The 568259-nt window shown below is 45.7% G+C and overlaps 16 protein-coding genes, 5 non-coding genes and 2 pseudogenes across 87 annotated transcripts in view; 12 read left to right on the top strand and 11 right to left on the bottom strand.

Moving 5' to 3' along the window:
• Positions 1–86689, top strand: part of SFMBT1 (Scm like with four mbt domains 1) — a 143231-nt gene extending 56542 nt beyond the window's left edge. For 2 of the 4 annotated variants that reach the window (XM_021671636.2, XM_021671637.2), the window contains 20 exons: positions 20511–20661; positions 31346–31440; positions 40807–41047; positions 49970–50058; positions 52542–52788; positions 53819–53913; positions 54731–54832; positions 56425–56575; positions 58828–58910; positions 62812–62938; positions 63766–63879; positions 66238–66280; positions 68799–68863; positions 71896–72035; positions 72912–73021; positions 74084–74259; positions 78249–78427; positions 78667–78912; positions 79625–79753; positions 80583–86689. In XM_021671636.2, coding sequence (XP_021527311.2) covers positions 20634–20661; positions 31346–31440; positions 40807–41047; positions 49970–50058; positions 52542–52788; positions 53819–53913; positions 54731–54832; positions 56425–56575; positions 58828–58910; positions 62812–62938; positions 63766–63879; positions 66238–66280; positions 68799–68863; positions 71896–72035; positions 72912–73021; positions 74084–74259; positions 78249–78427; positions 78667–78912; positions 79625–79753; positions 80583–80723 — 2601 coding nt within the window. In that variant the 5' untranslated portion in view covers positions 20511–20633 and the 3' untranslated portion in view covers positions 80724–86689. Of the gene's footprint in view, positions 1–20510; positions 20662–26418; positions 26466–31345; positions 31441–40806; positions 41048–49969; positions 50059–52541; positions 52789–53818; positions 53914–54730; positions 54833–56424; positions 56576–58827; positions 58911–62811; positions 62939–63765; positions 63880–66237; positions 66281–68798; positions 68864–71895; positions 72036–72911; positions 73022–74083; positions 74260–78248; positions 78428–78666; positions 78913–79624; positions 79754–80582 lie in introns of all 4 variants that reach the window. The other 2 variants (XM_064367203.1, XM_021671640.2) reach the window with 2 other exon arrangements.
• A 1492-nt stretch (positions 86690–88181) lies between these two features.
• STIMATE (STIM activating enhancer) lies at positions 88182–149139 on the top strand. The gene is made up of 8 exons (XM_012460711.2): positions 88182–88341; positions 130540–130588; positions 133269–133364; positions 135759–135880; positions 140861–140973; positions 142006–142083; positions 142827–142976; positions 145198–149139. The coding sequence occupies exons 1-8, from the start codon at positions 88182–88184 to the stop codon at positions 145312–145314; spliced, it is 885 nt and encodes a 294-aa protein (XP_012316134.1). The 3' UTR covers positions 145315–149139.
• A 1149-nt stretch (positions 149140–150288) lies between these two features.
• On the top strand, positions 150289–152652 carry MUSTN1 (musculoskeletal, embryonic nuclear protein 1). Its single transcript, XM_012460712.2, has 3 exons — positions 150289–150893; positions 152027–152159; positions 152344–152652. The coding sequence occupies exons 1-3, from the start codon at positions 150885–150887 to the stop codon at positions 152448–152450; spliced, it is 249 nt and encodes an 82-aa protein (XP_012316135.1). The 5' UTR covers positions 150289–150884; the 3' UTR covers positions 152451–152652.
• Positions 152653–154970: 2318 nt separating this feature from the next.
• On the top strand, positions 154971–172775 carry ITIH4 (inter-alpha-trypsin inhibitor heavy chain 4). Its single transcript, XM_064367200.1, has 23 exons — positions 154971–155093; positions 156299–156459; positions 158350–158454; positions 158595–158757; positions 158896–159006; positions 159534–159662; positions 160610–160726; positions 160988–161156; positions 161237–161362; positions 161548–161729; positions 161809–161994; positions 164163–164302; positions 164500–164654; positions 165163–165189; positions 165487–165546; positions 165975–166100; positions 166945–167007; positions 167153–167179; positions 167268–167384; positions 168339–168513; positions 171725–171879; positions 171995–172091; positions 172573–172775. The coding sequence occupies exons 1-23, from the start codon at positions 155004–155006 to the stop codon at positions 172640–172642; spliced, it is 2751 nt and encodes a 916-aa protein (XP_064223270.1). The 5' UTR covers positions 154971–155003; the 3' UTR covers positions 172643–172775.
• Positions 172776–177216: 4441 nt separating this feature from the next.
• ITIH3 (inter-alpha-trypsin inhibitor heavy chain 3) lies at positions 177217–191220 on the bottom strand. Of its 2 annotated transcripts, XM_064367201.1 has the most exons (21): positions 191102–191220; positions 190377–190397; positions 189353–189519; positions 189157–189261; positions 188736–188898; positions 188073–188186; positions 186918–187043; positions 186523–186639; positions 186089–186257; positions 185060–185185; positions 184578–184759; positions 183292–183477; positions 183005–183144; positions 181809–181963; positions 180044–180076; positions 179764–179799; positions 179496–179609; positions 178889–179093; positions 178097–178266; positions 177793–177904; positions 177217–177462 (listed from the first exon to the last, which is right to left on the bottom strand). In XM_064367201.1, the coding sequence occupies exons 1-21, from the start codon at positions 191192–191194 to the stop codon at positions 177333–177335; spliced, it is 2664 nt and encodes an 887-aa protein (XP_064223271.1). In that variant the 5' UTR covers positions 191195–191220; the 3' UTR covers positions 177217–177332. The 2 variants fall into 2 exon arrangements, with proteins under 2 accessions (XP_064223271.1, XP_064223272.1); XM_064367202.1 differs by lacking the exons at positions 177217–177462; positions 177793–177904; positions 178097–178266 and adding an exon at positions 181111–181279 and having other exon boundaries at positions 178981–179093.
• Positions 191221–194324: 3104 nt separating this feature from the next.
• Positions 194325–208703, bottom strand: ITIH1 (inter-alpha-trypsin inhibitor heavy chain 1). Of its 2 annotated transcripts, XM_064367199.1 has the most exons (23): positions 208543–208703; positions 208262–208282; positions 207772–207938; positions 207233–207337; positions 206685–206847; positions 205912–206025; positions 204190–204315; positions 203988–204104; positions 203130–203298; positions 202917–203042; positions 201815–201996; positions 201073–201258; positions 199905–200044; positions 199249–199403; positions 199147–199161; positions 198729–198749; positions 198250–198315; positions 197952–198065; positions 196510–196711; positions 195451–195623; positions 195065–195133; positions 194758–194869; positions 194325–194604 (listed from the first exon to the last, which is right to left on the bottom strand). In XM_064367199.1, exons 1-23 carry the CDS (start codon positions 208657–208659, stop codon positions 194475–194477), a joined length of 2790 nt encoding a protein of 929 aa, XP_064223269.1. In that variant the 5' UTR covers positions 208660–208703; the 3' UTR covers positions 194325–194474. The 2 variants fall into 2 exon arrangements, with proteins under 2 accessions (XP_064223269.1, XP_012316132.1); XM_012460709.2 differs by lacking the exon at positions 195065–195133.
• A 7207-nt stretch (positions 208704–215910) lies between these two features.
• NEK4 (NIMA related kinase 4) lies at positions 215911–284361 on the top strand. 6 transcript variants are annotated; one of them, XM_012460706.2, is made up of 15 exons: positions 215911–216197; positions 226228–226494; positions 228080–228277; positions 228460–228567; positions 231116–231270; positions 233503–233644; positions 239900–240301; positions 244674–244844; positions 245366–245515; positions 247835–247901; positions 248658–248767; positions 250302–250390; positions 253219–253424; positions 261345–261478; positions 283161–284361. In XM_012460706.2, exons 1-15 carry the CDS (start codon positions 216105–216107, stop codon positions 283251–283253), a joined length of 2385 nt encoding a protein of 794 aa, XP_012316129.2. In that variant the 5' UTR covers positions 215911–216104; the 3' UTR covers positions 283254–284361. The 6 variants fall into 6 exon arrangements, with proteins under 6 accessions (XP_012316129.2, XP_064223268.1, XP_021527309.2 ...); XM_064367198.1 differs by lacking the exon at positions 283161–284361 and adding an exon at positions 282146–282628; XM_021671634.2 differs by lacking the exon at positions 283161–284361 and adding an exon at positions 267648–268777.
• An 866-nt stretch (positions 284362–285227) lies between these two features.
• LOC105722909 (nucleophosmin-like) lies at positions 285228–286223 on the top strand (annotated as a pseudogene).
• A 2023-nt stretch (positions 286224–288246) lies between these two features.
• SPCS1 (signal peptidase complex subunit 1) lies at positions 288247–290632 on the bottom strand. Its single transcript, XM_012460704.2, has 4 exons — positions 290396–290632; positions 289979–290038; positions 289802–289888; positions 288247–288727 (listed from the first exon to the last, which is right to left on the bottom strand). Exons 1-4 carry the CDS (start codon positions 290630–290632, stop codon positions 288602–288604), a joined length of 510 nt encoding a protein of 169 aa, XP_012316127.2. The 3' UTR covers positions 288247–288601.
• Positions 290633–290887: 255 nt separating this feature from the next.
• GLT8D1 (glycosyltransferase 8 domain containing 1) lies at positions 290888–304439 on the top strand. Of its 4 annotated transcripts, XM_012460703.3 has the most exons (11): positions 291128–291232; positions 291723–291871; positions 297854–297905; positions 297988–298086; positions 300333–300546; positions 302283–302400; positions 302607–302691; positions 302888–303000; positions 303332–303498; positions 303607–303719; positions 303873–304439. In XM_012460703.3, exons 3-11 carry the CDS (start codon positions 297890–297892, stop codon positions 304061–304063), a joined length of 1116 nt encoding a protein of 371 aa, XP_012316126.1. In that variant the 5' UTR covers positions 291128–291232; positions 291723–291871; positions 297854–297889; the 3' UTR covers positions 304064–304439. The 4 variants fall into 4 exon arrangements, with proteins under 4 accessions (XP_012316125.1, XP_012316126.1, XP_064223264.1 ...); XM_012460702.3 differs by lacking the exon at positions 291723–291871 and having other exon boundaries at positions 290888–291232; XM_064367194.1 differs by lacking the exons at positions 291128–291232; positions 291723–291871 and adding an exon at positions 292556–293762.
• Positions 304415–312906, bottom strand: GNL3 (G protein nucleolar 3). The gene is made up of 15 exons (XM_012460700.3): positions 312802–312906; positions 312074–312132; positions 311519–311656; positions 311286–311399; positions 310697–310780; positions 309697–309829; positions 308496–308608; positions 308114–308240; positions 307576–307663; positions 306153–306327; positions 305884–306026; positions 305669–305805; positions 305426–305583; positions 305126–305192; positions 304415–305029 (listed from the first exon to the last, which is right to left on the bottom strand). The coding sequence occupies exons 1-15, from the start codon at positions 312812–312814 to the stop codon at positions 304947–304949; spliced, it is 1632 nt and encodes a 543-aa protein (XP_012316123.1). The 5' UTR covers positions 312815–312906; the 3' UTR covers positions 304415–304946.
• LOC135270857 (small nucleolar RNA SNORD69) lies at positions 306387–306463 on the bottom strand. Its single transcript, XR_010339017.1, has one exon. It is a non-coding gene; the product is annotated as a small nucleolar RNA SNORD69 (small nucleolar RNA).
• Positions 307752–307822, bottom strand: LOC135270855 (small nucleolar RNA SNORD19). The gene has a single exon (XR_010339015.1). It is a non-coding gene; the product is annotated as a small nucleolar RNA SNORD19 (small nucleolar RNA).
• Positions 308366–308454, bottom strand: LOC135270861 (small nucleolar RNA SNORD19B). Its single transcript, XR_010339021.1, has one exon. It is a non-coding gene; the product is annotated as a small nucleolar RNA SNORD19B (small nucleolar RNA).
• Positions 309579–309655, bottom strand: LOC135270854 (small nucleolar RNA SNORD19). The gene has a single exon (XR_010339014.1). It is a non-coding gene; the product is annotated as a small nucleolar RNA SNORD19 (small nucleolar RNA).
• Positions 312907–312990: 84 nt separating the features above from the next.
• PBRM1 (polybromo 1) lies at positions 312991–466850 on the top strand. Of its 50 annotated transcripts, none has more exons than XM_012460689.3 (33): positions 316573–316757; positions 317010–317126; positions 319014–319166; positions 320677–320774; positions 333255–333402; positions 342003–342146; positions 345892–346008; positions 351979–352047; positions 355326–355424; positions 359467–359552; positions 360592–360687; positions 362144–362235; positions 367744–367957; positions 374412–374553; positions 376218–376315; positions 378687–378731; positions 384816–385092; positions 386624–386729; positions 393433–394075; positions 397854–398065; positions 419715–419900; positions 421136–421293; positions 421961–422224; positions 430415–430560; positions 433193–433350; positions 447126–447309; positions 448177–448387; positions 449382–449583; positions 452911–453075; positions 456436–456591; positions 461115–461185; positions 461295–461511; positions 464006–466850. In XM_012460689.3, exons 2-33 carry the CDS (start codon positions 317088–317090, stop codon positions 464176–464178), a joined length of 5169 nt encoding a protein of 1722 aa, XP_012316112.1. In that variant the 5' UTR covers positions 316573–316757; positions 317010–317087; the 3' UTR covers positions 464179–466850. The 50 variants fall into 50 exon arrangements, with proteins under 50 accessions (XP_021527298.1, XP_064223235.1, XP_064223237.1 ...); XM_012460688.3 differs by having other exon boundaries at positions 317010–317135; positions 319017–319166; XM_021671621.2 differs by having other exon boundaries at positions 317010–317135; positions 419718–419900.
• On the top strand, positions 348042–348555 carry LOC105722906 (large ribosomal subunit protein eL21-like; annotated as a pseudogene).
• Positions 459678–459781, top strand: LOC135270906 (U6 spliceosomal RNA). The gene has a single exon (XR_010339059.1). It is a non-coding gene; the product is annotated as a U6 spliceosomal RNA (small nuclear RNA).
• Positions 466851–471426: 4576 nt separating the features above from the next.
• Positions 471427–474476, bottom strand: LOC105722902 (ubiquinol-cytochrome c reductase complex assembly factor 5). Its single transcript, XM_012460685.2, has 2 exons — positions 474230–474476; positions 471427–471529 (listed from the first exon to the last, which is right to left on the bottom strand). Exons 1-2 carry the CDS (start codon positions 474378–474380, stop codon positions 471468–471470), a joined length of 213 nt encoding a protein of 70 aa, XP_012316108.1. The 5' UTR covers positions 474381–474476; the 3' UTR covers positions 471427–471467.
• Positions 474477–477620: 3144 nt separating this feature from the next.
• Positions 477621–486844, top strand: NT5DC2 (5'-nucleotidase domain containing 2). Its single transcript, XM_012460684.3, has 14 exons — positions 477621–477947; positions 481938–482122; positions 482334–482408; positions 482556–482611; positions 482710–482803; positions 482936–483064; positions 483174–483234; positions 483316–483418; positions 483530–483631; positions 483845–483926; positions 485925–486011; positions 486105–486245; positions 486327–486391; positions 486477–486844. The coding sequence occupies exons 1-14, from the start codon at positions 477734–477736 to the stop codon at positions 486736–486738; spliced, it is 1656 nt and encodes a 551-aa protein (XP_012316107.2). The 5' UTR covers positions 477621–477733; the 3' UTR covers positions 486739–486844.
• On the bottom strand, positions 486731–516478 carry STAB1 (stabilin 1). Of its 4 annotated transcripts, none has more exons than XM_012460681.2 (69): positions 516322–516478; positions 510433–510569; positions 509988–510103; positions 509681–509766; positions 509544–509613; positions 508729–508824; positions 508347–508457; positions 507918–508114; positions 507554–507684; positions 507287–507414; positions 506907–506995; positions 506588–506725; positions 506321–506461; positions 506108–506170; positions 505716–505829; positions 505559–505612; positions 505265–505345; positions 504672–504830; positions 503785–503847; positions 503466–503561; positions 503135–503221; positions 502141–502252; positions 501500–501686; positions 501295–501388; positions 501023–501181; positions 499520–499615; positions 498790–498885; positions 498579–498626; positions 498269–498399; positions 497988–498099; positions 497447–497524; positions 497259–497357; positions 497028–497126; positions 496746–496877; positions 496416–496544; positions 496206–496262; positions 495749–495832; positions 495026–495221; positions 494815–494910; positions 494680–494725; positions 494500–494576; positions 494159–494284; positions 493881–493954; positions 493653–493727; positions 493282–493404; positions 492931–492978; positions 492678–492755; positions 492416–492568; positions 491890–492030; positions 491730–491789; positions 491097–491273; positions 490929–491015; positions 490670–490819; positions 490521–490577; positions 490207–490408; positions 489704–489853; positions 489509–489613; positions 489258–489365; positions 488979–489172; positions 488743–488887; positions 488528–488661; positions 488275–488440; positions 488081–488190; positions 487866–487985; positions 487631–487780; positions 487454–487558; positions 487191–487337; positions 486997–487104; positions 486731–486918 (listed from the first exon to the last, which is right to left on the bottom strand). In XM_012460681.2, the coding sequence occupies exons 1-69, from the start codon at positions 516397–516399 to the stop codon at positions 486862–486864; spliced, it is 7713 nt and encodes a 2570-aa protein (XP_012316104.1). In that variant the 5' UTR covers positions 516400–516478; the 3' UTR covers positions 486731–486861. The 4 variants fall into 4 exon arrangements, with proteins under 4 accessions (XP_012316104.1, XP_021527295.2, XP_012316106.1 ...); XM_021671620.2 differs by having other exon boundaries at positions 487191–487334; XM_012460683.3 differs by having other exon boundaries at positions 487454–487780.
• Positions 516479–518740: 2262 nt separating this feature from the next.
• Positions 518741–556576, bottom strand: NISCH (nischarin). 2 transcript variants are annotated; one of them, XM_012460675.2, is made up of 21 exons: positions 556447–556576; positions 553999–554082; positions 553113–553295; positions 539967–540015; positions 538853–539016; positions 538433–538528; positions 536962–537057; positions 534933–535085; positions 533881–533949; positions 533235–533420; positions 532941–533069; positions 531729–531842; positions 531295–531406; positions 527066–527190; positions 525891–525940; positions 523106–524512; positions 522089–522431; positions 521572–521728; positions 520946–521074; positions 520263–520424; positions 518741–519906 (listed from the first exon to the last, which is right to left on the bottom strand). In XM_012460675.2, exons 1-21 carry the CDS (start codon positions 556537–556539, stop codon positions 519296–519298), a joined length of 4512 nt encoding a protein of 1503 aa, XP_012316098.2. In that variant the 5' UTR covers positions 556540–556576; the 3' UTR covers positions 518741–519295. The 2 variants fall into 2 exon arrangements, with proteins under 2 accessions (XP_012316098.2, XP_012316099.2); XM_012460676.2 differs by lacking the exons at positions 518741–519906; positions 520263–520424; positions 520946–521074; ... (3 more) ...; positions 525891–525940; positions 527066–527190 and adding an exon at positions 529743–530751.
• Positions 556577–558105: 1529 nt separating this feature from the next.
• On the top strand, positions 558106–561137 carry TNNC1 (troponin C1, slow skeletal and cardiac type). The gene is made up of 6 exons (XM_012460678.3): positions 558106–558182; positions 559700–559730; positions 559978–560124; positions 560378–560492; positions 560709–560845; positions 560931–561137. The coding sequence occupies exons 1-6, from the start codon at positions 558159–558161 to the stop codon at positions 560960–560962; spliced, it is 486 nt and encodes a 161-aa protein (XP_012316101.1). The 5' UTR covers positions 558106–558158; the 3' UTR covers positions 560963–561137.
• The last annotated feature ends 7122 nt before the right edge of the window (positions 561138–568259 follow it).

The raw sequence follows: 568259 nt of genomic DNA, 5'->3' as shown, positions 1-568259 counted from the left end.
CTTTAGGCTACCCTACCAAATGTCAAAATCAGTCATATGCCCTGTTCTTGATCATGGTAATTGGAAAGAGATTAGGGGAAGGACATCAAAATCCATGAATAATTCAAAATGTTCATTATTTTGTCTCCCAGCTTCACTTTCCCTTTTTTTTCACAAGTTTTTTTGTTTGTTTTGTCAGAAATCACATTCTGAAATTTGATTTAAATCGTCATTGAGTACTTCTCTGTATTTAGTGTACTCTTTAGACATATTCCTTAGAGGTATAGCAAAATTAATACTAAAGGGGCACTTTCCCTGTCAATTTGAATACATATATTTTTTGTTGGAAAATCAGAAATTATTCAGGTTGCTTGTAGTAAGTATGATTGCCTGCCAATAACTTTTACATTCAATATTTTCTGGTGTCAAAAAGATATATTTTTAGCTGTATAGCAAAAATCATTTGGTCTTGGAGGTTCAGCATACAAAATTATCTGAATATGAGTTTAAGTTAAACTTAACTATTTTACAACTAACAAATGGTTTATTCTATCAGAGTTTTAGTTTATTAATCATTTGAATTTACAATAAATTATTTAAACAAGTATTTATTGAGTACCAACTGTGTTTCAAGAGCAGAGATTTTAGTCTGATTTGTTCGTTATTCCACCCTGGTGCCTAGAACAGGACCTGGCACATAATAGCCATGGGTTCTGAGAGAAGTAGAATATATAGGCTGCATTTTAATGTGATGTGTTTGCTGACCTGAGTGGTGAGAATTACCACTGTCAGATGAACATTGGTGATATTAAACAGACTCAAGACATTTTTGAAACCATCTTACCTCTCTTAGGAATGAACATGTATTTGTTATAAGCTCCTCAGCAAACTTTCTCTTTTCTTTAGCCAGGACTGGGTCACAAGGCCACAAGGAAGACTTAAAACTCAGTTATCTGACAAAGAGGCATGAGATTGACTGAGCACAATCCAGTATGTGGAACTTTGCCACCCAAACAAATGAGGAATTTGGTGGCAAAGAGAAAGAGGTAGCGGGAATGGCTCATTAGGCTACTAGTAGTAACCATTGCAGAACAGAATTGGAGAGAATTGAATCTGGACTGGGCTTAACTTTGTACATTGCTGTGAAGAAAGTAGTTTCTAAGTGTATGTAAGAGTAAGGTATTCATTAATTTAGAGGTTTGGTTTTGGTTTTATCCTTTCATATGAATTAATCTATTTTAGGATCCTATTAGAATAAGATTTTAGAAGTTTATAGAATGCAACATCTGTCTAGGTGCCATCCAGACTCTAGGTTACTCACCATTATAAGTAGAACAGTATGGAACTTAGAAGTTAAATAAATGAACGAATGAACAAAACAGCTTGAGTGTAGATCATCTAGGGCCGTTACTTTATGGTATAAGACATACCTCATAATTATCCTTTTATTCTCTGAGCTCCAAGAAAAGCCCCAGAGCCCAGAAAGACTAGAGAAGCACAGACTCTGGAATCAGATGAGCATTCAAATGCTGCCCTTGCTGCATCCTATCTACATGCATGCACAGCATAATGGTGTTTCAGTCAATGATGGACTGTATATATGACAGTGGTCTTGTACAATTATAATGGAGCTGGAAAATTCCTATGGCCTAGTGATGTTACAGTAAAGTCACAGTGAGATACATTACTCATGTGTTTGTTGTGGTGCTGGTGTAAATAAACCTACTGCACTGGCAGTAATATAAAAGCATATATACTTTTATATTTTATGTTATGTACAGTACATAATACTTGATCATGATAATGACTATGTTTATGGTTTATGTATTCACTGTCCTTTTATCATTATTTTAGAGTGTATGTCTTTTACTTATTTTTAAAAAAATTAACTGTAAGCCAGCCTCAGACAGGTCCTTCAGGAGATATTCCAGAAGGAGGCATTGTTATCAAGGAGATGGCAGCTCCATGCATGTTATTGCTCCCGAAGATCTTCAGTGGGAGGGGATGTGGAGGTGAAAGACAATGATATTGATTATCGTGGCCCTGTGTAGGCCTAGACTGTTGTGTTAGTTTTTAACAAAAAAGTTTTAAAAATAAACAGTTGCCGGGCACGGTGGCTCACGTCTGTAATCCCAGCACTTTGGGAGGCCAAGGCGGGTGGATCACGAGGTCAAGAGATCGAGACCATGCTGGTCAACAAGGTGAAACCCCGTTCTACTAAAAAATGCAAAAATTAGCTGGGCATGGTGGTGCACGCCTGTAGTCCCAGCTACTCGGGAGGCTGAGGCAGGAGAATTGCTTGAACCCAGGAGACGGAGGCTGCGGTGAGCTGAGATAGCGCCATTGCACTCCAGCCTGGGTAACAAGAGCGAAACTCCGTCTCAAAAAAATAAAAATAAAAATAAACAGTTAATAAGAAAAACCTTATAGAATAAGGATATAAAGAAAAAATATATATACACACATATATATTGATATTTTGAGACAGAGTCTCACTCTGTCGCCCAGGCTGGAGTGCAGTGGCACAATCTCAGCTCACTGCAGCCTCCACCTCCCCAGGTTCAAGCAGTTCTCCTGCCTCCACCTCCCAAGTAGCTGGGATTACAGGCACACACCCACCATGTCTGGCTAAATTTTTTTGTATTTTTAATAGAGATGGAGTTTTGCCATGTTGGCCAGGCTGGTCTCGAACTCCTGATCTCAGGTCATCTGTCCACCTTGCCTCCCAGTGTTGGATTACAGACGTGAGCCACCGCGCCCAACCGAAAAAATATTTTTGTACAGCTATACAGTGTTTTTATTTTAAGCAGTGTGTTATTACAAAAAAGTCAAAAAATTTTAAAAACTAAAAAAGTTTATAATGTTACAGTAAGCTAGGGTTAATTTATTATTGAAGGAAGAAAAGTATTCTTAAAACCAATTTAGTGTAGCCTACATGTACAGTGTTTAGAAAGTCTATGGTAGTATACAGTAATATCCTATGCCTTCACATTCACTTACTACTCACTAACTCACCCAGAACAACTTCCTAGTCCTGCAAGCTCCATTCATGATAAGTGCCCTATATAAGTGTTCCATATATTATCTTTTTTTTGTTTTTGTTTTTTTGGTTTTTTTTGAGACTTCATCTCACTTTGTCACCCAGACTGGAGTGCAGTGGCACGATCTCGGCTCACTGCAACCTCCACCTCCCAGGTTCAAGCAATTCTCCTGCCTCATCCTCCCAAGTAGCTAAAATTACAGGTGCATGCCACCACACCCAGCTAATTTTTTGTATTTTTAGTAGACAAGGTTCACCATGTTGACTAGGCTGGTTTCAAACTCCTTGGCCTCCCAAAGTGCTGGTATTGCAGGCGTGAGCCATGGCACTTAGCCTCATTTTTTATCTTTTATGACTTATTTTTACTGTACCTTTTCTATGTTTAAATATGTTTAGATACACAAATACTTACCATCATGTTACAGTTGCCTACAGGTCTGTAGCCTGAGGGCAATAGGCTATATACCATATAGCCTAGGTGTATAGTAGGCCACACCATCCAGGTTTGTGTAAGTACACCCTGTGATGTTCAAATAATGACAACATTGCCAAACAATGAATTTCTCAGAACACAGTCTCATTGTTAAGCAATGCATGACTGTATATGAACTGACTTGTTAACTTTTCCTTATCTGTAAAATGGAATTATCATTATATGAGTTAAGCAGAACAGCTAGGATTAAATAAGAGATCATTTAAAAAATAATAAACCCTTTAATATGAAGCTTACCTGGCTTAGAAATGGGCTGAACAACAACAACAAAAATATGGAGCTTACCATGTGTTGGACAATGTTCTGTGTGCCTAATTATTTAGCATGTAAAAGTGCCAGGCACATACAAAGTAGGTACTCAAATAGTCTTTTTTCTTGATAAATAGTTAACAAGCATTTGTTTTATTGAAATGAAGTTTCTGATCTGTGACTTGACACGAGAAAGCTGAGAAATAGCAACCATGAAATTACAGAATAGTTTCAAGTCTTTTCATAACTGAATATAGTCTTTTCCAATAATCTTTTTATACTACTAGTGAAATTGGTACATTTTGACAGCTTATGTTGGTGAATCAAATAGCTCCTGATTTAATCAGAACAAAGACATACTGTTTCAACATGTGCTTATGTTACTGGCTCCCATAAACAAATCATTTAATTGGTGAAAAATGTGATCATATTTGAACTCTGGATGAGCTACCATTCTGGCCTGTAAGATAATATGAGAATAAAGAAATGATTTTTATTTTATTTTATTTAAAAAAATTTTTTTTGAGACGGAGTTTTGCTCTTGTTACCCAGGCTGGAGTGCAATGGCGCTATCTCAGCTCACCACAACCTCCGCCTTCTGGGTTCAGGCAATTCTCCTGCCTCAGCCTCCTGAGTAGCTGGGATTACAGGCATGCGCCACCATGCTCAGCTAATTTTTTGTATTTTTAGTAGAGACGGGGTTTCACCATGCTGACCAGGATGGTCTCGATCTCTTGACCTCGTGATCCACCCGCCTCAGCCTCCCAAAGTGCTGGGATTACAGGCGTGAGCCACTGCACCCGGCCAAGAAATGATTTTTAAATGCTTTTGTCATATTTTGGCACAGTGAAGGATAATTTCAGAGCTGTGATTTATTTGGTATCTGGCATAGAGGAGATGCTCAGTATCCTGGTACTAATCAGTAATTGCTGAGGAGTCATGCTTAGCAACTGTGGACCAGGGATTTATAGGGTGGTCAGCCTGAGATTTCCGACTCATTATAGTACGAATCACTATAGTATGAGTATATATATTCATAGTATTTAATATAGTATTTGTTACATGTTGTATATTATATATATTCAGTATAATATTCACTATAGTATGAATTTTTAAAGATTATTTGTAACTGGGATTATTGAAAAAATACATTAAAGAAAGCTTAGAAAAATAGTCATTGAAGTGCCTGTATTGGAAAGTATGTGGGTGTTGAAATTGGAATTTAAAAAAATAAGGCAGCATAAATTACTGAATTGCTATGGGGAAATGCCTTCAAGGCTGATTGGTAAACCTAGAGAGGGTGAAATATAAGATAGGATTGAAGCTGACAAGGAGGTTCCTAAGGGGTAAAAAAAGAGTTGGCCCCATTCTTGCTTTCTAAAAGAGTTTTTTATTGTGTTCAGATGAAGCATGGTGGATGAAAAAAAGCTTATAAATTGGAGACACTACATAAATAAGGGGTATAATAATTATACTTTTGTTGATTGAAAACATTTTCCTGAAAACTTCAAGAGCAAACCTTTAGTGGTGAGGAAAGTAATCATATTGCACTATTTTGCACTGAAGCTCATTATAATTTTTCTTCCTCAAACCACTCCTCCTTCAGACTTCCCTTTTTCCATAAGTGGCAGTTCTATCCTTCCGGTTGCTTAGGCCAGAAACTTCAGTCAACCCAGATACTGCTCTTTCTCTCACACTCCAAATCCCTCTTACATCTTCCTCAGCATTTTCACTTCTCCTGTCCTGGGCCTAGCCACCAACACCTTTCGCTTGGATTATTCTATGATCTTTTTAATTGGTCTTCCTGCTTCTGCTCTTGCTTTGTTTTCAACATAGCTGCAGAGCGATTCTTTTAAAAGACAAATGAAATTATGTTCCTCCTCTGCTCACAATCTTTCAATGGCTTCCCCAAAGCCAAAATCTTCACAGCAGCCTGCAAGTTCGTATAAAATATGGCTCCCTGATAGCTTCCTGAGTTCGTCTCCCAGCATCTATCCTGTGATCATTTTGTTCCAACCTCTGTGGCCTCAAATATGTCACACAAGCTCCCACTTCAGAGACTTTGCACTTTTTGTTTTTCTCCCTTGAATCTTTTTCTGCAGGTACCCACATGGCTCACTTCCTCATTTCCCTCCGGTTACCTCAGCACTAATCACTTCATCACTCTGTTGAAAGTAGGACTCCTTGTCCTCCTACCTTGTTCAGTTTTTTTCTCCTAACATTCAACATACCTACTATAGTTGACCCTTGAACAACACAGGGGTGTTGACTCCAGACACAGTTGAAGATCTGCATATAACTTTTGACTTCTCAAAAACTTAACTACTAATAGCCTACTGTTGACCAGAAGCCTTACCAATAACATAAGCAGTCGATCAACACATATTTTATATGTTACATACATTACATACTGTTTTCTTTACAATAGAGTAAGCTGGAGAAAAAAATGTTACAATTAGAAAATCATAAAGAAGAGAAGATATATTAATATTTACTCTTCATTGATTGAAAGTGGATCATCATAAAGGTCTCCATCCTTGTCATTCTTCACGTTGAGTAGGCTGAGGAGGAGTAAGAGGAGAGATTGGTGTTGCTGTCTCAGGGTGACAGAGGTGGAAGAGGGGAGGAGGCGGAAAGGAAGCCAAGAGAGGCAGGTACACTTGGTGTAACTTTGCAAAAATACATTGTAATTTCTGTCTGAATGTTTGCTTTTTCCTTTCACTAAAACTGTTTCTATATGGTATCAACTCCTCTTCTACTGTTTGCTTTAGTTTTAGTGCTATATCATAGAGGGATCCCTGTCATAAAAGCAGTCCAGAAAAATCAGAACCCTTCTGCCAGATTGTCTAATATTGATTTATTTTCTGGCACTGCTTCTTCTACATCTTCTTCCTCATTGGCACTGATTTGGAATTATTCATCTCCATCAAGCTGTCTTCTGTTAATTCCTCTGGTGTGGTGTCTATTAGCTCTTGACTTTCTCCACAATCTGTATCTTTTTTTTTTTTTTTGGAGACGGAGTCTTGCTCTGTTGCCCAGGCTGGAGTACAGTGGCACGATCTCGGCTCACTTTAACTTCCACCTCCTGGGTTTAAGCAATTCTCCTGCTTCAGCCTCCCAAGTAGCTGGGATTACAGGAGCATGCCACTATGCCAGCTAGTTTTTGCATTTTTGGTAGAGACAAGGTTTCATTCACCATGTTGGCCAGGCTGGTCTTGAACTCCTGACCTCTAGTGATCCGCCCGCCTTGGCCTCCCAAAGTGCTGGCATTACAGGCGTGAGCCACCTTGCCTGGCCCATGATCTGTATCTTAACCCTTCACCTCCCATCTTTTTGGCGTATCTACAACCTCTTTCATGATTTTCTTGATTGGCTCTGTTGTCATTCCTATGAAGTTGTGTAGGACATCTGAACAGTTTTCTCTAACAGGAGTCTATTGTTTCAGGCTTGATAGCTTTCAGGACTTTTTCTGTAACAACAATGAAATCTTCAATAGTGTAATCCTTCCAGACTTTCATGATGTTCTATCAGAGTTCTCTTGCATAGTATTGACCATGCTTTCTATAAAGGAATGTATGCAATGAGCCTTAAAGGTCCTTATAAGCTCCTGAGCTAGAGACTGAATTAGAGACATTGTGTTTGGGGACAAGTAGACTTCCTTCACCACTTTGGAACTCATGGAGTTCTGGGTAGCTGGGGGCATTGTCAAATATCAAAAGAACTTTAAAAAGCAGACTCTTACTGGCAAAGTACTTCCTGACTCCAGGGACAAATCATTGATGGAACCAATTCAGAAAAAGGGTTCTTGTTGTTCAGGCCTTATTGTGCAACCAAAAGACTGGCAGCTGCCTTTTATCTTTTCCTTTTAAGGTCTGGGGGTTAGCAGGCTGTCCTGATTATAAACCCAACTGTACTTGCTCAAAATAGTCAAGTTAGCCTATCCCATTCTCCCTTAAATCCTGGTGCTTTCTTCTCTTCCTTACTAATAAATGTTCTTTTTGCACATTTTCCCCCAAAATAGAGCACTTTCATCAGCATTAAAAATCTGTTCAGGTTGGGTGCAGTGGCTCATGCCAGAAATCCCAGCACTTTGGGAGGCCACAGTGGGAAGATTGCTTGAACCCAGGAGTTCCAGACTAGTCTGCTCAATATAGTGAGACTTCATCTCTATAGAAAAGTTAAAAAAAAAAAAAAAGAAAAGAAAATTAACTGAGCATGGCGCCTGTAGTCTTAGATACTAGGGAGGTTGAGGTGGAAGGATTGCTTGAGCCTGGGAAGTAGAGGTTGCAGTGATCTGAGCTTATGCCACTGTACTCCAGCTTGGCTGACAGAATAAGACCCTGTCTCAAAAAGAAAAAAAAAAAAAAAAACTCCACAGAAACTTATTCAGGCAGAAATCCTTTCTCCTCTATGATTTTCTTAATGGCATCAGGGAACTCATTTGTTGCCTCTTGGTCAGCAGAAGCTGCTTCTCCTATTAAAGTTTTAAAGCCAAACCACTTTCTAAAATTATGAAACCATCCTTTGCTGACATTAAGTTCTCCAGCTTTAGATCCTTCACCTTTCTTTTGCTTTAAGTTGTCATATAATGACTTTGCTTTTTCTCAAATTGTATGTAAGTTTATAGGCATGCCTTTCTTACAGCAATCGTGCATCCATATAACAACTGCATTTTCAACATGAGGCAAAAACATAATTCACACAAAATGCAAGGCTTTTGCATCTGCTGACGTAGCTGCAGTGATGGCTTCACAAATTTCCTTTGCTTTTTTTTTTTTTAAACAATGGTCCTTATGCTGGATTTACTTATCTTGAAATGGAGGCAGCTGTAGCTGTAGACCTCAATCTATTGTACATATAAAGTAATTCAGCTTTTTCATACAATGTCATGACTTATCTCTGCTTTTTGAGAGCATGTCTAGCATCTCTAGCAGTACTTGTATGGGTCTTAGGGTGTTATTAAATACAGTATTGCACTAAGCATCATGAAAAATGTTCAAGAACCATGGGAGATCACTTTTTATTCTGATAACACATTTTACTGGAGTGATGAACTGCCCACGTGGAGATGATTAGTATCACACAGCATTCTAAGCAGATAGTCGCAACACTTGAGCTCAAGGCAGTAGCAACAGGAAATAGCTACAAAATGATTGCAGTAGTACAGTATGTACTACACTTAATTTTGTGCAGTTACGTCAAAGTACATCTTCAGGTTTGTTTATATTTCTCAGGACTGAGAATGACACCATGTACAGTCTGTGTTTATAGTAAATTTGATTTTTTTAACTTTTATTAATAGATTTGTATATATTTTAAAGTGGTAAATGATACAGTAGGCTAATATCTACATGTATTTTATGCATTCACAACACACCTAACTTTTTCTTAATTTTTTGATATTTTTTAAGCTACATGGTTTGTCTGCAAGTTTTTCAAATTGTCACACATCTCCAAAATTGTTTCCAATATAGTTATTTTTAAAAATCTGTAAGTGGACCTATGTAGTTCACACCTGTATTGTTCAAGGCTTAACTGTATTTATTTTATTGTTGGCTATCTACACACTTTAGATTATGAGATTCGTGAGGGCAGGTTTTAAAATATTTGTTCACCTAGAACAAATGTGGTGTGATGATAATATGTCTCAGTAAATATTTATTGACAGAAAGAATTCCGTTACAGTTCATAGTGTCACTACTATTGATTCATGGAGACTCCTTTAAATAAAACAACTGCTATTAGCTGTTAATCTAAGTTGTGGTGAATGGCAGTACTAATTTAAGCACTCTTACTGATGGTGGGAAGTGTCACACTATAGTTTGCAGCTTTCTTTGTAGTTGGATGGGGTCCTGTGACTGGATTATAATTAGTGGAATGTGGGTGGAAGGAATATATCACTTTTTGGTCTGGCCCTTGAAAACCTCCCATGTGTGATCCCCTGCGGTGAATGATTTGTGAAGACTGTTGGAAATGGTAGAGCTATGTGGTGGAAGGCTTTTGGCTTCACAAATAATCACACAATGGAGAGTTGCCTACTGATTAGGAACACCCGTTTGGACTTCATCTGAGTGGGAAATACATATCTATTGGATTAAGCAATTGAAAATTGAAATTTATTTGTTAAAGCATAGCATTACCTTGACTGATACAAACCAATAATAGGCAAATTATTTTCTTTCTTCTTCTGTTGTATATCGTAAGTATAACCCAGATATCTTGTCTCTTTCTTTGTCATTGGCTTCTATATTTGAAATATTATTTAAAAGCACAGTTGTGTCCTTGAATACAAGTACCATTTTTGTAGTTTTACTGATACATATTTAACATGCCATAAAATTTACTTACTTAAAGTTTACAGTTTAGGTAGATTTTTATTGTATTCACAGTTGGTACAACTCTCACCACAGTCTAATTTTACAGTGTTTTAATACCCCCCAAAGCAACCCTGTATGTATTACTAGTTGTTATTCATTACCTTTTCTCTGCCAGCCCTTTGCAACCACAGTCTACCCTTTGTCTTTGTGAATTTGCCTATTCTGGTCATTTTGTATAAATGGAAGTATATATGTGGCCTTTAGTGTCTGTCTTCTCACGTACAATATTTTCAAAGTTACCCATGTTGTAGTATGTATCAGTACTTCATTTCTTTTTATGGCTGAGTAATATTCCATTACATTTACCCATTAATTGGTTGATATATTTGGGTTGTTTCTAGTTTTTGACTATTATAGATAATATTACTACGAACATTCACGAACAGGTTTGTGTTTGGACATGTTTTCATGTGTCTTGGGTATATATTGAGGAGTGAAATACTGGGCCATATGGTAACTCTATGTTTAACATTGAGGAACTGCCAGACTGGTTTCCCAGGTGACTGCATCGTTTTACATTCCCACCAACATTGCCCTTACGTTTTGTTACCACCAGAAGAGTAGGGTTACCTGGTAAGCGTAGTTCCTTAAGTGCTATAGGTAGGGGGTGCTCACAGAGGGACCTGGGGGTGGCAGGCAGTGTGAGATTGGCCTGTCTCCTGCCTCTTCTCCTTCTACTTACTCTTGCTTGCTTACTTGGCACCAACTACCCTGGCCTCCCTGCTATTCCTAGAACACAGCTCACACTCACATGCTGTCACTTTTAGGCCCTTTGTGCTGGCTTTTCCCTCTGCCTGGCATGCTCTTTCTTTCCTTCTATAGCTCCCTCAAGTCTTTGTGCATATGTTACCTTCTCAGTGAAGCCTCCCCTCTCTCTACCCGATTTAACCACCCCACACTGTCATTCCCCCCAACTCTATCACTTACGACATTTAGAAAGAGTATTATACTTTCTTCCTTACACTAAAATAGAAGCTTCATGAGGGCAGAGATTTTGGTTTTCTTCACTGATATAGCTCTAATTTTTTTTTTTTTTTTTGTGCCTGACACATAGTAAGTTTCCAGTAAATATTTATTGAAAGAATGAATAGGTTTCCAAGTCAATAAAGGTATTTTTGTCTTAAAATAGAATTTTAAATCATTGAATTAGACATTTTAATTAGACATTTAGTAGACATTGAAGACTTCAAGACATTTTAAGTAGACATTTAAGACTTTAAAATGACTAATTTTTATCTTAAAAGGTTTACCTACTACAGATAAAACTAACATTCCTTTTTGCCCTACCCCTGAATCTTACTTTCCTGTTAATGTTTGGATTTATTCTTCCTGACCATGTTAAAAGTATCTGCACGTATACATGTGTACCTATAGAAATGCATAGTTTCGTTCTTGTTTGGTTTTATATAGATATAGGTTATATGTATATGTCTATATAAAACCACTATCCAAATGCAAAACTTATTTCATCACCCCAGCATAAACTTTATGCTTACTAAGCTGTCTTACTCTTTTTTACTTTCACCTTGTGGGTGTGTCATAATGTACTGATTGATCCTGACGTTTCTGGTTTTTTCTTCTTTTCTTTTTTTTTAGGGGTGGTGGGAATGGAGTCTCACACTGTCGCCTGGGCTGGAGAGCAGTGGCATGATCTCGGCTCACTGCAACCTCCACCTCCCAGGTTCAGGTGATTCTCCTGCCTCAGCTTCCTGAGAAGCTGGGATTACAGGTGTGTGCCACCACGCCTGGCTAATTTTTTGTATTTTTAGTAGAGATGGAGTTTCACCATTTTGGCCAGGCTGGTCTTGAACCCCTGACCTCATGATCTGCCTGCCACGGCCTCCCAAAGTATTGGGATTACAGGCATGAGCCACCATGCCTGACCTCCAGTTTTTTCTTAACATAGGCATTGCTCAAGAAAACATTTAGGTTCTTGCTACTTTGTACACCTGGGGACATTTCTCTGTGTATACTCTGGAATGAGGACAATTTAAACTCTTTCTTTGACATTGTTGTGCTACGTATTTCCTTATTGTGGATATTTTTCTGAAATACATTGGAAGTGGAATTGGTGGGTTGTAGAGAGAATGCAAGTTAAAGTTTCAATGGAATACAATTTCTCTCTAAAAGGGCCGTATCCATTTGTGCTCCTGAACTAATGATGGCTTCTATTTCTCCATGTCTTCAACCAAATTCCATGTTACTAATAAAAGTTTAGCTGTTGAGGTTGAATATATTTTCATATGATAATTGGTCATTCTCTAGGATTATTATTCATACCTGATCTTTTTAAGAAATGTCCATGTTACTAGGTTTGGTCTTTCTTATTTATTTATAGGTGCTGTTATTATGGCTATTAACAGTTTGTCTGCAATATATGCTGGAGATAGTTTCTTCTGTAGCTTGTCTTTTAATTTGTTTATGGTTCTTTTTGCCAGTTGAAAGTTTTAAATGTTTATTTAGTCAAATATATCTATTTTATGGCATCTTTGCTTAAGGAAATCTATGCTATTCCAAGATTATAACCATACTCACTTATGTTTTCTTTTAATTTCTTGGGAGTCTTCTTTTTCATGTTTTTCTCTGAATTCACCTGGAATTTATTTGTGTGACAGCATAAAGTAAGGTTCTAATTTTTTTTCCTCCCAAAATGGATAGCCAATTCCTTAACACTATTTATTTGCATCCTTTCATGATTGATATGGAATGCCCTCTTTATCACAAACTACACTCATAAAAATTGATCTGTTGTTCAACTTTATTTTACTTTATTGATGTTTGTCTTTTCTTGTGCTAATATGACACTATTTTGATTTAAGAAATTTTTTTTCTGTAGAGATGGGGTCTCACCAGGTTGGTCTCAAACTCCCAGCCTCAAGTGATCCTCCTGTCTTGGCCTCCCGAAGTGCTGGGATTGCAGGCATTAGCCACTGTGTCTGGCCTAATATTTTGATAGAAGGAACTTGCCTTTTGTCATCTTTTACAAAAATGTAACTGGACTATACATTTTTTCTTTTAGATGCATTTCATTTTTGTTTTTTGAGACAGAGTCTTGCTCTGTTACCCAGGCTGGATTGCAGTGGCATGATCTTGGCTCATTACAGCCTCAACCTCTCAGGCCCAAGCAATTCTCAACTTCTTGGCTAGGCTCGCGGTGGCTCATGCCTGTAATGCCAGCACTTTGGGAGTCTGAGGCAAGCAGATCACCTGAGGTTGGGAATTCAAGACCAGCCTGGCCAACATGGTGAAACCCTGTCTCTACCAAAAATACAAAAATTAGCTGGATGTGGTAGCACACACCTGCAATCCCAGCTACTTGGGATGCTGAGGCATGAGAATCTCTTAAGCCTAGAGATGGAGGTTGCAGTGAGATCAAATCACACCACTGCACTCCAGTGACAGAAGGACACTGTCTAAAAATAAACAAACAAAAAAATTTTAGCTTCCTGAGTAGCCAGGATTACTGGCATGTGCCACCATATTTAGCTAGTTTTGTTTCTTTAGATTTTTTGTAGAGATGAGGTCTTACTGTATTGCCCAGGCTGGTCTGCAACTCCTGGGCTCAAGCTATTCTCCCGCCTTGACTTCCCACAGTGCTGGGAGTACAGGCATGAGCCACTATGCCCGGCTTAGATGTATTTTAAAATTAGCTTATCAAGGCAAATAAAATGGCCTATTGGTTCAACCAAAGAATCAGAAGGAAAACAATGCCCTATTAGGATTTTGGGGAGAAAACCATTTCTCTAACACAATTTTCAATGGCCATTTATGGTAGGTACATTGTATGCTTGTGCTATATTTTACTTAAGAATTTCTCATTGTTGTCCAGAATTATTTAAAAATATCAGCTCTACAATTGGCTTTATTTTTTTTTTCCAGTTTAGGTTATTCTTGAACTTGGGTTTTGTTTAGAATTTTCAGTGGTTTTATAAATTTATTAGTACCAATTTATTCAACTGAGATGGATTTGTCCTGTGTTGGGTTTTATAGAATCATGAAAAGGTTTGGGTCAGAATTTTTTTTTGAGATAGAGTCTCACTCTGTCACCAGGTGCCAGGCTGGAGTGTAGTGGCGCGATCTCGGCTCACTGCAACCTCCACTTACCGGGTTCAAACAGTTCTCCTGCCTCAGCCTCCCAAGTAGTTAGGACTACAGGCACTCGGCACCACGCCCAGCTAATTTTTATATTTTAGTAGAGATGGGGTTTCACTATGTTGGCCAGATGGTCTGGATCTCTTGACCTTGTGATCTGCCTGCCTTGGCCTCCCAAAGTGCTGGGATTACAGGCGTGAGCCGCCCGGCCCTCAGAATTTTTTTTTTTTTTTTTTTTTGGATACACAGTCTTGCTCTGTCACCCAGGCTGGAGTGCGGTGGCACTGTCTTGGCTCACTGCAGCCTCTGCCATGGGTTCGAGCAATTTCCCCACTTCAGCCTCTTGAATAGCTGGGATTACAAGCATGCGCCACCACGCTCAGCTATTTTTCTTTTTTTTTTTACTTTTTGTATTGACAGGGTCTTGCCATATTGCTCAGGCTTGTCTTAAACTCCTGAGCTCCAGTGATTCGCCACCTTGGTTTCCCAAAGTGTTGGAATTACAGGCATGAGCCATTGTGCCTGGCCTCAGATTTAATTTATAATAAATGAGTGGCTATGATTTTTCTCTCAGAATTGAACTAAAACCTTGACTTTATCATACTTTATTTTTTAATCTCTCTCTAGTCAGACATGTAGCAGTGGGTTAAAACAATAAAAATGACACAACAAACAACTTAATGAAACAATGGAAGATTTCTGCCCCTAAGTTGTACTGGCATTTGACAGATGGAAAGACGACGTTTAATTTAGATAGTCAAATAAAATGTGTAGTGACATTTGACTATAATGAAGAATGAGAAGCTGACAGAAAGCTACACCTGTTGGGGAACGGGAACAGAAAATATAAGTTGACTCCACCACTAACTGCACTGTCAAGGTCAGAGTTAACCTTGCAGCTCTGCTGAAAATGGAGCGTCTGATTTGCTGAATTGTTGCAATTACTGTATTTAACAGCATACTTGAAATTATTGCTGGACTTATACTTGTTGAGTTGAGGGATAAGTGTACAAATTCAAATATTTCAGTAGGAATTTTCTTGCTAACTGCCTGGTATTTATTGAACTAAAGTATTTTTTACAACCACCGTATCAGTGATCTTTAGAACCACACTGAGGTCCTGTCCTTCCTAAGCCCTTTAAAGGTTACTTATGTCAGACATGTTAAATCATTTGGCTGAGGATACTTCCCACAGAAATCTCTCTTGCATTATTGCAACTTCCCCATGGAATCACTTGTCTTACTCAGTGTTTATCTTTGCCTTGAAAACAAAGGGCATTAACATGAAGTGAGGTTACTACTACTAGGCTTAGAGTGTGGACTGTATGTGTAATCTAAAACAAGATGGGAAGGCTGAGGCAGGTGGATCACTTGAGGTCAGGGGTTCAAGACCAACCTGGCCACATGGTTAAACCCCGGGGTCTTTACTAAAAATACAAAAATTAGCCGGGCATGGTCGCTCACGCCTGTAATCCCAGCTACTCGGGAGGCTGAGGCAGGAGAATTGCTTGAACCTGGGAGGCAGAGGTTGCAGTGAGCCGAGATTGTACCACTGTACTCCAGCCTGGGCAACAGAGCGAGACTCTGTCTAAAAAAAAATCCACCAAGATGGGAGGGGAAATTTTTGTATAACATATTTGTTGTTCAGATGACTTTTATGTCTTTTTAAAAAATCTGTTAAAATTCCATGGTAGTTTTATATTATATTGATGAACCACTTAAAAATGAAATAGTTGAGGCAGCAAACCACATTGCCATATATGTACCTATGAAACAATTCCTGCATGATCTGTACATGTACCCCAGAACCTAAAGTACAATAATAAAAAAAATGAAGTAGCTATTCATTTTGATTTTTACGCCCAGGTTTAGCTGTTAGTTTTTTTAAGTATTTGTCTTGAGAGCTTATTTTTTCTAGTTAGCTTTGCCTTTTCAATTTTTATTTCTGTTTCTTGGAAGTGTTTAAAATTTCTCCAAGCTTCAGTATATTTTCTTAGAACCTCCTCCAAATATCTAGGCACCTATTTAGTTCACTAAAGTATTAAATTAGATGAGTAAGATCCAGATCAGTTCATTCATGAGAATGTCTTAATTTTTGTTTATTTATTTTTGAGACAGGGTCTCCCTCTCTTACATAGGCTAGAATGCAGTGGTGTGATCATTGCTCATGGTAACCTCAGACTCCTGGGCTCAAGAGATCCTTCCGTCTCAGGCTTCCAAAGCACTGGAATTACAGGGGTGAGCCATTGGGCCCAACCTTATAAGCATTTAATTTAAATGAGTCACTCTGTTTTTTTTTTTTTGAGACGGAGTCTCCCTCTGTTGCCCAGGCTGGAGTGCAGTGGCACAATCTTGGCTCACTGTAGCCTTAGCCTCCCGGGCTCAAGCAATTCTCTTCTCAGCCTCCCAAGTAGTTGGGATTACAGGCGCCCGCCACCACACCTGGCTAATTTGTGTGCATGTGTGTTTTTAGTAGAGATGGGGTTTTACCATGTTGGCCAGGTTGGTCTCAAACTCCTGACCTCAATCCGTCCGCCTGCATCAGCCTCTCAAAGTGTTGGGATTACAGGCATGAACCACTGCACCAGGCCTTAAATGAGTAATTCTTAGTGTGTTCTGTTCACCACAGGAGGGGTGATAATACCAAAATAAGTGATAAAATAAATGATGACAGTAAAATAATTTAATATGAACAGTAAATAAAGGAAAATAAAATTAAAATTTTGTATACAAGCTCCTGGATATTTTACCATTTTTTTTCTTTACTGTGTAAAAAGACAACATAGGCTAACAATAAAGAGAGAGTATTAACAGATACTCCACAGCAGAAGACTTCACAGTCTATTTCTTATGATCCTATTAAGATGATGAACTGACTGCTCATTGGCTAAAATCTAAATGATGATGTAAGGTTGAAAAAATGTCACAGCCTTAGCTTTCTGCTACATGAGACTTGCATCTCTCATACTTCATGGTTTTTGGCTTTTGAAGCTTCATTAATTATCATTTTTGTACTTTGTGGCTCTCTGCACAAAATAAACATGTTCCAAGAGTTTATGAACATAAACAGTAGATGAACATCTTCAAAGCCTAGTGACCCAACCATTATTTATTTAGGACTGACTTGTTCTGTCAAAACCATGTTGAAGACTTTATATGTGGAGATTATCCACAAAATTAGAGCCATAGGAACTTGAACTTGTCAACAACCTGCTTAAAACAGTGCCCCAGCACATAGGCAGTCCTCAGTAAATATTAACTGCTGTTATCCCTTCTCTTCCTGTTCGATCGTTTGTCTGCCACTTACTTTGTTGGTTCGCATGCTCCAGCCACAACAGCCTTCAGGTCCTTCCCACCGTAGAGCCTTGGTATATGCTGTTCTTGGTGCTTGGAATAGTCCTCTCTTTCTCCCCGTTTTGCCTAGCTGCTGTATCATTTTCTCAGGGACCTTGTCAATGACCTATCATGTTAGGTTAGACCTGCTTTTATATTCTGTCTTATCACCCAGTACTTTTACTTCATAGCAATTTAAACGATTTTTTAATTATTGGCTGAATTTATCTCCCTCCAGTTGGAAATAAGCTCCATGAAAGCAGGAACCATGTCTCTCTTGATTGCTTTACCCCATCCCCGAGAATAGTGGTTGGTAAGGAGCTGGTGTTTGATAAGTATGTGGGGAATGAATACATTAATAGGTGGAGTGATACAGTTTGAATGTTTTGGGCTTGGGGTAGAAACGTAAATTGAGGGAATAGAGCACATTTAGAAACCTTTAATAGCACTCTCAAATTTCAATTTGATTGTTCCCATCCTTGAAAGTGTGGGTTTCAGTGCTTATATTCTGTGATATGATTTGGGATAACTGGCATTTATCTCAAGTGGGATATCCACAATTTTAATAGTTACTAAAAACTTTTTCTATCCTCATTATGCAATGAAAATTTAAAATCTGAAAAAGATCTTTATTCATTTTACAGATAAAAAATTGACATAATATGGTAATGTATCATGATTGCTTAGCTAGTTATCAGTAGAGGGGGCACTATAACCTAGGTTTCCTTACCCCCCCCCACCTTTTTTTTTTGAGACAGGGTTTCACTCCCATTGCCCAGGTTGGAGTGCAGTGGCATAATCTTGGCTCACTGCAGCCTCAGCCTCCTGGGCTCAAGCATTCTCCTGCCTCAACCACCCAAGTAGCTGGGACTACAGGCATGCACTACCACAGCCGGCTAATTTATATATATATATTTTTGAGACAAGGTTTTGCTGTGTTGCCCAGGCTGGTCTTGAACTCCAGGGCTCAAGTGATCTGCCTGCCTTGGTTTTCCAAAGTGCTAGGGTTACAGGTATGAGCCACATGCCTTGCCATCCCTACCCATTTTAAGGTATTGTCCTTTAGGTAGCTGATACCTTTTCAGGTATATAAAAGTGATATAAGGATGTGTTAAAATCTAAGTTTTTGACTGGGTGTGGTGGCTCACATGTGTAATCCCAGCACTGTGGGAGGCCGAGGCAGGCAGATCACCTGAAGTTGGGAGTTTAAGACCAGCCTGGCCAACATGATGAAATCCTGTCTCTACTAAAAATACAAAAATTAGCTGGGTGTGGTGGCAGGTGCCTGTAATCCTAGCTACTCAGGAGGCTGAGGCAGGAGAATCATTTGAACTCAGGAGGCGGAAGTTGCAGTGAGCCAAGATCGTGCCTGCACTCCAGCCTGGGGGACAAGAGCAAGACTTCATCTCAAAAAAAAATTAATTAATTAATTAACTAATTAAAATAAAATCCAAGCTTTTTCTTTGTGATTAAAGTTGCTTATGAGAATCATTTACTGGGGGCTCTAATATATACTCAAAACTTTTGAGAGGTATAGAATTGCTTGATCCTGCAGGATATCAGCCTTGAAGCTGTGCTGTTAAGTACGCATTCCAATTCTGTAGTTTTCTGTATTGTCGCTCTTGCAGTTAGTTCATGCCATGCTTTCCTGTACCAGCTCTTTTCTCCCTTTCGTTTATTCTTTCTAATGTATTAGGCACATATTAAGATAATATCTTAGATTATTTTACATGTATGTAAAGCAAGAATAAATAGATTCATCCATACTGCAACAGGGATGAACCTCAAAAACATGATAAGTGAAAGAAAGCCAAATCTGAAAGACCACATATCAATTGGTTTCATTTATGTGAAATGTTCAGGAAACGCAAAATCTGTAGAGATAGAAATCAGATGAGTGGTTGCTTGAGCTTAGGGTTGGAATGGGAAGGAACTGCAAGTGGGCATGTGGCTTCTTTTCAGGATAGTAGAAATATTCTCAAATTCAGTTGTGATGATGGTTACACTTTGTACATTCACTAGAAATTATTTGTACACTTAAAATGGGAAATTTTCATATGTGAATTACATCTCAATCAAGCTTGGTATTTTTTTTTTAAATCTTTTTTTGAGACAGTGTCTGGCTCTGTCACCCAGGCTGGAGTACAGTGGTGTGATCTTGGCTCAATGCAACCTCCGTCCCCTGGACTCAAGCCATCCTCCCACCTCAGCCTCCCAAGTAGCTGAAACTACAGGCGTGTGCCACCATGCCCAGCTAGTTTTTGTATTTTTAGTACAGATGAGGCTTTGCCATGTTGCCCAGGCTGGTCTTAAACTCCTGGACTCAAAGCAGTCTTCCCACCTCAGCCTTCCAGAGTGCTGGGATTGCAGGTGTGAGCCACTGCATCCAGCCCTAGAGCTGTTTTTTTCCAAAAAAGAATAAACAGGTTCAAAGCTTATTTTGGAGGAATTATCTTTATAATTGTAGGTTAATACGGTTCATATTTATGCTTCTGCATAATCTAGATAAATGAAATGAAAAATTAGATGAAGTAACATATTGTATCCTGAATCATATTTGTTGGGTAAGACAGCATTGAAAGCCAACTCCCCACTCCCCTTAGGAAACAGTTAGGAATTGGAGTTTTGTGGTAGGAATCATGGTGCTAAGTATGGTAATGTAAATTTAAAGGGTAATGATTCATGTATGTCTTAGGTTATTGTGAGTTTTAGATTTGTTATCAAGATCTCGATAGCGTGTACTTTCTACACATACACAGATGTACATGCGCCCACAAATACACATACAGACTCTTCAAAATTAGGAAAGGTGTCAATTTTTTCCTCCAATCCCATCTATTCTGCCAGTGTTTTTGTCTTATCTCTCAACTAGTGGAGTGCCATGTTTTATGAGCAAGTAAACACACTTGGGCTTCAGGCTGTTTATGTGTTATTTTTCATTTTTCAGCACTTTCATTTGGACCCTTGGATACGCATTGAACAGATTGAAACCTGCAAGTAATCTTCAGATCTTAGCAGAACCATAGGCCTTTCCTTTGTGTTGGGAGGATATAGCCTATATGTTGTGGAAATGAACGGGGAGCAGCAGCTTGATGCAGGTATTGGTTTTATTCTCAGAATTTATTCTCTAGGATGCACAATTATATTACTTGCCTGTGTTACATTGTCTTGACTTACCTCTCTACCACTGAACTGGAAGTTCTTTGAAGTTGTGGGTTGTTTTTCATTGCCATCTTCTGTACCTGTCAGAGAACCTGGCACTAGGGAGTTACTAATAATGTTTGCTGAAAAAATAAGAAACTGTTATGAACAGACTCCTTTTTTAAAATAGCATTAAAATTTTGATGATTACTTTCTAGTTATTTTGAAACAATTAAGCATTCACAGGAGTTTGCAAAGATAGAACTTATAGATTTCATGTTCCTTTCACCTAGTTTCTCTCATTAGTTACTATAATATGATATAAAACTGAGGAAATTGATAATCATATAAAGAATGTGTAATTCTGTGTCATTTTATCACATATGTAGATTCCTGGAACCATCCACTCAGTCAAGATACAGAACTATTCCATCACCACAAAGAGCTCCCACACCTATCTCTGTACTATCCCTAATCCCAGGCAACTGTAAATCTGTTCTCCATCTCTCTAATTTTGTCATTTAAAGAATGTTACATAAATAGAGTAACACAGTACATGGCTTTTTGAGATGGGCTTTTTTCTTTCAAAATAATGCCATTGAGATCCATCCAAGCTCTGCACACGTTGACAGTTTGTTCCTTTTTATTGTGGAGTGGTATTCATGAATGTACTACGGTTTGGTTAACCATTCATCTGTTGTAGTACATTTTGGTTGTTTCCAGTTTGGCTGTTACAAACAAGTGATTGCTATCAACAATTATGTATATAATACTTTATTTTTCTGGGGTACATACCCAGCAGCACAATCACTAGATCATATTTAGTAAACTGCAGAATTATGCTCCAGAGTGGCTGTGCCATTTTACATTCTCTCCAGCAGTATATGAGAGATCTAGTTTCTCCACATCCTCACTATTATCTGGTGTCGTCATTACTTTTGTTTAAGCCATTCTGATAGGTGGATAGTGACAGCTCATCATGGTGTTAATTTGTACCTCCCTAATGGCCACCAGTGATATTGAACATCTTTACATGTTCCTATTTGGCATCTCTATATCCTCTTCAGTGAAATATCTCTTCATGTCTTTGGCTCATTCTTAATTGGTTTATTTTTAATTAATAAGGATTGTGAGTTTTTTGGTTTTTTTGGTTTGTTTTTCAAAAAGCTTTATTGAAGCATGATTTTTTTTTGAGATGCAATACACATACCATAAAATCAACCCTTTTAGAGTACATAATTCAGAGAGTTAGTCTGTTCACAAAGTTGTCTAACCATCACTGCTATCTAATTCCAGAACATTCCATCACCCCCAACAACATACCATTAGCCGTTGTTTCCTGTTCCCCCCACACTCTGGCATTCATAATCTACTTTCTGTCTCTATGGATTTACCTGTTCATGCTTTCTTTTATTAACGTTTACTTGGTTTATCTTTTTCATCCTTTTCTTTTCAACATGCCTGTATCATTATATTTGAAATAAGGTTCTTGAAACAGCATATAGTCATTTTTAAAAATTCTGGCCTTACAAGATATGTGTATACTATTTATACTTAATGTAATTATTGATATGTTTTGGTTCAAGTCTGCCTTTTTTGCTTTATTTTTTCTGTTTTTGTTTGTTTGTTTCTCTAGAGCAGTGAGAGTTCTTTCAGACTGGTTCCTGTGTTCTTTTCTTCCCCTGTGCTTTGCTGTGGGTTACTTGAACTTTTTTTTTAGAATTTTGATTTGTAGTGTTTTTGAGTATATCCTTTTGTAACACTTATTAGTGATGACTTTAGGTATTACATTACATATATATATATATAACTTATCACAATCGTCATTTTATTACTTTGAGTGAAGTATAGAAACCTTATGTACTTTTGCATCTCTTTACCCTTTTTTTATTTATAATTGCTTTAAATATTTTCTCTACATATTTGAGAACCACATCAGACATGCTTAACATTTTTGCTTAAACTGTCAAACATATAATTCAGAACATTTAAGAGAAGGAAAATTGTATTTTTCAATATTTTTACTCTTTCTGTTGTCATTTATTCTTTCCTGATTTTCCAAGTTTCTTTTGTCATTTCATTTCTATTTAGAGAATTTTCTTTAGTCATTTTTTTTAGAGGAGGTCTACTAATAACAGATTGTCTTTGTTTCCTTTCATCTGAGAATGTGTTGATTTCCCCATTTGTTATTGAGGGATATTTTTGCTGGATATAGAATCCTGGGTTGAAAGTTCATTTCTCTCAGCTCTCAAAAAATATTTTACTACTTCTTTCTGGACTCCATAGTTTCTGATGAGAAGTCTGCTGTCATTGGACACTCCCCACCACCAACTCGCTGCTTTAAGAGAGATTTCTCTTTTGTTAATTTTAAGATTTTTTTTTCTTTTTAGTTTTCAGAAGTTTGAGCCTAATGTATCTTTTTATGGATTTCCTGGGGTTTATCTTGTTGGGGTTTACTTAGCTTCTTGAGTTTATAGACTTAATATCTTTTGACAGGTTTAGAAAATTTTTAGCCATTGTTTCTTCAAATACTTTTTCAGTTGTCATTTCTTCTTTTTCTGGAACTTTGATAAAACTAACATTAGAGCTTCTCTTATTGTCGCACAGGTCCCTCAGACCCTCTTCATTTTTTAAAAATGTTTTCTCTCTGTTGTTTAGATTGCGTATTTTCTGTTGTTTTGTCTTCCATTTTACTCATTCTTTCTTGTCTGCTTCATTTTGCTGTTGAACTTACCCATAGAGTTTTTTTTTTAATTGGATTATTTTCGGTTCTAAAATTTTCTTTTTGAGCTGGAGAAGGAAGAGGGAAGATAATGGCCCCAACTTAAAGTGTTAAATTTCACTCTTCTAACTGAGGTTTAGTGGCTTATCTTGAATAGATGCTTTCTGTTTCTTCTGTGCCTTTGGTTGATTTTAGAACTTTGAAATGATTGATTTTCATTGGTTAGCCTGTCTTTTGGTTCTTTTATGGGAGAGTGGGTTCACTGAGGTAATCATTCTCCCGTTTCAGAAGTTGATTTTTCTTTTGTTTTAAATATTATTAACTCATGTATTCAAGTACATATATGTATATATATACATTTGATGAGTTTGAATTCATTGCTGTAATCATTCATTTGATGATCAAATTCTAGAGCAGCAAGAGTTCTGTCAGACTGGTTTCTGTGCTCTTCTGAAGTGATGTATCTTTGATACAGTTAGTCCTTGCCTTCTGGACCAGTAAGATTCCTAGGTACCTCCTGAACATAACCTGCCCCAAACTTGCAATCTGCTGTTTCTCTGAGGAGCTTTTTTTTCTTTAAAGTAGGTATGGTATTTAGAGATCACAATCTGGGTGCTGGAGTGCTAATTTGATACTAGGTTGTCATTTATTCTAGGACTTACTTATAGACATAGTCAGAAAATACATATTTAAACTTATTTTTTATGTTTTAGAGACAAAATTTTGCTGTCACCCAGGCTGGAGTGCAGTGGCACGATGAGAGCTCATTGCAGCCTCAGACTCCTGTGTTTAAGTGATCCTCCCACCTCAGCCTCCCAAGTGGCTGGGACCACAGGCACATGCCACAATGCCCAGCAGTTTTTTATTTTTGTAGCGATGGGGTCTTGCTATGTTGCCCAGGCTGGTCTTAAACTCCTGGCCTCAAGTGATTTTCCTGCCTCAGCCTCCCAAAATGCTAGAATTTACAGGTGTGAGCCACCATGCCCTGCCATGGAAATACATATCTTTTGAAGAGTAAAGAAAATAATGGTTTTACATTGATATTTACAATAGAAATTTAAAATTACAGGGTTTTAGCTGGGCACAGTGGCATGCACCTGTAGTCCTAGCAACTCGGGAAGCTGAGATGCTTGAGCCTAGGAGTTCAAGGCCAGGTGGGACAGCATAGTGAAACTCCATCTCAAAAACAACAACAATAACAAACCAAAAAAAAAAAAGAAAAAAACAGGGTTACAAGGTTTTTTCTTCTTTGATTTTATGCTTATGTATCTTTCCTTTTAGAAATGTCTTATTTGCTAATGATGGTAATATTTTTACTTCTTTGTTTTTATTCTATAAAAGTTCTCTAATTATTTTAAAATAATAATACCAACATTTCATATATCAACCGCAGTGTGCAGTTTAAGATTTCTTTATAGTTTTTGCTTTTAAGTATATTCCACTGGTGTTTACAGTCACAGTATTGTATTTTATTATGACTTAGGCCGGGCCCGGTGGCTCACACCTGTAATCCAGTACTTTGGGAGGCAGAGGCAGGAGGATCACTTGAGCCCAGGAGTTGAAGACCAGTCTGGGCAACATAGGGAGACTCTGTCTCTACCAAAAAAAAAAAATTAACCAGTCACAGTGGCATGTGCCTGTAGTCGCAGGCACTTGGGAGTCTGAGGTGAAAAGATTGCTTGAGCCAGGGTGATTGAGGCTTCAGAAAGCTTTGATTGCACCACTCCACTCCGGGGTAACAGAGAGCAGGAGCCTATCTCAAAAACAAAAATAAATAATATTACTTAAAGGAATCCTATTTTCTTGTGGTTTTCCCACCAACAGTTAGCTCATGTGTTTCAGTTCATTTGCAATTTATAGAATTTTTTATTTTGATTTAATTGTTTCTAATTTGTATAACGAGTCTGCATCCTTCTAAAGTCAAAATTGGCTGGGCGGTGGCTCACCAGGTGGTGGCTCATGCCTGTAATCCCAGCAGTTTGGGAGGGTGAGGTGGGCACACCACCTGAGGCCAGGAGTTTGAGACCAACCTGGCCAACATGGTAAAACCCATCTCTACTAAAAATACAAAAATTAGCCATGTGTGGTTGTATGCACCTGTAATCCCAGCTACTGGGGAGACTGAGCATGGAGAATCACTTGTACCCAGGAGGTGCAGGTTGCAGTGAGCTGAGATTGCGCCATTGCACTTCAGCCTGGGTGACAGAGTGAAACTCCCTCTCAAAAATAAATAAATAAGTAAATAAATAGAGTCAAAATTATATAACAAGCCTCATACTTCAACCTGATATTACTCATTTTTTCTCTTTTTTCACATACATAACCAGTTTTATTACTTTTTATTCTCCTATTGTTCATTTAAAAAATATAAACAAATATGTGTGAGTATATACACATATATACTCATATTTCTCTCTCCTTTTTTTTTTTTCCTTTAAAAAAGGAGTCTCGCTGTGTCATCCAGGCTGGAGTGCAGTGGCACAATCTTGGCTCACTGCAACCTCTGCCTTCGGGTTCAAGTGATTCTCATGCCTCAGCCTCCTGATTAGCTGGAATTACAGACACACACCACCAGGCACCAGGCTAATTTTTGTATTTTTAGTAGAGATGAGGTTTCACCATGTTGGGCAGGCTGATCTCGAACTCCTGGCCTCATTTGATCCACCCACCTTGGCCTCCCAAAGTGCTAGGATTATAGGTGTGAGTCAGTGTGCCTGGCCTCTTTCCCATCTTATACAAAAAGTGGGGATTAAAAAAAAATAATAATGTTTTGTAGTGTGGTTTCTCTTAACAGTATATTTTGGAGATTATTCCACATCAGTATATAGAGATTGTTCTCATTGCTTTTTATAGCAACCAGTACTGAATATATATACCATATTTATTCAACCATTTCCTTATTGATGGACATTAGGGTTATTTCCAGTCTTGGTATTACAAATAGTGCTGCAATGAATGGCTTTGTACATATGTCTTTTTGTATTTTTGCCAGCATATCTTTGGGATAGATTCCTAGAAGTGGGATTGCTGGATCAAAAGGTAAATACATACGTAATTTTGTTAGATATTGCCAAGTTTTCTTCCAAGAGGTTGTGTCACTATGCTTTACCTGTTTAACTATAGCCTCACCATAGAGTATATTGTCACACTTTGGAATTCTTTTCAATCTGATATCTCTGTCATTTTAATTTGTATTTCTCTTAAAATTTGCACATTTTTCATATATTTAAGGATTATTCATTTCTTTTTTATAAACTCTTATATATCTTGCTTATTATCTCATTGCATCATTAGTCTTGTTTCTTCTCAGCTTTGTGTGAGAGATTTTAGTTGAGTGATTCATCATTTTAATTGTTATTTATTTTTTATTTTTAAATTAACATGCTATTTAAGGGCCTAGAGTCCTTGCTAAGGACCACGAATGCCCAGCCTTGTTATGTTTTAGTAATGCAAATTGACTTTCTACTGGCCTATGCTTTCAAGATGTTCTCAAAGCAGTCTTTATTGGCTTGTATTTCTAATGAAAACATTTCAAATACACTAAAACTATGGAAAAGACTATAACAAAACAGCCATGTATCTAGCATAAATACTTAATAAATGTTAATATTCAATATTTGTTTTTACTTTTTTATTGTGGTAAAATGTCCACAATGTAAAATTTACCATTTTCACCTCTTTTCATTGCCCAGGCTGGAGTGCCATGGCTATTCACAGGCACAATCATAGTGCACTACAGTCTTGAACTCCTGGGGTCAAGCAGTTCTCCTGGTTCAGCCTCCTGAGTAGCAGGGACTGCAGGCCATTTTAACAATCTTTAATTGTGTAGTTTATTGGCATTAAGTACATTCACATTGTTGTGCAATCATCACTGCCATCCCTCTCCTTAAATTTACAAATGGGAACTGTATACCCATTCAGCAATAACTCCCCATTACCCAGTTTCCTTAGCCCCTGGCACCCACCATTTACTTTTCTGTTTCTATGAATTCGACTACTCTAGGTATTTCATTTAAGTGAAATCTTATAGTATTTGTCCTTTTGTGACTACCTTATTTCTCTTAGCGTAATGTATTCAGTGTTTATCAATGTTGTACTATGTGTCAGAACTTTATTTTGGGGGGGATGTGGTCTCACTCTGTTGACCAGGCTGGAGTGCAGTGATGTGATTACTGCTCACTGTGGCCCCAATCTCCCAAGTGATCTTCCCACCTCAGCCTCTCAAGCAGCTGGGACTATGGGCACTCATCACCATACTCAGCTAATTTTTAAAAATATTTTTGTAGACATGAGATTTCCCTCTCTTTCTCAGGCTGGTCTCAAACTCCTGGGCTTAAGCTGTCCTCCCATCTTGGCTTTTCAAAGTATTGGGATTATAGGCATGAACCACTGCACCCGGCCAGAATTTCCTTTTTTAAGAAGGCTAAATAATATTCCATTGTATGTATATACCACATTCATTTTGTTATCCATTCATCTGATGACGGACACTTGGGTTGCTTCCGCCTTTTGATTATTGTGAATATTGCTCCTGTGAACATTTATGTACAAATACATAAATGTTTTTAATTCTTCTTGGGTATATACACGGACAGACAGAGATAGATAGATAGATAATATGATAATTAAAGATATTTTGCTCTACAATTTTCTGCAGTAGACCATGCCCAACCTGTTTCTTGAGTTTTTAATAATCACCATTCTGACTGGCATGAGGTGGTATCTCATTGTGGTTTTGATTTGCATTTCTTTAACGATCAGTGATGTTGAGCTTTTTTATGTTTGTTGGCTGCATAAATGTCTTCTTTTGTAAAGTGTTCATGTCCTTTGCCCACTTTTTAATGAGGTTGTTTGGGTTTTTCTTGTAAATTTGTTTAAGTTCCTTGTAGATTCTGGATATTAAACCTTTGTCAGATGTATAGATTACAAAAATGTTTTCCCATTGGTTGTTTGTTTGCTCTGATGATAGTTACTTTTGCTATGCAGAAGCTCTTTAGTTTAATTAGATCCCATTTGTCGATTTTTTTTTTGCTTTTGTTGTTTTCGTCATGAAATCTTTGTCTGTGCCTATGCCCTGAATGGCATTGCCTAGATTTTCTTCTAGGATTTTGATAGTTTTGGGTTTTGCATTTAAGTCTGTAATGCATCGTGAGTTAATTTTTGTATAAGGTGTAAGGAAGGAGTCCAGTTGCAGTTTTCTGCATAGGGCTAGTCAGTTCTTCTAGCACCATTTATTAAGTAGGGAATCCTTTACTTAGTGCTTGTTTTTGTCAGGTTTGTCAAAGATTGGATGGTTGTAGGTATGCAGTTCTGAGTTCTCTGTTCTGTTCCATTGGTCTAGGTGTCTGTTTTCATACCAGTACCAGGCTGTTTGGATTACTGTAGACTGGTAGTATAAATCAGGTAGGGTTATGCTTCCACCTTTGTTCTTTGATTGTCTTGGCTATACAGGCCCTTTTTTGGTTTCGTATGAAATTTAAAAGTTTTTTTTCTAATTCTGTGAAGAATGTCAGTGGTAGTTTAATGGGAATAGCATTGAATCTATAAATTACTTTGGGCAGCATGACCATTTTCATGATATTGATTCTTCCTGTTCGTGAGCATGGAATGTTTTTCCGTTTGTGTCCTCTCTGATTTCCTTGAGCAGTGGTTTGTAGTTCTCCTTAAAGAGGTCCTTCACTTTCCTTATTAACTGTATTCTTAGGTATTTTATTCTCTGTAGCAGTTGTGAATGGGAGTTGATTCATGATTTGGCTTTCTGCTTGTCTGTTGTTGGTGTATAGGAATGCTTGTGATTTTCACATATTGATTTTGTATCGTGAGATTTTGTGGAAGTTGCTTCTCAGCTTAAGAAGGTTTTGGGCTGAAATGATGGGATTTTCTAGATATAGGATCATATCATCTGCAAACAGAGACAGTTTGACTTCCTCTCTTCTTATTTGAATACGCTTTGTCACTTTCTCTTGCCTGATTGTCCTGGCCAGAACTTCCAGTACTACACTGAATAGGAATGGTGAGAGAGGGCATCCTTGTCTTGTGCCAGTTTTCAAGGGAAATGCCTCCAGCTTTTGTCTATTCAGTACGATATTGGCTGTGGGTTTGTCATAAATGGCTCTTATTATTTTGGGGTATGTTCCATCAATACCTAGTTTATTGAGAGTTTTAAACATGAAGGGATGTTGAATTTTATAAGGCTTTTCTGTGTTATTGAGATAATCATGTGGTTTTTGTCTTTAGTTCTGTTTATGTGATGAATTATGTATATTGATTTGGGTATGTTGAACCAGCCTTGCATTTCAGAGATGAAGCCTACTTAATTGTGGTGGATGAGCTTTCTGATGTGCTGCTGGATTATGTTTTCCAGTATTTTATTGAGGATTTTTGCATCGATGTTGATTAGGGATATTGGCCTGAAGTTTTCTTTTTTTGTTGTTTCTCTGACAGGTTTTGGTATCAGGATGATGCTGGCTTCACAAAATGAGTTAGGAAGGAGTCCCTTGTTTTCAGCTTTTTGCAGTAGTTTCAGAAGAAATGGTACCAGCTCTTCTTTGTACCTCTGGTAGAAATCAGCTGTGAATCCATCTGGTCCTGGGCTTTTTTTGGTTGGTAGGCTATTTATTACTGCCTCAATTTCAGGACTCATTATTGGTCTGTTCAGTGATTCAACTTCTTCCTGGTTCAGTCTTGGGAGGGTGTATGTATCCAGGAATCTATCCATTTCTTCTAAATTTTCTAGTTTATTTGCATGAAGGTTATTTATAGTATTCTCTGATGGTTGTTTGTATTTCTGTGGGGTCAGTGGTGATATGCCTTTATCATTTTTTTATTGTGTCTATTTGATTCTTCTCTTCTTTCTTCTTTATTAGTCTAGTTAGTGGTCTCTCTATTTTATTATTTATTTATTTATTTTAAGACAGAGTCTCACTTCGTCACTCAGGCTGGAGTGCAGTGGCATGATATTGGCTCACTGCAACCTCCACCTCCTGGGTTCAAGAGAGTCTCCTGCCTCAGCCTTCTGGGAAGCTGGGATTACAGGCATGTGCCACCGTGTCTGGCTAATTTCTATATTTTCAGTAGAGACAAGGTTTCACCATGTTGGCCAGGCTGGTGTCGAACTCCTGACCTCAAGTGATCTGACCACATCGGCCTCCCAAAGTGCTGGGATTACAGGTATTTCATTAATTCTTTTAAAAAAACAGCTCTTGTATTTGTTGGATTTTTTTGAAGGGTTTTTTGTGTCTCTGTCTCCTTCAGTTCCTCTCTGATCTTGGTTATTTCTTATCTTCTGCTAGCTTTGAGGTTTGTTTGCTCTTGGTTCTCTAGTTCGTTTAGCTGCGATGTTAGGCAATCTTTCTAGTTTTTTGATGTTGGAAATATAGTGCTATAAATTTTTCTCTTAACACTAGGATATGTTTTAAAGATGGTATCTGCAGAATTATTTTACAGATTGGATGTAAGGTATAGAGAAAAAGGGAGGGAAGCAAGGATAACGACACTTTGTTTTTGATTGAGGGAAAATACACTAGGAGCGTCTTTCACTCAGAGAGTACTAAGAAAGAATCAAGCTGAAAATTTAAGTTTGAAATGCCTATTAAGTATCTTCAATGTTTGACATTAGAATACTAAATTTCAGTCCAACATAATAGTAGTGATTTATATTCCCACCAGCTTTATATGATCCATTTGGGTGAACTCTGGATTTGGGTGCCTTTTCAGCAAGAGACAGCATGCCAAACTACTGTTGTGTGAAGGTTCATTGACAATCAGTGCACTAAGGGCACAAAAACCCTACTTAATTGTTTTGTGCAAAATCAGTTGTGAAGGAAATTCTGCAAAGTTAGGTTTATTAAGTTTATGTTTTTATACCTTGACTTTTCTTATTTGGAACTCATCTGTTTTTGTTTCATTTTTCATTCTAGATGCTGGCTCTGGTATGGAAGAGGTAGAATTAAGCTGGGAAGATTATCTAGAAGAAACAGGGTCCACAGCAGTTCCCTATGGGTCTTTTAAACATGTAAGCAATAACTATATTTGCCTTACTGGTGTTATATTCCTTTATTTCAAATCTCTGTATCATCATTAGAGAATTTAAAGCTACTTTAATTTGTGGTACTTGAAAGAATTTAAGAGCTTTTTCTTTCCTCTTGCCACCCTTAGTAAGAAAGAACCCTTGCCATATTCTAAAATCATTTTAGTTTTGTATATTTTCTGCCACTCAACGCATGATTTATCTTTTTGACTGTTCATGAATATTCCTTTATTTTTGTCAAAAAACCTTGTCATAAATTGAAGAAAATTATTTATTGCACTTTATTGCATTTATTTTGTTGCATTCATTGAAAGTAATTTCAATAGCATTATTTGCTGTCACTCTTACTCAGCAGATCGTAAGTATGACATACATACTTACATGTCATATTAGTGGCCTATTCAGGCCAGTTTTATTCCCTAACAACCCAGTTTAATGCTTTGTCAATGACAACATATTTGCCCTGTGTAATGACTTTAGAATGTAAGAAAGTACCCCAAATTTTGTTCATAATTTATATCTAGACCTAGGTTTTTTTTGGCAGGGCAGGTCAGGTTCTCACTCTGTTGCCCATCACAGCTCACTGCAGCCTCAACCCCCTGGGCTCAGGTGATCCTCCCACCTCAGCCTCTTAAGTAGCTGGGGCTACAGGTGTACACTACCACACCTAGCTAATTTTTAGTAGATACGGTGTTTCACCATGTTGCCCAAGCTGGTCTCAAACTTCTGGGCTCAAGCAATCCGTCCACCTTGGCCTCCCAAAGTGCTGGGATTACAGGTGTGAGCCACTGTGCCCGTCATAGACCTAGTTTTTACCCTAACTCCCTCTTAAAACACACAGAATAATTGATTCCAAAACTACTTATTTCATATTTGTCATAGCCTGCTTGGGCTGCCATAACAAAATATTATAGATTAGGTGGCTTAAACAACTGCCATTTATCTTCTCATAGTTCTGGAGACTGAAAGCCCAGGATTAGAGTGTGTAGCTGCTTTCTGGTGAGGGCTGTCTTTCTGGCTTGCAGATAATTGCCACCTTGCTGTGTCCTCACATGGTAGAAACAGAGAGAGCTCTCTGGTGTCTCTTCTTAAAGGACACTAATTCTGTTAGATCAGGGCTCCATCCTTACGCCCTCTAAATGTTTGCGTCCTCCCAAAATTTATATGTTGAAACCTAATCCCCATTGTGGTGGTATGAAGAGGTGGGGTTTTGGGGAGGTGATTAGGCCATAAAGGTTCTTTCTCCTGAATGGGATTAACGCCTTTATAAAAGAGGCCTGAGAGAGTTTGTTTGCTCCTTCCACCGTGTAAAGACAGCAAGAAGGCACCATCTTTGAAGCAGAAAGTGAGCCCTCACCAGATCCTGAATCTACTGGGGCCTTGATCTTGGACTTTCCAGCCTCCAGAATTGTGAACAGTAAAGTTCTATTGTTTATGCATTGTCCAGTCTAAGATATTTTGGTGTAGCAACCCAAAGGGACTAAGACAACCTTCATAAAGGGCCTGTCTCCAAACAGAGTCAGACTGGAGGTTAGGGTTTGAACATACAAATTTTGGGGTGAACAGTTCAGCCCTTAGCAGTGTTCAATAGGGCATAGTTTTTTTGTCTAGGATTTGTAAAGACACTGATGTTACATCTTTACATAAATGTCAGTTGTTTAAGCCACTCACTGTTGTTTGTGACTTGTGAGATTTGACCATATTCTTTTAGCTGTTGTCTTTATATGCCAAAGAGTCCCACTATTTTTATTTTTATTTTTTGAGAGGGAATTTCGCTCTTATTACCCAGGCTGGAGTGCAATGGCGCAATCTTGGCTCACTGCAACCTCCGTCTCCCAAGTTCAAGTGATTCTCTTGCCTCAGCCTCCCAAATAGCTGGAATTACAAGAGTATATCACCACACCCACATAATTTTTTGTGTTTAGCAGAGATGGGGTTTTACCACGTTGGTCAGGCTAGTCTCAAACTCCTGACCTCAGGTGATCTACCTGCCTTGGCCTCCCAAAGTGCTGCATTACAGGCATGAGCCACCAGGCCCAGCAAGTTCCACTATTTTTAGTTTGTCCTCATGTGAAAACTCAGTCATGTTAGCTGCCCTTTTTGATCATTCTTAGTTCATTTATATCTCTCTTAAAGTGGTGAGAATTATATATTTCAGATAAGGATTTTATTTCATATTGCACTGTTTAATCTTTTGTAATTGTTTTCAGTATTCTTTAATAACATGGAAAATCTGTTTAGTGATTATATAATACCTTTGAATTCTTGTTTTTGATGTTACTCTGTTATGTACTTACCCAAGCTTATTTATTTGTACTAATCAAATGGAGAACAAATTTTCTTAGAAAGATTCTGGTTCTAAAAATGTCATGTTAAAGAAACAGATTTCATCTCTTCCTCTTTGAATGGCAAAACAACCAGGAGAGTGAAAAACAAATGCATACTTCTTTATTGGCAAATGTAGGAAATATTTGTAAATCCGAATCATAATTAATGTATGGTGAAGGGCTGCCAAATATAGTGAAAATCAAGTATGGGTGTGGGAAGATTCTGAGATGGGATGCTTGGAGCTAGCAGATCATAGGCAAAACTGGTAGAACTCAGATCTCCAAATCAAAGGAGATGGATGTGCAGCCCAATGGCCAGAATTTTACAGGATCCAATTTGGAACATAGGAAGGAGGAATTAGAGGTTAATCAGATATCCAGGGAGAAAGGATCTCAAAGAGTGAAAAAGCCTTGCTCATGTACATTCTGGTGGAAGGAATGGCACCCACTGTGGGAAAGGCACTAAGCGTTACCTAGATGCTCTAGGACAAAAGCTTTAAACTGTTAGGGAAGGATTACAAACTCTTATTAATCCTGTGACAAAGGTACAGACCCATTTTACCCTGGGAAATAGAATAGAAGGGAAAATAAACCCTCTGTCCCTGGAAGAAGGATAGGAATAACATATTGGAGCATTACGGGTTCTCTACAGTTGAGGGACAGGTTCAATCACAGAAGTTCCCACCCTCTAGACCCAGGGACACAGAGCCTCCAAGACTGTGTCTGAATCTCAGAGAGCGCTGCCCGCTACTTGTCCCCTACCACCAAGTTAGAGTGTTGGAAAATGGCAGTCTGTTTTATGGGAGAGGCAAGAGCATGGAGAAAGATGGTCTCTGAGGTGCAGTCACCAAAAAAAAAAAGACCTGAATCTGAGGGTGGAACAGCAGACATTTAGATAAAAGAAAAACCCTCTGGCAAATGAGCCTATACCCTAAATACTAGATGATACTAGAGGAATTTGAAGCCTGTGGTGCACTTGTGAATGTACTGTAGCAACAATAAAATCCAAATCCAGCTTCATGCCTGACTAGATTGACCTAACTTTCTCTCTCAAACTAAAGGTCTAAGAAAAGAAGAAACATGCCCATTTCTAGGCATAAATACTATTTGCCTCAGTCTTGACTATTCTAAACATCATGTCTGGCTTCCAACCAAATATTATGGGGCACATAAAGAAGCAAGAGACAAACAGCAAACTGTCAAAAGACAATGCAATCAACAGAACCAGACTCATATAACCCAGATGTCAGAATTTTAAACAACGGTGATTAATATGTTAAAAGCTCTAGCGGAATAGGTGGAGAACATGCATGAACAGAAAAGGAATTACAGCAGAGATGAAAGCTATTAGAAAAAATGAAATACAAGTAATAAAAATGAAAAATGCGATAACAAAGTTGAATACCTTTGGCAGGCTCACCAGTAGATTTGACACAGCTGAGGAAAGGATCCGTGAACTTGAAGACAGATCAATAGAAATTGCCCATATTGAAACACAAAGAGAAAAAAGAGTGGGAATTTAAAAAAGACCAGAGCAACCAACAGTGTGAGATAATATCAAAAAGTATAATATGTTTATAATTGGAATCTCAGAAGGAAAAAGGAGAGTGAGGAAAAGACATTTGATAAGACAGACAATTTTCAAAAGAAAGAAAGATGCTATACCATAGATCCAAGAAACTCGGAGAATGCAAACAGAATAATTGCTAAACAAATAAAACCCACCCAGATACATCATATTCAGACTACTGAGAACCAATGAGAAAGAGGAAAATTCTTTTCAGATACTATGCAACCTAGATCGTGGAGTAAGATTTTTAAGATGTTGAAAGACAACTTAACCCGGAATTCTATATCTAGCAAAAATTTCATCCAAAAGTGAAGGAGAAATAAAGACTTTTTAAAGGAAAACAGAAAGTAAGGGAATTCATTACCAGGAGACCTGCACTACAAAAAACAGTAAAGAAACTTCTTAAGACAGAAGGAATTTGATATAAGACAGAAACTTGAATCTACACAAAGAATTATGGGAGTGGTATAAATGTAGGTAGATACAAAGTTCATTATTTTAAATTTCACTATCTCTAAAAGATAACTTTGAAGCAAAACTAGTAGAAATTTGCTGTGTGTTTATAGCATGTGTAACTATAATAACAAATGATGGGATAGAGGATTGGGAGTATCTAGTTCTAAGATCTTTACACAACATGTGATGTGGTAAAATGTCTTTGTAAGTAGACTGCAATTAAAGATGCATATTGAAAACCTTTTGGCAGCCATTAAATTGAAAAAAATTATTGTAAAATATACATAAAATTTGCCATTTTAACAATTTTTAAAAAACAATCATTTATTTTTATAGACAGGGTCTTATAAAAATAAGACCCTACCCAGGCTGGAATGTAGTGGTGCAATCATAGCTCACTGTAACCTTGAACTCCTAGACTCAAGCAATTCTCCCACCCCAGTATCCTGAGCAGATAGGGCTACAGGTATGGTGGTCTTTGCCTGGCTAATTTTTGTATTTTTTAGAGAGATAGGATCTCACTGTGCTGCCCAGGCTGGTCTCGAACTCTTGGGCTCAAGCAGTCCTCCTGCATGGACCTCCCAATGTGCTGCAATTACAAGTGTGATCCCTCATTTAATAATTTTTAAGTGCACAGTTCAGTGGCATTAAGTACATTTACAATGTTGTACATCCATCAGCAGAACATTTTCCATCATCTCAAATAGAAACTGTGTATACTAACTTTCTATTCTGTCCTCCCCTGATGCCCTGGTAACCTCTATTCTTCTTTCTGTGTACCTCACATAAGAATCGTGTAATATTTGTCCTTTTTTGTCTATCTTATTTAACTTAACACGGTGCTCTTAACATAACTTGCTTTCAGTTTTCTTTTTAGTGGTTACCTTTGAGTTTGCAGTATGAATTTACAGCTACTCCAAGTCCTCTTTCAGGTAACACTATACCACTTCACAGGTAGTGCAAATAGCTTATACGAATTCCTCGCTCGTGTCCCTTATAAATTCCTGTCATTCATAAGTTTAGAAGCTTTAATGTTCATAAGCTATAATCACCAAATACTTTGTTCCCATTATTATTTTGAGCAAGCTGTTATCTGATAGTTCAATTAGGATAAGAAAAATTAAACTGAGTACAGTGGCTTGTGCCTGTAATCCCAGAACTTTGGGAGGCCAAGGTGAGAAGATCACTTGAGCCCAGGAGTTCAAGACAAGCCTGATTAACATAGTGAGACCCTGTATCTACAAAAAAATTTAAAAATTAGCTGGGCGTGGTGGCATGTACTTGTAGTCCCAGCTACTCAAGAGTCTGAGGTAGGAGGATCGCTTGACTCCCAGAGGCTGAGGTTGCAGTGAGCTATGATTGTGCCACTGCACTCCATCCTGGGCGACAGTAGATTCTTTCTCAAAAAAAAAAAAGAATAAGAAAAATTAAAGATTTCATTTACCTTCTTTGATTTCTTTTCTAATGCGCTTCCTTTCTTTATGTAGGTCTGAGTTTCTGACTAATACTGTTTTCCTTCTTTGTAAAGAATTTCTTGGGCTGGGCACAGTGGCTCCTGCCTGTAATCCCAGCACTTTGGGAGGCCATGGTGAGTGGATCACTTGAGGTCAGAAGTTCGAGACCAGCCTGGCCAGCATGGTGAAACCCTTTCTTTACTAAAAATACAAAAATTGACCAGGTGCAGTGGTCCACATCTGTAATCCCAGCACTTTTGAAGGCCGAGGCGGGCGGATTGCCTGAGGTCAGGAGTTTGAGACCAGTCTGACCAACATGGAGAAAACCCATCTCTACTAAAAAATACAAAATTAGCCAGGTGTGGTGACATGCATCTGTAATCCCAGCTACTCGGGAAGACTGAAGCAGGTCAATTGCTTGAACTCGGAAGGCGGAGGTTGCAGTGAGCCGAGATCGTGCCATTGTACTCCAGCCTGGGCAACAAGAGTGAAATTCCATCTCAAAAAAAAAAATTTAATACTTCTTGCAAGGCGAGAATCCCTTAATTTTTGTTTGAGTCTTTGCTTTAAATGCCTTTAATATTTCACTCCTCTCTGTTCTTACTTGCGTGGTTTCTGAGGAAGGGAAAAAAAGAGTGTTAGAGAAGGATTTTTTTTTTAATGCAAAAGAAAACCTTTAACTGTCTTCTTCTTTTTCTTTCATTTAGTTCCAACAGTTTGGTTGTTATCTATTAGAGAAATTCATGTATGTATGTACCAAGAGACAAGCAAAAATGTTTATGGCATCATTATTTGTAGCTTTCCAAAACTGTGAACTGGCCAAATACCTAGTAACTAGTAGAAGTGGAATGAATAAATTGTGACATATTTATATAGTGGAATACTACACAGTAGTGAAAAATAAATTACTGTTACATGCAACAGCATGAATAAATCTCATAAGTAATGTTTGACAAGAGAAACTCCACTCAAGAAGTATTCACATTTTGTAATTTCATTAAGATAGTGTGGAAACATAGTCGATATTGAGCCATAGTGTTCAGGACAGTGGTTACCTCTTAGGATAGAACAGGTGGTGACTAGCAGGGGAAGACTTTTTACACAGAATGTGGGACTTTCCCTTCGCTCTCTCCAGGATTCCCCTCACATTTTCCAGTGGTTGTGGTTGCCATATTGCATTTATTTGTCATGTCTTCATAGTCTCCTCTGGTGTATGACAGTTCCTCGTTCTTTCTTTGTCCTTCTTGGACTTGACACTTTTGAAGAGCCTGTATTACATGTCAGTTTTGTGAAATATTCCTCAATTTGGATTTGTTTTTTCTTATGATTGGATTTAATTTGTGCAGATTTTTGGCAATAACATTAGAGAATGATGTAGTTATCTTGTATGAAATCAGGGATACATGATATTGATGCTAACTTTGATTGGTTAGTTATGTGCCATTTACCAGATTTTTTCACTGTAATGTTGCTGTTTTCCCCTTTGAAGTTAATAAGAATCTTACTGGGAGAACCTTTGAGATTTTGCAAATATCCTGTTTTTCATCATAGTATATTCTATATCAGTAATTCTTGCCTGCAATGTTTATCTCTGTGGTGTTTGTCTAATAGTGATTTTCTATTTCCATCTTTTTTTCCAATATCTATTAACTGGTTTCCTACTCTAAGGAAGAACTGTCCCCTCTCCCCTATTTATTTATATCACTGTAGACTCAGGGATACTTATTTAAATCTATTAGTTTTAATGCTTTACTCTTACTATTTATTTTATTGCTCAAATTGTCCCAGATGTAGCCAGTGAGATCCTCCTAGTTGTCTTGTATGTTCCTTCAACATACTCCCATAATTTTTTGATCATTTCCTTATTTTCTGGCATCACAAGATATTCCAGCCTCTAATTGTGTTTTTCCTTTTCCAGAATTGGAATAAGTTATTTTTCCCTGAAGCCCTTGGTTTTTTTTTTTTTTATTGGAAGATGGTATTTAGAAATCAAAATTTGGGCCAGATGCAGTGGTTCATGACTGTAATCTCAGCACTTTGAGAGGCCAAGGTGGACAGATTGCTTGAGGTCAGGAGTTTGAGACCAGCCTGGGCAACATGGCAAAACCCCGTCTCTACAAAAAACACAAAAATTAGCCAGGCATGGTGGCACACACCTGTGGTCTCAGCTACTCAGGAGGCTGAGGTGGAAGGATGGCTTGAGGTTGCAGTGAGCTGAGATCACGCCATTGCACTCCAGCCTGGGCAACCAGAGCAAAACACTGTCTCAAAAAAAAAAAAAAAAAAAAAAAAAGGGCTGGGCATGGTGGTTCATGCCTGTAAGCTCAGCACTTTGAGAGGCCAAGGCTGGTGGATCACGAGGGAGGTCAGGAGTTCGACACCAGCCTGACCAACGTGGTGAAACCCTGTCTCTACCAAAAATACAAAAATTAGCTGGGCATGGTAGTGCATTCCTGTAATCCCAGCTACTCAGGAGGCTGAGGCAGAAGAATTGCTTGAACCTGGGAGGCAGAGGTTGCAGTGAGCCAAGATCTCACACCACTGCACTCCAGCCTGGGCAACAGAACGAGACTCCATCTCAGAAAAAGAAAAAAGAGATCAAAATTCGGACACTAAATTTGTTTATTCTACTGGATATCATTATTTGTAGTTCCTCTCAGTTCGCAGAGTTGGGAATACATGTGTATGGTTGTCTCCATCTCTGTTATTCATTCATTTCTCCATCCATCCATCCATCCATCCGTCCATCCATCCATCCATCCATCCATCCATCCATCCGCCTGTCTGTATGTCTATCTCTCTCTACCTATCTACCAATAAATCATGTCCTTATTCAGATACATCTGATTCCAGTCCAACACCACAGGTTCCCTTTGCTTATTTGTTACTTCTTTCTCCTATTGTGAGAAGCTTGACTCTTATTATTCACAGTATATTTATTTAATGTTAGTATACACATAAAATATTAATAGTTCTACATTTGCTAACCCAGACCTTTGTGACCATATAATGTTTCATCTAAATTAGAACAGTTTTGAGAGGGAAAGGGAGCATGTTATTATTATTCAAGAATAATTGGTAGAAACACAGACTTTTAGGGAAACTGGGAAATACGGCTCCCTGTATATGGTACATATTGTACTAATTTATTATCATTACAGTTTATTTTTGTCTTTTCACTTATCTAGCTTTATGAATTTCTTGTTGAGTGATGCAGAAATTATTCTTGAAAACAATGTGTTGAAAGCTATTAATATGGTGACTAGTAATTTATATCCTTAATAGGAAGCATTTTCTATAATCATAATAGACTGCTTTGGTGAAAATACTGAATTCCTTTATTGTCAGACGGAACAGAGCAGCATTGCTATTCATTTGTTTTGTCTGGGTTACTTCTGTGAGTTAGAATTGAAATTTCTCAGGTTTCCCTTGAGATTTTATTGCATTTAGTGCTTCAGAATTCTAAGTCTTAAAAAAGAACATTAGTTAAAGAAATACTCATTTAAGCTACTTGTCTGGTGCTTAATAACATTTCCCTGTTAAGGTGGACACACGTTTGCAAAATGGATTTGCTCCTGGGATGAAGCTGGAGGTGGCTGTGAGAACAGATCCTGAAACCTACTGGGTTGCTACCATCATTACTACCTGTGAGCAGTTGCTCCTTCTCCGCTATGATGGCTATGGGGAAGATCGGAGAGCAGATTTCTGGTGTGACATCAGGAAAGCTGATCTCTACCCCATTGGGTGGTGTGAGCAGAATAAGAAGACCCTCGAAGCCCCAGAAGGTAATAAAATACTTCCTATCAAGATGTGACTTGAAAAAATAGGAAGCAAGAAAACAACAACAACAAAAAAAGATGTGACATGATTTACTGTAAGAAAATTTGGATTGTCCACAGTCTTGATGCTATCAGTCTCTCGAGCATATAGGTTTACACAGCTTTTCTAGGTTAGCATTTTGAGTAAAAATATTTATAAGGAATAATACACATTTCCCTGTCTTTTGAAATTATTTTATTTGCTCCATAAAGCCTCAGGTTTTTATGATGCTCATCGGGAACACCAGCTGCTTATCATCCTTTCAGACTATGAGGTTCTCTGAGTTTGAGATTTGTAGGTCTGGTTGTTTTTAAGCCCATTGGGCCAGACTGATATGCTGTTGATTTTTTTCTGTTTTTATTGTCCTCTCTCCTCATACCCTCAAGCAATATGGTAACTAGGAACTCTTAAAATGAACCAACTCAAGCACCATTTCAGAAGGAATAGAAACCAAATTAAGCAGAAGAGAGACAAAGGCAAAAGAAAGAGAAGGGTAAGATAAATGTGGGGAAAGATAAGAAGACTGCACATTTAAGAAAATACCTGAGTTGGCTGGGCGAGATGGCTCACGTCTGTAATCCCAGAACTTTAGGAGACTGAGGCCAATGGACCACATGAGGTCAGGAGTTTGAGACCAACCTGGCTAACATGGCAAAACCCCCTCTCTACTAAAAATACAAAAAAATTTAACCGGGCATGGTGGCCCACACCTGTAATCCTAGCACTTTTGGAGGCTGAGGCAGGCAGATCACGAGCTCAAGGGATCGAGACCAGCACCAGCCTGACCAACATGGTGAAACCCTATCTCTACCAGGAATATAAAAATTACCTGGGTATGGTGGTGTGCGCCTGTAGTCCCAGCTACTTGGGAGGCAGAGGTTACAGCGAACCGAGATCACACCACTGTACTCCAGTCTGGGGCACAGAGCAAGACTGTCTCAAAAAAAAAAATTCCCTGACTTTTGGTATTTTTCTTTTAATTTCTTACTTTGATATAATTTCAGATTTATCAAAAAGTTATGAGAATAATATGGAAAATTATTGGAGACTCTCTGCCAAGTTTCTCCAAATGTTGATGTTGACATATATTACGTTTACTTTATCTTGTCTCCACTGCTTACGTATGTTCTTTTAATTAACCATGTGAGAGTCAGTTTTAGACATGATGCCTTTTTATTCAAAAATACTGTATGTATTTCTAAAAACAAGGTATTCATGTTACAGTAAAATATGAAAATCAGGAAATTAACTTTGCTACAGATAGTATTGAGTTTAATCTACAGATAGTATTCAATTAATCTACAGATTATATTTGGTTTTTAAAAAGGGAACATTTTTTAATAAACATGGTCTTATCTTTATATCACTTTCTAGTATTTTTATTTTTTTCAGGCAGGGTCTTGCTATATCACCCAGGCTGGTCTCCAGTTCTTGGGCTCAAGTGATTATCCTGCCTCAGCCTCTCAAATACCTCGCACCACAGCATGAGCCATCGTGCCTGGCCCTTACTCAGTTTTTACCAGCTGTTCCAATAACATTTAAAATAATTCTATTCTACTTTATTTTTTTGAGACAGGGTCTCTCTCTGTCACCCAGGCTGGAGTGCAGTGGCGTGATCCTAGCTCACTGTGGCCTTGAACTCCTGGGCTCAAGTGATTCTCCCACCTCAGTCCCACCCAGTAGCTGGGTCTACAGGTGTATGTCAGCACAATCAGCTAATTTTTAAACTTTGTTTTTTGTAGAGACAGAGTTTCACTGTGTTGCCCAGGCCAGTCTTGAACTCCTGGCCTTAAGTATTCCTTCTTCCCAAGTGTTGGGGTTACAGGCATGAACCACCGCACTTGGCCCAATAACTTTTTTTTGTTTGTTTGTTTTGAGACAGAGTCTTGCTCTGTCGCCCAGGCTGGAGTGCAGTGGCGCAATCTCAGCTCACTGCAACCTCTATCTCCCGGGTTCAAGCAATTCTCTTGCCTCAGCCTCTCAAGTAGCTGGGATTATAGGCACTCACCACCCCGCCCAGCCAATTTTTTGCATTTTTACTAGAGACAGGGTTTTGCCATGTTGGCCAGGCTGGTCTCAAACTCCTGATCTCAGGTGATCTGCCTGCCTCCACCTTCCAAAGTACTGGGATTACAGGCGTGAGCCACTGCACCTGGCTAATAACATTTTTTTAACTAAAGAAAAATCCCAGATCATGCGTTACATTCAGTTGTCATGTCTCATAAGTTTCCTATAATATGGAACAGTTCCTCAGGCTTTCCTCTTTTATGACTTTGATATTTCGAAAGGTACAGGCCAGTTTTCCCAGTGTTCATTCTATCCTGGTCCCAATAATGTTCACTATGGTCTGTTTCTTTTCCTGGTCCAAGATTCCTATCCAGAATCACATTGCATTTAGTTGTAATGTCTCTCTAGTTTTCTTAACCTTTCTCTATCTTTTTTGAACTTGACATTTTTGAAGAGTACAGCCCAGTCGTTCTGTCAGATTTCCCACAATTTGGGCTGATGCTTCCTTACATTCAGGTTGTTCACTTTTGGTAGGAAAAATGCAAAAGCTGTGCCATTCCATTGCATGATATCAGAAGATACATGCTAATGATTTTTCTTATTACTGGTAAAATTAACTTCAATTAGGTTCATATACACCAGGTTTTTTCATTGTAAAGGTATTATTTTATGCTTTTTAGTAAGTGTCTCTTTGGAAGATACTTGGAGATTATAAACTATCCCATTACTCTTCATACTTTCACCCACTATTTTTAGTATCCATTCATAAATTTTGTCTGAAACAATTATTACAATAATTACCAAGTGATGTTTTTAAAAATTTCTTCTACATTTCTTAATTGGCTTTCTACTATAGAGAGAGCTTCCCCCTTTCCACCATTTATATGTGTATGTGTATATTTAGTTATGTATACCAATGTACACTCATGATTCTGATTTTATTTAATGGGTTATAATCCTTTACTGTCATTATTTCTTTTGACGCTAAAACTGTCCTAGATTTGGTGAGTGGGTACCCCTTCAGGCTGGCTACTCTGTTCTTTTAATATGTCCTTATTATTCTTTGAGCAGTTTCTTATTTTTTGGCTCAAGCATTTTCCTGTCTCATCCCTGAAATCAGCCATTTCCCCAAGAAGTCTTTTCTTTTAGTGAAGAATAGTATTCAGAAATGAAGATCTGAGTGTTAGGGTTCTGGGATGTCTGTGGGCTTCTCCTTTGTGAAAGTTTTTTACTTTGTGAGAAACAATAAAAGAGGGAGCTCTAGAGACCTGAAGCCACCTGGCCTACCATCTCATCCTAAGTATGTAGCAAAATGCATCTCATTTAAATGTAAACAACAGAAAAGGGTTTCAGTTGAATCTCATACAAGATTATTATAGTGAAAAAAGAATAGAAACGACCACAGAAGAGGTGAACATTGTGTCAGCTAGAAACATTTCAAAATAAGCTAACAGAAAAGTAGTAATAATAGAAACAGTGAAAAAACTGTAAATTTATAAACATTCAGAAATGAAAGGATTGGAAAAGGGAAGATGTGAAAAGAGAAAGAGTAGAACTTAGGCAAGAACTGAAAATAAAAGAATATTGGAAACGAAGACTAGGTTAAAATGAACGCAGGAATGAATCAGAACCATGGATACTGTCAGAAGAGAAAATATTTTTAAAAAAGGGAAGAAATTTTAAGATAAAAAGCAAACAGAAAGAAAAAGGACTTGAGAAACACCTTATACAGCTAGGTAAAAATGATTTAACATATCTGAAGCAGAAGTCCTTGAAGAAGAAAACTGAAGCAATGAAACAGTAAAATAATATAAACTATAATTTTGGTAAACTTTATTTGTTTGTTTGTTGAGACAGAGTGCAGTGGTTTGATCTTGGCTTATTGCAACCTCTTTTCCCAGGTTTAAGCAGTTCTCCCTTAGCCTCCCGAGTGACTGGGACTACAGGCACATGCCACCACGCCCAGCTAATTTTTGTATTTTTTTAGTAGAGAGGGGGTTTCACCATGTTGGCCAGGCTGGTCTTAAACTCCTGACCTCAAGTAATATGCCTGCCTGAGCCTCCCAAAGTGCTGGGATTACAGGTGTAATCCAGCTACCATGCCGGACCATAATTCAGGTAAACCTTGCAGAACTAAAGGAGGACTTGTAATACATACTGAGAGGGATTACTATGTGTGTAGGAAAGTCAGATGAGGGCAGCTACATCAAAATGTGTTCTAATGAAAGTAATGAACTTTAAAGCAAAAATTAATAGCTTGGCTATTTAGGAAAAAAAGACCAAGTCTCTTATAAAGGAAGGAAAATAAGATTTTAATCAGAGTTATTAATAATGGTTTATGCCAAAAGACAATGGAATGTAATATATTTAAGAAATTTAATGAAAGAAAATACGAGACAAGGATTTCATATCTAGCCAAGCTGAACTTCAGATATAACGGCTGTATGCAAACTGTTTTGAACAGGTAAGGAGTCAAGTAATACTGTTTCCATGAGCCCTTCCTAAGGAGTCCACTAGGGAATGAGCTTCAGACAACCAAATTAATGAGATAATATTAGCATGTGAAATGGTAGTGAAATGTCAAATACATGTATCAAATATATGTATAACTATAGAACTTAAACTAAATGATGGTTGAAAGGGAGATGCTATGGTATATAATATTTATATGCCATATACATGCTCTGAAAATGTAGTTACAGTATTACTATAAAAAATATGGGACAAGAATAAGGAAAATGTGAATAATAGTAAAAGCCCACTCATTGTCTTTAAAAAAAAAAAACAGCTTTATTGCCATGTAATTTTACTATTTAACTTTTAAGTATTAACTGGGAGTAAAAGGATATTACCTGAAATGAGATGCTCCAGGAGAGGAAACAAAGGGCTTATAGCTAACTTCAGTATTGTTTATAGAAGCAACAACAACAAAATAGAAAGTAGTCCAAAAATAGAGAGGACTAAAAGTGTTATTAAAGTAATCAGTAGCACAAAAATATGAACCTTTCTATGTGCCAAAAGAGACTTAGAAAGAGAAACTATAGGCCGGGCGGGGTGGCTCATGCCTGTAATCCCAGCACTTTGGGAGGCTGAGGCGGACTGATCACAAGGTTGGGAGATTGAGACCATCCTGGCCGACATGGAGAAACCCCGTCTCTACTAAAAATACAAAAAATTAGCCAAGTGTGGTGGCATGCGCCTGTAGTCCTAGCTACTCTAGAGGCTGAGGCAGGAGAATCACTTGAATCTGGGAGGTGGAGGTTGCAGTGAGCCGAGATGACACCACTGGACTCAAGCCTGGGCAACAGAGTGAGACTCCATCTCAAAAAAAAAAAAAGAGAGAGAGAGAGAAACTATATGTTTCTACTACAGGATCGATCACATAGTAAAAAAAAAAAGCTACATACACACATATTATGTAACATTTAACAATATAATGAAATTGAGGCCATGCATATGAATAATATCAATAAGTGTTAATGGACTTACTCTTCTATTAGAAGTAAACAAATAAATTCAGATTGCCTTATAAAGCAAAATCCATTCTTTTTTTTTTTTTTTTTTCAAGATGGAGTTTCGCTCTTGTTACCCAGGATGGAGTGCAATGGCGCAATCTCGGCTCACCACAACCTCCACCTCCTGGGTTCAAGCAATTCTCCTGCCTCAGCCTCCCGAGTAGCTGGGACTACAGGCATGTACAACCACCATGCCCAGCTAATTTTTGTATTTTTTAGTAGAGACGGGGTTTCACCTTGTTGACCAGGATGGTCTCGATCTCTTGACCTCGTGATCCACCTGCCTCGGCCTCCCAAAGTGCTGGGATTATAGGCGTGAGCCACTGCGCCTGGCCCCATAAAATCCATTCTTGTCCTCTGTACAGGAGACGTACTTAAGCAGAGAGACTCTGAAAAGGTAAAAATAAAAGGTAGACAAGGTTGTACACACACATAACTGCCAATAGAAAAGATAGCTGACAAAGGTACTTTGTAAGAAAAGCAGCTATAGGCAGCAATAAACAGAAAGGAGGAGTGCTTACACACAACCAAGGAGTGGGCTATAGGATATGTTATCGTATGAAAAATGTGTACAGACTTGAGGAGGAAGAGAGTGGAAGGGTATGATGATATGAATGTGTGTGTATGTGAACTTATTTTTTTCAAAATAAATCATTTAGAAAAGTTATGGGAAAAGAAGGGAGTAAAATGAAGGAGATAGGGATAGAAGCTAAATTTTATGAAAATAACATTTTATTTTGTAGATTTGACTTTTTTTTTTCATGTTAAATGTGTAACTAGAAAGCAAAATTAAATGTTTAGAAAGCAGTTTCTTAAAAACAAAAACAAAATCAATGAAACCTAACTGTGTATGTAGTTTTTGGAATAACCACACAACGAGGAATTATTTCAGTGACTTTAAAATATAGTAAAATGTCAAAGTACATCCCCAGTTAGAGATACATACTCTAAGGATAACAATAACAAAAAAATGCAAAGAAAAACTCGTAACCTATTTTTAGTGATCATATGGTTGGTGGTAGATTGATGTTGTTACTTTGAAATAGTTGTTTGTATATTGTAGGCAAAGCAAATAAATGGTGAAATGTGTAATTGAGAACTAGGATTTTCAGCGTGATAGAAAGGAAATAGAGCTTAGATGGATGAGTTAAATAAAAGGACTATCTTTCTGAAATTGTTTTGGAAGTATCATGATGGAATTTATCCTGAAAAGAAGAAATGCATTAATTCTAGACACTGAAAAGGCCAAGAAACAACCCAGTGAAAATGAGCACTCCGGGTCTCTAAACACCATTTCCATGGAAATAAACTGGGGCTTCTTGCAGAAGTAGCTGAGTCTGAGTCCTGCACTGGGCCAGGCAATTTCCTAGGTGAGCCTGAAACATCTTGTCCTATCAAAAAGCAAAAAAGTTATCCGTGGCTCTTTACTAGTGTCATGCCAAAAGGACTTACAGCCAACCTGAAGGGACTGCCTCTGGTTGAAGAGTGCCAGTAAGGACAACAGCTGTAATGGCTTGAAGTGTATTTGTTTTAATGTATGTCTTCATAGTGAAATTTTGAAACAAAACCCTCATTAGTCACTCTTGGAAGATGCCTGTGAACCAACTGTTTTATTTTAAAGGGTGTTAAATATAGGGAAAGAGTAAAGACGATCAAGTATATGTTTGGCCTTCTTTCTGTGAACTCTACCTCAGTGTAATCAAATAGTTGATGAAGAAAAGTTTTTTCTTTATAGAAGTTCTTTGGTTAGTAAATTAAGAAGGAAAAATAGAATTAGAATATCACCATTTTGAGCCCCTAATGAATCAGTGCATCTATGTAGTGACCATTAAAAGCTGCTAGTGTCACAAAGGGAGAGACAGCCAGACTGTATGTGCCTCTTCATGTTCTTAATGGAAGGGTATCACTTATTCCACTTGTGAAGTATTCTTTTGTCCTCACCGCCCCCGCCCCAAAATCTAACCTGAATTTGATCAAGCCTCTAACTCTAAACACTGATTTATGGCAAATACAGGGAACAGTAGAACAACTGGTCACCACAGGGACACAACCAAGGAAATCAGACTCTAAAAAATATTCCACAGAGGACAAAGGCCAAGTCTCAACAAATGTGCAATAAAAAAAGAGAGAGTAGGGGCAAGGGAGGGGAGGAAGGAGAAGAAGGAGACATTTGCAATGTGTGCATCTCATTTGGATCCTGATTTAATCAAACAAATTGACAAAACCATTTATGAGACAATTGGGGAAATTTGAACACAGACTGGATATTTGATCTTAAGGAATTATTGTTAAATTTTTTTAAAGGTGTGATGATACTGTTATTGTAGTATTTTAAGAAAATATTTTCTGGCCGGGTGCAGTGGCTCATGCCTGTAATCCCAGCACTCTGGGAGGCTGAGGCAGGCAGATCATGAGGTCAGGTGTTCAAGACCAGCCTGGCCAAAATAGTGAAACCCCATCTCTACTAAAAGTACAAAAAATTAGCTGGGCATGGCGGTGGGTGCCTGTAATCGCAGCTACTTGGGAGGCTGAGGCAGGAGAATAGCTTGAACCCAGGAGGCAGAGTTTGCAGTGAGCTGAGATCACACTATCGCACTCCAGCCAGAGCGACAGTGGGAGACTCCATCTCAAAAAAAACAAAAAGAAAATATTTTCTTATAGAAATATGTACTGAAATATATATATGGATGAAATTATATGCTATCTGTTATTGGCTTCTAACTGATCTTTGGTTGGGCATGGGTGGAGTGTGCGGGTTTAAGCCTGGAATTGGCAAATTATCTGTAAAGGGCCAGATAGTAAATACTTTAGGCTTTACTAGTCATACAATCTCTGTCAAAGCTACTAAAACCCTACCTTTGTAGTGTGAAAGCAGCCATAGACAATATGTAAACAAATAGGTATGGCAATGCTCCAGTAAAACTTTATTTACAAAAATAGACAGCAGGCTGGATTAAGCCCACGGGTCGTAGTTTGTGACTCCTGGTTTCGATGAAACAGAATGGCTATGAGGTGACAGTTGTTGATGCCGGGCACATAGGATTCATTAGACCTTTTTTCTTTTTGTATGTTTGAAAATTTCCATCATAAAAAATAAAGTAAGTACCTTCTGGATGAAGTTATAGGAACAGGTAGTTGGGCCTGTTCTCTTTGTTTTGTATACAACTCAATAAACTAACCAGAAAGTAGCTCTATCTAGAGAAGCATTTTTGGTTTCATTTTATTTTTTCAAGCTCTCAAAGAAGCATGTGTTGGACTCTTAGATCTTAAAATGAGAAATACTTCTAAACCGTCTCCACTAGTTCAGTTTCCTTGCGTTCTGTTGGCTGGCATCTTGAGTAATCAATCATTTATTCCCTCCTCTAGGCATCAGAGATAAAGTATCTGACTGGGATGCATTTCTGCGGCAGACCTTGACAGGAGCATGTAGTCCTCCTGTTCCGCTGCTAGAGGGCGTGAGTATTACCACATGCCACATCGGCATGGAAAACCCATCTGATCTTTCAAAGAATCTTAAAATTGGTTGCTTATTTGCCACTCTGAAGCAAATAAACATTATTATTAGAGACATTTTACCCTGAGAGGTTGTTAAACTTTACCCTGAGAGGTTGCAAACTGGTGGCTTCCTTAGTGCCTAAATATTTTCTGAATTAATTGCTAACATATAGAAAATCTAATTTCCCAGGTTCTTTTACACAGGTGGAAAATGGGACCTTCCTAGGGCTTTTACTCTGAAACTGAGTAGGATTCGAATCTACTTCAGGGTAGACATTTGTAACTCCCACACCAGGTGACTGGAGACCTCCCCTACCCGCCATTTTTTTTTTTTTTTTTTTTTTTTTTGCTCAGAAGACATTGGACCTATTGTACTCCTGCCTTCCACCTGCTTTCAGCAGTCCTTTTAAATCAGTGTAGCTTTTGAGCTTGTTAGTGAATATAGATCTCTTGATTTATGAAATGGATTTATTTGGTTATGACATTTCTGAGTTGTATCTTGCTACTTTCTGTCATACTGTAAAATTCTTTGTGGCATATGTGAAATGCAATGTATGAAGGTTCCCATCCCTCTACATCCTTGCCAACACTTGTTATCTTTTTTGTTATACCTGACTTGGTATGAAATGACGTCTCATTTTGATTTACATTTCCCTAATGGCTGTTGATGTTGAGTGTGGTTTTTTGTGCTTATGGGCCATTTCTGTATCCTTTTTTGGAGACACTTCTTTGCCCATTTTTAAATTGGGTTGTCTTTTTATTGAGTTGAATGTATTATTATACATTCTGGATACAAGTACAGATTAGATACATAGTTTGAAAATATTTTTCCCATTCTGTGGCTTGTCTTTTTATTGTTTGCAGCATAAACATTTTTTATTTTGATGTAATCCAATTTATCTATTTTTTTCTTTTGTTGCTTGTGCTTTTTTATCATATCTAAGAAGGCTCTGCTTAACCCAAGGTCAAGAAGATTTACTCCTCTATTTTCTAAGAGTTTTATGGTTTTAGGCCTTACATTTACTTCTATGATCCATTCACATTCCCTTTTAAATTTGATTGGTGAATCCTCTATTTCAAACTAGTTTTTGTTTTTTATACTCTTGACTCATTTATTTATGCTTAGCCAGAGCCTGACATGTACTAAACACTCAGTAACATTTGAATGAATGAATGGATAAACTATTTTGCTCTGCATTGACCATGACTCTGCCATGCTGACTTTTACTCTGAATCTCTTCCTCCATTTGTTCATATGTTCTTTTGCATATCTGGATATATAAGTGTCATAGAGCAGTTTTTACTAGGAAAATATATAAGGTTGTGTATTAAAAATGATTAAGTGTTAACTTCATAGTGAATTTCTTTTCTTTATTGTAGTTTTTAATATACTTCTAGATAATGAGAGTTAAACTTTTCCTTTCCATCACTGTAATCAAAAGCTTTTACTGTGTTCATTTGAACATTGTTACGAAATGAATAAAAAACCAGAAACAACTGAAATACCATCTGTAGGTAACTGGATAAATAATTGCCCATTTGCAATGCAAAATATAATAAATATAAAACGTGGAAGATTTATATATGCTATTGTAGAAAGATACCTATCATGTACTAAGTGAAAAACAAATCAGAAACAGTATGCAGTGCTTTCATTTCTGAAAAATAGGAACAGACAGACTGGCAGAGGTGGATATTGACTTATATGTAGAAAAAGAGTGTATGCCAAAGTATTATTATGGTTCTTTTTTTGAGGTGAGATTATAGGGGACTTTGACTTTTGTCATGTTTGATTTTTTTTTTCTTTAATGATGATGATATTTTGATATTTGTGTGTTTTTCGTTGTTGTTTTTTCTTATGATGGAGTCTCACTCTGTTGCCTAGGCTGGAGTGCAATGACATGATCTTGGCCACGGGGTTCAAGTGATTCTCCTGCCTCAGCCTCCCAAGTAGCTGAGACTACAGGTGCCCACCACCATGCCCAGCTAATTTTTCTATTTTTAGTAGAGACGAGGTTTCACCATGTTGGCCAGGCTGGTTTGAACTCCTGACCTCAAGTGATCTGCCCACCTCAGCCTCCCAAAGTGCTGGGAGTGCAAGTGTGAGCCACCATGTCTGGCCCATATTTGTTTTATAATAGACAAAGTAATGATGATATTTTTTAAATTCTTACTGAATGAAACTACATAACATAGTCCTAGAGATAGAAATGTGTTAGAGTAATTTTACTGCATTATAGATAGATTTTCTTTAAGATAAACATTTTCATATCACCTAGAAATAATACTGTAAGAGGCTTGCATGATGGTAGACAATTTAATGTCAGTGGCTTTTGAATGGGTAAAAAATACCAAGGCTGGTTTGAGATCATTTAGAAGTTGGCTTTTCAAAAATATTATGTTAATTTCCCCTACTGAATTGTTTCACTTTTTAATCCTACAGCTCCGTAACGGGAGGAATCCTTTAGATCTCATTGCTCCAGGATCCAGATTAGAATGTCAGGCTTTCCAGGACTCTTTAAGCACTTGGATTGTTACTGTAGTAGAAAACATCGGGGGAAGGCTGAAGCTACGTTATGAAGGACTTGAGAGTTCTGACAATTATGAACATTGGTTGTATTACTTGGATCCATTTCTTCATCACGTTGGTTGGGCTGCTCAACAGGGATATGAGCTTCAACCCCCTTCAGGTGAAGAGTACTGGAACATTTATGTTAATGTCATTTTTCTTCTGTGACATTAACATGCTATGTTATTAATATCTATGAGGCTAAAAAAATATTCTTCATATTATGAAAACCTTTGTTCTCATAATAGAGCTATTAGAGAGTAGTTTATATGGAGTGGTTAAATAAATGCCTATTTTTCTTTTTTTTTGTTTTGTTTTGTTTTTCTGGGGTTTGTTTGTTTGAGACATAGAGTCTTGCTCTGTTGCCCAGACTGGAGTGCAATGTTGTGATCTTGGCTCACTGCAACCTCCACCCCCTGGGTTCAAGCAATTCTTGTGTCTCAGCTTCCCCAGTAGCTAGGATTACAGGTGCCCACCACCATGCCCGGCTAATTTTTGTATTTTTAGGAGAGACAAAATTTCACCATGTTGGCCAGGCTATTCTAGAATGCTTGACCTCAAGTGATCCATCCACCTTGGCCTCCAAAAGTACTGGGATTGCAGGCGGGAGCCACTGCACCTAGACAAGTGCCTATTTTTCTTTTGTTTTTATTGCTTTTATAATTTGCCACACATACTGATATACCTCAGAGACTTCTGTCCCAACCTATACTGACCCTTTACCAAGATAAAATAAAGAAAAAATTATTTAGGGATCATTTAGCTAGGTATATAGAAAATTGGGTCACAGCAAATTGTTGATTAAAAGAAATACCAATAATATTGGTGTTTCAGAAGTTACTGTTTACATCAATTTGCATTTATTATTATATGCCCCAATTTGGATGTTTTATTACAATTTTATGGATTCCAGCAATCGTTATGATCTTACTGTAGGTATTTTCATAAAACCAAGCTATCCAGGCTCTGTACAAAGCAAAGTACTGAAGTTAAGGTGCAAGTTGCTTGAGTGTAGAGGGATATAAGTGGGCTTGAACCATTTTCTAGTTCCAGTGGAAAGTGACTTTTTTAATTTATATGAATGCTTTCAGGACAAGTAAAAAGTTTAAGTTTTCTCATCATCTAAATCATGTTAACTTGTTTTATTAAAGCCATCAGACATCTAAAAAATGAAGCTGAGTGGCAAGAGATTTTGGCTAAAGTGAAAGAGGAAGAGGAAGAGCCATTACCATCTTACTTATTTAAGGTAAAAACCAAACATGTGGTAGATCGGTATTGTTCCCCTTACAGAAGAATAAAGCAGCTCAGGGAGGTGAAAGCATAAAGTTGCCCCTGCAATCGGTAAGAATGCTGTGGCGCCTCAAGGAGGAGGAGGGGTTAAGACTAGACTGATAATCATCCTTGATTTCTTCCAACAGTTGTCTGGATTTTCTCCCCAAGTTCTCCTAAAATAGTTTGAATCTTTTCTATCCTTAACTACATAGCCCTAACTTATAAAATAAATTTGTTTTTTCCTCCAGATATTTCTTGTCTTTGAATGTAGAGAGTAGAAGCACTTTCTGTGTTTTTGTTTTTGCCTGGATAGTTTTTTCCAGAGAAGAAAATTATATTGGCTGGTTTTACACATTAAAAAAAGAAGAAGGCCGGGCGCGGTGGCTCACGCCTGTAATCCCAGCACTTTGGGAGGCCGAGGCGGGTGGATCACGAGGTCAAGAGATCGAGACCATCCTGGTCAACATGGTGAAACCCCGTCTCTACTAAAGATACAAAAAATTAGCTGGGCACGGTGGCGCGTGCCTGTAATCCCAGCTACTCAGGAGGCTGAGGCAGGAGAATTGCCTGAACCCAGGAGGCAGAGGTTGCGGTGAACTGAGATCGCGCCATTGCACTCCAGCCTGGGTAACAAGAGCGGAAGTCCGTCTCAAAAAAAAAAAAAAGAAGAAAACTATAGGATTTACCAGAAGCTGGACAGTTCTATTAATCACAGTAGGATTCAGCTACATGTGAGTGTAAAATTTATACAGATCCTATATTTTCATCCCCTTTTGGTGTCTGCATTTCAGGACAAACAAGTTATTGGCATTCATACATTCTCTGTAAACATGAAATTGGAAGCTGTGGACCCCTGGTCTCCTTTTGCGATCTCTCCCGCTACAGTTGTTAAGGTAAAATGGGGATAACTCTGTTGGTAAAAATCCCTGTCAAGGTGACTGGTTTAGGAAATTGGTAGTGTTTTGATCTTTAAGCTGTATTAATCCAACCCATTTTTTCTTCTAAACTGTGCAGCTAGAATTACGTCTGTGCACATTTTGTATTTGTTCAGTTTGCTGTGGCCCATTCCTTCTTCAGAGTTTGGTAGCCCTAGCCAAAGCAGACTTGGGCCTGGGCACTAGACTAGTGGAGGGTGCATTCTTTGGGACAGGCCTAGCTGTATATAAGTAAAGGAGATTTAACTCCTTTAGGAGGCCAGGGTATCTATAAAGTTGGAGGCAGGCAGTGTCATCAGCATCTAACCAGATCAGAGCTTGTTGGAATGAGATGAGTGGGGATCACGCAATCAGTGTTAAAAGTTCTGGCACTGGACTGGCTGTAGCCATGTATTCCAGATTCAGATTTAATCTTTTAGAATAGTGACAGGAAGTAACCACAAGAACTGAGCAGGTTATCAAGGCCTTGCTCAGTCACTACAACAGAGGCATTGGTGAGAGAATTTCAGTTTCCAACTAGAGCAAAAGCACCTTTACTGAAAAGAGAAGCCAAGTTGAATGTGACTAGAGGAATAGTTGCTTGGATGCTAAATCATCTGACCTATTGAAATTTAAGTTTTCCCTGTCTTAGAAGAAGATTATTCTGAAAGCAAGGAGGGATTCTGAGCCTGCAAGTGGGGTCAGAAGGCCCTATCTAGAGTCTGAAGGGAGGGCTGGGAAGAAACCAGAGGAGGTTCATAAAGTTCTCTCTTTGGCATTTGAAACTGGGCTAGGATTTGAAAAACTAATACATAGTAGCATAAGCTTAAACTAAGCTCCTCACTAAGCTTAAACTATATTTTGTTTGGAGCCCACCTACATGGGTTTGGATTCAGGTTTTGCTTCTTCCTCGTTTTGTAATGCAGAGCAAGTTATTTAACCTCTGTTTGAAACTATTCTCCTTATCTGTGAAATGGAGTTGATAATGGTACTTGGGCCAGGTGTGGTGGCTCATGCCTGTAATTCAGCACTTTGGGAGGCTGAGGCAGGAGAATCACTTGAGGACAGGAGTTTGAGACTGGCCTGGGCAATATAGCAAGACCCTGTCTCAAAAAAAAATTTAAAAATTAGCTGGGTGTGGTGGTGCATGCCTGTTGTCCCAGCTATTCAGCGGGGGTGGCGGGGGGAGCGGGCTGAAGTGGGAGGATCAGCTGAGCCCAGGAAGTCAGGACTGCAGTGCTTCAGTGAGACCTGTTCATGCCACTGCACTCCAGCCTGGGTAACAGAGCAAGACTCTGTTTAAAAAAAAAAAAAAATTTATATATATATATGTATATAATGATACCCCATTAGATTGTTAAGATTAAAACTGAATTAATACATGAAAAGCATTTAATTAAAACAGTAATTATATGTTTATGTATTCTGTAACACAGAGCTAACATTTATGAAATGTTTAGTATTAATACCCAGCATGACTATGAGCTTTTGTAATGTGTTTGGCTGTGCCAAGGAAAAAGCACATATGTGTGTGTGCTTTTGTCTATTTCATCTGTTAATTACATGTATAGGTTTTTGATGAGAAGTACTTTCTGGTGGAAATGGATGACTTGCGACCTGAGAACCACGCCCGGCGATCCTTTGTGTGCCATGCCGACAGTCCTGGCATCTTCCCTGTGCAGTGGAGTCTGAAGAATGGCCTAAACATCAGCCCCCCTCCAGGTACACATTCGCTCTCTTCTGAGTTGTTACTTGAGAGCTTTTCCTTGAAATAAGACATGTCAGATGGCATTCCCTAAATCTTTTGTTCCTCTCCTCATGTCCCAACCTGTTCCAATGTTTTTAGGATCTGAGACAAGTATAAAGAAAGGTCTAGATTCCATATATTTACATATTTGAAAGTTATACATTGAGCTAAAGAACTGTTAAAGAGAGTGTGTTCTATCTATCCTCTGACATTGATATCTATGGCCTCATAACCCTCTAGAAGGCCGGGTTCCAACCTGGGTTCTGTGCTGGCTCCTTAGTCCCTTTTATGTCTGTTAGGGGTGGCAAAGGAGTGGGCTTGGATTCACAGTGAGCATTAGGGGGCTGGTTTTTGAGAAGAGGCCATAGACCCAGAGTTAGAGGTAGATTACTGATTATCTTTAGGTGTCTGGGCCTTATCATGGACGGGACTTTTTAGAGAGCTGTTTACGGTAAAGAGTAGGATTCAAGCAGTAGGTAGGAAAATAAAAGCTCATTTTCCTGATATTTGCAACTTTGCAAAATACAGTCTTTGATCCTTTAATCCAGGCTCTTAATTAATGGGTTAGTTGAGCGTCACTGAAATATGTAATATTTTTAAACTTAGAGAATCTAGAAGTGTTAGATGTTTATCTGATTTTTTTTTTTTTTTTTGAGACGGAGTTTCGCTCTTGTTACCCAGGCTGGAGTGCAATGGTGCGATTCAGGCAATTCTCCTGCCTCAGCCTCCTGAGTAGCTGGGATTACAGCCACGTGCCACCGTGCCCAGCTAATTTTTTTGTATTTTTAGTAGAGATGGGGTTTCACCATGTTGACCGGGATGGTCTCAATCTCTTGAGCTCGTGATCCACCTGCCTCGGCCTCCCAAAGTGCTGGGATTACAGGCGTGAGCCACTGTGCCCGGCCCCTGATTTTTTAATATTAGCAAATCAGATTATTTGATGGGCAGTCTATGTATATGTTATTAGTAGGTTTTCAGTAACGCATAGCATCACTTTCTAAATGGTGACTGCTGCAACAATGGGCTAGAGGTACTCTTTCTTGTTAACAAGGGTCATAAACTCAGAACCTTTTGTCTTTCATTCAGCCTTTATTCATCCAACAAACATTTATGTAATGTTTTCTATAACCCAGGCATTGACCTTGTCCCTGGGGAGAGTGACAAGCTTAGTGAATACAGCCCAGTCCCTTTAAGGAACAAATAGGGGAAGTATTAATAGAACTTCCTAGATTCTCCTCCATCAGTGATCACAGCAGATGAGTGCCTGGTTGAAGGGTGTGGTGTGAAACAGCCACAGAAGGAAGTTTTTGCTTTGCAGGAAGGCTCTGAATATCCCAAGTTCTTTACTCTGCTTGCCTCCTCTATGTGAAAAAGAAGAAAGAATTGTTAAAAATACTGAAGCTTTCAGTGTTATTATAGACAAGTCAACTGTGTCTTTGTAAACATAGAGGAGGTAATAGATTACGTAACTGAACATGGCAGAAAATGTACCGTCAGGAATTGAGGTGACGGCAAAGGGAGAACTTGGTGCCAGTCTCAGGTGGGCAGGAACTGTTAGGCTGTCAGAGGGCGTAGACTTGAGTAGCCTATTTTTTTTTTTTGCCCGTGAGACATTAAGCTCTCTGGAGGCTGAGAGCAACTCAGGCACAGTAGGCAGTTGGACCTCACTCAGCTCTTTGCATGCAGATGGTGCTGAGTCAGCAGCAGCTTGGAGATGCTTCCATCAAGAACCTTGGTAGACTTAAGTGGGGTGCTAAGCTTGTTTTTTCTGAAATAAACACATGATTCAGATTATATAAGCATTGATATTCTGTAATATATGCATCTGAAAATGACAAGAGCATTTGTATCAGTGATATCTGAGACACATTTCAGGAAATAGCTTTTTCAAGAAAAAGGTCTTTGTGTTTGCAGATTAACCAGTACTGTTTGCTGTCTCTTTTCCTTAAGAGCCTAAGTCACTTTAGAATTGACAGTAAGAGTGGATTTATATATACAAATCAAATCCAGTCATAACTGTCTTATTATTATTTTGGTAAATTACCAGCAATTATTCATATAAAATAGTGTTCAAAATAAATGCCTAGTTTGAAATTTGAAAATTTAAAATGATCGAAGTTGTCAAACTAGCAGCATTGGAAGTTGAGTGGACCTTTGGAGAGTGGTGAAGCCAGGCAAGCGTGTGCAGTGTGGTAATGTAAATCATTGTTCCTTTGTCCCCACCTAGGCTACCCAAGCCAGGACTTTGACTGGGCTGACTACCTCAAACAGTGTGGTGCTGAAGCTGCTCCCCAGAGGTGCTTCCCTCCGGTGAGGACCCCCACGGCTTCATGGCCACTGTGCGGGGCTGCAGGGACTACTGTGCTTCCCTTGCTTTCTTCCATGGTTACTCCTCTGAAGATAATCATCTCGCTCAATGCAGATGAGCACAGTGGTGATTGTAATCACATGGTCCAAAGGAAAATACGTTTACTGCAGACGTGAATCAGTTAGTTTGCTAATTAAGTTAGTTTTACATGTTTATTGATTTTATTTTTTTGTAGCTAAAATCGTGAATTTGAAAATGTATGATTATTTTTCATGATTCAGTAATAGGAGAAACTGTTGAAATATTAAGTGGAGAAAAATTGTTAAGCTTATTTAAAAATATTTCTTCTCAAAAAAAAATATATATTTCTTCTCTCCAAATAATACCTGCATGTGGTTTAAAAAGCCATGTAGCAGTAATAGGCTTAGAAGGTTAAAGAACAGTCCCCGCCCTACCCCTTTTCACACTCTTTCTTCCCAGAAGTAACTACTTCCTGTTCTCACTGTAATTCTGGTATTTGTATTTCTTCATTTTCAAAATAAAATGCCTCTATCTCTTCAGTCATTTATTTTAGATATGTCTATTGGTTTTAATTTAAAAACTTTGACTTTATTAAAACAAATTAAATTTACCCTGTCTTACGGTGCCAAGTCTATTGGTTGTATATTATGATAAATGAGAATTTAGCTATTTTTTATTACCTTTCCTGTCTGTCTTACCCAGTTCTTCCTCCTTTACAGTTATATTACAATTTTTGGTTAAGTATGAAATGAATTTTTACATTATATGCATTCAAATATTACTCACGGCTGAGTACTGCAGTGTTTTGTTTTGTTTTCAGACGGAGTCTTGCTCTCTCACCCAGGCTGGAGTGCAGTGGTGTGATCTTAGCTCACTATAACCTCTACCTCCTGGGTTCAAGCGATTCTCCTGGCCTCTGCCTTCCAAGTAGCTGGAATTACAGGTGCCAACCACCACACCCGCCTAATTTTCATTTTTATAGTAGAGATGAGGTTTCACCATGTTGGCCAGGCTGGTCTGGAACTCCTGACCTCAAGTGATCCACCCACCTTAGCCTCCCAAAATGCTGGGATTACAGGTGTGAACCACCACACCTGGCACTGCAGTATTTTATGCTTGTTTCTTTTTTTAAAAAAATTATCCTCAGTAATGATTGCCTTGTTTTTAATTTATTTAATTTTCTTTTATCTGTTGCTGTTTCTTTTCACACTTCCCAGTAGTCTCACATCAGGAAATTTGTCATTCCTGACACTTTTGTTAAAGAGACATCCCTCTTAGCACCCTCCACTCTTTGTCTCTCTGGATGGGTTGCTCTTTAGGCTTGCCATGTAGGGTTTTTTTTTTTTTTTTTTGAGACAGAGTTTTGCTCTTGACACCCAGGTTGGAGTACAGTGGTGCAATCTCAGCTCACTGCAACCTCCACCTTCCAGGTTCAATCAATTCTCCTGCCTCACCCTCCTGAGTAACTGGGATTATAGGCGTCCCCGACCATGCCTGGCTAATTTTTGTATTTTTAGTAGAGACGGGGTTTCACCATGTTGCCCAGGCTGATCTCAAACTCCTGACCTCAAGTAATCCACCCACCTCAGTCTCCCAAAGTGCTGGGATTACAAGTATGAGCTGCTGTGCCCGGCCTCACCATGTAGTTTTAATCTTGGAAATGCCCTTGTCACCCAGGGAATTGCCCACTCCCCTTTTGTATGATTTAGAGTCCCCTGTTTTGTAGAGCTCTCATGGCTTCTGCTTTCTTGGTTTGCTTCCTTGTTTTGATGGATCCCCATCTCTCAGTAGCTTCTTGTAACAGGGTACAAGGGAGGTAAATTTTTGTTGACACTGTGTATTTGAAAATGTCTTCACTCTACTAACTTGATTCACAGTTTGGCTCAATGTGGAAGTTATTTTACTTGAGAATTCTGAAAACATTGCTCAGTTGTTTTCTGATTTCTAGTGTTACTGTCAAGAAGTTAAAAGCTATAAAGCTATTCTTATTTTTGATCTTTTGTAGATGACCTGCTTTCCCCACCCCCCCTCTCTGGAAGGTTGTAGAACCACTTTTCACAGTGATGAACCTTGATGTGAGCCTGTTTTCATCGCCGTGCTGGGTTCTCAGTGGGCACTTTCTCTCTGGACATTCATGCCTTTCTGTGTTGGGAAATTTTCTTGAATCACTTCTTTGATTTCCTTCCTTCCGTTTTGTCTCTTTTCTCTTTCTTGGAGTTCTTTTATTTGGTTGTTGGCCCTCTGGATCAAAACCTCTGCTTTTCTTACCTTTTTATCTCCTGTTTTATGTTTCTTAGTCCTTTTCCTTTGTTTTCTGAAAGATTTCCTAAACTTTGTCTTTCAGCCTGCCTTTTGAGTTTTTAATTTTTGACACCATTTTTTAAATTTTCTGGAACTCTGAGTAGTTCTTTATTTTTAATATCATACTATTCTTGCTCTAAGGATGCGATAGTTTTTCTTATCTCTTAAAGGATGTTAATTAACACCCCTAATCCATCCCACCCTCCTACCTTTTGGGAAGTTTTCTTCTTGTGTAATCACTGCTTTTTCCAAGTTGCTTGTCTGTTTTGGTCTCTAACTTTCATCTTCTTAGGTATCTGGTAATTGTCAGTTGTTGCTATATTTAAGAATGGGTGACTAAAAGGAAAAACTGATTGGAAGCTCTGAGCAGGTAGATGGAACTTGTCAACCTTAAATTTTCCTATAGGGTGGAATCTAGTTGGCCATTTGTTGGAGAAACCTGAATCCATATCATTATATGTTCCTTCTTGGGGTTATCCTATCACCATAAGAAGTGTCTTCTAGTCCCCTGTCTGGTGGGTAGAGGCTGAGGGCTGGGCCTCTCAGCAGTCCATAGGCTAACCACTATTTTTGTCATGACATTCATGCCCTCAGCAGCTCCTTGTGTCCCCTTGCCTAGGCATCTTCTGTTTTACCCTGTCCAGAAGATAAACCTCACCTTCTGTAGGGGAGAGGAAGGGACGCTTTCACTGATGCATGGAGTCGAGGAGCCAATGGCATGTCCTAAATGTTTCTTAAATGTTTTCAACAGATTCTCCTTGTTTTGACTATTTCTTCTCTACCTCCAGTTGCCTAGACCCTGGTTCTTCCAGTTCTTATCTTTCTTTACTGCCAGCTTAGATTCACCTTTCTTTAACTTAGTTTCTAGACCCTGTTCTAAATTTTAGCTTATAAAATGTTGTTTTCTCTCCTGTTATATCCATCTTAAGATAGATGTTAAGTTTTTGTCTTCAAAACAGAAGCAAACAAAAAACAACTTTAATTTTTAAGTTAGATGTCAGAAGAGAAAACACTCAAATGTAAATGTTCAGTTGTCCATTTTGACTTGGATGCTGGATATTCTTCTGTTTTAAATGACCCTTTGCCACAGTTGATAAGCATTCTTTATCCTGAATGCCTTTTATGATACACATACAAGTATGAACCAGACAGTTTGTGGTATGATAGGGTGCTTTATATGAGGGGAAGTGAGTCAACAGTGTTGATAGCCACTTGGTTCAGGACATAGAGCCTTAGAGACTTTATTTCATTGATACCTTGTAATAGTACAGCCAGATAGGAATTCTCAACCTCATCTGACAGGTGAAGAAACTGAGGCAAAAAGATTTACACAGCTTGAGCAAGGTCCTACAGGTAGCAGTAATGCAGGAATATCTGACCTCAAAGAGCATGCTTCCTATAACACCAAGAAAGGCAGACATTTTCCTTTTGCTTCATTAAAAAGCAAAACAGTGCAAAATAAATTTATATCTTTGAATTAAACTTAGGGATTACATACTACTTGGAAAAGGTTTTCTAGCTAAGCACATGAGTTAATATTGTGTTAATCCAGTAAATGGATTTGATTCATTCATTTTCTAGTTAATTTCTGAGCACGAATTTAAGGAGAACATGAAGCTTGAGGCGGTGAACCCCCTTCTCCCTGAGGAAGTGTGTGTTGCTACTATTACTGCAGTGAGAGGCTCCTACCTGTGGCTCCAGCTGGAGGGTGAGTACCAGCACCAGAAGCCACTCTCCTTTGAGCTTTCTGTTTACTCTCGTAATGTGGCCTGTTAAACTTAATGGATTAGTTAAATAGGGATCTCCAGAAACTTGTATAATGCAAGACTCTAAGTGAAACATTTATTTTTCTGTCCTTGACTTTCAAATTTCAAATTTTAGGAAATAAATATGAATAAAAATCTTTTACTAAGAGTCCCCTATTTTCTGGAAGGGGAAAATATAAGTCAAATATCATATATTTTGATCTGATCAAGGACCTGCTTTTTTATCTTGCTGCCAAATAGACTTTGAGAAGGTACCTACTGTTTCTGATTTGTAGAATTGGCATTTAATGCAGATGTCAAGGATAATATTGAATGTAGACTTTTATTCAATCCTTGTTCATCAACTTACCAAATCACTTCCTGATTTGAATTCACTGTTTTTCTTTTCTGGCTTATTCCTGAAGTACCAGAACTAATGTTCTCATTGAGTACAATTGTCACCTTTGCCACTTGGTTTCCATATTTGTCTGAAATGATTGTGATATTTATTAACCATCTGAATGATACCAGTGGTAGTTCTAGTTTCTTATTTCCTATTCCCTAGCTTAAGTGTTACCCTGTATGTTCACTACCCATTTTGGTCCCATTACAGTTTTACATGGGGGACAGTTTACTTTTTTTAATAATGTTTATCATACATGAAAATGTATGACTTCTGTGTCAAGAGACTTGTGTCTGTGTAGAATATTATCTAGGAAATAGTTTATGAAGAAGGTTATTTACTGATCTGAAAAAGAGTGTGTGTGTATTTTTTTTTTAATCTAAACAGGTTCTAAGAAGCCTATACCTGAATGTATTGTGAGTGTGGAATCCATGGATATATTTCCTTTGGGCTGGTGTGAAACCAACGGCCACCCCCTCAGCACTCCTCGCCGAGCACGAGGTATCTATTTCTGGATTAGAGGATTGATTGTTAAATAATATTTTGTATGGCTGTTACCAATTAAAACTAATCTGGACATTTCAGAGAAAAACAAAATGACATTCTGGTTATCTGTTCCTGTATAGGAAATTATTTATTGCAACAAATATTTAATACCTTACAGTTTCTGTGAGTCAGAAATTTGGGTGCAACTTAGGTGGTTCCTCTGGATATCTCATGAGCTGGGCTCAAGGCATCAGGGCTCAAGTCATCTCAAGGCTCAATGTGGGAGGATCTGCTCCCAGGTTTATATGCAGGTGATTATTGGCAAGTGTCTTAGTGCATTCTAGCTGCTGTAACAAAATATCATACACTGGGAAGTTTATAATAACAGAAATTACTCACAATTCTAGAGACCGGGAAGCCCAAGATCCAGGCATCAGCAGATTCAGTGTCTGGTGAGGGCACATTTCCTGGTCCATAGTTAGCACCTTCTTGTTGTGTCCTCATGGTAGAAGGGATTACGAGCTTTGTGGGTCTCTTTTATGAGAGCACTAATCCAAATCATGAGGGCTCTGCCCTTCTGACCTTCCCTTCTTTTTTTTTTTTTGGAGACAGAGTCTTGCTCTGTCGCTAGGTGCCAGGCTGGAGTGTGCAGTGGCGCGATCTCAGCTCACTGCAACCTCTGCCTCCTGGGTTCAAGCAATTCTCCTGCCTCAGCCTCCGGGGTAGCTGGGATTATAGGCGCACTCCACCACGCCCAGCTAATTTTTTTTTGTATTTTTAGTAGAGACAGGGTTTCATTATGTTGGATAGGATGGTCTCGATCTCGTGACCTTGTAATCCGCCCACCTTGGCCTCCCAAAGTGCCGGGATTACAGGCTTGAGCCACTGCGCCCGGCCTGACCTTCCCTTCTTCACCTTCCAGAGGCCCCACCTTCTCATACCAGCACATTGGTGGATAAGTTTCAATATGAATTTTAGAGAGTACAGACATTCAGACCATAGCAGCAAAAATGCATCTTCTTGTGGGCTGTTGGACTGAGGGCCTGAGCTCCTTGCTGGGTGTTGGCTGGAGCCTTCCTTCAGTTCCTTGCCGCATGGGCCTCTTCATAAGGGAGCTCACAGCATGGCACCTGGCTTCCATCACAGTGAGGAAGCGAGAGAGCAAGAGAGGTTGAGGAAGATGGAAGCCAGAGTCTTTCCTGCACATAATCTCAAAAGTGGCAACCCGTTTTCCCCCTTTGTAAACAGCTTTATTGAGATATAATTGATATACCAACTATCACCACAGTCAGATTGAGAACATTTTCATCATTTCAGAAAGAAACCCTATACCCATTAGCAATCAATCCCCACCCCCAGCATCCACAAATCCACTTTCTGTCTCCATAGATTTGCCTGTTCTAGACATTTCATATAAATGGGATCATATAATACATGGTCTTGTGTGACTGGCTTCTTTCCTTTAGCGTACTACTCTCAGAGTTTATCCATGTTGTAGTGTGTATCCATTCTTTATTCCTTTATATAGCTGAAGAATATTCCATGCTATAAATATAACATATTTTGTTTATCTATTTGGATATTTGAATTGTTTCCACTTTTTGACTATTAAGAATAAGTTTTATAGTTTTCGCCTGTGCTTTTCTTTGTGAGTTTTATAGTTTTAACCCTTACATTTCCATTTAGATCTTTGATCCCCTTTGGGTTAAGTTTAATACATGATATGAGGCAGAGGTCCCCAACCCCTGGGCCATGGACCACTACTGGTCCTGTGGCCTGTTAGAAACTGGGCCACACAGCAGGAGGTGAGTGGCAGGCAAACGAGCATTAGTGCCTGAGTTCCACCTCCTGTCAGATCGGGGGGTGGGCATTAGATTCTCATAGGAGCGCGTACCTTATTGTGAACTGTGCATGCAAGGGATCTAGGTTGCATGCTCCTTATGAGAATCTAATGCCTGATGTTTTGAGGTGGAACAGTTTAATCCTGAAACCACCCCCAACCCCCTGGTCCATGGAAAAATTATCTTCCATGAAGCCAGTCCCTGTTGCCAAAGAGGTTGGGGATCGCTGATACAAGGTAAGGGTCCAACTTCATTCATGTGGATATTCAGCTTTCCCAACACTTACTGACCCAGGGAGCCTTGAAAATATTATTTTTGCTCTTTGTATAAAGACTCCTACCAAGAAAATGTGCCTCAGTCTAGATATTCAGACATAGCATTAATTTATAGTACTATATATATATACACACACACATAGACACACACACACAGAATCAGGTTTTAAATATGGTAATGTAACCTTGATACACATCTAAATTTTCCTTTCTCTTTTTCTTTTTCTCAGCACTTATATATTTTTTTCTTTCTACAGTACATAAACAGAGGAAAATTGCAGTGGTTCAGCCAGAAAAACAGTAAGTAATGTAATAACATGTCTGAACAGTTGACATTTATAAGTTAGAATATCTAGAAAAAGAAATAACTGTTTCAGAGGTATATTTCCTCATTTTCTCAGACAGAAGCATAATTTTTTAATTTAACATTTGATCATTTGTATACTTCTCCTTGCAGTATATGCATTTTCTAAAATGGCATTATATACAAAAGGGTAAAATGCATTCTCAAGATGGTCTCTAAATTGAGTTTTCTTTGGCTTTTAGAGCCTTAAGGTAGTTGAATAAAAGAAAGAAAATAAGAGTCCTCATGCTGGTATTCATTAAGGGAGAGCAAAAATTGTAAATTAGGATACGAATTGTCACAGTGGAAAGAAAATAAGCTTGGGATAAAAGACAACTCTAAAAGAAAAGACACTCAAAAGGAGTGGCTTTGTGCCCATCAAGAAATTCTTTGTGGCCAGGCGCAGTGGCTCACGCCTGTAATCCCAGCACTTTGGGAGGCCAAGGCGGGTGGATCAAGAGATCGAGACCATCCTGGTCAACATGGTGAAACCCCGTCTCTACTAAAAATACAAAAAATTAGCTGGGCATGGTGGCTCATGCCTGTAATCTCAGCTACTCGGGAGGCTGAGGCAGGAGAATTGCCTGAACCCAGGAGGCGGAGGTTGCGGTGAGCCGAGATCGCACCATTGCACTCCAGCCTGGGTAACGAGAGCCAAACTCCGTCTCAAAAAAAAAAAAAAAAAAAATTCTTTGTTTGTAACATACCTGCACATACAGCTTTTAAGGAATAGTTAATTAGTAGTATCTTCAAACCTTAAAATTACAAAGGTTTCTGTGTGCATATGCGTGTTTTAGAACATTGGGTATTGAATTCTCTATTACTCTGCTGGGGCTGCCATACAAAATACCACAGACTGGGCAGCTTTAAACCAGTGGTCCCCAACATTTTTGGTACCAGGGACCAGTTCTGTGGAAGACAGTTTTTCCACAGACCAGGGTGGGGAATGGTTTTAGGATGAAACTGTTCCACCTCAGATCATCAGGCATTAGATTCTCATAAGGAGCATGCAACCTAGATCCCTCGCATGCCCAGTTCACAGTGGGGTTCACAGTCCTACGAGAATCTAATGCTGCTTCTGATTTGACAGGAGGCGGAGCTCAGGTCGTAATGCTCCCTCGCCTGCTATGTGGCCTCATTCCTAACAGGCCATGGACGGGTACTGGTTCATGGCCTGGGGATTGGGGACCCCTGCTTTAAACCACAGAAATCTATTTTCTCACATTCTGGAGGCTGGGACATCCAAGATCAAAGTGCTAATGGATTTGGTTCCTGGTGAGGGCATTCTCCCTAGATGTCAGATGGCTGTCTTCTGGCTGTGTCCTTCCATGGTGGAAAGATCTCTTTCTCTCCTGACACCCCACACCCCTCTCTTCTTATAAGGCTATCAATGCTATTGGCTTACAGCCTACCCTTATGACCTCATTTAATCTTAATTACCTCCCCCAAGGCCTTATCTTCAAATACAGTTACACTGAGCACTAGGGCTTCAATATACGAATCTGAGTAGGGGGAAACAATTCTGTATATAGCAAATTCTATAACCTTTGTAACTATGTGGGTAATAAAACTAACAACAGAAGTAGAGAGAAAGGCCGTAGACATTTATCCCACATAGAGAAGTGAGATAACAATGAAAAAAGGACTGGCCTTGGATTTTCCTTGACTTAGTTGCCAAAACTAATCCAAAGCTTTAGTTAGGATGCATTCTAAAAGATAAATTAGAGCTGGCGCGGTGGCTCACACCTGTAATCCCAACACTTTGGGAGGCCGAGGCAGGTGGATCACGAGTTCAAGAGTTCAAGATCAGCCTGGTTATCATAGTGAAACCCCATCTCTACAAAAAATACAAAAATTAACTGGGTATGGTGGCACATGCCTGTAATCCCAGCTTCTCAGGAGGCTGAGGCAGGAGAATCACTTAAACCCAGGAGGCAGAGGTTGCAGTGAGTGGAGACCGCCATTGCACTCTAGCCTGGGTGACAGAGTGAGACTCTGTCTCAAAAAAAAAAAAAAGACAAATTAGCCTTTTTCAGTGATTGCTACATACAGAATAAGTCTTTGGGTTTTTTAAAATAACATAATTTGTCTTTAATTTGAAAACCAATGGATAAAGAAAACAGACCCTATATAAAGTATCTGTTCTTTGACTTGAAAAATGAGTAGTTTGTTTGTGGTTTAAGCATCTCACAAGAAATTTTCTAATTTCTTGCCCAATGAATGAAGAGAAAATTTGAACATGTAGTATCACAATGCTATTAAATACAGACTGTCCATTGGCTCATTATGTCTTACATACAGTTTTAAAAGCAATTGCTCTTTTTTTTAAAAAAAGTATTATCATAGGATTACCTTCTATTATAGATTTTGTAGCATGCCACATTTGCTTTCTTCTTAGATTTAAAGGAAACTAACCCTCATACTTCACTGATCTTAAAGATTATCTCACTATTTTACTGTGTTTTCTTGACCCAGAGTATCATCCTCCAGGACTGTCCACGAGGGCCTGAGGAATCAGGAGCTGAACGCCACAGAGTCAGGTATAAGCATGTCATCTTACAGAAAAGAAGACTTAGTTTCTTTTAATAGACTCTATCTGAAAATAACTTAAAACAGTACATTTGATTTATAGGATGTGACTTCATAGAGGGGTCTCTTAATTGTGACTTTAGAGTTATAACTGTCTAGGATGTGTTTAATTTAATAATCATCTCTAAGCTGATGTTTCCATCCATTTCTAATAATTGTAGCTGTTCTTCACTGATCACTCATTGTATGCCAAGGGCTCAGAAGGTCGATGTAATCATCCTTGACTTTAGCTAAAGAATCTGAAGTTTTGCAGGCAGTGTTCTTTCTTAAGCTAGGTGGTTGAGAGGTAGAGGTTTATTCTTTTTAAAACCCTTTTTATGATATGCATACTTTGAATATAAATTTCACAATTATGTTAAAAATAAATAAATAATGCACCAGTAAAAGAGATTGTCCCAGAGGCAATGCCTGATAAATGAGAGAAAGATCCTTGCTGGGGGTTCAAGCCTTTGCTGAAAGATCCTTGCTGGAGGTTCAGGGTTCTCTCTTGAACTGTTCTTTTTTTTTTTTTTTTTGAAACAGAGTCTCGCTCTGTTGCCCAGGCTGGAGTGCAGTGGCGTGATCTAGGCTCACTGCAACCACTGCCTAGATTTGCAACCTCTGCCTAGATTCAAGCAATTCTCCTGCCTCAGCTTCCTGAGTAGCTGGGATTACAGGCATGCGTCACCACGCCTGGCTTATTTTTGTATTTTTAGTAGAGATGGGGTTTCACCATGTTGGTCAGGCTGGTCTCAGACTCCTGACCTTGTGATCTGCCCACCTCGGCCTCCCAAGTGCTGGGATTACAGGCGTGAACTGCCACGCCTGGCCTCTTAAACTATTCTTAACTTCCCTGTGCTGGTTATATAATGTTTAGCATCTTGGCTGTGTGTATTCTAACACAGATTGGGTATTCACATGATATTTAGTAAATGCCTAGAAGAGAAATCAAAGCTCAGGGAGATCACACAGCTTATGAGTAGAAAGGCCAGAAACGAAACTGAAGTCTTTCACGAATTTGAAACCCGTACTTCCATCTCCTGTACCCACTGCCTTTTCATTACATCATTTGTACATAGAGGGTTAGGGCTGTGTAAGTCCTTGCTTTTGATGCATTGCTGGCCATTCGAATGCTTACTGAAATCACAGAATTTAAGACATTAATATCTTATACACAACCTCAGCCAAGGCCTTTTGGTTTGGGTTTCGTCATAGGTCAGGTTCCCTGGGAAACAGAGTCTGAGACTCTGACATATGCATGCAGGAGTTTCACTAGGAAGTATTTTTGGGAACAGCTCCTTGCAAGGAGTAAAGGAAGTAGGATTGGGCGGAGAGATGAGTTGAACCATGATGCAGTTGCTTCATGGTTTCTTCTAGTTCCACTGGGAGCCCTGAAGCTCATCTAACCACTCAGAGCTGATCCTAATTCAGGTGTGGTGGCCACACTTTACTGACCAGTTATTGGAAGTAAGCCACTGTTCTCTCCCCACCTCACAAGGGACAAGATGGCCCTCTCCTGCTGAGAGAAGTACCCAGCTCCGGGCGATACCAGAATAGACTTAAAACTGAGAGCTGTACGCTGCCAGCATGCCCAGCAGCAGGGGCATGAGTGCCTTAATCCCAAAGAGAGGGATCTGGGTTGCAGGATTCAACTGGAAATGTGGGTACCAGCATACTGGCCACTGTGATAGACTATCCTCCTTTTTTTTTTTTTTTTTTGAGACAGGGTCTTGCTGTATCACTGTCACCCAGGCTGGAGTGCAGTGGTGTGATATCAGCTCACTGCAACCTCCATCTCCTGGGCTCAAGCCATCCTCCTACCTCAGCCTCCCGAGTAGCTGGGACTATAGGCACATGCCACCATGTGCAGCTGATTTTTTCTTTTTGGATATTTTTTTTGTAGAGATGGGGATTCACTATGTTACCCAGGCTGGACAAACTCCTGGACTCAGGTGATCCGCTCCCACTTCAGCCTCCCAAATTGCTGGGATTATGGGCATGAGCCACCACACCTGGCCATGAACGTTCTTAATTAAGAGAGAACATTGGGCCAGACATGGTGGCTCACACCTGTAATCCCAGCACTTTGGGAGGTCGAGGTGGGTGGATCATGAGGTCAGGAGATTGAGACCATCCTAGCCAACATGGTGAAACCCCGTCTCTACTAAAAATAAAAAAATTAGCTGGGTGTGTGGCACATGCCTGTAATTCCAGCTACTCAGGAGGCTGAAACAGGAGAATTGCTTGAACCTGGGAGTCAAGAGTTTGCAATGAGCCAAGATGGCGCCATTGCACTCTAGCCTGGTGACAAAGTGAGACTCTGTCTCAAAAAAAAAAAAAAAAGAACATTATGAACTGCAGGATCCTATCAACAATGGGCAGTGTGCACATATCTTTCCTTGACATTGGATTAACAGGCATATCTATTAGAAGAGCTTCTCTATGTTTTATAGCAGTGTTTTAGTGTCTTTGAATTTTAGAGATGTGGTCACAGCATACTTTTAGCCCTCTGAGAAATCTGAGAGATGGGAGAGCTCTCACAGCATCAAAGGCTGCCAACATATTAGTTCGGTGGTTTTTTAGGAGACAAACTGTAATTCTAAATAATAATCAACAATTTCTATAAATATTCCAGAATAGATTATTGAATAGTTGGTTTTTGAAGACCTGGAAATCATTGATCATCCAGAATCTTCATGTGTTCTTGAAATATACCCTCCACTTTCTTTATTGATAGAAGACATGGTTCTATCAATTTTGCAGTAACCTAGGAACTAATGGGCATGTAATTCAGGACCCTGTTTGAGTTCAGCAGAGTGATAAGCTCCTGAAGTTATTTTAAGAGCATTCTCAGACACCATGTTAAGCGTCAAAATAAGTAATTCCAAACTTCGTGTTAATATAATGATACATGTGCTTGTTTTTTCCTCCTTGGCAGTTCAGCTTTGGAAACGTGGGGTGGAGAATGACTGTTTTGAATATTTTGTTTCTCTTCATTTCCCAGTTATGATTAATGGAAAATATTGCTGTCCAAAGATATACTTCAACCACCGTTGCTTCTCAGGGCCATATCTTAACAAAGGAAGAATTGCTGAGCTGCCTCAATGTGTAGGACCTGGGAACTGTGTTCTAGTCCTTAGAGAGGTAAGGTTCTGGCCTAGAACAGAATAACTTGGAAATTTCACAGCATTCTGTTAGGGTCATTTCTGCAGGGAGCCACATGCCATAGATGTGGCAGTTCTAGGTTTTATCAAAAGTGACTAACTTTCCTCATGTTTTGGACTGTGAAGAGGGCATGTAATTATTTTTACTCCCTAGGAAACATTCACATAAACAATTCTTCATAAAGCAGGTTCACCTCGGTCAGGGTAGAAAGGTCTTCTCTCAGAGAGCCAAGAGAACTGTACAAAAGTGAACTGTGAGGTTACTCTATGACTGAGAGGCTGTGTGGCATTAACCTAGCAGCCATGATAAAGCTACACATCTGCCAGGCTTTCTGTGCTTCCCAGCCAGTGTGATATACTGCAAGTAACAGATAAGAGACAGAGACCTTTCAGCCATCAGGGTGGCAAGTCAGGGTCTGGGGAAGCCAGAGCCTCTGGACCAGACTCTTTTAGCCACAAGAAGGCTCAGCTGTCTGCACAGTGGTCCAAACAAGTATAATTTTCTGTGTGTACCATGGCTGGGAAAGCATTTGAAAGCATATTCTGGAGCAATTTGAAAATCATAGTGCTTGTTTTTTTTTTGACCGTAACATTTTGAAAATGTTGAAGAGGATATGGTTACCCTCTTATTTGCATCTTTGGGTGGCCGTCATATCTCTGATATTATGATTTTGTTAACATTTGTTAATTCATGATAGCTAATGAGCTATAAATAAATAAATAAAACATTTGTTAATTCATATGACTAGAATTAACCTCCTAAGTGACCTTAACATTTTAAGAGAGAGATGACAAGATTCTAATGGTCTGCTTTTCTCCTTCCCAATCTGTGCTTCTGCTTTAAAACTGAGCTCAGGTCCTCACTTTACTTATCAATGCAGCCTACAAACCCAGCCGTGTCCTTCGGGAGCTCCAGCTAGACAAAGACTCTGTGTGGCATGGATGTGGGGAAGTCCTAAAAGCCAAGTAAGTAGACTATTTGTCTTTTACTTGTCTTTAAAAAGCTACAGAACCGGCCAGGCATGGTGGCTCACACCTGTAATCCCACCACTTTGGGAGGCTGAGGTGGGCAAATCACAAGGTCAGGAATTCGAGACCAGCCTGGCCAACATGGTGAAACCCTGTCTCTACTAAAATTACAAAAATTAGCCAGGCATGGTGGCACATGCCTGTAATCCCAGTTACTTGGGAGGCTGAGGCAGGAGAATCACTTGAACCCGAAAGGCGAAGGTTGCAAAGAGCAGAGATGACGCCACGGCACTCCAGCCTGGGTGACAATGCGAGACTCTGTCTCAAAATAAATAAATATAAATTCACAGAATCAGTTCTGTGGATAATTATCAGAAGCCTTATGTTTCTTTAGGCAGGGCTTTTTCAGCTATTTGTGGTGAAAGGCCAGGCTTGTTTTTCTTTTTTATATTTCCATTATTTCATGAATCAATACATTTATAAAATATGATACAGTGAATTATAAGAAATACAAAATTTAAGGCTGAGTGTGGTGGCTCATACCTGTAATTCTAGTACTTTGGGAGGCTGAGGTGGGTGGATCACCTGAGGTCAGGAGTTCAAGACCAACCTAGGCAACATGGTGAAACCTCGTCTCTACTGAAAATACAAAAATTAGCCAGGCATGATGGCAGGCACCTATAATCCCAGCTACTTGGGAGGCTGAGGTAGGAGAATTGCTTAAACCTAGAAGGTGGAGGTTGCAGTGAGCCAAGATCATGCTGTTGCACTCCAGCCTGGGTGGCAGGAGTTTGAAATTTGAAAATCTTAGCTTAGGAACTTGGAACTTAATTTTGCTAATTTAAATAACTCAACTTTTAGTTGTCATAGCTTACCAGATTTAATTTGATTTAAGTTCAATATGCAGAACTTCCTTGTTGTTTTCAGGGTCTTCAAACTATAAAGGACATAGAATATTCCAAGAAGCAAAAATATTTTTTAGGTATATTAATATGTTTGATTTTTCTCTGGGTAATCATTAGCCCAATACATTTGGCATCTGATGTCTTCTAATGGCAGATATAAAGGAAAGAGTTATCGGGCTACTGTTGAGATAGTGAAAACAGCAGATCGGGTGACTGAATTCTGCCGACAAACCTGTATCAAACTGGAATGCTGTCCTAACCTCTTCGGTCCACGGATGGTTCTGGATAAGTGTTCTGAGAACTGTTCTGTACTTACAAAGACCAAATACAGTGAGTCATGTTTTTCCAATGTGTTAACTATAGCAGCTGACCATACCTTACATCTTGGAAAGTTTTTTACTTTACAGATACTCAGATATAGCAGAGGCAAACAAAATTCTTCTGTAAAGGGTCAAATGAGAAGTATTTCATGCTGTGAGTCGTATGCTTTCTGTAACATATTCTTTTTTGTTGTGTTATTTTTTTCATTTTTTTAAGAACCCTTTTGGCTGGGCTCGGTGACTCATGCCTGTAATCACAGCACTGTGGGAGGCCAAGGTGGGTGGATCACTTGAGGTCAGGAGTTTGAGACCAGTCTGGCTAACATGATGAAACCTCATCTCTACTGAAAATACAAAAATTAGCTGGGTATGGTGGCCCATGCCTGTAATTCCAGCTACTCAGGAGGCAAAAGCAGTTCAATCACTTGAACCTGGGAGATGAAGGTTGCAGTGAGCCAAGATCACACCACTGCACTCCAGCCTGGGTGACAGAGCGAGACTCTGTCTCAACAACAACAAAAAAGAACCCTTTTAAAAATGTAGGGGTCAGCCAGGCGCAGTGACTCACGCCTGTAATCCCAGCACTTTGGGAGTCCAAGGCGGGCGGATCACGAGGTCAGTAGTTCAAAACCAGCCTGGCCAATATGGTGAAATCCCATCTCTACTAAAAAATATAAAAATTAGCCAGGTGTGGGGGCACATGCCTGTAGTCCCAGCTACCTGGGAGGCTGAGGCAGGAGAATCACTTGAACCCGGGAGACAGACGTTGCAGTGAGCTGAGATAGTGTCACTGTACTCCAGCCTGGGTGACGGAACGAGACTCCGTGTCAGGAAAAAAAAATGTAAAGGTCATTTTTGGCTTGGGGGCTATACCAAAACAGGTCCCGGGCCAGACTTGGCCCATGGGCCTTAGTGTGCCAACTTTTATATATAGCATGTATCTAAATTGGTTGTTGTATCTGACGGGAACTTTCATATATAGCATATATCTAAATTAGTTATTGCATCTAACAGGATACATAATTCATTCATACAGTCTCTAAGTGTATATTTTGTGCTTATTGTGTCTTTCTGCTGTTCTAGCACTGGGATACAACAATAAAGAAAACAAATTCCTATCCTCAGTGAGTTTACCTTTAATGTGGAAGACAGATAATGAACAAGGGAAGAAATTTAGAGAGAGAAGTACTGTGGGGAACAGTGAAGCAAGGTGGGGAAGCAAAGTAGGAGAGTGAGGAAGGCTGGGAGGTGGGGTGCTGTTTATGCAAGGGGTCAGGGAAGTCTTTCGACAGGTAACACCTTGAAGGAAACAGGAGCCAGCAGTACAGACAGCTGGGTGGGAGTGTTCTAGGGAGCGGGCATCAAGGGCACAGGCTTGAGGGAGGAGCTTGCTTAGTGTCTGTGGAGAGCAGCAAAGAAGCCACAGTAGTTGGGGAGGTGGAAATAGGAGAGGAGGTAGTTGCAGCCTCACCTTGAACTGTCATAGCACCTGTTCCCTGTCCTTGCTTATCTTCTCCTTTGTGAAACTGGGGCAGGAGTCATATAGGATGAAATTTACAATTTGAAGACTTGTCAGGGCATTGCCACCCAAACACAGAATTCTGATCCTACCTTTCCTTAAATCCTACAAGCCCTGATGTCACTTGGGAGAATCAGTATGGAGGAGGATGTTTACCTTGTTAAAATTGAAAGATCTTTTAGGGATCTGTGCCTCTGAAACTATAGTGCATGCAGATCACTAAAGGATCTTGTTAAAATGGAGATTCTGATGTATCAGGTCTGTGGGTATCTGGGTCCTGAGTATCTGTCTGCATTTCCAACAAGCTCCCAGATGCCACTGATGCTGCTAATCCAAGGTCCATACTTAGACAAGGAGCTTTCTAATCAGTATTTGAATTACTAAATCATATAAGTCTAACCTTCTAGTTTCTATTTATATTTATTGGATTGTAAACTCCTTAAGGGTAGGAATTATCTTGGCCTCTTTGTATCAGATTCAGCACTTAGTTTAGGAAACTGCGATTAGGAGCTGAGTGAAAAATACTGTTCATATAAGTACATGTATAAGTACACTACTGTGAAAGAAATATGTGGAAGGAAGGTATGTAGCTTTTATTATGCTTTTTGTCAAATTACTAATTTCAAATTAGTAATTTGAATGATGTCGAATGGATTCATATCCTTTAGAAAATTTCAATTTTTTTCATAAAATTATATTTTGATACTACTTTAATATATTAATGTTACTTTTATATATAACTCAGAGCTAGAATATGTATATTTCATTTCTGGAATGTATATTCTAAAATTTCTGTGAAAATGTAGAGGATCTAGAATAGCTGAAACAATTTGGAAAAAAGAAGAATAAAGTTGGAAGACTTCGTCTCTCTCTCTTTTTAACCATAAACTTATAATAATCAAAACTGTGGCATTCAAAAATTGCCAAATAGAACAATGGGACAGACCATAGAGTCCAGAAAGAGAGCCAAACTTAACATGGTTAAATTATTTCCAGCAAGAGAGACAAAGAAATTTAATGGAGAAAGGAAATTCTTTTTAACAGATACCACTGGTACAACCAGATATCCAAATAGGGGGAAAAAAAAAACATATAATAAAACATAACTCTTTGGATCCTACCTCATAGCATACACAAAAATTAATTCAAGATGTATTATAGACTTAATATATTAATAGCTAAAACTATAAGACTTCTAGAAGAAAAGGCAAATATCCTCAAGATCTTGGGATAGTGAAAGATTTCTTAGAGAGGACCCAGAAATACACTAACATAAAGGAAAAAGTTAAAAAATAAGACATCACCAAAATTAAAAACTTTTGTTCTTTGAATAATACTGTTCTTTAAAAAAAGGAAGACAAGCCACAATCTTGGGGAAATATTTTTAATACATATATCCAACAAAAAAGTTCTCTCCAGAATATAGTAAGAATTCCCCCACAACTCAATAATAGAAAGAGAAGTTTTGAAACTAGTAGTTGCATGACATTGTGAGTATTCTAAATACCTCTGAATTGTATACTTTAAAATGGTTAATTCATGTTTTGTGAATTATATTTCAAAAAAAGTTTTAAACAGAATTTTAAAAAATGAATGAAAGGCTTGAACATACACTTTATGAAAGCACATATACAAATGCCGATAAGCTCATGAAAAAGTACACAATATTATTAGTCATCGGAAAATAAACGCAAGTCCAAACTACAGTGAGAAATTACTACATGCCCACTAGTTTGGCTAAAATAACAGACTGACAGTACCACATGTTGGTAAAGGTGTAGAGCAACTAGATCTCTCATGCATTGTTGGTGAGAGTGTAAAATTATACATCCATTTTGGAAACCTGTTTGGTAGTTTGTTTAAAAGTTAATCATACTCTATGATCCAGCAATTTCATTCCTAGCTATTTATTTAAGGAAATGAAAATATGCCCATTAAAAGCCTTGTATAGGAATGTTCATTGCAACTTAATTAATGATCATCAAAACCTGGAAGCAGCCCGAGTGCCTATCAGCAGGAGAATGGATAAACTGGTGCATTCATACAGTGGATTGCTATTCAAGATAAAGGAATGAACTACTTATACACATGACTCAAAAACGTTATGCCTAGTAGAATAAGGAACACACAAAAAGGTGCTTACTGTGCAGTTCCATAGAGGCAAAGCTAATCTATAGTGATAATGTTTAGAATAGTGGTTGGTTGCTTCTAGTAAGGGGCACTGACTGGGAAGGGACCATGGGGAACTTTCTGGGTTGAAGATGTTCTGTATACTTTGATATGGGGGGATCATTCAGGTTTATGCATCTGCCAGTACTAGTCAAACTGTGCACTTCAGATCTGTTTATTCCACTGTATGGAATTAAACCTCAATCAAATACAATATGCCTGGTTTTTGCTATGCTAGTAAAATCTCTTGTGGATTTGAAGTACACAGAAATAATGAAGCTACTTCATTTTTCTTTGTCATCCACATTTAGCACACTATTACGGAAAGAAGAAAAATAAAAGAATTGGGAGGCCACCTGGTGGGCATAGTAACTTAGCTTGTGCCCTGAAAAAAGCGAGTAAGAGGAGAAAGAGGCGGAAAAATGTTTTTGTTCATAAGAAGAAACGCTCCTCTGCATCTGTTGATAATACCCCAGTGGGCTCTCCCCAGGTATGAGATCTGTGATATGCCTGTAATGTCTTGAAGCCAAGTGACCACTGCTTTATAGTATGGACACAGAATACCTGCAGGTCTTTCTAACTCAGATCTCTGGCCAACAGAAGATGGTTTTGTGGCCCAGGAACTGGTTTGTCCTGAATTTCTTTTCTTTCTTTCTTTCCTTTTTTAATTATATGAAACCTGAGATTGATGTCCTGAAGTTCAATGAGATTTCTCTCCTTTTCCTGCAGGGAAGTGGGGGTGAAGATGAAGATGACCCAGATGAAGGGGATGATGATTCCCTAAGTGAAGGCAGTACATCTGAGCAGCAGGATGAGTTACAGGAAGAATCAGAAATGTCAGAAAAAAAGTCATGCTCCTCCTCTCCCACCCAAAGTGAGATGTCCACATCACTGCCTCCAGATAGACAAAGGAGAAAAAGGGAGCTTCGCACCTTTTCATTTTCTGACGATGAAAATAAACCTCCTTCACCAAAGGTACCATTTAAAAAATAGTTTCTTTTTTATTTCTTTCTCTCTAGATTTTCCCTCTGGAATATGGTTATTAATGATATTGGCATTCTACTTCTTTCAATACAGACTTATGTAGAATTTCCAGGATCTCCTGTAAAGTGATCCCAAATGCATTGATTCACATGTGTTTCAAGGATTAGTTGAGATCACCTACTTATGGGGAGAAGTCTACGCTAGAGTAGCTGCTTGTTTTAACTAAAACAAACAAAAAAATGCTCCATGGCTAGCTTATTTTTAGCTTGTCATTTAGTTTTGGAAAAACTGTCTTTTTAATATTTTTAATAATATATATGATTTGTAGAAAAAGAATTATCCTTTTGATTCTGGTTAAGCCATTTGGTTTAGTATATTTACTATATACATATGAACATTATATAACATATATACAACACTAAGGAACAGGAATTAAGTTAGTGTTCTATTTTTCTTTGTTAAATTGTCCAAATTATCTATGCTGAAACTTGGAAATAAATTCCCATTGATATTTCGTATTATAAAAGACAAACATTTCCTGAGTACCTAATGCATGTGGGTCTTTGCCGTCTTTGCTGGGAGAAATCATGTCCTAAGACCACTTTAAATCATGTCTTGAAAGATTATGAAATTATGTAGAGAGACTTTTTTAGAATAAAATAGACTTACACCTTTTGGTTTGATTGTGTTGTGGGGAATGAAGGAAATAAGGATTGAAGTTGCTGAAAGGCTTCACCTGGACAGTAACCCCTTGAAGTGGAGTGTGGCAGACGTTGTGCGGTTCATCAGATCCACTGACTGTGCTCCATTAGCAAGAATATTCCTAGACCAGGTAATCACAGATCCCTATAGTTTTTAGTAATGTCTCTTTAGCAAAGAATTATGGATGTAATAGTCAACAATTTATTTACAAGTTTTAGGAAAAATGTTTTGATCCAAAAGAATGTCTTAATTCCATTTTTAGAGGTCAAAAGATAATAAAAAGTTATCAGATTTGCTCCATAGTTGAAACAGATTATCACTGCATTCCAGTTTTTCCTAGGAATTTTATTCCATCCCTCCAATATCAAGTATACCATGCTTAATTGACCTCATCTTTTCAAAAATAATGATTTGCTTGTTTAAAAAAAATTAGCATCTGTAATGTTAGGCTCTAGAGTGGTGGTCAGTTTTAAGGCAAGCTTGCTGAAACACAAATATTCAGTGGCCTTAAACATTGAAATAAGTTTTGTTTAGATAATTAGGAAGGTTCAAGAGCTTATCAGGTTTTTATGAATGTTACAGAGTAAGAAAACATTGAAGTTTATAGTTAATACTTTGTTTCAGATTTAGAAGGAGCCCTCTAAAAAGATGGCACAATTAGTTGTCAGTTACAGGGCTAGTTAGTTTACTAAATTTCTGTGGGGCATAGACTCTGTGGAATGGATTCTTATCCTTAGTAAAACTTGATTGTGCTCAGTAAAACTATATTAATTCTGAAGCTTCATTAGTATGGCAGACTATGGAGTCACTTAAAAAGCAGTGTGTGATACCTAAGATGAAAAAGTAAGGAAAGAAAAGCACAGGGACTCTAATGTTGACAAAGCTAAACTGAGGAGAGGCTGTCATGATTAAGCTGCCTTTCATGTGCACATCATAATTTGTCTTTTGTGCTTTAACAGGAAATTGATGGGCAGGCCCTATTGCTCCTTACTCTACCCACTGTTCAAGAGTGCATGGACTTAAAATTGGGCCCTGCCATCAAACTTTGCCATCACATAGAAAGGATCAAGTTTGCTTTTTATGAGCAGTTTGCCAACTGAGAAGGACAACCAAAGTGAGCTGGATCTTTGAAGCACAAATGCAGCAAATCCTTCACCCTGCTTTATAAGTGGAGCTGTAATAGTCCTGGGGCTCTGGGCCCTGCAGGTGTCAGCTTGCTCTCTTTGCACTTTCGGGGAAGGAAGACTCACAGTGAGGAAGCAAAAACTGTGCACAGAAGTGGATCACCTGCCAGTGGAAATGTGGACATCTCTTGTTCAGCAGATGGTAGTTTTAAAAAAATAAAGGTTGTGAAAAAAAGACTTATATAAGAAGAAAAGCATTTCCAGTGGTGTGGCCTGAAAACAAAAGAATAACCTAGGCTGCTGGAAAGCACCCTTTTGGTTGTTTTCATACTGTTCCTTCCCATTGTAGATTGAACTTTGTTCTCTGCTTTCTTTTTCTTGGAAAGAGAGGACATAGCTTTAAGTCAGCACTGATTTGGGACTGTGCCTAAGGCATATCAGTGCTTCTTTGTCATTGTGTTTTTAAGCTTTTTAAAATTAAAACAGTTCATTTTGGGGATGATTATGTGGCTCTAGGGTTTTGAATGTATAGTCACACTTTGATCCATTTTAAAATCTATTCTTAGGAGTTCCTTTGTTTACTACCTCTGTTGATAATTGAGCTTACAGCCATGTATGAGGTTTTTTGTATGATGCCATTTTTAAGCTACATGAACACTAAAATTATTACAGAATTTGGAGGGGGCGAATCTGTTTGCTTTCTTAAAAACATTCTGTGGGCACTTACACCAGTTCCTTAACTGACCCAATCTAAGAACTCTACTGTTACTGTTGTCTATCTTGACCCAGCCTGGGCTGCCTGTGTTAAGTAACATCACAAAGACTGTTTGTATTTCCATTTAATTGCTCTTTCCCTTTTCATTCTCAGAGGGACTTCAGTGACTTTTATTTTGTGTTTACTTTTCTCTACAGTTGTTTGTCTACCTCTACTTCATTTCTAGGGTCTTTACGTTGGGTAAAAATCAGTAAGTGTTCCATGGACCCACAGCGAAGCCTCTTTGTCCTTTCCAGGTGCCTCCAGTGTAGAAGCACAGTACAGAAAACATGTTTTGGAGGGTAATGCAGAGCATGGAATTTCTGTAGCAGTGTCCTCAGTGGCTGGATAAATGTTGAGACATGGTTAAGGATTCTGGAAAGCTCGTTGCCTAGCCACACTTAGACTCTTTTCAGCTAATCCTTTAAATTGAATATAATCTTTAGTCTGAGGATTCCCATTTAAATAACTCAGTATTCTTTTATCTTTTAACCCAGCTCAAGTTAACGTGAAACTCTAGGTGAATTTTCATTTATGATTCCATTGCTAGCTATTATAGAATAATAGCATTTGCTGTACTATTCTAGTCATGAGGAGTGAGTAAAAACACATATAGGTTGCCTCCCTTAAATGGTTTGCTTTGCTGAATTTTTTTTTTTATCTTCATCACCTAGAAATTTATAACCCAATCATTCTTCCTCAGGATTTGAAAATGTTTTAAGCCTGCAAACTGGGTAAAGTCTAAACAGCTCTACAAATATAAGGAAATATAGCAAATTTTAATTGATTGAGATTTTTTTTCCATTCCCCACCATGCCAAGCTATTTTTGTGGACACTGGCAAATAGTCTGGAGCCTCTCTTCATTGGATAATTCATGGACCAGCTTAACTCAAGCCCTGCAACTAAATCATACATTAAAGCATTAACTCTTTGCTTAGGTGCCTACCAGATAAATCTGGGAAGAAGCTTCATTTAAGTAAAAATTAATATGTTTGAAACATAGAGATCCAGTTTTTAAAAATTAGATTGATTCTGTGTCTGTGGAAGAGAAGGATATATAGAGAATGCTAAGGAATAATTAGCATTAAACATTAAGATTTTGGTGGGTAGTGGTGGTGGTGGTGATTTTGCTTATTGAAATTTCCTGAGAGTTCAAACAAGGCACTAAGGCAAAGAGGGCCCCTTGAGGAATAACAGTGGAACAAAATTTCTGGAATTAATGTTTAGGGCCTCTTCTTATTATCTTATTTAGGAAAATGCAATATATTTTCCTAAATAAGATAATATAAGAGGGAATACACCAAACACAAGAACAATGATTGCATTATTTTGTCTCTCTTCTGACTTCTCCAGGAACTATGGAATGTTAGAATCACCTCCCTTCACAGGTGAAGGGATGAAGCCCCCGAAAGGTGAAACATACAGCCCTAAGTATTCTCCGATCTGGGCAGAGTCAGAGCCTGACAGGCTTGTTTATATTATGATTATTCAAGCCCAGCTTTTCTCCTATAGAAAGGCTGACTCTAAATGGTCAAGTAAGTTGGGATTCCCTTAATATTTCTTGCATTCTCCTACTAAGATAGAGATTATTAGGCAATTGCATAAAAAATTATATCCCCCAGCCCCGACTCCCATATATTATGTAAGGGAAGATAATTGTTTGGGAATTTAGCACAGGGCATTTTTTTAACTTAAAATTTGGATTTCATTTACCTCATAAAACTGTTGGGACTGGGCTGGATAACAATGATGATCTGGTTACTGTGATGCTGAAACAGTTCAAGCCAGATAGTATTGATCACCATGTTGGGGTAAAATGTTGGTATGCTGCACATAGGTGCATTAACTTTGTTTTTTAGAGAGACTAGCTTCTTAAATTTATAACAGTTACATTGTGAGGGAACTGTATTTGTCTGGATTTCACCTGCAGCTGGGCCCACAGCCTGTCAGAGGTCAAAAAACTTCTCATGACTCATTTTTTTTACCCTGAATTGACAAGTTTAGAAGACAAGTTAATGGACTGTTTCATCCTCCTGGACCTTGAAAAGCTGGCTGACCAATATTAGACTAGTACTGCTACGTTAGTGTGCTAGGGAAACCCTTTTGCTGCCCAGGAAGATTTTCTATGACTTTTTGACTATATTTTGTGGGCTTCTGGGGACTGTGCTGCTTTCCTTTGTAAACCATCTTTATCCTTCTCATTTGAAGCAGAGTTGAAGTGGCTAACGCAGGGAATGCATTAATGGAAGCTTGCACCCCATCTGCCTTTCTTCAGCAATGCAGGTGGCTCCAAGCATTTATGTTATAGATACGTGAGGTCAGGGAAGGGTACTTACGCCAACCTTTGGAAAAGATGAACTTCTTGGTGAATATTTATTGACTTATAATAGAAGCAAACATAGAAAACTAGTTCAGAACTTAGCCTTAATATGCCTTTTCTCCTGGAAGTAAAATTATTTTCACTGTGAGAGAGAAGACATTGGACCTTAGCTTCCAGAGAACCTAGATACATTTTATTCACTCTTTAGTACCAATTCAGTCACTAATGTGGTACCTGAATACATTTTAAAAGCTTTAGCAAGCCTTAGGAAGGGTAGGACTCAGAATCATTTCCCTCTCTCAAGCCAAAAAGTGTTTCTGAGGGATATAGAACATCAGGTCATATAGTTGGAAATATTGGGAAAACTGTCACAGGCAATTATATTTTCTTGGCACCTGTGTCACCAAAGATTGTTCCATTTGAGACACCATTTACTGGTTTAGTTGATTCCCACAGAAGCTCTGAGAGAGTTGTTAAGTTTAGCCTCAACAGTGAAACACGCCTCGGATTTGAACTCTGATCCTATGTATTGAAGATGTGCCGTGTGTGTGCACACAATGGTTCAAAAGTGTTCTGCATTATCAGTAGGAAATCTGTTGGCCTTATGAAGCTGAATGAGAAGAAGGCATAACTAGAAAAAAAAAGAAGTATAAATCTTGGTGGGGACCAGATGCCCCCTTTTCAAGCTTGGGTTTCCTTGTCCCTGGGTCCACTGTAAACAACCATATGTTTGTCATGGTGCTGACTCAGAAATCATAGGACAGAGAGCCTCCTGCAAAACCAAAAAGAAATGTTACTTTCTTGCGACTATAATTCTTTGACTTTGTTCACTTTAGATGTTTTACTAGTGAGTTTTGATGACTGCCACCCCTTATGTGAGAATGTGCATACTTTGGAAACTTGAATTTATCCAAACAAGCTACCTATGACTTGGAGTTTGGGCATAAGTTTTAAATTCAATGCTTAGTCCAAACGAATCTGGTTCCAGGCCCACTCCAAGGGTGGTTCCGGGGATGTTTTTTCAGTGCTTGTCCCAAACCACACAGGTAGCATTGTTTCTGAGGGCAGCTTTATGGGGAGGTGTAGATGGTGGTTGGTGGCAAATGCACTGCAGAGTCATTTTCTTGGTCATGGTGTCTAAGAAGCCTGAGATTTTCACAAGAACCAGCAGAACCAGGAGTGGAGAGTTGGGGAGATAGAGAAGTAGGCCTAAAACTTCCCTCTTACGTCTTTTTTGACTTAATACACCATTGGGTCTGTCCTGGTGCTATGGCCTATCACAAAGGACTGATTTAAGAGAGAAGCCACAGCCTTGCCAGACAAGTCTCCAACACCAGCAGAAAAGCATGGACCCTGATCTGTGGGAGGCAAGAGCCTCTCCCATTATTTTTGGAGGCAAATGGTGCCTTCTAGTGAAATGGTGCCACCATTGCTAATGGGGGTGCCTGTTCTCAGGATGTGTGGAAACTCAGGCCTAAGGGTTTCTACATGGTTTATTCAATCTAACTGCATACCTAGCTTGGCAGAATGGAGGTGGACAAAAGTACTGAAAGGATGAGGGTAGGCTTTTAGGGCAAATCAAGTCACAAAGCAGATGATTGAGGGAGGTTACAAAGCTTAGGCAAAATTAAAGTTGGGCAGTCCCTTAGCTCATTTTGCAAGAATCTCTGGAGAAGGTAGTTTGAATGTTTCTGTTGAGATTTTAAGTGCTCATTTCTTTTCCCTTTTCCCCTTCCTTCCTTTCTTCTTCTTCTTCTTCTTCTTTTTTTTTTTTTCGTCGAATATTCTCAAAAGACAATCAGAGGCCTGCCAGGGAGGGACTCCTGGCTGGTTCCAGCACTGTCCTTAGGCCTCTTTTTAATACTAACTTGGAACTGATGCACTTTGTTTAATGTATTTTGCCTTTTTTTTTAAGCTGCTCATTTAGAACAAAATCAATGCTTATTGCATTGTATCCTTCCTCCTTGCTGTTTTTCCTCTTAATTTCAAAAGTTATGCATTGAAGATAAAAGTACACTAAAGTATGCACAAGAATACCTATTAAAATAACTCCCATCAAGTTTGATGGTATAATTTCAAAGGATTAAAAAAACTATTTTGGATTAATATTTTACGTGTTTTTTTGTAAATATGATTGTATATAAACTTGTGGTACATTATGACAGTTTTAAGTGGTTGTGAGAAAATTAAGGAAAACAGGTCTTAAGCTGTGTTTAACCTTAACTTTGTGCTGATTTGACAACAAGGAAGGCATTTTGGCCAGAGTAAATTTTTCAAAACTCTTTCCAGTGGGACCTCAGAGAATCATTTCCAAATGGATGAGAAATTCCTTCCTGCTTTAATAAAATTCCAGAATTCTTTCCCCTCTCTTGATGTCTCAACCTTTCCCTTCTGGATTTAGGTGCTTTTTAATTCCAGTTCAGGAAAGATAGGAAGAGCAGAATTTCTCCACAGCAGCCTTGCTCCTGGCATTGGGGATTCTGCCTCTGATCTCTGAAGACTGCTTGTTTGTTCCTCTGTGAGCCTTAAGGATTCCTCCACAGCTGGATGTGCAGAACAATTCTTTGTCAAAAACATCACTTTTCAGCTCTGTGTGCAGTTTTCCTTGAGCTGTGTCTTCAATCAATAATCTTATGCCCAACCACAGTCTCTTCTGCTTTAAGATGTAGCCTCTTGTTTGATTCTCTCTAAATGTGAACTGTTAACTGTTGAGCATCCTCATAAGATCCCTCTTAGAATAAAGACAGTCATGGAATTTTAATTTTCCCTTATCCATTTGTTTTCTTAATCTGATTTTCTGTATTTGCCCACAGCCAGTACTTGTGGAGAGCTTAAAATTTTATAAATTAAAAGTCCATTTAAATTAAGCATTTTGTCGCATGTTCTCTGTGCCAGGCACTATGTTGAATTTGAATTGAAGGGTGAATAAAAACCATTCCTGCCCTCAGGAGGCTCACACTTAGCTGTAGGAGAGAGACATTTGTACAGCTGTCAAACTTAGCAGTCTGAGAAGTTTTGGTGGAACAGTACACACAGGGTAATGTGGGAGCGAGAGGGAAAGAGAGAGGTCAGATAGGCCTTGACACATGAGGAGCAGTTCATGGGGCAGGGAAAAGGGAATGGCATCCATGCAGCAAAGGCATAGAGGTGTGAAAATGTAAGAGAAGACTGGAGAATTGCATTTTTATTCTCTAATCAGGTTAATATTCCTGTTGACCAAGCGAGCATTTAGATAGCATTTAACCCTCTTAGGTAATTGTAATTTGGGGAGGGGCTATTTAATAGGGAAACTCTTTCCTAGAGATGATATTTACTGTTGAAAACATGTAGCTCAGCACCAACTGGATTCGCACCATGTGTTCACTGACATTCTGCAACAGGAAGGTCAGGGGCTCTAGAGCACCAACAAGATGTGTCCAGAGAGCCTAGATTGGACCGGGAGGATTGGATGAGAGAATGGGGACTCGGGCTCTTGGAAAAAGCAGAGTGCAGGTTCTGAGGAGTTGGAAAGGGTTAAATGGGAGTCAGTGTGTGCAGGAGGAGTTGGAGCCTGGCAAATACCAACCATTTGTCTTTTATGCTCAAAAGGTAGTTGTGCTCCCTAAGTGAATTAGGTGGGATATGTGCATGTCAGGTTTTCAGTGTGAAACCTGTTATATTTCAAAATGAAAGTGATTGGATTCAGGTGATCATTTAAATTATGTCTATGAAAAAAAGAAAGTACACTCTTGATAAGCCTTGAGCTAAGGAAGTAGGAAAAAGACTCTAATGTCTGGGTTGGAAGGAAGACTCCTGTGCTCAGTCTTAGATTGTTTTCCTTATTCACTTGCTTCAGAATAATCCAGACCGCAAACTATTAGGCCCCATCCCACAACTACTGAATCGGGATCTCTGAGGGTGGAATCCAGGAATGTTAATAAATTCTCCGGCATATAAGGGATTTGCCTTAGTGGGAAAAATAATTTGGCCACAGGCCGTCCCAGCTCCTACCTCTGGACCTGGAGCTCGTGATTCCTGGCTCTCATTCCGGTCTGCGCCGGCGGCCCACCTGGCATGTCTACCTGCGGGCGTGGCGCGGCTGGAGGCGGGAGTGGGACCCGCGACCCCGCCCCCTGGGCCGGCCGGAGCCCCGCCCCTCAGGGGGGAGAGGCGTCGCGGCCGAGGCCCGCCCCCAGCCAGGGCTGCGCCAATTAGGCGCCGCGATCTCAGACGTCGGGTTACGCGCGGCGCGGAGTTGGCCGCCGGGCGGAGGTACCGGCTCGGGCTCGAGCTCCCGGCTGCGGGTTTGGCGGCGTGGCCTCGGCAGGCAGCGAGGCCGGGCGGGCCCTGGGCCCCTGCGCCCCTCCCGCCAGGCCTGCCATGCAGGGCCCCGCCGGGAACGCGAGCCGCGGACTGCCGGGAGGGCCGCCCTCCACGGTCGCGTCCGGGGCGGGCCGCTGCGAGAGCGGCGCGCTAATGCACAGCTTCGGCATCTTCCTGCAGGGGCTGCTCGGCGTCGTGGCCTTCAGCACGTTAATGCGTGAGTCTGGGACCCCCTCCCCTCCGGAGGCCCTGCGCGGCAGCCGCGGCCCAGACCCCCCCGGGGCCCCTCCTGCGCGGAGAGTTCCGGCCTGGGGACCCGAATCCTTCCTCCCCCGCAAACCCAGGCTGGGCATTCCCACACTAGAGGGTAGCCCGGGCCGCGGGCTCTGAGCCCCTCGCCTACTCGCTGTAGCCTCCAGCCGGGAGTGACCCTTCCCCTTTCCACCTTAAACGTCTGTCTTCTGAGACGCCAACCTAAAACTCGCCCACCTCCCACCTTGCCATTTCGAATTGTTACCCCACTTCCCAGCCTGGAGTCATGACCCCCAAGGGTGACATCCCCTTGTCCGCCCTGTCTCAGGGGCTCTTTGTGCTTAGAACCCCCATCCCTCAATCCCCAGTGGGATGCTGGGCTCTTTTCTGCTCCTTCACTCCTGAAGGATTCACCTGTTCACATTTAAATCCTGCTACTTTGCATCCCTCTCAACACCTGGAGTGTTAGGACCCTGCCTTCCGTTTTCCAGTCCCCGCCTCCCTCTCCGTGGCCCTTCTCCCTCCACCTAGACTGCCTTCTTCCCAAGATCGCCTTCCTCTCCTTTCTTCCAGAACAGGCCCACCTGTTCCATCTCTGTCCCAAGCTTTCCTAATAAGCTACATCTATGGCTTCCCCTGGCTGTTTCCTTTCCCAACCCACTTTTATTCTTAAAGTTTCCTTTTCCATGAAACTTGGGCAGCCTAGTGGCTGAATAGAGAAGGAAGCCCTCTCCCTGTTGTCATGTGAGCTGTGAGGTAGGGGTTTCTGTTTTTCTTCGTGTACATCCTTCCCTTCTTAAAGTAACAAGAAGTTTTGTTCGGCACAAGCCTAGGTTTTAGAGGGAAGGAAAGGTTATAATTGTGCAGAGTCATTAAAAAATTGACTTGTTCTCAAAACTTCCCCTCTGTGCTGGTGTGGGCAGCGTGAAGAGTTCCTGCAGAAAGTATGTTTTGGGCGTACTCAGGAGGGATCCTGCAGCTGTCCCTATGTCTTTTAGGGTTCAGTTGCTGGAGTGGCCACCTTGCTTGTTTATAACTTGGGGTTTCTTTGAGTGAATGCTCTCAGGCTTTGGGTAACCCTAAAGAGGCTCTGATGATGGATACCGCTTTTTTCCCGTGTCCTGGCCTTGATAAGTCTTACAAGTGCCCATCTGTCTATGTTTGCCACTTTTTCTTTCCTTTTTAGTCCCAACTTGCCTTGCTTTTTCTCTGCTAAACAAATACCCACTTGTTCCCACAGTAATAATTTGTGAAAACTTAGCCAAAATCCACTGCTGATTTGAGCACATGTACTGTATGTGTGTGTTTTCAAGACATGGTGAGTGGGTCTTCACACCCCTCCTACTTCTCTCTCCTCCAGACACCCTTCCTTTCTCTCTGAAGGAACTGTAGGTTACATTTTTATTTTGCTCCCTAACCTGAGGTTTCTTAGCCTAGCTCTGGCTGTTTCCATAGGTTTGATTGATGCTGATGGCCCAGTGTATCACCTAGGGTTTGACACTTGCGATTCAGAGAAGGAAATGTGATTATGACAGGGCAGAGTTGCTCGCAGCTGCGAAGTGTGCCAGGTTGAATGTGTTCAGAGTGGAGTCTTCAGGGACATACTCACTTCTTTACTTAATCTTCAGTGTGAGCACATGTGCAAATCCCACTGTGGTTGGTACTTTCTGTGTTCAGAGATTGGACTAGAAAGCAGTCTCTTGCTCAGTGTGAGGCTTGACGTGGACAGAGCTTGTGGAAATGGCTGGTGGGTCCTGGGGTGATGTGGGGTAGGAGTGATGAGGGTAAGAGTTGGAAAGGCTAGAGCCACGTCTGCCATGACACATAAATGGAGGTGAGAGCAAGAGCCTCCTCCCCCTGCCTAGAAGCAGACAGAGCAGGCCAGGACGATTGCATTCTAGGAGCTGGACAAGGAGAAGCCCACTGACTGGATGCAGTCAGGGTGGGGCCCTTCTTATCTCTCAGATTTCTTGGTCCTGTTGAAATAGAACTGCTGGGAAGAGGAAGCAATCTCTAAGGTGGAAAAGGAAAGGGATGGAGGTAGCCGTAAGGAAGTACATCTGTGAGCCATTTGGCTTTGTCCTGGGCTTCTAGTCCTCCCCGTCAGAGTCTGCCTTCTCAGTCTGGCAGAGCTGCCAGGAGGGGCATGTGGTAAAGGCCAGGCTCCCCTGACCAGGCTCCCCCTTGCAGCGCTTGAGAAAGAGAAGTCAGTATGTTAAGGTGAGGCCACTCCCTCCTTCCTCAGTTCTGTTATCATCTTCAAACATTTAAAATACCAGCCAGTCTGTTCTGAGCAGTTTAAACACCCCTATCCTTTCAGGGGCTGTTTTTGAGGTCACAGTCTTTTCCCCTTCCGAGTACCTGTGGCCCTCGAGGCAGTGGGCTCCGTGCCTCTCTTCTGGAATGCTTCCCCAGTCCTAACAGCAAATACTGTTGTTTCCTGTTGGACCAGCTCTGACTGTAGAATGAACGCACTTCCCTGCAGACAAGCTGTGAGGTAATTTTCCTTACTTCACCTCCCTGATTTCAGTGACTTCTCAGAGCACTGTCTCTGTGTTCCTTTTTCTATCCAGAAACATTACTTTTTTCTCCACTTACATATTGCTGTGTTTTTTCACCTTGTAGGGGCTGTTGTCCTGAAGGAAGATTACTTATATATGTTAATGTCTCTGGGGAGGATTCTGGTTCTGCAGGGATTTCTCATTTTGATACTTTGATAGACTTCTTGCCTTACTGTGTAGGTTTTATAGACCCTCTCCGTCCAGGCCGTTGAGAACGTATATGCCAGGTCATGCATGGTAGCCCGTTCTTCATGCTGCATAAACACACAGACTGTTACAGACCACCACCCAGATGCATGTCCCAGTGTCAGCACCGCTTTGTTGAGTTGGCAGGCTTTCTAGAGGCTCCAGCTAAGGTAGCCTGTGTACGCGAGGAAAGGCAAACATATTCAGAGTCAAGCTTATGAAGATACTTTCCACCTAGAGTTTTCTGAAGTGTCTACTATGTATCTATGTAGAAAGAAATGCTTTAAACAAGGGGGCTTTGTCATAGTCTGCCTGCCAAGCAATTCCTTGTTTTGGTGGCTTTGTGTATAGTCTGTGACTTGACAAAGTTGCTCAGCTAAGGTCTCAGCAGAACAGAGCTGAGCAGTCCTAGAGCTCAGCAAACCGTTCCAGTGCAGGGTAGCCACCCAGCTGTCAGCCAAAGGTTGTGTTGGCCAGTGTGTGTGTTGGCATTTGGGGGTATTTACTCTCAGGACATGTGAATGTAAAGCAAACTCAACCCTCTCACCATGCACAGTCAGGGTTCTGGGCTGAAGTGTAGACAGAATTGGTTTTTTAATAAAACATGCATTTTGAGAGCTTGGATAAATCTGCCTGCCTATTTTTATTATAGACATGGGGGCTAGCCAACTGGGAGAAATGCGTCCGTGTTTTACAAAAACACTGCTGACATTCAGAAGTGATAGCTTTTTTCCTGCGATCCAAAGTAAAATCACAAACCAGTCCACCCAGCTTTGATATCTTAAATGAGAGTTTCTAGGGTTTTCTGCAGGTAAATTGGCCTCCCTGTGTGCTCTGTGTGAACAGACTGGTGTTGGTACAACCTTCCCTATGATCACCTCCTCCCACCCCATTCTAGTTTTTATCTCTAAAAATGTCAAACGTAGAAAAGATGAAAAATAATACACTGAATATCTGTCTGCTGTCTACCTAGATTTAGCAGTTGTTCACATTTTGTCACATTTGCTTTATCTCTTTATGCTTTTTTTTTTGGCTGAGCCATTTGAAGGTAAGTTGCAACCAGCATCACGATTTACTGCTGAATACTTCAGCTAAGTCTCCCCAACATAAGGACAGTCTCCCACATAACCACAATTTCATCATCACACTTGAGAATTAATAATAACTCCATGATACCACCTCATATCCAGTCCATAGTCACATTTCCCCAAATGTCACAAGTCTTTTATAGCTGGAGTTTTTAAAAACTAAGATCCAATCAAGGTCCACACATTGTGTTTGGTTATGTTTTCAGTCACTTTTATTTCTAGAAGAATCTCCTCCTATACATACACGTACCTTTTTTTTTTTTTTTTTTTTTTTTAATGTTTCTGACTTTTTGAAGAGTCCTGGCTGCTTGTTGTGTGGAGTGCCCCACATTCTGGAGTTGTCTGGTTATTTCCTTGTAGTGTTTGAATAGTTTCATTGACCCCTGTTTTCTAATAACTGCTCCAAACTGGAGCAGTTTGGTCTGGAGCAGTTATTAGACTCAGATACCCTGTTTTGTGCCAAGAATATGCCATAAGCGGCGCTGTATATTTCATGTTACATTCCACCCGGAGGCATGTGACATCAGACTGCCCCAGTATTAGTGTTAATAAGGTTGATGACTTGGTGGTGGTGGTGGATGGAAGACCTCTCAGCCTCACCTTTGTAAAGATACATCTTCCCCTGGGCAATTAATAAGGGATCTCTGCAGTGATAATACTTTGATATGATGTGAATACTCTGTTGCCCAATAGCCTTTCACCCGGTGATCACCTCCTCCTGGTAAAATAACAAAATACAGTGACAGCTGAATTGGAGCTGGATCTAATGAGTGAAGGCGCCTGTCTGTGGGTCTGGCACCCAGCACAGACTCAATCAGTGTCGCTGTCCTTTCCTCCCTCTGGAGCACCAGCACAGCCAAAGGAAGAATAGAATAGCCCTTTTTCCATTTCAGGCTGGTATGTGGCCAATGTTAGCATGCTGGCTGGTTCAGAGCTTTTATTTTTAGAAAGTTTTCAGGTTTTCTAAATGTTTATTTGTTTGGTAGCATTTATCCATAATGGCGATCTATTGCTTTATTTATCATGTAACTTCATTAATTTGGAATAAAATCAGGACAAGAGGAAGTTGTCTGAATTAGGGGACAATCTGAGTTGTACAGTAACTCATCAAATGCATTTTTTTAAACTTTTAAACACCTCTCTGTTGGCCACATGTTACCCCTATTGGGGCCAGTCAGGCTTCCGCTGCTTTAATATCTGTTTAAAGTCCTTCATAGTTGTATATCTGCACAAAGATGAAGATTTGTTGAAGGGGATTTACAAATAGTTAAAAGTAATGGGATCCCTGGCTCTGGATCCAGCTTGACCTGTCGTCCATGTTTGCTTCACTCTGCCGTGTAGTGCCCTGAGCAACTTCTGCATTTCTCAAAGCTTCAGTTTCCTCCCCAGTAACATGTGGACAATAATCTGTCTTTTCTGGGGCTGCCGAGATGGAAAGAATGTCTGTGATGAAGCTGAGTTGGTGTCAGGCACATGTTAGGCTCTCCATGGGGGTGTGTCTTCATCCTTGTTACTACATTGTTTGTATTCATGAGCTGGCTTGCAGAACGTTTCACAAATGCTTAAGTAACTTATTTTCTGAATTAGATTAAACATTTCCCTTTCTTTCTTGTTTGTACAGTGTATTTACTTTAGCCCTCTTCATAGAGTGCATGGTAGTGAAAAAAAAAAAAAAAGAAAAGCACCTTTAGCCCAGCCAGCACAGTGAGTGTGAATCCAGATTAGCATGTGCCAAAACTGCGTGGCTTTAGTGGCCATAATAATCTTCCTTGACCTAAAATTTCTTATGTTTTCACCCGAAGGGCCCCATGTGGGCTCTTGAGAGAGAGAGCAGTGGGTGTCTGGGGCTGCCCCACTTCCAGGTGATCAACCTGCTTCAAGTCGCTGGTTTTTCTCTGCCCAGGGCCCATGGTAGTAGAGGATCGCTGGCCACTGGAGCCGGCCTCTTTCCTGCAGCTTGCTCTTCACTGAGTCCCCAGCATGCTGGCTCACTCACAGGAACCCTGTACAAGAAACAGTCGGTGAGCAGGTGAAGTGTCTTGTACAAGGGCTCCTGGTGAGTAACAGCAGATCTGAAATGTCAGCCGGGTCCCTGGGACCCCAGACACTGAGCCACTTCCTCTGTGCTTGCCTGCTTTTTCCACCCCTCTTTCCACACAGGTGCACTTTCTGATTACTCTGTATCTATAGCTGCTTCACCTCATTTTTTTCTGTCTTAACAATTTTGATTTTCTTTCTTGATACTTATTTTTATTTAAGTAATTTTATTTAAAGCATTATTGTTTTATGACTTGATAACATTACAAATATAAATTTGAAATGACTCATCAGTCATTTCATGCATATATGAGTCACACCTTAGGTCTGCCTTTCTGGGCCTTTGTGAAGGTTTTCCTTGGCTGGGCAGAGGGTAGTGATCCTACCCCAAGGCTGAGGTCTAGCATCTGAGGTGGAGGCACCTCCACCCTACCCTAGAGGAGCAGAAGCCCAGAGCACAGAGTCCCTTTGCACGGAGTCCCTTTTCTCACTGGTGAGGAGGGGTCTCCAGGGCTCTGGGTGGCTTCAGGTTACCTGCTGATTTTCACGGAGTTTATTTCCCTGTTGCTTGCCATATGACTCCTCCATAAGGAGGGTCGTTAATAATCTTGAGGTTTACCCTGAAGAGTTAGCCTTTTCTTCATATGCATATATGTATGCATAGAAGCAGTTGTTGAGTCTCTTTTGGATTACTCCACTGCTGGGAAAGAAAGCTATCCATTGAATCCAGAGTTTTTCAGCCTGGCACTGCTGGCATTTTGGATGAGATAATTCTTTCTTGTGCAAGGCTGTCCTGTGCATTGCAAGGCGTTCAGCAGCATCCCCAGCCTGCCTCTACCCACTAAATGCCATAGCACCTCTCATTGTAACAACCAAAAATGTCTCCCGACATTGCTGGCTGTCCCCTGGGGGGCTAAATCGCCTCTGTTTAAGAACCACTGCATCAGTTCAGTTTGTGAATTACTCAGCAAACTCATATTTGCTCTAGAAGAACAGATTAGAAGGTCAGTGTGTTGTTTCCAAAGTATAAAAACAGTGGACTATTAGGATCTCTTAAGTACTTTAGTGCCAAGCCCAGTATTGGATGTTTCCTTGATGAAAAACTGAGACTGATCCCCAGTCCTTGAGGGGCTCACAGCTGGAACAGGCTGCAGGCAGGCAGGCAATTCCAGTACAGCATGAAGAGGGTTGTAGAAGTGTGAACACACTGGAGAGGGGGAATGAGGGGTTCCGCCTGGGGACTTGAGGAAGGGTCCCTGAGGAAGCTCCACCTGAGCGCAAGGCTGAGGGCTCTCGACCTGCGGAGGGGCACTGGTGATGCTGAAGGTTCACGTAGAAGGGACCAGCGCTGGAGAGGGTGGAGGCAGAGGGTCTCAGAAAAAAGAGGCAGTGTACTCGGAGGCTTTCCAGAGAGGCTTCCTTATTCCATTTCAGGCCTCTTTTACTGGTGCATTTAAAGAGGTTGAATTAAATTACTGGGTGTCAAGTCAGAGTTTGCATTTACTGCATGCTCCGTTTGGATTATTTCTCTAAGAACCTTTCTTTTAAAGCAGTTTTATATCTCATGTGGCAGCCCCTGAGGAACATACACTGTTTATCTTTGGGGCCACAGAAGAAGAAACAGGGCACCCCGTAACCGCCTGGCCCCTGTCCTCTTGGCAGTGCCTTCTGAGATAGATGGTGGTGATGTGGACAGACATGCCGTGCTCACCAGGGCCGGGCATTTAGTCCCTACACAGCCGGAGAAGTAGGGACTGATGCTGTCTCCATCTTACAGATGAGGAGATTAAGTCGCAGAGAGGTTAAGTAACCTGCCCAAAGTCTCACAGCCAGTAAGTGGTAGAGCTAGGCAGTGTGGCTGTGCAGACTTTCCGTTCTGATGGTAACAAAGCAGCTCCTTATGTTAACTTTTATGGATTGTCTGTCACAGTCCACACAGATGTGGAGAAAGTAGGCATACTTCCAGCCTGGATTGTGTGCAGCTCTTGAGGTGTGGGCACCGTGTCATGCTGGGCAAGGCAAGCCCTGGGAACCACTGTCGCCCACTGAGCATGGTTTCAGGCTTTGGAGGAGTTGGGCTTCGCTACAGAACACCTCTGACAGAAGTCCAATTGTTGGTTCATTCTGAAAATTCTGTGCCTACCACGGCAGGATCGTCATGCTCTGAAATCGCCTTAGTGCCCATGAGAAGCCCTTTCCCTTGACTTCACACAGCCCTGTCTAATATCACATGTCCTCCCTGCACATCTTCTGGTTTATTGTGCCCTCTTCACTCTAAGGGGCATTTTGTGCCATAAGCAGGTTCCACTCAAACCATTTTGGGGAGGAGGAGGCAGCGGCTGGTGAGCTCAGTACACTGAGGTCAGGTTTCATGGTGGCGACGTGGGGTGAGATGGCACAAGGAAGGAGGGAGAGGCTGGGGATACCCAACCAGTGTTTTTCTTGGCTTTAAAACTTCTTTTAAAGATGTGGTGTTGTGTATTCATGGTTTTTTCTATCACCAACCATTGATGGGCATCAACAGCCTTCATGCTTTTTCTTTATTTCTTGTATACAGAGTAGGTCAAGACACATGTGGGGCCAACTGTACTTTTTCATACATTCATCTTACTTGAAATGCTTCCTCCGCCAAGCTTTTGTCTAGTCCATGGGCTTTTCCAGACCTCTTCAGCTCATCTGTGTTCTTCGTGGGCTTTTCCATTTTGTTAGAAGACATCTTCACTTATGAAATGATGTAGAGGGATGAGGTAGTAATGATGCATTTAAATAACTTAAGCATAAGACACTGTCCTATAGGCATAGTTCAAACACAACCACACGGTGCATGCTGTGTCCTTTTGCCCAGAGCCCTGTGCTGTGTGCACCATTGGATCATTAGAGCAGCTTTCTATTTGGCTGGGGAGTTTTGGGCAGAAATATCTATGGTTGATTACATCAAGCAGGGCTCTCTGCACGCAGCTTGTGTGCATCCAGTCTTTGCACGGGCGGTATGGAGTGTGTCAGGGAGACTTGCTCAGAGTGCATTTAAGCAAGCATGTTACTGATGTGACTACCCCTCACTTGACAGGGTTTGGCCATGGGGGTGTCTGAGGCAGCCCGTTGTGCTTTATAAGTCTGCCATTTCATGGTGCCCTGACCCTCAGTCCAAGCCCTGGAGCAAATGAGGGTCCAGAAGCACTGAGAGGCTGGAGATGAGGGACATGTGTTACAGTCCTGAAGACATAGTATAGGGAGATTCAAGTGTTTTTTTTTCTGTCAAGAGCCCTGGCTTTATTCTTACCTCAGATTTCTGTGAGAAATCTCATCAATTATTGGTAAAAAAAAAAAAAAAAAAAAAAAAAAAATCTGTTTCTGTTTATGAAATTAGAGCAAACAGGGGTGCTAAATTGCCTATTAATCCATTTAGCAGATTACATATTGATTTTTCCCAATATGTTTAAATAAATCATTTACTAGTATCCTAAATAGGTAAAAACCTTCAGGGAAACGTCCAGCACGCATGCCATAGTCTCACCGTGGAGCTGGGTTGGAATGTTGCTGCTGTGGACGGGAGTGTATCCCGGGCACAGCCATTTTATTGTGAGATCTCATTCTCCCAGTCACAGAGGTCCTCGGGACAGTCCAGTGTGGACATGGTGACGGATGAAGTTTGGACTGGGGTGATGTGAGGCATAAGGGCATGGAGGCGAGTGCTGGATAGGAGAGGCACTGTCTCATAGCATTTGCTAGCCCACGTTCTGTTTCATGTGAACCACTGAGCCATACCAGGAAGCTGCTTGGTGCTTGTTCCCACTGGCTGTAGCTGCTGTGGTGCTACCTGTGGTCCCTCTTAGCCTAGGTCTAAGGCAGCATCCTTGTGTCTTGCAGGACAGCCTGGCTTCTGAGCCTACTGCCCCCATCCTCCTCTTCCCAGCTTTTCCTGTGCTGCGAACATTGCACCACCGTGGTCTATTTTGCAGCCTGGGCCAACCCAGGAGAGCAGCCACCTTATCATATTCTGGGATCCAGCAGAATGCCACAGGGCTGCTCTTCTCCTAGCCCTATACCTGTCAAACCCATTCCTGCCTCCTCCACTTACCAATATTCCCCATTCCTTTTCTCCTTCCTCTCCACCTAACTACATCCTATTCATCTTACAAGAAACCTTTCCTAATGATCTTAGCCCACATCGCTCTTCTTTGAAGTCTGTAGGACATCCAGTCTGTGTGGTACAGGGTAGGCCTCTGCTTGTGTTTGGGTCCAGGCGGCAGCCAGGCTGTGCTAGCACATGGTACCACCTGATGATACTCTGGCGAAGTGCTCCTCCCGTCCAAGTTTGCTCCTGAGCAGTGAGATCTTGGGAGGTGGAAGGAGACTGGGATTATTTTCTTTTCTAACCACTAAATACCTCAGAATGCATTTTCTAAGGACACAGGTGTTATTTTATGTAACCACAATATAGTGATCAAAACTCAGGAAATTTAACATTAATATGTTATTAACAATCCACAGTCCATATTCACATTTCATCAATTGCACAAATACTGTCATTGCTTTTTTTTCCTGGTCCAGGGGCACACTTGGCATTTAGTTGCCACATTGCTGTAGTCTTCTTTAGTCTAGGATTGTTCCTTAGCCTTTCTTTGTCTTTCCTAGCCTTGACACTTTCAAGAAGTACAGACCAGTGATTCTGGTCCCAGATTGGGTTTGTCTGATATTTTCTCATGATTACATTCAGGTTACATGTTTTTGGCAGGGCTACTGCCTGCATATGTGATGCCGTGGCCTACTCAGTGTGTCAGTTGATTCCAGCATTGACGAAGGTTTCTTTGATAACTTGAGTGGGGTTGCTCCTCCAGCTCTCTCCACTGTGAAGTTACAGTTTTCTCCTTTGTAATTAATAATTGATTTGCAGGGAGATATTCTGAGACAATGTAAATATAGGATCTGTTTTCAGTCTTCCTTGGAAAGCCTCCCCCGGTTGGGAGGGAGCCTCAGATATAGAGTGAAGGTCCTCTGGCCAGTTTTTTATCTGGTAACTATCTGGTGACAATACTGAGTCATATTTGTAGAGTACTCATTACATGCCAAGTCTGTTAAATGCTTCACATATGTCGACTCGTTTGCTTTTCATATTCTTCCTGTGAGATGAGCACTCATACCGTCTTATTTTATACCTGGGAAAAAAGAGATATAAAGTAACTGAGAGGTTAAGGCTCTTGTCTAAGGCTGTGACAACCCCTGAGTGGCAGAACTGGAATTCAAACCCAGTGGGCCTCACTGCCGCGCTGGGGCCTTGCACCCCCTGCCATTCTGCTTGCCCGCTGCCATGGGCAGCATACACATGTGCTGCTGGACACATGACGCTGCTTCCCGACCTCTGCAGGCTCCTCTCCTCTGCCTCTGGAGGTCTTCAACACCATGTAGTCCCCACTGTCCCTGACCTGCTTGGTTTTTTGACTGAGAGCCTCACTGAAATATGTTTTCTAGGCATGATAGATAGACTAGGAAGAAGCCAAAGGCTTTTCCATGGGCCATGTCCTGGAAGCCAGATGAATCATTCCTATGTGGATAAATTTAACATTTGAGCCTATGCTAAAGGCTGAGGAGGCTTTTGCCCATGAAGGAGTAACAGATACAGAACTTGCCCATCTTCTGTAAGCAACCAGAAAACAGGCCAAAATATATGAAGCAACTTTGCAAACATTGGATAGCAGGCATCAGAGCAGTGAGCCTAAAGAATAATGAGGTGAGCCCTATGGTCTTCCTACCAGCATTCTGCTGGAGGCAGTTTCCAGATCTCAGAGCAGGTAGGAGGAACCCATGCGAAGCCCAGCAGTCTCTCTGCATTGAGAAGACAGATCTGAGGAGGTCAACGCAATTGGAATTTGCAGGGGACAGTATGGAGAAAAAAGAGCTATGCAGAAGAAAAGCTCTCTACCTTAGCTTAGGGGTCTTCTTGAGACTTTTTACGAACAGATCTGTTGTGTGAGGCAAAACTCAGGCAGCAAATTGAAGAACCGCTGCTGGAGAACTGTAAGTGGAACTGCTTCCAGGACTGAGAGGCACTTGAGTTCTTTCCAGATGGAGCAGAGAGACATTGTTGAACACCTGAGATGTCCTGTAGACCCCTCAAAGAGTCATCATGCCTTCATATTAGCTTTCGTCTAGCTCTAGAGAAGAGTACAAAGTTTAAAAACAAGCCTTGAAGCCATATACCAAAATTGACTAGAAATAGGTCACAGACTGGGAGAAAATACTTGCAAATATGACTATCTGACCAGGTGCTTATAACCAGAATATGTAAAGAATTCTTAGAACTCAGAAAAAAAATGCAATTTAAAAATGGGCAAAGGATCTGAAGACATTTCTCCAGAAAAGATACACAAATGGCCAATAAGCATATGAAAAGATGCTCAATATCATTACTCATCAGGAAAATGCAAATGAAAATAATGATGAGATACCAGTACATACCGACAAGACAAGAATGGCTACAATTAAAATTGACCAACAATACCAAGATTAGAATAGAATATGAACTTTGGAACTCCTATGCTTTGCTGGTAAAAATGCAAAATGGTACAACCACTTTGGAAAATTGTTTGAAAGTTTCTTATAAAAGAAAATTAAATGTGCCATACAACTCAGCAGTTTCACCCCTAGAGATTTACTCGAGAGAAGAGAAAACATATGGCCATAAAAGGACATGGGCATGAATATTTATAGCAACTTCATTTGTAATTGCCCCAAACTAGAAACAATTCAAATCTTCAACGATACATGAATGGATAAACAAGTCGTGATATATTCATATAGTGGAATAAATATCATCAGCAAAAAGGAACAGACTATTGATATGGCCAACAACGTGACTGAATCTCATGGTTGAGTATCCTGAACAAAAGAAGCCAGATAAAAAGAATGCATACTGAATGACTCCATTTATATGAAATTCTAGAAAGGGGAATTCTAGTCTATAGTGACAGAAAGATTAGTGGTTGCCTTGGGGTAGTAAGAATGGGACTGACTGCAAAGGGACTCAAAGGAACTTTTTGGGGGCCTGGCATGGTGGCTCATGCCTGTAATCCCAGCACTCTAGGAGGCCGAGGCAGGTGGATCACTTGAGGTCAGGAGTTCGAGACCAGCCTGGCCAACATGGTGAAACCCTGTCTCTATTAAATATGTAAAAATTAGCCAGGCATGGTGGCACATTCCTGTAGTCCCAGCTACTCAGGAGGGAGGCTGAGGCAGGAGAATCACTTGAACCAGGGAGACAGAGGTTGCAGTGAGCTGAGATTGTGCCACTGCCCTCCAACCTGGGCAACGAAGCAAAAACTCCATCTCAAAAAAACAACAACAAAAAAACACTTTTTGGGTGATGTAAATTACTATATCTTGATTGTAGTAGTGTTACATCAGTGTACACATTTCTCAAAGCTCACTGAAGTGTATGCATAATGTAAGTGCATTTTTGTTATGTGAATTTTACCTCAGGATTGTTTTAGAAGAGAAGGGGGAAAAAAGCCTTGAAATCATCAAGCTGCTCTACAGAGTTCACTGCTTGCCCTAACAAACTTCAGTGCTCACTAAAGGCAGACAAAATCTAAACACTTGACAATGTAACTAACAACCATGCTGTATAGCCCCAGTCAACAATTTCTAGACAGGCTAGAAAAAGAAGCAGGAAATTGTGATCTATAATCAGGAGAAAAATCAGCCAATATAAATAGACCAAGAAATTACAGATTTAGAATCTGTAAGAATCACTAAGAAACGATTGAAATTTTAGAATCACTAAGAAACGATTGAAAAATAGTTATAAATATGCTAAAGTTTAAAAAAAAATTGGGTTATAATGAGCACAATGGAAGATCAAAGCAAATGGGACTTCTAGAACTGAAAATACAATTTCTGAAAAATTCATGGACTTATAAACAGAAAATTAGACTATGAAAGAATAGCGTACTTGAAAACATAGCAACAGAAGCTTTATAAATTAAAGCACAGAGAGAAGAAAGTAAAAAAAACAAAAAAGGAACAGAGTCTTAGTGACTCATGGTAAAATATCGAAGGTCTAAAATGTAATTGGATTTCCTAAAGAGGCAGCGGAGGAAAAGGCAGAAAAATATTTGAAGAAATAATGACGGAACATTTTCCAAAGTTGATGAAAATTATAAACTCACAGATCTAAGAAACTTAATGAACCCCAGGCAAGATAAACGCAATGAAAATCACCCTAAGCCATATCATAATCAAACTGTTGAAAAACATGATAAAAAGAAAACTGTAAAAGCAACCAGAGGAAAAGAAGACATCATATACAGAGAAATAAACATAAGAACTAATACAGACCTTTTGTCAAGGTATTCAAGCCTGAAGACAATGGAACAACATCTTTAAAGTCCTGAAAGTAAAAACCTGTCAATCTAGCATTCTGTAGCCAATGAGAAATACCTTTTATAAATCAAGGCAGATTTAAAAATTGGATGAAAACACTTGGATACTTCCTCAGCCAAAGCAAGTGTCTTCAAACCTGGTAATGACCATTCCATCTCAGCTCCTTGGCTCCTTTATAAGTTTTGATATCTTTAGTTATCATCTCAAGAGTTAAATGTGATAGTAACAAGTTACAGACATTTGGAAGAAATCGAGTTGCTTTCTTTAGTTAAAAACTGCTTGCCACCACAATAATGAGAAGCAGTACAGGGATGGGGCTTTAGGCTCCTAGAAGCCATGCTGGGAAATCATGTGCTCTCAGCGTCTCCTGTTTATGATCCCTTTCTCCATTCTCCCGTGCACTACTGTGGCTGACTCTGAGGGCCAGGTCCTAACCCCCCGTGGCATCAATTTTGTCCAAACTGCCCTTGTTAGCAGACTCTTGATTGCACTGATAGAATGCCCCTTGTTTGGGGGAATGAGAAACCGAATTTAGTTTAAAATAACTTTTTTGGTTGTTGAAGTAGAATAGGGGAAAGAAAATCTGCTTTAGGGGTGGACAGAAACACTGTGGTGACTACTTCTAGTGCTTTGTTCTTTTTTCCTACCTTGAAGAGCTGTTAGCCAAGTAGGTCAGCAGAGAGCATGAGCGCATCAGCCAGGACTGAATTTGAAAGCAAAGCAGCAGCTTCAAGTTCCCCCCTTAAAAGATGCATCCATGCCACATCCAGTAAAAATGTCCTGAGAATTTAGAATGACAAATGTGGGAGGTCTCCTTCATGATGGACCCAATCATCCCCACCCATGATGTTCAAACCCCTGTATAGTCCCTGTCCACATTGTGTTAAGGTTTATTTATGAGACTAGTAGAAGGTGCCAGAAGTGAAGGCCTGTGGCTTCCCAGATCAGAATATTATGAGGACTGAAGCTTCCATCTTGGGGGTGCTTGCTTGCTTGCTTGCTTGCTTGCTCTCTACTGGGTCCCTTGCTCTGGGGAAGGACAGCCACCATGTCTCAAGGATATCCAGCAGTCCTGTGAAGAGACCCACATGGTGAGGAGCTAAGGACCCCAGCCCCGTGCCCTGTATGAGCCTTTTCAGAAGCGCATCCTCCAGCTTCAGTCAAGGCTACTAGTGATGTAGCCCTGGCTGACAGATTGGCTGCAGCCTTACAAGAGAACATGAGCCAGAACTATGCAGTCAATAGTAAATGTTCACTGCTTTAGGCCATTAAGTTTTATAGTAATTAGTGACACAGTGGTACAAAACTAACATAGCAAAGCTTTGAGAGAAGTTAGGAGACTTGATCCCTGTTCTCTGAGAGTCCACAGCCTGCTTAAGAAGGCAGATCACTGGAACAAGTAACTAACTATTCTAGGCTTGTATGCTAAGTGGGCAAAGGCTGATTCATGTATATTTACTTGTTGGACTTATCAGTTGGATTTCATCTTAGCAAGCAGGGCTGTCGGAATCCCAGAGTGAGTTGTAGCATTGCTGTGCCTCCCGAGTTCTTGAAGGTTTTAAACAGGCTCAGAGATACCAGCAAACCTCTTATCCAGAGTAGGAGTCAGCTACTTTTTCAGTCTTAAGGATTTCAGAGAGGCAGTTTGTCATATTCTTATATGTGCCTTACCGTTAGCAAGCCTAACTGATTCTCACTGCTTACATTTTTTTTTTTTTTTTTGAGACAGTTTCACTCTTCTTGCCCAGCCTGGAGTGCAGTGGTACAATCTCAGCTCACTGCAACCTCCGCCTTCCAGGTTCAAGAGATTCTCCTGCCTCAGCCTCCCAAGTAGCTGGGATTACAGGCATGCACCACCACATCCGGCTAATTTTGTATTTTTAGTAGAGACGAGATTTCACCATGTTGGTCAGGCTGGTCTTGAACTCCTGACCTCAAGTGATCTACTCGCCTCGGCCTCCAAAGTGCTGGGATTACAGGCGTGAGCCACTGCCCCCAGTCTCACTGCTTACATTTTAACTGGTAGGAAATCTGAAGTTCTACAGTCTACACTGGATTGTTGAACAAAGATAAATTTCAGACTCTCTTTGTTATATGAGACTTTGAGTTGAATGTGGGAGTCAAATGGGCTAATACTGAAAGAGCCAGCTCATTCCACGTGTGGTGACTTTCTACACATTTTCAAGTCTTCTCAGTTGTGTGGCTTTGTTTCAGTACCTTCTTTGGAAGGAGGCAGTTGATGGATCTTCCTTTTCCTCCTAGCTCTTTTGAAGGTACCAGCAGCCCCAGGAGCTCTGTCTCCAATGCTATGGGAACAGAATTGCGAATGGAGCTTGGCTGAGTCTTTGTTCTCTGCTGTGAGCACTCCCAGTGGGTTTCTCCCCAGCCACCTGCTCTTCTCCTGTCCCTAGAATGTGCTGCGATGTAGTCACCACTCTCCGGATTCTTGTAGCAGATGATTTGGTCTTTTTTTCTTAATACTTATAATAGATATGTAATAGTTGTATATATTTGTTGTTTGGTCCAGTGTTGACAGTGTTTTAACTCTGCTTTCTCTGGTTCTGTGCTTACCCACCCACATCTGGCCCCTCTTGTATAGCATTGGTTGTATGAAGTTAAGTCTCCCACAGGTGGCTTGGCAAAGAGCACGTCAGAAGGATGCGTGCTGATTGGGGCTCTCACCTGGTTGATGCACACCTCCGGCACCGTTGCCTGATTGGAGAGTCTGAGGACAGGTTGGAGGGCCCCACCTAGGCACTACACCTCCTTTTTTCCTGGGATCTCATGGATTGTGCTTGGCCTTTCTGAGTGGGAGTTAGCACAGGCCAGCCTGTTTCAAATGAGAAATAGCAGGGCCAGAACATGCTGATTCTCTGGGGTTGATTTATGTTCTTTCTAGACTTTTAGGAAGGCCGGAAGCAAAGGAAGACACCATTGTGACACAACTCCAAAAACATCACCCAGCAACCCCCTCTCCAAAATCTCAGAGGCTCAAGTGGCTTCCTCTCTTCACTTCATGTATCTAGGGTTCAGAGCCCGCAGGGAAGGAGGCTGGCTAGGAGGCAGAGCTCCTTTTCCCCGTGTTCTTTAAGCAAGCTGTCTGCCAGCCTCAGGCCTTGGCGTGCTCACCATGCACTCTGCGTGATAGGACAAGAGGCGTGGAAAAACTTGATTTGATAGTGCCTTTTATGATTTCCATGCTATGTGATAGTGGTTTTTCCAGCTCCTTTGTGGAAGGAAATTTTGAGATCCAAGTAGAGAGATGAACAAAGTGAGCACTGGAAGTTGAGGAATCCTACTCGGACTAAGACCCTGCCTTTCCGCCTGCAGCCTGTGTTCCCAGTTCTCAGGGTCGTGATTTATTTAGATTGTATATCCTGCTGTGCTGGTATACATGCTTCCTCTGTATCACTTGTTCTTTCCCTCCTGGTTCTCCTGTTCTTCCTAAGGAGAAGAGGTGTCAATAGCTGTGAGAAGAACCCCAAGGCTCCTGAGGTATCCATCAGACCACTCTGGAACCGATTCCCTCTGCCGGGCAAAGAGGGCTACAGATATTTTAGCTATAGTGGGTGATGATTTCTTAAGGTCTCAAGCCTCCCGGCAATCAGGTGATTGTTGTAAAATGAAGGCTGCCGGGGCTGCTCTCTGCTGCCCTGCCTCTGGCCACCTGACTCCCAGGCCTGGTGACTGAGGACATGAGCTCTGTTGTTTCTCTTCTCAGGTTCTGCCTGGTTACACAACTCGTATGGTTTGAAAAGAGAAGACTCTGTGTGCCAACTTCACTGGGCTGAGGAGCTAGGGCAAAGGTCTTATGTGTAATTTAATAATTCTGGTGTCATGAGAAGAGCTGATCTTCCATTAATTGTTCTGCCAACGGTGCTTATTAATTCACTTCCACCAATAAAATTCTAAGGGAAAGCCCAGTGTTCCCAGAGGAAGAGTTTTTCTGCTTGGGTAAAGTTGTAGCACCCTTGCAAAGCCAATGGATGCTATGGCAACATCCCTGCACTTGCACTGCCCTGGGAGCCTCTCGATAGACTGCTCTCCCGCCATGCTGTTGGCAGTCCCACTCTCTCCTTCTGAAGGCAGTGTTCTATCGGCTCTTGTCTGTTGAGAAGGTTAGATGTGGCCTTCTGGAACTCTGGGGAGCTGGTCCTCTGAACTTGGACTTATCCTTGACTTCTTTATGTAGCTTCAGAACCAGCCAGTTTCTCTTGGTTGTAGGTGTGTGCTCTTGGAAAACCAGTGGAGATGTTTCTGTGCAGTGCTATCAGAACAAAAATGCATTTAGGTAGGCTCACGAGACAATCAGGGAGACAAGTCTGTCTTCCAAAAGGACCAGGGAGCAGAGATAGTATAGCCAGGAATGTAGGATTTCTGTACAAGGAAACGAAAGTGATACATCCAGGACCATAGGGTTCCTAGACCAGGAAACAGAGGTGGTACAGCCTAGTGGTCACATGCATGGCATCTAACATCAAACTGCCTAAATTTGGGCCCTCACTTCTCATGACCACCAGGCTACATTATGGTAGTCTTTTCCAGTGCTGCCTGAATTTATCTGTCTGAGATTGTTTCTTGTTTTCAAGATAGGGGAGGTGATTACCTGTCTTCTAGGTTGTGAGAATTAAGCAAGATACAGCACTTGGCACAGCCGAGTGCAGGGTGGGTGCCGAGTGAGTGTTAGCTCCCTGAGGCCCACCTTGGCTGACTGGCCTCCATGGCACACAACACTGGGGAGGTAGGACAGTTCATGCCATGTCATCAGTTATTAGAATTGGGAAAATACAGATAGCTTAAACCAAGGCTTCATGTACAGGTAGGACTGGAGGGATTGAATGGCTCACCTAGACTTTCCAGCAGATCAGAGGCTGAGCGAGGACTAGAACCCAGATGTCCTCCGTCCTAGGCCTCTGCCCTTTCCCCTTCAGCACCTGGTCTTGCTGCTGTTTCTGTGCCCCCTGCCATGGCACACATTTATGTATGCTCATTGGTTTGTCCAGGGAGTTTGTTCTAGACTATGGCGTGAGCTTCCTGACATTGTGCCACTGGGCCATGACAACCCAAGAACACAGCCTGGAACAGCAACCAGTGGCAGGTGGCTGGGGCATGTGGTGAAGGTGGAGGGATGTTGCATACTCCTGGGAAACATGGGCTTTCTTCCTTCCCACGCCCAGCTTCAGGCTGGTCTGGCAGAGGCAGCCACTGGGTTGCCCAAAAGCGTGAGCTGTGTTAAAGGGCGGTGGCAGAAGCAGCCACAGGCAGGCTGTGTCAGAGGAGACCTGCTACGAATCAGCCAGTGTGGCCTGTGCCAGTGAACTTCAGTGGCCATTCTCAGTTTTAACCTGCAGTAAGACTTAGGCTGGCTTCTTATCACAAGCCTTGAAATTTTGGACTGTGTATATATTATAAATGTAGACATTAGCCACCCTCAGTGTAGAATAACATTCTTGAATTGTTTTTCCACCCACAGTTGATCCTCGAACAGTGTGGGGGTCAGGGCAGCCAACACCTCACACAGTTGAAAACCCACGTATAACTTTTGACTCCCCAAAAACTTAACTACTAATAGCCTAGTGTGGACCAGAAGCCTGACCCAATAACAAAAACAGCCATTTAACACATATTTTGTATGTTACATGTATTATGTACTATATTCTTACAATAAAGTAAACTAGAGAAAAGAAAATGTTATTAAGTGTTACTAAGAAAATCATAAGGAAGAGAAAATATATTTGCTATTCATTAAATGGAAGTGGATTATCCTGAAATCTTGTATTCATAATAGTTTTCTTCCTCCTCATCTTCAAGTTGAAGCCTGAGGAGGAGGAGGAGGAAGTGGGGTTAGTCTTGCTGTGTCAGGTGGCAGAAATGGGAAAAATCCGCATATAAGTGGACCCATGCAGTTCAAACTCGTGTTCCTCTAAACTAATTCTCTTTTAGAAGCCATTCTTGATTTTGATAATGCTCTCCAGGTTGCACATAAAGGCCCAGGTTTCACAAGCTTTGTGTTTTGTATCAAGGGACCAGGCTCCATCAGTCCTGATGCTGGTGCCTCGCTGTTGAGTGGTGGGTGAGGGTCAGCAGTGGCCTGGGTTCTGGTCCTGACCCTAGTACTTGCTGCCTGTTGGACTTCAGCAAGTCCTTAACTGCTCTGAGCATCAGTCTTGTCATCTGAAAATTAGGATGATTCTATCTGCCTCCTAGGGTTGAGTGAGGAATGATTGAATTAATTTAGCTTCAGTGCCCTGGCCATCAGTATTGCTGATGTTGATAATACCTTATGTGATGAGACTTTCTCAGATCGTCTCATGGGAATTCAGTTGAATGCATACTGGCTTTAGGGAGTAGAGGAGGCTGTCTTTGAAGGTAGAGCAGGATGCTATTGGGGACCTTGTCAGGTGAGCCTGTACTCGCTAGTCACCTTCACACTGCTTCTCCAGGTGATCTGGCTGTTCGTGGACACCTCTCAGTGCTCACAAGGGCTTCTCGATAAGGGAGAGGCCTGGCTGAGTGGCCCCTCCACCCCTGCCGGGGAATCGCATTTTAAGTATTTGACCTACAGATGGCAAGAAGGCAGGTGGAATCATCTTTATGAATGAAACACACTGCATTGGGGATTTCTCCTAGTGAGTTGAGTGACCCAGTTAAGTGAGTTGGCAATTTTGATGTCCTTTGGCTTCTGGACTTAACTCTTGGCAGGTGGACCCCAAGACTCCCACCCTTCCCTTCTAGATTCAAAGAGTGAAAACAACATCACAAGTAACCCTGTCCATACCTGTTATTCACTCTGTTCACTGCCACATTGGGACCACTCTAAGCAGCTAGAATGGTGTGGGAGCCTTGGGTTACAGGGACTGAAATCTAACCTGCGATTTGCTGTATGATGGGGCCGCTGTGTGATGGGGCCAGCAGGTGTCTCCTCTGACCGTAGAAGGCAGAGAGGTGAGTGTCTGTGCTGCCTGAGCTGAGGATGAGCTTCTGTGGTGGGGCTGGCCAGGGGCTTCCTGTGTTACATCTGAGAAATGCAGACTCCAGGGCCATGGCTTCTAAGAATTTGACTAACCACTAGGTTGCAGTGAAGGTTGGTTCTTTGGGTAAATAAAACTTTATAGTCAAGGTCCTCTTATCCAACACAAATTAGAACTAGTTGTTAGTTAATTATTAAGAGGTAGTGAAACTGGGGAATACAAAAAAATAGAAACATACACAATGAACATTTTTTTTTTTTTTTTTTTGAGACGGAGTTTTGCTCGTTACCCAGGCTGGAGTGCAATGGCGCGATCTCGGCTCACCGCAAGCTCCGCCTCCTGGGTTCAGGCAATTCTCCTGCCTCAGCCTCCTGAGTAGCTGGGATTACAGGCACGCGCCACCATGCCCAGCTAATTTTTTTTTTGTATTAGTAGAGACGGGGTTTCACTATGTTGACCAGGATGGTCTCGATCTCTTGACCTCGTGATCCACCCGCCTCGGCCTCCCAAAGTGCTGGGATTACAGGCTTGAGCCACCGCGCCCGGCCACACAATGAACATTTTATTCCAGCTTATGCCTGTTAGCAGACAGGAGCACAGGGACCTCCCATCTACTAGAGATAACAACGCAGCAGTGATCCTAGACCCTCCTTGATGTGGATTCTGTGCAGACCGAAGTGGCACTTTTTCCATCTCTCGTGAGTTCTGCCTGCTGAATGCTTTTCTCTTAGAAGGAGATTTTCTAAATGAGTTGAATTTCAGGAAGGTTTTTAATTACCTAATGTGTAAAATTATAATTTAGTCATTTTAAAATTATTGTTTTTAACAGAAGAGACCTTTATTTTATTTTATTTATTATTATTATTTTTTGAGACAGAATCTCCCTGTTGCCCAGGCTGGAGTGCAGTGGCACGATCTTGGCTTACTGCAACCTCCACCTCCCAGGTTCAAGAAATTCTCATGTCTCAGCCTCCTGAGTAGCTGGGATTATAGGTATGTGCCACCATGCCTGGCTAGTTTTTTGTATTTTTAGTAGAGATGGTGTTTCATCATGTTGGCCAGGCTGTCTCAAACTCCTGACTGCAAGTGATCCATCTGCCTTAGCCTCCCAAAGTGCTGAGATTACAGGCATGAGCTACCACACCTGGCCTATTTTTTTGTTGTTATTACAAAAGTAATACATGTTCCCCATAAGCAACTAAAACATTATGAAAAGACATAGCATAAAGAGTGAAAGTTCACTGTAATTCCATCCTCTAGAGAGCTAACCATGGTTAATAGTTTATTGTATATGCCTCTGAATTTGTGTGTGTGTGTCTTTTGTTGATGTATAAAAATAAGTTCACAGTACATACTGAATGTTTTGATGATTTGCTTTTTCCCCCCATGTAGCCATGAGCATTTTTTCCATTTTAATGCATATAGATCTACCTCACTTTTTAAATAGTTTTATTGAGGTATAATTTATGTACCATAAAATTCACGCATTGTAAGTATACTTCACAGTTGACTTCCGTTGCATAATCACATATAATCAACCACTTCCCTATCAATGGACATTTAGCTGGTTTCTAAATCTTCCACTCTTAACTAGGATGCTGCAGTGAATGCTCTTCAACACAGACTTGTGGGCATTTGTGGAGGTATAATTATAGAGGAAACGCCTTAGAAGTGGAGTTTCTGGGTCACAGTTTCTAAACATTTAAAATCATAACAGATATTGCCAAAATACCTGACGCAACTTTTCGTGTGCTTTGTGGAGTGATGGAAAACACACACACATCTTTACTGCTATGAGATTAAGTGAAATTCCTGCATTGATTTGTCCAGGGAATTGGGGTTAGCAGTGTAGTGGTGACGCAAAGCAGGAGCAGATGCAGCATTTCTCTGTGAGTTCCCCAGCTGCCCAGGACACTGGCTCACAGGGTAGGGTCCTTCCAGGACAACCCGATTATACTTGGGGCTTCCATCAGCATTCAGGAAGAACTTAACACTAACAAGCCCTCATTGGCAAGTACTTACAGGTCCCTAGCACCTCTTGGCTCTTAGGTCAAACTCTACCTCCTGGAAGCCTCATCCCTCCACCTCCCACCCTATCCCCGGGGCTCTTGGAGCAGCAACTCTGACATCTCCGCCTCTCATGTCTCTGGTTTCCAGAAGGCTCAGTTCACTGAGGCTACCCTTGGCACCAGTTTAATGACCTCTTTAACCTGGGTGGTTCTGGGAACCAGGATTACAAATCCACTTCCCCACGCTTACCGAGCGATTGTACAACTCACTTTTCTACCAGTAGTTTAAGAGTACCTGTTTCCTAATATCCTCACCAAATGTTTTAATATTTGCTAATCTGGGCAAAAATCATTACTAATTTACATTTTCAAAATTGCTGTTGTTAAGGCTGCATATCTTCTTGTGTGTTTATCAGCCATTTGTATTTCTTTCCATCAAACAGAATCCCCCATGGAACACACATACAGTGATAATGCACCCTTGCTCCTACTTCCATCATCATTTTAGCAGATGGCACAACAGCCCTGCTCCCGGGGAAAGCAGTGGTTTCAAGCAGGCCTGTGGTCAGAGAATTTACCATATTTATTTGCTAGACAATTTTTTAGGGGGGGATTGCCTTTTGTTTTTGTTATTTCTTTCTCAGCCTTTGGCCAAACCTCCTTGGAGCAGGATTAAAGCTGGCAAACTTAGAACCTGGACTTCATCTGGTTCAGAAGAAGTTAAATCCTTGCCAAAAAATGTTCATGAGCAGTTAGACTGGTTACAAACCCAGATTATTTGCTTCTTGTTTTTAAGGTCAGATATAGTTGCCGGGTGCGGTGGCTCACGCCTGTAATCCTAGCACTTTGGGAGTTCGAGACGGGTGGATCACTGGAGGTCAGGAGTTCAAGAACAGCCTGGCCAACATGGTGAAACCCCCGTCTCTACTAAAAATACAAAAATTAGCTGGACATGGTGGTGTACACCTAAAATACCAGCTACTCAGGGGGCTGAGGCAGGAGAATCACTTGAACCCGGGAGGCGGAGGTTGCAGTGAGCCAAGATGGTGCCATTGTACTCCAGCCTGGGTGACAAAGTAAGACTCCATCTCAAAAAAAAATTTTTTTTTAAATAAGGTCAGATAACCCTGCCTTCCAGCTATGAGGAAGAAAGATTTAGGGTAACTGGCCTCTGACAGTCTTGCATACAGCTTATATCATCCATAACCAAAGCAATTTAGTCCTTCCTGTTGTAGGACTAATAACTTGCAAACTCTGCTTCTGGGAGAACCCATCACGAAAATTCATGGAACTTGTTGAATTGACAGTAAATACCTGGACAGGACCCAATAAATATGGCTTAAAAGTGACAGACTGAATGAATTCCTTTGTTCAACAAAGACTGTTTAGCTACCTGTTTGGAGCCAGGCTTCCTCTAGGTGCTAGGAAGACAGAGGTAAGCAGAGCAGACGGTCCCAGTCTTACAGAGCTCACTTTCTAGTGGGGAGAAGACAGTAGCAAGAAAACATGTAGGAATTTCTGAGATTGCTATGAAGAAAACCAAACAGGGAAATGAGACTGAGGGATGGGACAAGGTGGGACAAGCGCACCTGTGGATGAGCCAGTCAGAGGAGGTTTCCTGATAACTGAGACAGGAATGAAAAGAAGCCAGCCCTTTGGTGACCCAGGAGAAGAATGTTCCAGACAGAAGGTGCAGCATGAGCTGTAGGGGCTGGGACCAGATGGGGCTTGTGGGTGCTGCATCCAGAGAAGCCCCGTGTGCCTGGAGTGAGTGAGGGAATGTGGTTACAGGAGTAGGCAGAGCCTAAGTCATGTGGGACGTTGGCCAGAGAAGGAGCCTGCTGTTTCTTCTACCTGCCATGGAAAGGCATGGGGAGGTTGTGTATGTGTCAATTTTATGGAGTTATCATTTACATGAAGTAAATTGCACAGATCTTAAGTGTAAAGTTTGACTTTTGACACATTTGTGTCATGGAAGTTTTGAGTGGAGGGTGACATAATTTTTTTATACTTTACAAAGACCCCCCTGACAGCTGCGTGGAGGATGGATAGATGTGTTGGTGGATGGATGGGTTGGTGGATGGATGGATGAATGAGTAAGTGAGTGAACAATAGTCCCATCTTATTTAATAAAACATAGTGAGGCTCTGAGCTTTCTGCTCTGAGCCTCTTGTGGAAAAGAGTGACAGAAGGTGGCATTTGAAGCTGTCCTTGCTAGAAGGAGAGGGTAGAAGGTGGGGCAGGAGTAGTGTGTTTGGAATCCAGGGTCATGTACTGGCTGGCTCCCACTAAGCTGGGGGACTAAGCTGCAGTCCCCCGTAGGTGCTCCCACACAGATGAGGTGCTTGCTGACTGTCCTGAGCGGTCGGGCCTGGGTTCCGTTCCTCCACTGGACCCAGCCCCCAGCGTCCTCTCTGTCCAGAGTGTGAGTCCTGTGGCCTTCTCGACAGGACAAGCCTGTGGATGTTCGTCCATATGGTGTGATTCTTGAGTGTTGTTAAAAAGTTTTCTCTTCAGAGATAGCTTTTCCATCACCCTTTGGTACCTAAAACTCCAGCACGAAAATGTGTTGGTTTTGAGCTTGTGAAGCTATCATGAGTCACTATTCTGTGTAACAAGAGGTGGCGGTAGTTGATTGAATTGCCTCCTAACGTAACGGTGAAGGGAGCAGGATGTGGGGTGGGCACTCAGGTCCTGAGTGGGAAGCTGTGGGAGTGGTCATGGGAGTGTTGAGAAGGTGCTAGAGGCTCCTAAGGCACCGCCCTGCCTTCCTCCAGTCCTTCTGGTGAGAGGAGACACAGTCACTCAGAGCACCTTTGCGACCCCTGACCTCAGCACTCTGCTGAGGTAGTCTCCTGCTGTCAGCTAAGAGCATGAGATGTCGTTGTCCTGAGCCCTTCTCCCTGTCAGTCCTGCAGTGTTTCCTGGGCACCTCCCAGGCCCCTGCCCAGCGTGGGGAGCGCCTGCTACTCTTCCTCCTGTGGGGCCACCCTGGATGCACAGTGGGGTGCCGTGCATCTATGTCGCATGGGGTCAGAAGTGCCCTCGCCCTGGGCAGAGGGTGGCAGACCTAGAACTTGAGAGTCTTGATATCTTCGTGTTTCTTTCATGTGGGCCCAGGTTGTTCCTGTTGCCACTCTCATGTGCTTACCTCCCAGCACCAGTATTCAGAGTTCTTCCAGTGCCCAGCCTTTGGGCCAACAGAGGCCTACCAGCCTGGAGTAGCTTGATGTCTCTTGGGTTCGTTCCCATGTGGGAAGTACAGGCCAGATTTGGAACCACAACTGCGGTGATATAACAACCAGTGATCTTGGTTGTTTTCAGATGGTGACATTTTAGATAACTTTTTCCCTGGTTTCCAAACTTACTGCAATGAGGTGTAATTTAAAAGAAAGGAGCCAGGTGCAGTGGCTCACACCTGTAATCCCAGCACTTTGGGAGGCTGAGGCGAGTGGATCGCCTGAGGTCAGGAGTTCAAGACCTGCCTGGGCAATATAGTGAAACCCCATCTCTATAAAAATACAAAATTAACCAGGCATGATGCCTGGTGCCTGTAATTCCAGCTACTCGGGAAGCTGAGGCAGGGAATCGCACAGAGCTAGACTCCATCTCAAAGATAAAATGATATTTAGGGAGGCCCTGGAGCCACAAATGATAACCAGATGTGTGCTTTCTTGTTTCCTGCAGCTGGACTGTGAGCTTAGAGATTTCCGCTTCCTCTAGCAGTTCTAGCTGCTGCTTCTTGCTGGCACGTGCATGGTGCTTGCCAAGTACAATGGCATGGCTCTAATACTCTAAGTATATTGTTTTAAAAATACTCCTGTGAACTGTGTACTATAATTTTTTCCATTTTATAGAGTGCAGTTGAAGCCCAAAGAAATTAAGCAACTCTTCCTGGTCCCACAGTAGGCACTAAAGCAAGATTTTGAACCCAGAGCTGATACTTGCAGACACTAGGCTCTGCCACCTTTGACTTGTGATGTGGCACCAGTATGTTCTGTTCTGTTTGTTCATTTAGTAGTTAAGCGCCTGCTTCATTCCAGGTACTGGACTGGGTGCCAAGGGTATAAACAGGAATAAGACCAGGTCTCTATGTCCCTCCGTAACTAATTGTCTAGTGGGAGACAGGCAGATACTTAGTATTGCGTATGAAGTGTTGTCCAAAGATGTGCATAAGAGACTTTGGGAAGCCAGGAGAAGGGAGGGGACTTGGTTCAATTGCATGGAGCTAAGCAGGATGTCTTAGAGCGTTGGGAACTATCTGGAAGAATGCCTGAGAACTATCCAAGAGAAGAAATGGAGGGCCCTTCCCACGCCAAGGGGACAATATGAACGACAGCACTAAGGTGGGTGATGCCAGGCTGAGGGGGCCGTTTTTGCCAACTTAAGCCTGTATTATGTTCTCTGATAAAAGGGAGGTGGGGTGGGCACTGGAGGGTTTTAGGCCAGGAGCAGCATGCTCGGTTCACTCTGGTCCAGTGTCAGGGTGGATTCAGGGGAGGGGACTGGACTCAGGAGGACCTGCTAAGGCAAAGGGATGGCCTTGATTCTGGGAGTTTTTTGAGCACCAGACGAGCGCCCTTTCTGCCAACTTGACGGATCAGTTGGATGATTTCTCGCTGGATGATTACAGTCAGTTTTGTATTCCCCTCAAGATGGCAGGTGAAATGTGGGCTTTGGGTTCAGGTAGACTTGGATGCAACTCTTGGTGGTGCCATTTTGGCATTGGCAAACCCTGTGACCTTATCTGTAAAATAGAGCTGATACTTTTCCGGGTTGTCATAAAGATTAGAAGCAATGATATAAAGTTCCTGAGGTGTGGCCAGGCCAGTTGACTCACACTTGTAATCTCAGCACTTTGGGAGGCCGAGGCAAGCGGATCACTTGAGGTCAGGAGTCTGAGACCATCCTGGCCAACATGGTGAAACCCCGTCTCTGGTAAAAATACAGAATTAGCTAGGTATGGTGGTGTACACCTGTAGAACCAGCTACTTGGGAGGCTGAGGCAGGAGAATCACTTGAACCCGGGCAGCAGAGGTTTCAGTTAGCTGAGATCACACCACTGCACTCCAGCCTGGGCAACAAGAGCGAAACTCTGTCTCAAAATAAAATAATAAAGTTCCTGAGGTGAGTACTCAATAAGTGGTGACAGTGTGATACCCAGAGTGGCAGCTGCTCTTCTCCCCACATTGACGCCACAAAGTCGACAACTGAAGAAACAGACTGAAAAGTTAAGTGACTGACTTAAACTCATAAAATTTTGGATAAAACTAGAACCAGATTTCAAGCTATTCTCAACTTTGACTGCCTTTAGTTCCCTGCCATAAGAATCACCTGGACCTCCATTTCTCCTTAAAAAGTGGCCCAGGCCGGGCGCGGTGGCTCAAGCCTGTAATCCCAGCACTTTGGGAGGCCGAGGCGGGTGGATCACGAGGTCAAGAGATCGAGACCATCCTGGTCAACATGGTGAAACCCCGTCTCTACTAATACAAAAAAAATTAGCTGGGCACGGTGGCGCGTGCCTGTAATCCCAGCTACTCAGGAGGCTGAGGCAGGAGAATTGCCTGAACCCAGGAGGCGGAGGTTGCGGTGAGCCGAGATCGCGCCATTGCACTCCAGCCTGGGTATCAAGAGCGAAACTCCGGCTCAAAAAAAAAAAAAAAAAAAGTGGCCCAACCTGGGTTTAGAGTTCTCTAGGCTAGAACTGAGTCACATAGCCACACAAGCAGCAGGGGAGGCTGGGAAACGTAGTCTTTAAGTTGCCTGACCCAGGGAATTCTCTTAGCAAGGAAGAAGGAGAGAATGGATTTGGGGAAGCAGCCAGCAGTCTACCTCAGTGACTTCTGGGGACTTTTTCCCTGGGCACTTCCAGGTTTTTAGCCTTATTACAGGACATTGAGGAGGTTTGAGATGGGGCTCGGTTGTTGGGATGTTCATTTATAATTTAGGGAAGGTACAGAAACACTTCTGGGTTTTTCCTTGACTGCTGGTTCCCTCCAGCAGATAGATTTGCTCATCTCCCAGGACAGTTTCTGCCTTTGGAGCATTGGAGACCTGGTCAAGAATTGTATAGAGGGCTCCTGGGTTCCATAGGACCAACCAGACATGGCTTGAGGTCACTGGCCTGACCATTGCTGGTTAGAGAAAGGTTTGGCTCGGGTGACTTGGCTTTCTTCGTGGTTCCTCTGCTAACTGCTGGAGTGGTTCTGGACAAGTCACTTCTTCCCCTCCTGTTTTCCACAACCTACACTGGAGGGGACACTCAATGACCCTTCTGGCTCTGAACGGGAGCCACACTGCCTAGTTTATGAGCTAATACTCATCTGGAGGTGGCGCTTCTTGCCACTTGCCCAGGGGAAGAAAGAGTCTGCTGCCTCAGCATTCGCCTGTGCTGCAGGAGGCCTTTGAGACCACGTGAGAAATGAGGCCTTCAGGGAGTGGTCTTGTTCAGTAGCATGCCACCAGGCAGAGGGCTCCAAACTATGGCTGTGTTTCTGCCTCCGGGTCGTCTGAAGAGTATTTCTCCCCAGGGATGAACAAGAAAGCATACAGGCTTATGGCGTATGAGCTCATGGCCTCCAGAGCACCGGCTTCCTGAGAGTTGGGAAACCTGTTCACACACAGAGGTCCAGCGTCTCATACAAGGACCAGCGGTTTCATGTCCCAGCAGAGCCTGTGACTGACTTCCTGCTGTCTGTGAGGCGGAGTGATCCAAAGCATCTTCTGTTTCTGCTTTTGGAAAGTCAGAAGCTAAAGTGGCCACCGGAGGCCTGTGATCACCCTCCTTCTTTAAGGTTACCCTATAGATTTAACAGTGCAGTTATTTAACTGAATTGCCTCAGTGGATTTTCATGGCAAAGAGCAGCTTTCTGCCAAGAGCCCTGCCAGGTTCATGAGCCTCTTCCTGTTCTATATCCTCGGCAGAGGGGGTGATTTTCCACCCATGTCTTGCTGGTCTGAAAAATGCCGTCTGATAAGAGGGGTGCGGGGACTGCACCACCTGGTGGCCAGGGCTGCAGCCAGTAGACCCTGGCTTCCCTGTCTTTATGCAGCCACATGCTGTTCTTTCCCTGCACCTGACAGGAGCTTACCACATTCCTCCCATCCCTGCATCTGTTGGGCAGCCTGGTGTTGACTAGACAGTTCCCTTAAATTGTGTGTTTAATCTGAAGATGGTTGTGCTTTTTATGACTCAGTTTCTTTTTTTTTTTTTTTTAAGACGGAGTTTTGCTCTTGTTACCCAGGCTGGAGTGCAATGGCGCGATCTCGGCTCACCGCAACCTCCGCCTCCTGGGTTCAGGCAATTCTCCTGCCTCAGCCTCCTGAGTAGCTGGGATTACAGGCACGCGCCACCATGCCCAGCTAATTTTTTGTATTTTTAGTAGAGACGGGGTTTCACCATGTTGACCAGGATGGTCTCGATCTCTTGACCTCATGATCCACCCGCCTCGGCCTCCCAAAGTGCTGGGATTACAGGCGTGAGCCACTGCGCCTGGCCTTATGACTCAGTTTCTAAACAGGGCTGCAGCTGCTACCTGGAAATTATATCCCTTCCAACGCCTATGCTTTTTGACTTGTTACCCCACCACTCTGTGGCATAAAGTGTAAAATTCCAACTTACTTCTGTCAGTCAGTAGGTCCATGTGAAACCCCAGCCAGACTGGGCTCTGAGGAGGATGGTGGAGCTGGGTGCCTGGTCCCCGCCCTCCACATGCTGAGTGAGAGTGGCATGTGGAATACCAAAACAACACAGCATTAGGTGAGCAGTCAGTGACCTGGGTGCTCTGTGAAGTAGACAGGTAGAATTGAGTTATCCATAATTGCCATCCTATTGTGTGGCACCAGTAGCACTGACCAAACTTCTGGGAAAGTGAGCACCACACCCTGCTATCTTCAGGGGAGGGTGTGAGCATGGGGAATAGGAGGGTCTGTGAGCCCATGTCTGAGAGGCGGGAGCAGGTGAAATGGGGTGGGACTGGGAGCCCTGCTAAGCCACTCAAGGCAGTAGATGGTGGCAAGCCCCGCAGGTGCCCCGGCACCCAGGTGGCCTGATGGGTGCATGCTACAGCCATGCTGAGACAGCCTTTTCAGCAATCAAATTGTCAGAGTGAGAAGGTTTGCTAGTACACCATGCTGGCAAGAATGTGGGAATGGGCACCCATGTGCTATTAGTGGGAGTGTGAGTTGGCACAGCCTCTGTGAAGAGCAGAGCCCCAGAATAAGCTGCACATAGCTTTAGATGTAGCAAGTGTGCCTCTAGGAATCTGTCCCTCAGATATGGGCCTGCACAGGCAGAGACAGCAGATGGCAGGGACATTCGCGGCAGCAGTTCATAGAGTAAATGAGATGGCACGGCCACACCGTGGGATGCCATGCAGCTTCTAATGAAAGACATGGAGCCATGTGTACAGTAGGTGAGAGCAGCACAGGTGAGACAGCGTGTAAAGCATGTGATGGCTTGTACCCTCCTCACGCAGATGTGTGCATCTGTGTGATTGTCTAGCATGTCTTGGAAAGGGTATGTAAGGTCTGGGGACAGTAGTTGGTCCTGAGAAGGGAAACAGAGGGACTGGGGATGTCAGCCAGAAGGGAGACTTTTCACTGAATATATTTTGTACTGATACGGTTTGGCTCTGTGTCCCCACCCAAATCTCACCTTGAATTATACTCTCATAATTCCCACGTGTTGGGGGCGGGGGGACCTAGTGGGAGATAATTTGAATCACGGGGACAGTTTTCCCCATATTGTTCTTGTGGTAGTGAGTAAGTCTCACTAGATATGATGGGTTTGTCAGGGGTTTCTGCTTTTGCATCTTCCTCGTGTTTTCTTGCTGCCACCATATAAGAAGTGCCTTTTGCCTCCCACTGTGATTCTGAGACCTTCCCAGTCATGTGGAACTGTAAGTCCAATTAAACCTCTTTTTCTTCCCAGTCTTGGATATGTCTTTATCAGCAGCAGACTAATACAGTAAATTGGTACCAGTAGAGGGGCACGGCTGAAAAAATACCCAAAAATGTGGAAGCAACTTTGGAACTGAGTATCAGGCAGAGGTTGAAACAGTTTGGAACATGCAGAAGAAGACAGGAAAATGCAGGAAAGTTTGGAACTCCTTAGAGACTTGTTGAATGGCTTTGCCCAAAATGCTGGTGATCTCAGCTGGAAATGAAGAACTTGTTGGAAACTGTAGCAAAGGTGACTCTTGTTATGTTTTAGCAAAAAGACTTGTGGCACTTTGCCCCTCCCCTAGAGATTTGTGGAACTTTGAACTTGAGAGAGATGATTTATGGTACCTGGGGGAATAAATTTCGAAGCAGCAAAGCATTCAAGAAGTGACTTGGGTGCTGTTAAAGGCATTCAGTTTTATAAGTGAAGCAAAACATGAAAGTTTAGAAAGTGTGCAGCCTGACAATGTGATAGACAAGAAAAACCCATTTTCTGAGGAGACCATAAAGCTGGCTGCAGAAATTTGCATGAGTAACAAGGAGCCGAATATTAATCCCCAAGACCATGGGGAGAATGTCTCCAGGGCTTGTTAAAGGTCTTCACAGTAGCCCCTCCCATCACAGGCCTAGTAGAAAATGGTTTCATGGGCTGGGTCCCTATGCTGTGTGCAGCCTAGGAGCTTGGTGCACTGCGTTCCAGCTGCTCCAGCCATGGCTGAAAGGAGCCAATGTAGAGCTCAGACTGTGACTTCAGAGGGTGCAAGCCCCAAACTTTGGCAGCTTCCACATGGTGTTGAGTCTGCAAATGCACAGAAGTCAAGAATTGAGGTTTTGGAACCTCTGCCAAGATTTCAGAACATGTATGGAAATCTCTGGATGCCCAGGCAGAATTTTGCTGCAGGGGCAGAGCCCTCATGGAGAACCTCTGCTAGGGCAGTATGGAAGGAAAATGTAAGGTTGGAGTCCCCACAGGGACACTGCCTACTGGAGCTTGAGAAGAGGGCCATTGTCCTCCAGACCCCAGAATCCACCGACAGCTTGCACCATTAGCCTGAAAAAGCTGCAGACACTCAACGCCAGCCTGTGAAAGCAGCCAGGAGGTAGTCTATACCCTGCAAAGCCACAGGAGTGGAGCTGCCCATGACTGTGGGAACCCACCTCTTGAATCAGTGTGATCTAGATGTGAGAACTGGAATCAAAGAGATCATTTTGGAGCTTTAAAATTTGACTGCCCAACTGGATTTTGAACTTGCATGAGCCTTGTAACTACTTTGTTTGGACCAATTTCTCCCATTTGAAACAAGTGTATTTACTCAATACCTGTACCCCCATTGTATCTAGGAAGTAACTAACTTGCTTGTGATTTTACAGGCTCATCATGGAAGGGACTTGCCTTGTCTCAGATGAGACTTTGGTCTGTAGACTTTTAGGTTAATACTGAAATGAGTTACAACTTTGGGGGGACTGTTGGGAAGGCATGATTAGTTTTGAGATGTGAGGACATGGGATTTGACGGGGCCAGGGGCAGAGTGATATGCTTTGGCTCTGTGTCCCCACCCACATCTCATCTTGAATTGTATTCCCATGATTCCCGCATGTTGTGGGAAGGACCCAGTGAGAGAATTTGAATCATGGGGGCAGTTTCCCCCGACTGTTGTCGTAAGTCTCATGAGAGCTGATGGTTTAATCAGAGGTTTCCACTTTTTCATCTTCCTCATGTTCTCTTGCCACTGCCCTGTAAGAAGTACCTTTCACCCCCCGCCATGATTCTGAGGCCTCCCCAGCCACGTGGAACTGTTAAGTCCAATTAAACCTCTTTTTCTTCCCAATCTCTCAGGTATGTCTTTATCAGCAGTGGGCTAATACATGTACTCTTTGAATTTCTTTTAAAGAAAAAGAGAAAAGAATCTTTATTAGTTTACTTGAGATGGCATAACAAATAATCATAAACTTCTTGGCCTAAAACCAGGAATGTATTCTCTCACTGTTCGGAGGCCGAAAGTCCAGAATCAAGGTGTGAGCGGGGACATGCTCCCTCCAAAAGCTCTAGGAGAGGACCCTTTGTTGCCTCTTCTGGCTTCTGGTGGCTCCAGGATTCCTTGGTGTGTGGCTGCATAACTCCAGTCTCTGCTTCCATCTTCACATGTTGTTCTTCTCTTCCTCCTCTGTCTCTACTCCTCCGTCTCTCATAAGGATACTTGTAATTGGATTTAGAGTCCACCCGGTTAGTCCAGAATGATCTCATCTCATGATCTTTAATTACATCTGCAAAGACTTTTTTCCAAATAAGGTTGCATTTGCGGGTATTGGGGGTTATGGGACATACCATGTGGGGTACCACCATTCAGCCACTATCATGGCCAACTAGATTTTGGGGGGAAAACTCACCTATATGCTTCTTACACTTAAATATAAAATTGAAGGAAGAAAGATTGAAAAAAAATACCATACACTACTACTGAAAGAATATACTCTCTGAATTTTATATACTCTCCATATAGTCACCTTTTCCAAAAGATATATTTTAATTCTAAGATGAGGCAAGTTTTTAGGCAAGTTAGATGATATACAACATAACTAGACCAAAAGCTTCTTGAGGGCAAGGACCATATCTGTATCGTTCATTACTGTATCCCCAGCACAGAGTAGGTGCTCCATGCCAGTGGAGTGGATGGGTGGGTGGATAGGAAAGGCAGTCAAAGAGGTCAGGGCAGAGAAACGTGTTAGGAGGCATTCTCATCAGCACAGGAAAGCAGTCCTGAGGGCCTGGACTAGCTTGCTGGTAGAAATGGGGAAAGGGGCATATTCAGAAGACTCTTCAGTTGCAACTTAGCAGGGGAGATTGACAGCTGAGTGGGAGGAAGGGAGGAGCGTAAGGAGCCCCAGGGTGAAGACACTTCCATGCTGTGAAGAAATGGCAGAGCTGGGCAGGACTAGCAGGGTGGGCAGGAGACAGCTCGGCTATGAGGGGCCAGCAGACTGGGCCAGCCTGCAGTTGTAATATCACTGGGACGCCAGGGCTGGGGTGGAAGCTGGCAGGCCCTCCGCGTAGAAGCCCTGAGAGGGAACCTCCCCAGGAGTCAAGAGGAAGAAGGGGAGGCTGTGGAGGGAGGACAGAACCATAGGAGATAGAGGAGAGCTCTCAGAGCATTGGGAGGATGGCAGGGAGGTGAGCAGGATTGGGAAATCATAGGATCCTCCTAGAATTGGGCCCCTTTGCTGCCTGGAGGGCCAAAGGAGGGGCTGGTATGGAGGAATCAGGTTGTAGCTGGCAGACGCAAGGTCTCACGCTTCACAGAAACCAGGACAGGGGTGGCTCAGCCCCGGGAGTGGGGAAGACGGACACAGAGGAGAGGGAAGACACAGGGTGCAGAGTGAGGACGCCACAGTGAGACTTGCTCTCCTGAGCACATGTTCATTGCTGGCCTTTCTATCTGTCTTCTCATTTAATCTTGGAGACAACCTGTCTGGCAGGTCATAGCAGCCCCCACTTCCCCCTTCTTGTGGTATACAAAAGTCACATAGCAGATAGTAGCAGAGGCAGGATTCAAAGCCATGCCTGGCTGACTGTGCCCAGGCTGTTGACCACTCCTCCTTTTCAGGGCTGATGAGACCTGTGCCTGTCTTCAGGACACCTGTACACAAAAGGCCGCAAGTCTGCTTAGGAGCTCACTGTGGCTTGGGGACAGCTGGTGCACCATATCACAAAAGCAACGGAATGGGACCTGTGTGTGGAGGCAGTGCCACTGAGTGCTGCAGGCCTCGGTCTTCACCTCCCCCTTCTCCCCTTGCTTTGCTCACTCTTTCAGGCACCACTCCATCAGCCTTGGCTTCCAGCTCTGGGATCAGGAACTTGACCTTCACTTGAGGTGTGGCTGCTCCCCTCCACTAGCCTCCGCCTCAGGTGTGTAGGGATGGGGATGTGTTAGAAAGAGTGATTTATGCTTTCCTGGCTCGGCTCCATCGAGCAAGTCCTCTTCATTCTGCAAAACACCACTAATTAAGAGAGATCTGTGGTCCCAGGACCCTGCCTGAGCCACTCTGAGCATGACAGGGCTTTTGCAGGAGCAGCTGCCAGGCACAACCGTTTCCATGGGAGTGGGTGCCTGGCTCCCTGTCTGTAAGGCACACAGAGACCCCTCCTTGTTTGTTACCTGGAGATAAGTCCCCCCCGCCACCACATGGAACAGTGTAAACTCCGACCTCCTGAGTCAGCCCCAGCCATCCTTTCTCCCACACTCACGTCCACTGGCAGCAGAGCCTTCGGCTCAACATGAGACACAACTGGAATCTGACCTCTTCTCCCTTCTCCTGTTGCCCTGGTCAGTGCCAGCATGTGGTCCTGGTTTCTGCAGGGGAACAGGGCAGAGGGGTGGTGGTTGTCTCTAGCGGGCTCCCTGCTGCCACACTGTCCTTATAGGCTGCTCTTGGCACAGCAGCCAGAGGGAGTCTGTTGGGCTGTGGCTGCAGCTGCCTGACCACCACACACAGGCCCAGGTGGAGTCCTTAGCCTGGGCTTTGGGCAGAGGTCCAGCTGCCTCTCCCACACATCCTGCTGCTCTCCCTGCTTGCCTCCAGCCCTTTGCCTGGACGGCTCTTCCCAAGACCTGCGTGACTTGCCCTGCACCTTCCCGGATCTGGGCTTTCCCTCATACCTCCTCACTGACAGTTCAGACCCCATGTGCCAGCCCTCTTCTCTCCTCACTTGCCTCTGTGTTTCCCTCCACACTTGGCACCATCTGCCATGCTGCATATGTTACTCCTCTCCCAGCTAGGATGTGATGAAGGCGAGGGTTTTGTGCATTTCATTTCCTGCCGAGTGGGGCTTGTCATACGGCAGGCCTCTCAATAACACATGACAGTGTATGAATGAATTTTTCTGGGTTTTGTTCCCCCTTTACCAAATTTGATTTGAAGAAGCTTAGTATTTCCTCTTCCTTTAATTTAAAAAATTGACTCTGGACTGTTCTAGGGAAAGGGATAGGAGGTGGAGAGGAAGGAGGCAGGAGACACACTTCTGCTCTGATTCAGAAGACTCTGACTCCATTCTGAACTCAATCAAAGGTGCTCCTGTAGTGGCTGTCCCAGGGCACCCACAGGCACAGGCATACCATTCTCCTTCATTCCTTGTCTGAAGCCCCGCTGTAGGTCACGCTGATTCTCTCACATCCCACTTTGCTACATTGGCTCAAATCTCTGAGATAGGTTTGTCTTTTCTTTTGTAAATTCTGAAATAAAAGCAATGTGAATTCCTTGATCCATAATTTCTTTCATCAGAAGTAGCCCTTGGATTTTTTTCTTTTTCCTTTCTTTCTTTCTGTCTTTTTTTTTTATTATTATTATTTTTGAGTCAGGGTCTTACTGTGTTCCCCAGGGTAGAGTGCAGTGGGACTCTTGAGCTTAACCTCTTGCGTTTAAGCAGTCCCTTCTCACCTCAGCCTCCCACGTAGCTGGGACTACAGGTGCATACCATCATGCCCAGCAAAAAAAAAAAAATTTTTTTTTTTGGAGAGTTGGGTCTCGCTTTGTTATTCAGGCTGGTTTCAAACTCTTGACCTCCCAAAGTGCTGAGATTACAGGCGTGAGCCACCACACCCAACATAGCCTTTGTTAATAGTCATTTATGTATTCTTCTAGGAAAAAATATACGTAATACCAGCATAAATGTATATCCATTCAAAATGGACATGAACAGAATCATAGCAGGCATATTATTCTAGAATTTATTAATATAATTTGAAAATCTTCTATATTAGTCCGTATAGATCTACTTTGTTGCTTTTTATTTTTTGAGACGGAGTCTCACTCTTGTCACCCAAGCTGGAGTGCAAAGGCGAGATCTTTTGCTCACTGCAACCTCTGCCTCCCAGGTTCAAGTGATTCTCCTGCCTCAGCCTCCTGAGTGGCTGGGATTACACGCACGTGCCACCAAGCCCAGCTAAGTGTTTTTGTATTTTTAATAAAGATGGGGTTTTGCCATGTTGACCAGGCTGGTCTTGAACTCCTGACCTTAGGTGGTCTGCCCACCTCAGCCTCCCAAAGTTCTGGGATTACAGGCGTGAGCCACTGCGCCTGGCCTGCCTTATTTTTTACCAACAGAGTCTAGCTTTGTTGGCCAGGCTGGAGTGCAGTGATGCGATCATAGCTCACTGCACCTTGAACTCCTGGGCTCAAATGATCTTCCTGCCTCAGCCTCCTTAGTAGCTAGGACTACAGATACACACCACAATGCTTGGCTAATTTTTAAATTTTGTAGAGACAGGGTTTCACCATGTTGCCCAGGCTACACAGTACATATTGAACATGTGTACTGTGTCATATAGACCTAACCCCATACTGACAGGCATCAGTTTTAGTTATGACAATATTGTAATGAATATTCCTATATATCCTGGCATACCTGCAGTAATACTTGTATATATCTGGCATGCATTATAGATTAAAGGAACATGGGCATTTAAAATTTTGCTAGATATTGCCAAGTTGATCCTTGTTTTTTGTTTCTTTATTTTTTTATTTTTTTTTTTTGAGACAGAATCTTTCCCAGGCCAGAGTGCAGTGATGCAATCTCAGCTCACTGCAGCGTCAACCTCCTGGGCTCGAGCAGTCCTCCCACCTCAGCCTCCCAAGTAGCTAGGACCACAGGCATGTGTCAAGACACCTCGCTAATTTTGTTTTTTCTTTGTAGAGGCGGAGTCTCACAGTGTTGCACAGGCTGATCTGAAACTCCTGAGCTCAAGCAATCCACTGGCCTTGGCCTCCCTAAGTTTAGATTACAGGTGTGAGCCGTTGCACCCAACCCATGTTGACCTTTGAATGGTTACACTAGTTCATTCTTCTGGGATGTTTTTCCCCAAACTTTTTTTTTTGGAAAAATATTAAACTTACAGAAAAGTCTAAATAATAGTATAATGAATAGCCAAATACCTTTCACCTAGGTTTGCCAGTATTGCGACGCTACGTGTTTTCGTTTGCTCAGGCTGCTGTAACCAAATATCACAGACTGGGTGGCTTGAACAGTAGACATGTATTTTCTCATGGTTCTGGAATCTGGAAGTCCATGATGAAGGTGTCAGTCAGCAGGTTGGGTTTCCTCTGGGGCCTCTCTCTTTGGTTTGCAGATGGCTGCCTTCTGAGTGTTCTCGCATGGTCTTTTCTTGGTGCACTCACACATCTGTGTCCTAATCTCCTCCTCTTATAAGGATACCAGTCATAGTGGATTAGGGCCTGCTCACATACTCTCATTAAACCTTAATTACACCTTCAGAGACCCTGTCTCCAAGTAGTCATGCTCTGAGGGGCTGCGGGTTAGGACTTCAACATATGACTTTGGAGGAGGGAAGGAGGGGGCACAATTCAGCCTATAATACCACATTTGCTTCTCTTTCCCTTTAAATATATATATAATGTTAATATGGTATAATTATAACAGATTTATATAATTTGTTGTATTATTTATCATTATAAACCATTTATAATGTAATACATTTCTTATATATAATTATAATGTATAATATGTAACATTCCTCCAAACCACTCAAAAGTAAATTGCAGCCGCTCTGTTACTTCAGCATGCATCTCCTAGGAACAAGGACATGCTCCTCAGGATATATTTGATATCCTTTATTTTATAGTGCTGGGGACAGATTCCCCTGAAGCAGAAGGAGAAATGAGCATGCAGTGGCTCTGGCCCTGACTGGGGGCATTCTCTCCAGATGGTTTTGTCCTGGCCTAGTTTTCTCCCGTCTCTTTGCTGAGTTCTAGCCCCTGAGTGAGACCTGGCATGCTTAAGGAAAGGGGCCTCCTGCTTCCAAGAGCTGTTTGGGCAAGGAGAACCTCTTGGCCTTGACTCCAGATTCTCTGACGTTGAGGTTTGGGATCTATGATGTGTCAACAAGATGGCAGACCTCACAACTTCACCTGTTCATTGGTCTCTCTATATCAACATGTCTCTCTAAACAGCAGACTTGTAACTGTAATTCTTTGTATAGGCAGTCCTTGCCTGGCAAATGCAGACTGCCTGTGTTTATTCAGCGAGTAGGGGTTACTGTGTTGGCTACCATTTTCTCCCTCCCTGTCTCCCTTCTCCTGCACCCTTGCTGGCCAGAAGTTGGTTTTTGTCTGCCACCGGGAGTAACGAGACATCTTCTTTAGACTTGTGTTAACATCTGTTTCTTCCTTTTCTGTAGGAAAACATCACACAGGCGGCACTTTCAGTGTTTGTTTTAGTAGATAGAATCATTGTGGAAGTACTTGCCTAGTGCTTCAATGGAGGATGCGTAGTTTCAAAACTTTTCTTTTTTCTTTTTTCTTTTTTTTTTTTTTGAGACGGAGTTTTGCTCTTGTTACCCAGGCTGGAGTGCAATGGCGCGATCTCGGCTCACCGCAACCTCTGCCTCCTGGGTTCAGGCAATTCTCCTGCCTCAGCCTCTTGAGTAGCTGGGATTACAGGCACTCGCCACTATGCCCAGCTAATTTTTTGTATTTTTAGTAGAGATGGGGTTTCACCACGTTGACCAGGATGGTCTCGATCTCTTGACCTGTGATTCACCTGCCTCGGCCTCCCAAAGTGCTGGGATTACAGGCTTGAGCCACCACGCCTACCAAAACTTTTCATTTCCTCTTCTTCAGGCCATCAGGTCTGCAGACCCAAGATTCAAACATAAATCGGGCGAGTTCTTTGCCATCCAGGGCCAATCAGGTTGTTGCTGAATGAGTGCCTAGACATCCACTGTTACTCAATTAACAGAGCTGCTTTTCTTTTCTTTTTTTTTTTTTTTTTTTTTGCTCAGTGCAGTCTTGGCTCACTGCAGCCTTAACCTCCGGGGCTCAAGTGATCCTCCCACCTCAACTTCCCAAGTAGCTAGAACCAGAGGTACATGCCACCACCCGCGGATACTTAAAAAAATTTTTTTGGTTGAGCTGTGGTCTCACTCTGTTACCCAGACTGGTCTTGAACTCCCAGACTCAAGCAATCCTCATCCCTCAGCTTCACAAAGTGCTAAGATTACAGGCATGAGCCATCACATCCGGCCATAGAGCTACCTTTCTAAAACTTGGTCCCAACACGTCTTTGACTGTGCTCAGAACTCTTCGTGGCTTTTCCTTTCCTGAAGGATTCATTGCCGTTTCCTTGGCTTGGCATTGAAGACCCTCCCTCATTTGGCCCCTACTCAATTTGTCACCGTGTTACCTACTTTTCCCCCAGGAGGTTTCCTTGTTACCTGCTGTATTGAAGCCAAATTAAATTAGGCCAACATACTCTGCCATGCTTTGTTCCTGTACCTATTGGCTTGTGATATTTCCCAGAATGTATCTTCTCTCTCCTCCCTGATCTATTTGCCAAACTCTTAGCCAGTCTTCATGGCTTGGCTTGACCGTACCCCATCAGTGAAGTCTCTTCTTCACTGGAAGATAGAAGACATACAGACACTTTGGTCCTTTGCCATCCCTTCAGCAGGGTTGGCCATCCTTCCCTTGCGCCATCCGTCATTCTGCCGCAGACTTTCCTCTTCTCTAGCACATATCACACCGTATGTGATATGTATGTGTCTAGCCCCCTGGTTGCAAGACAACTGGTTTTACGTTTGTTTCTTCAGTGCCTGGGTTGGCGTAGGTGCTCAGTAAATGTCTGAGTGGATGATGGATTTGTCCTTGGATAAGCACATCCCGAAGTTAGAAGCAGCTGTGTTGCACTTTGTTGTTACCAATCCTTATCTGAGTGAGCCTTGTGTGTCACAAAGGAGAAAATACAGTTTAACACAGGTCACAAGGAGTCCTCCTCCCTAAGCCGTAGAGTCCATACCCGATCATCAGCAACACAGGACCTCAGTGACCTTTGCTGGGCTTACTGTATGTTGTCATGTGTTGAAAGAGAAAGTACCTTACCTTGGTTATGTACACAGTGAATAGACTGATAACCCAGCTCATTGTGTGCCTCTTGCTTTATGTTATTTTGGAAAGCTACTGATGACTGTCTTTTCTTTCAGTCAAACGCTTCAGAGAACCAAAGCATGAAAGACGTCCGTGGAGGATATGGTATGTGTTTAGGTATTAACTCATTCCGGAGTGCTTTTGACTATGTTGGGGTCTTGGGGGTGGGGGTGGGAAGGGCATGGAATGTGAGCAATGATATGTATTGTATCTGGAATCCCTGAGTTAAATCCATCAGGAACTACGTATATTATGAAAGGATTTCTGTTTCTCCAGGTAACTTTTGATCCTACCTTTATTTTAGAATCACTCTGCTTCCACTTCTGAAAGACGGAAGATATACAAATACATCAGTCCCTGATGCTGCCTCCTTCATCTGTCTACCTGTTGTTAGATTTGGTTTAAACTCCTAGATTCTGTAGTGTATATGTGCAAGCAAAAACTAACCTAAATTTGGAGATCAGTCAAACATAGCATATAAATGCTCCTCTCTCCAAAAGAAGTCTTTCTTGGTCTTAGCATAAAGGAAAACTATTTCTCTACTAAAAATACTTCTAACACCAAATATATGACGGTTCTCTTTCCCCAACATACACCAGTTTTCCAGCTCTGCAAATACCACTTGGGTGTCCCATAATTTAATTCACTTCTGACATTTAACTACCTGGAGTTAGAACAGAATCTACAGGTTAAGGGCTCAATCCCACAAACTACCCGCTTCTTCAGATGCCAGTTGCAAGTAGTCGGGTACTCAGAATATCCACATTTCTGTCTAATTTGGCTATAAAGTGAGGGGTTCCCACAACCCCTTCTTCCCCGCTAAGGTTCATTGATTTGCTAGAATGACTCATAAAACTCAGGGAAACATTTACTTACATTTACTGGTTTATTATGAAGAATACAGATGAACAGCTAAATGAAGAGGTGCACAGGGCTAGATCCAGAAGGATCCTGAGCACAGAAATTAGGGTATGCCCCCCTCCTGACATGTGGACGTGTTAACCAGCCTGGAAGCACTCCAAATCCCATTGTTTAGGGATTTTTATGGAGGGTTCATCATAGAGGCATGATTGATTATTAACTGAGTCTCCAGCCCCTCCATTCTCCCTGGAGGATGGGCAATTAGGGCTGAAAGTTCAAAGCTTCTAAACATTACTTGGCCTTTTTGGTGACTAGCCCATCCTGAAGCTATCCAGGAGCCCACTAAGACTTGATTCATTAGAGTAAAAGGCTCCAGTCTTCCAGGAGATTCCATGGGGTTTAGGTGCTCATATCAGGACCAAGGCCAGAGACCAAATACTAGAACAAAAACTCCTCTTAGCACCTCTGTTACTCAGGAGATTACAAGTGTTTTAGGAGCTCTGTGTCAGAAACCAGGACAGAGACCAAACATATATATTTCTTATATAGACTTTGATACATATCAAACACATAGTTATTTCACAGAGGATGATCCTGCAGTCTCAGTTTTTCCTTTGTAAAATGGCGGTAAAGCTTCAGAAGTAGATTCTAAAGACAAAACTTCAAACTAATACATCACTTAAAAGGAGACAGCTTTTCAGGACAGCACCATGTCCACAAGAAGCTGCCTGTTTTAGATTGCTGCCTTGGGCTTTCACCTTTCCTAATCAAATAATAATTTTCTCCTTCAGAGGAAACGTCAATAATCACTCTGATAAAATTTTAAAACGTGTACTTACTTGTTCTTAAACGTGTTGCTGCCAAATGTTGATAATTCTTTTATTTTCCATTGATTTTTCTCAAACCCCGTTAACTTTAGAATATGTGACTCCCACCTCAGGGCTGGGGCAGGACCTGGTAGAGACCTAGATTTTGGGATTTCTGAGTCTCACATACATTGTCTTTTGGTGACTCCTCTTTCCGATGAGTGTAGGGAATGATTTTCAGACACTGTCACTGGGTCAGTCTGGATAATCTCTGCAGCCCTGAGACCCTGCCCAGCTGGGAGGCTGTGAGAGGCAGCCATGTCCAAGAGGTCCCTCAACCACAGAGGAGAGTGGCTGCCTGGTGCTGGTGACAGAGGACATACTGAAGGCATACGCTATCTCCACTATCCTCCTGCTACATGGGCGGAGGGATATCTCCTCTCAGATATTAATGCCCATGTTTTTTCTTTTTTGAAATGCTTGTCATCTAGTCCAGGGGCTGGCACACTGCAGCCCACAGGCCCCGTGTGTATGGTTGAAATAGCTGTGTCTGCATCTGCTGTCATTCCCCAGCAGCAGGGCTGAGGAGTTGAGACAGAGATCTTATGGTACACAAAACCTCAAATATTTATTCTTTGGTCCTTTACAGAAAACATTTTCCTACCCTGATCCAGCCCATTGTTTAAATGGCAGCAGCTGAAATTTCTTTAGGGATCCAGCTGCAGTACTGGATTTGTGCAAGTCTTGTTAATTTTGCACGTAGTTTAGCTCATTGTGAGTGAAGTTGAACGGGAACTCTTTAAAATAGAGGCACCTTGGGCTTCATCACAAAGCAGTGATTGAGCATTTTATTTTGAAGCAAGAAAATGAAAATTTTTAAAAACATATTTTAGATATCAATCCTTGACCTTTTAGGGATTTCAAAGGCAGTGTTATTGAAGGCTTTGAAAGGTGGCTGAGATGCCAAACCTGAGTTAGTACTGAAGACCCCAGGAAGAGATGACCAGTGATTGGAAGGTTGGGGTGGCTTTTTTCCTGTTTCAGACTTCTCATTTTCCTCAAATTAGATATTGCCCTCCTGTCAGTCTGATAACCAGTGCTGGTTTTATTTTGTACAGGTTTTTAGATACTTCCAAACAAGCCATAGGAATGCTGTTCATCCACTTTGCAAATGTATACCTAGCAGATCTCACTGAAGAGGACCCTTGTTCACTGTAAGTGGCCCCTATTTAAGTGCAAACAACAGCTGCCCCTCCATTGAAAACACAAGCTGGCCTTGCTTTCTGCTGCTGGTCCTGTTCCCTCTGGATTGGGGAAAGGGTGCTCCCCTTTTCCTCTGTGCTCCTCTGAGAGACTGTCCTGTGCATGCTGTCCTGGAACTCACATACACAGCTGTCAGTTGGCTCATAGGGCTTTGCATGGTGACACTTTCTCCAAGCACTGGCTTTCTGCTCATCAATCCAAGTTCTGTCCTTTGATTTTCTAGTGTCCTTATGTCTCCCAGTTTCCAAGCAGCCCCTGGCAAGGAAGGATAATGCCCTACAAGAGTGTCTCTACGCTGGAACCAGGACACACCGGGGCTTCTCTGTGGTGTCAGCCATTCAGGGTCAAAACTGTTGTGGACCATCATTGACCTCTTTGACCTACAGACCATGGATTGTTCCACCTTATCACTGCAACGTGCCTTCCATGCAGCCCCTAGAGCAATCCGTCTTTGACCTCAATCCGCCCATGATATTCTGTCCTCCTTGCTGATAGCACCCAAATGGTGCTTCAATTAGCAGGTGGAGTGGCAGAGGAGGCTTGCCTACCTCATTCTGGCCCTGTCTTCCTCCTCCGTTGGTCCTCATAGCAGCCTGCCATATATTAATAGAGACTTTGATTATCTCCATTTTATAGTTGGGGAACTGAGGCAGAGAGGTTATATATACTGTAAGTTCACACCTCTCAGGAGTTACGGAGCCCAGCCAGTCTGGCTCCATGGCCCTCATGATGCTTTGCTCTCTGCCAGAATCACCTGTGTTGAGTATGGAACAAAGAACGTTCTTTATTCCCAAGGCGTGGCACACAGTAGGCTCGTAAATGTTTGCTAAGTGAATGAATGAAACTAAGGCCTGTATGTATATCACATGTCCTTGTTCTCCTGGAAGGCATGAGATGCTCTGGACACAAATTAGATTTAAGTGTCTGAGAGCAGCATAGCCTCAGGCCAGAGACAAATTTCCTTGGAAGCAATTGCTGCTCCTGCCATCTCTGGTCTGAGAGTGACCCCTTGTGATTTTACAGAGGAAGGGCAGGCAGGAGAAATGTCTCCTCCCTTTTTGCACTGGTTTTCCCGCTGACCCACCCTAGCATAGGGTGCGCCCTCTGACATCAGAGTGCTGTGCACACCACCAAAGCCCCAGCCCAGCATAGGAGGTTGTGAGGCTGCGCAAAATGTCTCAAGCCTCAGTAACTGGAAAGCTCACCACAGGTAGGGCGTATGGTGCCCTGGAGCTTACCTGCAAGGATTTCAGAGCCATGTGGTATCACAGAGGGTCAGTACTGGACCCAGTGCCCTTGTCTTCCTCTCTGTCTGCCATAGAGAGCTGGGGCTTGTGGTCAACAGGGCTCAGCTGGATCAGGTACAAGACCCTCAAGAGAGGATGAGTAGCAAAGGGCCTTTCTTTGGTGAGGGAAAAGATTTTGTGTCAGATGGAAACAGACCTTACAAGAACACAGTCCATGTGGCATGTCCTTCAGAGCTTCCTCCTCTCTCTCCCCCAGTTACCTTGGCTTTTCCCAAGGTCCCTCTTTAAAGTGTAGGCCGGGCGCGGTGGCTCAGGCCTGTAATCCAAGCACTTTGGGAGGCCGAGGCAGGTGGATCACTTGAGGCTGGGAGTTCGAGACCAGCCAACATGATGAAACCCTGTCTCTACTAAAAATACAAAAATTAGCTGGGTATGGTGGCAGGCACCTGTAATCCCAGCTACTTGGGAGGCTGAGGCAGGAGAATCACTTGAACCCAGGATGTGGAGGCTGCAGTGAGCCGAGATTGTACCACTATACTCCAGCCTGGGCGATAGAGCAAGACACCATCTCAAAAAAAGTGTAAAAGTATTACTTGTGCTTGACTGCAGATGGGGAAGGGCAAAGGCCATGTGGCCCTGACCTCATTGTCTACGAAACCCCAGAGGCTGTTTTCCTGAACCTCTCAGGTGCAGCAGCACCGTCCAGGGCCTCATGGGCTGGACTGTCAGGGCGTGAGCAGAATCACTGCACAGGTGTTTCTGTCATCAGTTAAGTTCTGTTTTCCTATTGATTTCCCTGGCTGCTTCCAGGTACTCGGTCTTCCGTTGAACCTTTGCCTGGCAGGAGCACTGGCAGTTTTAAAGTTTCTTTGTCCCTCACCCACCTCCCTCAGTTTGTTCTGCTCCTGATGAGCTTTGGCACATGGTTGGGGGGCATCTAGAAGTGAGAGCTGCACTGGCACATGAGCACTGCCAGCCCCCAGAATGGGGCCAGACAAATGCTGAGTCCGTCCACTTCCCTTAGGCCACCCCCGCGTCAGCCATGACCTCTGGCCTCATAGCTTCTGCCCTGACTGTGCATGTGCCCTGTCCTCACAGGTACCTAATCAACTTCCTCCTGGATGCTACCGTGGGCATGCTGCTCATCTACGTGGGTGTGCGCGCCGTCAGCGTCCTGGTGGAGTGGCAGCAGTGGGAGTCCCTGCGCTTCGGCGAATATGGTAACACTGTGGATGCCAGACAGGGCGCGAGGGGACTGCTGGGGGTCTCTGCTCCTTGCCCCATGCAGCCCACCAGGCAAACAGATCCAGAAATATCTGGGGAGCTGCCATTGTCTCCTCTGTGTGATTGAGGGGGCTGCTCTGGGTATGAGCACACCCTCCTGTGGGTGTGGGTGCCTGCTTCACTGCCAAAGCCATCACCTTACGGCAGAGAAGGTGGCAGGAGGCAGGAGACACTAGATGCAGGGAGAGAGCTGGATGTCTACCCCTTCTACTAGAAGACACCAGCAGTCCCACACACAGGGCTGAAGGGCCTCTTCATTCTGCCAAGCTTCCTGTAGAGCTCACACCACCTACCTACCGGGTTTGAGAGATGGGGCAGCTCTCATTTTGTGTTCGTTAGCAAGGTGGCAAGCCCTGTCCCTCTTTCTGCTGCACATCTGTGCTTGTCCTGTCATTAGGCCATTCCACACGGCTGGTACTGGAGGATGCCTCCCCTCTGGGACCAAATTGCTTTGCTGTCTCCTGACTCCAGGCCCACCCCACCCAACATCTGGCATCAGCTTTAAACAGTTACCTATGGTTGCTGGCCCGGCCATGAACTACTCCCATCTCAGACCCCATGGGATACAGCTTGGATAGGAAGCTCCCTTGGTGCTGGCTCTGAGCATGAGAAACAGTCGGATGTGGCCTCAGTAGGGGCTGCCAGTGAAAGATGCCTTCCTCAGGCCCTCACTGCCCTCTGAGATTTCAGGACAGTTAGGGGTAGTGTCAGCTCTCCGCAACCCCACAGCTGTCCCTGGCTGTCTGCAGGCAGGAGCTCCTCTTAGCAAGTGGAGCAGCATCAGTAGTGCCTTTGCCTCGAGAGGGGCATGCAGGACAAGAGGGAGGAAGAGCAGAGGGAATTTGGGATGCCCATTCTCCTCTCCTGGTCATACCTCCCAAAGAGCTCATGGCTCTGGGCTCAAGGGCCACTCACTCCTAGATGGCTGAAGATTCACAAGGCACTGACAGTTTAAAAGGGGAGCCAATTCATGGAGCTGGCTATGAGTGCCTTGGGTATTTCTAGAAATCTTAAGTAATTGTTTGTCTCTGTTGAGGGGAGATGAGCTAAGGGGAGGGCTTTTCTTAGCCCCGTTATTTGATGCCTGATGAGTCAGTGACTTAAGATAGTGTCCAGCACACAGCATGTGCCTCCTGTGACTCCAGGGAAGGCTTCTGAGAAGCTGCAAGTCATTGAGTCCTCAGCTGCAGAACAAAATGGACCACAGCGGGGGGACCAGCACAGCATCCTCTTCATTTATAGATGGGCACCCAGAGTAGTTAAGTATGCAGGAAGCTTACCCAGCCAGTGCGTGGCCGTGGGAGCCTGGGCCTGCTGCACCAGGATACCTAAACCCTCCCACCATCTCCATGGACAGTGCTCACAACTACTCCTTTGCAGTTGAGATAGCTTCTAGGAAGTGGGGCTCCTATCTCTATTATAGCTGACCAGTGCTAAGGTGGATCCACCACAGTAAGTCAGGTGCCACTCTGTCACTTGGGAGTGAAGATCAGGCCTGGTTCAGATACACTAAGAATTATCGCTACCAGCTGTTCCCTCACATTTTGTCTGCATCCCCAAGGATGGATGGAAAGGAAGAAGGCAGTGGTTGTATCTCAGCCTCCTTCTCAACCTCTTGGCCTGCCCCCCTGCCCCTGGGTCATCCCACCACTGCCTTTGAAGCCAGAGTCTTCAAGCCAAAATGTCTCCAAATCACGCTGCAGGGACCATCCTGAGTCTCCCCAGGCTGAGAAAGGATAGCTTGTCTGCTCAGTTACCTGTTTTCTATTGCTACTATAACAGATTTCCACAAACTTCATGGCACAATTGAAACAACACAAGTGGATTCTCTTTTTTCGTTCAGAAGTCTGCCATGGGTCTCACTGGGCTAAAGTCCCAGTGTCAATGGGGCTGGCTTCTGGAGCCTCTGGGAAGGTTGTTTTCTCTCCCTTTCCAGCTTCTAGACTTTGCCTATAAGCCTTGGCTTGTGGCCCATCTCTCCATCTTCAAAGCCAACAACGATCACTGGGTTTGTCCTACATCGAGTTGCTCTGACCTTCTGTGGCCTTCCACTTTCAAGTGTCCCTATGATTACATTGGCCCACCTGGACACTCCGGATATGCTCCCTGTCTTAAAGTCAGTTGACTAGCAACCTTAATTCCATTTGCAGCCTAAATTCCCCTTTGCTATGTGACGCTACACACTCACAGGTTCCAGAGATTTGGATGGGGACATTATTCTGCTTCCCATACCTGTTATCCTGCCCATCCGTTTGAGGCAGTAATTCCAAGAGGCCCCACAACTCTCTTCTCGTGCAAGTGAAGAAGAAGAGGGTCTTATTTTCCAGGATGTGTCTTTTGTTCCTAGAAGAGAAGGCCATGAGCTTGCTAATGAGAATGTGGGACTCAGGGAAATAAGCCACACAGTCCTGGCGGTTGAGACCAGATCCAGGTGACACATGGTATCTGCACTCTGATTACCAGGACACTCTTTCCCATGCGGAACCCCTGACAGCGGGTCACGGTGCTTCATGGGCCTTACTGCCCATCTCCGGCCAAATGCTCCCTTTTGGAAGCCTCTCACCGTGGATGTGTTGCCCCCTTTTGACCCCTATTCCTGTGACTTACACTGAGGGAATAATTCAACCAAAACAAAACACCCACATGCCTGAGGTTGTTCATTGTGGTAAAAAGCAAGACACACAAAGGCCTGGTGCAGTGGCTCACACCTGTTATTCCCAGCACTTTGGGAGGCTAAGAGGGGAGGGTCGCTTGAGCCCAGGAGCTTAAGACCAGCCTTGGCAACAAAGCAGGACCCCGTCTCTACAAAAAAATTTTAAATAATTATCCAGTCTTGATGGCACTCATCCTTAGTCCCAGCTACTTGGGAGGCTGAGGCGGGAGGATCACTTGAGCCTAGGAGTTTGAGGCTGCAGTGAGCAGTGTTCATGCCACTGTACTCCAGTCTGAATGACAGAGTGAGACCCCATCTCTAAGAAAACAATAACAGCAACGACAAAGCAAGACACGCAGCACTGCCTGGCATGTCTGTCCTTTAAAGAGGAGACGGGGGTACGTTTGAAAGACTTACAAGTGAAACAGGATTCAGGAGACACAGCAGCCACATGCACTTCTCCTGACCATGGCTGTGTGAGATCTGGGTGCCCAGAGGAAATGGTGTGCCAGAGGGGGTTACAGGTGCTTTTTCTCTTCACATGTTTCTGAACTTTCTTATTTTAGCATCTAAATTAAACAGGTAGCTGCAGCTAAGTTGCACAGCAGAAACTTAGAGCACTGGGGCAACGTGAGGCAGATGGGAGGAAAAGCATTTTCCTCCTTGTCAGTCACTGAAAACTGAAGAGCAGATGGAGGGAGCATGCTGAGCGAGCGGACGTCCTTCGATAGTAAATAAGTGGTGCCTTGCTCTCTGCTGGTTCCTGAACACTCAGCAGAGAGATTTCCTAGCGACACTTCCTCTGTCCGACCGTCCTCAAACTTACTTAATGATTTCTCACAAATAAATTTATCTGTTGTTTTGAGAACTGTTCTCAATAAGGTTAGGTGACTTACCAAAAGGAGAAGCAAAACCCATTAACGACCTAGCAAGGAGGGATTGTGCTTCTGAAATGGGTTTTTTGGCTCAAATGTCTCCTATCCCTTAAGTGAAAGTAGAAAGGAATATCTCAGAAGAGGCGACTGATGTTTCTGCCTGCTTTCTGCCACACTTCTCCCAGAGTTTTCCAGAAAAGGGAATGGCCTGGTGTTTTGTCCATTACAGCTGCATAAAGGCATGCCCTTGTGTACAGCTGACAGGCCCGGGCAGGGTGTGAGCCTCCAGCACGGGTGCCCAAACAGGGATTGCTACAGAAACAATAAAGCCAAATGAGAAGCTGGAGATTTCTCTTTGGATCAAATTCTCTTCTCATAGCCTGGATTAGGGCTTTTGCCCACCTGCCCCGTGCCCCCCGAAATGCTCCCCTGTACCCCCTCTACTGGCCAGCTGTAGTCAGGCACTCTGGCAGAGCTTCCTAGGTGAGCCCCATGCAGCTTTCCCACACTCTGCTCTCCCCTGGGTCTCCCACTTTGGGGAGGCCTGTGTGGCTCCCAGGGGCTACCCTAGGGTTCTTCGTGTCACAGGATCATTCCCTGAAGAGGCTTGTCTTCTCTTTGTCAAGTCCTTTTCAAAACGTCCTGGAGGTACTCCAGGGCCTGCACGTCCCCCACCTTCCACTATTAGTTCCCTTGGTTACTCAAGCATGGTGACTGAAGGGGTCTCAGGTGGACCTTTGTTACAGCCCTGGGCCCCGGCCCATCCCTCCCACCTCTTTGCCTCAAGAGTTTCTCTCTTCCTTTTCCCTGGCCAAGGTGTTTGGGGTGACCCATGCTGGACAGTCAGAGTGTGAATTCCTCCAGAGTCACGTTCCTTCTCTCAAGGCTGAGGCATCAGGGACAGCCCGGGGAGTGGGGTAAGGGATGGGAGGTGGGAAGATGGGAGACAAAGCAGCTGGGTCCTGCTTCATCATCCACAAACATCAGTCCACTCATGGACAGAAAAGGGAGGGGCAGCCCTGCTGTCACTGGAAAAATCAACAATGGATAAGAATAGCAGTCTTGCTTCATACAGCTTCTGCTGCCAGCAGGCAGAAAGAACAGCTTTTCTAAGCTCCAGCAATGAGCACTTCCTAACTTTAGTGCTTTTTAATTCTGTCTTAGAATTTCTTAAAGGCCATTTTAGTATCTTCAAATAAGGGATTCTCTGATTTTATTTAGAACACTGCATTTGTCTGTTAAGGATGAGCTAATCTTTTGGACTCTGGGGGGCTCATAAAGTACCTTCAGAGCCAGGGTTCTGGGATGCGTGTGGGAGAGTGGGGTGGGGGCAATGTCTCACTCAGATGCCTGGGCCCATGTGACTAAGCACCTGCCTGTCCCTGCAGGAGACCCTCTGCAGTGTGGAGCCTGGGTCGGGCAGTGTGCTCTTTACATCGTGATCATGATTTTTGAAAAATCTGTCGTCTTCATCGTCCTCCTAATACTTCAGTGGAAAAAGGTTTGCTTCATCCCTGTGTTAGCAGCTCCTTGCCACACTGAGCAGGCAGCACTTCCTCCCATCACCCACACATGCCAACTCTAGGAAAACCAAACTTCTGTTTTACCTCTGTGAATGTGTCCTGGGTTTGGTCTGATGTGGCAGCTACTCCAAAGAGCTTGTCATTCTTAGCATCCATCCACTTCAAAAATCTGTTCTAGATGAAGCCTTGGGATGTATAAAACTAATGAATTACAGTCCCTGCCCTCGGGTTGCCTACCGTCTAATGTTGGTTTTTAGGCCTTGCAACCATACATGTTTCTACATTGGCAAATGTCCTGTCACACACCTCTCTTGGCTGGTAGTTCAAGCCATTTGGTGCCATGGGCAGCTTCCACAGTCTGTGACCATCAAGGTGCTGATCTCCTGGCCAGCCCATGGGCTCCCCAACCTTGGCCTCTGCCCTTTGACCCCAGTTCTGTGTAGATAAACCCCCCACTCCTCATCTCCGCATGCTCACATGAGACCAGCCAGAAGCCTTTGAGAACAAGTGGCTCAGAGCTTGGCTTCCTTTGGGTTTTATTTGTGGCTGAATTTTATTTAAGAAAATAAGCCAAGGCTTTTCAGAGCTTTTGTGTTTTTGGGGTGGTTAGGGTGCAGGATTTCTGTTAGAAAGTAGTCTGGGGCCTCATTGCTAGTGTCTGTAATGAGCATCCACTATGTTCACCCCTCAGCCCCCTGAAGCCCACACTCCACTCTCCCGGTGGACACTGCTTTACTCTGGCTCAGAGGCTGTATGCCCAGTGCTCTTCGCAAGTCCACACTGAAGGAAAGCCGCCAAAGCACCAGCTGCTCAATGTGAACTCCAGGGGTTCCTTGTGGACAGTCTCATCTGGGAACTCTGCAGCACTGGGCATGAAGTGCTGCTCCCATTGGGCTGTGGGGGAAACATCTAAGCTAAGGCTCCCTCAGGGCCTGTGGGTACCACCCACCCACCCCAGGCACATTCTCAGTGGCCTCTCCGTACCTCACTGAGTCTGCTTCTCTTTACAGGTGGCCCTGTTGAATCCCATTGAAAACCCAGACTTGAAGCTGGCCATCGTCATGCTGATTGTCCCCTTCTTTGTCAACGTCAGTGCCATGTTGTGTTTTCACCCCAGTTTGCTCCCTGCCTGCCAGGGTTCCTGTCCAAAGTTCTGAGTTTGACAGAAAGCTCACCTTGTAGCCCTCAGGTCTTTCTGTGTGACCGTTTGCCACCTCTCCCACCCCCAGACCTGGAAATGGTGGGATTATTCTGTTAAAAGGCAGGGCCCCTGTCCAAGATGGAGGAGCCTAGAAGCTGTCTTGCCCTCCCTGCCATGGGGCCTCCCATCAAGAAGCCTCACCCTTGTATAGCAAAGGCCTCTATTTCAGGATCGTTTCAAACGTGCCCATCATTCATTCCTGACCACAGATCTTGAGAAGCTCCTGAGCACAATGGTTAGAAGTTAGGAAGCAGAAGTGGTGAGGGAAGCTGGGACAAACAGATGACGGCAGAGTGTGCCGGCCACCCACACGCAGTCCGTGGGAGGGGCCCAGAACAGGTGTCCAGAGACCTTGCTTCTAGGCCCCAAACAGGCTGTCACCCCAGTTACCACAACAGAAACCCCTCAGGGAACATTCCTTGCACAATCTCATCAGAAAACTGAACCCGAGGACGTGGAGACGGAATCTCTTTCTAAGCTTTGGGAGATAGCAGGGCAATTGGATTGGGGTTTTCTTTCCATAGTTCTGGCTCTTATAACCTGGAATGGGAGTGGGTGGATAGGGGGCTGCTCAGCTCTGCTTTGAAAAATGGTTTATCCCAAAGTAACCTGTACTTTTCCTTCCCACAGGCTTTGATGTTTTGGGTAGTGGACAATTTCCTCATGAGAAAGGGGAAGACGAAAGCTAAGCTAGAAGAAAGGGGAGCCAACCAGGACTCGAGGAATGGGAGCAAGGTCCGCTACCGGAGGGCCGCATCCCATGAGGAGTCTGAGTCTGAGGTAGGGCCTCCCCGACTCTCCGAGGGCCAAACTGGTGCACCACTGGCTTGAGGGGGTCTCTGGTCTCGTGTTTACGTTTGGTCTTCCTTTGAGTGCTGAGTCACAGTGCCACCAGAGGCAGGAGAAGAGGCAAAGCCGGAGATGAGCAAGGAATAGATGGCTCTGTCCAACCAGGATCTGTTCCTGCTGTCCCTTGGGCCTGCCTAGGGCAGGAGGGCAGAGCACATGGGGGTGACTTGCCTGTGACAGTCCCTCTATCAGTGGAGCAGACAGACCGGAGAGGGAGATGCTGCCTCGTTTGGTGAGCTGACGAGGACCGTCATGGGCCTAACGGTTGACCTTCAAGTAGTAGGGTATTTGAATCTCTGCCCACCACCAAAGAGCAAGGGAAGTGCTGGGTAAGATAGCTGGAAACGTCTGAAATATAGGGGTAGCCAGCTCTTATAGGAGGAACCTCATCTCCCCTTATTTTCTGGTCTTCTGAGTTCAAAGATTTGGACATCAGGGAAGAACGGTGGCCATGAATAGCGGCACCGAGGCCAGGATATGTGTTCTGGCTGCCCTACAGTGCTCACCCCACATCTGCATGCAGGGCCAGCTCATGGGAGGCCTGGGAAGCTCCTGAGGCAGAGAGCACTGTGTAGGTGGAAGCTGCAGAAAAGCTGAGATGAACATCTTCCCCGAGAGGCCTTCAGATGTGCGGGTGAGGTGCAGGTGGATGCATAAGTAGCTTGTCATGATACTGTAATGTGTTCTGAGGTTGAGGCATAGACAGAACCCAGCGAGGGCCCTGGGCCAGCCTGGAGGGAGTTTCAGAAGATGAATAGATGAGTAGGACAGAGGGGAAGCCATGTCTTCTCTAGGTGTTTGTCCCTAGAATCTGGCCAGCACCTGTCATTCGAGAGCTTGGTGAACATTAGGTGAGTAGCAGACAGTGTTAAAGGCAGAAGCAGCAGCTCACGAGCATTCGCCGTCACATGGTTTGCTGTCTGGGCCATAATGTGAAATGCACTGTGGCTTGTATTCTGGAGCATAGGATGGAATGGCAAGAAGTGAGACACAGGCTGAGGTAGATGGGCAATGCCATGTGATCCGGGCTGAGGCATAAGATGTGCTCATACAGGCAGTGGGAGCAGTGGGAGTGTGGTGGTCGGGACCGAGACTGGAAGCAGAACGCCCCGCAGAGGAACAGTGCAGTGAAGAGGGGGTAAGACTGCCTGCCCTGCCCTAGAATAGAAGGAGTTGGTGTTTCCCTGCACAGGTGGGCTTTGAACCTCCTGATCCCAACATAAGCTGTTCCAACCTTTCCCTGGTATTCAGAGAGCTGAGGAGCTAGGTGGGTGGGTGGGGGATGAGTGTGTTTGCCCCGGCTGCGTGGCTGAGTCATTCCAAGGGCTTAGGACAGCAAAGTGCCGCTATTTGTTTTCAGCAGTTACAGAGCTGGTTCAGAGCAGCCACGCTGGACTCCCCAAGCCCATTGATGTTTTCTCTTCCTTTTGAAAGAAGCCTTTCAGTCTGCCTCTGCAGTATTTAAGGCAACTTCAAGGACTCCATGTGTCATGGTTGAGCTTTTTTAGCCAGGGTGACCTTAGGCTGCAGATCCCTGCTGAGTTTGCCCTGGTGGGGGTCAGTTCTCCTAGAGATCGATGGAGAAGTGGGGAGTATTAGCAGAGGAGGGGTCTGTCGACTGTGCTGGATTCAGTAGCCCATGAGTGTCCCTGGAGTGAACATGGCCTGTGGAGGCTAGCATATCTCATTGAATACAGGGAGCTTCCCCTCACTGTCTTGTAAAGAAATGTGAGACTTTGCCAGGCGCAGTGGCTTATGCCTGTGATCCCAGCACTTTGGGAGACCGAAGCAGGTGGATCACTTCAGGTCAGCAGTTTGAGACCAGCCTGCCCAACATGGTGAAACCCTGTGTCTACTAAAAGTACAAAAGAAAAAATTAACTGGGCGTGGTGGCACACTCCTTTAATCCCGACTACTCAGGAGGCTGAGGCAAGAGAATCACTTGAACCCAGGAGGCGGAGGTTGCAGTGAGACGAGATAGTGCCATTGCACTCCAGCCTGGGCTACAGAGTGAGACTCTCAAAAAAAAAAAAAAAGAAAAGAAAAGAAAAGAAAAGAAAAACGTGAGACTTGAAGGGCCCAGGGTCCAGGGAGGGGAAATGAAGAAGGCCCTGCTGGGGGTTACTCAGGCCCTGCCTCTACACTGCCTCAGATCCTGATCTCAGCGGATGACGAGATGGAGGAGTCCGACGTGGAGGAGGACCTCCGCAGACTGACGCCCCTCAAGCCTGTGAAGAAAAAGAAGCACCGCTTTGGGCTGCCCGTATGACACATTCCCATGCTGGGGGTGACGGGAGGGCCCTGCCAGCCGCTGGTGTGCAGAGGTCATCCTGCAGCATTGTTCCTTCCCCCCCCCCCCGCCCTTCCTTTCTACCTCTGCTCCTCTTGCTGTCTCTGCCCGTTCTTGCCTGCCCCAGACTACTACTGTGACTTAAAAAGAGGGAAGAGGAGCCAGTGCCCGAGGGGGCCACAGGTGGCTGGAGATCCCCATTCAGTTGCACTACAAACACTGACCAAATATGCAAGGAAGGAGTTGTGTTTGTTTGTTGTCCCAGATAGTGTTGGGAGCTACCCGAGGACCTGCCCCGTGTCCAACCGTGTGGCAAGGTGGAAGGAAGCACAGGCACACAGGCCGTGGGTGGGTCCCCTCACCGTGGCTGGGGCAGTGCAACTCAGAACGCCTTCAGGCTAAAAGTGACTCATTGACCAAGTTGGAACCGGAATGCTTTCTTACTCGGAATGGCTTTTGTAGCTATTGGTTTCTGAAGCTGGTTTTATGAGCTGTCACAGTGTTACTGGGTTGGGGGTATGTTTATTTCCTACAAAGTACTTATGGGACTAATGGGCAAAACAGAGATTTTTAAGTCTTCCGTATGCTGTTTGACTTTTATATTTTTAAGTTATATTTTCATACTATTGTATTTAAAAACTTTTTAATTCCCAAAGAAATGGGTTTGTTTGCCTTTTCACGGGGTGTGGGCTGGCAGGAGGAAAAGGCTGGGAGTTTTTTATTTGAAATATAGTTTGGTGGTGCCCTGCGATAAGATGAGACAGATGATTGGGGAGGGAAGGAGGATGGCCCTTCTCTAGAATCAGCAAACCCAGTGGTTCTGTGAAGGTCAGACCCAAGCTTGGCGCTGCTGGTCTCGATGCAGATCCAGGAGCTGCAAAGTGTGTGAAACAGGAAGGGTGCTACCCAGGGCGTACGAGCTCTAGTGTTCTACTGGCAGATTAGAAGGTCTTGGTTAAACTTGACGAAGAAAGGAGCTTAGCTAAGAGATCTTTGTGTCCAGAGGACTCAAGACTAGCAGACTTCTATGCAGAAGAGGAGCCTCTGCAGAGCCTCCCATCATGGTTTAAAATGGACTTGACCTCTCAGCCCTGCTGCTACAGCCTTCAGAGCCAGCCTCTGGATGCAGCGCCAGGAACCTCCTCTTATGCTGCCCTGGTACCTGTCATTCCAAGTGTCATCTGTTTTGCATAGCGTTCTGGAGAACATCTGCCTCACAAAGTGATCCTGTTTTCCACGCCCTCCAAAGCTAAGGTGGCTAAGGCAGGTAGGGGTGAAAGAGCTCGCTCTCTAAACCACAGGCAGGGCAAGGTTCTTCTAGGCCATGTCCCCTCCCTGTAGCGTGGCCCCTGCTCCTCAGCATGGCCACAGGCCCCTGTGACTTTGGGAGTTTGCTGAGTGATTGTGAAATGGGCTGACCCCAGCAATTTCCCTGCTGTGGAAGCAGCAAGGTAGGGGTGCTCCTCATGGTTTGTCAAGCTCAGAGGCAGCCATGGATGGTTAGGAACAGGAAGCCACAGTGCTAAGGTGTGAGCTAGAAGGGAGACAGCCTGGAATTTAAGTGAAACAAGTTCAGAGGAGGCCACTTTACTTAGAACCTTCCTTTTAGACCTGCATGAATATGTGTTTCACTTAAGCACATTGGGTCCGAATTGTGGAGAGTGAGCCCAGCTGTTAAACCAGGTACCTGGGGACTACCCTCTGCCTCTCAGAGTCCTGCCTGTCCTGAACTTGGAGGCAAGCATTAGGGAGGCCTTCTCAGCCCATCTTCCACCAGGAGTGCAGAGCCAGGGTGCTGAGAGGAGCAGGGGACTGTAACTGCAGTAGGAGGCAACTTTGCCAGTGTGGGCCTCGTGGCCAGCAGGCCAGGCAGTGCCTGAGATTGGAGTCCACCTGGGGTCTTATGTCATTCCTGTTCAAAATGACTCTCTGTGCTCCCTCCCATCCCACAGCTATGGTAGCTGGTATTTCCCCACCAGCTCTCTAGTGGGAAAGAGTGGCTGGAACCAGGCCATTCTGAGTCGAATTTGGGAAGACCAGGACTCATTTTCCTGGCAGGACAGTCATTCCCTCAAGGCATCACTGACTCAGTTCTAATCCCTCCCCTCCTATTTCATTTTGGTTTGAACAACCTGTGCCTGTAGCTGTTTCTTCCGCCTTCCTGGAGCTCAGAATCAGAGCTTCATTTTCAGTCCTCGAGCTCCTAATGTTTCCAGACAGGGCAGGGGATAGGAGAGCCATAATCTGTGAAAGCTGTAAAACAAACTCTGGGTTATGTTGACCTCAGATCATCTCATCTGAAGTCTCGGCCCAGTTCCCAGTGAGCAGTGGGTTTGGGGAATAAAGAGGTAGCTGGTGAGTGATGGTTTTCCCCTGTATCCTGATTTTCAGAAAGGGCTTTAGTCTCTGAGCTGCAGCCAGTGTAGATGGCTGACCAGGGGAGAGGGGTCTAATAGGGTGTCTGACCAAAGGGCGCCTCTTGGTATGTGGGCCTGGACAGTGTGGCCTCTCATGTTTGGTCTTCCCCTCCTCGTGTGTGTGTGTGTGTGTGTGTGTGTGTGTACACGCACGTGTACATACATACAAGTCTGTATCCCCAGGAGTGCCTCCTGCCATCATTGGGGGCTCTTCCATGGTGCACCATCCCATGAGAGCAGACAGAGGGCCGTGGTCAGGACTTCCTCCCGAGCTGCCCTCCCTCCCTGGGATGAGTTTCCTCACCACCTGCTCCAAGGTGCCTTACGAGGTGCAGCTCTTCACCTGGCCACATGGTATCCATCACCGTGCTTGAGAAATGATGAGACGTTGGCTGGATGTTGTGTGCTATCAATCCAATGTGTCCAAATCTGGACCTCAGCCAAGCCAGCTATGATGGAACCATGCAAGCCAAGGTCATGAACAAACTTCTTATAACTATTGGAAATAAACTAATGAGGTAGAACTGCCATATCTGAAGGGAAGAGGTGGTTGGTACTGTGATTTCCTTTTGCTGTCAGAGGGATGTTGAAAATGGCAAGGGGGGATATTAGTGAGCCCAGGTGATGGCAGCTTCTTGGTCCACTTGGCTTGAACACATGCAAGAGGAGGGTCTGTGGCCTTTCAGGCTTTAACTTGTGCCCTCTCTGGCAATAGGGAGTCATGGGTTAATGTCACCTGTCATGCCTCTTTCTTCAGGGAAAATATTAAAAGGCTCAAATCCAAACTGTGGCTTCCTCTGGGCAGTGTAAGCCTGGAGGTTGTAGCCCCAAGTTGATGTTCAAAGGCTGCCTCAGGCCCTGGAGGGAGCAGCACCCAGCCGGCAGCCCACTCTGCCCTCCAGACTGCAGTTCACTGGCCTTTTCACAGCCAGGCTAAGATAGGCAGTGCTCGGAGCTTCCCGCCGGCCAGAGCAGCTGCCTTGTAGAGTGTGAGGCTGGCTTTTAGAAGTTTCACACGCTAGCTAAGAGTGCAGAGCTGTCTGTTTCACTTTGTGAAATTGACAGCTCTGAGGGGCTTGGCTTTTGGTAGCGGACTTATGGTCTGATTGCCACGAGCACCTTGAGCTTCCAGGTGGATGAGTTGGTTGGTTGGTTGGGTTGTTTTAAATTTGATTTTTCTTTTCCTGAAGTTTGTTAGAAGTCAGACTTATGCAAGCAAAACCATGGCCCACTTTAGCTGCCATCCAGTGGGGGTATTTAATCAGTGGTGTTAGGATTCATAGAAACATGTTTTTGAAATGAAAGGGAAGATGATATACTTACATTGTAAAATGGTTTACAATAAAGTTTGGCATCTTATTACAGTTTTTTAAAAAAGAAACCATCACATTTGTGGTTGTTGTTGTGTGTTCTCTGGAGTTGAAACAGCGTTGCAGGGTCACAAACGATTCCCCTGTGAGTTAGAAGGTTCTCCCCAGGGACCAGAGTGAGAAGGAACCTTACAAAGCCTCATGGCAGAAGTGGGAGCCAGCATCTGCCCAGGAAAAAAACAAACATGCTCTTGCCATTTCCACTTCCTCGCTAGTGAGAATTAAAGCAAGTTCTCCGAGAAGCAGTGAGCAGCCCACATCCTCATCCCTGAGGCTGCAGGACTGGAAGGCGGGTGCCTGGGCAGAGCCGCAGCATCAGGTGCCATCTGCAAGGGCACCCCCGGAGCCGGTGGAAGGCCCCCACAAGGCCTGGCCTGCCCCCGGCTGCCTCTTGGCTCATGTTCCATATCCTGGGCATTCCTCATGTCAGCACTTGTCTCAGATCAAGCCTGGCAGTCCTCATGTTGGCCTCCTGGAGCCAGGATGGCAGGATGGGGATTGGGGTGGGGGATTGGGGTGGGGTTCAAAGTATGACAGCAGTGGAGTGGCATTTGGGATAACCAAATGTCAGTTCCTGGTTGGGTTCCATCTGCCTGGAGCTTTCAAGGATAAAAATAGTCTCCATCATAGACTGAAAAGGACTTGGATATGTCTGATCTCACTGGGAGAGCCCTGACCTCCTCCGCACATCTGTTCCCCACACCCACCCCAGGCTTAGGGTCGTGTCCTGTGCCCTGGGGGATCTTCCCCTTGCAAGGAGATGCATGTTAAGAGCTTCTAGCAGAGGAGAGCTAAGTGACCTTCGGGGGAGCCTTTGGGCCTGTTCTTGTCTCTGCAGCTCAATACCTGGAGTAGGCTGTGCTCTCCCCTACCCTCTTTGAGCAACTGAAACTGTCCTGCAGGCCAGCCCCACTGTGGTGGCCTCACCTAGTCAGAGGCCTGAGCCTGAGCCTGTTTCCCGCCTCTGTCTCATCAGTGCTCTGACCATTGAGCGTGGTTTCCTCCCTTGTCCTTTCCAGACCCCTTACTCCCCACTTAACTGAACTTGCACTTGGAATAGGACAGAGGACAAAGACATCAGCAAAAGCACGAGCAACTCCCCAGGCTCCCCTTGGCCTCAGTTTCTCCACCTGCGAACCTGTGGTGGCCCCTCTCTCTGAGTTTGCTGTGAGGGCCCAGTGAGCTCACCGTGAGCAAATGCAGCTGACATGGGAAGCTCCTGCTCTGCCACCATGCAGGCATGGAAAATCTCTTTCCACTGGAATCCAGGGGAAGAGATGGAAGAGAAAGAAAAACAAGCTTGGAGCAGTCCAACCTGGCTAGGGCATTCTGTTTCCTCAGGGACACCCCACACCCACCACACACTGGGATGAGCACTTGCAGAGGAACAATTCAGATGTCACACATTCCAGGACCCACATCCGTAAACACATAGCAAGTCCACCAGTGCCAGCACCTCCCCCCAACAAATCAAGCAGCTGTCCCAGAGGGCACAGGGTTTCTGCAGCCATTTGCTTTCCCCAGGGCTGCAGCCCACAGACAGCAGTACTCGGAGTCCCTCTCATCTCCGAGAATAACCTCTGAAGCCAGCAACCCTGCGGACCTGAATCATCAGGGAGCCTGTCAGAGGAGGGGCAGTGACTCCCGGACAAGCAAGCAGGCTATATAAGTTCCAGAAGGCTGGGCTCCACTCAGATCTTTTCCAGCAGCTGCTGCTTACCAGAGGTGCCTTCAGAGACCCAGCGCTTATACAACACCCACCATGTCCCAGGTAGGAGGGCCCAGCACGGGCTGTGTGGATGCCAGAGGGAGTGGAGGTGGAGTCCTGGACACTTTCAGCTCTGGCAGCTGTGTCATGAGCTGAGCCCCAAGCATGAACTGGAGGCTCTACAGCCCTGGGAGATGGGAGCTCAGGGAGGACCCCCCTGAGGAGCCACTTTTCTATGTGGCTTTGGTGGTATTCCGTGGTTTGTTAGGAAGAGTAAAGAGAAATGGGACTTAGATCTCTTCGTGTGTGTGTGTGCTGCTGATGTAGCTCAGTGTGTACAGCTTTGTGCCTTTGTAGCTACGGCCCCTGCAGCTATGCACTCTGTAGCTACACACATAGGTTTGTCTCTATATGTGTGTGGTATATGCAGGAAGCTGTTAGTGTGTGCACAGGAGGCTATAGGGACACAGCTGGGTGCATCCTGTACAGGGGTACAGTGTGTTCCTCTGAGGAGCCTGGCCCAGGCTGAGGGAAGGAATCCCTGCACCTGCACCCAGGCATAGGAAGGAAGGTCTCAGATTCATAGGCGCCTAAGGTTGAGGGGTAGGGTAAACACCGAGCCCGGGTGTCCTCCACCCTGGAGGGACAGACCAGTCTGCCAAGAGAGGGGTTGTTCCTGTTGCCTGCTCTGTGGGTGGGTGCCCACTTTGGACTGTAACTCTGTGGGCATCTAGTCCTTCTACCCCATTTTCACTCCCAAAGGTACAGAGTAAATACTGGTGCTTTTCTGGGAGAGGGGCAATCCTTGAGGGACACCTTGCCACTCAGCAGGTTTTGGAACTAACCAAATTCCCTGTATTGCTCACCCTCAGAACTAGTCCCCTTCGCCATTCCCCATTGTGCCCAGCCCCGAGCTTGGCCGAGCAGATAGACACACCAGTGTGAGGCTACAGCAGCCACTGCTCCCAGAAGCTCCTGGGCTATGGGGGAAGGGCACAGGAGCAAGTCAGACCAAGACAGCTGGGAGACTCGTGGCAGGTGGAGTATAGTTGGGAAGGCTTTCCCTGGAAGAGGAGTGGAGCCTTGAATAGGCTTGGGTTTAGTGAGCAGAGAAGAGGGGTCTTGGCCAAGGCGCAGAGGTAGGGGTCCCCACCTTGAGGCCTCAGGTAGTAAGATGAGGCTCTTGGATCTCCAAGACTGGTGCTCAGGAAGCCCCCATCAAGAAGAAGCGCCCCCCTGTGAAGGAGGAGGACCTGAAGGGGGCCCGGGGAAACCTGACCAAGAACCAGGAAATCAAGTCCAAGACCTACCAGGTCATGCGGGAGTGTGGTGAGTGTCCTTAAACTGGCTGGGGCTGGGCTGGGGGTGCAGGTGTGTGTTGGTTGTGGGAGGCGGTCAAGGATCCTTTTCTGAGAATCCAGCATTCCTGGGCTCAGGAAAGGGTGCTCCCATCATAAGGGGCCTTCCCACCTAGGAAGCCAGGCTGGCCCCTGACTGTACCTCCTTCCCACAGAGCAAGCTGGCTCGGCCGCCCCATCGGTGTTCAGCCGCACGCGCACAGGCACTGAGACTGTCTTTGAGAAGCCCAAAGCCGGACCTGCCAAGAGTGTCTTCGGCTGAGAAGTGCACGCCACTGCCCTTGCTGCCCAAATGCTCAGAAACAGCAGCCTTACCCAGGAACTCTTTTTTTATGCCAGAACACCTCCCGTCCCCTGCCGTCTCTGGGGCTGCCACCCTCCCCCACAGTCCTGGCCCTTCAGCCAAGGGCTCTGCACCAGCACCTTGAAGCCCCAATAAAGAGGATGCACAAGTGGCCCCAGCAGTTGGAAGGTGTTGGTTGATCCCTGGCTGTGGCCACTATTGAGGGGGAGGTCAGGGTGGGATCATGGAACATGTCCATTTGGGAGGCTCCCAGGGATAGTACAGGTGCTGTTATGGCCACTGCACGTGCTGCTTTGGACATGGAGACCCGGTGCTGACCTGTGACTTCAGACCAGATTCTTCTGAGCCTCAATTTCCCCTTTTATACCACAGGGGAGTTGAGCTGGAGCCTGTTCCATAAAGCAGGCCATGGTGACACTGCTCAGAGTGAAGTGGGTAGGGGCTCAGGGACCACCTCTCCCTCTGCCTTCCACAGAAGCTGCTGAGAAGCCTTCAAGGACCCCCAGGCTCTGCGGCTCCTAGGGACCTCAAAGCCCTCTCCTTGCACTTTTGTTCACACTGCCTCCTTGCCAGCTTTTGTCCCCTCCAAGACAAAGCCAGATTGAGGTTCCTCTCTGGCAGTCAGTTTCCTGAGCCATTGTCTCTTCTAAACAGCAGGGTAAGCCTCCCATGTTCTGCTCCAACCAGGCTACCTGCGGCATGGGAACACCAGATTCTCAGCCTGCAGGACCCTTCCCTCTCCAGTCCTCTGTCCCCCGTGTGCCTGGAACCGCCAGATTCAAAAGACACAGAGGTCTGTCCCATTGTGATGGCAAGACCACGGACAGGCTGACAGTGGCTCCTTTTGGAGATAGACTGGCAGAGCCTGGGCTTGTGGTGTCTGGCTCAGGGCTGCGGCCTGCTGGGGATGCCCTCCTGTCCCAACACTGGGGGAGCCAGCTGCCCAGAGCCTTTCCCACAGTCCCGGCCAGCCTGGCCTCCTTATATAGCTCTGGGTCTAGGCTAGCCCCATCCTCTGTGCCCCAAGGGAGCAGACCTCCTGTGAGGAAGGGCCTGGTCCTACTTGCTGGACCCCATGGGGAGGCTCTTCCCCCAGACACTGAAAGGGGTGTGTTCCCCTGTCCCAATCATATCCAGAGCCGAAAGGGTGAGCAGTGGAGACCTGCGCAGAGAGGCTTCTGACTAGTCATGCTAAGGAAGGGGAGTGTCTTCTTTACAGCTGTAGAAATAGCTCCAGTCTGTGGCACCCTTGCTCCAGGCCTGCTGCTGCCTCTAATGGAGACAGGGCTGGTGGAGAAAACCCTCCCCAGCCTCTGGCTGCCCCAAGGCCCCCCATAGGTCCCTAAGGCAACTGGCCCCCTCAGGGCTGGTGTCACGGAGCTGTCCTCCTTCCCTTATCCAGGACTTGGCACCTGGCCACATTTGTGACTCATGTTTACCCATCTGTGGCCACAGACTCCCCAGAGCCACCAGGGAACATGAGCCCTAGCAGCGCCCAGAGCACGTAATATGTACTCACTCGATCGCACTTCACAACAAGCAGAGTGCTTCAACTTTAATAAGCGCAGGACCCAACCCAGGCCCTTGCGCAGTGCTCCCCTGGGTCTGGCTGCAGCACTGTCTCATGAAAACGGCATTCTGCCCTCTCTCAACCGGCGATTCCTGGGCTCCCTCCGCTCCACCAGCCACCACCCCAGTCACCCCTCAAGAGCTACTGGCACTGTCAGCTCTGTCCTCTGTTCCATGCTCTCCTGTCGATAAACTTCCCGCGTGGAGACCTCTGTGCCACAGGATGTGGCAGCTTTATGACTGTTGTATTACCTAATTGCCATTGTTTTGGGGGCCTTCCTTGGGTTGAGCCTAAAGCCCTGGCTAGGTTCATGGCACTCAAACAGCAGCCTGGGACCCCAGGAGAGAGGAGGTGCCCTGTGCCCAGCACCTCTCACTTTAGAAATAAGGCGTATTTATCCCGACTCTAGATCCTGCCCCACGCAGACACCTCCCAGAGTTACCCAATGCCTTTGGGCCCTTCCATCAGCCAGTCACACTCACCTGGTGGCCAAGGCCCCCTTCCTCCAGGAAGCCACTATGGTAACCCTGTACCCCTAGTCTTCCCTGCCATCCCCCTGTTTCCCCCGCCTCCAGGCTGGACTTATGGAGAGCAGACTGGCATCTTCACTGTCGATTCCTGCCCCACCACCACCCTATGGAGCTTGTTGTAATGCCTGGTGTGAAGGGTCCTGGTGCCTGGAAGAGTTTTGTACCTTGCAGAAGGGGCATAGTACCCCCACTCCAACCTGAGCCTACCTTTTTTCGGTATACATTCCTGCCCCCAGCCAAGGTCCACAGGACATTCGTCATTTGCTTATCCGAGGTCACTGTGGTTTTTTGGCTTGTAGATCCCAATTTCCCAGAACCTGCCCCCATGTGGGTGGGGTTGCAAACAAGTTACTAATCTATTCCCCGCTTGCTCTCAAGTTCAGAAGCCGCCTGGCAGACACTGGAGCCACGATGAAGCCCCCAGGGCCTGTCTATACCTGCAGCAAAGTGTTGGTCCTGCTTTCACTGCTGGCCATCCACCAGACCACCACTGCCCAACAGGTAGCCAGTGTCCACGGGTGTGGCGTGAGCTGGGGGATGAGAGCATGCCTGGGAAGTGGGGGAGAGCCTTCGCATGTGCGAGTGTGTCAGCACAAGTGCGTGTGCATCAGTGTGTTTGCAAGCAAATGGCGCAGAGCTCCCACCAGGCACTACCCCAGGGGTCTTACGGGTATTCTCCTACCTAATATTCTCCTACCTAATAGAAGGCATGATCCAATCATTTCCATTTTGCAAATGAGGAAATACAGTTTTACAAGCCTGGCTCTACCGCTTTCTAGTAAGTAACCTCCAGGGAGTGATTTATGCTGTCTATGTCTATTTCCTCATCTGTAAAATAGGGTAATAGTAGAACCTATTCAGAGGGTGGCGGTTGTAAAATCCAAACCCGTTGTATTTGTAAAGTGCTTAGGACAGTGCCTGTCCCAGAGCAAATACCCAAGCACATAAGCCACTTGGCACCTCTGTGCCAAACTGTGTTCAGGCAGCTGCATGCAGCCAAGCAGTGGGTGCGCATGAGCATGGGACACACAAGCAGGTTAAGAGGTGCCCTTGTGTCCTTCCTCGGGGGACACAGGCCTTGAGCAAATGGCACATGCCAGTGGAGTGCCCTGCGGAAGGGGGGTGAGTTGGGGAGGGTCTACTGCGGGGCGAGGAGGAAGATTCCCAACGCTTACAGACTCGACTCTAGTCTACCTCTGAATTCTCCTGGTAGGAGACTGCTGGGAGCTTCCCTATTGCCAAGAGGCCAAAGTCTCCAGAAATCAAAGGACCTGGTCACTGCCCTTTCTCTAGGCAAAGCTAAGCCAGCATGCAAAGCCTCCTGACCCCGCCAGGGCTCTCACCCCTGCCCAAAGGCTAAGTGTGATGCTCCTCCTAGACATGGGCTCCGGCTTCACCAGCCCCACCCCCTTGTGCTTGTTCTTCTCCAAGGAGTGCTCTGGGCCCCCATAGATCAAGAAGGACATGGCCCCTGCCCTGTGGTGCCATAGGGTAGGGAATGAAGCAGACTGCTACCTCTTATCTGGGACAAATGTTCACATATGAGATGCCTCACCAGATTCAGCCCGAGGCCTGGTCAGTGGCTCAGTCGGGTTGGGAGCCAGGGTTTGGTCTGAAGCCAGAGTTGGGGCCAACTCTTGAAGAGTGTCACCCCAAGCTGAGGTGGCATTGAAACCCTGCAACCCCCTTCTCCTTTGCTGGTCCAGAATGATATTGACATCTACAGCCTCACCGTGGACTCCAGGGTCTCTTCCCGGTTTGCCCACACAGTCGTCACCAGCCGAGTGGTCAACAGGGCCGATACTGTGCAGGAGGCTACCTTCCAGATGGAGCTGCCCAAGAAAGCCTTCATCACCAACTTCTCCATGTAGGTACCTTTCCCTTCCTCCCCTACACAGCCCCCAGTGCTATCGCTCCATCTGCTCTGTGCCGGCAGGCCCTCTTCCTGAAGGGAGGCGTGCCAGGGTATACATCTTCAGGAGTACTCCCTGTACCTGGGGGCCACACAGGGAATGTGGGCTTGCCAAGGGACTTATTCTTTGAGATGCCCCCATCCTTCCATCCCGCCATTCATCATCCCTAAGTGCTGCCCAGGTGGCAGGCAGAGAACCACAGCGTCTTTGTGACTTCACCTTTGAGGAGCACAGACTTGAGGCCTCCTGAGGCCAGGCCAGGCAAGTGGGAGTCATCAAAATGCAGATTCTGGCTCAAAGTACAGAAAACCTCCCAGCCCCATGCTTGAGGAGGATTTCCCTAGATGTCCCAAGCTGGGATCCTGCAGAGGGCATTTTTGCTCAGGCTGCATAAGAAACGCCTGGGGTTTCTCTGAACTCTGTGAGCCTGTGATGGTCCTCACTTTGCCCTCTGCCACCCTCCCCTACCCTTCCCAACTCAGTTTTGCAATATTTGCTAAATGCACCAGGACACCGGCTATCCCTTGGCACCGGAAAAGCTGTGATTTAGGACAGGGGTAAGGCTCTTCCCAGAAAGAGAGGGCAGTGGCGGGGCAGAGAAGGAGTGTCTCATGTGCGGTCCCGCACTGGGGCCTCTGGAAAACTGCAGTAGGGGCTGGTCTTCTCCCTTGGGCCCTACGCATCCCCCTACTCCACAGCAGCCCCTACTTTTCCTAACCCAGAGCCCAGGCCTATGCTGCCCAGCTTGCAGCACAAGCCCCACGGGCTGTGTCAGCCTTCAACATGGGTGCCAGGGCCAGCAGTTGCCAGGTCTAGGCCCGTGGCATCTGCTGAGAGCCCAAGACTGTCACTTGCCTTCTCTGGACCCAGATCCTGTTGCTGCATGAGTCATGGGAGCAGAGAGCAGGGTTTCCTGCTCCCTGACCTGGCCAGGAGCCCCAGCTGGGCATCTGGAGAGATCCAGCACTGCCCACCCAGGAGGAGGAGCTCCACCGCCCACTCACCAGCCCCACCTGGGACCAGAGTTAAATTATAACCAGGAAGGTCAGGCAGTCCTGACACCCTGGCTGCTCCCCCTCCTGCCCACCGCCACACACTCTCGCACTTTCATACCACCCCCAGATGGAGCAGGTGAAGTTGACCAGGCACATCCCTGCTCACCCCATAGGAGGCTCTGGAGAAGTCATTTTTCTCCCTGAGAAATGGCCTGGGCCATTCTTTCTCAGCACCCAAAAGATAGCTGCTAGGAGTGTGTCCACACACCCAGGAGTCCCATCTACCAGTTGTCCAAAACCTCCTTCCAGATATACCAGCCTCCCTGCGGGGTGCCTGCCCCTTGTGGGAGGGAGGAGGGAGGCCGCTGCAGGGGGAAAGGGCTCAGAGCCTCCAGCCCTGCATCTCCTTCCTCCTCAGTCCTGGCCCTACACGACTGCACGTAGGGCTGGGAACAAGTGTGACTCAGACAGCTCTTGCTGGTGATGAACTGGTTCCCCTGGAACGTCCTGGTTGGAATGCGGTCCAGCTTGGGCCAGACTGGACAGGTGGAGAGAAGGCAGCATTTAGCTGGGGCCTGCCCCTCTGCAGCCTCCCCTTCATCACTTCTATAAAATGAATGCTTACTGTTACTGTGCACACCTCAGGGAGCTAGAGGCCTGGTGCACTTTGCAGAGTGCCCTGCAGAGCCTTGTATCCAACAGGTGCATAATAAATGCCACTGGGCTCAGGCAGATGGGAGTCACTGTGTCAAGAGGTACACTGAGTCTAGAAAGGCTCTCTGGAGGAGGTAAGAGTGGAGTGGGCCCCTCCCACGAGGCTCTCAACAACTCTCACCCTTCTGCCCCCAGGATCATCGACGGCGTGACCTACCCAGGGATCATCAAGGAGAAGGACGAAGCCCAGGCGCAGTACAGCACAGCAGTGGCCAGGGGAAGGAGTGCTGGCCTCGTCAAGTGAGCTGGCAAGGGGCCGCTTCAGCGGGGAGGGTCTCGATGGAGGCCACCCTGCCTTTGTTCCCTTAGTCTTGCTCCCACCTCCACCAGCCTGACCCCACCTGTCCTGGAGGGGCAGGCCTGATACCCTCCTCCCCCAGGGCCGCCGGGAGAAACATGGAGCAGTTCCAGGTGTCGGTCAGTGTGGCTCCCAATGCCAAGATCACCTTCGAGCTGGTCTATGAGGAGCTGCTCAAACGGCGTCTGGGGGTGTACGAGCTGCTGCTGAAAGTGCGGCCGCAGCAGCTGGTCAAGCACTTGCAGGTACCTGCTGCTGCCTCTTCCGGGAGGTCTCCTGGGTGACCCTTGCCCTGCTGAGGGCAGCCCCTATTTGCCCCTGGGCCTCCTGTGAGCCTCGGCCCAGGCTCCTGGCTGACCCAGGGACCCACATCTTACCTCCAGATGGACATTCACATCTTCGAGCCCCAGGGCATCAGCTTCCTGGAGACAGAGAGCACCTTCATGACCAACGAGCTGGTAGATGCCCTCATCACCTCGCAGAATAAGACCAAGGTGGGCCTGTCATGGTCAGCAGGTGAGGGTACCAAGGGCCCTGGCTTCAGACCAGTCCTATGAACCTAGATTTCCGGAGAGCAGCACAGGCAGATGCTGTGAGCTGGAGAGGCTCCTGAGATCTCTGTGTCCTTACTGTCATTTGGCAGATGGGGAGGGCAAAGCCTAGAGAAGGACTGTGGGGTCCTCATATGAGCCCTGAGACCTGTCTGGGAAGGGGCTGGAGAATAGATTGATATGAGGGTCCTGGGGCCAGGTGGAGAGGAGGAGATGGCCAGATTGCACACATCCTGGAACAGCCTCTGCTTGTGCAGCTCCAGGAACAGGGCGCTCATCACACCACCCCCTCCACTGTCCCACTGTGTGAAAGTGGCCCATCAATAACTCAGCCTGAGAGAAAGTGCCCTGGAATATGGACCCAAGGCTGCTTCCTGGAATTCTAATTTCCCATTATACAGACAGGGGTAGAGGGTGTTGTTGGCCTGGATTGCTGTTCCTCCCAACTTCAGCGCGGATTATTCCTCCAGGCTCACATCCGGTTCAAGCCAACACTCTCCCAGCAGCAAAAGTCGCCAGAGCAGCAAGAAACAGTCCTGGACGGCGACCTCATCATTCGCTATGATGTGGACCGAGCCGACTCTGGGGGCTCCATTCAGGTGGGTGGACTCCAGGCAAAAGCAAAGCAGCCTGGAAGTCTGTCCACCTGCAAGGGCCTGAGCTTGGGTATTTTAGAAGAGGAAAAGAAGCACCCTTACTTAGCAGTGTGCACCAGGGACCGGCACAGACAGAAGACGTGGTTTAGTTGTATTGTCCCTGAAACGATTCCCTTTCCCATGCAGAAAAGGTTTGTCTCTGAGAAGAGCTGCCCTGTGGGGTTTCCCTCTTTGCCTCTGCTGCTAGGAGGCTCACAACTCAGTTTTACGCACATTTGCAGTAGTTTCTTTCACACTACTTTCTGGCATCATTATTATTATTATTATTATTATTATTATTATTATTATTATTATTTGGTGTGATCATGGCTCATCGCACCTTTAAACTCCTGGGTTCAAATGATCCTCCTGCCTCAACCTCTCTAGTAGTTGGGATTACAAGCATGTACCACCATACCTAGCTAGTTTTTTTTGTTTTTTTTTTTGTTTTTTTTTTTTCAGTAGAGGCAAGGTTGCCCAGGCTGGTCTTGAAATCCTGGGCTCAAGTGATCGTCCCACCTCAGCCTCCCAAAGTGGTGGAATTACAGGCGTGATCCACCACGCCCGGTCATTTCTGCCATTATTATACTTCCCTTTTGCACCATGTTTTTGAAGCCTTCCCTCTTGACGGTTATCCGGTTTATGATGTCTGAACTTTTTAGTATAGGCCATCTGAAATACTAAAATGGAGGAAAAGTTGTAGGGAGAGTTCTAGTGGGCTACACATGAGCAGGGAAGGCTTCTGCAAGAAAGGGATTGATCTGAACCCTGAAAGAGGGCAACGTCTTGGGGAGGTTAGCAGTGGGATAGAATAGAGCACAGAAACCCAAGAATTTGGGATAAGGGGGCTGCATGGGGATAGGGCACAACTGTAGCTCTGATGGCCTGGATGGGTCTCCCTCTGACCACAGATTGAGAATGGCTACTTTGTACACTACTTTGCCCCCGAGGGCCTAACCACAATGCCCAAGAATGTGGTCTTTGTCATTGACCAGAGCGGTTCCATGAGCGGCAGGAAAATCCAGCAGGTAGGTCCTGTGGGCCAGGGCAGGGCCCTGAAAACTCCCAGACCCCTCACGCCATCAGCTGTGGTCTGGCAGGCAGCCCTTTTCCTCCATCTTTTGGCGGCATGGGGTGGGTGGCTCTCAGGAGCCAAGGTTGGCCAGAGCCTAAGGCAGCCCCTGTTCCCAGAGCAGATACCATGACCCCACCCCTGAGACAGGAGTCCAGGGATGCGAGCCCTCAGGGAGCCCTTCTGCACCACCCACATGTCTCCTCTGCCTAACCAGACCCGGGAAGCCCTAATCAAGATCCTGGATGACCTCAGCCCCAGAGACCAGTTCAACCTCATCACCTTCAGTTCAGAAGCAACCCAGTGGAACCCATCGCTGGTACCAGCCTCAGCAGAGAATGTGAACAAGGCCAGGAGCTTCGCTGCCGGCATCCATGCCCTGGGAGGTGAGTGCCTCTGGGGCCTGGCAGGGTGGGGGCTTCAGGGCTCCTGTCTGGGGGTCGCCTTGACACTGTGTGCTCCTCAGGTACCAACATCAATGATGCGGTGCTGATGGCTGTGCAGCTGCTGGACCGCAGCAACCGCGAGGAGCGGCTGCCCACCTGGAGCGTCTCGCTCATCATCCTGCTCACGGACGGCGACCCCACCGTGGGTGAGGGCCCTGCCGGCGATTCCAAGACATGCTGCACAGGGGAGGCGGCTGGGGCTGCACCTGGGCTTGCTGTGGGATCTGGGCAGGGAGCGGGGGTCACTGAGGCCCCCCAACTCTGAGGTTCCAGAAATATTCATTGAGCAAATCACTGTTCTCTCACCCTCATCCCAAACCCCTGGGTCCAGGGGAGACTAACCCCAGGAACATCCAGAAGAACGTGCGAGAAGCTGTAAGTGGCCGGTACAGCCTCTTCTGCCTGGGTTTTGGCTTTGACGTCAGCTACGCCTTCCTGGAGAAGCTGGCGCTGGACACTGGTGGCCTGGCCCGGCGCATCTATGAGGACTCGGACTCCGCCCTGCAGCTCCAGGTGCCAGCGTGCCCCAGGTGGGCTTCACAGAGAAGTGGGCAGACCCAGCCCTGCCTTTGTGACACTCCCAACCCTGCAGGACTTCTACCAGGAAGTGGCCAACCCACTGCTGACAGCAGTGACCTTCGAGTACCCGAGCAACGCCGTGGAGGAGGTCACTCAGGACAACTTCCGGTTCCTCTTCAAGGGCTCGGAGATGGTGGTGGCTGGGAAGCTCCGGGACCAGGGGCCTGATGTGCTCACAGCCAAAGTCAGTGGGCACCTGGTGAGTGTGGCCAAAGCCTTTGCAGCAGGAAGAGCTGTGTTCAAATCCCAGACCTGCCCAGCTCCAGCTTGCCTCAAGGGGCCCCCAGTCTGCAGCTTTCCCCTCTGCTGCCTGTGGATGACACAGGGGCATGCCAGGGATTCAATGACACAATGGAGTGATTCTCATGAGACCACCTGTGCTGTGCCCAGCACATACAGGCACTCGGCAGCTGGTCTGTGTTATCTGCGAGCACAGGTGAGGACAGGGATTCCTTCCTAGTTGTCATCCCTTCCTGTCCTTGTACCAACCCTCTCAGGTTGCAGTTAGGCAGGGAGGGTCGCTCCCATTTCTCAGATGAGCAGACTGAGCTCCAGGCAGGGCAGGCAACTTGCCCTGGGCCTTGCTGTAACTGGGCCAAGAGCCCAGCTTGCCACATGGTGCCCTGTCCTTGCCCAGCCTTCCCTGTTTCCTTCCAGGGACCCCCACCCCACCGTCATTCCACAAAGAGAAACTGAGCACAGCTCTGTGGTGGGGCCTTCTTCAGGCCCTGGGGGTGCAGTGGTGAATGAGGCTGACCCCTCCATGCCCTCATGGGAGAGACAGCCCAAAGACATATCATCACACCAACAAGGAGCTACAGGCTGGGATGTAGCTCCTTACTCAGGAGAGCAGCACTAGGAGCCCCAGCCTGGCGTGGGGATCAGGGAGGGCTTCCTGGAGGAGGCCCAGCAGAGACTAATGGATAGGTAGGAAAAGTGGGCAGAATCCAGATGGGGCAATGGAGGAACACATTAGGCCCCTGTGGCATGAGGGCAGTGTATGTGAAGAGAATAGCAGTGGGCGATGGGGGCCCATGCCCTTGTCTCAGGACAAGTAGCCAAGTGTCATTACTGTTGGTACAGGCCACGTGGCCAACCTACCTGGCTTCCAACCCAGCTCTGCCACCTCCCAGATAGGAGATATGGGGAAGTCACTTAACCTCCGTGTGCCTCAGTTTCCTCCTGTGTAAACTTGGGAATATGTCACATGCCCCCCTCCTAAAGTCACTGTGGGATTGCTGTCTGGTCCAGTGTAAGCACTCCATACATGTAAGCAGCCGATTGAGCTTGGAGGCCAGGGCTCCTCAAAGTGCAGTACCCAAGGTGACTCAGGGGAGTTCATAGACAGACATGGCTTTGTTTCAGTAATTGTTTAGTTATTTTAATGTGTATTCTGAAAAATATGACCCAGACTTCAGACCTAAAATTTTATGGGTGTTATTGCTTGGGATAAAGCCAAGTAAAAATTGTTAGCCTCTTTAAAGTTCATTTAAGGAAAAAGATCAATGAAATTGGAGCTGTGTGTGTGGATGGGGCAAAATCCGTGCAGGTAGCCTATGTGTGCCAGAGCTTTGGGAAGCCAGCCAGGCCCTGGGTGAGAGACGGGCTGCTTCCAGTGGGAGTAGAGGCTCTGGGCATATCTGATCCACATTGTGAAAAGGTCTCTTGGCCACTCTGGGAACTCTGGTGGGAGAGGCCTGGGATTCCTCTGCCCTAGGAGCCCATCTTCCAGGCAGCAAGCTGGGTAGGCCTGAGACCACAGGCCCCTCCCTGGGGGAGGAAGAGCAGGTTCACACAGAGCTTGGGTACACGCTTCCCTGTCACCATCCCACAGTGGCCAGCCTCAGCAGAGGGGCCAGCTTGGGGAGGGACAGCCATTGGAGTGGATGGGGCCCCAGACCCGGAGCCATGACTTCTGATTTCCATTCTCAACTCTGCCTCTGACCCTTGGGAAGGTCCTTCCCTCTTTGTTCCTTTCCCCCACCTTTGGGGTAAGGGCCGGCTGTAGCTAGGGACCCTTCCTGCTCTACACTGCACTTGCAAATCCTTCCTGCTGCTGTTTCTACACTGGCCTGGGCTTCCCATCCCTTTCTCCCAGAGGTTTAACTGATCTGAGTCCTGGCTCTATGCCTGCCTCGTTGCACCTGGGCTAACTTACCTCCCTCTCATCCCTGTATGCTCTGTGACTGAGCCCCTCGCACCCCTAAGCCCCCTCCTTACCCCCACTCTACTCAAAGGAAATGCAGTCCTCGTAGTCGGTGAACGGGACCTGCCCCAGCTCCAATCACGGAAGAGCTCAGAAGTGCCAGGCCAGGTGCAGATGTCAGGCCCTCACTGCTCCTGCCCTGGCTGGGCCCCTCTTTCCAGACTACGCAGAACGTCACTTTCCAAACGGAGTCCAGTGTGGCAGAGCAGGAGGCGGAGTTCCAGAGCCCCAAATATATCTTCCACAGCTTCATGGAGAGGCTCTGGGCATATCTGACTATCCAGCAGCTGCTGGAGGGAACGTGAGTGCATCAGCACCTCCTTAGGCCTGTCACTAGGAGGCAGGAACAGGTGGCATGGGACTGTGCCTAAGCATGGAGACAGCGGGGTCTTGGTATAGCTCCAGATTCTCCCAGAGGGATCTCCCCAGAAGGGGCTGGATGGAAAATCTGTTCCCGAATTCGCAGACCTCCTGAGCTCTGATGTCCTCAACCTGCAGTGTCTCCGCGTCTGATGCTGAACGGCAGGTCCTGCGGACCCGAGCACTGAACTTGTCACTTGCCTACAGCTTTGTCACACCTCTCACATCTATGGTAGTCACCAAACCTGAAGACCAAGAACAGTCTCAAGTTGCTGAGAAGCCAGTGGAAAGCGGTGGGTGTGGGGTTGAGATCTCAGCTTCCCAGGTAGCAAAGTTCAAACCCAGCATTTTCCCCGGCCTTTCCCTGCATCCTGACCAAGACCCCAACCGTGCTCGCCCCCAGACTCCCCCTGGGAGATTCAGCCTGTTCACTGATAAGGAAAGTGAGGCCACGTCTCCTATCTCCCGGGATTGGGTAGCAAAATTAAATATAAGTGCTTTAGATTAATGAAAATCACCCTGACAGTCCCTCCCCTCCCCTCCCCTCCCCCTCCCCTCCCCTTCCCCACCCCTTCCCCTCTCCCACCCCTCCCCTTCCCCTCCCCCTCCCCCTCCCCTTCCCTTCCCTTCTCCTCCCCCTCCCCTCCCCTTCTCCTCCCCTCCTTCCCCCTCCCCTCCCCCTCCTCTCCTCTTCCCCTCCCTCTTTCTTCTCGCTAGCTGACTCTCTCTCACTCTCTTGCTCTCTCTCTCATCCAGAAACTAGAAACAGTAACATTCTCTCTCTCTCTGTCTCCCATCCAGATAGTAGATACAGGAACGTCCACCCAGGTAAGCAGCTAACATCCTCAAGGCCGTGCTGGGTGGTGGTCTGCTAACACAGGGTTCAGGCACCAGCCCTGTGAGGTTGCTGGCCAGGGCCAGGTCTGCCCAGGCCTCTCCAGCCCAGCCCTGCTGCCAGGAGGCAGCATAGTGTGACCCAGCACGCTGGTGCATTTAGTCACCTGTGCATTGGAATATTGGCTGCCCCTCAGGCCCCGGCCCCAGCACTAGGAACATAGTCCTGGTCCAAGCAGGGCCATAGGAAGGTGGGTGCAAGAAGCAAACCCAGGTCCCACTGTTTTCCAGGTCATGCTTTCTTCAGACATCATGTCCAGGGAGCCCCAAGGGCAAAAACACCAAAAACAGGTGACAAAGAAGGAGGTTGGGGAGGGGAGATTGACAGATTGACTGGGTCCTGGCTGTGGAGGGGGAGTGCCTTGCCCAGCTCCTCTGGCCGGTGACTGCCCTGGGACTTCAGTTCAGTTGTATCTGATTAGTATGGGGCCACACAGGGTATTTCCATTCTTCAGCAAGAGGATCGAGTGGACAAGGTAGTTTGAGGGGTGCTGCCAGGGGGAGGCATGATATCCCCGGGGAGGAGTTCGAGGGGGGCCGTTATTGTTCCAGCATTGATTATCTCCTGCTGTCAGGGGAGAGGCTCCCTGAGTTGGCCGGGTGTGGGGAGGGGGGATCTAGCTGCCCTCTCCACACGACTCCTGGGTGGATCTCAAGCCCTGACTGTGAGGACCCACACACCACCTGAGACAACATTGCATCTGTCAACTTCTCCAAAGCTGGAGTTTCTGGATTCCAGACAAATTTCGGAACTAGGGGTTTCGGCTTCAGGAAACTTGGACTGCCGGGACCTCCTGGTGCTTCTGACCTTGCAGCTTTCCACCCCTTCCGCCTTCTGGCCTTGTGTAAGCCGCCTTCCAGCCCTGTGAGGGCCTCGGTTTCCCCACGGTGGTCATGGAGCCTGCCCATAGATGGGGGTGAGGTAAAGCACGAACCACAGGCCAGGCCAGGGATGGCTGCCGAGGGCACGATGTGAAGTCACTGTGTGTCAGTTCAGCCTGGGATCGTGTCCTGGGGCTGGGGTGGGATGCATTTCCTAAGGAAGTTGTCCTCACCTTCCCAGCTCTCTACAGCCGCCCCTGCCCTGTCCTCAGCGTCTCATCTCCGCAGGTGTGAGCTCGCCCGGCTCCTTCTGCTGTCAGACCTCAGGCAGTGATGGAGCAGCCTCTCCCACACTCCTTGTTCAGAGGGGACCCTAGGCCCCAAGAGGGCCAGGGGCTGGCCAAGAGTGCACGTCACGGCGCTCTTTGGAGCAGTCCTTGCCAGCTCCCTCCCTCCGAAGGCCCCTCTCCCCAGTGCCTCCCCTCCCCAAGGCAGGACTTCACCTGTCCTTTATGTTGACTGAGTAGGATCCACTGGACTAGAGGCTGACTCATGAGGAAACCTTCTAGGAAGGGAGGGCTTCCTCTGTCCAGAAAGCCAACAGGGGTCCCTTGAACTGTTTCTGATCCCCAAATCTGCACTAGAACGCAGCCACAGAGCCAGGCTGGACCTATCCCTGACAGCATGCTCTTCTGTTTGAAAATCTCCCACGGCAAAGGCTGTTCTAGGTGGAGTGTATGTGTGGCAGGATGGGGATGCTGGAGTTTGGTGACACGGTGGGTGGCAGTGCTGCTGGTTTCTGGCCTCCTGACTGTCTTCCTTCCCCCTTTCTGTTTCTGGATGTTCCTGCACTGATACCCGCTTCAGCTCCACCAGCCCCCTCAAATCCTGATTCAGCTGTGTCTGCTGTCACGAATATCGAAACCAAAGGTGCCCCCAGGGCCAGAGGCCCTGTCCTAGCAGGGGGCTCCTGGGAGGGGAGTTGGGAACCCGGCCACACCTAGTCCCTGCTCCCTCCCTCAGCCTCCCACTCCCCAGGAAGGGCCGCCTAAACCCTGACTTTCTCTATTTTTAGAGACATCTATGACAGCCCAAACCCCAGGTAAGTTTCCAGCCCCGTCAGCCCCCTTCCCCATCCTTGCCCCCAGCCTGCCCTCCCTGCTCCAGGAGCCGTGCCCTGGCTGTCCCAGCCTTCATACAGGCTCCTTCTGCCATCCTGCCACTGCCCGGGCAGAGCGTGGAGCGGCTCTGTGTGGACCCCAGACACCGCCAGGGGCCAGTGAACCTGCTCTCAGACCCTGAGCAAGGTGAGAGGGGCACAGCCAGAGAGACCCAGACACCACTGGCACACACCCACCACCGCCTGCCCACAGAGACACACAGCGTGCGCAGGCCTGGCCTCACCCAGGCCCCGCAGATTATAGCACGGTCCTGCCTCCAAGCCCTGGCACAGGTACACACACAGCCACCCCAGGGACCTTCCACTGGGTACACTGTGTGCAGGTGTGAGTGGCCTGGGCACAGATAAATGTGGCAGCCATGTGGAGGTGAGCCTAGAGGAGGAGCCAGGGTGAGGTGAGGGTCAGGGAAGCTGTCTACGGTCGCACAGGGATGGCAGGGCCCTGGCAGTGCACAGAGACCAGCATGAGGATGCTCCAGATGGAGGAGTTAGTACCCGCAGAGTACAGAGCCCCGAAAGAAGGGACCCTAGAAGGTGTGGATGAGGGGAATGGCAACAAGAGACAGGGCTGTTGGCTGGACCCCGCTCCTTCAGTCCTGGACCAGACATGGGGACGCACCGCCCTGCCCCACTCAAAACCAAGTGACATCCACGGCTTTCTCATTCCTTCCAGATGCATGTGGCTTCCCACTTCCTCAGTCAGGCCCAAGAGTGTCTGTCCTGAGGGCAGGGAACACTAATTCTCCATGTCACCCTTGGCAGAGGCATCTAGCTCAGGGCCAGGCACTCCGCGGGGTGTTCTGAAGGCTTATTGACTGCAGACAAGTCAGTTCTCAAAGGCCTTATGTGATGGTGGACATCACCGAGGATTTAGGGGCCCCTCCAAAGCCATAGACACCACAGGATGAGAGGCGAGATTGTGGGAGCCAGCCCCCCATGTGGAAGAATGCTGAGGACGGGCGCCCCTCCTGCGGAGCTGCTGCAGAACTCTAGGGGATGTCATCAGGGAGAACTCCCTGGGCAGGTGGGTGTCAGCCCTGGCTGGGACCTAGCTTTGACCTCTCTGGTCTGGTCCTCCCAGGGGTTGAGGTGACTGGCCAGTCCCAGATGGAGAAGGCTGGGTTCTCATGGATTGAAGTGACCTTCAAGAACCCCCCAGTACGGGTTCACGCATCCCCTGAACAAGTGGTGGTGACTCGGAACCGAAGAAGTTCTGCATACAAGTGGAAGGAGACGCTGTTCTCAGTGATGCCCGGGTAAGGCCCAGGCTGGGGCGAGGGCAAGGGTTGACCTTTCAGGCTACAGTGGCTGATGATGGTACTAGCAGGTGGCCTGAGACCATGCACCTGTGAATGGAGTGGCTACACTCACAGGAGAGGCAAAGAGCAGAGAGCCCTGCTGTATACTCCTGCAGCTCCGGAGGGCACAATCCAGGTCACTATCCCGTGCAGGAGACAGTGGTTTGGAGCTAGCTCTGCTGCTAATCCTTTGTGACCCTGGGCAGGCAGCTTAGTCCCTCTGAGCCTCAGTTCCCTCACTGATAACCAGGACTAATCATCCTGGCCCAGAGTCAGAGGCTGGGGGAGAACCCAATGAGAGTGTAGTTGGGAGCACTTTGCCAGCAGATGATAAGGTGCCCCAGGTACCCCACAGGACAGCGCAGTCTCTGTAGTGACTGTGACGTTCTGATGACAATAATGAGAAGCTGGAGAGCACAGTTGACAGGGGAGGTTACCAGCATTCTCTTAGCGTATCCTTGGAGCTCTGCTAAGGAGACACAAGTCAGTGACCTCAAATACTGAGCAGCTGGTGAATAATTAAGGCAGAAGCCCACCTCTTCTGGGTGGTGCAGCTTGCTGCTTCACAATGGACTTCGAGGGACAGTCCTCCAGCTTTGCAGATCATGAGGGGCCTCAGGGAAGGGCTGAGGCCCTGATCTTCTGTGGGCAGTGCCCTCTGAACCCCTGGCCTTGGAAAGGGTGAGCCATAGCTCACCCTCTTCCAAGTATGGGGAACCTTGTCCAGCCTCGCCTCACCCAGCCCTCCACGGGGACTCCCTTGCACTTGACAGATGGTTCACACCTGGCTAATCCAAGGGCTAACCCACAAACCTTCCCATTTCATAAAAGATCTAGGCTGGGTGCGGTGGCTCACACTTGTAATCCTAGCACTTTAGGAGGCTGAAGCAGGCGGATTGCCTGAGCTCAGGAGTTTGAGACCAGGGTCTGGAACTAGAATACAAAAAATTAGCCAGGCGTGGCGACATGCTCCTGTAATCCCAGCTACTTGGGAGGCCGACAGGAGAATTGTTTGTACCTGGTAGGCAGAACTTACTGTGAGCCGAGATCGCGCCACTGCACTCCAGCCTGGGCGACAGAGAGAGACTCTGTCTTAAAAAAAAAGAAAAAAAAAGATGTAAAAGTTGGCCCGACACAGTGACTCATGCCATCACACCACTCAACACAAGAATAATCCCAACACTCTGGGAGGCTGAATCATTTAAGGCCAGGAGTTTGAGACTAGCCTAGCCAACATAGTGAAACTCCATCTCTACTAAAAATAGAAAAACTAGCCAGGTGTGGTGGCGGGCACCTGTAATCCTACTCAGGATGCTGAGAATCACTTGAACCTGGGAGACGAAGTTTGCAGTGAGCTGAGATAATGCCACTGCACTCCAACCTGGGCAACAGAGTGAGACCCTGTCTGCAAAAAAAAAGAGGATCTAAAATTTCTTGTTGTCTGATAGATTCACCAAAATCAATAGCATTTTTATGCCTAGAAAATGAAATAGAAGTAAATTCCTATTAATTGTAGGGAGAGAAAGTCCAGATACTTTCATGAGCTACAGAAGACATAAATAAAGAAAAATAGGTCGGGCACAGCAGCTCACGCCTGTAATCCCAACACTTTGGGAGGCTGAGGTGGGCAGATCACCTAAAGTCAGGAGTTTTGAGACCAGCCTGGCCCACATGGTGAAACCGTCTCTCTATTAAAAATACAAATATTAGGACCAGCACAGTGGCTCATGCCTATAATCCCAACACTTTGGGATCATGTGGTCAAAGATTGTTACCATCCTGGCCAACATGGTAAAACCCCATCTCTACTAAAAATACAAAAATTAGCTGGATGTGGTGACATGCGCCGGTAGTCCCAGCTACAGGCTAAGGCAGGAGAATCGCTTGAACCTGGGAGGCAGAGGTTGCAGTGAGCCGAGATCGCGTCATTGCACTCCAGCCTGGCAACAGAGTGAGACTCTGTCTCAAAAAGAAAGAAAGAGGCCGGGCGCGGTGGCTCAAGCCTGTAATCCCAGCACTTTGGGAGGCCGAGGCGGGTGGATCACGAGGTCAAGAGATCGAGACCATCCTGGTCAACATGGTGAAACCCCGTCTCTATTAATACAAAAAACTAGCTGGGCATGGTGGCGCGTGCCTGTAATCCCAGCTACTCAGGAGGCTGAGGCAGGAGAATTGCCTGAACCCAGGAGGCGGAGGTTGCAGTGAGCCGAGATCGCGCCATTGCACTCCAGCATGGGTAACGAGCGAAACTCCGTCTCAAAAAAAAAAAAAAAAAAAAAAAAAGAAAGAAAGAAAGAAAAATAGGCCACATCTTTTTTTTTTTTTTTGAAATGGAGTCTCACTCTGTTGCCAGGGCTGAAGTGCCATGGGGCAATCTCAGCTCACTGCGACCTCCACCTCCCCGGGTTCAAGCAATTCTCCTGCCTCAGCCTCCCAGTAGCTGGGATTACAGGCACCTGCCACCACGCCCAGCTAATATTTGTATTATGAGGAGACAGAATGAGAAGAGGCCTACCCTTTAGACATTAAACACATGATTAAACATGAGTCATCCAAAGAGAATGGACCAGCCACAGAACAAAAGGGACGGGGTGGACGCATCAGAGAAACTCCTTCAATCATATAAAACTCATTTATGAGAAACCAAATTTAAGAAAACCAGGCAGGCGCGGTGGCTTGCACCTGTAATCCCAGCACCTTGGGAGGCTGAGGCAGGCAGATTGCTTGAGCTCAGGAGTTTGAGACCAGCCTGGGCAACGTGATGAAACCTCTCTCTCTTAAAAATAAAAAAATTAGCTGGGGATGGTGGCGTGTACCTGCAGTCCCAGCTACTTGGGAGGTAGATGTTGAAGGATCACTTCAGCCAAGGAGGCAGAGGCTGCAGTGAGCTGAGATCACACCGCTGCACTGCAGCCTGGGTGACAGAGACTCTGTCCCCACAAAAAGAGAAAAACGAAGTGCTGGGGAAACCAGACATCATTAAGTCAGCTTTGGTCCTATTTTACCAGTGAGGAAACTGAAACCCAGAAGATTTAAGGGCCTTCCCACCTAAGGCCACTCCATGACTTCCTGGACGAGAGGGGAACCCCAGCCCATTCCCCACCCTGACTACTGGGGTTCCATGCACATGTCTCTGCCTTCCTGCTCAAGATGCTGGGTCTTTCCACAGCCTGAAGATGACCATGGACAAGACAGGTCTCCTGCTGCTCAGCAACCCAGACAAAGTGACCATTGGCCTGTTGGCCTGGGATGGCCCTGGAGAGGGGCTCCGGATTTTTCTGCGTGACACTGACCACTTCTCCAGCCACGTTGGCGGGACCCTTGGTACTGTGCCCATTGTCGGGGCCCAGGCCTGGGAACAGATGGCAACCCTCCCCTGCACGTGTCTCCCAGGTTCCCTCTGTCTCTATCCCTTACTGACCCACCCTTCGTATCTCAGGCCAGTTTTACCAGGAGGTGCTCTGGGAGTCTCCAGCACCATCAGATGACAGCAGACACATGCTGAGGGTTCAGGGCACTGAACACTCTGCCACCAGGTGACCCGGCACAACCAGGCTGCTGAGCCTGGCTGGCGTGGGGTGGGGACTGGGGGGCCAGGAGCCTGGCGCTGCAGGGCCCCTCTTTCTGTCCTTGTCCAGGAACTAGACACAGCCCAGTGAAGGCTGATCCCGTAGACATGTCTAAGCCAGCTTTCAGTGTCACCACTGAATGGCCATCTCAGAGCCACAGAAAACACATGGGCCCTGAGATCCCTGGGGTTGGTTGGGGACACTGGGAACCTGTCCCTGTCCACACCCTGAACTCCCAGAGCCCTAGACCCTGGAGACCTCACATACTGGCTTCTCTAGGGTAACGCTCCAGGTGACTGGGCCTTGGCCTGTGCTGGAGGGAATTTTAGAGGGACCCAGGACTCCCTACCCTCCATTTCTGTCCCCAGCTGTCTCCCTCTTTTCCCACCACACCTGCGATTTGCTGACCACCTGCATATCTGTCTGTCTATCTGTCTTTCCATTTCAGAAAGAGCAAGCTGGATTACCAGGAGGGGCCCCCCGGGGTGGAGGTCTCCTGCTGGTCTGTGGAGCTGTAATTCTGATGGAAGGAACTGTGTTCACTCTGTCCATTGGCTGCCCCTGCAACTGCAGGGCTGCCTCTGGGGCCTGGACCACCATAGGGAGAAAGAGTCTCACTCATTACAAATAAAGAAAGGTGGTGTGAGCCCAGGAAGTGGGTGTCTCTGGTTCCGTGTGGCCAAATCCCAGGGCCTCAGCCTTGCACCCTGAACCTTAGCATCGTGGAACATGGAAGCTTTCACTGTCAGCTCTCAAGGGCCGGTGGCTGGGAAGGCCCATGCTGAGCTTTCAGTCCAGCCCCTTCGTTTTACAAACAAGGAAACTGAGCTCAAACCACCCATTTAAAATGTCACTCCAGCCCCCAGCTAGGGGCCCAGGGCTGGGAGCGTTCTCCAGAAGCAGAGGTTCAGTCTGCTTCATGGCCACTTGGACTGTGAAGACCAGTTTTGACAAAAAAGAAGAGTGAACTAGGTTGTAATTCTTTCTAATCCAGTTCCTAGACTTTCTCAGTGAGCTTTTGGACCGCTCCGCAATGAGATTTCCTTTACACAATTTGACTTTCACACCGGTGCTGAGGGGCAGGCCTGTCTGCTCATTGTCTTGTAAGGGAGCGCTGGGTCTTCGAAGGAGACACAGGCAGGCCCCAGGTGCGGCAGGGAAACAGGGCCTGTTCCCAGGAATCTCTAGTGTGATGGAGCTGATCTGGGTCCCAACTCTAAATCCTGTGCTGTGGAGGGTCTCCTGTCCTGTTCCTGCCCTAGGGTTAGGCAACCCAAAGATTCCACCAATTCCTGTACAGGCAACGTATACTTTAAAAACTTTACGGCCTGGTGCAGTGGCTCACACTCGTAATCCCAGCACTTTGGGAGGCCAAGGCAGGAGGATCAATTAAGTCCAGGAGTTTGAGACCAGCCTGGGCAACATGACGAAACCCCATCTCTACAAAAAATACAAAAATTAGCTGGCATGGTGGCGCGTGCCTGTAGTCCCAGCTACTCGGGAGACTGAGGTTGGAGAATTGTTTGAGCCTGGGAGGTCGTGGCTGCAGTGAGCTGTGATCACGCCCCTGCGTTCCAGCCTGGACAACAGAGCAAGACCCTGTCTCGAAGAAATAAAAAAAATGACTATTACCCCACCTACTTCTGAAAAAAGGATATGAGTCTGTTGCTTACAAAGCATAAAGAGAATAAAATCAAAATCTGTGAGTATAAGGATACAAGAGCCAAGCCGAAGGACAGTGAGCCCCGGGACATCAGAGTAGGGGAAGCTGCGGCAGTGACTGAGCACAAGGCTTTGCTGTGAGCTTCCTGGAAGCCAGGGTAAAGCAGAAACTGAGTTCATTTGCTTGCTAAAAGGAAACACCAGATCATCAGGGAAATGTCCTTTCCCAGCTCTTGAGCTAGAAGAGGGTATTTGCTGGATGGGTCTTTCTAGAAGGGTCAAAGTACAGGCTGGTGGGAGGGGTCACCAGCAGCAGGCTTGCCCAACATACAAAAACGCTCCTCCCTGCATTGCTGCCTCCCCATCGAGCCTCCTTGGCAGATAGAGGTCTCAGGCAGAGTCGCTTTATAAAGGCTTTTCTAGGGAGCTCAGGCCAGGCCGTGTGAGATGAGAGCAGCTCAGGGGGGTTTGCTGTGGGGCTAGCCCTGACATCAGGGATGAGAGGGGAGCGCCCACCCCAAGCTCACCCCTCTGGGACATGACCTCCTGGACTGGCTGCTGAATTTGTGCCACAGCAGGGGCATCACAGTTGATTTTCTGGCCCTGCCGGCACCTGCAGGGCAGGTGTTCTCTGTGAACAGTTGGAAATAGGCCCATGCTCTTCACTGTCATCCAGCAGGTGCTTTCCAGCTTGAGGCAGGCCCTGGGTTGAGTGCTATGGGCACATTGGACACCGTGGCAGACACAAGGCCTGTGGTGATAACTGCCACCCAGAAAATAACCAGGTGCTGCGGGAGCCCAGAGGGAGGTATGGAGATGACCAGGAAGCCTGGGGGTGGCAGGGAAGGCTTCCTGGAGGTAATGTTGTGGGGGCTGAGATTTGAAAAATGGAGAGAAGTTAGCCAAGTGGAAAGGGAGGGCAAGGACACCAGGTGGTGGGAACAGCATGCATCCGGCCGAGAGCCAGGACACTGTGTGCCAAGTTCAGGGAAGATGACGGAAGGAGATGCTGTTGGATGAGGTGGAAGGGGAGGGGCACCAGGCCAGCACAGGTGGTGCACACCTCACCACGGAGCAGGGCTTCTACCCTGAAAGGGGAGGGAGTGCCAGGCAGGGACAGGTGGGACCAGAGTGACGTGGAATGGGGAGAAGGCAGAGTCCACCTCGCTTTTGCCTGCAAGGGTGGCCTCCCTGCCTATGGGTTGAGGGGAGGCGACTCCTGCCTCCCAGCCTGCTCACGTGGCTGCTACCTGGAGCTGTTGTCCTGGAGGTACTTCAGGAGGACCAGAAACCATAACGAAGATGCCTTTTCACATCCGTTGCCTGGCAGGATTCTTCTCCCCGTTTCATAGATGTGGAAACTGACCTCAAGATGACTGTCTTAAAGCTATGTGGGCCAGGGACAGTGGCTCACACCTATAATCCTAACACTTTGGGAGGCTGAGGCCGGCAGATCGCTTGAGCCCAGGAGTTCAAGACCAGCCTGAACAACATAGCAAAACCCTGTCTCTGCAAAAAGTACAAAAATTAGCCGGGTGTGATGATTACACATGCCTGTAGTCCCAGCTACTCCAGAGGCTGAAGTGGGAGGATCACCTGAGCCCAAGAAGTCGAGGCTGCGGTGAGCTATGATCATACCACTGCACCACTCCAGCCTGGGTGATGGGAGTGAAATTCTATCTCAAGAAAAAAAAAAAAAATAGCTGTATGGCTCCTCGATCAGCCCAGGCTTGAACAGTATGGTGAGACTTGCCCACTATGGAGGGGTCCATTCTCAGTCCTGGGCCCTTTTAGCCAGTCCAGCCTGGCCCTCTGCCATATTCACCCTGGAGCTATGAGGAGGCCTTCAAGATGGGAGCCATGTCTATGTGGCCCCCTCCCTAAAGCAGCAACAGGCACCAGTCTGCCATTAGCATCCTGTAGCCACCTGGGGGCTCCTCTGACGACACACATTTCCCCCTGGACCACCCTTCATGGCCTCTAGTCCTCTCTCCAGGGGCCCCTGCACTGAGAGGCAGGACAACCCAAGGCTACATGCCATGCCCCGCTAACATTTGTGGCTCTCCCCAGTCTGATTCCAACCTCCTCCAGCCTTATTGTGCCCCCTGCTCTGACATCAGGCAAAGCCACTCACTGTGTCCTCCAACAGGGTGCTCTCTGCCCAGCATGCCCTCACCCCTCCCTGCCCCCAGGCAGAGAGAACAGCAGAGGCAAAGGATGTGGGCAGGAGGGGTTATGTTTGCACACCCGAGAGCAGCCTGTGTGTCTGGAACCCGGAAGCTAAGGGAAACACCTGGTGTATGAGGGGAAGCTGGAGGCCATAGGAAGGACTTTTGTCATGGTTCCAAGAGCAAAGGATGGAAGATATCATTTGTAGGGATTTAGGCAGCGAGTGGTGATCACATCTGCTCTGTGAAAAGCTCTCTATGGGAAGCAGTAGGGGAGGCAGGGAGACTCAGGAAGGGGCAGTTGCAGTTGTCCAGGTGGGAGAGGGTTGTTCAGACTGGAGATCTCTCAGAGCCCTTTCTCCAGGAACCTCTCTCTGACCCTCTACCCTACCCCAGACTCATTGGGAGGATACATCAAGTGGTCATCATGAGGTATAATCAGAGGATCCCAAAGATGCCTGGCTCAGCTGAAGACAAACTTGAGCACTCATGAAAATAGGAACTGGATTACTCAATTGTACCCCCAGATCCTGGCCCAGGGTATTGTGTTTATCTGCTGAATTGATGGATGGGTACGTGGGTGGATGGGTGGGTGAACTGATGAGTGGATTGATGGATGGATGGATGGATGGATGGATGGATGGATGGATGGGTGGAAGGAGGCATAGTTGGATAATGAATAGGTAGCTGAGGGATGAATGGATGAATGGACAGATGGTAGGAGGGATGGATGGAGAGGTTGATGGGTGGATGCATGCATGGTGGAGGGATAGACGGATGAGTGGATGTGTGGGTGAACAGATGGTCGAATGGTGAATGGGTGGGTGGGTGATTGGATGAATGGGTGGATGAATGGTGGGTAGCGGGATGGATAGGTGGAAGGGTGGCTGACGTCCCCATTTAGATGTGGGCTGTGTCTGCCCTGGAGTATTATCTACTTCTAAAGATCCTGATTAGAGCTCCTGAGCCAGGACCATTTATTTGTCTTACGCCTTTCCTGGATACTGAAATGCATTCAACCCTTCCTGACTTCTGAGAGCCCCTTTCCTTCAGAGTTAGTTCTTTATTTTTCCCCCAAGCTGTCATACATTTGACTCCCTAAAGTTCCAGTCCAACCAACTCTGTCTCTCAGCTGTGTCAGTTGAGAGGCCCAAGAAAGTTGCCTTCCTGCTAGCCAGCCCCTCTTTTGAGCTGCTGTGGGTCTCAACTGCCTGTTCCCTGGAGAAGAGGCTCATGAAGGCATGTAGAGGCTGGCAACTGTCTGGTCTCCACCTTGGTCTTTATTTTCCCAGCCCCTCCCACAGGCCCCTCTCTGTGCCCATGTTCCAGATGCCACAAAAGCTGGGCCAGCCATCCCAACAGGAGCTGGCGTGTCTAATCAAAACAGGCTGGGGATGACGTAGTCAGTGTGGACACCATCAATCAGCCCTTGCCCGTTGTTATGGACAAACCAGCAGGCAACCTTCGTGCCAACGCTGGCATCCTTTCTGTAGTCTTTCTGGGAGCCCCTGGAGAAAGAAGAGAGATGCTACAATACACGGGGTGGGTAAGACGGCTGCTAGGCTCGTGGACCTAAGGTTGAAAAAGGGTGGGAAGTTGGCAGTTCTAACAGCCCAGAATTGTTTGGTCAAGAATCAAGTCACATGATTTCTCTTTCTAGGAAGCCAAGTTTGGGCTTTTTCTTGATTAGGAAGAGTCTGGTGGGGGTGCCAAGACCTCAAAGGGAAACAATTACCCCACAAAAGACAAAAGCCCACCAGGCTAATGTGCGTGGGCAGAGAGGACTCCTTCCTCCTCTCGTTGCTGAGCAGGTGAGGGTGTTGGAGAAGTCTCCTCACCTGGTGACAGTCAGCTGATGGTTCTTCACCACCAGTGTGGCATCTGACTTTGTGGGGTCAGAGCCTGGGCGGATGTCAGACACTTTAAAGTCAAAGGGTTGGAAGAATTGCCCTGGAACAAAAATATTCACACTGTCAGCACCTCACCATTGCCACAGGTCATGTGGCCACTGGCCTTTCAGGGTTGATGCAAAGGCTGAATGGGGCGTCGTGAGCTGGGTACAGGGTGGCTAGGAAGGCCTTGTGTATGTCTTTCCCATGCTGCTCTCAGGCCTGAACAGCCTGCAGTCTGAACATTTCATACCCAGCAGCCCATGCGTCTGTGCTGACATCCGGTGACTGTCTACCACGTAGAAGCCTAGAAAGTCACGGTGGACTGGATGTTTCTTCCACACCTGGTGTAGGACGACCACAAAGGTAACCCCATCTCCAAAGGAGACCACCATGTTCTTCTTGTTGATCATCACGGACAGCCTACGAGAGGAGGCCAGAAAGGGGCTGTGGGGCCCAGGAGCTGTGACACTGGGCATCAGACTCGAGGGCATCTTGGTGGGGCCTCCCCTGTACATGGCATCCGAGGGCCCACAGACTCCAGAAACTATCTCAGGGGCGTTGGAAAGAGGATGCCTCATGCACACTGCCTGCCTCCCGTGAGTAGCAATAAGTGGGAAAGAGGGCGGGCCTGTGAGTCTGGAGGCCTGCGGTCCAGCCCTGGCTCAGCCACTGACTTCCTCCGTGACGTTGGGCAGGCTCCAGACCTTTCCTGAGCCTCAGTGGGAGGCTCTGGGGGATCTGAAGGCAGGAGAGCTAGGAAGACGAGCAGCCACGGAAGAGGCAAATGGGGGCCATTATCACCTGACGCCTTCACCCAACCAGCCCAACTGCCCAGCTACCAATTCTGGCTCTGATGGGCCCCTGGGTTTGGTTGGTGGCCACTGTGGTCACCCTCTCCTGTGGCAGGAGACCGGATTCTGGGGCCTCTGATCTTTCCTGTGAGCCCCATGGATCTCCTGTCCTGGGATTTGTTCAAATCCCTCAAGAGCCTCCTTAGACCCTTAGCCTGTAGGCCACCTTGGAGACCTTGTGGGAACCTTACCCATCCTGTGTGACTGTGACTGTGTCCAGCCAGCTGAAAGTGCTCGGCATGGCCCTGTTCCATAGGGTGATCTTCTCCGTCGTCACCTCCACCTGGACGTCCATCTGAGCATTGGCAATGCCCAGTTTTCCAAAGTAAGTCTTTCTGGTCTTAGAGTCGGGGCTGCCTCTCTTGTCGCCAATGATCTGCCCATTAACTGTGAGGCCTGCCAGAGGGATGGGGCAGAGAGGGAGACCAGCGAGAACTTCTGAGTCCAGATTGCCTTTAGGAGTGTGCCTTCCCCTTCAACTAGGCCGAGTGAAGGGCAGCAGAGTGGGGGCAACGAGAGAGACCGGGACTTCAGAGCCCAAGCCTGTTCCTTCCTAGACATGCTAGGTTTGGGTCACGCTGGGACACTGTGGCTCTGCCCCTTGCCTGAGCCAGGGAGTATTCTTCAGGGAAAAACTATTCCCCAGACATAGGCTGGAAACTCCCACAGGGGTTTCTCTGCATGTGAAAATGATTCCTTACTGGGCAGAGTGAGAACATGATCCATGTGCCCACCTGGGGGGACCCAAGCCCTCCCAGGAAGAGCCCCCTGGCCCCAGCCCTAGCCCACAAGTCTCACCTGTGACTGGGTCCTGAATAAGGCGCAGCACTGTGCCTGGGTCTTCGTCGATGTTGAAGCAGAGGGCGTCGTCTTTCTCTGGAACTTGGATGATGAAGTGGGGGTCCCCATCCACTGGTGACACATTAGAGAAGGGACTGGCTCCCGGGGCCTCTCACCATACCTGGAGCCTCCCCCAGCCTCCTGGCCTCTGTGGGCTGGACTCCAAGAGAGGCAGGAGCACGTGCTCAGGCTCCTGAGCCTTCCCCGGGAGCAGCTAGGGACTCACCATAGTAGTAGGGGTTTTGAGGAGGCTGGTAGCTGGCTGCAGATGCAAAGGGAGAAGGAGCTGAGCTGAGCAAGCTCAGGGAGGTGCCCAACCCCCACCAGAGTTCAGCTCCTGCCCCTCCCCTTCCCTCTCCCTAATGCCATTGCCCTCCCACCCCTCAGTCTCCTCAGGACACATTGTCCATCTGCCTGTCCTGGACAGCTGAGTGAGTAGCCACCTCAGAGGGGCACATGGCAGGGGCAGGCTCTGGACGGAGGGGCAGCGGCCAGCGTGTACTCACTCAGGTAGGACGTGGCGGGGCTCACCAGTGTGGCTGAAAAGAAGCCAAAGGGCAGCCGTGAGCAGGATCTAGGGCTTCCCCCTCCCCCAGCCCCATGCCTTCTGCCTGTCTTAACGCTGCTGTGCCCCAGAGGGACCCCAACACTGGCAGATAGAGGTGGAGATGTGACCCCAAAGCTTAGGCTTTAGAAATGGGGCATATCCAGGGAAGTCCTTTATGGGACTAGTGGCAAGGGGAGTGTGGTTCCCATGCTGGGGCAGGGCATTGTGATGTGGCTGAAATACAAGCCATTAAGTCATCAGCTTCTCTCTCTTGAGTAATGCTCACAGCAGACACCTGCCCCACCCCTGGGCTCCCCACCCCCTAGTTGAGATGAGTGAGGCTCACTGCTGTCTGTTGCTTCCCACACTTGCGCACACACACACACACACACAGTGTGCACATACATATGTGTATACACACGCATTGGTACATGTCCAAACATGCCCCGCTTATAGATGGAAGTGGGGCAGGCCAGACCAGTAGGGGTTTGGGGGCCCTGCCTAGAGGCAGGGAGTCTGTGAGGTTCCAATTTTGTGGTAAGAGAGGCGCAGAGGACTGTGATCCCCAGCAATCCCCAGCATGGGCATTGGGGCCAGACTGCCTTGGCCTAAGTGCCAGCTTGGCCATCTGCTGAGTCTATGAGCAAATAGACTGAGCAAATTAACCCCCTGTGTCTCAATTTCCCCATTGTAAAATGGGGATCACAAAAGGACCCTCTTGGAGGATTGCTATGGGATCAATGGAGTATAAGTGGCTGACATGCTAACTGGCTCGTTTTTGCAGGTCGCAGATACTGTCATACTGATTGTCTCTCCTTGGGCAGGGGAAGCCACCCCCAATTAACTTACAGGGATCCTCAGGCTCAGAGAGGGGCAGAGTCATGATTTGGAAATAGGGCTGGGCCTCAGTCCAGGTGTCCCAACTGTGCCCCTGTGGCTGGGGGTTCTATCTTGCTTGGAAAGGCCTCCTCAATTCTCTCCTGTCTCCTTTCCATAATCCCCACCCGGTGGCTGGCTAAAGCTTACCTTCTGCATCTGCAGGTGCAGCGAGGGAGGAAGAGGAGAAATGCAGTAGAAGCCAAAGAGCACTGGTGAGCAGGGACCAGAGCTGGCTGCTTGGCCAAGCAGCCCCAGGTCTTGGGCCTCCCAGCAGCCAGCTGTTCCCCCATTGGGTGTCCCCCGGAACTAGGAGTTCCTGGAAGCCAGAGGCCTGGCCTGACTGGGCCCAGCAATTTGCCTCCCGTGTCTCCCAATGCCATCCCTCCCCTACCACACACAGACCCTGTGCCTAGTGGCAGTGGGCATCTGGGACCCCCTATTGAGTAGGACAGTCTGGGGTCTGGTTGAGGGGTCCCAGCCTCCAGCTCTCAGGGACTCTTCCCCTAACAATCTCCAGGTGCCTGGTAGCATGCTCCAGGCCTGACTTTCATGTTGGAAGTGCTTCTTCTTGTCTAACTAAGCCCTTCCATGCTGCAGCCTCAGCCCTTTTCCTTGGAATGTCCACTGGGCAGTGTATCCCTTTAGAGGTACAGAGGCTCCTATTCACCCCTCACCCCACTGTCCATGCTGACTGTTTCATGCTCCACCCTGCTTTCCCCAGCCCCGCTTTGGCAGATCTGGGTCTCTCCAGCCCAGCCCACTCCTCCACTGGACACCCAGGGAGGGTGTCCAGCACAGGGTCCTAGAGGGAGGCCTCCAGGTTGCAGCCTCCATCCCTATCCCACCTTCTCCAGGCTTGTCGGCAATGGCCCGCTCATCCTCATTGTCCTCAGGCTTGGTCACTACCATGGATGTCAGTGGAGTCACAAAGTGATACTTGAGGGACAGGTCCAGGGCCTGGGCCGTGAGGTTCTCCTTCTCCTCGCCATGGGCCTTCTTGCTGTGAGGAGGGGCCATTCAGGAGGGCAACACAGAGAGCAGTGCCCTGCTTTCCTCCCCCCCCCGCTGGCTCCAGAACCAGGCCAGGAGTGCCGGACGCAGCTGGGGATCTCCACTCCACCTTCCCCATTGTGGGTCCCCCGGGGTAGAGCCCAGTTGGGCTCAGAGAAGACTGGCTTACAGCTCCCTGGGGCATGTGGACAAGCCCTGTTTCCTTGCTGGGCCTTGGTTTCCCCACCTATAAAACAGCAGCCAGCCAGGCGTGATGGCTCACGCCTGTAATCCCAGCACTTTGGGAGGCTGGGTGGGGGGGTTGAATCACCTGAGGTCAGGAGTTCGAGACCAGCCTGGCCAACATGGTGAAACCCCATCTCTACTAGAAACAAAAGTTAGCTGGACGTGGTAGCAGGTGCCTGTAATCCCAGCTACTCAGGAGGCTGAGGCAGGAGAATTGCTTGAACCCAGGAGGCAGAGGTTGCAGTGAGCCAAGATCGCACCATTGCACTCCAGTCTGTGCAACAGAGGGAGACCCCCTCTCAAAAATAAATAAGTAAATTAGGGGCTACAGCAGTCACTCACAATGGTGTCCACGTGTGGAGAGGTCAGCCTGTGCCAGATTGTATACTAGAGGCTTCACAGGCTAATCCCACCCACATGAACACTGACCCTCTCAGTGGGCTCAGCTCTGCCCTCTGGGCACTGAGGGCTGGGACCCCAGCCTTCGGTTCCACTCAGCTTCACCAGCCCTGGGTCGTGCCCGGTGTGGGGAGCAGGATGCCGAGATCCCCCCGCCCCGGGGCACTCCTAGGCTGCTGGCCACAGGGCTTGCCCATTTGAGCCTTGGGGGCAACAGGATGAGGAGTGGCGGCCTGGGTTCCTTACAGACAGCTCTGCAGACAGTTCCTTGGCTGGGCCAAGAAGAGGGCAGGACCACTGGGCCTGCGTGCGGGGGTGCCCTTCCCTGTGTGCAGCCAGGTCTTCCTCCTGGGCTCCTTCGAAGCACAGCTGAGGTGGGCACAGGTGGGGGCTGGGCCCTGCTCACCGCTTCTCCAGCAGCTGCTCGATGGTGAGGTAGGCCCAGAGCCGCTCAATGTAATCCCCGAAGATGTAGTCCCGCTCCTGCAGGGCCTTCTCCATCTCCTTCATGTCCACCTCCTCTGTGAAGGTCAGGTCGTTGGTGGCCTGGGGTGGGGGTGGAAGGAGGCAAGGGGCTAGAGGCCTGGGTGGGCCAGGTTCAGGGGCCGCCACTCCTGGACCCTCAGGAGGCCAGAGCTCTGCCACTGCTGATACCTCATCCCCAGGACACTTCCAGGCCCCGGCCCCACTCACCCCATGGCCCTTTACATCTGCCTTAAAGCTGTTCATATCTTCTTCCACCAGGCGCCCGGCCACCACAATCTCAGAGCCATCGTAGAAGTGCTGGTAAGTGTTCTGGGTGAGGTCCAGGATGGCGTTCTCAGGGTACTCCACCTTCACACCCGTCAGCAGCGGGTTGGCCACCTCCTCATAGAAGCCCTGAAGTTCGGATGGGGCCGGTCATCCCGGGCCCCCGGGCAGGCTCCCACAATGCTGCAGCTGGCCATCTGTGTCCCAGAGCTGGGCCCGTCCTGGCTCCTCATGGTCACTTCTGCCTGTCCCTGACTGCATCCTTCAGTCTGTGGGGGCCTCACCCACCCCCTGCTCCCAGGTAGACACGAGGAAGACTAGAAAGAAAGGGCAGTTTCAGAAGTATTTGCCTCTTTAAAAAAAGAAATATTAAAGGACAGAGTTCTTGGCACAAAGGAAGTATTTAAGGAATGTCTGTTGGAATGAAAGCGGGAAGGAGAGAAGGAAGAAAGGAGAGGCAGATGAGAAGGTGACAGGGACAGGAGCGCAGAGATCCAGAGACAGAGGAGAGAAGGGATGGGGTGGTTGCCCTGCAGAGGTGGAGATGCCGTTACCTGCCTAGAGAAGGAACAGAATTGCCAGATTCAGCAAATACAAAGACAGGACATGCAGCTAAATTGAGGGTCAGATAAATGATGAATCCTTCTTTAGTACAGGTATGTGTGTGATGGGTTGGATAGGGTGCTCCTAAAGTTCAGCCTTATTTGAAGATAGGGTCTCCAAAATAAGGTCATTAGTGTTGGCCCTAATCCAATAGGACTGACGTCCTCCTACAGAGGAAAGACGTGCGCAGACACAGGGAGAAGACAGCCACTGACAAGCCACGGAGAAAAGGAAAGAGGCCCAGAACAGGTCTTCTCTCATAGCGCTCAGAAGGAACCAACCTGCTGCCACATGCGTCTGGGGCGTACTTGTTACGGCAGCCGCAGGACACCAATGCAATGTCCTCTGCAATATTCGAGGTATACTTACGCTACAAAAATGCAGTCTTTCTCAGAAACTCATATTTAACCACATGTCCTGTGTTCGCTCTGATAAGCCTACTAAAGAAGCAGGCCTGTTGTGTAGCCCAAGGACAAGATCAGAGTCTTTACTGATGGGTAAGAGATAGAGTAGGAGTTTGACCCAAGAGGAAGCTCTTCCTCATAATTAAAACGGTCACAGTATGCAGCAGCTGTCTGAGGAGGTAGTGAGCGCCTTATGCCAGAAGTGTGCAAGATGAGGCATACCTGCAGCTGCAAATCGGCGTCGGAGTCCTCATAAATGCGCCGGGCAAACCCTTGGTTCTCCAGGGCCATGTTCTCCAGGAAGTTGTAATTCAGATTGTTGCCAAAACCCAGGTTATACAAGGGGAACTTGCCCCCGATGGCGTTCCGCACATTCTCTTGGATTTTTTCGGGTCTGCTCTCACCTGTTGGATAAGCGGGTATTCACATTCCAGCCCCAACCTCGGGGCTAGTCTAGGCCAGCTCTATCTGGGGAGACCTGACTCCTGCACGTGCAGAGCTGGTAGAATCACAACCATGAGCCCTTGTGGGGCAGATGGTGGAGAACCCTGGCAGAGGGAGGCAGGACCCTGCCGTCGAGGGGCTCCCAGACCACAGGGAACCCTGGGAAGAGCTGCCCCAGGTTTTCAATGAGCCAGCTACAGAGCCAGGAGCAGCAGCCAGATGCTTCAGCCCTGGCCCAGAGCCACACCCATGCTCCTCACCAACATTGGCATCCCCGTCGGTCAGCATGATGACGATGGAGGTGCTCCTCTCCTGGACCCTGTGCTCCTCTCGGGCCTTGTTCAGCATACTGATGCCCTTCAGCAGCCCGTCATTGATGTTGGTCACTGGGACACAGACAGACAGCACCGTGGGAGGGTGTCCTCAGGGTGCCCATGTGCAGAGAGGCTGGAGCAGAGGAGCTGGGACAGCCAGCCCCACTTATGTGCCCAAGGACTCTATCTGGCAGCCCATGGTGGTACTCAGCAAATAATGAATGAACCAGCACATGAACAAACAACTTGGCTGGGCGCAGTGGCTCATGTCTGTAATCCCAGCACTTTGGGAGGCTGAGGCGGGTGGATCACAAGGTCTGGAGTTCAAGACCATCCTGGCCAACATGGTGAAACCCCCTCTCTACTAAAAAATACAAAAATGAGCCGGGCATGGTGTTAAGCACCTGTAGTCCCAGCTACTTGGGAGGCTGAGGCAGAAGAATCGCTTGAACCCAGGAGGCAGAGGTTGCAGTTAGCTGAGATTGGGCCACTGCACTCCAGCCTGGGCTACAGAGTGAGACTCCATCTAAAAAAAACAAAAACTTACACTTTCAAATGGGGATGAAAGGGTTGCCAGAAGACTAAAAGCACATGGCAATTGTAAAAGCCCTTTGGCAAAGAGTTGGATGGACTCCCAGCCCCTCTTGCTGGGATGAGGGGAGCAGTGTAGACATTGTGTCATTTTCCATATAAAACGGGGCCAAGAAGACGGGTTCTCTGTGGCCTTATCTTGCTGGGACTTGTGAGATACCAGGATCATGGATTAGAAACAGAAAGAATGAGTTTCCCTGCACCACAGAGAGGACAGCTATCCTGTCTCCAAGCCTGAGGACCATCCACTCCCATCTCTACCCCAGCTCAGATCTGCAGGGCCTGAGACCAGCAGAGTCCCTGCCCTGAGAGGGGGGATGCAGGCTGCTCAGGGACAGAGGGAGGAGCCGCTAGGAGGCGTGTGGGCTCCACCTCTGCTCTTACTTCCTTTATCATCAATGCTCTTCACAAACGTCTTGGCCTCCTGGAGGTTCTCGGGCGTGGCTTGGACTAAGTGCTCTTTCCATGTGGACACGTCTCCACTGAACAGGATGAAATTCAGATAGTCTTCCTCTTTCATATCTTCCAGGATTCTGAGAAGGGCTTCCTTTGTCTGGAGGAGAGAGAGAGACAAAGAGCTGGGAGAAGCCGCAGCAGAGAGTGACAGCCCTTCTCAGCTCAGCAGGTGGTGCAGCCCTGCCATCTGCACCAGCGAGCCTCTCCTGAGGCTTGCCACAGAAGAGGGCAGAGGCCGTGAGCTTTCTCTTATCTTGTCCCCTTTCTCCTCATTCACTAGTATCAGCTTTTTCCACTTAAAAAAAAAGTCTCCTCTACCCCTCACTCCCCTGAGTCCTGGCTGTGCCACTGGCGCTGAGTACCTGCTCTAATTTCCGACCAGCCATGGAGCTGCTGACGTCAATCACGAAGGCCACGCTCTTAGGCACCACTGGAAGGCCTTGAGGTGCAAAGAAGTGCACGAAGTAGCCATTGACTATCTGGAAAGGGGAGAGAGGGACGGAGGCCAGGGTACTTTTAGCATCCACGGTGACTATTGTTACAGGTAGAAGCCAGACATTTACCAGCCCAAGAAAAAGGCATTCCTATCCAACCCTCTAGGGGGTGCTGCACCAGGCTCTGGGCCATCAGCTGTCCCATTTCCTGTAGGAAAACAGCCTTGGGCTGAGGGCCCAGGGTGATGGCACTAGATGCAGCTGCAGCCCCTCCCCCGCCAGCCCTCGCCCCACCATGATGGTGAACCGGCCAGCCCAGGTACCTGCACGTTGCCCGGAGATTCTCTGTTCACGTCGTAGGTGATGGTAAAATCTCCATTGAGGAGGGAGTCTGTACAGGTTGGGCAGGAACGCTGTTGGTCTAAGCTGGGCTTGAAGGACACATGGCCCTGAGGGATGGAGATGAAAGACCTTGCTCAGCTCGGCCAGGGCCTGCCCACCCGCAGACCTCAGCCCCGGGCAGCAGAGGGGCAGCCTCACAGGGAGGAACCCTTAGCGGGGCAGAGGCTAGCAAGAGCTGGAGGCCCAGGCAGCCCTGCCCGCCTGGTGTGTTCTGCAGCTCCCAGGACTGACTCACCAGAGGGCACCGTTTACCACACACCGGCCCTTCCAAGGGCTGCTCTTCCCCTTGGGGATCAGGGCTCCTGGTGAGGCAGGGGCCTTGTCTGATTCAGCTTCCAACTCCCTTTTTCTTGGCCTCACGCGCCCCTTAGCCCAGCCTATCTTGGAGCTCAGCACTGAGAAGCTACTTTAGGGAAGGGAGTTTTGCACCATTAAAAGGAATTTCTTGTGGGTGGTTCGGACTGTTGGTGTGTGGGTGCCAAGAGGAAGGGAGGGAGAAAGGAGGAGAATGGGGAGGAAGAGGGGCCCTGGACAGCACGTGGCCCTGCAGAAGCCAGCAGTCCTCTGAGGGTGTGCCTCTCAGGCCTCGCCCCAGAAGTCCTGGATGACTGGTTTGTTGTTTGTGTAAACATTTATTCACCCACTGTCCACCGACAGTAAGGCCCCTGGAACAGCTGGGGGCCTTGGGGACTAGAGCCAACCACCCAGCACCAAGAATGGAGTTCTCTTTAATCTTTCACTCCTCACTGTGGAGTCAGTAGATCTAAATGACTGTTGGGCCTCAGCCTCCTGACCTGTAAAACAGGGAAGATAAGCTCTGCCCTATCCATTTCCCAAGGGCGAGGGAGACCAGGCTTTGTACATGGCTTCTCTGGCAGGTCGTTGTCAGTGGCCCTGCCCTCAGCATCCACACTCCCAACCCCAGTGGGCAAGGAGGAAGGTGATGCTTGTAGATTGATCCCCCTACTCCAACGCATGTCTGCTTGCAGCAGCTAAGCCCTGGGCTGCAGGCTCGTCCTGCTGGGGTCAGTGTTCCTGTCCCCTGCCCCACCAGGTCTGAGAGGCATCGACACCACCTTTTTCCCCGAGAAGGACTTGGTGAGGGCGCTTCCCAGGAGGTCATTGGTGATGAATGAGGCCACCGCGTCCAGCATGCTGATTCCCTGAGGCTCAAAGATGTCTGCCTCGATCTGAAATGGCCAAAGTAAGGAGATGTCACTCAGTGCCTGCAGAGGCCAGCTCCCAGAACAAGGCCAATGGGAACGAGATGGATCTGTGGTCATGCAGGGACCCTCTAGGACAGTGCTGAGGGCCAAGTCTGGCGTCTCCCAGCGGGAAAGTGACCACAGGGTCTTGGAGAAGAGCATGCTGATGCCGAGGCGTTACCACGCCTGCCGTATGTGCCTGAAATTCTACCACTGACGCTTTTCCTTTGGCTTTCAGCTTTGAGGTTGGAAAATGCCCATGTGCCCAGTTACAAGCCTTACGGAGGCACTTGCTGGTGTTGCCCTCGAGGGCCCAGCACCGAATCTGCCTCTGCCAAGTCCGTCCCAGCTTCTTCCCCTCGGCCCCAGACGCTGTGGCCAGAACCACTGTAATTCCTCCAGCCTTCCCAGCCAGGGGTGGGGGATGCAGTGGGGCAGAGCTTTTGCATCTTTGACCCCCATCTGAGTCTGCCCCATGGGCCGGTCCCTGCACCCTGCTGCCATCCCCCCAGGGCTGCAGGGGCGATGGATTACCTCGAAGTGTTTGACCAGTTGCTTGGGCTGGATCTTGAGGTACATCTCATACTTGCCCTTGTGCCTCTTCAGCAGCTCCTCGTAGGTCAGCTCAAAGGTGACTTTGCTGCCTGCAGCCACATTGACCGAGACTGTGAACTTCTCCAGCTTCCTCCCAGAGGCCCTGAACAGGGTGCACGATGGCGACTCCCTCAAAGACTGCAGGAGCTCACTCTTCCTCCACCCTCGGCCCTAGGCCCAGTCCTCTGGCGAGGGAGGTCCCCAGCCATTCAGAGGCTCGCTTGCCTCAGCCATGATGTGGGATAATGACAAAATTATGGGCACATTTTGCTATAACAACAATAATAGCTATTGTCGTTTATAGCCCCGAAGGCCCTGGAATCCCAGACGTTCTCCCCAAGGCCTGGGAGTCCGCGCTCACTTGACCAAGCCGGCAGTCTTGCCCTGGGACACGGCCTTTTCGTACTGCTTCTTGGCAGCTTCCTTCTCCTTGACATTCCCAGGGTAGGTAACGCCGTCGATGGTCCTGCAGGGAAAGAGAGTTGGGGGTGGGGGGAATCACACTCAGTCAGACTCCCCCCTCCCAAGCCCCGAGCCAGCGCAATGGCGGTACCCACAAGGTGAAGTTGGTGATGAAGGCCGTTTTGGGCAGCTCCACATCAAAGGAGACCTCCTTGGCCTTGTCTGCACGGTTGACGGCTCTTGTGGTGACAACATTGTGAGCAAAACGGGAGGTGACCTTGGAGTTGATTATGGTACTGTAGACCTCGACGCCATCGGTCACCTTTGGGGAGGTGGGTGGGGAATCAACCAGATGGGGACCCTGGAGAACCAGGTCTGCAGCCCAGCCACCTCTCTTGCAAATTCCCTTGCAGGCTCTGAGGCCCCTGCCCGGCACACAACCCTCATCCTCCCGCAGTCTCCCATGTTGGAAGCCTTGGTGGCGTCCTCAGTCCCCATGTGTTTGGCGGTCACCATTATTCAGATGCTTGTCCTGCCTCCTCAGCTCTGTGATCTGTTCACACACCGCTGCAGCCAGTGAGAGCTTGCCCTACTGCATCCAGTCATCCTGCACTCCAGCCACACCCGGACACTGGCCCTGAAGCACCTGCCCCCGGCTCTTCCTGCTCATCCTCCACACCTCACATGCCCTCAGGCTCACAGCCCAGCCCGCCTCCTGGGTCCTTAGGTAATTGCCTGATTCTGTTTCCCAAAGAGGAACTGATTTCCTGTGCCAAGGGAAGTCTCCAGACCCCCTCTTTCCAATAGGGGTGTTGGACTGTGAGAGGCCCTAGGGAGGTGTCCCGGCCCCTCCCGCTAGGGATATACAGATGCTTCGTGAAGGTGTGGCAGAGCCGCTTCACAGAGGCAGGTACCAGCAAGTGCTCAGGAAGTGTCTGTGGAAGGGAGGGATGCCTGTGGGGGGTCCTCTTGGGCTACATCCTGCAAGGTTGGAGGGGTCGTGGTTCTGTGGCACTCTTTCCCAGGAGTCCTGCGCCATTGGGGGCTGCTAGGGCAGGGGGCCATAAACTGTTTGCTAGCTGTGAGGAGTCTGCTGTTGTGTCCCACACCTTCAGCAGTTGGGCAACCAGCTCCATCCTGCCCTACCCCGCTCGGCCCCACCCCGGTGAAAGTTCTCACCCCTTCCGGGAGGCTCCGTTTCTGCAAAAACAAAAGCAAACAGAGGAATCAGGCCATGGCCAGCGCCAAGGCCACAGGGCTTGGGAGGCTCTGGGCTGAGACCAGGGGTTCAGTGGCACCCTGCTCCACACACGCCTGAGTGCCCCCAGACATAGGACCCTCCCAGAGCCACCTGTCAGAGTAGGAAGAACTCTGAATAGATGGGGAAACTGAGGTCCAGAGAGGGGCAGGTCTCCAGGTTACCCAGGAGAGCAGGGCAGGGGGAACTCACCCCAGGGCTCTCTTCACACCCCACATACCCCACCTCATCCTGTCTCCCATTCTGCCTTTTCCTGGCCCCAGGGCCCTTTAGGCCTCCTTCCAGAGCACCCTTGCCCCGCCACACCCAACAGGGCTCAACGCAGCGTTTTGTAGAGGCCACACTCATCTGAGACTTGGACCTTCATTGCCCCTCAGTGAAGCGGGCAGTTCATGGTGCGTTGCTCTTTTGACAGGTGGGGAAACTGAGGGCCAGAGAGTTTTAAGAGCCTTCCCAGGGGTAGAGAGCAGGTTAGCATAGGCCTCAGCTGGAGCTCAGTATTCCCAGTATCCACACTGCTCCCAGCAGCTCAGCGCCCAGCCCTCTCCCTCCTCTTCACCCCACTCAGAGGCTTGCCCAGCGTGGTGCCTTTGCCTTCTGCCCGTTCCACACCAAGCCCCAGATGGCAAAGAGGGGGCAGACTCACCCCAAGCAGCCGGAAGGGGCTTCTCGGAAAGCCAGAGGCTGCCAAGCCGGAGAGCAGAGCCAAGATGAGACAGGGCCACCACACAGACGCCATCGCTGAGCACCCAGGCCTGGCTCACGCTCCTTATATGAGCAAGTCTGGTGTTTTCCAAACAGGGTCAATGACCCGCAGCGGGGGTAGGAGGAGTGGAGGCGGGAAGGGCCTCCGTGAAGCTGGGCATGGGTGGAAAGACGGGTCCCTCGATGTGTCTGTCTGAAGAGGGCCCAGTGGGTCTCGCCAACAGTGTTGGGGCTTCATTCTTGAAGGACCAGGGGACTTGGAGGAGTTCCCTGGAAAAGCAGAAGCTGTGTGCCAACAAATGGGCCCTGGGTCTCCCTGGTGTGGGTGATGGAGATGGGGTGTGGAGTTGCATTTGGAGCAAAGGGCACCTCAGCATTGTTGCCTCTTGTCCCCACCACTGGCACAGCCTCTGTCTGTCCTCCTGGATTGCAGCCCCTCCCTTCTCGAGGCAGCCAGGGCATGAAACTAGAGTCACCTGCAGGCTCGGACCTCCACAGTGGCGCCCCTCACTACCCTTCTGTGTTCCCCAGGGCCCCAGGGAAAGGACACACGACGGTCCCTGCAGCCCAGCTCTCCCTGTGATCTGGCCGGAGCTTGCTTTGCTGAGCTGACTGTCTTGCACCAGCACAGCCTCCCCTTCTGCACATGTTATATCTTTCATCTCCCTGCCAGCACCAGTGCCTCTCCCCATGGAGCTCTGGGCCCAGAGCTCCCGGGGGCTGGGCCATGTCATATTTCCCTCTGTGTTTCCAGGGCCAGCCAGGGGCTGGGCTGCCCTCAGCCTTTTGGGGAATCATTGCCCTAAAAGTCTGTAGTGAGGCTGGACTCCAGCTTCCAGGACAACAGGAGCTTTAGAGGCAGAACCTGGGATCTCTCAGTGGGGGCTGGGACCTCCTGAGCCACACCAGGACCCCGCCGGCCTAGCCCCTTCAGGGCAGCTGTTGCATGCCCACCATACCCATGGCTTCTCTGAGTCAAGCTCACCCTGTGACCCTCCCACTGGGCAGCCCACTACTGCATGGAGTAGACAAGGACTGCTGGGTTCAAGACAGCTAATTTGTGGGGTATGCAGTGGCCTCAGCTGAAAGCTCTGGTGCTGACTGGGAGATGTGCAGAGAGAGTTGTTTGGAGCAGAGACACCTAGAAGGCAGTAGGCAGATGCCATGGGGCAGCAGAAGCCCAGAGAGGGGTGTGGTCTAATGGTGGGAAGAGGCAGAAGCCGCAGAGCAATGACAGAGAGTTGCCAAATCAGCCAGGCGCTGTGGCTCTTGCCTGTAATCCCAGCACTTTGGGAGGCTGAGGCTGGAGGATCACTTGGGCCCAGGAGTTCGAGGCCGCAGTAAGCACTGTGTTCGTGCCACTGCACTCCAGCCCGGTTAACAGAGCGAGACCCGCATCTCAAAAAAAAAAAATAGAATTGACAAGACAGAGTTTCCAAGCCAGTGAAATGATGGCTGAGGGGCAGATGTGGCCTGTGCTTGGTGTCTAGCTGGGCAGCTGTTTCCCTCAGGCCTCCTGAACCCTTACACCAACCTGGCTGGCAGCAGGCACCAAGCTTGGGCCTGACGGAGGCCAAATCCAGCAGGTGCTGACACCTGAGTGTGCAGAGAAGACCCTCGGAGCTGCCATCTGGCCTCACTTCCTGGTTCTGGGGGTGTCTTATGTGTACGGTCATTTTCAGTCCCATGCCTGCTGGCCACTGGGTGGCTGGCGCTGCTGCCTGATGGCTTCTCCTCACGGACCTGCAGCGCTTCTCCTGTTCTCTCTCATCTGGACCACGGCCCCATCCCCAAGTGCTTGGACTTTGGGGAGAGGGACAACTTGAAATAGGGATTCTGGAGCTGCTCAGGTGGCCTCGGGGATGGCTGGGGATTTAGAGGAACCAGTGTCGTCATGCAGAGTTTAGAATTAGACGGAATCTAAGAGATCTTAGGATTCTCCCCTTTCCATTCTACAGGAGAGAAAGATGAGGCCCCCATTGGGCAGGACTTGCCAAGGGTGACCCAGACAGTTGGCAGCTCACAGCTTGTCCTGGAGAATCCCAGGATACCTGGGAAGGTGAGCTGGCCGGCCCACAGCCTGCTGCCAGGGGCTCTGTGTTCCCAGGCCTGGGGCAGCCTTAGAGCTCAGCATTTGTGTTATTGATCCAGGCCCTTAAAACCAGTCCTTGTTCTGTCTGATCCCTTGTAAGCCTCATTTGTAGTGGGAACTGGACAGAAACTGGCAGACAAAAAGCAGAAACCCTTTGGAAAGCAGTGGGTAGAGGCCTGTTGACATTCACACACACAGCTCTCTGAAGTGTGGTTCACCCCCTGCTCCTGTGATGTTGCATTTTGACTAGGTCCCAGGGCCAAGCCAAGGGAGGGGGCCCTGACGGGGGAATTCCAGGCATTCACGTGAGGAGATGGTAGGCTGCCACTCCTGGCCCCCTGAAATCACAGCTTCTGGGCAGGGAACATCTCTGCCTTTGGAAAATACCAGTCTGGCTGTCAGATGTTACAAACCCTCAGCAGGGAAATGGGGCTGCAGCCTCCCACTCCTGGCAGGACTTCGTCAGGACCCAACTCCATCTATAAATAGATCCTTCATTTGTTCAATAAAAGTGATACTTTGGTATATCCAGAACCAAACCCCAACAAGCTTTGGCCATCGTCCTCCTGACTGCCTGGAATGGAGTATTCACACGGGGGTGGTTAAGTACACAGATGCTGACATCAGACAGCACAGGTACAAATTCCAACTCTGCCACTTAGAAGCTGAGTGATTTTGGAGAAATTACCTCACCTCAGTTTCCTTGGCTGTAAATGGGCGTGATAAAAGTGTCCCCTAGGGCTGCTGGGAACATAGACTTAGTGAATTCAAATAAGGTACTTAGAACAGGGCTTGGCTACCGGAAGCACTGTGACTGTTCACGATGGCAGTGTCCACTGGTCCCTGGACCTGTCTGCAGTGCAGGGGGCACTGAGGGCACACAGAGGGCATGGGGCCAGGCAGCTGCCGAGAACAGGGTGGAGTGGGTGGGGGCAAAGTTGGCGTGAGCTTTCTTCCCATCCTCTACCTGCTTCTGTCCCTGGGTCTGCTGTTACTCCTAAGCCCATCTGAGGGGCAGCATCTTGGGCTGCCTCCCTGCCATCCTCCCTCCCCAAAATCAGCCAGCTTGGGGTAGACATGGCCTCTTTTTAATGGAAGTCATGAGGTACTTTGACACAAGGAACCAGCTTTGTTAAGGAGGTGCAGCCAGGGTGGCAGGTCAGAATGTCGTCCTTCTCCTCTGCCTTGGCCCCAGGGAGGACAGGCGTGCTGGCCAGAGGGCTCAGAAGATGTCGGAGACGATATAGTCAGTGTGGGCACCATCAATGAGTCCAGCCCCATTGTTGTGGATGAACCAGCAGGATACCTCGGCCCCATGCCGGGGGTCCTTGCTATAGTCTTTCTGCAAACCCCTGTGCGGAGACAAGTCAGCTGGGGTCTCGCTTCAGATCAGCAGGGCAGCACTGCCCCAGGAAGCTCACCCCACCCATGTGACACTTGGAGGAAGACCCAGAAGAACGGCAAAGTGGCCGAGGGCAGAAGTGCTGGGCGAGCAGCCCCCCCACCTGGTGACCGTGAGCCGGCGGTTCTTCACCACCATCGTGGCATCTGGCTTTGTGGGGTCGGAGCCTGGGCGGATGTCAGACACTTCAAAACCAAAGGGCTGGAAAAATTGCCCTAGAAAGGCACATTGGAGACAGCGGTTACCCTCCTGGGGACTCGCTCCTGCCCTGCACTCAGCAGGTGCTCACTGCGGGGTTAGGGCAACGCTTGTTTCCACGGTTTGATTGTTTCTGCTAAAAGTCCCAGCACAAAAAGTTACCTTTGGTTCACTTGCTATAGAGAAGTAGATACATTTCTAGGTGGTCCTACCTCCTGTCTTAAAATGGGATCTGGCTGGGGAGAGCGGTTTGAGGGGCAGGTGCGCAAAGAGCTCAGTGTCTGTGGAAGGGCCACACAGGAGCAGTGTGGTCGGTGGCCCACCCTACTCACAAGGTCCCTGGGAACCCTCGGGGCCTTTCTGCTCTTGGACATCTGCCCCTCCCTTGCTCCCAGGCTCACTGAAGTGTTTGTTTCACTGTGTGTTTGATCACAGCCTCACCAAGACAGCCCCTCAGACAGCTCTGCACCTTGGAGGCCACGCTGGAGGTGGGCCTGTCCTAGTGCCCAGCTATAGAGCTGACCCATGGCCCCAGGTCCCACATGTCCTCTGGCTTCAACCCCCTTCCCCACAGCCCTGCCAGCCTGGCCACCCGTACCCAGCAGCCCGTGCGTCCGCGCCGACATCCGGTGACTGTCCAGCACGTAGAAGCCCAGGAAGTCCTGGGGGATCGAACTCCCCTTCCACACTCGGTGCAAGACAACCTCAAAGGTGGCGCCGTCTTCCACAGACACCACCAGGTTCCTCTTCTTGTTGATGGTCACCACCGCTCTGCAGAGCCAGGTGGCCATGAGGGCAGGTGTGGCCGCCCTGCCTCCCTCTCCATTCGGCTGCCTTTGTCATCTGCCCTTGTCACCCTTATGACCACACCCGCCCATGGCCTTCATCCCCAGATGGCCAGCTGTTGCCTGTTCCACACCCCTTCCCACATGCTGCTATTGTGCATGAGGTCCTTACAAGTGGCACGCCCTGTGCTAAGCCCTCTATGCAAATGGCATCATTCAGTTCTCACTCTGAGCCTGTGAAGTCTGAGGCTCAGAGAGGTCAAGTAACTTGCCCAAGGTGGCACAGCTGATAAGCAGTGGAGCCAGAACTCGGACTTAAGCCTGTCTCATATCAAAATCCATGTTCTCTGACTCCCACTCATCACCTGTGACTTCCACAGCAGACTCTCCCCACCTCTTCCTATAGCTCTGATGCCCAGCATTGCTCTGGTGCTCAGCAGAGTTTGTTGAATGAATGAATGAGTCAAGGAAGGAAAAATCATGAGACAATGCATACTAAGACAGAGGCCAAATGGGAAGCCCAGAGAAATCTGGAGTTCAGCAGAGGGAAAAAGCAGGAGGGCTGCAGGGAAGAGGTGGCCTAATTTGCTGGGTCCGGGAGGATGAGCTGGCTTTGTTTGGTGGAGACGGGGGTGGCACTCAGGGCGAGGGTGCAGTGGGAGCACAGGGGCCACGCACCCGGGTCCAGAGCTCATGTCCAGGAACCAAGGGAAATGGAGGGCTGAGTGGCCCATGGAGTCTGACATGTCTGCACAGGCCACATGGGTGTCACCCACAGACGTGGCTTGGGGACAAGGGCCCTGCAGACTCAGCAGAGTCCTTGGCCCAGGCCATGCTTCCCCCTCCTTCTCGCCCAGGCCCCTGCAGGTTACCCGTCCTGCCGCAGCGCAGCCTGGTCCCTCCAGGAAAACACAGGCCCCCCAGAGCCGGGGTTCAGCGTGATGTTCTTCGGAGTCACTTCCAGCTGAAAGTCCGTGGCAGGGTTCGCGATTCCCAGCCGCCCGAAGTACGTGCCCTCATGCTGCCCAGGGTTCCTGGCCTTGTTGCCAATGAGCTGCCCGTTCACTGAGAAGCCTGCAGTGGAGCAAGAGGGCATCTGAATCGGGAAGGGGCCTGCCTGCCTTTGCTCAGGGCCGTGCCTCTTTCCTCAGAGGCTGCTGCTCTCTGTGCCAGTCCGTCTTTGAGAGTATCCTGCCTTGGGGTCTCCAGGTTTGGTCCTGCACACGGTGCCACCTCCCTTGCCTCTCCACCCCTCCTGCCATGCCAGATATCCCATACTCAGCCCTCACTTCTAGGCCTGACAGAGGTCTCGCCTCCCTGAGGACAGGACCCGGCCTGCTCCTTCTCTGTGGCCCCAGCCCCTCACACAGGGACAGGCTCCCATCATGCTGGAAATGCATTATGGGACATCTTCACAGAGGTCTTTGCTGACCTGGGCAGCCACAAAGCCACCCACCACCCTCACTCTGCCAACGCAGCCCATCTCACACTCTGAAATGATCATCTCAGAATGTGTTCAGCTGTTTCCCTTCCCCGTCCCTAAACCCTATGAAAGCAGGGACTGTCTTGGCTCCCACTGCATTCCCAGCCCCTGGCTGGCGCACAAGCACTTGCGGATGGACTGACTGGATGGGGAGGGAGGGAGACAGCAGGGAGCGAGACTGAGAGATGGAGAGGGAGCCGGTCCCCATCACCCAGGCACTGCTGGGAGAGGCACTTTGAGGCTCTGCTCAGCCATGCTGTGGGGGGAAGGTGGGGCAGACCTGGCATAAAATAAAATGAAGGGCCCCTTGTTTAAAAAGGGTTAAGGGTTTCAAGGCGGCAACAAAAGAGCATTAAACCAGCCGGGCGCGGTGGCTCACACCTGACATCCCAGCACTCTGGGAGGCCAAGGTGGGCGGATCACCTGAGGTCAGGAGTTCAGACCAGCCTGGCCAGTGTGGTGAAACCTCGTCTCTACTAAAAATACAAAAATTAGCTGAGCATGGCGGCACGTGTCTGTAGTCCCAGCTACTTGGGAGGCTGAGGCAGGAGAATCGCTTGAACCTGGGAGGCAGAGATAATGCCACTGTACTCCAGCCTGGGTGACAGAGCAAGACTCCATCTCAAAAAAAGAGCATTAAACCTGGTAACTTAGTACAGGGTCCCTTTGTGCCTGCCCCAGTCACATGCCCATGAAGCCAGCTCCGTGTAGGTGCAGCCAGGAGGATGGAGTGGGAAGGCAGTGGGCCGAGCCCAGCCAAGTGGGTAGTGCCCAGGCAGAGGGCAGTGGAGCCCCTGGCCCTGTCTGGCAGAGGCATGATGCCCACCATACCTGTGTTGGGGTCCTGTACCAGGCTAAGGATCACACCAGGCTCCTCGTTGATGTTGAAGCACAGGGCGTCCTCTTTCTGGGGCACGTGGATGATGAAGTGGGGGTCCGTGTCCACTGGGGGCACAGCATGGAATCCGTTAGATTGGACATTGGCAGATGGGGCTGGTCAGGGGCTGGGGTTCAGCTAGGCAGGTCCCAGAGAGAGAGAGAGAGAGAGAGAGAGAGAGAGAGAGAGAGAGATGGCCAGGCAGGGTGGGTCCCAAACAGGGGTGTCCCTCAGACCCTCCCAAGGACTCACCACCGGTCACTTGGTCTGGAATGCTGGAATGAGTAGGAGAAGGCTGCGAGGCTGATAGCACGAATGCTGATGGGAGGGGAGTGGCATTCAGAAGTGGGACAGCCAGGCCTTCCCTGGAGCTGCTGATCCCTCTGAAGACTCTTCCCTCATCGGCGGGGTTGGTGGGGGAGTGGGGGAGCAGGAGAGGCGGAGCTGGGGAGCTGGACTGAGGCCAAGCTGGGATGGCCACTCAACACCACGTGCCCTTGATTGGCTCTCTCAGGATCTGGGGACAGAAGCTTGGCCTGGCATGTTTGGCTGGCCCCCGCTCTGTCTCCTCCTACAGGGACCTTGGTTTGGGGAAGCCAGGCTGTTCAGGGGTCTGTTCTAAGGAATCCTAGTGACAGGCAGTGAAGACAGTTGGAATGGAGGGAGAAAGCCAACAGGGTGATAATCAAGGAAGGGTAGAGATGTGAATGGCCAGGATGGCTGCCACTTACTCCTTCTGGGTCCCAGCATCTCTGTAGAAGACAAGGACATATTATAGAAGACAGCATCACCCACAGTGCCCCACACATAAGGCATGCAGCTCTGTCCACAACAGGCCTGGGCCAGCCCTCACCCTGGGAGTCTGAGCCCTCCCCTGGGGTCCTGCCTCCTCACAGATACACGCTCGCATCAAGAGGGGCCCGGTGGAGGCTGCTGAGGGTTCAGGCTGCACCAAAGCTCACAAAATGCAAAGGATGCAGCCAGGAGTTCACGGTGACGTGGAGAAGGGCGGCTCAGGGGACAGAAGAACAAGAAGGAGTGGAGACGGGGAAGAGGAGGGATGGGGAGTTTCGTGCTTGGGCCCAGAGCACCTGCCATGTGCCTGGCCACCGAAGCCCAAAGCTGAAAGCAATGCAATTTGAAACTCACCCATGGGCGGAGAATCTGGAAGGGAGGGCAAGAGAAAAGAATTAAAGTCCTGGAGATTTTTGGCCCACGGCCTACCCCTCTGCAGACCCCTGCGGCCTATACCCTCTGAGGGCTTGTCGATGGTGGGCTTCAGGCCGTCCTGGTCTGCCATGCCTCTGATGCTCATGGAGGTCAGCGGGGTCACAAACTGATAAGCCAGCGACATCTTCAAGGCCTGGGATGACAGGTTGGCCCTCTCCTCCCCATCCACCTTCATCCTGCATTCGAGACAGAAGCTGGCTCCAAGCCCCGCAGCGTGGGCGATGGTGGACTTGCACGGCCCTCATCCTCTCACCAATTGATTCATTCATTCATTCATCACATATGTATTAAGCCCCCACGGTATCCTGTGCAGTGACTGTGTCTTGAGGGGCCTCCAGGTTTAATGACCTCCTACAGAGATCACTTGGAGATTTCGTGGAGGTGAGGGGCATGCTCAGAGATATGCAGAGAAGTTAACAGCTGTGAGATCCGGGTCAAGAGGCCTAGCCTCACCGAGCCTCAGTGTGCTGAGTGCAGGCAAACAGCGGCCTGCCGTGTGCCCTGGTAGGCCCTCCCCGACTGTTGACTGACTGGTCGATATTAAGTCAGTGAGCAAAGCAGAAGAGGAAAGTAAATCTGACCTACTTGCCCCAGAATCACCCTTCCGCTGCTCGCCTCCAAGGGGTGAGGGGAATCTGGGGTGGGCTGCCCACCTGGGGCAGCTGCAGGGGCCTTACCGCTTGGCTAGCAGCTCCTGGATGGTGAGGTAGGCCCAGAGGCGCTCGACGTGGTTCTCCAGCATGTGGCCACGCTCTCGGAGCAGTTTCTTCATCTCCTCCTCATCCACCAGGCAGGTGGTCCTGAATTCCTGTCCCTCCTGAGAGTTGAGGTGCAGAGAGAGGCGTTGCGCCTTGCTGAGCAGGCCCCGGCTGGTGCTTGGGGCTCCGAGGGCCCATTTCATCTGGTCTCTGCACCTTCCTTCTCAGCATCATCTGCTTCCCTGAGCCTGTTCGCCTCATCCTATTCATCTATTCTTGCCAAGCACCCTCTGTGAGCCAGGCTGGGCCTGGGCCCTGAGTATCCCATGGGATGGGAGAACCAGGCCTTGCATTGTGGAGTTGCTCTGGGGGAGGCCAATAAGCACCCAGCTGTTTCCACTATGACCTGCTGCAACTTGCCACAGCGCACGAACGTGCCTCCTCCATCCAGCTACGTTAGCCAGGGCACCACTCCCCAAGGGCGTCCTATGCACCAGCTGCTGCCTTCAGGTATTATATGGATTATTCCATCTACTCCACACAATGCTCTAGTGCAGTATGGAACAGAAAAGGAAACTGAGGCCTAGAGAACTGGATCCACTTGCCCAAGGGTGTCCAGCTGGTCAGGGTGGAACCAGGGTCCAGCTCAACTCTCCTTACTCAAAGTCTGAGTCCTGAACCTTCCACCACACTGTAGAGCATTTTCTGTGTCCTGGAGGGCAGGGTCCAGGTCTCACATGCCTGTCCCCACCACCACACAGGTGCACATACATGCATGCACTGTGCCATGCCACAAAGCCTGGCACAGAGTAGGTGTTCAGGAAATGGTTGTCAAATGAGAAGGAAGAGGTTGGTCTCTGGCTCTCTTGTGCCTTGGGGTGAATGATGTGAGAAGTAACAGTTGGTCACTGGGGGCCAAGAGACTGCAACTGATCAAAGCCATATTGGTCCCATTCCAGCCGATTCAGCCCCCAGAATGCCTGCATGGAGGGATGTTCAGGCCTGGGTGTATGTGGCAGGGTGGGGGCAAGGGCACCACTCTTGGGAAAGAGAGGCCCCTGAGGGTTGGCAGGAAAGGGGAACAGTGTGGGTTTGGGGCCTCTAGGGTGCTGCCTGGCCTCTCCACCCTCCACGGCCCACCATTTACCCCATGGGCCTTCACATCAGCCTTGAAGCTGCCCTTTTTGTTGTCAGCAATGCGCCCGGCCACCACAATCTCTGAGCCTTCGTAGTACTGTTTATGGCGGTGCTGGGTCAGGGCCAAGACAGCATCCTGGGGGTACTGCAATTCCACATCCACCAGCAGGGGTTTGGCTACCTGGCTGTAGAAACCCTGCAGGGATAGAGGTTGCAGCCTTAGAGCTGAGCACCCTGGGCCCCTGATGGGAAGCCTGTCCACAAAGTGGAATGTTGGGAAATCCTCAAGTTAGAGAAGGAATCTGAGGGTCAGAGAGGTCAAGTAGCTGGCTCAAGGTCATGCAGCTGCTTTTTTTTTTTTTTTTTTGAGACAGATTCTCACTGTGTCACTCAGGCTGGAGGTGCGGTGGCGCAATCTCAATTCATTGCAACCTCCACCTCCTGGGTTCAGCCTCTCAAGTAGCTGAGATTACAGGCACCCACCACCATGCCCGGCTAATTGCTGTATTTTTAGTAGAGACGGGGTTTCACCACATTGACCAGGCTGGTCTCAAACTCCCGACCTCAGCCTCCTCCCACCCGCCTCAGCCTCCCAAAGTACTGGGATTACAGGCATGAGCCACCACACCCATCCTATGCAGCTGATTTGAACTCTGCACTAGAGCTCTATTTGCTCCTCTAGGCTGATGGGCCACCAAAGCTGAGTTCCCTGTGGCATGCCATTGGAGGGACATGGGGTTGTGAGGGGAGACCTGCAGCTGCTGGGCGGCGTCACGGTCCTCGTAGATTCTCTGGGCTCGTCCGTTGTTCTCCATGGACATGACCTCCAGAAAGTTAAAGTCCACATTGTGGCCGAAGCCCAGGTTGTAGAGCGGGAACCTGCCCTGGATGGCGCTGCGGACGTTCTTGAGGATTTGGGAACGGTCCGTCACCCCTGCAGCCACACACCTGGGCAGTGACGGGATGCTCCCCCACAGGCATGTGGGGCATGAAGGGGACTCCTGGGCTCAACCTTCCATCTCAGAGCATCTCCAGTCTCCATGGGGGTCCTCAGGCATCGCCTCCTCCTGGCTCTCCTGGGAGACTGCAGCAACTACCAACAGCTCCTCACAGACCCCGCCCATCTATGTGGGTCCATCACAAGCAGGTCTGATTCTGCTGGAAACCTGTCATGGCTCCTTTGCCGTGGCCTGCACATCCCTGCTGACCTTCCCACCCTTGTTTCACCCCATTCTGCACATGCCCACAGTTCCCGGGCAGGGCCTGCCCGTACACACACTCTTTTTATGACTTAAGCTGCCCCTTCTGCCTCTCTCCTCTTTCCAGACTGAGCTCAGGAGTCACCTCCTTCAGGAAGCCTTCCTGGACATCCCCCTGGGTCAGGTGTCTGTCTATGGGTCCACAGCCTCAGGCATCCTGTTCTTTCAGGGCTCTCAGCAGTGTCTACTTCTGGATCTGCCTCCCCCAGTAGACCCTGGGCTTTCTGAGGGCAGAGATGTGCCTTGTTCCCTTGGTATTTCAGTCCCTAGCCCTGTGTTTAGCACACAGTAGGTGATAAATAAATAGTTCATTAAACTGTAAACAGAAGCATGGAATCCTGCCCATCCTCCAGGGACTTGTACAGACCTGTGTCATTTAGAAACATCTCCAATTTCTCAACTCACAGGACAAAGGTAACCTTGGAGCTCCCGCAGACTCTGTGGTCTGAACTGTGTTTTTAGACCAGTGCTTGACTTTGCCCTGAGCCTTTCTGCCCCCGATGGCATCTCCAATGGTTGGGTTTCCAACTTCAGCTTGAATGTCTCTAGTGACGAGGAGATCACCACCTCCCAAGGCAGCCCACAAGGTGCTTACCCTCTGTGGGATCGCCATCTGTCAACATGATGAGAATCGAGGCATGGTTGCTGAGTTCTGGGAGGCTTTCCCGAACTTTGTTCAAGATCTCAATTCCCCGGAGCAAACCTCCATTCAGGTTTGTGGCTGCAAAGGAGAGAAAGACCAGTGTATGCCCTCATTCTGAGGGGACAGAGGTGACATCAAGGTGGCCTGAGACCCCCCCAACCTTACCCTCATCCAGGGAGAAGCCCCGCACAAAGTCTTGAGCCGCTTGTAGGTTGGCCTCAGACGCTTGCACCAGCGAGCCCTTCCACGATTGCACTCGAGACCCAAAAAGGACCAGGTCAAAGTAGTCCCCTGGCTGCATGTCCCCCAGAATTTGAAGGAGTGCCTCCTTGGTCTGCAAGGACAGAACAGTCAGTATAGGGACAGGGCCCCAGGGTAGCCCCAGGACAGCACTTGCCATCAACTCCAGATACCCGTTTCAGAGTCCACAGGGTGGACAAAGCAGGAGGAGACAGGACAGCCAGGTGGCCCCGAGTCAGAAGTGTCCTGCCCGGCCTTGGGGTGGATGAGGGGGTGGAGAAGGCAGAGGAACCCGGCATGGGGAGAAGGAACAATCAGGAGTTCAGGAGGGGCAGGGTTAAGAGAAAGTATCGCAGGAGCTGTGCTTCTAGAACACTGCTTATCCAGCCGTGTACATACTGCACCATGGACAGGGCACTCCAAGCCCTGTGGGTGGAGAGCTATTCCCTGCTGTATGACGCCTCCCCAAGGACCACTATCGTTATCCTTGGCACTTTTTCTTCTTCTAAGCATGTCCCCAGGAAGTAACTCTATGACCCTGCAGACACCATTGTCATTTCTATTTTTTGCCATTGAGGAGTGGTGAATACAGTTCCTCATAATGGTACAGTGAGGAAGTGATGCTGATTCTGGAGATGCTAAGCTGGGATTTTCTGTTAAATCCCCCTGCCTCTGACCAGGAGCATAAATCCCAAACCAGACTCTGGTAGCAAAACTGGCATGCAGCGAGTGACGGGGCTGCGGGAGCTTCTGCTGGGTGAGCTGTTTCAAGCTGCGGCCTACCTGCTTCACTTTCTGGCCTTTCATGGAACCACTGATGTCAATCACAAACACTACGTTCTTGTTCATGTTTGTCAGGTTTTGGGGGGCGAAGAAGTGGGCAAAGTGGTTATTGGCCACCTGAAATAGAGGAGAACGAATGAGGCCGTCCTCACAGCCCCCCTTGCCCGCCCTCTAGGTGCTGAGCCAGAAGCTCAGGGCTCACCAGGAGGTCGCAGATCTCATCTCGACTGACATCATAGGTCACCTTGAAATCCCCATTCAGTAAGGATGTAGAGCATGTGGGGCAGGACTGCTGCTGGCCCACAGTGGGGCGGAACAGCACGTGACCCTGGAACCGTCGAGAGTGTGAGCCATTACTGGTTTGTGCAACCACAAACGGTGTTTGCAAACACAACATAAGAAGACGTGTGTGAGTGTGAGTGTGTGTGTGCGAGTGTATGAGTGAGAGTGTGTATGAGTTTAAGTGTGCGTGAGAGTGTAAGTGTGTGTGTGAGAGTGTGTGTGTGCGCGCATGCATGGGCACAGAAATGAGTTTGGTGGGCCATTCTCCTAGCTGCTGGGAGCACACACCTGTAGGTGGTGAGAGAGACAATCCATTCCCCTGCTTATTCGCTTCTGAATCATTGGGATTTTCTACAATGAACATGATCACTTTGGGTATATAAATAAGAACAAAGTGATAGCAATGTGACAGCATGGGAGACATCAGGCACTGCTGAGTGAAGAAGCAACACCACAATACTGTGCCGGGAAATAAAAGCTGCCTGGGTGACAACAGAGAGTGGAAGGAAGGGTCCAGAATGGAAGCTGAGGTCTGGCTGGAGTTCTCGGTGCTTGGGGAAGCTAGTGATGGTTTTTATTCAATACTTTCTATATTTCTGGACTTTGTACATTTTTCTATAAAGAACTTTTTGTTTGTAAGATAGCTCATCAAAAAGAAGCAGATGCAGAAGGAAGAAGAAGAGAAGCAGCAGCAGAGGAGGAGGAAGAGGAGGAGGAGAGAAGAAAGGAAAGAAGATAAAATAGAACCTTGAAAAATTCTTAGGAAGACAAGGACCCATCCCTTTGTTCCCCCACAGAAAGCAAGCATGTTTGCTAACACTCTGAGGTGTCATATTTTGTTTAAAAGGAAACCCCTTTAAACTGTAAGAAGCACTTCTTTTAAATGAATTGCAGTACAAAGGTCTTTCCAAACTTAATTATGTTTCCAAGAAACCTGAAGCCTGGAGTCCTAATCACAGCGGCATCTGAGGTTTGCTTAGGTGCTGGATATTTCCCTGAATGCTCTCCCATGGGTGTGAGGCAGGCAAAGAGGGCATTGGGGTTCAGGCAAGCCAGCGACTCACCGTGGACCACACAGCCAGCATGTGGTGGAGCTGGAGCTGGCTCCTTCTCCACGTCAGCATGCAGCTGTTTGCTAAATTGCCCTAAGAACCAGGATTGCAGCCGGGCGCGGTGGCTCAAGCTTGTAATCCCAGTACTTTGGGAAGCCGAAACAGGCGGATCACGAGGTCAGGAGTCCGAGACCAATCTGGCCAACATAGTGAAACCCCATCTCTAGTAAAAATACAAAAAAAATTTAGCTGGGTGTGGTGGCATGTGCCTGTAATCCCAGCTACTTGGGAAGCTGAGGCAGGAGAATTGTGTGAACCTGGGAGGTAGAGGTTGCAGTGAACTGAGATCAAATCATTGCACTCCAACCTGGGCGACAGTGTGAGACTCTGTCTCAAAAAAAAAACCAAACAAACCCCACAGGATTGCTGTGTTCTCCTAGGCACCAATCACATGACACCAGCCTCTCTCATCCAGTCGGCAGCCCACAGCCCCTGCCTGGTTTCTGGGCTAAGGCTGGACATTCCACAAAGGGTGGGCAGGGTAAGAAGTCACCAAAGGGTCCACCACCACCGTTTGCCATCCCGTGTACCTTTTTCCCTGAGAAGGACTTCTTGATAGTTTGGGCCGCCAGTTCCTTGGGCAGGAAGGGGGCCTGGGCATCTAGCTTGCTGATTCCCTGGGGCTCGAAGATGTCCACGTCGATCTGCATCATTGAAGCAAATTCTTTTTTAAAAAAATGGGATCTTGCTATGTTGCCCAGGCTGGTCTCAAACTCCTGGGCTCGAGCCATCCTCCTGCCTCAGCCTCCTGCATAGCTAGGATTATGGGCTCACACCACATTGAAGCAAATTGTGTACCACGGCTCCCACTCACCAAGTCTCAGCCAGGAGCCAACATGTGTCCTGACTACCTAAGTGCAGCACCCACCCAGCCCTGAGCACAGGGCCTGGTACTCAGTAGGCACTCCAAAAATCCTGACCGAATGAAGGTGTGCATGCCTGCACCCCTTAACTCAGCCACCACTTAAGTGCCAGCAATAATTCCAGGTCCTCAGGCTGTGCAGGACTTTCTGGTTTACAAATTACCTGGACATTCAGTACTTCTCGTGATCCCTGTGGCGGTGCTGGGACCCACAGGAATCCCCTATTTAGCAGATGAGCAAACCGAGGCTCAGAGATAAAGAGGAAGTTAAAGAGTTCAGGAAGCTCCCTGCCCAAGAAGAGTGTATCAGAGCTCACCCTGAGGAGCTAGTCTCCATCCCTGTATTCTCAGGCCTGGGTGACACATGGTGGGTGCTCAAGCAGTGTTGGGAGCCGTGGTGACGGAGAGGGCAGGAGCCCTGCCCTGAGACCTGTGATCTACCTCAAAATGATGCACCAGCTGCTTGGGCTTGACTTTGATGACAATTTCATACTGCATAAGGCTTCGCTTCAGCACTTCCTCGTAGGTCAGCTGAAATGTGACTTTGCTGTGGGGGTTGACGTTGAGGTGGATGGTGAATTTCTCCATAGTTCTTCCCGAGGCCCTGGATGTGCCACCAGAGGCAACAGCAGACAGACAGAGGGTAAATGATGTGTGGGTCCTTGTCACCTAACGCGTGGCCCTCAGGATTTATTTCTCTTAGATGAATGCCGCTCCCAGGTTTCCCTGGAGCTCACAAATGTGTCAGCTGGCTGATCAGGGTCAGGGCCTGAGGATGGGAGGATCCACTTCTCCCAGGGGCAGGCCTGGGAAAAGGGCGACTGCGCAGCAGCCTGTTCAGTGCACTGTGCTGGAATCTGGGTTTGGGCAGTTCGCTCTCCCTTCCATCGTCCTGGCTGTTCTCCACCAAAGCCACCTTGCAGCCCTCAGATCTGTCCTGGCTGGGGAGGGCAGCCCTAGGGATGAGACCAGCAGAGCCCAGAGCTTACCTGACAAGGCCGGCATTCTCTCCTGAGATGGCTGCTTTCCGGTACTGCTTCCATGCTGTCACTTTGTCCTTTATGTCCCCGATAAATGCGTTTCCATCTGCCGTGCTGCAGGGAGGGAAGGATACCCCCAGTAAAGATGAGCCTCCTGACCACACAGGTCCTGAGAGGGCCTGTCCATGTGACCCCTCGCATAAAGGCATCTCCTGACCGGCCTTCCACTGCCTGAGGTGGAACTCAGGGGTCCATGGACACAGTGAGGTGAGCAGCCCAGGTCGGAGGCCAGCAAGAACCCTTAGACGCTGGCCTTGGCTCCTTGGGTTCTAGGCTGAAACATACTATCATGGGCCCTCGTTTGCCTCCAAGATGGGAGCCAAGCACAGACCTAAAGGGCTTCTTCCTCCCCTCAGAGCCAGGACTGGTCGGTGGCCCTTCTGGAATGAGATGCTCTGCACCGTCCGGCCACTCTGAGCCTCGTTCTGAGGCTGGGACTAGTGAGCAGACAGCCTGGGCGAGGGCATAGGAGTCGAGCAGGCACGCACATGGCAAAGTCACTGATGAAGGCCGTCTTGGGGATTTCCACGTCGAAGGCCACTTCCCTGGCTTCACTGGCGGTGTTGACCACCTGACTGGTGACAACATAGTGGGCGAAGCGACTGGTGACTTTGCAGTTGACTTTCAAACTCCGGATGAACACGCCATCAACAGCCTAAAGTGAGACATGGGGGAGCTGTGGCCTGGGACGGGGCCTCTGTCAGGGAGGGGCTTCCCGAGGCACGGGGGCTTGGCACTCAGCTCCTGTGCATGGCGCCCGATGCTGGAAGAACGGGCCAGACCTCCCAGGAAGACTCCTGCTCTCTGGCGGAGACTGTACTATGGGGTATGAAGTGAGGTGGGAACAGGCCTCAATTTCCAGGACCCGGGAGAATCCCAGCCGCCTATGGCCCTGACAGAGGGTTCGGCCCTGAGGGCTGGGGGAAAGCAAGCCTGTCATAAGGGCTCCATCACAGGTCCCTTTGCCAGGACTCTTACGGTGTCCACAGCCTGTCGCTTCTGCAAAACAAAATCAGGGTCAAGTATGAGAGGGAAACTCAGGGACTGCCAGCCTGTCAGTTCAGGGGTAAGAGTGGAATGCAGCCTGTGTCCTCTGCCCCTTACCCTCACCTCCTCGGTGCTACTAGGAGATCAGTCTCCACTCAGAGTGGTGGAGGTGGTGGGGGTGGCCCTTGCCCCTGGAGTGGGGGTCTTGTGTCCCGCCCGGGCCCCATCCAGGTTCGGCTGCCTATTTCTGCCCTGTGGGCTTAGCCACGTACCTCGCTGCTCTTGGACCTGCCCGTAGCCGAGGCCAGGGCAGGCATGGCCTGCATGGCGAGGAGAGATACCAGATACACGCACAGCGGCCGGCCCCGAAGCCCCATGGCATCGACCATGTTCTAAGGCTTCTGCTGCCCTGTCACCTCGCTCAGACCAGTAATCAATACAGCGCTGGATAAACAAGGATTAAACATTAGACAAGGTGCAGGCAAATATCAATGGCAAAAACAGCAATGACTTTTGCACCAACCTAACAAAATTTGAGGAATCAAAATTTGGCAGTGGAAGCTTTTTGCCTGGAGGGTTCCCAGCTCTGGGCGGCGTCAACTCCTGATGAGACTCCAGACACTGCCCTTCTGTGTAGGACTGCACTGAGCCTGTGTGAACTGGGAGACCCCGGATGGCTCATCTCCTCCAAGGGCTGGCACAGGGCAGCACCAGTGACACAGTGACATGTGGCAAGAAGCCACAGTTTAAAATGGATTTCTAAACTTCATTAGGCTTTCTATTTTTTTTTTTTTTTTGAGACAATCTTGCTGTGTCGCCAGGTACCAGGCTGGAGTGCAGTGGTAAGATCTCGGCTCACTGCAAACTTCACCTCCCAGGTTCAAGCAATTCTCCTGCCTCAGCCTCCTGAGTAGCTGGGACTATAGGCTCCCACCACCATGCCCAGCTAATTTTTGTATTTTAGTAGAGACAGTTTCACTATGTTGATCAGTATGGTCTCGATCTTTTGACCTTGTGATCCACCTGCCTCGGCCTCCCAAAGTGCTGGGATTGCAGGCGTGAGCCACCAGGCCCAGCAGGGTTTTTTTTGAGACGGAGTTTTGGTCTTGTTCCCCAGGCTAGAGAGCAATGGCATGATCTTGGCTCACTGCAATCTCCGCCTCCCGGGTTCAGGTGATTCTCCTGCCTCAGCCTCCCAAGTAGCTGAGATTACAGGCACCCGCCACCACGCCTGACTAATTTTTGCATTTTTAGTAGAGATGGGGTTTCACCACATTGGCCAGGCTGGTCTCAAACTCCTGACCTCATGTGATCTGCCTGCCTCTGTCTCCCAAAGTTCTGGGATTATAAGTGTGACCCACTGTGCCCGGTCAGGCTTTAATTTCAAAATTCTTTTTTTTTTTTTAGAGACAGGGTTTTCTTCGATCACCCAGGCTGGCGTGCAATGGTGCAATCTTGGCTCACTGCAGCTTCAACCTCCTGGGCTCAACTTATCTTCCTGCCTCAGCCCTCTGAGTAGCTAGAACCACAGGAATGTGGCACCACACCCAGATGATTATTTCTGTTTTTTGTAGAAACAGGGTTTCAGTCGGGCGACGTGGTTCACACCTGTAATCTCAGCACTTTGGGAGGCTAAGACGGGTAGATAACTTGAGGCCAGGAGTTCCAGACCAGCCTGGGCAACATGGTGAAGCCCCGTTTCTACCAAAAATACAAAAATTAGCTGGGCATGGTGGCACGTGTCTGTGGTCCCAGCTACTTAGGAGGCTGAGGCAGGAGAATGGTTTGAGCCCGAGAGGTGAAGGCTGCAGTGAGGCAAGACTGTGCCATTGCACTCCAGCCTGGGGACAGAGTGAGACTGTCAAAAAAAAAAAAGCAAGGAAGGAAGGAGAGAGGAAGAAAGAAAAGAAAGGAAGGAAGGAAAGAAAGAGAGAGGGAGAGAAGAAAGAAAGAGAAAGAGAGAAAGAAAGGAAAGAGAGAGAGAGAAGAAAGAAACAAAGAAAGAAAGAAAGAAAGAAAAACACAGGGTCTCACTGTGTTGCCCAGACTGTTTCAAAATTCTTCAAGCAGCAACAAGCTTTTTAGTCATGCTTTGGCCAGGGAGGCAGACACGGTGGCTTAGAAAGTGTGTGATGTCTAACCATGTTGGTGACTCTCACAGTGCTAACCTGGTATTAGCTTTGTTAGGGGCAGTCTGGACAGTTCGGGTGAGGCGTAATGGGTGACCCACACTTTAGGTCAGTCGCTTCACCTCTCTGGAGGTTCTTACCCAGATCTAGAAAGAACAGAGGTGAGCTTCCTCGTTCTTGCACCTGGGCAGGGATGCCTGGCAGATAAAGGGGAGCTGAAGATGAATGACATGTTTTCATAATTGAGGACTCATTTGTGTCATGCATTCTTCTAAACCCTTTATTGTCTAACTTTTATCCTTGCAACATTCCTGGAAAACATTCTAATTTTTGTTCTTGCTCCACACCAAGTGACAGAACAGGGATTCAAACCAGGTCTCTCAGGCTCCAAAGCCCAAGCCTATCATGCAATGACAGAGAAGCAGGCTTGCAGATCCTAGAGGCAGGAGTTCCCGGAGACCTGTCTTGCACCTGCAGTTTCTTAGTTTTTATGCCCAAACCCACCCTGTTCCCCACAAGCCAGAGCATACAGGGCAGACAGGGCCCTGGCCAGTCCAGTCTGTGACTCGGGTGGGATGTACTGGCTGCTGTGGCCCTGAAAAGAGGAGGGGGCCCAGGAGCCTCACTATCTCTGTTTGCTTGTCCTGGACTTTGTCTCACAGAGCAGCTTCTGGGAAGGGTTTATTGTCCTTAGGCCAGGGTGACCTTCTGGCCTGTTTTCTGGCCTTTGTGGAAGAGGAGCGGGATCGACATGACACTGTACATTTGAAGTTCTGCTTTTTCCTGCGCCAGTATTGACCGAGCCCTGCAGTGCGTTGGGCACGATGCCAGACACTGGGACTCGCCACCATGCAGAAACTTGGTGCCTGCTGTGTTCGATGAGCTGTTGGGCACAATGCCAGGCATTGGGACTCGCCACCAGGCAGAAACTTGGTGCCCTGCTGTGTTCAATGAGCTGATGTCAGGGGAAAAGGGAATCAGACAAGTCAAAGGGAGCCCACTGAATCCCAAGGAGTGGTGAGAAGCTGACGAGGTAGAAATTTGGAGGGGTGGAGCTCATCTCCCACAGGAATTAGGAGAAGTTTCCTGGATGAGGTGCCTGGAAAGAAGAGCAGTGCTTGGCAAAGGGAAAGTGTGAAGGGAGGAGAGAAAAGCAGATGGGCAAGTGGGCTGTGTGCTCGGGGAAGGTGGAGGTGTCTGGGTGGTGGGAGCAGGAACTGACGAAGAGGGTGAAGGTGGCGGGGAAGGGGTTTGGGACCAGCTGGCACAGGGATCTGAAAGTGATTAGCCTTTTGGGTGGGAGATACTAAAGATCTTTTGAGCAAGGGTGTGATGAGTTCAAGGCTGGCTGTTGAGAGGTGGCTAGCAGCAGGCCTGGTCCATATGAGGTGCTGGAAGCATGTTTGCACAGAGGGAGGTAGACAGGAGATGGGGAGAGTTAATCATGACCGGTGCCTGTCATGCTTCTTGGCATCGTTTGTGTCTGAATTCATTTACTGCTCACAACTCCCCCCAAGAGACAGATATTATTAATATTATCCTCACGGTACAGAGGAAGAGAAGAAATTGGCCCACCCTATGCATGTGGGAGGTAGGGGCCAGGGTGGACAGAAAGCAGGTATGGTTGCTGAGGATGGAGAATGGGGAGGGTAGTGTGCTGCTGTGCTGGCGGGACAGCACATGGACCCAGACTTGCTCTGAGCTCCACCCGCACACAGCCAACTGTCTTGAGTGCCCAGAGCCTCTCCATCTGGTATGTCCAAACTGAACTCCTGATCTTTGTCTTCCCCTCCCCAAACCCCACTACTAAGCCAGGTCTTCCCCCTGTTGTCCACTCCAGTGAAGGCCACCGCCATCCATCCAGCCATCTAAGCCAGAAGGCTGGGTGGCATCCTGGGTTCCTCACTCTCCTTGATCACCTACCCCATCTTCTACCCTCTGAATATCCCTCCAATCCGTTCACTTCTCTCCCTATTCCCAGTCACCACCTAGTTCAAGCTGCCCTCATCCCTCACTTGGATGGCTGATCCCCTCCTTCCGCTCTGCTCCAGGTAGCAGCCAGAGTCGCCATTTAGAAAGGACAGTCTGCTGCAGGCCTTTCCCTGTCTCACACGCCCTGTCCTGAGTGGTATGACCCCTGCTGACCCCTCTATGTCACCTAGCCCATGGCCTCTCTGAGTCTCTCAGCTTCAACTGCAGAGACTTCTAGATCCAGGTAGGCAGGTGCTTTTCCACTCATTCATTCAGCAACCCCCAGTTCCTTCATTTACACCTGCTGGATTAGGGTGTTGAAGCAGACAGGCTTGGCCCAGTACTCGGGAGTTTACACTGAAGTGTGGAGGTAAAGGCCCAAAATGAGTCCATTGGGTCTTAACATATGTTGCTCCTCTGCCTGAAAAAGTTTTTCTTTAAACTTCCACTCATGTGGTGCTTGCTTGGGGCAACCTCCCTTGGATGACCTGGTGGCTTTTCTGCACAGTACTGACCTCCATTGGCAAGGGTAACTTGTTACTATGCTTTGTTGACTAATGGCCATCTCCCCCTTCGACTGTAAGCCCCACAGGAGCAGGCCCTTGTCTATCTTGTTCACAGTTGTCCCCCAGGGCCAGGCTAGTAGACCGTTGCTAAATATCTGTAGAAGGAATGATAGATTTATTTATTTATTTATTTATTTATTTATTTATTTGAAAGGAGTCTCACTCTGTCGCCCAGGCTGGTGTGTAGTGGCATGATCTCGGCTCAATGCAATCTCCACTTCCCGGGTTGACACGATTCTCATGCCTCAGCCTCCTGAGTAGCTGGGTTTACAAGAGCAGTGTGCCACAATTTTTTGTGGTATAATATACAAAACATAAAACATTTTAGTTAACCATTTTTAAGAATACAGTTCAGTGGCGTAAGTACATTCATGTTGTGCAGCCATCACCACTATCCATCTCCAGGACTTTTTCATTGTCCCCAACTAAAACTCTGCACCCATTAAACACCAAGCTCCAACTCCTTCCTCCCCCAGCCACTGGCAGCCACCATTCTACTTTCTGAATCTACGATTTTGACTACTACAGGTATCTTACATAAGTGAAATCATACTTTCGTCCTCTTGTGACTGCCTTATTTTGTTTAGCATAATATCCTCGAGGGTCATCCCTGATGTAGCATGTACTTTAAAAAGCTTACAGCTGGCCAGGGGCAGTGGCTCACGCCTGTAATCCCAGCACTTTGGGAGGCCAAAGCAGGCGGATCACCTGAGATCAGGAGTTCGAGACCAGCCTGACCAACAGGGAGAAATCCCCCATCTTTACTAAAAATACAAAATTAGCTAGCCATGGTGGTGTATGCCTGTAGTCCCAGCTACTCGGGAGGCTAAGGCAGGAGACTCGCTTGAACCTGGGAGGCAGAGGTTGCAGTGAGCTGAGAGCATGCCATTGCACTCTAGCCTGGGCAACAAGAGCGAAACTTCATCTCAAAAAAAAAAAAAAAGCTTACAATTTTACAATTATAAATCCTTCCTCGGTTCCTCTGAGATATATACCTATGTATTTTCTACAACCTAGGAATGTCTTTCTCAATGACCTGAAATCCATTCTTCTGAAATGTAATCATTAGAAAGGTAGAGCTCATGTCTTCCAGTCTATGTGGGAAGATAGAATCCTAACTTCCCTAACTGCCAGCTAGCAGACAATTTGGCCTAATGACATTTATGCTAACCAATCCTTTTAATTTCTCATTTCCCAGACTGTAAGTGAGCCCTTGCTCACTCCCCCTCCTACTCCCTTATTCTTTCTTTGGAACACCCAATCACCACTGCACAAATCAAATGGAGTTCAGCTCTTTCCCCTACTGTCAGTAGTTACTGAATAAAATCTATTTTCACCACTTCAATGCTTGGCTTTATTTATCTTTAACAATATCATTAACTTGAGTTCAATCTTTACTTATGGTCCTTTTTGTTTGGTTTTCTAATAAAGATGAAATTTTCTTTGAGTAAAGTGTGCAAATATTAATCGTACCATTAGATAATTTAGACAAATTCATACACCCAAAACTCCTATCAAGATGTAGATTAAGGATGAGGAGAAATTTGAACTCTTGTGGATTGCTAATGGGAATGCCAAATGGTTCAGCTTGCTGTGAAAAATGGTATGGTAGTCTCTCAATACATTAAACTAGAATTACCATATGATCCAGCAATTTCACTTCTAAGTGTATACCCAAATGAATTAAAAAGAGAGCAGGAACTCAAACAGATATTTATACATCCATGTTCATAGCAGAATTATTCATAATAGCCAAAAGGTGGAAGCTATCTGTGTCCATGACTGCATGAATGGATAAACTAATTGTGGTATATACATATAATGGAATACTATTTGGCCATAAAAAGGAAGGAGGCCAGGCACAATGGCCACACCAGTAATATCAGCATTTTGGGAGGCCAACGTGGGTGGATTGCTGAGCCCAGGAGTTTAAGACCAGTCTGGGCAACATAGTGAGACCTGACTGAAAAAATAAAATAGAACTAGCCAGGCATGGAGGGGTGCGCCTGTAGTTGGGAGGATGGCTTGAGCTCAGGAGGTCTAGACAGCAGTGAGCACCATTGCACCACTGCACTCCAACCTGGGTGACAGGGTGAGACCCTGTCTCCAAAAAACAAAAACAAACAAACAAAAAAGAGTAAGCGCTCTAGGAAAGGGAGGCATTGGCTGAAACAAATGGTGAATTCTTTTGGCACCCCTGAACTTTCTCTCGCAGGCATTTTAAAGGGGCCTAGGTCCCCCTAGAGATCAAGTCTTAGGCTGTTAACTGAGCATGAAGCCATGCTAGTTTAGTCAAGTCTCTTAGTGCAGTGGTTCGGGCAGTCGTTAAATGCTGAGGATTCTCTGCAGTTCTCAATTAGCAGGCAAAAGTTTTTATGTATGAAAGGTACTGATATCTCCAATTTACTTCGTATCAAAAAAGAGGATAGACTGCTGGATGCAGAGACGGCACATGATAAAGCAGACACAGCAAATGTTACTGGTAGAGAGTCTGTCACCCATCCGGGAGTGGTGGCTCACGCCTGTAATCTCAGCACTTTGGGAGGCCGAGGCGGGAGGGTCCAAGGTCAGGAGTTCGAGACCATCCTGGCCAACATAGTGAAACGCTGTCTCTTTAAAAAAAAAAAAAAAAAAGGAGTCTGTCACCCAATGACTAAAACATTAACTTGAGGAGGGCAGCGACTTTGTCGGCCCTTGCACATAGGCAGTCAACAAATATTTGTAGAATGAACGAACAATACTTTAACGGGCTTAGGACAAACGAGTGCACAAAAAGAGTAAGCTTCCCCGACTCTGCTGCGGCGGGCACCTGGACGGTGGAACAGACACAAAGAAAGTGTGGGGGGCCTGGCGGAGTCGCTCTGGCTTCCTGGAGCCTCGGCTCTATGGCGGGTCCTCCCGGGGCGGTGGAACCGCTCTGGCCGCTCGTGGCGTCCGCTCTATGGCGGTTCTTCAGGGACGCAGGAGCATGCGCAGGACTGCTCCCGGCCGCGATCGCTATGGTAGCGGCGTCTTCGTGGGTCCGGCCACCGCGCTCCTGCCTAGGCGCGACTGCCTCAACAGCTGCCCCTCCTGCTGCCTCCCGGGCATGAACCGAGCCTTCTGCTGCCTCCCGCTGCCCTACCCGCCGTTGTCCCTGCATCCCAACTCTGGGCCCCCACTGGGAACATGCCTCTGGCTTCCTACTGCTACCTGCGGGTCGTGGGCAAGGGAAGCTACGGAGAGGTGACACTTGTGAAGCACCGGCGGGACGGCAAGCAGGTCTGCAGCGGTGCGGCCCAGTAAGGGGCGGGGGCGGGCAGAGAGGCGCCGAGGGCGCCGTCCGGTAGATTAGGTCAGGGGTGGTCACAAGGGGCTCATCTCGGATGGCGTTTCCTCAGGGAAATGGTCCCAGACCAACACGAGGCCAGGCCTCCCTGTAATATGCGTCCCAAACTTCCTCTATTTCTTTGTTGTATTAAATTTTTTTCCTTTTAGTTTTCATTTTCTTTAATTACGATTCTTCGTTTTGTGTAAAAATTTTCAGTGTCTGCTGATCTACCTCTTTGTTGTATTAACTGGCTGATCTACACATCTTTCTCCTACCCCCGATAATCTCATGAGAACAGACAGGGACCATGCATTCCCAGGACTTAATACAGCGCCTAGCAAGCATGATTTCTTGAATGAAAGGTCCCAAACGTCTCTACTGTAGACTGCTGGACTCACTTAAAACTCCCGTCAAACCTTCTCTTAGGTCTTCCATTTCAGTGAAGAGCGCCAGCAACCCACCAGTTGCCCAAACCGGACTCCTGGGAGTCATTTTGAAGCCTCCCCACGCACCCCAACACTGATAATATTCATGTATCACTAAGACAATAGGCCTACTCTCATCTCTGCTGGTACCACCCCAATCCAGGACACCCTGTTTTCTGTAGCTAAGCTATGGCCACGGTTTCCCAACTGGTCGCTGCCACTTGACTTGCTTTTCTCCAATCCATCACTTTCATTGCAGCCTCAGTGATCTTTCTAAAGTTTAAATCTGATGTTGTTACTCCTCCTTTGTTTAAAACACTTTATCCCATTACCCTCAGGATAATGAATCAATTCTTCAACGTGGTTTATTAATAGGGTGACAATATAATAATGTATTGTACAAACTGGGACAATTTTGAAACTGAAAGGCTCCAGGCAAGCTGAGAGATGTCGCCCCTAAATATATGGCCCAATTGTCTGTTCTTCCTCTTCTCTGGTTCTGGTTGCTTTACCTGGAACACAAGCTCATGCATAAGAGATTTATTCAGCAGGCATTGGGGGATCATTGGATTTTCGGGCTGATAATAGGAAACTAGCAAATAGTTATCTGAGCTTTAGTTTACACTTCACAAAGCACATTTATGTATGTGTTTGTTGAAGAAATGAATTGTATGGTCTTTGACTTGATTGAGGGCAATGTATTAGGTGTTAGAGACTATTGCTTTCTTTTAAGTGTGAATAATTTTGTATGTTGAGGATCAGTGACGATTAAACTTATTGGGCCATGGGTCCCTTTGAGTATCTAATGTAATCCATAGACCATTCTGTCTGCAAATATATATTCAGGCCATATTTTATGCACCTTTTTGGGGAAGCTGAGACAGTAAGGAATTTCTTTCTTTCTTTTTTTTTTGAGACGGTTTCGCTCTTGTTACCCAGGCTGGAGTGCAATGGCGCTATCTCGGCTCACCGCAACCTCCGCCTCCTGGGTTCAGGCAATTCTCCTGCCTCAGCCTCCTGAGTAGCTGGGACTACAGGCACGCGCCACTATGCCCAGCTAATTTTTTGTATTTTTAGTAGAGACAGGGTTTCACCGTGTTGACCAGGATTGTCTCGATCTCTTGATCTCGTGATCCACCCGCCTCGGCCTCCCAAAGTGCTGGGATTACAGGCGTGAGCCACCGCGCCCGGCCCAGGAATTTCTTTATTTTTTTATTTTATTTTATTTTTGAGACAGGGTCTTGCTCTGTTTCCCAGGCTGGAGTACAGTGGCATGATGTCGGCTCAGTGCTGCAACTTCTGCCTCCTGGGTTCAAGTGATTCTCCTGCATCAGCCTCCTGAGTAGCTGGGACAACAAGTGCACACCACCACACCAGGTGTTTTTGTATTTTTAGTAGAGACAGGGTTTCACCATGTTGGCCAGTCTGGTCTCGAACTCTTGACCTCAGGTGATCCACCCGCCTCACACTCCCAAAGTGCTGGGATTACAGGTATGAGCCACCACATCCAGCCAGATATTAAGGAATTTCTAACACAGGTTTTATGATTGATCCAATGGCATGTTATCTTGAACTCCCTTTTTTTTTTTTTTTTTTTGAGACTGAGTTTCACTCTTATTACCCAGGCTGAAGTGCAATGGCGCGATCTCGGCTCACTGCAACCTCCGCCTCCCGGGTTCAGGCAATTCTCCTGCCTCAGCCTCTTGAGTAGCTGGGATTACAGGCACTCACCACCGTGCCCAGCTAATTTTTTTTTGTATTTTTAGTAGAGACGGGGTTTCACCATGTTGACCAGGATGGTCTTGATCTCTTGACCTCGTAATCTGCCCACCTTGGTCTCCCAAAGTGCTGGGATTACAGGCGTGAGCCACCGCGCCCAGCCCGAACTCCCTTTTTTAGTTATTAATGAAATTGTGAAGTGCAGATGGAAAAGGTAATTTTTCGTGGCCTTAGACTGCTGTAAATCTAATTTATAAGAAGAATCATGAATGCTGGAAACAGATGCTTTGTGGTGCAAAGAAAAATCAGCACTGAGACAGGATCTCTCAGCAAGGCAATTTTGCTTTCTGCAGAAAGGGTGCTACCCATCAGCAATCCTGCTACAAGAGCACAATAAACAAAGGAGAGGCAGGAATATTAATTGCTTACTGCATTGGGTCCTAACTGCTATGTCTTATCTCCATTGATTGGAGCTGGACCTCACAGTCTAAGCTAAACCCAATTGGCAAAGAACTTAAATTTTTATTTTATTTTATTTTATTTATTTTCATGCCTTCACTTCAGGTTTATTCCTTTTATTTATTGCATTTTAAGTTTTGGGGTACATGTGAAGAACATGCAAGATTGTTGCATAACTACACACATGGCAATGTGATCTGCTGCCTTCCTCCCTATCATCTATATCTGGCATTTCTCCCAATGCTATCTCTCCCCAACTCCCCACCCCACACTGTCCCTCCCCTATTTCCCCCCAACAGAACCCAGTGTGTGATGCTCCCCTCCTTGTGTCCACGTGTTCTCATTGTTAAACACCCGCCTATGAGTGAGAACATGCAGTGTTTGATTTTCTGTTCTTGTGTCAGTTTGCTGAGAATGATGGTTTCCAGGTTCATCCATGTCCCTACAAAGGACACGAACTCCTCGTTTTTGATGGCTGCATAATATTCCATGGTGTATATGTGCCACATTTTCCCTGTCCAGTCTATCATCGATGGGCATTTGGGTTGGTTCCAGGTCTTTGCTATTGTAAAGAGTGCTGCAATGAACATTCATGTGCATGTGTCCTTATAGTAGAACGTATAATCTTTTGGATATATACCCAGTAATGGGATTGCTGGGTCAAATGGAATTTCTATTTCTAGGTCCTTGAGGAATCGCCACACTGTCTTCCACAATGGTTGAACTAATTTACACTCCCACCAACAGTGTAAAAGTGTTCCTATTTCTCCACATCCTCTCCAGCATCTGTTGTCTCCAGAATTTTTAATGATCACCATTCTAACTGGCATGAGATGGTATCTCAATGTAGTTTTGATTTGCATTTCTCTAATGACCAGTGATGATGAACATTTTTTCATATGTTTGTTGGCTCATGTATGTCTTCTTTTGTAAAGTGTCTGTTCATATCCTTCACCCACTTTTGAATGGGCTTGTTTGTTTTTTTCTTGTAAATCTGTTTTAGCTCTTTGTAGATTCTGGATATCAGCCCTTTGTCAGATGGGTAGACTGCAAAAATTTTTTCCCGTTCTGTTGGTTGCCGATTCACTCTAATGACTGTTTTTTTGCCGTGCAGAAGCTGTGGTGTTTGATTAGGTCCCATTTGTCTATTTTGGCTTCTGTTGCCAATGCTTTTGGTGTTTTGGTCATGAAGTCCTTGCCTACGCCTATGTCCTGAATGGTTTTGCCTAGGTTTTCTTCTAGGGTTTTTATGGTGTTAGGTCTTATGTTTAAGTCTTTAATCCATCTAGAGTTAATTTTAGTGTAAGGTGTCAGAAAGGGGTCCAGTTTCTGCTTTCTGCACACGACTAGCCAGTTTTCCTAACACCATTCATTGTCCCCATTGCTTGTTTTTGTTGGGTTTGTCAAAGATCGAATGGTTGCAGATATGTTGTGTTGCCTCTGAGGCCTCTGTTCTGTTCCATTGGTCAATATCTCTGTTTTGGTACCAGTACCATGCTGTTTTGATTACTGTAGCCTTGTAGTATAGTTTGAAGTCCGGTAGTGTGATGCCTCCCGCTTTGTTCTTTTTGCTTAGAATTGATTTGGCTATTCGGGCTCTCTTTTGGTTCCATATGAAGTTTAAGGTGGTTTTTTCCAGTTCTGTGAAGAAGGTCATTGGTAGCTTGATGGAGATAGCGTTGAATCTGTAAATTACTTTGGGCAGTATGGCCATTTTCATGATATTGATTCTTCCTAACCATGAACATGGAATGTTTCTCCATCTGTTTGTGTCCTCTCTTATTTTGTTGAGCAGTGGCTTGTAGTTCTCCTTGAAGAGGTCCTGTACGTTCCTTGTTAGTTGTATTCCTAGGTATTTTATTCTCTTTGTAGCAATTGTGAATGGCAGTTCGTTCTTGATGTGGTTCTCTTTAAATCTGTTATTGGTGTATAGGAATGCTTATGATTTTTGCACATTGATTTTGTATCCTGAGACTTTGCTGAAGTTGCTTATCAGTTTCAGGAGATTTTCGGCTGAGATGATGGGGTCTTCTAGATATACAATCATGTCGTCTGCAAATAGAGACAATTTGACTTCCTCTTTTCCTATTTGAATACCCTTTATTTCTTTTTCTTGCCTGATTGCTCTGGCTAGAACTTCCAGTACTATATTGAATAGGAGTGGTGAGAGAGGGCAGCCTTGTCTAGTGCCAGATTTCAAAGGGAACGCTTGCAGTTTTTGCCCATTCAGTATGATATTGGCTGTGGGTTTGTCATAAATAGCTTTTATTATTTTGAGATACGTTCCATCAATACCTAGTTTATTGAGGGTTTTTAGCATAAAGGGCTGTTGCATTTTGTCAAAGGCCTTCTCTGCATCAATTGAGATAATCACGTGGTTTTTATCTTTGGTTCTGTTTATGTGGTGAATTACGTTTATGGACTTGCGTATGTCGAACCAGCCTTGCATCCCCGGGATGAAGCCTACTTGATCATGGTGGATAAGCTTTTTGATGTGCTGTTGCAATCGGTTTGCCAGTATTTTATTGAAGATTTTTGCATCTATGTTCATCATGGATATTGGCCTGAAGTTTTCTTTTCTTGCTGAGTCTCTGCCGGGTTTTGGTATCAGGATGATGTTGGTCTCATAAAATGATTTGGGAAGGATTCCCTCTTTTTGGATTGTTTGGAATAGTTTCAGAAGGAATGGTACCAGCTCCTCTTTGTATGTCTGGTAGAATTTGGCTGTGAACCCATCTGGACCTGAACTTTTTTTGGGTGGTAGGCTCTTAATTGCTGCCTCAACTTCAGACCTTGTTATTGGTCTATTCAGGGTTTCGACTTCTTCCTGGTTTAGGCTTGGGAGGATGCAAGTGTCCAGGAATTTATCCATTTCTTCCAGGTTTACTAGTTTATGTGCATAGAGTTGTTTGTAATAATCTCTGATGATGGTTTGTATTTCTGTGGAATCTGTGGTGATATCTCCTTTATCATTTTTTATTGCCTCTATTTGATTATTCTCTCTTTTCTTTTTATTAATCTGGCTAGTGGTATATTTTGTTGATCTTTTTGAAAAACCAGCTCCTGGATTTATTGATTTTTTGAAGGGATTTTTGTGTCTCTATCTCCTTCAGTTCTGCTCTGATCTTAGTTATTTCTTGTCTTCTGCTAGGTTTTGAGTTTTTTTGATCTTGCTCCCCTAGCTCTTTCAATTTTGACGATAGGGTGTCGATTTTATAACTTTCTTTGCTTCTCATGTGGGCATTTATTGCTATATATTTTCCTCTAGAGACTGCTTTAAATGTGTCCCAGAGATTCTGCTATGTTGTGTCTTCGTTCTTGTTGGTTTCGAAGAACATCTTTCTTTCTTTCTTTCTTTCTTTTTTTTTTTTTTTGAGACCGAGTTTTGCTTTTGTTACCCAGGCTGGAGTGCAACGGCGTGATCTTGGCTCACCGCAACGTCCACCTCCCGGGTTCAGGCAATTCTCCTGCCTCAACCTCCTGAGTAGCTGGGATTACAGGCATGCGCCACCTTTATTTCTGCCTTCATTTCATTGTTTATCCAGTCAACATTCAAGAGCCAATTGTTCAGTTTCCATGAAGCTGTGTGGTTCTGAGTTAGTTTCTGAATTCTGAGTTCTAACTTGATTGCACTGTGGTCTGAGAGACTGTTTGTTATGATTTCCGTTCTTTTGCATTTGCTGAGGAGTGATTTACTTCCAATTATGTGGTCAATTTTAGAGTAGGTGTGATGTGGTGCTGAGAATAATGTATATTCTGTGGATTTGGGGTGGAGAGTTCTGTAAATGTCTATTAGGTTTGCTTGGTCCAGGTCTGAGTTCAAGTCCTGGATATCCTTGTTAATTTTTTGTCTCGTTGATCTGTCTAATATTGACAATGGGGTGTTAAAGTCTCCGACTATTATTGTGTGGGAGTCTAAGTCTCTTTGTAAGTCATTAAGAACTTGCCTTATGTATCTGGGTGCTCCTGTATTGGGTGTGTATATATTTAGGATCGTTAGCTCTTCTTGTTTCATTGATCCTTTTACCATTACGTAATGTCCTTCTTTGTCTCTTTTGATCTTTGTTGGTTTAAAGTCTATTTTATCAGAGACGAGAATTGCAACTCCTGCTTTTTTTTGCTCTCCATTTGCTTGGTAAATCTTCCTCCATCCCTTTATTTTGAGCCTTTGTGTATCCTTGCATGTGAGATGTGTTTCCTGGATACAGCACACCGATGGGTTTTGGCTTTTTGTCTATTTTGCCAGTCTGTGTCTTTTGATTGGGGCATTTAGCTCATTTACATTTAGGGTTAATATTGTTATGTGTGAATTTGATCCTGCCATTTTGATGCTAGCTGGCTGTTTTGCCTGTTAGTTGATGCAGTTTCTTCATTGTGTTGATGTTCTTTACCATTTGGTATGTTTTTGGAGTAGCTGCTACTGGTTGTTCCTTTCTACGTTTAGTGCCTCTTTCAGGAGCTCTTGTAAAGCAGGCCTGGTGGTGATGAAATCTCTGAGTACTTGCTTGTTCTTAAAGGATTTTATTTTTCCTTCACTTATGAAGCTTAGTTTGGCTGGATATGAAATTCTGGGTTGAAAGTTATTTTCTTTAAGGATGTTGAATATTGGCCCCCACTCTCTTCTGGCTTGGTTTGTGCTGAGAGATCTGCTGTGAGTCTGATGGGCTTCCCTTTGGGGGTAACCTGACCTTTCTCTCTGGCTGCCCTTAGCATTTTCTCCTTCATTTCAACCCTGGTGAATCTGACGATTATGTGCCTTGGGGTTGCTCTTCTTGAGGAATATCTTTGTGGGGTTCTCTGTATTTCCTGGACTTGAATATTGGCCTGCCTTGCTAGGTTAGGGAAGTTTTCCTAGCTGATATCCTGAAGAGTATTTTCCAGCTTGGATTCATTCTCTCCGTCACATTCAGGTACACCTATCAAACATAGATTAGGTCTTTTCACATAGTCCCATATTTCTTGGAGACTTTGTTCATTCCTTTTTACCCTTTTTTCTCTAATCTTGCCTTCTCGTTTTATTTCATTGAGTTGATCTTCAACCTCTGATATCCTTTCTTCTGCTTGGTCAATTCGGCTGTTGAAACTTGTGCATGCTTCGTGAAGTTCTCGTGTTGCCTTTTTCAGCTCCATCAATTCACTTACATTCCTCTCTAAGTTGTCTATTTTCATTAGCATTTCATCAAATCTTTTTTCAAGGTTCTTAGTTTCTTTGCATTGGGTTAGAACATGTTCTTTTAGCTCACAGAAGTTTCTTATTACACCTTCTGAAGCCTGTTTCTGTCAATTCATCACACTCATTCTCCATCCAGCCTTGTTCCCTTGCTGGTGAGGAGTTGTGATCCCTTGTAGGAGGAGAGGCATTCTGGTTTTGGGTGTTTTCATCCTTTTTGCACTGGTTTCTTCCCATCTTTGTGATTTATCCACCTGTTGTCTTTGTAGTTGTTGACTTTCAGATTGGGTCTCTCAGTGGACACCCAGTTTATTGATGATGAAGTTATTTCTTTCTATTTCTTAGTTTTCGTTCTAACAGTCAGGCCCCTCTGCTATAGGACTGCCGAGGTCCATTCCAGGCCCTGCTTGCCTAGGGATCACCTGCAGCAGCTGCAGAACAGTAAGGGTTGCTACCAGTTTCTTCTTCTGCTATCTTTGTCCCAGAAGAATACCTGCCAGATGTCAGTCTGAGCTCTCCTTTATGAGGTGACTCTTTGGATATACGGGGGTCAGGGAGCTGCTTGAGGAGACAGTCTGTCCTTTATAGGAGCTCAAATGCTGAGCTATGAGCTCCATTGTTCATTCAGAGCTGCTGGGAGGTACGTTTAAGTCTGCTGCAGCAGAACTCATAACCCCCCCTTTTTTTTTTCCCAGGTGCTCTGTCCCAGGGAATTAGGGTTTTAATTATGAGTTTCTGTTGTGCTGCTGCCTTTTTTCAGGGCTGCCCTGCTCAGCAAGGAGGCAGCCTAGTCACTGTCTGCCTGCAGAGGCTTTGGTGAGCTGCTGTGGGCTCTTCCCAGGTGCTGTGTGAGCTTCCCTGCAGTCCTGTTTACACAGGTATAGTTAGAACTGCTTCAGCAATGGTGGCCCACCTCTATAGTGGTGGACTCTCTCTTAATGGTGGGCTGCCTTGGCAATGGTGGACTACCTCCATAGTGGTGGACTGCCTCGGTAATGGCGGACGCCCCTCCCCCACAGAGCTGTACCGTCCCGGGTTCAGCTGTGCTTACTGTGAAACTCAATCCAGAGCGTTTCCGATTGCTGTTTTTTTGTGGGGGTGGGACCAGCCGAGCCTGATCTCCTGGCTCCCTGCCTCACAGCCCTTTTTTTTTTTTTTTCAAGTTGAACGGTCAACTCTGTCTCCCAGATGTACCAGTCGCCTGTTGAAAAGGCGCCAGGATCTGTGTGATTTCCTGTGCGGCGACCCACCGCACCAGCTGAAACAGCCGCGCTGAGATTCATGGTGCTTTTTTGCCCGGGAATCTCCTGGCCTGGCTCCCTGTTTCAGTCCCCTTTTTTAATCAGTTGAATGGGCGACTCTGTCTCCCAGGAGCTCCAATTGCCAGCTAAAACGGCACCCGGACCCATGTATTTTGTATGGAGAACCGCCGGGCTGAGGTGCCGGCCAAAACAGCCGTGCTGGCGACCTGTGGGGCTCCTCCGCCTGGGAATCTCCTGGTCTGTAGGCAATAAAAATCCGTCTGGAAATGCGGTGTCCACTCACCGTCAGTGCTTTCGCTGGGAGCTGCAATCCTGAGCTGCTCCTAATTGGCCATCTCGGATCTGTCTCCTAAAATTTTTTAAATAGGTAAAGACAATGGAGAACAAAGGAAAAGAGGAAGTTGCTTATGAAAGGACTTAGAAAAGTAATAACATTTCCAAATAAGGTAGGGGCATAGACTGCGAGCTGGGACATGCCTGTGGGCATGTCCAGCACAAATATCTTGGTTAAAGTACAAGGACATAAAATGTATGTATTCCTAACAGCTACATAGGATAAGGCTTAACAAAGAGTTACTAGCAAAAAGCAAGAAGGCTTTAATGAAAGTTAGTCTTTAAAAGAAACTATTACTTCTAACATTTATCATTATTACTATTCTTTAACAAGAAGGGAAACTTTGAGGAGGAGCTTTTTACTTTCTACAATGAATAATAGCAAATATTTTCCCCAATTTTGTGCTTAGTGAAAAACAAAATGAATAGGTTATCTAACGGGCTCCACAAGGTTGGTTTTGAGGATATTCTTTTTATTTTTATTTTATTTTTTTAATAAGAACCTGATAAAGCTTATAAGGTTTTGAGGATATTCTCGAGAGCCCTTAGGTAACTCTGAGGCCACAAATCTTATGTTTATTTACACATTGTAAAATACGTGTTTTCTTTTTAGTATGTCATCAAAAAACTGAATCTCCGAAATGCCTCTAGTCGAGAGCGGCAAGCTGCTGAACAGGAAGCCCAGCTCTTGTCTCAGCTGAAGCATCCCAACATTGTCACCTACAAGGAGTCATGGGAGGGAGGAGACGGTCTACTCTACATTGTCATGGGCTTCTGTGAAGGAGGTGATCTGTACCGAAAGCTCAAGGAACAGAAAGGGCAGCTTCTGCCTGAGAATCAGGTGGTAGAGTGGTTTGTACAGATCGCCATGGCTTTACAGGTACTGTGTAGACTAATGGCATTCCAGCTTGCTCCCAGATAGCAAGGAGATGGCAGGTGTACTTTGGGAAAATGTTTTCTTCAAATACTTACATATAGAAATGTACCCAATCGCTTTTGCTGTAGCATTGGAACTTTTCTAGCAAGTGATACCTATATTAAAATAGATTTCATGTCTAATTGCAGGGGAAACCCATTCATTTAATATCAATAGCAAAGTCAATTTGAAGGACCCTGAGGCAACCAAGAGCAAAGAGTGACTATGTTTGTTATCTGTTGGTCAACTATGTCATGCTGAAAGGTGGCTAGGTTAATTAATATGCCCAGTGATTTCATCTGTCACTCTGCTGTGGTAGAGCGGATGGAAATGCAAAACAAGTTTTCTTTTTTTTTATTTTTTAGAATTGGGCAACACTTCATTCCATAAGCTGGAATAAGCGTTCCTACAAGTTTGTTTTAATATACATATAACTCAAAAGTGAGACTTATTTATGAAATACTATTTTGGAACTGGACAGACTTGTCCAGAATTAATTGACCCTGTTTAAATTCTAAGATACTTTCTCTAAATAAAAATACTCTTGCTATATTCAAAAATATTATTAAGCTGAGGATTTCATGGGTCTGAGAGGACTGCATCTGACTATATAAGTTGTCCTACCTTCAGTGGGAGTTTGTAAGCTTTTTTTTTTTTTTTTTTTTTTTGAGACGGAGTCTCACTCTGTCACCCAGGCTGGAGTGCAGTGGCACGATCATGGCTCATTGCAACCTCTGCCTCCTACGTTCAAGTGATTCTCATGCCTCAGCCTCCCGAGTAGCTGGGATTGTAGGTATGTGCAACCATACCTAGCTAATTTTTGTATTTATTTAGTAGAGATGAGGTTTTGCCATGTTGGCCAGGTTGGTCTTGAACGCCTGCCTCAAGTGATCCACCCACCTTGGCCTTCCACAGTGCTGGCCACCACTGTGCCTGGCCTATAAGCATATTTTTAAACTGGATTTATGTAATGCTAAAATGGTATAGTTGTCAAGCTACCAGGGAGCAGTTTTGAGCGGCACTGGGCAAGTCAATGGAGGGAACTTAATTTTCTTATTTCAAAAATTGTAAATTAGACCTTTTATTTAGAGATTATAAAGCAATAATGTTTGATAGGTGTTGGTTGAATAAAAGAATTGTATGGTTGGTTACTCTTTATGGTCAATTACTCTTTTTTTATGAGATGAATTTTGCTCTTGTTGCCCAGGCTGAAGTGCAATGGGGTGATCTTGGCTCACTGCAACCTCTGCCTTAGCTGGGATTACAGGTATGCACTACCATGCCTGGCTAATTTTGTATTTTTAGTAAAGATGGAGTTTCTCCATGTTGATCGGGCTGGTCTTAAACTCCTGACCTCAGGTAATCTGCCTGCCTCAGCCTCCCAAAGTGCTGGGATTACAGCTGTGAGCCAGTGTACCCGGCCTATGGTCAATTACTCTTTATGGTCAAAGACTGTAACTCATTTCATTGCTGATGGTATATAATAAGCCAGGAATAAATATTTAATTAAGTCTATTTATATGTAATAAAATCTTATTTCTTTCCTCAGTATTTACATGAAAAACACATCCTTCATCGAGATCTGAAAACTCAAAATGTCTTCCTAACAAGAACAAACATCATCAAAGTGGGGGACCTAGGAATTGCCCGAGTGTTAGAGAACCACTGTGACATGGCTAGCACCCTCATTGGCACACCCTACTACATGAGCCCTGAATTGTTCTCAAACAAACCCTACAACTATAAGGTAGGACTAGGCTCTGTATGCTGGCTCACCTTGTCTCTAGGAGAGTACTCATAATTTCAGAAATTAGTTACATCAGAGAATTATCTGTGAATCTGTTTAAGGAAAATGTTTTCTTTTTTTAAAGGAAAAAAATGTAAATAAGTGATTCTGACATTTAACCATTTACTATTTTTATTTTCTAGTCTGATGTTTGGGCTCTAGGATGCTGTGTCTATGAAATGGCTACCCTGAAGCATGCTTTCAATGCAAAAGATATGAATTCTTTAGTTTATCGGATTATTGAAGGAAAGGTAAAGAATAATCTAGAACTAATTGAGTAGTGTTTCTATAGTGCAGCGTTATAAATAGCTACTAGCAAAATCATTGATGATATCGATGAGTCATGGAGTAATAACTGATATTGGGTTGATAGTTAGGAATGGTGGGTCCCTTCTGTGGGGAAGGTCAGACTAGAGGAAAAGGGATTGATGAATCATTTCTTAATATTAATCTGTAAGATGGCTTAATGGCTCAAAATAATTGGCTTTTTGAAAACATATGCCTATAATCATAAGATGTGCAGATGCCCTGAGAAGCTATTTATATGTTCTTCTAAGCAACCTATGATTCAATGAGCTACATTTAAAATGAGTTTACTCTGTTCAAACTTGACGTTTCTTTGATAATCATCACAATAATCAGTAACTAATTAAGAACCACAGAAAGCATTGTGTCTGATATGGACTCCAAAGTGACTGGCTTTATGTGTTAGTTCCATGAGGCTAGTTGCCCTTTATAGTGTCAGGCATCTATGTACCGTTAAGTTTTGTTGTTTTTTTTTTGAGATGGAGTTTCTCTCTTGTCTCCCAGGCTAGAGTGCAATGGTATGATCTCAGCTCACTGCAACCTCCGTCTCCCAGGTTCAAGCAATTCTCATGCTTCAGCTTACCAAGTAGCTGAGATTACAGGCACATGCCACCACACCTGGCTAATTTTTGTATTTTTAGTACAGACAGGGTTTCACAATGTTGGCCAGGCTGGTCTCGAACTCCTGACCTCAGGTGATCTGCCTGCCTTGGCCTCCTAAAATGCTGGGATTGCAGGCATGAGCCATTGCCCCCAGCCAATGTACCATTGAGTTTTAAAGGCCATGAATCACCTACTGATTTTAGTATCTCACAACTCATTTAATTTTTCAATTTGAAACATATTGAAAAACAGACACAGAAGTAAAATTTTCTCATAATACCATTACTTAAGACTCAAACAAGAAAGGAGTGAAATTCTTTTCTCTTTCTATGCCCATTCCCTGGAAGATGACCATTGCTAGCAATTTGGCACATTGCCTTTCTGGCTTTTTCCTGTCTTTATACAGACATAACTCCGTGTGTGTGTGTGTGTGTGTGTGCGCGCGCATGCACGTACGTACACCCACAGATTTTTGAAAGAAACTGAAATGGAATCAGGCAGTTAATATGATACATAACTTGTTTTTTTGACTGTATATATGAGGGACATCTTTCCAAGTCAGTACCTATAAGTCTTGTATTTTTTAACCTGCTGCCTAGTTTCTTTTCTTTTTTTTTTTTTTTTAAACGGAGTCTCACTCTGTCGCCCAGCCTAGAGTGCAGTGGTGTGATCTTGACTCACATCAACCTCCACCTCCCTGGTTCAAGCAATTCCTCTGCCTCAGCCTCCTGAGTAGCTGGGATTACAGGTGCATGCCACCATGTCCAGCTAATTTTTTTTTTTTGAGACAGAGTCTCTCTCTGTCGCCCAGGCTGGAGTGCAGTGGCACAATCTTGGCTCACTGCAACCTCCACCTCCCGGGTTCAAGTGATTCTCTGCCTTAACCTCCTGAGTAGCTGGGACTGCAGGTGCACCACCACACCCTGCTAACTTTTGTATTTTTAGTAGAGACGGGGTTTCACCGCATTGGCCAGGCTGGTCTCCAACTTCTGACCTCGTGATCTGCCCTCCATGGCCTCTCAAAGTGCTGGGATTACAGGTGTGAGCCACCGCACCCGGCCAGTTTTCTTGTATTTTTAGTGGAGATGGGATTTCACCATGTTGTCCAGACTGGTGTTGAACTACTGACCTGAGGCAATCTGCCTGCCTCTGCCTCCCAAAATGCAGGGATTACAGGCATGAGCCACCGCACCTGACCCTAGTTTCTATAAGAAGAATGTATGATAATTTATTTCACAAATCCCCTATGGATGAACACTTATGTTGTTTCCAATTGTTTACTACTGCAAGAACAGTACTGCATTGAACATCCTGGTCCATAAGTCTTTAGGAAACTCATACTCTTTTTTTTTTTGAGACGGAGTTTCGCTGTTGTTACCCAGACTGGAGTGCAATGGCACGATCTCGGCTCACCGCAACCTCCGCCTCCTGGGTTCAAGCAATTCTCCTGCCTCAGCCTCCCGAGTAGCTGGGATTACAGGCACGCACCACCATGCCCAGCTAATTTTTGTATTTTTAGTAGAGACGGGTTTCACCTTGTTGACCAGGATGGTCTCGATCTCTTGACCTCGTGATCCACCCACCTTGGCCTCCCAAAGTGCTGGGATTAAAGGCATGAGCCACCGCGCCTGGCCTAGGAAACTCATACTCTTACTCCTCAATGAGAGAGTCATCAAATGGGACTGCTGGATTGAAGGATATACTTTTACAATTTTACAACTTGTTATCTTACAACTGGGATACCAGTACACTTCCTGTAGACTAATATACTGATTGTTTTCTGCTTATTTGGATATATGACTTTAAATAAATATCGGGGAAACCTCTACCAGCTTTTACTTTGTTTCACAAGACTATTAGTCATATTTACAGTATTATTTTTCTTTGTAGCTGCCACCAATGCCAAGAGATTATAGCCCAGAGCTGGCAGAACTGATAAGAACAATGCTGAGCAAAAGGCCTGAAGAAAGACCATCTGTGAGGAGCATCCTGAGGCAGCCTTATATCAAGCGCCAAATCTCCTCCTTTTTGGAGGCCACAAAGATGTAAGATACTTCCCTTGCAAATAGCTGGGCTAAATAGATGGGGTAAAAGAAGGTGGCTTTTATAATATTCATATACAAAAATTGATGGTGAGTTTTTTTAAAAAACAAGAAATAAAATGGCATGATTACATATGTAGAGGAGGGAAAATTCTACCCTCTTAGGGTTTTTTGGCTGAGCTTGAGAATTAAACTTATAATTTAACAGGAGAAAAGCATACAGATTTATTTAATACTTGAATAAGTTTTATGTGACACAGGAGCCCTCATAAGGAAATGAAGACCCAAAGAAGTGGCAAAACCTAAATGCTTTTGTGCTTGATTCAACAAAGAGAGGCAATTGTGGAAAACTAAACTATGGGGAGAGGCTAAAGGAAGATAAGAATTATTTTAATAAGGTCTGTTTATAGAATTCTCTCAGTTTCAGCTTTCCATTCTTGATAAGAATTTTACTTTCCTTCTGGTACAGGGAGGGCATGTTTCATATGGGAGTTTTATCTCCTGCTTTCTAGAAGAAAAAGGGAAGGTCAGAGTGCGCTTATTGCACTTACTTTTTAAAGCGCCTTAGCCCAAAATAATCTTTATGCTAAAGTAGCATATTTTGGCATGGCATATTCTCCCAGTCTTCAAGTACATGTTGATATTTGCTTAATTGCTAAAATCAGAAATTTGGAGAACCACTGTCACATTCCTCAGAGGGTTCTAAGACATATAGTGTAAGTTTTTTTTTAAAAGGACGTATGTACTACTCTGAGTACACTGCCTATGGGTTAGCCCTGTTTGCAAGGAGCAGCCAAATAATTTTTTTAAAAAGGGCATATGTTTCAGAAATTATAATTAGAGAGTATCTGAGAAACCTATACATCTCACTATGTAAGATACTAATATTAAAAAGTAGTGCTCGCGTTTCTGAGAGCTTTTATGAAGTTCTCTCTTCATTCATATAACTTCCCAAGAGAAGAATTCTTTACTTTGACTTGCAGATTCTACCTTTACTAAACAGGTGTTCCAGGATCTAAGACTTAGGGCTGGACAAAACTATCACAATCTGTTTCGCTTCCCTTCTTGCCTTGTGGCATGTTAAATTTGGAAAGAGAGGAGGCAGTGCTAGAGACGCCTCAGGGAATAAAAAGGAACCGTCTTTTTGTGCACATTGTCTATATAATTTCCCACCAACTAGACCTTTGGCCTTCCAATGCACTGATCTTCATGCTTCTCTTGAATTCTCCAGAGGTTTAGCCCAGTTTTAGAAATGACACACTAAAGTAGTTGGGGATATTATTCCTGTATACATTTATTCTATGAGTCAGGACTAAGTATACCAATCATTTTTACTCTCAAAGTTAGCCAAGCAGTTGTGGTATTTTTATAAACATGTAAAATTTGAAAACAAAAATTCTCCTGGTACTTCCGTGTGTGAGGCAATCTCCCATAGAATTTGTATTTTGGAGTAATTTTATATAAACAGAAAAGTTGGAAAGTTAGTGTGGAGAGTTCCTGTATACTCCTTATCTAGTTTCTTCTGTGATTATATGCCCTAATGCATTTGTCAAAACTGAGAAACCAACATTGAAATGTTACGTTACTGTTGACTTGGTTGGGAGCAGTGGCTCATACCTCTAAACCTAGCACTTTGGGAGGCTGAGGCTGGCAGATCACCTGAGGTCAGGAGTTCGAGACCAGCCTGGCCAACATTTAGAAGAGACGAAACCCTGTCTCTACTAAAAAAAAAAAAAATTAGCCAGGTGTGGTGGCACACGCTGGTAGTCCCAGTTTCTTGGGAGGCTGAGACTCAAGAATCACGTGAACCCGGGCAGTGGAGGTTGCAGTGAGCTGAGATCATGCCACCGCACTCTAGCCTGGGTGACAGAGTGAGACTGTCTCAGTTTTTAAAAAAAGAAAGAAATACTACTGTTGACTAAATTCCAGACTTACTTTGGCTTTCACCAGTTTTTTTTCTCTAATGTCTCTTTTCTGTTCCAGGATCCAATACAGGATATATTACATCTAATCAGGGGTCCATGATTGTTTCTCACTTTATTTTTTATGACCTTGATTGTTTCAAAGACTACTGGTCAGGTGTTTTGTAGGATGCCCCTTAGATTTTTAGAAAACTATTCTCTATAAATGGTCCAATTCTATAAGGGAATTCATTGTATATACACGTACTCCCACATATACTTAAAAACCCTTAATCTTCAATGTCTTGATAATTTTCTTTTTTCCTTCATAAAGAAAAACCTCCAAAAATAACATTAAAAATGATGACTCTAAATCCAAGCCTGTTGCTACAGTGGTTTCCAGAAAGCCAGAATCAAATCATGAAGTAATCCACCCCCAACCACACTCTTCTGAGGGTTCCCAGACATATATAATGGTACGTTTCTTTTTAAGGGGTATGTGTTTTAGAAACTGCACTTAGAAAAATAGGCCATCTAAGTAAATTATTATATGTGAAATGATTATGCTTTACTGAAGATTCTGTTGTACAATTAATTCCTTATTGTAAGGAAAGAATACTGGTTAAGGTGATTGATTTAGGTTTATCCAAATTGGGCTGTCAAATTGTTCATGAAGTCAGTGCTGTAATAACTAAGAATTTTTTAGGTGAAATTTATGTAACGAAACTAATCATTTTAAAGTGAACAATTAAGGCTGGGCACAGTGACTCATGCCTGTAATCCCAACGTTTTGGGAGGCTGAGGCTGGCAGATTACTTGAGGTCAAGAGTTCCAGACCAGCCTGGTCAACGTGGTGAAACCTCATCTCTACTAAAAATACAAAAATTAGCTGGTCATCGTGGCGGGCGCCTGTAATCCCAGCTACTCGGGAGGCTGAGGCAGGAGAATTGCTTAAACCGGGGAGTTGAAAGTTGCAGTGAGCCAAGATCACACTGCACTCCAGCCTGGGTGACAGAATGAGACTCTGTCTCAAAAATAATAATAAAATAAAATAAATAATTAAATAAAGTGATGAATTAAGTGCGGCCAGTACATTCACAGTGTTGTACAACCATCACTTCTATGTAGTTCTAAAACATTTTTATCACCTCAGAGGAAATCCCTTCCTCATTAAACAGTCCTTCACCTGGCCCCTGGGAACTACCAGTGTGTTTTCTTTCTCCGTGAAGTTACCTGTCCTGGATATTTCATATAAATAGAATCATTAAATATGTGACCTTTTGTTTCTGGTGTCTTCCACTATATTTTCAAGGTTCATTCATGTAGTGTATATGAATACTTCATTTCTTTTTAGGTCTGGCTACCATTGTATGGATATACCACAGTTTGTTTATTCATTCATCCATTAGTGGACATTTGGTTTTTTTTCACCTTTTGGCTGTTACTATGAACATTTGTGTGCAAGTAGTTGAGTACCTGTTTCCCATTCTTTTGGATATATACCTAGCAGTGGAATTGCTGAGTCAAATGAGAAGTTTGGTTTGATTTTCTGAGGAATTGTTGGCACTGTTTTTTGCAGTGGCTGTACCATTTGACATTCCCGTCAGCAGTGCACAAGGGATTGTCCAGTTTCTCCACATCTTTGTCAACACTTGTTATTTTCTAAATTTTTGATTCTAGCCATCCTAGTGGTTGTAAAGTGGTATTTCATTATATTTTTGATTTGTATTTCCCTAATGATTAATGACATACAGCATTTTTCACATGCTCTTTGGCCATTTGTATGTCCTCTTTGGAGAAATATCTGCTAAAGCTTTTGCCTTTTTTTTTTTGTGACAGGGTCTCACTCTATTGCCCAGGCTGGAGTGCAGTGGTGTGATCACAGCTCACTGTAGCCTCCATCTCTTGGGATCAAGTGATCCTCTCACCTCAGCCTCCTGAGTAGCTAGGACCACAGCATGCCATCATACCTGGCTAATTTTTTTATTTATAGAGACAAGGTCTTACTATATTGCCCAGGCTGATCTCAAACTCCTGGACTCAGGTGATCCTCCCATCTTGGCTTCCCAACGTGCTGGGATTACAGGCATGAGCCACTGTGTCCAGCCTTTTTTTTTTTTTCTTTTTTTAACAGAGAGGATCTTGCTCTGTCACCCAGGCTGGAGTATAGTGGCATCATCATAGCTCACTGCAACCTCTAAACTCCTAGACTCAAGGGATCCTCCCACCTCAGCCTTTTGGTTGGCTTGGTGTACGGCTGCACACCACCATGCCTGGCTTATTGTTTTTGTAGAGGTGGGTCTCACTATGTTGCCTAGTCTGGTCTTGAACTCCTGGGCTCAAGCAGTTCTTCCTTTTCTTCCGAAAGTGCTGAGATTACAAGTATGAACCACGTCACCCAGCTCCTACCCAATTTTAAATGGGTGTTTTTTGTCTTTTTGTTGTTGAGTTGTAAGAGTTCTCAATCCGTGTTCCAGTTACTAGTCCCTTATCAGACGACTTGCAAATATTTTCTCCATTGTCTAAGTTGTCTTTGCTTTCCTTTTATAATTAAAAAAAAAATTTTTTGTTTTTTCACTCTTTTGATAATGTCCTTTTCACAAAAGCTTCTAATTTTGATGAAGTCCAGTATATCTATTTTTTTCTTTTGTTGTCATAGCTAAGAATCCCTTGCCAAATTCAACATCTTGAAGGTTTATGCCATAGTTTCTTCTAAAACATAGTTATAGTTTTCGCTCTTATGTTTAGGTCGTGGATCCAATTTTTAGTTTTAATTTTTTTCATTATGATAAAATACACATAATGTAAAATTTACTATCTTAACCATTTGTAAATGTACAATTCAGTGGTGATAAATACATCTACAATGTTGTGCAGCCATCACCACTCATCTTCATAACTCTTTCATATTGTAAAACTGAAACTGTTCCCATTAAACAGTATCTCCCCATTCCTTACTACCCCAGTCCCTGGCAGCAATCATTCTACTTTCTGTCTCCATGGTTTTTAAGTAACTCAGATAAGTGGATCTTGCAGTATTTGTCTTTCACGACTGCCTTATTTCATTTCACATAATGTCTTCAAGTTTCATCCATGTTGTGACATATGTCAGAATTTCCTTCCTTTTAATGTTGAATAATATTTAGTTGTATGTAAATCCCACATTTTGTTATCCAGTTCATCTGCAGATGTACATTTGTGTTGTTTTCACCTTTTGACTACTGTGGATAATGCTGTTATGAACATGGGTCTACACATATCTCTTTGAGATCCTGATTTCTTTTCTTTTTTTTTTTTTTTGAGATGGAGTGTTGCTTTGTCACCCAGGGTGGAGTGCAGTGGCGCCATCTCAGCTCACTGTAACCTCTGCCTCCTGGATTCAAGTGATTCTCCTGCCTTAGCCTCCCATGTAGTTGGGATTACAGGCATTTGTCACCACACTCAGCTAATTTTTGTATTTTTAGTAGAGACGGGGTTTCACCATGTTGGCCAGGCTGGTCTCAAACTCCTGACCTCAGGTGATCCACCCGCCTCGGCCCCCTAAAGTGCTGGGATTACAGGCATGAGCCAAGACCCTGATTTCTATTTTTTTGGGTATATAACCAGAAGGTGATCACATGGTAATTGTACTTTTAACTTTTCGAGGACCTGCAGAACTGTTTTCTACAACTTCTGTATCATTTTACATTCTAGTGCATGAAGGTTCCAGTTTCTCTACATTCTCACCAATACTTGTTATTTTCTAGGATCTTTTAATAATAGCCATCCTAATGGGCATGAGGTGGTATCTCATTGCAGTTTTGATTTGCATTTCCTTAGTGATTAGTTATGTTGAGCATTTTTCGTGTGCTTATTGGCTGTTTGCATATCTTTTTGGGAGAAATGGCGATTCAAGTCCTTTGCCCATTTTTGAGTTGGGTCATTCATTTTTTGCTGTTTCTGGAGTTCTCCTGTTCAAGATGTCAATCCCTTATCACATATATAATTTGTAAATATTTTTTCTCATTTTGTGGGTTGCCTTTTTACTCTGTTGATAGTATCTTTTGATGCACAAAATTTTTAATTTTTATGAAATCCAATTTGTCGTTTTCTTGTGTTGCTTTTACCTTTGGTATCCTATCCAGAAAATAATTGCCAAATCCAAAGTTGTGAAGTCTTTGCCTTATGTCTGCTTCTGAGAGTTTTATAGTTTTAGGTCTTACATTTAGGTTTTTTTGTTCATTTTGAGTTAATTTTTTTTTTTTTTTTTTTTTTGAGACAGAGTTTCACTCTTGTTGCCCAGTCTGGAGTGCAATGGTGCTATCTCAGCTCACTGCAATCTCCACTTCCTGGTTTCAAGCAATTCTCCTGCTTCAGCCTTCTGAGCAGCTGGGATTTACAGGCATGTGTCACCATGCCCAGCTATTTTTTTTGTATTTTCAGTAGAGATGGGGTTTCTCCATGTTGATCAGGCGGTTCTTGAACTCCCGACCTCAGGTGATCCACCTGCCATGGCCTCCCAAAGTGCTGGGATTACAGGCGTGACCCACTGTGCCTGGCTGTTAATTTTTATATATGGTGTTAGGTAGAGGTCTGACTTCATTCTTCTGTGTGTGGATATCTAGTTTTTTCAGCATTATTTGTTGAAAAAGCTGTCTTTTCCTCATCAAATGATCTTGGCACCTTTGTCAAAAATCATTTGACCATATATGTGAAGGTTTATTTCTGGGTTCCCCATTCCCTTCCATTGGTTTCTATGTATAATGTCTGTTTTTATACCAATATTACACTGTTTTGCTTATGTAGTTTTGTAGTATGTTTTAAAATCATGAGACATGAGTCCTACATCTCTATTCTTCTTTTTCAAGATTGCTTTGACTATTTGGGATCCCTTGAGATTCCATGTGAATTTTAGGATGGATATTTCTGTTCTTGCAAAGAATGTCATTGGGATTTTTATAGGGATTAGATTGAATCTATAGATTGCTGTGGGTAGTATTAATATATTAACAACATTAAGCTCTCCTCAAGGAGATGCCTAATTGTTAAAAGAGAAAAAAAGAACAATGTTAAGTCTTCTAACCTATGAATATAGGATGTGTTTCCATTTATGTCTTCTTTAAATTTCTTTCAGCACTATTTTGTAGATTTCATTATGTAAGTCTTTCTTCCACCTTTTGATTAATTCCTAATTATTTTACTCTTTTTGATACTGTTGTAAATTGATTTGTTCTTATAATTTGCTTCTCAGATTGTCTATTGTTAGTGTATAGAAATGCAACTGATTTTTATGTATTGACTTTCCCTCTTGCTACCTTGCTCAATTCATTTATTAGTTCCAGCAGTTTTTATGTGTGGAATCTAGGGTTTTCTACATGCAAGATCATATCTGCAAAAGGAGATAATCTTACTTCTTCTTTTCTAGTTTTGATGCCTTTTTTTTTTCCATGCTTAATTGCTCTGGCTAGAACTTCCAGTACTATATTGACTAGAAGAGGTGAAAACAGGCATTCTTGCCTTGTTCCCGATCCAGAAAGAGTTCATAATTTGTACTCCAAAGAAATTCAGTAGTCTATCAGACTCTCAGCATTCAATTTACCAGCCTTCCGGTCATTGTGCCTTACCTCTGTGCCTTCAATGTAGAGTTCCCAGCTGCCCATTGCCTTTGCGGCCTAGCAGCACCTCTGGCCACAGTGCCAGTCCTGCCTCTGCTTGCTCCCTGTCCTGGCTTATTTCTTTTCTTTTCTGAGACAGGCTCTCACTGTGTCAACCAGGCTGGAGTGCAGTGGTGCAATCACGGCTTACTGCAGCTTTGACCTCCTGGCTCAAGCAGTCCTCCCACCTCAGCCTTCCAAGTAGCTGGGACTACAGGCACTTGCCACCATGCCCAGCTAATTTTTTTTTTTTTGTATTTTTTTTATAGAAATGAGGTTTTGCCATATTGCCTAGGCTTGTCTCAAACTCCAGAGCTCAAGCGATCCTCTTGCCTCTGCCTACCAAAGTTTTGGGAAGATAGGTGTGAGCCACTGCACTCGGCCTGGCTTATTTTACTTAGCATGTTTTCAGGGTTCATTCATGTTTTAGCATGTATCAGAACTTAATTCCTTTTTATGGATTAGTAATATTCCATTGTATGTATTTGCCATATATATATATTTTTTTGAAACAAGATTTCACTCCTGTCACCCAGGCTGGAATGCAGTGGTGGTCTCTCGGCTCACTACACCCTCCACCTCCCAGGCTTAAGCAATCCTCCTGCATCAGTGTCCCGAATAACTGGGACTACAGATGTGCACCACCATGCCCAGCTAATTTTTGTATTTTTAGTAGAGATGGAGTTTCACTATGTTGCCCAGGCTGGTCTCAAGCTGCTGGGTCTCCAGCTCCTGGGTCTCCAGCTCCTGTCCTCAAGTGATTCACTTGCCTCAGCCTCCCAAAGTGCTGGAATTACAGGCGTGAGCCACCATGCCCAGCAGTATTTGCTACATTTTGTTTGTCCCTTCATCTGCCGATGGACTTTCGGGTTGTTTCCACCTTTTGGCTATTTTGAATAAAGCTGCTATAAACATTGGTGTACAATTTCTTGAGTCCCTGCTTTCAGTTCCTTGGAGTACATACTTAGGAGTGGAATTGCTGGGTCATATGGTAATTCCGTGTTTAACTTTTTGAGGAACGTTTTGTTGCATTTTGAGTTGATTTTTGTATGTGATGTGATGTGTACTATAATAATTTCCAAACATGTTTTCATTCAGGTTGAAGGCAAATGTTTGTCCGAGGAGAAACCCAGGGTCTCTGGTCCCTTGAAGTCACCTGTGAGCCTGAAGGCCCATACCTGCAAACAGGACTTGAGCAATACCACAGAACTAGCCACAATCAGTAGGGTAAATATAGACATCTTACCTGAAAAAGGGAAGGACTCAGTGAGCGATGGCTTTGTTCAGGAGAATCAGCCAACACACTTGGATGCCTCTAATGAATTAGGAGGTAAATGCAGTATTTCTCAAGTGGAAGAGGAGATTCTGCAGGACAACACTAAATCCAGTGCTCAGCCTGAAAACCTAATTCCCATGTGGTCCTCTGACGTCATTGGGGAAAAGAATGAACCATTGAAGCCTCTGCAGCCCCTAATCAAAGAACAAAAGCCAAAGGACCAGGTGAGTAATATGCACACATGAGGTATTGGTTTTAGAGAGAGGACTGAAAATGCAGATGTAAATGTGTGGGTTCTGTTGTCATTTTAGGAAAGTCAATTATTCTGTGTATTAGTTTAAACATAGAAGAATATCTGCATCAACCCAAAAAGAAACCTAGTACCCTGTAACAGTCACTCACCATTTCCCCTTGCCCACAACCCCTGGCAACATTTGTCCCTATGGATTTGCCTATTCTGAGCATTTCGTATAAATGAAATCATAGAATGTATGGCTTTGTGTGTTTGGCTTCTTTTACTTAACGTGATATTTTCAAGGTTTATCTATGATGTAGCAACATTTTATTCCTTTTTTCCTGTTCATTTATTTTATATAAAATGTACCAACATTTTACTCCTTTTGTAAAAAAATTTAATTTTTAGGCCGGGTGCAGTGGCTCATGCCTGTAATCCCAGCACTTTGGGAGGCTGAGGCGGAAAGATCACCTGAGGTTGCGAGTTCAAGACCAGCCTGACCAACGTGGAGAAATGCCATCTCTACTAAAAATTCAGAAATTAGCTGAACATGATGGCACATGCCTGTAATCCCAGCTCCTCAGGAGGCTGAGGCAGGAGAATCTCTTGAACCTGGGAGACGGAGGTTGTGGTGAGCCGAGATCGCACCATCTCACTCCAGCCTGGGCAATAAGAGCAAAACTCTGTCTCAAAAAAAAAAAAAATTAATTTTTAAAGTTATTTGAGTTGGGGTCTCACTCTGCTGCTCAGGCTAGAGTGCAGTAGTCAAACACAGCTCACTGAGCCTTGACCTCCTGGGCTTAAGTGATCCTCCTGCCTGTAGCTGGTACCACAAACATGCCCAGCTAATTTTTAAATTTCTGTTTCTTGTAGAGAGATAGGGTCTTGCCATGGCCATGTTGTCCAGGCTGGTTTTTCAACTCCTGTGCTCAAGCAGTCCTCCCAACTTGGCCTCCCAACATGCTGGAATTATAGGCATGAGCCACTGCACTCTGCCTTATTCCTTATTGCCAAATAATATACTGTATTTGTATGTGTCTGTGTCTGTGTCTGTGTGTGTGTGTGTATATGTTTGAGACAGAGTCTTCACTCTGTCACCCAGGCTGGAGTACAGTGGTGCAATCTCAGCTCACTGTAACCTCTGCCTCCTGGGTTCAAGTCATTCTCGTGCCTCAGCCTCCTGAGTAGCTGAGATAGCAGGTGTGTACCACCACACCCAGCTAATTTTAGTATTTTTAGTAGAGATGGGGTTTCACCACGTTGGCCAGGCTGGTCTCAAACTCCTGATCTCAAGTGATTCGCCCGCTTCAGCCTCCCAAAGTGCTGGGATTACAGTTGTGAACCAGCATGCCTAGTCTGTATATATTTTGTTCAATACATTCATCAGTTGATGAACATTTGGGTTGCTTCCACTTTTTAGCTACTTTCATTTTCTAAGAGGAAGGTTATATGTGGATAATGCTGCTATGAACACCTGTGTACAAGTTTTTGTGTGGACATATATTTTCAGTTCTGTTGAGTATGTGCCTAGGAGTAGAATTGCTGGGTCATACGGTAACTCTATGTATTAAACTTTTTGAGGAACTACAAAATTGTTTTCCAAAGCAGCTATATAATTTTATTTCTGCCAGCAATATATGAGTGTTCCAGTTTATCTGCATCCATGCCAACACTTGTTAACTGTTTATTGTTTTGAACATGATCATCCTTATAGGTGTGAAGCGGTTGTGATTTGCATCTCCCTAATGACCAATTATGTTGAGCATCTTTTTTTTTTTTTTAAAGACAGAGTCTTGCCCTGTCACCCAAGCTGGAGTGCAGTAGCATGATCTCGCTTCACTGCAACCTCTGCCTCCTGAGTTCAAGCGATTCTCCTGCCTCAGCCTCCTGAGTAGCTAGGATTACAGGCGTGTGCCACCAGGACCAGCTAATTTTTGTAGTTTTTTTAAGTAGAGATGGGATTTAACCATGTTGGCCAGGGTGGAAACTTCTTACCTCAAGTGGTCAGCCTGCCTCTGCCTCCTAAAGTACTGGGATTACCGGTGTGAACCACTGCGCCCAACCTTGAACATCTTTTTATTACTTTTTGGCCATTGGTATACTTCCTTTGGAGAAATAATCTATTCTAATCCTTTGCCAATTTTAAAATTGGTTTATTTATCATTTTATTATTGAATTCTAAGAGTTCTTTATTCTAGATACTAGTTCCTTATTAGATACAGCATTTGAAAATATTGTCTCCTGGCCAGGAGCTCATGCCTGTAATCCCAGCACTTTGAGAGGCTGAGGAGAGCAGATCACTTGAGGTCAGGAGTTCAAGACCAGCCTGGCCAACATAATGAAACCCTGTTTCTACTAAAAATACAAAACTTAGCCAGGTGTGGTGGCACACGCCTATAATTCCAGCTACTCATGCGGCTGAGGCAGGAGAATCACTTGAACCAGAAGGCGGAGGTTTCTGAGGCACAATCTCTGCTCACTGTAGCCTCCGAATCCTAGGTTCAAGCAATTCTTCTGCCTCAGCCTCCCAAGTAGCTGAGACTACAGGTGTGCACCACCATACTCAGCTAATTTTTGTATTTTTAGTAAAGGTGGGGTTTCACCATATTGTCCAGGCTGGTCTTGAACTCCTGATCTCATGATCTACCTGCACTCATTGCTCTTTTTACAGTGCTTTTTAGAGTATATCCAAATAACTGATATTTACCTTGGAAATAAATTTGTATTAAATTGGAATTCATTTAAAACATCTGTTCATTTTCAAAATGGAAAACCTGTGAAAAGTTATGAAGAGATTTTTTTTTTTAAATAACTGGATCAAACATCAGTAGTTTCAGATTAGCCACAATTTAAGCGATTTAATTAAAACAATTATCAGCTGGGCGCGGTGGCTCAGGCCTGTAATCCCAGCACTTTGGGAGGCTGAGGTGGGTGGATCACAAGGTCAAGAGATTGAGACCATCCTGGCCAACATGGCGAAACCCTGTCTCTACTAAAAATACAAAAATTAGCCGGGCATTGTGGCACGCACCTGTGGTCCCAGCTACTCGGGAGGCTTAGACGGAAGAATCACTTGAACAGGAGGTGGAGGTTGCAGTGAGCCGAGATTGCGCCACTGCACTCCAGCTTGGTGACAGAACAAGACTCTGTCTCAAAAAAAAAAAATTTTTATTTGGAGGAAGAGAAAAAAGAACATTGGGATAACTAATGTTGACATTTTGTCTTTACCTGTCTACACTGCAAATAAACATTCATTTTAAGAAAGATAACTCCTCATTTTCTTTTTAATTAATTAATTTTTTTCTTTTTAATTTATTTAAAAAAATTTATTTTGAGATACTCTTGCTGTATCACCCATGCTAGAGTACAGTGGCATGATCATGGCTCATGGTAGCCTCGACTTCCTGGGCTCATGCGATCCTCTCACCTCAGCCTCCTGGGTAGTTGTGACTACCTGGCATATCACCACATCTGACTTTTTTTTTTTTTTTTTTATGATGATGGAGGTCTCACTGTGTTGCTCAGGCTGGTCTTGAACTCCTGGCCTCAAGTGGTCCTCCTGACTTGGCCTCCCAGAGCATTGGGATTACAGATGTGAGCTACCATACTCAACTTCTCGTTTTCATTTACAATTTTAAAAGTAGGCATGGAGAGTTTGGCCATTTGGATGTTCAAAAGACTTTTCATTATTTTGTGTTTTTGTATGTGTTTGCTTCATTTTATTATTTTTGAACTGTCGCATTATGATTTAATCTCATTGCACAAAAATTTGAAATTGCAACTGGTTTTGTTTTCTAAGAGGAAGGTTATATATGCCTCTATATTTAATTCTGCATTGTTAAATTTGAACCATATTGTAAACTTTACATCATGATGGGTCATTTTAGAACTTCCATGTAATACTTTAAATTGCAATATGGAAACAATTTTTAAAACTGTGGAAAGTCTTCATGCTAAAGACAAAAGCCACTTTTTTTTTTTTTTTTTTTTGAGATGGAGTTTTGCTCTTGTTGCCCAGGCTGAAGTGCAATGGTGCAATCTCAGCTCACTGCAACCTTCGCCTCCTGGGTTCAAGCAATTCTCCTGCCTCAGCTTCCCGAGTAGCTGGGATTACAGGCATGTGCTGCCATGCCCAGCTTATTTTGTATTTTTAATAGAGTCAGGGTTTCTCCCTGTTGGTCAGGCTGGTCTTCAACTCCCAACCTCAGGTGATCTGCCCCCACTTGGCCTCCCAAAGTGAAAGGGTTACAGGTGTGAGCCACCGTGCCTGGCCAAAAGCCACTTTTTATGGGAACCTTACTTTGGATTATAATGTACCAGGTTGCTGCTATACTTTAAAATGTCATTTTATTATTTTTAAGGATCAAGTTGCTAGTGAATGTATTATAGAAAAACAGGGCAGAATCCACCCAGATTTACAGCCACACAACTCTGGATCTGAACCTTCCCTGTCTCGACAGCGACGGCAGAAGAAGAAAGAACAGACTGAGCACAGAGGGGAAAAGAGACAGGTTGGCAGAGATCTCTTTGCTGTATGTCATTTTGCTTTTGTTCGGGAGGTGGACTTTGGGAAGCTCAATTTCTGTTTAAAGCAATTAACAATTGCCAAAAAGGCATGTAGGAAATGCAGGGAACATATAGAGAAGGGTGACAGTGGCAAGATGCTAAATGCTAATTTTCAAATATTAGTGAGTTGGAAGCAGAGTAAGGATTTTATCTTCTCTAGCAAGGATGGACAGATCATTTTGAAAATTAAAGGAATAGGCTAATGAGGGTAAACCTTTGACTCCATCTATATTGTACTGATGAACAGTTCTTTCTTCAGCTTCTCCACAGAATCATGTTGACATATCATTTCTTGAAGTAACTTCCACAGGTATCCTCTCCATAAGCTTCTTAGATGATTTACTTTTGGCAGAGTCTTTCCAAAAAATGCAATGTTTTGAAATTTTTAAGAGCAAACCATTGACAAAAACATAGAGAACCTGCTGATAGGGGAACATTGGAAGGGGCTATATACGAAACCTATAATCTTCTTTTTTAATTATTTAAGTTCCAAGAGTCGCCTCATCAAATTTTGCCCTCTCATCCCATTGTTGGAAAAGTGAATATCACATCAAAACAAAAAGATGCTGAAAACCAATGTAGAGTGGTCACTGGATCTGTGAGCAGTTCAAGGAGCAGTGAGATGTTATCATCAAAGGTTTGTGGGACTATATGTTGGATTTTTAAAAACCTCATAACCAGCTGGGTGCGGTGGCTCACACCTGTAATCCCAGCACATTGGGAGGCCAACATGGGTGGATCACAAGATCAAGAGATCCATACCATCCTGGCCAACATGGTGAAACCCCGTCTCTTCTAAAAATAATACAAAAACTAGCAGGGCTTGGTGGCATGCACCTGTCGTCCCAGCTACTCAGGAGGCTGAGGCAGGAGAATCACTTCAACCCGGGAGGTGGAGGTTGCAGTGAGCTGAGATCGAGCCACTGCATTCCAGCCTGGTGGCAGAGTGAGACTATGTCTCACCAAAAAAAAAAAAAAAAAAATAGCACTTTGGGAGGCTGAAGCAAGAGGATCAGTTGAGCCCAGGAGTGCAAGACTTGCATGGGCAATATATAGTGAAACCTTGTCTCTACAAAAAATTTAAAAATTAGCCAAATGTGGTGGCACATGCCTATAGTACCACTACTCATGAAGCTGAGGTGGGAGGATGGCTTGAACCCAACAGGAGAAGGTTGAGGCAAGCTGAGATCAGCCTAGGTGACAGAGTGAGAACCTGTCTCAAAAACAAAAACCCCCAAAACCTTCTTATAAAGCTTTTTGGTTATAAAATCCTGTGTATATTGTAAAGTTTTGTGTTAAAACACCTTACCTCTGCTTCTTGCCAAACACTGGAAGGGACAGATGGGACAGATGCGATCTCAGCAGAATTTTATTTTATTTTTTCAATTTTTTTTTTTTTTTTTTTTTTTGAGACGGAGTTTCGCTCTTGATACCCAGGCTGGAGTGCAATGGCGCGATCTCGGCTCACCGCAATCTCCGCCTCCTGGGTTCAGGCAATTCTCCTGCCTCAGCCTCCTGAGTAGCTGGGATTACAGGCACGCGCCACCGTGCCCAGCTAATTTTTTGTATTAGTAGAGACGGGGTTTCACCATGTTGACCAGGATGGTCTCGATCTCTTGACCTCGTGATCCACCCGCCTCGGCCTCCCAAAGTGCTGGGATTACAGGCTTGAGCCACCGCGCCCGGCCTCAATTTTTTTTGAGATAGAGTCTCGCTCTTTTGCCCAGGCTGGAGTGCGGTGGCATGATCTTGGCTCACTGCAACCTCCACCTCCTGGGTTCAAGCAATTCTCCTGCCTCAGCCTCCCAAGTAACTGAAACTACAGGTGCCAGCCACCACGCTTGGCTAATTTTTGTATTTTTAGTAGAGACAGGGTTTTGCCATGTTGGCCAGGCTTGTCTCAAACTCCTGACCTCAGGTGATCCACCTGCTTCAGCCTCCCAAAGTGCTAAGATTACAGGTGTGAGCCACCGCTCCCAGCCTCAGCAGAATCTTTGATTGAAATGGACAGATTCTGTGGTTTCAGAGATGGTCGCTTCTAGTGAATTAAGGAAACCAAGTAGATGCTGAATATGGTAAATGTGAAAGTCCTTATTCGCCCTTCCAAAAATGAGTACCTCCCAGAAACGAAGGCTGTGATCATTTCTCACTAGTAGCTATAACCCTGCGGTGGGCTGATTTCCAACGGACACTCCTCTAGGTCCAGTGCAAGACCTTTTTTTTTTTTTTGGTCTTGCTGTGTCACCCAGGCTGGAATAAAACCTTTTCCCTTTTTTTTTTTTTTTTTTTTTTGGAGACGGAGTCTTGCTCTGTTACCTGGCTAGAGTGCAGTGGCACTATCTCAGCTCTTTGCAATCTCTGCCTCCCTAGTTCAAGCGATTCCCCTGCCTCAACCTCCTGAGTAGCTGGGATTACAGGCGCACACCAGCACGCCCGGCTAATTTTTTGTATTTTAGTAGAGATGAGGTTTCACCATGTTGGCCAGGATGGTCTTGATCTCCTGACCTCATGATCCACCATCTCAGCCTCCCAAAGTGCTGGGATTACAGGTGTGAGCCACCGTGCCTAGCCATTTTTTTTTGAGACAGAATCTTGCTGTGTCACCCAGGCTAGAGTGCAATGGAGCGATCTTGGCTCACTGCAACCTCTGCCTCCCAGATTCAAACAGTTCTGCCTCAGCCTCCCGAGTAACTGGGATTACAGGTGTGCGCCACCATGCTCAGCTAATTTTTGTATTTTTAGTAGAGACAGGATTTCACCATGTTGGCCAGGCTGGCCTCAAACTCCTGACCTCGTGATCCGCCTGCCTTGGCCTCCCAGAGTGCTGGGATTACAGGCATGAGCCACTGCACCTGGCCAAGACCTTTTTCTTAATGTTGGATGATATATCATGTATTGTAGGTGTTACAAGAATAGCGAGTAGGAGTGGAAGTGACTCTGTGACTTTCTTTTAAAGGATCGACCATTATCAGCCAGAGAGAGGAGGCGACTAAAGCAGTCACAGGAAGAAATGTTCTCTTCAGGTAAAGTTGACTTCTTTCTTCATCTAATTGGCAGTTGAGGGTATGGCTCGTGGACAGAAGCACTGGTTCTGACTGTGAGAGGTAGAAACTTTCCAGCAACAGTAATCCATGTAGGAAATCGATTTGGAAGAGATTTTGAAATTTCTTAGTCAAGCCTTTTAAGAAATCATTATAGGCTGTTGAATCTGGAACAAATATCAGAGGAGGAAGATATTTAAAAAAGAGCAAGAGGGCTTTCAGTGGCAGTAACTCCTGGGAGGTTTCAAACCAGAAATGAAGTGAATGATTTCTGGTCAGAGAATTGCTCTCATCTCAGGAACAGAGGGAGGTTGCTGGGGGAGTGGCACTGCCCTAGGCTGAGAGCTATGCTCATTTCTTCTATTATTTTTTAAGGATAGTATTAGTAGTTTCCGTTTATTGAATGCTGGCCATGTCTCAGGCATTATGGGAAACATCTCAAGGGCATTATCACATTTCATATTTACAGTAACTACAAAAATATGCAGCATTATCCCCATTTTGCAGCTGAGGAAACAGAGGCTCTGAGGAGTTAAGTAACTTGCCCAAGGTCACAGAGCTGGTGGACCCAGAGCTAAGATTTCAACTGAGATATCAGACACCAGAGTAATGATAAATATGCTGTTTGAGTTACTTCTGGGCCAGCTCTTGCTGGGATATGTTCCATACCCAATACAAAGCCCTCTTCAATTGTGGTAGCCCACCACAAACAACTACTGGGGATGTTTGCTTTTTCAGGCCCTTCAGTGAGGAAAGCTTCTCCGAGTGTAGCAGGGCCAGGGAAACCCCAGGAGGAAGACCAGCCCATGCCTGCCCGACGGCTCTCTTCTGACTGCAGCGTCACTCAGGTGCATTACATACTCCCAGAAGAGAAGGTGGACAGTCTACATCTGGCAGGCCTAATGCAGTAAACCTTATAAATGTCAGCTCCATTTATTTTTGGGGCAGGGCCAGCTTGTTACATCTTTTCGCTCTTGATAAAGAAAGGAACTAGTAAATAATAGTCAAAAGGATTATGTTTGACCCATTAAGGGAATACATTTTTCAGGTACTCTTGTAAACAATTGACAGCCTAATTAAAAATATTTCTTAAGTAGGTCTTTAAAACAGGACTTCCTGGCCTCATGCAGTGGCTCACGCTTATAATACCAGCACTTTGGGAGGTCAAGGTGAGAAGATTGCTTTAGCCCAGGAGTTTGAGATCAACCTGGGCAATATAGTTGGACCCTGTCTCTAAGAAAAGAAAATTACCTGGAAAGGTGGTGCACACCTGTAGTTCCAGCCACTCAAGAGGCCAAAGTGGGAGGATCACTTGAGCCCATGAGGTTGAGGCTACAGTGAGTTGTGTTCACACCACTGCACTTTAGCCTGGGTGACAGAGCAAGACCCTGTCTCAAAAATATAAACAAACAAACAAACAAACAAACAAATAAATAAATCAGAACTTTCTAAGGGCTTGCACTAGGCAACAGTTCGCTCATTCTGCTGTGATACCAATATACCCATCTGTGTCGCCTGATTTGAGTCTCACTTGCTAATCATTCCTCAGTTTCTTGTGTCAGTGTAGTTTACCTTCTTGCCAGTAGATGATGTAGAGCCACCATCTGGTGGCTAAATGGGTAATTGCTAGGTTTCTAATCCATGTTCACCTCTCTGTATAATACTCTGAGAAGTCTTCTTGCTCTTTGAAAGTAATGGATGTGTTATTTCTTTAACCGTATAATTTAGTTAGTTCACTAATAGAGGCTACTCTCCATATCCCAGAGTTGCAAGGTTTATGTGTATTATTAGGTAATCCTTTAAAGCACTTTAACAGTCTCACATTAAGAGCAAACTGAAGCTGGTCATGGTGGCTTGTGCCTGTTGTCTCAGCTACTTGGGAGGGCAAGGAAGGGAGATTGTTTGAGCCCAGGAGTTTGTGGCCAGCCTGGGAAACATAGTGAGACCCCTGTATCTAAAAAAAAACAAAAACAAAAACAAAAAAAAGCAAGCTGAAGTTGCCTAGGTAATTTAAAATGCCAACATTCCTATGGAACAAGCCCTCTGCTTAGAAGTTGTTACACCAGAACTAGCCATCCATTCCCCTCTGGAAATTTCTTCACAGCTCATACTCTCCAGGACCCTTGTAAAACTTCACCTTGATGTTCTTCAGTCTTTCTTATGAACTTTATGGGTGAACTGGGATATCATACGGGTAAAATCACTTTGATTTTTTTTCTTTTTGCCACCAATCATATGGGAACAATTTTTGTATTTGTTAGTTTCTCCTGTTACATTGCACCTAGAAATGTATTGTGTCTAGTTGTTGCATCTAAGATTTTTCAACTATCACATTCTGGTAGTGTTGTCATGTAGAATTTTATTTCTTCCAAACATTAATAGGAAAGGAAACTGATTCATTGTCTCTCTGAAGATGAGTTAAGTTCTTCTACAAGTTCAACTGATAAGTCAGATGGGGATTCCAAGGAAGGGTAAGTTCTTATTTTTCTGTCTCCCTATATAAACTATTTCTGTTTTAATAAATACTAAATGTACATTTCTGTTTTAATGAATACTAAAAGTATTCAGATCTCTAGTATTCCCACTGATAAAATTATAAATGGTTTGTGGTACATGCTGGAGCTAAAAATGTCTCTTTTTTTTTTTTTTGAGATGGAGTTTCTCTCTTGTTGCCCAGGCGGAAGTATAGTGGCGTGATCTCGGCTCATTGCAATCTCTGCCTTCTGGATTTAAGAGATTCTCCTGCCAGCCGGGCATGGTGGCTCACACCTGTAATCCCAGCACTTTGGGAGGCTGAGGCAGGCAGATCACGAGGTCAGGAGATTGAGACCATCCTAGCCAACATGGTGAAAACCCGTCTCTACTAAAATCCAAAACATTAGCTGGGCATGGTGGCGCATGCCTGTAGTTCTAGCTACTTGGGAGGCTGAAGCAGGGGAATTGCTTGAACCTGAGCAGTGGAGGTTACATTGAGCTGAGATCATGCCACTGCACTCCAGCTTGGCGACAGAGCAAGACTCCATCTCAAAAAAAAAAAAAAAGATAGATTCTCCTGCCTCAGCCTTTCAAATAGCTGGGATTACAGGCATGTGCCACCATGCCCAGCTAATTTTGTATTTTTAGTAGACATGGGGTTTTTCCATGTTGGTCAGGCTAGTCTCAAACTCCTGGCCTCAGGTGATCTGCCCACCTCAGCTTCCCAAAGTACTGAGATTACAGGTGTGACCTACCACGCCTGGCCAAAAAGGTAAAAAAAATGTCATTTCTATGCACACATCTGATTTTCTTTTTTCTTTTTTTTTTTAAGATCGACTCTCACCCTGCCACCTACGCTATAGTACAGGGGCGGAATCTTGGCTCACTGCAACCTCCACCTCTTAGGTTCAAGTGATTCTCCTGCCCCAGCCTGCTGAGTAGCTGGGACTACAGGTGCATACCACCACACCTGGCTAATTTTTTGTATTTTTGGTGGAGATGGGGTTTCACCATGTTAGCCAGGATAGTCTTGATCTACTGACCTCATGATCTGCTTGCCTCAGCCTCCCAAAGTGCTGAGATTACAGGCATGAGCCACTTTGCCCGGCTGCACGTCTGATTTTGATTTGGAAATCTTCAAGAATGTCTTCTTAGACCTATAGATACATAGTTTTCATCAGATTTAGAAAAAGTTTGGCTGGCCTGGTATGGTGGCTGACACCTTAATTCCAGCACTTTGGGAGGCCATGGCAGGTGGATCACTTGAGGCCAGGAATTTGAGACCAGCCTGGCCAACATGGTGAAACCCTGTCTCTACTAAAAGTTCAAAAAAGTTAGCTGTGCGTGGTGGCACATTCTTGTAATCCCAGCTACTCAGAAGGCTGAGGCCAGAGAATCACTTGAACCCGGGAGGCGGGGGTTGCAGTGAGCTGAGATCGCCCCACTGCACTCCAGCCTCCTCCACGACAGAGCGAAACTGTGTCTCAAAAGAAAAAAAAAAAGAAAAGAAAGAAGAAAACCTTTGGCTATTATTTCTTCACTCTTTTTTTTGGACTTCTTCCTGCCTTCTTAGGGATTCCAATTACATGTATATTAGACTCCTTAAATTTGTGCCACAGCTCACCGATGCTCTGTTTAGTTTTACTTTTTTTTTTTAATTAAATTAATTTATTTTTTGAGACGGAGTCTCACTCTGTTGCCCAGGCTGGAGTGCAGTGGCATGATCTTGGTTTACTGCATGCTCTGCCTCCTGAGTTCAAGCAATTCTCCTGTCTCAGTCCCCCTGAGTAGCTGCGATTACAGGCACGTGCCACCATGCCTGGCTACTTTTTTGTATTTTTAGTAGAGAGCGGGTTTCACCATGTTGGCCAGGCTGGTGTCAAACTCCTGACCTCAGGTGATCTGCCCGCCTTGGCCTCCCAAAGTGCTGGGATTACAGGCATGAGCCACTGCACTTGACCTATTTTTACTTTTTTCTGTTTCATATTTCATAGATTCTATTGCTATGTCTTTGGGTTCATTAATCTTTTCTTCTGCAGTGTCTAATCTATTAATACTATCCTATTATTTAATGTATTGTATCTTTCATCTCTAGAAATTTGATTTGGGACTTTTTCTTATATCTTTGTGTGTTTCCTTAACATGTTCATGTTTTCTTCTACCTTGGCCATATGGAATATATTTATAGTACCCATTTTCATCTCCTCATTTACTAATTCTATCAGTCGTGTCACTTTTGGATATGTTTCTATTAACTGATTTTTTCTTCACAAATGTATGATATTTTCGTGCTTCTTTGCACATCTGGTTATTTTTGATGAGATGTTAAACACTGAATGTTACCTCATTGGAAGCTGGTATTTTGTGTTTCTTTAAATATTCTTGAGCTTTGTACTTGAGTATAGTTAAGTTACTTGGAAATGGTTGGGCAGAATTTGTACACAAAAGCTAAGGCCGTTTCTTTCAGACTCTCTCCAAGATTCCTCTCTCACTTTCTGGTGACAGTGGTTGTTCTGAACTCTGTCCTTTCTGTAGAAAGACTGTGAGTTTTCTTGCACTTTGATCTGTTTATGGCCTATACTTAGGCTAAAAGATGTTGACTCTTCTTCAAGATCTGCCTGCAGGTTTTGTTTATTCTGCATTGCTTTTAGTTTTTTTCAGTTTTGCATTTTGTCCAGAGTTTGTAGTTGTTATTTGTAGAAGGGTTAGTCTGTAGGAGCTTACTTGGATATTTGAAAGCGGAAGTAGGTCGTTTTGCATGTAATTTTTTAATGAAAAATTCTCATGAAGCCAATTAAATAACAAGGGGATATTTTTCCCCCAGGAAAGATCAGACAAATGAAATTGATGTTTTGGTACAATTGATGACCCAGACCCTGAAACTGGATTCTAAAGAGAGCTGTGACGATCTCCTAGTAGCAAATCCAGTGTCAGAATTCAGACTTCATCAGAAATTTCGGGACACACTGATGCTTCATGGGAAAGTTGCAGAAGAGGCAGAAGAACTCCATTTTAAAGAGCTACCTTCAGGTGATCAGTGTATTCTTTTTTTATTTTTTTTAATTTTTTTGAGACAGAGTCTCACTTTGTCACCCAGGCTGAAGTATAATAGCGTGATCTTGGCTCACTGTAACCTCCGCCTCCCAGGTTCAAGCGATTCTCCTGCTTTGGCCTCCTGAGTATCTGGGACTACAGGCATGCACCACCACTCTCGGCTAATTTCTCTATTTTTGGTAGGGAGAGGGTTTCACCATGTTGGCCAGGCTGGTCTCAAATTCCTGACCTCAGGTGATCCTCCCACCTGGGCCTCCCAAAGTGCTGGGATTACAGGTATGAGCCACTATGCCTAGCCCAGTTTATTCTAGAGCAAACTGGAGAGCATGTGTTTATTGGAGAAATGTGTCAAAACAACTAATCCCTGTAAATTTTTTTGTGTTTTCAAGATTATTTGCATATCTCCATAAAAGGTATATCCTGTGTTATGCAACAGAAGTATTTCTGAAAAGTTGCATGAAAATTGATGTTTAAACGTAAATGTAAATAGATAAATGTTTGTGGTTTTTCATGTGACTTTTCTTCAAGTTAGACAGTTGTGGTATTTTTAGGTTTAAGAGATGGTAGTGAACCAGAGAGGGATCCAAGATGGCCGATTAGGAGCAGCAGCTCCCAGTGAAAGTGCAGAGGGTGTGTGGATGCCGCATTTCCAGATGGATTTTTATTGCCCACAGACCAGGAGATTCCCAAATGGAGGAGCCCCACAGGTCGCCAGTGCAGCTGGTTTGGCCGGCACGGCTGCTTTGCCACGCCCCAGGGCGGTGGTTCTCTGTACAAAATACATGGGTCCGGGCACTGTTTTAGCTGGCGATTGGAGCTCCGGGAAGGCAGAGTTGCCCATTCATCTGATTAAAAAGGGGACTGAAACAGGGAGCCAGGCCAGGAGATTCCCGGGCAAAAAAACACTGTGAATCTCAGCACCGCTGTTTCAGCCAGCGCAGTGAGTCACCACATGGGTAATCACACAGATCCCGGCGCCTTTTCAACAGGTGACTGGAACACCTGGGAGCGAGTTGACCGTTCAACTAAAAAAAAAGGCTCTGAGGCAGGGAGCCAGGTGATCAGGCTCGGCTGGTCCCACCCCCACAAAAAAACAGCAATTGGAAACACTCTGGGTTGAGAGTTTCACAGCAAGCACAGCTGAACCCGGGAAGGTCCAGCTCTGTGGGGCTGGGTGGGGGGCGTCTGCCATTACCAAGGCACTCCACTACGGAGGTAGTCTGCCATTGCTGAGGAAGCCCACCGTTGCTGAGGCAACCCGCCACTACAGAGAGAGTCCGCCATTACAGAGGTGGGCTGGCTTTGCCAAGGCAGTTCTAACTACACCCATATAAACAGGACTGCAGGGAAGTTCACACGGCAGCTGGGTGGAGCCCACAGCAGCTCAGCAAAGTCTCTGCAGGCAGAGAGTGACTAGGCTGCCTCCTCACTGGGCAGGGCAGCCTTGATAAAAAGGCAGCAGCACAACAGAAACTCATAAATAAAGCCCTAACTACCCGGGACAAAGCACCAGAGGGAAAAATAAGGGGGTTTATGAGTTCTGCTGCAGCAGACTTAAACATACCTGCCCAGCAGCTCTAAATGAACAAAGGAGATCACAGCTCAGCACTTGAGCTCCTATAAAGGCCAAACTATCTCCTCAAGCAGCTCCCTGACCCCCATATATCCAAAGAGTCACCTCATAAAGGAGAGCTCAGACTGACATTCGGCGGGTATCTTTCTGGGACAGAGATAGCAGAAGAAACTGGCAGCAACCCTTACTGTTCTGCAGCTGCTGCAGGTGATCCCCAGCAAGCAGGGCCTGGAGTGGACTTCAGCAGTCCTACAGCAGAGGGGCCAGACTGTTAGAAGGAAAACTAAGAAACAGAAGGAATAACTTCATCATCAACAAACTGGACGTCCACTGAGAGACCCAATCTGAAAGTCAACAACTACAAAGATGACAGGTGCATAAATCCACAAAGATGGGAAGAAACCAGTGCAAAAAGGATGAAAACACCCAAAACCAGAATGCCTCTCCTCCTACAAGGGATCACAACTCCTCACCAGCAAGGGAACAAGGCTGGATGGAGAATGAGTGTGATGAATTGACAGAATCAGGCTTCAGAAGGTGGGTAATAAGAAACTTCTGTGAGCTAAAAGAACATGTTCTAACCCAATGCAAAGAAACTAAGAACCTTGAAAAAAGATTTGATGAAATGCTAACGAGAATAGACACTTAGAGAGGAATGTTAGTGAATTGATGGAGCTGAAAAAGGCAACACGAGAACTTCACGAAGCATGCACAAGTTTCAGCAGCCGAATTGACCAAGCAGAAGAAAGGATATCAGAGGTTGAAGATCAACTCAATGAAATAAAACGAGAAGGCAAGATTAGAGAAAAAAGGGTAAAAAGGAATGAACAAAGTCTCCAAGAAATATGGGACTATGTGAAAAGACCTAATCTATGTTTGATAGGTGTACCTGAATGTGACGGAGAGAATGAATCCAAGCTGGAAAATACTCTTCAGGATATCAGCTAGGAAAACTTCCCTAACCTAGCAAGGCAGGCCAATATTCAAGTCCAGGAAATACAGAGAACCCCACAAAGATATTCCTCAAGAAGAGCAACCCCAAGGCACATAATCGTCAGATTCACCAGGGTTGAAATGAAGGAGAAAATGCTAAGGGCAGCCAGAGAGAAAGGTCAGGTTACCCCCAAAGGGAAGCCCATCAGACTCACAGCAGATCTCTCAGCACAAACCAAGCCAGAAGAGAGTGGGGGCCAATATTCAACATCCTTAAAGAAAATAACTTTCAACCCAGAATTTCATATCCAGCCAAACTAAGCTTCATAAGTGAAGGAAAAATAAAATCCTTTAAGAACAAGCAAGTACTCAGAGATTTCATCACCACCAGGCCTGCTTTACAAGAGCTCCTGAAAGAGGCACTAAACATAGAAAGAGACACTAAACATAGAAAGGAACAACCAGTAGCAGCTACTCCAAAAACATACCAGATGGTAAGAGCATCAACACAGTGAAGAAACTGCATCAACTAACGGGCAAAACAGCCAGCTAGCATCAAAATGGCAGGATCAAATTCACACATAACAATATTAACCCTAAATGTAAATGAACTAAATGCCCCAATCAAAAGACACAGACTGGCAAATTGGACAAAAAGCCAAAGCCCATCGGTGTGCTGTATCCAGGAAACCCATCTCACATGCAAGGATACACAGAGGCTCAAAATAAAGGGATGGAGGAAGATTTACCAAGCAAATGGAGAGCAAAAAAAAGCAGGAGTTGCAGTTCTCGTCTCTGATAAAATAGACTTTAAACCAACAAAGATCAAAAGAGACAAAGAAGGACATTACATAATGGTAAAAGGATCAATGAAACAAGAAGAGCTAATGATCCTAAATATATGCACACCCAATACGGGAGCACCCAGATACATAAGGCAAGTTCTTAATGACTTAGAAAGAGACAGACTCCCACACAATAATAGTGGGAGATTTTAACACCCCATTGTCAATATTAGACAGATCGAGACAGAAAATTAACAAGGATATCCAGGACTTGAACTCAGACCTGGACCAAGCAAACCTAATAGACATTTACAGAACTCTCCACCCCAAATCCACAGAATATACATTATTCTCAGCACCACATCACATCTACTCTAAAATTGACCACATAATTGGAAGTAAATCACTCCTCAGCAAATGCAAAAGAATGGAAATCATAACAAACAGTCTCTCAGACCACAGTGCAATCAAGTTAGAACTCAGAATTCAGAAACTAACTCAGAACTTCACAGCTTCATGGAAACTGAACAACTGGCTCTTGAATGTTGACTGGATAAACAATGAAATGAAGGCAGAAATAAAGATGTTCTTCGAAACCAACAAGAATGAAGACTCAACATACCAGAATCTCTGGGACACATTTAAAGCAATCTCTAGAGGAAAATATATAGCAATAAATGCCCACATGAAAAGCAAGGAGAGGTCTAAAATAGACACCCTATCATCAAAATTGAAAGAGCTAGAGGAGCAAGATAAAAAAAAACCTCAAAACCTAGCAGAAGACAAGAAATAACTGAGATCAGAGCAGAACTGAAGGAGATAGAGACACAAAAAACCCTTCAAAAAAATCAGTAAATCCAGTAGCTGGTTTTTCAAAAAGATCAACAAAATAGACAGACCACTAGCCAGATTAATAAAAAAGAAAAGAGAGAATAATCAAATAGAGGCAGTAAAAAACAATAAAGGGGATATCACCACAGATTCCACAGAAATACAAGCCATCATCAGAGATTATTACAAACAACTCTATGCACATAAACTAGTAAACCTGAAAGAAATCGATAAATTCCTGGACACTTGCATCTTCCCAAGCCGAAACCAGGAAGATGTCAAAACCCTGCATAGACCAATAACAAGGTCTGAAGTTGAGGCAGCAATTAAGAGCCTACCACCCAAAAAAAGTTCAGGTCCAGATGGGTTCACAGCCGAATTCTACCATACAAAGAGGAGCTGGTACCATTCCTTCTGAAACTATTCCAAACAATCCAAAAAGAGGGAATCCTTCCCAAATCATTTTATGAGACCAACATCATCCTGATACCAAAACCCGGCAGAGACTCAGCAAGAAAAGAAAACTTCAGGCCAATATCCATGATGAACATAGATGCAAAAATCTTCAATAAAATACTGGCAAACCGATTGCAACAGCACATCAAAAAGCTTATCCACCATGATCAAGTAGGCTTCATCCCGGGGATGCAAGGCTGGTTCGACATACGCAAGTCCATAAACGTAATTCACCACATAAACAGAACCAAAGATAAAAACCACGTGATTATCTCAATTGATGCAGAGAAGGCCTTTGACAAAATGCAACAGCCCTTTATGCTAAAAACCCTCAATAAACTAGGTATTGATGGAACGTATCTCAAAATAATAAAAGCTATTTATGACAAACCCACAGCCAATATCATACTGAATGGGCAAAAACTGGAAGCGTTCCCTTTGAAATCTGGCACTAGACAGGGCTGCCCTCTCTCACCACTCCTATTCAATATAGTACTGGAAGTTCTAGCCAGAGCAATCAGGCAAGAAAAAGAAATAAAGGGTATTCAAATAGGAAAGGAGGAAGTCAAATTGTCTCTATTTGCAGACAACATGATTGTATATCTAAAAGACCCCATTGTCTCAGCCGAAAATCTCCTGAAACTGATAAACAACTTCAGCAAGGTCTCAGGATACAAAATCAATGTGAAAAATCACAAGCATTCCTATACACCAATAACAGACTTAAAGAGAACCACATCAAGAACGAACTGCCATTCACAATTGCTACAAAGAGAATAAAATACCTAGGAATACAACTAACAAGGAACGTACAGGACCTCTTCAAGGAGAACTACAAGCCACTGCTCAACAAAATAAGAGAGGACACAAACAGATGGAGAAACATTCCATGTTCATGGTTAGGAAGAATCAATATCATGAAAATGGCCATACTGCCCAAAGTAATTTACAGATTCAACGCTATCCCCATCAAGCTACCAATGACCTTCTTCACAGAACTGGAAAAAACCACCTTAAACTTCATATGGAACCAAAGGAGAGCCCGAATAGCCAAGTCAATTCTAAGCAAAAAGAAAAAAGCGGGAGGCATCACACTACCGGACTTCAAACTATACTACCAGGCTACAGTAATCAAAACAGCATGGTACTGGTACCAAAACAGAGATATTGACCAATAGAACAGAACAGAGGCCTCAGAGGCAACACAACATATCTGCAACCATTCGATCTTTGACAAACCCAACAAAAACAAGCAATGGGGACAATGAATGGTGTTAGGAAAACTGGCTAGCCATGTGCAGAAAGCAGAAACTGGACCCCTTCCAGCCACCTTACACTAAAATTAACTCTAGATGGATTAAAGACTTAAACATAAGACCTAACACCGTAACAACCCAGAAGAAAATTTAGACAAAACCATTCAGGACATAGGTGTAGGCAAGGACTTCATGACCAAAACACCAAAAGCATTGGCAACAGAAGCCAAAATAGATAAATGGGACCTAATCAAACTCCATAACTTCTGCATGGCAAAAGAAACGGTCATTAGAGTGAATCGGCAACCAACAGAATGGGAAAAAATTTTTTCAGCCTACCCATCTGACAAAGGGCTGATATCCAGAATTTACAAAGAACTAAAACAGATTTACAAGAAAAAAACAAACAAGCCCATTCAAAAGTGGGCAAAGGATATGAACAGACACTTTACAAAAGAAGACGTACATGAGGCCAAGAAACATATGAAAAAATGCTCATCATCACTGGTCATTAGAGAAATGCAAATCAAAACTACATTGAGATACCATCTCATGCCAGTTAGAATGGCGATCATTAAAAATTCTGGAGACAACAGATGCTGGAGAGGAAATAGGAACACTTTTACATTGTTGGTGGGAGTGTAAATTAGTTCAACCATTGTGGAAGACAGAGTGACGATTCCTCAAGGACCTAGAAATAGAAATTCCATTTGACCCAGCAATCCCATTACTGGGTATATATCCAAAGGATTATAAATCGTTCTACTATAAGGACATATGCACATGAATGTTCATTGCAGCACTCTTTACAATAGCAAAGACCTGGAACCAACCCAAATGCCCATCGATGATAGACTGGACAGGGAAAATGTGGCACATATACACCATGGAATATTATGCAGCCATCAAAAACGAGGAGTTCATGTCCTTTGTAGGGACATGGATGAACCTGGAAACCATCATTCTCAGCAAACTGACACAAGAACAGAAAATCAAACACTGCATGTTCTCACTCATAAGCGGGTGTTGAACAATGAGAACACGTGGACACAGGGAGGGGAGCATCACACACTGGGTTCTGTTGGGGGGAAATAGGGGAGGGACAGTGGGGGGTGGGGAGTAGGGGAGAGATAGCATTGGGAGAAATGCCAGATATAGGTGAAGGGGAGGAAGGCAGCAAATCACACTGCCACGTGTTTACCTATGCAACAATCTTGCATGTTCTTCACATGTACCCCAAAACCTAAAATGCAATAAAAAAAAAAAAGATGGTAGTGAACCTTAAGCTCATATGTAAATTTTAAGTCATTAATAACTCTTGTCATAGGGGAAAACGATTGTCAGTATAACAAGATTTTTTTTAAAAACAGGCCTGCTGGGTGCCGTGGCTCATGCCTGTACTTTGGGAGGCCGAGGAGGGCAGATTGCTTGAGCCCAGGAGTTTGAAACCTGGGCAACATGATGAAAACTTGTGTTTACAAAAATTAGCCAGGCATAAGTGGCTCATGCCTTTAGTCCCAGCTACTGAGGAGGCTGAGTTGGGAGGATTTATAGAGCCCAGGAGGTTGAAGCTGCAGTGAGCCATGAGCACACCACTGCACTCCAGCCTGAGCAACAGCGTAACACCTGCCTCAAAAAATCAAATGAAATGAAATAAAAATAAAATAATAAAATACAAAAATGAAAAGGCCGGGTGTGGTATAATCATGCCTGTAATCTCAGTGCTTTTGGAGGCTGAGGTGGGAGGATTGCTTGAGGCCAGGAGTGCAAGACCAACCTGGACAGCATAGACCCCATCACTACAAAAAATTTAAGAATTAATTCGATGTTGTGGTGCATTCCTGTAGTTCTGGCTACTTGGGAGGTTGAGGCAGGATGATTGCTTGAGCCCAGGAGTTAGAGGCTATAGTGAACTATGGTCACAGTGCACGACATCCCCATGAAAATGCAAGACCCTGTCACTTAGAAAAAAATAAAATAGAAAATTTAAAAAAATTGTGGTGTTCTTACTGTAGTGGTAAAAGTGTTTATTTTTCCCTTTGTCTTTGTTGTTCCCTTTTAGCTATCGTGCCAGGTTCTGAAAAGATCAGGAGACTAGTTGAAGTCTTGAGAGCTGATGTAATTCGGGGCCTGGGAGTTCAGCTTTTAGAGCAGGTGTATGATCTTTTGGAAGAGGAAGATGAATTTGAGAGAGAGGTGAGTGTCTTATTAGCTGTATCAAGCTGCTTATGGTATAGAATTTTTAAAATAACCTTTTGAAATATAAATCCTACATACACTTCACTCATCTAAAGTGTACAATTCAGTGGTTTTTAATGTGTTTTCAACGTTGTACAATCATCACTACAATCGATATTAGAACATTTTCATTACCCCCCAAGAAACCCTGTACCCATTAGCAGTCACTCCCATGGTCCCCATTGCCAAATCTGAAGTCATGAAGATTTATTTGTATATTTTCTTCTCAGAGCTTTTTAGTTTTAGCCCTTACATTTAGGTCTTTGGACACTTTTTTTTTTTAAGGAAAATTTAAACTTTAGGTTGGGTTTGGTGGGTCACACCTGTAATCACAGCACTTTTAGGAGGCTGAGGTGGGTGAATCACCTGAGGTCAGGAGTTCGAGACCAGCCTGGCCAACATGGTGAAAGCCCATCTCTACTAAAAATAATAAAAATTAGCTGTGCATGGTAGTGTGCACCTGTAATCCCAGCTACTCTGGAGGCTGAGGCAAGACAATCACTTGAACCTGGGAGGCGAAGGTTGCAGTGAGCCGAGATCATGCTACTACACTCTAGCCTGTGTGACAGAGCGAGACTGTCTCAAAATAAAATAGAGTAAAATAAAATAAAATAAACTGTATTACCTATTACCTAAAACATGAGAACTATATATATTCTAAAAGAGTTACAAATTATAGTGTCAGCAGTAAATGTGAATCATACTCAAGAATTTCTATATTGGTAGCGTTTTTTTTAATGAAATTTTATTTTATTTTGATAAAGACTAATGTACGCCTGATAACCTAGTGATAATTTATAAGTTTGGTAGTTTACAACATTTTTAGAAAGCACGTAATATTAACATGCAAATAAAGCATTATAGAAAGTTTTTTAAAGAATGAAGGGCTGATTGGGCAGGGATGGGATGGAACAAAAAAAAATAGAATGAAGTGTTTACTATAATTATTTTTAAAAACCTTGGTTCATCTTGAAAGATCGATGAATTTTTTTTTTTTTTTGAGATAGAGTCTCTCTCGTTTGCCAGCCTGGAGTGCAGTGGTGCAGTTTCGGCTCACTGCAACCTCTGCCGCCTGGATTCAAGTGATTCTTGTGCCTCAGCCTCCTGAGTGGCTGGGATTACAGGCATGTACCACCATAACCGGCTAATTTTGTATTTTTAGTAGAGACAAGGTTTCAACATGTTGGCCAGGATGGTCGCGATCTCCTGACCTCGTGATCCGCCTGCCTTGGCCTCCCAAAACACTGGGCCATAAGTTCTTGGATAAGCATGAAAGTTGAATGAATTTTCAACAAAATATAATTAACATCTATGTTTTCAGATGTTACTTAGGTTAAGAAATGTGTTTTAGGATCTACTTACCAGTTTCTCTTTTTGATGCAAATGTATGATCTGCCCTGATAAGTAACAAGGCATGGTACCCCCCTCCCAAAAATAAAAGAAAAAGAGAAAGTCCATTCAAAGTGCCCGGCCAGATCGATGAATTTTTAAAATATCAGAAGAAAAGGAAAAAATAAATTTTCCACCCCAAAATATATAAGAACCACTTACTGGCACTTGTATTTTAAGTACCTTGAGAAAAATAGGACAGATGTTTAAAGACAATTAATAACAGCTGGTACAAGGGCTTGTTTCATTTGATTTAGTACCAAGTAAATTAAGAGTAAACATGCCGTGGAAGACATAGTCGGGTTTTTCCTCCACCTCTCATATTGCCCCACCTCTACAGACCGCAGTACATCAGCAACCATCCTTGTTGCTCCACTAAGGAATCACTTTAGATTCCAATTTTTTTTGTTACTTTTGTTGTTACATAAATTAACCCATTTATTATTATAGGCCATTGATGTCTCAAAGAGTAGAGGAGCATCTACTGGTCTTTCAGTTCCTTCAGTCTTCTGATGGTGGACTTTACTGTGACAGCGGAAGTGGTGTTGTACGTCCAGGCACCACCAGATTCCAGTTTTTAAATGGCTGGTCAGATGACACCAGTAAAGTTCTTTCCCTTTAAGATAAGGTGTCAGTGAATGCTAACAGGTATCAATTTCTTTGATTAGGAACAAACAGCTCCTTCAGGAAATTCACTTACTTTCCTATCTTTGTTAACCTATCATGTAAATTCTTTTTATCGGCACACCTGTATGCTAATTATGATTGATTGCTAGTTATGGCAAAGGAACATTCTCCAGACACACTTGATCTATTTACTAATGACAAAGTGTGCTTACTTTACATAGTGCCATGGATTTCTCTTTTTCTTTTATTTTTGGGAGGGGAGTAGTATACCTTGCTATTTATCAGGGCAGATCATACATTTGCATCATAAAGAGAAACTGGTAAGTAGATCCTAAAACACATTTCTTAACCTAAGTAACATCTGAAAACATAGATGTTAATTACATTTTGTTGAAAATTCATTCAACTTTCGTGCTTATCCAAGAACTTATAACATCAATTTCTGATATAACTTATAACTCTCAGTCCATATGTATTTTCAAAAGAAAACAAGTGATCTTAAAGTAATATTTTTATCTATGCTAATTGGTACATTTTTATAGCAAATTGAAAATTCTGAATAAACTGAAAGTATGTTTAACACCAAAATAAATAAAGTGTATATGGTTAGCTTACACATTTCTTAGTATAAAGGCAGAAGTGAATTTGTATCTTACAACAAATCTGTAAATCCAATTGCTTTTTTTTTGAGACAGTGTCTGGCACTGTCGCCCAGGCTGGAGTGCAGTGGTGCAATCTCGGCTCACTGCAGTCTCCACCTTCTGAGTTCAAGCAGTTCTCCTGTCTCAGCCTCCTGAGTAGCTGAGACTACAGGTGTGCGCCACCACACTTAGCTAATTTTTTTGTATTTTTTTGTGGAGATGGGGTTTCACCATGTTGGCCAGGGTGGTCTCGATCTTCTGACCTTGTGATCTGCCTGCCTCGGCCTCCGAAAGTGCTGGGATTATAGGCATGAACCACTGCCCCTGGCCCCAGTTGCTTTTTTTCTGGAATTTTATATAGTGTCTCACCATGTTCCACAATACTAAAAATGAGTTTTTTGGCATCAATCTATGCAAAAATTTCTTTCTTTTTTTTTTTTTTTTTTGAGATAATGTTTCACTCTGTCACCCAGGCTCTAGAGTGCAGTGACACAATCTTGGCTCACTACAACCTCTGCCTCCTGGGTTCAAGCGATTCTTCTGCCTCAGCCTTCTGAATAACTGGGATTATAGGCGTGTGCCACCATGCCCAGCTAATTTTTGTATTTTTAGGAGAGATGGGGTTTTGCTATGTTGACCAGGATGGTCTTGAACTGCTGACCTCAAGCAGTGCACCCACCTTGGCCTCCCAAAGTGCTCAGATTATAGGCATGAGCCACCCTGCTTGGCCTATGCAAAAATTTCTGATGAGATATTTTCCCCAAATGGCATGTAATTTTTTTTTTCTGGGAATTTTATCAACTACTTTTTCTTACTGATCAAAAAGTTAAATTACTACTAGTTTCTCTTTTAGTTTTGTTCTAATACATGTTTTAAAAGTTTAAACATCTCTGATGTTTTTGAAAATAACTGGATAAAGCACACTAGATGATTTCAAAAGATGGGTCTTAGTATCTGTCTCATTCGACACTTCCTTAGTATCCAGAATAAATTAATTGAAATAAAAGTAACATAATTTTCAAATAATTCATACATACTGGAAGTCTTAGGAAAAGCAGCTTCTAAATGCAAGGACTAGGAGGTTTACTCATCTTATTTGTTATATGTGTTTCTCCTCATGGAGTGACTGAAGAGCTTTCTGGCTTGTTTGTGCAACTTTAATTGGTAGGAAAGCATATACAAAGGGCCAAATCTTCTTGGTTTCCATTCTGGAGAATGTTTCCAATACCCCTTTTTTCTGGTAATATTCCAAGACTGGCTTTGTTTGGGCTTTGTAAACCTTTAGTTTCTTGATAACCATCTCTGGTTTATCATCCTCATGCTGAATGAGAGGCTACCCAATCAATCATCAATGCCCACAGTTGCGGGAGGGTTGAATTCAATGTTGTAGACTCGGCCACTGGTGGGATCCATTGTACTGTTTCGATTAAACTCTCTACGCTAACTGTTCTTTTTTATTTTTTGAGATGGAGTCTCGCTCTGTCGCCCAGGCTGGAGTGCAGTGGCTCGATCTCAGCTCACTGCAACCTCCACCTCCCAATTTCAAGCAATTCTTCTGCCTCAGCCTCCCAAGTAGCTGGGACTATAGGTGTGTGCCATCACGCCTGGCTAATTTTTGTATTTTTAGTAGATATGGGGTTTCACCATATTGGCTAGGCTGGTCTCGAACTCCTGACCTTGTGATCTGCCTGCCTGGGCTTCCCAAAGTGCTGGGATTACAGGTGTGAGCCACCACACCCGGCCAACTGTTCTCTCTTTATATATTATTTTTATATATGTTGTCTTTACATTTGTAAGGTTACCTTTCAGTGTGGATCAGTAGATGAGTACTGAGGCTTGAATGCAAACTAAATTCTTTGCCACATTTATTACATTTGTAAGTTTTGTCACTTGTGTGAGTCCTCTAATGTTGTGTTAGCTATGAAGTGCAACTGAAGACTTTGCCACGTTTATTGCATCTGTTAGGTATGCAGTGAATTCTCTCCAGTATGAATTTTCCAATGTCATGCAAGGTGTAGATTTTGATTGAAAATTTTGCCACATGCATTACACTTGTAAGGTCTTTCTCCAGTATGAATTCTCTGATGGTTGGTTAGGTGTAACTTGCACCTGAGGACCTTGCCATATTCACTATATTTGTAGCCGGGCGTGGTGGCTCATGCCTGTAATCCTAGCACTTTGGGAGGCCGAGATGGGTGGATCGCCCGAGGTCAGGAGTTCAAGACCAGCCTGGCCATCACGGTGAAACCCCATCTTAAGAAAAAATAATAATAATAATAAAAGAAAGAAAAAAAATTCACTGTATTTGTAAAGTTTCTCTCCAGTAGGGATTAGAAGGTGGGCCATAATTCCTGAACGTATGCTAAATGCTTTTCAACATTCATTACATTTGTAAGGCTTCTCTGTACTATGAATTATTTGATGCTGTGCAAGGTATGAAAGTTGACCAAAGACCTTGCCACATGCATTACATTTGTAAGGTTTTTCTGCATTATGACTTCTCTTTTGATTGGTTAGGGAAAATTTGTGCCTGAAGTTCTTGCACACTTATTACATTTGTAAGGTTTTTCTCCAGTATGGATTACAAGATGGGCTGTGAGTCCTGAACACTCTTTAAATGCTTTGCCACATTTGTTACATTTATGAGGCTTCTCTCAGTATGAATTCTTTGATGTTGTGCAAGGTTTAAATTGCTATTAAACACCTTGTCACACTCACTACATTTGTAAGGCGTCTGTCCAGTATGAATTCTCCAGTGTTCTACAAGGTGTGGATTGCAACTAAAGACCTTGCCACATTCACTGCATTTGTAAGGTTTGTCTGCAGTTTGGATTACTTGATTGTTACTAAGGCTTGCAGACACTCTAAAAACTTTGCTGTCTTTGCTGCATTCGTAAGGTTTTCCTCTAATGTGTGCTTTCTTTTCTTGTGGGAGTAATGGGAAATCAATAAAATCATTTATTTATTTAAAATGTGTGTTTTGACACTAGAGGAAATTTTTTGAAGTGGTGGAACTGAGGAACTATGGTTTGTAAACTTTTCAACTTGGTTACTTCCATAAATCCTTTTTTTTTTGAGGCGGAGTCTTGCTCTGTGCCCAAGCTGGAGTGCAGTGGCGCAATCTCGGCTCACTACAACCTCCGCCTCCTGGGTTCAAGCGATTCTCCTGCCTCAGCCTCCCAGGTAGCTGGGACTACAGGCACCTGCCACCACGCCCAGCTAATTTTTGTATTTTTAGTAGAGACGGGGTTTCACCATGTTGGCCAGGCTGGTCTGGAACTCCCGAATTTGTGATCCACCCGCCCTGGCCTCCCAAAGTGCTGGGATTACAGGCGTGAACCACCACGCCCAGCCAATCATAAATTTTTCTTCCAGCTTAAAATAGCTGCAATTCAGGCAGATGTGACTGAAAGGTTAATCCAAGTTGGTTTTTAATAGGCTTGTTTTCTGCATTGCTTCCCAATATATAGTTCCTCCCCGTGTTCACACCCTTGATGCCTTCCCTGCCGTCTGGATTGTTTGCTGTCTTCACCCTGCAGAATCCAGAGCTCTCGCCTTGTCTCCAACATGGAGATAATACTCAGGTCAGGAAGACAGATTCCCAGGAATACCAGGTTCCTGTAATTCTCCTGCATCATTTCCCATATAAAGCCCTCTGTGCAGGGTCCAGTTATTTCCTCTCCTCCTGAGAGAATTCTATGGCCACATCCGTGAGTGTCAGGTGACCCTGAGTAACAGCCATTCCTGATTCTTTTTCTTTCCTCTTTCTCTTCTGGGCTTCATGACATAGCATGACTCTTTAGAAATCAGTCCATGAATGGAGCTTGCAGGACTGATAATTGCTCTGAGCAAGTCAGTTAGTGTGTGGTGAGTGCATGTGACAGCCTAGTTCATAACTGTATACTACTGTAGATTTTATAAATACTGAATACTTGGCTGGGCATGGTGGCTCACACCTGTAATCCCAGCATGTATTAGTCTGTTCTCACACTGCTAATAAAGACATACCCGAGACTGGGTAATTTTTAAAGGAAAGAGGTTTAATTGACTCACAGTTCCACATGGCTGGGGAGGCCTCACAATCATAGCAGATGGTTAAGGGGAAGCAAGACATGTCTTACGTGGCAGCAGGCAAGAGAGTGCGTGCCGGCAGACTGCCTTTTATAAAACCATCAGATCTTGTGAGACTTAGTCACTATCACAAGAATTGCATGGGAAAAACCCGCCCCCATGATTCAGTTACGTCCCACCAGCTCCCTCCCAGGACACGTGGGGATTATGGGAGCTACAATTCAAGATGATATTTGGGTAGGGACACAGCCAAACAGTACTTTTGGAGGACGAGGTGGGCAGATTGCTTGAACTCAGAAGTTTCAGACCAGCCTGGGTAACATGGTGAGGCTCCTGTGTGCACTGTGCGTGACCTTTACTCCACACGATTCATTTCCAGGTCTCATTGGACACATTTTGAGTTAATTATTGTATATGGCATGAAGTAAAGCTCCAACTTTATTATGTATGTGGGTGTCCTGTTGTACCATCACCATTTGTTGGCGAAGATTATTTTTTCACCTTGTTAAAAATCAGTTGCCTATAGACACATAGGTTTATTTCTGGACTCTCAGTTCTATTCCATTGATCTATATATCTATCCTTATGCCACTATCACACTTTGTTTACTGTTGCTCTGGAGTAAGATTTGAAATCAGGAAGGGTGAGTCCTCCACTATTATTCTTTTTTAAGATTGTTTTGGTTATTCTGGGTCCCCTGCAATTTCATATGAATTTTAGAATTTGCTTGTCAATTTCCACAAAGAAACAAGCTGGGGTTCTGTTAGGGATTTTGTTGAATCTGTAGATCAATTTGAAGAATAGTGCCATCTTAGCAATATTAGATCTTGGGATCCATGAACAGAAGATGATTTTATTTAGATTTTAAATTTCTTAACAATGTTTTCTAGAGTATAAATTTTGTACTTCTTTTGTTAAATTTTTTCCTAAGTATTCTTTTTTGTTTTCTTGTTTATTTGTTTGTTTGTTTGTTTTTGAGACAGAGTCTCACTCTGTCACAGAGGCTGGAGTGCAGTGGTGTGATCTTGACTCACTGCAACCTCCACCTCCTGGGTTCAAGCGATTCTCCTGCCTCAACCTCCCTAGTAGCTCAGATTACAGGAGCCTGCCACCATGCCTGGCTAATTTTAGTATTTTTAGTAGAGACTGGTTGGTTTCACCATGTTGGTGAGTATTTTTAGTAGTTGGTAGTATTTTTGGTAGAGACATGTTGGTTTAGTAGAGACACGTTTTAGTAGTTGGTAGTAGAGACATGTTTTAGTAGAGATATGTTTTAGTAGTTGGTAGTATTTTTAGTAGAGACATGTTGGTTTCACCATGTTGGCCAAGCTGGTCTTGGTCTCGAGTAATCTGCCCACTTCAGCCTCCCAAAGTGCTAGGATTACACATGTGAGCCACTGCACCCAGACTTCCTCAGTATTCTTTGTGATGCCATTATAATTGGAATTTTTTCTCTATCTCTCTTTTTTTTTTTTTGGTCTTTTATAATTGGAATTTTCTTATATTCATTTGCAATTTTCTTATATTCATTTGCAATTGCATACAGATACATCTGATTCAAGGTAGCATTTTAATTTCCTTAATTATTATTATTTTTAACTGTGTACTTTCGAGGTGTGTCCTTAGTGGTTGCCCTAAGGCTTCCTATATACATCTTATTGGAATCAGCTTCAGACTTATACTAACTTAATTCTAGTGAGATAGAGAGTGCAGTGGCACCATCTTGACTTACTGCAGCCTTCACCTTCCAGACTTAAGCAGTCCTCCTGCTTCAGCCCCACAAGTAGCTGGGGCTACAGGCATGCACCATCATTCCTGGCTTATTTTTGTATTTTTTGTATTTTGCCCATTCTGGCCTCAAACTCCTGAGCTCAGGCAGTTTGCCTGCCTCACCCTCCCAAAGTGCTGGGATTACAGGCATGAGCCACTGCACCTGGCCTCTCTTTTTACTCTTATTGTGATACTATTGTTATCTGTAACATACCTATAAATATTACATACTCAACATTACATAGTTATAAATTACTTTATATGATTTTATATGTCTTAAAGAAGTTGAGAGAAGAAAGGAAAGTATATTTGTAGATTTTGTTATTGTAACTCTGTCATTTCTAGATCTCTTTGTTTCTTTGGATTCAACTTTCCATGTGGAGTCATTTCTGTAGTCTAATACAGCTTTGCTCCCACTTAGCTCCTTTGTTTCGTTATTGGCAAATATATTACATTTCTATATGTTATAGGCTCAACAATATATACATTTTTAAAAATTGTAGTAAAATGGACATAACTTAAAATATATCATTTTCGTCATTTTAAAGCATATGGTTTAGTGGTATTAAGTATGTTCACGTTGTACAACTATCAACACCATCTATCACAGAACATTTTTCACGTTGCAGAACTGAAACTCTATGCCCATTTAACAATAGTTCCCCATTTCCTGCTCTCACCAGCCCCTAGCAACCACACTTCTACTTTCTATCTCTATGAATTTGACTATTCTAATCATTTACACAAAGCCTAAACATAAAGGTAAACCTTACCCACAAAGAAAGCTCCATGCCCAGATGCTTTACTGGTGAATTTTTCCAACCATCTAAGAAAGAACACCAATCCTACACAAAGTCTTCCGGAATACTTTAAGAGGAGATACTTCCACCTTATCCACAAAACCAGCACAACTCTGACATTAAAATTCAATAAGGACACTGTATGAAAAATATATCAGATCAATATCTCTCATGAACAGAGATGAAAAAACTTTAATCATCTGGATTTTGTTACAGATTTTCGAAACACTGTTCATAAGGGATATTCATATGCATTTTTCTTTTTCTGTAGTGTCCCTGTCTGTTCCTAGCAGCGGGGGCATTGTCAGTCTCCTAGAATGAACCAGGAATTGCCCCTTCCTCCTCAACTCTCTGGAAAAGTTTGAGAAGGATTGGCATCAGTTCCCCTCCAAATGTTTGGTAGAATCACCAGCAAAGCCATCAAGTCTAGGACCTTTCCTTTTTGGGAGTTTGTTGATGATTGATTCATTCTCCTTATTCTAGTTATGGGTCTATTCAGATTTTCTATTTTTTTGTGATTCAGTCTCAGTAGGTTTTATGTTTCTAGGAATGTGTCCATTTCATCTAGGTTTATGCAACTTGTTAGCATAAAATTGTTCGTTCTCTTATAATTCTTTTTATTTCTGTAGAGTTTGTAGTAATCTGTTCATTTTAATTTTTTTCTTATTTTAGTAAATTTGAGTCATGTCTGTTTTTTAAGGCAAGTCAAGTGAAGCAATCTTTTTTTTTTTTTTTAAGATGGAGTCTCGCTCAGCCGCCCCAGGCTGGAGTGCAGTAATGCAATCTTGGCCCACTGCAACTACCGTCTCCCTGGTTCAAGTGATTTTCCTGTCTCAGCCTCATCATCATGCCTGGCTAATTTTTGTATTTTAGTAAAGATGGGGTTTCCTCACGTTGGTCAGGCTGGTCTTGAACTCCTGACCTCAGATGATCCACCTGCCTCAGCCTCCCAGGGTGCTAGGATTACAGGTGTAAGCCACTGTGCCTTTTTTTTAAATTTAAAATATTTGAAACAGGATCTCGCTCCATCCCCCAGGCTGGACTTTGGCTTGCTGCAACCTCTACCTCCCATGTTCAAGTGATCCTCCCACCTCAGCCTCTAGAATAGCTGGGACTACAGGTGTAGGCCGCCACATCTAGCTAATTATTTTTGTACTTTTTGTGGAGATAGGCTTTTACTGTGTTGCCCAGGCTGGTCTTGAACTCTTAGGCTCAACTGATTCACCTATGTCAGCCTCCTAAAGTGTTAGGGTTACAGGTGTGAGCTACCATGCCTGGCCCCTTAATTTTTTTTTTTTTTTTTTTTTGAGTCACGCTTTGTTGCCAGGCTCGAGTGCAGTGGCACAATCTCAGCTCACTGCAGCCTCCACCTCTCAGGTTCAAGCTATTCTCCTGCCTCAGCCTTTCAAGTAGCTCAGACTACAGGCGAGTGCCACCACACCCAGCTAATTTTTTGTATTTTCAGTGGAGACGGGGTTTCACCATGTAAGCCAGGATGGTCTCGATTTTCTGACCTTGTAATCCACCTGCCTTGGACTCCCAAAGCTGGGATTACAGGCATGAGCCACGATACCCGGCTAATTTTTTAAATTATTTGTAGAAACAAGATCTATCTGTATTGCCCAGGCTGGTCTTGAACTCCTGCCCTCATGCAGTCCTCCCACTTAGATCCCCTAAAGTGCTGGGATTACAGGCATTAGCCACTGTGCCCAGTCCAATATCTTTCTTTTTTAATGTAAGTGTTTATAGCTATAAATTCCCCCCTTAGCACCGTTTTTGTCAAATTCTAAAAGTTTGAGTATATCAAACTTTTTAATTTTCATTTATCTCTTTTCTCATTTTCCTTTTGATTCTTCTTTGATCCATTGGTGATTTAAGAGTGTGTTATTTAGGCTAGGCACAGTGGCTCATGCCTGTAATCTCAGCATTTTGGGAGCTGAAGCAGATAGATCACTTGAGGTCAGGAGTTTGAGGCCAGCCTGGCCGATATCTGAAACCTGTCTCTACTAAAAATACAAATATTAGCTGGTCGTGGTGTTGGGCACCTGTAATCCCAGCTACTGGGGAGATTGAGGCAGGAGAATTGCTTGAACCTGGGAGGTGGAGGTTGAAGTGAGCTGAGATCACACTACAACACTCCAGCCTGGGCGACTCCATCTCAAAAAAAAAAAGTGTTATTTAGTTCCCACAAATTTGTGTATTTTAGTTTTCCTTGTTACTGATTTCTAATTTCATCCCACCATGGTTGGAGGATACTCTGTATGATATCTTTCCTTTAAAATCTGTGGAGACTTAATTTGTGGTCTACAGTATGCTCTGTCCGGGAGAATGACCCATGTGCACTTGAGAAGAATGCGTATTCTGTTGTTGGGTGAAAAGTATTAGATGTAGGCCAGGCTCAGTGGCTCACGCCTGTAATCCCAGGACTTCAGGAGGCCGAGGCTGGTGGATCGCCCAAGGTCAGGAGTTCGAGACCAGCCTGACCAACATGGTAAAACCCCGTCTTTACTAAAAATACAAAATTAGCTTGGGCGTAGTGGTACATATCTGTAATCCCAGCTACCTGGGAGGCTGAGGCAGAAGAATCGCTTGAACCCAGGAGACAGAGGTTGTAGTGAGCTAAGATTGAGTCATTGCACTCCAGCCTGGGCAACAAAAGTGAAAGACCATCTCAAAAAAAAAAAACGTTTTAGATGTCTGTTAGATCTAGTTGGTTTACTGCATTGTTCAAGTCCTCTATTTTCTTTTCTTTCTTTCTTTCTTTTTTTTTTTTGAGATGGAGTCTTGTGCCCAGGCTGGAGTACAGTGGTGCAATGGCTCACTGAAACCTCGACCTCCCTAGTTCAAGCAGTTCCCCTGCCTCAGCCTCCCGAGTAGCTGAAATTACAGGCACATGCCACGATGCCTGGCCAAATTTTTTTTGTGTGTTTTTAGCAGAGACAAGGTTTCACCATGTTGGCCAGACTGGTCTCTAACTCCCGACCTCAGGCAGTCCGCCCCCCCTCAGCCTCCCAAAGTGCTAGAATTTCAGGTGTGTGCCACCTAGCCAAGTCCTCTATTTTCTTAATTATCTTCTACCAGGTTGTTCTATCCATTATTGAGAATGGGGTATTGAAGTCTCCAATTATTATTTATGGTTTGTTTACCCAAAACCAAACCATCAGTATCTTCATTTGTACACGTAGGTGTATAAATGTTAATAATTGTTCTAATCTTCTTGTTGTTCACGTCTTCTTTTTTTGTCTCTTATAACTTTTTAATTTAAATATTATTTTGTCTGATATTTGTAAAGCCATCCCTCATCTTCTTTGTTTACAATTTGTGTGGAATATTTTTTTCAAAATTTTTACTTTCAATCTTTTTGTGTCTTTAGATCTAGAGTCTCTTATAGATAGCATATAGGTAGATTATGAGTTTTTTTAATCCACCCTGCCAATTTCTATCTTTTGATTGGAGATTTTAATCCATTTACATTTAAAGTAATTATTGATAAGGAGAGACTTCTGTCATTTTACTGATTTATGTTATATATGCATTATAGTTTTTTAATTACTGACTTATTTCCTGCATTACTGACTAATTTTGTGTTTAGCTGATTTTTTTGTAGTGAAAAATTTTAATATAATATATAACATATCCTGTAACTGTTTTTCTGTGGTTACAGTAGAGATTATATTTGACATCCTAAAATTATAATACTCTAGTTTGAATTTATACCAGCTTAACTTCAATAACATATAAAAACTCTGCCCTTTTAACAGTTCTGCCCCAACTCCTTCTAGTTATTGATGTCACAAAAGTATATCTTTGTACATTTTATGTTTAAAAACAGAAACTAAAAATTGGTTTTTAAAATGCATTAATCTCTTAAATTTTATGGAAAACAAAATGTGGAATTGCAGACCAAAGTTACAGTAATATTAGCTTTTAGACTAATTGTTTTGTAATGTATTAGCCTCTTAAATCTTGTAGGAAACAAAAGAAATTATAAACAATTGTTACAATAATACTAGCTTTTGCCAGGCGGGGTGGCTCACGCCTGTAATCCCAGTGCTTTGGGTGGTTGAGGCAGGCAGATCACGAGATCAGGAGATCGAGACCATTTGGCCAACATGGTGAAACCCTGTCTCTACTAAAAAATACAAAAATTAGCTAGCTGTGGTGGTGCGGGCCTGTAGTCCCAGCTACTCGGGAGGCTGAGGCAGGAGAATCACTTGAGCCCAGGAGGTAGAGGTTGCAGTGAACCGAGATAATGCCACAGCACTCCAGCCTGGCGACAGCAAGACTCCATCTCAAAAACAAAAAGCAAACAACAAAAAAACAATACTAGCTTTTGTTGTTTCCCATCTGTTTACCTTTACCAAAGGGATTTCTTTCATAAATATATTTTTTATTGTTAATCAACAAATCATAATTGTACATATTTATAGAGTACAATGTGATGTTCTGATATAGGTATACAATGTGGTCTGATTAAATCAAGCTAATCAACATATCTATCACCTCAAGTATTTATCATTTTGTTGCAATGAGAACATTTGAAATTCTGTTAGCAATTTTGAAATATGTAATACATTTTTATTAAATGTATTCACCGTGTTGTGCAGTGTATCTTAAAATACTTACTTCTGTATAACTGAACCTTGTACCCTTGATCACCACTTGCCCATTCTCCCCACCCTCCAGCCTCTGGTAAACACCATTCTCCTCTCTGTTCCTATCAATTTGATTAATTTGATTGTTTTTAGAGAGTTTTCTTTCTTCATAAAGCTTCAAGTTACTTAGTGTCATTTCATTTCAACCTGCAGAATTCCCTTGAATATTCCTTATAGGGAAAATCTATAGTGTTAATGAATTCTGTCGGCTTTTATCTGGAAATATCTTATTGGGGATCCTTTGTATGTGACAAGTTGCTTCTCTGATGCTGTTTTCAGCATTCTTTGTCTTTGTCTTTTGACAGTGTGTGTGTATGTGTTTGTGTGTGTGTGTGTTTTAAGACAAAGTCTCACTCTGTCACCCAGGGTGGAGTGTAGTGGCAACCTCTACCTCCCAGGTTCTTGAGATTCTTGTGACTCAGCCTCCTGCATAGCTGGGATCACTGGCATGTGCTACCATGCTGGGCTAATTTTCGTATTTTTAGTAGAGACAGGGTTTCACCACTTCAGCCAGGTTGGTCTTGAACTTTTGACCTCAAGTGATCTGCCTGCCATAGCCTCCCAAAGTGCTGGGATAACAAGTGTGAGTCACTGAGCCTGGCTGTGTCTTTTGACAGTTTGATTATAATGTGTCTCAGTATGGAATCAAGTTCATCCTACTTGGAGTTTGTTGAAGCTTCTTGGATGTTTATATTTATTTTGTCTTTAAAATATTTGTCTTTCATCAAACTTGTGAATTTTTCAGTTATTATTTCTTCAGATCATTTATCTGATCCTCTCTCTCTCCTCTTTCTCTGGGACTACCACATTGCATACGTTGGGCTGCTTAATGGTGTCCTATAGGTCCTTTAGGCTCTGTTCACTTTCTGTGGTCTTTTTACTTCTATTCTTCAGACTTGATACTTTTAATTATTCTATCTTCAGGTTCACTATTTCTTTCTTCAGCTTGCTCAGATCTGCTTTTTCATTGCAGTTATTGTACTTTTCAGCTTAGAGTTTCTTTTTTTTCAGGCTGGGTGCAGTAGCTCACGCCTGTATTCCCAACACTTTGGGAGCCTGATGCAGGCAGATCACTTGAGGTCAGGAGTTCAACCAGCCTGATTAACATGGTGAAACCCCATACACTAAAAATACAAAAATTAGGCATGGTGGCACATGCCAGTGATCCCAGACAGGGTCTTGCTCTGCCATCCAGGCTGGAGTACAATGGCGTATTCACAGCTCACTGCAGCTTCAACCTCCCAGACTTAAGCAATTCTCCTGTCTCAGCCTCCCTAGTAGCTTGAACAACAGGCATGCCCCACCACACCTAGCTAATAAAATTTTTTTTTTTTTTTTTTTTTTGGTAGAGACAGGGTGTCCCTGTGTTGCCCAGGCGTGTTTTGAACTCCTGGGCTCAAGCAATTCTCCTGCCTTGGCCTCCCAAAGGTTTGGGATTCTAGGCATAAGCCACTGTACCCAGTGGCTTTGGAATACCCTGCTCCTTCCATGTATGGCCCCCAAAAGGGGAAAAAGAGAAAAATGAAGGGGGAGAAATAAAGGCACCAGCCTTTTAAATAGCCAGAAAGTCACTTAAGCTAGAGGGAGAGAGGTTTGCAACAGTGTCAGTGATGGTTGCAACATTGGTTTCCTGCTTCTGTGTCTATACCTCAGTGATCAGAAGCAGCTGTCAGTACACAGATCCCTGATATTTGGAGGACTGGTTTCTTACTGCCTACCCTGGTTCTTGCAAGCATCATGCAGGCTGCTTCAGGAACAGACAGTATGACTGTCTGCCACTGGGTGCAGGGTGCTTAGGGATGAAATTAACCACAATTTAACTTCTAAGACTTTCCCCAGATGTTTCCGGCCTTCAGTAGAATCCAGAGTTTTTAAATAGTTACATAAAAGAGATTCTGTCAGTACAATTTTTGCCTGAGTGAGGAGACAGATTCCTTAAGCTTCTTACTCTGCATCTTCTACACTACTGTTTCATACAATAGCTTTTCGAATTAGTTAAGAGAGGCATTATGTGTTTGTACTGCGTTTCATAGTTACTTTTACCAGTAAGTACCCTTTTGTGTTTTCACATTGCTTTGAGTTATTGTGTAGGGTCTCATCCTTTTAGCCTGATGAACTTCCCTTAGTGTGTCCTGTAATATGGGTCTGCTAGCCACAGATTCTCTGCATTTGTTTATCTGGGAATTTTTCATTTCACTTTTATTTTTGAATGATAGATTTGCTAGATATGGGATTCTTTGTTGACAGTTTTTTGGCGCGCTTTGAATGTTATCCTTCTGCCTTCTAGCCTCCATTGTTTATGAGGAGACATTAACTGTGAATGTTATTGGTGTTGCCTTCTGATAATGTTATTTTCAGCTTGCTGCTTTCAAGATTTTCTGTTTTTGACTTTAAGCACTTTAACCTTGATGTGTCTGTCTGTGGATCTCTTTGAGTTTATTCTACTTGGAAGTTCATTTAGCTTCTTGGATGTGTAGATCAGTGTTTTTCAATAAATGGTGAAGTATTCAGGCATTATTTCTTAAAATATTTTTTTTCTGCTCCTTTTTTCTTTCTTTCTTTGAGACGGAGTCTTGCTCTGTCACCCAGGCTGGAGTGCAGTGGTGCAATCTTGACTCACGGCAACTTCCATCTCCTGGGTTCTTGGCATGGTGGTGTGCATCTGTAGTCCTAGCTACTCATCTGCTTCAGCCTCCCAAGTAGCTGGCACTACAGGCACATACCACCATGCGTGGCTAATTTTTGTATTTTTAGTAGAGACGGGATTTCACCATGTTGGCCAAGCTGTACTCGTACTCTTGACCTGAAGTACTCGTACTCTTTTTTTTTTTTTTTTTTTTTTTAGACAGAGTTTCGCTCTTTTTACCCAGGCTGGAGTGCAATGGCTCAGTCTCGGCTCACCACAACCTCTGCCTCCTGGGTTCAAGCAATTCTCCTGCCTCAGCCTCCTGAGTAGCTGGGACTACAGGCATGCGCCACCATGCCCAGCTAATTTTTGTATTTTTAGTAGAGATGGGGTTTCACCATGTTGACCAGGATGGTCTCGATCTCTTGACCTCATGATTTGCCCGCCTTGGCCTCCCAAAGTGCTGGGATTACAGGTGTGAGCCACCGCGCCTGGCCAGTACTCGTACTCTTGACATCACGCCTGACCTATAGTTTTATTTCTAAAGAGCTAACTAGGAAGTAGGAAAAGGAGGAAAAGAAGAGTGGGAAAACAAGGAATTTAAAAATAAATAATTGAATTAAATAATTGAGGCCAGGTGTAGTGGCTCATGCCTGTAATCCCAGCATCTGGGGAGGCCGAGGTGGGTGGATAACTTGAGGTCAAGAGTTTGAGACCAGCCTGGACAACATGATGAAACCCCATCTCTACTAAAAATACAAAAATTAGCTTGGCATGGTGGTGGGTGCCTGTAATCCCAGCTACTTGGGAGACTGAGGCATGAGAATTGCTTGAACCTGGAGGCAGAGGTTGCAGTGAGCTGAGATTGTGTCACTGTACCATTTAATTAAAATGGAGGTTTCACCATGTTGACCAGGCTGGTCTTGAACTCCTGACCTTAAGTGATCTACCCACCTCAGCCTCCCAACGTGCTGGGATTACAGGTATGAGCCACGGCGCTTGGCCTGGGTCCCATAATTTTTAGCAGTCCTGTACCCAAAGTAGAGCCTACATCCTAGTACCCTGGGCTAGGTGGAAGAAGGGAGCTCCCACTTCTTGCCTGCACTCTCCTGAAATGTAGCCTAAACAGCAGGCAGCAGGATGAGATCTGCCGATGTCCTGCCCTCCCAAGAAGATATTCGTTCAACTGGAAGCTGCAGGGAAACAAAGTCCTATGTTCTTGGCTTCACTGGCCTGCAGTAGAATTTTTGTCTCACTTAGGTGGGGTGGAGAAAGGTAGCAGTTGGTCTTGATTTGCATACCACTGACTCTTACTGTTCTTATACTAAAGTTTAGATTTTCTCAAATAAATGTTTCTTCTGTCAAAAGACAAAATTATAACACATTTTGTTTAAAGATCTCAATTGGCTTTAATGATTCTGGCATAGGGGAACACTTCATTCTATAAAATAGAATAAATGTTTAATGAGTAAAGCAGAGGAGATTGGCTTTATAGACAGAAAAGGGGTTGGATAAAGCAGAAAAAAAGAACAAAAAGTGGATTTGTCTTAGTTGATAGGGTGGCTCCAGAAAAAAAGTGGATTGGTCATTTTAGGGTGGGGACAAGGAGACACAATAATGGAAAAATAATTGATTGGTTAACATCAGGTTACTCCAGATGAAACGTCACATGATGTCAGTTGAAACTGGCCTGTTTGGAAAATTAGGCTGTTAGCTCTTTCAGTCTCTCAATTACTTGAAAGGCCAGATAACAGCTCAGTTTCGGTTTGGTGAGCATGAGTGACTCCATTATGATTTTTAGTCTGGACTGTTGGGCCTAGTGTTATGGGATCTTTGGGGTGTCACTTTTCTGGCCAGAAACATCTGTGGCTGATGGCGCCTTTGCCTGAGTTTTGCTCAGGCCCACTGGGCTTGTTCTTCCCATGGCCTGGCATTGCATTTGGCTCATATTACCAGCCTGTATCCCACACCTGCCAAGGGAGAGTCAGGCATGGAGCAGTGAGGGGTGTGAGAGTGAGCATGGTATCCAGCCACTGCACAGTCAGACACTCCAGCTGCTGCAGCAGGGTGGGCATCTCCAGGTGCCGGCATGGGCACTGGCCCTCTGTGAAGCTACAGCCAGACCAGGTCCACCTCAGGCAGCTTCCACTGCTGGCACTGGGGAACACTGGCGAAGCTTGGAGATGCCAGGAACCACAGGGCCCCAAAGAGGGTTAGTGTTATGGGATCTTTGGGGTATCACTTGGCTTGGGGAGCTCCCAGGTCTGGACTCCTTGAAGGGCCACAGCTCTTCTCTCCTCTTCACATGCAGCCTGGTGAGAAAGTGGCATGTTTCAACCCCTAACATATTTACATTACAGTTCTTTTAGCCTCACCATTCAGTGGGTCCCAAGTTCTTGTCCTGTGACCAGGAAGAGGTACGAAGACAAGTGAAGGGTAAGGAAGACAAAGAGGAACTTTATTGAGAGAACAGCTCAGAGGAGACCCGTAGGGGGCAGCTCCTTTCCGTAGCCAGAGTGTCTTGTATGCAGCTGGTCATCTTGATGAGTGTTGAGCTCTCAGCAGAGAGGGTAGCTCCTCTCTGCAGCTGGTAATCCCATTGTCTGTTCTGCTCTGGCAGAGCCCAGGGATTTTAGGGGCCTTAGACAGGAGGAAGTACCTACCAATTGGTCCATGGGCAAACCCAGAAAAGGCATCACAAGTTCTCACTCTGGTCTGTGGGACTAGCAGCCCCGTCCCAGCCTTCAGGCCCTCCCTAGCCCAAAGGTGGGGCCTTACCAGGGACCCACCCACTTCTGCCCAGAGCCTGTCTGCCTCCTACTTGAGGCCCAGGCTGCTCATGCCAAGGGGCATATGCAGGCTAATGCCAAGCTGCCCTCTGCACCCCCTCAGCTTGCCTCCGCCATCCTGCGCTTGTTGGAGCCCAAAGTCTGGAGGGGGACAAAGCCGTGGGGGCTGGTGTGTCATAGCTACCCCAAACGTGCATACCTGGCCAGGCTTTGATGGCGCCTGGACTGGGCCCAACCCCACTCTGAGATTGGAGCTGGCAGTGGGGGTAGTGGGTAGAGGCCAGGCAGTGGGAGCAGACTCCCCGGAGCCTGCGGGGCAGTGGGGGCTGCTCGGGCTTGGCTCCACCTTGGGGCCAGGCCCCATCCCAGCAACCTCCAGGGCAGTGGGCTCTGAGGGGACTCCCAGGGGCCAGCTCCAGGGACTGTCTGCTTCCTCCCCTAGCCCTCCCCACAGCTGAGGCAGGTGTCCAGAGTAGTGGAGGATCTCGGCCTGGGGGTGAGTCCTGTCTGCATGGAGGTGGGCATGGCCTGGTTACCTGCTTTGGGGACACAGGGCACAGGGTTCCATTAGTGCCACTGCTGTTCCTGCAGCTGCTCCTGCCATCACTGTTCACACCTCCCTGCTGCTGCCAGCATGATGGTAGCGGCTGTTCCTGATGGCTTGTGGCTGCCATCACTAGTGCAGAAGTTTAGTCCAAAACAGTGGGCTCCTATAATTTTTATTTTAAAATTCTTATGCCATATTCTCTTAGCACCATTTCTAGAGACTTTAGTTTGTTTTTTTGAGTTGAAGTCTTGCTCTGTAGCCCAGGCTGTAGTGCAGTGGCATGATAATGGCACACTGCTCCAAGGAGCTCTGTAAACCTCCCACCACTTTCAGTGAAACTGGTAAAAATTATTTTAAAAACTAACTATTTGGCCAAGTACCGTGGTCAGTGCATTGTATCAGGAGGTTCATAGTATCTGTTTAACATGCTAGCTGTTATTTTAATTTTGAACAGTTCTTTCAACAAGTACACATTGATTGTCACATAGTACTTTTTTATTACTAGTCAGATTGAATTTTATGTATGCTAATGGTATGGAAAGGGGTCAGGGAAGTGCTGGTACAGGAGGGCATGGCCTCTGGCTCTACCCTCAGGCCTGTGCCCACAGACCTCGGTGAGAACAGGCACTCCTGCCTTTACATCCAAATGTTGCATTTCCCAAGACCACCCTGGCCTGCCACGCTCCCATTCTGTGCCTATAAAATCCCAGAGACCCTAGCAGGAACACACACACAAGAGGCTGGATGTCGAGAGGAACACATCAGCAGAAGACACAGCAGCTGGACATCGAGAAGATGTTGAAGGGAACATGCCAGCGGAAGAGCACACTGACAGATGCCAGCATGCCAACAAGCCTTCGACTGGCAGAACGAGGTGGAGTTTGGCCAGAGCAGTTGAAGGAGAACCCCTCGCTGAGCGGCCGGATTCCAGGGGAAAACCATCTCCCTTCCGGCTCCCCCATCTGCTGAGAGCTACTTCCACTCAATAAAACCTTGCACTCATATCCCAAGCCCACGTGTAATCCAATTATTCCGATACACCAAGGCAAGAACCCCGGGTATAGAAAACCCTTTGTCCTTGCGATAAGACAAGGGTCTAATTGAGCTAACACAGGCCAGCTACGGATGACTAAACTAAAAAAGCACCCTGTAACACATGCCACTGGGGCTTCAGCTATAAACATTCACCCCTAGACACTGCTGTGGGGTTGGAGCCCCACAGCCTGCCTGTCTGCTCCCCTAGAGGTTTGAGCAGTGGGGCACTGAAGAAGTAAGCCACACCCACATTGCACGCCCTGCGAGGGGGACAAGGGAACTTTTCCCATTCACTAAGTGGTTATTTAGATGACTATTTTGTAAACATATGGGATTTACATTTACATACATATATATATGAATTTGCTGAATTATCTGTGAAATTGATTATATTTTACCTATTCTAATATTGTTGGGTTTTATTGATTCAAATAACTCTTTATATATGAATGCTATTACTCTTTTGGCATGAATGTTGCAAATGTTTTCCCTAGTTCGTTTGCTCTTTAATTTCTTATGACTTTTTAAAAAACCTTAAAATTTAAAATTTGTATGTAAACTGAATTATTAGTATTTTCCTGTATGGGTTCCACCTTTGATGTCATGCTTAGAAAAGCCCTTCTTCTTAAGATTACAGAAATATCTTTTCCTACTACATACTGATTTTCGTTTTATTTGTTTCTCAAATAGGTACATTTGCAGGAGCACATGGGTGAAAAGTATACAACTTACAGTGTGAAAGCTCGCCAGTTGAAATTTTTTGAAGAAAACATTAATTTTTGAGCATTTGTCCTAATCTGCTGCCAGAATTAAAGACCTATTTTCAGAGGTTTTTGACTTAAAAAACAAGGGCAAACAGTTATTTGGAGGCCATTCACCACTGTTTTATATCTCTTTGGGGTTTTCTTACAGAAAAGAAATTGGATAGAACAGAGTAATATGAAGCAGGATCACAAAAGAAAAAACACCTTTGGCTTTCATATTCTATTTATGAGGACACATCTGTTGTTTGTTTGATTACGTTTATTGAGCCTTAAACCACAAAGTTTATAGCTAGAATTTTATTTTTCTAAGGTACTAATTAGCTTAAACACAGGGCTATATAGTACTGGATTGAAAATTTTATATTGTAATACAGAGATAAAAGTGATAGGAGAAACAAATTACTTATGTCCAGTCATTATACCTGCTATTGTTAATAACCTTAGTGAGTAGTTGATAAATTATAAAATTTTTTAAAGTCAAATCACAGTTCTGGAAATAGATTTAAAGAATATGAAGTTCTAGCTAGTACCTGAGCAACTGAATTTCTTTTCTACACATTGATGGACTTTTAATATTTTCATTTAATGTAAACCTCATTTATATACAAATTAAAACTGAGACACATTGGCTTTGTAAATCAGTATTTATTTTGTTTTTTGTTTTAAGACGGGGTTTCACCAAGTTGGTCAGGCTGGTCTTGAACTCCCGACCTCAGGTGATCCGCCTGCCTTGGCCTCCAAAGTGCTTGGATTACAGGTGTGAGCCACCACGCCCGGCCTAAATCAGTATGTTTTTATATAATGGTTTTGTTAGATTTATTTTTCCATCAGTGAAAAAACATTTCTTAAACACAAATTTCATTTCCATTTAAGCAATTTGTAAGCAAAGTCCAGGTCCACTTAGTTTTTGGATATAGTTAATGCTTGTCTCTGAAGTTTGTCTTCATCTGCTTTAAGATACTGTCTTTCCATGTTTTAAATGTATGATTATATATCACATATTAGTTGTCTAATAAGAGGTAATACCCATCTAGGAAAGGAATTTTATAAAGTTAAATACAAGTCTTGAATACTACATTCAAGGGATACTAAAAATAAATATTGCCCCTGGTGTGAGTCCGTACTGAGCAGCTGTTCTTTTGAGCAGTGGTCATTTATCTCCGTCCGCCTTCTCTTCCACCTAAGTGCGTGTTGCCACCCGATGGAAGATTCGATGGACATGGACATGAGCCCCCTGAAGCCCCAGAACTATCTTTTTTTTTTTTTTTTGAGACGGAGTTTTGCTCTTGTTACCCAGGCTGGAGTGCAATGGCGCGATCTCAGCTCACCGCAACCTCTGCCTCCTGGGTTCAGGCAATTCTCCTGCCTCAGCCTCCCGAGTAGCTGGGACTACAGGCACGTGCCACCTTGCCCAGCTAATTTTTGTATTTTTAGTAGAGACAGGGTTTCACCATGTTGACCAGGATGGTCTCGATCTCTTGACCTCATGATCCACCCGCCTCGGCCTCCCAAAATGCTGGGATTACAGGCGTGAGCCACTGCGCCCGGCCCAGAACTATCTTTTTGGATGCGAACTAAAGGCTGACAAAGATTATCACTTTAAGGTGGATGATGATGAAAATGAGCACCAGTTATCTTTAAGAACGGTCAGTTTGCTGGGCGCGGTGACTCAAGCCTATAATCCCAGCACTTTGGGAGGCTGAGGTGGGCGGATCACCAGGTCAAGAGATCGAGACCATCCTGGGCAACATGGTGAAACCCCGTCTCTACTAAAAATACAAAAATTAGCTGGGTGTGGTGGCATGCGCCTGTAGTCCCAGCTACTCAGGAGGCTGAGGCAGGAGAATTGCTTGAACCCGGGAGGCGGAGGTTGCAGGCAGAGATTGTGCCACTGCACTCCAGCCTGGTGCCTGGCAACAGAACAAGATTCTGTCTCAAAAAAAAAACAAAACCGGTCAGTTTGGGAGCTGGTGCAAAGGATGAGTTGCACATTGTTGAAGCAGAGGCAATGAATTATGGAGACAGTCCAATTAAAGTAACACTGGGAACTTTGAAAATGTTTGTATAGCCAACGGTTTCCCTTGGGGGCTTTGAAATGACACCACTAGTGGTCTTAAGATTGAAGTGTGGTTCAGGGCCAGTGCATATCAGTGGACAGCACTCAGTAGCTGTGGAGGAAGATGCAGAGTCAGAAGATGAGGAGGAGGAGGATGTGAAACTCTTAAGTATGTCTGGAAAGTGGTCTGCCCCGGAGGTGGTAGCAAGTTTCCACAGAAAAAGTAAAACTTGCTGCTGCTGAAGATGATGATGATGATTTCGATGATGAGGAAACTGAAGAAAAAGTGCCAGTGAAGAAATCTATATGCGATCCTCCAGCCAAAAATGCACAAAAGTCAAATCAGAATGGAAAAGACTAAAAACCATCATCAACACCAAGATCAAAAGGACAAGAATCCTTCAAAAAACAGGAAAAAACTCCTAAAACACCAAAAGGACCTAGTTCTGTAGAAGACATTAAAGCAAAAATGCAAGCCAGTATAGAAAAAGGTGGTTCTCTTCCCAAAGTGGAAGCCAAGTTCATCAATTATGTGAAGAATTGCTTCCGGATAACTGACCAGGAGGCTATTCAAGATCTCTGGCAGTGGAGGAAGTCTCTTTAAGAAAATAGTTTAAACAATTTGTTAAAAATTTTCCATCTTATTTCATTTCTGTAACAGTTGATATCTGGCTGTCCTTTTTATAATGCAGAGTGAGAATTTTCCCTACCGTGTTTCATAAATGTTGTCCAGATTCCATTGCCAAGAATGTGTTGTCCAAAATGCCTGTAGTTTTTAAAGATGCAATTCCACCCTTTGCTTGGTTTTAAGTATGTATGGAATGTTATGACAGGACATAGTAGTAGTGGTGGTCAGACATGGAAATGGTGGGGAGACAAAAATATACATGTGAAATAAAACTCAGTATTTTAATAAAGTAAAAAATAAATAAATATTGCTCCAGAAATGTTTTCAGATTTTTTTTTTTTTTTTGAGAGAGTTTCACTCTGACACTCAGGCTGGCGTGCAGTGGCATGATCTTGACTCACTGCAACCTCTGCCTCCTGGGCTCAAATGATAGTCCCACCTCAGCCTCCCTAGTAACTGGAACCACAGGCATGTGCCATGACACCTGGCTAATTTTTGTATTTTCACCATGTTGCCCAGGTTGGTCTCAAACTCCTGGGCTCAAGCGATCCACTCACCTCGGCCTCCCAAAGTGCTGGGATTATAGGCATGAGCCACTGTGTCCAGCCCTGTTTTCAGTTTCTGTAACTAAAAATATATCTTTGAAAATTATGCACACACACACACAAATACTCTAATAAAATGTTCCCTTTAAAGTCACAACACATTTTTATTTCGAGTTTACTATGTCCCAGGTTATCTGCCAGGAGCTGGGAATATAGTGGGGAATAAAACAATACTTCCTGCTCTTTTACAGTGCTCACAGCATGGTTTCTGATAACTCTTATTTTCACTTTTAAGGGTTTGCTAGAACTCAACTTGCAAAACCATCAAGTCCCAATGCCCAGTTGGAAGCAAATCTTTGGCAAACTTGGTATCCTTGAGCTATTCGCCTTTCCTTGCATGTTTTGGAAATCCACTTCTTTCTGGACAGTTACCAGTTTTATTTAATTTTTCTAATGTGTTGGTATAAAATAGATACTTTCTTAGAATTAAAGGGAGCCAGGCGTGGTGGCTCATGCCTATAATCCCAGCACTTTGGGAGGCCAAGGTGGGTGGATCACGAGGTCAAGAGATCGAGACCATCCTGGTCAACAAGGTGAAACCCGGTCTCTACTAAAAAATACAAAAATTAGCTGGGCATGGTGGCGCGTGCCTGTAGTCTCAGCTACTCGGGAGGCTGAGGCAGGAGAATTGCTTGAACCCAGGAGGCGGAGGTTGTGGTGAGCCGAGATCGCGCCATTGCACTCCAGCCTGGGTAACAAAAGCGAAACTCCGTCTCAAAAAAAAAAAAAAAAAAAAAAGGAATCGCACCAATTTTTTTTTTTTTTTTTGAGACAGGGTCTTGCTCTTGTCCCCAGCCTGGAGTGCAGTGGGGTGATCATAGCTCACTGCAGCCTTGACCTCCTGAGTGAAGTGATCTTCCCACCTCAGCCCTCAAATAGCTAGGACCACAGGCATGCACCACCACACCTGGCTAATTAAAAAATATTTTTGTGTGTGGAGAGGAAGTCTCACTGGGTTGCCCAGGCTGGTCTCAAACTGGGTTCAAGCAATCCTCCCACCTCGGCCTCCCAAAGTGCTGGGATTATAGGCGTGAACTATCACACCTGACTTCTCCCATACTTTTATTCCCATGCTGTATATTTTTGTTTGTTTAAACACCGTGTTTTCCCACTTTTGTGGTTTTTACTTGAATGCTTAATTTATCATCTTGCTAAATTAATTTTAAAACACACCCTTAAGACTATGAATTTTCTTCTGAATATACCTTTGGCCACAGTTCAGAGACGCTGATGTGATACTCTTGGCATTAGTTCTAAAATGTCAGTAATTTTTTTTTTTTTTTTTTTTGAGACAGAGTCTCATTGTTGCCCAGACTGGAGTGTAGTGGTGCTATCTTGGCTCACTGCAGCCTCTGCCTCCCAGGTTCAAGCAGTTTTCCTCCCTCAGCCCCCCAAGTAGCTGGGATTATAAGCATGCACCACTATGCCTGGCTAATTTTTGTATTTTTAGTAAAGATGGGGTTTCACCATGTTGGCCAGGCTGGTCTTAAACTCCTGACCAGTGATCAACCCACCTTGGCCTCCCAAAGTGCAGGCCTGCAGCACTATTAATTATATACCACGAACTATCTCAAACTCCTGGGCTCAAGTCATCTTCCTGCTTTGGCCTCCTAAAGTGCTGGGATTACACTGCACCTGGCCAGAACCATGAACTTCTAACTTCAGCTTTTACTAATTATCTTCCTTGCAGAATAATGAACAAAAGACTCTTTAGATAAAGAACTTGCACTATGAGTTTTAATTGGAAACATTAAAATGGTTTAACAACTCCTAATGAATTATAAAACTTTGATAGTTACATTGTACTATCACTTATGAGGCATTTATTCTTCATTATTTACACCTGAAACTGCAGACTTGAGTTATCTTCCTCATTTTAGAGCAAGATTATGAAAAAAAGTTCTAAACTACTTACATAAATCAAAACCCAACTGGGCTAGAAATGAAATATAAAGAGAACTAAATCATACACAGCTGTGCCATAAGAGCATTAGGTGGTTTCAGCTCATATTTGGGGTATGAAAGCAATTTAGCTCATCTCACAGGAAACAAAAGCCAGGTGCTGAATCATGAAAATCTCAATTATTTTTAGCATGCCTCTTAATTTTTCTTTCGCCTGGTTTCTTGTCTTCTGTGCTGGAGTCTTGAACAGGTAACCACTTAAGAGGATGTCGGCGATAGATGGGCCATGGAGGAAGTGTCAGCTGGGCCAGAAAAGAGAAAATGCATCAATTACACTATTAAAAGTTTTAAAAAATCATTATGTATAATGCCTGGTTCCCAAACCACTCCTACGCTGAGGGAACAAAAAAACAAAAAAATCCATATTCCTATAAAGTCTCTGTGCCACCACTCGCAAGATACTATAAGATGATGGGAACAGGCTCACTGCCTACACGAATGGCTTTAAGACCTAAAAGAGAAAGGTAAGGAGCCGGGCATGGTGGCTCACGCCTGTAATCTCAGCACTTTGGGAGGCCAAGGTGGATGGATCGCTTGAGACCAGCCTCGCCAACATGGTGAAACCCTGTCTCTACTAAAAATACAAAAATTAGCTGGTATAGTGGTGTGCGCTTGCAGTCCCAGCTACTCGGGAGGCTAAGGCAGGAGAATCGCTTAAACCCAGGAGGCAGAGGATGCAGTGAGCCGAGATCGCCCCAGTGCACTGCAGCGTGAGCCGCAAAGTTAAACCTCGTCTCAAAAAATTTTAAAGAAAGAAAGAGGCTGGGCCCGGTGGCTTAGGCCTGTAATCCCAGCACTTTGGGAGGCCGAGGTGGGCAGATCACGAGGTCAAGAAACCGAGACCATCCTGGCCAACATGGTGAAACCACGTCTCTACTAAAAATACAAAAATTAGCCGGGCGTGGTGGCACGCGCCTGTGGTTCCTGCTACTCGGGAGGCTGAGGCGGAAGAATCGCTTGAACCTAGGAGGCTGAGGTTGCAGTGAGCTGAGACTGCGCCACTGCACTCTAGCCTGGCGACAGAGCAAGACTCCGTCTCAAAGAAAAAAGAAAGAAAGGTGAGGGGTAAATGTAAGGACCATGAAAAACTCCAGTTAGCTTTTACCGTAAGATTATTACCCAGAGTAGCTGCCAAAGGAAATAAGTTGTGCCCTTTTATATAGTTCATACCATCAGACACTATTTTGGCATTCTATTTTTCCAATGATAGCAAAGGAAAACATTGGGTTTGGGTCTCACTACTGAGGTGTAACTAAACCAACCCGACTCACAAAACCCAATTGCCACTAACACCCACACACCCACAAATTTCTTACCAAACATGAAAAAGCAAATCCGGCCATAACTATATAGACAGTCCACCCGAACTGTTCAGCCACGTACCCGTAGATAAATCCAACTATCTAGAGGTAAATGAAGTATATTAAACACACTCAAACTGAGGGTTGAGGGGGTAGGCGGGGGCGGAGGTTAAATGTGAAACCAATACTTACTGCAGAAAAAAGAATAATTCCCTGAAACATCTGTTCAGCTAGCTTCTGGCCCTTGTAATCCTGGGGAGAAGCAGAGGAAAAAAAGAATTGGTTTCACCGCCGAGGAGATACAATTTCTGCCCTGACCTCACAACTTTGGCCCAGGGTAACCCCAACGTCAGGGGCTCCCGCTCTCCTAAGGACCAGGGCAAGGAATTAAATTCTGGGTTTCCCGGGAGGAACTGAAACACCCTCACGGAGAATGGATAGGGAGATCCTCGCGGAGGAGAAGGGGACCCAGGAAGCAAGTCGGGAAAGAGGGTGGACGGTACCCATCTGGGCCCAGAACAGGGCAGCATCGGGTCGGTGCTCGGACATGGGCTTCGAAGCTGCCAGGCACAAGAGCGGCGTGCGGAGGTCCCCGGGCTGCGCCCTCACCATCTGCGTGGGCAGCGAGCTCAGATGCTCCAGCATGGCTGGCTGAGGAGGCGGACAGTCAAGCGAAGGTGGCAGGCTGCGAGGCGAGGGAGACCGAGATTTAGGGGACCTGAGGACCAAGGTGTGACACTGCACGTCGCCAGGCGAGCCTTCGAAGCCCGGGAGAGCGATGGCCGCGGCCCCGGAAGCGGAAGTCTCCGACGGGCCAGCACAGTCCGTGTCCCCGCCCCGCGCCATCGCCAGGCGACGTGAGGTTTTGTCGCGGCGTGCTGCCCGCGAGGGAAGCTGAGGTAGTGGCGGCAGCGGCCGCATCGAGGCATTGAGCGCCCGTGAAGGGTACGCTGTCAGTGCTGTCGGGTGCCTGGAGCCGAGGCCCTGGTCCCGAAAACTGTCCTCGACAGTGCCTAAACAGCCCAACGGCTGCCGGCGCGCGCCGTGTCTCCATGGTGACGGCCTTTTCTCTGTGAGGACCCCCGGCGGCGGGGCTGCCCCGCGGCGCCTGCTTGGCGCGACGGTGTAGCGGTCACAGCAAAGTGCTGGCTGGGCGTTGTAGGGCTGCGCGGCTGCTACGGAGCTAGAGGGCACGTGGGCTCGGCCCAGTGTGTAGGGGCCACGGGCGGCCAGACAACGGGCTGCGCCCCAGGGCCTGCGGCGCGGGCGCTGAGGTGGCAGGGCGGGCCGGGGAGCGGGTTGCCTCCGCGTCTCCTCCTCCGCCTGCCGTGAGAGCTCCCGCGGCGAGCCTCTGAGGGGAACGACTGGTCGGAGCCTTAACCCAGGGTGCCTCTGAGCCTGGCGGGATCCCCGGAGCGTCACATCACTTCCCGATCACTTCTAAGTGTAAGGGGGCCCCTCCTGACCCTTGGAATTTAGGGGGGCTACCCTAGGCGGCATCCACAAGAGAGAATTTCCTTGGAGAGGGGACCCCGGTCCTCGGCTGTCCCTCTCATCCGAGTGGAGGGTCCCTCATCCGAGGGCTCCCGCACTCGGCCCTTTCACACTCTGGCCGGCTTTACTGACCCTCACAGACCCAGGCTGGGCCCTCCTGTTAGAGGCCAGCCAAAGGTTCACTCAGCCTCTTTCAAGGCTGGTGTATCTCTAAATCGTAGAGCCTCCACCGTTACCGTGAGCCAGGTGGGATGACCACGTTTTGGAGAGAAACCGATCTGAGGAACCCGGGCCTCTGGGTCCCAGCTGGCTCTCCGGCCTTCATGCTATGTATTCAGGGTTAGCCACAGACAGTAAGATTCTAGGCACTCCCGGGACAGGGTGGGACTGCTGTCCTCATTCATGCAACTAGCAAATATTCACAGCACCTTGTTTGTGCCAGAGAGCAGACCGAGGACACAGTTGTTAACAAGACTAGGCTGTTGCCTTAGAAGAGCCCAGAGCGTGTCAAGGAAGACAGCCACATCACGCCAGAAATACATGACAACTGGATTAGCCCTGGGAGGGGGAGGCCCAGATGTGGGAGCTCAGGTGAGGTGCAGCTCTACCTGGAGTTTGGAGGAGGCTACCTTGACTTCTGAAAGCCAAGTGGGAGCTAGCCAGATGAAGGGGTAGGAGAAAGTGTTTATATATCTCAGTGCCCTTTCATCCTTGCACTTGCCAGAGGCCAAGCAGTAAACAAACAAAAAAATTCATATTCCTATAAAGGCTAAAATGCAGACATCTTTGACACTTTTCTGACCTCAGAAGGAGCCCCAGGACATGTAGAAGGCAGAAAGGGGGATGGGCAAGAGTTTATTCCTGTTTCCTTCTCATGCTCTGTATTTCTTAGTGTGTTTAAACAGACTTTCTGTTGTGTATATAAATAAACATGTCTCTGTGTTTTTTTTTTTTTTTTTTTTTGAGACTGACTCTCGTTCTGTCGCTCAGGCTGGACTGCAGTGGTGCAATCGCAGCTCACTACAACCTCTGCCTCCTGGCTTCAAGCGATTTTCCTGCCTCAGCCTCCTGAGTAGCTGGGATTACAGGCATGCGCCACCACACCCAGCTAATTTTTGTATTTTTAGTAGACACAGAGTTTCACTGTGTTGGCCAGACTAGTCTCAAATGCCTCACCTCAAGTGATCATCCACCTTGGCCTCCCAAAGTGCTGGGATTACAGGCGTGATCCACCGCGCCCAACCACTGTGGTCTTTTTCTTTTTTTTTTTTTTGAGATGGAGTATTGCACTGTCACCTGGGCTGGAGTGCAGTGGCACAATCTCGGCTCACTGCAACCTCCACCTCCCAGGTTCAAGTGATTCTCCTGCCTCAGCCTCCCAAGTAGTTGGGATTACAGGCACCCACCACCACGCCCGGCTAATTTTTTGTGTTTTTAGTAGAGATGAGATGGGGTTTCACCATGTTGGCCAGGGTGGTCTAAAATGCCTGACCTCATGATCCACCTGCCTTAGCCTCCCAAAGTGCTGAGATTACAGGTGTGAACCACCACATATGGCCCACTGTGGTCTGTCTTAAAATGTACTTCATGTGACAGCAGTTGCTGTAGAGACTTTATGGTATTTGAGATGTAAAGGGGGCCGGCGCGGTGGCTCATGCCTGTAATCCCAGGACTTTGGGAGGCCGAGGCGAACGGATCACCCGAGGTCAGGAGTTCAAGACCAGCCTGGCCATCATGGCAAAACTCTGTCTCTACTAAAAATACTAAAATTAGCCAGGCATGGTGGCATGCATCTGTGATCTCAGCTGCTCAGGAAGCTGAAGCACAGGAATTGCTTGAACCCAGGAGGCAGAGGTTGCAGTGAGCCAAGATTACACCACTGCACTCCAGCCTGGGCGACACAGCAAGACTCCATTTTAAAGAAAAAAATTTTTTTTTGTTGGAATCCCTGTTTAGGGGACCCCAAATTTTGCAAGCTTTGTAGAGCTTGCATTCTAGCCAGGAAAGACAGAAGTAAACAAATGAGATAATTTTGTAATTGAGGATGAGGAGTATGGTGAACTTTCCTGATGTTTTCTGAGAAGTTCCTGATGGTTTCTGCGGGAGGACAGAAAGTTGACCTTGGTCTTTGGTGACCACCACAAGAGCAGTTTGAATGTAGGAAAAGCAGTCTGGTTGGAGGAGGCTAAAGAGAGGGAAGGAAGTGGAGCTAGAAACTGTAAATTCTTCCAAGCTTTTAGAGTGAGGGGGAGCAGAGAAATGGGTCTATGGGTTGGTCTAGTGGGGTGGGAGGGATGGTATCTTTTTTTTTTTAATTAAATGGAAGATACCAGAGCATGACAGCGTGCTGATAGGTATGATCCAGTAGAGAGCAAGGGAGGTTGATGCTACATCAAGAAACAATTACAGTATTCAAAGCACCAGTGGAATGCCTTTTCATGGAAGTACTTGATCCATAGTAACAGGAGGGAAAACAGAAAAGGTGGGCACAGATTTTGAGAACATAGGTATAAATACTGCTAGCTAGCAAGTTAAAGTATTGTTTTCCTCAAAGGTTTCTTTCATATTTCTGGGTATGCCTGACCTTGGTGCACGTGTGCATGTGTTTAATTTTTTGTGAGTGTGTGAGAATTTTTGTGAGTGTTCTTCTGAACAAAAGAAATAATTCCTGGGCTGGGCGCGGTGGCTCACGCCTGTAATCCCAGCACTTTGGGAGGCCGAGGCGGGTGGATCACGAGGTCAAGAGATAGAGACCATCCTGGTCAACATGGTGAAACCCCGTCTCTACTAAAAATACAAAAAATATACAAAAAATTAGCTGGGCATGGTGGCGCGTGCCTGTAATCCCAGCTACTCGGGAGGCTGAGGCAGGAGAATTGCCTGAACCCAGGAGGCAGAGGTTGTGGTGAGCTGAGATCGCACCATTGCACTCCAGCCTGGGTAAAGAGCGAAACTCCATCTCAAAAAAAAAAAAAAAAAGAAATAATTCCTTTTTATAGTGAACAATTGAACACAGTTAGCCCTTTGTATCCACGGTTTTGTTCCTTGGGTTCAACCAACTACGGATTGAAATTCAGGGATACAGAGGACTGACTGTAATACATCATTTTACACAGGGACTTGAACATCTGTGGATTTTCTTTTGTTGTTGTTGAGATGGAGTTTTCACTCTTGCTGCACAGGCTGGAGTGCAATGGCATGGTCTTGACTCACCGCAACCTCCACCTCCTGGGTTCAAGTGATTCTTCTGTCTCAGCCTCCTGAGTAGCTGGGATTACATGCACGCCACCATGCCCAGCTAATTTTGCATCTTTAGTAGAGACGGGGTTTCTCCATGTTGGTCAGGCTGGTCTCAAACTCCTGACCTCAGGTGATCCGCCTGCCTCGGCCTCCCAAAGTGCTGGGATTACAGGCATGAGCCACTGCACCTGGCCACATCCATGGAGTTTCATATACAAGGGGAGTCCTGGCGCCAATCCCCGACCGATACTGAGGACCAACTCTGTTGCTAATCAAATTGTACACAAATGTACTCTTATGAAAATGTAGTTACTATTACAGATCCAGGGTCTATGTGCAATTTTGTTTTGGTAATTCCTTCTAACCAGATCAGGAAAGCTCTCTTACCAGGAATAGCCCCAGGAAAGACAATATGGATTAGACATACTCCATGATAATTGGCATTTTGCACGTAGGTAACTGTGGAAGTTTTAGGAGCAAGTGGTTTCTGCCTTGCCAGTCTACTTAAGTATGTCAGATACTTGATGGAATTGTGGTTTTCTTGTTTCCACCCAACTGATGTTTCACGTGTGCCTCTTGATCCCGTAAATGTTAACTGGAAGTCAACAAACTAAAAACATTGTCTCTTGTACCATTAATTAACTGGGATCTATTTGAGTCCAAGATTGTTTTCTCAGTGGTGGTAGAAGTTGCCTCATCACAGGCAGATGTTGGGGCTTTGTCCGAAAAACTCCCTTTCTGCCAGCTGCTGCAGATAAGGTCAGCCCATAATGTGATAGAGGCACATGACTTAGGGTATATACTAATGTGTATTCTTTAGAGAGGAAGTTCACAGATACATTGTACTTCATATATACTGCTTTTGGAAGATGTGTGTGGGCAGGGCCTGCTGGCTCATGCCTGTAATTTGAGCACTTTGGAAGGCTGAGGCAGGTGGATCACCTGAGGTCAGGAGTTTGAGACCAGCCTGGCCAACATGGTGAAACCCTGTCTCTACTAAAATTAGCCGGGCATGGTGGTGCACACCTGTAGTCCCAGCTACTTAGGAGGCTGAGGCACGAGAATCACTTGAATCCAGGAAGCAGAGGTTGCAGTGTTGCAGTGAGCCGAGATGGCGCCACTGCACTCCAGCCTGCGTGACAGAGTGAGACTCCGTCTCAAAAACAAAGTCTCTAAAAAAAAAAAAAATGAAGATGTGTATTTTCCCCCAGATTTGTAATCTGTCCTGTGATCTCGGTTAAAAAAAAATTTTTTTTAGACATGGGGTGAGGGGCGGCAGGGGGTCACACTATGTTGCCTAGGCTGGTCTCAAACTCCTGGGCTCAGGCAGTTTCCTGCTCCAGCCACCTGAGTAGCTGGGATTGTAGGCATCAGCTGGCTGATCCCCAGTTTTTACTGTTTTTTATTTTTTTGAGACAGGGTGTTGCTTTGTCACCCAGGCTGGAGTGCAGTGGCATGAACATATCTTACTGTAGCCTTGACCTCCTGGGCTCAGGTGATCTTCCTGCCTTAGCCTCCCAAATACCTGGGACTATTTTTGTATTTTTGTAGAGATGGGGTTTCACAATGTTGCCCAGGCTGGTCTTGAACTCCTGCTGCCCGCCTTGGCCTTGTTTTTGTTTTGGGATTACAGGCATGAGCCACAGTGCCCAGCCCCCAATTGTTTAAACAGCTCTTCAATGTATTTCCCTTCTTTACAAAGGCCTTGAGAAATCAAGTGCCCAATATGCACACAATTTACCTAGGATGAAGTTAATTCAAACTTACTTTGTCTGTAGTCCCTGCTACTTGGGAGGCTGAGGCAGGAGGCTTGCTTGAGCCCAGGAGTTAGAGACTAGCCTGGGCAATATAGTGAGACCCTGTCCAAAAAAGCAAATGAACTAACTTCCTTTGAAATATGCTGTTTGAAAAGTGCTTTGTAAAATTAATAGTCTTATGTAAGTGTTGGGTACTAGTATGGGTGAAGACGCAGTAAGAAAGGGTTAAAACATAGGTTCACAATATCTTGGTTGCATAAAATGTCTTTAAGGAAACATTTTACCCACAGAGTGTTGAAGGAATTTAATTGTTTAATAAATTTAGTTCTACCTACTGTCTTGTTTCCACTGAATTATTTGTTTTGAAAAAGTGGAAAGTCAGATGAGCTGAGGACTAACCAGCACAGAGTGACAACTAGACACCACTTTCTTAAGAGATGAGTAGCTAGCTAACAGAGATGGTTTTTGAGAATAGCACTCTAAATGGTTTTTTTGGCTGGATGCAGTGGCTTACGCCTGTAATCTCAGCACTTTGGGAGGCTGAGGTGGGCAGATCACGAGGTCAGGAGTTGGAGACCAGCCTGGCCAACATGATGAAACCTCCTTTCTACTAAAAATATAAAAATTAGCTGGGTGTGGTGGTGCACGCCTGTAATCCCAGCCACTCAGGAGGCTAAGGCAGGAGAATTGCTTGAACCTGGGAGGCGGAGGTTGCAGTGAGCTGAGATCACACCACTGCACTCCAGCCTGGGTGACAGAATAAGACTCCATTTCAAAAAGTAAAATAATAAAATAAACTTCTTTTTTGAGACAGAGTTTCTTGCTCTTCTTGCCCAGGCTGGGGTGCAATGGCGTGGTCTTGGCTCACTGCAACCTCCGCCTCCCAGGTTCAAGTGATTCTCCTGCCTCAGCCTCCCGAGTAGCTGGGATTACAGGCATGCACCACCATGCCTGGCTAATTTTGTATTTTAAATACAGATGGGGTTTCTTCATGTTGGTCAGGCTAGTCTTGAACTCCCAACCTCAGGTGATCCACCTGCCTCGGCCTCCCAAAGTGCTGGGATTACAGGCATGAGCCACTGTGCCTGGCAATAAACTTTTTTTTTTTTTTTTTTGCTAGTTACAGTGGCCTAAAATGCATTCCAAACTTTTGATAGCAATTGGATTTTGTGAATTTTTGTAACTTTTTCTGTGCCATGGGTTTGTCAATTGAATTTGGATAATGTTCTTTTCTTTGAGGACACTCATGTTAAAAGGTGAATGGGATACAACTCTGAACAGGGATGTTTTTACTGATGAGGCTAAGACCTCAGGTTACTTGGTCATAGACAACCTGAATCCATGTCTAATTTAGGAATTTTAAGTAGAAACTTAATTCTTAAATGTTTCTTTTGCTTTTCATTTTGTGATGTATAATGTATAACGCTAAGGTTATGTATTTCTCCAAATTATTTTTAAGTTTTTTATTATGACTACCACAGAAATTTCAGATCCTGAATTTAAAAGAAGTGTTAGGGCATTTTGATGTCTATTCTTATATACTTAATGACTTTGGGGGCTTGTTTTTGTTTTGTAGGGTTAATAACTAATATTTATATGACAGAAGAAAAAGATGTCATTCCGTAGAGGTATGCTCTTTCTACAAGTTAAGTTTCTATGCCTGGTCAAAGATAAAAGAGCTGTAACATAGGTTTTCCCTATCTATTTCAGTAAACATCGTCATCTTGGTCCTGGCTGTTGCTCTCTTCTTACTGGTTTTGCACCATAACTTGCTTGGCTTGAGCAGTTTGTTAAGAAATGAGATTACAGGTATGGGAACCCTTACTAATAATGCCGTAGAATCTGTTGAGGACCTGGTACTCTCTGTGTCATACATCCTAAGTTCTTCTTCTTTTAATAGTACTAGCAGTTGTTTGTTAAGGGTTTGATCTGACAGAATATTCCTTTTCACCAAATCAGAGGCCTTAGAAGAGCCTCTGAGGGCTGCCATCTGTTTACATTTCAGCAGGACAGGGCTTCAGAAAGTGAGGGCAGGCAAGTGTCCTTGGTGTTTGATGTCTGCTCTAGTCACTAGAGTGTCAGTCTAGTTATTGTCCTTCAACTCGTGCAGCTCATCAGTGGGACTGTAGTAAAAAAAAGTTTGTCAAGTGATTTTTGAAAATCACTTTGTTGTATAATACATTGCACAGTAAACTGAATTAGTTGTTCATACTATTCTCCCTTGGTATTAAGGGATGTTTGAGGCCTGTTTGTCAAAAATCATTTTTGGATTGCCACCCACCATAGTTGACCAGAGTGAGAGACTATAATAGCTTTCCTCTGACTTTCACGGAGTGCCCTGCCCTGATAGCATGTTTTATCATGTGTATATATGTATGATATATATATAAAGTAATGCACGTTCCTGGTTGGAAGGTATATAAAAAAGAGGACAGCGGCCGAGTGTGGTGGCTCACTCCTGTAATCCCAGCACTTTGGGAGGCTGAGGCAGGCAGATCACGAAGTTAGGAGATGGAGGCCAACATGGTGAAACCCTGTCTCTACTAAAAATACAAAAATTAGCTGGGCGTGGTGGCATGCACCTGTAGTCCCAGCTACTCGGGAGGTGGAGGCAGGAGAATCGCTTGAACTGGGAGGCAGAGGTTGCAGTGAGCTGAGGTCACGTCACTGCACTCCAGCCTAGTGACAGCGAGACTCGGTCTCAGAAAAAAAAAAAAAGAGAACAGCATTCAAGCTCCATGAGGGCAATCTGTTTACTGTTTTATCTCCTGTGCCTAGGGATAATGGCCAATACTGGCTGTTCAATAAATAGAGGTTGAATGAATGATTTCATTTTTTAGAGGTAATTTATTACAGTATTGGCTTAGTACCTTCCAGTTTTTTCCTACACATCTTTTTTCTGTATAGTTGAGATTGTACTATATATAAACTGTACATGACATGTTTTTCTGTATATCATAAGCATATCACTGTGATGGTAGAAACTTTTCATACATATTTTTAATGTCTATTAGTTTGTTTCCACAGGATCGTTTGGTACAACAACTTTCAGACTTTTTGATGGCAGCCCTACAATGGGAAACACATTACATGCAGCATACATAAATACATGTGTATTTGCTTATTGGCTGTCTATCCTCAGAAAGCTAGGGATGTTTTATTCATGACTATAATCCCAGTGCCTAGATATTGCCTGGCATATAGTAGATACCAGGGTTCATTGAGGAATAAAAAATATATGAAAGACAAGAATATTTACAGAACAGTACTGGCAGTTTCCTTGTGTATTTTCTTTGGTATCCTAATTTTTTTTTTTTTTTCAAGACAGAGTTTCACTCTTGTTGCCCAGACTGGGGTACAATGGCATGATCTTGGCTCACTGCAACCTCCACCTCATGGGTTCAAGCAGTTCTTCTGCCTCAGCCTCCAAAGTAGCTGGGTTTACAGGTGTTCACCATCACACCTGGCTTATTGTGTATTTTTAGTAGAGATGGGGTTTCACCATGTTGGTCAGACTGGTCTTGAACTCCTAACCTCAAGTGATCCACCCACCTCAGCCTCCTGAAGTGTTTAGATTACAGGCGTGAGCCACCGCCCCGGCCTCTACTTCAGTTTTTTATTGCAATCCAGAAATTTTTCTGTATAAATTGGTTGTGACTCAATTGGTTTCAATGCTTACGATTTGTGACTTAAGAAACACTGATTTAGTTTGCTGCTAAGTTTTCACAATTTAAGTAAAATTCTTTCGATTATATTTCAGATTTTGTCCTTAGGAAACTCTTCATACAAATTGCCACAATACATTCTAACAGGTCCTGTTATTTTCCTACCAGTAGGTATCAAAGTGCTGTCAGCCTATTTTAAAAAATGCTTCCTCCACTTTTCCAAAAGCTTGTTTACATATAGGGAAAGTTTCAGGGCTATATGCTTCACAGTTTAATGGGGGAGAATGAAGTTAATCATTATCATAATCCTTACCTTCCCTTTTTCCATGTGTTGGACTCTATATCAGCCAATGAGATTGTATCACACTGCCTTCCTTGTGTTCTTTTCAGATTCAGGAATTGTAGGGTTTCAACCTATAGACTTTGTCCCAAATGCTCTCCGGCATGCAATAGATGGGAGAGAAGAGGAGATTCCTGTGGTCATCGCTGCATCTGAAGACAGGCTTGGGGGGGCCATTGCAGCCATAAATAGCATTCAGCACAATACTCACTCCAATGTGATTTTCTACATTGTTACTCTCAACAATACAGCAGACCATCTCCGGTGAGCTCTGCTTACCTGATACTGCTTTTAGAGGATGCTCTAAAGCTGCCAGCTGGCAATCTATGAACAGTTTTTCTGTGTTTTGTATGTTGTTTTATACAATTGAGATTGTACTGCTGATAAACTGTACAAATGACATATTTTTTTAGGATTGTATCATGAGCATATCCGCGTAATAGCAGAAGTGATAGAAGGAGCTCATTGCCAGGAAGTCAGCTGTCACTATGCAATGTTAACTCCACCTGATGTTGTCGTACTAATACTTTCTCACTGAAGGAAGCAGTAAATGTTGATTTACAAGTCACAAGTTCCTTACTTTACAGACATGCTCTGAGGAGTTCTGGTCTAGAGTGGGAAGGGACTTAGCAACAATGACGAGGTAGTATTGTGAAGCTGATCACAGATCCTGATCCAAATCCTGGCCCAGAGTGATCTGGGAAAACTTGGACAGTCCAATCCATTTTGAAAGTGAACTAAGACAAAACTTATTTTGTCTAATAGATTAACCACTTATCAAATTTCTAAAATATGTTGGTCCTTGTGGCTTTCTCCATGCTTCATAGTTTTTAAAATTATAAAATCTGACACAAACAAAAACTGTACTAAAATAGGCTACAGAAATAACACCAAGTATCCACAAAATGCTGATTTGAAACTAACCTAGAAAAAATGTGCAGTACACCTTTAGCAGTTTTTTCTTACAGGTAGTGCCTTAGACTTGAATGGTGGAATTACTCAGCATCACCACAGTGAATTAAGAAGTCAGTCTGGGCCGGGTGCAGTGGCTCAGGCCTGTAATCCCAGCACTTTGGGAGGCTGAGGTGGGCGGATCACGAGGTCAAGAGATCGAGACCATCCTGGCCAACATGGTGAAACCCCGTCTCTACTAAAAATACAAAAATTATCTGAGCATGGTGACATGCACCTGTAGTCCCAGCTACTCGGGAGGCTGAGGCAGGAGAATTGCTTGAACCCGGGAGGCAGAGGCTGCAGTGAGCTGAGATTGCGCCACTGCACTCCAGCCTGGCACCTAGCGACAGAGTGACACTGTCTCAAAAAAAAAAGTAGTAGTCAGTCTGTAGATAAGAGATTACTCTGTGGGTAATTAGCTTTCACTGCTGTCACTTTGACTCCTTTTCTTTACCAGTATATTTAGAGGGTTAAGAGTTGAATGGTCCAGGTGGTAATTTTTTTTATTTTTTATTTTTTTATTTTTTAAGATGGGGTTTCTCCGTGATGGCCAGGCTGGTCTTGAACTCCTGACCTCAGGTGATCCACCCACCTCGGCCTCCCAAAGTGCTAGGATTACAGGCGTGAGCCACCGCGTCCGGCCTTTTTTTTTTTTTTTTGAGATAGAGTCTCACTCTGTTGCCCAGGCTGGAGTGCAGTGGCACAATCTCGGTTCACTCCAACTTCCACCTCCAAGGTTCAAGCAATTCTCCTGCCTCAGCCTCCTGAGTAGCTGGGATTACAGGTGTGAGCCACCATGCCCGGCTGAGATGTTCCTAATTCTATATTGTGTTTTTCTAGAGTAGTTTTAGAGTTAGAATTACCATATACTCTTGATTCAGGGAGGGACTTTGGTGGGAATTACCCTCAGTTCAGATGAGGAAACCAAAGCTCAGATAAAAGGAACTTGAAAACATCTATTTGTTCTGTAGGGTTTCTCTTGCATTACCCTCATTGGTTTGGAGACATTATTTAAACACTGAAATTTAATGCTTTTGCTTTATCAGATCCTGGCTCAACAGTGATTCCCTGAAAAGCATCAGATACAAAATTGTGAATTTTGACCCTAAACTTTTGGAAGGGAAACTAAAAGAGGATCCTGACCAGGGAGAATCCATGAAACCAGTGAGTTCCATGTGTCCTTCTTTGTATTTGGTAGTATTAGGAAATAACTGGGGGTATAGTGCAAGTAGTTTTCCTGGGGACCAATCTTCAGTGGTTGTTCAGAGTCCTTTCTTCTGAATGGGTACTGAAAGCATCCTAGGAGTTTCTATGTAAATAAAAGCATAGCCACTGCAGTATCCTATACCAATTATTCTTTCATTTTTCAGTTAACCTTTGCAAGGTTCTACTTGCCAATTCTGGTTCCCAGCGCAAAGAAGGCCATATACATGGATGATGATGTAATTGTGCAAGGTATCAAAAATGTCACCATGAGTGCTGTTCTCCATTCGGATTGAGTACAATTGCTAAATAAAACAATGGACTACAGTGGGCTGTAGTGGTGGTTTTATTTATAGTCTTCTATAAAAGGTCACATAGGGAGAAGTGGGAGTAACAGGGAACTCTCAAGGCAATTGAAATGTAAATCTTAACATCTTGTCTATTTCAGGTGATATTCTTGCCCTTTACAATACACCACTGAAGCCAGGACATGCAGCTGCATTTTCAGAAGATTGTGATTCAGCCTCTACTAAAGTTATCATCCGTGGAGCAGGAAACCAGGTAAATTGCTTACCAGACACCCACTCTTCCTACAATATCATTTAATGGGAAGAGGTTGCAAATTCAGGGAACTCTTTTGCTGCAGTTTACATTCCCTGATCATTTCATCCCAAAACTCAAGGCTGCTTTTCTGTAGACTTGTTCATGGACTTGACAGCCTAATTGTTCTTGAACATCTGGTTTAGTATGTCAACATCTAGGTTCCTGTTCTAACTTAGAATTTCATGTATCTATTTTCTAATCTGAGAAGTCATTAACAGCTCTTCTCTCTACTGGCTCCAAAATTTTCTGTTTGAAGCAGTAAATACATATATCCTATTTGTGTTTTTAGTACAATTACATTGGCTATCTTGACTATAAAAAGGAAAGAATTCGTAAGCTTTCCATGAAAGCCAGCACCTGCTCATTTAATCCTGGAGTTTTTGTTGCAAACCTGACGGAATGGAAACGACAGAATATAACTAACCAACTGGAAAAATGGATGAAACTCAATGTAGAGTAAGTATGTAATTGGCCTCGCTGTGAAAAACCATTATTTCAATTCTGGGAGTCTTGACTAACAGTAGTCAGAACTCTTCACCAACTTTTGTTTTCTGTCCCATCAAGAGAGGGATTGTACAGCAGAACCCTGGCTGGCAGTATCACAACACCTCCTCTGCTTATTGTATTTTATCAACAGCATTCTACCATCGATCCTATGTGGAATGTCCGCCACCTTGGTAAGCAGAATTAACCAGTGGCTTAAGCTAGTAAATAACTGGTATCTAAAGAACTATCCTGAGGGATGGGATACATTAATTGTTTCCCTTAACAACTTTTCTGTACAATTTCACATGGCACAACGTTTTGGTGTTTTTTGTCTCAAATGTAAGGTTCCAGTGCTGGAAAACGATATTCACCTCAGTTTGTAAAGGCTGCCAAGTTACTCCATTGGAATGGACATTTTAAGCCATGGGGAAGGACTGCTTCATATACTGATGTTTGGGAAAAATGGTATATTCCAGACCCAACAGGCAAATTCAACCTAATCCGAAGATATACTGAGATCTCAAACATAAAGTGAAACAGAATTTAAACTATAAGAAGCATTTCTCAGGAAATCCTAGAAGATGGCATGTGTGGGAAGTAACAGTTGCTAGGCTTCAATGCTAATCTGCAGCAACCCATGGAAAAAGATGTTTCAGCTGGGTAAAGATGACAAACTGCCCTGTCTGGCAGTCAGCTTCCCAGACAGATAGATGATAAACTATAAATATGTCTCCATCTGCCTTACCAAGTGTTTTCTTACTATAATGCTGAATGACTGGAAAAAACACTGATATGGCTAGTTCAGCTAGCTGGTACAGATAATTCAAAACTGCTGTTGGTTTCAATTGTGTAACCTGTGGCCTGATATGTAAATAAAACTCACATATTTCAATAAATATCGTATTTTTTTATTTCTGGATAACTACTTCCACTCACAATAATTGTCTTTTTACAAAATTGAGGGATTCCAATTTAATATAATACATATTCACAAAATTTGCACAGCTCATATATGCCATAACACATTATACACAGATGTTTAGCAGTCTGCTTAGAATGTTAAAAAAAAAAAAAAAAAAAGCTTCTTATAGAAAGAAATGGTTCTGGGCCAGGCGTGGTGGCTCACACTTGTAATCCCAACACTTTGGGAGGCTGAGGCAGGTGGATCACCTGAGGTTGGGAGTTTAAGACCAGCCTGACCAACATGGAGAAATCCCATCCCTATTAAAAATACAAAATTAGCCTGGCGTGGTGGCACATGCCTGTAATCCCAGCTACTAAGGAGGCTGTGGCAGGAGAATCGCTTGAACCTGGGAGGCGGAGGTTACAGTGAGCCGAGATTGTGCCATTGCACTCCAAAGTGGAACTCCGTCTCAAAAAAAAAATAAAATAATAAAATAAAAAAAGACATGGTTCTGTTACACATAATCTGTACTGAAGTCATAAGCATCATCCTCTTCAATCATTTTATCCAAGACAAAAGGCCTTGTAGACTGTCTACCTATATTGCAGGAAAATAAAAAGATTTTATTTTCAAAAAGTAAAAGGAATTCTACACCATGCTGCTTTGTTAGAAGAACTCCTCTGCCTGCCTCACCTTCTGTAGACTCCTCAGGCAGTACCTCCCCTGTCTCTTCTGCAGTGAACATGTCTGAGCTCTTTTCCTGTGTGACAAAGAAAAATGGTACTGGATTAGTAGCCCCTGTTTGCTCATTTAATCTAAATAATTATGTACCTGAAAAAATTAAGTCAATGGAGGTACCTGTGATGGGATGTGCAAAATTAAGGTTAACAGATCACAAGCCTCAGTATTTCCTACCTTCAGCTGCTTCACATTATTGTTATAATGCTACAGAACTAACTTCAGTTTTAAACAACTCACGGAGGATACACTTACATCAACTTCAGCAATTTCCTGGTCACGGTCTTTGTCATCCTCCTTCTCCTCTTTCCATTTTGGCAATTCTTCATGTATGTCCTTTTCTTCTATTACTCCATTTGTCAGACCGGAAGACTGGAAAAGGATGCTATTGGCCAAATGAGGGCCCTTGATGGCTGGGAAAGAAACAAAATCCACGTAAACAGTTAAGACCTTTATTGGCCTGTCAGCTGATGAAGACAGCAGTGACACAATTCTCACCTTTTATGCTCTGTGCATTGTTCTTTTCCAGTTCTTCCAGATTGAAGCCCCTTTTCATGTCTACCACAATACTCTCATTAAAATATGGAGGAGGAGTCCAAGATGTAGGAGGATGGCAATAGTAAGCTAATGAGGCACTGATATTAAAAATAAGATGTGTCAAAAGGTTGTTTATTCTAGTGGTCACCAAAATTACAACAGAAAAGAAAGCTTACCCTGTCCACTCAGACCACAGCAGCTTGGCAGCACCTTCAACGTTTGGGATTCCACCTTTTTGGTGCATACCTCTTCTCTGAGCAAGCATAGTAAAAAATTCCAGAGAATTTCTGTAGCCTGGGACGGTGTATTTCAGTACTACCTTAAAAAAAAAAAAGTCCATCTGACATAATGCCAGTACTTTAAAAAACTTCAAAGTTTTTCTACTCAAAATGCTTATGATGTAAGAAAATGGCTCCAAGGAGCTCATGAGAAGGGATCCATTTACCTGTCGAGCATCAGCCTGGGAAAGGATGGCACTGGCAGCCTCCATTGGTTTTAATACTTCAATACTTGCTGGACTTCGCAGAGCAAGTGCAGAGGAGGAGTTAAGTGGGGATACGATGAAGCTTGGACTATCTATGATTGTGATCTGTTTGTCCAAGGGGACAACCTGCATGCTCCTGAAAGAAGAGAGATGGAATTGATGGGGGCACTGGTTTATTTGGAGGGCAAGAGACAGAACATGAAGCTCAGGGTTGGATTGAACAGACTCAGCACAGTCAGTCAGATCCAGTTTATCATCATTTGCTTCACATTTATTTAAAACTGTAACAGCATACCTGACCGTTCTGAAGAGAAACACTGCATGTTTTAATAGCTTGTGTATTTACATCAACCTAAACACATGCTGTTTCCTTTGTTATAAATATGACACCTTCTGGCTCACGCCTGTAATCCCAGCACTATGGGAGGCTGAGGTGGGCGGATCACGAGGTCAGGAGTTCAAGACCCACCTGGCTAAGATGGTGAAACCCTGTCTCTACTAAAAATACAAAAATTAGCCAGGCATAGTGGCAGGTGCCTATAATCCAGCTACTTGGAAGGCTGGGGTAGAGAGTGGCTTGAACCTGGGAGGCAGAGGTTACAGTGAGCCGAGATAGCACTGCTGAACTCCAGCCTGGGCAACAGAGAGAGACCCCATCTCAGAAAAAAAAAAAAAAAAAAAAAGAAAAGAAAAAATAAAATCTAAAAGTTGGCCAGGCACAGTGGCTTATGCTACCCAACACAAGTGTAATCCCAACACTTTTGGAGGCCTAGGCGGGAGGATCCATCTAATGGCGAGGAGTTTGAGACTAGCCTGGCCAACATAGTGAAGGTGTGGTGGCAGCCTTCTATCTGGCAAATTTCTATTAATTTCTCAAGGCCACGTTCAAACATCACTTCCTCTGAGGCAGCTTTCCTCTCTCTCAAGCTATTTGCTTCATTTCTTTCAAACTAAATTGTGGGCAGCTGTCCCACTCCAATTTTTCCCCAAGCCTAGCACTGGCTTAAATCTCTTCTTTCACCAAAAGCTTTAAAAAAGAAAAAAAACGCTGGGAACAGTGGCTCATGCCTGTAACCCCAGCACTCTGGAAGGCCAAGGCAGGCAGATCACAAGGTCAGGAGTTCGAGACCAGCCTGGCCAACATAGTGAAATCCCTGAAAATCTCTACTAAAAATAGAAAAAAATTAGCCAGATGTGGTGGCACATGCCTGTAATCCCAGCTACTTGGGAGGCAGAGGTTGCAGTGAGCCATTGTGCCACTGCACTCCAGTGTAGGTGACGCAGCGAGACTCCAGCTCGAAACACATCACCTTCCTTGAGATAACCAAAATAAAATAGTATGTCATTATAATAAAATATTACAATTATGGACAGCTCAGTTTACCTTGTAAGCCCCATGGATACGCCAACATTACACATCTGTTCTTGTTTTAAGCTATTGATAATGCTGCTTTTCCCCACATTTGGGAAACCTACAAATAAATGGGAAATGCAAATATAAAAAGCATTATATGTTGGCATTTATGAAATTTTCACTGCTTAATTTTCCAATTCCCTGATGTTTAGGGCAAGATCAGAGTTGGATCTCAGCATCTTCAATACTAAAACCAATTTTAGTTTCTTCATTTCTTGCACAAGTAATGAAAAGGCAGGAAAATACTATCAATTCAAATAAACCCAGAGCTTTTAGAAACTAACTTCCTATAGTGATCAGTCCCAACAAAAAAACCTAAATCTGGCAGCAGTTGTTTAAGTTTTTTGCTTTAAATTGTGTGTGGTTATGTTTTCAGTAAGGTATATGCAAGAAGCTAGTATCTGAGTGAGACTTTTACTTGACAACTCCATACACTGCTGCTTTAACAGGGAAAAATTCTTAAGTATCTCAACACTTAGAAAGCAAAAAGTGATGAACTGAAACTCACCAATTACTCCAACCTGAATGGGTTTGCCACAAGTCTCCTGAAAACCTCCAAGAAGTTTCCAAAGGCTCTCTTTCCCAAAGCAGACTTCACTTCTGAATGGAGCAGCATTCTTCTTTGCCTTCACACGCTAACATTCCAAATAATTAAGTTTAATTATTCTGACAACTTACCTGATAAATTATTTCAACACACCCCAAGCAATCAGGCTCCAGAGCCCAGCTCTTAAAGTAACTACATTGCCTTTCAGATGATCTCTGGCTGAAATCAGAGTTGGATCTTGTAATTTTTCACTTATATAAATCAAGATTTTGTATACTCAACTCATCATTTTTCAACCACTCAGTCGGAAAGAACCACACTTCTTACTACTAATAAAAGGTACCTTGGTTATCTTCCCTTTATCCTTCAGTTTTGTTGAGGCTCTAAACACTACTGTTGGCAATTCTTTCTTCAAATAATTTAGCCAGCTCTCCAAATTCTCCTTTGGTACCAGATCTGATAGGAAGTAGAAATCAGACGTGTTCCAATTTGGCTATTTTGTTGAGATGCATTTGCAAAATCTGGGAACTAAAGATTTTACTCTGGTTTATATTTTCTCATCTTTTCAAAAGGATTTAACTAGAAAATCAGGGAGGGTAAGCTCCCCTACCATGCTGCCTGTTATCTTTACAGAGCTCAGCATCTACACTTCTCTATTTCAATTCCCCTTTAATTGCTCACTCTTTCAGGACAGACTCAACATCTGGATTACAACCCTAATAACCCTAGAGCTATGTTTCCAGAATTTGCCTTTAGCTAGCAGCCAATTGTTTCTTTTATTCATTTATTATTTTTTGAGATGGAGTCTCGCTCTATTGCCCAGGCTGGAGTGCAGTGGCACGATCTCAGCTCCCTGCAACCTCCCCCTCCTGGGTTCAAGCAATTTTCCTGCCTCAGCCTCCCCAGTAGCTGGGACTACAGGCGCCTGCCACCATGCCCGTCTTATTTCTGTATTTTAGTAGAGATGGGGTTTCGCCATGTTGGCCAGGCTTTTCTCGACTTGACCGCGAGTGATCCACCCGCTTTGGCCTCCCAAGCAGCCAACTGTTCTTAACCCCAACAATAATTTTAGATCTCATTCCCATTTTCTGCTTTGTAATTCTGTTTTGGGTTTTCCTGTTCCTGCTTCTCAAACTCAGATGCATAATTATGCATTTCATTTAAATACTTTGTCACATACATTCCAATTTATCTCACTTCTGAACTACTCGACATTGTGTAGGTGTGGAGAATTTGGCATACTGTCATCACTTCCTAGATGAAATATACTACATAATAAGCTGGGTAGAGAAGCATACACTCTTATTTTAAAAGATGGTAAATACTGAATGGCAAAAGAACAGTAGAAACCAGTTGAGTCAGTTGTAAAAATCACTTCCTCACCACTGCCCAGCACTATCTCTGGCAAACAAAATGCACGTACTCTGGCTCTGCTGAGGTCAGAGTTGGATCTAATCAGTCTTCAGTGACAATCCGACTGTTCAGATGTTTTCCTCATACCTCACCAATGTACGTGGAAGACAAAAGGTATGCTCTTTACTCACCTGATTTATTTAATATAAGTACGAGCTTTTTCTGTCCACTCTGGACAATGGCCTCTTCTACCTGATGACATCTGCAACCAAGAGGATCTCTGGCATCCAACACCTCTAGGACAACATCTGAGGCTTCAATCACCTATCAAGGAAAAAACGACCAGAACTTTGTCCCTTGCTCTGGTAATACCTGCAACAAGAGTGTATTGGCATTATCCATTTGACAACAGGGTGAGCTCAGAGTTGGATCTCATGTCTTCACTTTGATATGAAGAATGTTGACCCTCATCATTTCTCACACAGGAAAGTAAAACAGAGGCTTGCTCAGCAGCCTCTGATCAAGATGGATTTCAAAAATGAAAATAGTAACTGTCCAAATCCTCCCATAGTGAATTATGTAGTTTGATAGGTCCTTTTGGCCTTGTCAATAGCTGCTGAGTGGCAGTCAGGTTCTATCCACAGGGGAGTGAGCTTGGGAAAATGGATGTTGGGAATGGGAGTGCTGGAGAGCAACTACAAAAAGGAGACACCACCTTCTTGCCTTCTTTCACTTAGGTTTCAATAAAGTACTTTAGAGACCCTTAACCTGACACCTTTTATTCCAATGTACTTTTCTCAATCTCAATACTATGCCAACATTTTTTTTTAAAAACACAAAGTACCACTTTTGTAAATCATGCTTATGAGCAGAACCGGTTTTGTGCAAATATTTAGAAACTATTTCTGTCAGCTAAAATAGCAGGAAAGGCATTAAACAGGACAAGCTAGAGTGGAGTCATGAAATGATTTGTGGGAGGAGGGAGAGGATCAGGAAAGGTAACTAATGGGTACTAGGCTTAATACCTGGGTGATGAAGTAATCTGGACAACAAACCCCCATGACACAAGTTTATCCATATAACAAACCTGCCTGCACACATACCCTTGATCTTAAAAGGTTAAAAAAAAAAATGACTTCAGTCTTTTTAACCTCATTACCACTGAGACACTGACCTAGACTAAGATACTACCTTTTTAAGTTCTTGACAATACAACTTCTTTGAATTCTGTTTGCCCGACTTGGCTTTGTTCTCAGTTTTGCAAAGCCCCAACTCCTGCGGGGGGGGGAAAGGACACAAAATTAGAAGTACAGCAGTTGTAACCTGTATCTCCATTTTTCTACAGCTGAGAAGCAGCACTTGCAGTTGTTAAATATGTAAGACAAAGTCTGAACTCAGTTGTCTTCCTCCCAAGAAGTTCAGCAACCTGTGGATGTGCTTTTATTTCTTCATCAGAACTCATCTCTTGGCCAGGCGCAACAGCCCACACCTGTAATATTAGAAACTTTGGGAGGCTGAGATGTGTGGATAAACCTGAGCTCAAGAGTTTGATACCAGACTGGGCAATACGGCAAAAGCCTGTGTCTACTAAAAAAATTAGCCAGGTGTGATTGTGTGCTCCTGTAGTCTCAGCTACTCGGAGACTGAGGTGGTAAGACCGCTTGAGCCTGAGTGGTCAAGGTTGCAGTGAGCTCTCATTGTGCGACTACAGTCAGGCCCAAACAACAAAAACAAAATCAAAACCCCTCATCTCTCATTCATAAAGACCTAATCAGTATACCTTTTCCATAGGTTCCACATTTGATGGCTTAACATCAGGATTCGTTTCAAGTTTTCTTTTCTTCTCTAGTTCCTTCTGCCTGTCAAGTTTCTGCTGCTGTTGTAGTTCTTCAAGCTGTGTTGGAGTCATAAGAGACATAGGTGAATCAGTGACTAGTGTTGTTACCTTACTCTGAAAAAATCACACATAACACACTACACCACTCACTGAAAGTTCTGGCTAACGTAACTTACCCGCTGTTTCCTTAGCTCAGCTTCCCTAAGAAGAGCCTCCTTAAAGGGAGCACTGTTCGGAACTCCTGGGTCTTTCCGAGGCTTCTTGTGACCCCGCTTTTTAGCCTCCTTCCTTAATTTTCGATGATGTTCTCGAACCTATTATAATAAAGATATTTTGTCTGCTTACAAAAATATCTTTATACTTAAGAATAATTCAAGTGAAAAACCAATCTAGCAGGAATTTAGTTATGCCTATAAAACGGCCTAGGAAAACGGGGCTTTAACTGGAATCTTAAAGAGTAATGCATATGTAAGTATAAAACAGCAAGAAAACGTCATTAGAAGGCTCTCTATGCAGAAATTAACATGCTGAGCAAGTTTACAGACTCATCACCAAATCACTGCACTTTCTCACAGCTACACTTCTGATGCCTAAGAGCTACCATGATCAGTCTATCCAATGCCATTTCCTGAAACCAAATCATGTTAACCCAGACTTTCCCTTTGCAAATGAATAGGGCAAAATCAGTTTAGCAATGTGTTCAGTATAGCTCTCCCAACCACTACACTTACCTTTTTTTGGATTTTATACCGCTTATGGCAGGTCATGCGTTTACTTGCTTTCTTTAACTCTACAAAAAAAAAAAAAAAAAAAAAAAATCACATCACAAATGTGTTAATGCAAATGATTAGTTCTGGGTGAAAGCACTATAGAGTTATATCCTTTTTTAATGTTATTGGCTGCCAAAGCTAACGTTAAGACTAATGCGAAATGCTTAATACAGATATACATGCCCACTCTCAAATCCCAGAGAATCTGATTCAGTAGATCCAGAATGGAGTCCAAGTTCTCTGCACCTACTCTTACAATATTAGAATGGGATCATACACAGCAGCGTATGAGACCCAAAATGACAGCTACTTCGTGTCAAACAGCACGAATCCAGGAGAGGAACAGTGAGTCTGGGAGGCGATTCTCAGCTCTCACCTGGGCCAGTATGCACGTGACCAGGGAAGGGAAAATATTGGGCCTGAAACCTAGCTTAGACGCTGCTTCCTTCCGAAAATCTAGCCTAGTCTTGCCCACCCTCCGCCAGGCTTCTTTCCGCAGAATGAGCCCGCGCGATTAACATGAGCGGCGTAGGTCCTTCTAACTCGGTTCTACGAGAAAACAGGGCCAAGGCCTACGCGCAGGCTCCCACCTCCATGCCCGCAGAGACCAAGCCGTAGAAGAGCGTCGTGGTGGCTGCAGCAACTATCAGACATGGGTCCCTCCAAGCCCGCCTTCCGACCCCACTTACTAGGCCGCTTCATGTTGGTTGTAGAAAGTAGCACAAGGACAACTTGCCTCCGCTGGCGCCACGTGTGAACTGAGGCCACCAACGAGCGTCACGTGCATACGTTACCGCCGTAAAGTGCGTCACCGCCTCTCTGCGTGCGCGCGCACGCAGTGTCGCGCAGAGCAGGAATCGCTTGGCGGCGGCGGGGCTGGTTTTGCGGCGGCACCGGGAGGGGTAAGGGAGGTGAGGGCGGCGGGTGCCGAAGCGACGGCAGCAGCCGCGGCCAGAGGAGCTATAGCAGCAGCCGTGGCGGCCACGGGGCGGGGCGCGGCGGTCAGTGACCGCGGCCGGGGCTGCAGGCGGCGGAGCGGCTGGGTAAGGCCGGGCCCAGGGCGGGTGGGGCCGGGCCCAGGGCGGGTGGGGCCGCTCCCCCTCGGCCAGCTGCCGGGCCTTTGTGTGGGCCCGGGCGGGCGGGAGCCGCCGCGGAGGCCCCGCCCCGGCCGTGGGGAGACGCGCCGGTCGGGCCGGGCGCGCGGGGTTGGGCGGGGCGCTGCGGCGGGCCTCGGGACAGGCCCGGTAGCCCTGTCGCACCTGCCGGCAGGGACAAAGGCGTACTACCGCCCGGAAACTCCCCGCGCCACTCTTTCCCGCTCGTCGCGGGGCAGCTTCAAAGCTGTCAACGTTTCCCTCAGTCCCCAATACTAGTGACAGGTCGGGAAAGTCCTTCATTTCCTCGGTTGCTCAGGGCCTTCTTTTTTGTTATTGTTGTTTCTTGACGGTTCGACACAAACTCTTGGTGATTTTCTTCCTTTATTTTTTCTGGGTATTTTGATCAATGGGACTTGTATTTATAGTAGAGGCCAGATATTTCAGCTTCTCATCTCAACACCGCAAAGAATCTGGGATTTTGGGAACTGTGTATTTCTTGGTTTGGGGAAGCACAGTTTTGTTATAATAAGGGAGAAGTTTTAATTTAAAGGGGCAGAAAGAGTTGCAAAAATATAGAAAAAATTCTGAAAAATAAGTACACGGTATAGTGGATATAGAAATTCTTACAATTATAGAAGCATGTGTTGGAGTAAAACATTTTAACTTATTTTCCAACACACTAGGACTTTCGACAAATAATTTCAGGTATTTTTTTTTCCTCCCATTTGACTATGTGCTTTTCCTCAAAAAGTGCAAATTGGACTCGTGCACGTGAAAGAGTAGCGTAATTTTTGCTTTATTACTTACAATTTGCCCATATTTAATTTTGAGCTCCAAAATGGAAGATTGGAAAAATATGTTTTGAAGAGGTGTTTCAGATTAAAACAATAAAGAGTTTGTGTGTGGATGAACGGAAGGGACTTGACCGCTTTCTTTGGCTTTGGGAATGTACAAAATACCTCAAATGTTAATATCCTACCAAAATTCCCAAGATAAGTAAATTGTGGTATAGCTATATAATAGATTAGTGTCAAAGCTATCAAACATCATTAGGAAGAATGTTGACTTGGAAGAATCTTCATTAAGTTAAAACACAGGCTGTAGAATAATACATTTGGTATGTTAACATTTTGGTAAAATAATAACAGGTAACTAAGGCATAGATAAATACCAAAAATTGTGAATGACAACGTTAAGGATGGTTTTTTTTCTCTGAAGCAGGTTTATAGGTGTTTTTTTTTCCTTTGAGTCCTATTTTCCAAGATTTTGTTTTAAGCATGTATTGTAGTGCTAAATATCACTAGAAATACAGGAAAAGGCTAAAAGTTCATAAACTGTAAAAATACACCATTTGTCTATACTGTCAGTATTCTCCCAGTTGCACATTATTAAGTATTCTTAACTGTCCTCTATCAATTATTGATTGTCAGATTTTTGAACTTGTAACTATAATCAAGGCTGTTTTAAAACTTGGAATTGAACTCTGGAATCTGTCTTTCCTCTTCATGGAAAAACAAACAAAATTGCTGAAGGAATACTTACAGTGCTTTTTTTTTTTTTGAGGCAGGGTCTCACTTTGTTGCCAGGCTAGAATGCAAGTAAAGTGATCATGGCTCGTGGAAGCCTTATATACTCCTAGGCTCAAGCAGTCCTCCCACCATGGCATCCCAAGTAGCTAGGATTACAGATGTGCAGCACCACACCCAGCTAATTTTTATTTTTGTAGAGACAAGGTCCATCTATATTGTCCAGTCTGGTCTTGAACTCTGCCTTAAGTGATCCTCCTGCTTCAGCCTTCCCAAGTGCTGAGATTATGAATATGAGCCCCTGTGCCTAACTCAGGCCTTTTAAACTATACAAATAAACTTCTTTTTTTAAAGGTCCCACTTAAGTGCACTTTTTTGTTTATTTTTTTTTTTTGAGACAGAGTCTCACTCTGTTCCCCAGGCTGGAGTGCAGTGGTGTGATCCTTGCTCACTGCAACCTCTTCCTCCTGGGTTCAAGCAATTCTGCACCTCAGGCTCTCAAGTATCTGGGATTACGGGCATGCACCACCTCACCTGGCTAATTTTTTGTATTTTTAGTAGAGACGGGGTTTCACAGTGTTCGTCAGGCTGGTCTCGAACTCCTGACCTCAGGTAATCTGCCGGCCTCTGCCTAAATTGCTGGGATTACAGGCGTGAGCCACTGTGCCTGGTCCTAAGTGCACTTTTAGCACATTTATTAAAAGATAAATTGAGCACCTAACCTATACTAAATATTATTCTATAAGACCGGGCTATAAAAATGAATAAGATGCTGTTCCTGTGCCTGGGGAACATGCAGAAGTGATTTCATGGACATCACTTCACTGTTCCAACAATCTGAGAGATATAGAACACTTTATGTTCTTTTTGTTTGAATCAGGCTCTCACTCTGTCAACCCAGACTGGACCGCAGTGGTGTGATCTCCGCTCACTGCAACCTCCCCCTCCTGGGTTCAAGTGATTCTTGTGCCTCAGCCTCCTGAGTAGCTGGATTTACAGGCATGTACCACCTCACCCAGCTAATTTTTTTTTTTTTTTTTTTTTTTTGTAGAGACAGGGTTTCACCATGTTGGCCAGACTGGTCTTGAACCCCTGACCTCAGGTAATCCACCTGTCTCAGCCTCCCAAAGTGCTGGGAGTTACCCAGCTAATTTTTTGGTTTTTCTTTCTTTTCTTTTCTTTTTCTTTTCTTTTTTTTTTTTTTTTAGTAGAGATAGGGTTTTACCACATTGGCTAGACTGGTCTCAAACTCTTGGCCTCAAAGTGATACACGATACACTGGCCTCGGCCTCCCAAAGTGCTGGGATTACAGGCATGAGCCACTGCGCCTGGCATTAAGTTCTCATTTTAGAGATGAAGAAACAGATCTGAGAGGCTGTCACTCAGGCAACATCAAGCTGATAATCAGAGGTGGAAGACTTGGGACTCCTATTCTGGTCATATGTGCAAAGGTCCTGTGGTTTCTCCTACTTCATAACATTGCCCTTCTTGCCAAACTTCCAAAATACATTTTAAAACGTTCCTTGGTTAAAAAAATACTTTAAAATTATCCTTAAGTTGAATCTTTTTCTTGTCTTACCAAAGTAAATTAATGATTCAAGGATTTTGGGATATTGTATCATCTAAATTACATACATATTGTGGTAATTTGTGTTTTGTTTTTTTTTTGTCATTTGATTTTCAGTGAATTATTTATAAAAGTAATTTTGAACTCCTGACAAAATGGTTGGCTTTTTTTTTTTAAACCTTGTCAAATTTTTATATGGTATCTCCAATGCAGCTAGGACTTTGGAAATAAATGTTCTTTCTCTGAATTTTTTTTGTGGGGTGGGTGTTTTCTAGACCTTTTGCTCACATGAGCCATTCTTGGTTTGTTCCAGCTTGCCAACATTTGGTGTCACATGTGAGCCTCCCACATGTATTCACTCTCCATTCCAGCTCTGTGATTGAACTCTGCTCTTATTGACTAGGGGGCAGTTGGGCAGGCATGCTTCATTCCTGGAATTGACAGTCATTCCTAATGTGAGTAAAGGGGAACCTCAATGAGACATCTTTAAACATATGAAAGCATTTGGTTTTAAAATGGAAGAACTGTCAGGTACTGTTAATGCCTGAGCCTTTGCAAGTTACAAGAGAACTGATATGCCTGTTTTCTCCATTTTCTGTATCTTCCTTTAGCAGTTCTATTTGAATGTTTTCTGTCTATTTGTACTCGTTTTTACTCCTTCTGACCCTTTTCTATTTCCCCCTTCTCTGCCTTGTTCTCTTTTTCAGTTTTGAATATACTAATACTGAATCAGTACTTCTAAAGCCCTTCCTTCTCCCACTGGCTTCACTTGGCCTTCAGACATAATGAGGAGACTGGCTTTTCGAGGCGCTGGTTGTGCTCTGGTAAAGCTGGTAAATTACTGATTATCTACACCCTTTCCCTTATCTGTCCTTCCTTGCCTTTTTCCTTCCACCTTTCTTAAATTTTTGTTACCCCTTCCATAAAGATTCCCTCCTTATGTTCATCAAATTCACTTGTGTCTTTGTCATAGCTTGTTAAAAAGAGATTGGTCCTAATTTCTTTATCTTAACGAACTAAGCCTGGTTTATCAGCCTTTTATATAAAAAGAACAAAAATCAGCAAAACTTGGCTAAGTTTTGGCTAAGCATTTTGATGCTTTTAACCACTTTTAGCCACTTCAAACTAATAATACTGTATAACAAACTGAAGCCTAGAGTAAGGAACATCATCATGGTAGATTTTGTTTCAAACGCTATGTGGTCTTTAGTTTGGAGAAAGAGGTGAGACTTCTCTTTTTTCTCAGTTGCTCACCAGGATTTTCAAATGTGTTTGTTTTGCTGCTTCTTTCTGTTTTCTGGAAATCCCCAACTTTTCTCTCCATACCACTGGCAACTAGTGCTCTCCTGTTCTAATCATTCTAATCTCCTGGTATCATAGTGTCCTGAAATTCAGTGTTTCCCTGTGCCTTACAATTATGAGGTACTCTAGTTGTATGAGGTACCTCATAATTGTAAGGCACATGGAAAAGCAGATGATGTACTGACTCCAGAAGTGATATACCTTGGAGCCTCTGAACCCCAGATCTGCCCGACTACCTCAGGGACTGAAGGATCAATACCTTTAGTGTCAGTGAGTGAAACTGGTATCTTTTAGCTTTAGAAAAAGGCCTTTGAAATCACAATATACTGTTTGATAATATTGTTAAGATTGTGTTACAATATAAGCATTGCAGGACTTTCTTGGATATATACTGTCCATCTGTAGCAGACAATTTCAGTGGTTGCATTTCTTGTGTTATAGTTAAATGCATGTATTTGTAAAGTTGTCTTAAGATTAGTTTCTTAGCCAGCCCCAAACTGAGAGCAGATATTTATGTGTGACCTAAAAGCTCATGTATAAGGTGCTCTTGAGAGGATCTACTAAGATTTAAAGCTATGATTTCAAAATTTATGGGCAATAGAGTACGTCATATCACTGAAAAGGAGATTAAGTTGGATTAACAGAAGAATTTCAAAGGACAGTTTTTCTGTACTTCTGTCTACATATAACAAGTCACGTTAAGTGTTTTCCAGGGATATGTTTTGTGGATCCTGTTTTAATGAATGGAGGACATTCATTTTCAGGGTATTAATTTTCGAGTACATCTAAAATACTAAAAGGTTAATTGTCCTCTGTCCCCTTACCTTTTTGCATTACTCATTTGTCCTAGGCTCTGCTTCCTACTCTTTTCCACGTGGTGGCCTGCCTAGCAAATGATCATAATTGTACGGCATGTGGCAAAGCAGATGGGTGCTGGCTCCACTAGCAAATGATCATAATTGTAAGGCATGTGGCAAAGCAGATGGGTGCTGGCTCCAGAGGTGGATATATTGAGGCCTCTATACCTCAGGCCTGCCTGACTGTCTAGGGGCTAAAGGATTAATACCTTCAGCACACTAATGTACTATTACATGTAGGTTGGGAAACTCCAGTCTAGGGCAAATTTGGAACCAGATGTTGTTGAATCACTCAGATTGGTGATATACAAATGAATATACTTTTGTTGAATTTGTCCCATCATAATGGAAGGTATAGCACTCTGGTAAGTGAAACACTGCAACAAGGAAGTCCAGGACTTAAAAAAAAAACAAAAACCTTATAGCTAGTTAAACTGTAACATGTTAAAATGTCCTCCTAAGTGAGCCAGGAGTTTGATGGCAGGTGACCAGCTGAGGGCTTGGTGACAGAGTCTATTTAAATGTAAGAACATGGCTAATTATTTCTTTTAGAAGAAGTTGGATTCCATGGGTTCCAAGAGAAGAAGAGCTACCTCCCCTTCCAGCAGTGTCAGCGGGGACTTTGATGATGGGCACCATTCTGTGTCCACACCAGGCCCAAGCAGGAAAAGGAGGAGACTTTCCAATCTTCCAACTGTAGATCCTGTGAGTAACTTGGTTCACTTGGTTTCTGCCTGCTTTTCCCACGATTACCCTATCTTCACTTTAATGGTAAAATGGTTACAGTGCAAGGTGTCTCCACTTTTTTTTAAGATTCTCTGAATTGATAGTCTTTTCTTTTATGAACAGTATGTATTCAGCTAAGTCTTAGAGTAATAGTATAGTCTTACGCATAATTTCAGTGTGTTACATCATATATTCATTTAGCAAATAACTATGTACCTATCATGTGAAAGTACTGTTCTCATGGTTGAGATTTAGCCATGTGGGAAACAAGCCCATTTTTCACATGGAACTTAGATTCCAGCGGGGGAAGTAGAGTGTAAACAAGTAAACAAATAAAGAATAATGTACCCTCAGCTAGTAATAAGTGCTAAGAAGAAAATTTTGGGTGATCTGGGTTGTTTTGGTATGAATCCCCTGGAAGAGAGTTCCAGACAGAGAGAACCAGTGCTGAGGTGCTGGGTCAGGGATGGGTTTAGTGTGTCATGGTTACAGAGTAGTAGATGGTCAGGAAGGAGAAGGAAATTGCCAAGCTCCACCCATTCAGAGTATGTAGGGCCCACACAAGCAGCATTAGGAGTTTAGAGTTTTATTCTGTATGTACTGAGAAACCCTTCTGTTGGATGGCTTTAAGCAAGAGAGTGATAAACTGATTTAGTTTAAAAGACAAAATCGGCCGGGCGCGGTGGCTCACGCCTGTAATCCCAGCACTTTGGGAGGCCTAGGCGGATGGATCACGAGGTCAAGAGATCGAGACCACCCTGGTCAACATAGTGAAACCCCGTCTCTACTAAAAATACAAAAAAATTAGCTGGGCATGGTGGTGCGTGCCTGTAATCCCAGCTACTCAGGAGGCTGAGGCAAGAGAATTGCCTGAACCCAGGAGGCGGAGGTTGCGGTGAGCCGAGATCACGCCATTGCACTCCAGCCTGGGTAACAAGAGCGAAACTCTGTTTCAAAAAAAAAAAAAAAAAAAAAAGACAAAATCACCACGAGCATAAATGTGGTGGAAGATACCAAAAAGTTAGTCAACTTGATTGTTTGAAAGGAGACATACTTGCCAGGCGCGGTGGCTCGCGCCTGTAATCCCAGCATGTTGGGAGGCAGAGGCCAGTGGATCATGGGGTCAGGAGTTCAAGACCAGCCTGACCAACATAGTGAAACCCCATCTCCTAAAAACACAAAAATTAGCTGAGTGTGGTGGTGCGTGCCTGTAATCCCAGCTACTCGGAGGCTGAGGCAGGAGAATCACTTGAACTCGGGAGGTGGGGGTTGCAGTGAGCCGAGATTGTGCCACTGCACTCCAGCCTGGGTGACAGAGCAAGACTCCATCTCAAAAAAAAAAGGAGACATACTGTCAGCATATTTCAGCCTGTTTGGTAATATTGAGAGTCATCATTTTTCTTATCTACTTGCCTAGAAAATAATTTTTATGCCTACACTGACTTTCTGTTCACTTTTTTGGTGATTTTTCTCCTTTGCTAATGCGTAGATTGCCGTGTGCCATGAACTTTATAACACCATCCGAGACTATAAGGATGAACAGGGCAGACTTCTCTGTGAGCTCTTCATTCGGGCACCAAAGCGAAGGTGAGTTGGAAGCCCATCAGTAGAGTGCGGGGGATTTGGTCCAGAGTCCATGTTTAAAGTGTTTGGAAATTGATTTTTTTTTTTTATTTAGAGGAATGGCTTAAATGATACTGGGGTCCAGTGTTAGGCTTTAGTAATCAAGCTGTAGTGAAGCTTTTTTTTTGAGACGGAGTTTCGCTCTTGTTACCCAGGCTGGAGTGCAATGGCGTGATCTCGGCTCACCGCAACCTCCGCCTCCTGGGTTCAGGCGATTCTCCTACCTCAGCCTCTTGAGTAACTGGGATTACAGGCACGCGCCACCATGCCCAGCTAATTTTTTGTATTTTTAGTAGAGACGGGGTTTCACCATGTTGACCAGGATGGTCTCGATCTCTTGACCTCGTGATTCACCCGCCTCGGCCTCCCAAAGTGCTGGGATTATAGGTGTGAGCCACCGCGCCCAGCCCGCATTTTTTTTTTTTTTACTAAAAATCTCTTTGGGCCAGGCACAGTAACATGCACCTGTAATCCCAGCTACTTAATTTTTTGAGCCAGGCACAGGAGCATGCACAGGTAATCTCAGCTACTTGGGAGACTGAGGCAAGAGAATTGCTTGAGCCAAGGAGTTTGAGACCAGCTTGGGCAACCTAATGAGACCCTGTCTCTTAAAAATAAAAACAAGGCCAGGCACTTTGGGAGGCCGAGGTGGGTGGATCACAAAGTCAGGAGTTCAAGGCCACCCTGGCCAAAATGGTGAAACCTTGTCTCTTCTTTAAAAAAAGCAAAAATTAGCTGGTTGTGGTAGCATGTGCCTGTAATCCCAGCTACTTGGGAGGCTGAGGCAGAGAAATGCTTAAACCCGGGAGGTGGAGGTTGTAGTGAGCTGAGATTGCGCCTCTGCACTCTAGCCTGGGTGACAGAGCGAGCCTCCGTCTCAAAAAAAAAAAATGACCTATGCAGAAAGATCTCTTGGGGCCAAGAATTTGAGACCAGCCTGGGCAACATAGTGAGACCCATCTCTACGAAAAAATTTTTTAAAAATTAGCCAGGTGTGGTGGTGCTTACCTGTAGTCCCAGCTACTAGGGAGGCTGGGGTGGGAGGATTGTTTGAGCCTGGGAATTTGAGGCTGCATTGAGCCATGAGTGTCACTGCACTCCAGCCTGGGTGATTGAGCAAGACCTTGTCTAAAAAGAAATATTAAAAAAGAGTACTGACCTGGCATGGTGGCTCATGCTGTAATCCTATCACTTTGGGAGGCCTAGGTGGGCAGATCACCTGAGGCCAGGAATTCATGAGCAGCCTGGCCAACGTGTGAATAATGCTACAATGAGCATAGGTGTGCAGATACATCTTTGAGATCCTGCTTTCAATTCTTTTCAAAAGTGAGATTGCTAGATAATATGGTAGTTACATTTGTAGTTTTTTTTTGTTTTTTTTTTTTTTGAGATGAGTCTCTCTCTGTTGCCCAGGCTGGAGTGCAGTGGCATGATCCTGGCTCACTACAACCTCTGCCTCCCAGGTTCAAGCAGTTCTCATGTTCCAGCCTCCACAGTAGCTGGGATTACAGACACATGCCACCATGCCTGGCTAAGTTTTCTATTTTTAGTGGAGACAGGGTTTTGCCATGTTGGCCATGCTGGTCTTGAACTCCTGACCTCAGGTGATCTGCCCACCTCAGCTTCCCAACGTGCTGGGGATTACAGATGTGAATCACCGCCATAGGCCTATTTGTAATTTTTTTGAGGAACTGCCATACTGTGTTCAATAGCAACTGTACCATTTTATATTCCCACTAACAGTACACAAAGGTTCCACTTTCTTCATATTTTTTTTTTAACACTAGTCATCTTAATAGGAGTTGGTGGATCATTGGTTTTGAGTTGCATTTTCCTAATCATTAGTGATATTGAGCATTTTTTCATGCACTTGTGAGCCGTTTGCACATCCTTTTTTTTTTTTTTTTTTTTTTTTTTTTGAGACAGAGTCTCACTCTTGCCCAGGCTGGAGTGCAGTGGTGTGATCTTGGCTCACTGCAACCTCTGCCTCCCAGGTTCAAGTGATTCTCCTGCCTCAGCCTCCCAAGTAGCTGGGACTACAGGCACACGCTACCACACCTGGCTAATTTTTTGTATTTTCAGTAGAGATAGGGTTTCACTATATTGGTCAGGCTGGTCTCGAATGCCTGACCTCATGATCCACCTGCCTCGGCTCTCCAAAGTGCTGGGATTACAAGTGTGAGCCACCATGCCCAACCTAATTTTTTATTTTTAGTAGAGACGGGGTTTCACCATGTTGGCCAGGCTGGTCTCGAACTGCTGACCTCAGGTGATCTGCCCGCCTTGGCCTCCCAAAGTGCTCGGATTACAGGCGTGAACCAGTGTACTACCTGGCATCATTTGCACATCTTCTTTGGAGAAATGTCCATTCACATCTTTTGCCCATTTTTGAATTGGGGTGTTAGTTTTTCTTTGTTGAGTTTCAGGAGTTCTCTGTACATTCTGGTTATTTTTTTTTTTTTTTGAGACGGAGTTTCGCTCATTATCCAGGCTGGAGTGCAATGGCGCGATCTCGGCTCACCGCAACCTCCGCCTCCTGGGTTCAGGCAATTCTCCTGCCTCAGCCTCCTGAGTAGCTGGGATTACAGGCACGCGCCACCATGCCCAGCTAATTTTTTGTATTAGTAGAGACGGGGTTTCACTATGTTGACCAGAATGGTCTCGATCTCCTGACCTCATGATCCACCCGCCTCGGCCTCCCAAAGTGCTGGGATTACAGGCTTGAGCCACCGCGCCCGGCCCATTCTGGTTATTTCTTATTGATACAGGATTTGTAAATACTTTCTGTCATTCTGTAGATTGCTTTTTCATTCTGTATGGTGTCCTTAGATCCACAAAAGATTTTAATTTTCATGAAGTTTGTCTTTTTCTTTTGTTGACTGTCCTTTTGGTGTCATATCTAAGAAATTAATGCCAAATCCAGTATCATGAAGCTTTCCCCTATGTTTTTGTATTAGTCAGGGCTACCTTAGAGGGACAGAACTAGGCTGCAAATTTTCCAAACTTTTAAGCTCTGCTTCCCTTATAAAACTGAATCCTTTTAACAGTACGCAAGTCACCTCTTGAATGCTTTGCTTAGAAATATCTTCTTCTAGCCAGACGCGGTGGCTCACGCCTGTAATCCTAGCACTTTGGGAGGCCGAGGTGGGTGGATCACCTGAGGTCAGGAGTTCAAGACCAGCCTGACCATCATGGTGAAACCCCATCTTGAGAAAAAAAAAAAAAAAAGAAAGAAAGAAATATCTTCTTCCAGATACCCTAAATCATCTTTCTTGAGCTCAAAGTTCCACAGATGTCTAGGGCAGGGGCAAAATGCCCCCAGTCTCTTTGCTAAAACATAACAAGAGTCACCTCTACTCCAGTTCCCAACAACTTCTTCATCTACATCTGAGACCACCTCAGCCTGGTCCTTATTGTCCATATTGCTGTCAGGCTTTTGATCAAAGCCAGTCAAGTCTCTAGCAGGTTCCAAATGGTCTCACATTTTCCTGTCTTTTTCTGAGCCCTCCGAACTGTTTCATCCTCTGTTATCCAGTTCCAAAGTGGCTTCCACATTTTCAAGTATCTTTTCAGCAGCACCCCACTCTACTGGTACCAATTTACTGTATTAGTTTGTTTTCATGCTGCTAATAAAGATATACCTGAAATGGGGAAGATAAAGAGGTTTAATTGAGGTTCCATATGCCTGAGGAGGCCTCAGAATCATGGTGGGAGGCAAAAGGCACTTCTTACAACAGTGGCAAGAGAAAAATGAGCAAGAAGCAAAAGTGGAAACCTCTGGTAAACCCATCAGAGCTTGTGAGACTTAATCACTATCACATGAATAGCAGACGAAAGAAAGACCAGCCCCCATGATTCAATTACCTCCTCCTGGGTCTCTCCCACAACATGTGGGAATTCTGGGAGATACAATTCAAGTCGAGATTTGGATGGGGACACAACCAGACAATATCAATTTTCCTCCAAGAGTTTTATAGTTTTAACTCTTAGAGTTAGGCCTTTGATCCATTTTGAATTAATTTTTATATGTAGTGTTTAGGTAAGGATCCAGCTTTATTCTTTATATATGTATATCTAGTTTTCCCAGCATCATTTGTTGAAAACACTGTGCTCTGCTCATTGAATGGTTTTGGCATCTTTGTCAAAATTCATTTGACCATGTATGTGAGGGTTATTTCTAGGCTCCATTGTATTCCATTGGTCACTCTTTATACTAGTAGCACACTATTTTGATTACTGCAAACAACTATTTAGTGACAGAAGACTTAAAGGTTTTCCTCTAAGATCACAAAGACAGTGATGCCCACTTTCACCACTTCTATTCAACACCATGTTCACTGTGGAATAAATCCCACTTGGTTATGGTATATAATTCTTTTAATATGCTGCTGAATTCAATTTGCTAATATTTTATTGAGAAGTTTTGCATCAGTGTTCAGAAGGTGTTGCTATTCACTTGGCAAAATATTATGGAAAATATTTAGGGAAAGTTGCAGATTATAGGCTCAAACCTTTTGGAAGGCCTAAAGGTTTTACTGGGGCAGGCCAAAGGCCAGTCCACTAAGTTAGGAAGAGAGAAAAATAATCAAAGGCCTTCCCAGTTAAGTCTGTTTACCCCACACCCATTTGTCTCCACTCTGTTTACTCATGTTAATTTTGTGCTTTTTGGAGTGGTGGGGGGAGGATCAAAGGGAAATTGCCTGTTAATAGCATTTACTCTGGGCCTGAGAACCTAAAGCTTTTACCAGTCGCATAACCACTCTTTTGACTATGTTAATTATCCACAAGTGTGTTAACTTAGAACCTCTTTTGTAATGTCTAGGGAATAAATATGTAGCTAAACAGGGAATCTAGGTCAATTGGTTGCATTTCGCCCTCTAAAAGCAGCCAATGGCCATCCCTAGTCCACTTAAAACACTGTAATGGTGTAAGAGTGCATTCATTCATTGGTTAAATCAGAGTCTACAGGTCAAACTTCCGCAAAGGTAACCCACATCTCAATAAGGGATACTGATCTGTAGTTTTGTTGTTGTGTCTTTGTCTGCCTTTGGTATTGGGATAATGCTAGCTTCATAGAATAAGTTAGGACGTGATCTCTATTCTTCAGTTTTTTGGAAACGTTTCCTAAGGATTGGTGTTAGTTCTTGAAATGTCTGATAGAATTCGTCAGTGAAGCTATCAGTCTAGGGCTTTTCTTTGTGGGAGATTTTTTTTTTTTTTATTACTGATTCAGTTTCCTTACTAGTTATAGGTTTACTCAGGCTTTGTTTTTTTTTGTTTTTTTTTTTCCTGAGACATAGAGTCTTGCTCTGTCGCTCAGGCGGGAGTGCAGTGGTGTGATCTCAGCTCACTGCAACCGCTGCCTCCTGGGTTCAAGCAATTCTCCTGCCTCAGCCTCCCAAGTAGCTGGGATTATAGGGGCCCACTACCATGCCCAGCTAATTTTTCTACTTTTAATAGAGATGGAGTTTCACCATCTTGGCCGGGCTGATCTTGAATTCCTGACCTCGTGATCCATCTGCCTTGGCCTCCCAAAGTACTGTGATTATAGGTGTGAGCTACTGCACCCAGCCCAGGCTTTGTATTTCTTTAGTATGTTGTGTGTTTCTAGGAAATTATCCATTTCTTCTAATTTATCTAATTTGTTGGTGTACATATTTTCCTAGAGCGCTCTCATAATCCTTTTTATTTCTGTGGCATTGGTTGTAATGTCTCCTCTTTATGATTTTAGTTTTTGCATCTCTCTTCTCCTTTCCTTCTTCCCTTCCTCCTTCCTCTTTCTTTTTTTGAGACAGGATTTTGCTTTAGCACCCAGGCTGGAGTGCAGTGGCAATCACAGCTCAATGCAGCCTCAACCTCCCAGACTCAAGCAGTCCTGTTACCTGCATGCCACACACCTGGCCTATGTATATGTAAAACACATTAAAAATATGTTGCATATATATATTTTTTATTTATACATATGAAAATATGTATGTTGGATCCTTACCTAACACTACGTACATATATTTTTTTAAATGTATATAATGTTAGGTAAGGAGATATAGATGTGTGTGTGTGTGTGTGTGTATGTGTGTGTGTGTATATATATATGTATTATTTTTTATTTTTTTGTAGAGACAGGGTCTCCCTATGTTGTCCAGGCTGGTCTCAAACTCCTGGGCTCAAGTGATCTACCTACCTTGGCCTCCCAAAGTGCTAGGATTATAGGCGTGAGCCACCACACCCAGCCTCTCTTTCTTTCTTAATCTAGCTAAAGTTTTACCAATTTTGTTGATCTTTGTTTAATTTTTAAAATTATTTTTCTGTTCTCTAATTTCATTTATCTGCATTCTGTCTGTCTATTTATTTATTTATTTGACACAGTGTCTCTCTCTGTTGCCCAGGCTGGAGTGCAATTGTGCAATCACAACTTATTGCAACCTTGACCTTCTAGGTTCAAGTGATTCTAATGCTTCAGCTTCCCAGGTAGCTGAGATTACAGGCATGCACCACCATGCCTGGCTAGTTTTTGTGTTTTAGTAGAGACAGGGTTTCACTTTGTTGCCCAGGCTGGTCTCAAACTCTTGGCCTCAAGTGATCTGTCCACCTTAGCCTCCCAAAGTGCTGGGATTACAGGCATGAGACACCTGGGCCTCCATTCTATTTATTATCTACTGCTAGCTTTGAGTTTAGTTTGTTCTTTCTCTAATTTGTTGAGAGTGCTTTTTTTTTTTGGAGACAGAATCCCACTCTGTTGCCTAGGCTGGAGTGCGGTGGCACAATCTTGGCTCACTGCAACCTCACCTCCTGGGTTCAAGCGATTCTCCTGCCTCAGCCTCCTGAGTAGCTTGGATTACAGACACACACCACCATGCCCAGCTAATTTTTTTTGTTCTTTTAGTAGACATGGGGTTTTGCCATGTTGGCTGGGCTGATCTTGAACTCCTGACCTCAGGTAATCCACCCACCTTGGCCTCTCAAAGTGCTGGGATTACAGACATAACTGACCGTGCCTGGCCGACAATGAAGCATATTTTTTAAATTATTTAATTTTTTTGTTTCATTTTATTTTTTAACACTTGGTTGACATAGGCAGCATAAAAATTAATAGTTCTATGGCTGTGGACCATGACTCACCCTTGTAATCTCAGCATTTTGGGAGGCCGAGGCTGGCAAATCACTTGAGGTCAGGAGTTAGAGACCAGCCTGGCCAACGTGGGGAAACCTCGTCTCTACTAAAAATACAAAAATTAGCTGGGTATGGTGGCAGGCGCCTGTAATCCCAGCTACTTGGGAGGCTGAGGCAGGACAATTGCTTGAGCCCGGGAGACGGAGGTTGCAGTGAACTGAGATCACACCATTGCGCTCCAACCTAGCCAACAAGATTAAAATTCCATCTGAAAAAATATAAATACATAAAAATTAATAGCTTTTAAGACAATATTGAAGTTTTCTTAGTGATAGTTAAAAGGGATCAGTTTTTCAAGTTACACTGAGAGGCATCTTGCACATGCCTTTCATATCTTGCACCACTAACTGGAACATCCTTCCTCTCTTGCTGTCAAAATATAATCACTATTCTGTTCAAAAATCTGGCAGTTCGCTGGATGCAGTGGCTCACGCCTGTAATCCCAGCACTTTGGGAGGCCGAGGCAGACGAATCACCTGAGGTCAGGAGTTTGCAACCAGCCTGACTAACATGGAAAAACTCCATCTCTATTAAAAATACAAAATTAGCTGGGCATGGTGGCGTGCACCTGCAATCCCAGCTACTCGGAAGGCTGAGGTAGGAGAATCATTTGAACCTGAGAGGCAGAAGTTCCAGTGAGCCAAGATTGCGCCATTGCACTCCAGCCTCTATAACAAGAGTGAAACTGTCTCAGGAAAAAAAAAAAAAAAAAAAAATTGAAGTTATTTGTTCTGAAAACATACATGAGTATGTTAGGCAGAAAACTGGTCCCCAAATACTTCCACATTCTAATCCCTGGAACCTGTGAATATGTTGTGTTACGTGGCAGAGGGGAATTAAGTTTGCTAATCAGCTGATCTTGAATTGGAGAGGTTATCCTGGATTATCCATGTGGATCCTTAAATGGGAAAGAGGGAGATAAGTTCAGTCAGAGAGATATTTGAAGATGCTATACTGCTGGCTTTGAAGAGGGAGGAAGGAGACTACAAGCCAAGGAATGCAGGTGAGCTCTAGAAGCTGAAAAAGGCAAGGAAACCTTTTTCACTAGATTCTCTCTACTAGAACCTCCAGAGGGCATGCAGCCCTGCTAATACCTTGATTTTAGACCAGTGAGACCCATTTTGGACTTCTGACCTCTAGAACGAATATAATAAATGTGTTTTGTTTTAAGCCCCTAAGTTTGTAGTAATTTGTTACAGCAGCTCTAGAATGCTAATACAATGAGTTAACTAAAGATTTAGATTCATTCATGATTGTTGATAGTACACTGGGTAACTACCAAGCTCTAAGTTGAACTGAAGGCAAATTTCTCACCTCAACGAGCAGAGCCACTGAGAGTGCAGTGTCACCATCCTGAATTAGTAGAGCCCTGTAAATTAGCCATGGTCGAAAAGAAAGAGTTGTTTTTAAAATGAGGTATCTGTCTCCATATTTGAGTTGGTTTATCAGTAGTAGTCTTCTCAAAGTTGTTATTTTATAGCATAAAGTAGTATGAGCATGTATTTATTGTTTGTCACATTCTAGACACAAGCATTTTTTAGATTATATCTTATTTAAAATTCTGAGCTATCACAGTTTATAGGTGAGAAATTGCACAAGTTCTTGTAACTACTAAGATAGCTGGTGTTTAGACTAAAGTCGTTCTGACTCCAAAGCCTGTGCTCTTAACCATTATGTGGTATAGAGTAACAGCATCATACTGAAGTATACGAAACCTTTTACAGAAGATACCATCCCTCTGCTGCTTCCTTTTCACAGGCAGGTTAGTGCTGAGTGGCAGAGGATACAGACCTTGCATGCTGGACCACTGTCATGTTACAGCCTCAAAGATAATGGTGCCTTTCTCTGACACTCCTATGTGGAGTGTATATTTTTTCTCAGTATTTATAAGAAGTAGTAGTGCTCAGAGCTACACAATTTGTGAATCCCTTTTTGATACTTCATTTTAGTTCCTGTATTTGGCTACTTTGTAGTAGGACATCGAAATCAACAATGGCTGAACCAAAAGAAATTTTTTTCACTTGTGTAAAAGTCCTGTTCTGTGAAGTTGTCAAGGTCCAAGTATTAGCTAACTCCATTCTGCTATCTTTGTGGTATCACTCTTGTCTGCATGGTCTGAGATGACTCACTACCACAACTACGTTCCAGCCAGTATGGAAAAAGAAGGAGTGTTAAGGACATGACTTGGGTATGACATACTTCAGCTCTCGTGTTGGCTAGCTTCAGTTACGCTGGAGAATATGATCTTTAAGGGGTTTTATTGTTGTTTCCTTGGAGATGAGGCTTCACCACATCACACAGGCTGGAATGCAGGCTGCTCACAGGCACCATCATTGCACACTACAGCCTTGACCTCCTGGGCTCAAGCAGTCCTCCCTCAGCCTCCCAAGTAGCTGGGACTACAGGCGTGCAACACTATGCTGGCTGAGAATAAGGTCTTTTTCTTTTCTTTTTCTTTTTTTTGAGAGACAGAGTCTCGCTCTGTCGCCCAGGCTGGAGTGCAGTGGTGCAGTCTTGGCTCACCACAACCTCCGCCTCCTGGGTTCAAGCAGTTCTTCTGCCTCAGCTTCTTGAGTAGCTGGGACTACAGGCACATGCCACTATGCCCAGCTAATTTTTGTATTTTTAGTAGATACAGGATTTCACCGTGTTGGCCAGGGTGGTCTCAATCTTTTGACTTCATGATTCGTCTCCTTTGGCCTCCCAAAGTGCTGGGATTACAGGTGTGAGCCACTGTGCCCAGCCGAGAATATGGTCTGTAGTAGCCATGCAGCATCTTAGAATGCTGTCATCCTGGGAAGAAAGGAGAGTGGGGTAGGGAGTAGCCAGCAGGCTTTCTGCACACCAGGGCTAGTGTTTCTCACTATTCTGATGAAAACTTGACGTTTTGGCTATTTTGCAGCCATGTGCCAGACTGCCCTCACCTGTTGTTGAAAGAGAAAAGTTGTTTTGAAAGAACATACAATATAATCTTGTTTATGTTAAATTTGGCTTGTGTGTACATGTGCCTAGAGAGAAGTCTGGAAGAATGTCTATGAAAATACGAATAGTGCTATTTATTCTGGATTATAAGGATGATTTTTACTTTTGATGGTTTTCTATATGTTTGATTTCGGTGGAAAAAATTAGTAAAACTCTTTCATTTTAAAATGAGAGGACCCTGTTTTGACCATATGATATAGAGTGAGTGGTTGGGATCCTGATATTTCTTTTTTATTTGTGGTAATTTAAAAAATGTGAGTAATCTAGTAGCAGTGATTCTGGGGGATAGTGTTCTTTCTAGACACATGTCCTCATTGAGTTCTCAGATGTCTATAGATAATCCCCTAAACTTGAGAGACTGCTGAGGTCCTGCCTCAGCAAGGAGCACTGGACTGTGGTCCAGTAGGCCCACATGAAGAGGACCATTTTGGATATTAAGTTATCAAAGCCCTAATGTTTGCTGTGAGAAAGTCCCCTGTGGCCGGGCACAGTGGCTCACGCCTGTAATCCTAGCACTTTGGGCTGAGGCAGGCTGATAGCTGTACTTGGCTCAGGAGTTCGAGACCAGCCTGAGCAACATGGTGAAACCCTGTCTCAAAAAAAAAAAAACCAAAACTGAGAAAGTCCCTTGATACCACTGACAACATCAGTATTCTTTCTGCTTTTTCTCTGATTTCTCAAGATTCTCTCTGAATTTTTTTGGTTGAAAAAAGTTCGCGTATAAGTGGACCTGCACAGTTCAGTGGTCAACGGTACTGTATTAACATTTATTTCCTGATTTTGATGGTTGAGTTGTGGTCCTTGTTTGTAGGAAACAAACATTAAATGATCAAGAATGACGGGGCATCATGTCAGAACTTATTCAGATGGTTCAGAAAAAAAGTACTATTTTTACAACTTTTATGTCAGAATAAAAATTAAAAAATAATTTAAGTATATATAATAAAAGAATGATTAGGCCGGGCGCGGTGGCTCATGCCTGTAATCCCAGCATTTTGGGAGGCCAAGGCGGGTGGATCACGAGGTCAAGAGATCGAGACCATTCTGGTCAACATGGTGAAACCCCGTCTCTACTAAAAATACAAAAAATTAGCTGGGCATGGTGGCGTGTGCCTGTAATCCCAGCTACTCAGGAGGCTGAGGCAGGAGAATCGCCTGAACCCAGGAGGTGGAGGTTGCGGTGAGCCGAGATCGCGCCATTGTACTCCAGCCTGGGTAACGAGTGAAACTCCGTCTCAAAAAAAAAAAAAAAAAGAATCATTATAACCTGTCAGCTAAGGTTCCAAGAGAGATTTAAGCCTTAATCACCATGATATTATTTGTAATAACTTACCTCTTACACATCTAGAATGGGGCTGAATACCTACCCCTGTGGGAGAATTGAGAAAATAGTCACTCACATCGATTTTTAGAAGGCTTACTTATCTCCCGTAACTTCATTTGAAAAAAGCCAGAAAAAATAATAAATATCTATGAACCCTAAACCCAAGAAGTTATTTTGGGAACTTAAGAAATTGTCATTAAAATTACTTAAGAAATTTAAGAAAAAAATTATTTTAAGAAATTGTGTCATTATAATTACCTTCAAAGTTTCTTGTGTGTTCCTTACTACTCCCTCCTGCAAGGTATAACTGCGAAGCTAAATTTTATGTTTCTTAGTCCCATGCTTTTTTTTTTTTTTTCCCCAAGAGTTTGGTTGTATTTAGGTGTCTCTCAAATCTGTTCATCTTTGGTAAGCTACTTAAGCCAAGGGATCATCTTCCTCCTTTGTAATTATAGTAATTGCTATTAAAGCAGCATGTGTAATAGGCATTTGATAGAACTTGGTAGAAAAAATGTATGTGGTCCCTCACTTACTGAAGAAAGAGTCCATTTTGTAAGTTTATAAAGAGAGTTGAAACATGTCTATATTTTCAGACTTTTGAGCACTATGAAAGTTGAGTCATCTTCATTTATAAAAAATACCATCAACATAGGTTTAGCATTGGTGCCGTGAACTTTAAATATTTAGCACATAAAAGACCATCACAGATGTTAATTTAGGTTTTTATGTCATTAACATATGTTTTGAAAAGGGAATGCATATACATCTTGCTTTTGTTACTCTCTTTTAGTTCCAATAATGTGAGTTTGATGGCAGATTTTTTTTTTTAAAGTAAGCTCCAAAGTCCATGAAAGATTCTTATATGCTCTGTCATTTGGAATGTTGAACATTATCATAATAGTTTTGAAATACAACTTCTTGTAACCTTCAGATTAATATCTCTTTAAAAAAATCTAAATTGTAACAGAAATCAACCAGACTATTATGAAGTGGTTTCTCAGCCCATTGATTTGATGAAAATCCAGCAGAAGCTAAAAATGGAAGAGTATGATGATGTTAATTTGCTGACTGCTGACTTCCAGCTCCTTTTTAACAATGCAAAGGCCTATTATAAGGTAAGAAATTATGAAATTTGGAAGATCCCAATTTGATTATTATCTGGCTTTCTAACACTTACAAATCTGGCAGGTGAGTAGTGGTTTCTTTTTGTGGCTTGAGTTCACATTTGTCTTATTTGTAAAGAGACTGAACATTCAAATGATTTTTATTTCTTATATATTTACATATTTTAATTTGTTACTTTCTGAGACAGGGTCTTGCTCTGTTACAGGAGCTGGAGTACAGTGGTGAGATCTAGGCTCACAGCAACCTCCACCTTCCAGGTTCAAACAATCCTCCCACCTCAGCGTCCTGAGCAGCTGGCACTAGAGGTGTGTGCCACCATGCCCAGCTAATTTTTGTATGTTTTGTAGTGATGGGGGTTTCACCATGTTGCCCAGGCTGGTACTCCAGGGCTCAAGTGATCTACCTGCCTTGGCTTCCTGACTTGCTGGGTTTACGGGCATGAGCCACTGTGCCCAGCCCATATTCATATGATTATAAGCCATTCTTATTTCTCCTCTGTCTGCTCAAATCTTTTGTCTGTTTTTCTCTTGGTTTGTTAGTCATTTTCATATTTCTGGAATTTTTTTTTCTTTTTTTTTTTTTTTTAGGTACAGAGTCTCACTATCCCAGGCTGGTCTCAAACTCCTGGCCTCAAGTAATCCTCCTGCCTCAGCCTGTGTAGCTGGTACTACAGATATGAGCCACCACTCCTGGCTTTAGAAATTTTTTTTTTTTTTTTTTGAGGCAAAGTCCCACTCTGTTCTCCAGGCTGGAGCGCAGTGGCACAATCTCAGCTCACTGGAACCTCTGCTTCCTGAGTTCAGGCGATTCTCCTGCCTCAGCCTTCCGAGTAGCTGGGATTACAGGTGCCTGCTACCACACCTGGCTAATTTTTTGTATTTTTAGTAGAAACGGGGTTATATTGTGTTGGCCAGGCTCGTCTCCAACTCCTGACCTCAAGTGACCCACCCACCTTGGCTTCCCAAAGTGCTTGGATGACAGGTGTGAGCCACCGTGCCCAGCCATAGAAATTTTTAAATTATTGTAGATACTAATCCTTTTTTGATTATATGTGTTTTTTTTATTCTTTATTTTTTGATTTTGTATGTTGCAGATATCTTCTGCCACTGTGTGTGTATCTTTTCACCCTTCATGGTATTTTTTGATGAACAGAAATGTATTTATTTATTTTTAAAGATAGGGTTTTACCATGCATGGTGTTTTTTAATGAACAGAAATGTATGTATGTATGTATGTATGTATGTATGTATGTATGTATGTATGTATTTAAAAAGATTGGGTTTCACCATGTTGGCCAGGATGGTCTCTATCTCTTGACCACGTGACTCACCCACCTCGGCCTCCCAAGGTGCTGGGATTACAGGCATGAGCCACCATGCTCGGCCGTGTTTTATTTTAATATAATTAAATTTATCAATCTTTAAGTTTGGTTTATTCTTCGTATCTTGTTTCAGAGATTCCTCTTGCCCAAAGATTATATTCTTTCTTCTCTTGTATACTCTTCTTATTAAGTTTTATACTTTTGTCTTTCATATAAGCCTTTAATGCAGCTGGGATTGACTTTTGTCTTTTATAAGATAGGACTTTTTTTTTCCCCACAGGTATAGCCAACGCTATTCTCTCTGCATTTGTTCAGTCACTGTTGTCATCATTTCCGTGTATTCATGGATCTGTTTCTGTCCTTTTATTCTGTTCCGAAGGCCAGTTTATCTGTTACTAGGCCATTCTATTTCTATCTTAATTACTTTGGCTTTATAATTCTTTTTTTCTTTTTTTTTTTTGAGACAGAGTCTCACTCTGTCATCAGGCTGGAATGCGGTGGTACAATCTCGGCTCACTGCAACCTCCGCCTCTTGGGTTCAAGTGGTTCCCCTGCCTCAGCCTCCTGAGTAGCTGGGACTACAGGCATGTGCCACCACACCAAGCTCATTTTTTTGTGTGTATTTTAGTAGAGACAGGGTTTCACTATGTTGGCCAGGATGGTCTCAATCTCCTGACCTTGTGATTTGCCCGTCTCAATCTCCCAAAATGTTGGGATTACAGGCGTGAGCCACGGTTCCCGGCCTAATTCCAACAATCTCCTTTGTTGCCCAGGCTGGAGTGCAGTGGTATGATCTTGGCTCACTACAGCTCCCGTCTCCTAGGCTCAAACAATCCTCCTACCTTAGCATCCCAGTTAGCGTGCAAACATCACATCTGGCTGACTTTTTGTATTTTTGGTAGAGATGGGATTTTGCCATGTTGCCTAGGCTGGTCTTGAACTTCCTGGGCTCAAGCAATACACCTGTCTCAGCCTCCCAAAGTGCTGGGATTACAGGCATGAGCCACCATGCCTAACTTGCTTTCTAATTCTTTATTGAGTAAGAAAGTAGGTTAGCTATACTTGACCTTTTGCCATTTCTTACACATTTTACATTAGTGTGTTAAGTCAACAAGCGCACAAAAAAATTTTTTTGAATTTTTATTGTGATTGTATTGACTATAGGTCATAGTAGTGAAAACTGACATAATGTTGACTCTTTCAGTCTGTGAATTTGGTATGTCTTCAATTTATTTACATCTTTTTAAAAGTGTCTTAGTAAAGCTTTAAATGTTTCTTCATAAAGATTCTAATGTTGTTAAATTTATTCTTGAAATTATAAATGTTTTTGTTTTGTTTTGAGATGGAGTCTTGCTCTGTTGCCAGACTAGAGTGCAGAGGCATGATCTTGGTTCACTGCAACCTCGAATTCCCTGGTTCCAGCGATTCTCCTGCCTCAGCCTCCCAAGTAGATGGGATTACAGGCACGTGCCACCATGCTCAGCTAATTTTTCTATTTTTAGTAGAGACAGGGTTTTGCCATGTTGGCCAGGATGGTCTCGATCTCCTGACCTCATGACCCACCTGCCTCAACCTCCCGAAGTGCTGGGATTACAGGTGTGAACCACCACACCCGGCCTGTTTTTGTTTTTGTTCTTTTGAGATGAGTCTTGCTCTGTCACCCAAGCTGAAGTGCAGTGACATAATCTTGGCTCACTGCAACCTCCATCTCCTGGGTTCAAGCAATTCTGCCTTGGCTTCCTGAGTAGCTGGGACTACAGGTGCACACCACCATGCCTGGCTAATTTTTTATATTTTAGTATAGAGATGGGGTTTCACTGTGTGGCCCAGGCTGGTCTTGAACTCCTGAGCTCAGGTAATCCACCTGCCTCGGCCTCCCAAAATGCTGGGATTACAGGCGTGAGCCACCACATCCAGCATATATATGTATTTTAAAATTGAGATAATATAATTTATATACCATCTTAAAATGTAGAATTAAGGGGTTTTTAGTTATTTACAAAATTTTGCAACTATCACTACTATATAACTCTAGAATATAAAAGAAAACAGGCACTTCCCTTTCCCCCGTGACAGGCTTTGGCAACCGCTAATTTACTTTCCTACTGTATGGATTTGCTTGTTCAGGCATTGCATATAAGTAGAATCATACAGTGTATGGCCTTTTGTGATGGGCTTTTTTCAGTGAATATAATGTCTTCAGGTATCATTCATGTTGCAGCGTGTATCAGTACTTCGTTCTATTTTATGGCTGATTCATATTCCATTGTATGAATATACCACATTTTGTTTATCCATTCTCTAGTTGATGGAAATTTGGTTTCTGCTTTTAGCTATTATGAGTTATGTTGCTATGAATTATGTGAACATAACCAGAGTACCATTTATATAGCACAGTGCTCTGCTTGTGTTCATTGGATCACATGCTCTGCTTTTTAGTTATGTTGCTACAGCCATTTTTTTTTTTTTAATCACGGAAATCTTATGAACAACCTTTTTTTTTTTTTTTTTTTTTTTGGAGACAGAGTCTTATTCTGTCACCCAAGCTGGAACGCAGTGACACGATCTCGGCCCACTGCAACCTCCAGCACCCGGGTTCAAGTGATTCTCCTGCCTTAGCCTCTGGAGTGGCTGGAACTACAGGTGTGTGCTTCCACACTTGGCTAATTTTTGTATTTTTAGTAGAAATGGGGTTTCACTCTGTTGGCCAGGCTGATCTTGATCTTGAACTCCTGACCTCAGGTGATCCACCTGCCGTGGCCTCCCAAAAGGTGAGATTACGCATATGAGCCACTGTGCCCGGCCCTTTTAAAATCTTTATTATTTATTTATTTATTTATTTATTTCTTAAGATGGGATTTCACCATATTGGTCAGGCTGGTCTTGAACTCCCGACCTCAGGTGATCCACCCGCCTTGGCCTCCAAAGTGCTTGGATTACAGGCGTGAGCCACCACACCCAGCCAAATCTTTTATATCCTTACTGATTTGCCTGCATGAACTATCTATCCACTTACTGAATTCAGTGTTTTAAAATCTCTTACTCTCATTATGGATGTGTCTATTTCTCCTTATAATTCTGTTAATATTTGCTTATATGTTTTGAAATTATGCAAATAGGAAAATAGAAGTTTAAAATTACTGTCCTAGTAAATTGAACTTTTTGGCATTATGTGATAGCCCTTTTTATTACTAGTAAAGTATTTTATTTGGTCTATTTTGTCTGTAGTTATACTAGTTTTGTTATAAATGTAGTTATAAATGTAGTTATACTAGTTTTGTTTTGGTGTTTACCTTGTTTTTTTCATTTTTATACCTTTAATACATTCATATTCTTTCAGTGCTTAGGTATGTCTTGTAAACAACATATATCTGAACTTGTTACTCCAGTGTATAATCTTTACCTTTTAACTAGGGCATTTTGACTCTTTACAGTTTTAGTAATTATCATTATGTTTGGATATATTTCTGAAATCTAAATTTCTACTTTCTATTCATCTCATCTTTTTATTTATTTATTTTATTTTATTTTATATATTTTTTGAGATGGAGTCTTGCATAGCTGCCCAGGCTGGAGTTCAGTGGCGTGATCTTAGCTCACTGCAACCACCGTCTCCCGGGTTCAAGCAATTCTCCCTTCTCAGCCTCCCAAGTAGCTGGGATGACAGGCACCTGCCATCATGCCTGGCTAATTTTTGTATTTTAGTAGAGACGGGACTTCACCATGTTGGCCAGATTGGTCTTAAACTCCTGACCTCAGATGATCCACCCACCTCAGCCTCCCAAAGTGCTAGGATTATAGGCAGTAGCTACCGCGCCTGGCCTTAAATCCTTTTAAGAGATGAAGTCTCACTAAGTTGCCCAGGCTGGCCTCAAACTCCTGGACTCAAGCAATCTTCCCACCTCAGCCTCCAGGTAGCTAGGACTGTAGGTGCCCACCACCTTGCTCAGTTTCTTTATCTTACTCTTCAGTGCATTTTGTTAGTTTTTTCTTTATGCCTTCTTTTGATTTTGTTTATTCAAAAATTCTTTTTTGTCTTATTACCTCTAAAATTTGGAAATTGTAACACCTATGGATAACCTTTTAGTTCTTACCCAAGATGTTTTATTATGCATAATTAACTCATCAAAGCCAGAAGCTAATCAGGATCTTAATTCTCCAAACGGTATAATTACTTTAGAATAATTCAACTCTGATCACTCTTTTTCTTATTTATAATGCTGGTGCTGTGTACTTTAGTCCTTTTATGGCAATTTTTGAATCTCATAGAACAGTGGTCCTCAAGCTTTTTGGCGCAAGGGACCAGTTTTGTGGAAGACAAGTTTCCATGGACAGCAGTGGATGTAGTGGGCAGGGTGAGAATGAAACTTTTCCTTCTCAGATCATTGGGCATTAGATTCTTATGAGGAGCTCACAACCTAGATCTCTTGCATGCACAGTTCACAATAGAGTTCACACTCTTATGAGAATCTAATGCCACAGCTGATGTGACCGGAGATGGAGCTCAGGTAGTAATGCTGTCTTGCCTGAGCTCACCTCCTGCTGTGCAACCCAGTTCCTAACAGATCATGGACTGGTAGCTGTTTGTGGCCCAGGGATTGGGGACCCCTGCCATAAAATAATTGAGCCAGGCATGATGGCTCATGCCTATAATCTCAGCGCTTTGGGAGGTTGAGGCAGGAGGATTGCTTTAACCAGCCTAGGCAATGTACGAAGACCCCATCTCTATGGGGGGGAATAAAAAAAGGTTTTAATTGGCCGAGTGTGGTGGAGTGCACCAGTAGTCCCAGCTACTTGAGAGACTGAGGTGGAAGGATCATTTGAGCCCGAGAGTTCAAGGCTGCAGTGTGCTGTGACCATGCTACTGCACTCCAGCCTTGGCAACAGTGAGATCCTGTCTTTAAAACCATTAATAAAGCCGGGCGCGGTGGCTCACGCCTGTAATCCCAGCACTTTGGGAGGCTGAGGTGGGTGGATCACGAGGTCAAGAGATCGAGACCATCCTGGTCAACATGACGAAACCCCATCTCTACTAAAAATACAAAAAATTAGCTGGGCATAGTGGCGTGTGCCTGTAATCCCAGCTACTCAGGAGGCTGAGGCAGGAGAATTGCCTGAACCCAGGAGGCGGAGGTTGCGGTGAGCCGAGATCGCGCCATTGCACTCCAGCCTGGGTAACGAGCGAAACTCCGTCTCAATAAATAAATAAATAAATAAATAAATAAAACCATTAATAATAATAATACTATTGATTTGTGGAGTCAGTACCATTATTACTACTATCTTTATTCTTCATTTCTTTTTGCTATTGAGAAGTCATTCATCAGTATAATTGTAGTTCCTTTAAAGGTTATCTGTTGTTTCTTTTCTGGCTATCCTTAGTATCTTTTTCTCTTTTGTATTCTACAGTTTCATTGTGACATATTTAGATATCCTTTTATTTATAGAATTTGTGAGGAGTAGTGCTTCATAAATCTTAGATTGGTGTTTCTCATCATCTTTGGAAAGTTTTTTTTTTTTTCTTTTCTTTTATTTTTTTTGAAACAGAGTCTTGCTCTGTAGCCAGCCGCCAGGCTGGAGTGCAGTGGCGGGATCTCGGCTCACTACAACCTCCGCCTCCGGGGTTCAAACAATTCTCCTGCCTCAGCCTCCTCTGAGTAGCTGGGACTACAGGCGCATACCACCACGCCCAGCTAATTTTTATATTTTTAGTAGAGACAGGATTTCACCATGTTGGCCAGGATGGTCTTGATCTCTTGACGTCCTGATCCGCCCGCCTTGGCCTCCCAAAGTGCTGGGGTTACAGGCATGAGCCACTGTGCCCGGCCCATCTTTGGAAAGTTTTTATCCATGTCTTAGCATTTTGCTTTTGCCCTGTTCTCTGTTCTTGTAGAAACTCTGACTGGATATTATATTAGACTTCCCACAGGTCTCTGTTTCTCTTAACTTTTCATATTTTCTGCTTTTGTGTCTATGTTGCTTTTTTAGATAATTTTTTTAGTTCTTTCAGTTTTCTTGGTGAAATCTCTTTAATCAGTTAAATACAAAATTAGCATTTGCATTTTAATTTTATTTTTTCTATACGTAGGAAGTAGCTTCTTTTTTAGAGTCTCTAGAACTTCACTCATATTTTCAAACTCATTGTTTCTTTAAACTTTTTCTTTTTTTAAGAGATAAAGTCTTGATCTGTCACCCAGGCTGGAGTGCACTAGCTATTCACAGGCACAGTTGTAGCTCACTGCAGCCTTAAACTTTTGGGTTCCAGTGATCCTCCTGTCTCACCCTCCCAAGTAGCTAACAGGTGTGCGCCACCATGCCCAGTTTTTAGACGTTTTTAACACACCTGTTTTTTATTCTATGACAGAGTATTCTGATAATCTAATATTTGAATTCTAATATATATATATATTTGTTGAGTTTCACTGTCATTTTTGCTAGCTTTCTCTTGTGATTCTTTGATTCTTATGTGGCTCATGACTTTTGACTATGGGCTTCTATTTCTTGGAACTTTATCTTTAGAGATCACTGAAGCATTAAATCGAAGTTGGTTTCATCCAGAGATGATTTGCTGCTTGTCCAGGGTGACTGGCCTATCTTTGTTAAGGCTAATTTGTGATGAAGAGTTCTCAGAGGAGATTGATTTCATGCCTCCTCTCCGTGCCGTGGTTTGAGATAGGCATGAGTTTAGATAGGTAGAGATTGAGATGGGCAGTCCTCCTTGTTCCCTGGCAGTACAGACACTGATTTGAGTTCCCACTAGCAGTGCAGCTATGGCCTTTGGATTCCCAGCTTCTAGTAGAACTTGACTTTTGTCTCTCCTTCTTGCTGCCCAGAGAAGCGTTGGAAACCAAAGCTTGGTTTTATCAAGGTGAATATTTGACTTCAATGTTCTGGGTTTTCATTTGGGTTCCTGCTTTTACTCCTTACTTCTATGAACATCTTTACTTTCTATTGGCATCCCATGGATGCATTTTTAAAGTTTTATTCTATTTTTTAAACATTGCATTCGACATTGTTTTTACTAGAAGGTTTCAGTCAAGAGTTTGTCATGCTCACTATACTTCAGGAACAGACATCTTCAAACAACGTATTAAAGAATTTCAAAATAGAATATTAATCATGAGGATATTAACATTTGTAATAGAATTTTTAAAATTGTGTCTTAAAATACTAGTCTTTGCTGAAAGAGGGTGCTTTAAAAGTAGCAACTGATTTCCAATACATTACTAAAGTGATTTTTTTTTTTTTTTTTTTTTGGTTAACATATAGCCAGATTCTCCTGAATATAAAGCTGCTTGCAAACTCTGGGATTTGTACCTTCGAACAAGAAATGAGTTTGTTCAGAAAGGAGAAGCAGATGATGAAGAAGATGATGAAGATGGGCAAGACAATCAAGGCACAATGACTGAAGGAGTAAGTGTGCAGCTGTAACTTGTGATGGATGGGCTTTTGGAAGGCAGAGAGAGCCCCTGCTTATGATTCCCTCTGGGCTGTTGTGGGCAACAGGAATTCCTGTGCAATTGTATTGGTAAATGGGAGGGTAAAAGGACATTCAGCCAGAGAGCCCCACTCCATTTTTAAGGGCTCCTAGGATATCCTGGACAATTTGTGCCATGTGTGGTGATTTTCATGAATTGTACTTATCTTAATGCGTATTTCCCGCTCAGTTTTAAAGAGAATCTTGATATTATCAAGGACTAGTCCAGTATTGCTACATTGAGACATCATGTAAGGGAAGGCAGTGTTGTGATTAGAAGTTGGAATGTAATCACCTTAGTGAGGAATATTTCTGTAGGTAATGATGGTTACTGTTCCTAGAACATACCGGGTGTGTTTCTGCCTCTGGAATTTTGCAGTTGTTCTTCGGCGTGGAAAATGCTTCCTTTGGCTTTTCCCATGACTGGCTCTTTTTTATTATTCTGACACCATCTAAAATGGTGTTAACTGAGACAGGACTTTCCTGACCACCCTATCTAAATTGTTTGCTCTGCCTTCCTCCTTTTCAGCCCCTACCCCACCCTGTCATCACAGGGTTGTCTTCAGTTTTTATAATGTCGCTATATATGAAATAGCATACTAGTTTACATGTTTTTCTCTCTTCCCCCAAGTAGAATGATAGCTCCTCAGATGGTATCTTCTTGCTCATTTATTCCTGATATCTACAGTATGCGTGACGTGTAGCTACTGATAAATATTTACTAAATAAAGACTCATGTTCGATGGCCAGGCATGGTGGCTCACACCTGTAATCCCAGCACTTTGGGAGGCCATGGCGGGAGGATCACTTGAGGTTGGGAGTTCAAGAAAGCCTGGCCAACATGGTGAAACCCTGTCTCTACCAAAAATACAAAAATTAGCTGGGTGTGGTTGCACACACCTGTAATCCCAGCTACTCATAAGGCTGAGGCAGGATAATCGCTTGAAACCAGCAGGTGGAGGTTGCAGTAAGCTGAGATGGCGCCACTGCACTTCAGTCTGGGCCACAGAGTGAGACTCTGTCTCCAAAAAACAAAAAACAAAAAAGACATGTTTGAAAAGAAAAAAAAGAATAGTATAGGGGATCACAAGTCTTTACTACAGCATATTGTCCTTTCTTCTGTAACTTATCTACGTAGGCCTTTTGCAGGAACACAGAGAAGCAGTGATAGGTGAATTTCTCAAAAATATGATTACTTCTTAGAGTCTCAAAATATAGTTCCTAGTCAGGTGCTATGGCTCACCTCTGTAATCCCAGCACTTTGGGAGGCCAACGTAGGCAGATCGCCTGAGATCAGGAGTTTGAGACCAGCCTAGCTAACATGGTGAAACCCCGATTCTAGTGAAAATACAAAAATTAGTTAGGCATGGTGGTGGCACTGGTAGTCCCAACTACTCCGGAGGCTGAGGCAGGAGAATTTGTTGAACCCAGGAGGCAGAGGTTGCAGTGAGCCAAGATCATGCCACTGTGCACCAGCCTGGGTGATAGAGTGAGAGACTCTCAAAAAAAAAAAAACATGTACACACACACACACACACACACACACACACACACACACAGTTCCTATATATATATTGTATCTATTTCATATATATATATAGTTCTTTAGCACCTTGTCAATTTCTTAAAGTAATTAAGTGATTGGAACTAGATAGAATGCTAAAAATAGGAATTCCCTGGAAATTTACTCTCTGATTATGAATACAGGAGAAGCAGCCCATACTTTTTTGGGAAGAACACTGCTTGCAGAGGCCCCACCCTTAGTGTGGGCCTGTAGGGCTGTAGTCAAAAAATGAAAATCCCTACATTTAAAACTTGCCTGTATTTCTTTTTGTAATACATAATTGATGAGAAATTGGGAGGATCTTGTACATCTACATTATACCTCCCAAGTCTCTTTCAGATTTTTTTTTTTTTTTTTTTTTGAGATGGTGTCTTGCTCTTTCACCCAGGCTGGAGTACGGTGGGTGGTGCAATCACGGCTCACTGCAGCCTCTACCTCCTGGGTTCAAATGATTATCCTTCCTCAGCCTCCCAAGTAGCTGGGATTGCAGATGCCCACCACCATGCCAGCTAATTTTTGGATTTTTAATATAGACGAGGTTTCACCATGTCGGCCAGGCTGGTCTCCAACTCCTGACCTCAGGTGATCTGCCCGCTTCCACTTCCCAAAGTGCTGCGACTATAGGTATGAGCCACCATGCCAGACCCCAAGCCTCTTTGTAGCTCTATGATTCTCATGGAGGAAGAAGAAATTTTCAGGCTTCTAATTTTTAAATCAAGGATGATTTTCTTGGGACTGGTGCAGTGGCTCACGCTGGTAATCCCAACACTTTCAGAGGCTGAGACTGGAGGATCGCTTGAACCCAAGCATTTGAGACCAGCCTGGGCAATTTAGTGATATGCCCATGTCTACAAAAAGGAAAAAAAAAAAAAATAGCCACGCATGGTGGTACACATCTGTGGTCCCAGCTGCTTGAAAAGCTGAGGCAGGAGGATTGCTTGAGCCCAGGAGTTTGAGGCTGCAATGATCCATGGTCACGCCACTTCACTCCAACCTGGACGACAGAGCGGGGAAAAAAAAAGTGTTGGACCTTAAAATTGAGTCTATACTAAATAAAAAGAGCTTCTGTTGGATTGGGACAAAATGCCAGTGCTCTGATGATTTAAACCAGAAATAACCATTACTATTTATTTTATATGCACAAATAATGATTTGGACTAGAAGCATCATTTAATCCTTGACTGAGACATCCCATTGCTTATTCTAGAAACTTGCTTCAAACTTGGACCCTCCCTGGTCAAGTACTCTTTGAGGCATATACTTTGTTGAAATAGTGACTAAGCTAGGTATAAACCAGTCAATCTGAAGAGCAGAAATGGTGTACATTGATTTACTTAATCGCTATTTAGTGTTGACGTAATTTGAATTCAGTTGTTAGACCTGGTAGAGCACCCCGTGGTTAAAAGTATGTAAGTAATCATTGTCCTGTAAGAATATGAAGACTTCAATAGATGTGAACGGCAGATATAGAAATGACCAACTGTTATGGGACATGTTTTCTCCTGCTGAGTTACTCATTTCACATTTGTGGCACTTAAACTTTGCCATTACAATATTTACTGTAGAAAAAGTTTCAGTAAAAGGACCTAGTACAAGAGATTTCATTGCAAAAATAATATAAGGATCCTCATTAGTTTCATATAGGTTGTTCTAGGGATGCAATGCCTGTGTCCAGCATAAGAACATTATGGGATATTCTTGAAATTTGGACTTAAAATAAGCACTGCTTAGAAGTTGCTCTTTTTGGCCTGACATGGTGGCTCATGCCTATAATCCCAGCACTTTGAGAGGCCAAGGTGGAAAGACCACGAGGTCAGGGGTTCGAGACCAGCCTGGCCAACTTGGTGAAACCCTGTCTCTACTAAAAATACAAAAATTAGCTGGGTATGGTGGTACCTGCCTGTAATCACAGCTACTTTGGAGGCTGAGGCAGGAGAATTGCTGGAACTTAGGAAGCAGAGGTTGCAGTGAGCTGAGATCACGCCACTGCACTCCAGCCTCTCCATCTTCAAAAAAAAAAAAAAGTTGCTCTTTTGAATTAGCTTTACAATTTTAGAAGCTATGTAATATTCAACATTTTATTCTCTTACAAAGGACTTTTTTCTCCTCATTACCAGTCTTCTCCAACTTACTTGAAGGAGATCCTGGAGCAGCTTCTTGAAGCCATAGTTGTAGCTACAAATCCATCAGGACGTCTCATTAGCGAACTTTTTCAGAAACTGCCTTCTAAAGTGGTAAGTGATCCAATTAAAAACAAGTAAGTTACGGTGTTTTGTTTTTAGTACTTCAAGAGTTTTATTAGTTACTAATAAATAAAGTAAGTTTAGAAGGAAGATGTTGGGCCAGGTACAGTGGCTCATGCCTGTAGTCCCGGCACTTTGGGAGGGTGAGGCGGGCAGATCACCTGAGGTCAGGAGAGACCAGCCTGGCCAACATGGTGAAACCTCATCTCTACTAAAAGTATAAAAGTTAGCCATGTGTGGTGGCGGGCACCTGTAATCCCAGCTACTTAGGAGGCTGAGGTAGGAGAATTGCTTGAACCTGGGAGGTGGAAGTTGCAGCGAGCTGAGATCACGCCACTGCACTCCAGCCTGGATAACAGAGTGAGACTCCATCTCAAAAAATAAATAAAAGGAAGATGTTTGAGGCAGCCATGAGATCCTCTTCACAGCAGTACAAAAGGTCTATAATTTTACATAATCAGAAAGTTGTGATTTTTTTTTTTTTTTTTTTTTTTTTTTTTTTTTGAGACGGAGTTTCGCTCGTTACCCAGGCTGGAGTGCAATGGCGCGATCTCGGCTCACCGCAACCTCCGCCTCCTGGGTTCAGGCAATTCTCCTGCCTCAGCCTCCTGAGTAGCTGGGATTACAGGCACGCGCCACCATGCCCAGCTAATTTTTTGTATTAGTAGAGACGGGGTTTCACCATGTTGACCAGGATGGTCTCGATCTCTTGACCTCGTGATCCACCCGCCTCGGCCTCCCAAAGTGCTGGGATTACAGGCTTGAGCCACCGCGCCCGGCCTGATTTTTTTTTTTTTTTTTTTATATTTTTTGGTTGATAATTCTTTTTGTTTGTTTCTTGTGGTAAAAGATGCATATCATAAAATTAATCATTTTAGCCATTTTAAAGTGTATAGTTCTGTGGCATTAAGTACATTCACGTTTTTATGCAACCATCACCACTCTGTGGAACTTTTTAGTCTTATGAAACCAAAACTCCATACCCATTAAACACTAAGTCCACTCCCCTCTTCTCCCAGCTTCTGGCAACCACAATTCTGCTGTATATGAATTTGACTATTCTAGGTACATCATAGAAGAAGAATCACACAGTATTTGTCCTTCTGTGACTGGTTTATTTCACTTAGCATATGTTCAGGATTCATCTATATTGTAGCCTGAATCAGAATTTCATTCCTTTTTAAAACTGAATAGTATTTTGTTATTTGCATATAATACATTTTGTTTATAAGTTTTTTGGGGTGTTTCATTTTGTTTCGTTTTGTTTAGAGATAGGGTCTCACTGAGTTGCCTAGGCTGGCCTGAAACTCCTGGACTCAAGTGATCCTCCTACCTCAGCCTCCCAAGTAGCTGGGCATACAGGCTTGTGACACCATGCCTTACTACATTTTGTTTAGTCATGCATCAGTCAATGGCCATTGGGTTGTTTGCAAGATTGGCAATTCTTCAATGATAAAATAAACACCTTAACTAAGCCTTTTTCTTTTTTTTCTCTTTCTTTTTTTTTTTTTTGAGACGGAGTCCTGCTCTGTTGCCCAGGCTGGAGTACTGTGGCATGATCTTGGCTCACTGCAACCTCCGCCTCCTGAGTTCAAGTGATTGTCCTGCCTCAGCCTCTCACGTAGCTGGGATTACAGGCATGCAACCACCACACCCAGCTAATTTTTGTATTTTTTAGTAGAGACAAAGTTTCACCATCTTGGCCAGGATGATCTTGAACTCCTGACCTCAAGTGATTACCTGGCTCAGCCTCCCAAAGTGCTGGGATTACAGGCATTAAACTACCACGCCCAGCCTAAACCTTGCATTTGTAAGAGTGGAAACTTTCTCTTTGTACAGGAGATAGAGTAAGAGGAAGATAAATGAGTTTTTCTTCCTTTTACTTCTCTTTGATATCTTGGTGTTCCTAAAAAGAGAAAAATGAATTGTGTACTCTTCTACCTGAAAAAGGAATGGGCTTTCTAGACAAGTGAGACCTTTAAAAAGTATCAGAGCACGGAACCGCCATCTTCCAGTAATTTGCCAAAATGACTAACACAAAGGGAAAGAGGAGAGGCGCTTGATACATGTTCTCTAGGCCTTTTAGAAAACATGGAGTTGTTCCTTTGGCCACATATATGTGGATCTATAGGAAAGGTGATATTGTAGACATCAAGGGAATGGATACTGTTCAAAAAGGAATGCCCCACAAATATTATTATGGCAAAACCGGAAGAGTCTACAATGTTACCCAGCATGCTGTTGGCATTGTTGTAAACAAACAAGGGCAAGAGTCTTGCCAAGAGAATTAATGTGCGTATTGAGCACATCAAGCACTCTAAGAGCCGAGATAGCTTCCTAAAACGTGTGAAGGAAAATGATCAGAAAAAGAAAGAAGCCAAAGAGAAAGGTACCTGGGTCCAACTGAAGCGCCAGCCTGCTCCACCCAGAGAAGCACACTTTGTGAGAACCAATGGGAAGGAGCCTGAGCTGCTGGAACCTATTCCCTATGAATTCATGGCATAATTGGTGTTAAAAAATAAATAAATAAAATACCTCTGGACTGTAAAAATAAATAAATAAAAATAAAATAAAAAGTATCAGAGCTCCTTATGCCTTTACACCCAAAAGATAATTAACATATAGATTTGACTCACATTAGCCTATGAAACTGCAAATATTTTCATGGCCTCAGCATTCTTGTATTTCTAGGTAAGGATTTACTTTCAGAAGTACTCTGTGGTAGCACTTAGCCCTATTGTGATCATTTACTTTTGTGTCTACCTTCTACTCCCTGAGTTTCTTGAGGACAGTAACCATACTGTATTTACCTTTGTGTTCCTGTCTGTAACTGGAACCCAGTAGGTCATAGGTATGCAAGATTCTTGTTGACTAATGAGTAGCATTTCCTCATCAGTCATTGTTTCAAGATTGGTTATTTAAAGGTGTGCCTTAACTAGCTGTAGGATAGTTACAACATTAGAAATAAAGCATCTGACCACTGCTGTCCTATGGGTGAATCTTATTAGAAAGATCTAATTAGTATATAGCTCATATGACTTAAAATTTTAAGCAAAGAAGAAAACAGTATGATGATTCTTTAAAGAATTAAGCATGGAATTACCATATAATCCAGCAGTTCCACTTTGGGTATATACTCCAAAGAAAGTGAAAGCACAGTATTGAAGAGATATTTGTATACCCATATTCATAGCAGTATTCAAAATAGCTAAAAATGGAAGCAACTCAGGTCTTCATCAGTGAATGAATGAGTAAACAATATGTGACATATACATAGAGTGGAGTATTATTTGGCATTAAAAAGGAAGGAAATTCTGAAACTTTCTACGTGGATGAACCTTAAAGATATTATGTTAAGCAAAATGAGCCAGTCACAAAAGGACAAATACTGTATGGTTTCTCATATGAGGTACCAAGAATACTCAAAATCTTAAGAGACATAAAGTAGAATGGTGGTTGCCAGGGACTGGAGGGAAAGGGGAGTTATTTAATATGTACAGAGTTTCCATTTTGCAAGATTAAAAAGTTCTGCAGGTGGATGTTGATGATAGTTGCACAGCAGCGTGAGTGTACCTAATGCCACAGAACTGTACACTTAAAAATGGCTAAAATGGTAAATTTCATGTTACTACTTGAAATTTATTTTACTACAGTAAAAAGAATTATAAAAGAAGTACAAGATAGGTGCAGTGACTCATACCTGTAATCCTAGTGCTTTCAGAGGCCAACATAGCTGAGACTGTCTCTACAAAACAAACTTTTTTTAATTAGCTGGGCATGGTGATGTGCACCTGTAGTCACACCTGTTTAGGGGGCTGATTTGGGAGAATCACTTGAGCCTAAGAGTTCAAGGTTTCAGTGAGCTATGATCATGCCACTGTACTCCAACCTTGGCAACAGAAATAGACTCTGTCTCTGTTTCTCTCTCACTCACTCTCACTCTCATTCATACATGCACACAATAGAAGAGTACAGTCTTTGCTCAAGATTTATTCTTACTATGCAGAAGATAATCATTGATAGTCAACAACAGTGATTTGGGACAATGAAACATCAATAATTAGTTCCCCATTTTTACCTTGAAGGTCACCTTGAAGGAGCTGGTTTGGAAAAGCAGGTTTCTATTGGTTCCCCTGGGTGTTACAGTTTGAAAGACAACAGGGATTGGGACCTGAAGGGGCAGGGCAGTTTTCACCTTTCCTTAGTAAGTTCATCCCAAGCAGGCTGGCTGTGAGGGAGAGGTAGATTGGGAATATGTGGGATTGGATGACTTCTGATTACTTTGTACACCATGCTCGGTGGCCTTGCCATATTTTGTCCTCTGAACTTTCTCTCAGAAGTAGAACTGGTGAAGAAAAGGGGCAGAAATAGAGATTGATCCAAGTAAAGGAAGGAGTAGGGTTAAGAAAGTCATGGTAAGCTTAGGGGACAGATGAGATAAAGCAATGCTGAGATCATCGTTCAGCCTAGTAACTGAGTGAAGGCTGCTTTTCTTGTTGTTATTTGGGCTTCAATAGGGTTTGAACAGGTTGGAAGAGCTGGGAGAGCACAATCTGACTTCCCCTGAGCCTCACCCACCTGAGAAGACCAACTTTTGGTATTTGGGCAACTATACTTATTCCCTCCAAGGAAGAAAATCTGTAGGAAAGCCTGAGGGCAGTGAGTAATTCTAGGTTGTTTTGAAAGCTTCAGTGATATTCCTCAGCATATTCAACTTTTTGGGATGAGCTAGTATTTGATAAATCAGAAGTTGCTAATAATTTTGCTTCATTCATTCATTCATGAGATGGAGTTTCGCTCTTGTTGCCCAGGCTGGAGTGCAATGGTGTGATCTCAGCTCACTGTAACCTCCACCTCCCAGATTCAAGTGGTTCTCCTGTCTCAGATACCCAAGTAGCTGGGATTGTAGGCATGCACCAATGCACCCAGCTAATTTTGTATTTTTAGTAGAGAAAGGGTTTTATCATGTTGGCTAGACCGGTCTCGAATTCCTGACCTCAGGTGATCCACCCACCTTAGCCTCCCAAAGTGCTAGGATTACAGGTGTGAGCCACTGTGCCCAGCCTGCTTCATTTCTTTAACAAAGTTTCATTCTTTTTTTTTTTTTTAATTTAGTAATAGTAACAAATAACAAAGTTTCATTCAAAAGGTATTTTGTTTTGAAAAAACTTACTTTGACTGAAATAAGCAGAAGCATCAAGTTAAACATGAAGCTAACAAATTTTGCAATCTGACTTCTTATAAATCCTATCAAAGTTTATGTGAATATTATATAATTATGTTAGATTATAAAATTAAAACAGCTTGTAACAAACTCCTGAAAAGCATTTTTTCTGCACCTTGAATGAAAAATTGTAGAATTCTGTGAATATAGAATTTTTTTTTTTTTTTTTGAGACGGAGTCTCTCTCTGTTGCCCAGGCTGGAGTGCAGTAACACGGTCTTGGCTGCTCATGGCAACCTCCGCCTCTCGGGTTCAAGTGATTCTCCTGCCTCAGCCTCCTAAATAGCTGGGACTACAGGCGTGTGCCACCATGCCTGGCTAAATTTTTTTGTATTTTTAGTAGAGACAGGGTTTCGCTGTGCTAGCCAGATGGTCTCGATCTCTTGACCTCGTGATCCGCCTGCTTTGGCCTCCCAAAGTGCTGGGATTACAGGCATGAGCCACATCGCCTGGCCTAGAATTTTTTAAACACATTAAATTATAGTATGCTAGTTGCATAATAATTCTCAATACCAAGTGTTAACTTTTATGTCATGCTGTTAGATAGATCATGAAGCTTCTTAAAATCAAATTCTTTTTGCTTCAGATACAATAAATATGCTGTATAGCTGTGTCTTTAGCCTTGAATCTCACAAAGCTGCTTAACTGGTTGAACAACAGATTGTCAGTGTACTTCCTTCTCTTCTGATTAGCTGAATACTTTAACTTATTGAGCATGCCTGGCTTTTTGTCTTCCAGCAATATCCAGATTATTATGCAATAATTAAGGAGCCTATAGATCTCAAGACCATTGCTCAGAGGATACAGGTATGAAGGTGACCATATGTAAATATGTGTGGTTTAGAGCAGATTGGCCTATGATCTTTGCTAGGAGCTTTTAGAAAACAGAGAAGCTAGATGTCTCTGTAAGGGGTTAGTAGCAAATCATGTAAACAAATTAAAATAGTGTTACTAATTGTAGTTTTGGATTGCATCTTAGGACAAAAAAGCATTGGTTACTGACATTTCTGGTTATAAAAGATACATTGGCAATAAAAGCTTTGTTGTTTGATTTTTATATTTTTATTTTTAATTTTTGTGGGTACATGGCAGATGTATATATTTATGGGGTACATGAAATTTTAATACAGGCATACAATGCGTAATAATCACATCAGGGTAGACGGGGTAACTTATGGTCTATTTTTATCTGCTTCGAAATAGCTTTAGGATACGTTAGAATAAAAGGTACCCACAATGGATGTTAGAGTGTAAGGTCAGTGGAATTAGATGCTACATTTTTCTCTTTTGCTCTCTCTACCCTCCCCTTCACTGTATCCCTAGCAGTAAATAGTGGCAACTAATCACTCACATAGACTTGGTATGTAACTAGTACTGTTTTAAGTGCTTTAGCCAGTTAATTCTTAAAACTCCACAGGGTAGTACTGTTAGTATTCTCATTTTACAGGTAGAAAACTGAAGCCCAGAGATATTAAGTAACTTACCCAAATCACCACCTAGTAAGGAGAACTAAGATTTGAATCCAGACAGTCTGACTCCGGTCTGTGTTCTCAACCCTTACAGTTACTGTTTCTCCACAAAGTAGGTGCTTAATAAGTATTAATTGTGTGACTGACTAGGATTTAAAATTTGATGATTAGAAGTAACAGAAAATATAGGGAGAAAGAGCTAAATTGTACAAGAAATTTAGTATTTAGAGTAGAACTGATGTAGTTCTTTTTCTATCTCTACTACTTACCAGCTATGTCACTTTGGTCAGGTGATTTGCCTGTTTCCTCTGCTGTATATTGCGTGTAGCATCGCCACTTTGCAGAGTCATAGAGGTTAGTGATAATATAGATAAATCATCTCACATAGAATGTACAGCATGAGGCCCCCGTAAATATGAGTCACTGATCTTCCCAGGATAAGGAGGGTTTGCTGCTCCCAGGAGGTAAGGCAAAAAGGAAAACAACGTGTTACATAGTCTCATTGAGAAATGAGACTGATAGCAACTTTGGTTTGCCAGGAAGGAGTAACTTCCTTGGCTTTAAATTCTAAGATTAGTAAAGAGTAACAGTGTATAATTACTGGTACCACAGATAAATTTTCACAGAATGATAAAATGCAGATTCCCTAATGTATCATCTGTTTTTTTTTAACGGTGTTTTGTTTTGTTTTGAGACTGAGTCTTGCCATGTCACCCAGGCTGGAATGCAGTTGTGTGATCTCAGCTCACTGCAACCTCTGCCTCCTGGACTCAAGTAATTCTCCTGCCTCAGCCTCCCTAGTAGCTTGGATTACAGGTGCCTACTAACATGACTGGCTAATTTTTGTATTTTTAGTAAAGACTGGTTTTCACCATGTTGGCCAGGCTGATTTCAAACTCCTGACCTCAAGTGATCCACCTGCCTTGGCTTCCCAAAGTGTTGGAATTACAAGCGTGAGCCACCATGCCCAGCCTCATCTGGCTTTTAAATCATCCCAATAACTGCTACTGAGAATGACTCAAGTCTCCTAAATCCCTGGAATATCCGAGTAAGGGGATTATGTTTTCATAATCCTGGAAATCGAATCAGATCTTTAATCATCTGTACCTCAACCCGAGTCTTCTGTCTTTGACTTATCACCTTATCTTTTCCTTTCTTCTTTCCAAAAGTCTCAGAGTCGCCTTTTGCTGTCACCCGATTCAAGGTCCTTGTCCTCTTATGTCCAAATCACTGGAATAATCTGTCCTACCTCTCTGATGAAAAGCTTTCTAGTCCTTTCTGTATCTTGCCTCCTGACCTTGGCTTTCTTCCTGCCAGTTCCCTGCTCAGAGACTTAGTTCACTTGTTTTCTAATGCCTGCTAAAGCACGTCACAACTCCTTGTACCACTTAAACAAAACCAACTCTGACTAACTTAAGCAGAAAGGAAATTTTTGAAAAGCGTATTGGATAGCTCATAGAATTATTGAGAAGGAAGGTTGAAGAACTAGCCTTTGAATACTAGGCAGAACTCAGGAACATTATGGCACAGCTGAGATCATGCACAGCCTCTGTGGTGCCATTGCTGTTACTACTGTCATTTGCCACTGTGGTCCCTGGATATTTGCTGTTCCACTGCTCGACTCTCCTCCTCTTCAAGAGTCAGGAATGAATTTCTGCCATTCCTGCAGGAGTCAGGAATGAATCCTGGCCATTGCATTAGTCCCTCTAGACCTAAGCATGAATTAGCTGACCTGTGGTTACTTCCCCTTGCCCTGACTGCCAGGCTGCTAACAAAGTGACCATCTGCCCACTCTTACCCTCATTGTGGGAGGTAGAGCCCTCCCTACACCTGTGCTGGGATTCTCTTGGTATACGAAGGATGCATAGTTGTTGGGTAATCCCACATGATGAATAACTACACTCCTTTGCCTGGATTGTGCCTTTTTTGTTTTTACCCTATCTGTGCTTATGGTTCTACCCTTCTCCACCTTCCACTTCACTCAGTTTGGTTTTCTCACTCTCTTTAAACCATGTCTTTTTCATTTCTGTGTACTTATCATTAGTCTTGTGTGCCTCTTACCTAAAAATGTGTCCCTCTTTCATTTCCTTTGTAAATTTAGGCAACTATATGAGTATTCCTGGGTCATTTTGGATTGAGTGAGCTTAGGATGTGACAGCTCTAGCACACAGTAGGTACTCACAAAATGTTAGCCTCTGTGCTGGACTGATTTCATATTTTACCCCAAGTAGTCCATGTAACTAGAGGGAGATTTGCTTCACACTACTAAATCCATTTGAAAGAATTAGTATTCATGAAGCACTTAGAACTGTGCTTGGCACATAGTAAGCACTATGTGTTTGTGAAATAAAACTTTTACCTTACCTGACTTCTTAAACATTGTAATTTATTTTTATGAGAATAATGCAACTCTGGTTTTACCTATCTCAAAAACTTACTTATAAATGGGTACAGTAATAATTTATAAAAAAGAAAATGACTTTACATTTTGTTAATCTGTATACTTTCCAATAAAGCCCTAGAATATGGTGACAATTTAGAAATATGTGGAGGTTTTTTTTTAAAGGTTGTACTGACTCATTAAAAGGAACTGCTATATTTTGTTGTTTGCTGTAGAATGGAAGCTACAAAAGTGTTCATGCAATGGCCAAAGATATAGATCTCCTAGCAAAAAATGCCAAAACTTATAATGAGCCTGGTTCTCAAGTATTCAAGGTTAGTTTTTGTTGTTGTTGTTGTTTTCATTGGTAATAGTAGATAGTTTAATTTAAGGTCAATAATTTTTATATAACAGATTTATTGAGATATAATTCACATACCATGCACTTTACCCATTTAAAGTATTTAATTTAATAGTTTTTAGTATATTCATAGAGTTGTGCTGTGCAGCCATTACTCCAGTCAATTAACAATCGCTTTTTTTTTTTTTTCTTGAGACGGAGTCTTGCAGTGTTGCCAGACTGGAGTGCAGTAGCACAATCTCAGCTCATTGCAACCTCCACCTTCTGGGTTCAAGAGATTCTTCGGCCTCAGCCTCCCGAGTAGCTGGGACCACAGGCGTGTGCCACCACGCCCGGCTAATTTTTTTTGTATTTTTAGTAGAGACGGGGTTTCACCGTGTTGGCCAGGATGGTCTCCATCTCTTGACCTTGTGATCCGCCCACCTCGGACTCCCAAAGTGCTGGGATTATAGGTGTGAGCCACCGCGCCCGGCCAACTGTCGCTTTTTATGTCCCCCTAACATCTCCAGCCCTAAGCAACCTAAAATCTGTTTTCAGTCTCTGTATGTTTGCCTATTGCCATATTATACATATGAAATCATAAAATATGGGATATGAATTTTTTTGTGACTAGATTCCTTCACTTTAGCATGTTTTCAGAGTTCATCCATGTTGTGGCATCTGTCAGTGCTGTGTTCTTTTTATTGCCTAATAATGTTCTATATGGATGTACTGTATTTTATTTACCCATTTATTAGTTGATAGATATTTAGATAGTTTCCACTTATTGGCTATTATAAATAATGCTGTTGTGAATGTTCACATAGAAATTTTTATGTGGACATATAAATACATATACATGTTTTTTTTTTTTCTCTTGGATTCATACCTAGGAATGAAATTGCGGAGTCATGTGGTAACTGTATATTTAACTTTCTGAAGAACTGCCAAACTGTTTTCCAAACTATACCATTTTACATTCCCACCAGCAATATCCAGGTGTTGCAGTTTCTCCATGTCCTCACCAACACTTGTTTTCCATTTTTGTTTTTGTTCTTATTGTAGCTATCTCAGTGGATGTGAAGTGGTATGGCATTGTGGTTTTAACTTAAGTTTCTGTAATGATTAATTATGCTCAACATCTTTTCATTTCATTCTTTATTTTGATTTTTAGGTCATTCATATGTTTTTGGAGAAATGTCTGTTCAGATCATTTGCCCATTTTTTAATTGTGTTACCTGTCTTTTTGTTGTTGAGTTGTAAGAGTTCTTTATATATTCTGGATATTATACCCTTATCATATAAATGGTCTGCAAATATTTTCTCTCATTCTCTTGTCGTTTCACTTTTGTAATTGTGTCTGTTGACACAGAAGTTTTAAATGTTGATGAAGTCCACTTTATCTATTTTTTCCTTAGTTGCTGATGCTTAGGTGTCATATCAAATAAACCATTGCCTAATGCAAAATCACAAATATTACATCTGTGTTTTCTTATGAGAATTTTATAGTTTAGCTCTTAACATGTTTAGATCTTTGATCCAGTTTGAACTAATTTTTGTATGTGTGAGGTACATGTAAGGTAGGAGTCCAAATCCATTCTTTGACATGAGATATTATCCCAGCACCATATATTGAAAAGATTATTCTTTTTCCATTGAATTGTCTTGGCAACTTTGTTAGAAATCAGTTGACCACAGACATATGGGTTTATTTCTAGATTCTTGGTTCTATTCCACTCACCTGAATTTCTGTCCTTATGCCAGACCTGGTTAGTTTTGAACCCATTTTTTAGTTAAATACTGACTTACTCCCTGCATTTAAACTTAATAAATATAAAAAGCAGTCTGTATATATAAAAATACACAATGTAAAATGACTGTTTCTTTGCTTTGCAAATTCCCTCTTAGAAGTTTTATAGTTCTGTAATGAATAATTGCTTGTAGAAATTATTGAATTAATCATATATCATTGAGAATTTGCCAAAGGATGCTCAGAAAATATTTTGGGAATGAAATCATTTCGATTTTCTGAATGCTGACTCAAATACTCAAAATTGCTTGGTAGTTAATGATAACTTTTATTTTTCATATTTTAAGAAATTCTGGGCAGAGCGTGGTGGCTCACGCCTGTAATCTCAGCACTTTGGGAGGCCGAGGGCAGGCGGATCACAAAGTCAAGAGACTGAGAACATCCTGGCCAACGTGGTGAAACTCCATCTCTACCAAAAATACAAAAAATTAGCTGGGCATGGTGACATGCACCACGCTGCTTAGGGAGGCTGAGGGAGGAGAATCACTTGCACCCAAGGCAGAGGTAGCAGTGAGCCGAGATCACACCACTGCACTCCAGCCTGGGCGACAGAGTGAGACTGTCTCAAAAAGAAAAAAAAATTCCAAGTGAATATTAGGATAGGACATTTTGATAGTATACAGTGCTAGTTGTTTGAGAATTTTACTTTTGGGTCTAATTATTTTTTCTAACATAAGTTTTAAAGAGAAGAGAAACTTAAGCAAGTACATTCATTCTAAACTTATGTATATAATCTTTAATCTTAAAAGTGCATCTTTATTTTGATTTTTAGGTCAGTGTACACAAGTAGAGTTCATTGTCCATAGTTCATCACCTTATCTTCAGTTTTGCTTTCTGTGGTTCTATGGTCAGAAAATATTAAATGTATTAAATGGAAAATTCCAGAAATAAGCAGTTCATAAGTTTAAATTGCACACCATTCTGAGTATTGTGATGAAATCTCATGCCATCCACCTCTGTCCTATCCTGTCTCACCTGGAACATGAATCATTCCTTTGTTCAGCCTATTCACACTGTATATGCCACCTGCTGTTAGTCACTAAGTAGCCATCTTGGTTATCAGATCGATTGTTGTGGTATCACAGTGCTTGTGTTCAAGTAACCTTATTGTACTTAATAATGGCCACAACGGACAAGACCTGTGATGCTGGCAATTCAATAAGCTTTAAAGTGATTCCTTTTAGTGAAAAGGTGAAAGTTCTTGACTTAAGAAAGGGAAAAAAAAAGTATGCAGAGATTGCTAAGATCTATGGTAAGAACGAATCTCCTGGCTGGGCACTGTGTTTAGGCCTATAATCCCAGCACTTTGAGAGGCCAAGGCAGGAGGATCACTTGAGGCTAGGAGTTTGAGACCAGCCTGGTCTACATAGGAAGACTGTTTCCACCAAAAAGAAAAAAAGATAAATCTGCTATTCATGAAACTGTAAAGAAGGAAAAAGAAGTTTGCTAGTTTTTTTTTTTCCTCTTGAGACAGACTGTTGCTCTGTTTCCAGGCTGGAGTGCTGTGGCGCGCAATCTCCACTCACCGCAACCGCCGACTCCCTGCTTCAAGTGATTCTCCTGCCTCAGGCTCCCAAGTAGCTGGGATTACATGCACATGCCACCACACCTAGCTAATATTTGTATTTTTAGTAGAGATGGGATTTCATCATGTTGGCCAGGCTGGTCTCGAATTCCTGACCTCGTGATCCACCCGCTTCTGCCTCCCAAAGTGCTGGGATTACAGGCATGAGCCACTGCGCCTGGCCGAAGTATGCTAGTTTTATTGTTGCACCTTAGACTGCAAAAACTTATAGCCACAGTGCATGAAAAGTGCTTAGTTAAGATGGAAAAGGTATTAAATTTGTGGCTGGAAGTCATAGACTGAAATGTGTTCCAGGTGTGGTAATTGTCCAAGGTTTCAGACGTCTACTGGGGGTGGTGTTATATCTTCCATGGACAATGGGGCATTACTGTATTATACCATTAGACCTTTGTCTTAATATTACTTGACTAATCATGAAAGAACTAGGAGGCATTTTAACTTACATTTAGTTAGTGACAACTTTATGAAGATAGATATTTTGGAAGCTTGCAGAAAGGTTAGAGGATGCAGATTTGTAGATATTGAATGGAAGTTTGCTCCAAGTGGAAAGAGTACCATAGAAGGTGCCCAGAGCATGAGTTGGGGGTTTTAGCTGTCCTTTTATCTGTTCCTTTTTTAAACCAAGTAATTTCATCTTGACAGGATGCAAATTCAATTAAAAAAATATTTTATATGAAAAAGGCTGAAATTGAACATCATGAAATGGCTAAGTCAAGTCTTCGAATGAGGTAAGTTTAAGAAAATGTCTAGGCCGGGCGTGGTGGCTCACACCTGTAATCACAGCAGGGTTGGGAGGCTGAGGTGGGCGGATCACGAGTTCAAGAGATTGAGACCAACCTGACTGACATGGTGAAACCCTGTCTCTACTAAAAATACAAAAATTAGCTGGGCGTGGTGGTGCATGCCTGTAGTCCCAGCTCCTTGGGAGGCTTAGGCAGGTGAATTGATTGAACCCAGGAGGCAGAGGTTACTGTGTCAAAAAAAAAAAGAAAGAAAGAAAATGTCTAAAACCCCTCTGCCTTTATATTTGCTGAATTTTCTAGGTAGTTAAATCAATAAACATAAATATAGTGGGTGTTGCATTTCAAGATGATACTTAGAGTTGATAATATGATTCTAAAGATAGTAGTAACTCTTAGCCCCTTCATTGCTGCTGAAGGGCTTTATTTAAAAATAAACATTTTAAAAACTTAACATCACTATATACTTTTATTGCTTTATACATTATGAATATATATACATATATGTAATATATATTATACATTAATATTACACAGAATAATTATGTATTTAATAGTATAGTATTTATATGTAATATTAGTATATATTCATTTTTTCGGTAAGGCTATTTAGCCAGTTATCAGGAAATCCACAGTCTCATCCTGGCTTTTCCTTATACTAGAACTGTGATCTTTAAGTAGTATTAGTTTTAGGAGTGTATTTGCCCCTACCTGAAATGAGAAGGTTGGGTGACTACTTTCAAAGCTTTCCTCTAGCCTTAACGTTGTTTCAATACCAGGTGTTTTGGTCACTGCAGTGACCAGAAGCTCTCTAGGACCAGCCCTGATCTGTTTTTCCCTGCAGAGTCCCCAGGGCCTGAAGCAGAATATGCTGCATAGTAGAAGTTCAGAAGTATTTTAGTATTTCTATTTAGATGAGAAGAAAATGGGTGTGTGTGTGTGTATGTGTGTGTGTGTGTGTGTGTGTGTGTGTGTACCCACACATAGCTACCAGGTTTCTAAGCTTTTTTATCTTATCTCTGGATAGGACTCCATCAAACTTGGCGGCAGCCAGACTGACAGGTCCTTCACACAGTAAAGGCAGCCTTGGTGAAGAGAGAAATCCCACTAGCAAGTATTATCGGTGAGAAAAAGAGTGTTTAGTCTGAGAGCTGACCTGTGCTTATGAAGATATGCATACTAGTATTTTCCCAGTGGCTATCTTGAAGGAATATTTTGGGTATAGTTGGTTTGTTATGAAAATTTGTTGTCAAATGGTTTATTTAAAAGGTTCAGTTACTAGGCCGGGCTTGGTGGCTCACACATGTAATCCCAACAGCATTGGGAGGCTGAGGTGGGGGATCACCTGAGGTCAGGAGTTTGAGACCAGCCTGGCCAACATATTGAAACCCCATGGGTGTGGTGGTGGACACTTGTAATCCCAGCTACTTGGGAGCCTGAGGTGGGAGAATTGTTTGAACCCGCGAGGTGGAGGTTGCAGTGAGCTGAGATATGTCACTGCACTCCAGCCAGGGCAACAGAGGGAAACTCCGCCTCAAAATAAAAAAGTTGAGTTACTAAAGTAAGCCTTACATTGCCTCTCAGACAATGCTTAAGCATCATTTGTGAGGCAGTGTTTAATGTTAGTTACCAATATAATGTGAAGTTAAATACTAATAGGTTTTTTTTTTTTTTGAGACAGAGTTTTGCTCTTGTTACCCAGGCTGGAGTGCAATGGCGCAATCTCGCCTCACCAAAACCTCCGCCTCCTGGGTTCAAGCAATTCTCCTGCCTCAGCCTCCTGAGTAGCTGGGACTACAGGCGTGCACCACAGTGCCCAGCTAATTTTTGTATTTTTAGTAGAGACGGATTTCACCGTGTTGACCAGGATGGTCTCAATCTCTTGACCTCGTGATACACCTGCCTCGGCCTCCCAAAGTGCTGGGATTATAGGTGTGAGTCACCACGCCTGGCCTAGGTTTTTTAAATTCAGAACATAATTTGTTTTGGGTGTTTTTTTTTTTTTGAGATGAAGTTTTGCTGTCTTTGCCCAGGCTGGAGTGCAGTGACATGATCTCTGCAACCTCCACCTCGCAGGTTCAAGCGATTCTCCTGCCTCAGCCTCCTGAATAGCTGGGATTACAGGTGCCTGCTACCACACCCGGCTAATTTTTTTGTGTGTGTATTTTTTTTTTTAGAGATGGAGTTTCTGTTGGCCAGACTAGTCTTAAACTTCTGACCTCAGGTGATCCACCCGTCTCATCCTCCGAAACTGCTGAGATTAGAGGCATGAGCCACCATGTCTACTAGCATTACAATTGAATTTGTATTGTAAAATATGAATGTCTTCGAAGAGAATTATCAGCAACTGTGACTGAATCCTTATTTTCCACTCCCTCTTTTCTGAGAGGAAAAAAGTTTCTTTGGCTAAATATTGATATGAGGACCATTAAGTACAGAGAGAAACTAAGGAGGCAGTTGAATAGAAATTATTTTTCTTTTACCTTAACACATTGTTAACAGTTCCTATTCCCTGTAAAGTAACCTAATTATTATAACATCCTTCTCTGTCTTCTGATGGCCTTTTTTTTTTTTTGTAGTAATAAAAGAGCAGTACAAGGAGGTCGTTTATCAGCAATTACGATGGCACTTCAGTATGGCTCAGAAAGTGAAGAAGATGCTGCTTTAGCTGGTAGGCATTAGGTTTTCAGTAGTCAAATGCCTTCTCAGTGGATCCTTCTGGCTAAAGGAAATTGTAGTGATTTTCTTCTAGCCTAGAGTTTGCTGGTTTGGGAAGTACATGCTATTTTGTTGCTTTTGATTGTACCCTGGTTGTCAGACTTATCAAACGCTTAATGCTTTATCTTGTCTTAAAACTCATATTTGGGTAAATTATACTTCTTCAAAAATAATTGATCATCTAGGAGATCCTGATTTAAAACCTACAATGATAGTGAGAACTAGTAAAAGCATCAGAAAATCTCAGAAATCCACATTCATATTAGATTTTCAGGCCTTTAGCTTACATTTTCAGTAGGTTCTAATTTCTTCTTGGCTAGAACTTATGATTTAAAGGTAGTTATAAGTTATAATCAGAAAGCAGTGTGGTAAATTGTCATTTAAACAAGTCCAATAAAGGACATTATTAGGCATTAGAAATCGATGTTAAAGAACACCATGTTTTAATAAATAACGCCCTAAAGGACAGTAGTAGATGTATATTTGATGTAATTGTCTTTCTCTTAAGTTTTATATAATATTTTCCCTTTTACCATAGATTTTTTTATGTGTAAAGATAAAATTTGTTTCAGTAAGTTATTCTGGTATATCTGTCAATTTTACAACTGAATGTTATACAACAGATTTCTCCAGTTGTATCTTGTTTTTAACTAAATCTTTATGGAAATTTCATAATCACTATACAACATTATTTATAAATTTACCCTTTTGACACATTGATCTATAGAATTAAGTATTTTTTAATTTAAATTGGGCCTGGTCTTATCAGAAATTGAAAAAAATATTATCTTGTTAGCCTTCTTTTTTACTGATTATAACAGTGACACATGGTCAGGCACATTGGCTCACACCTGTGATCCCAGCACTTTGGGAGACTGAGGCAGGTGGATCACTTGAGGTCAGGAGTTCAAGACCAGCCTGGCCAACATGGTGAAACCCTGTCTCTACTGAAAATACAAAAATTGACCAGGCATGATGGTGCATGTCTGTAGTCTCAGCTACTTGGTCAGCTTAGTCAGGAGAGTCTCTTGATCCCAGGAAGCAGAGGTTGCAGTGAGCTGAGATCATGCCACTGTACTCTAGCCTGGGCAACAGAGCCAGACTCTATCTCAAAAAAAAAGCAAGACTCTTATCTTAAAAAAAAAAAAAAAGAGAGATTATATGGCTGGTTACAAGAGACACATCTTAAATATAAAAATATAAGAAAGTTGAATCTAAAAGGATGGATAAGGCCAGGTGCAGTGACTCACACCCATGCTCCCAGCACTTTGGGCAGCCTGGGTAGGAGGATCACTTGAGCCCAAAAGTTCAAGACCAGCCTGGGCAACATGGCCAAATGCTGTATCTACAAAAAATAAAAATTTTTTTCAGTTGTGTTGGTGCATGCCTGTAGTCCTAGCTACTTGGGAAGCTGAGGTGGGAGGATCCTGAGCCCAGAGAGGTCGAGGCTGCAGTGAGCTATGATTACACCACTCCACTCCAGCCTGTGCAACAGAGTGAGACCCTTCTCAAAAAAATAAATTAAAAAAAAATTTTTTAATTAGCCATGTGTAGTTAAATAAAAATAATAAATTTGGGCTTTTGTCTTAATGAAAAGAAAAAAAGGATGACTAAAAGATACACCAGGCAAATAATAACTGGAGTAGCCACATTGACTTTTGATAAGATGGACCGGCAAACAAAGATCATTACACAGATAAAAAGGATTACCTAATAATGGTAGAAGGTTAATTTCTTCAGCAAGATAAATTGTGGAAGAGCTCAAAATATGTAAAACAAGCAGATTAAACTTTACAGAGAAATTTAAAACACTACCCTTAGTCTAAGAGCCCTCTTCCCTCTAGCTAAACAGAAAACCAATGAAGATAGAGATTTGAACACACTTCTTCATGTATGTATTTGTTTCCTATTGCTGCTGACACAGTACCACAAACTTAGTGGCTTAAAACAATGCAGGCTGGTGCACTGGCTCGTGCCTGTTATCCCAGCAGTTTTAGAGGATGAGGCAGGAGCATCGCTTGAGTCCAGAAGTTTGAAACCAGCCTGCTCAACATAGAAAGACCCTGCCTCTACCAAAAAAAAAATTTATTTTGAGACAGGGTTGCACTCTGTCACTCAGGTTGGAGTGCAGTGGTGTGATCTCGGCTCCCTGCAACCTCCACCCCTGGGCTCCAGCAATCCTCCTGCCTCAGCCTCCCAAGTAGCTGGGACCACAGGTACATTGCCACCATGCCCAGCTAATTCTACAAGAAAAATTTTAAAATTAGCCATGTGTAGTCTCAGCTACTCCAGAGGCTGAGATGGGAGGATCACTTGAGCCTGGGAGGTTGAGGCTGCATTGAGTCTGAATCTCACCACTGCACTCCAGCCCTGTCTCAAAAAAAGAAAAAGAAAAGGAAGGAAACCTTTAACAGGAAAGATCAATAAAGTCAAAAGTTATTCTGTCAAAACCCTTAATAAACAAATCTGAGGTGAGATTATCAAGAAGGCATAAGTAAACAATATTGGTGGGGAGGAGAGCATACAGACTTTTTAAAAAGAATGTGTGAATAAGGCCAGGCCCAGCGGCTCACTCCTGTAATCCCAGCATTTTGGGAGGCTGAGACAGGTGGATCATCTGAGGCTGGGAGTTCGAGACCAGCCTGACCAACATGGAGAAACCCTGTCTCTACTAAAAATACAAAATTAGGGGGCTGGACATGGTGGCTCATGCCTGTAATCCCAGCACTTTGGGAGGCCAAGGCGGGCGGATCATGAGGTCAGGAGTTCGAGACCAGCCTGGCCAACATGATGAAACCCTGTCTCTACTAAAGATATAAAAAATTAGCTCAGTGTGGTGGTGGACACCTGTAATCCCAGCTACTTGGGAGGCTGAGGCAGTAGAATCACTTGAACCCAGGAGGCGGAGGTTGCAGTGAGCCAAGATCATGCTATTGCACTACAGCCTGGGCGACAGGACGAGACTCTGTCTCAAAAAGAAAAAAAAAATACAAAATTAGCCAGGCATGGTGGCGCATGCCTGTAATTCCAGCTACTCGGGAGGCTGAGACAGGAGAATCGCTTGAACCTGGAAGGTGGAGGTTTCTGTGAGCCAAGATTGTGCCATTGCACTCCAACCTGGGCAACAAGGGTGAGACTTCATCCCCCACCCCCACAAAAAAAAAGTGTGAATAACTTTATGAAAATAAATTTTAAAATTTAGATGAACAGATTTCTAGAAAATGACAAATGTCTAAAACGGATTCCCGAATAAAAAGGCTGGCTCACGCCTGTAATCCCAACACTTTGGGAGGCAGAGGCAGGAGAATCACTTGAATCCAGGAGTTCAAGACCAGCCTGGGCAATATAGTGAGACTTCATCTCTACAAAAAGAAAAAGAAAAATTAGCTGGGTGTGGTGTGTTTCATGTCTGTAGTCCTACCTACTTGGTAGTCTGAGGCAGGAGGACTGCTTGAGCCCAGGAGTTTGAGTTTAAACTATGATTATACCACTTAAACTATGATTGTACCACTGCACTTCAGCCTTGGCAACAGAGTGAGACTCTGTCTCTTAAACACCAGGCCAAACATTTAAGGAATATAATTTTGTATAAACTCAATGCAGAGAATAGAAAAAGAGCTCCCTAGTTCATTCTATGAATCTAATATAACCTGTGAATCTAATGTAACCTAGACATCAAAGCCGAACAATATATAAGCACACTGTCTAGCAGTGTATTTAAAAGATAGTATATAATGACACAGTTGGGGTTAGCATTAGAAAAGATAAAAAAGTAAATTCATACAAACCACAGTGCTTCATTAAAAATTAAAAATAAAAATAAAATTTTTTTTAAAAAGTAAATTCACCACAGTAACAAAAGAGTAAAATCATATGATTTACTCAGCAGATGCATTTGATAACTATTTCAGTTCCCATTCAAGATAAAAATTATCTGATAACTAGTAAGAGAAGGAGGATTGATACAGACTTTTTTTTTTTTTGGGGGGAGACTGAGTTTTGCTCTTGTCACCCAGGCTGGAGTGCAGTGGCACAATACCTGCTTGCTGCAACCTCTGTTCGCTGCAACCTCCCCCTCCCGTTCAAGTGATTCTCCTGCCTCAGCCTCCCAAGTAGCTGGGATTACAAGTGTGAGCCACTGCTCCCAGCCTCCGTTTTTTCTTGAGACTGGGTCTCGCTGTGTCGCCCAGGCTGTAGTGCAGTGGCCCAATCTCAGCTCACTGCCACCTTCACCTCCCAGGCTTAAGCAGTCTTTCCATATCAACCTCCAGCATAGCTGGCACCACAGGCGTGTGCCAACATACCCAGCAAATTTTTTGTGTTTGTGGTAGAGACGGGGTTCCATCATGTTGCCCATGCTGGTCTCAAACTCCTGAGCTCAGACAATCTACCCACCTCCGCCTCCCAAATTGTCGGGATTACAGATGTGAGCCACTGTGCCCACCAAAGGGTGTCTCCATTTTTAACTGAGAAAAGGTAACAGCATTTTCCTTACCAATAGAAACAGGGTAATACTGTTAGCTTTGTTACTCATAGTACTAGCCAGCCTACAATGACAACAGTGAAGGTTTAAGGATCAGAAAAGCTGTATAAAGATTACAGTTGATAATTTTTTTAAAAGATGCAGCTTACAGTAGCAACAAAATATATATCTAGGTATAAATCCAACTCCAAGCTCTTTAGGGGAGAGATCAGAGGTAGTAGAGTCAGAAAAGACTAGTTTCAAATTCTTACCTGCTTCTGGTTCCACGACTCTGGTTCCCAGTCCCCTTTAACTGCTTTATGTGGTGGCTGAACTTCTGCAAGTAATTAACCTTACCTGCCCAGTTTTCTCATATGAAAAAGATGAGTGCCTCAACCTCTGGAGTAGCTGGAATTACAGGTGCACGCCACCATGCCCAGCTAATTTTTGTATTTTTATTAGAGATGGGGTTTCACCATGTTGGCCAGGCTGGTCCCCGCCTCCTGACCTTGTGATCTGCCTGCCTCAGCCTCCCACAAGTGCTGGGATTACAGGCGTTAACCACCATACCTAGCCTTAGAGACTGTTTTTTTAAAGTAATTATTCTAATTATCTTATAATTTTTTTAAAAAGGGCCTGGCATGGGGGCTAACACCTGTAATCCCAGCACTTCAGGAGGCTGAGGGTGGTGGATCACCTGAGCCTCCATCTCTACTAAAAAAATCAAAAAATTAGCCAGGCGTGGTGATGTGCGTCTGTGGTCTCAGCTACTCGGGAGACTGAAGCGGGAAAATTGAGCCCTGGAGGCAGAGGTTGCAGTGAGCCAAGATTGTGCCGTTGCACTCCAGCCTGGGTGACAGAGCCAGACCTTGTCTCAAAAATGATAATAAGTCTCAAGTATATATAGTTCAGTCTAGAAGGTTGTTAAATGAACTTTAAAGTATGGTTCTTTCTTCATCTCATTCTTCCCCTTTTAAATACTTTTTTTTGTCTTTCCAGCTGCACGTTATGAAGAGGGAGAGTCAGAAGCAGAAAGCATCACTTCCTTTATGGATGTTTCAAATCCTTTTTATCAGCTTTATGACACAGTTAGGAGTTGTCGGAATAACCAAGGGCAGCTAATAGCTGAACCTTTTTTCCATTTGCCCTCAAAGAAAAAATACCCTGATTATTACCAGCAAATTAAAATGCCCATATCACTACAACAGATCCGGTAAGATGTCTTCTACGTTTTTCAGTATAATTTTATTTTCTTATGGTTGAGCCTGTACATATGTATTTCTTCCTAAAATGGATAAGAATAATAAAGGTAAAAATGGTTTTTTTAACCTCAAATTTTGACTGTTCATTATCTTTTTTTTTTTTTTTTTTTTTGAGACAGAGTCTCGCTCTGTCACCAGGCTGGAGGTCTCAGTCCCCTGACCTTGTGATCCACATGCCTTGACCTCCCAAAGTGCCGGGATTACAGGAGTGAGCCACTGCACCTGGCCTTAATTGTTATGTTATCTTATAACTGAGCAAACTACAAACATCTTTCAGCTTACACCTCTTATTATTATTTTAATTATGACAATTAATCTGTATTTAAGTTCTGTATCTATAGTTGAAACCCCAGAATAACAATAGTTCCTGGAGACTTCATTAACTAAAACCATACCAGAAAGATGATTCTTCTTGTTTTCTTTTTCTGTTTAGAAAATGTTAAAGTGATCATTGGGAATTCTACCAGACAGAGCCCTTAAATCACAGTAGTATCATTAAAAATAGTAGGAAGTCTCAGCCACAAAAAACAACCCAATTCAGAAATGGGCAAAGGACTTGAATGGACCTTTCACCAAAGAAAAATAGACAGCTGGCTAATAAGCACATGAAAAGATGCTCAGCATCACTAGTTATGAGGGAAATGCAGTTCACAACTATTGTGTGATACTGCTTCACACTCATTGGGAAGGTTACTTTAAAAAATAAATAAATAATTATTGGTGAGTATACGGAGAAATTGGAACCTCTTTGCAGATAGTGGGAATGTAAAGTGGTATAGTCACTGTGGAAAACAGTGTGGCAGTTCCTCAAAAAATTAAACACAGAATTACCATGTGATTAAGAAATTCCATTTTGCATATATACTCCAAAGAAATGAAAGCAGGGTCTCAAAGAGGTATCTGTAAATCTGTGTTCACAGCAGCAGCATTCGCAATAGCTAAAATGTGGAAGTAATTGAAGTATCCATCAAGAGATGAATGGATAAGCAAAATGGTGTGTACATACAGTGGAATATTATTCAACCTTTAAAAGAAATTTTGATATGCTATAGCATGGATGAAGCTTGAGGACATTATGCTAAGTGCAGTAACACAGTCACAAAAGACAAATACTGTATGATTCTGTTGATATGAGTGTAGGTATAGTCAGAGTCATAAAGGCATAGACACTGATTCAGAACATTAAAAAAAAAAAAATCAGAGACAGAAAGTAGAATAGTAATTGCCAGGGACTAGGGGAATAAGGAAACAGGAAGTTACTGTTTAATGGATATAGAGTATCAGTCTTAAAAAATGTAAAGACGCCTGTAATCCCAGCACTTTGGGAGGCCGAGGCGGGTGGATCACGAGGTCAAGAGATCGAGACCATCCTGGTCAACATGGTGAAACCCTGTCTCTACTAAAAATACAAAAAATTAGCTGGGCATGGTGGCGCGCGCCTGTAATCCCAGCTACTCAGGAGGCTGAGGTAGGAGAATTGCCTGAACCCAGGAGGCGGAGGCTGCGGTGAGCCGAGATCGCACCACTGCACCCCAGCCTGGGTAACAAGAGCGAAACTCCGTCTCAAAAAAAAAAAAAAAGTAAAGAGTTCTAGAGATGGGTGGTCATGTTAATTACACAGCTTTATGGATGTATTTTATACTACTGAACTGTACACTTAAAAAGGTCAAGGTAGTCTGGGTGCAGTGGCTCACACCTATAATCCCAGTACTTTAGGTGGCCAAGGTGGGTGCATCACTTGAGGTCAGGAATTTGAGATTAGCCTGACCAACATTGTAAAACCCCAACTCTACCAAAAATACAAAAGTTAGCCGGATGTGGTGGGGGGAACCTGTAATTCCAGCTACTTGGGAGGCTGAGGTAGGAGAATTACTTGAACCCGGGAGGCGGAGGTTGCAGTGAGCCTGGATCATGCCACTTCACTCCACCCTGAGTGACAGAGTGAGACTTCATCTCTTAAAAAAAAAAAAAAAAAAAGGGTCAGGGTGGTAAATTTTGTGTTCCATGTATTATACCAAAATTTTTCACATTGGAGGGGGAAAAGTAACCTTTTCTTTATTGCCTATTTTCTATCCAGACCTCCCAATATGAAATTTGCTTTTTTCTTTTAAAGAGACGGTCGCTGCTCTGTTGTGCAAGTTGGCATATTCAACTCGAACTTCTAGGCTCAAGGGATCCTTCCGCCTCAGCCTCCCAAGTAGCTGGGACCACAGAAACATGCCACCATGCCTGGCTAATTTTTTAAAATGTTTTTGTAGAGACTGAGTCATGGTTGGTGCCCAGGTCTTGAATTTCTGGCCTCAAATAATCCTCTCACCTCAGCCTCCCAAAATATTGGGATTACAGGTGTGAGCCACCACACCTGGCCTTTTAAAATCTCTTCCGTGAAAGCTAAAAAAAAAATCCATAATCTTGTGGAGTACGTTTTTGGACTCTGTATGATATGTGTTGGACTCTCTTTATCTGTGAAAGTCAAACCCTGTTTTCCAGACAGACACAAAATTCATGAGCTTTTAATTTATTTTATTTTATTCACTTACTTTCTTTTGAGACAGATCTCGCTCTGTAGCTCTGAGTGCAGTGGTGCAATCTCAGCTCACTGCAACCTCCACTTTCTGGGTTCAAGCAATTCTTCTATCTAGCTTCCTGAGTAACTGGGACTACAGTTATGCACCACCATGCCTGGCTAATTTTTGTATTTTTAGTAAAGACGGGGTTTCACCATATATTGGTCAGGCTGATCTTGAACTCCTGACCTCTTGATCTGCCTACTTTGGCCTCCCAAAGTGCTAGGATTACAGGCATGAGCCAACATGCTCATCCACTTTTAATTTATTTTTAAATAGATCCTGACCTAATGTTAACAATTACAAAAATTCAAAACATTGAAAACAATAAATATCTTCAAAAAAAATTAACCAACAGTCTTAGGTTGGAATCAAATGAATGTGTTCAAAATCACTTGGTTTGCATTCCATCTTTTAATCATTGTTTGTGAATCTTTGTTTTTTTGTTTTTTTTTTTTTTTTTGAGATGGAGTCCAGCTTTGTTGCCAGACTGGAATGCAGTGGCACGATCTCGGCTCACTGCAACTTCTGCCTCCTGGGTTGGGTTCAAGCAATTCTCCTGCCTCAGCCTCCTGAGTAGCTGGGATTACAGGCGCCCACCACCATGCCTAGCTAATTTTTGTATTTTTGGACGGTGTTTCACCATTTTACCAAGATGGTCTTGATCTCTTGACCTCGTGATCCACCCGACTCGGCCTTGCAAAGTGCTGGGATTACAGACATGAGCCACTGCTTCCGGCCCATTCTTTGTGCATTTTGATACTACCTAAACATTCCAAGCTCCTTTTTTATGTTATGTTCACAGCAGTATTCACAATAGCTAAGACGTGGAAGTAATTAAAGTATCCATCAAGAGATGAATGGATAAGCAAAATGGTGTGTACATACAGTGGAATATTATTCAACCTTTAAAAGAAATTTTGATATGCTATAGCTTGGATGAAGCTTGAGGACATTATGCTAAGTGAAGTAACCCAGTCACAAAAGACAAATACTGTATGATTCTATTGTATGAAAATTTGTTATAAATTTTCAAAAATATTTATTTTTTTCAGGAAATCAATAAAAATTCTGAGACTTTTTAGTAAAAAGAACAGAAAAAACAAAGTTTCTTTGGTTCTGCTGTGCCTTCTTGTTTATTTAAATTAAAAATAAACTAAAAAAAGAAGTTGACTAGGCGAGGTGGCTTACACCTATAATCTGAGCACTTTGGGAGGCTGAGGCGGGAGAATCGCTTGAACCTGGGAGTTGGAGGTTGCAGTAAGCCAAGATGATGCCACTGGGTAACAGAGTAAGACCCTGTCTCAAAAACAAAAAGGAAGTAGTAGTATTATAAACCATGATCCTTTATAACAAAATACCCAGATAGAGTCAAGAAGCAGATAAAACTACCTTAACTAAGTAACAGTATGTTGGCTTCATGGCAGATAATTAAGCTTCCAAATGATAGGTGTTAAAATTCTTGTGCTTGCTGGATTCTAGGAAATAAGAGTGGCTAACAAAGTATGTTTCATGCTTTTGCGTTCGTAACTTTTGTTTTCACCATTTGATCAGTAAGAATTTTTTTTTTTTTAAATAGAGACGAGGTTCAGCCATGTTGCCCAGGCATGTGTCAAATTCCTGAGCTCAAGCGATCGGCCCACCTCAACCTCCCAAAGTGCTGGGATTACAGGCATGAGTCACCACACACAGTCTTGATCAGTAGGATTTATGGTGCTTTTATTTAATCCAGATTTTGGAGATATTGTATACAAGTAGGATATAGAAAAATAGTTTATTTGGTCTTATTAAATAACACAGAAATTAAGCCTGACATTGATTAGGAAAATAGCCTAGAAATACATCTTTTATATTCCTTGCCTTGGAAAAAGACGGTGATAGTCTTGCAGATGTTGAGAAGTTTCTGTTGAAAATTTTGAACAATTTTTGTTGTTGGTTTCCTTTCTCCATCATTCTTTTTTTCCTTTTTTAGTTATTTAAATAGTCTTATTATATAGCTTAGTTCAAAAGAAGACAAATCCTTAGCCAGCTCAGTCCCCTGCCAACACAGCCTTCTTCTGAATTGAAATTTTCTAATACAAACTTTGCTTTAAGTATCTCCCCTCCGCTTTCTGATTTGTAATGGCAAGTGTGTGGCACACAGGGGAGAGTAAGGAATAGGGAAGTTATTGAAGCCCAGCACACTAAAGTTCTGAAGGGTCAATTATTATGTCTAATATTGCTCCCTTCCAAGGACTGTGAGCCAGTGGGGCCTGACAGGTGCCTTGCTGTGCCTAGAATCCCTTCCATTGTGCTCTACAGAGCAACAGGGAAGTCTAGGGTCAGTGCTATTCAACAGAACTTTCTGCAATGATGAAAAGGTTTTATTACCAATATTCCAATGTGATAGACAGTAGTCACATGTAGCTATTGAGTACTTGAAATGTGACTAGTGCAACTAAGGAATTAGATTTTAAATTTTATTTAATTTTAATTTAAATAGCCACACATGGCTAGAGGCTGCAATATTGTACAGTGTGCTCCTAGGAAGATCTATTGGCAGAAGGAAGATAGTTGAGTTTCCCCAAAAGCAACAAAAATGGAAGAGTAAGCAGAACTAGATATTGTGGGCTCCATATGCTGCTGCCTTCTGCTGTACTGAGATTTGTCCCCCCTATGTTTCTTTTTTTCTTTTTCCTCCCCCTGCTACCCTTGATTAATAGTCATCTCATAAATATCTGCAGGTTTACTGTTTGTTATCATTTGCAAGTTTGGGTTTTCTGTCTATTTGAGGGTGTTGAGAACATCTAGCACTCCACTCTTTGAGTTGGCAGAAATAAGTCTGAGGCTGTAATTTAAACTCTAGGTACTAGCTACACAACCTGTACTGAGAGCTGAATTTGTGCTTAGTTGTTGTTTGCTTCTTCACAGAGATGTTCTCGTAAGATTCATCTGTTGGAGCACAACACAGAATCTGAATATTATTTTGGTAAATTTTGGATAAAACTTTACATGCAGATGCCATTCTAAGAGAAAATTCATTTATTCTCTGAAGCTGTTTATACATATTATTGCTATCTTTGTGATTTTGATGGTTAACATGCAAATACTATAATAAAAAGATTTAAAGTCTATCCTGTCTAAATCCATATGGTGTTAGAGCAGATAGTGACTCTACTTTGTATAAAGTACATAAGGGCTTTGTGATCATCGACATAATAATAATAGTGTCTAAGGGAGATACTTGAATTCTTAAGACTTTTAAGTAAAAATCCCAACTTTAAACTGTCATGTTTGTTATGTGTTTATATTGAAAAAATAGAAGTGAATGGAGTCTGACATATTTATCTCTCTTTTACCATCCTAAGACCACTCTTTACTGCTTATAAGTATTTCTTTGCACTGTCAGTACTGTCTCTTTAACCCTTATGAATTAGAATGGTCTTCTGTTTTCAGAAATGTTTAGTTCACCATGATTCTTCTTTCAGGTCACTTAAAACTTCCCTAATTTTCATGCCTTCCTAAGATTCGCTTATTAACCATTATCAGGATTTTTCCATTAGGGTTTTTTTAAGTAGAATATTTTCTTTGTAATTGACCACTTTACTAGGTCCTCTTATTATTTCTTACAGTGTTTTAGTTTATTCTTTTGGATTTTCAAGTAAACTGTCATACTGCCTTAATGTAATGGTGCTTTTGCCTCCTTACTTTATATCTCAAAAGTCATTTTTAAGTTCCTAATCGGTATTACTAGTAAAGATACCATCTAGTGCTTGTCAAGATTTTGCATTGACTTTCAGGAAGAATGTTTCATAGTTTTTATGATGGAAAATTCTAGCAATTTCTTTGTCTTTCACAGAACAAAGCTGAAGAATCAAGAATATGAAACTTTAGATCATTTGGAGTGTGATCTGAATTTAATGTTTGAAAATGCCAAACGCTATAATGTGCCTAATTCAGCCATCTACAAGCGAGTTCTAAAATTGCAGCAAGTTATGCAGGTGTGATTTATTGTTTTTGCTGAATTTGTTGTATATATGATTAAAATAATTTTGCCTGTTTTGAGTGTGTTCTAGTAAGATGTGTGATCCCCCCCACCATCAGCAATATCACATCATTTGGCTGGGTGCAGTGGCTCACAGCTGTAATCCCAGCACTTTAGACGGCCAAGGCTGGAGAATCACTTGAGCTCAGGAGTTCAAGACCAACCTGGGCAACATAGCAAGACTCCCATCTCTACAAAAACTGCAAAAAGTAACCGGTCCTGGTGGCACATGCCTGTAGTCCCAGCTACTCAGGAGACTATGGTGGGAGAATTTCTTGAGCCTGGGAGGTGGAGGTTGCAGTGAGCTGAGATTGTGCCATTGTGCTCCAGCTTGGGCAACTGAGTGAGACCCTGTCTCAAAAAATATATATATACACATATATATGTATTTTATAACCTCCTCCCTGGTTCAAGCAAGTCTCCTGCCTTAGCCTCCCAAGTAAGTGGGATTACAGGCGTATGCCACCATGCCCAGCTAATTTTTTGTATTTTTAGTAGAGACGGTTTCACCATGTTGGCCAGGCTGGTCTTGAGCTCCTGACTTTGTGATCTGCCTGCCTCAGCTTCCCAAAGTGCTGGGATTAAAGGAGTGAGCCACCATGCCTGGCCTGAATATTTTTTTGGAGTTGTCATGGCCATATAGAGTAGAAATAATAGTTTAGATGGGGTTAGCTTTGTGATTGGAGGAAGCAGGGACTGGTCCCTGTGCAGTAATTTTTGGATTCTCATGAAGTCACCCTCCAATCATGAATGATATTCCATCATTTGGATTTTATTCCTTTGGTTCCAGATTTTACCCCTGTTAAAGTAGGGCTGGTCCTATGAGAAAGGACAGCTGAAAGCTAATTATTAATCTTTGTATATTATCTATGAATTTATCAGATCCTCTCTGAGAACCCCTTGAAAGGACATCTCAGGTCATTGTTCATCTAGGGGTTTTAAGATGAAAAGATAGATAGGAAACACAAATTGGGTTTATTTGACAGTTTTCGGTAGAATCTTTCTGGAAAGGCAAATCTCTGAACAAGGAGGCAACAAAGGCAATTTTAGATTACCTTAGAATCTTCATTTTATGTGATTAACACTGAACCTTAGTGCTAAGACTTTCAGGTATTACCTTTTTAGTACTCTGTACATTCCCTAAGCCTGCTGTGCTTGGACTTTGAGCTCTTGCAGAAGGTCTTTTAAAATGTGTGTGTTGAAAAGTAGATCTTTCACTTCTTGCATTAAACTTTATTCTTAGCCACACTGCCCCTTAGAAGTCAGGAGTACCAAAGGCCCTTTTTGAGTTAGTTTTACTTAAATAGGGCAACCAGAGCAGGATGCTCCTACAGCTTGCCTCAGTGCTTTTAACCAGTCAGCACTCATTGTAGTCTTAAATGCTCTGGCTGGCATTGACTCCTCAACTCCGTAGATGCATATTTTAACCTACTCTTTTTGTCATGCAGGCTTTTGTTAAAAGTGATTATTAAAAATGTTTAATGACTCTTTCATTTTGTACATCCTGCATGTGATTGTATTTTTCTGAGTGAATCTGGTATGTCTAGCTCTTTAAAATTCATATATTCAGAGGAGTGTTTGGCAGAATGAGCTTGACTCCTAAGATCTGGTCTGTTGTAGGCAAAGAAGAAAGAGCTTGCCAGGAGAGATGATATTGAAGATGGAGACAGCATGATCTCTTCAGCCACCTCTGATACTGGTAGTGCCAAAAGAAAAAGGTATATACTCTTCTTAGAACTGGGGACATCTCAGTTCCTGTTTATTTTGTTTTAGATAAATGAAGAAAATAGTTTTTTTTTAAGCTATCAAGTTGTAAGCTTTAAATATATTGTAACGTATTATCTTTTAAAAATCATTTGCAATTGGATGATTACCTTTTTTTGGTTCAAGTGCCATGTTACTTTTAGATGACTCAGATAAAAATGCCTACTACATATGTAACTTGGCAAAATGTGTTATTCTTTTTGCTGTCCGGGTTATTATTTTTAATGAGGCATTTTAAGAATGCCACTTAAATCTAACTTGGGTAATTTCTACATGGCAAATTACAGAGATGCAGTTTGAATTAGTAAAGGTAAGGAGAAATTTGATACTACCACTGCAGTGAGGTAAGCCATTGCTCCTATCCCTTTATTTATCCTTGTTTACCTCATTGTTATTTGCCATTTTAAGAATGCCAGATTGTAAGATAACAAATCATAACTTCTTATAGCTCATAAAAAGCTGAGCTAGATTTTTGGGGTTTTTTTTTCCCCCCTATCTAACCTTTCTCTCAACTTCCCTAACCTTTTCTCCTTCTCATTGGTTTTGTGGAAGGGAATCTTACTGTGAGATTCTGAAGATGGGATCCTATAAGGAATTATGCAAGATTATCTCTTCTGTCTACACCTCCCACACAGAGTTTCTCTCGCCTGATAATTGTGGAACACTGTATTGTCCTTTAATCATGACTGCCTCACCGTCTTTGCAGCAACAGTCAGTCCAAGGAAGATACCTTAAATAAGGAATAAGCTAATCACTAATAGCCAGGCTTGGCTTAGTTGAATGAAGATTCATAGTTGAATGAAGTCTTTGGTAACTGTTGGCACAGTCTGTACATGCATTAAAAGATCCACTAAGATCAGAAGAATTTAAGAAGTAGTTTAAAAAAAGAGAAGCTATCCTGTCTTTCCTTCTTATAGATAGCATTTTGGAGAATTTTTTAAGCTTTGCCATGTTAATTAAATTGATTGGTGTACCCTGAGATGTGAGTCTCCTCCATTACTGGCCTATGAATTTCATCCTTCCAAGTTCTTAATTCCTTGTTATACCAGGGACAACGGAGGAAAGGTGTGAAACCAGATCAAAGACATCAAATCAAGAACAACTTTGAGTGTAATTATGTAACTCTACTACAGCATCACCTGTGTTTTCCAGATCAGTCACCTATCAAAGATAAAAACTTCTCAGGCAAAAGAAGGTAATGGAGGCAAAAGTGATGGTACAATTAGTGCCAACACTGAATGGACAGAAAGATCTTAAATTAGTTGAGTATTAAGAAAACAGTTGCAACGAAGTATTAGCCTGGGCCAGATCCTCAATTATATATTTCTGTGGCTAGTAGTTTGTGGGACACCCAAATAGATTAAAAGAAAGTTTTTGGCCCAGCGTGGTGGCCCATGCCTGTAATCCCAACACTTTGGGAGGCCGAGGCAGTTGGATCACCTAAGGTCAGGAGTTCAAGACCAGCCTGGACAATGTGGTGAAACCTCATCTCTACTAAAAATGCAAAAAAAATAGCCAGGTGTGGTGGCGTGCACCTATAATCCCAGTTACTTGGGAGGCCGAGGCGGGAGAATCGCTTATCTAGGAAGCGGAGGTTGCAATGAGACAAGATTGCACCATTGCATACCAGCCTGGGTGACAAGAGTAAAACTCCATCTCAAATAAAAAAAAAAATTTCCCCTAAAACCTCCTGTAAAAAACCGTTAAGCTTTATATTCTTAAAATAAAAAAATCTCACTTCAGACAAAGAGTCTCTTTATGAATGGGTTTCTTAGGAAGTGTTTTATACAAATGAAGTGAAAAACACAAATTAAGAGTATAAATCATCCACTAAAATAATAAAAGAAGCTGGGTTTGAAATGTAGACATGAATGGACATTAAAAGATTAAAAGAATTAAGTCATACTTTGGACTGTGAAAAAGGAAATAACACGATGAGGGTTATGTTGAGAGGTTTTGGTAATAAGAGATTTCTTCAGCAGTTAGGCAGATGGTAGCCTAGAAGATTAAGCTAATCTTGGCCACAGAAGTCACTGCTAAGTTTTCCAAGTAACACTTAACTTGACTTCTAAGTGCTCTGTATCATTCTGCCTTTGCCATTTTTTTAATATCAAATAATGTGAGAAAAATTGAATTCTCTTCATTCTGGGGGTGCATTCTTTCCACCACCTTCTGTCTTCCTTGTTGAAATGTTTCAAATATTATCTTTGATACTTTAGACTGAATAATTTTCTTTTTCCTCAACCACGCATGGTTTATACATGACCCTCCAATGTTGCTTGTTTTGTTTCTCTTTACATGTAATGTTTGTTTCTGCTTTCCCAGGAACACTCATGACAGTGAGATGTTGGGTCTCAGGAGGCTATCCAGGTGTGCAGTCCTTTTTTATGCATAAACATTCTTTTAAAGTGTATCTTCTGTGGCATGATCAGTACTGATTAGGTGAAAAGTGAAGCCTTAAGCATGTTAAAAAAAAGTCTTTATTGGGGGTGCCAGTTTATTTTATGAATAAACAAAGTAGTACAGTTTTAAAAATCTTATTAGTAAAATAAATTCAGAATTAGCCTAGTTCAGGAGTAGACTTAATTTGTTGCTAGCTTTGCCAGAGACAGAAAGCCCCCTCACCAATCATTGTGGCTGTGTTTCTGTAGCAAAAGGTCTAAGGTGGCAGTGCTGGTGACCAGGACTGGCAGGTGCTGATTCCCTTTCAGGGGTGCCTTTTACAGATTGAGGGTGGTGGAGGGACCAAAATCAGCTTCACAATCCAAGTGACATCAGTGCATGTGGACACTGTGTGTGGGTCAGTGCTTCTTGAGCATGAATACATTTCCTCAGTCTCTGATCTTGTTCATGTCTTTTATAAAAAGCATTTATTCTTTTGCATGTTACTTATGATTTCAAAACAACCTATGAGTTGCCATGTCATAGTACTTGTAATAATCATGTAGTGCTTTTGTTTTCACATTTGCCTTCTGATGTTCACAGAGTATCAGTTGCTTACAGAACACTAAACTCTGCTCTTAAACAGTTTGTAAAGGAGAACGTTTAGTCACCTCTTTTACCTGCCAGGAACATATAGGCCAAGGAAAGAGGCAGGTTGAAAACAAATGAAATCATTTTGAAGCAATGTAGTAAAGTAATTGCATAAGGTACACTATTAAGCAGTTGTATAGGATTGTTTTATGATTGCCCAGATAGCTTTAGGAAAGATTATTTCCCCACCATACTTTCCCTTGAAAGTTAAGTGTCCTGAGGTTACCTACATGTTACTACCATATGTATTCCACTCAATAAAATTGCTGTGTTATCATTGTCATCTTCCTAATATTTTCCTAAAGAAAAATTTTCTTAATTAAATGGTAAAATTAAGAAAAAGACCATGGATTGTATTCTTTCATATCATTCATAATATATGGCACTCAAACTAGGTGGTAGTAGAAATAGAAATGGAGCGGGTATCATGGGGTAGTGTTATAACCCTGAGCTCTAGAGCCTGGCTGCCTGAGTTACAATCCTAGTTGTTCTTATAGATAATATTTGAAGTAATTACCGAATTACCTGGCTCCTATGAAGCTTATTACCTTCATAGGATTACTGTGAGGACCCAATTAGTTACTATGTTTAAAGCCCTTAGAACTGGGTCTGGATGCAGTGAGTACTCAGTAAATGTAGCTGTGATTATTTTCCTAAAGTAGCATCAATGGACATCAGGACTTGGTAGATTTTGGTTTTGTTTTTAGTCAGATGCTACTCGTCTGGGAAGATTCCTTGGAAAATACGAATGAAAAGGTTTTATTTCTTGAAGACTTTAGGTTAAATATAGCAATATGAATGAAAAGGTTTTATTTCTTGAAGACTTTAGGTTAAATATAGCAAGGCTTGTAAAAGAAACCTTTGGGTTTACTTGCTAGTAAGTACAACTGAAGCTCTTAAGGCAGGGGAGCTAAATGCTGGGAGACCTTAAAGCCTGTGAACAGGGTTGACTTTGATTAGAGAGGCCATTGGTAAGCGCCACCTTTTTTTTTTTTAGGAAACAGGGTCTCGCTCTGTTGCCCAGGCTGGAGTGCAGTGGCTATTCACAGGTGTCATCATGGCACATTGCAGCCTCAAACTCCTGGCCTCAAGTGATCCTCCCACCTCAGCCTACTGAGTAATTGGGACTACAGGCATATGCGCCACTGTGCCGGGCTGCGCCAACTTTTGGGAAAGGAAGGGACATAAAACCAGTATGGTGATTATCAGCTGATTCAAATGTCTATTTTGGTTATTTACTTTATGGCCTTAGGTATCCATTTGCTGTCTCTAAGTCTCAGTTTTTATATCTGCATAGTTGGGGTAATAATTGTACTTGATTCTGAATTTGATAATTAAATGAGAGTGCAGCGTTTAGCATTTGGTAGAAGTATTAGTAGCTATAGTTTATAACTGTAAACAGGACTTTGGTGTATATGTATTTGTAAATATTAGTATATATAATAATAAATAGTAGCTCTAATTAGAGGAAGATACTGATAAGGGCATTTGAGAAAGTGGTTAGCTACAAAGCATGAGAGCCAAGTTCTAACATTGTGGTATGAAACATTAAAAGGAAAATCAGATGTAGAAGGGCTGTGGAAGTCCTCTAGAACTTGCTGATCAGCCTGGGGGAGCAAAAAGTGACTGATTCAGGTGTTTCAGGTTGGATTGAGTTCTGGAGGATAGTGTTGATGGTGATCCTGGAAAATCAATTTGCCATCTCACATCAGGGATTCAGTATAGCCTCTGCTAGTGCATAAACTTTGTGTAAATTAGAATAAGCAGCCATTTTTCAAGACACTTGGCTTGCAAGAACTGGAAAACTGTTATAATATACTTATTTTGATAGCACAGGACCCTTTATGTCCCATCTCCTATGAAATTCAAAAATTTTAGTGTACTTATTATAATAGTATCTATGATCTGAATGGTTGTCCTCTTAAGTATTTATTTGTCCTTTTTTTTTTTTTTTGAGATGGAGTCTTGCTCTGTCTCCCAGGCTGGAGTGCAGTAGCGCAACCTCCACCTCCCAGGTTCAGGTGATGCCCCTACCTCAGCCTCCTGAGTAGCTGGGATTACAGGCACGCACCACCACACCCAGATAATTTTTGTATTTTAATAGAAACAGGGTTTTGCCATGTTGGCCAGGCTGGTCTTGAAGTCCTGGGCTGGTGATCCACCCACCCCGGCCTCCCACAGTGCTGGGATTACAGGTTTGAGTCACTATGCCTGGCCTTTTTGTCTTTTTTGAGACAGTCTCACTCTGTTGCCCAGGCTGGAGTGCAGTGGTACCATCATGGCTCGCTGTAGCCATGACCTCCTGGGTTCAAACAATCCTCCCACCTCAGCCTCATGTATAGCTAGGATCACAGGCATGTGCCACCATGCCTGGCTATTCTTTTTTAAGAGATGGCATTTCACTATGTTGCCTAGGCTGGTCTCAAACTCCTGGGCTCAAGCAGTCCTCCTGCCTCAGACTCTGTCTCAAAAAAAAAAAAAAAACAACCCAGTAAGTTTTAGTTATTAAATTAGAGTAGTTTCTTATATACAACTAGATTTCCACATTCTGGGTATGTCTCACTCAAAGCTGCCAAGTATCAGAATTACTGGCATTAGAAGAATGGACCACTTGCCATTCTTTTACTTCACTGGCAAAATTTAGTTAAAAACTCTCGCCTTTAAAAGTCTTACAAAAATCTGCCCTAGATTTACTCCCATCTGAGAATATTTGCAGCTTCATACAGAAAATCCTGATGATAATTGGGCTTGGTGTGCTGAAACCCAGATGAGAATGGGGTGCGCCTTCTGGTCCAGGTCAGGGCCTTGACTGAACTGTTAAGCCTCTTGAAATTGCTGGAATGAGAACTGATTTTATTCTGTCCTGTTTATTAAAGAAATCTTGTAAGCTTAGAGCTTCAACATTGAATTCCTCTGTCTTCCTTTTAAAGTCCACCCCACATGCAAGACCTAATCAAAGCCAATCTGACTTCAAAGTCAGGTTCTGAAATTTTTCTTTAGAGACCCCTGAAGATTAAAGTCATCTGTGTTCTAATCTCTGCCCAGATGTGGAGCTCTGTGGTATTGGAATTTTGTCCCAACTTCCCTTGTATTACTTGCTTGCCAAAGACTTAGAATGAGAGAACTCCTCCTGTCACATCATTGTCCCAGGATGTCTCCTTGGAGAAGGAGTTTCCGCTAGATAAAACGTCTGGATTGCCATTAACAAACTTATTTAACACAAAAAAAGTAGTGAGGGGAGAAAATGACAGGAATTGTCCAAGGTCTACAGTGAGCAGGAAATAAGCAGTCAGAGTGAAGACACAAGTTATGAGGATGATCCCAGTTCTAGTAGGAAACAGGCTTTTGTCTGTTTCTTTCCTAACTAAACACTTTGTTTGCCTTAGGTTCCATGATGCTAGGAAGATAAGCATTTCTAAGAAGCTTAAAAATCTTAAGGATAGGCCAGGCGTGGTGGCTCATGCCTGTAATCCCAGCACTTTGGGAGGCCAAGGGGGCGGATCATATGAGGTCAGGAGTTCTATTGAGGTCAGGAGGTCACCAGACTGGCCAACATGGTGAAACCCTGTCTTTACTAAAAATACAAAAAATTAGCCTGGTGTGGTGGCAGGTGCCTGTAGTCCCAACTGCTTTGGAGGCTGAGGCAGGAGAATCCCTTGAACCAGGGAGGTGGCAGTTGCAGTGAGTCAAGATCGTGCCACTGTACTCCAGCCTGAGTGACAGAGCTAGACTCCGTCTAAAAAAAAAAAAATCTTAAGGATAGATACTTATCTTCTTAACTGTTAATTCTTTATTTTTCTTTCTGTGTTTTAAACAAGTGTATTCTGAACCTTGGAGAGAAAATATCTGGCCTTTGGCTTCTTCATAACGCAGCAGTAGTGCAAGTAGTCAGTATACTGGACCAGAAGACCTATACAGCTACATAGTTTGCTTGAAGAATGAACTTTCTTCTACCTACAGTATAGGAAACAGATAAAAAATACTTACCTTTAAGTACAGTTGGCCCTCTATATTCATGGCTTCCACATCCAGGAGTTCAACCAACTATGGATAGAAAAAAAATTTTTAATTGCATCTTTACTCTACATGTACAGACTTTTTTTCTTATCATGTCCTAAGCAGTACAGTATAACAAAACCATATAGCATTTATAATGTATTAGATATTATAAGTAATCTAGAGATGATTTAAAGTATACAAGAGGATGTGCATATGTTGTTTGCAAATACTACACCATTTTATATAAGGGACTTGAGCATCTGTGTATTTTAGTATCCAAGGGAGATCCTGAAACCAATTCCCCATGAATACCAAGGGATGACTGTAGGATATTGTAGGATCTTAGTAAATTTTTTTTTAATAGAAATTAAGTCATAAGTCATTTCTTGTCATTGCTTACTTGACTGTTCACTTGGAGACTGCTGGTTAGTCTGACTAGAATTTCTTTATCTGTCTAGAATTTCTTTATCTGTGTCCTGAGTATATAAGAACAGTTAACCAGAAGTCATATCGGAAGAGCATCTCTTCTAATAATTTACTAGGAAGCTCACCTTGGGCAAGTCATTTACCCTCTTAGAGCCAGTTTTTTCAACAATTAAGAGATAAGACTGTCTGCTCTCTTGGAACCCTTTTGAACTCTGCATCTAATCTATAGTCCTTTATGCTTTGTTCCACACTGCTCAAATCAGTTTCTTAGCATCACAACTCACTGAAGGAATTTGGAGAACAAGACAGGGATTCATGCTCAAGAATAAAAATTTTACTCTAGAAAACTCAGATGAACCTTACCACTTACTCTTTAAAGTAGGTTGGAATTGTGGAATAATGCTGATGGAGAGAGCAAGGACGACCCTGACAGAAAGGTTCATACCCACTATAAAGACACTAGTCTGGCAGACAGTCTCCTTTTGTTTTCAGACAACCAAAATATGCAAGTGTTCTGGATTACTTGTCTTAAGAGATGAAACACTTCTCTTTCTAGGTTTTTTATTTTGTTTTGTTTTTGTGCTCAAAAGTGAGGATATTACTAACAATAGGGAATTACTAGTTTTATTGTACTTCTGCTCTACTCTTCTTTAAAAATATATATATTTCAGTTGGTTATATAATTTCATTTTCTTTTGGTATCAGAGAGGATCTTTGTTTCCAACATTGCATTTCATGAAATATCTATAAAGTTTTTTTGGTATTCATTTGCTGCTCCTGCCAGGATCACTATATTTTAACTATTTTTGAAATTTTTCTAATATTTGCTTATAGCTTCCAGCATGTTTAGTGTGTTTGTAGCATATGTAATAAATAAATTGTAATCGTTATAAAGCACCTGTCCACAAATAATTTGTTTCATTTTATGGTCATCCTTATATTAAGAAAACTGAACCTATTCTCATTTTTCCCTTTTTCTACCTTCCCCCTCAACAGTAAAAAGAACATAAGAAAGCAGCGAATGAAAATCTTATTCAATGTTGTTCTTGAAGCTCGAGAGCCAGGTTCAGGCAGAAGACTTTGTGACCTATTTATGGTTAAACCATCCAAAAAGGACTATCCTGATTATTATAAAATCATCTTGGAGCCAATGGACTTGAAAATAATTGAGCATAACATCCGCAATGACAAATATGCAGGTGAAGAGGGAATGATAGAAGACATGAAGCTGATGTTCCGGAATGCCAGGCACTACAACGAGGAGGGCTCCCAGGTGAGGGGCAGGGGTCCTGAAGTAGGCACATTTTGGGGGATGGAGGTGCTTGTAAAATAATGCATTTTGAGAGACCAGCTCTAGAAGCTTAACGTAGATTATTCTTTTTGGTGACTAGGTTAATACTTTGATTTTTCTTCATTGTTTACAATCAGAGGCAGTACATTATAAAGGTTAAAAGTTCCTACTTTGTAATCTGACATCCTAGATTTGAATTTCATTCTGTCAATCTCTGTGTAAGTAATTTATCCTTCCTGAGCCTCAGTTTCTTCATCTATAAATTAGGACTAATAATAGTACTTGCATTAGGGTTGTTGTAGGCTTTAAAAGAGATAATGTATACTGAGCATTTAGCAGAGTGCGTGGTACTGAATAAGCACTCAAAGGAAAAACCAATAGCATTAAAATCTTTCATCATCATCATTATTTCTATCCTCAACAACCATACTTCTCCAAAGACAACCTATATAGAAAATGGTATAATTATATAAAAACCAGCATGATAGTCTCATAAATGCACCCCTAAATAATTGATTTAATTGATTGATTTGATTTTACTATGAAGCATCTTGTTTAGTTCTTTATCAGCATAACTAAGATACAGTCTCCCTTCTTTGAAACATTTTTATTTGGTATCTTTTTATCCACTTTACATCTCCCAGAAATAACATAAAATTTTCAAGTCATTTGTTTCCCTCTGCAGTTACATTTGATTATAAAATAAAGTATGCATTGAGGACGCTTATAGATCCAAAAAAATGGTTCTATCTTAGGGGTTTACACAGTCCTCAGTGTCATTGGCCACTGTATCACTTGTCTATCACTGGTAGAAGAAAAAGCCACCTTTAAGAGAGGTGGCCAAACAAGAGAGGTCACTTATTCCCTCAGCTCCTCTGCTTTGGTGGGTGGCCAAGGGAGGACATAGCCTCTGCTGGGGAGGTAAGAGGAGGGAACTTATGATCCCGTCTCTACTAAAAGGTCATGAGGTGAGTAACCTTGTTCTTGACTACATATTACCACTCTTGGCTCAGTCCTCAGAGAGAGATCCCTAAGCAAGGTTAATTTTTTTGTTCATAGATTTAAGTTTCAGACTGTGAACTCAGATTTGGGATTTAAGATATTGAGATATTGCTCTCCAACTATCAGATATTTTTAGTTTCTAATTTCCATTGGGCTAAGTCTGCTACCTTGAGTGTCCAGTGGAAAATAAAGGTTTTTGAAGAACACAACACATGTAAATGTGTTTCAGGACTTCTATTAAAACCTGCAGTGATTCTACTACAGTGGTTCTCAAACGTTAACATGCATGTCTGCACATTAGAATCACCCAGGAAGCTTAAAAATAAACCAGTTAAGGCCTAGGCTTTCCCACAGATACAGTGATTTTTATTGCTCTGTTGTGAGCCTGTTTTGGGTTCTCTTTAAACTCCCAACTATCCTAAATTGTCTTTTCAAAATTTCTTTATGGATGCATTTTATACCTTAATACAAAGTTTTTAGAAAATAATTTAAATATATATTTGGAATGTAGGTATACAATGATGCACATATCCTGGAGAAGTTACTCAAGGAGAAAAGGAAAGAGCTGGGCCCACTACCAGATGATGATGACATGGCTTCTCCCAAACTCAAGCTGAGTAAGGCAGCCTCAAACTTTTTTATTTAGTTTAGTTTATCAAGGAGAGATGCTGATTTTTCTGAAATAATATTTAATTAAATGATTAATATATTTGAACTCACTGTACTCCAGCATGGAGTCTCTTTCTTCTTGTCAAGCACTCTTGTTTACTGTATTTTAAGTAGCTAAGCTGTGATAAGCATGTGGGGAGTAAAATATGATGTTAGAGGTTTTGTTTACTTTCTTAAATGCAGTGGACATTTTGTAAATTTTAAATAGAATAGATTTTTTTCTCTACATATAATGCTTTAAGAGTATAATAGCAGATTTTTTTTTTTTTTTTTTTTGAGATGGAGTTTCGCTCTTGTTTACGCAGGCTGGAGTGCAATGGCACGATCTCGGCTCACCGCAACCTCCGCCTCCTGGGTTCAGGCAATTCTCCTGCCTCAGCCTCCTGAGTAGCTGGGATTACAGGCACGTGCCACCATGCCCAGCTAATTTTTTGTATTTTTAGTAGAGACAGGATTTCACCATGTTGACCAGGATGGTCTCAATCTCTTGACCTCGTGATCCACCCGCCTCGGCCTCCCAAAGTGCTGGGATTACAGGTGTGAGTCACTGCGCCCGGCCCCATAGTAGCAGATTTTTTTTTCTTGGTATGAGTGTCTGACAATTACTAGAATTAAAAATGAATCCCAGCAGTTCCAACTGGACAGAATTTGAGGACTTAGAGATGTCTAGCTACTGTACTGTACTCAGCTGTCATTTGAGTGTAGTCTGTGGTTGGTTGTTTTATTAAAAGTTGTAAGGGAAGGTCAGGGACAGTGACTCATGCCTGTAATCCCAGCACTTTGAGAACCTGAGGTGGGCAGATCACTTGAGGTCAGGAGTTCAAGACCAGCCTGGCCAACATGGTAAATCCCCGTCTCTACTAAAAATACAAAAATAAGCTGGGCATGGTGGCACACAACTGTAATCCCAGCTACTCGGGAGGCTGAGGCAGGAGAATTGCTTGAACCCAGAAGGCAGAGGTTGCAGTGAGCCAAGATCACACCACTGCACTCCAGCATGGGTGACTCTGTCTGTCTTAAGAAAAAAAAAAAAGAAAGAAAAAAGAAAAAGATTGGAAGAGAAGACAGCAGAAGTCATTAATACCATTAGATAATGGTTACTGCCTTCTTTAAAATATGTGAATAAAATAGATACCAAGCAATTTGGATAATGATATTCATTAGAGCAATATTTGCTGAAAAGGGGGATAACAAACACACTAGCTTTTGGTTTGTGTTTTTGTTTTGAGAGAATCTCGTTCTGTCACCCAAGCTAGAGTGCAATGGCATGATCTTTACTCACTGCAACCTCTGCCTCCCAGGTTGAAGTGATCCTTTCCCTCAGCCTCCCAAGTAACTGGGACTACAGGTGTATGCTAGCATGTCCAGCTAATTTTTTATATTTTTAGTAGAAATGGAGTTTCACTGTGTTGGCCCAGCTGCTCTCAAAACTCCTGACCGCAAGTGATCTGCCTGCCTCAGCCTCCCAAAGTGCTGGAAGTACAGGCATGAGCCACCCTGCCTGGCCCAGACTAGCTTTTTTTTTTTTTTTTTAACTGAAATGACTATAAATTAAATTTGTTACTAGATTTAGATTTGGGTGTGATTTACTGCTTAGTGATGAATCCTTCTTTTTTTTTCAAATGGAGTCTTGCTCTATCACCAGGCTGGAGTGCAGTGGCATGACCTCGACCCACTGCAACCTCTGCCTCTCAGTTCAAGCGATTCCCCTGCCTCAGCCTCCCAAGTAGCTGGGACTACAGGCACATGCCACCATGCCCAGCTAATTTTTTGTATTTTAGTAGAGACAGAGTTTCACCATGTTGGCCAGGATGGTCTTAATCTCCTGATCCCGTGATCCGCCAGCCTTGGCCTCCCAAAGTGCTGGGATTACAGGTGTGAGCCACCACGCCTGGCCAAATCCTTCTTGTTAAGGCATTTATCTTTTCATGGAATTGTAAAAGCATACAGAAGGTTTGCAGAAATGTAAAACTTTCATTCCACTTTATAGGAACACAGTACCTTTTAACTAGAATTGATTTCATAAGAGACTAATAACAGTTTAACAATGACTATATAAATGCACATTTAAATAAATAAATTCACATATGCATTTTTCAAAGTTCAGGATAAAAGCTTTTTTTTTTTTAATTTTTCAGTTTTTTTGAGACGGAGTCTCACTCTGTTGCCTAGGCTGGAGTGCAGTGGCAAGATCTCAGCTCGTTGCAATCTCCACCTCCTGGGTTGAGGCGATTCTTCTGCCTCAGCCTCCGGAGTAGCTGGGACTATAGGTGCGTACACCACGCCCAGCTAATTTTTTTGTATTTTTAGTAGAGACAGGGTTTTACCATCTTGATCAGGCTGATCTCAAACTCCTGACCTTGTGATCCACCCACCTTGGCCTCCCAAAGTGCTAATATTATAGGCGTGAGCCACCATGCCTGGCCAAAAGGGCTTTTTAATGTGGAATGTTAATTTCCTTTTTTATTTCTTCTGTTTGTTTTAAATTAATAGAGTCAGGGTCTCCCGTATTGACCAGACTGGTCTTGAACTCCTGGGCTCAAGTGATCCTCCTGCCTCTGCCTTCTAAAGTGTTAGGATTACAGGTGTGAGCCATCATGCCTGGCCTCCTTTTTATTTCTCTATGTTTTTTAATGAAAAAGTTCAAACATATATAAATGTAAAGTACAGTGGCCAGGGGCGGTGGCTCACTTCTGTAATTCCAGCACTTTGGAAGGCCAAGGCAGAAGGATCACTTCAGCCCAGGAGTTTGAGACCAGCCTGGGCAACATAGGGAGACCCTGTCTCTACAAAAAAATATAAAAAATTATCCAGGCATGATGGCACATGTATGTGCCTATGGTCCTAGCTACTTGGGAGGCTTAAGTGGGAGGATTGCTTGAGCCCGGGAGTCAAGGCTGCAGTGAACCCTGATCATGCCACTGTACTCCAGCATGGGCAACAGAGCTAGACCCTGCCTCCAAAAATAAAAGAATAGTACGATGAACCCCTGTATATGCTTACTACTGATTATTTGTCAAAATCGTGACACACTTTCCTATCCCCTTTTTCTTCTTTTTTTCCTAAATTATTTTGAAGCAAATCCAACCGTGTCATTTTACGTCTACATAGTTCAATATGCATCTCTAATATATGCAGATATCTACCACTTTGTCTTTGAGGATAAAACAAATAAAAATAAAATAAAATATGCAGACTTTTCATAAATAACATTGAAGTAATTGTCACACCTAACAAAATTAACAGTAGTTTCTTGGTTTCATCTAATACGTGATAAATTGTCAAGTTCTACTGATTGTCTCACAAATATATTTTTATAGTTGATTAGTTGATTACTTCAAATCAGGCTCTCAGTAAGTTCTATTTAATACATTTGATTATTATATATATTTTTTTCTTTTTGAGACAGAGTCTCACTCTGTTGCCCAGGCTGGAGTGCAGTGGTGCAATCTTGGCTCACTGCAACCTCCACCTCCCAGGTTCAAGTGATTATCTTGCCTCAGCCTCCTGAGTATCTGGGACTACAGGTGCCCACTACCACACCCAGCTAATTTTTGTATTTTTAGTAGAGACCGGGTTTCACCATGTTGGCCAGGCTGGTCTCAAATTCCTGACCTCAAATGATCCGCCCGCCTTGGCCTCCCAAAGTGCTGGGATTACAGGTGTGAACCACTGTGCCCAGTTGATTATTATACTTTTTTTTATTTTTGAGATGGAGTCTCACTCTGTTGCCCAGGCTGGAGTGCCATGGTGTGACCTCAGCTCACTGCAGACTCCACCTCCCAGGTTCCAGCTGTTCTCCCCGCTCATCCTCCTAGGTAGCTGGGACTACAGGCACGTGCCACCATGCCCGGCTAATGTTTTTTGTATTTTTAGTAGACATGGGGTTTCACCATGTTGCGCGGGCTGTTCTCAAACTCCTGACCTCAAGTGATCTACCCGCCTCGGCCTCCCAAAGTGCTAGGATTACAGGCGTGAACCCCTGGGCCTGGCGGATTATTATACTCTTAAACCCATGATCTAGAGCAGTGTCCTTCCTTTTCTTTCCACATGCCAAACTCATTGAAGAAATCAGGTTACTTTTCTGTACAGTGTCCCAAGTTCTAGCTTAGACAGGCTTGCTTCCTTGTGATGTCTGTAACTTTTTTCTTTGTTTCACTTATTTTTTATAAATGCAAGTTAACTTCAAAGGTATGATTAGATTAAGTTTGAGCTTGATGGTGCTTATGATACTTCATAAGGGGTTCACTGCCGTTATGTTGTACCATGTCTTGAGGCAGTGTCTGGTTAAAGTAGAATCTAGATAAAGTCCACATATTACAACTGATTGATATTCCTTTTTTTTTTTTTGAGACAGAGTCTTGCTGTCACCCAGGCTGGAGTCAGTGGCACGATCTCGGTTCACTACAACCTCCTCCTCCCAGGTTCAAGCGATTCTCCTGCCTTAGCCTCCCGAGTAGCTGGGACTACAGGCATGCACCACCACGCCTGGCTAATTTTTTTTTGTATTTTTAGTGGAGACAGGGTTTCATCATATTGGCCAGGCTGGTCTCTAACTCCTGACCTTGTGATCCGCCCACCTCAACCTCCCAAAGTGCTTGGATTACAGGCATGAGCCACTGTGCCTGGCCCAATACTAACTCCCCTCCATATCTCTCTTTTTCTACCCCTTACCATTTATCTGTTGAAGAAATTAGGTTTGTCCTGTAGTTTCCCATAGTCTGGGTTTTGCTAATTGCATTCACATGTTTTGTGTGTGTCTGTTTGTGTGTGTGTGTGTGTGTGTGTGTGTGTGTGTGTGTGTGTGTGTGTTCTGGAGACAGGGTCTCACTCTGTCACCCAGGCTGGAGTGTAGTGGCACAATCTCGGCTCATTGCCACCTCCCCCTCCCAACTGAGGCAGTCCCGCACTTTAGCCTTCCGAGTAGCTGGGACTACAGATATACGCCACCACGTCCAGCTCATTTTTTTGTATTTTTAGTAAAGACAGTTTTGCCATGTTGCCAGACTGGGGTCAAGCGATCCATCCACCTTGGCCTCCCACAGTGCCGTATTACAGGCGTGAGCCACCGCACCCAGCCCACTACGTTGTACTTTAATGTGTACCTCGGTCCTTTGTCTCTCCTATAAATTGGTAGTTGGAGCTAGAGGCTTGATCAGATTTAGGTCTGATCCCCTATCTTCTCCCTTTGGCAGAAAAAGTGACTTCATAGGTAATATATGGTCTTCCATCAGGTACATGTGAAATGTATTTGTCTTTCTGTTAACAGGTGTTGTTGCGTACTTCATTAATTATTAATTCATGAAAAGGGTATAAAATTGTGATAGTTTTTAATTTTATTCCTTACTTATTAGCTGGAATACTTCTATATAGAAGAACTTTGCCTTATCTAATATTTGATTACCCAGTGGTAGGTACAGTGTCGTCTGTGTGTCTTGCTTTTTGAAAGGATGAAAGCTTATTTTTGTTTTGTTTTCCCCTTTATTTACAAGTTTTCAAAATAATGCATTGGTTTACTAACATCCTTCAATATTTACCCACTTTGTTGTTTGTTTTTATGTATTGTTAAGCACTACCAGTCTTAAACATATGACTGAATTGTAATTGAAGTTATTGTCCTTATTGATACTCAGGCTGGTTCCTATATTCTTTTTTTTTTTTTTTTTTCTGAGACAGAGTCTTGCTCTGTTGCTCAGGCTGGAGTGTAATGACGTGATGTCATTTCACTGCAGCCTCCACTGCCTGGCTTCCAGCAATTCTTCTGTCTCAGCCTCCCAAGTAGCTGGGATTACATGTGCCCACCACCATGCCCAGATAATTTTTTGTACTTTTAATGAGACAGGGTTTCGCCATGTTGGCCAGGCTGGTTGAACTCCTGACCTCAGATGATCCACCCACCTCAGCCTCCCAAAGTGCTGGGATTACAGGTGTGAGCCGCCACACCCAGCCAGTTCCTATATTCTTTTGACATGAAGTCATGGTAAGAAGTTATTCAGATTCTTTACTGTCTAGTGTTTGGAGACATACCAGACTGAGAATCAGCCATTTGCCAAGGAGCCCTACCTTCCTACCTTTTACATATTTTTGCTAAAATGTGAGTGCTTCTCAATATTAGTATTTGGAATTAGTATTTAAAACTAGTGTATGCAGTACAGCTACCGAGGTAGTTAGTGTTTCTAGGATTTTTAGTGGACAGAGCTAGGAGATTTGTGTGTGTATGTTTGTTTATGTTTAAAGATAAAATATATCATAAGTTCATAGTGTTACTTTCAATTGAGATTAAAGGCCTCAAGGTAATTAGTAATGTCTTATGTTTTAACATGTGTTATCTCTTATCTCATGTTGAAAATCTCAATTCTCAGGGATACTAGAGGTGATAAAATGTCACATAGCTACTCGTTTGCTTTATTCCTCCTTATTCACAGCTTTCTCAACCTTACAGTACTTGGTCTCCCATGAAAAATATGATTACTTAAAACAGTTAAAAAATTTTTTTAGTTATTTTTTTCTGCAGATTATATTTCACTATAGACATACTAATTGCTGGGTTTTACAAATTACCTGCAATAGTCTCTTTTGGTTATGCTACCATCTATATGCAAATTTAGGTTCATTTACTTTATTCATTTAACATTAAATCTCTCTCTTTAGGTAGGAAGAGTGGCATTTCTCCTAAAAAATCAAAATACATGACTCCAATGCAGCAGAAACTCAATGAGGTCTATGAAGCTGTAAAGAACTATACTGATAAAAGGGGTCGCCGCCTCAGTGCCATATTTCTGAGGCTTCCCTCCAGATCTGAGTTGCCTGACTACTATCTGACTATTAAAAAGCCCATGGACATGGAAAAAATTCGAAGTCACATGATGGCAAACAAGTACCAAGATATTGACTCTATGGTTGAGGACTTTGTCATGATGTTTAATAATGCCTGTACATACAATGAGCCTGAATCTTTGATCTACAAAGATGCTCTTGTCCTACACAAAGTCCTGCTTGAAACACGCAGAGACCTGGAAGGAGATGAGGATTCTCATGTCCCAAATGTGACTTTGCTGATTCAAGAGCTTATCCACAATCTTTTTGTGTCAGTCATGAGTCATCAGGATGATGAGGGAAGATGCTACAGCGATTCTTTAGCAGAAATACCTGCTGTGGATCCCAACTTTCCTAACAAACCACCCCTTACGTTTGACATAATTAGGAAGAATGTTGAAAATAATCGCTACCGACGGCTTGATTTATTTCAAGAACATATGTTTGAAGTATTGGAAAGGGCAAGAAGGATGAATCGGTATGTTTTCAAAGCCATTTTCATTTTGAAGATGTGTGCTGTTTAATACAAAACAGACGAAAGAATATTGCTTTGATGTATTATGTCCACTTATGTACATGATTATAGTTGGTAGCATGCTATTCTGAATACTGATTAGCCAAAACTTCTTAAGAGTGAGTATATTCTATGGGGAAGAGAAGACACGCTACTAAGTCATCTAGATTATGGCCAATGAGGAGGAAGAGAAAATTGAAGATCTCTTGAAAAGCATAAATTTAAAATACAGCCTGTCACAGAATGCGTTTTTTAAAAAGATAAATGTTTATAATTTGAAATAGGAGTTGGAAATAGTAACAGCATTTTAGCATTTTTCTTACAGGGTTTGGCTTCAGTCCACGAATCCTTTAAATAAAATAGCTCTAAGGCATTGAACTGAGGTTAGACTGATAGAAATTTAATCACCATTTTAAGTACTTCATGGGGCTTTTTTTTTTTTTTTTTTTGAGACAGAGTCTCAACTGTGTCACCCAGACTGGAGGACAGTGGCATGATCTCGGCTCACTGCATCCTGCACCTCCCAAATCCAAGCGATTCTCCTGCCTCAGCCTCCTAAGTAGCTGGGATTACAGGCACGTGCCACCACGCCTGGCTAATTTTTGTATTTTTGCTAGAGATGGGGTTTCACCATGTTGGTCAGACTGGTCTCGAACTCCTGAGCTCGTGATCCACCCGCCTTGGTCTCTTAAAGTGCTGGGATTACAGACGTGAGCCATGCCCACCCTAGCTTTTTTTTTTTAATCTCAGATTTCTCACTTTAAGAGCTTGCTGAAGACATTAAATGTTCTAAAAGAAGCAGTCAAATTTAGATTTACATTAAATTTAAATTTCCTTCTAATTTTGATCTACAGTGCCTCATACCTGTAATCCCAGCACTTTGGGAGCCCAAGGTGAGAGTATGGCTTGCACTCAGGAGTGCCATATGAGTCTGGGCAACGTAGCAAGACCTTCCTTATCTCTACTTAAAATAAAATTTTTAAAATCAGTCAAGCTTGGTGGCATGTGCCTGTGGTCCCAGCTACTTGAAAGGCTAAAGTGGGAGGATTGCTTGAGCCAGGAGATTGAGGCTGCAGTGAGCCATGATCATGCCACTGTACTCCAGCCTGGGTAACAGAGTGAGACCCTGTCTCAAGAAGAAAAAAAAAGTATTTCATGGGTGTCTTCCCTTGGTGAGTTTTATTTTTATTGCTTTCCTACAAGTACTAACATTTCTATGACCCCAAAATATATTTAAAACCTTTCTAAGGCTGGGCACAGTGGCTCACGCCTATAATCCCAGCACTTTGAAAGGTCACGGCAGGCAGATCACCTGACATCAGGAGTTTGAGACCAGCTTGGCCAACATGGTAAAGCCCCATTTCTACTAAAAGTATAAAAATTAGCCAGGTGTGGTGGTGGGTGCCTGTAATCCCAGCTGCTTGGGAGGCTAAGGCAGGAGAATCGTTTGAACCTGGGAGGCAGAGGTTGCAGTGAGCTGAGATTGCACCACTGTACTCCAGCCTGGGCAACAAGAGCGAAACTCGTCTCAAAAAAAAGAAAAGACCCAGCTCAATGGCTCACGCCTGTAATCCCAGCACTTTGGGAGGCCAAGGCTGGCAGATCACGAGGCCAACAGATCGAGACCAGCCTGGTCAACATGGTGAAACCCTGTCTCTACTAAAAATTAGCCAGGCATGGTGGTGTGCACCTGTAGTCCCAGCTATTCAGAAGGCTGAGGCAGGAGAATCGCTTGAACCCAGGTGGTGGAGGTTACAGTGAGCCAAGATCATGCCACTGTACTCTAGCCTGGCAACTCCAGCCTTGCTTCTTGAAGAAGCAAGACTTCATCTTTAAAAAAAAAAAAAAGAAAACCCTTTCCAGAAACACCATTTAGGTTATTGATAGTGTCTTTTAATTGTTTGCCAGTTCACCTTTGCTGATGGGGAGTGGCATCCTGGGGACCTCTCTGAAGTTTGATGCTCTAGTGGCATATATCAACAGGCGGCTAACTTGGCCACACTCCTCTGACCAGAGTGTCTCTGTAACTGCTAAGACCTTTGTGGTTAGTTTTGTGAATACGGTTTTAGACTCTGGTATTCTTACTTAATAGAATTCTATTTAAGCCAGCTAGGTGTGGTGGCTCACACCTGTAATTTAAGCACTTTGGAAGGCTGAAGCGGGAGGATCACTCAAGGCCAGGAGCTCAAGACCAGCCTGGGCAACATAGGGAGGAACCTGTCTCTACAAAAATATTAAAAATTAGCCAGCTTGAGCCCAAGAAGTTGAAGCTATGGTGAGCTGTGATTACGCCACTGCACTCCAGTCTGGGTGACAGAGCAAGACCTGGTCTCAAAAAAAAAAAAACAACACACAATTACATGTAAACCTTCCTCAGACCACAGTGGACTAGAAATAGTAATAAAATTTCTTCCAGTCTAAATTCTAAAGTTTATATTGCCAACTCCCTGCATTTTATTTATTGTTTTGTTTTGTTTTGTTTTTTTGAGACAGAGTCTCATTCTGTTGCCCAGGCTAGAGTCCAGTGGCACGATCTTGCTTCACTGCAACCTCCACCTCCTGAGTTCAAGCGATTCTCCTGCCTCAGCCTCTTGAGTAGCTGTGATTACATGGGTGCACCACCACACCTGGCTAATTTTTGTATTTTTAGTAGAGATGAGGTTTTACCATTTTTGTCAGACTGGTCTTGAACTCCTGACATCAAGTGATCCACCTGCCTTGGCCTCCCAAAGTCCTAGGATTACAGGCATGAACCACCACACCTGGCCTATTTATTGATTTTTTTTTTTTTTTTTTTTTTTTTTTGAGAGACAAGGTCTTGCTCTGTTACCCAGGGTGGAATGCAGTGGTGCCATCATAACTTACTGCACCCTTGAACTCCTGGGCTCAAGCAACCCTCCCACCTCAGCCTCTCAGATAGCTAGGACTACAGGTGTGTACCCGCATGCCCGGCTAATTTTTTGTTGAGACAGTGTCTTGCTGTGTTGCTTAGGCTAATCTCAAACTCCTGGCCTTAAACAGTCCTCCCACCTCAGCCTCCCAAAGCATTGGGATTATAGGTATGAGTCACCATGCCTGACCCCTTATTTCATAAATGAGGAAAGAGACTCAAATGTTCTGGATATGACATAGATAATCTTTTTTCCGTCTTTCATTATGTTGCCTTTGCCTGTTCTCCAGAATTACACAGTTATTTCTGGGAAATTAAAATGAACACTTAAATCTAAGGCCTGTAACCATTATAGAATGCCTTCATGGCTTTGCTTTAGGTTCACATATTCACAGGCTCTCACTAGCCTAGATAGATAAAGCCTATTATGTAATAATATGCTTGTCTGCTATTAAGAGAAAGTAAAAATCCAAAGAATAGATAAAAGTAAGTGTTGAACATGTTGTGGAGCGTTGGTACAATTCTTGGTTCTGGCAGCCACCTTTCCCTGCCAGAATCAGTTGATGCATGTGCCATGTATCTCCAAGGGAAAATATGTGAGGCCTTTCCTTTTACATGAGCTGTACAAGAAGTGAGCCTTGAAGTAAAGGAAAATGGTGGGTATGAGACTTAACCATGGTAAAATGACACTTTGGATTTTGTTCTAACAAACTTCAGAAAGATACCCTTTATAGATCTGTACAGAAATACCATTATATCAATTAAAGAAGCATTTAATAGAATTTAACATATAATTGACATGTTTAAAAGAAACAGCTTTTGTGTCAGTGGATACTCTTGATACCGTTATAGGACAGATTCAGAAATATATGAAGATGCGGTAGAACTTCAGCAGTTTTTTATTAAAATTCGTGATGAACTCTGCAAAAATGGAGAGATTCTTCTTTCACCAGCACTCAGCTATACCACAAAACATTTGCATAATGATGTGGAGAAAGAGAAAAAGGAAAAATTGCCAAAAGAAATAGAGGAAGATAAACTAAAAAGAGAAGAAGAAAAAAGAGGTTGGTTTCTTTTCATTTTATTGAATATGAAGAAATATGCTGTCTTCTAGCTGTTCTCTTAATTAGCTGTGGAAAAGAGTCCTGTTTGTATGAATGAAAACTCAGGGTATTGACTATTTTTAAGTGGATACGATGAGATGGAAATGTTTTTATAGTTGTCAATTTGGTCATCAGACCTAGGAAAGATTGAAAGTTACCTGGGACACAGCTGTTATCCTAGTATTACAGGAAAATAATCAGTTGATTCACAAGTGTGGGGACTTAATGCCACTTTATATTATTGGTAGATCAAAACCTAAGGAGGCCAGCTGGAACTAGAAACCATTTTCAACAGTGAGTCCATCAAGTTTTTGCCATATCATACAGTAGCATTGCTTTCCTCATAGATACTTTGGGCCAGACAAGTAGATGACGTTTTGGTTGAATCACATACTTAGAGAAAAGTTTTGTTTTAATTGTATCAAACTATAAAATGTTACTTTGGGTCACTTGCCATAATTTAGAAATATTTTGATAACAGGACCTTATTACAAATTGGATTATTTCTGATGCAGTTCAAGTTCACATAGATTCCTAGAATATGTGACTTTTAAGTTATGTTAGTGTTTGCCATCAAATCTCCTCCATAGATTTTTTTTCCCTTTGGCAAGAAAACAAAATAGATTGATTTGAAGCAAATTCTTATAAGTGATAACATACTCAAAAAAGAAGTGAAAGAAACATGGTTGGTGAGAATAGTAATTTTGCCAGCATAGAACTAACTGCAAAACCAGCAGCTTTGCCACCAGAGGAGATACATTCATTCAGGAAGATAGTGAGTATATATGTGTGGAGTTTAGGAGAGGGAGGAATCTGACTTTGCCAGCTAAAAGTGGTTGATGCAGAACTGCATGGAGTAAAGCTGCAACTTTGATGGCCCGAGGTGATAATCCAAGTTAAAGAATATTCTCAAAATTAGATGTCTATAAAAGGACTGAGATAAGCTCTCCACACATTCCCAGCCAACTGGAAAACTATACATGCTGTGGGGGAAGATGCAAAAGAACCTGGTGAAAAGCAGAAGTCCAAGGGGTACTTGAAAATTGGGTGCAACTTTGAGTTCATCCCCCAACTATGCACAGATCTATCAGCAGATGGTACATGCTTATGAGCTTGAGGTAGTTAAGTACAGCCTTCACCTAAGTCATTGGCTGTAGAGAGAGAGTAGCAACCCCTAGTGTCAAGTTGCTTAGTAGACCTATAATGGGAGCTCCAGAGGAGGGAAGAGAAAGGGGGAGAAAAAAGATTTGAAGACATAATAGCTGAAAACCTCTCAAATTTGATGAAATACATTAATCTACAGCTCCACGTAAGAGAAACACAAAGAGAATCCTATTTAGATACATCATAATCAAACTGTTGACAATCTTGAAAGCAGCAACTGATTCATCACCTACATTATCTGCACATCCCATCCAGGGGCCTGGGGATTGTCCAACCCAACTGACAACCAATGATAGCTGAGCACTTTTCCCAGGGTCTGGGGTCAGAGCCACTCAACCTGCCACTACCATCACAACTGGCACCCATCTTCATGTGCTACCTGTTGATCTGGGTACTAGCCCACCCATCATAGCCATTGCCAGCACCGTTGTACAACACTTGGGTCTCAGAGGGTTGTCTCAGCACTGCTACTGCCTTCACCCTTGCCATGCCCACTGCCCAGGGGCTCAGGGACCCACCCTTGATCCACTGCTGCCATTCCTGGCACTCTAGCAAGCCAGCCAGAGTCTCAAGAATTGGCCTGCCTAGACCCACTTGACAGCCCAGTCCCCAGCAATACTTTACCATAGCCTCCACTATCAACTGCATCCCAATCCAGGGGCCCCCAGACCCCCACAGCCCATTAGGAACTGGGCTCCACAGGAGGCAGTGAGTGGCAGGCAAGCGAACATTACCACCTGAGCTCTGCTTCCTGTCAGAGCAGCGGTGGCAATAGATTCACCATATTGTGAACTGTGTATGTGAGGGATCTAGGTTGTGTACTCCTTATGAGACTCTAATGCCTGATGATCTGAGGTGTAACAATCTTATTCTGAAACCATCCCACCCAACCCTCATCTCCTACCCCCACAAACCCCACCACCATTCATGGAAAAATTGTCTTCATGAAACTTGCCCCTGGTGCCAAAAAGGTTGGGGGCTGCCCTAAGCCACTGAAGAAGTCATGGATACCACTGATTCTGTTTACAGTACAAGGAATCAAACAGAGATTACACTACTGTACACACCCAGAATCAGAACCAAAGTACCCTGCACAACCAACACCATAGGTACATCTTCAGGGAAAAGTCCTCTTCTATGAAAGTAAATTCAAAACAGTGGAAGAAGTGACAATTACACCAAACACACATATATCAATGTAAGGACACAGAAATCAAGAAAAGCAAGAAAATATGATAACTCCAAAGGAACCCAATAATTCTCTAGCAATAGATTCTAATCAAAAAGTAATTTATCGGCTGCACACAGTGGCTTGCAACTGTAATCCCAGCACTTTGGGAGACTGAGGCTGAGGGATCACAAAGTCAGGAATTGGAGATTAGCCTGGCCAACATGGTGAAACTCTGTCATTACTAAAAATACAAAAATGAGCCAGGCATGGTGGCATGCACCTATAATCCCAGCTACTTGGAAGGCTGAGGCAGGAGAATAGCTTGAACCTGGGAGGTGGAGGCAGCAGTGAGCCGAGATCTCACCATTGCGCTCCAGCCTGGGACAGAGCAAGACCCCATCTCAAAAACAAAGTAATTTATCAAATTCCAGGAAAATAATTCAAAGTTTGATATAAAAGAATCTCAGTGAAATCCAAGACAATTCTCAGAAACAATACAAAGAAATCAGAAAAACAATTTAGAATATGAATGAGAATTTTATCAAATAGATTTTATGAAAAAGAACTAAAAAATTCTGGAACTCAGCCAGGCATGGTGGTTCACGCTTGAAATCCTAGCACTTTCAGAGGCCGAGGTGGCGGGTCACCTGAGGCCAGGAGTTCAAGACCAGCCTGACCAACATGGAGAAACCCCGTCTCTACTAAAAATACAAAATTAGCTGGGCATGGTGGCACATGCCTGTAATCCCAGCTACTCAGGAGACTGAGGCAGGAGAATTGCTTGAACCCAGGAGGCAGAGGTTGCAATGAGCCGAGATTGTGCCATTGCACTCTAGCCTGGGCAACAAGAGCAAAACTCTGTCTCAAAAAAAAAAAAAAATCTGTAACTGAAGAATTTATTAAATAAAATACAAAAGATATTTGAAAGCTTTAAGAACAGACTGTAACAAGCAGAAAAAATAATTTCAGGAGCTGGGCACCTGTGGCTCACACCTATAATCCAAACACTTTGGGAGGCCAAGGAAGGTGGATCACAAGGTCAGGAGATTGAGACCATCCTGGCCAACATGGTGAAACCCTGTCTCTACTAAAATACAAAAAATTAGCCGGGTGTGGTGGCACATGCCTGTAGTCCCAGCTACTTGGGAGGCTGAGGTAGGGGAATCATTTGAACCCAGGAGGTGGAGGTTGCAGTCAGCTGAGATTGCACCACTGCACTCCAGCCTGGTAACAGAGCAAGACTCTGTCTCAAAAAAAAAAATACACACACACACACACACACACACACACTCTAATAACCCAGTCAGATAAAAATAAAAAAGAATGAGCAAAGCTTGGCAACATAAAGGATACCAGAAAGTGACCAAATACTCAAATTTTTAGTATTCTCGAAGATGAAGAGGAAATTTTAAAGGCTGAAAAACCTATTTAGTGAAATAATGGATGAAAACTTTCCAAGTGTGTCAAGAAATTTAGACATCCAGTTACAGAAGACTCAAAGATCCCCAAATAGATAAAACTGATGAAGGTCTTCCCCGTGGTACATTATTGTCAGAAGTCAAAGATAAGGAGAAAATTCTAAAAACAGCAACAGTAAAGTATCTAGTCATCTATCAAGGAGTCCCCATCAGATTAACAGTGGATTTCTCGGTAGAAACCTTACAGGCCAGAGAGAATGAGATGATATATTCAAAGTGCCAAAAGAAAAAAGAAAAAATGCTGGCAAAAGACACTATATTCAGGAAAATTATCTTATGCAAATGAAGGAGAAATAACATTCCAGGCAAGCAAAAGCTGAGGGAATTTATTACCAATAGCTTGGTCTTACAAGAAATGCTTAAGGGATTCCTATATCTAGAAGTGTAAGACAGTAACTACCATCATTAAAACACATTGATAGAGGAAATATACCAAAAAGGAAGAGAAAAAATTCAAATGTTACCTACTACAGAATGCTACCAAACCACAATGATAAACAATAAGAGAGAAAGAAGGAACAAATGATATGTAGACTAAACAGAAATCAAGTAATAAAATGACAGGAATAAGCTTTTACATATTAATAATAATGTTGAATGTAAATGGATTAAACTTACCACTTAAAAGACATTGACTGGGCCAGGCACGGTGGCTCATGGCTATAATCCAAGCATTTTGGAAGGCCACGGTGAATAGATCACTTGAGGTCAGCAGTTCAAGACCAGCCTGGCCAACATATAGTGAAACCCCATCTCTACCAAAAAATACAAAAATTGGCTGGATGAGGTGACACGCTTCTGTAGTCCCGGCCACTTGGGAAGCTGAGGCCGGATAATCGCTTGAACCCGGGAAGCAGAGGTTGCGGTGAGCTGAGATCGCGCCCCTGCACTCTAGCCTGGGCAACAGAGTGAGACCTCTGTCTCTCAAAAAAAAGAAAAAAAAAAAAAAGACATAGGCTGGCTGAATGTATTTTAAAAATATGGCCCAACTATATGCTGTCTGCAAAAAACTCATCTCACTTGTGAAAATGCGTAGACTAAAACTAAAGGGTTGTAAAAAGATATTTCATGGAAATAAAGACCAAAAGTGTGCAGGAGTAGCTATACTTATATCAGATAAAACAGTCAAAACCATAAAAAGAGACCAAAAAAAGTCATTACATAACGATAAAGGGATCAGTTCAGCAAGGGGATCTAACAGTTCTGAGTATGTACACACCCAACACCAAAGCACCCAGATATTTAAAACAAGTGTTGTTATATCTAAAGGGCAAGTTAGACTGTGATCGAAGTCCACAACCACAATAGTAGTTGTTCACAATAGTAGTGGACAACTACTATTGTGGTTGTGGACTTCAACATCCCTAAGCATTAGACAGATAACCTGGACAGAAAATTAACAAAGAAACATTGGGTTTAAGCTGCACTTAAGGACAAATGGATCTACCAGACATCTACAGAACATTTTTTCTAATAGCTACAGAATGCATATTTTTCCCATGAGCACACAAAACATTCTTCAGGATAGACCATATGTGAGGATGCAAAACAAGTCTCAACAAATTTTTAAAAATTGAAATCAGGCTGGGTGCAGTGGCTCACATCTGTAATCCTTATACTGTGGAAGGCCAAGCCAGGCAGATCACTTGAGCTCAGGAGTTCAAGACGAGCTTGGGACCCATAGCAAGACCTCATCTCTATCAAAATAAATATTTTTTTAAAAATTGAAATTATATCAAGTATATTCTCAGACCACAGTAGAAGAAAACTAGAAATCAATAAGAAGAGGAACTTTGGAAACTGTACAAATACATAGATATTAAACATGTTTCTAAATGACCATGTGTCAAGGAAGAAATTTAGTAAGATAACAAAAAACGTATTGAAATAAAAATTGAAACATAACCTAACAAAATGTGTAGGATACAGCAAAAGCAGTGCTTTTTACAGTAGGGAACTTTACAGCAATAAATGCTTACATCAAAAAAGTAGAAAGATTTCAAATAAACAGTCTAATGATTCACTTCAAGGAATTAGAAAAGCAAGAACAAACTAAACTCAAAGATAATAGGAGAAAAGAAATAATGAAGAACAATTTAATGAAATATGCCTAAAAAAATACAGAGGATCACGAAACAAGACATTGGTTTTTTGAAAAGAAAACAAAACCAGTAACTCATTTGCTAGACTAGCCAGTAAAAAGAAGACCCAAATAAAATCAGAAATAAAAAAGGAGATACTAAACTCATACTACAGAAATACAAAAGACCATTAAAGACTATTATGAACAACCATACACTAACAGACCAGAAACCCTAGAAGAAATGGATAAATTCCTGAACACATACAATCTACCAAGATTGAATCAGGAGGAAGTGCAAAACCTGAGCAGACCTTTAAGAGTCAGGAGATTGAATCACTAATAAAAAGTCTCCCAAGAAAGAAGAGTCCAAGACTGAATGACTTCATTGTCAAACTTTCACAGAAATTTCTACAAGACTTTCAGAGAACTAATACCAGTTATCCTCAAACTACTCCATAAAATTGAAGACTAGTTTTCCTTAACTGATTCTACAAAGGCCAGCGTTACCTTGATACCAGAACCAGACAAGGATGCAACAACAAAAAAAACTACAGGCCAGTATCTGTGATGAACATAGATGCAGAAATTCCCACCAAAATGCTTGCAATATTAATCCAACAGCATATATTTTTTAAAAAAATACACCACAATCATGTGGGATTTATCCCAGCAATGCAAGGATAGTTTAAAATATCCAAATCAATAAACATGATGTGTCACCTTAACAGAATGAAGGACAGAAACCATATGATCATCTCAATACATGCAGGAAAAGCATTCATGACAAAAACTCAACAAATTATGCGTAGAGGGAACACATCTCAACTTAATAAAGGGACTGAGCACAGTGACTCACACCTGTAATCCCAGTACTTTGGGAGGCTGCGGTGGGAGGATCACCTGAGACAAGGAGTTTAAGACCAGCCTGGGCAATATAGTAAGATCTGACTTTACAAAACAAAAAACCTGGCAGTATGGCATATGCCTATAATCCCAGCTGACGACTCGAAGCTGAGGCAGAAGGAGTTCGAGTTTACAGTAAGACCCTGTCTGTAAAAATAAATAAGTTTTAAAACACGATAAAGGCCATATATTCCTGCTGAGCAGTCTAGAGAAAGCACACACAAAAAAAGATAAAGGCCATATATTACAGATCCAGAATGCATAATGAGGAAAAGCTGAAAGCCTTTCTTCTAAGAACTGGAACAGGATAAATATCCCTACTTTCACCACTCCTGTTCAACATAGTACTTTAAGAGAATCAGGCAAGAGAATGAAGTAAATTGGAGAAGTCAAATTGTCCCTCTTTGCTGATGATATGATCTTATATCTAGAAAAACCTCAAGACTTCATCAAAAAAACTCTTAAGTCTGAGAAGTAAATTCAGTGACTTGCAAGATACAAAATCAGCATATAGAAATCAGTAGTGTTTCTATACACTAGTAGTGAGCTAGCTGAGAAAGAAATCAAGAAGGGCACTTTGGGAGGCTGAGGTGGGTGGATCACTTGACATCAGGAGTTTGAGAAAAGCCTGACTAACATGGTGAAACCTTGGTCTCTATCAAAAATACAAAAATTAGCTAGGTGTGGTGGTGTGCACCTATAATCCCAGCTACTTGGGAGGCTGAGGCAGAAGGATCCCTTGAACCTGGGAGGCAGAGGTTACAGTGAGCCAAGATTATGCCATTGCACTCCAGCCTGGGCAACAACAGCAAAACTTGTCTTAAAAAAGAAAGAAAAGAAATCAAAAAGGCAATCCTATTTATAACATCTACCAAAAAAAAAAAAAATCTACAAAGAAATTTAAGGAGGTAAAAGATCTCTACAAGGAAAACTGTAAAACACTGATGTAAGAAACTGAAGAGGACACAAACAAATGCAGACATCCCATGCTTATGGATCTGAAGAATTAGTATTCAAATGAGCATACTACCCAAAGCAATCTACAGAGTCAGTCTCCAATTTCTATCAAAATACCAATGTCATTTTCACAGAAATAGAAAAAAAAAATTGGGGCTGGGCATGGTGATTCACACTTGTTATCTCAGCACTTTGAAAGACCAAGGCAGGTGGGTCACTTGAGGTCTGGAGTTCGAGACCAGCTTGGCCAACATGGTGAAACCGAGTCTCTACTGAAAATAGACAAATTAGGCTGGTCATGGTATCTCATGCCTGTAACCCTAGCACTTTGGGAGGCCAAGGCGGGCAGATTACCTGAGGTTGGGAGTTTGAGACCAGCCTGACCAACATGGAGAAACCCAGTCTCTACTAAAAATACAAAATTAGCCCAGTGTGGTGGCGCATGCCTGTAATCCCATCTACTCAGGAGGCTGAGGCAGGAGAATCACTTCAACCCGGGAAGCAGAGGTTGTGGTGACCCAAGATCACGCCGTTGTGCTCCAGCCTGGGCACCAAGAGCAAAACTCCATCTAAAAAAAAAAATAAGTAAATACAAAAATTAGTTGGGCATGGTGGCGCATGCCTGTAATCCTAGCTACTGGGGAGACTGAGGCAGGAGAATCACTTGAAATCGGGTGGCAGAGGTTTCAGTGAGCCGAGATCACACCACTGCACTTCATCCTGGGCAACAGAGCAAGACTCTGTCTCAAAATAACATAAATAAAATTTAAAAAAAAATTTTAATCCTAAAATTTGGGTGGAACAAAAAAAAGGCCTGAATAGCCAAAGCAATCCTGAGCAAAAAGAACAGAACTGGAGGCATCACACTGTCTGACTTCAAAATGTATTAGAAGGCTAGTGTAACCAAACAGCACAGTATTGCTATAAAAACAGACACATAGACCAATGGAACTGAATAGAGAATTTAGATGATAATCCAAATATTTATAACCAAGTGGTTTTCAACAAGAGCATCAAGAACATGCATTGCAGAAGGACACCCTCTTCAATAAATGGTAGTGGAAAAATTTAATATCCAGATGTAGAAAATAAAACGAGGCTCCTATTTCTTACTATGTACAAAAATCAACTCAAGATGGAGTAAAGACTTAAACATAAGACCCAAAACTATAAAGCAACTAGAAGAAAAGGCTTCAGGACATTGATCTAGACAAAGATTTTATGGCCAAGGCCTCAAAAGCACAGACAACACAAATCGACAAGTGGGATTATATTAAATTAAAAATCTGCACAGCAAAGGAAATGAGAGTGAAGAGACAGCCTGCCCAGTGGGAGAAAATATTTGCCAACTATTCATCTGATAAGAGACTAATATATGAATATACCAGGAATTCATACATCTGAACAGTAAAAAACTATGATAATAATTCCATTAAAAAATGGGCAAAGAACATGAATAGATGTTTTTCTAAAATGAAGGCATATGAATGGTTAATACATATATAATAAAATATTAGATATGACCATTGGGGAAATGCAAATCAAAACTATCTTATTATCATCTTATTACCCAGATAGAATGGCTATTAATAAGAAGACAGTAAGTAGTAGATGTTGGCTAGGATGCAGAGAAAAGGGAACTGTTATACACTATTGGTAGGAATATAAATTACTACAGTTACTATGTGAAACAGTATAGAGATTTTTCAAAATACTAAAAATAGTTGTTTATCCAAAGGAAAAGAAATCAGTATATCAAAGGGATACCTGTATTCACCCATTTATTGCAGCACTATTCGCAATAACAAAGTTACGAAATCATCCTAAATGCGCATCAGTGGATGAAAGCATAAAGAAAATGTGGTATGTATACACAGTAGAGTGTTATTTGTCCATAGCAAGAATGAAATCACGTTATTTGCAACAACATGGATGGAACTGCAGATCATTACCTTAAACATGCCAGACACAGAAAGACAAATTTTGCATGTTCTCACTTACATGTGGAAACTAAAAACGTTGATCTCATGGAATTAAAGAGTAGAATGATTGATACCAAAGACTGAGAAAGATGGGTGGGGTACAGATGAAAAGAGCAACAAACATGGAGTTAGATAGAAGGTATAAGTTTTAATGTTTGACAGCAGAATAGGATGACTATAGTTAGCAACAATGTATTGAATGTTTCAAAGTAGCTAGAAGAGAGAACTTGAAATCTTCCTGACAAGTAGAAAGGATATTCAAGGTGTTAGTTACCCAAATACCCTAACTTGATCATTACACATTCATGCAGCAAAATGTCACGTCTCCTGTATTTATATTATATATCAATGAAAAAACAAAAATTGTGATTGTAATTAATATCACTGAAATGCACACTTTACATTGGTTTAAATGGCAGATTTTATTAAATTTTTATCACAATTTAAAAATGTGTTTAAAAATAATACATCCATGAAATGTTAATGTTTTTATAAAAAATATTTTTATCATATACAAGTGAGATTGACAGTAAAATTTTTTTTTAATTTGATATGCATTTTATCATATACCTATTGACCATCTATATGTTTATAGCTAGATAGGAAGAACAAGTTACTAGTGTTGAATACTACTATAGGCTGACTATAATTAACAATTTATTGTATATTTTCAAATAGCTAGAAGAGTAGATTTTGAGTCTTCTTAACATAAAGATACGATATATGCTTGAGGTTATAAATATGGTAATTACCCTGATTTGATTGTTTGGTTTTTGTTTTTTTAAAAGACAGGGTTTCTCCATGTTGGTCAGGCTGGTCTTGAACTCCCGACCTCAGGTGACCCACCCGCCTCGGCTTCCCAAAGTGCTAGGATTACAGGCGTGAGCCACTGTGCCTGTCCCAACCCTGATTTGATTGTTATACATTGTGTGCATGTATTGAAATATCGCGCTGTACCCCATAAAATTGTGTAATTTTTTTTTTTTTTTGGTGTGTATATGTGTGTATTTGATGGGATCTCATTTTGTTACCCAGGCTAGAGTGAAGTGGCACGATCATGGCTCACTACACCCTCAACCTCCTTAGCTCAAGCAAGTCTCCTGCCTCAAGAGTAGTTGATACTAGAGGCATGTGTCACACTGGGGTAATTTTATTTTATTTTATTTTAGAGATGGAGTCTCGCTCTGCTGCCCAGGCTGGAGTGCAGTGGTGCAATCTCGACTCACTGCAGTTTTCACCTCCCAGATTCCAGCAATTCTCTTGCCTCAGCCTCCTGAGTAGCTGGGATTACAGGTGTGCACCACCACACCCAGCTAATTTTTGTGTTTTTAGTAGAGATGGGGTTTCACTATGTTGGCCAGGCTGATCTGGAACTCCTGACCTCAGGTGATTGGCCCACCTCGGCCTCCCAAAGTGCTGGGATTACAGGTGTGAGCCACTGCACCTGGCCTAATTTTTAAAATTATTTGTAGAGACAAAGTCTTGCTGTGTTGCCCAGGCTGGTCTCAAGCTCCTGGGCTCAAGGGATCCTCCTTTCTCAGATTCCCAAAGTGCTGGGATTGCAGACATGAGCCACATGATTATTATGTGTCAGTGAAAAATAACAAAAGCCCAAAAAGTGGTATGTTCATACAATGGAATATTATTCTGTCATAAAAAGGAATGACATTTATGCTATGTAAATGAATATTGAAAACCTTGTGCTAAGTGAAATAAGCCAAAATGAAAAGGACAAATACTGTATGATTACACTTTTTTGAAGTATATAGAATTGGCAAATTCATAGGGACAGAAAGAAGAATAGACGTTGCTAGGGGCCAGGTTGCAGAGTGGAGAAATGGTTGTTTAGTGATTAGAGTTTCTGCTGGGGGTAATGAAAAAGTTTTGGAAATAGTTTGTGGTTATGGTTGCACAACACTAGGTATAATTATTGCCACTGAATGGTATACTTAAAAGTGGTCAAATTGATAAGTTTTGTATTATATGTTTTACTACAATTATTAAAAACTAATAATGTAATATACCAAAAACCATTGAACTTTAAATAGGTAAATTATGTGGTGTGTGAATTATATCTCTGTGAAGTTGTTTTCCATTCAGAGAAATATTAGAATACAAAGTTGAAGAAATCTCCCAAAAGTAGAACAACAGCAACAGAAATAAAGGAAGAAAAAGATAACTAAAAGATAAGCCCAGAATTCAAATAACTGTAGGACATAATTCCACCAAGCTGTCTGTCATTGTATAATAATGTTTCCCTTCCTTTCACTTTTCAATAACATCTTTGTCAGCCCTTCCGAGCCTTCAAATTGACAAATCTTTAATGTCCAGTTTTCTACTAACAGTCTAGTTGAGGCAGTCAAGGCTTTTTTTGTCATGCTTCTCAAAATTCTTCCAGTCTCTGCTCACTGCCTAATTCCAAAGTCACTTCCATATTTTTTAGGTATTTGTTACCACAGCATCCCTGTAATAGGTACCAAAATCTTATCTAAATATTATCAGCTCAAAAGTTCCAAATTTTATCATCTAAATTGTCTAAACTAGGTATATGAGTCAGGATCTGGGTATGATCTATTCTAGGACACAATTCCTTTCTGTGAGGAACTGAAAAATTAAGAAAACAAGTTCTCTCTGTTCTTAAAATACAATGATGAGAGATGCGTGAGCTAATATAAGTTCAGGACATTTCTGTTCAAAAAGGAAAAATGGTAGAAAATACCAATTCCAAGCAATTTTGAAATCCACATGGGCAGAATCCATTGGGTTTCTAGGCCTAATAATATTCCTCTGCAGCTCAACACTCTCTGAATCTTTCTTTTTCATGAAAGATAGTACATGTTTGCAACTAAGTAGTTTTATCAACTTGTTTGCTATTTCTAGCATTTTGGGGCTTGGACAGCCTTCTTGTATTCTGTGCTCTCATAGGCCAGCTGAAACCACCTGTAATCCCAGCACTTTGGGAGGCCAAGGCAGAAGGATCACTTGAGTCCAGAAGTTCAAGACCATCCTAGGCAATAAAGCAAGACCCTGTCTACAAAAAATAATAATAATTAGCTAGGTGTAGTGGCACACGCCTATAGTTTCAGCTATTTGAGAGGCTAAGGTGGAAGGATTGCTGGATCACTTGAGCCCAGGAGTTTGGGATTGCTGTAAGCTATGATCTTACCACTGCCCTGAAATCTGGGTGAACTCTGTCTGTAAAAAACAAACAAAAAGTTCTAATCTCTCTTTCCATTTCAGTACAATTGACAGTGTTACTGCTGGTATAAAATTCTCAAGAACGTTATAGATCTGCTGTGTATTCACTTGATAAATCAATTGCTAAATAGCAAGTTTCACCAAAATTGGCAGAACTTTTAAAAAAATGTATATAATGCCAAGAAGTAGGAGATAGAGCAAAATGTCCGAGTAGAAGCCTCCACCAATTGTCCTCCCCACAGAAACACCAAATTTAAAAAATGTACACACACAAAAAGCACCTTCATAAGAACCAAAAATCAGGTAAACACTCACAGTCCCTAGTTTTAACTTCATATCACTAAAAGAGGGTAGAAAAGATAGTCTTTTTTTCTTTTTTTTTTTTGAGACAGAGTCTAGCTCTGTCACCCAGGCTGGAGTGCAGTGGCGCAATCTCAGCTCACTGCAACCTCCACCTCCCAGGTTCAAGCGATTCTTCTGCCTCACTCTCCCAAGTAGCTGGGACTACAGGTGCCCGCCACCATGCCTGGCTGATTTTTTTTATTTTTTAGTAGAGATAGGGTTTCACAGTGTTAGCCAGAATGGTCTCAATCTCCTGACCTTGTGATCTGCCCTCCTCAGCCTCCCAAAGTGCTAGGATTACAGGCATGAGCCACCGTGCCTAGCCGAAAAGACAGTCTCTTGAATTGCTAGCACCTCCCTTCTCCCATACACCAGCAGTGACCATGTGGCACAGAGAATCCTTGTGCTTGTGGGAGTTAAAACACAGTGATTATGGGATTTGTATTGGAACTAAGCAATACTAGGCGGATCTCAGCCGATGCCCACAGAGGGAACATTCAGGCCAGCCCTCACCAGAGGGCTGAACTTGTTCAGTCAACCCAGTGGTCAGAACTTGAGTTCCAGCAAGCCTTGCCACTGTGTGCTAAAGGGCTCTAGGGTTCTAAATAAACTTGAAGTATAGGCCACAAGGACTACAACTATTAGGCAAGTCCTAGTGCTGTGCTAGGCTCAGAGCCAGTGGACTTAGGGGACATATGACATGGTGAGACACCAGCAGGGTAACCAGGGGAGTACTTGTACCACCCCTTCCCAACCCTGGGCAGCTCAGAAAAAGATTTCTTCCTTTCACTTGAGAGGAGAGGGAAGAGTAAAGAGGTGTTTGTCTTGCAACTTAGATACCGACTCAGGCACAGCAGGATAAGGCACTGACAGAGTCCTGAGGCACCCATTCCAGGCCCTAGCTCCCAGGCAACATTTCTAGACATCGCCTGGGCTAGAAGGGAACACACTGCCTTGAAGAGAGGAACTTGGTCCTGGTAGAATTCATCACCAGCTGACTAAGGAGCCCTTGGGCCTTGAATAATCAGTGATAGTAGCCAGGTAGTACACACTGTGGGCCTTAGGTGAGACTGAGACATGCTGGCTTCTGTACCGCAGCACATTCCCAGCTATCGTGGCTATGGGGAGAGATTCCTTCTCCTTCCACTGGAGAAAAGCAGGGGAGAGTAAAGGGGACGTAGTCTGCCACATAGGTACTCCCTTGGCCACAGTGGAGTAGAGCACAAAGAGGACTATTGAGGGGGATCCCTGATTCCAGGCTTTGGCTCTTGGATGGCATTTCAGAGGGGAGCCTGCTATCCTGAATGGTGAGTCCCAGCCTTGGCAGCATTCATCACAAGCTGACTGAAGAGCCCTTGGGCGTTGAATGTACATCAACAGTAACCTGGCAGTGTTTCCTGTGGGCCTGTGGCACTGGGGGCCATGGAGGGAGACTATTCTGCTTTTAGAAAGGGAAGGGAAGAGTGAGAAGAACTTTGTCTTATGACTTGAGTGTAAGCTCAACTGCAGTAGAATAAAATACCAGGTAGATTTCTGAGGTTTCTGAATCTAGGACTTGGCTCCTGGAAGGTATCTCTGGACCCACCTGGGGCCAAAGGGAACTTGCCACCCTGAAGGAAAGTACACAGCCTGGCCAGCTTTGCCACCTGCTAATTGTATAGCCCTAGGGTCTTGAGTGAACAAGGGCAGTAGCAGCAGATATAATGAAAACTATAAAAACATTGATGAAATAAATTGAAAAGGACAGAAAAAAAAATGGAAAGATATTCTACGTTCATGGATTGGAAGAACTGATATTGTTAAAATGTCCATACTACCCAAAGCAGTCTACAGATTGAATCCAGTTTCTATTAAAATACCAGTGACATTCTTCACAGAAATAGACAAAACAATCCTACAATTTATTTTTTATTTTTTTGTTTTTGAGATGGAGTCTTGCTCTGTCACCAGGCTGGAGTGCAATGGCATAATCTCAGCTCACTGCAACCTCTGCCTCCCGGGTTCAAGGGATTCTCCTGCCTCAGCCTCCTGAGTAGCTGGAACTACAGGCATGTACCACCATGCCCAAGCTAATTTTTATATTTTTAGTAGAGACAGGGTTTCACCATATTGGCCAGGATGGTGTCTGGACCTCATGATCTGCCTACCTTGGCCTCCCAAAGTGCTGGGATTACAGGTGTGAGCCACCACACCCGGCCACAGTCCTGCAATTTGTATGGAACCATGAAAGACTGAAAATAGCTAAAGCTATTTTGAGCCAAAAGAACAAAACTGGGAGAATCACATTACCTGACTTCAATTTATATTACAGAGCTATAGTATCTTAAACAGCATGGTACTGGCATAAAAACAGACACATAGACCAATGGAAGAGAGTGGAGAACCCAGAAACAAATCCACAGATTACAATGAACTCATTTTTGACAAAGGTGCCAAGAAGATACATTGGGCAAAGGGCAGTCTTTTCAATAAACAGTGCTGGGAAAACTGGATATCCATATACAAAACAATGAAACTAGCCCCCTGTCTCTTGCCATATGCAAAAATCAAAATGGATTAAAGATTTAAATCTGACACCTCAAACTATGAAAATACTGGAAGAAAACTAGACTGGGCAAAAATTTCTTGACTAATACCCCACAGACACAGGCAACCAAAGCAAAAGTAAGTAAATGGGATTACATCAAGTTAAAAAGCCTCTGCACAGCAAAGGAAACAAAGTGAAGGAAAACCCACAGGGAACAAACCCACAGAATGGGAGAAAAATATCTGCAAACTATCCATCTCACAATGGATTAGTAACCAGAATATATAAGAAACTCAAGCAACACCTTAAGAAAATCTAATAATCCAATTAAACAGTGGGCAAAAGATCTGAATATACATTTCTTAAAAGAAGACATACAAATGGCAAACAGGTATATGAAAAGGTACTCAACATCATTGATCATCAAAAAAAGACAATGAGATATCATCTCACCCCAGTTAAAATGGCTTTATGCAAAAGCCAGGGCCTGAAACCAGTTTCCCAGAGTTAGAGCACACAGTCCAGGAGTCCTGAGCTGAGCCTTGGCCCCCTAAAATCTTCTAGAAATGAAGCCCATCAACTGAACCCATGTTCAAACATCCAAGGTCATAAAATAGGATAAAAGAATGAAAAAGAAAAACAAAAAACAGCAACTTTAAAGACTGAAGAAACATTAGCCCACAAAGATGAGAAGGAACTAGCACCAAAACTCTGGCAACTCAAAAAGCCAGAGTGCCTTCTTTCCTCCAACATTGCAATTAAGGAAATTCAGAGAATCCCCACAGAATAATTCACAAGATCATCTCCAAAACACACAATCATCAGATTCTCCAAGGTCAAAATGAAAGAAAAACTAATAGGTCACCTTCAAAGGAAGTCTAAAAGGCTAACAGTGGACCTGTCAGCACAAACCCTGCAAGCCAAGAAGAGATTGGGGGCCTATATTCAACATTTTTAAGGAAAAGAAATTCCAACCAATAATTTCCAGCAAAACAAGCTTCATAAGCAGGGGAGAAATAAGGTCCTTTTCCCTCAAGCAGATGCTGAGGAAATTTGTTACCACTATACCTGCCTTACAATAACTCCCAAAAGAAGCACTAAATATGGAAAGACTGTTATCAGACACTACAAAAACACACAAGTATATAGACCAATGACACTATAAAGCAACTATACAAACAAGATTGCTTCCAGCTAACAACACAATGACAAGATCAGATCCACACATCAATACTGACCTTGAATGTAAATGGGCTAAATGCCCCAATTAAAAGAAGATTGGGAAGCTGGATAAATAAGCAAGCTCTAATGGGATTCTGTCTTCAAGAGACCCATCTCTCATCCCATGAGACCCATATGACACCCATGGCTCAAAATAAAGAGATGGAGAAAAATCTGCCAAGCAATTGGAAAACAGAAAAAAGCAAGAGTTGCAATCTAATTTCAGACAAAACAAACTTTAAACCAACAAAGACCAAAAAAGACAAAGAAGGACATCACTTAATGGTAAAGGGTTCAGTTCAACAAGACGTATCCTAAATGATATATGCACACAGCACAGAAGTACCAAGACTTGTAAAGCAGGTTCTTAGACACCTTCAGAGAGACTTACACTCCCACACAATAAAAAAGAAAAAGGCCCGGGTACAGTGGCTCACGCCTGTAACCCCAACACTGTGGGAGGCCAGGGCAGGAGGATCGCTTGAGCCTAGGCCTTCAAGACCATCCTGGGTAACACAGCAGGACCTCATCTCTTAAAAAAAAAAAAAAAAACTCCCATACAATACTGGGAGACTTTAACACCCCACTGACAGTATTAGACCATCGGAGCAGAAAATTTACAGTGATATTCCAGACCTGAACACAACACTGGACCAAATGGACCTGATAGACATCTACAGAACTCTCCACCCAAAATCAACAGAATATACATTCTTATTACCACATGGCACATACTCTAAAATCAACCAAACAATTCAACATAAAACAATCCTCAAAAAGTGCAGAAGAAGCAAAATTATACCAACCACTCTCTTTGACCACAACACAATAAAAATAGAAATCAAGACTAAGAAAATCACTCAAAACCATACAATTATATGGAAATTAACCAACCTGCTCCTTGATGACTTTTGGGTAAATGATAAAATTAAGATAGAAATCAGAAAGTTCTTTGAAACGAATGAAAACAAAGACACAATATACCAGAATCTCTGTGACACAGCTAAGGTAGTGTTGAGGGAAATTTATCACATTAAACACCCATATCAAAAACGTAGAAAGGTCAGTGGCCATGCACAGTGGCTCACGCCTGTAATCCAAGCACTTTGGGAGGCCAAAGAGAGTATTGCTTGAGGTTAGGAGTTTGAGATCACCCTAGCCAACGTGGCAAAATCTCTTCTCTACTAAAAGTACAAAATTTAGCCAGTTATGGCAGTGTATGCTTGTAGTCCCAGCTATTCTGGAGGCTGAGGCACGGGAATCGCCTGAACCCAGGAGACAGAGGTGGCAGTGAGCTGAGATCGTGCCACTGCGCCGCAGCTTGGGTGACTGAGCAAGACTCTGTTTAAAAAAAAAAAAAAAAAGGCTAGAAAGATCTCACATTAACCTAACTTCATAACAGAAAGAACTAGAAAAGCAAGAGCAAACTAACCCCAAAGCTAGCAGAAAAAAAAGAAGTAATCAAAATCAGAGCTGAACTGAAGGAGACTGAGACAGGAAAAACCATTCAAAAGATGAACAAATCTAGGAGTTGTTTTTGAAAACATTAGTAAGATAGACACACTAGCTAGACTAATAAGAAAAGAGAGAAGATCCAAGTAAACACGATTAGCAACAACAAAGTGGATGTTGCCACTGACCCCTCAGAAATACAGATAACCATTGAGACTACTGTCAACACCTCTATGCACACAAACTAGAAAATCTAGAAGAAATGGATAAATTCCTGGACACATACACCCTTCCAAAACTGAAACCAGGAGGAATTCAATTTGAATCCCTGAACAGAACAATAACAAGCTCTGAGATTGAATTAATAATGTATAGCCTACCAACCAAAAAAGGCCCATGGCCAGGTGAATTCACAGCCAAATTCTAGCAGATACACAAAGAAGAGCTAGTACCATTTCTACTGAAACTATTCCAAAAAAACTGAGGAAGAGGGACTCCTCCCAACTCATTCTTTGAGGCCAGCATTATCTTGATACCAAAACCTGGCAGAGACAACAGAAAAAACTTTAGGCCAATAGCCTTGATGATCATTAATGTAAAAATCCTCAAGAAAATAACTAGCAAACCAAATCCAGCACCACATCAAGTAGCTAATCCACCATGGCCAAGTAGGCTTTATCCCTGCGATGCAAGGTTGGTTCAGCATATGCAAATCAATAAATGTGATTCATCACATAAAAAGAAATACAGCCAGGTGTGGTGGCTCATGCCTGTAATCCCAGCACTTTGGGAGGCCAAAGAGGGCAGATCTCCTGAGGTCAGGAATTCAAGTCCGACCTGGCCAATGGTGAAACCCTATCTCTACTAAAAATACAAAAATTAGCCAGATGTGGTGGTGTGCACCTGTAGTCCCAGCTATTCAGGAGGCTGAAGCAGGAGAATCACTTGAACCCCACAGGCAGAGACTGGTGAGCCAAGATCGCACCACTGCACTCCAGCCTGGGCGAAAGAATGAAACTCTGTCTCAAAAAAAAAAAAAAAAGAAGCCACGCCTGTAATCCCAGCACCTTGCGAGGCCAAGGCAGGTGGATCATGAGGTCAGGGGTTCAAGATCAGCCTGGCCGTGATGGTGAAACCTCATCTCTACTAAAAATACAAAAATTAGCCAGGCATTGTGGTGGGTGCCTGTAATCCCAGCTATTCAGGAGGCTGAGGCAGGAGAATTGCTTGAACCTGGGAGGCAGAGTTTGCAGTGAGCCGAGATGGTACCACTACACTCCAGCCTGGGCATCAGAGCAAGACTATCTAAAACAAGACAAACAGAACTAAAGACAAAATCGACATTATTTCAATAGGTAGAAAGGCTTTTGACATGTTAAAAACTCTCGACTAGGTATTAAAGGAACATACTTCAAAATAATAAGAGCCATCTATTACATAGCCATCCCCAACATCATACTGAAATGACCAAAAGCTGGAAACATTTCCTTTGAAAACTGACGCAAGACGACAATGCTCTCTTCTACCACTCCTATTCAACACAGTATTGGAAGTCCATGCCAGGGCAGTTACGTAAGAGAGAGAAATAAAGGGCATTCACATAGGAAGAAAAGAAGTCAAACAATCCATGTTTGCAGATGACATAATTCTGTATCTAATAAACCCCATAGTCTCAGCCCAAAAGCTCCTTCAGCTGATAAACAACTTCAGCAAAGTGTCAGCATACACAATCTGTATAAAAATCACTAGCATTTTTATACACCAACAGCAGCGAAGCCAAGAACCAAATCAGGAACGCAATCTCATTCACAATTGCCACAAAAAGAACAAAATACCTAGAAATACAGCTAACCAGGGAGGCAAAAGATCCCTACAATGAGAATTACTCACTGCTCAAAGAAATGAGAGATGACAAAAATAAATGAAAAAATATTTCATGCTCTTGGATATAAAGAATCAATATCCTTAAAATGACCATCCTGCCCAAAGCAATTTACAGATTCAGTGCTAATCCTATCAAATTACCAATAACATTTTTTACAGTACTAGAAAAACTATTTTGAAATTTAGATAGCCAGCCCCAGTGGCTCACTTTTGTAATCCCAGTGCTTCAGGAGGCCGAGGTGGGCAGATCACTTGAGGTCAGGAGTTCAAGACCCGCCTGGCCATGTCCCTGTCTCTTCTAAATACAAAAAATGAGCTAGGCCTAGTGGTGTGGGCCTGTAGTCCCAGTTATACTTGGGAGGCTGAGCCAGGAGAATCCCTTGAACATGGGAGGTTGCAATGAGCTGAGATTGCACCACTGCACTCCAGCCTGGGTGGCAGAGTGAGACTTCATCTACAAAAAGGAAAAAAAAAGGCATTTAATGTTGTTTCAGGAAGAATAAATAAATAACATTTAAAATGCTTATTCTTAACTCTCCATTTATGGGAAGTTAACCTAAGGAGGTAATCAAAGATTTGGGCAAAGCTTTATCCTCAATAAAAACCCTATGATATTTGCAAATGATAGCTCGTACTGGAACTCTTAGTAAGTTTTACTTAGCAAAAATAAAAGGCACTTTGAAAAGCATTTTCTCTCAGGGCAAGTGTTCATGATATATTAAATATATGTAGTTTATAGTATATTGTAGAATATATATATTCTATATTCAATTCTAAGAGTATATTAAATGTGTCATATTCATATAACAACTGTTAGTGAAATGAAATACATTCAGAAGCATTAAAGTGGAGGTGAAGTATATCAGAGATTGTCTCTAGAATTACTTGATTTGAAATGACGTATGTACTTCTTTGTGCCTTTCAATGTTATCCAAAATGACCACATGATCATATATTAGTAAGGTGATGTTTTTATTCTATACATCCTTTGTATACTTATATATTCATTTAAATTAATGGTGGCTGTAATTCAAAAATACAGTTTTGGGTAGGGGCTATTTGGAATGTGAAGATCATACTATTGCTGATTCCTGCCTTGAATGTTGCAAATGGAATTAAATGTATTATTAGCATGTGTTGTTTGAATCCTACATCTGACTCTAGTATCCCTTTATGGAGTACATTTTTCATTTATTTATTTATTTATTTATTTATTTATTTATTTATTTATTTATTTATTTACCTAAGAAGCTGAAAAGAGTGAAGATTCCTCTGGTGCTGCAGGCCTCTCAGGCTTACATCGCACATACAGCCAGGACTGTAGCTTTAAGAACAGCATGTACCATGTTGGAGATTATGTCTATGTGGAACCTGCAGAGGCCAACCTACAGCCACATATAGTCTGTATTGAAAGACTGTGGGAGGATTCAGCTGGTAAGGTTGTTTTAAATCAAAGGACAATTTAGTGAGATATGAGTATTTGACTCCTCCTTGCTCCTCAGGGAAGAAAATTTTAACTCAGACATTTTATGTCTTTCCATAATAATTGTTCAATATATCAATAAATGTAAGTAAGCACCCATCATATGAAAACCATAGGACCTATTGGGCAAGCGTCACAATTGAGTCAAAAGAAATACAACTTCTTAAAAGTCTGGTTGAGATTCATTCATTCAGTTGATACTTACTGAAAACATATTTTGACCCAAACTTTAGGTAGAATGACAGAGATTCAGAAGAACAAAAAGCTCATGTTTTTTCCCCTGCAAAACTACTCCAGTAAGGAAGATTTTGAATAAAAAAGAAATTATTATAGAATGATGTGCCTTGGCTTAGAATTTGTTTTCAAAAAGGCTTTCCAGAACAATTGCCTGTAAATTGAAAATTGGAGTATGAATAAATAGAAGTTAATGAAGCCAAAAGCTGGTGGAAATGTGATCCAGGCAGTCCAGTTCTTTAAGCTGCCTATTACATGAAATAGTTTTGTATTCCTTCACCAGAGAGCTAAATATGTCCTTCAGTAGTATATCTATATCCTTATTACAGTGCACAACTCTAGGTGTTTACCAACCAGAGCTGAGTGGAGCAGGTCTCATCACCTGTCCTCCTCATTATATATTTTATATGACTTTTAATATGAAGAAGAACCTGGGCAATATGGCAAGACCCCTTCTCTGCAAAAATTAATAAAATTAGCAGGGCATGGTGGCATTTGCTTGTCCCAGCAACTTGAGAGGCTGAGACAGGAAGATCACTTAAGCCCAAGAGGTTGAGGATGCATAATATATATAGAGAGAGGAGGAAGGTAGCATGCATTTTTTAGGTCTCATTACACTTTATTATTTTAGAGTATTATTTCTCCTATAGATAATTATATTAAGAAACTGTAGCATAATAAGCACAGTGCTAGGTTCAGATCATGGCAGAATGGATTGATGGTATATTTCCTAATTTTGCAAAGAATATGTGATTTCTCAGCTGGTCACAGTGATATATACTTGTAGTCCCAGCTACTCAGGAGGCTGAGGTTGGAGGACCACTTTGGCCCAGGAATTCAAGTTCAGCTTGGGCAACGTAGTGAGACCCTGTCTCTTTAAAAAAAAAAATAGGTGATTTCTGTTAACAATGATTCTCTTTCTCTTCCCCCTCCCTCACTCCCAATTTTTGAGGTGAAAAATGGTTGTATGGCTGTTGGTTTTACCGACCAAATGAAACATTCCACCTGGCTACACGAAAATTTCTGGAAAAAGAAGTTTTTAAGAGTGACTATTACAACAAAGTTCCCGTTAGTAAAATTCTAGGCAAGTGTGTCGTCATGTTTGTCAAGGTAAGAAACTCATTAAACCCAAAAGTATCACTCATTCCCTAGGAATAAAATTTTAAAACACAGAAAATACTGATATTTACAAAATTAGGAATTCTGTTTTAAACTATTTTTTAAGCTGTGTCTGTATAACTATATGTAAAGATTTGGGAAGAAATTAACCTGAACATGGTTATGAAAGATGACTTGCTGCTTACACTATTTGGCTATAATGCAATTAGGTTAAGTTTTTAATATTGCCAGGCTAATTTTTAAGTATGATGTTTTTTGAAAGATAATCATTACAAATTTTCAGTTTGATTTGTAGCTAATAATGTGTGCTTTTTGTGTATATGTCTGATACAAACACATGATCGATCCCTCTTCAAAGCTTTAAGGAACATTATAGCTATATGAAATGTTCATACGTTTTCAAAGAGCAATTGTAAGCTAAATGGAATTATTTGTTTTTATAATTTAAAGAATTTATATCTAATAAGTCCATTCTGTAGCCAAGGAGATAATTCTAAATCTCTAGTCATTTATTATTTTTTGTTAACTGCCAGAAAGTCTGATCAGTTTAGCTTTTGTTTGTGTGGTTGGTTATTTGCTTTTTTCTTTTTTTTTCTCTGATTGGTTGTCAGAAAATCTACCTAACTAGTTTTATTCTTATGTCTCCCCAACCCCCCAGGAATACTTTAAATTATGCCCAGAAAACTTTCGAGATGAAGATGTTTTTGTCTGTGAATCACGATATTCTGCCAAAACCAAATCTTTTAAGAAAATTAAACTGTGGACCATGCCCATCAGCTCAGTTAGGTTTGTCCCTCGGGATGTGCCTCTGCCTGTGGTTCGTGTGGCCTCTGTATTTGCAAATGCAGATAAAGGTGATGATGAGAAGAATACAGACAACTCAGAGGACAGTCGAGCGGAAGACAATTTTAACTTGGAAAAGGTATGCAGGTGCTCGCTTTGGCAGCACATATACTAAAATTAGAAAAGGTATGCAGAAAATAGCCACACAGAAAAAAATTTTACATCTCAAAATATCTATTCCAGAAAATAAATGAATAAAGTATTCAAACTCAGAATTAGAAAGAGTAACAACACAAAACCTTAGCCAAACAGAAAGAAGGAAACCATAACAGAAAGAAAGAAATTTACACTTTGAAAACAGTACATTAGCATTTAAAAGCAAATCAGTCTGCGTTGCATTGGCTCATGCCTCTAATCCTCTCTCTTTGGGAGACTGAGACAGGCAGATCACCTGAGGTCAGGAGTTCAAGAACAGCCTGGCCGACATGATGAAACCCCATCTCTACTAAAAATATACAAATCAGCTGGGCATGGTGGTGCGTGCCTGTAATCTTAGCTACTTGGGAGGCTGAGGCAGGAGAAACTTGAACCTGGGAGGTGGAAGCTGCAGTGAGCTGAGACCATGCCACTACACTCCAGCCTGGGCGACAGAGTGAGACTCCATCTCAAAAAAAAAAAAAAAAAGAAGCCAGGCATGGTGGCTCATGCCTGTAATCCCAGCACTTTAGGAGGTTGAGGTGGGCAGGTCACAGGGTCAGGAGATCAAGACCAGCCTTGCCAAAATGGTGAAACCCTGTCTCTACTTAAAAAACTACAAAAACTAACCAGACGTGGTGGCGCATGCCTATAATCCCAGCTACTCCAGAGACTGAGGCAGAAGAATTGTTTGAATCCAGGACGTGAAAGTTGCAGTGAGCCGAGATTGCGCCATTACACTCCAGCCTGGGCAAAAAAAATAATAATTTAAAGGTAAATCTAAGAGCTATTTGCCAAGTCCAATGAGATAAACTTCTACCTATTTAATAATGAGAAAAGAATAGGGTTCAGCTTAGATATAAAATGTGGAAGAAGGCCAGGGAAGGTGGCTGACACCTGTAATCCTAGCACTTTGAGAGGCCAAGGTGGGTGGATCACCTGAGGTCAGGAATTCGAGACCAGCCTGGCCAACATGGTGAAACTCCGTCTCTACTAAAAATACAAAAAAATTGTCTGGGTGTGGTGGCAGGCAGCTGTAATCCCAGCTACTTGGGAGACTGAGGCAGGAGAATTGCTTGAACCCGGGAAGTGGAGGTTGCAGTGAGCCAAGACTGCACCATTGCACTACAGCTTGGGCAACAAGAGTGAAACTCCATCTCAGTCAATCAGGCAATGTGGAAGAAATATAAAGACTGTACATTTCTGCTAGTATGTTTGAAAACCTGAATAAATGACTAATTGTCTAGGATATTACAAATTGCCAAAATGGAATCAAGAAGAGATATAATACAGAAATGTACAACATCATGAAGAAATTTTTTAAAGTATCATAGAACTGACTCCGAAGAGTACTGAGGTCAGACAGTTCCATAGATGACTTTTTCTTTTTTTTTTTTTGATGGAGTCTCACCCTTTTTGCCAAGCTGGAGTACAGTGGTGTGATCTCAGTTCACTGCAACCTCCACCTCCTGGGTTCAGGCGATTCTCCTGCCTCAGCCTCCCAAGCAGCTGGGACTACAGACCCATGCCACCACGCTCAGCTAATTTTTGTATTTTTAGTAGAAAAGGGGTTTCATCATGTTGGCCAGGATGGTCTCGGTCTCTTGACCTCGTGATCCGCCTGCCTTGGCCTCCCAAAGTCCTGGGATTACAGGTAGGTGACTTTTTTTTAAGGGTCCTATGATTATTATACTGTTAAACTGTTTCACAGCATGGAGAACAAGAAATTTCCAGTTTCTTTTGCAAAGCCAGAATAATCTTGATTCCACAACATGAAAAATGAAAACAAAAAACTGCAACTCAGTCTTATTCATATATATTGATGCCAGAATTACTTGGGGAAAAAAAGTAAGGGAAATGAAATTACTTCTTTGAGAACAACATGATCAAGAAGTGGGATTTTATTCTAAGGATGCAAGAACTGTTCAAAGTTAGGAAAATCTTTGAATTTCATTTATTATTTCATTAGATCAAAGGAAAAATTCTTGGTGAAGAACCCGTCTGATTTTTTAAAAGTCTTTCAATAGGTATTTCCTCAAGTGTGATTTTTTAAAAATTCGTAGTTGTGTCTCAAGCCTAAAGCCCATAAAACAAATTCCTTTTTAAAGTTACACACTGGACAAAGGGGCTTGCTGTCCTACTGTTACTTAATATTTTTCTGAAGTTAGCCAATGTAGTTAGATAAACAAAAGCAGTAAAAATATTGACAAGAAAGAAGCAAGAGGACAGGTGTGGTGGTTCACACCTGTACACTACAAAAAGTGTGTAGTGCACACTCAGCACTACAAAAATAAGCAGAGGCCCAAATAGCCCAAAATCCTAGCACTTTGGGAGGCCAAGGCAGGTGGATCACTTGAGTCCAGGATTTTGAGACTAGCCTAGGATCGTCTCTGTAAAAAATGTTAAAATTAGCCAGGCATGGTAGCGCAACAGAGCGAGACTATCTCAAAGTAAAAGCAGGATTACTTTTTTGCAGATAATTGGAGGAAATGAACTGGAAAGGTTTGGAAACAGAAAATTTAACAAGTAGAAATTTCAAAATCCATATATAAATGAACAGTCTTCTTATATGAACTAATAAGACTTTTGAAAGTAAAGTGAAAGTGTTGAATATACTTTAGCAAATGTTAGAAAAATCTTACGGAAGAAAATATCCAATTCACACTAACAACGAAATACATTAAGAAATAGCTTAACAAGGAATGTGTAGAACCTCTAGGAAAAAAATTTTCTGAAGGACCTAAAAGACTTGCACAAATTGTTTTTGAAACTTGACAAAATTATTCTAGCATTCTTATTAGAATAAATATGTGACAGTCACCAGAAAAGAAGAGGGGAAAAGGGCATGAAAGAGAGCTTTGCCCTTTGACAGTGAACTGAGGTATTTTTTTTTTTTAATTTAAAAATTAGAGAGCTTTGCCCTGCCAGATTTATTCAGTTTTATAAAACTACAGTTAAAAAACAAAATTGAAGCCTGGTACAGTGTGGCACGCCTGTAATCCCAGCATTTTGGGAGGCCAAGGCAGGTGGATCAGTTGCAGCCAGGAGTTTCAGACCACCCTGGGAAACATAGCAAGACTTTGTCTCTACAGAAAATTTTTAAAATTTTATTTAATTTAGAAAACAGTTATTTACCTATAATTTTTTTCAATAATTTGGAATAGACAAGGATTTCTGTGCATTATATAAAACCATTGATTGTTTTATTGATTTCTGATTGAAAATATAAGGTTAATGAAACAGTCTAGGGACTACTGTTTCTAATATGCAAAGAACTCTTTGGAGTCTGGTGGGGAAAGTAACACTACAAAATGAGCAGAGGCCCAAATAGATAAATTACAGAAGGGAGGCAGCCAAAAACACATATAATAATTTGTATAATGCCTGACAGGATGGCAAGAGTTGAAAAGGCTGTTAGGCCAGTCGAGGTGGCTCATCCCTGTAATCTCAGCACTTTGGGATGCTGAGGTGGGCAGATCACAAGGTCAAGAGATCAAGACCATTCTGGACAACATGGTGAAACCCTGTCTCTACTAAAAAATACGAAAATTATCTGGGCATGGTAGCACACACCTATAGTCCCAGCTACTTGGGAAGCCGAAGCAGGAGAATCTCTTGAACCCGGGAGACAGAGGTTGTAGTGAGCTGGGATCGTGCCACTGCACTCCAGCCTGGCAACAGAGTAAGACTCCCATCTCAAAAAAAAAAAGAGAAAAGACTGATAATATGTGTAGCCTGGTACAGGATAAGACCATACACACTTTTATCCTGTTGGTGTCTTTTTTTTTTTTTTTTTTTTTTTTGAGATGGAGTCTCACTGTTCCCCAGGCTGGAGTACAGTGGTGTGATCTCGGCTCACTGCAACCTCCGCCTCCTGGGTTCAAGTGATTCTGCCACCTCAGTTTCCTAAGTAGCTGGGATTACAGGCATGCACCACCACGCCCAGTTAATTTTTGTATTTTTAGTAGAGACGGGGTTTCACCATGTTGACCAGGCTTGTCACAAATCCCTGACCTCTGGTGAACCTCCTGCCTTGGCCTCCCAAAGTGCTGGGATTAGTGGCATGAGCCACTGCACCCAGCCCTATTGGTGTCTTTGACCCAGCAGTTTGATGGCAAAGAATGTGCTCCAATGACAGTACTCAAACAGGTGCTCCAAAGGATTCTCAATAAGAGGTGACATCACTTATTTATAAAAGCATAAACCTTGACTGGGCACAGTGGCTCACCCTTGTAATCTTAGCACCTTGGGAAGCCGAGGTGGGCGGATTACGTGAGGTCAGGTTAAGACCCGTATCTACTAAAAATACAAAAATTAGCCAGGCATGGTGGCACAGGTCTGTAATCCCAGCTACTTAGGAGGCTGAGGCAGGAAAATCACTTGAACCCAGGCAGCAGAGGTTTCAGTGAGCCCGTATTGCACCACTGCACTACAGCCTGGGTGACAGAGTGAAACTCCATCTCACAAAAAAAAAAAAAGAATTTAATGAGTTGTCATACAATCATATAATGCAATACTCTGCAGCCAGTGAAAGGAATAAAGTAGATGGCTGCAGCCATACCACCATAAATGTGCCCGGTCTTATGTGATCCTGGAAACTAAACAGAATTAAGCCTAGTTAATACTTGGATGTGATTCTACTTGTACCAAGTGCTACAGGATTAAGGGGAAAAAAAAGTAATTTACATATATGAATGTGAAAACAACATAAAAAACTATGTACTATATACTAAACCAGTTGATTGTTTCTGAGGTTGGGTCAGGGAAGACTTTTATATTTTAAGTTTTGCATGCTCTAATATTTTAATTATTTCAAACATATCTTGTATAAAGTCAAGAAAGATGGAGTTTTAAAATTGTTAATGTGAAAACTGGAAAAATATGGAATTCTTAATGTCGTAGAGAAAACATCCATTTTAATGTCCTAACAGTATTGTGTTAGAAAGGGAGCATGGGAAAGAATGTGATATTTTTTATATTTTACCAGTATGGGATTGTGTGGGAATCATAACATAATTTCTTTTAAAATAAGAATTATCCAGTCAGGCTCTTGGCTCACACCTTAATCCCAGTACTTTGGGAGGCTGAGGCGGGCAGCATGGTAGCAGGCGCCTTTAATCCCAGCTACTTGGGAGGGAGAGGCAGGAGAAACACTTGAACCAGGGAGACGGAGGTTGCAGTGAGCTGAAATCACACTACTGCACTCCAGCCTGGGCAACAGAACAAGACTGTCTCAAAAAAAAAAAAAGAATTATCAGTGGAAGTCAGCATGATAATTAACTTAGATTTCTTAATCTGATATTTGGAAGTCCCTAGGAACTCTTTGTATATGAGTTACTTGGTCTTTGTTGTCTCATATCTTTATTTTAATATTACATGACCAAGACAGGTCATTCAGGAACTCTTTTCTTTTTTTGAGATGGAGTCTCGGTCTATCACCCAGGCTGGAGTGCAGTGGTGGGATTTTGACTCATTGCAACCTCCCCATCCCAGGTTTAAGTGATTCTCCTGTCTTAGCCTCCCAAGTAGCTGGTACTACAGGCACATGCCACCATGCCCGGCTAATTTTTGTATTTTTGGTAGAGATGGGTTTCTACCGTGTTGATCAAGCTGATCTTGAACTTCTGACCTCAGGTGATCCACCTGCCTTGGCCTCCCAAAGTGCTGGGATTACAGGCGAGAGCCACTGCACCCAACTGGAACTTTTTTCAATAATAACTTTAGAGTAGAACCCATTCCTTAAAGGAAAAGGTATTATTAATCTCATGGGTTGTTTTATTCACAGCTTCCACTCTCATATGTCCCTTTCCCATCATACATATGGAACCTCTCTTGATTTTTTTTTTTTTTTTGAGACGGAGTTTCGCTCTTCTTACCCAGGCTGGAGTGCAATGGTGCGATCTCGGCTCACCGCAACCTCCGCCTCCTGGGTTCAGGCAATTCTTCTGCCTCAGCCTCCTGAGTAGCTGGGATTACAGGCTGCGCCACCATGCCCAGCTAATTTTTTGTATTTTTAGTAGAGACGGGGTTTCACCATGTTGACCAGGATGGTCTCGATCTCTTGACCTTGTGATCCACCCGCCTCGGCCTCCCAAAGTGTTGGGATTACAGGCGTGAGCCACTGCGCCCGGCCGATTTTTTTTTTTTTTGAGACAAGGTCTGCCCAGGCTGAAATGTAGTGGCACAATCTCGGCTCACTGCAACCTCTGCTTCCTGGGTTCAAGCAATTCTTATGCCTCAGTTTCCCGAGTTCCTGGGACTACAGGCACACACCACCATGCCTGGCTAATTGTTGTATCTTTAGTAGAGATGGGGTTTTACCATGTTGGCCAGTCTGGTCTCGAACTCCTGGCCTCAAGTGATCTGCCTTCTTTGGCCTTCCAAAGTGCTGGGATTACAGGCGTGAGCCACCGTGCCTGACCTTCCCTCAGTCTTAATGATTTTCCAAGAATACCACTTCAGTATCACATTTGAAGTCATAAAGATCAGAATGTTAAATTACTTGGACATTGGAGGGACATTGGAGGGTTTTTTTTTTTTTAAGTGTGAAGTTGAAATATTCACCAGAAGATGCTATAGAAACTTGGAGTCACTGGAGTTCCCTCACCTAAAAATGTTTTGGAGTTGATATATTTATAACATCTAGCCCTGTGCCCGTTGTCTGTTAGGTTCTCAGTAAATGATGGTTCTTCTTTACCATATTTACATTAGTTAAAAATATCTTCCTTTTTCTTTTTCTTTTTTAGTCAGGACTATAAAACAACAAAAATAATGATGTCTGTTAAGTGGTTTTTATGAGTCAAGCATTTTTCTAGGTACTTGAGCATGGATTATGTTACTTAAGCTTCCTAACAACCCTATCTGGTGTCCACACTATCATTTTCTTCATTTTACAAATGAGGAAACTAAGACATAAGAGGTCAGGTAATTTGCCCAAGGTTATAGCAGTCAGTAGGTAACAGATGCTGTAATTTAGTAAAAAACAGAGTGTGTTTATGTCACAGAGACTATGCTATTCCTTTCCATGTTGGAACAAATCAAAATAGTAAACATTTTAAATCTATCAGTTGTTTTTTGTGGTTTCTTTTTTTTGAGACAGGATCTTACTCTATTTCCCAAGCGGAGTTCAGTGGCACAATCTCGGTTCCCTGCAAACTCTGATTCCCAGGTCCAAGCAGTGTTTCCACCTCAGCCTCCTGAGTAGCTGTGAATACAGGTGCATGTTACCAAAGGCAGCTAATTTTTAAAATTTTTTGGAAATGAGGTCTCAGTATATTGCCCAGGCTAGTTTTGAACTCCTTGGGCTCAAGCAATCCTCCCACCTTGGCCTCCCAAAGTGTGGGGGTTATGACATGAGCCACTGTGCCCGGCCTAAGTCTATCAATTGTTAATGTTAAGACATTAAGGGAACCCAGTAAATGTGATAGAGAGGAAGCATGTGTAGAATTTCCGCCTTATAGTCTAGTAATGCATGAATGAGTCTGCTTTTAAATACTGATAAATCCTCTCCATTTTTTTTTTTTTTTTTCCTAAAGGCTGTGGGAATTGAAGACAGGAGAAAGACAGGATAAAAGCATCTTGGGATAACATTTTAGGAAAATTAACTAGAAATGTAAAATAGATACTTGATAAGACTTAGTTTATTTCAACAATCTAATTTTTTGGTTTTCTAGCCTCCTTCAAAGTTTCTATTAATGTGTTTTTTTGTTTTAATTACTTTTTTGTGTGTGTGACAGGGTCTTGTTCTGTCACCCAGGCTAGAATACAGTGGCGTTATCCTAGCTCACTGCAGCCTCAACCTCCCAAGCTCAAGTGATCTACCCACCTCAGTCTCCTGAGTAGCTGGGGCTACAGGTGTGCGCTACCATGCCTGACTAATTTTTTATTTTAATTTCTCTTTTTAGTTGAGACAAGGTCTCACTATGTTGCCCAAACTGGTCTCAAACACTTGGGCTCGAGCGATTCTCCTGCCTTGGTCTCCCAAAATGCTGAGATTATAGATGTAAGCCATTGCACCTAACCAATGGTTGTTTTTTCTTTTTAGTTAATGTGAAAGAATGTCTGCTTTCCTTTCTTACCTTCTCTATTTCTTGATTATCAGCTACCTTTCTTCAGCCAGTTTTCTTTACAACAGGAAAAAGAAGATGTCCCTGTGGAAATGTCCAATGGTGAACCAGGTTGCCACTACTTTGAGCAGCTCCATTACAATGACATGTGGCTGAAGGTTGGCGACTGTGTCTTCATCAAGTCCCATGGCCTCGTGCGTCCTCGCGTGGGCAGGTGAGTGTCTTTCAAATAGGGAAGATGAGGTTGAATCCAAGAAATTTGGACCCAGTAGAAATTAATCACCCTTCCGATGAAGACACAAATCCTTCCTCTGGCAGTTTCTCCAGCTTCTTCTCACACCACATTCCCTTCCAACCACACTTTCTTCTTTAAATTACTCCCAGGGCTTGTTTGTTTTCTTCCACTATTTACAGAACTCTCAGCTCAGAAATCTCCTTGCCTACTTCATATGGTAAACTCCTTTAACATAAATTTGAAATGGCACTTCCTTAAAAGAAAGTCTTTCCTGTCCCCTGCAGACTGGGTTAAGTCTCCCTGTTGCACACTCTCAGAGCACCAAATATTTCCTTCTCCTTAGCATACATAGCACATATTGGTGTTCATTATGTTATTGTCAAGTTTCACCCTTGTATCCCCTGCTCAAATAATAGTGCATGAAGGATAGTAGGGGCTCAGATATTTGATAAACAAGTAAATGACAAAAGAATGACAGTATGGTTGGATGGCAAACACAGCAGAGTCGTATAGGGTTGGGCAGGAAAGGATACTGGTTAAGAACAGTAGGTGGTTCCCTGAGTCCCAGCTCTGCTAGTTTTAGGTCCTTAAGTGAATGATTTACCCCTCCAGGCTTCAGTTTCCTTCTCATATCTGTTCATCATTCAGTAAGCATTTATTATACCTACTGTTTACCAGGCTCTGAGGATACATTAGTGAATAAATGCCTTGTGGAGCTTTTTTCTAGTATGAAGACAATAAACATCTTGAATAAGTAAAGTGTATAGTATGTTAGATTATAATACATGCTGTAGAAAAAATAGAGCAGGACGGGGGGAGAAGAGGGTCTGTGGTTGGAGCAGGGAGAATGGTATATATAGGCCTCACAGAGAAGTCAGCAACTGAGCCAACACTTGAAGAAACTGATGAGTAATGTGAATATCCAGGGAGAAAAGATTCCAGGTAGTGGGGAACAGCCAGTATAAACACCTGAGAGAGAAGTATGCCAGGCCTGTTTGTTACTAGGAGAGTGAGCCATTCATGAGTTAGTAAGAGATAAGTGCCAGAGGTAGGGTCCGCATCACATAGGGCCTCAGAGACCATTATAGGGACCTGAGCTTTTACTGAGTTTCATGGAGTGCCATCTGATTGTTTCAAGCACCAGAAGTGACATTTGATTTAGATCTTAGTAGGATTGCTCTGCCTATTTGGTGTTGAAAATACACTATAAAGAGTCAAGGTAGGCCAGGCGCAGTGACTCACATCTGTAATCCCAGCACTTTGGGAGGCTGAGGTGGGTGGATCATGAGGTCAAGAGTTTGAGACTAGCCTAGGCAAGATGGTGAAACCCTGTCTCTACTAAAAATACAAAAAAATTAGCCAGGCATGGTGGCACAGGCCTATAGTCCCAGCTACTTAGGAGGCTGAGGCAGGAGAATCACCTGAACCCAGGAGGTAGAGGTTGCAGTGAGCCAAGACCATGCCACTGCCCTCCAGCCTGGGCAACAGAGTGAGACTCTGTCTCAAAAAAAAAAAAAAAAAAGAGTCAAAGTAGAAGCAAGGAGATCCACCACCAAGGAGGTGGTTGCAATAATCCAGGCAAGAATGATGGTGCTCGAGACCAGGGTGATTGCACAAGATAGTATTTTGAAGGTCAAATTAATAGTATTATTGAAAAATGGGATGTAGGGTCTGAGAAAGATAAGTCAGGGATGATTTCTGTGTGTAAGCCTGAGGATCTGAAAGGGTACGGTTATTATTAACTGAGATAAGTACAATGCTTCATATCAGGAATTACGAGAATATGGGACAATAATAATGTCAACTTTTTGGGTTGGTTGTCAAGAATACCGGCTTTCATCAAATTCTCAAGGGATGAAGGGGTACTAGATCTCTTTTTTATTTATTTTTTTTTTTGAGACAGTGTCTGGCTCTGTCACCTAGGCTAGAGTGCAGAGGCATGATCTCAGCTCACTACAACCTCCACCTCCTGGCCTGAAGCCATTTCTCAATCTCCCAAGTAGCTAGGACTGTAGGTGTACACTACCATGCCTGGCTAATTTTTGTATTTTTAGTGGAGATGGGGTTTCACCATGTTGTCCAGGCTGGTCTTGAACTCCTGAGCTCACAGGATTTGCCCACCTTGGCTTCCCAAAGTGCTGGGATTACAGGTGTGAGCCGCTGCACTCAGCCAGGGGTATTAGATCTTGACCTTCAAAAAGATTATAAACCACTGTCTTAAAGAAATGTCTGCCACTCATGTGATCTGACCCAAAATATTGATGGTTTGTCTTTGTTTGGTTTACAAGTCCAATGACAGATGCTTAGTTCTGTTTTCATCATGAACATCTCAGAAAGAAAACCTGGTTGTTACATAAAATTATTAAACTTTGTACCTTGATATTATGTTAAAAATTTTTTTCCCTTGGACGTATAGCCAAATGTTTCTCTCTCTTTTTCTAAGTATCTTTTCATGTGTTTAATGGGGGAAAAATTAATAACATTGTCTTATCAAAACAGCCAATGAAACTTCTCTAAATGGTACACATTACTAAGTTTTAGTTAATGGAATTTTTGTTATCTTTCAAGAAGGAAGCTATTTTAATGTAATTTCTATATTTTTCTCCCCAAGAATCGAAAAAGTATGGGTTCGAGATGGAGCTGCATATTTTTATGGCCCCATCTTCATTCACCCAGAAGAGACGGAGCACGAGCCCACAAAAATGTTCTACAAAAAAGAAGTATTTCTGAGTAATCTGGAAGAAACCTGCCCCATGACATGTATTCTTGGTAGGTATTTGTGCTTTTTTATTTAATCATGTTTATTCCATAAAAATTGATTACTACTTCTGTGCTAGGCGCTGTTCAAGATGTTAGGTATATAGCAGTGCCTAAATCTAAATCTCTGTTCTCTTATGTTGGGGCAGAGGCTGGGGAGTCAGTAAATAAATTTAAAAAATAAATATATAGAATATCTGGTAATTAGGGTACAAGCAAACCTCTCACCTTACCCTTCCAAAGCATGCCACCACACCCAGCTAATTTCTGAAGGGTAGTTTTGCTAGGTATAGAATTCTCCATTGACAGTTTTTTTTTTCATGTCTTTTTTTTTTTTTTGAAACAGAGTCTCTCTGTCACCAGGCTGGAGTGCAGTGGCACCATCTTGGCTCACTATAACCTCCGCCTCCCAGCTTCATGCTGTTCTCCTGCCTCAGCCTCCCAAGTCGCTGGGACTACAGGCACGCACCACCATGCCCGGCCAATTTTTGTATTTTTAGTAGAGACAGGGTTTCACCATGTTGGCCAGGATGGTCTCGATCTGTTGGCCAGGATGGTCTCGATCTCTTGACCTCATGATCCATCTGCCTTGGCTTTCCAAAGTGCTGGGATTACAGGCGTGAGCCACCGTGCCCGGCCTTGTTCATGTCTTTCATCAAATTTGGGGAGTTTAGGGCCCTTATTTCTTCAAATATTCTTTCTGCTCCTTTCTCTGCTTCCTTCTGGAACTCTCATTATACTTATGTTGGTATATTTAATAGTGCCTCACAAGTCTCTCAGACTCTTCATTTTCCTTTACCTTTTTTTTTCCTTTCTCCTCCTCAGACTGGATAACTTCAAATGACCTGTCTTCAGATGCACTCATTCTCTGCCTGCTCAGATCTTCTGTTGAACCCTTCTAATAAATTTTTCATTTCCATTATTGTACTTTTTAGCCCTAGAATTTCTATTTAGTTTTTATAATTTGTCTCATTTGTATTCACTATTTGCTAAGACTGGTTTCCTTTAGATCTTTGAGTATATTTAAGACAGTTGCTTTAAGGTCAGGCATGGTGGTTCACACCTGTAATCCCAACACTTTGGAAGGCCAAGGTGAGCGGATCACCTGAGGTTGGTAGTTTGAGAACAGCCTGCCCAACATGGTGAAACCTCCTCTCTGCTAAACAACAACAGCAACAAAAATTCAAAAAATTTAGCTGGGCATGGTGGCACATGTCTGTAGGTCTGTAGTCTCAGTTACTTGAGAGGCTGAGGCATGAGAATTGCTTGAACCTGGGAGGTGGAGGTTGCAGTGAGCCAAGATCATGCCACTGCACTCTAGCCTGGATGACAGAGTGAGACTTTGTCTCAAAAAAAGAGACAGTTGATTTAAAGTATTTATGTAGTAAGTCCAGTGTCTGGACTTCCTCGGGAACAATTTCTATTCATTTTGTTCTTTCCTATAAATGGACTGTACCTTCTTGTTTCTTTGCATGCCTCACAATTTTTTGTTGAAAACTGGACATTTTGAGTATTACAATGTGATAACTCTGGAAATCCAATTCTCCCCGTCTTCAGGCTTTCTTCTTACTACTTGTTTTAGGTTATGGTTGTTTGTTCAGTGACTCTTCTTTTTTTTTTTTTTTTTTTTTTTTTTTTGTATTCTTGGCTGGGCACAGTGGCTCACACCTTTAATCCCAGCACTTTGGGAGGCTGAGGTGGGCAGATCACTTGAGCCCAGGAGTTCGAGACCAGCCTGGGCAACATGGCGAAACCCTTTCTCTACAAAAAATACAAAAATTATCCAGGTGTGGTGGCCTGTACCCATGGTCCCAGCTACTCGGGAGGCTGAGATGGTAGGATCACCTGAGCCTAGTAGCGGTCAAGGCTACAGTGAGACATGATCATGCCACTATACTCCAGCCTGGGCAACAGAGTGAGACCCTGTCTCAAAAAAAAAAGATTTTTTGTTGTTGTTGTATGTGGTCACTATATTCTCTGTTCGATAAGCTTAGTGATCAGCCAGTGATTTTACAGAGGTTTTCGTAAATGCCTGGCGCCAGTAAAACCACAAAACTCCCCATCTTCACAGCTGATTTCTCTGTATATGTTGGAGCACACATTCAACACTCAGCCATGCAGATTACAACTCTGCTTTGCCTTTACTTCCTGCTTGTACAGAACTTGAAAGTCAGCCAGAAATGAGATCTTAGAGTTTTCTTAGGTCTTTTCTGAGCACGTACACAATTGTTGGCATGTGAAATGGAGGAGCGGCAAGCTCTCCATTCGTTCACAGAATGGTCCTTTCTGAGCATGTACGCTATTGTTGGCATGTGTACAGCCTTCTAAGCTCCCAGCAATATATGGAAACTTTTCAGAACCCTTATTCCCCTAAGCATCTCACTCTCCACCTTTTCCTCTGAGGCCTTTTGTCATATCTACTGTTGGCCCCAACTGATACCCTTTGCCCAGCTGGCAACAGCTGGTTCATTTGACTTTAAATGTGCTGTGGTTTGAATGTTTGTGTCCCCTTCAAAATTCATGAGTTAAAATGTAATCCCTAGTGCAACAGTGTTGGGAAGTGGGGCCTTTTAGGAGATGTTTAGATCATGAGGACTTGTCCATGTGAATACAATATTGCTGTTATAGAAAGGGCTCATGTAGGCCCAGGGCAGTGGCTCACACCTGTAATCCGAACACTTTGGGAGGCCAAGGCGGGGCACATCATGAGGTTAAGAGATGGAGACCATCCTGGCCAACATGGTGAAACCTCGTTTCTACTAAAAATACAAAAAAAAAAAAAATTAGTTGGGCACAGTGGCGTGCATCAGTAGTCCCAGCTACTTAGGAGGCTGAGGCAGGAGAACTGCTTGAACCTGGGAGGTGGAGGTTGCAGTGAGCCAAGATTGTGCTACTACACTCCAGCCTGGCGACAAAAAAAAGGGAGGGGTGCGTGCTCATGTAAATGGATTTGCCCTGTCTTATGAATGGATCTTGGACTTTCCAGCTTCCAGAACTATGAGACAACTGTTCTTTATAAATTACCCAATCTGTGGTATTTTGTTGTAGGAGCACAAACAGACTAAGGCATAATGTTTTTGACAAAAGAAGCTTAGCCACTTCTCTACCCTGAGAGAATTCCAAGTTAAGCAAAATAAAGGCAAGCACTTTGCATTAGTGTTTAGAAAGCTGCCTGACAGGTCAAAACAGATGACCACAGTTCTTTGAGCATAGGGCTGCATTGCTTCCTCTATCACCAGAATCTCACAACAGGAATGGAGGCTGCTATCTTCAAGACTGCCACTGGGACAGAAAGTAAGGGATGGAGTGAGGATAAGTTAAAATGCCACAAAGCTCTCCTGCCAAGTTTCAGTCACTTTTTTTTCTTACTTAAGCATTTGCTTGGTTGCTGTAAACCTTTGACTATCTTCCAGAGTTTCAATAATGTTTATTCTGCTTTTTCACTGTTTCTCTGAAGGAATGGCCCTTAGAGCTCACCGCTCCTCCATTTTCACTAACAGAAACTGACGTAATTTCTTTCTAAAGATTCCTGTTAGAATGTGTTGCATTCTGGCCTGGCACAGTGGCTCATGTCTATAATCCCAGCACTTTGGGAGGTCGAGGCAGGCAGATCACCTGAGATCAGGAGTTTGAGGCCAGCCTATTCAATGTAGTGAAACCCCATCTCTACTAAAAATACAAAAATTAGCCAGGCGTGGTGGCATGCACCTGTAATCTCAGCTACTAGGGAGGCTGAGGCAGGAGAATCATTTGAACCCGAGAGGCAGAGGTTGTAGTGAGCCAAGATCAAGCCACTGCACTCCAGCCTGGGTGACAGAGCAAAAAGAAAGAAAAAAAGAAAATATGTTACATTTTACAGTTTATATACCAGTTTTATATCTAGGATCTCATTAAATTCTCAACATGACCCTGTAAGAAAGAATGGCCAGGCCCGTGGTGGCTCACGCCTGTAATCCCGGAACTTTGAGAGGCTGAGGTGGGTGAATCACAAGGTCAGGAGTTCAGGACCAACCTGGTCAACATAGTGAAACCCCATCTTTACTAAAAATACAAAAAATTAGCCAGGCGTGGTGGCCGGCGCCTGTAATCCCAGCTACTTGGGAGACTGAGGCAAGAGAATCGCTTGAACCTGGGAGGTGAAGGTTGCAGTGAGCAGAGATCATGCCACTGCACTCCAGCCAGGGTGACAGTGCAAGTCTCCGTCTCAAAAAAAAAAAAGAAAGAAAGATTATGATATTCTCAGAAAGGTGAAGTTACTACTCAAGGAGTGGGCCAGAATGAAAACCTAGGTTTTCCTACTACTTCTTTAGCTGGTCTACAGCTAGCTGGGACACTTGTGATGATCAAAGGAGGTGCCAGCAATATTAGGTAGGACAACAGGCATACAGTGAAATATAAGGTAAAGCCTAAAAGAAAATGCATCTAGTAATCACAAAGTAGGATTTCAGCCTAGCTCGTGGAATTCACTGTCCCCAAGCCCCCAAGGAAAAACAGTTTGTTACATAAGCTTTAGAGAATTTATAATTTAATCGTATTAACTTTACACACTATTAAATGTAAATCATATTTTTGTACTTCTTTGTCTCTGAAATAGAAATTTTGAAGATAATTAGATGAGGTATCCCTTTTTCATCTTCTGTTACATATACAGGAGACAATCCTGTTTTTCCAGTGGTTATGTTCTTTCATCAGTTTTGTTGAAGAATTGTTTTCATTAACTTAAACAGTAATCAATCTGGGCACAGTGGCTCATGCCTGTATTTCCAGCACTCTGGGAGGCTGAGGCAGGTGGATCACTTGAGATCAGGAGTTCAAGACCAGCCTGGCCAACATGGTGAAATGCCATCTTTACTAAACATACAAAAAAAATTACCCAGATGTAGTGGCACATACCTGTAGTCCCAGCTGCTCAAGAGGCTGAGGGAGGAGAATCACTTGAACCTGCAAGGCAGAGGTTGTAGTAAGCCGAGATCACTCCACCACACTCCAGCCTGAGTAACAGAGTGAGACTCTGTCTCAAAAAACAAAAACAAAAAATAACTTGGCTGGGCGAGGTGGCTCACGCTTGTAATCCTAGCATTTTGGGAGGCCAAGGTGGGTAGATCACGAGGTCGAGAGATCAAGACCATCCTGGCCAATGTGGTGAAACCCCTTCTCTACTAAAAATACAAAACTTAGCTGGGCATGGTGACATGTGCCTGTAATCCCAGCTACTCGGGAGGCTGAGGCAGGAGAATCGCTTGAATCCAGGAGGCAGAGGTTGCAGTGAGCTGAGACCATGCCACTGCACTCCAGCCTGGCGACAGAGCAAGACCCTGTCTCAAAAAAAAAAAGGAACTTAAACAGTAATCAGATGGCCACATCTGGCAGACAGTACCTCTACCTGTAACCCCTTAGGTGATAAAATTTGTAGGAACTTGGGCTCTTGAAACATACCAAGTACTAATTTATTTGCAGGTTCTGTTTCTGTCACAGTAGATTTTTATAACGTTTCATTAATTAAAAAACTGTCAAGGCAAGGAAAATATCTAAAGATTTGAAAGGAAAAACAAAAGAGTTTTTTCGAAAAACATTAGGTATGTAGAAAATCCAAGAGATATTCAGATAAACTATTAAAATTAGTAAATGAAAATACAAAGTTGTTTCCTTTTTTTTTTGAGATAGGATCTCACTTTGTTATCCAGGCTGGCATGCAGTGGTGTGATCATAACTTACTGCAGCCTGCAACTCCTAGGCTCAAGCAGTCCTCCCATTTCAGCCTTCTAGGTAGCTGGGACTACAAGCATGTACCACCACTCCCAGCTAATTTTTTTAAAATTTATTTTTTGTGGAGATGAGGTCTCACTGCTTCCCAGGCTGGTCTCAAACTCTTGGCCTCAAGCATCCTCCCTGCTCAGCATCCCCCAAAGTGCTGGGATGATAGGCATGAGCCACCTCACCTGGCCCCAATATTTATATTTCTGTATCTGTATCCTATCAATAGGCAATTGGAAAATCATTACCAGCCAGGCACGGTGTCTCACGCCTGTAATCCCAGCATTTTGGGAGCCCGAGGCGAGGCAGATCACAAGTCAAGAAATCAAGACCATCCTGGATAACATGGTGAAACCTTGTCTCTAATAGAAATACAAAAATTAGCTGGGCGTGATGGCACGCACGTGTAGTCCCAGCTACTTGGGAAGCTGAGGCAAGAGAATCTCTTGAACCCGGGAGGTGGAGATTGCACTGAGCCAGGATCACGCCACTGCACTCCAACCTGGTGACAGAGTGAGACTCTGTCTAAAAAAAAAGAAAAACAAAAACAAAAAATTATTACCATTTGCATTCAATACCTAGGAATAAATCTTTAAAAGATAGCCAATGTGGTGGCTCACACCTGTAGTCTCAGCACTTTGAGAGCCCAAGGCGGGAGAGTCACCCGAGACCAGGAGTTGAAGACCAGCCTGGACACCAGAAGGAGACTCTTTCTACCAAAAAAATAAAATCAAAGAAACAAAAAAGATGCGTAAAGCACCTGCACACGCATGGACGCGCACGCGCACACACACACACACGTCTCAAAGAAAATTTTTGAGAAAGACAAAGTTATCCATCACGTTTATAGCTGGAAAACTCAGTATTATAAAGAAATCAATCAGTTCTCCCCAAATTGATCTATAGGTTCACTGCAGGTCTTGATAGGTCTTGATAATTTTTTTTGTACTTTATTAAATGAAGTTTTCTAAACTTTCATCTTTTCCCTGTCTTTTGGGGGCTTGGTAGGAGCCTCAACTCAGGACACAGAGACACCACCTCCATTCCAAAGCCACCAGTCACTTTTATTCTCTGGCTGTGACCAGAATTATTTTTTCCTAATGTCTATTTTTCTTTCTATAAAATATGAAAAATATTAATTGCCCCTTTTCTGAATTAAAAGACCTTTGAATTGTGCAAGTAAAGTTTTGTGTAAATTCAAAGCAGTGATAGTAATTGTAGCTATTTTAAGTTTCGGAAATGTTTCTGGCCTGTTTTTCATGTACGTGTTTAATAAGTGTTAGCTATAAATATTCATGTTAAGGTCAAGAGCAAAATAGGGATGTCCTGACTGGGCACGGTGGCTCGTGCCTATAATCTCAGCACTTGGGAGGCCGAGGCGAAGCAGATCACAAGTCAAGAGATCAGGAATTCGAAACCAGCCTGGTCAACATGGTGAAACTCCGTCTGTACTAAAAATCAAAAAATTAGCTGGGCTTGGTGGTGGGTGCCTGTAATCCCAGCTACTGGGTAGGCTGAAGCAGGAAAATCACTTGAACTTGGGAGGTGGAGGTTCCAGTGAGCCAAGATTGAGCCACTGCCCTCCAGCCTGGCAACAGAGTGAGACTCTGTCTCAAAAAAAAAAATAAAAAAATAGGGATGTTCTTATCACACTTATTTAACATTGTTCTAGAGGCACTAGCCAGTGCAGTTAGAAGAAACAGAAATCTAAAATAAGAAAAGTAAGGAGGTGAAAATTCAAGAGCATCAACTAAGAAATCATGGCAAACAGTAAGAGAAGTAAGGTAATTGAATATAAAATAAATAATATATCTATTATATTAAAAGATTCAGTACTAATAAGATAAAATACCTTGGTTAAACTTAACAAGATATATGCCACATCTGTATGAAAAATGTTTTAAAATGTTATATAAGTAATGTTTGAACACATTGTAAAGCATATCATATTCTTAGATAGGTTTCAGCATCATAAAGATGTCCATCCTCCCTAAATTAGTCTTTAATATCCCATTAGATATACCAGTGGGAATTTGCTTGCGAAGAAGTTTATACTAACTGAACTCATTTAAAAAATCATATGGAAGGGCCAGGCGCGGTGGTTCACACCTGTAATCCTAGCACTTTGGGAGGCCAAGGCGAGTGGATCACGAGGTCAAGAGATCGAGACCATCCTGGTCAACATCGTGAAAACCCGTCTCTACTAAAAATACAAAAAATTAGCTGGGCATGGTGGCGCATGCCTGTAGTCCCAGCTACTCAGGAGGCTGAGGCAGGAGAATTGCCTGAACCCAGGAGGCGGAGGTTGCGGTGAGCTGAGATCGCACCATTGCACTCCAGCCTGGGTAACAAGAGTGAAACTCCGTGTCAAAAAAAAAAAATCATATGGAAAAAGAAACTTAGGACTAGGCACAGTGGCTCATGCCTGTTATCATTCCCAGCACTTTGTGAGGCCGAGTCTGATGGATCACTTGAACCCAGGAGTTTGAGACCAGCTGGAGCAAGATGGCAAAACCCCGTTTCTACAAAAAGTACAAAAATTAGCTGAGTGGCACTCGCCTATAGTCCCAGCTACTCAGGACAGGGAGCTGAGGTATGAGGATCGCTTGAGTCCAGGAGATTGAGGCTGCAGTGAGCCATCATCTTACCACTGCACTCCAGGCTGGGCAATAAAGTAAGACCCTTTCTCAAAAAATGAAAAAGAAACTCAGGAAAATTCTAAAAAGTATAGTGTAAGGGGATCTATCCTTACCAGATATTAAGACATTATCACACTACAATAATTAAAACTATTTATATGATATATGAGCAAATAGGTTATTTAAACAAAATAGAAAGTTTAGCAAATGTATAACAGTGGCATATCAGATAAGTGGTGAAAGTTGTATTTTTCTCTAAATGGTTTTGGAAGCTCAGCCATTTGGAAAAATAAAATTGTGGCCATATTCCACATCTTAACTTCAGGATAGATTCACAGATAAATCATAAATTTAAATAAAGTTAAACAACAAAGATACCAAAAGAAACCATGGGAAAGAAATTCTGTTAATCTCTGACATAAAAGCCAGAACTCATACAATGAAATACTGATAAATTCAACTGTATAAAAATGGAAAATATCTGTGTGACCAAAACTGGCAAAAACAAAAATGAAAATTATGAAAATTTGAGAAAATATTTGCAGTGTTTATTATAGACAGAGAACTGATTTTTCTTATATATGAAGAGCTCCTATAAAGCAATTAGATAAAGATCAACATCCAGCAGGAAAATGGGCAAAAAAGATAAGAGAGCAGAAATTACTAGGGCCCAGTGTGATGACTCATGCCTGTAATGCCAGCACTTTGGGAGGCCAAGGTGGGCAGATCACTTGAGGTCGGGAGTTCAAGACCAGCCTGGCCAACATGGTAAAACCCTGTCTCTACTAAAAATAAAAAAAATTGGCCAGGCCAGGTGCCTCATGCCTGTAATCCCAGCACTTTGGGAGGCTGAGGCGGGTGGATCACAAGGTCAGGATTTCAAGACCAGCCTGGCCAATGTGGTGAAACCCTGTCTCTACTAAAGATACAAAAAAATTAGGTTTGGTGGTGCCTGCCTGTAATCCCAGCTACTCGGGAGGCTGGAGGTAGGAGAATTGCTTGAACCCGGGAGGCAGAGGTTGCAGTGAGCCGAGACCGTACCATTGTGCTCCAGCCTGGGCAACAGAGCAAGACTTCATTTCAAAAAAAAAAAAAAATTTAGCCGAGTGTGGTGGTAGGCGCCTGTAGTTCCAGCTACTCCAGAGACTGAAGCAGGAGAATCACTTGAACCCAGGAGGCAGTGGTTGCAGTGAGCCAGAATTGCACCACTGCACTCCAGCCTGAGTGACAGAGCAAGACTCCATTTAAAAAAAAGAAACTACCAATGATTCTTAAACAAATGAAAATATAGCTAACCTCAGCCATTAGAGAAATGCTAAACTACCCAGGTGATTTTTCTCTTTTGAGATTACCTGTAAAATTGTCAAAGATCTGGAAGACATTTCTCACTAGTTGACAAGAGCATGAGGAAATGGTATTTGCCTACTTTGTGGTAGTCTGCGAGTTAGGACACCCTTTATGGAAAGTAATTTTATAATACCTATAAAAATTTAGCTGGGCACGGTGGCTCATGCTGGTAATCCCAGCACTTCAGGAGGTGGGTGAATCACCTGAGGTCAGGAGTTCGAGACCAGCCTGACCAACATGGAGAAATACTGTCTCTACTAAATATACAAAATTAGTATATTTAGTGGTGGTACATGCCTGTAATCCCAGCTACTAGGGAGGCTGAGGCAGGAGAATCGCTTGATCCCAGGAGGCGGAGGTTGTGGTGAGCCAAGATCATGCCACTGCACTCCATCCTGGACAACAAGAGTGAAACTGTGTCTTAACAAATTTTAAAATGTTCATAATCCTTTGACCCAGTTTTTTTTTTTTTTTTTTTTGAGATGGAGTTTTGCTCTTGTTGCCCAGGTTGCAGCAGTGCAATGGCACAATCCACCCGCCTCGGGTGATCCACCTGCCTCAGCCTCCTAAAGTGCTAGGATTATAGGCATGAGCCACCACGACCGGCCCTGACCCAGCTTTTATACTTCCAGAAATTTATACTTCAGATGTATTCACCTATAGGCAAATTGATAAGTTATTTATTTTAGCATTGTTTAGCATCAGTAGAAGAACAAAAATTGGGAAACAACCTAGCTATTCATCTATAGGGAACTAGTTGAATAATAAAAGCCATGATCTCCAAGACATGTTATTTTGTGACAAAATTCAGATACAAAACAGTTTTAAGTGATATGCTGCCATTTATGGAAGTTTATTGTTTTATATATATGACATAAAATTCATCATCTTAACCTTTTTTTTTTTCCTGAGATGGAGTCTTTCTCTGTCACCCAGGCTGGAGTCAGTGGCACAATCTCAGCTCACTGCAACCTCTGCTTCCTGGGTTCAAGCGATTCTCCTGCCTCAGCCTTCTGAGTAGCTGGAATTACAGGGGCATGCCTGGCTAATTTTTGTATTTTTAGTAGAGACAGAGTTTTTTCATGTCAGCCAGGCTGGTCTCAAACTCCTGACCTCAGGTGATCCGCCTGCCTCGGCCTCCCAAAGTGCTAGGATTATAGGCATGAGCCACCACACCCAACTTTAACCATTTTAAAGTGTACAGTTCAGTGGCTTTAAGTCCTTTAACAATATCGTACAGCCATCACCACTGCGTTTCTAGAACTTTTTCATCATCCCAAATAGAAACTTTGTATCCATTAAACAACTCTTTATTTTCCCCTTCCGCCTGGCCCTAGTAATCTCTGTTCTACTTTCTGTTCATAAATTTTACCTTTTCTAGATATTGCATATAAGTGGAATCATGTAATATTTGTCCCATCTGGCTAATTTTACTTAGCATAATGTTTTCAGGGTTCATCCATGTTGTACCATATATCAGAATTTTATTCCTAAGGCTGTATGTTCATTATATGTATACTACATCTGTTAATGGAGTTGTAAGTTGTTTTCACATTTTAGCTATTGTGAATAAAACTGCTCTTGGCCAGGTGCGGTGGCTCAAGCCTGTAATCCCAGCACTTTGGGAGGCTGAGGCGGGTGGATCACGAGGTCAAGAGATTGAGACCATCCTGGTCAACATGGTGAAACCCCGTCTCTACTAACACAAAAAATTAGCTGGGCATGGTGGCGCGTGCCTGTAATCCCAGCTACTCAGGAGGCTGAGGCAGGAGAATTTCCTGAACCCAGGAGGCGGAGGTTGCCGTGAGCCGAGATTGCGCCATTGCACTCCAGCCTGGGTAACGAGCGAAACTCCGTCTCAAAAAAAAAAAAAATGCTCTTATCAGTGTTGTGTAAGTATCTATTTGATCCTCTGGTTTCTTTTGGATATATACTTAGAAGTAGAATTGCTAGGTCGTATGGTAACTCTTGTTTAATTTTTGGAGAAACTGCCTATTTTCCACAGCAACTGCGCCATTTTACAATCCCATCAACGAGATACAAGGGTTCCATTTTCTTCACATCCTTGCCAACACTTGTTATTTTCCATTTTGTATTTTTTATTTTTTTTTAATATAGCCATCCTAATGGGGTGTGAAGTAGTATTTTATTGAGGTTTTGACTGGCATTTCCCTAATGATGAGTGATGTTAATTACTCATCATAATAATGATGAGCATTATTCATGTACCTATTGGACATTTGTATGCTTTAGAGAAATATCACTTTAGATCTTTTGCACATTTTTTAATTGGGTTATATATTTGTCCTATTGTTGAGTTGTAGGAATATGTATTCTGGATAGTAGACTCTTACTAGATATATGATTTGCAAATATTTTCTTGTATGGCTTATCTTTTCACTTTCTTGATAGTATCCTTCGGAGCACAATGAGTATTGCTCTTTTGTCCAGGCTGGAGTGCAGTGGGGCGCTCTTGGCTCACTGCAACCTCCACCTCCCAGGTTCAAGCGATTCTCCTGCCTCAGCCTCCCGAGTCACTGGGATTACAGGGGAGTGCCATCACACCACCTAATTGTTTTTGTATTTTTGTTAGAGATGGGGTTTTTACCATGTTGGCTAGGCTAGTCTTGAACTCCTGACCTCAAGTGATCCACCCACCTCAGCCTCCCAGAGTGCCGAGATTATAGGCATGAGTCACTGCATCCAATGCAGCCTATTTCCTTTGGTTGCTTGTGCTTTTTTGGCAGGGAGGGGTTGGGGAGGGGGTGCAGAGTCTTGCTCTTGTCATCCAGGCTGGAGTGCAATGGCTCATTCTTGGCACACTGCAACCTCTGCCTCCTGGGTTCAAGCAGTTCTCCTGCCTCAGCCTCCTGAGTAGCTGGGATTACAGGTGCCCACCACCATGCCTGGCTAATTTTGGTAGTTTTAGTAGAGACAGGGTTTCACCATATTGGCCAGGCTGTACAAACTCCTGACCTCATGTGATCCTCCTGCCTCGGCCTCTCAAAGTGCTGGGATTACAGACTAGAGCTATCACTCCCAGCCCATTTTGAATTAATATTTATATATGATAGTAGGTAGGAGTTCAACTGCATTCATGTGCAGAAATGGAAATCTAGTTGTCCTGGTACCGTACTATCTTTTGAAAATAGTATTCTTTCCCCCATTGAATTGTCTTGGAACCCTTATCAAAAACCAATTGCCCATAAAAGCCCTATTATATGGGTTTATTTCTACACTTTCAGTTCTATTCCATTTACATATATATTCTATCCTTATGCCAATACGTATCCTTTTATATCTTTTTTTTTTTTTTTTTTTTTTTTTTTGAGACAGGGTCTCACTCTGTCACCCAGGCTGCAGTGCAGTGGTGCAATCACAGCTCACTGTAGCCTCAACTTCCCAGATTCAGATGATTCCCACTTCAGCCTCCTGAGCAGCTGGGGCTATAGGCATGTACCACATGCCTCGCTAATTTTTTGTGTTTTTTGTGGAAGTTGGGGGGGTCTCACTATGTTTCCCAGGCTGGTCTCAAACTCCTGAGCTCAAGAGATCTGCCCACCTCAGCTTCTCAAAGTGCTGGGATTACAGGCGTGAGCCACCACAACTAGCCCCTTTTATTTCTTCTTAATTTTTAATTATATGAATGTATTCATCCAAAAATAATAAAATGTTGGCTGGATGCAGTGGCTCACACCTGTAATCCCAGCACTTTGGGAGGCCGGGGCAGACAGATAACCTGAGGTCAAGAGTTCGAGACCAGCCTGACCAACATGGAGAAAACCCCATCTCTACTAAAAATACAAAATTAGCTGGGTGTGGTGGCACATGCCTATAATCGAGCTGCTCGGGAGACTGAGGCAAGAGAATTGCTTGAACCCAAGGAGGCTGTGGTGAGCAGATCACACCATTGCACTCCAATCTGGGCAACAAGAGCGAAACCCATCTCAAAAAAATAATAAATAATAATAATAAAAAAATGTTAAAACAATTATTAACTATGACTATAGTTTACTCCTTTAATTTCTTTGTAATTTTCTCTTTCAGGAAAGTGTGCTGTATTGTCATTCAAGGACTTCCTTTCCTGCAGGCCAACTGAAATACCAGAAAATGACATTCTGCTTTGTGAGAGCCGCTACAATGAGAGTGACAAGCAGATGAAGAAATTCAAAGGATTGAAGAGATTTTCACTCTCTGCTAAAGTGGTAGATGATGAAATTTACTACTTCAGGTAAAGCTTGAAAAACTAAGGAAAAAGGAGCACTTCCATTAACTTGTATCAACGTAGTGTAGTCCAGTGTTTTTAATTTTTCATTAGATCTTAAACTAGAATAGTAAATATTTCAAATAGAAAATATTTATTAATTCAGTTAAAGATTAAAGGAAAAGCTTCATAATCTACTGGGTCCTGGTAGCTACTCTAGCAGTGCCCTTGGCTTAGACTCCAGTAACTGTGGGATGAGGTAGAAACGCTTGGTTCTGGTTCATATCTTGTCTGTTAGGAGATTTCTCAGTTCCACAGACTATGAAAACTTTTTTTTTTTTTTTTTGAGACAGAGTCTCGCTCGTCACCCAGGCTGGAGTGCAGTGGCGTAATCTCAGCTCACTGCAACCTCCGCTTCCCGGGTTCAAGCGACTCTCCTGCCTCAGCCTCCCGAGTAGCTGGAATTACAGGCATGTGCCACCACACCCAGCTAATTTTTGTATTTTTAGTAGAGATGGGGTTTTACTATGTTGGTAAGGCTGGTCTCAAACTCGTGACCTTGTGATCCGCCCGCCTTGGCTTCCCAAAGTGCTAGGATTACAAGTGTGAGCCACTGCACCCGGCCAAAAACTCTTTTTGCTGTATATAGGCAACTAGATCCCAACCTTGAACACAATGCTTTTATAGGTATTCAGCAGAATTATTTAAAAACAAGCATCTCTTAAGTAGAAGTAATTTCATAAATATACATTCAAACTCTTTCCATGCTGCCTTTAGAGTGTACATTGCAGATTGCCAGAAGTCACTTCTAGTCGTTAAGGTGGAACACTGCTTTGTGACTCATTCTCGGGGAGCATTAGCTGATTTTAGGTTTTTTTATGTCACTTTTTTCAGAAAACCAATTGTTCCTCAGAAGGAGCCATCACCTTTGTTGGAAAAGAAGATCCAATTGCTAGAAGCTAAATTTGCCGAGTTAGAAGGTGGAGATGATGATATTGAAGAGATGGGAGAAGAAGATAGTGAGGTCATTGAACCTCCTTCTCTACCTCAGCTTCAGACCCCCCTGGCCAGTGAGCTGGACCTCATGCCCTACACACCCCCACAGGTGAAGGTGACAAGTTCCTGTTACTTGTCTTATTCCCACCTTTGGTTTGCAGCAGACTCAAAACCAAAGTAAAGAGACATCCAGCCCCCCAATATGTGAGCTCTAACTTAGAATTCTACAGGAAGGAATAGATTTTAATTTGTCAATGCTATGATTTATTCATTTATTTTTAATTGACAACAATTATATCATGTTACTGTGCCATTAATAATTTATCTATCATATTAATGCCATTAATAATTTAGAATTAATATCTCTTAAAAATTTTATAATGGCAGGCTTAGTTAGAAGACTCTTCCTTGTGCTGAATAAAAGCAATAAGGAGCAACATCACTCTGTTTGTCTTTATCTTTTATTACCCATGTCTTTTTAATCTCTTCTTCTGTAGGACCTCATCTTTTGGTTGAGGTGATCTCTGTTGGTATTTTTTTCTCATTCAGAATTTTTTAAAGAATTGGCCAGGCACGGCAGCTCACATCTGTAATCCCAGCACTTTGGGAGGCCAAGGCAGGATGATCACTTGAGCTCAGGAGTTCAAGACCAGCCTGGGCAACATAGTGAGATCTCATCTCTACTAAAAATTTTAAAAATTAGCCAGGCACGGTGGTGCACACCTGTAGACCCAGCTACTCAGCAGGCTGAAGCAGGAGAATCGCTTGAGCCTGGGAGATCAAGGTGCAGTGAGCTATGATTGCACCACTGTACTCTAGCCTGGTGACAGAGCAAGACCCTGTGTCAAAAAAAAAGAATTTTCTCAAGACTTAATTGTGAGGTCACCATTACAGATTGCAGCCATGGAATTCAGTGAAACATTTATTTCTTACATGGTAATAGGCAAAGAAAGGGTGTGTTTTGACCAAGAAAATAGCCAGCTATAAACCAAATGTGCCTATAAAGCAGTAACTATTGAATCACATGTTCCTGGCTTCTAAAATTTTGAGCAGTTAACAAAATGTAATGTTCTGATGCACCATAAGAGCTTTCTGTCTTACAGTCTACCCCAAAGTCTGCCAAAGGCAGTGCAAAGAAGGAAGGCTCCAAACGGAAAATCAACATGAGTGGCTACATCCTGTTTAGCAGTGAGATGAGGGCTGTGATTAAGGCCCAACACCCAGACTACTCTTTCGGGGAGCTCAGCCGCCTGGTGGGGACAGAATGGAGAAACCTTGAGACAGCCAAGAAAGCGGAATATGAAGGTAAATAGAGCCTGAGCACAACTGTCTTTCTAAAAGCAAGGGGATGTTTTCAGGAATGCACGTGCATAGACAGGTTTTTCTCTCTTGTTCTTACCACTTGCACATGAACTTTATGTTGGGGACTGTTCCAAATGGCACCCAACCAGTAATTTAGATGCCAGCCTTGTCCTGACTGAGCAGAGCACTGCCCCTGACTTGGCCTCTGATCCTGGTGGTGTATTTTCCCCTGCAGATTTCTCCAAAATATTTTTTTTTTCAAGATCTCATGGTTTTATAATCTCCAAAATATTTTACTATTAAAAATTGCATGCTTTTTTTCTTTCATTGAGCCCTGTAAGCACACATATTGAGCCAGGGAATGATTGTACAATGATGTTAAATATAATTTTAATTAAAATTCATCTGAAAAGGGCCTCTTAAAATCAGTAATCTTCTGTTACAGCTCTTGGTAAGCCATGTATTTAAACTCCAAGCTGAGTCTTTGCTAAAGTGCTTGGTTTTCTGGGTCAGTCTTGGCCTATACTGTATCTGTATTTATAGCTACTTTTAAGGTATTTGGGTCTTTTTGATAAAGCTCAACTGCCTTTATTTTCCTTTTATTCTAATTAAATCACTTTGGGCAATGAGCTTTCACGCAAGAATTTGGTGGTTCTTAGCCATTTAGGGACAAATACTTGAGATTTTTTTGTTTTTTGTTGTTGGGTTTTTGTGTTTGTTTTAATATCAGACATGGATTTAGTAAAGAAATTAGTAGTAAACATTAGATTAGGCAGGACTGTTACCCTTTAAGCTGTATTTTTTCCATCTGGAATTTTATATATTAGTTCATTTTGCCACTTTAGAGCTATTCTCTCTACAATGGTCAACCACTACTCTTCTTAGGTGGGTACAGTTCTGTTATTTTATGGCGAACATAAATTAATTATTTAGGGTGCCCCCCTTATTAAAATTTATGAAGTCTCCAAAAAAACTTAAAAAAAAAAAGTTTTACTCCTTTCATTTATTATAATTGATTGATTATTATGAAATTATCTGACAGGCTTCCCCAAGGATCTTCTGCATAGAATTCTAATCCTGCAAGATGTTTAGTCAAAAAACATTTTGTGGCAAAACCAGTTTGAGAAGCATTCCAAACTCTCTCTTGGAAACTTATGGTGCCTATTCCCACATTAAAGACTTTAAGACCAACAGTAAATAACCTGTTTTTTATTATCTGGCATTTTCTGAAATTTGACCAGGTATTTATGTAGTACCTATGAATATCCTGAAGAACTAATATTTTGAAGAATATTCTTTCAAAAACCCTAGTCAGTTCCATAAGAACCTAGAACTTTGTGGAGCTTTGATATTTCTGACCTTAGTGAAAGTTAAGACCTACTGTACCCACTCAGCTGGAGGAGCATTGGAAGTTAAGCTCACATGGATGTTGCTGAGTCAGCAGCAGCAAGGCAAATGAAGCCAGTGCTGGGTGGCTGGTTATTTAGAGTGTGGGCAGGAGAGAGATACCTGAAGATACTGTGAAGGTAAAAACACTGGATCAGGAAGAGAGGGAGAGGTGATGGCGTCTGGAACATTCTTCCAAATTCAAAGGGGAGTCTGAAAATGAGTGAGAACCTAATGAGGTGAAGTTATATGATTCAGCAGCATCTACCTTAAACATAAAATCTGAACTTTTCATGTTCTTTCCCATTGAATTCAAAACCCGAAGTTTGGAGTTTGAGTAGCCAGACCAGTACTCAATCCGCAGGCCTTATTTTTTTTTTCTATTTAATTTTTTTTTTTTTTTTTTTTTTTGCTTTCCCACTTCATTGTGTCATTTGTGTAATGAAAATACTAGAATTTGAAGTGGGACTTTATATTGATTTTTTTTTTTTTTTTACTGCTAGCTCAAGTAAATAGTTTGTTCAAATGGCCTTTGTCTCTCTCATACTCATCATACAAAGAGTCTGTAAACTAGGACAGTCTTAGTAATGTTAAAGTTATACAGGCAACTCTGTCACAGCGAAGAGGCCTTTGATTGCTTGACTTTCATATTCTTACTTTAAAGGAGGACTGGAGCTGTAGCTTCTTGATTCTCTGTAAAGTCATATGACCTCGAGCTATTTTCCCCCTCCTCAAATCAGTGGTGTTGAGTTCCATGTTGGAGGGTTTATGTGTGGCAGTTGGAGTGTGATATCAGGAGTTAGGGCCATAGGTTGCTGGTTCTCTCTGTATCCTTGGACAAGTGACTGCCTGTCTCCCAGCCTCCATTTGCCTATGTGATGAGTAGGGGGGATTTTCTATTTATGAATGGTGAGACAAGAAACTCTATGTGGTGAGAGCTTTAGAAATACAATATTTCAGGAGTTCTTCAATAGGGGTTCAGTCCACTAGCTCCCAAAAACACTGGAAACATGATCATTGAAGCTCTGGCTCTGGAGATGCAAACAGAGTTGTTCAGGGCATGGAAGGGGGAAGGTAGCAGGATGTATTCTACAGCCCAGAACTGCCACAGCAAATGCTCTTTTTGCATTTTGAATGAAATAAGAGGGATTCTAGAATTTTCACTGATTTAGAGTGGTTTATGGTCAGTATCGAACTGCTCAGCTTCAGGAAACCTAGTTCTTTCAGTACATTGTCCATTGCTACATACATGTATATATATGTAATTCTCTGCTTCTGTTGATTGTAGCTGGAAATATAATGCATTTTCTTCCCTTGGGGTTTATTAAACATGACTTCTTTGCTTCATTAGAATATAGAAATTAGTTGTTACCCTAAAACCTTCTGGAGGAGGCAGTCAGCTACTTTTCCCTTACAGAGTTAATTTTCTTCAGCTGCTAAACCCCATGACACTCATGATGAGTCCTCAGATCTTAGTAAAATTGGGTACAAAGAATCAGGAAATACATATAGTAAGTAACAATTATACCAAAAAATATAATGGGCCATGGAATTGCTTCATGTTGAAATTATAAATAATCTGTAATGCTATTAATACTAGAATAATGGTAGCGCTTCTCATCTTCAGGGTGCCCTGTGAGATTAACCATGGTGGTTATGCTGGTGACGTGTTTACATAAAACCTGTGCTTTCTGAATGTGTGTTGCAGTCTTAACATTCTTGAAATCTTTGCAGACCAGTTCTCAAGATGGGATAGGAAAGCTGGACTCTAGGTTACCAAGTGAAATCGGCCCGACTCCTCCTGTGTTGAGACTAGTCATCTACTGTTCCTTCCATTGAGACAGAACTGTTGCCTGTGTTTTTACTAGTCCTGTTGAATGCAATGGATGGTATTTTGAATTCCTGGGTTAAAAACAGAATTGAAAATCTGAAATGCCTTTACAGAGCGGGCAGCTAAAGTTGCTGAGCAGCAGGAGAGAGAGCGAGCAGCACAGCAACAGCAGCCGAGTGCTTCTCCCCGAGCAGGCACCCCTGTGGGGGCTCTCATGGGGGTGGTGCCACCACCAACACCAATGGGAATGCTCAATCAGCAGTTGACACCTGTTGCAGGTAAAAACAGGAGCTAAGACCATTTTTTTCCACTTTAAAGAAATTCCTTCATTTTTTTTTTCTCCAATAAGGAGTAGGCCACAGTCTATTGCCTTTTCTCATGACAGATTCAAAGTTTGAAGTCATCCATGTTGTCCTATATTGCCTTTCCCATAGAGGCAATGCCTCCCCTCTGCCCCAGAAATGGGCCCTGGGCCCAACCCTGGGAATTGGTAGGGAGCAGCTCTTCCCCTGGCTATGGACATTGTCTGGTGATGTTCTCTACCCCAGACTGCTCTTGATAGAGCACTATAGCAGAAAATATGAAAGTAGACCCTTAATTCTGTTGTAGAGGGACTCCCAAGAGAAAACAGAAAACCAGTCTTTAGGTGGTGTTGATTTTCCCGTCTCATTCCAGTATTCAGTTTGCCTTGTTCTGCTGCAGCCATCCTTAAAAGACTGACCATTTAAAAGGATTTTTTGACAATGAATTGTAAATCCTTTCTTGGTCACCAGTGTGCATGACTGCTAAATAGAATACAAAGTCCTTATTCAATTCATTGTGCCCACTCTGTAATGCTTTTCTCTTTAATTACATTAAACTGCATTTTCTGTTAGTATCCCAGTCACATATTTAAGAAAAAAAAAAAGAAAATGATGAATGTGGTTTGCCTGTGTGTGTTGTCTCTGGTTCTGGTAGTCATAGCAAATCTGACTCTTCTTGAATTGAATATCTTTGTCTGACATGTCTCCAATGAGAAGCCTGCAGACCACTTCTCGGGCCCCTTCTTTGAGATATCTCCAAGCCTGGTGAGGTCTGTACCAGCGACTTGTGTTTCTTCTTAAGTCTGACCTTTTCACAGGGAGTCCAAGATAGTGTTGTTCAAGGCAAGCTTGTTGGGATGCTGTTTTTGCTGTTTTTGTTTTTGCTTTTTAAGGAAGAGTAGCATAGGATAACTTTTCCATTGTTGCTCCTAACTTTTGTGATGGCAAGTTCTTCAAATGCACTGTCGCTGAACTCAGCAGTTGCACTCGCCAAAGCACATCTGAATCATGGCTTTCGGTACTTTCAGTGTAACTGATGTTGATCTAACAAATCTCATAATCGCCTGCTCTATTCCATGGCCCATTTTGGTTAATGGGGTTCCAGAGGTTTTTAGAAATCAGGCCTTGAACATGGGGACTTTGAAAGTTAGAATTCCCTCATTGACATCCTGTTTTGTTCTATTTGATGTGTGACGTTGTGGCACTGTGCCCTTGACTTCAAAACCCAGGGACACATTAACAAAATGAATACAAACAGCTAAAAACATATTTTTAAAAACAGCAGCTGCAGCATTTTAGCTCCCTGTTGGGGAATAACATTATAGAACTCTATGGATGAGGAAGTTGGGCCCTCCAGAAAGCCCCTGCTCCATTATTTAGGGTGTGCTGGCTAGACTTCTGGGCCCTGGGACTGAAAAGCAAGCATGCTCTACAGTAACCACTCTTTGGTCCTCAGGGGGAATTCTGCAGCTAAGAGGATGATTTTTCATGGTCTTACAGGTTTCTTAGGGCCTGAGTCTTTACTTATTAGCCTGGTTGCTGTCTTGAGACCAGCTTTGCTTACAAGCATTGAAGCTCATTTGAACACATGTGACTGGGATAATAAATGCCAAAGTACAGTTTAATGAAGACAAGCGTCATGTCTTTCATTTCTTAATAATTTCTTCAACTACAGCCCGTGAAGGCTGCGTTCAGATGGGCTTTTGTAATTGAAAGCAAAGCCTCTTAACATCCTTAAATTTCCCACCTACTTATCCCTAAAAGCTATAACTGATGGTGTGGTTAAAAGGCAGATTGGTAGCATTGGATCTCATGTTTAAGATGATGGTGTCTGTTCAAAAGTAGTTTTTACTCTCTGAACTCTCATTTAAAAAAATAATAATAAAACTCATTCTATTTTATGTTTAGAGAGATTACTTTTCAAATTTTTGTCATTTGGTTTAAAACATGTAATTGTTAAGTTTGTCAGTCAGCTTAGGTATGAATAATGAAGCAGGGTTAATCGATCTCAGAATTTTTAGTAATTTCATAACCTTAAAAGACTAAACTTCTATAAATAAATATCTTTGAAATCTTCAGGGAAAGTCAAAGAGTAAAATTCTCAGAATCTGAAGTTTTCCACTGTTTGACAGAGTCCCTCTACAGAGAGTATTTTATAAAAATGAGGTTTGGCACCAGTCCCTCAACCCTCCCTTTGCAAGAAGCTGTGACCAAAGGTGACTGCATTTTGGGGGAGCTTTGTGTTCTTGTTCATAATGATCATTACAAATCCCAGAAAAGTCAAGTTGTTATTCTTGTTTTAAAAAAAAATGCCATGTGGTTTTAAAGGTCTTTTGATAGGTCCTTGACAGTCTGAATTTTTTTTCTTACATTCATTTCTTCTGCCAAAAATACTTGTTTGCTGAAACTCTTTTCTAGCCAGTAGAAAATACTTTGTCATGTATAGGTACACTTTGAAAATAAAGGAATAAAAGCCTCTCTGTTCACAGAAATTGTGTACCTCAAATTAGAATGCTCCCTGTTAAGGTTTATATGAGGACATTTGAGCTTGGAGACTGATGACATTTGGCATTTTCTCATATCAGCAGAGCCTGATTCTCCAGCCATTCCTCCGTAAGGTGTGTGTGTGTAGGCTCTTGAGTGACCTGGGCTTGGTTGGTTTGGGAGGGTTTAGGTTTTATCTTTATCACATTTTTAGATCTAAAGAATGAAATACCATTCACTGTGATGGTTCTTAGAAGATATTCCCCGGCTCAAGGCCAAACATAATCCATTCTTACCAGTAATAGTAAGGCTAGAAAGGAGGAGGAGTAGATGTAGAAGTCTTGAAAAATTCTTGCCCCCAAGCTGGAGAACCATGCTTTGTGATCAGGACTGTGCGCCTCATTTCCCTCCATTCCTGTTTCCCCTCATGTGTACCCATGATAGGCATATGAGTGTGGGCAGAGTGGAATGATGGGGTTTATACTATTCAGTAAGAACTGCAGTCGGCAGAACTGGTCATTCTGTTAGAACAGCTTGCAATAATTATGACTTTGGGAAGGCTGTTACTAGCACTTTTTACTATTATTTAACTGAAAACATACAGCTTATTTACCCCAGGGAAAATGACTACAAATAATAGTGTACTAAGTACTAATTTATCTCAAAGTGTTGGGTCTCATATTTGTAACTTTTTATTTTGTTCATTATTGCAACAAAATAATTGCACTAATTGCTGTTATGCAGTACTAAGGGTGCTTTATTCATTGGTAGTGCATGTGGGGGGTGGTTGTTATTACTTAGCTCATGTTGCATGTTAATGATGCATGTCTGAAATTTGTTGTGTCCTTCAAGGCATGATGGGTGGCTATCCGCCAGGCCTTCCACCTTTGCAGGGCCCAGTTGATGGCCTTGTTAGCATGGGCAGCATGCAGCCACTTCACCCTGGGGGGCCTCCACCCCACCATCTTCCGCCAGGTGTGCCTGGCCTCCCAGGCATCCCACCACCGGGTAAGAACTTCATCCTCATTCACTCATTAATCTCGTCTTCATATTCTCTTTTTCCTCTTTCAACCAGTTGTTCCAGGAGGCACCCATGGCTCATTGTGGCCAGGCCTTCCCTCCCTGAGAATCCCAAGGTTGTCAGCAGTGGGGCATGTCCTGTGCATTGAGCAGGTGGCCCAGCACTTGTGCCTTTGTGTACCTGGCTGCCTGGCAGCAGCATAGGACACATGGCAGAGGCCAGACTCAGCAAACCAAGGAACAAGAGGCATACTGTATCACCACTCAACTAATTTGGCATATCCTCAAAAAGCCAGGCAGCCTAGAAGGCTGTGCCTTCTTATCAGTGAATGAAGTTTCCCAGATTGCTGGTTCAGAGTAACATGTAAAAGCACTTTTTGCTCTTGAGTTGCATTTTTCCCTCTGGTGCAATTCTTATCTCACAGGGTATAGAGTACCTATTCCATCTCCTGCTTCTCTCAGGCAGCCTTTCTAAGGAGATTGCAGAGCTGCTAATGTAGAACTCTTCAGAAATCTTTCACTCAGTCTGTCTTAGAAACAAAAAGGAGGGAGGGAATGAATTTTCACTGAATTAGTTTTCTGTATGTGAGTTCCCTAAGAGGCATGACATATCAGGTGCAGTGGCTTATGTCTGTAATTCCAGCACTTTGAGAGAATGAGGCAGGTGAATCACTTGAGCCCAGGAGTTCAAGACCAGCCTGGACAACCTGGTGAGACACCATCTCTATAAATATTAGCCAGGGGTGGTGACATGTACCTATAGTCCCAGCTACTCAGGAGGCTGAAGTGGGAGAAGTACCTGAGCCCAGGGAGACTGAGGCTGCAGAGAGTGGTGATCTCACCATTGCACCCCAGCCTGAACCACAGAGTAAGACCCTGTCTCAAAAAAAAAAAAGCCTGACATTAAAGAACAGCCTAGTCTACCCTCCTAGCTGTAGATATTGGTTTGTCTGTCAACAGAAACTTAGAAGTTCTTTCATATAGAAATACATAAATGAGGCCAGGTGCGGTGGCTCACGCCTGTAATCCCAGCACTTTGGGAGGCCGAGGTGTGTGGATCACAAGGTCAAGAGGTCGAGACCATCCTGGTCAACATGGTGAAACCCCATCTCTACTAAAAATACAAAAAATTAGCTGGGCATGGTGGCGCGTGCCTGTAATCCCAGCTACTCAGGAGGCTGAGGCAGGAGAATTGCCTGAACCCAGGAGGCGGAGGTTGCGGTGAGCCGAGATCGCACCATTGCACTCCAGCCTGGGTAAGAAGAGCGAAACTCCGTCTCAAAAAAAAAAAAAAAAAGAGAAATACATAAATGGTGGCCAGGCGTAGTGGCTCACGCCTGTAATCCCAGCACTTTGGGAGGCCGAGGCAGGCAGATCACGAGGTCAAGAGATCGAGACCATCCTCGCCAACATGGTAAAACCCTGTCTCTACTAAAAATACAAAAAAATTAGCCAAGTGTGGTGGTGCGTGCTTGTATTCCCAGCTACTCAGGAGGCTGAGGCGGAAGAATCACTTGAACCAAGAGGCGGAGGTTGCAGTGAGCCCAGATTGCGCCACTGCATTCCAGCCTTGTGGCAGAGTGAGACTTCGTCTCAAAAAAAAAAAAAAAGAAAAAAGAAATATCTAAATGGAGTCCAGAAATAGCTACATTCATTTTCACTTTATAATGAATTAGCAAGTTGAAAATTATTTTGAAGAAAAATGAAAAGAAAATCACATGTTCCCATATTAATTGCCATCATATGCAAAAGAACTCTTAGCTATAATCTGGATGGAGGGAATGTGACCTTTGGAAGACTTGGAAAGCATTTGGTCCATTACCTAAAACATCAGCTAAGGACCCAAACCAGATGTTAAAATGTGGGTGGAAACTTGTTAAACTTGCTTATACCTGTGTTGGACCTACCAGCGATAGGGTTTTGGAGGGTACCAAATGATGCTTTGGAGGGTGCATCCAGCAGTGTGCAGGGTGAGCAAACTTCGTGGCCTGGCCTGGAGCCTCCAGCCACACTCTTTGTGAGTGTTGCTTAGAATATGGCCATAATTCCACAGAGGCATTTGCTCCAGGTGTTCCCAGAGGAGGAAATGTTTGTAGAGTTAGGTGCTTCATATGAAAACAGTGAACTGCGTGTGAATTTGCTGTTGCAGTAGGAGTCCCCATGTGGCAGGTAGACTTGGCCTCAATTCTTTGCCCTCTCACCTTGACACAGGGTATCACTGAGTCAGTAAGACCAGGCTGGAGTTGACACCTTCTAGGTGCACTTAGTCTAACCATGACTTAGAGCCATGTCTAAGGCCAGTACCCTCTAGGTTGCAGATGTCTTTTGGTGGATGTTGGGGCATAGCTGTCTTCCTTTCCCCCTTCCTGAAATTCTAAATTGAATTTGAGAGAAGCCCAACACACCTGCTTAGAATTGAAGAGACAGGGTCAGGCACGGTGACTCAACTCCTGTAATTCCAGCACTTTGGGAGGCCAAGGTGGGAGGATTGCTTGGGCCCAGGAGTTCAAGACCAGTGGGCAACATGATGAAACCCCATGTCTATTTTTATTTAATTTTAAAAAAGAAAGAATTGAGGAGACAGGGAAGACCCCCTCTTCGTGCCTACAAATGTACATTTGAGCAGGCTTAGAGGAGTGGGGGATTCAGTGAACTCTTCCGGTGACTCAGCTCACATTCTCACCCCCTGCCCCAGCATGCCTTTGTAAAGAGAGGAAGCAGAAGAGTTTCGGATTTGTTTTTGCTGCCCTGCAAATCAATGATTTAGGCATTTTAGGGAGCCACACCATGTTGTGGAGTCTAAGGTGGGTGAGCGTCCCAGGGTGCAGGGAGGTGATAGGCACAGAGGTTAATAATATATTGCTGGAGCAGCAGCTTACCCACCACAGCCTCTTCATGAAGCTCTTCATTCATGAATAATCATCAGGATCCTTCTTTGGTGATCCAGGTGCACTTAAGGGTACTTGGAATATAAAACTTCCTGCTTTTTAAACAGAAGCTTTCTTGTTATTTTCTAACAAATAAGAGGCTCTCTTATGCTTCCTGGAAGTGGCATTTAACAGTTCTGAACCTTAGTGCTCGCTTCAGTAGCATATACACTAAAACTGGAACAATTCAGAGATTAGCATGGCCCCTGCACAAAGATGACATGCAAATTCATGAAACATTTCTGAACTTAAGAATGATGAGCTGCTTCTGCCTGGACAGAATATCATGATTTTTAATCCAGAGGGACTATATACTATGAAGTTACCTCCTCTCGATCCTTCTACACAGCCAGCAGGATTTGTTTACATTTCCAAGAACAGTTCACCACAGTTGTAGGTTTATTTCTTTTTAATTAACTGGGTTCCTTGCCTATTTCTGTATTTTATCAGAATAGCAAATATGTGCCCTGAAATAAAAAAGCCTCGGACACTAAATTTAGGACATCTTGTTATTATCAGCTAGTGCCTGTGAGACAACAATTGCACATGAGCATTCACTGAGGGAAGCTTACAAAATTATCATCAGAGACATAGAACAAATATAGTAGGGCCATGAAGTCTCTCTTTCCTTTGTCATTTTGCATATAAAATCATAGCAACAAAGTTACTTCACTTCAGATCATTCCTTTTTTTTTTTTTTTTTTTTTTTTTTGAGATGGAGTCTTACTGTGTCGCCCAGGTTAGAGTGCAGTGGCAAGATCTCGGCTCACTGCAACCTCCACCTCCCAGGTTCAAGCGATTCTTCTGCCTCAGCCTCCTAAGTAGCTGGGATTAGGCGCACACCACCACGCCCAGCTAATTTTTGTATTTTTAGTAGAGACAGGGTTATACCGTGTTGGCCAGGCTGGTCTTGAACTCCTGACCTCATGATCCGCCCACCTCGGCCTCCCAAAGTGCTGGGATTACAGGTGTGAGCCACTGCACCCGGCCCTTCAGATGATTCCTTTTCAGAGTGATACTCTATGTGTTCTCTCTCTGCCAACACTAGTGACTCCAGTTAGAACTAGCTGCTGGTGGTCTGGAAGGGGATAACAAGGCTGTGCCTTCAGCCTTCACAAAGCTCATTTAACTATGCACTTCCACAGCCTCTTCCCTTGTGTCCCTACTATCCTAGCACATTGCTTACTGCTGAGCCTGATTCCAGTGTCATTCCTGCTGAAATTAAATACAGGCTTCAATTGCAGGAGAATGTGTTATCAGAAAAAAACACCTTCAATGTAGAGGAATATTCTGACAATAGCTTACCTAGAGAAATACTAGAATTTTATGCAGGGTTCAAATTATTTCTAAGCCATAATTGATATACATCTATAGATTGTTCTAGTATTATACTTTTAAGTACCTAGAAACAAAAGAACTTTATATTAACATCCTGTTGGGCTGCTTAGGATTCCTAGCCACAAAGATTCAAGGGCAGAGGTACATAGGTTTGAATTATGAATGGCATAATTTCTTATCAGACAGTAGTTTTTAAGTCATTTCAACCCAGAAACTCTAACTGTGCCATTGCATTCTGAATTATAGGTGTGATGAACCAAGGAGTGGCCCCTATGGTAGGGACTCCAGCACCAGGTGGAAGTCCATATGGACAACAGGTGAGCCTCCCAGTTTGATTTTCTAGGACTTGACAGAATTCCAGTTATCCTCCTCAGAACATGTGTGGAGTATCTTTTTGCCTCACCATGTGGCCCTGTGCTCTTTCAGGTGGGAGTTTTGGGGCCTCCTGGGCAGCAGGCACCACCTCCATATCCCGGCCCACATCCAGCCGGACCCCCCGTCATACAGCAGCCAACAACACCCATGTTTGTAGCTCCCCCACCAAAGACCCAGAGGCTTCTTCACTCAGAGGCCTACCTGAAATACATTGAAGGACTCAGTGCTGAGTCCAACAGCATTAGCAAGTGGGATCAGACACTGGCAGGTAAGGAGATTCCTTCTAAATAAGCCTTTGTGAAATATATGCTTCCTTAAAGCTGTCTCACTGCTATTAGTATATTATTTCATACAATAAACATCCCTTTTTCTTACATAGTTAAATTGTATATTTCATAGAATGATTTGGAGTTTCTTTGCATGTTGACATCACATGCAGAAAATGGTTTATTTTTTGTTTGTTTTTTAGATGAAGTCTCACTCTTGTCACCCAGGCTGGAGTGCAGTAGTGCAATCTCGAACTCACTACAACTCCCGCCTCCTGGGTTCAAGTGATTCTCCTGCCTCAGCTTCCTGAGTAGCGGGGATTACAGGCATACACCACCATGCCCGGCTAATTTTTACATTTTTAATAGAGATGGGGTTTCACCATATCAGCCAGGCTAGTCTCAAATTCTTGACCTGAAGTGATCTGCCCGCCTCCCAAAGTGCTGGGATTACAGGGGTGAGCCACTTGTGCCCAGCCTGAAAATGGTTTTTGGATTTTTTTTTTATTGTTTTTTGAGACAGTCTCACTGTATCGCCCAGGCTGGAGTGCCATGGTGCAGTCTCGGCTCACTGCAACCTCTGACCCCCGGGTTCAAGCAATTCTTTTTTTTTTTTTTAATCAAGCAGCATAAGAAAATCAAGCAATTCTTGTGCGTCAGCCTCCTGAGCAGCTGGAATTACAGGCGCTCGCCACCACACCTGACTAATTTTTGTATTTTTGGTGAAGACAGGGTTTCGCCATTTTGGCCAGGCTGGGCTTGAACTCCTGACCCCTGGTGATCCACTCACCTCAGCCTCCCAAAGTGCTTGGATTATAGGCATGAGCCACCACATCCGGCCTAAAAAAAAAATTTTTTTTTTTTTTTGGTCAAATTTCAAAGCCTAGTTTTCTCATAAACATCCCTGCCATCTTTTTAAGTATATTCTTATTTTTTTCCAGGTATTTGGACATCAGTATAGATGCATTTGGGTAAATTAAAAATTATTGGCCAGGCACAGTGGCTTCCACTTTGGGAGGCTTTAGCGGACAGATCACTTGAGCTCAGGAGTTTGAGACCAGCCTGGGCAACATGGCGAAACCCTGTCTCTACAAAAAAAATTAAAACTTCGCAGGGGCCGGGCACGGTGGCTCAAGCCTGTAATCCCAGCACTTTGGGAGGCCGAGGCGGGTGGATCACAAGGTCAAGAGATCGAGACCATCCTGGTCAACATGGTGAAACCCCGTCTCTACTAATACAAAAAATTAGCTGGGCATGGTGGCGTGTGCCTGTAATCCCAGCTACTCAGGAGGCTGAGGCAGGAGAATTGCCTGAACCCAGGAGGCGGAGGTTGCGGTGAGCCGAGATCGCGCCATTGCACTCCAGCCTGGGTAACAAGAGCGAAACTCCGCCTCAAAAAAAAAAAAAAAACAAAAACAAAAAAACTTCGCCAGATGAGGGCTGGGAGCAGTGGTTCACACCTGTAATCCCAGCACTTTGGGAGGTCGAGGCAGGCAGATCACTTGAGGTCAGGAGATCAAGACCAGCCTGGCCAACATGGTGAAATCTCATCTCTACTAAAATATAAAAATTAGCCAGGCATGGTGGCAAGTGCCTGTAATCCCAGCTACTTGGGAGTCTGAGGCATGAGAATCCCTTAAACCCAGGAGGTGGAGGTTGCAGTGAGCCAAGATTGCCCCGCTGCACTCCAGCCTGGGCAACAGAATAAGACTCTGTCTCAAAAAAATAACTATTTTACCGCAGTTTAACAAAAGGAAAAAAAATTAGAAACCTATTAGGCTTTTCATTTAGTTCAACATACTTAATGTATTTTCAGTTAAGTACTGAAGTACTTGTGTAGTTTATGGAGAGAAGTTTACAAGTTTCTACTTGTTCTTGATTTCTAAACCAACTTTGGTAATTTCATTTCTTTTCCCTTTCTTCACATGCTTACCTTTTTAGGAATTTTTGTTAACATTGAAGTAATTATTAAATATCAGGGATATCTACAAAAAAAAATTAATGATCATGCCAGGAGCGGTGGCTCACGCCTGTAATCCCAGCACTTTGGGAGGCCAAGGTGGGCAGATCACCTGAGGTCAGGAATTCGAGACCAGCCTGGCCAACATGGTGAAACCCTGTCTCTACTAAAAATACAAAAATAAGCCGGGCATGGTGGTGGGCACCTGTAATCCCAGCTATTCGGGGGAGGCTGAGGCAGGAGAATCGCTTGAACCCAGGAGGTAGAGGTTGCAGTGAGTGAGATCTTGCCACTGTACTCCAGCCTGGGCAGCAGAGTGGGACTCCATCTCATATATATATATATGAGATCAGATCTTTTAGTGCCTAGTAAAATGATATAAGAAATGTGCCTGGAAATATTCTGCAGTTAAAATTCATAATATTTAATAAATATTAAATATTTTGTGTTTCAGTAAGTCTGTCAGACCTTAGAACTGAGGGAAATTTTGTCAACTTAAAATTCCATTTTCTATCTCTCTGTACTTTAATTTTCAGCTCGAAGACGTGATGTCCATTTGTCAAAAGAACAGGAGAGCCGCCTACCCTCTCACTGGCTGAAAAGCAAAGGGGCCCACACCACCATGGCAGATGCCCTCTGGCGCCTTCGAGATTTGATGCTCCGGGACACCCTCAACATTCGCCAAGCATACAACCTAGAAAATGTTTAATCACATAATTACGTTTCTTTTTTATAGAAGCATAAAGAGTTGTGGAACAGTAGCCATTTTAGTTACTGGGGGTGGGGGGAAAGGAACAAAGGATAATTTTTATTGCATTTTACTGTACATCACAAGGCCATTTTTATATAAGGACACTTTTAATAAGCTATTTCAATTTGTTTTTGTTATATTAAGTTGACTTTATCAAATACACAAAGATTTTTTTGCATATGTTTCCTTCATTTAAAACCAGTTTCATAATTGGTTGTATATGTAGACTTGGAGTTTTATCTTTTTACTTGTTGCCATGGAACTGAAACCATTAGAGGTTTTGTCTTGGCTTGGGGTTTTTGTTTTTTTGGTTTTGGGTTTTTTTTATATATATATATATAAAAGAACAAAATGAAAAAAAAAAGTACACACACACACACACGAGTTTACAGATTAGTTTAAATTGATAATGAAATGTGAAGTTTGTCCTAGTTTACATCTTAGAGAGGGGAGTGTACTTGTGTTTGTTTCATGTGCCTGAATATCTTAAGCCACTTTCTGCAAAAGCTGTTTCTTACAGTTGAAGTGCATTCTTTGAAAGGTGGTTATTTAGGTTTTAAATGTTTGATAGACATGGCACATTTGGTCTGTTAACTCAGAGGCTCACTACAGAAATCTGTAATCAGTGCTGTGCATCTGTCTGCAGATAATGTGCCTCCTGCACACCAGGAGGGGAAAAAGCACCTTTTCTTGTGCTGAATTAGGCACCTATGAGGTAGACGATGGTGTCAGTGATTTTTGCAGAACATGTGCACAACCCTGAGGTATATTTAGTCTGGGCAGGTACGTTTAAGGGTATTTTGATCTATTTATAATGAATTCACAATGTATGCCTATAAATATCAGATGATTTAAAAATTTTAACCTGTTACATTGAACAACATTGAAGTTCATCTTGAAGAAAGCATTAAGGTATGCATGGAGGTGATTTATTTTTAAACTTAACACCTAACCTAACTTGGGGAACTGAATGTGTAACTAGATATGAGCTGTGTAAGAAGCATAATTGTGAATGAGTAGATTGCTTTCATATACAAATATGTTTTAGTATTATTTCCTCATTATCAGATGTGTTTTTTTCTAAGTTTCAACGTTGTTGTAATTCTCAACCAGAAATTTAATACTTTCTAAAAATTTTTAAAATTTAGCTTGTGCTTTTGAATTGCAGAAGGGAATCATAATTTAATAAAATGCTCATTAGAAGGACCATTACAGATCCCAGACACTTGGGTTTGGTGACCCTCTTTCTTATATGACCCTAGAATAAACATTTGAAGGCAGCATAAGATGGCAGACAGTAGGAACACTGTTTCACTTGGCGGCATGTTTTTGAAACCTGCTTTATTGTAACTGGGTGGTTGCCATTGTAGCAGAGCTTCCACTTCTGTTTATAAGCTGAGAGTCACTCTCAGAGGATGCTTTTTTCCTTTTAATCTGCTATGAATCAATACCCAGATGTTTAATTACTGTACTTATTAAATCATGAGGGCAAAAGAGTATAGAATGGAAAAAAGTCTCTTGTATCTAGATACTTTAAATACAGGGCCCTTTAACTTAATTGCCTTTAGTCAACCACTGGATTTCAATTTGCATCAAGTATTTTAAATAATTTTGAATTTTGAAAAATGTATTGCAGTAGTGTGTCAGTACCTTATTGTTAAACTGAGTCAGATAAATCTTCAGTTCCTGGTTATTTGGGCAGTTGAATCATCATGGACTGTATAATGCAATCAGATTATTTTGTTTCTAGACATCCTTGAATTACACCAAAGAACATGAAATTTAGTTGTGGTAAATTATTTATTTATTTCATGCATTCATTTTATTTCCCTTTAAGGTCTGGATGAGACTTCTTTGGGGAGCCTCTCAAAAAAAAACTCTTCACTGGGGGCCACGTGGGTCATTAGAAACCTCCAGGCTCCTTCCCAGTGCCTAGAGGTGCTGTAGGAAACAGAGATCCAGCCAGGGGCTTCCCTAAGGCAGTGCAGCGCTGGCCCAGGGCATCACTAGACAGGCCCTAATTAAGTTAAAAAAAAAAAAGCCTATGTATTTATTTTAGAATCATGTCTTTCTGTATATTAACTTGGAGGATATCCATTAATATTTAGGATATAAGATTTGAGGTCAGCCATCTTCAAAAAAGAAAAACCAAAAAAAAAAAAATTCTGACTTAAAGTACAAGTAAACTATACATCTTTTTTTCCATAAGTTTTAGGAACTAGTAATGTGGCTTAGAAAGTATAATGGACTAAATGTTTTCAAAATGTAAGTTCCTGTGGAGAATTGTTTATATTGCGGGTGGGGGGACGGAGGGGAAACTATAGGTTTAAATAGTATGTTTGTCAGCCAACTGATTTAAAAGGCCTTTAACTGTTTTATTTTTAAACGCACTCTTCCCTTCCTATGAGGAAGAATTGAGGGGGGCACTTATTTCTGTAAAATCCCCAAATTGGTGTTGATGACTTTTGAGCTTGAATGTTTTCAGACCTGATTAAAACTTGGTTTATTCTAATTTCTGTATCATATCATCTGAGGTTTATGTGGTAACTAGTCTTATAACATGTATGTATCATTTTTTGTTGTTCATCTAAAGCTTTTTAATCCAAATAAATATGGAGTTTGCAAAGTGATTTGGATTAACCAGGTTTGGTTGTTCTGTTAAAGTTGTGTCAGATGTTAGTTTCAAGCAGATTTAACTCCTGCAAGCCCTGATCTCATGCTGACACGGATGTGGCTGCCAATTTAAGAGAATAAAGCTCCACAGGTGGAAAAGAAAGGCAGTGTCCAGACCCCTGGTTCAGGGCTCAGGCCGCATTAACAGCCAAATGTACTCAGACTGCAGCCTGAAGTGCCCCACACCACACCTCAGGCTGGCAGTCAAGGAATTCCTAACATGTCCCAGCAAGGGCAGAAATACAGGTTGAAGTTAAAATTGGAGAGAGTACTGAGGGCGGAAAGTATCATAAAGCAGTGTAGCCCACTTCAGATAGATTTTCTATGGCCAGAAGAAACAGGTGGCCCAGGTATCTTTAACATCTTTATGAGCTCTTAAAACATGACCACGCTTTTAGTAGAAAGTGTTGGTAAAATCAACCAAACTGTTTTCCTCTAATATCACTTTGCAAATCCCTGCGGTTCTGTTCTCCTGAATTTAGGATAGTAGTACTGGCATCTGTGCCCCTGAGCATATTTTGAATAATCAGTTGCTGTATAGCTAGACATCCCATCTGAACACTGAGCAAATACTGCTATTACTCTGTTCCTTTCTTCTTCTTCTTCCTCCTTTTAGGCAAAACATCAGTCTGTCGCCCAGGCTGGAAATGCAGTGGTGCGATCTCGGCTCACTGCAGCCTCCACCTCCCAGATTCAAGCAATTCTTATGCCACAGCCACCTGAGTAGCTGGGACTACAGGCATGTGCCATCATACCTGACTAATTTTTGTATTTTAGTAGAGACAGGGTTTCTCTATATTGACCAGGCTGGTTTAGAACTCCTGGCCTCAAGTGATCCGCTGCCTCAATCAAAAGTGCTAGGATTATAGGTTTGAGCCACCACACCTGGCCTACTCTGTTCCTTTTTAGCCTGGAAGTATGCTAGGTCAGCTAAATGAAAGTTCAGAATTAAACAAATTAATGGACTGTCCTTTTTCCCTGTTTTAGCTATTTCATGGTATTTATGTCTTGCATATTGCACATAAAGGAGACAAACCAGATTTAATACACTCATGAAGATGAAGCACTGATATGCTTTACTAGGGAGATAAGTTACTTTGGAAAACACAAGGTCCAAGAGCTTTTTTTTTTTGAGACAGAGTCTCACTCTGTCGCCAGGCTGGCGTGCAGTGGTGCGAGCTCAGCAACCTCCGCCTCCTGGATTCAAAGGATTATCCTGCCTCAGGTTCCTGAGTAGCTGGGACTACAGGCACGCACCACCATGCCCAGCTAATTTTTGCTTTAGTAGAGACAAGGTTTTACCATGTTGGCCAGGATGGTCTTGATTTCTTCACCTCGTGATCCGCCCACCTTGGCCTCCCGAAGTGCTGGGATTACGGCGTGAGCCACTGCACCAGGCCCAAGAGTATATATTTTTTTAAAGAGTTAATTCAGTGTGAAAAATTTAAACACATGCAAAAAAGGGAGATTAAGTATTACATCAAGGATTTAGGTAAGACTTCCAAAATAGAACTGCTAGATAAACACAAATAACTCATTTATTAGGTGGTTTTTTGTCTTTTGTTTTTTGCTGTAATACTCTTGTACCATTTTTAGGTACTTTCTCTATCAATTCAGATGATAAAGTAACACTCCAAAGCCCATGTTCTTTCCCCAACACCGTGGAGGTGGAGTTGTAGCAATAAATGCTAATTAGGTTTTCAGCATTCTAAAATCAGTGCTGTAGTTTTTCAAATTTATTAAAATTTTATGCTCTGTAGTTTATAGTTGGTGGCACTGCAGTTCTTTTTTCTTTTTTTTTTTTTTTTGGAGACAGGGTCTCACTCCATTGCCCAGGCTAGAGTGCAGTCTCGACCTCCCAGCTTAGGTGATTCTCCCACCTCAGCCTCTCAAATAGCTGTGACTACAGGTGCACACCACCATGCCTGGCTAATTTTTTGTACTTTTTGTAGATACTGGGTTTTGCCTTGTTGCCCAGGCTGGTCTCAAACTCCTGGGCTCAAGCAGTCCTCCCACCTCAGCCTCCCAAAGTGCTGGGATTATAGACATGAGCCACCACTCCTGGCTTTAAGTTCCCATAAGTAGGATAGAGTCATATTCCTAGTAGGAGAGTTAAAAATATTTTTGAGGGAAAATTCTTTACCTTAGCTGGGCACAGTGGCTCATGCCTGTAATCCCAACACTTTGGTAGGCCAAGGTGGGAGGACTACTTGAGCCCAAGATTTTGAGACCAGCCTGGTCAACATAGCAAGTTCCTGTGTCTACAAAAACATCAAAAATTAGCCAGGCATGGTAGCTGGCTAGTCCCAGCTATAGGAGGTTAGGAAGGAGGATCACTTGAGCTCAAGAGTTCGAGGCTGCAGTGAACTATAATCAGGCCACTGAACTCCAGCCTGGGTGACAGTGAAACCCTATCTCAAAAAAAAAGTTTACATCTTGGTTAACAGATGAGTTCTCACTCACAGCATCCAAACTAATGTGCTCTGAAAACCTGTCTTCCATTGAATACAGTCATTGCTTTGGTAGTCTGCCTGCCTAAAGTCAGAAGTTGTCCAGTCTTTCTTTTTTCTTTTAATAGAGATGGAGTCTGTGTTGCCCAGGCTGGCCTTGAACTCCGTGCCTCAAGCAGTCCTCCTACCTGAGCCTCCCAAAGTGCTTGACTTACAGGTGTGAGCCACCATGCCTGATAATCATTTTCAAAGTCTGTTGTCTTTCAATAAATTAACATTCTAATGGAAAGAAGAAAAAGAAATGGAGAGGAAAGCCCTAGGGAAAGCTAACATGAAATTCAGTCTAATGGTTCTCGGTGGGGTGGAAGCAGGGGGATGGGCCAGGGAATGAACCCACAGCAGGCACAGAAGTTAGCCAGTGGTTTTATTAGTGTTTACTATTATTCTTTGTAAAAGGTATGACATATTCTCTACATGTGTCAACTATTAAACTCCTAAAACAAGGTGGGTGAGGGCAAACATATAGAATATGGCCATGTAATTGAGAGAATTATATATTTTATACAGCAGTCAAGTCACTAATAATGGTTCATCAGGTTTACCAGGAATCCTAGATGACACAACTGGGCATGAGAATACGATGAACCACCGTCCCCTCCCTGGTGGTGGTATAGGTCATTACTGGCCTTTCACATTCAAGCCATCTTGCAGCCGTGACTCAGGGCTTGCTGTACTGTAGTGTAGGTAGTGCTTTAATGAGATCTGCGCAGTTAATGGTTCTTTACTGAATTGGTTCTAATGTAAGTGGACTAAAATTAAAAGAAAAATCTCTAGAAAAAATTAGAGGAGACAACGTTTGTGGCAGAGATCATTAACTTGAGGATACCCTATGACCATAAGCATCAACTTTATTCTCATGCAATAGTTAGAAACTATTCTGAAACTTAGTTTTTAGTATGTACATATTTTCTTGCTTGAAATGATGTTGGATGTGGTTACCCAAGCATGGAAAGGTGTCTGCTTTTTCTTTTTTCTCTTTTTTTTGAGACAGAGTCTTGCTCTGTCGCTAGGCTGGAGTGCAGTTGTGTGATCTCAGCTCAATGCAACCTCCACCACCTCCCGGGTTCAAGCAATTCCCCTGCCTTAGCCTCCTGGGTAGCTGAGACTACAGGCATGCACCACCATGCCCAGCTAATTTTTGGTATTTTTGGTAGAGACAGGGTTTCACCATGTTGGCCAGGATGGTTTCGAACTCCTGACCTTGTGGATCCACCCACCTTGGCCTCCCAAAGTGCTGGGATTACAGGTGTGAGCTACCATGCCCGGCCACTGTCTGCTTTTTCTACCAGGCTGATCCAAACTTACACTGGGTCAAATTGCCAAATCACTCAGTAGACTGAGCCTCTGATTTAGGTCAAGTCTGGGATTGCTTTACACTGTGTAGGTTCACTTTCTCAGAGAAGGAGCAACTGTTTCTAGCAGCTGAATGGAAGAACAGCATCTTCATCACAGAGTGGTGTGAAACCTGTTGCCCATGGTCCTCATGAAGGTCCAGCCCTTGTAGTTTAGTGGAGCCAAGCAAGGGAGGGGCTTATTTCTGTTCACAAGACTACTAGCATAAGAAATGTACAGTCAGCAATTTCTACCACCCTAGCAAAAAGTTTATAATCTAGTAGCTGGCAGAAATGTAACCTGCATAATGATCCTGGTTTAAATGACCTTGCATTGGAGAATGTGTCCATAATTTAATTTGAATTCTGCAAAACAGTAAATAAGGTAAATAAAGTTATCATTAGTTGCCTAAAAACAAAGTTGCCTAAAACAAACAATTCAGGCTGCACTGAAAAGCATCCTGACTGATCCTTGAATTGTTTAAGAACTATTTCATGGACTTGATTCATTGAGTAAGTGTTTTAGGAGGAAATAATCTTCCCACAAGTGCTGTCCAGCAGTGACTTGGGAAGTATTCAAGCAGAGACAGAACTATAAAAATTCTTTGCAAGGACAGTTACTGTAATATTGTACAGCTGCTAAAGGACAAGCTGTGTCAAAACGAGATCTGAAAAGGCGCTGAAACCACTAGTAAAAATTCATATTGACTTTATTAACTGCTGAAGTTCAGTCTCATTCATCTTCCAGCCTTCTCTGATATTGTCTTTCTGAGGCTTTTCTACGGTAGACATCATCTGTATCAAACAAAAAATTGCTTAGATTTTTAAGAAACATATTTAAAATTAAAACACTCAATCTGAGTAATTTAACCAATAGTCTAGGTCTGCCACTTATTTCTGAATCTCAGCATTAATGTTTAACTCAATGCCAAAATAAATTTAAAGCAAAACTTGAGCTAGATGAGGACTACGTTAATGGAGTTCTAGACCTAAATAGGGTAAAAGTGGGTGTCTTGAAAGATAGAATCATGTCTTAGCACATCTCTTAGTGTTTTAAGATTTCCCTCACTTCCTTCTCCCCATAATTTCAATTCTGTGCTCTGAAGTCATCCGTCTTAACTAAAACCTGGCTTCTCAAGGGCACTTCTTGCCTCTTGGCTCTCTGCTGGCTCCCTCTCCCACACCCAGAAACCTTCAGGTGCAGAGGGTAGATCAGTTTCCTTGTTCCAGCCGCTGCTTTGCCAGACCTTTGATTCTCAACCTTCGTGTAAACAATCTTCTTCCTGGCCGGGTGCAGTGGCTCACCCCTGTAATCCCAGCACTTTGAGAGGCTGAGGTGGGCAGATCACAAGGTCAGGAGTTTGAGACCAGCTTGGCCAATGTGGTGAAACCCCGTCTCTATTAAAAATACAAAAATTTGCCGAGCGCCGTGGCTCACGCCTATAATCCCAGCACTTTAGGAGGCCGAGGCGGGTGGATCACTAGGTCAAGAGATCGAGACCATCCTGGTCAACATGGTGAAACCGCATCTCTACTAAAAATACAAAAAATTAGCTGGGCATGGTGGTGCATGCCTGTAGTCCCAGCTACTCGGGAGGCTAAGGCAGGAGAATTGCTTGAACCCAGGAGGCGGAGGTTGCAGTGACCCGAGATCGTGCCATTGCACTCCAGCCTGGGTTAACAAGAGCGAAACTCTCTGTCTCAAAAAAAAAAGAAAAAAAAAATACAAAAATTTGGGGCCGGGCGCAGTGGCTTATGCCTGTAATCCCAGCACTTTGGGAGGCCAAGGTGGGCAGATCACAAGGTCAGGAGATCGAGACCATCCTGGCTAACATGGTGAAACCCTGTCTCTTAAAAAAACTGCCAGGCGTAGTGGCCTGCGCCTATAGTCCCAGCTACTCGGGAGGCTAAGGCAGCAGAATCGCTTAAACCCGGGAGGTGGAGGTTGCAGTGACCCAAGATTGCACCACTGCACTCCAGCCTGGGCAACAGAGCAAGCCTCTGTCTAAAAAAAAAAAAAAAAAACTTCATGGCTTATGCCATTTATCTGCCACCATCTTTCTTTGGCACCTGCTGTCCCTCATGCCCCTTCGTCACTGAAAGTGCTGGCCTTTAGCTCAGGTTCCTTTGCCCCTGTCCTGTGCCTTCCCCAAATACCACTATTACCCATGGGGATGAAGCTCCAGTCCCCTTCACCTTCAACACTTCCCACTCTGTTCATCTGCTTCAGTCCCTCAAACACACAGCATACTCTCCACAAGTGCTCCTACCACTGCCATGGAGAGCCTTTCAATTCCACACACCTTCCCCTCATCTGGCTGACACCTACTCAGTCTTGAGGTCCTACTTTACTTGGTAGCTGCTTCCGGAAGCCTTCCTGCACCATGTAGTCCAGTTGATGCTCCCACCAGAGACTCCTGTGTTCCTCCCACTTCTTCCTCTCAGCACTGATCACTCTGTGTGCTAACTGTCTTTATCATCTTCTTTCCCATTAGAGCTCTTCTGGAGTGAGGGATACCTCTGCCCTGTTCATTATGGCCCCTCAAGAATGCTCATTAAGTATCAATGAATGGATGAACAGAAGGACTAAGGATCTTTAGGAATCACTAATGTAACATTTCTTTAAAATGTGGGTTGGAAATTCACGAGTGATATTGTTTCAGGAGAGGGGCAAAGCAGAAAGGGCCAAGGGGATAGGGAAGTCCTCCTGAAAGGAACTGACCTGTCCAAAGTTAATGGTCAGTAATGCGTTACCCCCTTGTTTTTTTGAGATGGAGTCTCACTCTCACCTAGGCTGGAGTGCAATGACGCAATCTCAGCTCACTGCAACATCTGCCCCCTGGGTTCAAGTGATCCTGCCTCAGCCTCCCGATTAGCTGGGATTACAGGTGCCCGCCACCACGCCCAGCTAATTTTTCGTATTTTTAATAGAGACAGGTTTTTTCTATTTTGGCGAGGCTGGTCTCAAACTCTTGACCTCATGATCCGCCCGCCTTGGCCTCTCAAAGTGTTGGGATTACAGGCGTGAGCCACTGCGCCCGGCGCATTATCACTGTCTTTACAGTGCTGATCATCTGGACCCACACCAAAGACCTGATGCCAATGACTGCCCTGTAAAGACAATGGTAATTAGCAAAGCCAGGCAGAACAGCTTCCTCCAGAGTTTGGACAGAAGAGTCCAAAAAGAACTAGCCAGTTAGGAGTTTCCCTGAACCTTCAGATCCACCCCCTTTTACAATTGTCGTGAGCAAGTCTGTTCCTTAGGCCCAAACGATGTCACCGGCAGGGGTGAAGGGCAGGACTGGAGGCACGTGACCTCTCTACTAAGTGCAGGGAAGGTCGCAAAGCTGGCCGCCCTGACTGCCAAGCAATGGGACTGCACTTGCCCAGCGCTCTGAGTGCAATGCGCGGTCTGTAATCTGAGAATACTCCCCAGAAAAACGGATCCCTGCCGCCTCGTGCCTTCCTGAAAGAGACTGCTACCCCCTCACTTACAGAAAGTCTCCTGGCCCACGCGTATGTTAATCATGATCCACTCCATCGTCCCTCCCAGGACAAAAAAGAAGGGCAGGAACCGGTAGATGCCGAATCGCCGCTTCCCGGGCACCCGCTGCAGAATCCGTCTCACCTGGGCCTTGGGGAACATGCTCGAACGAGGTCGTGGAGAGGGATACGGCGGAACCAAGCACTGGACTGCCCGGACGCAGCCGAGGCCGCCCCACGCGTTCTCGCCGTGTACGGCGGCCTGGGCTACTAGCGAGCGCCGCCCTCCGCCACTGTCTGGTACGCGCACCAGTGCCGGAGCTGGGCGGCGACCTTCGAAAGCGAGGCGGAGCCGCCAATCAGAGTACTGCAGGGCGCGCGTGCTCCGTGTGGCCGAGCAGGGCCTGAAGCAGCCGGCGCAGGCGCCTCAGCTCTGGAGGTGGGGCGGCCCAAAAGGGAGGGGCAGCCCACGTGGCGTCGGCCCGGCTCCGCCTCCTGGCCTCCCCAGTGCGGGAGAGTTTAAGAGACTACCCCCTACTCTGCCAACGCCATTTTTATTCCTAACATCTTGATAGAAGTGATGACCCTCTCTCATGGACTCAGTATGTACAGCACCATATTCCAAATTGCAGTTATTCACTGACTTGCGTTTATTTCGGAGACGTGATTGGTGTCTAGACTTCTAAAGTAACAATTTGATATGGAGTGTTGAACGCTGAACTTTATCGATTATCACAGCAAAAATCTAAGTAAGCGCTGCGTGAGATCCCCAAAATTAACAAAAGCTACCTTGTATGGGGCACTGACCTTTCCACAGGCACCTGTAGGTGCTTTAGTCACAATAATCGCAGAAAAGCACGATAATTAAAGAGCACAAGCTCTGTTGTCAAATCACATCCCTGCTCTACAGCTGCTCCCTTAACCCATGTGTGCCTCAATTCTCTAAGTGGTAAAATGGAGGCCTTCCTTGCTCTGATGCTGTGAGGATTTAGTGCGGTAATATAAATGATGCACTGAACACAGTCCTGGAGCATAGTAACTGATTAACATTAGTTATAATATTCATTATAATGATGATAATGATTGGTAGCGCCCTTGCTCTTCACATGTATTCCCGAACATGTTTTTTTGTTTTGTTTTGTTTTGTTTTGTTTTGTTTTTGAGACAGAGTTTCGCTCTTGTTACCCAGGCTGGAGTGCAATGGCGCAATCTCGGCTCACCGCAACCTCCGCCCCTGGGTTCAGGCAATTCTCCTGCCTCAGCCTCCTGAGCAACTGGGATTACAGGCACGCGCCACCATGCCCAGCTAATTTTTTGTATTAGTAGAGACGGGGTTTCACCATGTTGACCAGGATGGTCTCGATCTCTTGACCTCGTGATCCACCCGCCTCGGCCTCCCAAAGTGCTGGGATTACAGGCGTGAGCCACCGCGCCCGGCCCTTTTGTTTGTTTTTTAAGACAGGATCTCACTCTGTTATCCAGGCTGGAGTGCAGTGGCGCGATCTCAGCTCACTACAACCTCCTCCTCCCAGGCTCAAGCCATCCTCCCACTTCAGCCCCCCTAGTAGCTAGGACTACAGGCGCACACCACCACATCCAGCTAATTTTTTAATTTTTTTGTAGAGACGGGGGATTGTCCAGGCTGGTCTCAAACTCCTGAGCCCAAGAGATCCTCCTGCCTTGGCCTCCCAAAGTGCTGTGATTCCAGGCGTGAGCCACCGCGCTCAGTCTGAACGTGTATTCTTTACATGTATTCTCTTAACTGAAAATTTGAGAGACTATGCCAGGTAGAAGCAGGGCTCTGGCTTAAGAAACTTCACTTGTCATTGCGTCCTCTCATGCTGCTGTGCTTGCTGAAGATAACTGAAAGGGGCAGTCATCCCATTACGTAGAGATAAGATAACAACTGCAGGAACAGCTTTGAGAAGGGAGACAACTATTAGACAATCTAAGGAAGGTAAATGAAAACTTAGAAACAATGAGACGATTTGGCGATATGGACACAAAATATACGAAAGCAGACTGGAGGAGAAAGCAAGCAGGGCCCCAGAAAGGGTCATAGGGCCAGCAGTGAGCAGCCTGAGCTGCCGCCCATACAACCGGCTTTGGAGAGCCAGTCAGGAAGCCTCTTTCTCCTCCAGGTCGACTCCATCCAAGCAGGCACACACACACAGGCGTGATGCTTGCTCCCATTTCTCCAGGTGGTTTTGACGGCTGGACTGCAGGCATCCCCTCTCCTGGAGGAGGTTCATGTGTGGCCAGATTCCCAGCACACCCACTAGCTCACTGGGGCTCTGGGGGCACCACCACCCTCGAGCGCATCCTATGGCCTCATTCTTTACCAGTTTCCGGGCCATGGACTGCCACACTGTAGGTCTTCAATCAAGGTTCAGTGGAGTTTCGAATATACACACACCCTGAAAGCCAGCGAGGCCACCTGAGGAAACAACGGGTGCCCAGCTGGCTGGCTCCCCTCCGACCTGGGCCACGGGTGCTGGGTCCTCCTCCTCCGGACCCGGCGCACAACCTGGTATGCGTGTGGGCTCAGAATACGGATCTGAGCAAAAGAAATGCGAGTGGAGAGGGGTTCTGAACAGGAAAGAGGAATTTCATTGGAAAGCCTGACAACATAGCTAGAAAATACCGCAGCATCTCACGAGGGTCCTGCATTGGGAAACGGGGAGTTGGCAGGTCGGTGCAGCCAATTACCGCGGTCAGAACCAAGTGGGCACAGTGACCGCGGCCCATAGCCCTGTAGCACACGGCCCAGTCACCTGGTTGAGTTAGAAGGGGTCACCCTAGTGGGAGAAGAGTCTGCCTTCGTGGACATCGGCTGCCCTGCGGGCCCCTTGGTCTCCCCCAGCGTGGGCCTGGCACCGGGGAGCGCAGGAAGACCTCTTTATTTGTTAGATTAGTGAGTGATCTGGCCCGGGCTCTGGTCAATGGGCAGTCAGTCCAAGCCCGGATTCGGGGGACCAGGACCCCGGGAAAGGAGGGCACAAGGACTAGGGGGAGGGGCTGAGGATCTGGGGTCAGAAGCATCCAGAGGCGCAGGGAAGCGGGCGGACCCGGGAGCGGAGAGGAAGGCAGAGGACCAGTGTCGGGGGAGATCCGCCTCTCTCCGGCTGTCTCCTCTTGGCGCCTCGGCCGTCCGGAGCCTCTCAGGGACGGCCGCTCTTAGGCCCTCTGACTTCCAGGGCTGGGGTCGGAGAAAGGCGCCGCCATCGCCAGCGTGACGCCCGAAGGGGGGCGCAAAGTCCTCCAGGGCCGCGCCGGAGACTGGGGGAGGGGGCTGGGAAGCCCGTCCCTCCCCGCCCCGCCCCGCCCCGCCGGGTCCGGGGCCTCCCGCCCCCCGGCCCGAGGGGCGCGCCCATTGGCAGGCCGGGCTCCGCGCGCCGCACCCATTGGCCGGCCGCGGTGAGGAGCACGAGGCCACCGTGGCGGGCGCGCAGTCGGAGGGCGGCGGGCAGTGGGAGGGCTGAGGGCAGCGCGGGCTGCGGGCGGCGCGCGGTGGGCATGGCGGGTGTGGGGCTGCGGGCGGCCGCTCGACGCTGGCTACTATGCGGAGGCCACGGCGGGCCGCGAGCCTCCTCGTCCTCGCCCTCCTGCCCTGGCTGCGGCCCCCCAGGTCCCAGCGCCCCCTGCCCGAGCGCCCCGGCACCCGCCGGCGGCGCCGACCTCAGCGCGCACCTATGGGCTCGTTATCAGGACATGCGGAGACTGGTGCACGGTGGGTGAGCCGGGGCGGGACGTGCGCCGGGGTGTCTTCGCGTGGACGGACGGACGGAGCCCAAGGGCCGGGCGGCTTTTCGCGAGAGGCTTCTGCCGGTCATCCCGGGGGCCTCTGGGGCGCCTCGACGCCCGGGGGCGGGCGGGAGGTTGGGGCTTCTAGAGCGGCTGTCGGAGTGCTGGGCCCCCGCTGTCTTCCTTCGGCGTCCCTCCCGCCGTCAGGCTGCGGCAGAAACTCCCCCAACCCCTTGTTCTCGGCGCGCTCTTAGTTGGGGCAGGAGAGTGCTGTGGACAAAGCCAGCGAGCGGCGCTGGGCAGAACTGGCTCCTAGGGACGGCCGGACCAAAGGGGACAACCGGCTGGACTTTCCAGACACACTTCGATGTCGCCCAAGAGGTCCGGCCCCCTCTCAGCTCGGGAAGCGAAGGCTGGGAGGAACCAAGTCACCCCCGCCCCCTGGAGCTCAGACCAAGGCTGCACAGGGCACTTAACCTCCCTGCCTGCTCCCTCCCTCTGAGAAATGGCTTGGGGAGGCTGAGTTCCCTTCTCGGAGAGGGCCGGCCGGGGCGCACTAGTGAGGCCCCAGAGCTGAGAGTGCTGGACATCGGCCCGCTTTTCTCCTTGGGTCTAGTGGGGCCCTGCTTCTGGAGCAGACCGATGTGGGTTGTCACCCTATCACTGACCAGCTGGGTGGCCCCCTGCAAGCCTCACTCTCTCTCAGACATGAAACGGGGGCCTCTTTGTCCCAGGGTTGGGTGATGACTGGAACCAGGCCAAGTGGGGGCAGGGGAGCTTCCGGAGGAACCCTCAGGGGTGACATGGCTTTCATTGCCTGAAAAGACAAAATTGGCCCTGTCTGGAAGATTCCAGCTGGCTAGACGGGGGCTTTCACTCCGACTTTGTAGGGTGGTGGAGACTCACTTCTTGACAAGTGAAGGCAGGATGGTAAAGACCACTGAGGAATGGTCATTTTGAAGCCTTGGGCATCTGTCCACCCTCGAAGTTCTGGGTTGAGTTTGTGTCTGTGGAGGGGCGGCCTAGCGGTATTTAAGAAGTCTTTGCTCTGGGCCTGGAGAAGACCCTCTGAGTGGCCTGAGAAGCCAGCCTTGGAGGTTTCAGGGAGGAGCATGGGGATCTACTGGACATTGACCTCCTGGGCCTGCCTGCACCTTTGGAGCTTCACAGCCCTCTAAGCTCCTCGTCATGCAAGGAGCAAAGTCATTTCCACTGAGATCCCATGGTGGCCACCAACCTGAGCCAGCTTCACCCCTCTGGGCACCAGGGTTCGCTTTGGGCTAATGCCCATGGGCTGAGAGCAGCACAGCAGGTCCCCCAGCCCCCACCCACCTGGTCTCAGTGTGCTGACATTGGGCGGCTAGGCTGAGGGGGCACAGTGATTAACGCAGGTGGGGTAACTTGAATGGTGATCAGCCCCGGTGCCGTTACTGGGTGGTTTGGAGCAAGTGATTTCATCTCCCTGAGCCCCTGTTTCTTCCTCTGGATGATGGGGGAATGAGTGGGACTGCTTCACAGGATTGGAGTGAGGATTGAGGATAGAGGTTCTTAGACAACCCTCTAAGGCATCCACAAGTGTCGTGGTTGCTAGAGAGCAGTTGGCCCTGGAACCTGGAGCCATGGGCAGGTGTGGGAGCTGGGGCTGAGGAGAAAGGAGGGCAAGAGCTGGACATGCTGGGTGGGGCACACCCTCAGCTGGCCCCCACACCACCACCACCTGTGGAAGGGAGCAGGCCACTGTTGCCCTGGAGCTAAGGTTTTCCTAGTCCAGAAATCAGGCCAGGCCCTGTGGCTGTTTACCCATCCTGCTTTGTTCTTGGGAGGACTGTCTGCCCCTTGGCCCCTGGGATTATCCTTAAGGGCAGATGTGAAGGCCTGGACCTAGCCAGGACTCTGTGTCAGCAAGAGGCTGTACTGGGAAGATCACCAAGAGTCACAACCACAGTTGGTACCCATGAACTGAGGGCCATGGGGAGGACAAGGCCTAGGGTCCTCATGACACCAGGACCCTGTGCCTTGAAGGGCAGCTCAGAAGCAGTTCCCTAAAGGGCTGCAGCTGACAGTGTTACTTGTATCCACGTGAAGATTCCTGTCTTCACCCATGGATCTGTGGAGCAGCCGCTCTGTGCTGGCCTGGGAAACCAGCCACACCTGATCCCCCACCCACACCCTGAACTTGGCTCCAAAGGAAAGGGGTGGGGATGGAGCCCTGTGTTCCCAGGGTGCGTAAAGCACATCAGTGAGGTGTCTGACTTGAGTACAGCCACTGCCAGGCACACTGTGGGGCTCCCCTGGCCCTCTGGCCTGGCAGCTTCTGCTTTGTGATTGGGACTGGGGTTGTGGCTGAGACAGGGATCCCCTGGAGGCTTAGAGCTGGGGCCCCTGCAAGGCAGTGCCCTGTGTACCTAGTCCTGCCTGCTCCCTTCTCCCTGCAGCCCCTGCTCCTGGAGGGACACTGGGAAATTGGCGACAAGATGCTCAAGAGCTCAGGAAGCATATCACCCATTTAATCCTGTATATGTGCAGGTGCAGAGTGGGATTGCTGCACAGAGCAGCACCTTCCTTATGACCCTTTTAGTAATTCTATAGGTTGGTACAATTTTTTTTTTAATGTTTGCAGAGACAGGGTATTGCTATATAGCCTAGGGTCTTGAACTGCTGGGCTTCAAGCAATCCTCTCACCTTAACCTCCTGAGTAGCTAGGACTATAGGCATGAGCCACCATGCCCCACTTCATACAATTTTTCCTACCCTTTTAGAAAAAAGGAAACTGAGTCCCAAGAGGTGAGGTGATGTTACTGAAGTCACAGCCGTGAGAGGGAGGGCCTGGTCTTCCTGGCTGACTTCATTGCACACGGCCTTCCCAGTGCATCTTCTTTCCCTTCCACTTTCCCCATTGTACAGATAGGGAAACCAGGCAGGTAACATGGGGCCCCTCAGCCTCATCTGCTTCCTTGGGACCCAGAGCCCATGCTGCACAGTGACCTGCTCAGCTCCCTGCTGTCGGCCTCAAAGCCACTGCAGCCTCCTGGGAGCAGCAAGGGACTTGGGGTGGCCATGACCACATCCCCAGAAGGAGCAGCCTGGATAATGGCCCAGAACCTGACATCACGTCCTGCATGTTGTAATTACCAATGTTCCCTGGCTAGAGCCAGCAAATGTCATTATATGGGCTGTTGGGCAGCTGAAATCTGATTAGAGAGGCCTCACTCTCCTGGGACTGTGGGAGGTTCGCAGAGCTGGCAGCCTGACAGCAGAGGGGCTCCCCATCCTACCAGTGTTCCTGAGCTCCAGTCCCAGCTCTGGGCAGGGTAGAAAGTCAGCATCCATGGCCTTAGCCCCCTAGTCTGGCCATACAGAGCCAGCCATTCTGGGTTGGAGTCCTCAGTGCCTACATGCTATCCTCAAACATAAAAACCCCAGGGAGGCTGCGAGATGAGGCCAGAGGGCAGGACAGCGCAGCGCAGCGCAGAGGAGCTGAGGGTAGCTGAGAGGAGCAAAAGAGCCGTTGGATTGTAGGGGGCCAAACAGTGGTGCTCCTGCATGGGTGTTGAGCCAGTGGGAGGATTTGCACTATAGAGCATCCCAAAAGCAGCTATTCTGGAGCTAGGCAGTGAGGAGTTGAGTGACTGCTGCCAGGGTTCTAGCACGGCCCTGTGTCTGATGGGGCTAGGTGGTGAGAGCCTGGAGTAGTCATGGGCTCAGTGCACCTGGTGGGCTGCAGGGGATAATATAATGCAGGCAGGTGTAACCATGGGGAGGAGCGCCAGCCATGGGCCCTGCCCACTGCCAACTCCACCTTACCCTAACCTTGTGACCCTGGGCCTGTTTGACCATCGGAAGTACTGGAATAAGAGCTGCCATTGCGGGTGTTTCTGAGGCTCACAGGGCTGGGCCCCCACAGCATCCCCAGGAGCCATAACTGCTACAGTGCTCATCATCCCCATCACTGCCTCCCTGCATCTCCTTCCACTAGACCTCCTGCCCCCTGAGGTCTGCAGTCTCCTGAACCCAGCAGCCATCTATGCCAACAACGAGATCAGCCTACGTGACGTTGAGGTCTATGGCTTTGACTATGACTACACCCTGGCCCAGTATGCAGACACATTGCACCCCGAGATCTTCAGTGCAGCCTGCGACATCCTGATTGAGCACTACAAGGTGAGAGGGGTCCTTGCCACCAACACACCCAGGGCCTGGAGGCTGGCAGGACCCACCTTGGCCTAAGCTTAGGGCTGAGTCATGGGGCTCCCCTGGCCCTCGGGCCCAGCGGCTGCCCTGGACAAGTGGCTGGATGACCCATTGGGGTGGCCACCCAGCCAGCAGGTCTGGCAGTGCTATCGGCTTAGGCCCGGCCCTTTTCCTCCAACAGTACCCAGAGGGGATTCGGAAATATGACTACAACCCGAGCTTTGCCATCCGTGGCCTCCACTATGACATTCCAAAGGTGAGTGGCAGGACCTGTATAGGGGCTCCCTCCTTGGCCTCCTCTTGGTACGGTCATTACCCCTCATCACCATCCAGCTGGGGTTCTGACATGGACTGAAAGAGGCTGGCTTGGGGCGTGGTGAAACTGAATCCCCGGCACCCCCAGAGCCTCCTGATGAAGATTGACGCCTACCACTACGTGCAGTTGGGGACAGCCTACAGGTCAGTTGGCTCTGCCCTGCCCCCAGCCCTGCCCCACCCTACTCTGCTGCCTGGGCTCAGGACTGCCTTGGACTGATGGTGTCTGTGGGTCTGCTCAGGGGCCTCCAGCCTGTGCCAGATGAGGAGGTGATTGAGCTATATGGGGGCACCCAGCACATCCCGCTGTACCAGACAAGCGGCTTCTACGGCAAGGTACTCCAGCAGCAGCCAGCCCGCCCCATAGGCCATGCCCATGTCCCAGGGCAGATTTGGGGCCTTCATCTCCAGCACTGAAGGGGGTGGGGCCCCAAAGGGTGGCTGAGACCATGTTCCTCCCGCCGCCAGGGTCCCTCCATTAAGCAGTTCATGGACATCTTCTCGCTGCCAGAGATGGCTCTGCTGTCCTGTGTGGTGGACTACTTCCTGGGCCACGGCCTGGAGTTTGACCAAGCGCACCTCTACAAGGACGTGACGGTGAGGATGCCAGGCCTGCCCTCAGATGGCAGGGACGGCTAAGTCCAGCCACAGTGGGTCAGGTCTGCCTGGGCCCTGCTGCACCTTCACTATTCTCCACTGCCCCCAGGACGCCATCCGAGACGTGCATGTGAAGGGCCTCATGTACCAGTGGATCGAGCAGGACATGGGTAAGGGTGGGCGGAAGCCCCGCCATGGCCGGCCTGAGCAGGTGGCAAGGCTGGCCCTCACAGTCCCGTCTGCCCCATTAGAAAAGTACATCCTGAGAGGGGACGAGACGTTTGCCGTCCTGAGCCGCCTGGTGGCCCATGGGAAACAGCTGTTCCTCATCACCAACAGTCCTTTCAGCTTCGTGTGAGTCCAGCCTCCTGTGGACGGAGGGACAGCAGGGCCAGGGCCCTGGGTGGGGAGGGTAGGCACAGAGCCGCCCTCAGACCACTTGCCACCTGAACCTCCTCCGCACAGAGACAAGGGGATGCGGCACATGGTGGGTCCCGATTGGCGCCAGCTTTTCGATGTGATCATCGTCCAGGCGGACAAGCCCAGCTTCTTCACTGACCGGCGCAAGTATGGGCCTGGGGGGTGTCGCAGGGCCAGGCAGGGGAATAAAGCAGGAGGCCAACGTGGCCCTTGCCCATTGCCAGTATGCTTGGGGTGAGGACACCCCCTTGCTGGCGTGGGTCCACTTGAGCAGGTGGGCCTTTACAGAGGAGGGATGAGGGTTGCCCAGCCTGTGGCCCTGCCACAGATTAGAAGTCAGGCCCTTTACCTGCACCCCAGGCCTTTTAGAAAACTCGACGAGAAGGGCTCGCTTCAGTGGGACCGGATCACCCGCCTGGAAAAGGGCAAGATCTATCGGCAGGTGAGGGCCGTCTGGGGAGAGCAGCACGTGGTGGGGCACAGGGCTTAACCGGGCCCCCAGGTTGTGCAGAGGCAGCCTCTGAGGAAGCAGCACAGCTCCTCAGCCCTAAGCAGCCTCATGCCATGGGGCTGGAGCCAGGGACTCCCAGGGAATGGCCAGCAGGGAGCAGGTCTGGGTGGCATCAAGAGCTTGACCTCTGGGTCAAGCTGCTTGGTTCTGAATTCCAACTCCACTACTCAGCACAGGGAGCCTGGGCTGGTTGCCTGACCTCTGTGCCTTGCTTCCCTTGTCTGCAAAAGAGGTGTAATACTCTACTGAAGCTGTGGTATAAAGCCCTCAGGATGGCAAGTGGGCCAGGCACAGAGGCTCAAGCCTTTAATCCCAGCAGTTTGGGAGGCTGAGGCGGCAGGTTAGTTTCTTGAGCTCAGGAGTTTGAGACTAGCCTGGCTAACATGGCGAAACTCCATCTCTACTAAAAATATAAAAAGTTAGTGGGGCATGGTAGCATGCACCTGTGGCCCCAGCTATTCCAGACTCTGAGGTGGGAGGATCACTTGAGCCCAGGAGTTCAAGGCTGCAGTGAGCTTTGGGCACACTGCTGCACTCTAGCTTGGGCAATGATGCAAGACCTTGTCTTCAAAAGACAAGAATGGTCAGAAATCGTGAAATGCCTGATGAATGGTGTCATTTGTTGGGGCTGAGCACTCTCTGCTGCAGCCAGAACAAGTCTGGTTGGGGGCAGCTCATTGGGTGCTCTAGGGAAACTCTTCCTTCCCACCTGACTAGGAAAATGAGAGGGACTGGTGCTGGGGGGATTGGGTGTCGATGAGCAGACAGTGATTAAGGTTTAGCCCTGGCTGAAATGTGGAAATCCTGGCTGAGCTGGGCTTCTTCAGGCTAGGGGTTCTAAAGGCCTTGGGGCTGAGGGAGGGAGAAGCCAGCAGCTAGCCAGGGGACAGTGTGGGGGTGGCCAATAATACCCAGGCCTGGCTTGCAGGAAACGCTCCCACCCTCTCAGCCCAGCCCACTGCTCCACCTCCCACCCTGCTGCACCCAAACTCTCCACGGCCCTCAGGCTCAGGTGTGTCACCTCAGCTCTGAGGGCACTGCTCTCCCTGGCCTTGGCATCTGGCCCCAGCTGAAGAGAGTCATGCACCTTTGTGGGAAATGCATGACTTTCTTCCCCAGCAGCTTTCAGGCGGTTCTTTATGCCCAATATTCTGAAGCTGCCTTACTCTGTGTGTTGGATTTTGCCTGTCACTAAGAGTCTCTTAGACTCCTGCCCCTTGAGATTTTTTTCTCTTGGTCCAGGGCCTGCCTGGGCCTCTGACACTCCACTTGAACTTATTTTAGCAATTCGCTTCTCGCACACCACCTGTTTCCCCAGCACTTCCACTTCTGAGGCTTTGGATGCACAGACTGCTCTGAACTGTGCTTCCTGGATATAAATTCCTCTCACTTTTGGGGTGTGGACTCCTTCCCTGGTGGCTGTAGCCTGAGCACTGGTCTGGTGATTCCTGCTCTGGGCCCCTCAGTTTCTGCTGCCCTGTGAGCTTCCCCAGTTACGTGTGGGCCTGGCTAAGTGTCTCCAAATTTCTACGGCTCCAAGACAGTGGTGGCCCTGGTGAGGTCTGCCATTGTTCTGCTGGGTCCCTTTGCGCTGAGGCAGGGGAAGCCAGCAAGGAGTTCAGGGCTGTGAAGCCTTCCCTACAGTTATTTTCTTATAAACAAACAGGGTCTCAATCCCTAGCCTGGCATATGTATGAGACCACAGGGAGCACCCCTCGCGGCATGGGTAACACATCAGGCCTACAGGGCACCTCCCTGTGGCAGGCAGATTCCCCTTCCCAAGTAGGAGGGGAAAGGGCCCGGGGAGGGAGCAGCGAGGCCACGGGAAAGGGCAGCCAGCATCCGGCTGGGGGCTGGGTCTGGGATTCGGGAGGGAGGACTGGTGGAGGACAAGGCGCTTGGCTCAGCAGGTTCCCCTCCTCTCCCCAGGGAAACCTGTTTGACTTCCTACGCTTGACGGAATGGCGTGGCCCCCGCGTGCTCTACTTCGGGGACCACCTCTATAGTGACCTGGCGGTGAGGGAAGCAGGGCTGGGCTGCAGGCGGGGAGGACCAGGAACACTCCCCACCAACTGGTGCTCAGCCCAGTTCCACTGCCCCACCCACCAGGATCTCATGCTGCGGCATGGCTGGCGCACGGGCGCCATCATCCCCGAGCTGGAGCGCGAGATCCGCATCATCAACACGGAGCAGTATATGCACTCACTGACGTGGCAGCAGGCACTCACAGGGCTGCTGGAGCGCATGCAGGTGCAGGCCGGGGTGGCTGTGGGAGGGCCAGGACTGTAGCCTCCTGGGTGCACACGCCCATCGCACACCTGGTGTCCCCAGACCTATCAGGATGCGGAGTCAAGGCAGGTGCTGGCTGCCTGGATGAAAGAGCGGCAGGAACTGAGGTGAGCATGTGGGGCCAGGGCAGGCATCCCGGCCAAGCCGCCACCCTGGGCCCACCCCTCGAGTGCACCCTGTCTCCCTCACCAGATGCATCACCAAGGCCCTGTTCAACGCACAGTTCGGCAGCATCTTCCGCACCTTCCACAACCCCACCTACTTCTCGAGGCGCCTCGTGCGCTTCTCTGACCTCTACATGGCCTCCCTCAGCTGCCTGCTCAACTACCGCGTGGACTTCACCTTCTACCCGCGCCGCACACCCCTGCAGCATGAGGCCCCGCTCTGGATGGACCAGCTCTGCACCGGCTGCATGAAGACCCCCTTCCTCGGCGACATGGCTCACATCCGCTGAGGGTACCTTTATTGTCCCAGACAGGCTCCCCGCCCTTCCTGCCCCATCTACCCAGGGCATCCACCCAGACAAGCAATAAAAATGGTCTCCCTGCGTGTGCCTCTGCTTTCGGCCCCAGCCTCGTCACTTGACTGTGAGGATCCTCTGGGTGTCAGGGAAATCTTCCTCCAAGAGTGAGTCCTAGGAGAGCACAGCTGTTGGTGGTGGGCGTGACCAGGGCCTGGACCCATCCCGCATCCGCCACACTTCCATGCTCACATCAAAAGGTTCACAAAAGGCATCATGGCTGCCAAAGATAGGGTTGGGGACAGAGACCAGGGTGGGGTTGGTCCCTTCTTGCCATGTTGAAAAGTCAGCATCATCCACCTGGAAGCAGCAGAGGGGTGAATGAATGGTGAAGCTCCTTGAGTGAGATCCAAGTACCTGCCATGGCAGCCCCAACCCAGCCCTACCTGGAAGGCAGAGAAGCCAAAGCCAGTGGGCTTGCCTCGGGTACGGAGGTAGAGGGCTCCGGCCACTAGGCCGAGCAGGGCTCCAGCGGCAAGCACAGCCCCAACACCTGCTGCCACAGGTGGGGCTTCAGGCGCCAGCACCACCTGCTACAAACGAAGTGTGTTGAGGACCTGGTGGGAGCTGTTCCACCCCGTTTCCCAGATGATTCACAGGTTGTGGGGGGGCGGCAAGAAAGGCTCGGCCTCCCCCTTCCCCAACTCACGGGCTGTGGAGGTGCCAGGAGAGGGCTGGCCAGAGCATGGATGATGCCATTGAAGGCCATGATGTCCCACATGATGACATGGCTAACCACAACTGTCCCTGGGGCCTGCAGGGAGACCAGAGTCAGGCCCCACGGTGAGGGCCAGCGCCAGCAGGGTGGGCCAGTGGCCACACTCACCACAGGGGCCCAGGAACTGTTGTCAGGGCCCACGTCACTGATGATGAGGCTGAGGCCTGAGTGGGCCAGAAGCAACTTCCCCTGGCTGGCGTTGGCACTTAGGAAGGTGGCGTTGGAGGCATGCAGCTCCAGGTCTGGGCCACTCAGCGTCTGTGAGCAGAGCAAGGCCTGTTGGCTTGGACCAGCTGGAGAGAGCTGACTCAGACTCTGGTCTCCCCACACCCCTGCTGGTTACCATGTTGTCCACAAAGCCTTCATTGACAGGGACGAATAGCGTCTTATATGTGAGCTCGTCCTCCAGGAAGTCCAGGAAGTCGACACCACGCTGGGTGGCATTGGCATAGCCCAGCAGCATCTGGCTCGGAGGAGAGGCAGAGCTGTGAGCAGGCTCCCTCCTTGGGGACACCTGCTGCTCTGCACCCCCCACCCCCAAGGCTGGGCCCCACACACCCCATAGAAAGTGGAGAAGTTGGCAGTGGCAGCCAGCACATCCAGCAGCTTCCCGTTGCACGTGCTGATCCCGTCACCCACGAAGCCCTCTCGGCATTGGCAGGCCACATCTGCAGGAAAGGCAGGTCAGTGGCTCAGTGGATTGGTGGGAAGGGGCAGAGCTGGGGAAGTAGGGTTTGGTTGGGTGGATGCACCTTGCACGCGGAAGCAGTAGGCGTCCCAGCGCTCCGAGAGGTTCTTTCGAGCACCCAGACTGACTATGCCCACCCGACCACTGCCACAATCCGCCGTAGGGAAAACCACAGGGTGGGCAGCAGAGCCGCTGGCCAGCCAGCCCATGAGGCACAGGTGGAAGCCCAGCTGTAGGAACAAGAGGGGATGCTGAGACCCAAGACCCAGTTAAGGCCTCCCGCAAAGGCTTAGCCCCAACTTCTGGGCCCCACACACCTGCTGGGCAGCAGAGAGCTGAGGGAATGAAGCAAGGACAGCTCCCTGGGCTTCACATGCCGCCTCAGCCTCCGAAAAGTTCAGACCATAAGGGCCGCTGGTGGCCTGGAGGTGGAAGACGCCAGCCCGTTTCTCTGCAGAATGGAGGTGTGCACGGTCAGCTGGCCAGCTCTGAGGGATGAAACAGGGGTACTGGGAATAGGCAGGGGACACACCCTGGAAGTGCAGGTCAGTGCACACGGCATCTGAATGGCAGGGCGGTGGCTGGCCCAGGCAGCGGTCCACAGGTGGTTCCGACTCCTCCAGACACTGCAGTCCATCACCCACGTAGCCTGCGTGGCACTCACAGCGCCGTGTGTTCTGGGTTGGGGAGAGCAGTGGGTGCCCTTCAGAGGCCGAAAGGTCTGCTGCGCCTCCCCACCCTGGCTGCTCAGCTCCCCCACCTGCTCACCAGGCCAGTGCTCAGGCAGTCAGCATGCTCGCTGCAGCCCCCACGGTGACCATCTGTGCAGGGGTTGCGGGCGCGGCAGCTCCAGCCATCACCCTCGTAGTCGGGCAGGCAGGTACAAGTGATCACTGTTCCCACCTGGCTGCAGTTGGCATGCTCACTGCAACCACCATGCCCATCCTGGCACAGGTCTGCCACTGAGGGCAGGGAGGGAGTGGTTGGACCCAGTGGCTGCAGGGGAGTGGGGGCCTCCCACCTCCATGTCCCTGCCCACCTGCCTACCTGTACACACGTGGCCGTCCCCTTCGTAGCCCAGGCTGCACTCGCAGCTGTTCCCTGCACGGCACATGGCCTCAGGTGCACAGGGTGGGGTACACACAGGCTGCAGCTCTGCCCCCCAGGGCCCAGCCCCCAGAATCAGGTTAGTAGTTGCCTTCTTGGCCTCCGCCTGTTCCACCCACCCTTAGTGTCTTTACTGATGTGTGCACATGTACACAAGTGTGCAGGGTGGGCAGGAGCACGGGGCTACTCACCCAGTTGCACCTCACAGCGTGGCCCAGTCCAGCCTTCATCACAGAAGCAGGAGCCAGAGCCCCCAAGGCCCTCATCACAGTGGCCATGCATGGTGCAGCGGCAGGCTGGGGAGAGGGTCAGCAGGAAGATAAAGATTAGTGCACAGGGGCCAAAGGATCGGTGTGTGGGGTTGGGTGGGGCAGGGGATGGCCCACCTTGACAATGGGGCCCAAAGGCACCGGGAGCACAGAGTTCACAGGCTGTCCCCACAAAACCTGAACGGCACAGACACTGGCCACTGCCACTCATGCCGTCCATGCACACGCCATGGTCACTACAAGGGCTGCTGGGGCCGCCAGGGCAAGCTGGGGGGATAGGGTGGGAGAAGTGAGGTGGGGCCAGGGGCTCTCACCAGGACCCCTGCACATGTACCTCCAGCCTAGCCCTGCCATCTGTCCCTGACCCACATACCCACACTGCTAAGATCCATCCAGACCTGTGTCCTGGAGAACATCCAGATCCCCCAGCACTGCTCCCCAGGTTTTGCACCGTCCACTCTCCGGCCCTGCCCTCTCCCAGCACTCCCGCTAGTAAAATCTAACCACCCAGAGCTCCTCAGCCCCGCATACCCCAGCACTCTCTCAGAGACAATGACCAGAGCTGTGCCTTGGCTCTCTCGGGGAATAGAGGTGCAGGTCAACAGTGTCTTAGGGCTCACCTTGGCACTCACTGCCATAGTGCCCAGGGCAGCAGCTAGGTTTCCAGGTGGTGATGACACAATTGCGGTGGCAGCCCCTGCCCAGGATTTCGGGCCGATCCCAAAAGCTGGGCTGGACCCAGAAGCTGCGTAGTCTCAAAGAGCGCAGCGAAGGGGACATCCAGAGCTTCGAGGATAAGTGCCAGCAGCCCTCAGTTCTGCCCTGGGCCGAAGGATTGAGGCCGCAGTTTGGTGGTTCTGAGTTTGGTGGTCCTTGGATTCTGCCCACCCCCAATCCATCCCCCACCCCATTCCCTCAGTCCCCATCTCTCTACCTGATCCTGTGACCCCTGAGGACAAGGTGGCTCCATCCCGCAGATGCTGCAAGTGTTCTGGAAGGGAGGGAGGCCAAGACAGCAAAGTCAGGTGGATGGACACCACAGGCAGGGTGGCCTCCCGCCCGTCTGCCTCTGGCCTCCCTCACCAGTTTCAGGGACCGGGTCTCAAAGCGGTCACAGCGAGCACCAAGGCCAGGTGGCTCCAGCAGCTGGTCGATGCCATAGGCCAGGCCACCCTCAAAGGGCAAGTGCCGCTGCACAATGCGGGCATCATCCTCACCCACCATGAGCTCACCCTGCAAGGGGAGAATGTGAGGTACTCGAGGGTCACTGGTGCACTCCAGCCACTACTGCCAGGGCCCCTGCCTCCTACTCCCCTCATCCAAGCCCTTTCCCCAGACTCACGGGCCGCATTCGGCTGCAGGAGAAAGAGATGGGGGTCCCATGCATAGTTCGAAGTGGGCCCAGATTGGGCAGGTCAGATGCCAAGCCCTAGCAGGTGGAGTCATGGTTGGAGGCGGAAAGGCAGGCTGAGCTGCAGACAGTGAGACCAAGGCTGGGGGCTGCACCCACCTCGACACTGCGGATTATGTGGCCCCGCAGAATGGCTGCTAGCTTGTCACGGTGGTCCTCATGGTACAGCCAGGCCTGGCGTTCCAGAGGCAGGGCTTGCAAGGCGGCGTCTGTGGGCCACAGCATTGTGAAGGGCCTATGGGATGGGTCTCGAAGCAGGGGCAGGAGACCAGCCATCTGGTGGGATGCAGCAAAGATGCGGCAGTTGCAGCCCAGTCAGATACTAGTGAGCCAAGGCACGGGGTTGTGCCACAGAGCAGGAAGGGGCTCCAAAGGCACCCACACTCGTCTGTGGCCATCCCAGGCAGGCATGAGCATGCACACATCTCAGCCGTGCACACTGCTATCAGGAATGCGGGCACACACTTAGCACACCCCTGTGCTCACCCCGGGGGGCTCATGCACAGATGTGGCCTGTACACACATTAGTTCATACATACAGGCTCACACAGGGCAATCTGCACACAGGTGGTGTGACCCAACTGCAGTGGCAGCCCCTGGCCAGGCTTTGGGGCACAGGTACGCACACACACGCGCACGAGTGTCTGGCCAGGCTTTGGGGCACAGGTACGCACACACACGCGCACGAGTGTACGTGTGCATATATGCTCACAATGACAGGCCCATCAGTACCTTCAGGAGGCTACTGACGATCTTGTAACCAAAGCTCTGGGCAGCGGCGGTGACGTTTCTCTGGGGAAAGGCACTGATAAACAGCTAGGCCAGGCGGGAAGGGAGGAGCCTAGGCCCCCAGCTGCCTGCCTTCCAGCTCCTAGGCCTGTGTCTGTCATACCCTCAGGACCGGGGCATCACCCGGCTCCCAGTGCAGTGCCTCGGGGGGCAGCAGGACACGGTCGATGAAGTGCAGGATGCCGTTCACCGCCTCATGGTCGCTGCTCACCACACGCGCGAAGTCATTGACGTATATGCTGCCCTGGGGGCGGGGCACGGGGCTGATGAAGCCGATGGGTGGGGTGCTCGGAAGCTGCCAGGGCCTGAGGTGGGGCGGAGCCTGGGTTGGGCGAGTCTTAAGGTACAGGCAGTCCCGGGTTCGAGACCAGGATTGGAGGTGGGCGGGATCCAGGGCGGAGTCAGGGCAGGGGGAGGGGCTCTGTCCTCAGAAGCACCCAAGGGCTCTGGGCTGGACGGGCCCACGGTTGTGGGCGAGGCACAGATCGTGGGTGGGTTCCCGGCCTGGACTCAGCTCCCTGTCCCGGAGGCGCCCCCTGGCTCGGGGAGGTGAGAGTCCGGACCGCGTCGGGGCCAGGCACAGGCGTGCAGCGGGGGGCGGGGCGGGGCAGGCCAGGGCCGGGGCTCACCTCCCTCTCGCTGAAGCGCAGCGGGTGCCCCGAGAGCGCCGTGGCGTACCCCTGCTCCAGCAGGTCCTCGCTCCGCAGCCGCCGGCAGCCAATCACGTGGTAGCGAAACACCAGCAGCCGATGCGCGCGAATCCGGGCCATCCTGCTCTCATCCTGGAGCAGAGTCACGAGGGGAGTGGGGTCCTTGAGTGCCCCCCCAGCCTATGCAGGGCTGTCACCAGGGCGCCCAGCCCTGCCCAGCCTGGCTCTGGGGGCTGCGTACCTGCAACAGGTTGCTCATTAGATAGGCATCCGGCACGAAGATGGTGAAAGGCCCATCGCCCTTGAGCTCCTTGTATTCCTGCGGGAGGGGGTAACGGCATGAATGGAGGGGAGCAGCCTGAGGCCTCCATGGATCTCCTGGGGAGGATGTGAACTCAGAGAGAGTAAACCAGCCAACCCCCTGACAAGATGGGAACAGAAGCCCAAAGAGGGGTGGGACTTGTAGGTCACAGAGGCCCAGGCTGGCCACTCACCATGAGGTGGCTGGCGAAGAATAATGCATGCTTATCCTTCTGGAGCTCCTGGGGGGGCGAGGGTCAGCTCAGATTTGGGGCGGTCCCCATTCAGGGCCTGGTGCCTGTCCCAGCACCTGCGGCCCAAGGTCTAGCCAAGGCAGACATGAGGAAAGGAAAGCTGGGGGGTCTGAGTTGGGGTCAGGGCTAGTTTCATGGGTCATAGCTGGGGTCAGGCCCAGGTAGAGTCAGGGGTCAGGCTCAGGGTCATGGTCATGGTCAGGGCCAGGATCAGGTCTTTGCCAAGACCATGGGTCAGGCCCATGGGGCACAGCCAAGACCAGATCAGGGGTCTGACTTGGGCATCATTACCAGGCCAAGTCGGGTACGGCAGGTGAGGCCGTCCCCCACGGTGTGAGCTGTGTCACAGGTACAGGTCCTCTGGCCATCCCCTGTGCTTTTGCAAGTGGCATAAGGGCTGCAACCTCCATTGTTCTGAGGCAGGGACAGGAGAGGAAGGTATCAGTGGCTTCCGGGACTTCTCTATCCCACCCAGCCCTGTGAAAGGGGCACGAAGGCCCCTTCTCAGCCCCCCACATCCTCTTTCCCACTGATCAAACTTGAGCTTGAGGGGAGGATGGCCCACCCTGCAGAAGCTCTTAGGACCCTGCTGGAAGTGAGGAGGGCTGGTTCCTGCCTCAGTCCCCTCTCCCTGTGAAGGAGGGCAGGACTAGGGGCCCAACCTTAGAGCAGGGGTCCAGAAGGTCGCAGGTCCGGATGCCATCCCCACTGTAGCCCTTGAGGCAGCTGCAGGAGACCTGTCCCCAGTTTCGATCAGTGGGGCTGCTGGGAGCCAACAGCTGTCCAGCAACCTGGGTAAAAGGGTCATCCCTCCCCAGGCCTGCCCTGAAGGGAGGCCCCACCCTGTGAGGGCACGGCATGGCCCTCATGTCCACCCCTGCCATGCTGACCTGCTGGGGGCCCGTGGGGATGCACTCGGCATGAATGTGGCAGCCCCCATGGTGGATGAGACAGCTGTTAATTTCTGAAGGAAGAGACACTGGGATGGGGGTGGCCCTTAGCCGCGCCCCCCCATCTGTCCTCTGTACCTTCAGGTCCCACACCTCCTCTCTCAGCACCCCCAGTCCCCACATGTCCCCGTGCCCCTCAACCCTTCCTAGTCTGACTGGGATCACTGAAGCCAGACCGCTAGCCCCACATACAACCCAGGTTGGAGGCCGAGTCTCACCCTGGCACAGCTCCCCATCGCCCGTGTAGCCATCCTGGCAGGTGCATGTCCGCTGCCCAGGTGCCACCTTGGTACAGTTGGCATGGGGGGAGCAGCCCCCGTGGCCATGGGCACAGGGGTCCACCTCTAGAGGAGATGGTCCCAGAGGGTCATAAGGAGCAGGCACGGGCCACAGGGGCGGGCAGGAGAGGAGGGTGTGAGAGAAAGGAAAAAGTCAGAGGGAAGGGTGAGGCCCAAGATGGGACAGCGAGAACAGCTGGGCCTAGAGGGAGTGAAGGGGCTCTGTGGGGACAGCCACCCCAAAACTTCAGGGAGGGCCCCGGGTATCCATGTGGCTGGACCTGAGCAGAAGGTGCCATTGCCAGAGTATCCTGCGGCGCAGGCACAGGTGGGGGCTCCGGCCGAGTCCTGCACGCAGCTGGGAGGGGTGGCAGCGGCTCAGCCCATGCCTGTCCAGCCGTGCCTTGACCCCCCCAGGGCCCCCGCCACTCGCCCACCTGCCCCAGACTGGGCCCACTCACTTGGCATTGGGGTCGCACTTCCTAGGGCACTGAGGGCCGGCGATTTCTGGGGGGCAGGAGGATGACTCTGGTCATTCGGACCCAGGAACTGCCTCCTCAGTAGCCACCTGCCCCCTCCCCCGGGGACCCACTCACTCTGGTCACAGCGGAGGCCCTGCCAGCCCACGTTACAGACACAGCTTCCGTCCCCTTGCAGCCCCTCCTGGCACAGCCCATGGGCACAGTCACACACTGCAATGGGACGAAGGAGGACAGGAGTTACCCACTGCCTCTATCCTGTCCTGGCTGGGATCTCCAGGCTGCTCTCTGCTACCAGGAACCCACCCCCACCCTTCCCTGTCCTCACCTCCGGTGCAGTTGGGTCCATAGCGGCCCAGCTCACACATCTCACAGGCTGTTCCGTGGAAGCCCTCGTGGCAGCGGCACTCCCCACTGCCCAGGAACCTGTCCTGGCACTGCCCGTGGCCTGAACACACACCCCCCAGGCCCCCTGGGCATGGCTCACACAGCGTGCCAAAGAAGCCAGGACAGCAGTCTGGCACCTGTTGGAGGGGGTATGGGAGAGAGAGTAAGAGGGGCCGAGTATGGATGTCAGGGGGAAGGGGAACGGGGGCATCTCAGGGCCACAGAGCCATGGAGCAAAGCCCCTTGGAACCCCGGACCCAGAGATGAGTAGGTCAAAGCCAAGAGAGACACAGAGATCTCTCCTAAAACCCTCCCTCTGGCAAGGTGGGGAAACTGAGGCTCACGTAGGGAAGGGCTGCACCCAGATCCCACAGTGAGGGGCCGAGCAGGCCCAGTTGCTGCCTCTGGGCTTTGGCTGATGGAGCCAGCTCCAGACTGCCCTTTCTTCCTCTCCCTGTCTCCGCTCCCAGGGGAGCGGATATGGGACAAACACTCGCCCTCTGACTTCAAACCTCTCTCCCCTCTCCTTCGTCTGGTTTCTGGCCTCAACCTAGTCCCAGCCCAGCCTCTGCCCTTAAGATCCCAACTGGGCTCCTCCCTGGCCCTCCCCCACTCCCACCTCCCTCTCTCTGGACAGGCTTGGGGTGGGGGCTTCAGGGCAAACCTGGATCTTCTTGGCACATGTGTAAGAGCAGCCCCGGGCAAACGAGAAGCCAGATCGGTAGACACAGCTTTTCCTGGGTGTGTCCTGGAAATGGTGACAGGCATGAGGGGTCAGCCAGTGGCTTGGGCAGGGGCAGGGCAGTGAACAGGGAGACAGACAGATGGACTACAGGTATCAGGCAGATGAGCAGGACAGCAGAAGGGTCAGGGAGGGACCAAGAGAGACCGACCAATGGGAGAGGGTGGACAGAATCCAAGCCTCGGGCTGCAAGTCTGAGGGAGTCTTCTAAGAAAAGCAGACCAGCCCTCCAGGCCTCTATGGGGACGTCTGCCACCCAGTTCCCTGTGCCTGGATGCCTGGGCCAAGCAGAGCTGGGCTGGAAGGTAAGGGGATTGGGCACCCTGGCAGAAGTGAGGGCAGGCAGCACAGGGACAGAGCTGCGCTAAGCCAGTCTCACCTGCAGCTGGTAGCCCTGAGTGCAGCGGAATTTCCTGGTGCAGTTTACGCATTTCTCCTAGGCAAAAACGGGTGGGGCATCAGGCAATCCAGGGCTGGACCCCTGACCTTCCTCCAGGACACCCTGACCATGTGCTCCTCCAGTCAGACCAGCCAGCAGCTCCCAGCTCTGAACTCCCTCGCCAGCCCTCCCCTGGCCCCAGCCTCTCACCCGCAGGGCCTCAGCGTGGCTATGCAGACAGCGGCTTGAGCCCACTCTCAGGACCCCTGACAGGCCGATCAGCGAGCGGCCGGGGGCCTCCAGCATGGGGCCTTCCAGCGGTACATGGTTTACCTCAGGCTGGGGAGAGAGACGGAAGCTGAATCCACCCTCCCATCACCCTCACCAGGCAGGGCTGTAAGGTCAGGCGGTACTCCAGGGCCGGGTGGCACCCCGGAGCAGAGATTAGAGGCTCCCAGCTGAGGAAACTCCAAAGGGAAGGAAGAGATCTTCAGGAGTAGGAGCCCAGGCTAGGGTCTCCCTGGTCCCTGCCCCCCAAACCTGGCCACTGTGGTTGTAGAAGACAATCCAATGGGCAGGGCCCAGGAGGGAGTTGCGGTGTCCACCCTTCCCCAGGGCTTCCATGGAGAGGGCCTCCCCCAGGATCACGTGGTGCCGCACTGTGTCTGCGTCCTGGGAGGGAGCGAGAAAGCTCAGGGGACTCCAGGATAACCAAGTGCCCTGGACAGACCGCCATACCCACTGCGTCCCTTCGTGGTGGGATGGGAGGCTTGCCCTCTGTGCCTTTGTCCCCCTGCCACTGCCCCATCTCCATGGCCTCACCAGGTGGCTGCTGTTGCCCTGGGCCTCCAGGGAGTGGTTGGTGGGCACGAAGATGGTGTAGGCAGTGGCAGCCTCAATCTGAGGAACCAACCTATGGTGCTAGGGATGGGGTAGAGGTCAGAGATGGGCATATTAGTTATCAGTCTTGACACTGGGAGCCAGCCAGCTCCTCTGGACCTGGGGCACAGTGCCCCGTGAGCAGGCACGTCCCCTCTTGCCAGCCTTCCTTACCTGCAGCAAGTCCCGGAAGAGGCTGAAGGCAGGCACCAAGTCCAGCTGCTGCAGCAACCCCTGCACACCAGGCACATCCCCTCGAGGGGGGAGTAAGACCTGGTACGGAGCACAGGGGCCTGCTCAGCATGTCGCTGCTTCATGGCCTGCCTGCAAGGTTCCCTGCGCACACCCTCCTCCAGCCATACCTGGCTGATGATGTGCAGGACACCGTTGGTGGCAAGGAGGTCAGCCACGTCCACGCTGGCATTCTGCACCCAGACCCTCTGGAAGGCAGCAGCAGAGCTCAGCCACAGGTGGGCACAGACAGACCCTTAAAGGTGGGGCAGCCCCAACAGAGAGGCTGCCAGGCACACAGGCACCCACAGGTGGTCCCCAGGGTGGCCCAGGGGCTGGGTCCTGCACAGAAACTCCTCCCAGGAGCCGACTCTGATCCCGAGTCAGACTCAGGATCCACCAGCTAAGCACACAGACTCCACAGGGCGTGTAACGAGAAGGGTAGGTGTGCATGGGCAGCTCAGATGGACAGATGGCCCCCAGCAGTCAGTCACTCTTGGCCCAGAGACTCAGCGCCCATCAGCAATGTGTCCTGAGCACGTCCTCTGAGCCCAGCTCTGGGCAGGGCGAGGGGACCCCAATCTCATCCCTGGTGTGGGAGAGCCTGCGGCCACTGGGGCTCCCTCCCATGCACCACCTGGTCCCCTTTGTGGCCCAGAGTTCACCACATACCCCACTAATGTTGCGAATCTCCCAGTGTGTGCTGGGGTCCAGGGTGGCCGCTTCCTGCCCACTCAGCCGGGCCAGCTCCTTCTCAAAGAAGGCACCCTGGAGAAAATGGGCCCTGACGGGGCACAGTTTGGGAGGGTCATGGAATCAGTTAGTGTAAGTTACAGAGACCTTTGATACTGGGCCCACCACCATGGGTAAGCGCCTGCCAGGCTGAGGACTTGCCGGGGAGGGGTGGGGTCCTGCAGGAATCCCCTCCTACAGCCTGGCAATGGTGGTCCCACCTGACTAGGTTCGGCAGCATCCGTGGCTGCAGCCAGAAAGCTTGGTCCTTGGGGCTCAGCCGATGGACGGCAGCCTCAGAGGGCACCAGGGCTGTGACTTGGTGGTCGGCGGGAAGCGTGATGCTGGCGTTCTGCACACACACAGGGAGCAGGTGGGAGTGACGAAGGCAGCCACCATCTTCAGATCCCCTGCTCTAGGCTCCAGGCCTGCCCCCGACCTCCTGCTCTTGGAGATGTTATATGGCACCCCTACATCCAGGCAGGCCACCTGGATTTGAGCCCCCAACCCCAGAATCCTGCCCTGTCCTACCTTGAACCACTGGTAGAAGACGGAGAAGTGGGCATTTGCCTCCAGCTCCTAAGGGAAGGGAAAAGGCGGAGGTCACAAGACCAAAGGCAAATTCAAGCCCCTTCCCCACCACAGGTCCTGAGCAGCGCCCCTTTCCCGCCTGAGGTGCTGGAGAAGGCTTCTCCCCAGCCAAGCACAGGGAAGACAGAAAATGAGTCTGAGCACCTATTACCTGGAAGATGTCTCCGTAACAGCTGAGGCCATCACCCCCAAAGCCAGGGGGGCACGTGCAGACCCGCTGACCTCCCCCCACTGCCTGGCAGGTGGCCTGCGGTGGGAGTGAGAAAGGGCCTCTATTCAGACCCAGATGGCAGCTGGGCCCCTCCCTCCCCCATCTCTCTGCCTGTCCAGCCACCCAGCCCCAGCCCCAGCCCCAGCCCCAGCCCCAGCCCCAGCCCTTGCTCTGCAGCCACTCAGTCTGTGTTGGTGGCACTCCTTCAGTATGCCTAGCCCTGCCACCCAGGATCACTGGGCATCTGACATGAGCGTTACCCATGCCAGGTGAGTGCTGGGGAGCCCAGGGCTGTGGAAGCACCCAGGAGGCCCTGCACTCTCAGGCGCCCAAGCTGAGAGCAGGAGGAGCTAGCCAGGCCCAGGTGTGGCTCGCAGAGGTAGGGGTGCGGTGGGGTGGAGCAAGGGCAGGGGACAGCGAGGAGTTCAGCACAGCCAAGGACCGTGGAACAGGGGCAGGAGTGGAACAGAGAGAGGAGGCTGGGCTGGGGCAGGAACTTAGTAAGGAGGGGTGAAGGGGAAGAGGAGTGACATGGTTGGATTTGAAGTTTAGAAGGCTCCTCATCCTGACAGGATACAGAGAGACACCCAGAGATGGGGAGGGAGGGAGAGCTGCAGCCCAGGCCCACCCAGAAAGCCTCCCCAGGGCTCTGAGCCTTGCACCCCCTTACCAGGCTGTGGCAGCCGCCATTGCCTGCCCGGCAGGGGTCGATGGGACTGCACTGGTAGCCATCCCCAGCAAAGCCCGTCTTGCAGGTGCATCGGCTCTGGAGAGGTCAGGAACAGACAGCCTTGTCTCATGATGAGCATCCGACCCTTCCTTCCTCCATTCCTTGGCTCTCGCTGGGCACTGCCCCTGGGGAGACCTGCCCAGACCCCAGAGGAACTTCTCCCAGCCCTACTCTCGGAGATCTGTGCTCTAGATGGGGAGACAGAGGCCCTAAGGGGAGACTGGCTCTCAGGATGAGCCCCCAGAGGTGAGAGCATTGGCAGAGAAGTGTCCATGGAGACTTGTTACCTCTACACTTTGAGCTTGTGGCTCTGTCAGTCATTGAGGCCAGCAGCTAGCTTGTGGCAAGTGGACAGGTATCTGCCAAGGCCAGCCCAGGAGAGTGGCTCAGATCCCACCTCTACCCCTGCCACCCTGTTGAGCTGCTCTGGTCCCTCCCACCAAATGCCAGTGCCCCTGGGCCTGCATACACTGCAGGTGAATGACCAGTGAGACCCCTCAGATCTCAAGAGCCCTCGTTTGCACATTGGGGGCATCTCACTGGCGCATTAAACACCTCCGTTCTGAATTGTAAGGCCCTTATGGGGTTTGGAGCTTCAGCTCTTACACCTGTCAGTACTTACTGCTGAGGCTCCACGTGCTGGTACCTAGAGGCCACCTTGGAGTTGGGAGGACAGGGAGCCCCATAGGCCTGGCCATGCAGAGGCTGACCCTGACCAGCCAGGCCTGGGCCATATGCGGAGGCTGACCCTGACCAGCCAGGCCTGGGCCAAATGCGGAGGCTGACCCTGACCAGCCAGGCCTGGGCCAAATGCGGAGGCTGACCCTGACCAGCCAGGCCTGGGCCAAATGCGGAGGCTGACCCTGACCAGCCAGGCCTGGGCCATATGCGGAGGCTGACCCTGACCAGCCAGGCCTGGGCCATATGCGGAGGCTGACCCTGACCAGCCAGGCCTGGGCCATATGCGGAGGCTGACCCTGACCAGCCAGGACTGGCCTCTCAGCTGACTCAGGCAGTCTTCAATGCCTGTTCAAATGCAGACTCACCAGTTCTGAAATGCTCTGCATGGAAGGCTCCAGGTTCTGAGCTCCCGTAACTAGATTCAGACACTGCAAAGCTCCAGGGCTGGATTTCCATGAGGCTAAAGTTTTGGGGAGGTCACTCCTATGGGCAGGGAGCTCTTCCTGCTTTGCTCAGTATCGCATTCCCTACATCTAGAATAGGGGCTAGCACGGGACACTTGCCTGATAACACCTGGGAAAGCAATGAGTGGATGGAGGAAGAAGCGAATCCCAGCTGCTACTACTCAGCATGTCAGCACTGGGTTCTCGCCTGCACCTGAGCTTCCAGACCCTGAGCACCTGACTCTGCGTTCCAGGAGTCAGATGGGGCAGGGAGACGCCCCAGAACCAAGGCCCCCACCCACTCTCTGCGGCACCTCACCTGCCCAGGGCCCACATAGCTGCAGAGGGCGTCGGCGTGGCAGCCACCTCTCGTGTCCAGCTCACACTCGTCAATAGCCACACAGACGTGGCCATCCCCACTCCAGCCTTTGTGGCATGTGCAGTTGTGGGTGCCTCGGGCCCCAGGGACACACTCAGCCTATGAGAGCCAAGGATAAATAACTCAGGGACATAGGGACGTAGCCAGAGGGCCAGGGCATCCCACCTCCTGCCTCTGGGTCAGAACTTCAGGGAAGGAGCAAGGGGACTGACATTCTCTGAGCAGCCGCCACGGTCCGGGTGGGAGCAGGGGTTGCTGGGTGTGCAGGAGAAGCCATTGCCCTCAAAGCCATCAAGACAGCGACATCTGGGGGTGGGCGAAGGAGGGGCCTCCAGTGAGCCTCAGCAGGAGGCTAGAGGCTGCACAGACAGGTGTGAAAGGTCACGGGTGGGGCAGAGAGAAGGTGCGAGTCCTCACCTGGCAAAGCCCCCCTGGGAGACACAGTGGGCATGCAGGTGGCAGTGCACGGCCATCTCTATGGGCCCACAGTACCTCACGGTCTCGTTGCAGAAGTGGCCACTGAAGCCAGGGGCACATGTGCCCTGCTGGCACACCCCCCTACTGCCTGGACGGTTGTCGCAGAGACCATGGACACAGCCGCAGTCTGTAGGTAGTAGATGGGAGCAGGGAAGCTGAGGAGCAGGAGGCAGGGCTGGCTGGATGGTCTTGGGGGAGATAGGGAGTAGGGCAGCCAATACACATTGGACTTCAGGGTCGAAAAATCAGAGGTTTTCTCAGACTCGATAGGCAGATGAAATGTGAGGGGGGCATTCTGAGCTTTCAGTCACCCCATTCTAGTTGCCTTGATCCCAACACCACCATCAGGAAGTTCCTCAGTGTGTCTGACCTAAGTCCCACATGCTTTAAATTAAGCTATAGTTCCATTCCTGGAATGGGTGAAGGGGACAGCATCTCCTTCTGTTCTCAACTCTTCCTCTATTCCCTCTGGCCTTCATTCCTCCTCCTGGGGCCTCATTTCTCTTCCTGAGAGCCCCCAGACCCATTTTCAAGCAGACCTTTTTTCTCCCTAGGAGGCAGCCTGGGCCAGGACAACCCACCTTCCTGGCACTGATCTCCATGCTTGTTTGGGTTGGAGCAGATGTGGCAGGCAATGCCCTTGTAGTCTGGGAAGCAGAGGCAGGCCCCGTTGCCCTGGATCCCATCACTGCACTAGAGAGTGAGCAGGAGGCAGGATTAGTCATGGGGAAGGGACTCTCTATGTCCCCTCTCCCAACGCTCCCTCCTTTCATGAGCTGGCTCTGACGCTCCCCATGAGAACTCATCCTGGAAGGGCTCTTCAAAATCACTGATGCCACCAAAGACCTAGCCCCTAAAAGCCACCTGGCCCTGGAGGCTTTATGAGTGACATTTGCTCAATCCAGAAACACGTAACTCCTGTGTTCTTCTACAGCCAGGTGCCAAAGTAACCCTGATATTACAAAGTGGTAAAAACAGAACACAAAAGAAAACTACTGCCAAGTAGCTTTTTGGAAATAAATGCCAAAAAAATCGAATTATTATTATTATTATTATTATTATTATTATTATTACTTGAGATGGAATCTCACTCTGTCGCCCAGGATGGAGTATAGTGGGGCAATCTCAGCTCACTGCAACCTCCACCTCCTGGCTTCAAGTGAGTCTCCTGTGTCAGCCTCCCAAGTAGCTGTGTCATGACACCAGGCTAATTTTTGTATTGTTAGTAGAGATAGGGTTTTGCCATGTTGGCCAGGCTGGTCTTGAACTCCTGACCTCAAGTGATCCACCCACCTTGGCCTCCCAAAGTGCTGGGATTACAAGCATGAGCCTCTCTAATTATTATTATTATTATTATTATTTAGTTTTTCTTTTCTGCCCGTGTTTCAGAGGAGCCTCTCTAATTATTTTTAATTAAAATAGAAATAATTTGATTCAACTTTCCATTGCCTAGATGTGAGGACCCCAAGGCCAGAGTGTGGCAGGCTTGGCCCAAACACACAGCCAGTCACTGGCCAACTTGTGAAGGAGTCCCTGCCTTCCCCCTTCCTCACCCCAGGAGAGGATGGGACTCACGTTGCCCTTGCCGTAGCAGGGGCTGGAGAAGCCCCCAGGACACTGTGTGCAGTCAGGCCCGAAGAAACCTTTGCAGCAGCCTTGTTTCTGGAAGAGACAGCAGGTCCAAGAGGCCATCTGGGGCCATGCCCTCCCTGCCCAGGCTGCCTCTGCTCCCTGGCCCCATCTCCAGAGCGAGGGAGTGGATGAGGTTTCTCTAGGCCCCCCTTTTCCACTGTTAGGCTGCAGTGCATCCTCTGAGGAAGCCCCCCATCCAGCCCCAGCTTGGGGGCCCCTGAGGAGCAGCAGGTGCCAAGGTGACCATGGAGTGGGCACCCGGGCCCAGGCTCACCATGATGGTTTGGTTGCAGTAGCTGGCACAACCCTTCTTTAGCACATTGAGCCCAGTTGGGTCATGGATGTAGACACACTCCTTGGGTAAGATGTCCTGGGTGGGCCGTGCAAAGCCAGTCAGCAGCTGTGGCTCCTGGGCCAGCCCCTTTGCTAGGCAGCCCTGGTCAAGGGTCCTCTGCTCCCTGGGTCCAGAACTCCCGCCCGGTCCAGTGGTCTCGTCCCCCAGCCTCTGCTTCTCCCACCTGCCCCCTTGACCCAGGGCAGAAACCTCGACAGGCAGTCAGGAGGCCCTGAGGGCTGGGCCGAGGGGCGCTCACCAGCTTCACACTGTTGAGGGGGCACGTGCTGGTGTTCAGGGCGTGGCAGTCCACACAGGAGCCCTGGGCAGGGCAGGGGCAGGATGGGGAGAGGGGTTAGTCATTATTTACTTGGCAAACCCAGAGAAGGGAACATTGAATGGGAATTAGGGGATGAGAAGAGTAAACCACAGGAATCCCAGGGCTGGCGTTTCAGGCAGGGGAGAGCAGGGACAGGGGAGAGCAGCGGAGAGCAGGGGCAGGGCCCTGAGCTGGGGAGAGCTAGCATCTCTGGAAAACAACAGAGAGACCAGAGGCAGGCACAGAGTGCGTGAAAGGGAACAGAGCATTGGAGGATGCAAGAGTTATCTCAGGCCGGGCACAGTGGCTCACGCCTGTAATCCCAGCACTTTGGGAGGCCGAGGTAGGCAGATCATCTGAGGTCAGGAGTTTGAGACCAGCCTGCCAACATGGTGAAACCACGTCTCTACTAAAAATACAAAAATTAGCCAGGTGTGGTGGTGGACGCTGTAGTCCCAGCTACTCAGGAGGTTGAGGCAGGAGAATCTCTTGAACCTAGGATTCTGAGATTGCAGTGAGTTGGGATTGCGCCACTGCACTCCAGCCTGGGCAACAGAGCAAGACCCTGCCTCAAAAAAGAAAAAAAAAAATTATCTCAAAGGTGGAATCATAGTCCCGGTGAGGGTGATGGAGGGTGAGTGTGGGGGAAGCACAGGTGGGCCCCTGGGAGTCTGCTGGAAGTGCCTCAGAACCGGCGTTAGCCCAGCCCTGACTTGGAGCCTCTCCCTGGAAAGAGGATCAGCTGCTGCAGCGCTGGGCAGGGCGGGGGTGGGGTGCGGGTGGGAGGGGTTAGTGAGCAGGGCCCTGGCTGTGCAGGTGAGGCTCACCACCACGATCTTGTGCTGCTCCTCACTGCAGTGCTTGGGCAGGATGGGCAGGATGGTCGGGGGCAGCAGGATGCCGTCCAGCATGTGGATCACGCCATTGGAGGCCAGCAGGTCCACCCTCTGCAGCGGGACCCCCTCAGGTCCCAGCAGGATGCGCCCCTGTGTCAGAGACCCATGGTGCCAACCCCCGGCCCAGCTGACCTCGGCCGGGTCGGGCTGCCCACCTCCACCCCTGCAGCCCAGTTAGAGCAGGCAGCTCAGTAAGATGCTGAAGGCCCCGCCCGCTGTGCCAGCCACCTCTCCCTCAGCTCTGGCCAACAACACTCCTCCAGCCTCGGGACCCTTACCTACATGGCTTCCGCCACAGGGGGCCCTACCGTGTGTCCCATGTTCCTCTTTGGAATCCTCCCCCTTAACCCCCATTGGGCTGCAGCAGAGGAATTTGATCTCTGCCTCCTTCCTTCCCCATGACCCCACCAGGGCCCAGCACTGTCCTGCCTACCACGGGGCTCGGAGCACACAGGGCTGAGAGCCCAAGTGGGCAGCTGGTCACCGCCAGCCCCACCATCCACCCAGGTGTCCGTGCGCCTCACCTCCTCAGAGATGTTCACGACCAGGACCTGGTTGGCCATGGTGAGGATCCGGCCCTTGGAGATGAGCTTCTCAACAGTCAGCTGGGGTGAGGGAGACTATGGCATTAGGCTGGCCTCTGGCCACACCTTGGGGCCATACCCAGTCCTGCCCAGGAGGCTCACAGCCACCGCCTTGGTCCCCAGGCTCTGCTATGTGCTACAGCAGAACAGATGGGAAGGGGAGGGGAGGGGAGAAGAGATGCAGGCAGCCCCGCTGGGTGCAAGCTGGGCACTCCCCAGAGACAGGCCTCGCACCTGGCCGTGGTTGTAGACGTGGTACCGCACCAACTCCTGCAGTTTGGAGAGACCCTGGCAGGGGAGAGAGGGTTTGGCTCCCAGAGACCCTGTGGGGTGGGGGGCGTGGAGGCCCTGGTGCCCCCGTACCCGCAGCCCCTTCTCCCACCGAGCTTACTGTTGTGAAGAGGTATATCAGGCGGCCGTCACGCAAGCTGTCTACAGCCTTATTGCTTGGGGCAAAGACTGTGAAGGGCCCAGGTCCGTCCAGGATGGAGGGCAGCTCGCAGTTCTGTGGCGGTGCAAGGGAGGCTCAGGGGGCTGCATGGCCAGCCTCCATCTCTGAGTCCTGCCTGGGCCCTGCCACCTTTGGCCTGCAGGAAACTCCCACTGAGTAAAGTGGGAGACATGGGTAATGGGTCCATGTTACTGCAGAACCTCAGACTTGAGGATGGGACATGGGCAGAGGCCATGCTACTTCAGAACCCCAGGTCACTGTGGGGCAGATTCTGGGATAATGAGTCCTGGCCCAGAAGCCCAGATGCGCTAGGGCCCCTCCCCGCAGCTCACCTCCAGGATGGTTTCAAAGCGGCTGAAGGCCTCGGTAGAGGCGAGGATCTGACTGATAGTTCTCTGTAAGGAGGGATGAGTGTGAGGGCCCCAGGGAAGGGGCTGAGGCTGCTTCAGCCCTGAGCAGAATTGCTCCTGCCCACCCCCTGCTCTCCGCAGGGGTCTGAGGTCACCCAGCAGCACAGGGGAGAGGAGGGGAGGATGCTGGCTCACTTTGGGATCCCCCGAGATCCCAGAGGGGGGCTGCCACCGCAGGGCAGTGACCACGTGGAAGATGCCATTGGCTGCTACGTTGTTGGGCTTGTAGATGTTGAATGTCTGCTGGGGCTGGTCTTTGTACTTGTAGGAGTATTTCTGGGGAGACACAGGAGGTCTGGCCAGATCCCATAGGCCGGCCCCCTGTCCCGAGGCTCCCTCCCACCTGCACACCCTTGCCAGGCTGTGACTCCTCTTGTCCCCAGGCTGAGCCTCCTCCCTCACCGTGAATTGGTTGAAGACGACAGTGATCTCCTGCCCAGCCAGCGTCCACCACCTTCGTGTTTGTTGGGTCTTCGTGTCCTCCAGGATGTGCTGCCCTGCGATGATGTGCTGTCGGCAGAGCTGCTGGGCGAGGGATGCCTGCAGATGAAAGGCAGGGAGCCAAGTGAGCCGGGGTGGGGGGCCGGTCCTCTTCACGTCACCCCTACTCGAGCCATGGAGGGGACAGGATGCCTCCCAGGTTCTCAGGCCTTGAAGACTGGGCTGTATCCAGGGGAGGAGGTGAGGGCCGGGGGCCAGCTCCGCCAGGGGAGGGGCTCACGTTCATGGTCCTGGAGGAGGAGGAGAGGACGGACGGCACCAGCACGGTGAACGGGCCTGCTGTGGTGAGGATCTCCCGGCAGCCCTGGTCTGGGGGCAGGGCGAGGGAGCATCAGAAGGGAGCTGGGGAGACCCTGGGGGTCTCAGAAGACCCTCGGGCATCAGTCCTAGGTGTGGGGGAGTTGGGGTGGGGTATTCGGCCTAGATTTAGGGTAGATGGGGGCCTCAGGGTTGGAGGGCAGCTCCCACCTGCTGTGTGCACCCCGTAGCCCGCTGTTTGTTCCTACAGCTCTGGGGGAATCTGCAGAGGCAGCCCCTCCCTCCCTGCCAGCTGTGCTGGGAGTGAGGGGTAGGTCATGGGCAGGCAGTGGGGTCACGTACCCATCATGGCCATGGCGACCCTCAGCTGCAGGAACACCCGGCCTGTCTGCATGGCCTTCTGCACCTCGTGGAGCAGGTGTCCGTAGCAGGCACGCCCATCCCCCACCTCGCCCTGCTTGCACACACAACTGGGAGCCCAGAGAGAGCCAGTCAGGGCAGAGGCTGTGCCCCCCAGCCCCTCCCCCGATGCCTCCCCACAGGGGGCACACTTGTCCAACCCACTGTCTCTGCTCTGAGGCCCCCCACCCCCCACACCCCCATGCTCACCTGGTCTTCCCATCAGCGGTCACCTGGCAGGTGGCTGACCGGTCGCAGGAGTAGGGGGAGCAGAAGGCTTGGCAGCCCCCAGAGGCATTGCTGTTGATGCTGACCAGGCCTGACCGGCAGATGCAGGAAGCCTGGCCTCCGACAGGGAGGGAGGGGAATACCACGTCCAACCCCGAGAACCACGAGTATCTGCCCTACCCACAGAGCCCTGCTCAGTCCCTGCCTGAAGAGGACGGTCATCCTCTCCCCATTTTACAAATGGGGAAACGGAGGCTCCCAGAAGGCCCGTGACTTGCCCAGGGCCCCTCAGCCAGTGTGAGTGGGTACACTGTGGGGGCAGTTCCAGCCTGGGACCCTGGCTCACCTGGCCCGGCTTCTGGTACACACACAAGGTGGAATTGCTGGGGCAGCCAGCAAAGTTGTCGGTGCACGGGTCCTTGGGCAGACACACCATCCCGTCGCCATGGTAATTCTCAGGACAGTGACACCGAGCCTGCCCCGTGGAGCTTACTGAGCACTGGGCCAGCGGTGAGCAGGGTGATGGCCAGCAGGGGTTGGGGGCTGCCAGGGCAGAGAGAGAACCCAAGTGAGCCAAACACCCAGGAGCCCTGTCTCCACCACAGCTTCCACCGAGGGCCAGGGCTAGCAGGCTGACCCAGACCTTGAGGATAGGCTCCCCTTAGGGATGGCTCTCCCTCCCTGTGAATTACATTGTACCTGCTGGGTTAAAGGATGCTCTCCCAGCCCCTGCCCACCCTGAGCTGAAGTCCCTGGCTTCTGAGTCCAGGCTCACCTTGGCATTCACTGCCCTGCTGCGTGTAGCCGGGCAGGCACCTACAGCTGGGGGCCTCTGCAGAGCACTGGGTGTTCTGGGGACAGCGCAGCTCCTGGCAGATGGGCAGCTCTGAGCAGAGGGGAGAGAGCACTGATGGGCCCAAGCCCAGACTGGGGAAGAACATAGGGGCAAAGGGGCCCTGCCTGTTCTGTGTGACTCGGAGCAGGCCCTGCCCTCGCTGGGCCCCTGGACAGTGGACGTCTCAGATGACATCCCTTCCCCAGCTAGGCTGCAGGCAGAGGTCCTGCTGAGGCTTGGGCTCCATCCTCAACCAGTCGGCCTCTTCTGCTTGGGCCATGGGGAACCTGCTGCCCCAGGCTGTCCCGGGGGCACTGCTCACCTTGATCACAGTGGGGGCCAGTGTATCCAGCAAAGCACCGGCAGCTTCCATCTCCACGTGGCCCATGGTTGCACACGCCGTGCACACAGCTGCACACTGGGAGGGACACACAGAGACAGATGGGACCCCAGCCTCACCCAGGCACACGTCAGAATGTTGGGTCCCTGCTCTCTGTATTTTTAGAACTCAGCTCAGGCAGATACAGAGCTGAGTACAGAGTATAGAGTTGTACTTAAGGGTACAGAGCTGTGGGATGGGGACTGTGGCTCAGGCCTGTAATCCCAGCACTTTGGGAGGCCAAGGCAGGCAGGCGGGTCACAAGGTCAAGAGATCTAGACCATCCTGGCCAACATGGTGAAACCCTTTCTCTACTAAAAAAAATACAAAAATCATCTGGGTGTGGTGGCACATGCCTGTAGTCCCAGCTACTCCGGAGGCTGAGGCAGGAGAATTGCTTGAACCAGGAGGCGGAGGTTGCGGTGAGCCGAGATTGTGCCATTGCACTCTAGCCTGGCGACAGAGCGAGACTCCGTCTCAAAAAAAAAAAAAAAAAATGGAGTACAGGGCTGTGATGCAGGACCACAGGGGTGGTGGGAGCCCAACCTGGGGCTTCCTGGGGAAGGCCTCTCAGGGCAGCAGCATGTGCAAAGGGCTGGAGGTGTGACAAAACAAAGCACATGTTCCTGAAAGGGACGTGCAAGGCTGAGGACCTGGGATAGAGGCTGAAGGGACAGGTGGAAGCCGGTTGTAGGGACTGCATCCCCATGGGTCCCCAGGTGGATGCTGCCCTCCCCTCCTGCCTTGCAAGCACTTACCCGATTGGCAGTCAGGCCCGAACCGGTTGGGGTCTTGGCACTCCTGGCAGGCTGAGCCATGGAAGTTTTCCTGGTAGTGGATGCAGCGAGTCAGCGTGGCCCCTGCGAGCCTCCACCCCACCCTGCCCAGCCCTTACCTGGCACACACAGGTCCCGTTCCTGTTTATGCCATCCAAGCAGATCCCGTGGCCATTGCATGGGGTCTCGGCACCGCCAGGGCATTCTGTGGACCCGGCAGAACTCAGCTCTGTGACCAGAACCCAAGCCCAGACATGGGCCCCCTCCTCCAGGGCAGCAAGAGTGAGGGGGCTGAGCCGGGGAGGTGCTCCGTGAGTGTTCATGAAACGAACAAGTTGAAGGGGAATGCAGGTAGCTCCTGCAGAGGGCTTGCCCAGAGCTGGGGGTGGGGTGAGGAGCAAGGCGGGGTCCCCCTTTCACCCATACCATAGCACTGGGAGCCCCAGTAGCCAGGGCAGCAGGCCTTCTCCACTATGTACTTCCAGCACTTCCGTCTGCAGCCGCTCATGGACACCATAGAGCCCCCCAGCTGTACTTCATAGCTGGAAGCAGAGGGTGGGTGGGGTGAGGGGAAAGGCTCCCATCCACAGCCCCCCCAAGCCTCCCCACATTGGCTTCCGGGGCTCCCCCACACCTGCTCTTCCTGGCCCAGAGCTGAGCACAGGGCCTAGCACATAGCAGGTGCCCCATAAAGCCCTCCTGCCCCCTACCTTTACCCCTTCCTCCCCGCCTGTCTCTGCCACCCAGGAGGGGCCACAGGGGCATGGATAGGTGAGTGCCTGTCCTCATGTAGTGGGTCTGTCAGCCTCCCCCAGCCTCTGCCACCCCACAGGACGCTCCTGAACACAGGCAAGTGGGGGGTGGCCCGCACCGGCAGTCCTGGGCTATCTGATCCGGGAGCTCCCGAAGCCAGCCTGGGGGACACGTCTGCTTCTTGACGGCCGCGCACGAGGTGCAGGGTACGTGAGTGGCAAGCGTGGTTTTCACATCACAGCGTTTGGACGGTCCCTGGGCCACAGTCGGGATGTGGTCAGGGGCCTGGACTCAGCACCCAGCCCCAACTCTGTCCTCATTGCGGCCAGGCCTCATGCCCCTCCAGCCGCCACTTCCCATGTGCTCAGTGGGAGTGCAGCGTGGGGGGGAAGGCCCAGAGAACCCTGTCTGTCACAAGTTGTTAATATCACAGCAAGTCCCTATGTGCCTGCCCAGAAGGCTCTGACTGCATACCCTCTGACACTAGAGAATCTAGCCACATTGCCCCCTCAGCCATTTCAGGTGAGGAACAAGGTGTGAACCAGGGACTAAAACCCAGACTCCCAGCCTAGTGCTCACTTTGGCCCTTTGTTTAAAGAAATAATACATGGGCCAGGCACGGTGGCTCAATCCTGTAATCCCAGCACTTTGGGAGGCCGAGGCAGGCGGATCATGAGGTCAGGAGATTGAGACCATCGTGGCCAACATGGTGAAACCCTGTCTCTACTAGAAAATAGAAAAATCAGCTGGGCGTGGTGGCGCGCGCCTGTAGTCCCAGCTACTTGGGAGGCTGAGGCAGGAGAGTTGCTTAACCTGGGAGGCGGAGGTTGCAGTGAGCCGAGATTGTGCCACTGCACTCCAGCCTGTCACCTAGCAACAGAGCCAGACTCTGTCTCAAAAATACATGACAGAGCTGATGCCGTCTTGGAAGGACACAGTGACTCCATCCTTAACTCATGGGCACAGGCACGATGCCAGCTCCAGCCAGGTACCGTGGGGCTGGGCCTCCAGCCACCATCTGCTCTGAGCATTTTCCCACATTGCTACCAAATGACCCTCTCTAACTAAGTGCAAGGGCTTTCTCCGCTGCCCAGGGGGCAGAGACTAAGGGCCCTGCCCCGAGAGGCTGAGTTCATGTGAGCAGCTATGTGCAGGTCTCTGGTCCGCATGTGTTTGGGCTGGGCAGTCACAGGTGACAGTGGGCCATGCTGGCCTCTGAGGAAACCCAGGGCACCCTGGCTGGGGCCCTAGGTGGCTTCCTGGTTGGGGGTGATGATTGACTTGGGACCTGAAGGATGTATTGGAATTGGCCAAGGACAGCGCTCCTGGCTGAGGGGACAGCAGAAGCCAAGGCTGGGAGCGGAAAAAAGTAAACAAATGTGTGACAAGGCAGGTAGTGGCCCAGTGGGGACTGGAGAGGGTCTGGCGGCCTGGGTGCAGGAGCTTTGTAAACCTGGGTGAGGCAGAGTCCAGGGCAGCCCCGTGACTCAGTTTGTCGTTTTTGTTTGTCTTTGAGACAGGGTCACCCCGGCTGCAGTGCAGTGGTGTGATCCTGGGCTCGGGCGATCCTCCCGCCTCAGCCTCCCGAGTAGCTGGGACTGCAGGCATGTGCCACTGTGCCCGGCCAGTTTGTTCTAAATTGGCCCTCTGGCTGCTGCATGGAGAACAGAGTTGCGGGGGCAGGTGTAGATGGGAAAGAGGCCATCACTTGAAGGTAGCCTGGGCCAGCCAAGGCAGGGACAGTGGAAATGGATTGGGAGAGATTTGAGAGGGCTTGGGGTGGTGAGATGAAGTGGGAGAAGGTCTCAGCAACTGGGTGGGGCATGGAAAATGTGAGGAGTCCAACCTGCCACCATGGCATGGGCACAGGGATGCTGATGAAAGCCCCAGTCCTGGCGTCCCATTCACCTGCCTGCCACAGCTCCTGGAAGTCCACCAGTGGGGCTGCCTTCTATGGTAATGAAGTCCCAGTAACCTTCAGCACTGAACCCAGGAGTGGAACTAAACTCCTGGTTATAGTGGGAGGAACGGGCATGGTGGGGGGGTGTTTGGGAGGCTTAGGGCACAGGCTGGAGAATCGGAGATGTTCTCATCTTGAAAAATGCTGACCACAGTGTGGTCCAAAGGGAGTGACCCCAGAACATCCCTTTCCTAGAATAATTTACAGATGTGTGCTTTCTCAAAACAAGAGAAAAGGAGAAATGGTGCCCTCAACGCTTTCTTCTGGCAAACACCAGGGCCCCAGGGTCTCTGTGCTTCTGTGATTTGGCCTTTTCCGCTCATGCCTCTGCGGTCTGCAAACAGGGAAGTTGCTGGGAGCAGTCTGTGTGGAGCGGCGGAGCTGGGATGTTGTGGGCTTGTTCCCTATCCTGAGGCTCGCCTTTGCTGAGCCAGGGAGTGACTAGGAAATTGGGTAACTCGCAGGCTGAGCAGCTGCTGGCTCAGGGCAGAGGCTTGGCAGGAGGCAAGCTCCCCTCAAAGCCACCTGGCCAGCTGGGCAAAGCTGCCAGTGCGGTCACCATTCTGGCTGTGGACCAGCTCTTGGAGGAACAGTGGTCAGTTCTGGATTAAGGGCCCGGGCTGAGTAAGACTGTACTGTCTGCACTCTGGGACAGTCAGGGCTTTAGAGCCTGGTGTAGATGTCTGCTTGCAGGACCTGGGTGTTTGTGAACATGTGTGAAAGGCTGATGAATGGTAAGCCAGCTGCCACATCAGTGCTTCTCTGGGACCACACCGAGGGGCTCTGCCTCCACCCCGTGGCCTGGAAGGAGCATCTGTGGTCTGAACCCACATCTTGCCGGTAGTCCGGCTGGGTGGAGTGAGGCTGGATCACAGCCTGAGTGCTGAGTCAGATTCCCTCCTTCCTGGGGGCACCTCGGGACTCAGCCAGAGCGGGTGCTGTCTCTCCCCCGCCGCACCCCTGCAGACCTGATTTTGCAACGTCTGCTTCCCACAGAGCTGCTGCTAGGGGAAGTTGAGGAGACGTGAGTGTGAAGCCTTTGGTGAGAAGGTGGATGAAATTCTCCCAAGCTGGGACCTGGCTCATGTGGACTTTTTCAGGCTGAGATTCCAGAATCTAAACCCTGCCAGAGAGGAAGGACCCACAAACTTCTTCCCCTACCTTCGGTCAGATCAGGGAGGGTGCAGGGCTGGGTTCTGGACTGCGCTCCCCTCCCGCTACGGTTCCAGTGCAGATGTCTAGCCGCGTGCCCTTACCGAAAAGCTGCTGAACGGGCAAGTGCTAAGACCCTTCCTGGGAAGCCTTCCTGCCTTGTCGCCTAGATCCATCTGCACTCCTGTCCTGCTGTTCCCCACTATGAACATGTGACCCGGGACCTCGCTTCCCCTCAGAGCTGCCATTCCTAATACACAGTTGTCCCTTGGTGTCTGTGGGGGATTGGTTCCAGGATCTTCCTCGGATACCAAAATCCACGGATGCTCAAGTCCCTGATATAAAATGGCATGGAGGCTGGGCGTGGTGGCTCACGCCTGTAATCCCAGCACTTTGGGAGGCTGAGGTGGGTGGATCACCTGAGGTCAGGAGTTCGAGACCAGCCTGGCTAATATGGCAAAACCCCACCTCTACTAAAAATACAAAAATTAGCTGAGTGTGGTGGCATGCACTTGTAGTCCCAGCTACTTGGGAGGCCAAGGCAGAGAATCCCTCGAATCCGGGAGGCAGAGGTTGCAGTGAGCTGAGATCATGCCACTGCACTCCAGCCTGGGTAACAGAGCAAGACACCAACTCAAAAACAAAAAAGTGGCATCAAATTCACATATAACCTATGCACATCCTCCATATACCTTAAGTCATCCCTAGATGACTTATAATACTGAATACAATGCAAATGCTATGTACATAGAAAAGTCTGAACATGGGGCCGGGCACGGTGGCTCATGCCTGTAATCCCAGCACTTTGGGAGACTGAGGCAGGTGGATTACCTGAGGTCAGAAGTTAGAGACCAGCCTGCCCAAAATGGCGAAACCCCGTCTCTACTAAAAATACAAAACTTAGCTGGGTGTGGTGGCACGTGACTGTAATGCCAGCTACTCGGGAGGCTGAGAGAGGAGAATCGCTTGAACCCAGAAGGCGGCGGTTGCAGTGAGCTGAGATTGTGCCACTGCACTCCAGCCTGGATAACAGAGTAAGACTCCATCTCAAAAAAAAAAAAAAAAAAGTCTGAACATGTTCGGCATTCTTTCCCTGAATATTTTCTTTCTTTCTTTTCTTTTCTTTTTTTTGAGACAGAGTTTTGCTCTTGTTGCCCAGGCTGGAGTGCAATGGCACGATCTCGGCTCACTACAACCTTCGCCTCCCAGGTTCAAGTGATTCCCTGCCCCAGTCTCCTGAGTAGCTGGGATTATAGACATGCACCACCATGCCCAGCTAATTTTTGTATTTTTAGTAGAGACAGGGTTTCTCCATGTTGGTCAGCCTGGTCTTGAACTCCTGACCTCATGATCTGCCTGTCAGCCTCCCAAAAAGCTGGGATTACAGGCCTGAGCCACTGCACCCGGCCTTCCCTGAATATTTTCAATCCAGGGCTGGTTGAACCCACACACAGAGTGCACAGATACAGAGGGCCAACTGCATTTACAGTGGCTCGTAGCTACTCAGGGTGCTGGAACAGAGGCCATCTGGCTGTTTTAGATGGGCCAGCACTGCTGCTGCCCCATCCACAAGGAGTGGCCAGAGCCACAGGTCTCTGACAAGGAAAAACCTCTAATCTGAGCCACCTCACTGACCTCTGTCCTCACTGCCCAGAGCATGAGGAGGTGGCGGAGGCCTTTGAAATTCCCTTGCATGGTATGTGGGGCAACTGAGTTAAGGGAAGGGTAGGAGCTCACCTGCAGGGCTCTCAGCACAGCCCTGGAACCCTCGGCTCTTCCCCCATCACTGTTGCCCTCTCAGCCTCATATCTTCCTGTCCCTAACCCTGGCCTGGTCCTGAAGCTGATGAGGCCCCTCTCCCTGGTGCCTCTCTGAGGGACCACAGGCGTCCAAGAAAAAAGCGCCCGATGGTGGCAGGAGGCTTGGGACCCTGGCTGGCCTGCCTGTGGGATCCTGGGCAGGTCTTTCCCTCTCTGGACCTTTGTCTGCCCATCTGTGCCATGGGGATGGTCGTAGCTGCCCCAAGAGGCAGACACACTTGGCCTCACAGGAGAGAGACTACCTCCATCATCAGAGTGGGAGACTCTTCCAGAAGCTCCAGGAGGAACACTGCCCTACCATGAGGCCTGGGCAGACCTGCAGCCAGAAGCCTGTCACAGGGACCTGACCGAGGGGCTGGGTGTGGCTGCATCCCAGCACTCTGCCTGGCCAGCACGCATGGATTGGAATCATAGGCAGGAGTTTGGGGCATGACTTCAGAGTGGGAATGGCCTGGCCCTGTCATCCTAGGGCTTTGGCTTCCTCACGAGGAGGACAAGAGGAGTAGCCCTGAGGCTGTGAGGATTCAAGGGGACCTGCCAGGCTGTGGCTGCTCCATGGCAGCTCTGAGGCTGGAGCATGTCCTTGTTAGCTGCTCATAACCCTGGGCACTGGGGATGAGTCTCGTTCTGCCTCCCAGGACTCTTGAGGCTGGACACAGGCACACACACGTGCACACACATGCCCCATGTCAATCTGTTTGTTGTCCTCAGGGGTTGGAGATGATCACATCATCAACCCCCAGGTGAGGGCCGCACAAGACCTGGGCCTCCATCTGGGCTGGAAGGGCAGTAGAGACAGGAAGGGCCTGCCTCTGTACGCAGGCTGGGGAGCCCTGGCCCAGCATACTCAGAGGAAGGTGGCAGACACACCCCTGCACCCCAGGTGGCCAGATGCAGACCTCAGCCTGGGGAGGTGGGCACAACAGCCGCCCCCCGGGCCTGCTCAGAGGTCAGACAGGCACCAGCTGTGGTGTCTCCCCAGGCCCATGCCCCTCCACATCCAGCTCCTCCCTATTCCCACCACTGGCCAGCAGGGCCCAGATGCTGTGTGCCCCTGCGACTGGCTAACACTCACCTGCCCCCTGATGAAGCTGAAGCCTGCCAGGTAGAAGGCCAAGAGGCAGAGCGGGAGGAGACCCCAGGGTCCTGCCATGGCTGGCGGGCACGCTGTCCAGGACAGAATCAGGCAGCCAGTGGCGTAGGGAATAAGCTCTAGGAGGCAGGCACAGTGCAGGCAGGCGGGACGGGGCGGGCAGTGGCCTTAAAAGCAGCCGGGAGGCCCCGCCAGCTCACCCCCACAGGAACCCGCCAGGATTTCCTCCTGCGTATCAGCAGCCTGCAGGCGGAAGGGAAGGTGCTGGCCACTGACCCCCCATGGATGGCCTGGGCCCTGCTCAGGGCTTCCCGGCCCAGGACCCTCCTAGCATCACGACCTGGAAGCCCAGGCCACCGTAAGCCCCCAGGACCTGGGCTCTTATCAGAGGTTCTGAAGCAAATCCAAAGGCACATGTGAACGAACCCTCCCGCCACCACCGCCCCCTGCCTGGGAGCCCAGTGTGTTTTATCCAGAGACTCTGGGGTTTCTGGTTGGCAGAAGGCAGGGTAGTCCCTGGATGAGTCTGTTCCTGCCTCCACCTTTCCAACTCCAGGGCACACATGGGGCTCTGACTCACTGCCGGCACCCTGCTAACCCATCAGACCCGCATCCCCTCACCAGTCCCCACCACCCCACATCCACCTTCCCTCCTTCCCTATCTGCCCACAACTCAGCCCATGCTCAGCTAGCTTCCGGCAGCACCTTCAAGCCCCTCTCCAGCCAGCTGGTCTCTTGTGACTCTCCCCAACTAGGTCTGCTCCAGCCACACAGGCCTGTCTGCTCCTTCAAAGTGAGCTCCCCTGGCATGTGCCGTTACCCCAGATTGTCACACACTGGCTCCTTCTCACAGGCTCAGTCTCAAGTCAAGGGCCACCACCTCAGAGTGCCTCCCTGGTCTCAGCCTGCAGGTGGCCCTGAACCTTGGCTCACCTCCTGGCGGCACCAGCCACCAGCTGAGATTGGGTTTAGTGTCCTTTGTCTCCCACTGAAACATCAGCTAAGGGAGAGCAGGGACGCTATCTGGCTGGTACATACAGTGGATGCTCAATTCAGATGTGCAGAAGAAATAAATGAATGGAGGTGGCTCCTTTTACTATCCCTCTGTTACTGGTGGGGAAACCAAGGCTCAGAGGGGCTGGGGAGCTTGTCCAAGGTAATCAGTGTTTTAAATCCATCTCAGGGATCCTGCCTGCAAAGCCAGCTCCCAGGAGGTGCAGTGGACCCAGGCTGAGGGCCTCTGTGTGCCAGGGCTGTGCGTGGTGGGCCTTGCCTCCAGTTGTCACTACCCTCACCTGCAGATGGTGTAACAGTTGGGGAGAAAGGAGTGGGCCAGAGCCCAGTGGCCATCTGTAAATGCTTTGGGAAAGGCCAGATTGGGGGACTTTGTCCTCCCCAGCACGCCTCCACTCCCATCAGGTTGGAGGGCCTTTGGGCAGGCCTCTGAGATCTGGCTGGGATGGGGGTTGCCAAGTGGAGACCCTCCTCCCATTCCCCATACCCACAGCCTTCCTGAGGGTGAAGGGTCCTCCAGGCAGGACCCCTACTCTTCTGGCACCGAGGGAACCTGGGGAGCAGAAGCAGGCCTGGGAGCCAGGCTGGCCGCTCCACCCACCTCTCCACAGCCCTGCTTGGCCTGGTGGCCCCAAGGTCCTGGGAACTGAGGCTCCTGGCTGAGTCAGAATGAGTTATGTGAGGCTCATGGGCCCTGCTCTGGCAGCAGGAATGGGGCTGGGGAAGAGTGGGGCATGGGGCTAACTCCCAAACAAGTCCCAGGTCCTATCTCAGCAGGTTCCCTGAAGCAACCCTCAGGGAGGGGCCCATGAGCCTTGTGCTTCAGGGATGTGCAGACAGACACAGATGGGCATGCGCCCTCCCTCCACTGTCCACCACCTGGGTCCACCTCCCCACGGGCCTCCCCTACTGCCAGTCAAGGGCCACCTTGGTGAGATGCCCTGGCTCCCCCACCAGCCATCCAGACTCTGGGCTCTCTGTCCCCTCGACCCCTCCTCCGCTCCTCACAGGTATTGTTAGACAGGTGGGGTTGGGTGCAGGGGTGACTGACACAGACCTGCAGGACAGCCTGAAGTGGGTGCATGCCCTGCACTCAGGCAGAGGGGTGGCGGCTGCTGCATCACGGCTTCCCTGAGGAGTTTCACAGACTTCTTGTTTGCCTTGGGCTTGTGATTTAGCCACAGTCCAGCATGGCCCTGTCCAGAGAGGCCATGGCCCTGTCACGCCTCCCATGTTCCACAAAGTACCCTGGCTTCTGGAGGCTGCTCCCTCCTTCCCCCCAGCCCTTCACCCTTCTGTGTCTCCAGGGCACCCTCTCCCCTATCAACCATGCCCTGGATGGAAGCCCTGCTGGGACCCCAGTGACCTGTGATTTAGAAGATGCAGATGGTGTCAAACTCTGCTTTATTGGAATAGAGAATACAGACAGCAAGAATCACGCTTGGTAGCTCCCGGCCCCCTGCTCCCACGGGCTCTCCCACTTGTCTGGACCGGAGAGACTCCACATTCTGGGGCGGGAGCTTCCAATGTGCATTCTGCTACCGGCCTTAGGATTAGCAGCAAGATGCCCACAACGACAGCAACAGCAACAAAGGACTAGACTTGACACTTCAGGAGAGGACGTGTAGAAGAGAAAGACCCACAGCGCCACACGTAAACAACAGTCCCACAACAACAGACACAACACTGGTGTGCATGGCCATGCCACCCTTGAGAGGCTGACGGCACATGGACAGCCCTGGAAGGGCCCGGCATTCTCACTCCCAACATGAGAAAGAATTAACACAACACACACGCATGTTCACATTCTCTGTGAGGACAGTCAAATTAAGGTACCAAAAGGGAGGAGAAAACATTTTAAGAGAACACAAAAGCCTGCTGCCTGGCCCCGGTAGGCGTCAGGCTGGACACGGCAGGCGGCGAGGGCTGGCTGTGGCCTGGGCTAGCCGGTGAGCTCAACAGGCAGCTCACGGCCACACAGGGCCTCCCACTGGCGAGCCAACAGTGAGATGAGCTTCTCTCGGCTCTCGGCACTGGGGACAAACACCTGCCACTGGACTTCATGGCCCTGGCCGGCTCTAGCCGGGCTACCTGGCACCTCCCCAAAGTGGTCCAGGGTGACATTGCCCATGAGGTCATGGCCCTGCACATCATCGAAGACAAGGGTGAGGGCCTGCGGGTAGGGCTGGTAGCCCATGAGCACTCGGTCCAGGTCCCGGACGCGGCGGCCATCATCCAGCCGGTACCTGTCTCTCTGCGGCGGCTCTTTGGCAAACTCGGGCAGCGGGTAGTGGATACAGTCCTCATCCAGGAGGAAGATCTCGGAGCTGGTGAGCAGGAGTGTCTTGGGGCGCAGGGGGCCCCTGCAGCACCCAGGGGATGGTGTGCCCACCTGGAAGGCCTGCACATACAGCAGGATGCTGAGGGCTGGGGCCTTCTCTGGCTCGCCCATCTTCTGGGCCACAATGAACGTCAGGTCCCCAACCTCCTCCTCACTGGGGTAGGTGAACTTGACACGACTTGAGTGGATCAGCTCGTAGTTCTCCATCTTCCCTGCAGAGAGATGCCACCAGGGCTGTAGTCTGGAACTGGCCCACGGTGGGACTGGGAGTGCCAAGGGCCCCAAGCCAACCGAGAGACCCCGGCACGAGAGGCAGGAGAGGATACTCCAAGTGCAGGGCCCACAGGTCGGTAGCCCAGAGCAGGCACTGGGGCTGTGTCTGCCAGATGGTTGAGGGACTGCCAGGTGGAGACTCTGCCATCTGAAAGTCCCACATAAAACCCGGGCCAGCTAAGTGAGAAAAGAAAAAAGGGAGAGGCAGAGAGCATTCTGGGGCACAGAGAGCTGCCCTGGGGCCTGTGATGTCTGTCCAGACAGCCTGTCTGCAGCCTGAGGTGGACAGGGGTACCTGTGGTCTTGTTCCCAAACTCGGAGTAGAAGTCCTTGTCAACAGGCTCTGGCGAGGGCGTGCGGTCCAGAGAGGACAGCACGACCATGAGATGCTGGAGGAAGCAATGCGTCAGGTAGCTGTCTCGCGTCAAGCATGTGACCACCTGTACCGGGTTGGAACCTGCACGAGGCGTGGTGGGGCCTGGTCAGAGCCACAGGCCACTGCTCCCCTACCCCATCCCTGCTCCTTAGAGCCAACTTAAGTCCCCAGCAAGCCTCAGCCCAGAGGCCAGGGCCAGGAGGGCCCACATAGGAAAGCATCATAGGGTGTGGGAGGAGACCATTCTTTAGGCCGGAAGAGCTGAGGGATTTTTCTGGAAGGGGCAACAGAGGCATCAGGCAAAGGGCTCAGCTTTCTCTCTTCAGGAAGTATGAGTCAGAAACATCCTGCCTGAGACCAGGGCCCACTCTGCCTCTGTCCGGCCAGCGCTGGCTGCACGTGCTGCCTCCTGCCTGAGCCCTGGAGACTGAGTTCTGCTCTCTCAGCAGTTCCTGAAGCTGCTTCCTCCCACCCTGGGTAAGAAGTGGCTCTTGAGGACAGAGATAACTGCCTATGATAATGCGCCCACGTAAGGAAGGTGGAAGCCCACTGGTGACGCTGGCCTTCACCCGAAATAGGACAAAGCACAGAAGGTCACTCACCCGTCAGCCGGAAATGCTGGTCGAAAAGCCCAACGTTGACGGACTGCAGGTCACTGAGCTTTAGCACGAAGCACTGGGAGATGTGGAAGGGACTGTTGTTGTAGTCGGTGTTTTTCTGATGCCAGAAATCTGTGTGGAGACAGGGACTGAGGGAGGCGGGGGCAGGCAAGGACAAAGGTCCTAGGTGTGTAGCACATCCACCAGGAACAGGTCCTCTTGGCTGGCCTGGCCTGGTGAGGCCTAGCAAGGAGCCATTCCCACTTCCACCTACGCAAGGCCCATGGGCAATGCGGGCTGGAGTCTGAGCCTCTCCCAGCTCATGGGAGTCACCAGGTCACTGGCTAAGGCTCCCTGTGTGGCCCCAGTGGCAGAGGCTGCCCAACCCCTTCTCATCACAGGCTGTTCCCAAGCAGTCACTGGGCCCTGGCTCAGGGCATTCTGTGTTCGCATCTGGCCATGGACCCCTCCCTCATGGCAGCTCCCCTTCCTCAGACAAGGACTCCCAGCCCACTGCAGTCAAGTCACTGACTGCTGCCTGAAGCCACACAGCTGGCTCCAGAGAAGGCTCCCAGCCCACTCCAAGCACATACTCCAAGCTCCTGAGCCCCAGCAGGCCCTGTGCCTACCCTGCAGTGGCTCTGAGAAGTAGCGGCGGAGGCCATCATGGAGCACAAAGTACACAGCCTTGGTGGAGAGCAGCACGCAGGCGGTCACCTCCAGCCCCGGGGTCTGGTAGAACACCACTGAGGACCACATGAGGTGCCTCAGCTCCTCGTTTTCAACCTGGAGATGTGGGGGCCTCCTGTTAGCTCCAACCCCAGCCACCTGCGCATCCCAGGGACATGCCCACCGCTCCCACAAGGAGACATGTGAAGCCCCTCTCCGCTCACCAATGCATCTGTACACTCAGAGGCAGAGAGGAAGTGAGGGGTGGGAGATGGCTGTGGGGGGTCTACCTGGGGCTGGAAGTGGCACAGGAGGTGGTGACAGAGCAAAAATGGCCAAAGGAGGGCAACTCAGGACCGTGAGCAGCTCAGCTGAGGACTCCCTGGCATCCGAGAAGTCCAGGGACCTGAGGCTGACCCGAAGCCAAGCCTGGCCTCGCCCTCAGGACTGGCTGTGCACCCGCACCCAGGACGCTACCTCAGCAATGCTGCTGTGGAATAGCTCGATGATGGCGCTGCCCTGCAGGCTGGCGATGTGCCGGAGCGACGGGCAGGCAGGCAAGTGCGAGGGGATCTGATTCTCCTCTGAGGTGGCCTGGATGAGGTGCTCGCTCGGGTACTGGGCAGGGGCCTCGGCTGCGGGTGGGGCTGGAGCCTCCACTATGGTCTCCTCTGGGACCAAAGCTGAAGTTGAGGCCTCTGCTGGGGCCGGAGTCTTCGCTGGGCCTGAGGCTGAGGCTGCTGCAGGGGCTGAAGCTGAGAATTCCACTGGGGCTGGGGCCAGAGCCTCTGCTGGGGCCTCCTGGGGACACTGGTTATTGCTGTAACCCCCAAGAAACACCATGTTAACAGCAGACCCCAAATGAAGATTCACATCGCACGTGCAGCTTCAGCGTGAGGAGACTGTGTGCATCACACACCATCCATGGGTCACCTGGGGGCTTCATCACCAGCTTCTCTAAGGGAGAATAAAACGGCATGGCTGGGTGCAGTGTTTCACGCTTGTAATCCCAGCACTTTGGGAGGCCGAGGCATGAGAATTGTTGAGGCCCAAAGTTCGAGACCAGCCTGAACAACACAGCAAGATGCTGAGGTGGATGAAGCCTAAAGTATATCCTGGCCCACAGAGCCATTCATGGGACCGTGACCCTGGTGGAGGCAGTGCCCAGAGGCCAAGCTTGGGCCCAGTGGAGCACAGCAGCCAGGGCGACAGCTCTCCTGGCCTCGGTATGCTGCAGCCTGTGGCTCTCCCACTGGGCAGGCAAGCCCCCTTGGCTGGCCCTGAATGAGTGGCAGGAGCCTGGGGCAACCCGTTTTGTGAGAGGACTGCTTTTCTGAGCTGGTGATATAGAGGAAGGCTGGGGGGCAAGGGGCAGGAGGGGGCCCCGAGAGAGCTGGGTCAACCCCCTGGCCCACACACGAGCCGCAGATGCTGAGATCACACACATGCCAGACCCATGGCCCCATGGCTCCTGAGAGCTGTGCTGGGTCTCACCTGGCCCTGCGCTCGGCAGGCTGGGCATCCGCAAAGGGGCCCTGAGGGCTGGCCCCCGTCGCAGGGGTCTTGGCGATGACCACAGTCTTTAGGTCCTGCAGTGAGGCCCGCAGCTGGTTGTAGATGCGCAGGAAGTGGAATTTCTCATGGGGCAGCACGAAGATGGCGGTGACGAAGCGGTACCCCACCAGCAGCTCCAGCACATGGCCGTCAGCAAAGGCACCCCGGGGCTGGGTGCAGCTGCGCGTGGGGTCTAGCAGCACGGTGGACAGCGGCACGCGGCTGAGCTTGAAGCTGTTGCGGTTACGACAGTTGTGGGTGCCCCGGTTGGGCATGGGGTTGAAGTCGGCCTTGATGACGTTGAGATGCTGGGGTGTGAGCAGCAGCCAGTAGGGGATGGCAGCGGACTTGACAGCCTCAGAGGGTGCGCAGCAGGAGCGCCGTACAGCGGAACAGAGCGTGCAGCTGGCCCACTCAATGTTGCCTGAGTAGTCCCCGGCGGCCGTCTGCACCATGCGCTTGTCGCTGTAGACCAGGTAGACGGGGAAGCAGCCCTGGCTGCGCTCCTGGCAGCCGCCAGCCACCTTGTAGAAGGTGAGCAGCTGGCGCAGGAACTCCTGCAGGCTGGTGTGGCTGCCGTAGAGGATGGGGCTACATAGCATGGCCATGTGCTGCGGCGCGAAGCATGAGCGCAGGTCTGCATGGAACTCGTGCAGGTTGGCGGCATCCGAGATGATGAAGAGTGTGTTCTCGCTGTGCCGTACCTTCAGCACCAGACACAGCTCCGGCATGAGGAACCCGAACTCTGTGAGGTCGCCATGTGGGAAGCAGAAGACAAAGCGCAGGGACGAGAGGATGTGCTGGCTGCTGCCCCGAGACTCCTGGTGCGGGATCTCAAAGACAGCGATGCCAAAGTCGGTGAGCACAAGGCAGGCGGCGAACTGGCGGATGCTGCCCTGCACGTGGATCAGGAAGCACCACAGCACCTTGAGGATGCGGATGTGCTCCAGCAGAAAGTCCTCATCTGCACCCAGGGCCCACTCCAGAGCCAGGCGCTCCTCCTCAGCCTCTTCATCCTCCTCTTCCTCCTCCTCCTCTTCCTCCCCCTGGGCTCCTTCCTCCTCCTCCTCCACGTCCGGGGGCCCCATTTCAAAGTATCGATTCTCAGCAACAGCCTCCTCTTCCTCCTCCTCCTCCTCCTCACCCTGCTCGCCCCGGCCCTCCTCCCGCTGGTTGGCGGCCTCGATCCAGGCAGGCAGCTGCCGCTCGATGGCCTGTCGAATCAGCGTGCTCAGGCGCTGGATGAAGTCTTGGTTGGTGGCCGTGTAGCCAATGCAGGTGAAGGGCAGGAAGATGATCTGGCCAGATCCGGGCACCACCTGGACCTCTGGCTCGGCATGTTCTGGGCTGTGCAGTGAGAGGCCATGTCAGTGGCATGCTGGGAGGGGCCCCTCCCACCTCCCACATCTGGAGCCTGCTGCTGCACCCTGACTCTGAGAAACCAACCCATGGGTCTCCCAAGCCTCCCACACAGCTGAGTCAGCTCCCAGGATGAGGGCCCTGGTGGGAGCCAGTGCTGCCCGCTAGAAGACTGGGTCGCCAGTTTGGTCAGAGTTTCTGCTTCCAGGGGCTTGGACCATAGGTGCCCAGCACAGCTATACCCAGACCATACGGGTTCCCACAACAGAAGCACTCCCATGGACTTGTAAGTCATTCAGCTGCTGCTATAAGCCCTGGAGGGAATGAACACTCCAGGGCATGAATCTATTTGTTGCCCTTGGTGGCCTCCAGGGCAGGGAAGTGGGCCGGGGCAGGTCTTAGGACCTTCATACTTAAATTCCAGCTCTTCTTGGCCACTGCAGCCCTCGTATGTAGAATGGGAGTTGGTGAACTTCTGTAAAGGGTCAGAGTACACATTTTGGGATTTATGGGCTACCCTGTCCATACGATCTTGAATAGCCCTTTAAGAATGTAACTGTCCAACATGGTGAAACCCTGTCTCTACTAAAAATTAGCCAGGTGTGGTGGTGGGTGCCTGTAATCCCAGCTACTTGGGAGGCTGAGGCAGGAGAATCGCTTGAACCCGGGAGGCAGAGGTTGCAGTGAGCTGAGACGTGCCATTGCACTCCAGCCTGGGCGACAGTGCGAGACGCCATCTCAAAAAAAGAAGTAAACTGTCATTCTGGCCGGGTGAGGTGGCTCATGCCTGTAATTCCAGAACTTTGGGAGGCCAAGTGGGAGGACCACTGGAGTTTAGGAGTTTGAGACCAGCCTGGCCAACATGGTGAAATTCTGTCTCTACTAAAAATACAAAAAATTAGCTAGACGTGGTGGTGTGTGCCTGTGGTCCGGGCTACTCAGGAGGCTGAGGCTGAGGCTGAGACAGGAGAATTGCATTAATCTGGGAGGCGGGGGTTGCAGTGAGCCAAGAACACGCCACTGCACTCCAGCCTGGGCAACAGAGTAAGACTGCCTCAAAACAAACAAACAAACAAAAAAAAGAATGTAACTATCATTCTTAGCTCCCAGGCTGTGAGCCACACACAGGCCTTGATGTGCCAACCCCTGGTGTAGGGTAATGTGCTAGGCAGAATGTAGGTATTAGAATTTGGAAACAGATTGAAGAGTCCATCTCATCTGTGTCTCTTTAGAGGAGGAAATAGTTCTATAGAACTTCTGTGAGTGGATTTTTAAAAGAAACTGACTGGCCACCCCTGGCCCACAATGGAGTGTGTGCAGAAGGCCATGCAGCCAGGCCCAGGTCCCTTTCCAACCTCTTCCTTACCTGGCACCACCAACAGCTCCTGGCACATCCCTTAAATCATCGGAAGCTGCCTGATAGAGAAAGAAACGCAGTCAGTGTCCACCTGCTGCAGCCAGCTCTAGCATTTACTGGGTGCCAGATCCTGAGCTGGGCATTCTGCCCTCCATCACTGCCCTGAGGAGGCTCCTCCCCATCCCACGCGCTACCCTGGGCCTCACTCTGGGACCCAGGAGGGCAAAGACCCGCTTGGTTATCCCATCAGCACACAGCAGGGCTGGGTTTCCCACACTCCCAACCCAGGGCTAGAGCCTCTTGCCACTCTCCAGGGATTTGGCATCTGAATGCTCCTTATGCCACCCAAGGGTCCAGGTAGATAATCTACAAATTCGGTCCAACCCTAACTGGCCAGTAGTGGACACAGCCCTGAAAAGTCCCTCCCAATGGTCTCTGTGCACTGGGGAAGACCTAGGGCTTGGGAATCTCCTGCTGTGTGGCCCTGGGAAGGGTAATGGGAGAGTACTGTGGAGTGCTGAGGACAGACAAGGACTCTGCAAACTGTCCCAGTGTCACAAGGCCATAACCTTGTACTGCTGCAGAGATGGGGCTGGAGGGAGGCCCAGCCACCAAGCACATTCCCCAAGCACTCAGCAAGCACCCTTGCTTTCCTCCTCTCTTTTCTCAGGACACAGGAAGGGGCTCCAAAACTCTCAGTGACAACCACAGAGGAGGTGCTGGAGTTACACTGTTTCCCAGACCACCAGGGTGACATGCAGGAAGGGGCCCAGTGGCCCCAGGGGTGCCAGGAAACAGAGAAGAAACCCAAACGAGCCCCTGCACAAGGGCCTTTTGAAATGCCTTCCCCAGGGGAGCCTGCTCACAGGGTCAAGGGCCACCCTCTCCACCTGCCCCCTCGTGCCCTGGGCCCAGTGACAGAGAACTGCCTGTTCCCATCAACCAAGGGAGTGGGGAAGGGAAGGAGGGAGGCTGAAAATAAACCCTTAACCACTGGGTTTGTCAGGAAGACAGACTCAACTAGAGACAGGTCCGAGAGAAAGACCGTGGGGCAAAGCAGAGGACGCCAAACCCTGGAAGCATCTGCCTCAGTTCCAGCCAGGCTACTTCCTACTGCACACAACTCCAGGCAGAAGAGTCCACCCACGGCCATATGGTCCCCAGAAGCAGGAGGAGGGCATTACCTGTCCCGCAGGGATGGACTCCAAGGAATCAGAACATCCCCGGGCAATGGGCCTGTCCTCAGGAGTCAGACTGTCGGTGGACGAGACGCTGCTGGCCAGGGCCTCCTCCTGAACGAACATGATTCCTGGAGAGACCAGGGTGGGTGGGCAGGCAGGCAGGGTGGGCGGGGCAGGGAGAGTGGCTGTTCAACAAGTGGGGCTGGGCCCCTCAGGCTACCAGCATGGCCGGGGGCTGGCCAGACCCCAAAACCCAGCCATATGGATTATAGAAGAACATGTTAAAACTGAAATTTCAAAATAACTCAAGAAAAAACAAATGACTGTTGATCTAATCTCAGAGCAGGGAGAGGTATTCTGAGAATAAATGCAATGGAAAAAACTGATGTGTGACTACATAAAAATCTTCCATAAACACATTTTTTTTTTAAAAAGGATAAATTAAAACCAGATGAAACGAGAAAAAAGTGTTTGCAGTATCTGACAAAGATTTAGATCGCTAGTCTGTAAAAAGTTACAGATTACAAAATCGGGGGAAGGTTGGAAACCCCATTCACAGACTACAAGGACGTGAACAGACATTCGCAGAATGGCCAGAAGATAGAACATGAAAAGAATGCTCACTCTCAGTAGTACACAAAGAAAGGCAAGCTGAAACAAGAGACTAGTACTGCCTCTCAACTTTGGCAAAACTCAGACTGACTGTGTGGCCTGCCCTGACCTCACTGGGCAGAGGCTGGCACAGGCATGCGAGCTGGCCCACCCATCCAGAGAACAGTTTGGAGGTACATCCATCAAGAGCCTGCAATGTGTTCACTCCTGGAGCATTTGATGACTGGACATCACTCTGTCCCTTGATCTGTCATCTCTGCAGGACTCACAGATACACAGTGCATGGGACGATTCACCAGGGGGCCAGCCCTTGCAGGCCTTGGTATCCAGCAGGGCTGCTGAGTCCAGCCTGAGCCTGCGTCCACAGTCCCACTTACTGCAGGATGCGCCCACTGACCTGCCCTGCGGCCACCTGCCATGGACAGCAGCACTCTGACCCATACGCCCTGTAAATGCATAGTGTTCCTAAACCTTGCTGAAGCTGTTTTATGAACATAGCCTATCTGGACCTGTGACTCCACTCCAGATCACCTCTAGACCGCTTGAAGGGAAAGCCTTTGTGAACACTTTCCTGACTGCAGCCAGCAGGGTGAATATGACATTGGCCACCAGTCTCATGGAGGCCTACAGGAGCCCCAGCTGCCTCCACAGCCCGGCGTTGCCATGGCCACTGAAATGACCCCAAGCCCTTTGAGCTCCACAGGTCAAGACCCCTTCCAGCTCAGCTGCTCCCCAGGACAGGACGACTCACACAGCCTGGGTCCTCTGACCACAAGCGAGGCAGGCAGGTGGGCCCAAGCTCAGATGCCCCCACAAAGTGAAGCAGCAGGGGCTAGGCAGGCAAGAAGAATGGCAAGCAGACAGCCATGCATGAAGCGCCATGATGGGCCACCCCGGGCACCTGCCCAGGCCGCTGCTCTCCTGCAATCCACCCTCTGCCCGCTAAACGTTCAACTCCTACCCATCCTTTGAGATTCACCTCAGACATCACCTCCACTGCAGACCTCTGCTCTAGAGTCTATAGAAGCCCTATACCATCCTGCCTTGTTCTCTGGCACATGGCTCATCCTCCCTCATGGCTCCAAGCTCCCCAGGGGCACCGTCTGGGTCATCTTGAACCCTCCACTAAGGATGTGGGAAAAGGCAGCCTTCATCGACCACCCCCGTGGAGCTCTGAGCAGTGCCAAGCGCCTCCCCAGCATTCACTCATGCATGCCTCTCGTTATTTACCACATTTCATCAAATCTAAGATGCGGCAGGTGGCGCCATCTTGGTCCTAGCGGAAGGTGTCCACGGATTTTCCATGACTCCATCTCGAATATCAGCTGGCTGACAGCGACTATGAGATGCCACTGACTGAAAGACGCACCTCAATTTCAGAGAAGTCACAAGGTGGAAATGCGTGCCTCTTAGCATGAATGAAGTAGGGTGCGTCCACTTCACAGTTGAGAAGGTCCCACAGCTAGGAAGCTGGGACAAAAACTCAGCTGACAGAGCCCTGGGTCCTGACCACCTCTCCACACAGCCTTCTCTCAGCTCCCAGGCCTGGTTGGACAATCAACTCTGGCACCTCAGGAGACCACCCCTATCAGTCACAATCATCCATGGCTCCGACAGCACCCGCAACCACGGGAGGCTGGGTGTTGTCTGGATAGTGCCCCCTTCAGGCAGGCCCCTGACTATCCGGTTCATTAGCAACTAGGCTCCCTTCTGGGGAACCAGGCTGGGAGCAATAGGCATGGGTCAGCAAAGCTGCTCCCCTACACTAAAAAACCCTGCCCATCCAGGCAAGACCCAGGAACGCGCGACTGAACAAACACATAGGAGGCCTCCGAATCAGTGAGAAAAAGACCAACACTTTTTGCCACTACCCCCCACAAGCCCTGTCTGGACACGAGGAAATGTAAACAGGGACAGTCTATCCGCTCCCATCCTGGACTGAGGCCTGTACCAACAAGTGGTCAGAAAGGGCACTCAGTGGATAGAACGGGAATATCAGGAGAGCCCTTAGATGGGGGTCCGACCTTTGCTGTTTCTCACCAAAAGGAAAGAGAGGTGCACACACAGACATCCACTGCAGTTTTATTTAAGAGGTGCAAATCTGGAGGCAACATCCAGAAGTCCAGTGATGGCAGGAAGGGTCAGACTGCAGAGTGCCCCTCTGCAGTGTCCCCAGGGCACGAGGGGAGTGAGGAGGGGGCTGAGCTGGTGCAGAGGCTTCGCCGACAATGTGGGGGGCTGCCTGCAGCTGCAGCCTGGGGGGACATGTGCCCACCCAGGGCCTGCTCCTCACTGGCTCCTGCTCTACCTGCCCACTCACTCACTCACTGATCAACAGATGCTGGCAGAAACGGCTATGTCCCTGGCCCAGAGAAACAGATGCAGCTCCCTGTCCCCAGAAGCCTACAGTCATATGATGCCTCCACAGGCTCGCTTGGCCCGCCTGTAGGAGGTGGCGTCAGGGAAGTTTCCTCACCATGATAGAACCTCCCTGGCTTTTATGTAAGAAAATGCAACCAGAAATCCTCAGTCAAGAGTCTGACAGAAGCAAAATGGGCAATCACCCTGGCACCTAACCCCATTGCTCTGTGCTCAGGAATTCTCTTCCACATCTCACGGGTGTGACCTCTGGGCTGCTCTGCGTCGGGCCTTTTGCCTTAACGTGAGTGCTTCTCCCCTCTTCCTGCCCAGTCTTCCTGTCCCTGCTGGGAGGGCACACACAGCCGACTCTCCCTCTCATCCGCCGATGTTGCAGTTGCAGCCCGTGTTTTGGCAGTGATGAGCATTTCGCCTCCCCTTCCCGGTATTTTATCCCTCTAAGAGAAAATCCCCACCAGTGGGGTTACCAGGTCAAGGGGTGGGAATGTTTTTCTGGCTCTTAAAACATCGGGTTGAACTGTTTTCCCAAGACCTCACACCAAGTTCTGCGTCTCCAGGAGCCCGGGCAGGCGGCGTCCTTTCCTGCGTGTCCCGAGCCTCGGTTCCACTCGGGACGGCACACCCTCCCCTCTTCCGCGGGGGCCGGGCCAGCAGACACGCTCATGGGACCTGCTTCACTCACTCATCTCCGAGGATGCCTGGGTTCAGAGGTGAAAGCCCTTTGAAAACGCTAAGACAGTGGGCAGATGAATGGGCCTTGTCTTCCATGGGTCCACAGGGACACAGATGGCCCATCCTGGCCCCACAAACACAGTATTCTCGGGCTGGGTCACGCCACAGAGATGAGGCAATGATAAAAGCAAGGCTTTCGCCGTGCAGGGATTCGGGCTCCAGACTCAGGAAAGTCACAAGCCCAGCTTCCTGTAACCAGGAGCCAACAGCCCCAAGCCTGTTCAGAGGGCAGCCTCAGGGCCCATCAGACACCCTGCGGTCTCCTAGAGGAGCTGGATGTGGGCGTCAGAACAATCGGGAGTCCTCACCAAGCAAGCAACAGCTGGCATCAGGCTGGGCACCCCTGCCATGTGTTCCCCCACGAGGACCAGCCTGCAGAAGGCACCGCCCTCCCTGTGTCTGACCCTGTTGGAAGTAGGTGGTGGCACCTCTCCCCCAACCCCAGCCCAGCCAGGGGGCCCAGGCAGGGCTGTGTGGCTCCACTAAGAGCAAGATACATACACTATTACCTTGGTTGGAGAGGATGGGCTGGGGCAGGGAGGCAGACGTGGGAGCCACGGTGGGAGGGGAGCTGCTGGGTCTGACGCAGGGGACAGCTGAGAGCCGAGAGTCCTCGCCACCCTGAAGACAAGTGCTTGAGTCAGCCTGGGAGAGAAGAGGAAGCACAGAGCTTCCCAAGGCCAAGGCAGTGAGGAGGGAGCACAACAGTTCTCACAAACTGGGTGCTGCAGAGGGTCTCACCCAACTCTTACAGCAGAAACTATTACTGTCCCCAACCCACAGAGGAGAACACAGAGGCCGCGACTTGCCCAAGGTCATGTAGCCAGGGAGATGCAGCTGGGACTCGGCAGCCCTGAGTAATCCCAAAGCCCAGGCCCCCCGAACTGGCTCCTCTCCTGGCTGGCTGTGCACCACTGCTCTCCCACCTGCCATACCCACCCACCTTCTTCTCTGGGTTGCTCAGTTTGGACTTGACCTCCTTGGCTTTCTGAATTGCTTTCAGCACTTCCACAGTGTCCAGCTCCTTCTCTGTGGTCACTGTGTCATCTAGACAGACCTAGAGCATCCAGAAAGTGGCTGTCAGCATGGGGACTGGCAAACATGTCAGGAGGATGGCGGGGTCCTACTGAGGATGGGGCATGAGCTGCTGTGGGAGAGGCCCTGTGAGGACACCACAAGCTGAGGGAGGCTCAGCTTGCTTGGAGGTGGCTCTTCACCACTCACAGAACTGACCTGGGAATGCCTTGGAGGACCCCAGGAAGGTCCCACATCTGTCTCTGGAGTCCCTCACCAAGAACAGGAGGCAGCAAGCTCTTGGGCAGCTGGGACTAGGGAAAGGGGACAACTTGAACTAAGCCCCCAGTTAGAGGCAGGAGCCACACTAAAGAGCAATGGGTAGGGGAACCAGCGGTGGGAGAGGTCAGGGCTCCCAATTGCAGATGCAGGAGGGAGTGGTGGCTGGCAGACAGTAGGGGTTGGGTAGGGTGGTTGAATGAGGGAAGGTCCCAAGGGCATGGACAGGAACAGATACTCTGTGAACTGGGAGCTTCCCAAGGTCTGGAGCCCAGGAGGGGAGGAGATGACATCTCATGGTCTTGTGATTATGTGGAGGAAGGGGCACTTGGGGCCAAAAAGAGGGAGGTGGACACAAATAGACTCCTAAGTATTTTCTGGCCTGGGATTTCGGGAGAACAGAAGGTCCAATGATCAATGAGAGATTCAGGGGGCCTGCTCCAGGCCCAGGCGATGGGTGAACCTGGTTAAGGAGTGTCTGGTCGGAATCATGGCAGGTGCACAAACATAGCCAGGGGCAGCAGACACCGGGCTGGGCTATATTGGCAAAGGCAAATCCTTTGGGTTTACAATCGGGCACTACGGCCACAAGTTGTCCAGGAGATAGGAATATTTTAAGGATCTTATTTCTGACCCTTTCCTAGAATAAACAATGTTATCCCAGACAGGAGGGGCAGGAGATGCAAGGGAGACTTTTCCTGGGGAGATAGTGGACTTCCCAGAACCGAAAAGCCCTCAAGGGACAGGACGTCCTTCTGAAGCAGGCGAGTGTAGAACAATGGACATATATCCCTACTGCCTATGCAGACTTGACTATATCCCAAGGGTCTCCCTAGGCTCCTCAGGCTACACTGGGGCTCACCTCTGAGGCCCTCTCTCCGAACTGAGCCAGCACCTTGGTCCGGTAGTCGGGGATGATGCTCAGAGGGTTGTTCAGCAGAAACACGTGCTCCAGACATGGGAGGCTACCTATGCTCCGGACCTCCTCCATCTGCAAGGTATGAGTTCCATCCCCTTTGGTCCCTTCTCTTAACACTTCGGCAACACGTCAACACGTTTCATGGCCTCTTTCAAATGAAAGGAATCTTAACATTCTTCTTTAACATGATACATACCAGGCACAGAAATCCCAGAACTGTGAGGTCCTTGGGCTCACCTGTTCGATCCTGTTGTCCCGGAGATCCAGGTTGACCAGTGAGTAGAGCTTGTGCAGGCCACTCAGACTCTCCAGGAGGTTGCCTGCCAGGTTCAACGTCTTGATGTTCCCCAGCTTGGTGTGAAGCCCTTCCAAGGAGGAGAGCTTGTTGTAGGACAGGTCCAGATGCACAAGATTATACAGGTGCTGCAGTGGCGTGGAGAACAGTGTAAAGTGGCTCAGGTCAAGTCTCCAAAGATAGGGGCCTGACACTAATGGCAAGATGGGCCTTCCAACCCAAACTACCCAGTTCTGCAAGTCACCCTGACAGCTATTTTAGGAAGGGAAGTCCCTCTTCTCTGCTGCACATGCCACGGCACAGTGGCACCCCTACAGACAGTTGGGGTGGCGGTTGCAAACATGGCTGTCCACCTTCAGGACGGAGATGTGTCATCATGCATGGTTTTTATTTACTCATGTTTCCTAATTCTTTGGAACTAGAGCAACAGTCACTCAGTGCATTGCTGGGATCCTAAAGGGAAGGCAGCAGCCCCTGCCCTTCAACCCCTGGGCATGGTCAAATTCCCAAGGCTGCGTCAGCCTTGTGAACTCTCAGAACGGGACCCTGGGAGTGTGGGCAGGCAGCACTGGTCTCCAAAGGGACTACCTGCAGATTGTCCACAACCAGCAATCCATTGTGACTCAGGTCCAGGAACTCAATCTTTGGGATCAGTTTCTTGTGGGAGGGGGAAAAAAAAAAAAGAACATCCGATGTTACTGTAGGAGGCTGGACCCCAAACACAGCCCCCTACATGGTAGAGGGGCACCCCAGGACACTTCCTCCCGACCATGGACTCCCATGCGCCGTCCCTGCAGGACCACTGGTGGGACACCTCCCGCTGCCCAGCCAGTAGCACATCCAAAGGCACACACAGGGCCCCCCATGCTAGGCACTACCCACCATTTTCATGGAACACTTGCCTTGTGAAAACGACACACGGCAAGGTCCCAGACAGAGAAAGGAGTCTGTCCCTCTTTAACCCCTGCCCACACTCCCTGAGCAGCGCAAACACAGGAATGACACTCTTACTGCCAAAATGTCCTCTGGGTGTCATTCTTATATAGGCACGTCTGTCATCTATGGAGTGATTGTTCTGCTCCACTCTTTGGAGTAAATGTCATCACTTAGTGTGGCTATAGTTTATTAAATTTATATGAAATTAACGTTTTTATTTGGTTCTAAGCACTATCTCACCGATTTTAAATGATTCCATTTGTTTTTTTTTTGAGACGGAGTCTCACTCTGTCGCCCAGGTTAGAATGCTGTGGCACAATCTCAGCTCACTGCAACCTCTGCCTCCCGGGTTCAAGTGATTCTCCTGCCTCAGCCTCCCGAGTAGCTGGGATTACAGTGTGTGCCACCACGCCCAGCTAGTTCTGTATTTTTAGTAGAGATGGAGTTTCACCATGTTGGTCAGGCTGGTCTCGAACTCCTAACCTCAGGTAATCCTCCCACCTTGGCCTCCCAAAGTGCTGGGATTACAGGTGTGAGCCACCACGCCTGGCCCCCATTTTGAAATTAACTTAAAATTGCAGGCACTGAGTAGAGCACTAGATATTGGTTTTCTGTGATCCTTCCTGAAAAAGCTGAGTTAAATACTCAAACTCAGGGTTTGGTGGGGCCAGAGAAACCCCTGGCACCTGCTGCTGAGAACATACCACAGACTCGTCGATCTCGGAGATGCTGTTGTGGCTCAGGTCAAGTGTGGTCAATGCCTGCCAAGTGGGGATGACGGCTGTCACAGGGCCTTCTAGGGCCGTGCCTTCAGGCTCCCACTCATCAAATTCTGAGGCTTCAGGAACAAGGACTTCCTGCAGAAAAACATCTGTTGAGCACCACACTCGGGCCCTCACGCAACACTCACTGGGAACACAGTAGTTGCAGAATTTAAGGAAGGGTTGGAGCATATTTAGCACATGGAAGTAAACTTGCATTAAAGCAGACCTTTGGTTTGTATGTCTTTAAACGACTGTGAAATCATTCTAAGCTCAATTTTGAGACACATGTTCACTCTGTTACCCAGTCTGGAGTGCAGTGGAGCCATCATGGCTCACTGCAGCCTCGAACTCCCAGGCTCAAGCAAATCCTCCTGCCTCAGTCTCTTGAGTAGCTGGGACTACAGACGCACACCACCTTGCCCAGCAAATTGATTTTTTTTTTTCTGTAGAAACGAGGGCTCCCTACATAGCCCAGACTAGTCTCAAACTTCTGGGCTAAGCACTTTGGGAGGCCAAGTGATCCTCCTGCCTTGACCTCCCAAAGTGCTGGGATTATAGATTGAACCACTGCTACTAGCCAGCCATCTTTTCTAGCTTCTCAGAGGCTGAAGGTCAGAATTCAGTTTCCAGGCAACTGTGCTTTCCAAGCTGATGATGTGGTCCTCACTGTGGACACCAGGCCTTTAAAACCATTATTTCATAGGGATGAAGTCAGACAATGCTAAGACAAGGGGACCGGAGACCATCAAAATGGAGGAAGGCAGGCCTATTCATTTGACAAGACCTCTCTTCTCACAATGGGTTGCCCTGGGTTCCTTCAGCAAGATGGCAAGACATGCTCGGAGAGGGACAAGATGGTCCAACACCCTCTCTGTAAGCCTCAACAGGAAAAATTTTCACCAAACCCAAGTCTTTTTTTTTTTTTTTAAGAGACAAGCTCTCCCTATGTTGCCCAGGTTGGTCTCAAACTCCTGGGCTCAAGGAATCCTCCTGCCTTGGCCTCCCAGAATGCTAGAGCCATTATACCTGGCCCAAACCTAAGTCTTGATCAGGCACCTTAAGTCACAATATTAGCTGCTACATGCCTTTTCTATACCCAGAGAAGGATTTTAACATTAGCAAGATATAATCCATAAAAAGATAAACAGAAACCTACATTCCCAATTTGAATGCTTCTGCTGCTCACAAGTAAACAGAGCCTAGCATTTCTACAACCTCACCCTCTAATCAATTCCATGGAGAAAAAGATACAAAGGAGTACAAAGCCAGGGATTGCTAAAGCTTAGAGGATCAATCAAAGCTTAGTTATCAATCTAATTAATAGGTCCTGCCACTTACCACAGCTTAGCAATTTGTTCATTAAAAAACCAATGACGGCCAGGCACAGTGGCTCGTGCCTATAATCCTAGCACTTTGGAAGATTGAGGCAGGCAGATCACCTGAAGTCAGGAGTTTGAGAGACCAGCTGGCCAACATGGTGAAACCCTGTCTCTACTAAAACTACAAAAATTAGCCAGATGTGGTGGTGGGCACCTATAGTTCCAGCTACTCAGGAGGCTGAGACAGGAGAATTGCTTGAACCTGAGAGGAGAGGTTGCAGTGAGCTGAGATCACAGCACTGCACTCCAGTCTGGGCCAAAGAGTGAGACTCTATCTCAAAACAAAAACAAACAGACAAATGACATTTTGTTTGACCAATGACATTTTTTTATTTTTTGGCAAAAAAAGCCAAGTTCCTTAAAATGTCTCGTTAACAATACAGACTTTTATGCAGATGTGAACTGAAGTGTTCCAGGGGGTGTCAAGAGCTGGGAGGCCCCCTGTGAGTATATGGCTACCCCATAGAAAGTCCAGCCTCTGAATACTGACAAACATAGCAGTGTCCACACCCATTCTCAGTGGGTGAAGACCACAGTCCAGGACCCTGACCTGCAGACACTGCCCCAGGCAGAATACAGGTGAAGCTTACCTTCATGGAGGTTGCTGAGAAACGGACACTCAGAGTGGCTAAGGTGGGCTTCGAGGAGACCAGCCCTCTAATGTGTTTAGCATCACAGTGACTTATCTGGAACAAGGAATGGCCACATCTCAGAAACAGCATCCTTGCTCCATCAGAAGTCCCTAGACACAGGTGTTCCCTACCCCCATACAAAAGAAACACAAGGATGGGCAACCCAAATCCTCAGAGACGGGAGGCCACTCAAGACCGAAGTCTCTCTTCTTCCCAAAGTCAGTGCTGACCAAACATTCTCTCAGATATCTAGTAAGAAAGGTGCCTGGCCTCTCAGACTCAAATGGACCACAAATTCCAATTCCTCTGTAAGAGCTGCTTGGGGCTTGGCAGGTGAACATAAAGTGTGGGTCATAGAAACTGCTTGGGAGAACAAGGGGCCTCCACAGCACAGTGAGTGGGGAGTGGGTCCCCCTGTTTGCCCAGCCTCCACTCCAAGGAACTCAGCTCTCCTATGGTAAGGAGGGGCGGGGCACAGGCCCAAGTACAACCACAGACCCAGATCCAGAGCCTCAGCCTGCTCGGCAGGGCTGGGTCAGGGTTCCCCTTCACCTCCCAGCCCTCACTCAGCAGCAGTGGCCAAAGCACTCCTTGAGGGAGTGGTCCTTCAGGTCTCGGCCGAGCCTAGACTGATGAAGGCAGAAGAGCCCAGTGCACAGCAGAGGCTATGGAGACAGACTCGGCTGAATTCAAATCCCAGCCTTCCGCTCATTGACTGTGTGGCCCTGGCCAAATTTCCTTATTGGTCCAAGCCTCAGGTTCCCCAACTGTAAAATGGGAATAAAAATACCCTCTTCACAGGGCTGTTGGAAAGATTCAATCAAGGAAACATGGGGACACAGGGGAGAACACAAAAGCCACGCTCAAAAAATTATGTTTTGAAACATGTTTTTGTTTTCATTACTGACTCTCCTTTTTTTAAAAAAATGGTAAAATTGGCGATGCAAATCAAGGAGTCCAGTAGTGACAAATGCAAAGCATTTCTTGTGTGGTCGCCCCAGGGGGCAGGGCAACCTCGAAGCTCTTTGCCAATCAGCCTTGGGAAACACAGACTTGTATTTGGCTCTGTCTGACCCTCAGGATGACTTCCCAGGACTTTACCTTGAAGTAAACACACCCCCTGCCCCTATAAGGAGGCCCAGAAGGAGCCAGGTGCCGGTGCTCCACCTTGGCTAACTGCCCCTATGCTCATGCTAGGGTAGAGACGTGCAGACCAGCCAGGGACAGGAGAGGCCTCTTTTCCTCCGCCTTCAGAGGGCCTGGTTACCTAGGAAGAACCTGTCACACACTGCCAGACACGAAAGCACCGCACCTTATGATTCAATCAGGACACCCAACATCACAAACACTCCCTAGCCACAGAGTTGGGAGCGAGAGGATGCCGTGCAGGGCTCAGCCCTCCTTGCACTCCAGCAGCCCCGGGCCTTACCTCCACCTGATGCAGGGACTTGAATATTGATAGGTCAAATGGCAGGAGCTGCTCCTGAATGTTGCTGGTCCCAAAAGGTCCTTTTGTGCCAGAAACCTGAGGCCAAAGATAAAGCTTGAATTGGGAACAGCGGGGCACACCCATTGGGCAGTGCTGCAGCAGCTGACAAGTCAAAGACAACTTTGACCACTCGGCCTTCAACAAAGCAGGCTCAGGACAAGCTTTAATGTAACGGAACACTGGGTCACGACTGCCCCCTGGTGCCCACAGCCACAAGCACAGTGTCAAGAATAACCAGGCAGCATTCCTTCTGCTAAGAGTTTCCCATGGTCTCCTTCATACAAACTGCCAGCCAGTCCCCCGCAGGCTGCAACCCCACCAACTGAGGGGCTTTCCATGACTGAGCTGCTGCAGCTTTACCTTAAGGTACTTAAGGCGACAGGTGAAGTCCAGAATGTGCCCAAGGTCAGTCTTGGCATCCCCGCTGGCGCATGTTGGCTTTCCCTGCTGCAGCTGCTCCGTGACGGCATACAGCTGCAGGGGTCCAATGGCAAAGACCTCGCCGGCCCCCAGGAGCTGTTCTCCTGCAAGAGCCATGCCCTGAGGGATAAGTGTCCAGCCCCAGCCCCAGCCCTTGTGCAGACGGGACTGCCACATCTTTTCTGTCAACAAGCAGTTGGCAAGCACCCACTGTGTCAGGGCAAAGCCATGGCTCTGACCATGCAGGAACTGCTGCCCTTCTGGGTGCACGCTAGGCATGGGGCAACCCTAGACAGGTGATGACAGAGGAGGGCAGGGCTGTGGGGCTGTGTAGCCACCGAGGAGTGAGGCTGAATCAAGACCAAAGGCACTGAGCCAGAGTGAGGCTGCCGAGAGAGAGCATTCTGGGTGACAGACCTATGCTGCAACCTCCGAAATGCAAACATCCGGGTCAGGTGCAGGCCTAGGCTGCCAGCACAACGCAGAGCCTGGGAGCAGGCTGGGTTCTAAGCCCGACTGGTGCTTGGTTCTTGCTCCATTCCCCCCAGCCAAGTGCCCTCAGGGTGGTAACTGGGCCTCTGACCCTGTGTCCTCACCTATCCCTGTGGCTCCTGGGGGAAGGCAGTAAGATGCTAACAGGAAGCATTCATCACACATTAGCTACTGTAACTGTGCTCTCTGGCAGGGATGGGGCCTAGGCTCAGCTACTATCTGCCATCTGAGCCGTTTCAGGCAAGCACAAACCAGGTGTGAGGGAGCCACGTGCTACCCATCTTCCAGCACCCACCACAGGGCTCTGGAACACAGCCCAAGTCTAGGCTGAGCCCCTAACACAGGTACTCAAGAGTACTGACCACAGCTCCTCTGACCTGGCTACCTACAGGGCAGGCAGGTGGACAGATTTGGCTATGAACAGGTCAATGGATCTGAATAACTCTAAGGAGGCAGGACCCTATAAAGCTCCAGAATGACTTCTGTGCCACCCTGTGCGTCTGGCCACCTCATAACACCATACAACTTATGCCCAGTATTTCAAGGACCTGTAGCCACATACCTTTCTCAAAGAGCTCTTCAGCCAGCGCCGCGGTGATGCCATTTATCTCCTGCAGAGAACACAAAACCTGCCCTTAGAAAGTCCATCTGCTCCCAGTCCCTGGGATTTGCACATTCCCTGTTATCTACCCTCTTTGTTGTAGCAGTGCCAGCTCTCTGGAAAGTTTAAAGAAAGAAGAGCATATGGCCAGGTGCAGTGGCTCACACCTGTAATCCCAGCACTTTGGGAGGCCAAGGTAGGCGATCACGAGGTCAGGAGATCGAGACCAGCTTGGCCAACATGGTGAAACCCCATCTCTACTAAAATCACAAAAATTAGCCAGGCATGGTGGTGTGCATCTGTAATCCCAGCTACTCGGGAGGCTGAGGCAGGAGAATTGCTTGAACTCGGGAGGTGGAGACTGCAGTGAGCCAAGATCGCGCCACTGCACTCCAGCCTGGTGACAAAACGAGACTCCATCTCAAAAAAAAAAGAGAGCATAAACCTACAATGAAGCAAGAAGCTTAGAAAGGGAAACTAAGGCTGGGCCTGGTGCCTCACACCTGTAATCCCAGTACTTTGGGAGGCCGAGGCAGTCAGATCACGAGGTCAGGAGACAGAGATCCTCCTGGCTAACACGGTGAAATGCCTCTCTACTAAAAATACAAAAAATTAGCCAGATGTGGTGGCATGTGCCTGTAGTCCCAGCTACTCAGGAGGCTGAGGCAGGAGAATTGCTTGAACCTGGGAGGCGGAGGTTGCAGTGAGCCAAGATCATGCCCCTGCACTCCAACCTGGGCGACAGAGTGAGACTCTGTCTCAAAAAAAAAAAAAAAAAAAAAAAAAAGGAGGAAACTAAATATTCTAGTTATATGGATATCTGCAACATCTCCTCCAAAGTAGAAGGGAAACCAGCCTAATGCTATGACTCCAGTCCATAGGGCCAAGGGCACTGTGGCCCAGCAGAGCTGCACTATGCTAAGGGCTTTTGGGAAGCCAGCAGCTCCCAAAACTGGCTCTGGGTGTTCCTAGGAGAGGGTGTGGCAGAGAGGAAGTCCAGATTTTTTCTGGAAAAGAGGCTCCTATCACCCTGGTGGGATGAAGGACTGCCTAGAGCTAACTCTTCCTGGGAATGACCATTTCTACTTTCTCTCATGTTTCAAATGTGTGTCAGGAAAAGAGTGAACATTTGTTTTCTTCTTGTGTTCATCCCTTCCAGATTCACAATAGTAACACTCAGCCCTGGGGTCACAAGAAGTGGGAAGAATTTCCTTTTTAAATTGATGCGATGAAGGAGGCAGGATGAGGCCAAGCCTCCAGTCATACAAACAACGCGCTGAGATCCTAATTCATACTGGGTCATAGCCTAAGCCACTGAAGGCTCCTGAATCCTCCCAATGACCTACAAGAGGGAAAAAGAAAACTTTTTTTTTTTTTTTTTTTTAAATAGAGACAGGGTCTTGCACTGTCACTCAGGCTGGAGTGCAATGGTATGACCATAGCTCACTGCAGCCTGGAACTCCTGGGCTCAAGTGATCCTCCTGCCTCAACCTCCCAAGTAGCTGGGATTACAGGCGTGGGCCACCATGCCTGGCTAATTCTTGTATTTTTAGCAGAGATGGGGTTTCACCATGTTAGCCAGGCTGGTCTCAAACTCCTGACCTCAAGTGATCCCCCTGCCTCAGCCTCTCAGGGTGCTGGGATTACAGGCGTGAGCCACCGTGCCCGGCCAACCCACTAATTTTTTTTTTTGTTTTGAGGCATTTTTTTGAGACAGAGTTTTGCTCTTGTTGCCCAGGTTGGAGTGCAATAGCACAATCTTGGCTCATTGCAACCTTTACCTCCTGGGTTCAAGCAATTCTCCTGCCTCAGCCTCCCGAGTAGCTGAGATTACAGGCATGCACCACCACGGCCAGCTAATTTTGTATTTTCAGTAAAGACAAGGTTTCTCCAAGTTGGTCAGGCTGGTCTTGAACTCCCGACCTCAGGTGATCCACCAACCTCAGCCTCCCAAAGTGCTGGGATTACAGGCGTGAGTCACCGTGCCCAGCACAACCCACTAATTTTTAAGAAAATATTTTGTAGAGACAGGGTCTCACCATGTTGCCCAAGACAGTCTTGAACTCTAGGCCTCAAGAGATCCTCCCATCTTGACCTCCCAAATTTTTGGGATTACAGGCATGAACCACTGCACCCAGCTCTGGAAGCTTCTATCTTGAACCTTGTTTCACAAATGAACAAACTGAGGTGGACAAGTGCTGAGAAGCTCAATTTTACATGGATAAAACCCAGCAAAGCCACTCAAGCCCTTGGCCTGGGCCTCTCTATATACAACCAGTCGCCTCAGCACTTCAGTGGTGTAATCGTAGTGCTGGCAGGGCCCCTCAACGCCCTCAGCCCCCCACCCCCACATCCCACAGGTAAGAATTTTGGCCGGGCGCGGTGGCTCAAGCCTGTAATCCCAGCACTTTGGGAGGCCGAGGCGGGTGGATCACGAGGTCAAGAGATCGAGACCATCCTGGTCAACATGGTGAAACCCCGTCTCTACTAATACAAAAAATTAGCTGGGCACGGTGGCGCGTGCCTGTAATCCCAGCTACTCAGGAGGCTGAGGCAGGAGAATTGCCTGAACCCAGGAGGCGGAGATTGCGGTGAGCCGAGATCGCGCCATTGCGCTCCAGCCTGGGTATCAAGAGCGAAACTCCGTCTCAAAAAAAAAAAAAAAAAAAAAAGAATTTTAACTCATCGACAGATGGCAGCCAACAGGCCTTTTTGTAAACAGCTCCAGATGGAGGCTGCATAATCCTCATAACTCACAGGAACATTGGGAACATCGCTTCTGCCAGGACAAGCGATTCGCAGGACATGCAATTCATGTGTTTATGGGATTCTGAAGACACAGGAGACAGGGTGTTCTTTTCCTGTTTTTCTCTTTGGTTGTTTGTCTCTTTTTCATTTTTTATACATTGTGGCCATTTTAACTGTCGTTTATATGTTGTAAATATTTCCTCCCAGTCTGTGTATACCTTTTACCTTTGTTCATGGTGCTTTTTCTGACAGAGATTTTTCATTTTTAGATTGTTTAACCTCTAATTTATTTATTTATTTATTTATTTATTTATTTTGAGATGGAGTCTTGCTCTGTCGTCCACACTGGAATGTAGCCGTGCAATCTCAGCTCACTGCAACCTCCGCCTCTCAGGTTCAAGCCATTCTCCTGCCTCAGCCTCCCGAGTAGCTGGGACTATAGGCGCACATGACCACACCCTAATTTTTTATATTATTAGTAGAGATGGGGCTTCACCATGTTAGCCAGTAGGGCCTCGATTTCCTGACCTCATGATCTGCCCACCATAGCCTCCCAAAGTGCTGGGATTACAGGCGTGAGCCATGGCGCCCAGCCCTAATTTTTTTTCCTTTATGACTTCTTGGGCCTCTTCTCTCACTCCAAGATTATAAAACTAATACCCTTATTTTATTTTGGTCCTTTATGGTATCTTTAAAAAATGTGTTTATTCATTTAATCTGCTTGAAATTCAGTTTATATACAGTGTGAGAATAACTCCTCCCTGTACCCCCTGGACAAAAAGGGAACAAAATGAGCACACAGAGCCTCAGCTTTAAGGGACCCGTGGGTGCAGAGCCAAATGGAAAAGGGCCGAGAGGGGCAGAGCAGGCTCAGAGCAAGACAGGGCTCCAGCTGGAAGTGAGGACAGAGGTGGCAGGTGTGCTCTGAAGTTCAACTTCAGTCTCCTGCAACTACTTAAACTCACTGACATTTTCCTTGGCAGCTGTGAAGAAGCGAAGATTAGGAAGAGCCTGGAATGATCCAAAGGCTTGTTTCTCCACGGATGGTTTGGAGAACCACGCCCTGTCTACAGATCTGCACTTCACAATTCTCCCTGCTGTCAGATCGCCTGAAGCTAAGCAGGTCCTAGGGGCTGCCAATCTCTGCCCACCTCAATTCCCCAAGAATAGCTCTAGGGCCTCTCAGGACACAAGGCTCTTACAGTTATCTAAGGGGAAAGGGTTCCTCATGATCAGTACTGAACAACCCTCACTTTCAACAGCACATTTCTTTTTTTTTTTTTTTGAGACAGAGTCTCGCTCCATGACCAGGGTGGAGTGCAGTGGAGCAATCTTGGCTCACTGCAACCTCCATCTCTTGGGTTCAAGCAATTCTCCTGCCTCAGCCTCCCGAGTAGCTGAGATTACAGGCCCCGGCACCACTATGCCTGGCTAATTTTTGTATTTTTAGCAGAGACAGGTTTTACCATGTTGGCCAGGCTGGTCTCAAACTCCTGACCTCAAGTGATCCGCCTGCCTCGGCCTCCCAAAGTGCTAGGATTACAGGTGTGAGCCACTGCACCTGGCCAATGGCACATTTCTTCAGGTAGCTGGTGTCAGTTCAGAAAGAGCACAGAGAAAAAAATCACCCTGGGCTAGGCATGTAGTCCCAGCTACTTGGGAGGCTGAGGCAAAGGGATCGCTTGAGCCCGTAAGTTCAGAGTCAAGCCTGGGTAACATAGCAAGACCCTGTCTCTCCAAAAGGAAAAAGAAATCACCCTGGATGCCAGCCCCTCTAAGGGGATAGGGCTGGAATTGTGGAACACACAGAAAATTGAGAGAGTATAAGGGCCACCGGCTCCTATGAAGCAAAAAGAAAGCTTTCTCTTCTAAGGAATCTCAAAGCAATTTATGTAACAATTTTGCTCTTTAGGGTACAGGAAGTACATGGCAACACTTTCTACTTGGTTTTCCAGGCTGCCCTTCACCTTGGGACGGAGACTGAACCAGAGAGGAACACAGAAATGCCTCAGCCCCCAAACTTAGCACGTGGGCCTCCTCAGAGGGCTCTCTGGTCAAATGGTGGGCTTATGAGTAAAGGTGGTAGGAGTCAGTCCTCCCCATGCCAAAAGGAGGCAGGTGGGGTGTCAGTGGCCAGAGCCCACATGCCCTACCCTATCTGTGCTGAAGGGACTTGAATTGCTTTGGGGTGCCATAAATGTCTGAATTGAAATGTATTTCTTTAAAGGGCATTCTTGGCTGGGCACGATGGCTCATACCTGTAATCCCAGCTCTCTGGAAGGCTGAGACAGGCGGATCACTTGAATTCAGGAGTTCAAGACCAGCCAGGAGAACCTGGTGAAACCTCATCTCTACTAAAAATACAAAAAATAGTGGGGCATGGTGGCACACACCTATACTCTCAGCTACTCTAGAGGCTGAGGCAGGAGAATCGCTTGAACTCTGGAGGTGGAGGCTGCAGTGAGCCAAGATTGCGCTATTGGTTCCAGCCTAGATGACAGGGTGAGATTTTGTCTCAAAAAAATAAAAAGAAAGAAAGAAGGAAGGAAGGAAGGAAGGAGAAAAGGAAATGAAGAAGGAAAGAAAGGGAGAAAGGGAAGAAGGAAGGACGGACGGACACTGTATTCTTTATACCTCAATGTAAGTTTTTCAACTAAAAAAACAAAACAAAACACTTAAGGCTGGGCATAGTAGCTCATGCCTATAATCCCAGCACTTTGGGAGGCTGAGGTGGGTGGATCATGAGAGGTCAGGAATTTCAAACCAGCCTGGCCAACGTGGTAAAACCCCACCTCTACTAAAAATACAAAAATTAGCTGAGCATGGTGGTAGCCTGGAATCTCAGCTACTCGGGAGGCTGAGGCAGGAGAATCGCTTGAACCTGGGAGGTGGAGGTGGCAGATTACACCACTGGACTACAGCCTGGGCAACAAAAGCGAGACTCTGTCTCAAAAAAAAAGTTTTAGAAACTTAGTATCAGCTATGTTTACAAACTGTAACACTCACCCCCCCAATGTGTTACTGATCAAGACATCAGCTGCAATACCTGCCAGGATTCTGTGCTGGTGTACAGCCGCAGGCAGAGGTTTGAGCTTCCCGTAAACACTAGCTGGGCTGTGTCCCTGACTGAGCGTGCCTGCGCACGTGCCCTGCAACCAAGTGTACCTCAAAACACCTGCACTTCACGCAAACCCCAGGCCAGTCCCAGATGCTTCGGCTTGGCACACACCCCGGCAGTGTGCTTATCTGTGGGGTACTAACCAGGGAGTGAATTACGTGTCACTGAGGCCATCCCCCAAGTGTGGCTGAAACACATGCTAAGGGCTGGAATCCTCATCTCACTTTATGTTGGTGATGAGGCATTCTAGCAGGAGTCAGGCATAATATGTATGATTCAACTTTAAGCTAAAATTCCCCACTGATGGATTCAAACCTCAACTTTAACTGAGGAGAGTTGCAAGACTAAGTTGAAAAGAAAATCTGTTATAATTCACAGCCTCAGTACTTTGCAACTAAAACAAATCATGGAAATAAATTGGATGCTAAAGCCAATGTTAAGACTGTAACAGTTCAACATAGCCCCTGATTCCAAATTTTGAAAAGCATCTTTGTTCTAGCCAATTAACTGTAAAAGAAGACAATATAAACACCTTTCGAGAGAAATGAATCCGTTTCCTTTCCCAGACCACCTAGTAATGGCCAGCACGTGGTCAGCTCTAACCTCAGGCCCAATACTCTTCTAAGCCATTGACCTTCACTGCACAGTCTTTTGCAGGCCTCACAAGGGCCGCAGCTCACCAGCCTCCAGCTCAGAGACAGGTTAAATGACTGACTTGGGGTGGGAATTTACCTCGGCCTGCCTCCAAATCCACCACTGTTGGATGTCCTGTCCCACATGGTGTGCTAGAATTCCAGATGGGATTCATTTCACTGAGTTTGAAAACCTCTGTTCTAGGGGTTCTGGGATGAGGCCTGTCACCATGTGTTCAGGAGGGTCAGGACATAGCAATCAGGAAAGCAGCATAGCAACAGCCAGTGCCGCAGTGTGCCTCTCACTCACACAGGCAGCACCCCACTGCACTCACACCTAAAGCAGGCTGGAAAAGAAGTAGTGCTTTCTTTCCGTGTCATTCAAATCCACACCGCAGGCTGGGTGTGGTGGCTCACACCTATAATCCCAGCACTTTGGAGGCTGAGATAGGTGGATTGCTTGAGCCCAAGAGTTCAAGACCAGCCTGGGAAACATGGTGAAACCCCATCTCTACAAAAAGTACAAAAAATCAGCCAAGTACAGTGGCACATGCCTGTAGTCCCAGCTACTTCAGGGGTTGAGGTGGGAGAAGCACTTGAGCCTGGAAGGTCGAGGCTTCAGTAAACCGAGATGGCACCATTGTACTCCAGCCTAGGCAACAGAGTCTCAAAAAACAAAATCCATACCGGAAGATATTGTCATAAATCTTTGTGACCTTGGATTGGGCAATGGTTTCTCACATATGATACCAAAACACAAGTGACCAAAGAAAAGAAATTGATAAATTGAACTTAGTCAAAATCTAAATCTTTGGTGCTTCGATGGACACCAACAAGAAAATGAAAACATGTCCGGGCACGGTGGCACACGCCTGTAATCCCAGCACTTTGGGAGGCCGAGGCAGGTGGATCACCTAAGGTCAGGAGTTTGAGACCTGCCTGAACAATATGCTGAAACCCCATCTCTACTAACAATACAAAAATTAGCTAGGCATGGTGGTGGGCGCCTGTAGCCCCAGCTACTGGGGAGGCTGAGATAGGAGAACTGCTTGAGCCCAGGAGGCAGAGGTTGCAGTGAGGCAAGATTGTGCCACTACACTCCAGCCTGGGTGATGGAGCAACTCTGTCACACACACACACACAAAAAGACTGACACACACACACACACACACACACACACACACACAATTAGTCAAGTTAGCCAAGCATGGTGGCATGCACCTGCAGTCCCAGCTACTTGGGAGGCTCAGGCACAAGAATCGCTTGAACCTTGAGGTGGAGGTTGCAGTGAGCCGAGATTACCCCACCGCACTCCAGCTTGTGCAACAGCGCGAGACTCCGCTTCAAAAAAAAGAAAAAGACAACTCACAGAATGTGAGAAATTATTTGCATATATTTCTAAAAGTCTAGTAGCCAGAATATATAAAGAACTCTTACAACTCAACAACAAAGATAATCTGATTTTTTTTTTTTTTAGACAGTCTTACTCTTTCACCCAGGCTGGAGTACACTGGTACAGTCTCGGCTCACTACAACTTCTGCCTCTCAGGTTCAAGCCACTCTTGTGCCTTAGCCTCCTGAGTAGCTGAGATTACAGGCACGCGCTACCATGCCTGACTAATTTCTGTATTTTTAGTGGGGTTTCTCCATGTTGGTCAGGCTCCTCTCAAATTCCTGGCCTCAAGGGATCCACCTGCCTTGGCCTCCCAAAGTTCTGGGACTGCATGAGCCACTGTGCCCAGCCCAATCTGATTTTTAAGAAGACAAAGAATTAAATACTTTTCTCCAAAGAAGATATACAAATGACCAAATATCATATAAAAAGAGGCTCAGGCCAGGTGTGGTGGTTCACACCTGTAATCCTAGCAATTTGGGAGGCCAAGTCGAGCAGATCACTTGAGGCCAGGAGTTTGAGATCAGCCTGGCCAACATGGTGAAACCCTGTCTCTACTAAAAATACAAAAATTAGCCAGGCATGGTGCATGCCTGTAGTCCCAGCTACTTGGGAGGCTGAGGCATGAGAATCGCTTGAACTCAGGAGGCTGAGGTTACAGTGAGCTGGGATAGTGCCCCTGCACACCCTAGCCGGCTCGACAGAGTGAGATTGCCTCAAAAAAAAAAAAAAAAAAAAAAGGCTCAATAACATTAGTCAGTGGGGAAATGCAAATTAAAACCACAATGAGATACCACTTCACACCCACCAGAACAACTAAGATTAAAAAAAAATGGACAAGAGAAGTGTTAAGCAAGAATGTGGGGAAATTAGAACCTATATACTGCCAGCAGAAACATCAAATGGTAGAGCAACTTTGGAAAACAATTTGGTAGTTCCTCAAAAAGTCAAATGTAGAGTTACCATATAACTCAGGTTCCACTTTTGGTTATGTATCCAACAAAAATGAACATTAAGTTCACACAAAAAATAACATACAAATGCTCACAGAAGCATCATTCACAACGGCCAAAAATGGAAACAAACCCAACACCCATCAACTGCTAATAAATAAACATAATGTGGTATATCCAAATAATACACTATTACCGTCATAAAAGGGCCAAAGGGTTCATGCTATGATATGAATGGACCTTGAAAACATAATGCTAAATGAAAGAAGCCAGTCACAAAAGGTCACATACTGTATGATTCCATTTCTATGAAATGTCCAGAATAAGCAAATCCTTAAGGACAGAAAGTAGATTAGTGACTGCTAGGGGCTGAGGGACACAGAGGGAAAGGAAGCTCCTGCTAATGGATACAGGTTCCTTTCGGGGTGATGAAATGTTCTGGAATTAGACAGTGGTGATGGTCACTCAATTTTAACCACACCATGGCCAGGCGCGGTGGCTCACGCCTGTAATTCCAGCACTTTGGGAAGCCGAGGTGGGTGTATCATGAGGTCAGGCATTCGAGACCAGCCTGGCCAACATAGCGAAACCCCGTCACTACTAAAAATACAAAAAATTAGCTGGGCATGGTGGTGGGCACCTGTAATCCCAGCTTCTTGGGAGGCTGAGGCAGGAAAACTGCTTGAACCTGGGAGGCAGAGGTTGCAGTGAGCCAAGATCATGCCACTGCACTCCAGCCTGGCCAACAAGAGTGAAGCTATCTCAAAAAAAAGAAATCCATACTATAGCCAAATCAGGTTCCCTGGCTCCACCCTGTCCACTGTCAGCAACACAAAAGGCAGAACACATGTAGAACGACTTCAGAGAGGACACAGATGGTATAAAAGTTAAGAGAAACATTTCCTAGAGCACTCTCAGCCTGGAGAAAAGGCTGACAAATCTTTAGGCCCCAAATGAAGATCTAATCCCATGGTTCTCAAGTAGAGGCAATTTTGCCCCCCACAGTGGGACATCTGGCAATGTCTGGAGACATCCTTAGTTGCCATAACTGGGTGGGGAAGTGCTACTGGCATCCAGTGGGTAGAAGCCAGAGTGTTGGTAAACAGTGCACAGGGCAGCTGCTTACAGAAACAAATTCTCTAGTCCAAAATGTCGACAGTACTATGGCTGATCAACTTTGGGTTTAATCCAATGATGGGTTCAATTGCTTTTTTAATCTTGGGATTTACATAACCTAGGAACCTGTTTGATAATATTAATTTCGAATATGTCATAACTTCTACGAGTAGCAGAGTATGCCTTAAACCAGACCCAGATGTAGCCGGCCCCAGGCCCATCTCATGCAAACCAGTCTCAAAAGAGCAGTCCAGGCCTTTCCACCCTCAGAGCCAGGCACACATGAGGCAGCCTGCGAGATCTCCTCTCCTCAAAGGCACAGGTCTCAAGCAAGGAATTAATACTGTCAAAGGGCTGCATGTCAACTTTCATCCTTAAATGGCTAACCAAAGCTTTCTTAAAGTACAGTATTTCTTAAAATACTAACCAGTAAAGTTTATCTGAAAGACTTGCATAAGGAATGCAAATTTTTTCTCACATAAGTTTAAAAATATGTTTACAAAAGGGTATGTTGTTAACCCTATACTTGCTGGTTTACACTAAATAAAGTCCAAAGCATATACACAGGTCCCATCTACGAATGCTATCCACTTTTCCACCTGTCCCTGACAAGCTCAGTGGCCCAAGGTTAGCACTGCCACCAAGCATCTAGGCTCTTTAGTGATCCAAGAAAGGTTCAGCCGTCTTACTCTGAAAAGACTTTGAGGAAGTTGTATTTTTTTTTTTGAGACCGAGTCTCACTCTGTGGCCCAGGCTGAAGTGCAGTAGTATGATCTTGGCTCACTGCAACCTCCCCTGCCCAGGTTCAAGCAACTCTCATGCTTCTCTCCTGAGTAGCTGCGACTACAGGCATGTGCCACCATGTGCAGCTAATTTTTGTATTTTTAGTAGCGACAGGGTTTTACTATGTTGGCCAGGCTGGACTCAAACTCCTGGCCTCAAGTGATCTGCCTGCCTTGGCCTCCCAAAGTGCCAGGATTACAGGCGTGAGTCACTGCGCTCAGCCAAGAAAGTTGTATTTTAAATACAGCTGGGCTTTTAGGACAATAACCCATAGGTTACTTCAAGGCGAGCCTGAAAAGGGAGTGGATTCTTCTCTGTCTTCATCATATAAAGGGAAAACAAGTAAACATAAATGATCTGAAAATCTATCACTCAGAGAAAACTATTCTTAGCATTCTGGTGTACATAAACTTACTCCTAGAGGTTTCCTAGACAAGTATGTCCATATCAACTTGTTTCTTATAAAAATGAGACCATAGTCAGCTGGGTGCAGTGGCTCATGCCTGCAGTCCAAGCACTTTGAGAAGTGGAGGTGGGAGAACTGCTTGAGCCCAGGAGTTTGAGGTCAATCTGAGCAATATTGCAAGACTCAAACTCTACAAAAATTTTTTTTTAAATTAGCTGGGTGTGGTGGCATGCACCTGTAGTTCTAGCCACTTGGGAGGTTGAGGCAGGAAGATCACTTGAGCCCAGGAGTTTGAGGTTGCAGTTGAGCCATGATCAGGCTGCTACACTCCAGCTTGAGCAGTGGAGTGAGACCCTGTTTAAAACAAAAACAATGTGTATACACACAGAGAGAGAGAGAGTGTGTGTGAGTGAGTGTGAGTACAACCATACAACTGGGTACTGCTTAAGAAAGCTGAATTTTTTTCAGACAGTGTCTGCTGGGAAGACTGGTGTGCTGCTGGGAAAACGACGGTGAAGCTGCAGATTTGTTTTTCGTTTTCTTTTCTTTTCCCAAACAGCTGGGATTATAGACATGAGCTGCTGTGCTCAGCCTGGCTGTACCCTTTTATTGTTTTTTTTTTTTTGAGATGGAGTCTTGCCCTGTTGCCCAGGTTGGAGTGCAGTGGTATGATCTCAGCTCAATGCAACTTCTACCTCCTGGGCTCAAGCGACTCTCCTGCCTCAGCCTTGGGATTACAGGCAGCCGCCACCACACCCTGCTAATTCTTATATTTTTAGTAAAGATGGGGTTTCACCACGTTGGCCAGGCTCGTTTCAAACTCCTGACCTCAAGTGATCTGCCCACCTTGGCCTCTCAAAGTGGTGGGATTATAGGAATGAGCCACTGCACCTGGCCTGATTTTTTTTAACTTCTTCCGCCTATACTTTAGGGTTGTCTTTACTATCTTATTACAATCCTAGAATGACTGTCTTTATTCATATATCCTTTTTGCTACTGCCTGTTTCTCCTTAGAAGAAATTCTCATAACAGAACTGCTATTTAATATTACAGTTTTGGCCAGGCTTGGTGGCTCACGCTTGTAATCCCAGCACTTTGGGTGGCTGGGGTGGGCAGATCACTTGAGGTCAGGAGTTCAAGACCAGTCTGGCCAACATGGCAAAACCCCATCTCTACTAAAATACAAAAATTAGCTGGGTGTAGTGGTGCACACCTGTAGTCCCAGCTACTCGGGAGGCTGAGGCAGGAGAATAGCTTGAGCTCGGGAGGCTGAGGTTGCAGTGAGCTGAGATCACGCCACTGAACTCCAGCCTGGGTGACAGAGCAAGACTGTCTCAAAAAAAAAAAAAAAAAAAAAAAAAATTGTGATTTCACACTGCCAAAGCACACTTCTTAAAGTCTAACAACTCATTCTGTCTCCAGCAACCCATGAAAGTTGTTTTTCTGTCCAGGACGGAGCACAGAGCTGCTCTACGACACACTCTCCCAACAGAGGAAGGTGTCTACCCTTAGCCTTAGCACCTGGCAGCCCAGACCCTGACGACATGCCCCAAGATGGTGATATTCCACCATCACAGACTACCTTTAATTAGTTTTGAGCTGTGAACCAACAACTCAACAATAGTCTCTGCCAGGTGTCAGCTGTTTCTAATCCAGCCTCATCCATCTGGATGGAAACCTAGCTTAAACACCCACAGGCCATTTTTGCTAAACAAAACGCCTTGTGGTGGAGGAAAGTGTCTCTGTAGCCACACTCAGTCTAATTTAAGACAAATCTGTCAACAAACGTGCTTCTGCCCACAACCCATCCCTAACCAGGGTGATGTTCCTCCATATTCTAACCTAGGGTCTAACTCTAGCCCACCTCTCCTCACAGGTGAGGTCTCCCCTGGTTTGCTGCCTCAAGCTTGGCAGTTGTGGGTTTGCAAGCAGAGATGAAAACCCGATGAGGAACTTACATAGAAGTGAAAATGCAAGAAGTGGGCCAGCACTCTGGGGGTCACGCCAGGGAAGGCTGCCAGGAGCTTCTGGAGGTAGACCTCCAGATCCTTTTCCCTCTTCTCCACCAAGCTTCTTGAGTTTTTCCCAATTATCTTTTTGGGCGGAAGCAGATTTTTATCAATCTTTCTCTCTGCAACGAGCTGTAAAAAATACATAAGTACATCAACCACAGACTAAGAGGCTCTGTGCCTATGGAGGGCCAAGGCAAGAAGTCTGAGGGCAGACGCTCCTCAGCACTTGCACAACCCCTCTCTGCAGCAGTACCGGGATCAGTCCTCAAATCCAATTAGCTTTAGAAATACCAATACAATTCCAGACAAGGAACTCCATCTGGAGACTTTGGAGACATTCAGAAAAGTAACACCTTTCGCCCCTGAAACTGCCATCTTTTCCAAGCCAGAGTAAAAACCTATCAGGGCAGTGGTGTGTCTTTCAAACACCTACGCTGCTAATGACCCAGAGAAAGACAGCATCTCCAAAAGCAAAGAAAAAGATGGAATCACAGCCAGATATTAAAGTATAGGCTTTGGAATAGCTATAGCTGGTTGAACAAGTTCAAACCTGTCCCCTCCCCAGGAAACCGTCTCGTATCCAAGCTAGGACTGGAAAAATTAAAACTGAAATTCAAATATGCTCCTAGCAGACTGGCTATGCTAGAGCTGAAGGCTAACATTTACATGCTATACTAATGAACACAGTTATATTAACAAAGTAGTTTATTAAAGAAGTGAACTATAGACATGGAGCCTGTTTTGCCCTAAAGCTAATGTGTGGCACAATGGAAACTTGGCCTAAAGGCCCCCTCCAGCCCTGAGATACATGCTTCCAGCTCTTAACAGTTACCTTTTCATGCAGGTCATGGAAGTCGCTGTAGCGGTGCTTTACTGTCCACTCATGGTTGCCATCAGTGACCTGGATGATGTAAACCTAAAAGGGGAAACCGACAGTCCTTGTGACAAGGGAGCTGGCAACAAGGAGACCCCTCCCCCTCCTCCTGCAGCAAAAGCTGCAATTATCTTTCCCAATTATCCTTTATCAGTCTTTCTCTCTGCAACTCAGACCCAAAGTCAGGCTTCCCTAGCCCACCAGCCTCTGCACCTGACCCTTGCTGAGCAGCAGGTCCCCTCTGAGCCTACATGGCCCAGGCACTAGGGCTGGGAGGCACTCGGGACAAGCCTGTGGCTCCATCCATCAGTAAGGAATGAAAAAGGTGATTACTACCAGCCGGGCACGGTGGCTCAGGCTTGTAATCCCAGCACTTTGGGAGGCCGAGGTGGGTGGATCATAAGGTCAGGAGTTTAAGACCAGCCTGACCAACATGGTGAAACCTCGTCTCTACTAAAAATACAAAAATTAGCTGGGCGTGGTGGCGCACACCTGTAATCCCAGCTACTCAGGAGGTTGAGGCAGGAGAATTGCCTGAACCTGGGAGGTGGAGGTTGCAGTGAGTCAAAATCGTGCCACTGCACTCCAGCCTGGGCAACAGTGAGACTTTGTCTCACAAAAAAGAAAAGAAAAGAAAAGAAAAAGGTGATCACCACAAGTCACCTCTTTAGTTTTTTACCTCCTGCCTTCTAGGTAACTCAGAAGCCAGCCTGAGCTGCAGGCAAGGCCATTTCTTCCAAGGGAGGCAGAGCAGGGCCAGTTCTAGCCTGAGCATCTTCTCTGTTGTACTTCTTTCCAGGTGCCTTGACTACCTCCTGGAAGCAAGTCCTTTTCCAACCCTTTCAACTGGTTCATGGCTGTGATTTCTGCTACTGAACCAGGAATCAAGGCAAAAGCAGTCGATGTGGGGAGGGAGTGGTGCCAACCAAGCTCTAACAGAAGGCGATATGGCCTAGAGGTTAAGGAAGGCCTGGGTTCAAAAGCTGGTTCTGCCATTTCCTGGCTGCAGCTTATGTGTCACTTATGTAAGTAACTTGGAGCCTAAGTTCTCTCTGAGCCTGAGTTCCTCCATCTTAGAATCAAGGACCAAGCGAGGCAACGCATGTAAAATGCTTTGTACATGGGCCTGACCCAAGGCAAATGTTCGAAAGGTAGGTGTGTTAATAATATCCAACTCGGCACACGCGGAGACAGAGAATGGTAGGGTCCAACCTAGATCACCACCTCCCCTGACATACATGCAGAGGAGGGGCGCAGCCCAGAATAAGGAGAGCTTTTTGAAGATGGCCCTCTGGCTGAATGTGCCCATAGCTGGTGGCCAGCCAGCCATCAGCTCAGAGACCTCACCCGCCTCCGTTCCCTCTCCTTTCTGAGCATGGAGCTGAAGCCTCCTTCAGCCCTGAGGAGCAGCCATTTCTCCAGGCTGGCCTGTTGCTCCAGGATCCACCCCTCTCCTCTTCCCATCCGGTCTGATTCCCTCCCCTTACCCTCAGGAAAGAAGAAAAGAGCCAGCAGAATGGTCCTCAGAGGGGGAGGTTAGGATGAGGGCCAGGGATGCGGGGAGGGCCAAGGCCCCGACCCACTCCCTACCCTGCGGGAACAAAGGGCAGGAGGCAGGGAGGTGCTCAATGCGTAGCCCAGGGCCATTTTTTGCCAGGCAGCCCACCAGGCTCATAGGCCTGGCATCCAACCCCATCAGAGACGGGGACTACCCCCCATTTGTCCTCTGTCTCCCCATAGCCTAGAAGTGTGTGGGGGCAGCTTGTTGCCCCTTCTCGCTCCCACAGCCCAAAGTCACGAAGATTCCTAAGGTTTCTGGGGCCTCCGCTTCAGCACTGAGACCATCCCCATTTCTCCATAGCCGGGCTCCACCCCTCCTCCGTTCCGGTCTCCGCCCGACCCCCAAGGCGTCAGGTCCCCAGGTCGCTCCGGCACTTCTCAGAGAAAATCTCTACTACGACCTCAGGCTCTCCAAACCAGGGTCTAGGCTCCTCTTTCTTCAAGGCCTGCGGAGCCTGACCCTTTTCCCTGATTCCATCAGTTAGAGACCCTCTCCCCATCGTCCTCCTCCCGGACGCCAGTAACGGTCTTCCAGGCCAGGGCCCCTCCAGTCCTAGAGGGGTTCCGTCTCATCTAGACACTCCCCCTCTCCAGGCTCCTTTTATCCCCAGATGCCGCCCCCAACCCGAGCCTCCCCTTCCGATCGCGTACCCCTTTCCAAACCGCCTCCCCGGGCCCCAACAACCCTTCTCCCGGACCTGCGGGGCCCAGCCCCCTCCTCTCAATCGCAGACCCCTCTACCCCCTCCTCCAAGCTGCGGATGCCGGACCCCTCACCAAGCCCCCCAGGTCGGACTCCCAGTTTCAGCCATCACTCCTGCTTCGGGTGCCCGCGCCCCCAACACACCGTGTAAGTGTCCACGAGCTCGGAGCCCACGACGCGCGCTTCCTTAGCCGGCTCGGCTTCCCGCTCGGGCCCGAAGCTGCGCGCCGCCGCCATGTTCCGGGCTCCACCGCCGCCGCCGCCCGGCGCAGACAGGCCGCAGCAGGGGGCGGGGTCAACGTCCCACCGCCCCCCGGCCCCCGTTGCCCCACGCCCCCACCGCGCGCCGTACCGCCATCTTAGTCCGGCCGCCTTCCAGAGCCTTCGCCCCGCCCCTCGTGCGTGATTGACAGGCACCGCCCACGGCGCGCGTGCGCAGCGCTCGCTTGCGTAATCTCTACCTGCGTGGCGCCACCAACGGTACTCTGAGCAGCTTGCTAGAAACTGAGATCTCGGGTGGTGACCGCTTTGGGTATCGCCCCTTAGTCTCTCGGGAAGGAAGGACAGAAGGCCCCGAGCCTCCGGGCAACACGAAGCAAGTCACTGCTCCTCCTGGCCTCAGTTTACTCCTCCGAATAAAGGAGGCCATAATAGCGCCTCACTTGGGTGTTGGGCTCTTTCTCTTTAGGGCAAGGCGGGTTGGAGGTGGAAATAGGACCTGTGCTTATCACCGGAGCAGGGCGAGAGTGATTCTGGGCCAGTTCTGAACCTCTCCGAGAGTCGGAGAGCTCTTGTCAGTGGGGCTCCTTGACAACGGAGTGGGTTGATTCATGCGGGGCCTGGCATGCAGTAGTGCTGGAAGCAGGGAGCGTGTTTATCAAGACGGGGATCTGTACGAAGGAGGGCGGAGATGGAGGTGGGAGGGGTGTGTGCTGCCAATGAGCACAGGAACCCCACGGGGTGGCCTGCCAGAGTTCAAAACAAGAGGGAGACAGGTTGACCTGGACCCATGAACTACAGTGCTGGAATAGGGAACTGAGTCCTAAACCAGGGGAAGATGAGACCTAGAAGAGGGAGGTGGTAACCTGACTGGAGGGTGAGGAGGGAGAGAGCCTGGCTCAGATGGGGCATCTGTAGGGTAGGGATGCTGTTGAATGACTGAGAGCAGCTGACTGAAGCCCGAAGGGGGCACTTCTCCCTGGGCAGATGGAAGGTCTGGGGCAGGCGCCTCTGGCAGAAGGGCTCCTGACCACCCTGTCCTAAGGTGGGTCAGTGACTTCCTACTTCACCAGTTCCACAACATCGGACTCTGAGGTTGGCATCTGAGGCTTCTCTTGTGCGGGCCCTGTACTCCCAACCCCTCCTTGCACGTTGCACCCCCATTGCAGAGAGGCTGAGTTAAAGGCAGGGGCTATCTTGGGCAAGCCACCACTCTTCCGGAGCCTCAGCTTCCTTATCTGGAAGGTAGGGGTCATAGCACCCGCCTCCCTGGTTGGATGGGAGCCTGAGCTGCTGTGTTGCAGGGGCCTCGCCTGGGGCCCACTACTTTGTGGCTCCTGTCCTGCCCTAGGCTTATGCTTTCATTCATTCCAGAAACCTTTTCAGAGTCCTTTGGGGAGTGTAGGGGACAGGAGGGAAAGAAACCTGGTTCTTGTAGCACTTCATCTGCTCCCTGCCCTGGGCAGAGGACACAGGGACTCAGGCCAGCCTGACATCACTGGGCCCAGAGGAGGGGCTGGAGGATACTACACGCAGGGGTGGGCTGGGCTGGCTGGGAATGCGGCGTCGGGGGAGCAGGGCTATTTAAATCGAGGGCCGGCTGGCAACCCCAGCAGGCTGTCCTGTGAGCCGCCAGCATGGATGACATCTACAAGGCTGCGGTGAGGGACAGGGCTGTGTAGGGCTGGGGTGGGCAGGCCCACTGGGAGCTCACTCAGCTCAGAATGGGGGGGCTGGTAGCCCCAGGGAAGCGGTGGGGACCCAGGAGAGAACCTCTGTACCTTCAACCCAGGCCCTCACAGGGACAGTGGTTCTGATGTTTGAGGATGCAGAAGGGGTAGGGGCTCATTGTCTGAAGGGAAGCTGGTGTTTGGAGATGTAGAAGGGGTTGAGGTCTGAAGGGTGGTGGAGGAGGTCGCCGTTTTCAGCATCATGTCTCACTCTGTTTCCAAGTGTCTGTAGTCTGTGGCACTGTCTCTCAGCCACATGTCTCTGCATTTGTCTCTGGACATTTTTACCTTTCTCTTTTCATCTCTCTTCCTCCTGAGCTGTCTCTCTGAGTCCCTATTACTGTCTCCCTATCCCCAACCTCCATTTCTGCCCCTCACATTCTGCTTCTCACACACTCACAATCTGCCACCCCACTCCAGCCCTTTGGCTGGTCGAAGATGCTTTGGAGGGTGGAGGGTGTGAGAGGAGGGGCCTGAGTCCTGGGCTGGAGATGGGGCTTTAAAGTTCGAGGCAGGGAAGTTTTGGACATCAGGGAGAGCCAAGGAAGAAGGAACAGAGAACGGTGGCCCCAGCCCCCATTGTGCCTGGCAGGCTCAGGGCTCAGTGGCTTAGCTAGGGGTGAGAATGAGGGAATGAGGGCTAGAGAGTGGTCACCCCAAGCCCCTGCAGCCTCCTGAGTCACTGACGGACTTGAGATGCTGTTCCATCCCTGGATGGTAGTGACCTCCCACTACCCCAGAGCAAGGACATCCTGGCCTGGATAGCTGTCCCCAGGGGAACCCCTCCCTCAGCCTCCCTCAGTTCTGGGCAGGGAAGGGCTACAGCCAGCTCTGGGGGCATGCCTGCTTATCCTGTGGGAGTCCATGGAGCCGGGGTGGGGGCAGCCCTCCGCCCAGTGCCCATACAAGGCCTGGCGGAGCTGGGGACTAATTTTGGCTCCTGAGGCGCACTAGCAGGCCAGGGGGCCAGATAACACAGCCCCGCCCCCTGCATGCCAAAGTCCCCAGAACAATCACCAGGTTTAACTTTGTTCCTCGTTAAAAATAGCCCAGTGGCCACCCTGGTCAGGTTACAGTGGGTAGCTTGCCTACCCCCACATTGGTTTATTGTCCCAACTTGAGGGACAGCTGTTCCTTGGGTCACCCAGCTTGAGTTTCATCACGGGCCAAAAGGGTATTGAGTGGTCACTGACTATTGTTACTGAGGGTCACCTTGGCCCTGAAGGGGGTGCCCACCTGTCACACTGGTCCTGAGCCCAGTCTTAGTGAGGCAAGCTGGGGCACATCAGGGCTTTGCGGGGAGGGAGGGAGGACTGAGACCTCTGCTCTGGTGGCCTGGAAATAGCTTCCCTTCCCCCGCTCCAGCTCTCACCTGTGGAATGGGTTGGTTTCAGTAGCAGCAGCAGCTCTGCGTGAGGCTGAGCCCTGAGAGTCCCTTTCCTTTCTAGGTGGAGCAGCTGACAGAAGAGCAGAAAAATGGTGAGAACCCCTATCACACGTGCGGGAGACCAGCAGGGCCAGGCTGGGAGACCAGGCTGGGGAACATGGGGACCCCTTACCGGAAGAGGACCCCAGACCTGAGACCAAAGGCTAGGTCCCTCTTGCTCTGATCTCAGCGAGGTCTCTGAGGGAGGTGGGCAGGTTGGCAGGTGGCCCCAGAGGTCTGGCCCTCTGAGGTCCTGGCTGTTGAGCCCTGGCTACTGTGCTCTCCAACCCCTGAACACAGAATTCAAGGCAGCCTTCGACATCTTCGTGCTGGGCGCTGAGGATGGCTGCATCAGCACCAAGGAGCTGGGCAAGGTGATGAGGATGCTGGGCCAGAACCCCACCCCTGAGGAGCTGCAGGAGATGATCGATGAGGTGGATGAGGATGGTGAGCCCCTCCTCCCCAGGCTCCAGAGAAAGCCCAGCTGTCGGGAGGCTGGGATGCTGGCTCTGCTTAGCCGGAAGTGGTTTAGCCCCTCCGAGCCTCAGATGCTTCATCTATAAAATGGGCATAATGGCCACAGAAGCCTGGCATTTGGTGTGAGGATGCAAATGCCAGGCTTCTGCAGCCACTCTTCGGGCTTGAGTCACCTGCAGTTTCCAACCTGGCCTCTGTAACTGCCATGCCACCCACCCCTCAGGCAGCGGCACAGTGGACTTTGATGAGTTCCTGGTCATGATGGTTCGGTGCATGAAGGATGACAGCAAAGGGAAATCTGAGGAGGAGCTGTCTGACCTCTTCCGCATGTTTGACAAGTGAGCACGTGACCCTTGACCTCTGACCCTGACCCTCACTCAAGCCCAGCTGGGGATAGGAGGGCAGTCTCAGATTCTAGGCCTAGGGACCCTGCAGCCTCTGCTTGATGGGGGAGAGGGATGCCACGTCTCCCAGCGTCCCTGCTCTGCCTAGGGGGCATGGTTGTGCTGCCTCGTGCCCTCCCTGCAGCCCTACCCTGGGCCCCCTCCCCACAGAAACGCTGATGGCTACATTGACCTGGAGGAGCTGAAGATGATGCTGCAGGCAACAGGCGAGACCATCACGGAGGACGACATTGAGGAGCTCATGAAGGATGGAGACAAGAACAACGACGGCCGCATCGACTATGACGGTAAGCGGGTGGGCAGGCTGATGACCCCCTGCCTCCGTGCCCTGCCAGCCCCACCCCTGACCCACACCTGCCCCTCTTTCCACAGAGTTCCTGGAGTTCATGAAGGGTGTGGAGTAGATGCTGACCTTCACCCAGAGCTGCCCATGCCCAGCCTTCAACGCCAGCCGAGTCCTGGGGCTAGGGAGCGGGTCGGGGTCCCAGAACCTGAGTCTGGTCATGTCCTCAACCCCAGATCCCTCGACTCCCTTCCTAGCCCCGTCCTGGGGGACACAAATAAAGCCTGCTCCCTGGAGGGCTGCTGTCTGGCTCTGGTGTCCCCGGGCCATGGACTCCTCCCCAGGGCCCACTCTTACCCAAGGGCCACTTCCTTCCCTGTCCCAGGTGCAGTGACTGCAGAGCCTGGTTACCTGACTGTGGCTCCACACTGCCTTCTGCGGCGGGTGACATGAGATTGGAGACTGCCGTGTGGCATGCCCTCTATAACTCCTCATGCCCAGGCCCTATCTCCTGAGAGTCAGCATCTGGAGTCTAGGGGTGTCTAGAACCCATATTTTAACAAGTTCCTGGGGGTCATCACTTTGGTCAACCACTGTGGCAGCCTAGGGGTCCTCTACTTGGAGAGAGGGTTCACTGTGGTACACAGCTAGGCCCTGGATGCTCCCTGGCACAGCAACCCCCTGCTGCCTCTCAGCCATGGCTGGAGTGGAGCTGAGCCTGTGGGGTCCCTGCAGACCCACAGTGCCAGTCCACCTGCCCTCTGACTTGTATTTCCTGCCAGCAGCGTTGACACCCAGGGACAGAGGGGCACGGACTCGGCTCTACCTCCCCTCACCTGTTTGACAGGTGAGGACTCTGTGGCCCAGAGAGGTGCAGGGAGCTGTGAAGGTCATCCACTGAGTGTGGGAGAGAGCAGAGCCACCTAGCTTCCAGCCAAGGGCCCTGTTGGATGGGCCACTTCCAAATGGGCCTGATTTCCAGTTCCTGTGAACCTCAGAGGCTTGCTTCCTGTGGCGCAGTCTCTCTCCCTGACAGGGACGGAGGCCCAAGGGCCTGGCAGCTCTCAGCTTAGTGGGAGTGCCCAATCCAGAGCTGCAGCCAGACAGTGATGCTGTCTCAGGGTTGTGGGCATGGGGGCTGCAAGGAAGTGGAGGTGTCAGCGGCAGTGCTCGCAGGAGGGACAGCTGCTAGCAGTGCACAGGCTGCAGCCAGAATGCTGCCAGCTGTCCTTGCCCCACCCAGCCACTCCACTCTCTCTGCACCTGTGCCCCAGCCTTGGCATTCCCCAGACAGGCCCGGCATTCCAGAGATGGTCTTGGAATTCTAAAGATGCCTCTGGTGGAGGCCAGAGCTAGCAAGAGCTTTCTGGACCCTGGAGAAACCTGAGGGGAGAGGATAGGAGTCCCTTCAGGCCTGCCCTTGTGAGCTGGAGAACTGGGGACCTCTGCAGACACCCAGAGTGACCCAAGAAGGGCGACATTGAGCAGCACTACCAGCCAGTGCGCCACTCAGTGGTTCGTTCAGATACCTACCATGTGCCCAGCGCAGGGCTGGATACTGGGGCGTGTCACAGTGAGGCCCAGTCCCTAATCTGGTGAAATTCTTTTTTTCTTTTTCTGAGACAGAATCTCACTCTGTCACCCAGACTGGAGTGCAGTGGCATGATCTCGGCTCACCGCAACCTCTGTCACCCGGGCTCAGGTGATTCTTACGTCTCAGTCACCTGAGTAGCTGGGATTACAGGCCCCCGGCACCATAGCCGGCTAATTTTTTATTTTTAGTAGAGACAAAGTTTCACCATGTTTTCCAGACTGGTCTTGGAATCCTGAGCTCAAGTGGTTCGCCTGCCTTGGCCTCCCAAAGTGCTGGGATTGCAGGTGTGAGCCACCTCGCCTGGCCTTATTAAGATGGGGTTTCACCATGTTGGCCAGGATGGTCTTGATCTCCCAGCCTCGTGATCTGCCCACCTCGGCCTCCCAAAGTGCTGGGATTACAGGCATGAGCCACTGTGCCCGGCCAATCTGGTGGAGTTTTAAGGAGATGAGTACAGTGGGAAAACCAGCACGGGCTAGAGTGGAGACTGGAGGCATGGTGGGCCCATGAGTTAGAGTGGTCTGGGAAAGCTCCCTAGAGAAGCTGACACTGTGTGAGATCTGGGGGAACCACAGGGAACCAGCCATGGGGAAAGACTGGGAAGGTCTCAGGAGCAGAAAGGCAGTGTTGGGGTGGAAGCCAAGCCCTACCAGTCTTGGGAGACATGGGCAGTGCCAGGGCTCTTGAGGACCCAGTTTATGTGAGGGGTGAGGGCTGCAGAGGACAGAAGGGGTGGGAGAGAGGGAGCCAGGAGCCCAGTGGCTCCCAGTACAGTGGGGTGCTGGGGAGAGAGGGGTGGGGGTGCATGGATTCAAGGCACATTTTGGAACTAGAACGGACAGCATTTGCTGAAGGCTTGAATGTGAGGGGAGAGAAGGTAGAGAATCCAAAATGACCCTTAGATTTTTGGCTCAGCTGCCATTTACTGAGGTGCGGAAGCCTGGAGGAGGCACGGTTCAGCCTCGGGGTATGAGGGGGTGGAGGCTACATCCCAACGCTAGGCTTTAGTAGGGTTTTTTGTTTTTTTCTTTTCATTTTGAAATTCCAGACTTGCAAAAATATTGCAAAAATAGTACAAAGAATTCCCATTTACACGTCCCCAGCTTCCCTAAATGTTAACATGTTAACCAAAGAAGGATCAAACGGGAAATGAATATTGACTTGAAGCCATTAATGAATCTGCAGAGCTTATGGAAGTTGTGTCAGTTGTCCTAAGTCCTCGTCCTGGAGAGGGGCCAATCTCAGACGGCACGAGCCCGACCTAGTCCTCCTGTCTCCTTACTCCCCGCCAGCCTGTGACGGGCCCGTGTTTCCTCTTCACGTCTGAAGAGCTCAGGCCGGTTATCTTGTAGACTCTCACTTACTTTGGGTTTGTCTAGACTAGATTCATTTTTGGTGGGTTGATTACGAGAAAGACGGAGCGTCTGTTGGTTTGTTTGAGACACGTCTTGCGATGTTGCCCACGCTGGAGTGCAGTCACATGATCATGGCTCACAGCAGCCTTGATCTCTTGGGCTCAAGCAATCCTCACACTTCAGCCTTCCAAGTAGCTGGGACTACAAATGGGTGCCACCATGCCTGGCAAATTTTTATATTTTTAGTAGAGATGAGGTCTTCGTATGTTGCCCAGAGTGGTCTCAGATGCCTGGGCTCAAGCAATCATCAGGCTTGGGCTTCCCAAAGTGCTGAGATTACAAGCATGAGCTGTTGCGCCTGGCCTGGAGGTTTTTTTTTTTTTTTTGGTCTGTGTCAAAGTTGAGATGCCTCAGAGACAGGCTGATGGTAAGGTCAAAGCCAGGCAGGAGCTAAGGGAAAGGGCAGTGTGAGCCCTGTGAACGTAGATGGTCATCAGAGTAGGAAGCCTTTTCCTGGCCCTGGTCACAAACAAGGGCCCTGGGTTGAGAGTTTGTGGATAGGTGGCATCCTGCGTGGGCAGCCAGGGAGAGAGCCCTGGGAGCCAGGAGGGAAGGAAGAGGCATGGGTGACAACTGATGTCCCCAGGGTTTGGGAACTTGCAGGCCGTGAGGCATTGGCCGCCTGAGCGAGAGAGTTTCCGTGAGCAGAGGGATGGGAGCCAGACAGGAGTGAGCTGAGATACAGGGATAATGGCGGGTGTGGGCAACACCCTAGGGAACGGAGAAAGGGGCCCAAGCTGAGGTTGGGATATGGGGTTCAGGGAAGCTTGTTTAAGAAGGGGTAAGGGAAAAAAAATCTGCCAGGTGTGGTGGCTCACGCCTGTAATCCCAGTACTTTGGGAGCCGAGGCGGGCAGATCACCTGAGGTCAGGAGTTCGATACCGGCCTGACCAACACGGTGAAAACCCATCTGTATTTAAAAAAAAGAAGGGATAAGGGAGTGGCTTGTATGCTGGTGGAATCAGCCCAGTGAAACAGGAACAGGGCTGTGTGAGATTCAGGGCAGCTCTGCAGCAGGCCAGTGGCTCCTGGGCCCTTGGACAGTGTCTGCAAGGGCCTGGCTCTAGAGCTGGTCGCAGGCACAAGCTGGGCCAGGACAAAGAGGGGTCTCAAGGCAAGGAGGGGCAGGCAGACAGTCCTCAGTGAGTGAAAGATGTGGCAGTGGCAGTGCTGAGCTGCTGATGGTGATGTCCAGAGGAAGGGATTTTCCATGTAGATAGGCAAAGGGTCACACCCTTATTGGTGGTGACCTGGAGGGTGGGTAGCTGAGGTGGGGGGAGGGGACAATGACTGACAATGAGAAGGACAGTGACCCAGGAGACTGGGGGGAACCCAGGGGATGTGGGATGCTGATGGGACTGGGGAGGGGAAGAGAGTGAAGCCCTCTGTGAAGGAAACAGGAGAGTGGCTGGGCCAGCTACAGAGAGGGTGCATCTCGGGGGCAGGCTGCTGCCTCAGACAAGGGCCACGTGTGCTCGGGTTGAAGGGAGTGAGGATGGTCAGGAAGGGGCAGTGGGAGAAGGAGGGCTCTGCCATGAAGGGCTCTCTCTCTTCATCAGCTGTGGGGGAGGGGGACAGGTCCCGGGACAGGTGAAGATGAATGGCACCGCTTACAGATGGAAGTCCCAGAGGACACTGTGGGAGGGCTGAGGTCGGGAGGTAGGGGCTGTGAGGGATGGCTGATGGGAGGTGGCGAGGATGGGGGTTCACCCTCTGCAAGCAAGCAGCTGGAGGTCTATGGGGGTGGAGGGGGCATGGTATTGTCCTAATATCCCTGTTCCATCCATGAAATTGGTGGGGAAGGGACTGGGGGCATCCATTCCTTCCAGGCATGCCCACTCCAGAATTCAGGCTGGGAGAGGCTGGGCTGTGACCCTTCACATACCCACCTGGTGGCACCTGCTGCATGAACACGTACCTCACATAGGTGTCAGCCCAGCTCACCATCTCCCACCAGTACATGGCATTTTGCATCCTGCATGCATCACCTAGTTCTGTGTGTTTCACTGCATCCTTTCTGTTTCTGGGCTGGGTCATCCTTTGCTTGGATAGTGCTTCCTCCATGAAGCCTCCCTTGATTTCCTCCATCAAAAGCAATCACTGGAGCATCTTCTATTGCTTCTACTTCCTTATATTGTGGTTGCCTGGTTACTGCTAGTGTCCTCAAGAGGCTGTGGTTTCTGCTGGGTGGCCCTGCTACCCCAACACAGGGCCTGACACAGCGAGCAGTTTGGGAGCCTCCTGCAGTTCCCTCTTTGTCCACTAGATGGCACACAAAGTCCGCGTCTGGGCCCATTGATCCATGAATTCAGAGCACCCTTGGTGTCTTTCCCACCTGCAGCTGGCAGGTGGAGGTGGGGGGTGCTTTAGAGATGATCCTTATCCCCTGCCCCCTAGCCTGGAAAACTGAGGCCCAGAGAGGGAGAGGACCTGACTGAGGCCACATACGTTAAAAGGAGAGTTCGGACTCCCAGCCTGCCACAGGCTCTTTCTGCAGCATGGAGTAGGCTGCCCCCACACCCTGCCCCAGTAGACCCAGGCTTCCCTGCAGCCCCTGCTGGGCGTCTGGTTGAGTTGAGACCCCAGGGTGGGCTGGCAGGCTGAGGTGCGTTGGGCCTCCTGCCCGTCACTGGTGGCCACACGCTGGCTAAAGGGCTCCCAGCTCAGTCTCCAGTTAGCTTGGGCAGCACGCTGGACACACCTCCCCAGGGAAACAGAGGCAGGAGCACTCCATCCTGGGAGGTTCCCTCAGCATGGGGTCCTCAAACACCTGCCTAGGACATGGAGCCCCTTGGGCTGGGAATGACTCCCCCACCCCTAGCCAGGGGAGCTGGGGAGTCTGGCTGAGGCTTCAGGGGGATAGAACATCCTGGAATTGGGGCAGGGCCTGTTTGGAGGGGTCTCTGCTGTGGGCACTGGCGGGGCAGAGAATAAGGCAGTGCCCAGGATATGGTTGCCCTGACAGCAGCCCCTGCACAAGGCTGCTTGTCAGGTTATAAACCCTGCTTACATCCAGGGTGGCTGGTCCCTGGTCCTGGAAGGAGGTGAGGCAGACCCGGAGACAGAAGGGCCTTGACCACCGCTCTCCAGCAGGGTCAGAGGCAGGGCTGGGCTGATTGACCACGGCTCTCCAGCAGGGTCAGAGGCAGGGCTGGGCTGAGCTCTGTCTCTGGCCTCTCTGGGCAGGACCTGTCCACCTCCAGGCCAGTCCCCCACCTGCTGAAGGAGGCATGCGGGAGTGAAGGGAGATGGGGGCAGGGAGGCAGAGTTGTAGGTCCCTGGGAGCTGTCATGGTGACCCAAGAAACCCACCTGTTTCCATTCCAGGATTGAGGTAGGGGAGGAGGGTGGGGTTCCCATACACTCAAGAAGCTCCAGAAGCAAAGGAGGGTCCCAGGGGGGCAGGACTGAGCTGGACCTACTCTCAGCCTGCTCTGTGGTGTGGCCCAGGCCCTTTCCTTTCTGGGTGCCCCCCGAGTTTCCTAACCACCATCGAGGGCCCAGGCCGTTCCCTGCGGGAGGACCAGCCTGCAGGACTCTTCTTGGGAACTCAAACTCCAGCCCAAGTTCGAAATCTCCTTAGTGCCCGAACTCAGGTTCTGAGTGTAGGGTTCTGGGGCGGGGTGAGGTGGGAGCAGGAGGAGGTCCCAGCACTCACCCCATGTTCAGGCTCTCAGTCTCATCTCCCCTTTGGCCCTCTTCTGTGGCTTTCTGTGCCCCCTGCCCCTTAGTCAGCATTTAGGGCAGGGGGAGTGAGCTCTGAGAGATCACAGGTGTCTGTAGGGCCAATGGCACATGGGGTCTCTGGGAAGAACCCACCACTGACCTGGTGAAGCTCTGGACCCTGAATCTCTGGAAGGACTGAAAGCCTGAGGGAGGCAGGGCAATGGAAGCTTCCCTCAGCATAGGGTCCCCTGATGCCCCTGTCCCCTACCCCAAAGCAAGCCTGGTGAGCTGAGATGAGGCCTGTAGATGTGGGGAGAGGCTAGGGTGCCTGGAAGCCAGATGGGGACAGGCCTGGGTGGAAGAGGCTGGGCAGTCTTCTCTCTTGCCGCCTCTATGAAGTGTGGCCCGGCCTCAAACACCTGCCTAGGACCTGAAGCCCCTTGGGCTGGGAATGACCCCTCACCCCTAGCCAGGGGAGCTGGGGAGTCTGGCTGAGGCTTCAGGGGGATAGAACATCCTGGAATTGGGGCAGGGCCTGTTTGGAGGGGTCTCTGCTGTGAGCACTGGAGGGGCAGAGAACAAGGCAGAGCCCAGCTAGGCCCCTACTCAGCCCATCAACCTTGACCTCTGATCCCTGACCTCCCTTCCAGGCTCTCTCCCACCTTGTCACTTTGCTGGAGCTGGAGGACCTGCCCGTGTGGACATCTCTCTGTGCACACTGTCCATGCCCCAGCTGGGAAGGCC

This window comes from Aotus nancymaae, unplaced genomic scaffold, assembly GCF_030222135.1.
Source record: "Aotus nancymaae isolate 86718 unplaced genomic scaffold, 86718_ANA_hifiasm-v0.15.2.pri h1tg000067l, whole genome shotgun sequence".
Classification (NCBI taxonomy): Eukaryota; Metazoa; Chordata; class Mammalia; order Primates; family Aotidae; genus Aotus; species Aotus nancymaae.
Note: the sequence above shows the minus strand (reverse complement) of the source record. Positions and strands in the feature narration are given on the sequence as shown.

Coding starts and splice junctions, on each gene's coding strand:
- SPCS1 (XM_012460704.2), bottom strand. CDS start 290,632: ATGGCGCGGGGCGGGGACACGGACTGTGCTGGCCCGTCGGAGACTTCC. Junction 289,889..289,978: donor GAATTATTCTTTTTTCTGCA/GTAAGTATTGGT, acceptor ATTTACCTCTAG/ATAGTTGGATTTATCTACGG. Junction 288,728..289,801: donor GATTTGCTTTTTCATGTTTG/GTAAGAAATTTG, acceptor TTTCTGGCCCAG/CTGACACTTCCTCCATGGCC.
- NEK4 (XM_021671634.2), top strand. CDS start 216,105: ATGCCTCTGGCTTCCTACTGCTACCTGCGGGTCGTGGGCAAGGGAAGC. Junction 228,278..228,459: donor ACAAACCCTACAACTATAAG/GTAGGACTAGGC, acceptor TTTATTTTCTAG/TCTGATGTTTGGGCTCTAGG. Junction 250,391..253,218: donor GATGGGGATTCCAAGGAAGG/GTAAGTTCTTAT, acceptor TTTTTCCCCCAG/GAAAGATCAGACAAATGAAA.
- MUSTN1 (XM_012460712.2), top strand. Junction 152,160..152,343: donor CCAGGTCATGCGGGAGTGTG/GTGAGTGTCCTT, acceptor TCCTTCCCACAG/AGCAAGCTGGCTCGGCCGCC.
- GNL3 (XM_012460700.3), bottom strand. Junction 308,609..309,696: donor ACTTATATTAAATAAATCAG/GTGAGTAAAGAG, acceptor ACTTCCTATCAG/ATCTGGTACCAAAGGAGAAT. Junction 305,030..305,125: donor GCCTGAGGAGTCTACAGAAG/GTGAGGCAGGCA, acceptor CCTGCAATATAG/GTAGACAGTCTACAAGGCCT.
- STAB1 (XM_012460683.3), bottom strand. CDS start 516,399: ATGGCAGGACCCTGGGGTCTCCTCCCGCTCTGCCTCTTGGCCTTCTAC. Junction 503,562..503,784: donor CCCTCAACAGTGTGAAGCTG/GTGAGCGCCCCT, acceptor CGGCCCACCCAG/GACATCTTACCCAAGGAGTG. Junction 487,986..488,080: donor ACTTCTCCACTTTCTATGGG/GTGTGTGGGGCC, acceptor CCTCCGAGCCAG/ATGCTGCTGGGCTATGCCAA.
- NT5DC2 (XM_012460684.3), top strand. CDS start 477,734: ATGGCGGGTGTGGGGCTGCGGGCGGCCGCTCGACGCTGGCTACTATGC. Junction 483,235..483,315: donor GTGGATCGAGCAGGACATGG/GTAAGGGTGGGC, acceptor CTGCCCCATTAG/AAAAGTACATCCTGAGAGGG. Junction 486,246..486,326: donor GGCTGCTGGAGCGCATGCAG/GTGCAGGCCGGG, acceptor TGGTGTCCCCAG/ACCTATCAGGATGCGGAGTC.
- STIMATE (XM_012460711.2), top strand. CDS start 88,182: ATGCAGGGCCCCGCCGGGAACGCGAGCCGCGGACTGCCGGGAGGGCCG. Junction 130,589..133,268: donor AGACGTCCGTGGAGGATATG/GTATGTGTTTAG, acceptor TATTTTGTACAG/GTTTTTAGATACTTCCAAAC. Junction 133,365..135,758: donor GAAGAGGACCCTTGTTCACT/GTAAGTGGCCCC, acceptor CTGTCCTCACAG/GTACCTAATCAACTTCCTCC.
- ITIH1 (XM_064367199.1), bottom strand. CDS start 208,659: ATGGTCGATGCCATGGGGCTTCGGGGCCGGCCGCTGTGCGTGTATCTG. Junction 203,299..203,987: donor AAGGCCAGAAAGTGAAGCAG/GTAGGCCGCAGC, acceptor CTGTCCTTGCAG/ACCAAGGAGGCACTCCTTCA. Junction 198,316..198,728: donor GATGCTGGGACCCAGAAGGA/GTAAGTGGCAGC, acceptor CCCTCCCATCAG/CATTCGTGCTATCAGCCTCG.
- PBRM1 (XM_012460687.3), top strand. CDS start 317,088: ATGAGGAGACTGGCTTTTCGAGGCGCTGGTTGTGCTCTGGTAAAGCTG. Junction 386,730..393,432: donor TTCTCCCAAACTCAAGCTGA/GTAAGGCAGCCT, acceptor CTCTCTCTTTAG/GTAGGAAGAGTGGCATTTCT. Junction 447,310..448,176: donor GATGAAATTTACTACTTCAG/GTAAAGCTTGAA, acceptor CACTTTTTTCAG/AAAACCAATTGTTCCTCAGA.
- GLT8D1 (XM_012460702.3), top strand. Junction 298,087..300,332: donor GTTAAGAAATGAGATTACAG/GTATGGGAACCC, acceptor TGTTCTTTTCAG/ATTCAGGAATTGTAGGGTTT. Junction 303,001..303,331: donor TCCGTGGAGCAGGAAACCAG/GTAAATTGCTTA, acceptor TTGTGTTTTTAG/TACAATTACATTGGCTATCT.
- ITIH4 (XM_064367200.1), top strand. CDS start 155,004: ATGAAGCCCCCAGGGCCTGTCTATACCTGCAGCAAAGTGTTGGTCCTG. Junction 156,460..158,349: donor TTCATCACCAACTTCTCCAT/GTAGGTACCTTT, acceptor TTCTGCCCCCAG/GATCATCGACGGCGTGACCT. Junction 160,727..160,987: donor GCGGCAGGAAAATCCAGCAG/GTAGGTCCTGTG, acceptor CTGCCTAACCAG/ACCCGGGAAGCCCTAATCAA.
- LOC105722902 (XM_012460685.2), bottom strand. CDS start 474,380: ATGTTCCCCAAGGCCCAGGTGAGACGGATTCTGCAGCGGGTGCCCGGG. Junction 471,530..474,229: donor CGTGGGCCAGGAGACTTTCT/GTAAGTGAGGGG, acceptor TGTTTGATACAG/ATGATGTCTACCGTAGAAAA.
- ITIH3 (XM_064367201.1), bottom strand. CDS start 191,194: ATGGCGTCTGTGTGGTGGCCCTGTCTCATCTTGGCTCTGCTCTCCGGC. Junction 190,398..191,101: donor GCCCCTTCCGGCTGCTTGGG/GTGAGTCTGCCC, acceptor TTGTTTTTGCAG/AAACGGAGCCTCCCGGAAGG. Junction 177,905..178,096: donor ACAGACGCATGGGCTGCTGG/GTATGAAATGTT, acceptor TTTTTGTTCCAG/GGCAATTCTTCCAACCCTTT.
- NISCH (XM_012460675.2), bottom strand. CDS start 556,539: ATGGCGGCGGCGCGCAGCTTCGGGCCCGAGCGGGAAGCCGAGCCGGCT. Junction 554,083..556,446: donor AGCTCGTGGACACTTACACG/GTGTGTTGGGGG, acceptor TTCCCCTTTTAG/GTTTACATCATCCAGGTCAC. Junction 527,191..531,294: donor GCCCATCCTCTCCAACCAAG/GTAATAGTGTAT, acceptor TGGTCTCTCCAG/GAATCATGTTCGTTCAGGAG.
- TNNC1 (XM_012460678.3), top strand. CDS start 558,159: ATGGATGACATCTACAAGGCTGCG. Junction 560,493..560,708: donor CTCTTCCGCATGTTTGACAA/GTGAGCACGTGA, acceptor CCCTCCCCACAG/AAACGCTGATGGCTACATTG. Junction 560,846..560,930: donor CGGCCGCATCGACTATGACG/GTAAGCGGGTGG, acceptor CTCTTTCCACAG/AGTTCCTGGAGTTCATGAAG.